The sequence below is a fragment of the Erinaceus europaeus genome, chromosome 4, assembly GCF_950295315.1.
Source record: "Erinaceus europaeus chromosome 4, mEriEur2.1, whole genome shotgun sequence".
NCBI lineage: Eukaryota > Metazoa > Chordata > Mammalia > Eulipotyphla > Erinaceidae > Erinaceus > Erinaceus europaeus.
The window spans coordinates 143528521-144105236 of NC_080165.1; the positions used below are offsets into that span (position 1 = coordinate 143528521).

Here is a 576716-nt window from a genome sequence, read left to right on the forward strand (position 1 = left end):
AGTAAGATAAAAGTTCCAAATAGGGAGTCAGGCGGTAGTGCAGTGGGTTAAGCACAGGTGGCACAAAGCACAAGGACCAGAGCAAGGATCCTGGTTCAAGCCCCCGGCTCCCCACCTGCAGGGGAGTCATTTCAAAGGCGGTGAAGCAGGTCTGCAGGTGTCTGTCTTTCTCTCCCCCTCTGTCTTCCCTTCCTCTATCTCTCTGTCATATCCAACAACAACAATGACAACAATAACAACAACAACAAAACAACAAGAGCAACAAAAGGGAATAAATAAATATTATAAAAATAAATAAATAAATAGTTCTAAATAACCCTAAGGATGTTTGCCTGTCCAGATTCCAGATAATGTATGAGAAAACATTATAAACTTGATGGACTTAACATCAATACATACATACATGGTGCTATTAGCATGGTTACTGTATTAGTCAAAGTGTCAAAATAATGGGGATACAGTTCGATGCGAGTGAAGCATTAATACCAGTTGACTACTTTAATGAACTTATCAGCTGCTCACTGAGATTGGATGTTAATCGTCTTAACGCTTTTATGCGACTTAAATCATTTAACTGAGGAAAGTTCAGGGATCTAACAGATAGCAAGGTATGTATAGCTAATAGTATACTCAGTCATGTTCTTGACTACAACTGAGAGAACAAACCCTAAATTTTTATACCACACACACAAAAAAAAAAAAAAAGAAAAAGAAAAATAGTAACTTTATGACAAGATGGAGGTGGTAGTTATTACTTTGGGAGGTGCTGTTTCGTTATCTATAGACATATCACATCAACAGCTGTGTATCTTCAGCATATATAATGTCGCCTGTTAATTATCTATCTCCGTGAGATTGAAATTTTTTTTTAAATATTTATTCCCTTTTGTTGCCCTTGTTGTTTTATTGTTGTAGTTGTTATTGATGTCGTTGTTGTTGGATAGGACAGAGACAAATGGAGAGAGGAGGGGAAGACAGAGAGGGGGAGAGAAAGATAGACACTTGCAGACCTGCTTCACCGCCTGTGAAGCGACTCCCCTGCAGGTGGGGAGCCGGGGGCTCCAACAGGGATTCTTTCGCTGGTCCTTGTGCTTTGCGCCACCTGCGCTTAACCCGCTGCACTACCGCCTGACTCCCAAGATTGAAATTTTTCATAAAAAGAATATCATAAAATACAGAGTGAGTTGGAGCCCCCGGCTCCCCACCTGAAGGGGAGTCGCTTCACAGGCGGTGAAGCAGGTCTGCAGGTGTCTGTCTTTCTCTCCCCCTCTGTCTTCCCCTCCTCTCTCCATTTCTCTCTGTCCTATCCAACAATGATGACAACAATAATAATAACTACAACAATAAAACAACAAGGGCAACAAAAGGGAATAAATAAATAAATATTTTAAAAATACAGAGTGAGGGCTCAATGTTTCTTGAAAGATTTTTTGAATTTTTTATTTATTTAATTATTTTTACTTATTTAATAGAGATAGCCAAAATCAGGAGGAAGGGGGATCTAGAAGGAAGAGGAGCAGAACACCTGCAGCCCTGCTTCATCACTTGTGAAGCTTCCCCCCTGCAGGTGGGGGCTGGAGGCTTGAACCTGGGTCCTTGTGCACTGTAACAAGTGTGTTCAACCAGGTGGGCCACCACCCAGCCCCCTATTTTTTTTTTAATCTCTATCTAACAACACGCCTTGAATCTCCCAGAAGGAAACAGAAATGCTATATATTCGAACCTTTCTTTAACTCAAAGAACCTCTGCCCCTAGAAGATGTCATTTCTGAATCACACTGCGATGTAGAATTTATATACCTGACACAAAGCGCCCAGGCACACCAGTGTGCACAGCCTCGGTGTGTGTGTTCTATGCTCTCTTGAATTTCACAACTTCAGATTTCAGCAGGGCTTGTATAAAAAAGAAGATACTGAGGGCGGGGGTAGATAGCATAATGGTTATGCAAAGAGACTCTCATGCCTGAGGCTCCAAAGTCCCAGGTACAATCCCCTGCACCACCATAAACCAGCGCTGAGCAGTGCTCTGGTAAATAAATAAATAAATAAACAAATAAATAAATAAATAAATAAATAAATAAATAATGAAAGAAGATATTGGGGGTCGGTGGTAGTGCAACGGGTTAAGCACATGTGGTGTGAAGCGCAAGGACCGGTGTAAGGATTCCAATTCGAGCCCCCGGCTCCCCACCTGCAGGGGATCGCTTCACTAGCAGTGAAGCAGGTCTGCAGGTGTCTGTCTTTCTCTTCCCTTCTTTGTCTTCCCCTCCTCTCTCCATCTCTCTCTGTCCTATCCAACAACAACGACATCAATAACAACAACAATAATAACCAGAACAATGATAAAACAACAAGGGCGACAAAAAAGGGGGAAAAAATAGCCTCCAGGAGCAGTGGATTCTTGGGCAGCAGGCACTGAGCCCCAGCGATAACCCTGGAGGCAAAAAAACAAACCTAGTATTTCAAACCACACACACAAGACGCTGGGATTTTTATTTTAATATCCACGTAAGCCGAGAGCCCCAACTGGGTCCTTCTATAATGGTATAGTGCACCAGTAATTAAAATTTTTAAAAAATCTAGCCAGATTGATTCAGCACTTGCATCCATCCACAAGGCAAACAGGCAGCTCTAGCAAGCTTTAGCAAGGCACGTATTCTCTCTGATGGCTCCTCAGAGCCACATGAAGTAGACATTCTTTCCATGGATGCACAAAGATGATATGATCGATATGAATAATAAGCTCCACAACTTTGGGAATACCACTGAGGAGGACTCTGCTAAACACTGCTCTGTTCAATCAAAAAAGATCCCTTTAATGAGGTGTCAATCTCTCCTAACACCCAATTTCTTTCCCTGAGCTGAGAGCCTGAAGTGGAGAATGACAATCCCTAAGCACTCAAACAGGGGTCCTCCATCAGTGGCCTGGCAGCAGAAATCTCCAAGGATAAAGATTACACCTTGCATTAAAAAACCAATTCCCAACAATGATAAAAGAGGTTTAATTCACCCTTTTGGTCTGTGTGCTCTTTGCCCCAATCCATGAGAACTGTATCAACAAGATGGAAAACCCTCTCACACAGTAACTCCTGGCCACCATATCCAGTTTCGTAGACCATTTGTATCTGATCCTCCCCCCACCCACCCACCCCCCCAGTTCTATCTAACCTCTGAAATGACAGAGAGGCTGTATAGATACATAATTCATGGAGCAATCTTCTAGCCAAAGGATATAGATGTGTTTGCTTTATTACAGGTGCAAATCCATTCAGCCTTTCAAAACCCATTTCAGAGATGGACTCCACAGTTGCAGACATTTGGGTAAAAACAGAAACCTCAGCTGAATTATGAAGACCAAATTCATATTATTTAGGCATCTTAGCTGCATCACTTAGTTTATGGTACTTGAAAGAAAATAGAGTCTTTATATATAATAATGTAAGCTCGGATCTATTACATGATTTTCAAGTTACTAATATGAAAATAAACTCAGTTTCATTCTTGTCATTGACAATAAAAATAAACACCTTAATGTTTTGAAATATGACTGTAAGAGCAGAAAACAAAGACTTATGAAGTCTGAAGCCATAAATTTCAAGCCTTTGAAAAATGGAGGAACAAGAGGAAAGAAAGAGAAAAAGACACCCAAGTTTCTTGTAGCATACAAGTCATATATTAAGGAAGAAGAACCCAAGAAACAAATATTCCACTTGTTAAGCAGTATTTGGTCATATATATATATATATATATATATATATATATATATATATATATTCTATATAGTAATGAATTAGAGAAAACAAAATGGATTTTTACAGATCTTCAACAAGTGTGGCATACTTGAGAAGAAACTAATTTAATGTTTATGATCCAAGGATTTTCAAGTCCTTCTGATATTTTCAATAGTTATTTTTCACATTATTATCCCTGGAGTTTCCTAATAAGATAATTTGTTCCTTCCTATGGAAGTTTCTTACATGAGCTATGCTTAATTTTTAACATTCATTTTTATTTATTTATTCCCTTTTGTTGCTCTTGTTGTTTTATTGTCGTAGTTATTATTGATGTTGTCGTCATTGTTGGATAGGACAGAGAGAAATGGAGAGAGGAGGGGAAGACAGAGAGGGGGAGAGAAAGACAGACACCTGCAGACCTGCTTTACTGCCTGTGAAGCGACTCCCCTGCAGATAGGGAGCCAGGGGCTCGAACCGGGATCCTTATGCCGTATGCTTATTTTTTAAAAGGTGAAAAAAATAAACTGGTAAGAGTTAAAATGCAAAGAGATTTTCAAGGTGAAGATATTCAATATAACCAAATACCTACTTAGGGAAGTTGTGGAATTTGCTTCGCAAAACTATTTCACCAGCATCTGTCCTAAAGATTTAAGTAAGAAAACTTGAGTATCTCAAAATCCCTCTAGCTTTAAGATTCTGTGAAATTAAAGAATGACCATTTATTCAAGAAATAGAAAACCTTTTTGCAGAGGAATATCATAATTATAATGATCACACATAATAAATTTTACTGAATAGCCACTATTTCAAATATTTTATCACTGCTCCCATAAACCGTCAAAATGTGCCAGAAATGTCAATATTCTGGCAACCAAATCACATTTTGCAGACAGCCTCTCACCCTTGGAAGTGGCACAAAAATCCTCTCTCATACCATGTGGTCCAATTTGGGTTTAGAAAATAGGTCACTATAATTATCATGATAATGTCTAACACTTTTATGGCATTTACAGTGTTTCCACATCCTTTAACTCACTTGTCCCGTTCCATAGCCTGCTAAGTTAGGTATATGGTTTCTACAAGACCTGGTGAACTTATGTGACATCCTTGTTTCTAGAAAATTAGAGCATCAGGAAGGCAAGTGAAGCAGCTCTTCTCACTACTAAACCAAACCTCTTTCTACTCTAAATTCTTCCTTTTCTTTTTTTTTCTCTCCACCTTAGTAGCATTTTATATTATAAATTCTGTGCCTTCCAAATCTATCAGTAGTTCCAAAAAAACTACCTCTTTAGGTCAAAGGCTTGTAAAGAAATCATTATGTAAAATGGCAATATCACATATAAAGAGTTTTCTAACCATCTATGTTAAAACTTAATTTGCTTTCAGATTTGTAATTGACCTGTACTCGTCTTAATTGTTTGAACTGTTGGAATGAGGATGTTCAAAATTCACAGTTAAAATTTAATCTCATTGTACAATCATTTGACATCCGCTCTAACTCTAGTTGCTTTGCACTTCCAACACCTCATTCTTTTTTTAAATATTTATTTATTTATTCCGGTTTGTTGCCCTTGTTATTATTTATTGTTGTAGTAGTTATTATTATTGTTACTGATGTCATCGTTGTTGGATAGGGCAGAGAGAAATGGAGAGAGGAAGAGAAGACAGAGAGGGGGAGAGAAAGACAGACACCTGCAGACCTGCTTCACTGCCTGTGAAGCGACTCCCCTGCAGATGGGGAGCCAAGGGCTAGAACCAGGATCCTTACGCTAGTCCTTGCGCTTGGCGCCATGTGCACTTAACCCACAATGCTACCGCCCTACTCCCCCAACACTTAATTCCATTACCTCTTCCTCACCCCCACCAATTCCCTTCTATCACCTCTAAGACTCATTAGAAAATGAGGCAATTCTAACATTTATTCTGAAAGCATAATATTAAACCAATTTAATGTCATAGAAAGATGATGGAGGGGCCAGGTGGTGGCACACCTGGCTGGGTTCGCACGCTACAATGCGCAAGGACCCAGGTTCAAGCCCCTGGTCCCCACATGCAGGGGGAAAGCTTTGCGAGTGGTAAAGCAGGGCTGCAGGCGTCTCTCTCCCTCTCTGTCATTCCCTTCCCTCTCGATTTCTGGCTGTCTCTATCCAACAAGTAAAGATAATTTTAAAAATATACTTTTAAGAATGTTAAAAAAAAAAAAAAATGATGGAAAGGCAGGGAATCTTATTGATACTACTCCCCCATGCTGAGTTCTTCTCTATACTAAAAAGATTAACTTTCATTGAAACTTAATTCCTAGGGTAGTCATTAAACATTTTCCACCTTTTAACTGAAAACACGATACAAATGTTAAAGTTCAATCTAAATTATTTTAGCTGAACGTTTTGCCAGATAAATAGCAAAGCTAACTTCAAGACACACTGAAAATACCAGCAGTTCCAAACTCTCAAAGTACCTCTGAAACACAGTATATAAAGGTCTTCAAAAAGAACTGATGTTTATTTTAAAAGTACCTAAGGTTTTAAAACAGGTAGGTTCCATGTCTTACAGAATAATCTTAATGTGTTTTCTATTTCAAATTCTGTCCAAGAAGGCACAAAGTTTTCAAAAAGTTCCTATTCATTCAAATGAGAGAGAAACCATGTCTTGCCTCTGCCCACACATAAAATTTCCATTTTCACTTCTAGAAAAAAATTCTAGTAAAATGTTTCATCTATCCCAAAGATAATGTAAGCTACCTGAGAGAAGAAACGTTTTATTTCATTCCATGCTTCACCTCATATTCTGTCTAGCACTTAGATGCACTCAGTAAATGTATTGATATATGTAGATATGTTCACAAATATTTTTTTAAAATGTGTAGATACAGAAAACTAATCAAACAAAATTCTAAAAGAAAATGTTTAAAAATGTACAATATCCAGTGTGAATGAATGTTCTCACTCTCATGGGAACTTAAGATAACAACTTCTAAAAATGGCAATTTCACTCTTACTAAATGTTTAAATATCCTTTGTATTGTACATTCTCTGTATCCCCTTTCATTCAGTAGTTTTATTTCTACGTATGGCAGCAATAATTCTAAGGGAATTGGTGCAACAACCTGAATGCTTAAAAATACCTATCTCGGTGCAACTCTCTTAGAGGCTGTGTGGCAGCCTGAGAGGTGGCATAGTCAGTAAAGAACATCGCGTACACCAAAGTGATAGTCTGGTTCTCCATCTCTCGCCCTCCCCCACCTCCATTAATAAGTAAATCTTTTTTTAATGGAAGCAACCCAGGTGCCCAACAACAGATGAGTGGCTGAGAAAGCTGTGGTATATATACACAATGGAATACTATGCAGCTATCAAGAACAATGAACCCACCTTCTCTGACCCATCTTAGATGGAGCTAGAAGGAATTATGTTAAGTGAGCTAAGTCAAAAAGATAAAGATGAGTATGGGATGATCCCACTCATCAACAGAAGTTGAGTAAGAAGATCTGAAAGGGAGGGAGTCAGGCTGTATGTAGCACAGCGGGTTAAGCACAGGTGGTGCTAACGAAGTGCAAGGACCGGCTTAAAGATCCTGGTTCAAGCCCCCGGCTCCCCACCTGCAGGGGAGTCGCTTCACAGGCAGTGAAGCAGGTCTGCAGGTGTCTGTCTTTCTCTCCCCTTCTCTGTCTTCCCTTCCTCTCTCCATTTCTCTCTGTCCTATCCAACAACAACTACATCAATAACAACAATAAAACAACAAGAGCAACAAAAGGGAATAAATAAAATAAAAAATAAGTTTAAAAAAAATTTAAAAAAGAAGATCTGAAAGGGAAACTAAAGCAGGACCTGACCAAATTGTAAGTAGGGCATCAAAGTAAAAGCCCTGTGGTGAGGGGTAGACATGCAGCTTCCTGGGCCAGTGGGGGGTGGGAGTGGGCGGGAGGGATGGGTCACAGTCTTTTGGTGGTGGGAATGGTGTTTATGTACACTCCTAGCAAAATGTAGACATATAAATCAGTAGTTAATTAATATGAGAGGGGGGAAATTAATTGTATGTCTCGAAGTTTTTCAAAACACAAACTGAGTCTTTTCAATATATAGGCTGTGTAATTGATATGCAGACTTTTTCAAAAGCCTAGACCAAGTAGATTAGAAGCATCCAATAGCACAGCTATATACAAGATACTGGGTACTGTACAGCAAACCCTAACAAAAGGACTTTTCAAAGTTAACCCAATTACCAAATAATGTGATGATAACATTAACTATCGATTGTCTTTTTGAACCCTAAGACAGCAGGACCTCACATCTCCACTATACAGCCCCTACTTCCCCCAGTCCTGGAACCCTCGGATAGGGCCCACTTTCCCATATGCCTCTCCCAATCCATATCAAATAATATTGCATCTGCCGATCACAACCTAACCAACACAAGGATTGCCACCTCAACATGCTTCACTTCAGACTGTGTCCAGAGACTTCACGTGTGGAATGACAACCCTTCAGCTTCATTACTCGGGTGAGACCTTTCCTTTCATAGTACACTCTAATTTCATCTCAGGTGGTTCACTTTCTAACAAAGTCCCAAAATCTAGATATACACCAGTTTCTGTGAGAGAGAGCGTATGTTCACACGTATCCGTAAACTACTGCAAAATATATACCTGAAAGCAGAAGTGCACTAGAGTTTGCAGTGAGTACCCCCCTAACACTTCCTCTCCACTATTCCAAGCTTTGGGTCCATGATTGCTCAGCAATTTGTTTGGCTTCGTATGTTAACTCTCTTTTCAATCACCAGGTTCCAGATGTCATCAGGATGCCGGGCAGGCTTCCCTAGACTGAAGAACCCACCAATGTGTCCTGGAGCTCCGCTTCCCCAGAGACCCACCCTACTAGGGAAAGAGAGAGGCAGGCTGGGAGTATGGACCAACCAGTCAATGCCCATGTTCAGCGGGGAAGCAATTACAGAAGCCAGACCTTCTACCTTCTGCAACCCACAATGACCCTGGGTCCAAGCTCCCAGAGGGATAGAGAATGGGAAAGCTATCAGGGGAGGGGGTGGGATATGGAGATTGAGTGGTGGGAATTGTGTGGAATTGTACCCCTCCTACCCTATGGTTTAGTTAATTAATCCTTTCTTAAAATAAATAAATAAATAAATAAATAAATAAATAAATAAATAAATAAGAAATGCAAACACCTGGGTGCAAGCTCCCAGGAAGTTTTAAGAGAAAAAAAAAATCTTTTTTAAAAAAATAATAACAAACAAATAAACAAGGCAAGGGAGACAGTATAATGGTTATGGAAAACAATTTCATACTGAGGACCTGAGGACCCACGTTCAGCCTCCAGCACTACCATAAGCCAGAGCTGAGCAGTGCTCTAGGGTCTCTCTCTCTCTCTCTCTCAATCTCTCTCTCTCTCACCCACTAAAATAAGTAAAATATTTTAAAACTATGTGCCAAACTATAGGAATTTGTTTTTTAAAAAAGTACGGCTTTTTTAGAAAGTCATGAAATTAATGGCTATTTTTCCACATTAAAATACATCATTAGCAGGAGTCGGGTGGTAGCGCAGCGGGTTAAGCACACGTGGCACGAAGCGCAAGGACCACCTTAAGGATCCCGGTTCCAGCCCCCGGCTCCCCACCTGCAGGGGGGTCATTTCACAGGCGGTGAAGCAGGTCTGCAGGTGTCTATCTCTCTCTCCCCTTCTCTGTCTTCCTCTCCTCTCTCCATTTCTCTCTGTCCTATCCAACATCAACATGAATAACAACAACAATAACTACAACAACAATGAAAAACAAATAAGGGCAACAAAAGGAAAAATAAATAAATTATATATATATATAAATACATCATTAGCTAAATATTGCTGACATAAAAAGCTATTAACAATATAGTAAGTTTTACTGGGGCCAGGCGGTGGCTCACCTGGTTAAGCACTCAAACTACGGTGCACAAGGACCCCAGTTCAAGCCCCTGGTCCCCACCTGCAGGGGGAAAGCTTCACGAGTGGGCTGCAGGTGTCTCTCTCCATTTCTCTCTCTCCTTCCCCTCAATTTCTCTGTCTTTATCCAATAATAACTAAATAAATAAAGTTTTAAAACAATATAGTAAGTTTTAAAAGGAGAATTAGTATACTATAAAATCTCTATTTTTAAGACAGTTTTTCATATATAAAAAGGGCACGAAGGGAGTCGGGCTGTAGCGCAGCGGGTTAAGCGCAGGTGGCGCTAAGCGCAAGGACCGGCGTCAAGATCCCCGTTCGAACCCCGGCTCCCCACCTGCAGGGGAGTCGCTTCACAGGCGGTGAAGCAGGTCTGCAGGTGTCTGTCTTTCTCTCCCCCTCTCTGTCTTCCCCTCCTCTCTCCATTTCTCTCAGTCCTATCCAACAACAACGACATCAATAATAACTACAACAATAAAACAACAAGGGCAACAAAAGGGAATAAATAAATAAAAATTTTTTTAAATTGTTTTAAAAAAGGGCATGAAAGGCATACATCAAAATGTCAATAGTAGTTGTGTCTGGGTGGGAATATGATTGGGGTTTTTTATATTGTGTCTTATTTTGCTATTTCTATTATGTCTATATAATATTTTTTGTAAAAATAGATAGGTTTAAATAAAAATTAACATCTACTCTTCTTTTAGACAACCATATTTAGTCCCAGTGACAATAAAAAGGGTCTGACAGCTACATTACTTAACTTCAAAGCATTCCCACACACATTATCCAAAAAAGTAGAGTATATGACAGATACTTTCAAAGAAAGAGGAAACTTATGACCTGAACTATTTACAAGGTGGGGGAAAAATATTCCAGTATTTCTGCCAGTTAGGTTGTGAACAATACAATGATGGTTACTTGAGGGGGAGGTCAGTTTTCACCTGTGTATTCAGTGACTGTTAAGATAGACCTCTACTGGGCACAGCTCAGCTTGCTAACAGAGATTTCTCTTTTTGAGGCTGAGCACTACTCAACTCTGTCCACTGATGGTGCTGGGGGATCAAGCCTTGGACCTTTTATAACATTTGTGCAGTGCACAAAAGATATTAGGGGCCAGGCAGTGGCACACTGGGTGAACCATACATAGTATGAATTGCAAGGACCCGCGCAAGGTTCCGGGACATAGTGTGAATTGCAAGGACCCACGCAAGGTTCCAGGTACCAGCTCCCACTCCTCACCAGCAGGGGTCCACTTCACAGGCGGTGAAGCAGGTCTCTCTCCCTTTCTACCTTCCCCTCCTCTCTCAATTTCTGTCTGTCATTATTATTGTTGTTGTTGTTATTATAAAAAGGAAACACTATGGCGCCCTAGTCAGAGGCCTGAGATTCCAAACAGACATAATGAGCCTAGACCTCGAATAAATCCCTCTCTCCATTGTTAGCCATCATCTCTATCAAGAACAACAAAACAAACCACTTTGTGGGCCCCCATAGGACCTTGCCCTCAACTTGGATCAACAATGGTAGAGAATGTTCCATCCTCTGAAGGGAGGCTGGACAACATACTCTATGCTACACCTGAGGAAGATGGTTTTGATATTGGGGCAGCTTGGAATGTTCCTACTCATGACCACAGAATGTGAGCTCAGATCTACCGAGATGCAGAGGTCATGTAGACTCCTAAGCTAAATATGGGCCCCAGATCAGATCAAATCAATGGGGTTTACAATCAATATTTATACACCTTTCCCATATTTGGGAGCTACTCTCTTCCCGGATCCAGCTTTCTGTTCCTTTTTCCAGCCATGACATCATCTCCCCAGACAATAACTTGGATCCACCTGCATATCAGATTTCAGGCTCAAGGGAAAAAGAAAAGAAGAAAAGAAAAAACCAGTATAGCCACAGGCCCTTTGGAATATAACTAAAATATGCCGACTAGCTATCTACAAAATGACACCACCCCCCCCCCAACTCTTCATCTGCACTATTCCAGCCTTCAGGTTCATGATTAGTCAACAACTTGTTTGGCTTTATATGCTAACTCTCTTTTCAGCCACCAGATTCCAGATGCTAGCAGGATGCCAACCAGACTTCCTGGACAGAGGACCCCACCAATGTGTCCTGGAGCCCCGCTTCCCCAGAACCCCGCCCCACTAGGGAAAGACAGAGGTAGGCTGGGACTATGGATCGACCTGTCAGCATACATGTTCAGTAGGGAAGCAATTACAGAAACCAGACCTTCCACCTTCTGCATCCCACAATGACCTTGGGTCCATACTCCCAGAGGGTTAAAGAATAGGAAAGCTATCAGGGGAGGGGATGGGATACGGAGTTCTGGTGGTAGGAACTGTGTGGAGTTATACCCCTTTTATCCTATGGTTTTCCAGTGTTTCCTTTTTATAAATAAATTTTTTTAAAAAGAAAGAAATCATTAAAAAATAATAATAATAATATAAAGAAACACTGACAGAACCATAGGATAGGAGGGGTACAACTCCACACAATTCCCACTACCAGAACTCCGTATCCCATCTGCTCCCTTGATAGCTTTCCTATTCTTTAACCATCTGGGAGTATGGACCCAAGGTCATCGTGGTAGAAAGTAGAAGGTCTGGCCTCTGTAATTGCTTCCCCACTGAACATGGGCATTGACAGGTGGATCCATACTCCCAGCCTGCCTCTCTCTTTCCCTGGTGGGGTGGGACTCTGGGGAATCAGAGCTCCAGGACACACTGGTGGGGTTGTCTGTCCAGGGAAGTCTGTTTGGCATCATGGTAGCTTCTGGAACCTGGTGGCTGAAAAGAGAGTTAGCATATAAAGCTAAACAAGTTGTTGAATAATCATGAATCTGAAGGCTAAAATATTGCCGATGAAGAGTTGGGGGGGGGGGTGTCTCCATTTTGTAGATAGCTATTAGGCATATTTTAGTTATATTCCAAAGGGCCTATGGCTATACTAGTTTTTTCTTTTTTTCCCCCCCTGAGCCTGAAATCTTATATGCAGGTGGATCCAAGTTATTGTCTGGGGAGATGATGTCATGGCTGGAAAAATGGCCAGAAAGCTGGATGTGGAAAAGAGTAGCTCCCAAATATGGGAAAGGGGTATAAATATTGTTGACTGTAAACCCCACTGGTTTGATGTGATCTAGGCCCATATTCATTGCCTTCTTAAACCCTAAGACAGCAGGAACCTCCCACTTCCTCTATAGAGCCTATATTTCCCCCAGTCCTGGAACCTCTCAGGTGGGGCTCACTTTCCTGCATGCTTCTCTCAATTCATACCAAATGATATTGCATCCACCGTTCCCAACCTAATCAACGCAATGAGTACCACCGCAGCATGCTTCACTTCCGACTGTGTCCAGAGAATTTCTCTCTGTCTTATCCAATAAAATGGAAAAAAAAAAAATGGCCACCAGGAGCAGTGGATTCATAGCGCTAGCACTGAGCCCCAGTAATAACCCTGGAGGCAAAATAAATCAATTACATAAAAGATATTAACACACACCAATCTACAGACCCTAAAGTTTAGATTAATCCAGTGAAGTGCACACCTTTCCATGCATGAGGACCAGTCTGAGCTCTGGGCCCGCACATAGCGACACCAAGGTGAAGGGCCAGCTTCAGGAGCACTGAGGTGATTTCTGACTTCTGAGTCTCTAACCTTCCCTCTTTGTCTCACACCCTCTATCTTAAAAACAAGAGGAGGAGGTAGAGGAGGAGGAGGAGGAGGGGAGGGGAGCAAGAGGAGGAAGGAGTGGTGGAATTATGCAGGTGAAAAGCCCCAGAAAAAAAAAAAGCCAGCAAAAAGTAATATATATATACACACATATATACATATGCATAAAGGGGAAATGTGAACTGTATCCTTGATACAACAAAGACCCTGTAAATCAAACATCTCCTCAATAAAGTCATAATGGAGTTGATATATATATATTCTCCCCCAGCAAATCTTTTTTTTTAATATTTATTTTTTTTATTTATTCCCTTTTGTTGCCCTTGTTGTTTTATTGTTGTAGTTATTATTGTTGTTGTCGTCGTTGGATAGGACAGAGAGAAATGGAGAGAGGAGGGGAAGACAGAGAGGGGGAGAGAAAGACAGACACCTGCAGCCCTGCTTCACCGCCTGTGAAGCGACTCCCCTGCAGGTGGGGAGCCGGGGTTCGAACTGGGATCCTTACGCTGGTCCTTGTGCTTTGCGCCACCTGCGCTTAACCCGCTGCGCTACAGCCCGACTCCCTCCCCCAGCAAATCTTACCACCTGCTTTCAGATGCTTCAACATGTTTCAACTGGCACCATCAAACACAAAGCACTCTGTTTTTTTTCCTCACTCTACCCTACAATATGCCTTCTCTTTTAAGAAAATACTCAATAGTCTTGTTAACTTGAGAACTGTAAGGGTGACTGACATCCCATTCCACCAGAGCAAGTTTTAGACTTCGGACATTATTAAGTTATCCACCCTCTACTTCTAATCTATATTTTTCTTTTCTTTCTTTTTTCTTTTCTTTTTTTTTTTAAGAGGTAGAAGTACTAAGACTTAGTAGATAGTTCCCTAGCAGAAATAAAATCTGGTCACCTTAACTAGAACTCTCCTCTTTCAGAGAGTCACTTGTGCTAACTAATATGGATATTTGCCCTTGTTTGAGGCCCTGTTTTTTACTTTCCTTTAAAAACTTTGTTACCTCTTGGTTTCTCTGAGTCTGTCTTTCATACAGAGAGTAGGGTTTGGCTTCTCAGAGCAAAGCTTGGCAAGCTTCGAGGCAGGAAACGCAGAAAGGAATGAGTCTGTCAGACTCATATTCTTCTAGTTCAAATGTTTATTTCAGATTCAGGAGGAAGTGGAATGGTTCCTTTCCATTTCCTTGTCTCTGGAAGCTGTGAGTTGTATAAAGCTCAGAGAATCTCACTCTACTGCACATCACACAGGTTCACAGATGGAGAAAAGAAACTCTTCTCAGCAAGCCTCCAGGAACTTGGAGCTCTTTGTGCACCTACCAAGACTATCTCTTCTTTAGAGCCTTGAGTGAGATGAATGAGAGCAATGCAGCGGACAAGGTCGGTGGGCTCCAGAGCATCCGAATGAATCCAACTCCCAAGAGCTAAGGACCTTACACCCCTGCCACGTGGCCGACCTGAACCCACTGCTGAGAAATGAAGGGGGCCTGACATAATTTGTGAATGCCACAGTGAGATCTGGTCCGGAGCCCTCTTGCTTAGTTCCTGAGACCTAAATTGAATGTCTGACACCAGGATGGAGTTTCCATAGAAAAACTGAGACTGGGGCTAGGTGGTGGCGCACCTGGTTGAATGCACATATCACAGTGCACAAGGACCCAGGTTCCAGCCCCTGACCCCCACCTGCAGGAGGAAAGCTTTGCAAGTGGTGAAGCAGGGCTGTAGGTATCTCTCTGTCTCTCTCCTTCTCTGTCTCCCCTCTCTCAATTTCTGTTTCTATCCAACAAATAAAGATAATTTAAAAAAAAAAAAAGAAAGAGAGAAAAACTGAGACTACACCTTCAGTAATAATAAGCTGATACTGACCTTACATGCTGATTTTTCCAAGTCAAATCCATCTCTATCTCCACCCCACCCCCAATTCCAGCTTGGCTCCGGAACATTTGTATTGTCTACACAACTGACACACAGGTCATTTTTAATGCCAAGTGGAGACCATCAAATACCAAACTAGAAAATCTTATGGTGAGTTTTACTACTAAACTCTAACAGATGTGCCTGATGGTAAGTGTAGGCATTTGGGTTGAAGCATAATTTTATGTACAAATTACTTAATGGGAGGATATTTACAGACAGAAAACCTCTTCAGTAAAAGAGATCACTGAACACAGGTTATCCTGTAGGTGAGTGATAGCTAAAGAAGTCACACATTGTAAATGCATTCATGATAGTTTGTTTAGGAAAGTTTCCAGGGCAGAGTGCTTGATTGAATCTTCCTGGTTTTGTCAAGAGCTTCAAATGATAAAAATCTGACTCATTATCTCCATTCATGGTTCAGAACTTTTTTTGTTATCTTGCTGTTCAAGCCACTAATTACATTCACTAAAATCTATGTGCACAAAACTTAAATGACACTTAAATAAGCACACATATAGTTCATTTACACTTCCAATAGCACAAACCAGTTTTTAACATGCTATCGACCCATGATCAGGGTGAACTCCTGAAATGAATTAATAAAGTTCCTAAATGAAAATTTGAGTTTAAAATCCATTAATTATGATACCTGCGAGCTAGCAGTCTACTGAAGACATGTCGCAGTAGACACAGTCAGAATATTAACTTTAAGGAATTCAAAGTAGTCAGAAAGAACTGCATTACCACCTGACCTTTTTCTAAGCCTCTGTTCTAGTCACTAATAAGATAAGACATTATTTCAAATCAAGTAATAAATCTTTTTAATATAGGAAAAAAAGATGGCAGGGGAAAGAAGAAAAGATAAAAGAACACTCAAAGGTCATACTGAGACAAACAGTTCCACTGGAAGAGTTTTTTCCAGGAAAGTACACTAGAAGCAAGCCATGCCAAGTCGTGTACTTTTCACACACAAAAATTGTATTGTATCAAATTTAAATTTGTTACAAGTGCCATGTACATTAAATCTGTGATAACAAAAAGGCAACTCAATACCCGATCTGGTGAACCAGCGACCAGCATTAGCTCCCAGCCACATGAAGGCGACCTCTCTGCCATTACTGGTGTCAGTGAAACCTCAGTCAGCTCGTCTCCTCCAGCCACACTTAAATAAATATGTGACTATCTCAACTGGGAAATCTTGAAGGAAGTCTTTATGATGAGGCAATTTTGTTGCTCATTTGCACTGCACTGCATTTGCTGTACTTAAAATAGACACTTGTACCAATGTCCTTTCTATTACCCGAAGAGAGGGGAGCAAAAAAAAAATCACATACACACTGGTCCTTTTTCTTTCAGCTCAGCTGAGAAGCAACTTGATCCAACCAGTGTTGAAACCTGAGTAGGTCACAGTACACCACGATAAAATTCCCTAATCCCAGAGCCAAATCTCCCTAAGGAGGGGTGGGGGGCCTCCTCCTGATCTCCCACTTCCCAGGCTGACTTTTCCATTCCCTCTCTCCTCTTTCCCCTTTCATTTCCCCTACCTTCAAGCCTTGATATGTGATCCACAGTGGGGGCTCAGATTTCCGTTTTTACAGCTCAGGCAGCGCTAGCTGTATACATTCCTTTCTTTCTGCCGGGCAGTGATTACTTACCAGGGCTTAGTTTACACTGGTCTGGATGAAAGCCTTTCAGATGAAGGCAAACACAGCCAGGCAGCCCGAGCAGCACCGATATGAAGCCACACAAGGCCACAGTGTGTTCTCGGTGACATTTTGTGACACATATTTTTATACAGGGCAACCAACTTGTTATGTTACTCTACACTTTAGGGCTGGGATGATGGAGGGGTAATAATGCCGCGGGTTTGGGGAGGGGCTTCACTGATGTGACAATTAATATTAAAAAGCAGAAAGACACTGAGTCCAAAATAAGCCTTACATCCTTTGACTTTGAGAAATTACATTTTAAATAGAGGCTCTGGGTGCGATTATATTAGAGGAAGCCCAATTAGACACACATGTAATTTCATGACTCACTGACATGATGCATGTGGGTCGAGATACAACTCAAGATTTCAGCCAGGGCGGTCCTATATACTGTTCCAAGCCAGAGAGCAGAGTGACCCTACAGGAAAGTGGGTTATTTGCTATGTAAAACTTCTCACTTAGTGCTACTCTGTACTAAATAACGGTGAGGATTAAAACTTCCAAATCGTAGGTGGCGATTTGGAAGAAAAATAACACTTTTCAAAAAGGAAATTCTGTGCACAGAGGTTAATTCCATACTTAGTCCTGCAGCACTGGCTAGAAACTTGTGTAATTTTTCCCCTTCACACAATGTTGTTTTTGTTTCTTCCTCACCAGCTCAGACAAACATCTGTTATACTGCAGAAGGACAACTATCTCCCAAACCACGGAGCACTACCCCGCAGCCAAAGTCAACAACTCCAGCCCCAAGCCTCGAGCACAGTCAGCCTTTATATACAGCCGGGATAACATTTCACATGTTTTGATTAAAATTAGCTAATTTGTAATTCTAGAACCTATGAAACTTAAAAGCTGCCATCCATATACATCACATCAGGCTGTGTTTTAAAGGGCCAGTGCACGGGGATTTCCTAGTGGCTTCAACTCTCCTCTACCTCCACCCCCAATTTAAATGAAAAAAGAAAGGGATCAGCCGGCGGGAAAAGAGAGGTTGAGTGGAGGGTGGTTTCTGCGAGGCTGTCTTCCACCCCTAATGGAAGACCACTCCAGCAGACTTTTTTTTTTTTTAATGGGTCTACCACTGGAATCAACGGTGTTTTCCACCATACGGCATGGCACTGATTCACACAGCAAATCTGTCTTAAGTCTACTTGGACTGTGTGGCTTCACCACTGGCTCCCAGGTACTAAGTTCCTCATCCAGAAACACAAACTCTAATCCCAAAATTCAGACTGCAGCGGCTATTGCCCGGAGGAAAACGAAGCATAAGCAACTAGCTGCACCTACAGGGGTAATTATCCATGTGCCCCTCTCTTAGCAGGGGCACCACACAGGGCACTCCCGCAGGAGGTGCTTGTTCGCAGCAAGCCCGCGTCGAAACGCAGTGAATGTAACTCAGTCTCCCTTTTCATGGTGTGTGTGTGTGTGTGTGTACACACACCCTAGCGGGGCAAAAAGCAGCAAGTTTGTAAGACAGAAAGAAGGGTAACGGGATAGGGAGTGAGGGGGCTGGCGTGGAGGGCGAGGGGAGTTGGGAGCCGAGCGAGGCTCCGGTGCCATCGCCCCACCGCCAACAGCTGGGGCTCCGGGCTGCTGCGCTCGCCACCTCTGGAGCACCGCTGGCCTGGCGGGGAGCCCGGCTCGGTCGGGAGATTCGGGCTGGCCTTGCGGAACAATGGGCAGGCGCTCAGCGAAGGCCGCCCCGCACACCCCGCACGCAGGCAGCCCTGTGCAGCGGGGCCCGCCTGGGGTCTGCGGCGCGGGGAAGTGGAGCGTGCACGGACGCGGGCGGCCGGGCGGGAGGCGGGGGCACCCGCGGGCGGGCGAGCGGTCCCCAACCCCGCGCCGCTCAGGCCGCAACTCGCCACCGCCGGCGGCACGGACAGTCCCTCCAGCCGCGGCGGCTGGCGAATAGCGGGGACTACCGGGCGGGGGTGGGGGGGAGACGGGAACTGGGGAAGGGGGTGGAATCGAGCGCTCCGGGGGTGCCGGGGGCCTGGGTTCCCAACTTCGGAGGGGACCCGCGGGCTGATTCTCAAAGAAGCCTCGGAAACCGCGCTCCCGCCGGGTCTCCGACCGCGCCAGCCTGGAGAGCGGGGAGACCAGGTTCCACCGCGTGCGGCTTCCCGGCCTCCCTGCCCCCTCCCCGGCCCCCCATCAAATCCGCGGTGCGCAAATCTCGGCGACGCAGCGCGCGCCGGGGGAGCAGCCGGGCGCCCCGGGCATCCCACGGAAGCGGACGGGCGCTCCCCCGTGCCCCTCGCTTCCCTCCTCCCCTCCCTCCTTCCCCAGATCCGAGCACCGGCCCGGAGGGAGCGGGCGCAGGAAGCAGCCCCGCAGAGCCCCCACCCCACGCACCTTCATTTCCTCATTAATCTCCCTTTTCACCGGGTGAGCCGGCTTCCTGCTCCTTTTATTTTCCGGAGGTCTCCCTTCTTTCTCCATTTCTGCCATGTTTTTGTGTCTGGTTTCTGTGGAGATGAAATGGCTGCTGCCGCCGCTGGCGGTGGCGGCGGCGGTGCTGATGGTGGCGGTGTGGCCGAGGTAGCGGGGCCGGCGGGGCCGGCGGGGCCGGGGCTGGGCGGGGGCAGAGGGCGGGCGCCGGGACGCGGGTCCCTTCTAGCGGCGGAGAGCGTCAGTGGCCGAGAGAGGGGAAGGGCGCTCGGGGAGTCTCGGGGATGCCGCCGCCGCTCCGGCTCCAGCCGCCGCCGCCGCCGCCGCCGCCGCTGCCGCCGCTGCCCCAGCCGCTGCCGCTCCTGCCGCTCCCGCCGCTCCCGCCGCTCCCGCCGCCGCCGCCCGGCCGCATCCTCGGGGCCCCGTGGAGTCGTCAGCCATCTTCCGTCGCTCGGTCCGTCTGCATGGGCGAGGGGAGGACGGGGCACCGCGCGCGGGCGAGGGTGTGCGCCCCGGAGAGCGGCCCGCGCCTCCCGCCAGCCGAGCCGAGCCGAGCCGAGCCGAGCCGGGGGCTGGCCGCGGCCGGGGCCGGGGCCGGGGCTGGGGCCGGGCGGGGAGGGGAGGGAGGGAGGGAGGGGAGGGGCCGGGAGGGGAGGGGAGGGGAGGGGCGGCCGGGGCCGGCAGGGAGGGGGCGGCGGGGAGCGGGGGGGGGGGCTAGGACGGCCCCCAGCTCGCGGGCGGGCGTGGCCTCGGTCGTCACTGGAGACGCCGCAGCCGCGCGAATCCGGGGGCTGCGCGGGGCCGCCTGCTTGTCCCCCGGCACCGGCCGGACGCGGCCACCACCTGGGCACGGAGCCCCCCGCGCCACCCCACCGCCGGGGGGCTCGCTCGGACCCGGGCTCGTCTCCTTAGCCCCGTGCTGTGGGTTTGGGCAGGTGTAGAGTTGGGTTTGGAAGCTAAGAAAAGAATAAGAAAGAGAGAGGAAGAGAGAGAGAAGAAAGACAGAAAGAAAGGAAAGAGAGAGAGAAAGAAAGAAAGAAAGAAAGAAAGAAAGAAAGAAAGAAAGAAAGAAAGAAAGAAAGAAAGAAAGAAAGAAAGAAAGAAAGAAAGAAAGAAGAGAGAGAGAGAGAGAGAAGAAAAGGTGGAAGAGCTAGGAGGGGCGGGGACTTGAGGTCGAACCTCCAGAGGGGACGCTGTTCGACCCCCGCGGTCGGGTAGCCGCCTCCGAATGGAAGGGCCCTGGGCTCAGCCTCGACCTCCCGTCCCGGCAAGAAGAGGTTCCCTTCGAAGGGAGCCACAGGCCGGGTGGCGAGGTCCCCGCGCCCTGCCCCGCTGGTCCCCAAGGCGACCCGGGCTCCGGCTGCGCTTCTAGTGAACCGCTTAGAAATAGGACATCTCGGCCTTCAGCGCTCCCCCCCCCCAACCATCACCACCATTCTGTCTTTATTCTTTCTTTTTCTCCCCAGTTCCCCCTCTCCTATTGATATTCTCTATCTCTGTCTCTATCTCTCCTCCCTCCCTCACCCACGTGTGCCTTGCTACAAAGTAACGGTTTTCTCCTTGTGACACCTCTGTCGCCATGCCCGGCTGGACCCTCCCCGTCCTGCCAGGTTGCTCTGAGTCCTCTGCTGGTTGGATCTCCCGAGAGTGGTGTCCTGCTCGCACTGGACCCTCTGGGTTCGCGCCTGGGGCCAAGCTGAGGTCATGCTAGTCCTCCCCCAGGGGTGCCTGGTGAGAACGCTTCGGTGAGGTGTAGGGGAGCCCCTGTCCAAGCTTCCAGGACACATTTCCCTTCCCTTCGCTGCTCAGTTTTCCCTGTGCCACCACACTCGGTCCTCTGTTTGTTGTTGTGGCGTGCTCACTCTGGCCGGGGTGAAATTGAAAAACTTAAGTGCCGAAAAAAAAAAATCGAAGGAATTTGATTTGGGGATATGAGTCAACTTTCCATGCAAACGTCCAGTCTGGCCTGTCACAGGAGACTCATTCAAGGTGGTGCATTCTGTAATTTGCATGCTAGCAGTGTTTTGTTTAGTTTTTTTTTTTTTTTAGTTATCTTCATTTATTGGATAGAGACAGCCAGAAATAGAGGGAGGTGGGTGAATGTTTAAACATCAGATCAGAGGTACTTGAGAGAGTAATGAAGGGAGCTGAGAATTTGCTTCCAGGTTGCTTCTTTCACATTTTGACATAGTTTTGCTGAGAAAGAGAGAGACTGAGACCTCATCTCAGGGAAGATCCTGTCTGGAGATAGTGACACGCACACCCTGAGGCTCCAGGACAAGCTCCAGGTAGAGCCTGGCTGGGATGAGATCAATTCTTGTAAGGGGCCCAGGAGCCCAGAAAATATCAAAATTCCAGAGTGGTTATCCCAGACACAAATTGCCAAGAAAGGACCAGGAGGCTCTGAGGAGTGCTTTTAGCTACAGGCATCATCTATAGTAACTTTGCTGTAGTCCCTGGGAGTGTACCCGGGTATGGCCAAGGGGTGAATTACCCAAGTCCTCTGCCCAGCCCCATAGTCCTTAGCCAACCTATGGTCCAAGCGGCAAGGAAATACAGAGCTCAAATCTGCTTGCTCTGACTCTGATCCTCCCCTAAAAAGACAATACAACATTCCCCACTGTAGAAGGCTTCTTCAGATATGCTATAAATGAAGACAGTTATTACTAGAGTTGCTGCTTTATGGATCTGAACATAGCACAAGTCCCTAAATAGTATCACTAAGTCCACAAGACTGTAACTGTTTGTGAACAGGAGCAATCCCGTGTATACCTCAGAAATACATGTATTTCCTGGGGAGGAATAGCATCCTAAGCTGTTGCAGAGATGGAAAAGGGAACCCTTGAGGTTTTTTCAATCTGAACTTCATCCAAAACATCTAATATGTAATATGTGGGCTGGAGTTAATTTGTTTTCTCTATTTTGTCCTCTTGGTCTCTAATGAGATGTAGTGAGAAACTTTTTTTCCCTCTAACTTTTGAATATTCTCAAACTGCGGAAACATATGTTGTAACTTATACACAAAGAGAAGCTTTTTGTCTTCTGGAAACATATTTAAGTCCTCTCTGTTTCCTTTGGTGCCAGAACCATTACAATTGATTCACTGTTGTTCAGCTGATATCGAATAACACGGTCATATATCCCAAGTCTTAAGATACAATTTCACAAGTTAAGAATAAAATAAACAGAAAAGGTGAACTGTAGCCCAAAGTTATATTTAGAGGCAGCTAGACTTCCTTGAAAGAAAATGGTCCGTCCACTCTGTGCTGGCTTGAACATTTAATAAAAACCATGATGTTAATCAGCAACCTGTTCCTTCACAGGCATGTGCCTTCCAGAAAACTGAGGTGAGAATGCTATGTTAGAATCCACAATTCAGGGGCCAGGTGGTGGAGCACCTGTTATTGTGAGCAAGGACCTGGGTTTGAGCCTCCCGGACCCCACCTGCAGGGCGAAAGCTTTGCCAGTGGTGAAGCAGGTCTGTAGGTGTCTCTCTGTCTCTCTCCCTCTTCAGCACCACCTCCCCTCTCGATTTCTGGCTATCTGTATCCAATAAATGAAGATAAAAGAATTCTTAAAACCCACAATGCACAACATCAGTGACTGCATTAAAAACTCATAAATTGCACGTGAGGAAAGTTCTAGTCTAGAATGAACTTCAAAGCTACTTATCGTTACACCTTGTTCACAACAACAAAATACAGGTTTCTTCAAGTGTGCTATAAATGAAGACAGTTATTACTAGAGTTGCTGCTTTATGGATTTGAACATAGCACGAGTCCCTAAATAGTATCACTAAGTCCACAAGAGTGTAACAGTCTGTGGACAGGAACAATCTCATGTATACCTCAGAAGAGACACTCTTGCTACTGTAACTTAACATGATTTGACTGGCTATGGAAGAAGGGCAAACGCTAGAAGAAGAAGAACATGATGCTCTCCAACCATCAGCACACACACACACACCCCTCTGATTATACAAAAACCCTTCAACTTTCCCTTCATTGCCCCTGCCAGTCAGATCTTCATACATCTCTCAGGTATATTTTTGTGAGTTCTTTTACTCTTCATGGATACTATTGCTTAAGTGATTTATTCACTTATTTTTATGAGAAACAGAGAGACCAAAGTAGCAGTCTCTTCTGGCATCTGCTCTTGATAATCATTCTAGTCTGAGTCACCTAGAAAACATCTTCGCTGAGTCAATGGAAGCCCCTGGTGATCTTCCATGAGCCCTCACCTCTAGACCAACTTCTTTTTGATCTCTGGAAGTCTGAACCCAGAGCCCTACTCCTCATAACTAATGAGGAATTTCTGAATGGCTACTGATTGAGTCCCATGATATGACAAACCTTCACAGAGATTTTTCTGTATATTTTCTTTAAAACTAATGTTCATTTTTAACAACTTCTGTGATCTAAAATATGTGGAGTAGTTAACTATGCTGACACATAAGAATTAGATCATTTAGTATTCAGAAAACCCTAGAAGACGGCTTCTACTATTATGGGAAAAGGAAGGCTTAAAAGAAACTATTTTGCTAAGTCAAAAGTTAGTGGCCAGAGAGATAGCTCACTAGTAGGGTGCCTGCAGCATTGTCATACATGTGAGCCAGGCTTAAATCAGACTATATGGGAGATGCTTATGACAGTGAGGAAGCATCAGTGTCGTGATACCTCTCCCACTATCTCCTTTTCTGCCTCTATAGACTAATGAGGAAATGAGATGGAGCTCAGGTCAGGTGGTGATGCACTTGGTTGAGAGCACATGTTACAAATGTGCAAGGACCCAGGTTCAAGCCCCAATTCCCACCTGCCAGGAGAAAGCTTTGCGAATGTTGAGGCAGTGTTGCGGGTCTGTCTGTCTCTCTTCTCTCTCTCCTTCCCTCCCTCTCTACCACCCCCTTCCCTCTCAAATTCTGACTGTGTCCTTTAAATAAATAAAGATAATTTTAAAAAATCACTTCTGTAAAAAAAGAAAGGAAGAAAGAAAGAAAGAAAGAAAGAAAAGAAAGAAATGATATGGAGCCTGGAATCACACATGCACAACACTATAGTCCCGCAAAAATTTTTTAAAGGTGACAGTACTGAGATTCAAATTCATGGCCTTCTATCCAACTCTGTATTAGGAACCCTTTACACTATACTAATTTGCTTTATTTATTTATTAACTATCTATTTTTCCCTGTCTCTTATTTTCACATTTTAACATACCTGAGACTGTGATATCTTATACAACAAATACTTTTTTTCAGTGCTGTACTAGGAAAGAGACCTAGGGCTTTCCACTTAAGGATACATCCCTGCCCCACTAGGGGAAGGTAGAAAGAGGCTGGGGGGTTGGATTCACCTGCCAACGCCCAGGTCCAGCAGAGAAGCAGTTACATAAGCTAGAACTCCCACCTTCTGCACCCCCAAAATAATCTTGATCCATACTCCCAGTGGGGGGGAGAAATGATAGGGGAGGAGATGACCAGAGGGCTCTGAACTCCTGCTCCATCAGGAACCAGGAACCGGAAAGAGAGAGGAGGAAAAAGGGAGGGACATTTAGAAGTAGTAATAGATATATGTGTGACTTGGAAAGGAAGAGAAGATGGGACTTTAGGGAAAAGAATGGATATATATATATATATATATATCCATAGATATATATCTATAACCACATATATATAATAGCATGTATTATATAGATATAACAGTTATATTGTAGATATAATAGTTATATTATTAGTTATACTAATTACACTAATTATAGTATAATTATATATAATAATAGTATACTAATTATACTAATTAGTTATACTGATTCATCTTCTGGCTAATTATGTTTTCTGCTTCTGTTATTCTGCTCTCGCTCCCCTCAGCTTCATTCTTCAGTTAGGCATATCTGCAACCTTAAGAGAACTGCTGCAGCTTACAATGGAGGGAATGTGGATTCAGAACTCTGGTGGTGGGAACAGTGTAGAGTTGTACCCATGTCATCTTGTAATCTTGTAAAGCAATATTAAGTCACAAATAAAAATTAAAAGGAGGGTGAAAAAAGAAAGGAAGGTCGGAAAGAAGGAAAACATCAAAGCACCAACCACTCCACCAACCGGGCAGTTGCATCCACTTTGGTGCTCGGTGCGGCCCATGGGGGCCCGGTGTGAGATCAAACCAGGATTTCATCTCTGGAAGGTTTGTGTTTTCACTACTGATTCACCATCTGAGCCCCATATAATAAACTCCTACAGTTAAAAATAACTGTTTCAGGGCTGGAAGGTGGTGCGCCCAGTAGAGTGCACAGACATCATCCTGCATGAGGATCAAGCATCCAGTCCCCACATGCAGGGAGAAGCTTCAGAAGTGGTGAAGAAGTTCTGCAGATGTCTCTCAATCTTTCCCTCTTTTCTCCCCCTTCCCTCACCATTTCTCTTTGTCTCTATAGAAACGAATAAAATAAGTAACTGTTTACCCTTCACATTTTCCAGTCAAGGCCGTGTCTGATTGTGATGAGTTATGCTATAGTAGAAAAATCATCAGCCAGTCCCTGGGACTTGAAACCGCAAAGGTCGATAGTTCTGGCTCACAGAGTCCATGGAAGAGCTGTGTGAGTCTTCAGAGCAACTTTCCTTCTTGTGACGTCTTGGCATTAAGCCTCCATCACCAGCACTGCTGTGCAGGAGTACAGCACGGGAAGGCTCTCACACCGCAATCAAAGACTCCAGCCTGTCAGTGACATAAGCCACTTTTGTCTCCAGTCCATTGGCTAAGATCAGTCACGTGGTTCGGCTCAACTAGTAGGGAAGCTGGGTAATTTAGTTTGCCCATATTGCTCAAAGAAGAAGAGAACTCAAGGGACCGGGTGGTGGCGCACCTGGTTGAGCGCACATGTGACAATTGCACAAGGACCTGGGTTCGAGCCCCCAGTCCCCACCTGCAGGTGGAAAGTTTTGTGAGTGGTGAAGTGATGTTGCAGGTGTCTCTCTGCCCTCTAGATTTCTGGCTGTCTCTATCCAATAAATAAAATAAAGATAGTAAAATAAAATTTTTTAAAAAGAAGAGAACTCAATATAGATAAGTTTTTAGCATATATGCCACTAAAACATCTTTTATGTAATGAAATACAGTCATCAGCATCAATTAATGTAAATATCATTGATTTAGTGTGTATATATATATATATATATATATATATATTTTTTTTTTTTTAAACCATAGCACTTCTCAATTCTGACTTATGGTGGTGCAGGGGGATTGAACCTGGGACTTTGGAACTTCAGGCATGAGAGTCTCTTTGCATAACTATTATACTATCTACCCTTGCCCAATGATTTTTTTTTTCAAAACTATTAAGCAATGATTCACCTGTGATTTGTTATATTCCATCAAAAACAAACTTTCAAAGTTTATGTTCATGTTTAATTTCAAAGGACAACATTTAGAATTACTTTCAAAAAACTTATGAAATTGCACAACTATGATGCACATTTTAAACTGGAATCTACAGATGAGATTTCAAGGCTATTGAAACCATGAAATCATATACAAAGCATGTAGTGTATTTTTCCTTGAGACTTGGGTACATATCTATCATCATATTCCCAACCGAGATTCATGATTTATTCGTTTACTTATTGAATAAATACATACCGAGAGCCTGTTATATATCAAGGCACTTTCCTGTGTGTTTAGGATCCAGCAGCAAACATCACAGACAAGTTCCCAAATTGCACAAAGCTTATAGCCAGGAAAAGAATCATAAATAAACAAGCAACAAAGAAGATAGCTTTACATCCAGATAAGTGACATAAAACAATGTGCTAGAAACTGGAGTAGGTTGGATGTAGAGGTTGGAGGTCTGCCTTAGCCAGAAGGGTCTCAAAAGACTTGTATATAAAGCTGGGGGTGGCCATGGACCTGAAACAGGAAAGACAAGAAGAATTACCCATGCAGACTTTGGAATCCTGGGGAAAAAAGTGTTCTGGTTTGAATTTTCAGAAGAACCAGAGAATGAATGTACTCAGCATGTCTGAGAAATTAACACAGGTTATGAGTCCAAGTTCTGCTTGGAGAGTAGATGGGAAAGAGGGTGGTGGGAGAAGTCGTGAACAAGGAATGCAGAGGCCAGATTATGTGATGCCTATAGGTCATAGTAAGCAGAGTTTTATTTTAGGAGTAATCTGGTCAAGTGCACAATGGGAACAACCCTTCTTTACATGAGAAGACCCAAGTTTCTTTCTGGCTCCACTGTTTACACACATGAATCCATCTGGCCATCGTTAACGCTGCTATTAAAAGAGCAGGTTTATCCAGTGGGACACATCTCTAAGTGGACATTGCCTTCCCACCTTACTGTTTTAAGAACATTCTCATGTTTGGTTCCACAAGTGCCAAGATGAAAACCATGACCTCCCTCAGAAAAATGGAAATCTGTGTTCACTCACAAGGATATCAGAAGCTTCCCAGTGGTAACATCAGGCTCAAGCCACCTGGCAGGAGAATAAGGGGTTTCCTCCTGGGACCAGGCATGGCACACCTGGTTGAGTGCCTGTATCACTAGGTCCAGGTCCCTGGTCCCCACCTGCAGGGGAAGCTTCAAGAGCAGTGAAGCAGTACTGCAGGCATCTCTCTTCCACAGTCCTTCTTTGTCTTCCTCTTCCCTCTTGATTTCTCTCTGTCCTATCAATCAATCACCCAATAAATAAATAAATAATTTGAAAAGATGTTTCCTCCTTCATTGAGACCATGAGCAAGTCATTTTATGTTAGTCTTCATTCGTGAAATAAGAATAACTATTTCTTTCTTTTTTAAAAAAATATTTATTTCCTTTTTGTTGACCTTGTTGTTTTTATTGTTGTTGATGTTATTGTTGTTGGCTAGGACAGAGAGAAATGGAGAGAGGAGGGGAAGATGGGGAGGGGGGAGAAAGACAGACACCTGCAGACCTGCTTCAATGCCTGTGAAGTAACTCCCCTGTAGGTGGGGAGCCGGGGGCTCGAACCGGGATCCTTACACCAGTCCTTGCGCTTTGTGCCACATGCACTTAACCCACTGCTTCTATAACTAGTGCCAATGAGTGCCAATTTAAGGAAACCTGAAACATGAGAAATCATTGTTTTCCTAATAAATATGTTCTTCTCTTTCAAAATAATGTACACTGGGGCTCCCTTTAAAAGTACCTTGATATATTGAGTCGCTTTGATGCATAAAAATGAGATACTCACATATACGCTCAAGGACATTCAGATGTACTCCTAAGACGATCATACCAGTGTCTAGAAATTCAAGTAGCAGGTCATTTCAAGTTATAATACTTAATTTATATCCATTCAAGCAGAAATCAATGCCCAATATAATTTACTCTAAGCATCTCTATGCTAAATTATGTAAGCACAACTATCAGTGTGTATCTAAATATAGTAGCTTTGGATATGTTATCTTTTAAAAAAAAATTATTATATTTATTTGATAAAGACAGCCAGAATTTGAGATCAGGAAGAGAAACAGAGAGGGAGAGAGACAGAGAGACACCTACAGACCTGCTTCACCACTCACAAAGCTTTCCCTCCTGCAGGTGGGGACTGGGGGCTCAAACCTGGGTCCTTGGGCACTGTAACATGTGCGCTCGACCAGGTGCTCCACCACCCGGCCCCTGGATATGTTATCTGTGGAAATAAATGAAGACCACACATGAGAGCAAACAGTGTGCTGGGAGACAGCTCACATGGTAGAGAGCACACTTTACCATGCCCAAGGACAAGGTTGAGCCCCAGGCCACCAGATGGGAGAACAATGTAAAAGGGCAGTTTCACAAGTGATGGGACAATGTCTTTCTTCCTTCTGTCTCTCTCAGTCTCTCCCCCTCTGTCTGGAAAAAGACAAGAAAAAAATTATCTGGGAGCTATGGAATCACTCAGGCATGAAGCCATAGTAAAGCTCTGTTGGCAAAAAAAAAAAAAAAAGAGGAAAGAAAGACTACTTTTTAAGAGCAAGAAAGTTACCATTATTTGCATTTTGCAGACTTGAAAGTAGACATTGTAGTGGGAAATTTTTATAATAAGAAAGAAAAGAAAAAAAGGGGAGTCACTTCACAAGGGAAATAGCTCCTGCAGTGACACGGGTCTGCAGGTGTCTATCTTTCTCTCCCCCTCTCTGTCTTTCCTTCCTCTCTCCATTTCTCTCTGTCCTATCCAACAACGATGACAGCAATAACAATAGTAATAACAACAAGGGCAACAAAAGGGGAAAAAATAGCCTCCAAGAGCAGAGGATTTGTAGTGCAGGTATGGAGCCCTAGCAATAACCTTCAAGGCAAAGGGAAAAAAAAGAAGAAAGGAAAGAAGGAAGGAAGGACAGTAATGTGAATAGTTTCTTTAGGCTTACGGTCTTCATCTCATAATAAAAACCAACTTAAACGCAGAACGTCTTTAATAATTAGTCGAATGGGCCTTGACTTCTAAAGGGTCCCTCTCTCCACTACCACTGGTCACTTCCATAAGGAACAGTGTCTTGTGGGCCCTCCCAGGACCCTGGCTCTACCATAAAGCAGTGACTGTAGAGATAGCCCCAGTCTCCGAAGGGAGGCTGGGGGTATCCTGCCCTGCCACTTGCAAAAGACTGGTCCTGAAATGAGTGCAGCCTGCAGTGTTCCTCAGATGTGACAATGAGCTATAAGCTCAGACCAATAGGGACTTAGAGGTCACACAGGCTTTGGCACTAAATATAAATATGCATTTACATATGGGCCCTGGAGCAGGTGGATGGAAGTAAATAGTTCATTTAGTCACAGAATTTTTTATTATATAAGAATGGGAGCCACTCCCTGTCCTAATGTTGTGACCCCAACAGGAGTTTGGGACTATTAACATATGAGTGAGGACATCTGCTGGAGGAGGAGACATAGAGGGGAATGCATAAAAGGAGGAGGAGAGAGCAGCTCACTCTCTTGCTGGATCACCTTCTCCGCAGCGCGTTCCTCTTGGTTTGGGATATTGGACCTATCCTCACAGATGGTGGTCTTAGGTGACTTGATTGCAGACTTGGACTTTGCCTATTCTCTTGATTAGAATCACTTCTTCATGATTGTTGTACTTTCTAAATAAATCCATTATTGGCTTAATCTTATATGGGTCTATGTGGATTTGCTATATCCTAATCCAACTATTTAGTCCTTTTCTCTACTCTGACACCGTTCTCTCTAGACAGTTTTCTCATCCAACCTCAGGCTAGCAACCAAACTCAAGCAAAACTACTAAAGTTGTATGTCCCCGGGAACACACCTCAAATGATTCTCCTAGCTTTCTTCTACCCTAAAACCCCTAATTTCATCTGCTCTGATCCTACTTTGGTTCCTGTTCATTAGCCATCTTGTCTCAACTTAGGTCCTGCCACCTTCCAGACACCAGGCTGCAGATGCCACCATGACTCCACCCTGACTTCTCTGGGCAGACGACCTCACCAATGTGTCCCGAACCCTCGCATCTCCAGAGCTCCGGTCCACTAGGGAAAGATAGAAATAGGCTGGTGTATGTATCGACCTGTCAATGTCCATGCTCAGCAGAGAAGCAGCTACAGAAGCCAGACCTCCTACCTTCTGCTTCCCATAAACAACCTTAACCCATACTCCCAGCAGGGGAGAAGTGACAGGAGGAAGATAAGAGGACTCTGCACTCCAGCTCCATCAGCACCCAGAGAGAGAGAAGGAAAAGGAGAGGGACATATGGAGGTAGTTATGATGTCGTGAGTGGCTCAGAGGGAAAAAGAGGAGTGAATCAGGAAAAGAATGGGCAACTATGTGTAAATGTGGACAGATAGTTGTAGAGAAGATGGTTGGCCCATGTCTACAACTTTAGGGGAACTGTGGTGGGTTGAGAGTAAAGATTCAGAACTTTGGGGGTGGGAATGGTGTGGATTCAAACCCCTGTCAACATGTAATTCTTTATAAAAATAAAAATAATTTAAAAAATAGTCAAAGTCCTGATAAATATAAAACATGACGGTTATTGTTACTTTTTTCAATGATAGTCACTAAGGAAGTCAGAACTCTGTTTAACTTACAAAGATATTAATAATGTACACTTGCAACAAAACCGTATTTCCCTTAGCTAGGTAATCAAACAGCAACACAATTATTCGACTTCTGACTTGACCGTCCTGAGTGATCTATCACCAACTACTGTGGAATTCCTACAATGAGCCAAGTATTCTGCATACATTGAGTGATTGATTTCACTCAGCCATTCTTGTCCCACTTTCCCACCTGACATGAATGAGGGTGACTATTACCAGAGTAGTTTTTGGTTTGCCCTCTCCCAAACAAGTGGGGTGTGATTTCAGGTCCAGCACATCACTGCTTTTCTCTGTCCAAACCGTCTATCACCTTTTATGTCTATTTAAATAGAGCCTGCAGACCTGGTAAATAGTTTTAGTTTTTTTTATTACTATTATTTTAATTTACACCTGGCTCTTGTGGAAATTAAAGCAGTCCTACCAAGCTATTCATTCAGAATAGTATACTCTAGGAGGCCAGGCAGTAACACAGTGGGTTAAGCGCACACGGCGCGAAGTGCAAGGACCGGCATACAGATCCTGGTTCGAGCCCCCGTGTCTCCACGTGCAGGGGAATTGCTTCACAAGGGCAGGTCTGCAGGTGTCTAGCTTTCTCTCCCCCTCTCTGTCTTCCCCTCCTCTCTCCATTTCTCTCTGTCCTATCCAACCACAATGACAGCAATAAGAAGAACAGTAACAACAAGGGCAACAAAATGGAAAAAATAGCCTCCAGGAGCAGAGGATTCATGGTGCAGGCACTGAGCCCCAGCAATAACCCTGGAGGAAAATAAATAAATAAAAATCTTTAAAAACTTAAAAAAAAAATAGCATACTCTATGTTTTAATAGTCTCAAACCAAATGCGGTGTTCAGCAGATGGTTTCAGAATATCGAGATCAGTGTTTTGACCTACCTCCTTTGAGAAACATTACATGTCGTAAAAAACATTTGTCTTTCACAGAAAATCTGTCTCCAACGTGCTGTTGAGCCATAAGTTGTCTCTTTATTACCTCCCAGAGGGAGGAAGTTGAATGGATAAGACTCTGCAGTTTAACTACAAGAAGGCATCATACATTTCACTAGAAGGGGAAAAAAGTTATCCCAAGCTAAGTAGACAAATTAAAGATTCTGTGTAAGTATTGTAATACTCACTGTACTTTGTTTAATTCCATGAAAACATCTAAATCTGTATTCCAAAAAGGATGACAGAGGACCTAGTGGGGGTTGTATTGCTATACGGAAAACTGGGAAATGTTATGCATGTACAAATGATTGTATTTACTGCCTAATGTAGAACATTCCCCAATAAAGAAATTTTTTTAAAAGATGCAGTAATAAAAAAATAAATCTGTATTCTAGATGCTGGAGAAAATCTTTTACTTCCACTTAGTTTTCTCTTTTCTATCTGAACTCAGTGATGTTTTAGTACAGCTGCTCTTTTTTAAAAGTTTTGTTTCTTTCTTTTCATTTGATAAGCCAAAGAGAAATTGAAAGAGAAAGGGAAGCAAGAGGGAGAGTTACAACACTGCTTCACCGCTTATGAAGCACCCCTTCCCTGTGCCCTTAGGGTGGGGACCTGGGCCTTGAACTGGCTCTTAGCTAGGTGTGCCACCACCTAACCCCAGGGCACTTGATCTTTTTTTAATAATCTTTTTTATTTTATTTTTAATATTTTTTGTAATTCTTTTTTGCCTCCAGGGTTATTGCTGGGTCTCAGCACCTACACCAGAAATCCACTGCTCCTGGAGGCCATTTATTCCCCTTTTGTTGCCCTTGTTGTAGCCTTGTTATGGTTATTATTGTTGTTGTTGTTCATTGTTGGATAAGACAGAGAGAAATGGAGAGAAGAGGGGAAGACAGAGAGGGGGAGAGAAAGATAGACACCTGCAGATCTGCTTCACTGCCTGTGAAGCGACTCCCCTGCAGGGAGCTGAGGGCTCGAACCGGGGTCCTTACGCCCATCCTTGCACTTTGAGCCAAGTGTGCTTAACCCACTGCGCTACCACCCGACCCCCCTTTTAATTTTATTTTTGAGAGAGATGCAGAGACAGAGTCACACACAGAGAACCACCAGAGCACTGCTGAGCTCTGGCTTATGGTGGTGTGGGGGGATTGAACCTGGGACTTAGGAGCCTCAGGCTTGAGAGTCTGTTTGCATAACCATTATGCTGTCTCCCCCGCTGCACTTGATCTTTTGAACACTGGAGGTGGGGGGGCTGGGTGGTGGCATACCTGGTTGAGTACACATGTTACAATGTGCAAGGACCTGGGTTCCAGCCCCCAGTCCCCACCTGCAGGGGGAAAGCCTTGCGAGTGCTGCAGGTGTCTCTCTGTCTCTCTCCCTATCACCCCCTCCTCTTGATTTCTGGCTGTCTCTATCTATCCAATAAATAAATAAAGATAATTTTTTTGTTGCCTCCAGGGTTTTTGCTGGGGCTCAGTGCCTGCACTGCAGTGGTGCTCCTGGAGGCCATTTTTACCATTTTGTTGCCATTGTTGTTGTGCTTGTTGTATTCATTATTTTTGTTGTTGTTATAGCTGTTGTTGTTGTATAGGACAGAGAGAAATGGAGAGAGGAGGGGAAGACAGAGAGGAGGGGAGAAGGATAGACACCTGCAGACCTGCTTCACCGCTTGCGAAAAGACTTCCTGCAGGTGGGGAACTGGGGGCAAGAACTGGGATCCTCACCCAGCCCTTGCGCTTTGTGCCATATGCACTTAACCCGCTGTGCACCGCCCAGCTCCCTAAATAAAGAGAATTTTTTTAATGTTAAAAAAATAAAAGGGGGCAGTCGAGCGGTAGAGCAGCGGATTAAGTGCACGTGGTGCAAAGGGCAAGGACCAGCGTAAGGATCCCGGTTCCAGCCCCCAGCTCACCACCTGCAGGGCTACACAAGCGGTCTTTCTCTCCCTCCCGCACCCCCCCACCCCCGTCTTCCTCTCCTCTTTTCATTTCTCTCTGTCCTATCCTACAACGACGATATCAGTAACAGCAACAATAAAACAACAAGGGCAACAAAAGGGAATGAATGAATGAATAAATAAATATTTTTAAAAAGGGCTGGAGATGAAGGAGAACTGAGCAGAAGAGAGAAGATTCAGGAACACTACCTGGAAGATGTGCTCCCTTGGGAAATCTAAAGGCAAACACTGAAGTTCTAAACTGGAAAAAACAAAACAAAGAACCCAGAGCAAGAAAAGAATAAGAAGGAGGAGGAGGAGGAGAAGGAGGGGGAGAAGGAGGAGGAGGAGGAGAAGGAGGGGGAGAAGGAGGAGGAGGAGGAGGAGGAGGAGGAGGAGGAGGAGGAGGAGGAGGAGGAGAAGGAGAAGAAGAAGAAGAAGAAGAAGAAGAAGAAGAAGAAGAAGAAGAAGAAGAAGAAGAAGAAGAAGAAGAAGAAGAAGAAGAAGAAGAAGAAGAAGAACTTTAAGTGACAACAGACTGTCCCCAGGGAGTAGATCCTTTATGTAGTAATCAGTAGGGGTTTGAGGATCGACTGCATGTACAGCCACTGTTTAAGCGCAGAGCCACATACAACACAGAGGCAGCCAGTGAGGCGCAGTGGGCGGAGTGATGGTCTCCAAGAGTGAAGTTTGATCCTAAGCATTGAAATGCACCTGAGTGATACTCTGCTTCTTTTGCTTCTAGAGATGGAGATGGAGATAGAGACAGAGGCAGAGATGGAAATGGATAGAGATAGGCAGAGAGAAAGTGAAAGAGAGCACACCACCAAAGCTTCCTCAGTGAGGTGGGAGTGGGGCTCGAGCTAGATTCTGGGTTGGTCACAAACAGCACATGATCCAAGTAAGCTATTTTGTCAACCCTAATAAATAAAAATTTTAAAAATAATCTACAGAGGGGCTGGGTGGTAGCACGACCCACACAAACATCCATATTCAAGCCCCCAGCTCCTCACCCGCAGGGGGAAGCTTTGCAAATGGTGAAACAGATCTGCAAATGTCTCTCTTTCACTCTCCCTATCTCCCTGTCCTCTCTCAATTTCTCTCTGTCCTATCCAATAAAAATGGGGAAAAATGGCCACCAGGAGCAGTGGATTCATAGTGCTGGCGCTGAGTTCCAGTGATGACCCTGGGGACAAATATAAATGAATAACCTACAGAGGTTATTTGATTCCATCCTCACACAGGTAATACAGCTATTGGTTGTTTTTTTTTTTAATATTTTATTTTATTTATTTATTCATTCACTTTTGTTGCCCTTGTTGTTTTATTATTGTAGTTGTTGTTGTTGGATAGGACAGAGAGAAATGGAGAGAGGAAGGGAAGACAGAGAGGGGGAGAGAAAGATAGACACCTGCAGACCTGCTTCACCGCCTGTGAAGCGACTCCCCTGCAGGTGGGGAGCCGGGGTTCGAACTGGGATCCTTATGCCGGTCCTTGTGCTTTGCGCCACCTGCGCTACAGCCCGACTCCCACAGCTATTGGTTATTGTCCCACTTTACCAAAGAGGAAATGGAGTCTACCGCCTACCACTCTGGACACGCCTGGTCTCAGAAGCTAAGCAGGGTTGGGATGGTTAGAACTTGGATGGGGGAACAATGAGGAAATGGACAGTTGAAGCGTTTGCCTTCAGTGGAACCCAGAAGTCTGATTGCCGAGTGTAGATAATTTCTGCCACCCAAGGGCTCTTTCTTTCAAGCTATGGAAATTTATTCTGTCTAGAGAAAAAAAATATTGAAGGGAGTGGATTCAGAATACAAGAATCTGAGAGACAGTCTTGGGAAATAGGCAGGAACTCAGAGCCTCAGGAGACTGAGCCAGAGGAGAACTCTTAACTGTGTACAGGCCTGGGCAGGAGGACCATGGTCAGGTGTGGGGTCCTCTGCTCCAAACAGGATGAAGGGACAGTGAGATTCAAGATGGAGAAGATGGCAGCCCTATATCCAGAGAAGAATTCCCCTAAACATAAAGCTAAATAGATCTTGGGAGTCAGAGAGTGTTAGAATGTCTTTCCAGACTGTCCATGGTGGCTATTTTGCAGAAAATCATTCTGTGTAAAAAGTCAGTGTAAATTTGTTAAAATAATTTCAAAAAGTCGGGCAAAGGTGGAAATGTGCAAACACTGAATATTTGCAAATCAAAGCCTGACTGACCTAGACATTTATCCTAATAGATTTATTTGAATTCTGCCTGTGCAAACCTGGAAAAGACACATTTAGTATAACCTGTATGCTAAATACCAATTAATTAGAAAATTTAGGGAATGGGATGTTCTTGTTAACTTCAAAATCTAACTTGATGTGATTGTTCCTCTAAAAGACTCACAAGCTGATCTTGCCACTGGAATTCTTTTTTTTTTTAATTTCTTTATTGGGGAATTAATGTTTCACTTTCAACAGTAAATACAATAGTTTGTACATGCATAACATTTCCCAGTTTTCCATATAACAATACAACCCCCACTAGGTCCTCTGTCATCCTTCTTGGACCTGTATTCTCCCCACCCACCTACCCCAGAGTCTTTTACTTTGGTGTGATACGCCAATTCTGCCACTGGAATTCTTTTTTTTTTTTTTTTATGTTTACACTTTATTTTATTTATTTTATTTATTTTTTAAATTTTATTTAAGAAAGGATTAATTAACAAAACCATAAGGTAGGAGGGGTATAACTCCACATAATTCCCACCACCCAATCTCCATAACCCACCCCCTCCCCTGATAGCTTTCCCATTCTCTATCCCTCTGGGAGCATGGACCCAGGGTCATTGAGGGTTGCAGAAGGTAGAAGGTCTGGCTTCTGTAATTGCTTCCCCGCTGAATATGGGCGTTGACTGGTCGGTCCATACTCCCAGTCTGCCTCTCTCTTTCCCTAGTAGGGTGTGTCTCTGGGGAAGCTGAGCTCCAGGACACATTGGTGGGATCTTCAATCCAGGGAAGCCTGGCCAGCATCCTGGTGGCATCTGGAACCTGGTGATTGAAAAGAGAGTTAACATACGAGGCCAAACAAATTGTTGAGCAATCATGGGCCCAAAGCTTGGAATAGTGGAGAGGAAGTGTTAGGGAGGTACTCACTGCAAACTCTAGTGTACTTCTGCTTTCAGGTATATATTTTGCAGTAGTTTATGGATACGTGTGAACATAAGCTCTCTCTCACAGAAACTGGTGTATATCTAGGTTATGGGACTTTGTTAGAAATGGAATTCTTAATAAAATATTGGGGCAGTGAAGATTCTTCAGTGCTTCCGAATTACAAGTGTCACCATATCTGGGTGTAAAATGGATGCAGTGGAGTCACCTTAAGGTCCAGCAGTGCCACTCTCAGGCATCTACCCAAAGGACACTCAGTCACTAATTTGAAGGGACATGTGCACCCCTGTGTTCATAGCTGCATTACAGCCAGAGAGCAGAAGCAGCTTGAATTCCCATCAACAGTTGACTGGCTAAAGAACTTACGGTGTTTATTTTTCATGAAATACTACTCTGCAATAAAAAAGATGATCTTGTGTCTTTTGGGACAAAATGGATGGAACTAGAGGTGATTCTGCTTAGTGAAATAACAGAAGAGATGAAAGACAACTACCAGAGGGTTTCACTCCTGTGTGGAATCTAGAGATCTGATATACATGAACTTGCCAAAAATAAAAATAAAAAAAGATGCAAACAAACAGCTTCTAAGACTTATGAGAACTCTGGTGATTATCTTTGGGATAACCGTGGGAGGTGGGGATACAGAGCTCTGGTGGTAGGTGTGGTGTGGAGCTACACATTGTAACTTTATAATCTTGTAGCAAACTATTAATAACAAATGTTAATTTTTTAAATAAATAAAGATAGGACCCATAGAAATTTGTGTCTAATTTAGGTTGTGTGTGTGTGTGTGTGTGTGTGTGTGTGTGTGTTCAAACAGGCATTTTCCATAGTAAAGTCCATTGCATTGTAAGTATCTCCTTTTGCAACAACAACAACAAATAATAATAATTTCACTTCCATTTAGGTCACTGAAAATGAAGAGCAATGATCTCTAAGTTTTAACTGATCACTCCTTATCCTAGCTATATTGAAATGGATGGTCTGGAAATAAAGACCCAGTAACTCATATATTTAAAATTTTCCAAGTTGTGTTGAAAAGGCAAAAATGTTGAAGATTAAAAACGGGAAGTAACATCCAGTAATATTAGACTCCGGAAAATCCCATTAAGTTCTTTCTGCTCTACCTGTGAAACACAGCCTGAATCTCACTGCTTCTCTGTAATTCCACTGCATGCCTATGATCTTAGGCCATTTGTCTGTTGACAGAGCTAATTACCATCTTTTGACCCGGACCTCCTGCTTCCACACTTGCCTCTGTACAATTTATTCTCTACTAAACAAGCCCATTTCACTAAAATGGTAAAACAGACTTTGTCCTTGTTGCTCAAAATAGTCCAGTGACTTCCTATCATACTGTGATGATTTAGAAATATGTTCATATAGTTCTTGATACTTCAATACCAAGTGGTGGCACACCCAGTAGAGTGCATAAGTTACCATGCTCAAGGACCTGGGTTCAACCCAGCATTTCCCACTTGCAGGGGACAAGCTTTAGGAACAGTGGAACAACATTGCAGGTGTCACTTCTCTCTTTTTTTCTCTCTTCTCTCTCCTCTCTCCTTTTCTCTCTCCACTCACTCTATTCTCTCTGTGTGTCACCCTCTACCAAAAGGAAAAAAAATTGATTGCCAGGACTGGTAGAGTTATCATGAAGGCACTGAGGCCTAACGAAAGAGAGAGAGAGAGAAAGGGAAGGAGGGAAGGAAAGAAGAGAAGAAAGGAAAGTTCCTTGGTACCTCGTCCTTGAATTCATAAAGCCTCATTCCCTTCCCCTTGTCTATGATCTAAACTCAGTTACTCATGTCAGGAAACTAGAATGTGGCAAAGTGGGGGTATGTGAAGTCCGAGATTTAAACACAAAAATCACTGTGGTTTACCGCTTGCTATTTTATGTTGGACCACTTGCTTGGGGTAGTCAGCACCATGACATGATACTTAAGCTGTTCTATGGAGGGCCCATGTGGCAAGGAACTGACTTGGCCCCTCCCTGCAACAGCCAGCAGGGACTGAGATCTTCGGCCAATAGCTGCACGACAGAACCATAGTGGAAACAGATGCTCTAGACCGATGGAAGCCTTCAGATGACTATGGCCTCACGTCTTGTTTCCTCTGATCTAAGAAATTCAGTCCGAACTGCTCAACTACTCAGTCCCCAAGTGTCAGACCCACAGAAGCTATGAAGTAATGCAAGATAGTTGGAAAGGCCTGCATGTTGAAAGAAATATAAAGCACCAACCAATAACTAGTACATGTACTTGCACTGTAATCCAAAGTCCTTGTCATGACTTGTAACATTCTCTATACTGAAAACATCTTCCATTTTGAGTATTATTTTATTTTTATTGTATGTTATTTTTATTAGTGATAATAAGTTTTTGCCTATAAGATTATAGCAGTATGGTTCCACATTGCACCCACCAGGAATGTTCTGTGACCTCTTTCCTAACTATCATAGTTCTCAAAAAACCTTGAGACTGTTTGGTTTTCTTTTTTTCCTTTCTCTCTCTCTGTCTCTCTCTGCCTGGTAGTGCCTGATAGTGGTATTTCTGTATCATAAGCTATTTATATTTTTATTTGTTTGAGGAAACAAATAGTTTCCATACTGTTTTTTATTAGTGATTTAATATTGATTTGTGAAATAAGAGGGGTATAATTCCAGACAGTTCCCACCACCAGAGTTCTGTGTCCCATCCTCTCCCTCCACTGGAAACTGCCGTAGTTCTCTCAAGGTCACTGATAAGGCCTGACTCTATAACTATCTACCTATATATATGTGTATATACCACCCCCCATTTTTTCAATAGCCCTGCCTTCACTTGCTTTCATACCTATTACTACATCTGGGTGTCTTTCGTTTTCCCCTCTTCTCTCTCAGATAAGAGAAACAGTGCCTGGCTTTCTTTGGCATTTTCCAGATTCACTTCCCTTTCAGTGATGATATAAAAACAGGATTCCTGGTGACAAAAACTTCAGTTCCTGGTGGAATGGAGGTACAAAGCCCTCTGGTTTACTTCCCCTATTGTTTACCCCTCTAGGAATTTTTTTTTTATTTTTTAAATTTTTTAATATTTATTTCCCCTTTTGTTGCTCTTGCTGTTTTTTTATTGTTGTAGTAGTTATTATTGTTGTTGTTACAGATGTCATCGTTCGATAGGACAGAGAAAAATAGAGAGAGGAGGGGAAGACAGAGAGGAGGAGAGATAGACACCTGCAGACCTGCTTCATCGCCTGTGAAGGGACTCCCCTGCAGGTGGGGAGTTGGGGGTTCAAACCAGGATCCTTATGTCAGTCTTTGCGCTTGGTGCCACGTGGTGTGCTTAACCCGTTGCGCTACTGCCCAACTCCCTGGGAGAATTCTTCATGGGGTGCAGAAGGTGAGAGTTCTGGCTTCTGCAATTGCTTCTCTGCTGGACATGGGCATTGGCAGGTTCATCCAGACCCCCAGCCTGTTTCTATCTTTCCCTAGTGGGGCAGGGCTCTGGGGAGGGGAGGTCCCAGGACACATTGGTGAGGTCGTCTGCCTGGGGATGTCAGGATGGAATTATAGTAGCTTCTGCAACTTGATATCTGAGATGTCAAAATGTGGTGAAGAACTGTGTGTCACAGAATTAATAAAGTAAGACACATCGTTTATATGTCACGCATCAGTACAAGATAAAGAGCAGATGCCAGTAAATATTTGTTGACTTGATGTTATTATGTACACAGTGATGGAGAGCATCTTAATGAACACATTTTGTTTTTAGCAAACTGCATTTAACTTCCATATAAACCTCAGGCTTAGGGCTGCACGGTGGCAACCTGGTTGAGCACACACATTACAACATGCAAGGACCCAGGTTCAAGTCCCCAATCCCCACCTGCAGGGGGGAAGCTTCACAAACAGTACAGAAATCCTGCAGGTGAACTTATTTGTTCTATCAAATAACTTTTTTTAAAAAACCTGAAATTAATTATAAAAAATAAAAGATACATAAAAGACCTCCGTTTCAGTTTTCAACTGTAGTAGAAACTAAAGCATACACAAACAACAAAGTTAAAATCTTGGGGTGTATATATACATGCTTATGTGTTGTTAAAAATTTGGCGGCTCTAGCCGGCCGGGTTGGCTTCACGGCGGGTAACAGACGCGGAGACAACGGCTGGGCAGGGAAGCTGTATTTCTTTATTCAGGAACAACGATTCATAAACTAAGACAAACTAATCACCAAACAGAACTCTGCTGTCTCTTTGCAGCGGCGCAAGCACTCTCTCTTACTCTGCAACTCAGGAACTCTGGAACTCTGGCGGGGTTCCTTCGGGGCGGGGCCAAGCGGCCCGCGAAACTAACTGGACTGATCTAATTCTCTCGGCGGGGGAGAACTACCCAATGTAAAGCATACAACAATTCCCCCTTTTCTTTTTAACTAAATGACTACAGTATCAAGGGTGTGGGGTGAACAGAAACATATATCGTACAGGCATTTTTAAAAAAGAAACTGGCACAAACATGGAGAAACATGTAAGCAAGTAACAAGAACTAGTGTGCTGCCAAGGGAAGGCCTGAGGGGGCCGGCCATTTTTTGCCTCTGTGGGCAAAACTTTATCAGCTTAAAAAAAAAACATTTCTTGCCTCTGGGGGGCGTACTTGCCTTGACGGGCATTTGCATGGGGGCGGGGAACGGCCTAGAGTCCCAAAGGCAGCTGGCTGCAATTTACTTACTATGAAACAAAACTTGTTATTAGCATATTTTTAATAGAGAAGGAATTTGAGACTTTTACATATCAACAACGTCTTTTAACCTTTTGTTTAGATCAACTTAGTTAAAATATATTGATTGTTAACTAATTTTTACCTCAGACTTTAAATGTAAGTTAATTTTATCTTTATGAGAATTACATTGAAAACTTTTTTTTTTTTCTTTTCTTTTTTTTCCTCCTCCAGGGTTATTGCTGGGCTCGGTGCCTGCACCATGAATCCACCGCTCCTGGAGGCCATTTTTTCCCCCTTTTGTTGCCCTTGTTGTAGCTTCGCTGTGGCTATTATTATTGCCCTTGTTGACGCAATTCGTTGTTGGATAGGACAGAGAGAAATGGAGAGAGGAGGGGAAGACAGAGAAGGGGAGAGAAAGATAGACACCTGCAGACCTGCTCCACCGCCTGTGAAGCGACTCCCCTGCAGGTGGGGAGCCGGGGGCTCGAACCGGGACCCTTACGCCGGTCCCTGTGCTTTGCGCCACTTGCGCTTAACCCTCTGCGCCACCGCCCAGCCCCCGAAAACCTTTTTCATTTAACTTTGTCTAGTAAGAATTTAGCCTTAAAGTTACTGTTTACCAAACTTTAAACATACACATAAACATAGTCATTAATACACTAGGAGAGAAACCTTTGTTACAAAGACATGTCATTTTAAACACGAATTTAAATCTGTACTGTCTTAGTTGTTGGGGGGGGGGGGTTTCACCATCCGGAGGTGGCTTCCCTCTCAGCTTCACTTCTAGGAATTGCAGGTTGCGATCTCTGCACAAATCTCTGCATACTCCAGCTTGTCTGCCTTCAAGTTTGGTGATTAGTTTGTTTTAGTTTATGAATCGTTGTTCCTGAATAAAGAAATACAGCTTCCCTGCCCAGCCATTGTCTCCGCGTCTCTGTTACCCGCCGTGAAGCTGATCTAATTCTCTCGGTGGGGGAGAACTACCCAATGTAAAGCATACAACACTTAAGAAACAAGTTTTTACAAACCCCTCCCCCAACTAGATAAGAGACTGAAAAGGCCACAGGAGGGAGAAGATACAGTCAAGTCAGCCACGAGCAGAGGTAGAGAGAGGAGCAAGTCTCAAGAAGATCAAACACCAGTGACTGCCAACTCCAGCAGCTATGAGGCTGCCAGTGGTGACTAGTGCTCATTATGTGCGCTCTGACACTGTTGTCTAAATCACAAGATAGATCATGGGTATCTCTATCCCCCCCAAAAAAAATAGCAATGGTGATAATGATACTAATAGGATAATGACAATAAGACGCGTTAACTGAGCAGAGCACTGGCTATGTCTAACACATATTTTTAACGGCCCAACTCAAAGACAAGCCCAATAACTTGCAGTCACCTTTTATTATCTTTTCCTCAGACAGCAGGTCTGCTGTGGGTTGACTAATCTAGGTCAGGCTCTTCTGGTAGTGATGAGAAGAAGGCAAGAGGACCAGGCTGAGAACTGACATATGGTTACTTCTACCTATATACCATCATCATAACCCATGTCGACAGGCAAGAAAAAGTATTCAACTCTAAAGAAGATGATTACGGGAATAGGGCGGCAGCGCAGCAGGCTAAACGCAGGTGGCACAAAGCACAAGGACCAGCGTAAGGATCCCGGTTCGAGGCCCCGGCTCCCCACCTGCAGGGGAGTCACTTCACAGGCAGAGAAGCAGGTCTGCAGGTGTCTATCTTTCTCTCCTCCTCTCTGTCTTCCCCTCCTCTCTCCATTTCTCTCTGTCCTATCCAACAACAATAACAACAACAGTAATAACTACAACAAGAAAACAACAAGGGCAACAAAAGGGAATAAATATTTTTTAAATTTTTTTTAAAAAGAAGATGATTAAAGATGATTAAGAGTAGTTTCCTGAATTCTGATTAAATGTACCATACCACAACAATGCATATAGACACTATATGTACTTTACCAATGAAGACACCAAGGCACTCAAAAGTTAAGTAATTTGCCCAGAGGCATACAACTAGGAGGCGATGAAGTAAGCTTTGGAGTTTAGACTGTCTGATCCCAGAGCCTAGAATCTTACCTATCATCCAATATGGTTTTAACAACCAAGCCTCCAGAAAGTAGAACAAAGAGAAACAATGAAGCAGCAGAAATTTTGCAATAATAAATGGGACCTGAGGGAAAGAAACGGGCAAGACAAAAGATTCTAACTATCCTGAGAAACCAATCAATAAAGCTGGGCTTCTCATTGGCATCCATGGCTGCAGGAGGTTATATTGTAGCAATCCACAGAAGGGTGTGGCTGTATTTGTTTTTAGAATTTGCTCTCTCATACAAACCTGTTAAGAGCTTTTCATTTAAATACTACTGTTGCATTTCTATCCACTATTGAAAAGAAAGTCCCATTAAAGCTGATAACCCTTTTTTTTGTCTTATTTGTATAACCCAGTTTCTTTTTTTAATTATATGATGTATTTTATTATGTTATTAGGACACTAGACATATTTATAATACTTGGAAAATTTATTTGGTAAAGAAATTTATTTGGTTCTGGCTTTTCTCTATTTTCAGAGAAAAAGTAAAGGTAAATTCCAAAATCTTATTCATTCAGAGTTTATAAAAAGTTGTATTTATTATGTTTTCATTTTCTTTTTCCCCTACAACCTAATTTTATCATTATTTTTCTCTGTTGGGGGATTAATGGTTTATACTCAACAGTAAAATACAGTACTTTGCACATGTGTAACATCTCTCAGCTTTCCACATAACAATTCAGCCCCCTCTAGGTCCTCCTCTGCCATCATGTTCCAGGACCTGAACCCTCCCCACCCGAGTTTTAGTTTGATGTAATACACCAAACCCAGTCCAAATTCTGCTTTGTGTTTTCTTATTTTTCAAGTTATTTATTTATTATTAGTGATTTAATAGTGATTAACAAGATTGTGGGATAAAAGGGGTACAATTCATACAATTTCCACCAGCAGAATGCCATATCTCATCACCTCCATTGGAAGCTTCCCTATTCTTTTTAAAAATTTATTCCCTTTTGTTGCCTTTGTTGTTTTATTGTTGTAGTTATTATTGATGTCATTGTTGTTGGATAGGAAAGAGAGAAATGGAGAGAGGCGAGGAAGAGAAAGATAGATACCTGCTTCACCGCCTGTGAAGCGACTCCCCGGAAGGTGGGGAACCAGGGGCTCGAAACGGGATCCTTAAGCTGGTCCTTGCATTTAACCCGCTGTGCTACCCCGCAACTCCCTAGAAGCTTCCCTATTCTTTATCCCTCCGGTAGTATAGACCAAAGATGTCTATGGGGTACAGAAGGTGGGAGGTCTGAATTCTGTTCTTGCTTCTCCCGTGGACATGGGTGTTGATAGGTTGATCCATACTCCCAGCCTGTCTCCATCTTTCCCTAGTGGGGTAGGGTTCTGGGGAAGTGGGATTCCAGGACACATTAGTGCCCAAGGAAGGCAGGTTGATGTCATGGTAGAATTTTACAACTTCTGTCTATGAGTGAGATCATCCTATATTCATCCTTGTCTTTCTGACTTATCTCATTTAACATGATTCCTTCAAGCTCCATCCAAGAGGAGGTGAAGAAGGTGAATTTACCATTTGTAATAGCTGAGTAGTATTCCACTATGTATATAGACCAGAACTTATTCAGCCACTCATCTGTTGTTGGACACCTGGGTTGCTTCCAGGTTTTGGCTATTACAAATCTTGCTGCTATGAACCTAGCTATACACTATTGTATGCTTTACATTGGGTAGTTCTCCCCCACCAAGAGAATTGGATCAGTCCAGTTAGTTTCGCGGGCCTGCTTGGCCCCGCCCCAAGGAACCCCGCCAGAGTTAGAGAGTTCCAGAGTTGGAGAGTTACAGAGTAAGAGAGAGAGAGTTGCAGAGTTGGAGAGTAAGAGAGAGTGCTTGCGCCGCGGCAAAGAGACAGCAGAGTTCTGTTTGGTGATTAGTTTGTCTTAGTTTATGAATCATTGTTCCTGAATAAAGAAATACAGCTTCCCTGCCCAGCCATTGTCTCCGCGTCTCTGTTACCCGCCCGTGAAGCTAGCCTGGCCAGCTAGAGCCTCTGAATTTTAACAACAATACACAAGTCTTTTTGGATGAGTATGTTTGGCTCCTTAGGATACATCCCCAGGAGAGGAATTGCAGGGTCATAGGGTAGGTCCATTTCTAGCCTTCTGAGAGTTCTCCAGACTGTTCTCCACAGGAGCTGGACCAATTTGCATCCTCAACAGCAGTGTAGGAGGGTTCTTTTGTCCCCACAACCTCTCCAGCATTTGTTGCTGTTACCTTTTCTGATATATAACATTCTCACAGAAGTGAAGTGGTATCTCATTGTTTTTTTAAAAAATTTTTTATTTATAAAAAGGAAACATTGACAAAATCATAGGATAAGAGGGGTACAGCTTCGCAAAATTCCCACCACCAGACCTCCATATACCAGTCCCTCCCCTGATAGCCTCCCTATTTTTTAACCCTCTGGGAGTATGGACCCAAGATCATTGTGGGGTGCAGAAGGTTGAAGGTCTGGCTTTTATAATTGCTTCCCCACTGAACATGGGCGTTTATTTGTATTTCTCTAACAATCAATGACTTGGAACTTTTTCCAATGCCTTTTTTCATGTCTGTTGGCCTTTTGGATCTCTTCCATGGTGAATGTTTTGTTCATATCCTCTCTCCATTTTTGGATGGTTCATTTGTTTTCTTGTTGAGTTTGGTGAGCTCTCTATATATTTTGGTTATGAGCATCTTGTCTGATGTATGGCATATAAAGATCTCCCATTCTATAAGGGGTCGCTTTGTTTCAGTGGTGGTATCTTTTGCTGTCACGAAAATGACACCTTGAAAATGGAATAAATTTCTCTTTAAATTGAAGTGATAAGGACCCTGTAAGTTGCACAGCAGTAGAGCAAAGGACTTGCAAGTATAAAAGTATTAGGTACATACCATAGTTTGATCCCTGGCACTGCATGTGTCAAACTGATATGCTGATTCTCTGTCTCTCTTGTTAATAAATAAATCTTTTTTAAAAAATGGTGAGAGTCAGGCAGTAGTGTAGTGGGTTAAGAGCACGTGGTGCCAAGTGCAAGGACCAGTGTAAGGATCCCGGTTGGAGCCCCCAGCTCCCCACCTGCAGGGGAGTCGCTTCACAGGCGATGAAGCAGATCTGCAGGTGTCTTTATCTCCCCCTCTCTGTCTTCCCCTCCTCTCTCCATTTCTCTCTCATCCAACAACGATGACATCAATAATAACTATAACAATAAAGCAAGGGCAACAAAAGGGAATAAATAAACATATAAATAAATGTTAATAAAATAAAATGGTAAGTTCTAACCACATGACTTGCAACATTCTAAAAACAGCATCTCCATAATATTCACAAACATTAAAGCACTTCAATTATTTTGTATGCGTATACATGCTTACGCTATTTGGGAAAATTATACAATTTATTCTGGAGTTCAAGCAGCTGTTCCACCAAAAGTATAAGAAGCAAAAGAACTTTATATCTATTTTTTTATTGCTTTGGTATTAGGAGAACTTGGAGTCAAATAGTGAAGAATGTTGTAAGTTTACTATATACCAATTATATAGTATTATATATTATATTATTATATAGTAGGTGGGGGGGGAAAGAACAGGTCCAAAAAGGATGACAGAGGACCTAGTAGGGGTTGTATTGTTATGTGGAAAACTGAGAAATGTTATGCATGTACAAACTGTTGTGTTTACTGTTGAATATAAAACATTAATCCCCCATTTAAAAAAACCCATATACCAATTACTACTCTCAGTATTTTATGTTCATGCTCATATTCAAAATTTTTTCATTGATGTAGATATGATTGTTCTTCCCATTTTATAAATAAGAAAACCAAAGTCCCAGGAGCAAATTACATAATTTTCCCAGTGTTACACTACTGCGTACTAGCATAGCTGGGATTCAGGTGAAGCGTGTTGGACTGCTATGTCTGATCCTTTAGTCACTAAAGTCTTGTCTCTCTTCACGGAGAGATTTTTGTAGAGTTGTTCTTTGTTTAGATTTCCAGTTTTTATTTTTCCTAGAAAAAGAAACTTCGATTCTCTTCGACATCAGCATATCCTTTTATTTTTGTCATGCACTTTAAACCTAGGACTCCCAGCATAGTTACAGCAGGCCTCTAATGTTCGAACAAATTTATTACAGATGTTTGTTTGTGGCATGACTTCAAAGAATAGAAAACACCAGAGCAAGTTCTTCTGATTGACTTCAACCAGGATAATTTTGAGAAATCACTCTGCCACTGAAGCCGTTGACAATGACATCTCTCTTATGTGAATATCAGCTTCTGGGAAGTGACTTTACATGAGCTTTCCTAACCACTTGATCTTCTCAGATTGTCTTTCACAAATTCTTTTCAACCAAGTAAATTCCTACCAGTGTTTCTGTATTGCTAGGTGAGTAGTAGGACCTTTCCTCCCCATGTTAGATATATAGTCTTTTGTTGGAAAAATTGGTTTTAAAGGATCTGTTCATCTGTGGGTCTCATCATAATAGCCTTTATTATTTTCCAATTATTTTTATTATTGATTTACAAAATTATAAGATAACAGGGATATAATTCCACACTGTTCCCACCACCAGAGTTGTGTCTCCAGTCCCTCCACTGGAAACTGCAGCAGTTCTCCCAAATGGGTTGACTATCATTTCCGTAACTATCTGTTATGCTTTTGCCCATTTTTCTATGGTCCTGCCTTCTCTTCCTTTAAAAAAAAAATGTTTTTAATCAACGCAACGATGGCCACCTCAACATGCTTCACTTCAGACTGTGTCCAGAGACTTCACGTGTGGAATGACAACCCTTCAGCTTCATTACTCGGGTGAGACCTTTCCTTTCATAGTATACTCTAATTCCATCTCAGGTGGTTCACTTTCTAACAAAGTCCCAAAACCTAGATATAGACCAGTTTCTGTGAGAGAGAGCATATGTTCACACGTATCCATAAACTACTGCAAAATATATACCTGAAAGCAGAAGTACACTAGAGTTTGCAATGAGTACCCCCCCAACACTTCCTCTCCACTATTCCAAGCTTTGGATCCATGATTGCTCAACAATTTGTTTGGCTTCGTATGTTAACTCTCTTTTCAGTCACCAGGTTCCAGATGCCATAAGGATGCTGGCCAGGCTTCCCTGGATTGAAGATCCCACCAATGTGTCCTGGAGCTCAGCTTCCCCAGAGACACACCCTACTAGGGAAAGAGAGAGGCAGACTGGGAGTATGGACTGAGCAGTCAACGCCCATGTTCAGCGGGGAAGCAATTACAGAAGCCAGACCTTCTACCTTCTGCAACCCACAATGACCCTGGGTCCATACTCCCAGAGGGATAGAGAATGGGAAAGCTATCAGGGGAGGGGGTAGGATATGGAGATTGGGTGGTGGGAATTGTGTGGAGTTGTACCCCTCCTACCCTATGGTTTTGTTAATTAAGCCTTTCTTAAATAAAAAGAAAGAAAAGAAAAAAAAAAGGATACGATTTCATCCTAAAAAAATAAGTTTTTAATACTTATTTATTTTCTTTTGTTACCCTTGTTCTTTTGTTTTTGTAGTTATTGTTGTTATTATTGATGTCATTGTTGTTGGATAGGACAGAGAGAAAATGGAGAGAGGAGGAGAAGACAGAGGGGGGAGAGAAAGACACCTGCAGACCTGCTTCACCACTTGTGAAGTGATTCCCCTGCAGGTGGGAAGCTGGGGGCTTGAACTGGGATCCTTCCACCGGTCCTTGCACTTTGTGCCACATTTGCTTAACCTGCTGCGCTACCACCCGACTCCCCCCTTCTCTTCCTTTCTAAGTCACACCTACACCTATTACTACTTACCAGTGTCTCTCCTTTTTTCCTCTTCTCTCACTGGGTCCTGATGGAATTGGGGTTCAGAGCCCTCTCGTCATCTTCCCCTAACATGGACCAAAAGTTTTTATAGGGTGCAGAAGGTGGGTGTTCTGATTTTTGTAATTGCTTCTCTGCAGGACATGGGTGTTGCCAGGTTGATCCATAACCCCAGCCTATTTCTATCTTTCCCTAGTGGGGTAGATAACTTTTATTTTCTTAAGATTTATTTATTTATTTGTTTATTTATTTTTATAGGATAGGATAGAGAGAAATTGAGGGAGGAGGGGAAGATAGAGAGGATAGACACCTGCAAACCTGCTTTGCCACTTGTGAAATGACCCCCCTGCAGGTGCGGAACCAGGAACTCCAATCCAGATCTTTCTGTGGGTCCTTGAGCTTCACACTATGTGTGCTTAACCCGGTATGCTACCACCTGGCACCCATTTTCTTAAGATTTATTTATTCATGACAGAGAGAGGTGGAAAAGGAGGAGGAAGAGAAGGAAAAGTATAAGTAAAATGAAGTGGAAGAAGAGGAACAGGAGGACGAGGTGTTGAGGAGGAGGAGGAGGAGGAGAACCAGAGCATCACTCTGGCACATGCAATGCCTGGGATCAATCTTGAGACCTCATGCTGCAGAGTCTAGTGCTTTAGCCACTGTGCCACCTTATGGACCACATCACAGCTGTTCAAGTGAGGGATTTTTAATAGTTACTTCTAAGAAATTAGTTTAAGTCTCCATGAAAGTTCAAGTTGACTTTTTTAATTGAACTGGTGTTTGGACTTCTGAAAGAATGACTTGACTGAGTCTTTCTGGCAAGTTGGTGAAAAGTCATTTTTAAAATGAATGAGTGAATGAATGAATGAATTGGATAGAGACAGAGAAATCAAGAGGGATGGGAAAGATAGTGAGAAAGAGAGACAGAGAGACATCTGAATTACCTCTTTACCACTTACAAAGCTTTCCCCCTACAGGCGGGTATCAGGGACTTGAACCTGGGTCCTTGCATATTATAACATGTGCACTCAACCAGGTGTGCTACCACTCAGCTCCATAAAGTCATTTTTTAAAATATCACTTCAGTGATGGAACAGCCAGGCCAACTCTTTGTTCTTTATTGAAGGGAAGAAAAGGCAATGAGCAGAGAAGAAAAGACGGCGAGAGAGGAGATGCACATGTGCTGCCAGGGCCTTGTGCATTACTATGTGTGTGTTCTACTGAGGAGACACTTCCTCGCTCCAGCAAAAGCGAGTTTTAAAAGATTTATTATGCACTGGTCCAGGAGGTGGTGCAGTGGGTAAAGTGTTGGACTCTCAAGCATGAGGTCTTGAGTTCAATCCCCAACAGCATATGTACCAGAGTGATCTCTGGTTCTTTCTCTCTCTTATCTTTCTCATAAATAAATAAATAAATAAAATATTAAAATTATTATTAGATAGAGACAGAGAGAAATTGTGAGGGGAGGGGAAATAAAGAGGAAGGAGACAGAGAGACACTGGCAGACCTGCTTCACCACTCATGAAGCTTTCCTCTGCAGGTGAGGACCAGGGTCCTTGTGCATAGTAATATATTCGCTGAGCCAGGTGTGCCACTGCCTGGCCCTGAAAAGTGATTTTTTTAGACTTAACTGATGATACTTATTTGATTGATCACCCCTACATACACCCACCTTTGGATGAAACATTTTTGAAGTTTAGAATTGTATTTTAAGACAAGAGAAATATTTTCAGATAATTTAGTAATTGTACTTGTCACTACAGGACAATAATTACTGACAAGATGCCTTGCCAACTGTATAGTTTAAGGTTGCCAGTCTTTGTATATATAATAAATTATGCATATAGTAAATCTATGTATTCATAAAATAATGTGTAGGTCTTTGTATGTATTGTAATTGAATGGCTCAGTATCACCTAGTGTTACTTGTATATGCATTTGATACAACACAAGCGGGGGGGTTATATATAAAATTCCATTGGAATTTTTCTTTTTTATCTATAGAAATTTAATTTTTATTTGATCTTGGCAATCAATTACACACAAACACTGATCTGTTCATTTATTATAATCTACACAATACAAAACAATTAAAATTTGGTTGAAATGGAAACATCCTCACTCATTTAGCTCCCTTGCTGCAGGTGGGATCAGGACCCTTATGCACCAGATTGGGTGATGAACCTCCCAGACTCCGAAATTCTTCTTCTTCTTCTTTTAAATATTTATTTATTTACTTTCCCTTTTTGTTGCCCTTGTTTAACATTGTTGTGGTTATTGATGTTGTTGTTTTTGGATAGGACAGAGAGAAATGGAGAGAGGAGGGGAAGACAGAGATGGGGAGAGAAAGACACCTGCAGACCTGCTTCACCACCTGTGAAGCGACTCCCCTGCAGGTGGGGAGCCGGGGGCTCGAACTGGGATCCTTACACCGGTCCCTGTGCTTTGTGCCACCTGTGCTTAACCTGCTGCACCACCGCCCGACTCCCCAGACTCTTAAATTCTTAGGGCTGTCTTTCTACTTTTTCATTAGAAAATGCTCACTATTGCATGTACAAACTATTGTGTTTACTCTCAAATGTAAAACATTAATTCCCCAATAAAGAAATTTAAAAAAGAAAGAAAATGCCTACTATAATGTATTGCACCAAAGTAAAAGACTCTGGGGTGGGGAGAGGGAGAGGGAGAGTTCAGGTCCTGGGACAGGATGGTAGAGGACCTAGTGGGGGTTGTATTGTTATGTGGAAAACTGGGAAATGTCATGCATGTATATACACTACTGTATTTAGTAGTGTATATACTGTGTTTAGTGTTGACTGTAAAACATTAATCCTCCAATAAATAAATAATAAAAATAAAAACAAAATAAAAACTGTGGTAAAAGAACAAAAAAAGAAAAGAAAATGCCCACTGTTCGTATCCCAAACAGCTGAGACTTTATCCTGATGCCACCCATGTGATAATACTAGTTACAGCAAGGAATGGACTATACCTGGAGCTATTATCTTCTCAATTCACCTTTAAATTTTTAAAGAAACCTAATGTTCACCTTCTAGAAACCATTCATGACCCACTGTACAACTTGCCAGATAAAGGATCCCTATACAGTTGAATAAACTAAAGCCAGGTGAAGACGTCTCCCTCTAAGCCAGCCATCGGGAATTCCCAGGGAGAGCAAGACAATTACCTTCAGCCTGAGGGTCTGTCCCCGTTGGAATTTTTCTATACTCTGGGGAGTAGAGTTTGATCAATGTATTTCTTTATAACAAGAAGAAACTAAGACAAAAATGAAAGGACAAAAGGAAAATAGGGAAAGAGAATCCACAAAAAGAAAAAAAAAAAGACCAAATTATAATTTTTCTGGAATAGAGATAAAATAAGTGAATCTCAACTCTAAGTATTAAACTCCATAGGAACTTTTGCAAAATACTGATACCTAATCCTTAGGTCTCAGAATGTTGACCTAGCTGGTTGGGGTGACTATATATGTCTTCATAACATTACCTTACTGTAAATAAAATTAACCTCAAATAATCTCCTAATTAACAATGAAAATGGGAATAAAGAATAAAGGCCTGGCTTACTCATTTTTTTTATTCATTCAACTGGCCAACAAATGGTAGCTATTTTGGATCGAGACACTGTAGCAAGTATGGAGATGCAGGGGCAAGCAAAAGTAAGAAGAGGAAACAGCCCTCTCTGAAATTCTCCCTGTGAGCCTCAAGTTTCAAGTTAATAGCAAAATCAGTCAGTTTAGTTTGGTAAGAGGGAGACAAGAGACACCAAGATAGACAGAAAAGGAAATGACTATAAGGGCCAGATCAGTCTGCTAGTTCATTTCATTCTTGGAATAAAAACATTTTAACGTTTAAGTGGCCCCAAGAGATAGTCTAGTTATATTTTACAGATAAGCCATTTTCAATTCAGAGTGGTTAATGACTAGCTTATGACCATATTGATTCAGGACAGAGTGGTAGGACCCAGATGACAGACCATTTTAAAATGCTGTCTATGTTCAAGGAAAACGTTCTCAGCAGATTTTTTTTTTTTTTACTTCTAAGTATTTAAAAGAAAACTGTCTTCTTGCAAAAGAAAACAGCCGAAGTTCTCCCCCATTGAGCTAATCCTAGTGTGAAATTAACTAGCAGCATCACGAGTCAATTCCCGGTTGCTGTTCTCTAGGGAGAGAAACTGGGGGGAAAGGAGAGTAGGTCTTGGTCCATTTGTTCCCTAACTACAGTTGTTCTAAGGTCAAACATTCAGAACATTAGAAGGAAATGGCAAGAAAGGACACATGTGAGAATAAGAAGTGACGATCTGAAAGGAAAGACCTAGAAATTAAGCCCCAAAGGAAAGTTACAAAGAATCATAGTCATTCATACATCCCTACTTTGTCTTTGAGGCCTAATCTGCAAAAGGGAAAGAGCATTAATATATAGGTATTATTTATTTATTTCGTTTTATTCGTTTTTGGAGACAGAAGCCGTGAGAGAGAGTGAGAGACCACAGTACTGAATCTTCTTTCAGTGCAGTGGGGACTAGACACATGGCAAAGCAGCGCACTATCCAAGTGAGTTTTTTCGTTGACCCCCAAAATATTTTTTACAAGTCAAGGAGAGAGGGGGGTAGGCCATGGTACACCCTACAAAGTGCACACATTATCATGCACAAGGACCTGAGTTCAAGCCCCTTCAGTTCTCATTGCAGGGGAAACTTCATGAATGGTGAAGTAGTGTTGCGGGTGTCTCTCTCCTGTTCTCTCTATACCCCTCTCTATTAATTTCTCTGTAAAAATGCTAAAACAAACAAACAAACAAAAAACCAAGTAGCCAGGGAGATATCAATGCTTTGCACACCAGAATCTCATGCCCAATATTTGGAAGTTACAGATTCAATACGCGGCACCACCCTATGCCACAACTGAGGAGTGTTCTGGTCAAAAGAATGTAAAAAAGGAGGAGGCAAGAGGAGGAGGAGGAGGAGAAAGGGGAAAAGGAAGAGGAGGAAGAAAAGGAGGAGATTCAATCTTCCTACTGATAAGGAAAATACTAATCCAAACTGTAGTAAGGTTCCACATTATGCCCATTTTTAAGAATTCTGAAAATTTCCTGTAGAGGGTGTGATCCACAGTGTAAGGAATCTCCTAAGTGACCGACTGGAAGAAGCATAAACTAGTAAAGCCACTTTGAAAGCTGTTGCCATTACCTAGTAAAATTGAACATTCGGGGTCAGGATGTAGCGCAGTGGGCTAAGCGTACATGATGCAAAGTGCAAGGACCGGATTAAGAATCCCGGTTCGAGCCCCGAGCTCCTCACCTGCAGGGTAGTCGCTTCACAAGCGGTGAAGCAGGTCTGCAGGTGTCTGTCTTTCTCTCCCCCTTTCTGTCTTTCCCTCCTCTCTCCATTTCTCTCTGTCCTATCCAACAACGACATCGATAATAACTGCAACAGTAAAACAATAAAGGCAACAAAAGGGAATAAATATTTAAAAAAGTAATATAAAAAGTCATAGAAAATTTCACCTAATATGAAATTTCCCTTTTAAGTTAAAAACAAGAAACTAGTTGGTCAGTGGTAAACTCCGGATCAGTAAGTATACTCTGGAATGGAACTCTGGTCATTTTAGTAAAGAATAAAGAAAATCTTGGGTAGAGGCAGCAAGGAGAATGCCATGGAGGAAGGGACACCATTTGATTCTTGTGCTGGTGGTGAGTTTACAGTAGGCATCATATGTTACATCATACAAAGATGAACAGACAATTGTATTAGCTATTAATTGCAGCAGAACTGATAGAATTAAAACCATAAATGTCATTGTTACCTAATTTCTTTTTTAAAAATATTTTTACTTATTTTTATTGTTGGATAGAGACAGAGAGAAATTGAGAGAGGAGGGGAAGACAGAGAGGGAGAGAAAGATAGACACCTGTAGACTTGCTTTACCACCTGTGAAGCGACCCCCTGAAGGTGGGGAGCCGGGGCTCAAACCAGGATCCTTATGCCGGTCTGTGCACTTCAGGCCATGTGCACTTAAGCTGCTGCACTACCACCTGACTCCCCTATGTTACCTAATTCCTAGGCTCAAGAATACGGGTGTATCTCAGCTGACTGTATCCCTCAGTGAGAGATCTGGAAGCAAATAACTGGCTCTTTATTCTTCTATTCTTACATACTGCAGTATGCATTGCTCAAAGAAAAAAAATTGACTCTTTTTTAAAATTTTCTTTATTGGGGAATTAATGCTTTACATTCAACAGTAAATACAATAGTTTGTCCATGCATAACATTTCCCAGTTTTCCATACAGCAGTACAACCTCCACTAGGTCCTCTGTCATCCTTCTTGGACCTGTATTCTCCCCACCCACCCACCCCAGAGTCTTTTACTTTGGTGCAATACGCCAATTATAGTTCAGGGTCTTCTTGTGTTTTCTCTTCTGATCTTGTTTTGCCTGATCATGAGATCACCCATATTCATCCTTCTGTTTCTGACTTATTTCACTTAACATGAATTTTTCAAGGACCATGCAAAATCGGCTGAAATTGGTGAAGTCACCAGTTTTAATAGCTGAGTAGTATTCCATTGTGTATATAGGACCACAACTTACTCAGCCTCTCATCTGTTGTTGGACACCTGGGTTGCTTCCAGGTGTTGGCTATTACAAATTGTGCTGCTAAGAAGATATGTGTACACAGATCTTTTTGGATGGGTGTGTTGGGTTCCTTAGGATCTATCCCCAGGAAAGGAATTGCAGGATCATAGGGTAGATCCATTTCTAGCTTTCTGAGAGTTCAAAAATGGACATTTTCTTACAGAGATTCACATAAAGTAAATGATAGAGCACAGAATGTTTAACTGTATGGATCCACACACACTTTATTTCTTAGTTATTTGCTTTGTTTCCAATATTTTGCTGTTACAAATGATAATGCAAGTGTTGGGTAGTATGCCAGCTCCCCCTGGCTTCTGCTTAACCAAGCACCGGTATGCCTGTATAGGGATTGGTTTGATCCCATTCAAAGCGGTCTATTTACATAAATCACTTTTATATTTACATAAAGCACCACCTTCCCTCCAGGGCATTGGTGGTTTAGTGGTAGAATTCTCACCTGCTCTGCCCCCTCTCCTTGTCACACCCTGATCCTCTCCTTGTCACACCCTGATCTTCCACTAGTCACTTTTCGCTCCACCCTCTCTATGTCACATCCTGTTTCCACCCTACTTGGAGAGTATAAAAACAGCTGCTCTTCTGATTAAAGACACTTGGAAATTGCTTTCCGGCTCCGAGGGTTCCAGAGTCTCTCTCCTGCGAAGTTAGTGCGGCACGAGTTCCTGATTCCTCTCCCACGCAGCAGCCTAGATCAGCTCCAGTTGAGTTCTCTCCAACCCAGAGATAGTGCTCGGGAAGAAGCACCCTCAGGCTATCCCGGCATGCAAGGACTAACCTCATGCATGAATCATTTAAGAAAAGAACTCTTAGGTTTGGGATTTCTGAGTCAAGGGTTAAATATATACATACTTCTATTAGGGTTTAACAAATTCCCTCCAATGTGTGCTGTGGACCATGTTACATTCTCACTGATACTCTGTGCCGTCCATGTTCTCAGAGTCTGCCAAACTCCTAGGCGGTCAAACTTGCAGGGTTTTGCCTCCTTTTATCATGTTACTTCCAGCAACACTACAATGCTTTCAGATGAACTTAGCACAAACAAAAGCTGATTGTGTTCAAGGTGATCGGAAGAGAGTGACTGCAGTGTCCTTATCTATTTCCACTCATCTAATGATGAAAGCGCTTTAGTTCAAAGCACGTACCATCTCTGTGCTCTGTGTAGACCTCATGTTTTCAAAGGTTAGTTCAGATTTCCAGCTAAATGAAAGGACATCAAATATGACCCCAGTTTTTCTAAGGTCAGCAGCATTCAGAAAGAACAGTGAGTGGAGTCCTCTGGCCCTAGCCAGCTTCAGGATGCCAAGAAAGGTGATAGAGAAATGGTGACATTATCTTGTCTCTTTGTTATCTGCAGACAACTCTAATGTGAGAGGGAAGTTTCTACACCTGACTGGAGATTGGAGGGTGACCACTGTCTAACCTGAAGATCTGCTCAGACCCAGCACACTTTCTTTTGGTGATTTTAAAAGTTACTGTCACAGAGGGACAGTGATTTTTCTTCTTTCTATGTCTCCCATTTCTCAAGGCTGATTTTTGCCTTCTAGGGGCATCATTTGGTGGCAGCCTGAGACACATCTTTCTGCTTGTTACACCTCGGAGAGGGATACTGCTGGCCTCTGGTGAACGGAGGCCAGGGATGCAATTAAACATGCAACCATGAACGGGACAGTCCTTTCCCCGTAACAAAGACTTGTCTGGCTCAAGATGTCAAGGTTCCAGAAAGAGAAGGATCAATAACAGCGCATGCGCTAATTCACAGGTGAAGCTTAAAAGGCAGTAAGGGGGAATTCAGGGGGTAGCACAGTGAGATAAGTGCACTTGGCGCAAATCACAAGGACCAGTGTAAGGATCCCGGTTGGAGCCCCAGCTCCCCACCTGCAGGGGAGTCGCTTCACAGGCGGTGAAGTAGGTCTGCAGGTGTTTATCTTTCTCTTCCCCTCCTCTCTCCATTTCTCTCTGTCCTACCCAACAACGACAACAATAAAACAAGGGCAACAAAAGGGAATAAATAAATATTAAAAAACAATTTTTAAAAAAGGCAGTAAGGGAAAGCAAAGTGAAATCTGGACTGGGTGTGGTATATTGCACCAAAGCAAAGGACTGGGGGTGGGGTGGAGGGAAGGAGAGTAACAGATGGGATGGAAGGGGGCTGGAGTCCTAGGGGGTGATGGAGGAAGAGAAGCTAGTTTGGGGGAAAAGGGTCTTGCAGACACCTAGACGCCCATCATGGGGAGCTGAGAGGTTGGTTGTATGTGTTAATAGTTGTACTGTATGTTAAGTGATAGAAGTCAGAAACAGAAGGATGAATACAGGATGATCTCATTCACAAGCAGAAGCTGAATAACAAGACCAGAAGAGAACACACTAAGCGGAACTTGGTTAGAGTTGGTGGGCGTGTTGCACCCAAGTAAAAGACTCTGGGGTGGGGGTGGGGGGGGGAGAGTACAGGTCCAAAAAGGATGACAGAGGACCTAGTGGGGGTTGTATTGTTATGTGGAAAACTGGAAAATGTTACGCGTGTACGAACTTTTATATTTACTGTTGACTGTAAAACATTAATGTTTTACAATAAAAATAAATTAATAAAATTAATAATTAATAAAAAATAAATTTAATAGTAGTAATAATATAGTTCTACTGTAAACCATTAACCTCCCCATAAAATAAATCAATAAAATTAATAAAAATAAATTTAATAGTAATAATAATAACATAGTTCTATTGTAAACCACTAGCCTTCCCATAAAGTATAAAAAAAATGCCAAGGTTGGAAACCATACTGTATTCTCTCTTTATACACTTATTCACAAAAATTGAGATTCTCAAAATCTCCATTATCAGGGACAGAAGAAGAGCAGAATAGTCATTAACAATCCAGAAATCTCTTTAGTCATAAAGACTCTGAGTTAATTTATCTGGAAGATTAAAAGTCAAATCCTGTGGTCTGAGAGGTGGATAAAGCATTAGACTTTCACACATGAGGCCCTGAGTTCGATCCCCAGCAGCATTTGTACCAGAGTCCTGTCCTTTCTTTTTCCTCCTATCTTTCTCATTAACAAATAAATACATTAAAAAGATACACCACTTTGGGAGTCAGGCGGTGGTTCAGTGGGTTAAGCACACATGGCACAAAGTGCAAGGACCAGCGGAAGGATCCTGATTCGAACCCTGGCTCCCCACTTGCAGAGGATTCACTTCACATGCGGTGAAGCAGGTCTGCAGGTGTCTGTCTTTCTCTATCCCTCCCTATCTTCCCCTCCTCTCTCCGTTTCTCTGTGTCCTTTCCAACAACAATGACAACAATAATAACTGTACAATAAAAGAAGGCAACAAAAGGGAATAAATAAACAAATAAATATTTTAAAAAATACACCACTTTAACCTCCTAAAACCTGACCATCATTAGGGATAACGCAACCTTTTTAACTATAAGTATATAAGAAAGGGCTGGTTATTTAAAGCAAATGGGGCCGAAAGTCCCGTGAATAATAAAAAACTTGGTTAATAGAGTATGACCAGAGAGAATAATGCACTTGGCTTCTGTGGAGAAATTAAAGAACATGCTGTGAATTAGTATTAAGGAAATTGCATGAAGTCAGCCTTAAGTTACCATGACTCTGAAGAAACAGCCTCAGGTGCATAATATATCACATTTAGTCTGACTTCTTTTGCCTTGGATAACCCAGGAGCTCAGGCCTTGGAACTTTTCAGAATGGAAGGTAGCTTACTCCCCACATTGTTTCCATTTAGAACAGGGCTGAGTTTTATTGCCAGGAAATTTGTTATCTCATTCACAGGAATTATTTTTAAACTTCAGCTTGCCTTTCTCACTTTTGATTAGAGGCTGTATTTGATATGGACATAGTAGCTCCCTCTACCTACTAATACCTGTGATACAGAACACCAGGAAAGTACCCCAGTTTGAATTCTTGCAAATAAAATTGAAGTTGTAAGTCACCAGGGACATCTGCTGAACAAAGGAAATGAGGTTAAATTATATATGTATATGTATGTATGTATATATATATACATATATTAGGAAAAAACATTGTTTTCTCAGTGTAAATACTTTTGTGTTCATTTTCTTTCCCCTTTTACTAAGCTACGATTGATCGCATATGTCTGAAGAGCACAGCTTCACACCTTTTCAAATGTGTGCTGCCATGCCACGGCTACCACCAAGTTAACTCTCTTCTATTATTCCATTAAATACCTCTCCCCACGCCGTCATCTCACTTCTGTAACTTGCCATGTTTTCCCACTGGGGAAATGAGTGAGTGGTAGCGTACTACTTAGAGAAAGTATGTAATGTGATAATGGATTTGGAAACCAGATTGCTTGGGTTCACATCCCTGGCTAGAGTGTTTTTTTTTTTTTTAATTTATATTTATTTATTTTCCCTTTTGTTGCCCTTGGTTTTTATTGTTGTAGTTTATTATTGTCGTCATGGTTAGAAAGGACAGAGAGAAATGGAGAGAGGAGGGGAAGACAGAGAGGGGAAGAGAAAGACAGACACCTGCAGACCTGCTTCACCGCCTGTGAAGCGACTCCCCTGCAGGTGGGGAGCCAGGGGCTCGAACCCGGATCCTTATGCTGGTCCTTGCGCTTTGCGTTTAACCCACTGCACTACCCTCCCCCCCTCCCGCCCCACTCGTGGCTAGAGTGGTCTTAGACGACTCAGGTTACTTTGCTGTGATTGTGATTATTTTCTGATAGGAAAGACTGGAGAATAACCTACTTTTTTTTTTTTTTTTTTTGCGCCTCCAGGTTATTGCTGGGGCTTGGTGCCTGCACTATGAATCCACTGCTCCTGGAGGCCATTTTTCTCCTTTTGTTGCTCTTGTTGTCTATCGTTGTGGTTATTATTGTTGTTGTGGTTATTATTGTTGTTGTGGTTATTATTGTTGTTGTTATTGGTGTCGTTGTTGGATAGGACAGAGAGAAATGGAGAGAGGAGGGAAAGGCAGAGAGAGGAGAGAAAGACAGACACCTGCAGACCTGCTTCACCGCCTGTGAAGCGACTCCCCTGCAGGTGGAGAGCCGGGGGCTCCAACAGGGATCCCTATGCTGGTCTTTGCGCTTTGGGCCATGGCCATGTGCGCTTAACCTGCTGCGCTACCGCCGGCCCGAGAATAACCTACTTAATGAGACTTTCTAAGAATTAAAAATGATCTAACCAATTTTTTTTTTAGTGATTTAATATTGATTTACAAAATTACGAGATAGCAGGGGTATAATTCTGCACCGTTCCCACCACTAGAGTTCTGTATCCCCATCCCCTTCATTGGAAGGTACAGTATTTCTCCCAAGGTCACAGATATGGGTTGACTATTCTTTCTATAATTGTCTATATTTATATATATTTGCCTTTCCCCCCCTATAGTCTGTTGTATGCTTTACATTGGGTTCTAGTTCTCCCACGCCGAGAGAATTAGATCAGTCCAGTTAGTTTCGAGGGCCTGCTTGGCCCCGCCCCGAAGGAACCCCGAGAGAGGGTTCCTGAGTTCCAGAGTTGAAGAGTTTCAGAGTTCAAGAGTTGAAGAGTTGCAGAGTTCGAGAGTAAAAGAGTTCCGGGGTTCTGGAGTTCCAGAGTAAGAGAGAGTGCTTGAGCCACCGCAAAGAGACAGCAGAGTTCTGTTTGGTGATTAGTTTGTCTTAGTTTATGAATCGTTGTTCCTGAATAAAGAAATACAGCTTCCCTGCCCAGCCGTTGTCTCCGCGTCTCTGTTACCCGCATGAAGCTAGCCCAGCCAGCTGGAGCCTACGAAATTTTAATAGTCCTACCTGTTGTACCTAGAGGTTCAAGGGAAGATCACATGCAAAGAAGACCAGAATCACATGCAAGATCAAGAGCCTTTATTAGCAAGCTTAAGCTTGGGCTGCCAATACCCTTCCACGCAAGGGGAGAGTCTGCGACCCTGATCATTTCTCATCCCACCTTTTTATAGTTATCACAGGGTGGGCACAGGTGGAAATATTTACGCAGAACAAGGAACAGTTGGTTTCAGGTTCAAGGCTATTCTTATTTACCTCTTCACTACCTTCTCTTCCTTTCTAAGTCACACCTACACTTGTTATTATTTCCCAATGTCCTTCCTTCTTTTTCCTCTTCTTTCTCGGGCTCCCTATGGGAGTTCAGAGCCCTCTCTTGTCATCTTCCCCTAACTTTTCTCCCCTTCCGGGAGTACGGGTCAAAATTCTTTAGGGGGTGCAGAAGGTGTGCCCACCCATGTCCAACACAAACAATTACAGAAGCCAGAACTCACCAACTTTTAAGTGGAAGAAACTTAAGTCGGTGATAGTTTGAATCCTTGAGACAGGGTAGAGAGGGAGCAGACTCAAGTAACCTACCTACCTACCTACCTTTCCTTTCTCTCTGGCTTCTAGTGGTGGGTGGGGAGGAAAAGCATTAAGCCAGAAACTTCAGAGCCTCAGGCAGGAGAGTCTCTTTGCATAACCATTACGTTATATCTCCCGCCCACAAGCAACTTTTCATTCTGTCTTCTCCGCACCCACGTGGAAGAATGGCTGGTTCTGCCAAGGCTTTACAGGAGAGAAAACTCCATTCCCCAAGCAGGTCGAAAACTCGAAAAAACAATCAAAGACAAAACTTGGAGAGAAGGTATTCGTTCTGCGGGGCCACTGCTACGTCCCACGTAGTGGGGAGTGGAGGGCAGCAAAGCTCTTCCCCTTGCCAGGACTTAGAATCCCGGCGCTGGTGCTCATGGCCACACTTCGAAGCCCTTGCAGCCCCGGGCACTGACGGAGGCTTCTCGTAGGAGCAGGCTCCTAGTTCCTACGTGCTGTCTTTGTTTTTTCTTTCAGAGGTCCTGGACTGCAGAGACTGGCTAGAAATCGACTCTGGTTCACAGCACAAATACTCCCCGAAGTGAGAGAGCTGTGCCGCCGCCCTGACTCCAGAAGCCCTGGCAGCAGGATCCTCCCGCCGCAGGGTCCAGGGTAGCAGAGCGGCGGCGGGTGGGAGGAGCTACAGCTCTCCCTCCAGCCAATCGCCTTCCGGAGCTCGCCGCCGAAGCCCCGCCCCTCCAGGCCGCTCCAGGCGGTGCCGTAAAGTGAGGAAGAAAAATCCTCGCTTGCTCCCGAACCGCCCACCCACGGGTTTACTGCAGCCTTTACGGCAGGTCGTATTCCATGCCCCCAACATGGCGTCTCCCATTTTGATCTCCGCGGTGGTTTCTACCCCGGAAGATCGGGGGCGGTGCTGAGCGAGGTTGAAGTGCCCATCCCGTGCGGATCGCAGAAAGCTGCCGCTAGAAAGTTCGTTTCTGGTCAGGACTCCAGACATTTACCCTGCCCGGAGGGTCAGGAATTGTCGACGTCTCCCAGTCTGTGCAAGTTGTCACCATCTGCCCCGGTCTTGTCCCCGTGCCACCCTCGGGCACCCCCCCGGGTCCGTGATACTCACAGATTCAAAATTATGAACCTTCGGCAGCAGCTGTGGCGTGTGCGCCGCTGTCTCGGAGCCGCGGCTCCCCCACGTCGCCTGTCGTGGCCCCCCGCCCGCGCCCCGCTCTCGGTGGGTTCCCGGCGCGCGCAGTCCTCCGGGTCCCCGACACACTGGAACCAGGTGGTGTCCGAGGCGGAGAAGATCGTGGGCTACCCCACGTCCTTCATGAGCCTCCGCTGCCTGCTGAGCGACGAGCTCAGCAACATCGCTATGCAGGTGCGGAAGCTGGTGGGCACTCGGCATCCTCTGCTGACCACAGCCAGGTGAGCCACCCTGCCTCGCTCCCACTCACTCGCACCCACTCGAGCCCCCTCCCCCTTTTTTTATTTTTCCTGTTTCCTGACCCACGCACCTTCCCGTGTCATTCCGATTAGCTCCTGACTTTATTTATTTATTTATTTATTTTGCAAATGTTTATTCATTTATTTTCCCTTTTGTTGCCCCCATGTTTTATTGTTGTAGTTATTATTGTTGCTGTCGTTGTTGGCTAGGACAGAGAGCAATGGAGAGAGAAAGGGAAGACAGAGAGGGGGGAGAGAAAGACAGACACCTGCAGACCTGCTTCACCGCCTGTGAAGCGACTCCCCTGCAGGTGGGAACTTTATTTTTATTAATCGCCGCCTCCCAGTTAGCCCTAAGTATTCGATGCTGTTTGTTTTTCGGTTCTCCTTCCTCTGCTCCGCTGAATGGAAAGTGTTTTCTCTTGAGAAGCAGTTGTACGTGTTTGCTTCTCAGCTCATTGGGGTGGACTTGCATAGTGATTTGTGGAGAAATCGAGTAGGATGTGGGTTCGTTGAATCGCTTTCGAGAAATGATCTTGTAGAAACAAGATAAGATTTATTTTCAATTTCATACAATTCGAGAAGTTGCCTCCAGAAAGAATGGGAAGGAGAAGAGCCGCAGGTAGACGGTTCTGAAGTAGGAATTTCACCAGTCAGTGTGCCCCTACATCATCATCGTCGTCATCTTCATCTTCTCCTCCTCCTCCTCCTCCTTCACCAGAGCACTGATCAGCTGTTATGGTGGTGTGGGGGGGGATTGAACCTGGGACTTTGGATCCTCAGGCATGAGCGTTTCTCTTTCTCTCTTTTAAAAAATATCTTTATTTATTGGATAGAGATAACCAGAAATTGAGAGGAAGAGAGAGAGAGAGTGAGAGACAGACACCTGCAGCCCTGATTCACCACTCCTGAAGCTTTCCTCCTCCTGCACGTGGGGGCCAGGGGCTTGAACCTTGCTGTGACATGTGCACTCAACCTGCTGTGCCACCACGTGGCCCCTGCAAGAGAGTCTCTTTGCATAACTGTCATGCTATCTACCCCGCCCCCAAGTTATCTTCTTGAGGTGTGTATCATTTGGTGAAATTTGACTTTAGATTTTAAGGACCACAACTTTTGATTCCATTTCAAAATTTGTAATAATTTCAAACATGCTGAAAAGTTGTAGTAATACCTCAAAGAACACTATGTAAATCCTTTAGTCAGCTGTCTTTTTTTTTTTAATATTATCTTTATTTATTGGATAGAGACAGCCAGAAATAGGGAAGGGGGTGAGGAAGAGAGACAGACACCTGCAGCAGTGCTTCACCAATTGCAAAGCTTTCTTCCTGCAGCTGGGGACTGGGGGCTCCAACCCGGGTCATTACGCATTGTAACCGGGTGTTCAACCAGATTTGTCACTGCCCAGCCCCAGCTTTGTCTTTGATGTTTGCACTATTCACATGAAGCACACTACTTATAAGGTACACACGCTGAGGGTAGATTGCATACATCACTGCCCTTTACACCTAAATATTCCAACATGTATTTCCAGATGCACAATCCCTGAGCATAGGAAGTTGTTGACATGCCTACTGCATAGTAATCAATTTAGCATATGCAATAATGGCACTTTATTTAATCTGCTACTAATATTCCAGTTTTTTAAATATTTATTTATTTATTCCCTTTTGTTGCCCTTGTTATTTTATTGTTGTGGTCACTATTGTTATTCATGTTGTTGTTGTTGGATAGCAACCCACCCCCCCTGCAGGTGGGAAGCTGGGGGCTCGAACCAGGATTCTTGAGTCGGTCCTTGCGCCTTGTGCCATGTGCACTTAACCCACTGCCCGGCCCCCCAAAAACTATATTTTAAAATGAATTTTTTATTTTGAAGTAATTGTACATTCACAAACAATTGGAAGAAGTTATATAGAGAGAGCTAATGACAGGCTGGGTGGTGGCTCACCTGTTTGATCTCACATGTTACAACACACAAGGAACCAGGTTCCAGCTCCTACAGGGGGAGAGCATCACAAGTCTTGAAGTAGGCTTGCAGGTATCTCTGTTTTGTCCTTCTCCTCCCCTCCCCCTCCCCACACCTCCCCCTCCTCCCCTCCCAGAGACCTGCTTAGCTCTGACTTATAGTGGTGTGGGGGGCCTGAACCTGGGACTTTCTCAGGCACATGAGTCTGTTTGCATAACCATTATGCTATCTGCACTCCCTCCTCACCCTGTTTCTATCACTCTCTATCTTCCCCTTTCCTCTTGGTTTCTCACTGTTTCCATCCAATAAATACATAAAAATAAGCATAGAGAGAAAGAAAGAGCTCTGCTAATGTACCCTTTGTAAAGTTTACATTTTGTATAACCTAGTACAATATAGCAAGCAAAATATCTACACAGGTCAAGATTTGGAATATTTCCATTTTAAGGATCCCTCAAGTTACTACCCATGTTTCCTTGAATGTCTTTATTTCTTGGCATCATTTCCAGATATTGAGAAGATCATTTTATGAGTGGGTCAGATTTGTCTTGTGATTGGAATATTCCTTAGTTTATAAGACACTTAAAACACAAATTGTAAAACTCAATATGAAACCCCTGTGTATTCCCTCTCCCTACCCCTTCACCTCTTGGTTCTCATTGTGTTGAGTTTTGTGTTTCTTTTTCTTTGTGAAAATCACATGTTTCTGAGAGTTGGGCGGTAGTGCAGTGGATTAAGCCCATGTGGCACAAAGCGCAGGGACCAGCGTAAGGATCCCGGTTCGAGCCCCCGGCTTCCCACCTGCAGGAGAGTCGCTTCACAGGCGGTGAAGCAGGTCTGCAGGTATCTTCTCTTTCTGTCCTCTCTCCATTTCTTTCTGTCTTATCCAACAATGACTACAACAATAAAACAAGGGCAACAAAAGGAAATAAATAAATAAATAAAAATATTTTTTAAAAAATCACGTTTCCTTCAATGATAAAATTTTAATAATAATGTTTAACTTAACTCAATTTGAAATTTCTAAATATGACAGTTTATTGCATATACTCTGCTCTGACTTGCTTTTTAATTCATTTTTTTCTCAACATATTGTGTTCAGTTGTTCTTCATTAATTTTCCACTGAGGTATAAAATTCTGTAGTGTGAATATGCCACAGGCTTCTTTCAACCAGCATTTGGGCTATTTGCAGTGATTAGTGTGATGAAGAAATGATGCTGTGTATATGCGCTTAGTCTTGTCTCTTGGTGTATTTGTTTTGAAGGAACGGACACAGGACTGTGTGTCCATGTTCAGCTTGAGCAGATAACAGCACATTGTGTTCCAAAGTGGTTATGATACTCTCATGAGCAATCTCTTTCTTTTCTTTTTCTTCCTCTTTTTTTTTTTTTTTTTTGTCCCTCCAGGGTTATTGCTGGGGCATGGTGCCTGTACCACAAATCCACTGCTCCTGGAGGCCATTTTTCCCATTTTGTTGCCTTCATTGTGGTCGTTATTGCTTTTGTTGCCCTTGATGTTCTTGTTGGATAGGACAGAGAGAAATGGAGAGAGGGGGAGAGAAAGACAGACACCTGCAGACCTGCTTCACTGCCTGTGAGGCGACTCCCCTGCAGGTGGGGAGCTGGGGGCTCAAACCTGGGTCTCTATGCCGGTCCTTGTGTTTTGCTCCACCTGCGCTTAACCCGCTGCGCTACTGCCCAACCCCCTCACGAACAATTTCTAAGTTCATATTAACCTATTCTCTCACCAGAACTATGAGGATTCTTAATTTTTGCTAATTAAATAGTGGGTTTCTACCTGTGTGGTGAGAATGGTAGTAGGAGTTTTGGTTATCTGTACAACGCCAGTGAATCTCAGAAAGTTATGCTGAGTGAAGAAAGTTGGCCTCACTACTCAAAAAAATTAAAAATAGAATTACCATCTGATCCCACAATCCTAACTCTGGATATATACACAAAGGAATTGGAAGGAATGTCTCTGCTAGATGCCATTTGCTAGTCATGGCATCTTTTTTTTTTTTTTTTTCCTCCTCCAGGGTTATTGCTGGGCTCGGTGCCTGCACCATGAATCCACCGCTCCTGGAGGCCATTTTTTTTTTCCCCTTTTGTTGCCCTTGTTGTAGCTTCGTTGTGGCTATTATTATTGCCCTTGTTGACGCAATTCATCGTTGGATAGGACAGAGAGAAATGGAGAGAGGAGGGGAAGAGAGAGAGGGGGAGAGAAAGACAGACACCTGCAGACCTGCTTCACCGCCTGTGAAGCGACTCCCCTGCAGGTGGGGAGCCGGGGGCTCGAACCGGGATCCTTACGCCGGTCCCTGCGCTTTGCGCCACATGCGCTTAACCCACTGCGCCACCGCCCGACCCCCGGCATCTTTTTTTTTTAAGGACATAATTTATTTCATTCTTTTCTTTTTTCATTTTTATTTATCATATATATATATGGGGGGGGAGAGAGAAAGAGAGAGAAAGAAAGAATTGAGAAGGAAGGGGGAGAGAGAGAGACAGAGAGACACCTGCAGCCCTGTTTCACCACTTGTGAAGCTTCCCCCCTGCAGGTGGGGACCAGGGGCTTGAACCCAGGTCCTTGCACACTGTAATGTGTGAGCTGAACCAGGTGTGCCACAACCTGGCCTCCTGGTCATAGCATCTTTATTCATAATAACCAAGAGATAAAAGGAAGCAGATGTCCCAATCCCCGCCCCAGAGCCTTTTACTTTGGTGCAGTACACCAACTCCAGTCCAAGTTCTGCTTTGTGTCCTCCTTTCTGTTCTTATTTTTCAACTTCTGTGAGTGAGACCATCCCATACTCATCCTTCTCTTTCTGGCTTACCTCACTTAACATGATTCCTTCAAGCTCCCTCCAAGATGAAGTGAAAAGTTAAATTAAAATGTTTAAAAAATACATGAATGGCTAAACAAGATGTGGTATACACATATGTATGTATAGATATTATTCCGCTTTGAATAGGAAGGAATTACAGAATGTTACAACATAGACAAACCATAAGGATACAATCTAAATGGAATAAGCCAGTCAAAAAGACAAGTACTACATGCTCCTTCTTCTGTGGGGTATCTAGATTAGTCATATTTAGAGAAACAAAAAGTGAAGTGCTGATTGGCCAGCCAGGAGCAGGGAAAATGAGTTTCTGTTGCTTAATGGATGTAGTATTTTAGCTTCGTGAGCTGAAAAAGTTCTGAAGATCGGTTTGCCAACAATTAATATACTTGACACCGCTGAATTGTTCCCTTAAAATGATCAAGGTGGTAAATTTTACGTGTATGTTAGCTACAGTTAATCTCCAGATCACCTCAGCAGTGCTTGCTGGAACCTCACGTCTCCAGAGCCCTGCCCCACTAGGGAAAGATAGACAGAGGCTGGGGTGTGGGTCTGCCTACCAGCACCTACTTCTAGTGGAGAAGCAATTACAGAAGCGGGAAATCCCACCTTCTGCACCCCATGATGAATTTTGGTCCATATGTCGAGAGTAATAAATTATAGGGGAAGTAAACCAGAGGGCTTTGTACCCCCATTCCACTGTGACCTGAAGCATTTGTCACCAGGAATATTTGTTGTTTGTTTTGCTTGTTTGTTTGTTTTGCCTCCAGAGTTATCGCTGGAGCTTGGTGCCTGCTCTACGAATCCACTGCTCCTGGAAGCCACTTTCCCCCCCCATTTTTGTTGCCTTTGTTGTTGTTATTATTGTTAGTGCTGTTGGATAGGATAAAGAGAAATGGAGAGAGGAAGGGAAGACGCGGGAAGAGAAAGACACCTGCAGATCTGCTTCACAGCTTGTGAAGCGACCCCCTTGCAGTTGGGGAGCCAGGGACTCGAACTGGGATCCTTACGCCGGTCCCTGCGCTTCGCACCATGTGCGCTTAACTTGCTGCGCCACTGCCTGTCTCCCTCCATTATAATTTCTATCAGTACTTGGACATTAGTATTAGAGAGTTTGTATGTTTTTCCCACCCAAGGTTTAATATGTGAAGCACTTAGGTCACACATGGTAGAAATCTGTAGTTCTTACCACTGTTTAAAAATTCTGAAAGTGGGGAGTCAGGCGGTAGCGCAGCAGGCTAAGCGTAGGTGGCACAAAGAGCAAGGACCGGTGTAAGAATCCTGGTTTGATTCCCCGGCTCCCCACCTGTAGGGGAGTCGCTTCACAGGTGGTGAAGCAGGTCTACAGGTGTCTCTCTCCCCCTCTGTCTTCCCCTCCTCTCTCCATTTCTCTCTGTCCTATCCAACGACGACAACAATAATAACTACAACAATAAAATAGCAAAAATATTAATAGTTTTGATTACAGTGGGCTGCCCCAAGCCTGTTAAAGTGCTGGGTGGAATGTACCACCCTAACATCTGAAGAGAAAAAAAAAATTTTGAGTTCTGAAAGACACTGACTTCAAGAAATTTGGATGATGGCTTATGCGCCTCACAAACTTTGTATTAAAGCCAGACTGTGTCATATAGAATGGAGTGAAGCTGGCCAGGTGTGTGCCATGCCACCTGAGCTTAACCTGCTGTGCTACAGCCCGACTCCCATGTATTTCTTTTTTTAAAAGAGTATTTAAAATATTTATTTCCTTTTTGTTGCCTTTGTTTTTATTGTTGTTGTTGTTGTTGTTGATGTCATCGTTAGATAGGACAGAGAGAAATGGAGAGAGAGGAGGGGAAGAGAAAGATAAGACACCTGCAGACCTGCTTTACCGCTTGCGAAGCGACTCTCCTGCAGGTCTGGAGCTGGGGGCTCAAACCCAAATCCTTATGAGGGTCCTTGTGCTTTGCGCCACGTGTGCTTAACCTGCTGCACTACCTCCTGACTCCCTCTCGTTAAGTAGTTCTACCTCTTATATTCATGTCATAGTCTCTGTTGTCAAGAACTTAAATTTATGTACAATAATCTTATGAAAGACAGTTATTTCAATTACAATAACTCATTTTTTTCCATAGAGAATTAAATTTTTCACAGGTGGTGAAGCAAGGTATCTTTCTCCCTCTCTGTCTTCCCCTCTTCTCTCCATTTCTCTCTGTCCTATCCAACAATGAACGACATCATCAGCAACAATAATAACCACAACAAGGCTACAACAACAAGGGCAACAAAAAGGGGGGGGAAAAGGCCTCCAGAGTAGCCCCCCCTACTCTGCTCCATTGCTGACACTGTGGTCTGTTTACATAATCATTGTTTTGCCTGAAAGATCCCCACTACGTTATCCCCTCAGGGTATTGCTAATTCAGTTAAAACCATCACAACAGTTGCTAAGGACGCTTTCACTTTCCCAGCATGCCTTTTGCCTCTCTCCACCCCCTTTCCTAGCCATTTCCGTTTCCGACTTGCCACTTCTGGTTTTTACCCTATAAAACCCACTGCTATTCCAGTTTCACTCTCTTTCTCTTCTGCGTCCTGACCCAGAATAGACCTGGAGAAGGGCTGTTGGGCATAGTGGGAGGTGGCCATTTTGCTAGCTCCACGTGGCCTAAACCCACTGTGCTCATACCCAACTCTGGGGCATCTGCGTGAATAAAGATTTGCATTCCCGCTCAGCCAAGAGTTCCTGATCTCTTCTCTCTCCCCCATGACACAACCCGACATCCAGGAGCAGTGGTTTAATGGTGCAGGCAGTGAGCCCCAGCAATTTATTTAGTCATAGCTGATTTTATTAAACAATATGACTATTTTATTGTCTTCACATACTTGAATTTTCAGATTTAATTTTTGTTTAAATAATCTTTTTTTACTTTTGCATTGAAAGGATTCTTGTCTCTGTTTCACACTGAGATAAATGTAATTGATGTATCCATTTATTGAATAAAATTCAGTCTCTAGAGGATATTGACTCCTTAGTAGAGTTTTTTTGTACCTGGCTTAGTTCACTATAGTTAACTTGACTACCTGAAAAAACCTTATTTGTCCCTTCTGGTAAAATACTTTAGAACTCTTTGATTTATTATTAGAAATTTAATTTTAATCTCTTCCATGTTTATGAAAGACCCTTTCTAGATTCAGCTCTGTAATTACTGACTGAAAAACCTCCACTACTTATAAAGGACTTTTTCTTGGATGACTTGGAGAAAATTATAAATTTTAATTCATTCCACAAATATTTGAGGTGCCTTGGGCGTGGGGTGTACAAACAAGAATAGACGCAGTTGCTCCCTGTCAGGAACCCATGAACGATGGTACAGTGAGCATGGGCTCTAGAAGCAGGCTGCTTGATTTAAGTCCACATCCTGGCTGCACCACTACCAAGCAGTGTGATCTCGGGCAACTTACTTAACTTCTCAGCACTTTGGACTCCTTGTTTGTAACATGAGGACAATGATAGTCCTCATTTCTTAGGATTTTATGATTAAATGGATACTTCTGAAGAAAGTGCTTAGCATGGTACCTGGCTTCATAGAAAGAGTCAGCATGTTAGCACTTGTCATTAGTAGAAGTTCATTTTAATGGAGACAGGTGCAAATAGAGCTGTGTAATTGAGTATAAAATGTTTCAGTGGGGCAGGGATAGACAGCATAATGGTTATGCAGAGATTCTCATGCTTGAGGCTCCAAAATCCCATGTTCAATCCCCACACCACCGTAAGTCATTGCTGAGCAGTGCGACACTATTCAAAGAAATAAAAAATAAGTATTTAAAAAAATAATAAAGTAAAATGTTGCAGTGTGTGATCTATGTGCTATAGAGAGACAGTGAGAGAAATTATCTCCATATAAAAAGTGAAGACTTGGGAGCTGGGCGGTAGCGCAGTGGGTTAAGCACACGTGGTGCAAAGTGCAAGGACAAACCCAAGGATCCCGGTTCAAGCCCCCAGCTCCTCACCTGCAGGGGAGTCGCTTCACAGGTGGTGAAGCAGGTCTTTAGGTGTCTATCTTTCTCCTTCCTATCTGTCTTCCCCTCCTCTTTCCATTTCTCTCTGTCCTATCTAACAACAACAATAGGAATAACAATAATAACTACAACAACAATGAAAAACAACAAGGACAACAAAAGAGAAAATTAAAAAAAAAGTGAAGACTTTTAAAAAGTCAGGTGACTTAAATATTAGTTCATGCTAGATGAGAAAGAAATGACCAAGACAAAGAAAGAAACTAAAGATGCCTAATATTGCTGAGTAAAATGTGGGGAAATGGTAATTTAGTATGGTCTGAGCATGGGTGTGATGAGGCAAAAAGGATATGCTTGAGGGCCGGTAAGATAGCTCACATGGATAGTAGACCTGCTTTGTGGTGTAAATATATAATTGCTCAGGTTTGAGCCCCCTACCCTTCATAGCACTGAAGGAAACTTTGGTGTGTTGGTGTCTTTTTCCTCACTGTCTCTGACCCTGTCTGAAAAAGTTGGCCTGTAACAGTGAAGCTTCAGCAATCACAAAAATAAGTAAAAGGATAGGTTGGCATTCTGGGAAGTGGTGCAGTGGAAATAACACTAAACTTGCATGCATGAGGTCTTGGGATTAAGAAATCTTCTTTAAAAATTTTTATTTAAGGAAAGGTTCTGCTAAGTAACCAATTCTAGACTTGCCCTTCCACTGCAAACCATTGGGAAACTGGATATAATATTTAAAGCAACAGTATATACTATAGGCTGAAGCACAGATTTACGGTCCCTATGAAAGGTAAATCTGGGGGCTGGGTGGTGGCACACCTGGTTGAGCACACATGTCACAGTGCATAAGGACCCGGTTTGGGCCCCTGGTCCTCATCTGCAGGGGGGAAGCTTCACCAATGGTAAAGCAGGGCTGCAGGTGTCTCTGCCTCTCTCCCTCTTTGTCACTCCCTCCCCTCTTGATTTCTAGCTGTCTCTAGCCAATAAAGATAATAAAAAAGTAAAGAAAATTTAAAAAATTAAAGGTAAAACAGATGTAAGAACTGTGATCACTACTGGGAGATACTTTCTAAATAGTCGAAGAGGGTGACAGACTTCAAGTAGAGGACTGTGGTGTTGCCAAATTGAGACAGATCTGTTTCGGTTTTGGGGAGATTTGAGGCAAGTACACATGGTGGGGTAGGATAATAAAGAGAGTTTGCAGAGAAGGGCTCTAAGGGACCCATTTGAGTCTGTTATGGAAAGTCAGTCACATAGAGAATGAAACACAATGAGACTGGGGAATTGTAAATTATACTTTCAGAGTTCTCACAGACTGGGGAAACGTGAGTCCTCACTAGGCAGTGTGAAATGACTTTACTGAACTATGGGACATGCACCAGAGATCTCTTTGTCGGGTTGCATCGTGGGGGAGAGAACTCGACCGGAGCCAACCTGGGCTGCTGCTTACTCAGTGACGAGGGAGAGGAACTAGGAACTGAGTGGCTGAGCGGGAACGCAATGCAATAATGCCCTTTAGTGATCAGAGAAAATGCCTTTTATATCTTCTGAGACGGAAGTGGCAGGTCTGAAAAGGAAATGGCTAGAAGAGGGGGCGGAGCAGAAGAAAGAGCACGAAGGTGGCAAGCTTCCATCTAATGAGTAGGGATTAAACCAATGCCCTGCAGGCAGGGCGGGTCTCAGGCAAAACAATGATTATGTAAATAGACCACAGCGTTAAGCAATGCAGGGGATCTGGCGTAATGACCAACATCGCCTAACAACATCAGCCTGTCAGGGTACCAATTTACATGCCTGAGGCTGCAGGTTCAGTGGCCCCTTAACGGCAAGAAGTGGTCTGTGGTCTGGTTCGCTCACCTGTATTGTTCATTTACATCTTATTTTTCCTGTATTTAATTTGCTTTGCACACGTGATTTCACCACTTCTAGGCTTTTTCATTGTTTTTGTTTTTGAGAGAGAGAGACGTCAGAGTACTGCCAGTGGCATGTCACTCCATATGTTACTGGAGTTGAAACCCACGCTGCATAGACAGTACGGCTTGCTTGCTTTCACCCTAGCCACCTTCTGACCTCTTCTTTTGTCGTGCACATATATTAAAAGTTTTCCCCTAAAATTTGTTTTAACGAGGAAAAGAGAATTGGTCACCTCCTGCTTTGTGTTCCTTTCACTTTCCGAGTCCATTTTAGTCATACTCCTCCCACCGAAATCCTCAGCCCTAGGAACAACAGCCACTCGTCGTGATTGCCAGGAGCCCCTCACCAGTCTATCCCCTGTGTCAAGAGTAAATGGAGAAAGACTTTATGAGCATGTGTTATATTGACTGGATAGAGAAACGTGGTGAGACAGTAGTATCTCCACAATAGCCTCACCCCACAGAACCTACGGGGACGGAGTGAGTGATCTTCGTCTTGGAAATCGTAACTTAGCTTCAGCCAGGTACCGGCAGCTACTACGCCAATTTGAATAGGTTTGATATTCAGTTTGTAATTTAGCCTAGTTGTTTTTTGTTTGTTTGTTTGTTTGCCTCCAGGGTTATTGGTGGGGCTCACTGTCTGCACCATGAACCCACTGCTCCTGGAGGCCTTCCCCCCCCTTTTGTTGCCCTTGTTGTAGCCTTGTTGTGGTTATTGTTGTTGATGTTGATGTCATTTGTTGTTGGTTAGGACAGAGAGAAATGGAGAGAGGAGGGGAAGACAGAGAGGGGGAGAGAAAGATAGACACCTGCAGACCTGCTTCACCGCCTGTGAAGTGAGTCCCCTGCAGGTGGGGACCTGGGGTCTCGAACTGGGATCCTTATGCCCGGTCCTTGCATTTTGTGCCACGTGCGCTTAACCCGCTGCGCTACCGCTGGATCCCCGATTTAATCTAGTTGTAACAAACTATAGTCATACAGAGTTTCTTACTACATTTTTTGTTCTTCTACAAATTTAAATAACATTTTAATAAAAATTAAGGAAGCAATGGATGACTGAATTTGTATCCTTTAAAAATGTTCCCTGTGTTATTCAAGGTTGAGGAATACTGACTAGTCTCTGCTTCTTAATTCTGGGCCTAGTTAATAAGGGTAAATTGCAGGCTTTTAAATGCTCCAGTACTTAATTGTTTGTGCTTAGATTCTAATGATTAGGGTTCAGACACCCACATCTCTCTTCACAGAGCGCTCATTACTACTGTATTGCCTACTGTTTTTCATCAATACTGTATTCTTTAATTTTCCCTTTATTCTTTTGCAGGATGGAGAGAGTGAGAGACAGAGAGAGAGAAAGAGAGAGACAGTTTAAACACTGTGGGGCCTCTTTAGTTGGTAAAGCCTGTGCTTGTCATTTGCAGAGTTTAATGAATGTTTTTCCAAAAATAACTACTCTAGGTTTTAAAAATGGGTACTCAGAGTTAACCATTCAGACGGTTGCTTCCGATTTAAAACTTATCTGAACTTCTAGATACAAATCTTTCTTTTATAGAGTACAGCTGGGCATGCCTTTTCTTCCTGTGACTCACCAAGGGCTTCTCAAAGCCTTTCATTTTTTTTTTTTTTTCTATTTCTGTGTACCGAAACTTCATTTTAACAAATATTTAAAAATAGCTTTAAAAATTACCATTCTCTTGGAATCTCCTTGGGAGGTTATTTCATTTGCTCCAAAGACTTTTTTTTTTTTTAAAGCAAACTGAATTGGTTTATTTCCACAATTGTGAAGCTAGGGGTAGGTGTAGTAAATATCATACTTAAAAAGTTTAGCAGGAACATTAAACCATTTCCAAACAGGGCCGGTTGGTGGTATACCTGGTTGAGCACACACATTACAGTGAGCAAGGACCCAGGTTCAAGTCCCCAGTCCCCACCTACAGGGGGAAAACGTTGCAAGTGGTGAATCAGGGCCACAGGTATCACTGTTTCTCTCCCTCTCCCTCTCTCTCTCCTTCTCCCTCTTCCTCTCCACCTTCCCCATCCCTTTTGATTTCTGGCTGTCTCTATCCAATAAATAAAAACATTAAAAAATTAGAAAAATATTTTCAATTATTGATCATTTGCTTAAGCACATTCTTTATAGTGTTTAATAATTACAGGGCTTTGTAAGAGGCTTTTCCTTAAATTGCTAAATATTGGGCCAACGCGGTGGCACACCTGGTTAAGTGCACACATTACAGTGCACAAGAACCCAGGTTCAAGCCCTGGTCCCCACCTGCAGGGGGAAAGCTTCACAAGTGGTGAAGCTGGTCTGCAGGTGTGTCTGTCTCTTTTCCTCTCTATCTACCCCCTCTCCTCAATTTCTCTCTGTCTCTATCCAATAATAAATAAGTAGTTAGGGAGTCGGATGGTAGTGCAGCAGGTTAAGCGCACATGGCCATGGCGCAAAGCGCAGGGACCGGCATAGGGATCCCTGTTGGAGCCTCCGGCTCCCCACCTGCAGGGTAGTCGCTTCAGATGGTGAAGCAGGTCTGCAGGTGTCTGTCTTTCTCTCCCCCTCTCTGCCTTCCCCTCCTCTTTCCATTTCTCTCTGTCCTATCCAACCACGAAGACAGACAACAATAATAACTACAAAAATAAAGCAACAAGGGCAATAAAAAAGGGAATAAATAAATATTTAAAAAAAAGAAAAAAATAAGTAGTTAGATACCATCGACATTGTGATTCATAAGAAATTTATATTTTGTCAGTCTGATGACCAAAATGTGCTTGCCCCTATCTGTTTGGTCTTCATTCACAGTCCCTGATTCACAGCTCCTGAAATTTTTCCAGTTTCCCAAGGGCTGAGAGTGATAAAAGTGTCTTGTGTAAATGAGATGACTTTTGGGGCACACTTAAAGGATGGAGGTCGGTCAGTGGGTTGGAATCTCTTGTCCCACTCGGACTTCTGCGAGGGAAGAAATCTGCTACAGATTGAGGCCAGTGGCCAGTGACTTAGTCAGCTGTGTCTAAGTAAATAGAGCCTCCTTAAAAACCTTCAGAGATCTCCCAGCTTGGTGGACATGGGGAGACTTGTGAGAGCAGCATGCCTCAGGAGGACACAGAAAGAAACTCTATCCTTTCTCCAAATCTTGCTAGGCCTCTTGTCCAACTTCTTACTCCCAATTGGTATCATTTGTGATACCCCTTGTAGTGTAGTGATTCAGCATAAGTTGTTCTAGCAAAGCAAGCTTTGGAAAGGGGTGCTGGAAACAGTTGATTTGTTTACAGCTGGATGGTTAGAAGCACAGATAGCAGCTAGGTCTTGCAAATCAGCATCCGAAGTGAAGGGAATTCTTGAGAGATGGAGCGCTTTCGTTACACAGTCAGAATTGAGCCAGTGGAATTCTCAGCCAGCAGTAGGGCATCTGAAGATTCCTTGCCGCTGTGGGCAAGGCTCCATGCACTGTCACGTGGGACGTGAATCTAGGAGCCCCACTTCACTCACCAGATCAAGGAAATTAACTTTATAAGAATGAAAATGACTTCCGAAGCCTTTGGCTTCATTATCACCTTTTTTAAAAAAAATATTTATTTATTTATTCCCTTTTGTTGCCCTTCTTGTTTTCTTGTTGTAGTTATTGTTGTTGTTATTGATGCCGTTGTTGTTGGATAGCACAGAGAGAAATGGAGAGAGGAGGGGAAGACAGGGGGAGAGAAAGACAGACACCTGCAGACCTGCTTCATCGCCTGTGAAGAGACTCCCCTGCAGCTGGGGAGCTGGGGACTCGAACCGGGATCCTTTCGCCGGTCCTTGTGCTCATTATCACTTTTTTAGGTTAGTTTTTTTTTTTTAAATCTTGCTATGTATTTAAAAGGAAAAAGACTGATATAGTGTGTATAAAACTTTTATTAAAGCAGTTTGTGTAGCTTAGTGATGATTTAAAAATATTTTTATTTGTTTATTATTGGGTAGAGACAGAGAAATTAAGAGAGGAGGGGGAGATAGAGAGGGAGAGACACAGAGAGACACCTGCAGCCCTGCTTCACCACTCGTGAAGCTTTCCTCCTGCAGGTGGTGACCAGGGCCTTGAATCTGGGCCCTTTCACACTGTAATGTGTGCGCTCAACCAGGTGTGTCACTCCCTGGTCCCAAAATGCTTCCTCCCTCCCTCCCTTCCTTCCTTCCTTCCTTCCTCCCTCCCTTCCTCTCTCTCTCCCTTTCTTTCCCTTTCTCTCTCTCTCTCTCTTTCTCTCTCTCTCTTTCTTCCTTCCTTTCTTTCTTTCTTTCTTTCTTTCTTTCTTTCTTTCTTTCTTTCTTTCAATTATCTTTATTTGATAGAGACAGCCAGAAATCTAGAGGGAAGGGAAATTTAGAGAGGGAGAGAGACGGCAAGATACCTGCAGAATTTTTTTTCCCCTTGCAGGTGGGGACTGGAGACTTAAACCCATGTCCTTGCAACATATGCACTCAACCAGGTGCACCACCACCCTGCACCATGGTGTGTGTGTGTGTGTATGTGTGTGTGTGTATGTGTGTGTGTGTGTGTGTGTGTGTGTGTGTATGTTTTTTTCTTTTAGAGATACCAAGGTTGGGTGGTGGTACAGCCAGTAAAGCAGATATGTTAGCATGTGTAAGGACTTGGATTCAGTTCCTCAGTCCTCACCTGTAGAAGGGAAACTTGCAGTGCAGCAGGTGTCTCTCTTTCTCTCCCTCTCTTCCTTTCATGCCTAACTTCTCCTTGTCTCTATCATAATAATAAAGTAAAATAAATTTTATAAAATCTTAAAGAAAAAAGAAAAGAGAGATACCATACCACTGAAGCTTCTTTTTTTAAAAAAAATTTTTATATTTATTTATTTATTTTCCTTTTTTGTTGCCCTTGTTGTTTTTCATTGTTGTTGCTATTGATGTTGTCGTTGTTAGGACAGAGAGAAATGGAGAGAGGAAGGGAAGACAGAGAAGGGGAAAGAAAGACAGACACCTGCAGACCTGCTTCACCGCCTGTGAAGCGACCCCCTGACTCCCCCACTGAAGCTTCCTCCATTGCTTTAGTCGTCCCATGTGGTGTGTGTGTGTGTGGGGGGAGTTGAACCTGGCAAAGCAGCCACTCCCCCAGGTGAGCTTTCTCACTGGCCTTCTAGTTTGACTCCCCCTCCCCCCATCACTTTATTGGAGGGGCTAATGGTTTACACTGCGATATTGACACATAGGTATGTTTTCTTATCTCCCATGATAGGTAACTGCAAAATACCTTCTCCTCAAACTTGGATCCTATTCCATCATCATGGACCAACACTTAAAATCCCCTCCACCTCTTCCCTTCCTCCCGTCCTTACCCAGAGTCATTTGTACTGGTGCCAAATACCACACCCAGCTCAAGATTCATTTTGTTTCTTTTCTTTCTGTACTTGGTTTTTTGTTTTTTGGGTTTTTTTTTTTTTTTTGTCTCCAGGGTTATTGCTGGGGCTGGGTGCCTGCACTATCAATCCACTGCTCCTGGAGGCCATTTTTTCCCTTTTGTTGCCCTTGTTTATTGTTGTTGTTGTTATTATTGCTGTTCTTGCTGTCATCATTGTTGGATAGGACAGAGAAATGGAGAGAGGAGGGGAAGACAGAGAGGGGGAGAGAAAGACAGACACCTGCAGACCTGCTTCACCACTTGTGAATCGACTCCCCTGCAGGTGGGGAGCCAGAAGCTTGAACTGGGATCCTTATGCCAGTCCTTGTGCTGTGTACCATGTGTGCTTAACCCGCTGCGCTACTGCCAGGCCCCCTGTCCTTGGTTTTTTAAGTCCCATCTGTGAGTGAGATCATCTGGTATCCATCCTTTTCTTTCTGGCTTATTCCACTTAACACAAGTCCCTCAAGTTCTACCCAAGATGAGGCCAATGAGATGATCTCATTTTTGACACCTGACCGGCACTTCATTGTGTATATACGTCACATTTTTTCTAGACACTCATCTGTCATTAGGCGTCAGAGTTTCTTCCAAGTTTAAGCTACCGTATTATTGGATGGTGAATGGTTTATAGTACAGTTCTTGACACAGGGTTACAGTGTCTCATCTCCCTGTGATAGCAGCTGTCCACAATAGTTTGATCATTTTTAAGTAGTATTTATCTTCTCATGTGCTTTTGACAGACACACACCCACACATATATGTGCTTGTGGGTATCAGACTCTGGACCTTAAACTTGCAGATCTTGTGCATGACCACTGCACCACCTCTGTGACTGCTCCCACACATTCTTATCCTGTAGTACCCGTGATTACAAGCAAGTGTGACTGTATGACAGTAAACTGTGCGTGGCATATTTTTATGAGCACGTGCAAAGAAGCTCCAGAGGTTTGCTAGAAGGGTAGTTTTAGGAACCCACAGTAATAATAGAGAGGAAAATGAATTGAAAGATTTGCTGGGGGCCGGGTCGTGATGCACCTGGCTGAATGCACACATCACAGTACACAAGGAGCCAGGTTCAAGTCCCTGGTCCCCATCTACAGTGAGAAAGCTCTACGAGTGGTGTGAAACAGGTCTGCAGCACACTCTTGCTCTTTCCCTCCCGCTCTCCCTCTCTCCTCTCATTCTCTGTGTCTACCCTAAATAAATAAATACAGAAAGGTATGCTTCACTATGCCATTACAAGGTAGAAATGGATATATATAGTGGTAGGGTGGGGTGGGGGGAGAAAGCATCACCCCAGAGCTTCCTGCAGTGCAGTGGAGTGAAGATCTCTCAAGGCTTGAACCTGGTTGAGTGTATGGCAGAGCAGTGCACTGTCCAAGTGAGCTAGCTCTCTTGCCTGTCCTAGACTTGAATATTACGATCGCGGTCATTAGAAATGGTAGCCATTAGATCACTGTGGCAGAGTGGACAGAACATAGTTTTGGAATCAGATTGACCTTTGTTCAGACCTACTTTATGGCACCGAACGGCACCGGCTGCTATATGCATATTGTTTACTCAGAGCTTCCACTTTCTCACCAGCACAAAGTGGGGGTACTAAGGTGTATCTACGTTCTGGAATACTCCCCCTTATCTTGTCAGGCTTCGGTGAAAGATACAGGTGACGGTATGTTTCTCTCTCCACTTTTTTAACTGAAGAAAAGGGGATATCCTTGGGGAAAACAAACATTCTTTCTGAACAATAACATAGCTTCATTCTGAATCAGAGTTGACTGTATTGTCACTGATGAATTGCAAACAAAATACGATTGGCAAGTGGGTTAGGAGAACGAAAGTAGAATATGCTAGTTAACCTGTGGCCCTGAATTCCATTTGAGAGCTCTTGAAGTTGAAGTGGTTTAGTGTAAAGCAAGAATTTTAATTATGAGAATAATTGGCCGCTACAGATGTGTTATAAACCCCGACAAAGTAGAAAATACCAAAGCTGGCTTTCATGAAAGAGGATACTACATACCAAGGCATTTTGGAAAGTCTTAAATAATTTTAGTAATGGTAAAATATTGGCGCTTTTTTTTTTAACCTTTGCCAAAAATAAAGGGGAAACTAAGGGAAAGGTAGATCTCACAAAACGTGTGTGTGTGTGTGTGTGTGTGTGTGTGTGTGTGTGTGTGTGTGTGTGTGACATCCTCATCTTCATGGGTACATGGGCAGTTCTCTTGGCTATACTGCTGCTGGGATCATCCGGACACTTACTTGCTCCAGTAGTTATGAGACTCAGTGCTTAGCTGTAGCGGTATCCAGTCTAGTCTTGTGGCTTGCAGGCAAGGTGCATGCCTCTTTTCAAGCCCTGCAGTCTCACTGCACGGCAGTTTGGCGACAGTTCCTGCAGAGACATTCTCCTCTTTCTGATGAAGGGCCTATATAGACTCTTCGGTAACTTCTCATGTTCTGTGGGATACTAGCTGGCCTGTCCAACAAAGGCATCCTTTCTTTCTTTCTTCTAATTACTTCTTCTGCCACTCCCCCACTTTCTTTTTTTTTTTTAATTTTTTTTTTTTAAGAAAGGATAAATTAACAAAACCATAGGGTAGGAGGGGTACAACTCCACACAATTCCCACCACCCAATCTCCATATCCTATCCCCTCCCCTGATAGCTTTCCCATTCTCTGCCCCTCTGGGAACATGGACCCAGGGTCGTTGTGTGGCAGAAGGTGGAAGGTCTGGCTTCTGTAATTGCTTCCCCGCTGAACATGGTCGTTGACTGGTCAGTCCATACTCCTAGTCTGCCTCTCTCTTTCCCTAGTAGGGTGGGTCTCTGGGGAAGCAGAGCTCCAGGACACATTGGTGGGGTCTTCAGTCCAGGGAAGCCTGGTGAGCATCCTGATGACATCTGGAACCTGGTGACTGAAAAGAGAGTTAACATATGAAGCCAAACAAATTGTTGAGCAATCATGGACCCAAAGCTTGGAATAGAGAGGAAGTGTTAGGGGGGTACTCACTGCAAACTCCCTCACTTTGTGCCCTAAGCTGTAGGCACAAGAAAGAAGCCATCTACCTTGAAACCTCTTAAGTTTTGCTTAAGATACAGTGCACATGTGAGCTTTTTAGGTAAGCATTCCTGGATTTCACTTGGCTAAATCGCTCATTCCTTCAAATATGTGTTTCACCCCTCCAAAAAAGTGTGCTTGTTCATATCTTTATTATTATTTTTTTCTTTCAAACCAGAGCACTATTTAGCTCTGGCTTACTGTGATGCAGGGGATTGAACCTGGGACTTCCCTCGGGCATAAAACTCTTCTGTATAACCTCTATGCTGTCTCCCCCACTCTGCACACTTTAAATAGAATATAATTACTACAGAGGTGCAACAGTGGTAGAGCACAAGGACTTGCACACAAGAGGTGCTGGGTTTGATCCCTGTGGTCACCAATATCCAGAGCTGAGCTGTGCTCAGACAAAACAAAGTAAATATATGCACAGGTTTATTTGCCAATCATATCTCAAGCTGAGAGGAAGAAGAATAAACACAAGTCCTCCACTCTGTCATATTTTTTCTTTCATGGATTATATTGGGCCTGTTTTTAGGTAGAAGTATTTCCAGGACTGTGAACTTTTGTAAGAGATGATTTTTGTCTTTATGTTACTGTTGCCCAGCACATATCTATGTATAGAAAAGTCTTCATGAGTATGAATTGAATCTGATTGGGATGGGATGGGGTGGGATGGGGTGGGGTGGGGTGGGGTAGGGTGGGGTGGGTTAGGGTAGGGTGGGGTGGGTTAAGATCTTTCCTTGAGAGCTTGCTTGCACATTCTAGCAGGGGAGCACAGCTATTTATATGCTCTTCACTGGTTTGTCTCTTCCGAGGAGCACTCAGCTTGGAAAGGGACACTCATGGAGCTGTGAGAGAGGAAGGGAACACCAGCCTATTTAACCAGATTAGCCGGATCAACCTTGGCAATCAGTAGGATGACAGATGTAGCTGTCAGATCACCCACACCTCCCCTTTCCTAAGCTAAGGGTTTTGCCCTTTTCCTGGTCCTTGTTTTTACAGTTACTTTAGTTAACCACAGCATTGCTCAGCTCTGGTTTATGGTGGTGCTGGGGATTGAACCTGGGACCTCATGCATGAAAGTTGTTTGCATAACAGCTGTGCTATCTCCCCAGCCCCAGGATTGCCTTCTTAAATAAAGGGGAGAGTTGGGTGGGGGAGGATAGCATGATGGTTATGCAAAAATACTTTCCTGCCTGAATCTACAAGGTCTTAGATTCAGTCCCCCTACACTACCATTAGCCAGAGCTGAGCAATGCTCTGGTGTTGGTCTGCTTCTAAATTCTGCTTCTAAGACCCTTCTGTTGCATTGCTTGACGTTGTGGTCTGTTTACATCATCATTGTTTTGCTGGCACTGGTTTAATCCCCACTGGTTCCTGCGCTTTCCCACTCTGCCCCCTCTCCTAGTCACTTCCTGTTTTCCACCATTTAATCCCCACTGGTTCCCGCTCTTTTCTACTCCGCCCCCTCTCCTAGTCACTTCCTGTTTTCCACCGTTTAGTCCCCACTGGTTCGCATACTTTTTCCTTCTCCCCACCCCCTAGCCTACGAACATCTTCAGACCTGACATTTCCGCCTCAGGAGATATATAGGACAGGATTGTGATTAGAGATAGCTAGATTGCACTGCATTCCTCATCAATAAAGACTGAACTGCGTCCCACTCAGCCAGGAGTTCCTGGTCGTCTCTCTCCCACCCGTGAAATTAGACCGGCACTCTGGTAAAAAAAAAAAAAAAATTGAAATGAATAAAGGGATGGGGAGTGTGGTCTGGGAGGTGGCACAGTGGATAAAGCATTGGACTTTCAAGCATGACGTCCTGAGTTCAGTTCCCTGCAGCACATGCACTGGAGTGATACCTGCTTCTTTTTCTCTTTCTCTTCCTATCATTCTTCATGAATAAATAAATAAAATCTTTAAAAGGGGGAGCAGTGTAAAATTCCTCATGAGGCTAGGCTTTTGCACGAGCAAGAAGCTAGAATGTTTCAGAAAATGTGACTATATTTCTAATATAGAATGTGTAGCTATGTTAGTTGTAAGAACTTACAGTTTTGGAGTTGGGAAGACAGCATAATGGTTATACAAAAAGCCTTTCATGCCTGAGGCACCAAAGGAACCAGGTTCAATCCCCAGCACCACTATAAGCCAGGGTTGAGCAGTGTTCTGGTAAAAAACCAAACAAACATAGTTTGAATGAATGGGCTTGGAGAACAAATTTTAATCAGCAGGTGCACAACTTCTACAAGAAATACGGAATTCTCATTTCATATTTGCTTCTTTATCAAAAACAGCTGTCTCCAAAGAGCGCTTCATCCCTGTTGGCAAATTCATTACAAATGCAGGAAGCAAATCTTGTTTCATCTGATTATGATTTGTAAAAATAAGTGTAAGCTATTCACAAATCTTTTTTTTTTTTTTTAAGTTACAATACAACCCAAATTCTGGTATTTTTGGCATCACACACAGTGTCTTAAGTTTAAATTCTGAAACACCCAAGCAGTAATATAAGAAAAGACTCATTGTGTGTGTGGGGGGGTGTTATCATAATGGTTATGCAAAGAGACTAGTGCCTGAGGCCCCAAAGTCCCAGGTTCAGTCCCCCACACACTATCATAAGCCAGAACTGAGTCGTGCTCTGGTAAAAACAAAAAAACAAACAAACAAAAAACAACAATGGAAAAAAGATGGCCTCCAGGAGCAGTGGATTTGTAGTGCAGGCACCAAGCCCAGCAATGACCCTGGAGGCAAAAAAAAAAAAAAAAAGAAAAAAATTGTATCAGATATGATTAAAAATGTTAGCTTAAAAAACAAAAAGAATTTAGGGTAGAATGATATACGTTCCTCAGTTTGATGTCTGCCCTCCTTTACCCTACCTTTTAACCAAAATACAAAGCAAGACATCTGGAGTTATTTAGGTGGTATAAATATTCATAAAGTGTGGATCCTTAATTGTAAAACTTTTCTGAAACTAAAACATATTTTTGGATAGATTTAGGTGATGTTAAATGATAATTAAAAAAAAAAATAACACAACTCTTTAATTTCACATAGGTTCCCACAAGGCATAAGTAGGCGCAGAGAGCTAGCTCACTGGAGCAGCGTCTGTTTCGCCATTCTTGCAGCCCACTTTCCAGCCCTGGCCCCGCACGGGAGGGGCTATGGCATCTGAAGAAACTCTACTGCAGTGGTGTCTTCTCCCTTTGTTTCTCACATCTCTCTCTATCTGAGTGAAAAACGCAGCCTGGAGCAGTGAAATCACACATCTTATAGTTCTACCCGCAACTTGTGAAAATTCCAGTTCTGCATCTTTTATTTACTAACTAGAGACAGAGAGAAATTGAGAGGGGAGGAGGAAGATAGAGAGGGAGAGAGACAGAGACACCTGCAGCATTGCTTCACCACTCATGAAGCTTTCCCCCTGCAGGCAGGGACCAGAGGCTTGAACCTCTGTCCTTGTGCACTGTAACGTGAGCGCTTAACCAGGTGCGCCACCGCCTGGCCCCTTCTACATTCTTTTTTTAGATCTTTTTTTTTTTTAATTTTTTTTTCCCTTTTGTTGCCCTTGTTGTTTTTATTGTTGTTGTTGTTATTGATGTCGTTGTTGGTGGATAGGACAGAGAAATGGAGAGAGGAGGGGAAGACAGAGAGGGGGAGAGAAAGACAGACACCTGCAGACCGGCTTCACTGCCTGTGAAGCGACTCCCCTGCAGGTGGGGAGCCGGGGACACGAACCAGGATCCTTACGCCTGTCCTTGGGCTTTGCACCACGTGCGCTTAACCTGCTGCGCTACCACCCGACTCCTGGCATATTTCTTTATTCTGCTGATACTGCAGCATCTTGACTGAGGTGGCTCTATTTACAGTCATTCTTAACACCAGACATGCCTCTTCCTGTTCCATTCTGCTTTTGCAGGATTGCTCTAGAACCAGCTTATCCGTATCAGTCATAGTTGTGATGGCAGTGAAACCTGGCACCTCCCCAGCTTCAGGACTCCGGGCTCTGGCTGAGGGCCGAGAAAGGTGGCCCTCGGCTGTTGGGGACACGCATGTGAACATGCCGTTTAGCACAGGTCAGGAGGGAGAATGTTTTAAGAAATAGGAAGGAAGTATGACCTAATGTTAACTGGTGACATTTAAAAATTAAGGTAATTTTTATACAGTTTTTTTTTTCTTTAGAACTTTCGAGGCAAGACTCATCTACAGCGTTAGAAATACCACAGTAATGCTCGAAAGCAAAGGAGCTGATGGCTAAGTGCTCAGGGACCCTTATGTTGTTGTTTTCCTTGTATCCTTTGTTGCCAGGGACTGGGTTTAGGTTCCTGCAGTGACCACAGTCTGGACCAAATAGTGCCACACTCTGTGGGCATGTAGTGCTGACTCTGATGCCTTCTACCCTCCATGTGGCAAGGCCGCAGTTGCTGTGGAGATCAATCTTTGTGCACACTTGGTTGATAACAGTATCTCTCATATATGCATTTTGTTGAAAGAATAGGAGGTGATACTGTTAGTTGACCAAGAGATCATAAGCTTTGGTCAGTAATTTCTCCCTAAAAATCTGATTTGAAAACGTTGTTATACATTTGCTTACAAGTGTACAGGGGTACACTTTTTAATTTTTTAATTTTTTTTAAAGAATGAGGTACTTTATTGTTGTAATTTTTTTTTTTTATTGATGTCATCATTGTTGGATAGGACAGAGAGAAATGGAGAGAGAAGGGGAAGACAGAGAGGGGGAGAGAAAGACAGACACCTGCAGACCTGCTTCACCGCCTGGGAAGCGACTCCCCTGCAGGTGGGGAGCCGGGGTATGGAACCGGGATCCTTATGCCGGTCCTTGCGCTTTGCGCCACCTGCGCTTAACCTGCTGCGCTACCGCCCGCCTCCTGTGTTTCTTTTTTTATGCCTGAGCTTGATGTCTGTAGAACAGGGGAAACTGCTTCAGAGACACTTTTCAGAGGGACTGGAAAGAATCCTCTTGATTAATAAATATATCATTTCATAACACTTAGCTTAAAAGTTCAAAGATTGGCATGAGGCAGGTTAACACTTTCTTGCCTGAGTCTCCAAAGCCCCGAGTTCAATCCCCCAGCACCACCATAAGCCAGAGCTAAGCAGGGCTTTGGTCTCACTCTCTGACTTAAATAAAACAAATAAAGCATATTAAAAAAATTAAAAGACTGTCTTATAATTTGAATAGTCTTTTAAAAAATATTTTTATTGGGTGGGGGTAGATAGCATAATGGTTATGCAAAGAGTCTCTCAAGCCTGAGGCACCGAAGTCCCAGGTTCAGTCCCCCAACCACCATAAGCCAGAGCTGAGCAGCGCTCTGGTTAAAAAAAAATATATATATATATTGGATAGAGACAGAAATTGAGGGGGGGAGAGATGGAGAGAGACAGCTGCAGCCCTACTTCACCACTTGTGAAGGTGAATATGGGATGATCTCACTCACTTGTTTTTCAAAAGTTGAAAAACAAGATCAGAAGAGAAAACACTAAGCGAAACCTGGGCTGGAGCTGGTGTATTGCACCCAAGTAAAAGACTTAATAACAACGACGATAAACAAGGGCAACAAAAGGGAAAAAAGAAAACAAACAGAAAAAAGACTTTGGGGGGTGGGGGGTTGGGGAGAGAGTTCAGGCCCTGGAACAGGATGGCAGAGGACCTGGTAGGTTTGTATTGTTATGTGGGAAACTGGGAAATGTTATGTATGTACAAACTAGTGTCATTGTTTCTTTACCAATATTGGTTATTACCCAAAAGGCTCTTATTACTTTTGTGAAAGCATGTTATTCTATATTTACAATTACTTTACTTGAAAAAATTCTTATTTCCATTTATTAGTTTTTCTTTGTGTGCTCTCTTTATTTGCTTCTTGTGGTCCAAGTTTTTTCTTACTAAACCACAGAGGTCTTTCCAAAGTGAAATTTTAGTCCCAAATACTTTCTCTAAGCATACATTCTAAATTTTTTTATTTTTCATTTTTTGCCTCCAGGGTTATCGCTGGGCTCGGTGCCTGCACTACGGATCCACTGCTCTGGGAGGCCATTTTCTCCATTTTGTTGCCCTTGTTGCGCTTGCTGTAGTTATTATTGTTATTGTTGTGGTAGCTGTTGTTGTTGTTGGATAGGACAGAGAGAAATGGAGGAGGGGAAGACAGAGAGGAGGAGAGAAAGACAGACACCTGCAGACCTGCTTGCAAAGCGACTCCCCTGCAGGTGGGGAGCCGGGGCTTAAACCAGGATCCTTGTGCCGGCCCTTTTGCTTTGCCCCATGTGCGCTTAACCCGCTGTGCTACCGCCCAGCCCCCACATTCTAAAATTTTAAATTTTGTATCTCTTTTTCCTTTGTGATCTCCTGCTTTCTCTATATTTAACTCTTTCCAGCTAGCAAGATACTCAGTTCCATTTTTCCTTATCTTATGATTTAGTTAATGCTCTGTGTAAATTGCTAACAAGCTAAGAAGGTTGGTGACTTGAAGAGTTCAGATTGACTCTAGGACTTATTGTACCAGATTAATTTGGTTCCATTTACCTAATTTATCAGAACTGGAAACATTTTTAAAGGACTGGAGAAGAAATCTAGCAATTTTAGTGCGATTCTAAGATGTTTATTACACTGTGCTAGAAAGTTTAATTCACGCTGCTGTCATGTTGTGTGTTCATGCAGATAATTGAGAATTATAGTAAGCTATCTTAGTCCGTGATAAACAGACAGAATGCACTTTAATTACATTCTAATTTATTATCTGGTGAAAGTGCCTTGCTAACAAATCAAACTGGCTCTGACTTATTGGATAGCCTTTGCACTTAGAGGAATAATCAGTCTGTAATCATAAACAACATGAAACGTAAATCTTCTGGATAGCTATCATATTTATAACCTTCTGATGCCTATGCCACATTTCTGTCCTGTTTGCTTGCCTCTTCCTGCTTGTGCGGCCCCACCCTGCTGCAAGTTGGTGAATTATTGTCCTCACAAAATCGTCTCCTTGAAGTAAGTGTTAGGCATATGCCTCAGGAAAGAGTTTTAACACTTGAGTGTAGGAATATAATGCATTTCTTTCCATGGCCCACACGTAGCACAGTCTCTGTCATGTACTCATATCTGACTTATTCCCTGCTGCCCCGTTAAGAACTCACTCAATCCCAATTCTTTAAGAAATCAAAACTTGACCGCTTGGGATAGCTACCATATTCTGTTACTTTCCATCGGCTCTGAAAAAGAGGTGTACAGTTTAGAACCTGGGAGTTGATTTGACCAAGTGAATGGAGTACTCATAATAGTTCTGCCTGTAAGACTGGTGGCGGGGCCGGGTGGTGGGGCACCTGACTGAGTGCGCACGTTAAAATGTGCAAGGACCCCAGTCCCCATCTGCAGAGGGGGGAAAGCTTCTTGAGTGGTAAATTATATCTGCAGGTGTCTCTGTCTCTCTTTCTCTCTATCTTCCCCTTCCTTCTCAATTTCTGGTTGTTTCTGCCCAATAAATAAAGATTAAAAAAAAAAAAAAAAGGCTGATGGTACAAAGAATACTCTGTGATTTTAGTTTGGAAATTAGTAGGATAACATTTTCTCAGTTGACCTGCCTCTTTAAATGCCACTCTGTGAAGCGGGCATTGCATTGGAACACACTGTGGATGGTACAGAATAGCCTAGAATGTCCAGGAGAAATGTACTGTTGATGAAGATTTGTTGATTTATTGTGAGAAAGGAGGGAAAGAAGGGCTGGGCAGTGGCTCAGCTCGTTAAGTCACATGTTAAGATGCGCAAGGACCTGGGTTAGAGGCCCCAGTCCCCACCAGCAAGTGGAAGGCTTCATGAATGGTGAAGCAGGGCTGCGGGTGTCTCTCTCCCTCTCTGTCTCCCCCTTCCCTTTCATTTTCTGGCTATCTCTATCCAGTAAATAAAGATTAAAAAAATGAAACGAAAGAAAGGAGCGGTCCACCGCCTCTGGGCCCTCAAGCATACAAAGTGATGCTCCCGGGAGTCGGGCAGTAGGGCAGCGGGTTAAGCGCACATGGTGCCAAGCGCAAGGACCGGTGTAAGGATCCCGGTTCGAGCCCCCGGCTCCCCACCTGTGGAGGAGTCACTTCACAGGTGGCAAAGCAGGTCTGCAGGTGTCTGTCTTTCTCTCCCCCTCTCTGTCTTCCCCTCCTCTCTCCACTTCTCTCTGTCCTATCCAATAACGATGACAGTAATAACAACAACAACAATAGCTACACCAATAAAACAAGGACAAAAAAAGGGAATAAAACAAAGTAGTGCTCCCTGAGACTGAGCTCTCTCCTGGGATCCTCTGTAAATTCAGCACCGCCTCTTCTGTGTGGTTATAATAAAGAGTTGTTGTCTTCTCTATTTCAGACATTTTTTTTTTCTTCCTCAGTGATTTTAGTTGATCCTACTGATCCTGCCTAGTGCTTTTAGCAAGCAGAGAGGATAATCTTTGTCTAGGCATTTCCTCTTTGCATGAGGAGGTTCTTCACAGTGAATACTTTTGTAACTGTGTAATATCACAAAACCGCACAAGAGTTCTCTGGATTCTGGGAGCTTGCATCTCAGAGTTGAGAAAGAAACTGCATTGCCCCGTTAGTAGTAAGAGCAAAGGAGGGGTGCGGGGTGGTGGCTGCGTGGTGTACACCTCACAGTGAGGTTGTGCCCAATTGTCTGTTGAATCTCCCATGGAAGCTCTCTCAGTCCTCTCTGGCCCTCTGTAACTGGGTGTATGTGTACACACTTACGGTACTGGTACTGGTACTGGAGAGGAAACACTAAATCCATACTTGACATCGTAGTCTTGAAAAACCTTTATATTGGTAAGAGATTTTAAACATAAAACATGAAACCATCTGGTGAAAAGTGAGAAAAGGAGTCTGCTGGGAGTAGTGGAGTCACATAGTCACAGCAAAACCCCAGTTCAGCAGCAAGAAAGCAAACAAAAAAAAATATCCTTTACTTATTATCACTACTTCACATACGGGAAAATCGTCTACCAATAAAGTGTCGCAGCTATTTCAGAATTAATGCCGGGTTTTAAATAGGCCAGCACGTTGCAGTGCTGTTTCTCTCGTTTTCTTTCTTTTTGGCCTCCAGGGTTATTGCTGGGACTCAGTGCCTGCACTAGGAATTCATGGCTCCTGGTGGACATTCTCTTTATTTAATATATTGGATAGGACAGAGAGAAAGTGAGAGGAAAGGGGAAGACAGAGAGGGAGAGAGAAAGATACACACCTGCAGACCTGCTTCACCACTTGTGAAGCTTTCCCCTTCAGGTGGGGAGCCGGGGGCTCGAACCCAGATCCTTGTGCAGGTCCTTGTGCTTAGTACGGTGGCACTTCACTGGGTGCACCACTGACTGGTTTCCACGCCCTGATTTCCTCAGTTTCTGATGCATCATTGTAAACTTGTTGGTGAATCGGTGTTTTGGAATTACTGGCTTACACATACGATTCTGATGCTTAGGAGGAAGCAAAGATCATAATTGCTTTGGATTATCCAAAAGTGGAAAAGATGAAGAAAGAGCTAGGACCAGTGACAGGCAGTATTGGGGAAACCAGGTGTTCAGAGCAAGGACTAAGTTGCTTTAGTTTGCAGTCTGCTGAATACCCAGGTTGACGTCCATCAGCAGTGAAGCCGTTAGGCTTGACGGTCGATTTAGATACTGTCAAACTATCTTCAGCTTCCACGTGATGCTTGCAAGTACAAAAGTGGGTTAACTTTTCTGAGAGAAAACAGACCTTTGGTGGTGGGAATAGTGTTAATGCACAGTCCAATAAAAAAAAAAAAAGTTTTCTGAGAGAAGAATGTATGGTAGATAAGGCAAAAACCAGTTTGTTAGAGGTGAGACATATTAACTCAAATCAGAGTTAGTTACTGCTTGGACTTAGTTACTAGATCTGTGACATTATTAACTGCACTATATTATGTTGCCTTGAGTTATGTTGCCTTGAGAAGTAAATTAGTTAGTGCTATAGAAAATACAAACTATTTTTTGCTAGATAGTAAATGATCTCTGTGTTAGCTATAGATATTTGTTAGTGGGTTTAAAAATCTTGTATATGTAGTAAGTAGTGGTAGGCCATAGCTCCTGTTTGAAAGAAATGGAGAAATTAGGGGGGGAATCTTATCTTTTACATCTTACATGCAAGGTTTTAAGGTAAATGCCTGAATTTTTTTATATTTATTTATTTTCCCTTTTGTTACCCTTGTCGTTATTGTTGTAGTTATTATTGTTGTTGTTAATTGATGTTGTCGTTAGATAGGACAGAGAGAAATGGAGAGAGGGAGGGGAAGACAGAGAGGGGGAGAGAAAGACAGACACCTGCAGACCTGATTCACCGCTTGTGAAGTGACTCCCCTACAGGTGGGGAGCCGGGGGCTTGAACCGGGATCCTTCTGCCGGTCCTTGCGCTTTGCACCACCTGTGCTTAACCTGCTGCGCTACCGCCCGGCTCCCTTGAATTTTTTTCTTTTGAGTATAGTCAGTATGAATGTGGAGCTAGCAAACAAAAGAAATAGGCCTCTGTATTTTAAGGTGATTTTCAACAATAAGTATGTATGTTATTTATTGTTCGTTTTTACCACTTCAGGTAATATCTGACCACTTCATTTATTACAGCCCAAGCAGAAATAGGCAGATAAAGACTAACAAATGTCATCAGATGAAGGAACATCACTGAGCTGAAGTCTCAGATTATTTTTAAAAAGAGCCTAGGAGTAGTTTTAGTATAAGCATTAAACTTCATAGATGATAATTCTTTTTTCACGCAAAAAAAAAATCATTTTAAAATGGCTAAAATGCTTTGTTTAAAATGACTGTCCCTGGCAAAGAGAGATGTCTAGGTATTTGTTTTTTCCAAATGTCAGATATTGGGTAGTGAGTCGTGTGGTGGTTTTCTTGTGTTTGTTTGAATTGCTTGAACTAATTATAAAGCAATGAGCATGTTTCTTCTTTTCCAAGACCTCTAGACCTACCCAAAAGGTGCCTAACATAAGACACGTGAGGTAGAAGATTGACCAAATAAACGAATGTACAAAATAGGTCACGTGTAAAATCTTGGAGTTACGTTTGCTATACACCGTCATGGCAACGTTCAGCTACAACATGCATTGATACAGTGGGCACGCTGCGAAACCATTTTGGCTGTAATTCTAGTTTGTGCCCTTCCACGAGTGAAATGTATATAATAGGGGTTTCTACCATTTTAACATTCTTGAAATAATGAAAACTCTCCTAAACACTTAACCTTCTTCATTCTGCTATTTAGGAGGGAAAAGCACCAAAGCAAATATTTGCCCCCACATGAGCTCTGTGCCCCCTCAGTACTCCCCCCCCCCCAGTCCCACCTCAGAAGCCATTTCTGGCAGAAGGCCTCTACTACAGCAGCCAGATTGCACAGTAAATTAAAAAATAAAGCCTGTTTGCTACCAGAAAGGATAGAAGGAGGTTAAGTCAGTGCTCAGTTTCTTGTTCTCATTCCTCTTATTCTTAGAAAAAGAAAGATCCTGCATTGTGTTTCTTTATCTTCTTTGAGCTGTAGGTATATAGTGCCGTGGACCTCCCAGTTCAATGCTGATCTTATGAGTAATGGGATTGCTTTTCCAATTGCCATCTTGTTATCGCTTCTGCAAGAATCAAGTCCTTAAGCCCTAAATATAAAACTTGAACAAAAAGGGGATTCTGAGTAGCAAAGAGTCATTTCATCACAAATTATCTTTTCTGTACCAACCCGGTCCGCTTCCTAACCCCTTCTGCCCGGTCCCCCCTCCACACACACACCCCCCCCCCCAGCAGTCAATGGAGGGAGCCTCTTCGAAGCATTGTTTTGTATTTTGTTTAGCTAGGAATTGCAAAAGAAAGTTAATATGAGCTGTGAGAAAATTCAAAGAGATTTTTCATTGATTATGAATAGCGAGAATTCAGTTGTTCTCTGTATTTTCAACAAAGGGTGAGGAGAGTCAAGGTGAAGCTGGGTCCTCAGCCAGGTGAGCATAGTAGCCAGGCTCTCCAGGTCAGGTCTGCTTTGTGTCTGTTCTCCTGGCAAAACTTTTAAACTCACTTTTTATTTTGGAATAATTTTAGAGCTCTAGGAAAGTTGTGAAGATATGACAGAGGGCTTGTGTACCCACACCCAGTTTCTCCTGTTGTTTACATCTTACGTCACCACGGGACACTTGTCCAAACTAAGAAACTAATGCTTGTACATTACAACTAGACCCCAGCCTTTGTTCATATTTCTAGTAACATTTTCACAATATCGTTTTCTGCTCTGTGTTGTCCCATCTAAGATACCATGTTGCATTTGGGTGTCATGTCTCCTAAAGCTTCTTCTCTGTGATAGTTTGCCTGTCTTAACATTTCGCATAACCTTGACTCTTCTGAGAATTGGCCCCTTTTTCTTGTGGTGTACCCCCTCAGATTAAATTTTTCTTGTAGCGTACCCCCTCAGATTAGGTTTGTTTAATGTTGGTTTGTGGGTTTGGTGGTGGGAGTTAATTCCAGAGAGAAATTGCCCTTCATATCATATAACATCAGGGATATGAAATTGAGCACAAAGGGGTTAAAAATTTAAGGAGGAACTGGGGGCAGATGAGGTACCCACTGGTACGGCCCACCTTCCCTCGACATGAAAAGGGCAAGAGAGAACATCGCAGAAGTCAAGAATCCTGTTAAGTGAGCCAAGCCAGAAAGAGATGGCTATATACCGGATGAGCTCACTCGTTGGTGAGTGGGGCTCAAAAAGAAAGAAAGAAAGAAAGAAAGGGAAGACACAGGGCGAAGCTTAGACTCCTGCAGTCTACTCAGCGTCACCAAGGACTCTCGGGGATTGGGAGGCACTGGGTGCAGCATGGTGGGGAGGGCTTAATTGCGGATGGGATGGGATGGGATGGGATGGGATGGGATGGGATGGGACGGGACGGGACGGGACGGGACGGGACGGGACGGGACGGGACGGGATGGGATGGAGACACCTGTAAGAGTCGATGAATACTGCTAACTGTACACCCCACTCACCTGACCTAGGGCCCATATCTGTTCATATTTACGAGCCTTGAGAGCACGTATTTTCCCATGCACGAGGACCCAGGTTCAAGCCCCTTGCCCCCACCTGCGGTTGAGGCTGAGGGGGCTTCACGAGTGATAGAACAGGCCTGCAGGTGTTCTTCTCTGCCTTTTACTCTCTGTCAAAAGAGAAAGAAAGAAAGGAAGAAAGAGAGAGAGAAAGGAAGAAAGAAAGAGAAAGATCCTCTGGGAATAGTAGAGCCATGCAGAAACTGAGGCCTAGCAGTGACCCTGGTGGCAACAGAAAAAAAAAAAAAAGAAAAGAAAAAGTCTTAAAGGGATGTATTGACATCCTAATATGGAAGTTGAGAAGTCCAAGTGTAGAAGTTATTTCATAGTAAAAGTATCCTGGTTGTACTGCGTGAAACCGGATCTCAGCATATCTCACCAGAACAGTCTAATTGCAGCCCTCAAATGTTCTCCAGTATTATGCTGTGCCGCTGACTGACCATACTGTTTGGCTGTTTAAACAGCACCTAATGAATTTAATACTTCAGTTTCTTGGATACAGTAAGTAAAAATAAGCAATATTATGAGAAAAAAAAGAAACATATTCATGAATAGGGTAAAGATTGTCTCCGTTCCAAAATGACTGACAGGGCAAGTCAGCTTTCTGTTGCTGTGAAGAAACTTTTCTTTTTTAAACCAGAGCACTGCTCAGCTCTGGCTTATGGTGATGCAGGGGATTGAACCTGCGACTTCTGCAGTCTCAAACGCGAGTCTTTTTGCATAACCATTATGCTGTCTACCCCTACCCGAAGAAGCTATTGTTACTGAATACTTAGTAGGTTGTTGTTTGGTTTTGGTTTTTGTATAACTAAGGTTCTCTTGATTTAAAAGTATTTTCCTATCTCAACTGATGCCGGACACAAAAACTGAGAAAATAGGTACTGAATCTGAACACAGAAACAGAAAATAGGTACTGACTCTGACAACTGTTCGTCTTCATGATCCTTCATGGTCAGAATCAAGAAAACCACCTTCTGTCCTGATGAAGTCACCTAGCAAATATTTACGGAATCTGTACTACGCACTGGACAGTTAGATTAAACCACTCTTGTCGCTAGCAGCGACCCCTGCAGGAAATCTACTGTAGTGCTCAGATTGCATTCTTCCTTTTAGTGTTTCTATCCTTTAGTCTTAACCCGTTTTTGTATTTAACACTGCTTTTTTATACATACCATCTAGTTGAGCCTTTTTTTTAACTTTTTTTTTTTTACTGTTTAATTTGTTTAGTGGAAGAAACATTGCATTATAACTGTGTTTCAGCTAGCACCATTGAAACTCAAAATATGCATATGCTACGTGAAACTCACAGGTGAGGTCTGCTGTTTATATCTATCCTTAATGACATAATTGAATTCAGATCTTATATCTTTTAAAAAACTTTTTCTGTTATCTTTATTTATTAGAGACAGTCAGAAATTGAGAGGGGGAGATAGAGGAGAGTGACAGAGACACCTGCAGCCCTGCTTCATCACTCACAAAGCTTTCCCGCTGAAGGTGGGGACTGGGGCCTTGAACCTGAGTCCTTGTGTACTGTAACATGTGCGCTCAACCAGGTGCACCATCACCCGGCCCCGATCTCGTATCTTTTAAAAAAATTTTTTAAAAAATAATCATTTATTTTATTTTTTTTATTATCTTTATTGCATAGAGACAGACAGAAATAGGGAAGGGGGAGATAGGGAAGGAGAGAGACAGAGAGATACTTGTGGCTTTGCTTCACCACTCACAAAGCTTTCCCTCTGCATGTGGGGACCAGGGGCTTGAACCTGGGTCCTTGTGCACTATAACATGTGCACTCAACCAGGTGTGCCACCACCCGGCCTCCAGATCTTGTATCTTACCAGTGTTTTTCTACTTAATCATAGTCTACCATCAGATATTTTATTTTATTTTTATTAAATCAATTAATTTATTTCCTTTTGTTGCCCTTGTTGTTTTATTGTTGTAGTTATTATTGTTGTTGTTATTGATGTCATCGTTGTTGGGTAGGACAGAGAGAAATGGAGAGAGGAGGGGAAGACAGAGAGGGAGAGAAAGACAGACACCTGCAGACCTGCTTCACCACCTGTGAAGCGACTCCCCTGCAGGTAGGAAGCCGGGGGCTTGAACCAGGATCCTTATGACTGTCCTGTGCTTTGCGCCACATGCGCTTAACCCGCTGTGCTACCGCCCGACTCCCCACCTTCAGATATTTTGCATTTCATTGCATATAGTGTAAGAGCCACACAATTGCGTATCGTAATCCTTTGACCTGTCCTTTATGATACTGATATGTAAACATAAAGTATATAAAATGTGTCCAAACTATTATTACTACTCATTTTTTGCTTTAGATATTCATTTATCTCTTAGAATAATAATACACAAAGAAAAATTATATTTTTATTTTTTTCGATTCATGTCAGATTGAAATTAGAGGTTTGCATAGAAACTCATATCTTGCAGTTCCCAGTGGAGGGAATGCAGACACAGAAATTTGGTGGTGGTAAAAAAAAAAAAAAGCTGGGAGTCGGGCGGTTGCGGTTGCTGTCCCCCCAACCCCAAATTATTTTTTGTGAGGCACTGTGGAATGTGCCCATGATCTTAGGTATTCATGACCCACTTGCTGACCTGGACCCATTGCTTTTATTCTTTATTTTGCTCCGCCGTCCATAGGATTCCCCCAGGTTAGTTCATGTGGTACCAGAGCTCAAACCCAGAATCTTTTTTTTAAAAATATTTTTATCGGGGAGTCAGGCGGTAGCGCAGCGGGTTAAGCGCACGTGGTGCAAAACACAGACCGGCATAAGGATCCCGGTTCAAGCCCCCGGCTCCCCACCTGCAGGGGGGTCGCTTCACAGGCAGTGAAGCAGGTCTGCAGGTGTCTATCTTTCTCTCCTCCTCTCTGTCTTCCCCTCCTCTCTCCATTTCTCTCTGTCCTATCCAACAATGACGACAACAACAACAATAACAACTAAAACAACAATAAAAACAACAAGGGAAACAAAAGGGAAAATAAATATAAGAAAAAAATTAAAAAAAATATTTTTATCTTATTTATTATTGGATAGAGATAGAAAGAAATTGAGAGGAGATGGGGAGACAGAGAGGGAAAGAGAGACACTTGCAACCCTGCTGCACCACTTGTAAAGTTTTCCCCCTGCAGGTGGGGATCAGGGGCTTGGACCTGGGTCCTTGCGCTCTGTAATGTGAAAGCTTAACCAGATGTACCACCAACCAGCCCCCTAAACCCAGAATCTTTTTTTTTAATATTTATTTTATTTATTTATTCCTTTTTGTTGCCCTTGTTGTTTTATTGTTGTAGTTATTGTTGTTGTTGTCGTTGTTGGATAGGACAAAGAGAAATGGAGAGAGGAGGGGAAGACAGAGAGGAGGAGAGAAAGATAGACACTTGCAGACCTGCTTCACCGCCTGTGAAGCGACTCCCCTGCAGGTGGGGAGCCGGGGTTCGAACCGGGATCCTTATGCCGGTCCTTGTGCTTTGCGCCACCTGCGCTTAACCCGCTGCCCTACAGCCCGACTCCCCTAAACCCAGAATCTTATACACAACAGGCATGTGCTTTACAAGGCAAGCTATCTCCTGGCCTCCTGAAAAATTATTATCCATCCTCTTTGGAGGACTATTAAAAATTCTCTTTTCCCATCTAGTCTTTTTTAGGGACTAAAAGGATAGACTTTAAATACAAAGATGACAGCCAGAGAGTCATTATCTGACAAGCACAGAGAGCTTTGTTTCTGACTCAGACCACTTTTTGTCTTAGACTCTTAGTGTTCACATTGTTGTCAGAGTGAATGTGGTTTGAATGTTTAAACTTCTTCAGTGCGTATGTTGCACTGCTATAGTTTGTAGAGATGTTTTTCTAATAAAAAAAAAAGTGTCTTAGAAGACCTGAGACACATGGTTGCCATAGCGGTAGGTTGAATACTTGTATTCAGAGGCCTAACTTTTAGTCTTTTAGTTGCTAGGACAAACTTACCGCGGCCCATGACACCCAGTCTCCTGACACTATTAGTGTCAACTGATTAGTGTTGGGTGGACTCAGTGCGCTGTCTGCTCTGAGCCCTGGAGGTGGTTTCTGGCCAAGACCTGTCTCTTAGTTTGTTGTAGTCTCATGGGGTCCAAGAATGGAAGTCTTGCTGGCTGTCAGAACCACTCAACGAAGACGACCATCTCCTGGGCCAAAGCTGCAAAAACCAGGGCACCAAATGTAAAAATCGCCTCCAGCATGAACTGGCATCCTGGAGTGCAAACAGAGTTCTAGCTAAAGTTGAGTGAAGAGAGAGAGAGAGAGAGAGAGAGAGAGAGGGAGCAAAGTTGGTGCCAGCCACCTGCTGTCCCCAGGAGAGGATTTCCTGTGCCCCCTCCATATGTGTTATTGTTAGATAGCTGCTCCTCTGTCCTGTGCTTTAAGATCAGCAAATAAGTCTCCTTTTCTGACGTTCTCGGTGCTTCTTAGGCATATGACTACCTCTGGGCTGGCTGAATCTGACGGCGTGGGCCCTTTGAGTAGTCATTCCGTGGGTTCATTAGTGTCTGTAGGCATCATGGGTGTGATTCCTATTGGCTTTTAAAGCTAGATTTTTGGAGGGCTTGCCTCTCAGGTGAGGTAAAAGTTGGGTTGCCTAGTATGGGGTTCAAACTCTTCACTCCTCAGGGGTAAGCTCCGGCTTTCGAGTTTCTTTTCAGTTATAGGTCACCTGAGTGGGCTTCCCAGTGAGAGAGGTCTCAGCCTTTCTTAACCACTTCCATGAGGGGTTTTATTTCACCCCCATATGTACTAGTTGGTAAGCAAGCTACCCACCTCCCCTCTCCCCTCCCCGGAGGTAGCTGTAGTTTGGGTATGTGGAGATCTGTTCAGGACCTCCTATTATTTTCACTCAGCCCCCTAGACTAAGAAGTTACTCAAGATGCTTATAAAAAAATTAAATTTATCAACCAAGAAAAGTCAAGTGTGTAGGTTTAATTTTGAAACTGCTTTACAATTACCTCTCCACTGGGAAACTGAAAAATTGAGACCTAGAATTTGATAGTGGTCATTTAAATTCTGGTTTAAATGCATTACTGATTTGATTAGAACCCACTAATTCCATTTCTGTACTTGCTAATATAGAAGTCTTATGGCATAACACAAATTCTAAGATATTGCTGAAATGCATTTTCAGTCAAGGAGAAGTGTGTGTGTTCAGTCAAGGAGGTGTGTGTGTGTGTTGCCTTAACTTTTTAAAAAATTTCTTTATTGGGGAATTAATGTTTTACATTCAATAGTAAATACAGTAGTTTGTAGATGCATAACATTTCCCAGTTTTCAATATAACAGTGTAACCCCAGTAGGTCCTCTGCCATCCTTCTTGGATCTGTGGTGCAATACGCCAATTCCAGTTCAGGTTCTACTTGTGTTTTCTCTTCTGATCTTGTTTTTCAACTTCTGCCTGAGACTGAGATCGTCCCATATTCATCCTTCTGTTCTGAATTATTTCACTCAACATGAATTTTTCAAGGACCATCCAAGATCGGATGAAAACGGTGAAGTCACCATTTTTTTTTTTATAGCTGACTAGTATTCCATTGTGTATATAGACCACAACTTGCTCAGCCACTCATCTGTTGTTGGACACCTGGGTTGCTTCCAGGTTTTGGCTATTACAAATTGTGCTGCCGAGAACATATGTGTACACAGGTCTTTTTGGATGGGTGTGTTGGGTTCCTTAGGATATATCCCCAGGAGAGGAATGGCAGGATCATAGGGTAGGTCCATTTCTAGCCCTCTGAGAGTTCTCCAGACTGCTCTCCACAGAGGTTGGACCAATTGACATTCCCACTAGCAGTGCAGGAGGGTTCCTTTGAGCCCACACCCTCTCCAGCATTTGCCGCTGTTACCTTTTCTGATGTATGACATTCTCACAGGAGTGAAGTGATATCTCATTGTTGTCTTGATTTGCATTTCTCTAACAATCAGAGACTTGGAGCATTTTTTCATGTGTTTCTTCGCCATTTGGATCTCCCATTTTTGGATGGTATTATTTGTTGTCTTGTTGTTGAGTCTGGCAAGCTCTTTATATATGTTGCTTATTAAACTCTTATCTGATGTATGGCATGTAAAGATCTTCTCCCATTCTGTGAGGGATCTCTTGGTTTGGGTGGTAGTGTCTTTAGCTGTGCAGAACCCTTTTAATTTGATGTAGTCCATAGGTTTATGCTTGCCTTAGTCTTCTTTGTAATTGGATTTGTTTTCATTGAAGATGTCTTTAAAATTTATGCGGAAAAGAGTTCTGCCAATAGTTTCCTCTTAAGTGTCTGATAGTTTGTGGTCTAACATGCAAGTCCTTGATCCACTTGGAATTTACTTTTGTATTTGGTGAAATATAGTGGTTCAGTTTCATTCTTCTGCATGTTTAAACCCATTTTTTCCAACACCATTTGTTGAAGAGACTCTGCTTTCCCCATTGAATAGTCTGGGCACCTTTGTCAAAGATTAGATGTCCATAGGTGGGAGGACTTAACTTCTGGGCTGTCAGTTCTATTCCACTAGTCAGTGTGTCTATTCATGTTCCAATACCAAGCAGTTTTGATGACAATGGCCCTATAATACAGTTTGAGATCTGGGGGTGTGATGCCTCTGGTTCTGTTCTTTTTTTTCAAGATTGTTTTGGCAATTCTAGGTCTTTTCTGGTTCCAGATAAACATTTGTACCATTTGTTCTATCCTCCTAAAAAATGTGGTTGGGATCTTGATGGGGATAGCCTTAAATTTGTATATGGCTCTGGGTAGTGTATTCATTTTGATGATGTTAATCCTTCCAACCCATGAACATGGAATATCTTTCCACTTTTTTGTGTCTTTTTCAATTTCCTTGAGTAGTGACTCATACTTTTCAGTGTACAAGTCTTTTACTTCTTAGGTTAGGTTTTTCCTAGATATTTTACTGTTTTTATTGCTATAGTAAAAGGAATTGATTTCTGGATTTCAACTTCTTGTAACTTAGTGTTTGCATAGAGGAATGCCACTGACTTTTGAATGTTAACTTTATAGCCTGACACCTTACTGTATTGCCTGATGGTATCCAAAAGCTTCTTGCTGGATTCCTTAGGTTTTTCTATGTATATTATCATGTCATCTGCAAATAGGGAGAGTTTGACTTCTTCTCTTCCAATCTGTATGCCTTTAATTCCTTGTTCCTGCCTGATTGCTATGGCAAGAACTTCCAACACTATGTTGAATAGTAATGGTGATAGTGGGCAGCCCTGTCTGGTACCTGATCTGAGGGAAAATGATGTTGGCTGTAGGTTTGCTATATATATAGACTCCACTATCTTCAGGAATTTTCCATCTATTCCCGTTTTTTGTAGTGTTTTGATCATAAAGGGATGTTGGATTTTGTTAAAGGCTTTCTGTGCATCTATTGATATGACCATGTAGATTTTGGTCTTGCTTTTGTTGATGTGGTGGATCATGTTGATTGATTTACCTATATTAAACCAACTTTGCATGCCTGGGATAAACCCCACTTGGTTATGATGAACAATCTTTTTAATATACTGCTGTATCTGGTTGGCTAGAATTTTGCTCAATATTTTCACATCTATGTTCATCAGAGCTATTGGTCTGTAGTTTTCTTTTTTGGTTGTGTCCCTGTTTGCTTTTGGTATCAAAGTGATGTTGGCTTCACAGAAGCTGGCAGGGAGTATTCCAGTGTCTTCAATCTTCTGGAAGACTTTTAAAAATAAAGGTATTAGTTCTTTGAAGGTTTTGTAGAATTCATTTGTAAAACCATCTGGTCCAGGACTTTTATGTTTGGGAAGATTTTTGATAACTGTTTCAATTTCATTAGCTGTGATGGGCCTGTTCATGTTATCCACTTCCTCTTTACTTAGTTTTGGAAGTTGGTAGGTATCTAGGAAATCGTCCATTTCTTCCAGGTTCTCCAGCTTGGTGGCATATAGTTGTTCATAGAAGTCATGCATGATATGTTGAATTTCTGCAGTGTCTGTTCTGATATCTCCTCTTTCATTTAGTATCCAATTTATTTGGGTCTGCTCCCCTTTTTGTTTTGTGAGTCTGGCTAACTGTTTGTCGATTTTGTTCACTCTTTTGAAGAACCAACATTTACGTTTGTTGATCTTTTGTATGGTTTTCTTATTCTCAATGTTATTTATTTCTGCCCTAACTTTAGTGATTTCTGTCCTTCTGGTTGCTTTTGGGTTCCTTTGTTCTTCTTTTTCTAGGTCTTTAAGATGTGCAATCAGGCTGTTTTTTTGTGCTTTTTCTTGTTTCTTAATGTGTGGTTATATGGCTATGAACTTCCCTCTCAGTACAGCCTTAGCTGTGTCCCAAATATTTTGATAGCTTTTGTCTTAATTTTTATTGAACTCTCGAGAAACATTTTGATTTCTTCCTTGATTTCCTCTTTGACCCAGAAGTTGTTAAGAAGTGTACTGTTGAGCTTCCACATATTGGGACTATTACTAATCTTTTGTTGATTGTTAAGTGTTAGTTTAATTCCACTGTGGTCTGAGAAGATGCTTGAGATGATTTCAGTGCTCTTGAATTGGCTGATGCTGTCTTTGTGGCCTAACATATGGTCTATCCTTGAGAATGACCCATGTGGATTTGAGTAAAATGTGTGTTCCAGTTTCTTGGGATGAATGACTCTGCAAATGTCCAATAGTTCTAGTTTATCTATCTCCTCATTTAGCTTCCTTATCTCTTTATTGATTTTCTGCCTGGATGATCTGTCAAGTTGAGAGAGTGGAGTGTTGAAGTCCCCTACTATGACTGTGTTGCTGTTAATATATTGCCGGAGCACTTTCAGATGTTTGAGGTATTTAGATGGCTTCTCATTGGGTGCATAGATGTTAATAATTGTTAAGTCCTCTTGATTGACTTATATTCTGAGCATTAAGTAGTGTTCAGTCCTATCTTTTTTAATCTTATCTATTTTAAAGTCTATCGTGTCAGATATGAGAATTCTGTTCCTGCCCTTTTTTGTGGGCCATTGGCCTTTATGAGATAGTTTTCCATCCTTTCACTTTGAGTCTTTGTCTTGTTGAGTTAGGTGGGTTTCCTGTAGACAGCATGTTGTTGGGTTGTGTTTTCTGATCCATCTTCCTACTCTGTGCCTTTTAATAGGTGGATTCAGGCCATTGACATTTATTTATATCAAAGATTGAAGACATTTTAACACCATTCTTGTAGAGTTTTTGAGTGTTCTGATATATGGCCTATTTATGGTGGTCTGACTGTTTATAGGAGACCTTCCAGAACTTCTTTCAGGGCAGGCTTAGTGATAGTTAATTCCTTCAACTGTCGCTTGTCTGAGAAGGTTTTTATGCCTCCATCTAGTCTGAATGACAGTCTAGCAAGATACAGTATTCTTGGTTGAAAGCCTTTCTCATTGAGTACTCCATAGATATCTTGCCATTCTCTTATGGCCTGTAGTATTTGTGTGTAGAAGTCTGCTGCTAATCTCATGAGTTTTCCTCTGTAGGTGACTCTTTGTTTTTCTCTTGCAGCCTTCAGGATCCTTTCTTTATCCTTACTCCTTTCCATTCTAAATATGATGTGTCTTGGTGTCTTTAAGTCTGGATTAATTCTGTTTGGGACGCTCTGGGCTTTATGTCTTTGATATTGTCTATACTAGAGAAGTTTTCAGCTATTATGGCCTGAAGAATGCTTTCTTCCTCTCCCTCTCTTTCTTCCTCTGGTAAGCCAATAATATGTATATTGTTTCTTTTGAAGTCATCCCATAGGTCTCTGTTGTTGTTTTCAGCATCTCTTAATCTCTTTTTGAGATCTCTTACTTCATTTTTAGTTGTCTCTAATTCATCCACGATCTTGCTAATTCTGTCTTCAGCCTCATTCTATTGATTCTGTTCTCTCTCCCCTCTACTGTTTTCTGGAGTTCATCTATTTTGTTACCCTGTTCTGATACTGTTTTAGCTTGTTCAGCTAGTTGTGTTCTTAGCTCAGCTATTTCAGCTTTCAGCTCTCTAATAACCTTGAGATAATTAATATTTTCTTCCAGAGTCTCATTTGTTGTTTCTGCATTTCTGTTGACAATTCTTTCAAACTCTTACTCACTCCCTTGATTATTTCATTAGCTAGTTTTTTGATATGGACCTCATTATTTGTGCTTCAGCCTTTGGGGGGCTTTTTGCTGGACTCTTGTCCTGGTTCATTTCTCCAATATTTCTTCTTGTTGGTTTAACCATTTTATACAGTATGTTATGAGCTCCCTCTCTCAGTACTTTTCAAATTACTGATCACTCTTGCCTGGATTCATTTGTGTCTAAGTAAGGTAACCCTCTAAGGGGTCACAATTGTGGAAGTTAACAGTTGTTACAATAGTATTTTAATCCCTGAGTTGGTCGCACAGTAGCTTAAAAGCCTCTTTTGTGTTTTTTTCCCTGTAGACTATGGGAGCCTGAGGGCTTTTAAAGTATAAGTAGGCTTCTTAGCTTAATCACTGACTCCCAACTAAGAGATAAAGCAGGATGTCGCAGAGATAATCCAGTGGTTATGCAAAGAGACTTTCACAGGCCCACCACTATGCCATGAAGGTATAGGTCTTCTCCTGATTTTCCTGGTTAGTTCTCTGTCCCCTGGTGTCAGCACAAGGCATCCCTGCCGCTGCTCCAGATTCTGAGGGCAGTAGCAATGGAGATTCACAGTTGCATTTGGTGAGTCTCAGGGGAGTCCTCTCCTCCCTTCAGCTGTCCCCTTGTTGGTGGAACAGACTGGAGGTGGTGTCTCAACTGATAGACTGCCTGACTGTTACCAGCCACTTAATCTCTCCCTAGGCTCCCCTCTGTCCACATGTGTTTGCACTCACCGGTGGTTTGGTGGGTTCCTGAAGTCGTTCTGGTCCTGTCTTTGTTGAGGTCCCAGGTGGTGTCCTTTGGTATTCCTAGTTGATCCGGGAGAGGAGAGGAGAGGAGAGAAGATGAGAGAAACAGATCTGCTGCTGCTCATAGCCCTCCTCCGGAAGTCTTTTGACTTTTTTCCCTCCCCTTGACTTTTTGCCCTCAGGACTAAATTCAGTTGTCATGAATTTTCCCTAAATGTACCTAGAAATACTTAGAATAGGTACAATATTGTGCTTTATAATCTACTGATTATTTTCTTCTTTTAATTTGCCTATTCCCTGTGCAGGGGCAGATAGCATAGTAGTTATACAGAGACTTTTGTGTCTAAGGCTCTAAAGTCCCAGGTTCAATCCCCTGCACCACCACCAACCAGAGCTGAGCAGTGCTCTGGTAAAATGGGGGGGGGGGAGGATTAATTTGCCTATTCTTATTGACCATTTAAGAAAATTTAAAAAGTCAGAAGAGAAAACACTAAGCAGAACTTGGACTGGAGCTGGTGTTCTGCACCAAAGTAAAAGACTCGGGAATCGGGCAGTAGTGCAGCAGCTTAAGTGCAGGTGGCGCCAAGCACAGGGACCAGCATGAGAATCCTGGTTCGAGCCCCCGGCTCCCCACCTGCAGGGGAGTCCCTTCGCAATCAGTGAAGCAGGTCTGCAGGTGTCTGTCTTACTTTCCCCCTCTGTCTTCTCCTCCTCTCTCCATTTCTCTCTGACCTATCCAACAATGATGACATCAGTAACAATAACCACAACAATAAGACAACAAGGGCAACAAAGGGAAATAAAAAAAAAAAAGTAAAAGACTCTGGGGTGGGTGGAGGGCAGGGAAGGTTCAGGTCCTGGAACATCTGATGGCAGGGGACCTATTGGGGATTGTATGTTATGCATGGATAAGCTGTTGTATTTAGTGTTGACTGTAAAACATTAATCCCCCAATAAAGAAATTTAAAAAAAACCCAAAAAACCCTCCAGTGAGCAGCAGAGAGCAGGAGCCACAGTGGCAGAAGAAAGCTGGTATGGCACCTGTTGAGACCTTTCCCCGGGCACCTTGCTCTCAGCCAAGTTTGTTGACTTCATTTCTGACTGTCCTATGGAACACAGAAGTCCATAACATCAGGATATAACAAGTGGTTACTGCTTTCTTCATAATTAAAACTTTTTTTTATTTTTATTTATAAAAAGGAAACATTGACAAAACCATAAGATAAGAGGGGTACAACTCCACACAATTCCCACCACCAGAACTCCGTATCCCATCCCCTTCCCTGATAGCTTTCCTATTCTTTATCCCTCTGGGAGTGTGGACCCAACGTCATTGTGAATGCAGAAGGTGGAAGGTCTGGCTTCTGTAATTGCTTCCCCGTTGAACATGGGCGTTGACAGGTCGATCCATATTCCCAGCCTGCCTCTTTCTTTCCCAAGTGGGGAAGGGCTCTGGGGAAGCCGAGCTGCAAGGCACATTGGTGGGATTGTCTGTCCACATAATTAAATCTTTTAAAAGAATAAAAAAAAAATCTTTCAAATGGTGGTAATAAGATAGAAAGGGTTAAAAAAGGAATTTAAGGCTTTGGCTTGAATTTTGCCCTACTCTCTGGATAAGCAAATTACATAATTCTTCAGACTGTCAGGTTCCTTATCTGTAAGTGAGGAGAAAAAAATGGTCGTGCGGATCCAGTGTGATAACGCATATCCTTGCCATGTGCCGGAGCTCAGCAGATATAAGAACCTTTGTCAGAGTCCAGTAAAAACAAGATGCTCAGCTTCTTCTTGTTATAGCCGCTGGCAGATCTACTCTGTAGACAGTTTTTTAGGGAACTAGCATCTGAAGTAGAGACCCAAACTAGGGAGACAGCAGAGCTGTTTAAATCAAAGACTTTGACATCTGGGTCTCAGAGTTCCCAGGTTCAAATCTTTGATACTACCGTAAGTCCAAGCAGTACTGTGGTAAAAATAAATAAATAAAATGTCAGACCCAAAGAGACTTTTACGACCCAACTGCATTTTTTTTTTTTGGTCCTGGTATTGTTTGTCTTCCTTCTTTCTGATAAGTTTTGATTAATGTATACTTAGGAGTATTTTTTCGCTCTAAAGCTAAATCAGGAGTATTTTTTCGCTCTAAAGCTAAATCAGCATGGTAGGGAGCGTTTACCATTTGCTGTGAGCAAAGAGCTAGAATGATTATTTAATATATTACAAGGGAAACTGTCAGTTGAAATGAATGGAAACATGAAATCTGCAGATAATTTATTTGCCACCTGAGACTAAATCTTGCTATTTTCAAGTAAATCTTAAATCCTTTTTTCTTTTCCTTAATGAGTTACAAAGAAACTAAAATATTCTATATTCATTAGATTCATTAGGTTATACCCAAAGAGCTGCAGTAGTAGCATAGTGGCTATGCAAAAGCCTTTCATGGCCGAGGCTCCAAAGGCCCCAGGTTCAGTCCTTAGTACTACCATAAGCTAAGCAGTGCTATGGTGGAGGGGGTAACTTTTGCAAAAAGCCTCTCATATCAGAGGCACCAAAGATTATCCCTGAACTTTGAGAACTTATTTTGTTGGGGTGGGGGGTGTTTCTGGATAATTAATTTTTTTTTTCTAAATTGAATAACTGTAGTGACTTATAAATAAGCCTGCCTTAATGGCTTTTTATAGAGGGAAATCTCATTCAATATGCTTTTCTTTGGCTTCTGGTAGTTGATATTTTCTTAAAGCATTAATTACATCTCAATTTAGAGAGGTGAAAAGGAGAATTTCTTTGATTGTAAGCATGAAACTAGAAGCCCAGAGGTTCCCAGATTTCCTTAGCATCATACTGATAAAAAGCCATCTTGCCTTTTGCCATTTGAGAAGAGTTGGTCAAACACATTATTCTCAAGTTGTTATCTGTATGTCTAGAATTGATGTTTGCTAAATGGGGAAAGAACATAATTGATACTCGAGTGCCCTGCTTTGTAACCAGAGAGGAAGAAATTAAAATTTCATTGTTCTTTAATATCCACTTCCTTATCTTTGAAATACACTCCGGCTATGCTTAGGTGGCAAACTGAATTCAACATTGGGAACCACATCATGCTATCTTTATAGATCCTTTAACTTTGCAGATGTTATTAAATGCAACATCCCCAGTGGAAACTACAGATCAAGACTTTGTCTTACTGATAAAACTCTGTAGAAATCAGTCTGGTAGTGTAGTTATATCTTTGCATGATCTTGTTCTCTTTGAATTGAGATTATTTCTGAAGGTGATCTTGTGTAAATGATCCAACAAAAAGTTGCTGATGCTTTCACTGAAACATATCCCACTATTCACTGGTGAATAGTCTCTGAATTGCCCTAAGACCTTGCCAGCAAGTTGTACTAAAAATATCTGGACTTGGGGATGACAATTCTGTAAAGGTGTACAAAACTCAATATTCTTAAGCATAAGCCAGAGAAACTGTGACCCACTATACCATAGATGACTGTTCTTAAAGATTTCTCTTGCTCCTTCATCATACCAGCTTTATAGCTTTTTTTTTTTTTTTTTTTTAAGTAAGAAGGTGAAGGGGAACAAGAAGGAGAAATAGTACCCACTTCTTGACCCTTTTGTATGGTGGCCAGGGACTCAAATCATAGTCCTCAGGTATGTCAAAATGTGTGCTATACAGAGAAGCAATCACAGAGACCAGACCTTCCACCTTCTGCACATCCCATAAAGAATTTTGACCCATATGCCCAGAAGGGTAAATGTTAAGGGAAGATGACCAGAGGGTTCTGAACTCCAGTCCACCAAGACCCTGAGGAAGAAGAGGAAAAAAGGAAGGACATTCAGAAATAGTAAGAGGTGTAGGTGTGACTTAGCAAAGAAGAGAAGGCAGAACCATAGAAAAAACGGTCAAGTAAATACAGATAGTTTTAGAAATAACAGTCAGCCCGTATCAGTGACCTTGGGAGAACCACTGCAGTTTCCAGTGGAGGGAATGGGGACACTGAGCTCTGGTGGTGGGAAAGGTGTGGAATTATACCCCAGTTATCTTAAAATCCTGTAAATCAATATTAAATCACTAATAAAAATTAAAGAAAATAAATATGTGCTGTAAGCCATCCCCCTCCCAGCTGTTTAGTGGTTCCATAACTGAGAACTTCAAAGCTTTCATTTATTTTTCAAAGTTGAAAAAACTAATTCTCATTATTGAAAGTCTTTAGGGGTTCTGTCTGAAGATTTAAAAATGTTCATTACTTAAAATTACTTAGTAGAAACAAGCTTTAAGTGATCAGTTTTGTAGAAATAGATATGTTGAATCTTTTTTCTTTTTATTGTCTTTTTTTCTTTTTAACTTTTATATTTATTTATTCCCTTTTGTTGCCCTTGTTGTTGTAGTTATTATTGTTGTTATTGATGTCATCGTTGTTGGATAGGACAGAGAGAAATGGAGAGAGGAGGGGAAGATAGAGAGGGGGAGAGAAAGATAGACACCTGCAGACCTGCTTCACCACCTGTGAAGCGACTCCCCTGCAGGTGGGGAGCCGGGGGCTCAAACCGGGATCCTTATGCCGGTCCTTGCGCTTTGTGCCACCTGCACTTAACCTGCTGCGCTACCACCCGACTCCCTCTGTTTTCTTTTTAGACTATTTTTCTTTCATTTGCCTTCTGGAGCCTCACACTTGTGCATTGCACTGCTCTCTAGATGGCAGCCCCCGACATCAGACAGACAGAGAGATGGGAGAGAAGGAGAAACACCTCGGGGCTGTTGGCTCTGTTGATGGAAACCCCCCCCCCCCTGCTGTATTTGGTGCTCCTGTGTAGTACCAGGGACTTGAACCCACATCTGTGCACATGGTCAAGTGTCTGGCACTCCCAGCCCCGGTTGTCTGTCTTCTAATGGTTCCTTTATTTATTTATTTATATTTATAAAAAGGAAACATTGACAAAACTGTAGGATGAGAGGGGTACAAATCCACACAGTTCCCACCACCAGATCTCCATATCCCACCCCCTCCCCCGATAGCTTACCCATTCTCTATCCCTCTGGGAGCATGGACCCAGGGTCATTGTGGGTTGCAGAAGGTGGAAGGTCTGGCTTCTGTAATTGCTTCCCAGCTGAACATGGGTGTTGATTGGTCGATCCATACTCCCAATCTGCCTCTCTCTTTCCCTAGTAGGGTGAGTCTCTGGGGAAGCGGAGCTCCAGGACATATTGGTGGGGTCTTCAGTCCAGTCCTGGCCGGCATCCTGATGGCATCTGGAACCTGGGGGCTGAAAAGAGACTTAACATATAAAGCCAAACAAATTGTTGAGCAATCATGGACCCAAAGGATGGAACAGTGGAGATAAAGTATTGGGGGGTACTCACTGCAAACTCTAGTGTACTACTGCTTTCAGGTATATATTTGCCCTAGTTTATGGATATGTGTGGATATGTGCTCTACCTCCTGGAACCTGGCCTATATCTAGGTTTTTGGGAGTTTGTCAGTAAATGAACCACCTGGGATGGAGTTAGAGAATACTATGAAAGGAAAGGTTTCACCCGAGTGATGAAGCTGAAGGGTTGTCATTCCACACCTGAAGTCTCTGGACACAGTCTGAAGTGAAGCATGCTGGGGTGGCACTCGTTGTGTTGATTAGATTGCAATCAGCGGATGCAATATTATTTGATAAGAATTGGGAGAAGCATACGGGAAAGTGGGCCCTACCCTAGGGTCCCAGGACTGGGGGAAGTTTAGGCTCTATAGTGGAAATGTGAGGTTCCTGCTGTCTTAGGGTTCAAGAAGACAATGGATAGTTACTGTTATCATCACATTATTTGGTAATTGGATTAACTTTGAAAAGTCCCTTTGTTAGACATACAATTTTCCCCCTCTCATATTAATTAAATAGTGATTTATATGACTACAATTTAATAGGTGTGTACATAAACACCATTCCCACCACCAAAAGATTGTGTACCATTACACACACACACACACACACACACACACACACACACACACACACACACACACCCAGCTGGCCCATGAAGCCGCATGTCCATCCTCCCCCTCACCACAGGGTTTTTACTTTGGTGCCCTACTTTCAATTTAATCAGATCCTGCTTTTAGTTTCCCTTTCTGATCTTCTTTCTCAACTTCTGTTGATGAGTGGGATCATCCCATACTCATCTTTATCTTTCTGACTTAGCTCAATTAACATAATTCCTTCTAGCTCTGACCAAGATGGGTCAGAGAAGTTGAGTTCATTGTTCTTAGTAGCTGCATAGTATTCCATTATGTATATAGTGGTCTTTATTTTTTTATTTTTATTTTTTTTTCCCTCCTCCAGGGTTATTGCTGGGCTCGGTGCCTGCACCATGAATCCACCGCTCCTGGAGGCCATTTCCCCCCCCTTTTGTTGCCCTAGTTGTTGCGGCCTCGTTGCGGTTATTATTGCCATTGTTGACGTTGCTTTGTTGTTGGATAGGACAGAGAGAAATGGAGAGAGGAGCGGAAGACAGAGAGAGAGGGGGAGAGAAAGATAGACACCTGCAGACCTGCTTCACCGCCCGTGAAGCGACTCCCCTGCAGGTGGGGAGCCGGGGGCTCGAACCGGGATCCTTATGCCAGTCCCTGCGCTCTGTGCCACGTGCGCTTAACCCACTGTGCCACCGCCTGACTCCCGTGGTCTTTATTTTTTAAGCCTATCATTCTAGACAGCTGAATCTAACCATTGCCTTTTTATACAACCTTTTGAATTTTCAGTTTTCCAATGATCACAATTCCCATTGATATCAGTCTGTTTGCCACGCTTCACTCTTAATGCTTTATATATGTGCAAACTCTAAATTTACCTGCTATGAAGACAAGAAATAAACACCCTCAAACACATTGAGATGTATCAATAAAGTATTGGTACTAAAAAAATTCACTTGATCTGGTCGAAACAGTTGAACCAGGACAATAAATTGCATTGCCTAAAAAGAATTTATGAAACTGGACTCTGAAAGGCATTTGATTAACTTTTAATGCTGAAAGAAGTATATATTCCTTTTCATCTCCAAGATATGGTGGCCAGTTGAAGTACATTTATTGTTGTAAGAGAACTTGGTAAATTGGAAGTGATATGGTGGCCTCAATTTAATAGACTGGAAAAAACATTCACAAACCTGAGTTATTGGTTAAGTTCGTTTGACTCTCGGCACTCAAGAGTCAGTGAACGCTGGCTGGGCTGCTTATTTCCGGATTATCTGCTATAGTATTCACAAAACAGTGTGAGAAGATCTTATCTTGATTTGACTAATGAGAATATTTAAGTCTGAAGAAATTGAAGTAATTTGTGTTGAACTTCCCAGGGGATAAACAGTCAAGTTGATGGGACCCGAAGTTACTCATTTGTAACCTTTCTTGGTTATAAGCTGTAGACATCCCTGAAAGTACTTTTGTTATATCCTGTGGAATGTTATACTTTGTGTCATGTCAACCTTCAATTCAGACAATTAAACATGTATGTATGTATGTATGTATGTATATATGTATGTATGTTTCCAGGGTTTTCCAGGGTTGTCTCTGGAACTTGGTGCTGGCACTATGAATCTATTGCTCCTGGCAGCCATTTTTTTCCTTTTTTTTTTTTCTTTCTTCTCTATTTTATTCAATAGGACAGGAAAAAAATTGAGAGGAGGGGGAAGATAGGGAGAGAAAAAGATACTAGCAGACCTGCTTCGGCACTTATGAAGCTTCCCCACTGCAGGTGGGGAGTGGGGGCTCGAACCTGAGTCCTTGCGCTTAGTAATATGTGTGCTTAACCAGGTGCACCACTGTCTAGTCCTTAACCAGGTACACCACTGTCTAGTCCTTAACCAGGTACACCACTGTCTAGTCCTTAACCAGGTGCACCACTGTCTAGTCCTTAACCAGGTGCACCACTGTCTAGTCCTTAACCAGGTGCACCACTGTCTAGTCCCCCAAAATTATTTTTCTTGTCGCCAGGGCTTCACTGCTCTGAACTGACTTCTTTTTTTCCAGATAAAGAGGAAGAGAGACAGGGGAGAGGGAAAGACAGCACAGCACCAAAGCTTCTTTCAGTGGGGCAACTGCGGAGACAAAATAAGGGCTATACAAAAAGCCTCCCATGCCTGAGGTGCCAAAGCTCCCAGGTTCAGTCTTCAGCACCATCATGAACCAGAACTAAGCAATGCTCTGGTAAAATATGATATGGTATGAAATATGACTGCCACTTTAATTCCTAATCTATTTTTTTAAAGGGAGCCCTAGGAAGCCAGTGACTTTTTGTTTTATTTATTTAATTAATTTATCTGATAAGACAGAAATTAAAAGGGAGAAGGAAGATAGAAAAAGAAATAGATAGAAAAAGACACCTACAGACCTGTGTTACCACTAGTGAAGCTTTTCCCTTGCAGGTGCGGACCGGGGTCTTGAACCTGGGTCCTTGCATATGATAATGTGTGCACTCAACCACGTGTGCTACTCATCAGCCCCTGAGCTCCAAATTATTTTTAAAGTGTGTTGTTTCATTCACAGCTATTTCTCCACTTCAACCCACTGGCTTAATTCTGCAGTGATCAGAAAGCACACTATAAAAAATTATTTTATTTTATTTTATTTTATTTAACTATGATTGACAAGACTGTAGGATAAGTGAGGTACAGTTCCACACAGAGTCCCACATCTCATCCCTCCATTGGAAGCTTTCCTATTCTTCATCCCCGTGGGAATATGGACCCAGGGTCATTATGGGGTCATTATGGAAGGTCTGGTTTCTATAATCGATTCTCATCTGAACATGGGCGTTGGCAGGTCGACCTATACTCCCAGCCTGTTTCTGTCTTTCCCTAGTGGGGCAGGGCTCTGGAGAGGTGGGGCTTCAGGACACATGGGTGTGAGGTCATCTGGCCAGGGAAGTCAGGTTGGCATCATGATTGCATGTGCAGTTTGGTGGCTGAAAAAAAATGTTAAGATAATAAAGCAGAACAAATTGTTTAATAACCAGGAACCTAAAGTTAAGAATAGAGCTGATGAGATTTGGGGTCTCCATTTTGGAAAAGGCTAGCAGGTCTATTCTAGCTTTAGTCCAAGGGGCTCGTGCCTTTCCTAATTTTTTGCTTGAGCCCAATGGCTAACATGCAGGTGAGCTAAAAGTATTGTCTGGGGAGATGGTGTCAGAGTTGGAAATAAGATTAGAAATCTGGATTAGGGAAGAGAGTAGCTCCCAAATATGGGAAGAGTATATAAATATTAGAAAACACACTTTTAACATTTCCCTCTTGTTTTGTGGTCCAAGATATGAAGAATATTCCTTGTGTTTGAAAAGAGTGTGTCCTCTGTCCTTGTTGTATACAGTGCACTACATATCTACTAGACCATGCTGGTGCCTAGTGCTGTTAAAATCTCTTACATCCTTGTTGGTTTTCTGCGTCTTCTATCATTCATGGATAGGCAAGTATTAAAAATTTTCAACTCATAGCTGAATTGTTCATTTCTCCTTTGCAGTTCTATTTTCCCTTCATTTTAGCTCTCCCCTGTTAGACGTGTACCAATTTATAGTCGTTGTAGGCTCATGATGTGTCAGTGCTGTCATAATAAGAAAATGTCTTCCACTTACTCTGTGACATTGCTTTGTCTCAAAGTTTATTTTGCTTGCTATTAACACAGCTTTCCAGTCTCTTATGGTTACCATTTATATGGCCTACCCTTTTCTATTATTAATTTTTGCCATTCAAATCATTTTTAATTTTCAGTACAGTCTAAGTCAGATTGTCTGGTTCATTTCAGCTCCTTTAACGCCAAGTCTAGGGCAGGACCTACTCTAGCTTCTCTGCCTTCTCCTTGTCTGTGATCCAGGCATAAAAGTGTCAGCTGCATTGAACTTTAAACTTCGTATCATCCTTGTTTTTATTGACCTCGATGGATTTAGCTTCCGCCTACCTGGATGTGAGCAGGAAGTGCTTGGTGCCCTCACCCTTGTAAGGCGCGATGCTGAGGCACGTAGCACAGTAGAACCCGACACTTCAGGTCACCGCACCCTTTTCTTCTGCCCACTTAATTTTCACTGATTTATGCCTTTTTAATAGTATTTATTGGGGAATTAATGCTTTACATTCGGCAGTAAATACAATAGTTTGTACATGCATAACATTTCCCAGTTTTCCATAACCCCCACTAGGAGGTCCTCTGTCATCCTTTTTGGAACTGTATTCTCCCCCACACACACACTGTAATACACCAATTCTAGTTCAGGTTCCACTTGTGTTTTCTCTTCTGATCTTGTTTTTCAACTGTCATTTGATTTATGCCTTTGTATCAAAAGTAAAAGAGCTCACCCAGTAGAGTGTGCTCCTTACTATGCACGGTGCCCAGGGTTCAAGTCCTGGCACCACATGGAAGCACCAATAATGATGAAATAGTGCTGAGGTCTCTCTCTCTCTCTCCCCATCCCCTTCTTCCTCTTTAAATAAGAATGAGAAAAATGGGTCCTGAGTTTATTCCCCAGTTGAATACTACAATCTTTAAATAACTATTAAGAAAATAACTCAAAGTAATACAATTTAGAATAACACAAGAAATTAAAATGCTATACTACAAGAACAGCACTAAATAGAGATTGGAGTTAGAACTTTTTGTCTTTGGGAGTCAGGCGGTAGCTCAGTGGCTTAAGGGCACGTGGCGCAAAGCTCAAAGACCGGCAAAAGGATCCTGGTTCGAGCCCCTGGCTCCCCACCTGTAGGGGAGTCGCTTCACAGGCGGTGAAGCAGGTCTGCAGGGGTCTGTCTTTCTCTCCCCTTTTCTGTCTCCCCTCCTGTCTCCATTTGTCCTGTCCAACAACAACAGCATCAATAACGACAACAATAATAACCACAACAATAAAACAACAAGGGCAATGAAAGGGAATAAATAAAAAAATTTTTAAAAGAACTTTATGTCTTCGGGTCCAGCACCCTACAACTGCTTTTTTTTTTTTTTTTCTTTTTTCCTCCCCAATAGAACAGTGCTCATTTCTGGCTTTTGATGCTGTGGGGGCGGGGGGCATTAAGCCTGGGACTTCAGAGCTTCAGGCATGAGAGTCTTTTTGCTGTCTCCCTACTAATTGCTTTTTGTTGTTGTTGCTGTTTATGGCTCAGACTTTGCTATTTTTACATGACTCACAACTTTCTGCTTCTGGTCATTTTAGGTGATACATTATAGCACAGATTGTGACCCTCCCCCATTGGTAATGTTACTCGTTACTACTTGTTTGTTGTAGAACTTGCCTGGTTATAAACATTCCTGAACTTTGGAAGTCCGTATACCCTGCACTGTGCCCTGCTGTTCTGCCCACTATTTTCATGTGTTTTCATTCGTAAGCCTGACTTCCTAGGGGCGGCCCCGGGTCTACGTAACTCAGCGGTAAGCCAATTCCTGGGCTGAAGTTAGGATGAAATACCTCCAGCTTGGAAGGCTTCTAGAAATCTTGCCTGATGTATCTGTGTGTGAGCCGGGAAGCACATTCAAACATTAGCCTGTCCTAGCTTTTATTTTCTACTGGACTCTGATATGTTTCATCCCACAGGCCATCCGTGAAGGATATATATGAGTCCTGTCCAGTCTCTACAGCTATGCCCACGGCGTCTGGCTACCCCCCAAAACAGAGAGCTCAGACCTCCTCTAGCTGTGTCATCTGTTGGCAGTTCCCGTAAATCTCTAGCGAGTCTGCTTGTTGATCGCTTGCCCCAATCTGTGTTGCCTTGCTCTAGCTTGTAGAACAACCACTTGGGCCACTTCTGGTTGCTTGCTACAGAGGTTGCCTCTGTAGCTGACAGTGCTCCAAATGTCGTGAACTTCCTCCGGCAGAGGTGAGAGGCTGCTGGATTTCACAGCCTTCCCTGCCCTGACCTGTTTGCCAACACAGGGGGTAAAGGTAGGAGCCCGGCAAGGTCTGTAGAGACTTAAATACTGCTCTGGTTCCCTGAAAGGTGTGCCTTTTGATCCCAGGGTGCTAAAATGTCTGTTCTTCACTGTTCTATCTACCTTTACTGGGTTTTTTTCTTTCCAAGCCTCACTTTCATTTATTGAAAAATAATGAACTTACCACAAGACAGTTTGAGAGGAAGAACAATTAAGCTTGCAAGTTAGTCAACACCAATCAGTAGAAGTAGCTAAAGCGTTATCTAAATTTGGTTCTCTCATGCAGGATGTTAGTTACTGTTTGTTTTTTTTTAAGTCAGGATGCTAACCTGAGTAGCCTATGAAGTAGCTAAGTATGATCTATAGGTTGTTTTTTTTTTTTAACTTTTTTATTAGGGGGTTGATGGATTACAGTTACTTTTCGAGAGAGGATTTGCCAACCACTTCATTCTATCGCGTGAGGTAGTCAGAAGTCTCAGCATTTTATTTTCTTTTTTGCCTCCAGGGTTATGGCTGGGGCTTGGTGCCTGCAATCAGAATCCACTGCTCCTGGGACCATCTTTTCCTCCATTGTTGCTGCTGCTGCTGTTGTTATTGTTGGCCAGGACAGAAAGAAATTGAAGGAAGAAGGGATGGTAGATGGGGGAGAGAGAGAGAGACACCTGCAAACTTTCTTCACCACTTGAAGCAACCCCCGTGCAGGTGGGGACTGGGGGCGCGGCTTGAACCCGGATACTCGCGCCTGCCCTTGTTAACCTGCTGCGCTACTGCACGGTCCCCAGTCTAAACATTTTAAAGCACAAGTGATTTGTGTTGTGCCACATGTGAGTGGGTTGTGTTGTGTTACCTGTTGCATTGCTGATAAGTAATATCTTTGGGGGTTCGTTTTCACTGTGCAAAAATAGAAATGATTTGTTACCCAGTAAAGTAACACTTTGAAGATGAGATTTTTCTAGGGTTTCAAGTTCTCCTTGAAGCACAAGTTAGAGAATGAAACCAGTTAGAAGACAACAGCATTTCACACACAGCCCATTGTCTTCTACAACTAAAGAATCCTTTGTTAATTTAATGCTAAACTTGTGTGAAATGTCCACTAAAATGCAGGGTGCTAATTTACGTAAATTTAGAACTCTACTAGCATGTCTGTGATATTCACGTTCAACATTTAGAATTACTTAAGGGATACCAAAGGAATCTGAATTTATTAATAATTGGTCTAATAGCACTTGTCAAATTGTCATAGTTGTTTCTTAGTGAGAATGCTCTTTAAAATGTGAAGTACCATTTTGTTAAGGTTTGAATTCTTTCACAATGAAGATTTTTCCAAATAGAATCTGAGTATTTATTGTGTGTCATGAATATTATAACACATGTAAATCACAGCATTAAATGCAGAATCAGTTGGCATTGCGTTTTTTTGCAACTAAAAATAAGTTGTGTTCCTTTTAAACCACATTTCTCTGCATCTCTAACATTGAAATTAAATTTTCATGTGCCACAAACTGCTGTTCTAATTAGACTTTGTTAAATGTCTTAATGTGTAAATTCAGACTTAACAGACTATGTCCAAGTCTCTAATGCTGCAGATATCAGAATACACAGTCAAAACAAGGCAGTGCTAACAGATCTTTGCAGCCTGTAGGCATCCTTTTGTGAAAACACAGTTTTCCTCTTTTATAATGTTGAAGAAACAAAAATTTGTTGAGTTTGAGAAATGGAGACCATTTGGTAGCTTCACAGGCAGAGGCAAAATAAAAAGTGAGCAGCACAGTCTCTTAACAACTTTGATTCTCAAATTCATCTGTCATCCAGGTGATTTTTTGTTGTTTTCCATGCAGAGCTCAGAGGTTTCTCAGCCAGAATGATTTTTGGACCCCTCCGCTGACATTTGCCAGTCTTGTTTTTGGTGGTTTTTCGTAAGGGATGCTGCTGGTATCACTGAATAGAAGTTAAAGATGCCGGGAGTCGGGCGGTAGCACAGCGGGTTAAGCGCAGGTGGCACAAAACGCAAGGACCGGCAGAAGGATCCCGGTTCGAGCCCCCGGCTCCCCACCTGCAGGGGAGTCACTTCACAGGCGGTGAAGCAGGTCTGCAGGTGTCTGTCTCTCTCTCCCCCTCTCTGTCTCCCTCTCCTCTCTCCATTTCTCTTTGTCCTATCCAACAACAAATACGAATGACATCAGCAATGGCAATAATAACCACAACAAGGCTACAACAACAAGGGCAACAAAAGGGGGAAAAAATGGCCTCCAGGAGCAGTGGATTCATGGTGCAGTCACGGACCCCAGCAATAACCCTGGAGGGAAAGAAAAAAAAAAAAGAATAGGAAAGCTATCAAGGGAGGGGATGGGATACGGAATTCTGGTGGTGGGAACTGTGTGGAGTAGTAGCCCTCTTATCCTATGGTCTTGTCAATATTTCCATTTTAAAAAAGAAAGTATATTGAAATAGATGATTTCTGCTATGGTTTTAGTTCTTAGCATTCTAAATATTTCTCATAAGATGTACAAATGATTTGTCAGAAATAACTCAAATACTTATTAACCATACATGTAGATGAGATGCTGAAAATGACCAGGATAACCACTGTCACTCATGATTTTCAAAATACACAATATGAAGTGGGTGAAGTGTGAATTGAATTGAATTTAGGTCAGGAGGTTGGTGTAGACAATTCTCACAGGTTTATTTTCTATATAGATGAGGGGGGCACTTCCACACCTCCCCCAGCCACGAAGTTCTCCAAGTCTTGTCTGTGGTGCTCCTGTATGCTCTCTGGTCTCTGACTTGTGGCCTCACACTTGACGAGGTTCTCCCTCTGCGAGTTGAGTTATCTCCCAACCCCCACTCTTCCACTTTTTAAAAAGATATGTGAACGTTTACTTCAGTTAGAATGAAAGTTTAGTTCTTACAGATGCTTGTAAAACTTCAGTCCAGATACAGGATCATTAACATCCTAGTTGCTTCTGTTAAAGTCAGTGTGGGGGCTGGGTGGTGCACAAGGACCCCAGTTTGAGCCCCTACCCTCCAGCTGGCTGGGGGGAAAGCCTCACTAGTGGTGAAGCAGGTCTGCAGGTATCTCTCTGTCTACCTCTCAATCTCCCCATCCCTCTCAGATTCTCTGTCTCCATCCAAAGCAAATAATAAATAAATAATAAGTCAGTCTGTTGACACCACAGCTTTTATTATTATAATTACAGGGCACTATTAATATTCTAATAACTTATACTAGTAAAAAAAACTATTGTAATTTTAAAAGAAACAAGGCTGGTTTGGTGTTTTCAAGACAAAAGGCTATCTCATCCATTTTTTTCATGAATTAGACTTAATTTCCAAGCCTTTGTTTTGGGACTTTGGAAATATTGTATATAAACTTCAGTATCCTCTGTGATCATGAGCAAAGAAAAAATACTATTATATTAAATACACTCTGGAAAACTAGGCATTGCTTTCACATGCTAATAGATGGAATTTGAATCTGTATTTATTTTTAATCAGATGCCTAGTACTAAAATAAATTTGGGCACCAGCAGCTCATAATAGTTAATAGCTGTATAAATGGGTCCCTAGACACGTGTCCCTTTATTGTTCATGAAGCCTTGTTTGATGTGCGGGGAGACTGGAGTTCCTGTGTTTTTCTGTCCTAGCGCAACTCCCTGTCTCCTGTGCGTACTTAAATAACATTAAGAAATGTTGTTTCCTCTTGTTTTCGATCATCTCTAGAATCTGCCAGACAGACTTATTCCCTTTAATAGGTTGTTTCTTCCCAAATGCATTAGGATGATATTTTTTCCTGTCTTGTGCGCTTTAGATATTTGAAAGAATTAGGCCCCAATCATGTCATGTTATGGGGACTTGATATAAAATTTGGAGTTAATAGCACCAGACACATAAGTAGCCAAATAAACTTTCTCAAGGAAGGAGTAAATGGCTTGTGGAAATTTTAGGAGGCTATGGACAAATGAAGGAAACAAATGGAAATGTAGAAATCAATTCCAAGACGTCAGGATCTTCATGGTTTAGCCTTTGAGATTACAGTCTCTCTCCTTGTTCTCTGTTGCTGACAATTTGGAGAGTTGATAGCTATTTCTATTTGTACTTTATTTCAAGCAAAAGTCAGTGGGATTAGGCTGGTGATCCTGCCCTGCCACTCGAGGAGGACTGGTCCTGGAATGAGTGTAGCCTGCACTGTCCCCAGCTGTGACCATGAGCCGTGAGCTCAGACCAACAGGGACTCAGAGGCTACAGAGGCGCTGGTGCTGAATGTAAATAGATATATGCCCTGGGTCATGTGGATGGAGGTAAACAGTTAATTCTAGCCACAGAATATTTTCAAGAATGGGAGCTACTCTCTGCCCATATCCAACTTTCTAGCCATTTTTGCTACTCTGATACCATTTTCTCGGTGTTTTTATCCAACTCCACACTAGCTATCAGACTCAGGCAGAGACCACCATAGACACGGGCCCCTGGAAACACGCCTAGGGTAGACTTCCTAGCTTTCTTCCACCCTAGGATTCCTGATCTCATCTGCTGTTCCTACTTTTTGGTTCCTGTTCATGGACCATTTTGTCTCACTTTGTGTCCTGCCACCTTCCGGACACCAAGATGCAGACGGTACCATGATTCCATCCTGACTTCTCTGGACAGACGATTTCACTAATGTGTCCTGGAACCTCACTGCTCCAGAGCTCTGCCCCACTTAGGGAAAGATAGAGCCAGGCTGGGGTATGGATTGACCAGCCCATGCCCAAATCCATCGGAGAAGCAATTACAGAAGCCAGAACGCCTGCCTTCTGCACCCCAAAAACAACTCTGATTCATACTCATACTCCCCATCCCAGTGGGGGAGAAGTGGCAGGAGGAAGAGGCTAAGAGGGTTCTGTGCTCCAGCTCTGTCAGCACCCAGAGAGAGAGAGGACGAAAAGAGGAGAGGAGAAATACTTGGATGAAGTAGTAGGATCAGAGAGGGCTGGACCTGGAAGAAAAAGGGGGCAAGTATGGACAGACATGGACGGATAGTTGTAGAGATGACGGCTAACTCATGGGCAACCTTGAGAGAACCATGGTGGATCGCAGTGGAGGGATCAGGGATTCAGAACTCTGGTGGTGGGAATGGTGTGGATTGTTGACATGTAATTTTGTAAATGAATATCAAATCACTAATTTAAAAAAAAAAGGTCAGTGGGCTTTTGGAAAATACTTGAAGGAGAAGACCGTATACATATGGAACTTCTGTCACAATCTCATGCCTTTGTGTTTCCTGCATGGGAGAATTTTGCTATGAAAGTGTGATCAAAGTAACATTTTGCATCTATGCCATTCATTCTTACTTTAGGTTTTAAAGTATTGTTTTCCTATGTGTGCTACAGAGGAAGAGAGAAGGTGTTCTTTTTTTAAAAAAATTATTTATTCCCTTTTGTTGTACTTGTTGTTTCATTGTTGTAGTTATTATTGTTGTTATTCATGTCATTGCTGTTGGATAGGACAGAGAGAAATGGAGAGAGGAGAGGAAGACAGAGGGGGAAAGAAAGACAGACCTGCAGACCTGCTTCACGGCCTGTGAAGCGACTCCCCTACAGGTGGGGAGCTTGGGGCTCAAACTGGGATCCTTACACCGGTCCTTAACCCGCTGCACTACTGCCCAACTCCTGAGAAGCTGTTCTTAACCTCTGCAGCATTTCCATCTCCAAATGCCTAATTTTTTTTTACTAGTGCTACTTATACTTTAAAGGTTGTTCGTGAAAAAGAGAATACTATGTGAATTATTATAGCTCCTCTAGGACACTTAACTTTTTTGGGGAGAGGCAAACCCATATTTTGAGTCAAATACAAATTTAAAATGTTTGAAATACAGTTTTCAAATGTTCTAAGCAGATTTTTTTTTTTTTTGCCTCCAGGGTTATTAGCACTGGGACTCAATGCTGGCACTATGAATCCACTGCTCCTGGCAGGAATTTTTTGTATTGGATAGGACAGAAAGAAATTTGAAACGAGAGGGAGAGAGAAAGACCCCTGCAGACCTGCTTCACTGTGAAACGTCCCTCCTCCAGGGTTAATGCTGGGGCTCGGGGCCTGCACTACAAATCCGCTGCTCTGGAGGCCAGCTTTTCCCCTTTCGTTGCCCTTGTTTATCGCTGCTTGTTACTGTTGTTGTTGTTGGATAGGACAGAGAGAAATTGAGAGAGGAAGTGAAGACAGAGAGGGGGAGAGAAAGACAGACACCCGCAGACCTGCTTCACCGCCTGTGAAGCAACTCCCCTGCAGGTGGGGAGCCGGGGGCTCGAACCGGGAGCCTTATGCCGGTCTTTTACTTCATGCCATGTGAACTTAACCCGCTGTGCTACTGCCCGGCCCCCCTTGTTTTTCAATTAAACCATGGCATAGCTTATATTATCCAAATTCCCTCATATCATAGATATTCATACCTTTCTCTTTAGTCCCCTTCTGGGTTTTTTCTGCACAGTGGAATAGCTTTCTTTTGATAAATCTGCTTTGACTTGAGCATAGACAGATGTTATGGATGATAGAAATCAACACATTTAGGAGTAGATGCCCAAGAGGGAGAGTATAGGACATTTATCAAGTGTTGTTTTGCAAGTGTAGTCAGAATGACTATTGATATGATGGAAAATAGTAGTTCTTACCCCCAAGTTTTGTTGAAGGTAAGTATTCCTCACCTCATCTGAAAACTGTGCCAAGACCTCGCAGCTGGATCTGGGTTGCTGCCCCCAAGAGGCAGGTGCGGCCCCTTCTGACTGATGACCTTTCTGCCAGATGTGGGTAGGTCTGCTGCCTCATGTGTGTTGACACTACATTCAGGAATAGACTGTTCAAACTTTCACTGCCAGCTTCTTCACATTAACATATCCCTGACTTACTTCAGTTTTCTTACAAATGGAATTCAGCAAGTCACCCAGTTAAACCAGTGGAGTTCAGAGCACCTGCACTTCTGAAACCACCTCTGTGTACCTGGCAGGGAATCCGATGTCTACACAGTTCTCCTGCTCGCTTTCCCAGTGACTGTTGATTGTAAAGGAACTCGCCACACTTCCCACTTTCTCATCTGTTCTTTAAAATACCAGTGGGATCTATGATCACAGGCATCGGTCCACCTTGCAGTTCAATCCACTCTTTCTCCTCAGCTTTGTATTTGTGGTGATGTGCCCTGTATAGCAAGCAAGTGCTGAGAAAACATTTGGGCAAAGTCTTGCCAAGGAAGACTGTTGACTCTGTGGAGTATAGTGACTGCAGTGTTCTTCAAGATCTTCATGTATTTATTAAAAAGGAAAAAAAACCAACCCAGGTACTAGTTAATTATATTTGTCTGTCTAAAATGATAGATCTTGTGGCTAGTGCGTTAAGTTTATTAAACAGCTCGAATCTATTCAATATAGTAGTACAGGCGAAGTATTGATATACTGGCAGAGAAACAAACATGACCACTCTTTACCATCTGCTTATAATGCTATATAAAGAAGACCATGTTGGTTGCCATGGAAACTACCTTTCCAAAACCACTGAATGTTTGCTTAAAAACTCCAACCTTTTAAAGTTATAAGCTCTTTTTCCTGAGAAGAGAAAAATACATTTTATGATTCCCAGTAATTTTTCTAAAAGCTGTTTCTTTGCAAAATTCAGTATTTCTAGGCTGATATTTTGCCTCAGAAGTTTATGAATTAAGTTGAGGAATCTGTAACTTGAAAATCTGGTACTTTTAAGAACCAGGGAGAAAATTTAATGTAATTCTATTCAGGAGGCACCACACAGCATTTCTGTTTGTTTTATCTGTTCAACTCAGGACTGACTTTATTGAGGGAAGGCCATTTATGGGATTGTTGTTGTCACAACGACACACATTTTCCTGGTACCGAAGTTACTGCTCTGTTTCTCCAGAAAAACTTTTGTTGATGTCACAATTAAAAGAAGTGTGAAACTGCAGCAAATACAACAATATGATACCTTGTAAGGAAAGCTACTTGTAATTACAAAATGTAATTATTCAGTGTTTAATTATTGCTGACACTTGAGTTACTATAAGACAAACTATAGCATAGGACTACTTGGCTTTACCCAGAATGGTCTGATTTTCAAAAATGTGGTTATTAAAAATTACTTAGTTTTAGTAAATGCAAATAACTAGTTAATATTCCTGGGGACCCAGCACAGGAAAGAAAGAAGTTAAAGATGTATTTTTTAAATTTACATAACTTTTATTTATAAAATGAAAATATTGACAAGACCATAGGATAAGAGGGGTACTACTCCACACAGTTCCCACCACCAGAATTCCGTATCCCACCCCGTCCCTTGATAGCTTTCCTATTCTTTATCCCTCTGGGAGTATGGACCCAGGGCCATAATGGGGTGCAGCAGATGGAAGGTCTGGCTTCTATAATTGCTTCCTTGCTGAACATGGGCATTGGCAGGTCGATCCATACTCCCAGCCTGTCTCTCTTTCCCTAGTGGGGTGAGGCTCTGGGGAGGCAGGGCTCCAGGACACATTGGTGGGGTCGTCTGCCCAGGGAAGTCAGGTTGGCATCATGGCAGCATCTGGAACCTGGTGGCTGAAAAAGTGTTATATGATACAAAGCAGAACAAATTGTTGATTAATTATGAACCTGAAGGCTGGACTATTGCAGATGAAGATTATGGCTTCCTTTTTGGAAAAAGCTAGTATGTCTATTTTAGATATATTCCAAGGGGCCCATGACTTTACTAATTTTGCCTGTGCCTGACAGCTAATATGCAAGTGAACCCAAGTTATTGTTTGGAGAGATGCTGTCATAGTTGGAAAAAGGACTAGAAAGCTGGATCAGGGAGGAGAGCAGCTCCCAAATATGGGGAAAGTGTCTAAATATTGTTCACTGTAAACTCCATCAATTTGATCTGAGGCCCATATTCAGCACAGGAGCCTGTGTAACTCCTGCATCCCTGGAGGTCTGAGCTCGCATTCTGTGGTCACAGCTAGGAACATTCCAGGCTGCACTAATTTCAGGACCCATCTTCCTCAGGTAGAAGGTAGAGTATGTTATCCAACCTCCCTTCAGAGAATGGAACAGTCTATACCAGGAAAAGACATATTTTACCAGTAACCTAGAACTAATTTTTCTTTTCTTTTTTTTTTTCTCCAGGGTTATTGCTGGGCTCGGTGCCTGCACCATGAATCCACCGCTCCTGGAGACCATTTTTCCCCCTTTTGTTGCCCTTGTTGTTGTAGCCTCGTGGTTATTATTATTGCCATTGTTGATGTTGTTCATTATTGGATAGGACAGAGAGAAATGGAGAGAGGAAAGGAAGACAGAGAGGGGGAGAGAAAGACAGACACCTGCAGACCTGCTTCACTGCCTGTGAAGGGACTCCCCTGCAGGTGGGGAGCCGGGGTTCGAACCGGGATCCTTATGCCGGTCCTTGTGCTTTGCACCACATGCGCTTAACCCACTGCACCACCGCCCAACCCCCCTAATTTTTCTTAATCCCAAAAGATTGTGTATTGTGTACATCTACGGGCTGTGTTTATACAAGCCTTGTATACATATAGACTATCAAAGTGTGTTTTGCAATTTCCTTAAATATATAGAATTTTATTACTATTATTATTTTGCCATCAGGGTTATTGCTGGGGTTCAGTGCCTTCACTGCGAATCCATCACTCCTGGTAGCCATTTTTTCCTTCCTTCTTCCTTTTGCTTCCTCATCTCTTTCTTTCTTTCTTTCTTTCTTTCTTTCTTTCTTTCTTTCTTTCTTACTTTCTTACTTTCTTTCTCTTTCATTCTCCCCCCCCCACCTCCTTTCTATTTTACCTGAGACAACAGAGAAAAGTTGAGAGGGGAGGGGGAAATCGGGAGAAAGATAGACACACCTGCTGGACTACTTCACTGCTTGTGAAGTGTCCCCGTCCTCCTGTAGGCAAGGAGCAAAGGCTGGAACCCATATGTGCACTCAACCAGGTGCACCACCACTCAGACCTCTAAAATATTTTTCAGTGCCTTTAAAATTATTCTTAGGCAGTCGGGCGATAGTGCAGCGGGTTAAGCGCACGTGGCGCCAAGTGCAAGGACCGGCATAAGGATCCTGGTTCGAGCCCCCCGGCTCCCCACCTGCAGGGGAGTCGCTTCCCAAACGGTGAAGCAGGTCTGCAGGTGTCTTGTCTTTCTCTCCCCCCTCTGTCTTCCCCATCTCTCTCCATTTCTCTCTGTCATATCCAACAACGATGACATTAATAACAACAACAGTAATAACCATAACAATAAAACAAGTGCAACAAAAGGAAAAATAAATAAATATAAAAAATTGTTCTTAATGTTTTTACACTGGTGCAGTGTAAAATAGTTGGGATCATATCTTTCCCCACTTTCTCAAAGCTAGAAATGATGAACTATATGAAAAATACTGGGTTATTGGAATGACGTATTTTCCTGTTTTTCTATGCAAAAATGCACCGTGATTTTTCCAACAACCCCAGTAGCAGTGAAACCGGTGATGTTAATATCTGGCATAAATTGAGTCCACAGTATGTGCCAGGCATTGACATGCCAAATGTTTACATTTAAGTTGCATAATAATTCAGCGAGGTCAGACCTCACAAGTGCACAGCACATTCTCTGAAGTCAGGGCTTCTTGATCTTGGAAACACTGACAGACGGACTGTTCATTCTGACTGTGGGAGGCACTCGGGCCAGTGGTCGGATGTGTAGCAACCATCCTGGCATCTGCTCTTTGAAGTGCCGGCGGTATCCTCAAGGCTGTGACACGAAGAGATCCCTCTAGACAGTGCCGAATTTCTCTGGGCTGGTAGAAATCGCCATCTAGCTAGGAACCACTGCTCTAGATGGACCCCAGTTGATTGTTTCTTCCTGATAAATTAGGTTGTAAACTGCTTCCTGCTATTCACATGCTTTCACTTCCTAACACCATCACTTCTAACTACTTTCTAGTTTTGCTTGGTTAGCGTCTGTGTAATGTTACGTGGGAGCCGTGTATGATGTTATGATAGCCCTTTCTTATCTGTGATTTTGAAAACTTTGCAGCATAGTGAAACAAATGAAGTCATTAATGTAAATGGCACTAAAATTATGTATTTGTAAGAGACTTTTTGACGATAGAATTTCAGGTTCTTCTGTTAAGTTTTGCACGTTGAAAATCGGAGGCAATCATAATTTAAATCTATTTGATTTTCTTCTTATTGATTTATATAGGAATACTTGATATAGTGAAATTTGTTTGAGCTTCTCCTGTGATACAAAAATTAGAGTGTTCAGGTGCAATCAATCTCCACAAACTTATTCAAGAATCTTTTTAAAGATAAATTCACAATAACTATGCTAACTTTATAATAGTTATGGTTCACTTTTTAGTCTTTGAAAAACATGTCTGTTTTGATGCCTTTTATGAAGATTTGCCTTAATACAAAATGCATTTAATATTTTTAAATGTGACGTTATGAAAAAATTTTTAAAATATTTATTTCCTTTTTGTTGCTCTTACTGTTTTATTGTTGTGGTCATTGTTGGATAGGACAGAGAGAAATGGAGAGAGGAGGGGAAGGTAGAGAGGGGGAGAGAAAGATAGACACTCGCAGACCTGCTTCACTGCTTGTGAAGTGACCCCCCCCACAGGTGGGGAGTCTGGGGCTCAAACCAGAATCCTTAACACCGGTCCTTGTGCTTTGCGCCACATGCGCTTAACCTGCCACGCTACCACCTGACTCCCGATGTTATGAAATTTAACTCAGCAGGTTTTTGAATTGATGAAGCTACTGACGTTTCTGTAATGCATTACCAGAAATTCTTAAATAATTCCTCTTTATTATATATAACACTGTACTGTGCTTTGCATAATCATTACAGACAATTCCCCATGTAGTTTCATAAAACATGAATGTATTTTTATCTGAATTCCTATCAATGCACGACTCCAGCTGCTGTTCAGTAGGAATTTCTTGTAGTCAATTGACTGAAGAACATTTTGGGGTTTGGAGGAAGAGCACAGCAGTGTGGGCAGCAGACTCACATGGCTAAGGCATCAAAAGTCCCAAAATTAGTTTCCAACACCACCAGAGGCCAGAGCTGAGTAGTATTCTGGTTTAAAAAATTTTATTTTTGGGAAAATATACAGAATAATAGCTTTGACAGAATCTATGAAACTGCTAGACATTTCACAATCACTTAAGTAGCTGTGCAAAGTAATTATATTAAGGTTGTGACTATGTTGGGACTAGCTTACACAGTATTTTTGAGACTAGATTGAACAAGAACTAGCATATACAGTGAGAATTATTGGTGCTCTATATTATGGAGCATTTTCTAACTATTGAAAATATGTAGCAGAATTTACCAGCACTGATTATAAATAGAAAATACTTGAGTTTTTTTTGTTTTTGCCTCCGGGGTTATCGCTGGGGCTCAGCACTACAAATCCACTGTTCCTAGAGACTCTTTTTTTTTTTTATGTTTTTTTTAATGGCTAGGACAAAGAGAAATTGGGGGGGGGGAGAGAGAACGATACACACCTGCAGACCTGCTTCACCATTTGTGAAGCGACCCCCCTGCAGGTGGGCAACCAAGGACTCCAAATGGGATCCTCTCACGGGTCCTTGGGCTTCGTACTGTGTGTCTCTGAAAGTCATTAGGATTTTACAGGTGTGTTCCGTAGCAAATGTTTCATTATTTATCATTCTCCAATTTATAAGGTTTGAAACTACATTGATGGTGTGGAAAAATCACTTATCTTGGTGGGAGAGCATCAGCCCTGCATGTGTGAGGTCTTGGGTTTGATCTCCAGCACACCTCAGATACAGATAAAAGACAAACTTACTTTGTTTTATTTTTTGTGAAAATTTACTTTGTCTTTGAAGAAATGCTTTTATTAGTTATTTAATATTCTTTTACAAAAGTATGAGGTAATAGAGGTACAATTCCACACCATTCCCACCACCAAAGTTCTATGTCCCCATTTCCGTATTTGGAAACGGCAATAGTTCTCCCAAAGTCACAGATATGGGTTGACTATTAATTCTGTAACTGTCTGTATTTATATAGATTTGCCAATTTGTTCTATGGTCCTGCCTTCTCTTCCTTTCTAAGTCACACCTATACATATTATTACTTCTTAATGTCCTTCCTTTTTTTTTCTCTTCTCTCTGGGTCTTGATGGAATTGGGAGTTCAGAACTCTCTAATCATCTTCCTCTAACATTTCTCCCCTTCTGGGAGTATGGGCCAAAATTCTTAATTGGGTGCTGAAGGTGGGAGTTCTAGCTTCTGCAATTGCTTCTCCAATGGACACAGAAGTCAATCCAGATCTCCAGCCTTTTCCCATCATTTCCCAGTAGGGCAGGACTCTGGAAATGTGAAACTCTAGGACACATTGGTGAGGTTGTCTGCCCAGGGAGTTCAGGATGGGATCATAGCAGCATCTGCAACTTGGTAGCTGAAAGGAGGTAAGATAGAAACAGGACAAGGTGTGTTTCTCTTCTCTTCTCTCCTGGGTCAGCTAGGAATACCAAAGGAGACTACCTGGGACTGCAACAAGGCAAGACTAGAATGACTTCAGGAACCCACCAAACCACCAGTGAGTGTAAACACCTGTGGCTCGTGAACAGGGAGGAGTCTAAGCAGAGACTAAGCAGCTGGTAACAGTCTGGCAGTTTACCAGTTGAGGCACCACCTCCAGTCTGTTTTACCAACAGAAAGACTGCTGAAGGGAGGAGAGGACTCCTCTGAGACTCACCAAATGCAAGTGTGAGTCTCCATTGCTAGTGCCCTCAGAGGCTGGAGCAGCAGCGGGAAGGTCCAGTGCTGACATCTAGGAACAAAGAACTGACCAAGAAACTTAGGAGAAGAGCTACACCTCCGTGGCCTAGCAGTGGGGCTCTGTGATGGGAGCCTTTCCACATTGTTCTCCTGATGAGAACATAGTGAATAATTACCTCAGAGTCTACAGACTATAAACAGGAATTGTTTAGAAACTCACAGGGCCCAGCAGTGCTGCCAGGCTTGGCAGAGAAGCTGAATTGAGCCTGGAGCTTTGGATCCTTGGGGTGTGAGAGTCTCTGCATAACCACTGAGCTATCTCTCCCCCACCCTGCTTTATCTTCTGTCAGGAGTGAGTGATTAAGCTAAGAATCCTACTTATAGTTTAAAAGCCCTCAGGCTCCCATAGCCTAAAGGGAAGAAAAAACAAAAGAGGCTTTTCAGCCACTGTGCTCCCAACTCAGGGATTGAAATAATATTGAAACAACTGTTAATTTCTGTAACTATGAACTCTTTAAGTACCTTACTTAAACACAAGTCAATCCAGGCAAGAGTGATCAGTAATTTGTAAAGTACTGAGAGAAGGACCTCATAACATACTATATAGAATGGTTAAACCAACAAGAGAAATATTGGAGAAATGAACCAGGACAAGAGTCCAGCTAAAAGCCCCTGTTGTTACAATTCGGAGGCTCTAGCTGGCCGGGCTAGCTTCACGGGCAGGTAACAGAGACGACCAGAGACATACGGCTGGGCAGGGAAGCTGTATTTCTTTATTCAGGAACAACGATTCATAAACTAACCCAAACTAATCACCAAACAAAACTCTGTTGCCTCATTCCCCCGTAACGGCGCCAAGCACTCTCTAACTCTGCAACTCTTGAACTCTGGAACTCTGGAACCCTCTCGGGGTTCCTTGGGGCGGGGCCAAGCGGGCCCACGAAACTAGCAGGACTGATCCAATTTTCTTGGCGGGGGAGAGCTAGAACAACCCAGGGGCCCGCAAAACTAGCAGGATTGATCCAATTTTCTTGGCGGGGGAGAGCTAGAACAACCTAATGTAAAGCATACAACAAGCCCCCAAAAGTTGAACCACAAAATAGTGAGGTCAACATCAAAATGCTTGTTAAGGAAATAGTCACAGAACTGAGTAAAGAGTTTGAGAGAATTGTCATCAGAAATACAGAAACAACAAATGAGGCTCTGGAAGAAAATATTAATTATCTCAAGGTCTTTAGAGAGCTGAAAGCTGAAATAGCTGAGCTAAGAACACAACTAGTTGAACAAGCTAAAACAGTATCAGAACAGGGTAACAAAATAGATGAACTCCAGAAAACAGTAGAGGGGAGAGAGAATAGAATCAGTGAGGCTGAAGACAGAATTAGCAAGATCGTGGATGAATTAGAGACAACTAAAAAAGAAGTAAGAGATCTCAAAAAGGGATTAAGAGATACTGAAAACAACAGCAGAGACATATGGGATGACTTCAAAAGAAATAATACACACATTATTGGCTTACCAGAGGAAGAAAGGGAGGGGAAGACAGCATTCTTCAGGACATAATAGCTGAGAACTTCTCTAGTCTAGACAATATAAAAGACGTAAAGGAGGGAGTCGGGCAGTAGCGCAGCAGGTTAAGTGCACGTGGTGCAAAGCACAAGGACCGGTGTAAGGATCCCGGTTTGAGTCCCCCGCTCCCCAGCTGCAGGGGGGGTCGCTTTACAGGTGGTGAAGCAGGTCTGTAGATGTCTATCTTTTCCCCCCTGCTCCCCCCATCTTCCCCTCCTCTCTCCATTTCTCTGTCCTATCTAACAACGACAACATCAGTAACAACTACAACAACAATAAAAAAAAGGGCAACGAAAGGGAATATAAACTAAAAAAAAAAAAAAAGACATAAAGGTTCAAGAAGCCCAGAGGGTCCCAAATATAATAAATCCAGACTTAAAGACTCCAAGACACATCATATTTAGAATGGAACAGAGTAAGGGATAAAGAAAGGATCCTGAAGGCTGCAAGAGAAAAACAAAGAGTCACCTACAGAGGAAAACCCGTAAGATTAGCAGCAGACTTCTCCACACAAACACTACAGGCCAGAAGTGAATGGCAAGATATCTATCAAGTGCTCAATGAGCAAGGCTTTCAACCAAGACTACTGTATCCTGCTAGACTGTCATTCAGACTAGGTGGAAGCATCAAAACCTTCTCAGACAAGCAACAGTTGAAAGAATCAACTATCACCAAGCCTGCTCTGAAAGAAGTTCTGAAAGGTCTCCTATAAACAGTCAGACCACCATAAATAATGGCACATATCAGAACACTCTAAAAATCTACAAGAATGGTGTTAAAGTATCTTCAATCTTTGATATCAATAAATGTCAATGGCTTGAATCCACCTATTAAAAGGCACAGAGTAGGAAGATGGATCAGAAAACACAACCCAACAACATGCTGTCTACAGGAAACCCACCTAACTCAACAAGACAAACACAGACTCAAAGTGAAAGGATGGAAAACTATCATACAAGTGCAAGGACCAGCATAAGGATCCCAGTTTGAGCCCCTGGCTCCCCACATGCAGGGGAGTCGCTTCACGGGCAGTGAAGCAGGTCTGCAGGTGTCTTTCTCTCCCCTTCTCTGTCTTCCCCTCTTCTCTCCATGTCTCTCTGCCCTATCCAAAATGATGACATCAATAACAACAATAGTAATAACTACAACAATAAAACAACAAGGGAAACAAAAGGGAAAAATAAATAGATATTTAAAAAATGCTTAAGGGAGTCGGGCTGTAGCGCAGCGGGTTAAGCGCAGGTGGCGCAAAGCACAAGGACCGGCATAAGGATCCCGGTTCGAACCCCAGCTCCCCACCTGCAGGGGAGTCGCTTCACAGGCGGTGAAGCAGGTCTGCAGGTGTCTATCGTTCTCTCCTCCTCTCTGTCTTCCCCTCCTCTCTCCATTTCTCTCTGTCCTATCCAACAACGACAACAACAATAATAACTACAACAATAAAACAACAAGGGCAACAAAAGGGAATAAATAAATAAAATAAAATAAAAAAAAAAAATAAAAAAAAATAAAAAATGCTTAATAAACAGGAACCAAGAAAGTAGGAATAGAGCAAATGAAAATAGGGATCCTACGGGGGAAAGAAGCTTGAAAGTCTATTTTAGGTATGTTCTAGGGGCTCATGACTTCAGTAATTTTTGCTTGAGCCTGGTAGTTAATATGCAGGTGGGCCAAAAATGTTGTCTGGGAAGATGGTGTCAGAGTTGAGAATAGGGCTAGGAACCTGAATTAGGGCAGAGTAAGTAGCTCCCAGACTTGAAGATAGTACACAAGTACAATTAACTTTATATCCTATTAGTCTGGCCTAGGGCCCATATATGTCTCTATTTTGCATGGGAGCCTGTGTAACCTCTGATTCCCTGTCAGTCTGAGTTCACAGTCCATGGTCACAGCTGGGAACATCCTAGGCTGCACTCATTTCAGGACCCGTCTTCCTTGAGTGGCAGAGTAGGCTGACCAGCCTCCTTTCGGAGAGTGGGGTCGTCCCTACCACTGCTGCTCTACAGTGAGGGCAAAGTCTTGTGGAAGCCCACAAGAGGGTTTACCATGATGTGACATTCCTGATGGAAGTGACCAGTGATGGTAGAGAGAAGGATCTATTAGATGACTAGGCTTATCATATCTGTGTGGGAATCCAAGAATTCTCTGACTAGGGCCCCAGATGATGGGGTGACCTGGTATTGACCAAAAGGCCATCATTAAAGTGTGTCAGTCTCTTGCCCTTATGCAGCCCTTGTAGTCCTTTCTTTATCTGATGAGGTTGGGCTTTCTCCCAGTTGTTAAAGTGTTGAGTTTCATTTGTTGTAGTGAAACCAGTATTAGGTTTATGGAGGCCATCCTCAAGTTGGAGATGGAATGCTTGTAGGATTTTTGTGGGGTCTACCTTAACCTTAAGTTTTACTGTGTTTACTTATTTTATGGTTCTAATAATTGTTGTCATAGGGACAATAAATGTCCTTTAGTTGATATGCAGAAATATTTTTATTTTGCTTGCTCAACTTTTTTTTTACATTGTTGAGCTAATGGTGAATACTGGCCTGCGGCAATGACTGCAGAGTGCCCACCAAACGCTTAGTGCACTGTGATGTGTGAGACATGACATGAGATATTTGTATTACATACTTTCAGAGTACTGTCCTACAATACTCTAAATATTGATAAAGGAAAAATCTGTGCTTTTACAATGAAGAAGCCTGGTAGACGTTAGGTAGTTAAGGTGAAAGCCTGCTGTCTAGAAACTCACTTGGAATGGGAGATCAGGACACTTTTTGTTATGCCTGTGAAATAGCCAGAACCAGAATCTAATTATAAAGAAACACTTGACAAATTCGCATTGAGAGTACTTCGACAAAATAACTGGCATCATCTTCAAGAATTGTCAGGACTACAAAAGTGAAAGACTTGGAAACTTGTAGATTTAGGAAAGCCCTTTCCACAGCTAGAATGGTCTTCCCACAAGGATCATAGCAGCTCCTCTATCAAGCAGTCGAACCAAGCTGTAACCCACCCCTCCCTGGGCTATTTCTGCATCTCCACCACCTGCAGGCCACTGACGCTTGCTGTAGCCTGCAGCACCACCTGGGCTGTGGACTGCACTTCTGTAAGTGGGGACTTCTCATGGCACCGTGCTCAGTGAACTAAAAGCTCTGGCTCTGGGACTTGCCTCTAGGGAAAAGACTGCACCCAACTGCTTGTCTGAGTCTCAGGACACCAGGCCTGTAATCCAGAGGCATTTCAGGGAAAACGCTTAGGGGAAAAAAAGAACTTCAAATGGACTGGATGACGAGCTGAATTTACAGGCATAAGACCCCAGGTTCAGTCCTCAGCAAGATATATGCCAGAGTAGTGCTCTGATCTCTTAGGTTGTCTCTCTCATGAAATAAATCTTCAAAAAGAATTTTCGTATCTCTGACTTAACAGGAACCTTTAAGTCCCTAATTCTAAGCCATCATTCCTTTTTTACTCTGTTGGAATGCTGCTATGATCTTTATCTAGGTTGAGTGGACATGAGCTTTGCAGGCAGATACCAGAATCGAGGGACAAGGGGCTGAATGGTGGTGCACCTGGTTAAGCACATTTGTTAGAATGTGCAAGGACCCGGGTTCAAGCCCCAGGTCCCCACCTGCAAGATGAAAGCTTTGCAAACGGTGAAACAGTGTTGTAGGTGTGTTTCTGCCTCACCCCTCTCTCCCACCCCCTTCCTTCTCGGTCTCGGGCTGTCTTTATCCAATAAATAAATAAAGTTAATTGGGAGGCGAGTGGTAGCGCAGCGGGTGTGATGAAGCACAAGGACCGGCTAAGGATCCCGGTTCCATCCCCTGGCTCCCCACCTGCAGGGGAGTCACTTCACAAGCGATGAGAAAGAGAGACACTCCAGAGCCATACCCCACTAGGGCAAGATAGAGACAATCTGGGTGTATGGATTGACCTGCCAACGCCCATGTCCAGCAGAGAAGCAATTACAAAAGCCAGACCTTCAGGAATCAGGTGGTAGCGCAGCAGGTTAAGCGCAAGTGGCGCAAAGAGCAAGGACCAGTGTAAGGATTGTGGTTCGAGCCCCAGGCTCCCCACCTGCAGGGGAATCGCTTCACAGGCAGTGAGGCAAGTCTGCAGGTGTCTATCTTTCTCATCCCTTCTCTGACTTCCCCTCCTCTCTCCATTTCTCTCTCTTATCCAGCAATGACGACATCAATTACAACAACAATAACAACAAGGGCAACAAAAGGGAATAAATAAATAAATAAATATTAAAAAAGAAAACTAAAAACCCATTTACGAGCTCTTCTCATTCTTCCTTCTGAGTGGCAGTCTGTCTTGCAATCAGGACTCCATGTTGAGAAAGGTACTGAGCACTAAAGGAAAGACTCGTCCATGGTCCGCCAATCTATTCTGCACAAACAGACCGTGGTAGTAGGAGGTGTGATTCACAGCACATTAGCTCTTAGCCACTGTCGCTGCCTGAGCGGTGGCGTGACCTGTGTATCATAATGCTGCCTGTATTCCAGCACTCAGTTTCTCTACCCCTTTGCTTCAACATTCAATTTTTTTTAAAAGAACTATTTTTTAAATTTACTTTCCCTTTTGTTGCCCTTGTTTTTTATTGTTGTTGTATTTATTATTGTTTTTATTGATATCATTGTTGGATAGGACAGAGAGAAATGGAGAGAGGAGGGGAAGACAGAGAGGGGGAGAGAAAGATAGACTCCTGCAGACCTGCTTCACCGCCTGTGAAGTGACCCCCCCTGCAGGTGGGGAGCCGGGGGCTCAAACCGGGATCCTTGCGCTTTGCGCCACGTGCACTTAACCCGCTGCATACTGCCCGACTCCCTGATTTTTTTTTTTTTAGTATGAGCAAAAATATGGGAAAAAATTATTGTTTGAAGTCATTTTAAAAGAGTTCTCATTGTGGCAGAGAAGTTCTGATTGGCCCTACTATTTTGTTTCACCTGTCTCTTTCCATAAACCTTCAGTTGTCATCTGTGTGAAAGAATCTCTCTCTTGTTTAATGGAGTTGTGTTTCAGTCCAAGGTGGCGAGTCCACAACTTACTGAAAACACATCGATTATGACATGACTGTGTAGCTTTTATATTAGTAATGCTGTTAGTAAGCTGCAAGTGTTTGGGAGCCTTTTCTGAAAAGCTCCCGGCGTTACTGTCCCTCTGCCCGCACCCAGTCTGCTTCCTGGTGCCCCAGCCTCAACTGCCCCCATGCACCTGATTTCTGCCTGTCAAACCTAACTGCACTGTTGGCAGGGCTTTTGGTGAAGCAGTTCCCTGGCCCTGCTGTCCCTCAGGAATTGAGTATTGGTGGCACGTGCATGTGGCCCTCAAGTCATGTCAGTGACTGCTCCAGTTCCCAGATACTAGGGCTGTTCACCTCAGGCCCTGCGGTTGTTTAAAGTCTGGGACACTTCAGTTTCTGGACAGGTACATCAGGAATAATACAATCTAATCTGGATCATTTTGTCAATGAAAATTAACCTCCAGTTCTTCTGCCAATTTTGTGTAAAAATCTGCAACATATTAACTATTCTTAGTTTTCCTGAAATCATGGTGCTTTAACACAATTCTCATGAGTGTGAATTTTTTTCTTTTACCACTGAGTTAAATATACTGTTGTTAAATTGATGTGTGTGTGTGTGTGTGTGTGTGTGTGTGTGGTGCTGTGGTACTTCCTCTCTCTGGGTCTTTCTCTGCCTCTCTTTTTCTCCCCCGTCTATATCTGAGATTAAAAAGAAAACTTAAAAAAACACTAAGAGCTATTGTATTGTATAGGTCTGAAAGAGAGAGAGAGAGAGACTCCAGGGCCCTGCCCCACTAGGGAAAGATAGAAACAGTCTGGGTGTGTGGATTGGCCTGCCAACATCCATGTCCCTCGGGAGTTGGGTGCTAGCGCAGCAGGTTAAGCGCACATGGTGCAAAGCTCAGACTGGTGTAAGGATCCCAGTTCGAACCCCGGCTCCCCACCCGGAGGAGAGTCACTTCACAGGCGGTGAAGCAGGTCTGCAGGTGTCTGTCTTTCTCTCCCCCTCTCTGTCTTCCCCTCCTTTCTCCATTTCTCTCTGTCCTATCTAACAACAATGACATCAATAACAACAACAATAACTACAACAATAAAACAACAAGAGCAACAAAAGGGAATAAATAAATATTAAAATAAATAACAAAAACCAGACCTCCCACCTTCTACACTCCAAAAAGAATTTTCGTCCATACTCCCAGTGGGGGAGAAATGATAGAGGAAGATGACGAAAGGGCTCTGAACTCCAACTCTACCAGGACCTGGAGAGAGAAGAAGGGGAAAAAGTGTGTGTGTGGGGGGGGGGGGGGCACATTTGGATGTAGTAATAGTCGTCTATGTAACTTGGAAAGGAAGAGAAGAGGGGACCATAGCGGGGGCAGATCTGTACAAAGAGAGGCAGATGGTTGTAGAAATAATAGCTAACCCGTATCTGCCACCTTGGGAGAACTGCTGGAGCTCCCAGTGGAGGGAATAGGGATCCAGAGCTCTGGGGGTGCAGAGTTGTAGCCATGTAATTTTGTAAATCAATCTTAAATCATTAATAAAATTAAAAGAGAGGAGGTAGATTGTGTGTGTGTGTGTGTGTGTGTGTCTGTAAGAGAGAACAAGAGAAAGAGATAACTCCAAAAAAGATTATAATTTGTGTACTAGCCTAAGTTAAAATTCTGAACTCACAGGCAGAAGTCTCCAAAGTCGTCCTTACTGTCTGACCTCCCCCAGCTCTCCGGTTGGAACTCCACCACTTTCTGTGCAGAATGAACGAAGCGTTCATGAGCCGTGAATCCACTCATTTCTTCGAAACTAAGACACAGAAGCTCTCCAATGTCTCCAGTTATATATAAGCTTCAAGGAGTAGTTTCATTCATAATGGCATAGTTCTCACATGCAGTAACTTTTAAACATAGCATTAGACACATTTCAGCATTTAAAAAAAAACCTGCATTGGGACTTTTCTCCTGCGTGAATGTCACTTTTTTAAGACGATGAACAGTCATGAACTGGTGACTAGCAGCTCACTTGGGACGGAGCACTTCTCTGCCACGTGTGCGACGCAGGCTCAAGCCTGGCTTCACTGCACGGGGGGACCTTCAGTGCTGTGCTCTCTTTCTCTCTTACTTTTTTCTTTTATTTATTTTTTTAAATATTGATTCCCTTTTGTTGCCCTTGTTTTATTGTTGTAGTTATTGTTGTTGTTATTGATGTCGTCGTTGTTGGATAGGACAGAGAGATATGGAGAGAGGAGGGGAAGACAGAGAGGGGGAGAGACAGATACCTGCAGCCCTGCTTCACCACCTGTGAAGAGACTCCCCTGCAGGTAGGAAGCCTGGGGCTCAAACTGGGATCCTTCTGCCGGTTCTTGCGCTTTGCGCCACCTGCGCTTAATCCACTGCGTTACTGCCCGACTCTCCTCTCTTACTGGTTTTTAAATAGCTGTTGCTGTAAAAAAAAAAAAAAAAAAGCCAAAAACTTAACAATAGTTTCTATTTAATTTTTAGAGGAAGTGTCTTTGACTTCTAAGCCTATAAATGTCTCAGAAGTATAATTTTTCACCTTCTTAGAGTGCATTGCTTCACTGCCATATCGCTGTCCCCACCAACTCACCAGTATCTCTCCTGCTTTCACTTGCACTCAGGATCTGCACCACCACCTGGCTCCCCTGCCCATAACATCTCTCTCTCTCTCTCTCTCTCTCTCTCTCTCCCCACCCCTCTTGCCACCAGGGTTATTGCTAGGGCTTGATGTCTGCATGGTGAATTCACCGCTCTTGGAAGCCATTTTTCCCTTTTTTTTTTCTTTCTTTATTTGATGTGACTGAGAGAAATTAAGAAGAGGGGAGAGAGAAATTAAGAGAGGGAAAGAGAAAAAGAGACACCTGCAGCACCGCTTCATCACTTGTAACACTCCCCAGGCATTTGGGGACCAGGGGCCTTGAACCCAGGTCTTTGTGCATGTAATTTATGTTCTATTCCGTGCTTCACCTTCTGGCCCTATGGCTGTCACTTTCGTAATGTATTTAACTAAGACTTAGGAAAAGGCACTTAAGACTTCAGCACTTAAGTCAGCCAAGTCTTTGCAATCCAAATTCTGTCTTAAATCTTGGTCCTTCCAATACCAGCTGATTAATCATGACTGGTCATTATGGATTTTTTTTGGGGGGGGGAGGTGTGGGGCAAGCCTTCTAGTTAACTTTATTCATCTGTGAAGAGGTACTGCCAGTCGCCTTGCATGGCTTTGTGCGCATAAGAGCATGTGCGTGTAAAATAGTTCATGTCTGACATTACAGTGACTCATGGCTGTTGTTTGTGTCATCGGTAATTTTTTTATATTTATTTATTCCTTTTTGTTGCCCTTGTTTTATTGCTATAGTCATTATTGTTGTTGTTATTGATGTCATCCTTGTTGGCTAGGACAGAGAGAAATGGAGAGAGGAGGGGAAGACAGAGAGGGGGAGAGAAAGACAGACACCTGCAGACCTGCTTCACCACCTGTGAAGCGACTCCCTTGCAGGAGGGGAACCGGGGGCTCAAACCGGGATCCTTACACTGGTCCTTGTGCTTGCGCCACCTGCGCCTAACCCGCTGCACTACCACCTGACTCCCCCATCGTTGTTATTTTTATCAATGTATTAAGTACCAAAATAGATGTTTCTAAATCTTTTTAACTTATTTACTAGTAGGGGAGAGAGAAAGAGAGAGCCAGAGCATTACTCTGAGATGGGCGATGCTGGGGACCAAACTTGGGACCTCATGCTCACTGGTCAGGCGCTCTGCCCTCTGCGCCATCTCCCTGGCCTGGCCCTTGTTTCTGGACACTGCACTGTCGCGGTTCCCTGCATCCACTGTTCGTGTGATAATACACTTCTTTTTACGCAAAGATTCCTTTTTCGGTGGACATATTGTGTTCCTTCATGGTGGGTACATATTCTTTTTTATCTTTATTTATCTATTATTGGTTAGGGACAAAGAGAAATTGAGAGGGGAGGAGATGATAAAGAGAGAAAGAGACAGAGAGACACCTGCAGCCCTGCTTCACCACTCATGAAGCTTTCCCCCTGCAGGTGGGGGCCCGGGGCTTGATCCCTGGTCCTTGTGTACTGTACTGTGCGCGCTCAGCCAGGTGTGCCACCGCCTGGACCCTGGTCGAATATTCCTCTTCAGTCTCCTTACCGTAGAATTTCCCAGTGTTCTTTTTCTTTCTTTTTTTTTTTTTTTTCGTTTCCATTTTGTTGCCCATATTGTTTGTTTATTGTGGTTATAGTTATTATTGTTGTAGTTATTGATGTCATCATTGTTAGATAGAGAGAAATGGAGAGAGGAGGGGAAGACTGTGAAGCGACTCCCCTGCAGGTGGGGAGCCAGGGGCTCGATCCTTATGCAGGTCCTTGTGCTTCACGCCACATGCGCTTAACCTGCCTCACTCCCCCGTGTTCTTTTTTCCCTTCCCTCTCTTCCTTATTTTTTCCCCTCAAAAAAAAAAAAAAAATCTATCCATCAATTCCTGCTGCGTCATCACCCATACAAAACACTTCCCAAATTGATTCCCGCATTTCCAGCTGCCAGCTGGGCCTCTCCGTCTGGAAGTCCTTGCCTTCAGAGTTAACATGTTCAGAATTGAACTCAGGCCTTTCCCATCAACTCTCGGAGTCCCTCTCTCCAGTCCCTACTGATACCGCACCACCACCTCCAGGCACCGGGTTGGGATCTCACGCCAGCCTTCATTCTGCTTCTTGATCCCTGCCATACATCTCCATCTTGCAGCCAGTGGGCCAGCCTGGGCTATTCCACCTCCCCGCTGCTGCCACCTTTCAGCTCCCCTTAGCCACCCTGCTGTCTCCTCTTTAACTGAGGCCCTCAGTACCTTCCACCTGGACCGCTAGAAAGCTGCTCTTAACCAGGCTTCCCTCTGCTCTCCTCTGTACCCAACATGCTCGAGACAATATTGGGCCCAGAGCAGCAGTTTTAGTCTTTAGCGTTCCTCTCTTTGCAACCGTGCTGACAAACCACTTGTGCTTTCAGATTGCCTGCAGAATAGAATCTCCACTTTCAGCTTGACTTTCAAGATGACTTATATATTTATGTATTTATGTATTTATTTTTGCCACTGGGATTATTGTTGGGACTCAGTGCCTGTTTGACTCCCCCATCCCTCCTCATAACTACCCTCTCCTTCCCTTCTTTCTTTTCTTTCCTTAGATAGAGGAAGAAAGACTGAGAGAGATAGAGAAAGAGAGGTAGACAGAGAGGGAAGGAGGGACAGCTCGCCACCGCTCTGGGTTCAAGCCAGGCACCTGCAGGGGGGAGGGACGCTTCAGGAGCGGTGAAGCGGGTCTGCAGGTCTCCCTCTCTCCCTCTCTGCCTCCCCCTCCCATCTCAGTTTCTCGCTGTCCTAGCGAAGGAAAAGAGGGGTTCGGGGAAGGAAAAGATGGCTGCCCGAAGCTGTGGATTCGTAGTGCTGGCACAGAGCCCAAGTGATAACTCCGGAGGCTAAACTTACATGTATTGCTTTCATTTATGATACTCATGCCAATAAGGGAGTGGAGTTTCCAACTTTTACAGCTATTTTTACTATGCTTTTTAAGCTGTAGAATATTAGATAATTAAATGCAGTAAAGTGAGATCACAAAGAATCACACAGTAAGGAAAGCTCTTAGGTTCCAGGTAGTCCGGACTTTGTAGCGTGTCGTGTTAGAGACCGCGCAGTGTCTTCAACACCTCTGGCAACCAGGGGTCTGGTATCCACGGCGGCTGCTCTGCTTCGGCTGAGCCAAAATTGTCCCACAGTATTTTCTCTCCATTGGTGTCGATCTCTACAGCGAGAATAGCAAGCCTGCATCTTATCTCTGGGGGGCATTTCAAATGACGAGGCTCCTGTCAGACACGATAGTTTCTGTTCTTCCAACTCTTACCTTCACACACTGCACTGCCACCAGATTGTGTCCTCCCTTCCCTCTTTCTGTCCCTCATAGATATTGTTTCTTCTTTAGAACACTTTTCTCTCTCTCCCCCTCTCTCCCCTCCCTCACTTTCCCTCCCTGCTTTGGCTCTCCCCTCCTCCACTTAGCTCCCATTAGCTCCCCCCATTAGCTCTCCCCTCCTCCACTTCCTCCTAGTCCTGGAGTTCTCTTTTTTTTTCTTTATTTAAGAAAGGATTAATTAACAAAACCATAGGGTAGGAGGGGTACAACTCCACACAATTCCCACCACCCATTCTCCATATCCCACTCCCTCCTCTGATAGCTTTCCCATTCTCCATCCCTCTGGGAGCATGGACCCAGGGTCATTGTGGGGTGCAGAAGGTAGAAGGTCTGGAGTTCTCTTTCATAACCCCGTTCCCAACTGCATTCGCCGCCGCCTTTCTCCGTGACCGTAGGCCCTTGTTCACCCCTTCAGGTCCACACATGTGCACTGTATAGAAATGTGTGTGGCTGTATTACCCAGGAGACAGGACCCCACACTCACCAGCATGCCCTCCACATCTCTTAAGCACAGTGTTTACTTACTGAGTTTGAGGACACCAACTTCACCTTTCTTAAGACCTCATTTGTGGGTTTTTTTTTCCCCAGCTATGCACCTGTGGGTCGTTTGGATAAGCCTCAGTGTGTCTGTGTCCCTTCTGCAGAGTAGTACTGAGAACAAAGCATGGTGTTCTAGAAGTATGGCCTGGGCTGTAAGAGATCATCATCTCTATAATGTCAGGTCCAAGGGACTTGCTGCACTTGGAAGTAAAATGTATTCGTCTCTTTTGCTTATGTATGAGATCATTTTCTTTCTTTTCTTTTCTTTTTAGAGGGGGATGCTATCAATTCATCTTAGTACTCTTTTTAAAAGCTGTTAATGAAGTGAATTTAAAGAAGTAGTGTTTTGAAAACAGTGTACTTAACTGTTTATTTAATTTACGCAAGCTGTTAATCTAGTCTCTGGGTTGTTACCTACAGTCTTACATGAAAATCCGTGGTCACGAAGAGCGCTTTTCTGACTGCTCTCTGGATTTCTCTCAACCTGTCCTTTATCATTTCTTTTCCTAATCTCTTAAGTGCACTCTGAAAATGGCAAATGTTTCAGTGAAATATGATATTTGGAGATGTAAAGGGAAATAGCATTCATCTGTCGGATAGGTAGAGAAGGCAGCAATAGAGAAAGTCATGTATGCAAGTAGAATGGGGCAGGTTTGGAGATCCAGAAAGAGAATTAAGTTGTTATGATTTGGGGTGGGGGAAAGATGGTAAGAAAATAAAAAAAAATAGAAGGGGCAGAGAATAGAATACACTGTACTGGTCTCCTGATTACTGACCACATGCCCAGAAAGTTGCACTTTGTTTTACTTAACACCGTCTTCCGTACAGTAACGGTGGAATGTATAGGCTGTTAACCTCCTGTTACACAAGAGGTTTAGTCTCGGACTTAGCTACACAGCTAGTGAATGGGAGAATTTTTCAAACCTGGTTCTGAAACTGCTGTGATGTGACTTGACTTAAGAAATGAGACAGAGCAGATGGAGACTTACTACTGCATGATGTTCAGAGCGCTGTAACCCCGCACTTTCTGAGCTCCTTCTCTATCTGTTCACACAGACATCTTCTTTCCTTTTTTTTTTCTGGACCAAACACCACCAGTCAGCTCTGCGTAGTTGTCAGGGATCAAGCCTGGCTCCTCTCATCTGTAAGTTCTGCATGTTACTGCTCTGCTGTCTCTACAATCCAGGAATCGTTTTACTCACTCCCCTTTCCACTGTCACTGCCACTTACTGTCACTTCATCTGGAGCATACAATTTGTATTTCAGCTACCAGCAAGCAAACAATGGAAGACTAATGAGTTTCTCTTGGTAAACAGCTAAGACTGCAAGGCAGGGCATCGGCCGTGGGGAAAACTGAGAAAGAAGAGGAAGTCAGACCTTCAAGCTTCATGATTTGAGACCGTCGCTTTTCAGTCCTGGAGAACTCCGGAGATAGCATAATGCTGATGCAAATAACTAATGACCTAGGCTCCAAAGTCCCAGGTTCAATTCCCAGCACTACTCTAAGCCAGAACTCTGAGGAGTGCTTTGGTGAAAAAAAATAAAAGAAATAATCATGGAATCTGAACTCAGTCCTTCCTCCATCTTCTCTTCTCCCAGACTGTTTCTTCTCATCAAACCCCACGACCTGACTATGGAAGTAGGGCTGTACTAGCAGCAGTTTTCTTACCTGGTCTGACTCAATCCTATGAGAGTGTATTAATCCTCTTCTTTCTCTCCTTTTTGGCAGGGGCCTTGTGCACGATAGCCGGAATAACCTCCAGTTGAGAGGCTTGGTGGTGCTGCTGATTTCAAAGGCAGCTGGGCCCAGCCAAGTGAATGCTTCGTGTCAGAACTATGACATGGTCAGTGGGATCTATTCATGGTAAGAAGTGACTAGTTGTGTGACGTTGTTCTCTCTACAGCTGCAGGTGAATGTTGGCACGTGAATCTAATGAAACGGGAAAAATTACAAGTGACCAGAAGATGTTCCTCACAAAAAGAAGCATTTCTAACGATTGGCTTATGGTTAATTCACCTTATTGATTGGCCATAAAAATCAAATTCAGGTTTCAGAATTATTTTATTCCTAGCTGGTTACCTAGATTGTGTTTTCTTCTATAATATTTCGAGGTAAATTTTTCTTGCTATCTATGAGTTGCCATGATTCTTGATGATTAGCAAGTAAACTAAGAATATTACTCCTCAGCCAAGATAAATTCACAGGCCTCTTATCCTGACAAGAATCTTCAATGGAAGAAATTCCCATGTTCATCTTTAGTTTTTACCTACTCTGGAATGATTTATGTGCATTTAACACTTTTTAAGCTGCTGATAATTTTAATGACATTTGTTCCTTCTCCTCCTTGCTGTCATGCCTGTATAGAAGAATTGTCATTATACTGCTGGTTGACTATTGGACAACACAGTGCTACCTCCACAGACTATTGTTTCATTCTTGACTCCTTCCAAATTTAGCTACAAATATCCTGCTGGTGACCAGAAGCCTTATCAATAACACAGTCAATAAATACATATCATTTATGCATTTATGTGTTACATATTCTTTTCTAACTGAAGTGAAGGAAAAATGTTATTAAGAAAACTAGAAGGAAAAGAAGAAAACAGTTCTAGTTCTCTACTTTATGTGTCAATACCAGAAGTTTAGGATATCTGCTTATAAGAAAACCATTGGAAAGCAGGCCTTTACAGTTCAAACCCATTTGCTTAGGAATCACCTGTATTTTACTCATGAGAAAAAGAAAATCCAGGAACCTCAGGTCTTTCAAGATGGCACAGCCGGCAAAAGAGTTGAGAGCCCTCTCTTTAATACTGGCTTCCTTTCTCCCAGTTGCATTCTGGCTTTCTCAGCGGGTTCAGGAATTTCCCTCACGACAAATTAGCCACTCGGTTGGTTTACCTTTAAAATAGTGCATCGCAGGGGCCAGACGGTGGTGCGCCTGGTCAAATGTACACATGACAACATGCAAGGATCTGGATTCAAGCCCCTGGGCGCTACCTGCAGGGGGAAAGTTTTATAAGTGGTGAAGCAGTGCTTCAGGTCAGTCTCAATCTCTCTCCCTCCCCCTCACTTTCTCTCTGTCTCTATCCAGTCAAATACAATCAATCAAATACAATCAATCAAATACAAACAAGTTCACAGTATTGCAAGAGTGCCTTGAAAAGTCTGAATGGAAACCTTGGCAAATCTTTAGTACATCTGCACCCTTCCTCCAAATCATGAATTCAGACTCAGCACTTTGTAAAATTTTGGCTACAGTGCTGGGATTGGAGTTCAACACCAACTTTTTGTTTGTTTGCTTTATTTTGTTGTTGTTGTTTTTGTTGGATAGAGAGAAACTGAGAGAGAGAGAGTGAGAGAGAGGGGCAGAGACAGAGAAACACAGCACCGCTTCACCAATCGTGAGGCTTTCTCCTGTATGTGTAAACCAGGGTTTGAACCCGGTTCCTTGTGCACTGTAATGTGTGCAAGTGACCAGGTGTGCCAACACCTTGGCCCAGAGCTTTATAAATTTTGTAGAAACTTCCTGCATGTATTTTGTAGACATTCTATCGAACATCAGGATCTGTAATGAGTACTAACAGCCTATTGCTTCCAGGAAAGCAAGTGGACTTCACATTATCCCGGAGCCTGTGTCCCTCTTTCCTATTAGGATTTCCTGATTTTTAGTCTGCTGGCTTTGCACTGTTTGACTGGCCATCAAATCTTACATTTGGGTAATTGTGCGTATCTACAGCGCTATGTTTTATTATCTCTGGACATAAAATGACCTTTTGAAAGTACTTTTTAACATATAATATGTGCTTGATAAATATTTATTGCCTAAATTAGTCATTCTTTATAGAAAAATAAGTTAGTATGGAGAGTTAGACTAGTTTAAAATTCTCTAGATAGAGAGTTATAGAGATTAAAAAAAAATTTTAACACTTAATCATTCCCTGACTCCAAGGTAGATGAAAATATTTTTTAATCTTCCTACTGTCTAGATGGCCATTATCTTGTTAAGTACACAGTGCACTGTGACTGAGCTCCTGTTCTGAATTTCTTGTCTAGCCTCTGAGAAATAACTGTCTTATCTTACCTTCTCATCCCCAACAGGAACTTATGCTTTTGGTAGATGATGTTGTCATACCAGCAACTGTGAAAGAACTTTGCAGAAGAGTAGATTTTGTGTTATGATTATGCAGGAGACCTCTGGCTTGTGGTGGTTCTGTATTCTTGAGTTTACTGTGGCGTGATAGCAGGATGCTTTCATTCAGCAGATACCGCAGGACAGTACGCTCACGATGCTGAGTAGCAGCAGGGAGCCATAACTCCCAGTCAGCACTTTGAGTTCATTGAATGATTTTTCAACATCAAGTATTTTCAGTTTACAGAGGGACATAACTCCACCATAAGATGAGAAATACTTGGGCAATTTTCCTATGAAATATAAATGAATTTTTAAAAATTTATTTATTTAATTATTCCCTTTTGTTGCCCTTGTTGTTTTATCGTTGTAGTTATTAATGATGTTGCCATTGTTGGATAGGACAGAGAGAAATGGAGAGAGGCGGGGAAGACAGAGAGGGGGAGAGAAAGACAGACACCTGCAGACCTGCCTCACTGCCTGTGAAGCGACCCCTCTGCAGATGGGGAGCCTGGGGCTCGAACCAGGATCCTTGCTCTGGTCCTTGTTTTGAGCCACCTGCACTTAACCCGCTGTGCTACTGCCTGGCTCCCTATAAATGGATTTTTAAAAAAAATATAAATAGATTTTTGTACTCGAGTATCTAATCCAAATGACATCCAGGCTATTTATTTAAATTTTGTATTTGATTTATTTGTATTGCATTGGGTAGAGACAGAGAGAAATCGAGAAAGAAAGGGGAGATAGAGAGGAAGACAGAGAGACACCTGCAGCCCTGCCTCATCACTCATGAAGCCTCCCCCCTGCAGGTGGGGACCAGGGGCTCAAACCCAGGTCCTTAGACATAGTGATGTGTGCACTCAACCAAGTGTGCCACTGCCTGGCTTCTTCCAGGCTATTTTCTGTAATCAAAACTTTTTTAGTAAGTCATTGGTGATACATGAGTGTTTCACACAGTTGTTTATATGGAGACATAATTTGGCAGAGTACTGTGAGAAACCTTTAATTTGTTTCTCTACCCCAGGAGTCATTTTGTTTGGCTCTTTCTTTCTTAATTGTTAAAGTGTAACTTTTGCTGGAGGCTCGTATCTATAATGCCACAGTGAATTATTTAACATCTGAGCAAAGTACTGATTTGGGAGCTTTTTAATTCACTGCCAAATGACTGGGATTTGCTTTGTTGGTGTTTTTCTCTCATAAACTTGACTTTGATGTCTGACAGTGGAACCTGAGGAAATTAAGTAAGGGTACAAAAGAGTTAGGTGACTCCTTTGGCCTAAGGATATGATTGATGGAGTAACTTGTGGATGCAGCAAGTGAACACACTACAGAGCGGCCAAGGGACCAGAGTTGGGGTTGTCCTGGCAGGAAAGCACTTAGTAACACTCTGTACATACCTACCACAGCCTTCTGTGTGTGGGGTTGGATGAATGTCTTTAATGTCCAGGAATTTTACTTACCTTTTTAGATTTATTTATATTTAATGAGACCACTATTTTCCCCCCCAAGTTGATGTGTTTCAGTTCCTTGAATGCCTCATATGGCTGTAACCATCAAGTAGTTGTCTTTCACTTCTTATTTCTCTAAGCGTAATCACCTCTAGTTCTGTCATTTTGTCACAAGAGACACAGTCTCATCTTTTTTAATTGCTGAGTAGTACTCCATTGAGTATATGTCCCCTAACTTCTTTATCCCGTTGCCTGTCCATGGGCATTTAGGCTACTTCCATATTTTGGCCGTTGTGAACAGTGCAGTTAGTTAGGAACGTCAGGTGCGTATGCTCTTTCCAATTACAGAGGATGCTGAGTGGATAGAGTAAAACGTGGAATAGTAAACATTTGATAAGTATTTGCCCATACTCATACCTTTTATAGAAATATATATATTTATCTAAAGCAAGGGAGAACACAGTAGTATACCTAGCTGTAATTATCAATTACAATTATCAATTAGAGAAGGCAACACAGAGAGGTGAAGGTTAGGAAGTACAGAGTTAGACAGTTACTGAACTTGGTGAGGCAGGAACTAAGAGGAAAGATAAAGATCTAGATGGGGGGTGGGCTGGGTGGTGGCGCACCTGGTTGAACACGCATATTACAATATGCAGGGACCTGGGTTCTCGCCCCCAGTCCCCACCTGCAGGGGAAAAGCTTCACAAGTGGTGACACAGGGCTGCAGGTGTCTCTCCGTCTTTCTCCCTCTCTGTCTCCCCTTCCTCTCACTTTCTCTCTGTCTCTATCAAATAAACAAAGATAATAGATAGGTAGTGGAATTTACACCCAAGGCAAGAAGTGAGAAGCTGTGTGAGCCAGACTCAGACCTCATAGATTATTTGATTTCATGGTCAAGTAACTTTGGGCACGCTGGCTGGGTTCAATACAGTTAAAAAGATTTCCTTTCAGAAATCTTAGGAGTTACTGTGATCATACAGTACATACCATAAATCTCTAACAAGAGCTGGCCGTTCCCAGCTATTTGAGCCTTTAACCCCTGTCAGCAGTACACCTTATAGAAAGCTGCAAATAGTTTGGTGAGTATTATTCCAATTCAAGGTGCCAACCGTGGATCTCTAGTAAGAACTCTGAAGCAGACGCAGGTTTCACCAGTGAGAAAATTGAGACTCAGGTGATAACTTGAGATCCTATATTAAATGATAAAGTAGGTGTGGAAATAAGAAATGTTAGTTGCAATTGTCTTAGTTTCATTTGTTGTTCCATTAGGTATGAGGCCAATCAAATACTCTCTGCCTGGTAGGTTTCTCGGGTGCATGAACCCGCTTATTTTCTTCTTCTTTTCTGTTGGAGGGAGGGAGGGAGAAAGAGGGGGGGGAGAAGAGAACTAATCCACAGCTTGTAAAGTGTCTCCCCTGCACATGCAGGCTGAGTACTGGAACCCTGGCCCTTACACATGGTAACATACAGCTCGTGCTCAATTGAATGTACCAGCCCCCAAAATGTTCTTAAGAAATATTGTCTTGGGGGTGGGCAGTGGCGCACCTGGTTAAGCGCACATAGTACTAAGCACGAGGACCAAGTTTGAGCCCCCTCCCCATCTGCAGTGGGGCTGCTTCATGAGTGGATCTTTGTCTCCCCCCCCTCCCTATTTCTCTCTATCCTGTAGAATGAAATAGAAACAAACAAACAAACAAAAAACCACAGTGGATTCATAGTACTGGCACCAAGCCCCAGAGATGATCCTGGACGGAAAAAAAAAAAAACTCACATATATATGTTCTCACTATGAGACGGCTTTACTCGTCTGGGGAATTTAGGTAATTAAAGCAAATTAACTTGCTAGAAAAGTGTGAATAAACTGTCCCTTAGACTTTGTGAAAACTGCAGTGTTATCAGAGGGTGCCTGGCTTTGATTGTGGGTACAGTGAGTTACATGTGCAACAGGGCTGGAACTCGGCCTGTAAAATCCTGTGATTCTGTAAACCACTGTAAACAAAACCAGGAAGGATTACTTTTTCAATTTAATTTGCTCCCCCTCCCTTTGTTGACCTTGTTGTTTTATTGTTGTTGTTATTGATGTCATCGTTGTTGGATACGACAGAGAGAGGAGGGGAAGATAGACAAGGGGAGAGAAAGATAGACTCCTGCAGACCTGCTTCACCGCCTGTGAAGCGACTCCCCTGCAGGTGGGGAGCTGGGGGCTCGAACCCAGATCCTTACACCGGTCCTTGAGCTTTGCAACCACATGTGCTTTACCTGCTGCGCTACCACCTCACCCCCCTATTTTTTCAATTTAAAGGTCAATTTATTGAGGAAATTAATTTATAGAGCTATTGTTAAAATAATAAATTAATTTTGTAAGAAATTGTCTCTTTTTTTATATTTACTTAGTTTTTCTTTTGTTGCCCTTATTGTAATTATCATTGTTGTTGTTATTGATGTCGCCGTTGTTAGGACAGAGAGAAATGGAGAGAGAACTGGAAGACAGAGAGGGGAGAGAAAGATAAACACCGTCAGACCTGCTTCACCACTTGTGAAGCAGCTCCTCTGCAGGTGGGGAGCTGGGGGCTCGAACCAGGATCCTTACACCGGTCCTTGTGCTTTGTGCCATGTGCGCTTTCCCGCTGCGCTACCGCCCAGCCCCCAGAAGTTCTGTCTCTTGTAGTACTTATAGTACAAACAGATTGGACCACATGGATGAAATGGAGCAGTTCTTAAGAATCACACAACCATGCATGACTGAATCAGGAAGAAATCGATACCCTTAACAGGCTAACCCCAAATGCACACATCAAATCTGTAAGCAAAAGACTCCCAAGGCCACCTGGGAAGTGGTGTAGTAGATAAGGCGTTGGACCCTCAAGCGTGAGGTCTTAAGTCTGATCCCTGGTATCACATGTGCCAGAATAAGGATCTGATTCTTTCTTGCTCTCTCATAAATAAATGTTAAAAAAAAAAAAAAGACTCCTCAAGAACAAAAGTCTAGTTTCATTAATGATTACGACGAGACTTTATTTATTCTTTTTTGTTGCCCTTGTTGTTTTATTGTTGTAGTTATTATTGTTGTTGATGATGTTGTCGTTGCTACATAGAACAGAGAGAGATGGAGAGAGGAGGTGAAGCCAGAGAGGGGGAGAGAAAGATAGACACCTGCAGACCTGCTTCACCACCTGTGAAGCGACTCCCCTGCAGGTGGGGAGCCGGGGGGTTCAAACCAGGATCCTTTACGCCGGTCCTTGCACTTAGCGCCAAGTGTGCTTAACCTATTGCGCTACCTCCGACTCCCTACTACAAGACTTTAATGAGGAACTAGCAGCTGTGATGCTAAAACTCTTCTTCTTTTTAATATATTTATTTATTGGCTAGAGATAGCCAGAAATCAAGAGGGAAGGGGGTAGTAGAAAGGGAGAGAGACAGACACCTGCAGCCCTGCTTCACTACTTGTGAAGCTTTCCCCCTGCAGGTGAGGACTGGGGGCTCGAACCTGGGTCCTTGCACATTGTAACCTGTGTGCTCAACCAGGTGCACCACTGGCCCCTAAAACTCTTCTAATGAACAAAAGCGTGGGAGTACTTCAAAGCATTTATTTTTAAATTTTTATTTATAAAAAGGAAACGTTGACAGAACCATAGGATAAGAAGGGTTCAACTCCACACAATTTCCACCACCAGATCTCCATATCCCATCCCCTCCCCTCAATAGCTTTCCTAGTCTTTAACCCTCTGGGAATATGGACCCAGGGTCATTATGGGGTGCAGAAGGTGGGAGGTTTGGCTTCTGTAATTGCTTCCCCGCTGAACATGGGCATTGACAGGTCGATCCATGTTCCCAGTCTGTTTCTCTCTTTCCCTAGTTGGGCTGGGCTCTGGGAAAGCGGGGCTCCAGGACATTTTGGTGGGGTCGTCAGCCCAGGGAAGTCCAGTTGGCATCATGGTAGCATCTGGAATCTGGTGGCTGAAAAAAGAGTTAACATATAAAGCCAAACAAGTTGTTGACTAATCATGAACCTGCTAGAGTACTGCTCAGCTCCAGCTTGTGCCAAGGATTGAACCTGGGACTTTGGAGCCTTGGCCATGAGAGTCTCTTTGCATAATCATGCTGTCTACCCCACCCCATTCTTCTTTTTTTTTTTTTCTAATTAGTGATTTACTATTGATTTGCAAAATTATATGTCAGCAGGGGTATAATCCCATACATACCATTCCCACCATGAGAGTTCTGAATCCCCAATTCCTCCATCTCAAGCCACAGCAGTTCTCTGAAGCTACAGACATGGGGTAACTGCCATCTCTACAACTATCCGTCCACATTTGTACGTAATTGCCCCCTTTTTCTTCCAGGTCCAGGCTTCTCTTCCCCTCCAAGCCACTCATGGCACTATTACTATATCCACACATTCCCCCCTTTTCCTCCTCTCTCTGTGGGTGCTGATGGAGCTGGAGTTCAGAGCCCTCTTATCCTCTTCCTCCTATCACTTCTGCCCCGCTGGGAGTCAGGTTCACAATTATTTTTGGGGTGCAGAAGTTAGGAGTTCTGGCTTCTGTAATTGCTTCTTTGCTGGACATGGGCATTTTCAAAGCATTCTTTTAGGCCAATATCATCTAGACCCCCAAAGCAGAAAAGAACAGTACAAAAATGTGGGAGTGGGGGAAGACTATAGAACAAAATCCTTGATGAACATTAATGCAAAGACATTTAATGAAGTCTTGACAAATCGAATCCAGTGACTTACAAGCACATCAACAAAAATATTTAAAACCACAGTCATATCAGTAGCTACTCTTTAAAAAAATCATTCAGCGGAGTTGGGCGGTAGTGCAGCAGGCAAAGCACAAGGACCTCCGTGGACAGGCGTAAGGATCCCGGTTCGAGCATCTGGCTCCCCACCTGCAGGGGAGTTGCTTCACAGGTGGTGAAATAGGTCTGCAGGTGTCTGTCTTTCTCTCCTCCTCTCTGTCTTCCCCTCCTCTCCATTTCTCTCTGTCCTAACAACAACATCAATAACAACAATAATAACTACAACAACAATAAAAAAAAAAAAACAAGGGCAACAAAAGGGAAAATAAATTTTAAAAGAATCATTTGGCAAGATTTAATTTCCATTTATTATAAAACCATTAATAAACTAGGAATAGAGGGGACATACCTCAATACAATAAAGTCCCTATTTGCCAGACTCCCAGCTAAACATCCTATCTGGTGAAAGGCTGAAAGCTTCTACCCTTAAGATCTGGAATGTCGTCTGTCATCACTACTATTCTGCATGCTTTGAAAAGGCCTCGTCAGACCAGTCAGGCAAGAAAAAGAAAGAAAATGGATCCAAGATGGGAGAGAAATAAAACTACCGCTACCTATAGACGACATCATCTCAGGCATAACAACTGTGCTGTTGATTCAGCTCTACGGGATTTAATTGACTGATGTGAAGTTAGCATGGTACACATGTCTTTGTGGCTATTACTAATCGCACTGCCCATAGATGCACACACACCTCTTTGGATGAGGGTGCTCGGTTCCTTAGGCTGTGTCTCCAGGGGAGAGGAATTGCAGGCTCATAGGTAGGGTAGGTCATTTCTAGCCTTCTGAGAGTTCTCCAGACTGCTCTGCTCAGGGGTTGAACCCATTGACATTCCCACCAGCAGTGCAGGAGGGTTCCTTTGTTCCCCACAACCTCTCCAACATTTGTTGTCACTGCCCTTTCTGATGTGTGACATCCTCACTGGGGTGATAGTGGGATCTTGTTGTTGTCTTTATTTGCCTTTCTCTGGAAATTACTGACTTAGAGCATGATTTCATATGTCTGTTGCTCTTTTGGGTCTCTGCTTTGGTGAATATGTTCACATCTTCTCTCCACTTTTGTTGCTGCTGCTGCTGCTGCTGCATTTGGTGAGCTTTTTACATATGTTGGTTATGAGCCTTTTGTCTGGCGCATGGCATGTAAAGATTTTCTCCCATTCTGGAAGGAGCCTCTTGGAGTGGTGGTTTCTTTTGGAGTGCAGACATTTTTCAAATTAATGTAGACTTATTGGTTTATTTTTTGTTTTGTCTTCTCTGCAATTAAACTTGAGTTCTGCCAGTGGTCTGGTAGGTGGCGCAAGGATAAAGCTTTGGACTCTCAAGCATGAGGTCCCGAGTTCGATCCCCGGCAGCACATGTGCCAGAGTGATGTATGGTTCTTTCTCTCTCCTCCTGTCTTTCTCATAAATAAATAAAATCTTAAAAAGAAAAAAGAGGAAAAAGTTCCACCAATATTGTCCCCTAAATATATGATAATTTCTGGTCTAACATCCAGAACCTTGATCCACGTGGAGTTTGCTTTTGTGTGTGGTGAGATGTAGGGTTCAGTTTCATTCCCTGCACATTTCAACCCAATTTCCCAGCACCGTTTGTTGAGGAAACTCTCCTTTCTCCATTTGGTGATTTGAACCCCCTTGTGAAAAATTAGGTTTTCATGGGTGTGGGGGCTTTAATTTTTAAATTTAGGGAATTTGTCATGGTTCCAGCTGCACATACTATAGTCCATGTTATATCATTTTAAAGTGGTACTAAGTAGCCTCTGATGATATCTAGTTCTAGTAACAATAAACTGTGGCTGTCGGTCTCCACCTTCACATCACCTATTAGAACTTAAGTGGCATATAAAAGTGCCAAACAGAATCACAAACCACATTTCCATTTGAGAGTGAACAAATAAAAGAAGTAAAAAAACATAAGAAACAAGGCCTAAGTAGGAATACGCTGTTTGTATTGATTATTTAGCACCCAACTAAAATAACAAAGTACTAGTGGGATATATAGCATTAAAAAGTAATTTTGAGGAATTTAGGTTAATTCATGGAAAAGAATTTAGAGACACTTCATTCAGTGACAGTACTTAGAGGAAACTGGAAAGGCAGGATCGAGGACTTGTACAGGGGAGCAAATGGTCAGAGAGGATGTGACTTGTAGTATTTCCACTTTTTAATAAATAGAACCTATTCATTTTATCTCATGTAATTAAAACTCACCTGAAAATTAAAACAAACGTGTCTTTCATACTCGTAAAGTAATAAGAGCCTATTTAAGAAATAGATCTTTTTGTATTACAAGAACCTTGAAAGCAAGGAGTACTTATTGACAGTGATTTGAAATGATTAGGCTGAATAATTTAATTCAGAGCAGGCTATTGAAGAGAATTTTCTAAATATATCTGAGTTCCTTTTCTGATAGATCCCCAGAGATGAAAGCACGGGCACTTTTGTTACATATTCCTATTGATTGTATTCTGCTTCCAACAACAAAAATAAACTCCAAATACAAGTCTAGCAATAGTCCTAATTCATTACAACCAGCACTTATTTTCTTCATTAACTTTTTATTGTTATTTTCAATTTACACAGCGTGCTCAAATGCAGCAATTACATGTTGAGCGGGAAGGGGGAAGACTTTATGTTCAACATACTGTACATCAGAAGTCACTACTGCACTAGAGTTGTTAGGAAGATGCAAAATAAGAACAGCCTCTTTAAAAAAAAACAAGTATAATTAACCACAAAAAGTCGGTGGGCTTAGCTACTAATCTAGACATCTGTAGATGTGGTTTATCGTATAGAGATATCTTGCTATGGAGTAGCCGGCCTGGCTGTATCACAGCACAAATCAAGCTGTATAAATCGTTTTGTTAGTGGTTAAGTTTATTTGTGTTTGTTTTTTTTTTGTCCTTAAGAGAAGGGCTATGTGTTGACTAATAAGAAGCCACTGTCAAAGACAGTACCCAGAGTCTAATTCTATATTTTAAACAGTGTTTAATTTCTTGACCTTAATCATAGCAAAATGTTAGTTCTGTGTGGTAGAAGACTCACAGTCACTTAAAATATTTAATGACAGAGTTGGCTTAAAAGCTTCATGACTTAATGCTGATCCTTTGAACCCAAATTCAAGGCTCCCCCAGTGGTAAATAGTGCGGTGTAATCTGGACAGAGATATGAGCCAAAGAGCTGGATTCTTCTCTCAGATCTGTAACTGAGTAGCTGTTTGTCCTTAAGCAAATCACCCTGTGTGTTTACTCATCTATAATTCAGGGATAATAGTGGACGTAAGCGAGGAAACTTGACTAACAGGATACATACTCAGCTAGAGCTGAGTAACGTATGGTCCAGTATAGCACTTCCTGGCCATCTCCTTTTTGCAAGGTGCAAAGCTGGGCAGAGGGAAGTTTAATGCATGCATTAATGACAAGTAGTCTTTGACGTCAAGTGATTAAGTAAGGAAATAATTTAAGCATCTGGTAACCTAATGCTATCGATGCAATTTCATTTCTAGAACTGTTTCTGAACTTACATTTTAAGAGTTAGGACTATTTTCACAATTCTAACCACAGCCCACGTGAGCCCACTGGCAGCCTTTTGTCTAACAGAAAATGGATAGTCCTGAATTACCCCATGTGTAGGGGAGTGCCGGTCCCTGTTCGGGCACCAGATGCCGGGCTAGCTTCACGAGCAGGAGAGAGATGACCATGGCTGAGCTGGGAACGCAGTTCAATCTTTATTGATGAGTGGGAATGCAGTGCAATCAATCGAATCTTCATTCATTAGAAAATCCTGCTTTATATCTCCTGAGGCTGAAGTGTCAGGTCCAAAGAGGAAGTACATAGGATAAGGGGGGCGAAGTGGAAAAAGAGTGTGAACCAGTGGGGATTAAACCAGTTCCCTGTAGGCAGGGCAGGTCTCAGGTAAAGCAGTGATTATGTAAATAGACCACAGCGTTAAGCAATGCAAGTGAACCTAATGTGATGATCAAAACAGAAGGGGTCTTAGAAGCAGAATTAGAAGCAGACCAACAGGGGAGAACAGGCATCTCCAGAGGAACTGGCACCTGAAGGACTCTGTAACTGGGTGGTAGTAAAGAGGCAAGAATTGTAGCTACTGTCTCTTGAGTCTCCACTTCCCTTTTTTTTTCCTTTTTTTTTTTTTTTCCATTGTAGTGACTTGACTACTCTGGACTGACTTTTTTTTTTTTTTTTTTGCCTCCAAGGTTACTGCTGGGACTTGGTGCCTGAACCGCAAATCCACTGCTCCTGGAGGCTACTTCACCCCCTTTTGTTGCCCTTGTTGTTTTATCATTGTTGTGGTTATTATTGTTGTTGTTATTGATGTTGTTGTTGTTGGATAGGACAGAGACAGATGGAGAGACGAGGGGAAGACAGGGGGAGAGACAGATAGACACCTGCAGACCTGCTTCACTGCTTGTGAAGTGACTCCACCTGCAAGTGGGGAGCTGGGGGCTGGAACCAGGATCCTTCTGCCAGTCTTTGTCTTTGCACCATGTGCACTTAACCTGCTGTGCTACCCCAACCCCCTGACTTTTTTTTTTCTTTCGAGAGAGGACAGAGGAAAAGGCACCATCGCACTAAAGCTTCCATCAATGTGGTGAGGACCATGCTCAGCAGAAACTTCAGTACTGTGGTGTCTTCCCCACCTCACCCTGTCTTCCTCTCTTTCTGAAAAAGTCAACTTGAAGTTGAAGCCCTGGCAACAGCAAAAACAAAGATCTAAGAATGGTTATAGTTTTTCTTAGCTCACCAGTAAAAGGACCTGTGCAAATGGTTCACACAATGAAGTTTTTAGGCCCCACCAGGAAGGAGACTAAGGAAGTCCAAAAGTAGGAAGTAAGTAGCCGTTAAGAACTGGGAGGGGGTCAAGTGGTGATGCAGTTGGTAGAGCAGATACGTTATAATGTGCAAGGAGCCGGGTTCAAGCCCCTGGTCCTATTTGCAGGTAGGAAGCTTTATAAAGAGTAAAGCAGTTTTGCAAGTGTCTCTCTTTCTCTCCCCATCTCTATCTCTGCCTTTCTTCTTGATTTTTTTCTGTATCTATACAATAAATAAAATATTTAGAAGAAGGATAAAGAGAAAGAGAAGAAGAGGAAGAAGTGGAAGAAGAAGAAGAAGAAGAAGAAGAGGAAGAAGAAGAAGGGGAGGAGGAAGAAGAGAAGAAGAAAAAGAAGAAGAAGAACAACAACAACAACTAGGAGTCATGGGATCAGCAAGATAACTCACCATGACGGTCAGTCCAGGTTTGAGCTCCAGGTCATCCCATGGGAGGGGAGCACTGTAGTACTATGGGAAACTTCAGTACTGTGTATTCAGTCTCTCTCTCTCTCTCTCTCTCTCTCTCTGTGTGTGTGTGTGTGTGTGTGTGTAGAACCCAGGGAGGTGAAGCACTGGTGACAACAAAAATAAAATAAAATGAAATAGAGCTGGATCTACTATACGGGTTAGAAATAGTTATAGAGTGAAAGGAAGGAGGTTGTAGACACTTCTATTGAGGACTTCAGAAGTAGAATAGTTCTGAATAGTAAATTCTAGTTGTGCCTTAGACTGAAGATGACAGAACATAGCAGAGACTGAACTGAGTAAGATGAAAAAGTACAGGGTAGGTTGTTGACCTGATTGAAGCCAACCAAGAGACCAATAGAAACTGAGTGAAATGCCAGTGACTTGGAGACTAACCAGTGGGTGTTGATAGAGTTGGCTTCACAGAGATAGTTGGCTTTTTCCTCCCTCAAGATTCTGAGGAAATGACAGCACTGGTCCCACCTTTTAATCCCTTGGTATGTTGTGGCTTATAAAAGATTAAGTATATCTGAGCATGAATCGAGAGGAACTTCAGCACCTCAGTAAAAGTCATGCCTCAGTTAAGCCAGAACCTAGAGGGAATATTCTGATACTTTTGAACTGCTGATTTCTTTTTTTTTTAATTTATTTTTATTAATGAGAAAGGAGGAGAGAGAGAAAGAACCAGACATCTGAGACATCTGGTACATGTGCTGACAGGGATTGAACTCGGGACCTCATGCTTGAGAGTCCAATACTTTACCACTGTGCCACCTCCCAGACCACTGAACTGCTGATTTCTGTATGTTTTCCCAGTAGACTAGACTGTACCACCGAAAGGGGGGGGGGGGCCTGTGTGTTAGTCATCTTAGGACAGAGCACCTACCCCGCCACATTCTGTACTTTGAAGCATTTCTTACCTATCGTATAGTCGTTTGTAGTATCCCTCTACTCATTCCTTTGCTAGACTGTTCATTTATTGGAAGCCAGTCAACAGACCTTAGTTGAGCACCTGTTATGTGTAAAATAACACTCACTGTGATAAATACAGAAAAGTAATAAATACTGTAATAATACACTGGGCTTGCTGTATGTCTGCTGCTGGTATGTGTGCTTTCTATGTTAACTCATCTAATCATCTTGAAATGCCTAAGAGAAAGTCCAAGGGGGATAGTCTTAGAGAAATTTAATAAGTTGATTAAGTTCATAATGTAAGTAAATGCTGCAGTTGAGAATCAAACTCCATTTTTACTGTAGAATTCAGACATCCCCTGAATTAAAGTACCTGTCTCATTAATTTTGACATCCTTAGCACCAAGAACCAATCTTTGTCTTCTGTTTGCTAGTGTTTAGCTATATGTGGACAGAAACCAATGGATAGACTATTCTTTTTTTTTGCCTTCAAAGTCTTAACACTATAATGGGCCATAAATTATAGGAACTACTGCTAATTTATTAAGATAAAATTGCCCGTTATTTTGAGGTGGGATGTGGATTTTGGTAGGATGCTATACAACTTAAGAGTGAAAATGTTGACATAAGTCATATCGTTTTTGTTGCGTATCTCCTGCACAGCTTCCTCTGTCTGTGGAAGGATACAGATAGCTCTTTTCTTTTATACAGGAGCTGTCAAAAAGAAAGCAATATTTGCACCCCAAATAGATGTTCTACCTAATGGGCTCTTCCTGTTGACAAAGAACAAATTGTGTTGTGTTCGTTGTTAGTCCAGAAATGCTCAGTATTACAAATTTTCATGTTGGGAGCCCTTCTAGTCACACTCCTCAGAGACAGTGTTTCAGGGGAACTCTGGGATTGCGCTATGCTGATGCCCAAGGGTACTTTTCATCCTGCAGGAATATCGGAACTTCTGTTACCCTACTATGATCACTTGCATATTCCTTGCAGATAATGATGTGACCGATTTTGAGAGGTGGTGCGTATGAGAACCAACAAGCGGAGACGCAGACCAAGTTTCCACCCCTTCTTTCCAAAGCTGTAGTTAATCACTTGAACACTAGCCAATATAGTAGAAAGCTGGCAGACTTTTCTTTGCAGCAGGCAATGTAAAAATGTTTGTGATTTATGGCTTCTTATGCCAGGCAAATGACTGTGTTCCTAGGAAAGCAGAGTGAGCAAGCAGGGCTGTGAAGTCATTTAAATCCACCACCACCCCCCGTTAGCAATTTTCTGGCAACAGGAGAAGGATAGTTTGCACTTAAGATGCATTTCTGTATTTTATCTTTACCGTTCGATTTAGGATTTTGAAAAATAAGAATTTATTTCTTCTGTTGCTATGTAGACAGCCCGGACAGCGTTATTCATTATGAGAGAGAAGGGATGAGGACCAGAGCACTGCTTATCTCAACATAAGGTGGCGGTGGGGATTGAACCCACAGCCCTGGGGCCTCAGGCATGCTAGCTGATGCCTTAACAGGCAGAGAGCTATCTCCCTGGCCCAGAGCAGTTTTAATTTAACAAAAACAATCTGGAAAAGTCAGAATCATCAGGGAATTTAAATGTACTAAATTGTCAGCATTCAATTAAATTTATGACTTCAGTTTTACAAAATGGGATTTTTTTTCTTCCTAATATACTGCAGTGCTTAAACAGGCAACCTTATGCAAATATTGTTCTATATTTCTGTAGCACTTTGACTGAAAGTTAATCTTCCTTAGGAAGAATTAGCAGGGTCGGCGCGGTAACTTGGGCCTCTTCTTCCCTTTGGAGTCACACAGGCCCCTAACGTCAGATACCGCGTGGTCTTTTGCAGTCATCACTCGCTTTGGCATGCGGACTGCTCACGTTTCTACACAGTAAATAGACCCAGACCTTTAACTCTATTTTGATGGGAAAATCGGTTTTTCTGTGAAAGACGAAGACTTCCTTTCAGTTGTTATAACATTTTAGCTGACCTTCAGTGCAGATAGTTTCTAAGAGAGATAAGTAATAACATAGAAACTCGTCTATATATATATATTTTTTTAAACTGGAGCACTGCTCAGCTCTGACTTTTGGTGGCAAGGGGAGCCTCAGGGATGAAAGTCTCTGCATAACCATTATGCTGTCTACCCTCAGAAACTCCTCTGCACTGCATGTTCTTTCTGATTCTTGAGTGCTCAGTGGGAGAAGAGCTGTTTTACCTTCCTGAAGGGAAAATAATAATAATAGTAAATTGTATCTTTAAATTTTTTTTTAATTATATCTCTCAGTTTTTAAGACATTGAAAACCGTATGTTAGAATTTTCTTTTTGAGGAATCCTGCGGTAATGCAGTGGGTTAATCGAATGTGGCGCAAAGCACAAGGATCGGAGTAAGGATCCCTTTTTGAGCCCGTGGCTCCCCACTTGTAGGGGGGTCGTTTCACAGGGGTGAAGGGGGTGAAGCAGGTCTGCAGGTGTCTATCTTCTCTCCCCCTCTCTCTTTCCCTCCTCTCGCCATTTCTCTCTGTCCTATCCACAACGATGGCATCAATAACAATAATAACCACAACAATAAAACAAAAGGGAATATGTATATAAATAAATATTTTTTTAAAATGTATATATATATATATATATATATATATATATATATATATATGGTCCAGGAGGTGGCACAGTGGATAAAGCATTAGACTTTCAAGCAGGAAGTCCCAAGTTCAATCCCTGGCAGCACATGTACCAGAGTGATGTCTGGTTCTTCCTCTCTCTCCTCCTATCTTCCTCATTCATAAATAAATAAAATCTTTAAAATATAAATATATACATATATAAAACAAAAAAAAGAGAATTTCTTTTTGGCATTTAGAAGCTGGGGACCCTGTAATGCTTGGCCACTTCTTTCGAGTCCCGCTCTTCCACGGCAAAGACTGCCATGCTGAGTCGACGTGGGTGAGGAGCGTCATCCTCCTGCATCTGAAGTGCTTTTTTGAGAAACAGTAGATCATTTCTCTAGGGAAAGTAGGCTTTTTACGTCAGTATCAAAGCACTTGGGTGCTTTCTCACTGCCAGCACCTTTCTACCAGACAAACTGAACTTTGACAGCCACAGAGCAGAATTTCCTGTCTACTTCAAACTTTTTGTTCTAAGTCAATCATTACAACAATCTTCAAGTCGCCTCTGATTGTGTCAGACTGGAATGATTTACTCTGTCTTCATGACTTCTTCCTTTTGGGTTCCTGAGACCTCGGACTGCTGGAGTCCAGCCCTCTGGGTGGGAGGATACGTGCCCAGCCCTGGTCTCCACTGACCTCTTCTGGACTGTCTGTACATGTGCTGTCAAAGTAGCCGGTTTCTCCCTCTTGGAATGCCCCGCTGAAAGAAAGGCACCACGGTGGTCATCATGTTGACTGAGATAAGCCCAAAAGAGAAGGACAAATACCAAGTGATCTCGCTAACTAGCGGGACCTTATAAAGCAGAGGGCGGGGAGGGAGAGCACACAGTGAAGCATGGACCGGACACGGGGTATGGCACCACACCAAAGGACTCTGGGAAGGGGGGGAGGGAGAAAACTTTGGTTTTTATTATTACATAGTGAATTGTATGCCTATGTCAGTGATTACACTGTAAAGCATTAACCCCCTCAATGGAAGGAAGGAAGGAAGGAAGGAAGGAAGGAAGGAAGGAAGGAGGGAGGTCACAGAAATGTGGGGGAAATTAGCCACTATAAATTTTGTGACATTAACCTAATAGCTTCACCACCCAAGATCCCTTCCTATTTAAAAAAAAAAAAAAATTTTTTTTAAGCCTGTTTATGGAACACAGCTTATATGTAAGATAATTCCTTGATTTCTCCTATTTTTCCTATTTACCATTTGCTGGGGTATGTGGTTATTGAAACATGGGTACAGTTTTCCATCTCCCCGTGATAAGTGTCTACAGAACACTCCCCCCAGCTTCCACCATCAATGCACCAAAAGCCCAGGCCCTCTCTTCCTCCACCTTCCCCAGAATCTTCTGCTCTTTGGTGAGATACATTGATTTCTCATTTTGCTAGATATACTTGGCATTGAGTAGCTAGTGTTCATGAGATACCGTTACTACTGCACTTTTTTTTTTTCCTGTCTCCAGGGCACTATGAATCCACTGCTCCTGGAGGCTATTTTTCCTTTTTTGTTGACCTTGTTGTTTATCTTTGCTGTTGTTGCTGTCGTTGTTGTTGGATAGAACAGAGAGAAATGGGGAGAGGAGGGAAAGACAGGGAGGGGGAGAGAAAGACAGATGCCTGCAGACCTGCTTCACCACCTGTGAAGAGACACCCCCCCTCCAACACCCACAGTTGGGGAACCGGAATCCCTGTAGATCTGAGCTCACATTCTGTGGTCATGAGTAGGAACATTCCAAGCTGCCCCAGTATCAACCCATCTTCCTCTGGTGTAGCATAGAGTATGTTGTCCAGCCTCCCTTCGGTGGATGGAACGTTCTCTACCATTGTTGATCCAAGTTGAGGGCAAGGTCCTATGGGGGCCCACAAAGGGGTCTGTTTTGTTGTAGGCCTGATGATTTTCAAGACCAAGTTCCCTTCTTTGCTAAAACTGGAGTTGTGAGGTTTTGATCGACCTACTGTCATTTGAGAATACATGGTCATCAAAACAAACGGAAAAACCTCAGACATCTTTACATTCTGACTGAAACGAAATAGAAGGTTTGTCACATAAGAGAACCCTCCCTCCAACCACAACAACAATAAAAAAAAAAAAACAAGGGTAACAAAAGGGAAAATAAATAAATAGATAAATATATATATAAAAAAAGAGAGAGAGAACCCCTCATAGTTACAGATCCCACTTCCATGAAGTCAACCGATTTCAGAGAGGTGGTGCGGTGGATGAAATAAACGTTGAACTCTCAAGTATGAGGTCACATGACATTGCATGTGTTAGAGTAGTGCCCTGGGTCGCTTGTCCCTTTGCTTGCTACCTCATTAGTCAATAAACAAATATTTTTTAAATGCTGTGTACATATATACTATGTAGTTAGTTCACACTTGTTTCTCTTGTTTTTGCTTCTTAGGCAAAACACTGTTACAACTATTTACATAGAATCTGTGTTGGATAAGGTATTACAAGTATTTACAGATAATTTAAAATGTATGGTTCTATGCAGAGCTATGCCATTTACTGTAAGGAACGAAGGAAGTATGCTGCCCAGCATTTGTCTCCAGCAGTCTCATTCTTGTTTTGTTCCTTGAAGTGCTAACTGTGTGTAGTCATGAAATTAACTTAGAACAATGAATTTACCAGTATGAGACCCCATTGTTATTTCAATTTTGCTGTAATTTTCCCCCGTGCCCTGATGCTCCCATGTGGTGCTGGGTCTCTGATCTCAGGTCTCCCAAGAGTTTGCATGTCGTAGGCACTCAATAGAAGTCTGTTAAACATGGGTTGAAAACAGGGATTCACCCTAGTCTAGTCTGTTTAATAACAAAATATAGGGAAGAATGTTTAGAAAAATACATTAGTTATAGTGAACTGTAACAATTTGTTTAAAAAAAAAAAAAAAAGCAGGTTTTATTAAAAGTTGTAAAATAAAATCCTTTATTAGAAGGACTTTAGAAGTTTCTCCAGGGCCAGATTGTGGCACACCTGGTTGAGCACACATGTTACAATGCTCAGTAACCCAGGCTCGAGCCCCCAGTCCCCATCTGCAGGGGGAAAGATTCGCAAGAGGTGAAGCAGTGTTACAGATGTCTCTCTGTCTCTCACCCTCTCTATCCCTCCCTTCCCTCTTGATTTCTGACTGTCTCTATCCAATAAATAAATAAAGATATTAAAAAAAGAAGTTTCTTCAAACGATCTGTTTACTCTAGTTGTTGGCATTTGGTAGCAGTTCAGATACTGTTATCAGTCATCTGATGACTTGACAAAATCCATTAACTCTTAGTAGTATCTGCTTTAATTACTGTACTTTCTACATCGGATTTTTTTTCTACTTAGACTGGATCTGAAAATTCTACTTCATTAAATAGCAAAAAATGTGGGCGTATGATAAAAATGATAAGCTAAATTATCTTCTTTAAGAAAATGGGTATTATCACTGAGAAGGGAACCAGTCTGGCAAACGCCAGAGAGCACCAGGTGACGTTTCTCTTACCTGAGAGAGAAGAGGGGAAAGCGAAGGACACTTGCAAGTAGTGATAGGTGTAGGTGTGACTTAGAAAGGAAGTAGAGGGGGGTCGGGCGGTGGCGCAGCGGGTTAAGCGAAGCGCAAGGACCGGTGTAAGGATCCCAGTTTGAGCCCCCGGCTCCCCACCTGCAGGGAAGTCGCTTTATAAGCAGTGAAGCAGGTCTGCAGGTGTCTGTCTTTCTCTCCCCCTCTCTGTCTTCCCCTCCTCTCTCCATTTCTCTGCCCTATCTAACAATGACGACATCAGTAACAACAACAATAAATTATTATCAATCAAACAATAAATTATTATCAACAATAAATTATCAAACAATAAATTATTATCAACAATCAATAACAACAATAATAATAACAACAACAACAAAACGGGCAAGAAAAGGGAAAATAAATAAATTTATTTAAAAAAAAAAAAGGAAGTAAAGGAAGGACCATAGAAAAAAATAGAGAGGAGGCTGGTGGTGGTGCACCTGGTGAAGTGCACACATTACAGCATGCAAGGGCCTGGGTTTGAGCCCCTGGTCCCCACCAGTAAGGGGGAAGCGTCATGAGTGGTGAAGCAGGGCTGCAAGCTTCGCTGTGTCCTCATTCCCTCTCTGCCTCTCCCCTCTCTCAACGTCCCCTCTGTCTGTATCCAATAATTAATTAATTAAATTTAAAAAATAGTTGGGAGTCAGAGGCAGTAGTGCAGTGGGTTAAGCACACATGGCACAAAGCGCAAGGACCAGCGTAAGGATCCCGGTTCGAGCCCCCGCTCCCCACCTGCAGGGGAGTCGCTTCACAGGAGTCTCTGTCTTCCCCTCCTCTCTCCATTTCTCTCTGTCCTATACAACAACGACATCAATAACAACAACAATAATAACTACACCAATAAAACAAGGGCAACACAAGGGAATAAATAAATATTTAAAAGAATAGATAGTGATAGGTATGGAATTAACCCACACCCGTGACATTGACAGGAAGCACTGCAGTTTCAGTGGAGGGGATGGAGACACAGAGCTCTGGTGGAGGGAACAGTGTGGAATTGAACCCCCGTCATCTTTTAATTTTGTAAATCGATGTTGGATCACAAACAAACAAACAAAAAGCAACCTACGGTGTATTTGTAGCAATCAGTGAATTTCTAGGCAAAGGCTGCACAAAGGCAGTGAGACGTGTTTAGGGAGATGTGGCTGCGGCCAGGAGCCTCCGAGTGTAGGCCGGTGCTTCGCCACTGACCTCGACTCTGTGACTTCTCTGAGTCGCTGTCACGACCCAAGTGTTATTTTTAAGGTAGTTTTTTTTACAGGGGTATTTAATTAAGTAATGTGGTGTTTGCTTGTTTCAAGCAGCCTGTCTTTGTTCCTGTCAAAGCCTTCCTGGCAAAGCTGTGCTTCCTTCTCCCCTTTTGTTAATATTCTGTGTTAGATAATAGTTTTGCAAATAATAGATTCCGGGGACCTTTGATCCACCATTACTGTAAAATAAAATGCAACTTAATTTTTTTTTCCCCCGGACATAATGGTTTTAACCTTGTGTACTAATTTGACTGTGCTTGTGGGGGCAGAGCCTCAAACGAGACGCAAATGAAGGAAAAATTGCTGCTGCTGCCACCGTCTATCTAATGAGCACCGTGTAATAAACCGTAACCTCGTCGACATCTCTCTGGAAAGCGGCATGATTATTGTGGATGGCTGGCCCTTTGTGGATGGCTCATTACAGTCTGGCGTAATATGTATTGATAGAGAATGTAATTGTCAACTTCGATTTGACAGGCTGCCTCTAATAAATGTGGCTTGCATTGCTGGAGCCCCACTAATGATTAGACAGGAAACTGTAATTAAAGAAAAGAAACGTGTGTGTGTGTGTGTGTGTGTGTGTCTGTGTGTGTCTGTGTGTGTGTTGGGTTTTAAAATAATATAGATGGATATAAAATGCCCCGATAAAGGATTACCTGGCCTCCCCTCCCTCTTGCAGTGTCTAGTCTTAGAATATTTGAAGCTTCCCCTGTGGACTGATGCTTTTATCAGTTTAGGACCAACATGTGACAAGACGAGTGTGGAGGGGGGGCGGTGAGAAACTGGAATTTTTCTTCACAGTGGAGAAGAGCATCTCAACTGGGAAAGAAGCAACGATATGAAGCACTTGGGTGTGTTTCGGATCCGTAGGACTGTGATTCATACTTCTGGATTCAATAGATAGATAGATAGATAGATAGATAGATAGATAGATAGATAGATAGATGATAGACAGACAGACAGACAGACAGAAAGACAGCTGCTTATTCCTCACCTTCCCCATCTTTTTCTTTCACTTTGTTTTCCCCTACATTTTCTTTTTTCTTTTTTTTTTCTTGCCTCCAGGGTTATGGTTCGGTGCCTGCACTAAGAATCCCCCCCCCCCCATTTTTGTTGCCCTTGTCATTGTTGGATAGGACAGAGAGAAATCAAGAGAGGGGGAGAGAAAGACAGACACGTGCAGACCTGCTTCACTGCCTGTGAAGCAAACCCCCTGCGGGGGGGGGGGGGATCCTTCTGCTGGTCCTTGCGCTTCACACCATGTGCACTTAATCCACTGCACTACCGCCCAGCCCCCTTTTTTCCTCACTATTACAGGAAATGGACATTCTTTGCTAGGGGGAAAAAAGTGACACTTATGAATCGCTAGGATATTAAAAGTCCACGAGACTTGACACATTATGTAGGCTTGAAAAACTTGTAGGGTGGAGCCAGGTGGTGGTGCACCTGGTTAAGTACACGTTACAATGCGCAAGGACCCAGGTTCAAGCCCCTGTTCCCCACCTGCAGGGAGAAAGCTTCATGTGTGGTAAAGCAGGGCTGCAGGTATCTCTCTGCCTCTTTCCTTCTCTGTCTTCCCCTCCCATCACAATTTCTCTCTGTTTCTATCTAGTAAATAAATGGAAAAAGAGATATAAAAATAAATAAATAAAAACTATAAACTAGGATCAAGGAAATAACATACATAGCAGACTGCACAACATACTGTCATGTCTGAGGCTCTAGGGTCCTACATTCAATCCGTGGCAGCAATCTTCCGGTCAAAAGAGTTAAAAGCAAAACAGAAAAATCAATTTAAAGATAATTGGGCTTACTTCATGTTGTAAAATAAAAGTTAGCCTAGTCAATGTATGTCAGAAAATGTGGAATTGGAGTTCCAGAGAACGTTTTTGTTAACTGTGTATAATTGTAATAAAACTTGAAATATATTGCACTTAACTGCTAGTTCATGACTTTTATGAAGTGGAATCCTTAGTACGTGATCAGAACATTAAAAACATCTTTTTCATGGAGTAAGCCTAGAGAGTCATGTGAAAGTTTAATCAGTTTACCCATTTCTTCTTAACAATGTAAAGTTTGATTAAACATCAAAGCACCTAATTTTCAAGCTAAGGAAACAGGTCCATTCTCACCATCCTGGTGTAGGGCAGTTGCTTGTGGGATCACGCTCTGTGCTCACCTCATGCTCTTGAGTCATGATTCTGTTGACCTTTCTGTCACCACCAGGCCTCACCAGGCCTCATTTTTCAGGTGCAGGTAGGGGCTTGATTCCACAGCACCAAAGCTTCCTGCAAGGCTGTGAAGGCTGGACTTGAACCCAAACAAAGCACTCAGCTCCGGTTGATTTTTCTAGGCAAATTTCTTTATCTTTCTGCACCCCAACATTTTCATGTATAAAAATAGGGGCAGTAAGTAGCTTGTGTGTGTGTGTGTGGGGGTAGCGTAGTGGTTAAAATGTTGGAATATCAAGCATGAGGTCTCAGGTTTGATCCCCAGCATTGCACGTGCTAAAGTGATGCTCTGGTATCCTAGCACGCGCGCTCTCTCTCTTCTTCTTCTTCTTCTTCTCTCTCTCTCTCTCTCTCTAGTCTCAGGTTTGATCCTCAGAATTGCACGTGCTAAAGTGATGCTCTGGTGTCCTAGCTCTCTCTCTCTCTCTCAAAAAATATATATACATATATTTGAAGTTGGAGCAGTTTGCAACCCAAGAGGCGGTGTAGTGGATAGAACCTTACACAGTTAGAGGCCCGGGAGACGGTGTAGTGGATAAGACCTTACACACTTAGGCCTGAGGCCCGGGAGGCGGTGTCGTGGATAAGACCTTACACACTTAGACGTGAGGCCCGGGAGGTAGTGTAGTGGATAAAACCTTACACACTTAGACGTGAGGCCCGGGAGGTGGTGTAGTGGATAAAACCTTACACACTTAGACGTGAGGCCCGGGAGGCGGTGTCGTGGATAGAACCTTACACACTTAGACGTGAGGCCCGGGAGGCGGTGTAGTGGATAAAACCTTACACACTTAGGCCTGAGGCCCGGGAGGCGGTGTCGTGGATAAGACCTTACACACTTAGACGTGAGGCCCGGGAGATGGTGTAGTGGATAAAACCTTACACACTTAGACGTGAGGCCCGGGAGGCGGTGTCGTGGATAGAACCTTACACACTTAGACGTGAGGCCCGGGAGGCGGTGTAGTGGATAAGACCTTACACACTTAGACGTGAGGCCCAGGTTCAGTCCCTCACCTTGCAGGAGCCAGAGTGGTGCTCTGGTTCTTTCTCTTCCCCCTCAGTTCCCTCTCATTAATAAATAAATCTCTCTTTTTTAATTCTCTTAGTAAACTGAAGCCTTGTTTCTTTAAAAACTTATATTATTTTAATGAGAGATACAGGAGGCTGCACTGGTTTTGAATTAATTCTAGACCTGTTTGAGCATTTCTTTTCTTTTTTTCTTAAAAGTTTATATGATGAGAAAGGGAGAGACCCAGAGCACCACACTGGCATGTGCAGCGCTAGCCTGAAGTAGGAGACACAGCAAGTCCTGCACTCTGTTCTGCCGTCTCCCTGCTGCCCAGTCACCCGTTCATTCTCCCTCCTGCCCACCACACATGACCACCTTTCTATCTTAATGTATTCGCTCCTTTCCCAAGGTTCTCCTTTCTATGTAACGTGGAATTTGAATTTTGTTAGGTTATAAGAGCAACCAAACCCTGTTCTAATGTTCTTAAAAGCGTTAATTCACTGAATTCTCCCAACAACTTTAAGAGATGGTTACCATCCACTTTTAACGGGGGCTTGGGGGGCTGAAGCACACAGATGTGAAACAACTCTCCTGAAGAGATGTGGTGGGATGGGGTGGGGTGGGGTGGGGGGATTAGAAGCCAAGTAATCTAACCACAGAAACAGAATTCTTAGCCACTCGGCTGCTCTGCCTCTGCAGTTTATCTCATCTCGTCGCTCTAAGGCAAAGGAAATGAGAAAAGAGCTGGTGTGGAGAGTCCTGCCCTCCCTTCCTTTGTAGAAGGACTGAGCTATCCTTAAAGGGTCAAGCCAGCATTGCTCACATGGGAAGGTTGAGCATTTCTGGGAGGGATGGACAGTGTGTCGTGCGGACGGGGAGGCAGAATTGCTGTAGGATGATGCCCAGGAGGCGACAGTGCGTTGACGGTTCTCGTGCTAGACCTGCCTGCAAATACCAGAAACCATGCGTTGCCGCATATTCGTTCTTCTCTTTCCTCTGCACAGGACTTCTCTCATTCTTTGTCCTATTCCTTAAGACGTAGTTTACCTCTTAGCTTCTCCTTGGCCTCCCCCCGGCCCCCACCCCCAGACTGAGTGAAGTACCCCTTTTGAGGTCTCAGATATATCTACCTATAGAAACAGCCGCGGTGCCTTCAGAAAGAGCTGCCGTGCACCGAGCATAGGCCACGCTGCAGGTGTTGGAAACGTCATCACGTCTCTTATCTCACAGTGATCTGAAGAGAACAGGAGTGATGGCCCTTTCCTAGCAGTGAAGACAGTAGCACTTAGAGATGTTAAACAACACAGCCCTGATCACACTGTAACTAAATGACAGATCTGGAATTTAAGTCAAGTTTACTTCAAACCAATTTTCTTATAAACTATAATGTATTTACCATACTTCATTGACATCTGTCTTCTGTCTTATTACAAGATTTCAAATCCTTCAAGGACTGCACTGTACCTATTCTTTTTTTTTATTTTCCAACCCAATATTCTTTCAAAATTATATTTTAGAGGAGAAAAAAAAACAATACTAAAAGATATTGCTACAGGTACTTGAGTTTTTTTAACTTTTTTTTAAAATTTCTTTATTGGGTATTGATGGTTAATATACAGTAGTTTGTACATGCGTACCGTTTCCACATAACAATACAACCCCCACTAGACCCTCCTCTGTCATCGTGTTCCAGGACCTGACACCCCACCCCCACCACCAGACCCCTTTACTTTGGTGCAGTACACCAAGGTGCTTGAGTTTGTCATGTGTTCTGTTACCTAACAAATCTTAACCTGATTTTCTTTTGATTTTTATCATCAAGCTTTAAAAGATAATACAGATGGGAGTTGGCGGTAGCGCAGCGGGTTAAGCGCATGTGGTGCAAAGCGCAGGGACCGGCATTTGGATCCCGGCTCCCCACCTGCAGGGGAGTCGCTTCACAGGCGGTGAAGCAGGTCTGCAGGTGTCTATCTTTCTCTCCCCCTCTCTGTCTTCCCCTCCTCTCTCCATTTCTCTCTGTCCTATCCAACAACGACAACAACAATAATAACTACAACAATAAAACAACAAGGGCAACAAAAGGGAATAAATATAATATAATATAGATAATACTGGGTAGGTTATTCTAGATCTTCTTACTCTAGGATCTAAAGCAAAGAATAAATGAAGAAATATTTGTGCTCGATCAATCAGCACGATACATTTCCAACAAAGAGCAGTGTCGTGTAACACCTTGAGACGTGCCATGAGGAACATAGTCTCAGTAATCAGACAGGTCTGTGGAGAAAGGCAGAGGACTCGTACGGTCAGGGATTCAGAATGGCGCTCCTTCACTGTCAGCCGCCTGAAAAAAATGACCCAGCATCCTTCTGTGTCTGCACGGAGAGGGTCAGGGTGAGCCACAAGACGTCGGGCTTCGTCCTTTTCTGTGGAGAACTGCTGATGGTAGAGCAAGACCTTTCCAGTGGAAGGTAGTTCAGTGGGAACTGTTGGAGGGCAGCTTAAGGGGGTCAGCACCCTTCCCCCTGCACCCCGGCAAGAAGCCAGAAGAAGGGACCAGAGGCAGGGCCAGAAGCTTATCTGGTGCGGGCACTCCCTCCCTGCCTGACTGCAAAGGCTATAAAATGCAGAGGGAGCACCTGAGAACAAAGGCTGAAGCATCTCCCCTGAGGGTGGGGACTGAGGGCTTGAACCCAGGTCCATGTGCACTTAACCAGGTGTGCCACCACCCAGCCCCGAGATTCATTATCTCTCCTTCTTTGCAATCAGTATAATGAGGAAAACACCTTTTCTGCTACCAAGCAAGTAGCTAATATTTCTATAAATCATTTTGACTTACTCAATAAATAAAATTGATTTCCTCCTTACAAAAATCCCACTAAATGACCTCTGTTTGCAACTGGGGAGGTGGATCAGAAGGTAGAGTGCAGGGCTTGTATGCATGAGAACAAGGATTCAGTCCCTAGCATTACATCTGCCAGAGAAGTGCTCTGATCTCTCTGCCTCTCTTATAAAGTGAATAAATAGATCTCACCCATAAAGGAAAGGGATACCTGTCGATTACCTCACTTTTAAATGAGAGAAAAGCAAAAATGAGGAGTAGAGTTGAAATAGTTTGTAAACTTCTATATCTTATAAGAATTAATACCTTACAAACTATTGTATTTATTGTATTTATTGTATTGTATTTATTGTATTTCTCGAATGTAAAACATTAATTCCCCAATAAAGAAATTTTTAAAAAGAATTAATATCTATCTTCAGGGCATGCTCCCCATAAATAATTAACTCTTTAAAACAAAAAAGGAATTATGAAGCCCATATATACTAAAGACAATGCTTCAAACTATATTACTAGTTTATAAAGCCAGGTATGTATAGGATGAATTTATTTCCCAGGAAAATGCATAGCATTTGTTGTATCTTTATAAACATATGTCCAAAGTATGTAGGAAACATCTGAAAGAGGAGCCAGGCAGTGGCGCACCTGGCTGAGCACACACGTTACAGTGCTCACGGACCTGGATTCAAGCCCCCAGTTCCCAACTGCAGGGGGGCATCTTCAAGAGTGATGTAGTCGTGCCGCAAGTATCTGTCTTTCTCCGTCTCTGCCTTTCTCTTCCCTCTCAGTTTGTCTCTGTCCCTATTTAAAATAAATAAAAGAAAATAGCTTGAGTGCCGGAGTTAGTTAGCATAATGATTATGCAAACAAGATTCATGCCCGAGATTCCAAGGTCTCAGGTTCAGTCCCGAACACCACCGTAAGCCAGAGCTGAGCAGTACTGTGACTCTGGGGGCAGGAGGGGTGGGGGAAGTGATAGAGATTAAAGAAAATACTGCGTAGACCAGGAGGTTGCACAGTGCCTAAAACATTGGGCGTAGTAGCATGAGATCCTGAGTTTGATCCCTGCCATGGCATGTACGAGTGGTAACCTTGTTCTTTCCTCATTTCATGAATAAACTAAGGAAAGAAAATAGCCTAGGGGCTGGGTGGTGGCACACCTGGTTGAGTATACATACTACAATATACTAGGACCCAGGTTTGAGCCCCCAGTCCCCACCTGCAGGGGGAAAACTTTGCCAGTGGTGAAGCAGGGCTGCAGATGTCTCTCTGTCTGTCTCCTTTATCACCCCCTTCCCTCTCGATCTCTGGCTGCCTCTATCCAATTAATAAGTAAGGGTAATTAAAAATAAAATTTTTTTAATTAGCCTAAATTATATGAAAGAGAACTTCTGGAGAATGAAGCCGGATGAAAGAATGACAAGCCTGGCAGGGTACTACAGAAACGTGATTTTCACTCTGCTAGTAGCTCTGCTAAAAAATGTGAAAGGAAACGAGTGGGGGTAGCGGTGAAATATTTAAACTAATCCGTATCAGATTTTCAGGACGTCATCGTGCAGGCTGCTTATTATTGAGACAGTGGAAACTGCTGCGGCACTAAGCCTTGAATGCTTATGATGTGTCTGAGTTGACTGATGACATTTCAGGTGCTTAAAAGATACCTGTAGTTAGTGTCTCTGTGTTAAGCAGCTCAGTTCTGCGTGCTTTTGGGCTTTTATTTTCTTCCTGCACAGATGTTTCCACATGAGTCATCTTTGTAGGTGGATCATTTAATAGTTGTGATTCTTTTGTGATTTTTTAATATTTTTTTAAATATTTATTTATTTTCCCGTTTTGTTGCCCTTGTGTTTTCATTGTTGTTGTTACTGATGTCGTTGTTGTTGGATAGGACAAAGAGAAATGAAGAGAGGAGGGGAAGACAGAGGGGGAAAGAGAGACACCTGCAGACCTGCTTCACCGTTTGTGAAGCGACTCCCCTGCAGGTGGGGAGCCGGGGCCTCGAACCGGGATCCTTCCGCTGGTCCTTGCGCTTTGCACCATGTGCGCTTAACCCGCTGTGCTACCGCCCGACTCCCAGTTGTGATGTTTTTAAAAGAAGAGTTTTCACCTCACTTTTTCATCTTCCTATACTACTTTACTATGAACTTCGTGGCAGACTTGTTTCACTTGAGGCAATAGCTATGGCTTACCATTCTGGCAAACATCGTCAGGCTTGTGCTGGAACTAAATGAAGTGACATGGTGGGAAAGAGCGACTGGAGGTGGCTTTTTCTAGTGTCTGAATCGTGTCTCTCAGGTTTTCTGTTCCTTTGGATGTATGCACTGCTGCTGTCCCCTGCAAGTCTGTAGTGGTGTTTGGACATTTTTTGTTTGTTTCCATGGATGAAAAACGGAGAGAAGAGGGGCTGGGTGGTGGCGCACCTGGTTGAGGGCACATGTTACAGTGTGCAGGGACCTGGGTTCAAGCCCCCGGGCTCCACCTGCACGGGGAAAGCTTCATAAGTAGTGAAGTAGTGCTACAGGTGTCTCTCTGTCTCTCCCTCTCTGTCTTCTCCCTTCCTCTCAGTTGTTGGCTGTCTCTCTCCAATAAGCAAAAGATAATTTTTAAAAAATGAAAGGAGAAATGTGAAACTTAAGAATGACCTGGGTGTGAGCTGTGATTGAATAGTAACCGCTTCTTTCTTTCTTTCTTTCTTTCTTTCTTCCTTCCTTCCTTCCTTCCTTCCTTCCTTCCTTTCTTTCTTCCTTCCTTTCTTCCTTTTTTCTCTCTTTCCTTGCTTTCTTTACCAGAGCACTTCTCAGCTCTGATTTATGGTGGTGCAGGGGGATTGAACCTGGGACCTTGGAGCCTCAGGCATAGGCTCTTTGCATAGCACAAAGCTCAAGGACTCATGAAAGTATCCCAGTTAGAGCCCCTGGTTCCCAACCTTCAGGGTGTCGCTGCACAAGCTGTGAAACAGGTCTTTGGTTATCTCTCTTTTTCCCTCTCTACCTTCCTCTCCTCTCTCAATTTCTCTCTGTCCTATCCAAAAAAAAAGGGGGGGGGAATGGCCTCCAGAAGCAGTGAATTCATAGTGCAGGCACCGAGCCCCAGAGATAAAGATCGTAGACATTTAGTTCTACACCTCACTTAGCACCAAAGTTCTGTGTCCTCTGGCTCATGTGTGCCAGAGAGCCACCCTAGTTCTGCACACGGAAAGAGCTGGTGAAATTGTGAAGAGGACATTAGGGTCTGTTCTTGTGACGGTAGTAGTATCCACAATCTAATTTATATCCTGACCCTACAGCCTCCCTGTCCTTCCCCCTTCCTAGCCTCAGACACATGCCCTGGTCTAAGTGAAGCCCACCAAGACCCCCTCTGAGTCCACCACTGCCTCCCGTGATTTAGTTGGGAAGGTCTCTTCACAATGACATTTGCCTCCTGTCGTGTTTCCTCTGCCCCATTTAACATGGAGCCTTCCCAATCTCCTAATTCCTACGTGCCTTCTAAATGAGAGGAAACTCCAACCTCAGCTTCTCATGAAGCAATTGAGAACCCACAGAGCACAGGCAAGGGGCGGTGGGCCCAGCTCTTAAGTTTCAGTGACGATTCGGGCTCCATCTCCAAGATTCACACAGAAAAATCTGCTTGTCTTTTTCATTTGCCATCATCTCCCCTTCCGTTTATCCCTCCTGAAACCAAAGTATGTATGCCAACTCCAATTCACCAAATATTTTTAGCTTTCTCATATTCAAACTTAGCTCAGTAGCATTTTCTGGTCTCCTGTCTGGCTTGTCACCGGACTGTCATTTCTCCCAGTCTGTCTGTGCCTGAAGCAGTCTTCATAGCTAGATGATGAGCCTTCCAAGAAAGAGGTCTGTAATGAACGTGGAAACACCAGCATGCTCTTTGGAATCATTCCTTTAATCTCCCACCTGCCTTGCTGTGGAGCTGCCGCCTAGTTATTGGTGCAGAGAGCTGAACTCCTGTACTGCAGCCGACAAGGAACACAATAAAGGTGGGCAAGTGACAGGTGCAGCTTGCCAGCTGACTGGGGGGCAGACATTCTGGGCAAACTTTGACACAGAATCGGTGGTGTATTTGTTCCACCTTTCCATGTAGAACCGAGCTGCAGTCCGAGAAGGGGTTTTGATTTTCTTCATTAAAAGCTTATTAAATGAAGAAATAGGAGTGTCGTCTTGCTTCGGTAGATGGGGTCAGAGAGGTGGGCCTGATCTCCTGAGGATATTAATGTCTGCCTTCAGCGGGGGAAATGAGCCGTCACTCGGGTTAGAGGCAGCTTTATGTGCGCTTCACTAGGGATTCCCATATGGCCAGGGAGCTACAACAGTAAAAAATGGCCGAGCTCAGTGGTCGAGAGCAGAGGGCTCTCATTGGAATTCATGTCAGGAAGCTCTGCTCAGTCTGCCCAGAGCAAGTCTGTTTAATGTTGATCAGCTGTCCATCTGATAAACGGAATTGATACGGGCATTCCCTGCAAGGGCTGCCCTGACAGTGATAGCCACAGTACCCAAATGTCTTGTTAAGACTTCATGATTTTATTTTGGTGGTCTCCGTATTTTTTAACCACTTTTGTGTTGTCTAAACCAAAAGGTAGGTTTAGAGACCAATTAAAGGCTGCCTGGGCAGGCATTTCCCTTTGCTTCTCTGGCAGAAAATAGACCATTTTAAATGGCTTCCAGAAACCAGATGCCATGAGGTAGCTACCTTTCCTCGTAACGAGCATGGTGTTGACGTGCAAGATAATTGTGCGTCGATAGTGTCAAGTCTGGGTCTGAGTGATTCAAAATAATGTCTCTTTAAATGCCTTTAAATGCAGTAAGATACTCTGGTTGGTTGTGTTTTAGAAAAGTCGTTTCATAGATGTGTTTGGTTGATCACTGGGCTTATTTCAAGCATAAGGAGAAATTGTTTTTACACACTTCATCTTGCCTGGCTAATTTCTAGTAATAATGCTGGTGACTGATTCCTTGCTAGGTCCCAGCATCCTCTGCTTTCTCAAGTGAGAGGAGGAGAGAAAGACAGACACCTGCAGACCTGCTTCACCGCCTGTGAAGCGACTCCCCTGCAGGTGGGGAGCCGGGGGCTTGAACCGGGATCCTTATGCCGGTCCTTGCGCTTTGCTCCACCTGCGCTTAACCCGCTGCGCTACCTCCCGACTCGCAGTCCAAATGGTTTTATGTGCACACACAATGCTTTCATGGAGTCATATTATGATGAGGCACTTTAGTGAAGTCAAATGTAAAGCAAAAGCAGAAGACAAATCAGTCTTCTGAAAGTCTTTGCATGATCGCTACCTCCTATATTGGACGTCATGAGAAGATGAAACAGCACAGTGAATTCAAAGTGGACTGAAAACCATTCACAGGTGTGTGAAAAATTGCAGTGCAGGGGCAGGTTCTAACGATCCTTTTCATTCATGTGTTTTGAAGTCTGGCGTGGCAGAGACTAAGTGCTGCTGCTTCTCTTTCAAGACATGGCTTTCCTCAAGTAGCATGTTCACAGAGCTTCTGCTGTTTGTTGCCGCACATTTTGGAACTCCTCTGTGACTCTGTATACACCGACGTGAGCATTCTCTACCAGAGGTCCTCATCGTCTGTGCTCACGTGTGTCATCGGGAGCATGTACAACACAAACTTGGCACAAACAAGACTGCTCATCAACAGTAACGCCATTGTGCATCTCCTTCCCCTCCCGTGCACTGAATCATTTATCTGACTAGTCAATAACTTTGCTGACTTCTTCAGACAAATGTGTCTTTAACTCAGTAAAAACTCCTGGAATTTCATCAGTTGGAAGAAATACTAACACAGACAACTTTTTTTTTGAATGTTTTAATCTATTTATTACTGGATCGAGAAAGATAAATTGAGAGGGGAGGGGGAGGTAAAGAGAGAGAGAGACTTGCAGCCCTGCTTCACCACCTGTGAAGCTTTCCTCCTGCAGGTGGGGACCAGGGGCTTGAACCTGGGTCCTTGCGCACTGTAACATATGTACGTAAGCAGGTGCGCCACCGCCTGGCCCCCCAAGTGATCTATTTTTTACCTAAACTTTTCATTGTTGCCATAGCACGCGCATCTGGAAGAATCCAGTTGGCATCTCCAGCCAGCGTTCCACCTAGAAATCTCTTCTTATCCAGAACTTACTATTAGATGCATTTTTCTATCTTTTAAATTATCCTCTCTCAATTTCTCTCTGTCCTATCCAACAACAACAGCAGTAACAATAATAACGGCAACAAAATGGGAAAAAAAATGGCCTCCAGGAGCAGTGGATTCCTAGTGCAGGCACCGAGCCCAGCGATAACCCTGGAAGCAAAAAAAAAAAAAACAAAAATCATGGGCAACAGTTTTGCCAATTGTTTTACTACCTTATGACACCGTCTGCCCTTTCTCAATGCTTCAGTGACAAAGTCTTTGCTGCCTCTCACTGAGAGTTCTCTGTTTCATCAGCCTGTTAACAAGTCCCTCCCATTCAGGCTCAGAGCCCTGATGCAAAGCCTCGGCTTTTCTTGCACCAGTAACTGTCCCGGCTATATCCGTTTCTAAACTAGGGGTCTGTCGCTGAGGACGCGGAGATCTTCGCCCACCCTGTCCAACGCTTGACGTCTCGTCACCCAATCTGGTCCCCTACGCCTACACTAAACTTCTCTGTTCCAGACTCTTGGAAACAGAGCTGGCAGTCAGCTGAGGTCAAGAACAAACACCTCATCACAGACCCCTGCAAGCGTCCACCCGGCTTTGACCTAGCATGTTATGATCGGGCCCTCCTCAATCGCTATCGAACAGGCCATGGCCGGTGCGCCGCTATGTTCCATCGCTGGGGAGCCAGAGACGACCTGAACTGCCCCTGCGGCTCCAGACAGTCTATGACCCACATAGTCAACGACTGCCACCTCTCCAGATTCAAAGGAGGTCTCGAAACTTTACATCAGGCTCAACCTGACACTATTGACTGGCTACAGAAGAAGGGTAAACGCTAGAAGAAGGAGGAGACCCTAAACTGTAGTGACTTGAAACAACCATCAGCTTCTCACTATTCTGTTGACTGGGTGGTTCTTTTGCCAAGAGCCTTTCGTGCAACTACACTGAACAGATCTCACTGCGTAACGACTTAGAACATTTTCTTATGTCATGTCTGCAAACATTTTACTGACCAAAGCAAGTACATGGCCATGCCCAGTGTTAATATGGAAACCAAGAGACCTGGTTCATTTACAGCGCGTTCTAGTAGATTTCTAACTCTGTGTAGTGTGTGCTGTTTGGCAAAATGAAGTGAAAATGCAGTCATTTTCCCAGCTATAAAAAGGAGTAAGTAGGAAGTCGGGCGGTAGCTCAGCAGGTTTTAAGCGCACGTGGCGAGGACCGGCATTAGGATCCCGGTTTGAGATCCCAGCTCCCCACCTGCAGGGGAGTCGCTTCCCAGGCGGTGAAACAGGTCTGCAGGTATCTGTCTTTCTCTTCCCCTCCTCTCTCCATTTCTCTCTGTCCTAGCCAACAACGACATCAATAACAACAATAATAACTACAACAATAAAACAAGGGCAACAAAAGGGGATAAATAAAATAAGACTTGAATGTAAGACTTTTGTCACTGTAGAATATCCCAAAGGGTGGGGGTAGAAATATATGTCACAGGAAACACACATGAAATTCTGTCTGATAGAATATTATCTGATCATCTCCTTAAGGGCAGCCTCAGTCTTACTTACTGTGGGTCTATCTTGGTTCCTCTTCTCTTCTATTCTATTCTAGTCCTTGAAAGATGACATTCTTATTCATCTCTTCAGGTTATATAGGTCTGTATTTGAAATGAAAAGAGATAGTATATCAAAGTGCTCTGTCTACCATCGGGCACTTGTATGAAATGCTATGAAGAGTTCTTAGAAGTAGGAAAGGTTTCTACATGGAGCTGTGGAGAGTGTCCTGCCGGCTGCTTTCTCCCCAGGAGCCATGTGAGTCATAGAGTAAAGCACAGGGGATGTTATGTGGAAGGAAGGTATCAGAGTCTGCTTATTGGAAGGACCTAAGTTTCTCAGCACAGAAACCTCTGTTTAAAATTTGGTTAACAGAGTAATCTAAATAAGGGGCCAGGCAGTGGCACACCTGGTTAAGCACTCACATTACAGTGTGCAATGACCCAGGTTCAAGTCCCTGATCCCCACCTTTGGGGGGGGGGAAAGCTTCACGAGTGGTGAAGCAGGTCTCTCTGTCTCTGTCTCTCTCAGTTTTTCTGTCTCTATCCAATAAGTAAATAATTAAATAAATACATGAGATAAGTCAGAAACAGAAGGATGAATATGGGATGGTCTCACTCACAGACAGAAGTTGAAAAAACAAGATCAGCAGAGAAAACACTAAGCAGGACTTGCACTGGGTCTGGTGTATTACACCAAGTAACAGTCTCTGGGGGGGAGAGTAGAGTTCAGGTCCTGGAGGGAGGGACTTGTTAACAGGCTGATGAAACAGAGAACTCTCAGTGAGAGGCAGCAAAGACTTTGTCACTGAAGCATTGAGAAAGGGCAGACGGTGTCATAAGGTAGTAAAACAATTGGCAAAACTGTTGCCCATGATTTTTGTTTTTTTTTTTTTTGCTTCCAGGGTTATCGCTGGGCTCGGTGCCTGCACTAGGAATCCACTGCTCCTGGAGGCCATTTTTTTTTCCATTTTGTTGCCGTTATTATTGTTGCTGCTGTTGTTGTTGGATAGGACAGAGAGAAATTGAGAGAGGATAATTTAAAAGATAGAAAAATGCATCTAATAGTAAGTTCTGGATAAGAAGAGATTTCTAGGTGGAACGCTGGCTGGAGATGCCAACTGGATTCTTCCAGATGCGCGTGCTATGGCAACAATGAAAAGTTTAGGTAAAAAATAGATCACTTGGGGGGCCAGGCGGTGGCGCACCTGCTTACGTACATATGTTACAGTGCGCAAGGACCCAGGTTCAAGCCCCTGGTCCCCACCTGCAGGAGGAAAGCTTCACAGGTGGTGAAGCAGGGCTGCAAGTCTCTCTCTCTCTTTACCTCCCCCTCCCCTCTCAATTTATCTTTCTCGATCCAGTAATAAATAGATTAAAACATTCAAAAAAAAAGTTGTCTGTGTTAGTATTTCTTCCAACTGATGAAATTCCAGGAGTTTTTACTGAGTTAAAGACACATTTGTCTGAAGAAGTCAGCAAAGTTATTGACTAGTCAGATAAATGATTCAGTGCACGGGAGGGGAAGGAGATGCACAATGGTGTTACTGTTGATGAGCAGTCTTGTTTGTGCCAAGTTTGTGTTGTACATGCTCCCGATGACACACGTGAGCACAGACGATGAGGACCTCTGGTAGAGAATGCTCACGTCGGTGTATACGGAGTCACCAGAGGCGAAGGAGGACCTAGTGGGGGTAGTATTGTTAATGTGGAAATGTTATACGTGTACAAACTATTGTATTTTACTGTCGACTATAAACCATTAATCCCCAGTAACGAAATAATAAATAAGTAAATGCATTTAAAAATAATAATCTAAATAATAGAGACTAATGAATGAATTAGTCTGTTCTTGTAAACTGAAGTCTGATGCTTTTAATGAGGTAGTATTCTTGACACTCAGACACATCTTACCTTTATGTTCTAGTCAAAGAAGTTTGGCAGAGATCACCGAACTTATCCATACTGCTCTCCTGGTGCACCGGGGGATAGTAAACTTGAGTGAATTGCAGTCTTCTGATGGGCCACTGAAAGATATGCAGTTCGGAAATAAAATAGCGATCCTGAGCGGAGACTTTCTTCTTGCAAATGCCTGCAACGGACTCGCTCTACTCCAGAACACCAAGGTAAAACTGGGCAGGGGTTAGCTGTGTCTGAGTGACCTCTACATGCTCTCGGCTGACTGCTGAGACCGGAATTAAGTAAAATCATGATGCTTTTGAAGATTTGGTGACAGTATCGGCACAGATAAACTTTGGTAAACTCTAGGAAAGAATTTTTTTTTTAATTTAAGTTGATTAAAGATTAATTTATAAACTATAGGATAGTGTTAATATAAAAAGGAGGGTGGGGGCAGATAGCATAATGGTTCTGCAAAGAGACTCTCATGCCTGAGGCTCCAAAGTCCCAGGTTCAATCCCACCATAAGCCAGAGCTGAGAAGTGCTCTGTTAAGAAGAAAAAAGTGGGTCTCTCCTTTTCTCTCTGTCCTATCCAACAACAATAGCTATGACAACAATAACAATAATAACTGCAACAATAAGACAACAAGGGCAACAAATGGGAATAAATAAATATAAAAAAATTTTTAAAAGACAGGTGAAATTTTGTGTTGCGTGTGGGTTTTTGGGTTTTTTTTTTTTTTTTTTTAGGATTTTAAAAAAATCCTGCCTATTTTTTCCTACCTATATTATATAGGCTTTTTCCCATGTTATTACCATTTTTATCATATTTTTCTTGCCTACATAACATTTGATCATTTAGCTATAACATCATTTAATAAATTTCTCATTTTTGGAACTAAAGTACCTTCTGATATTATGAGCAGATCTACAGTAATTAGAGAGTGTGTGTGTGTAAGAGGGTGTGTGTGTGTGTGTGTGTGTGTGTGTGTGTGTGTCTACAGCACTGAAGTTTCCTTGTGTTGTTTTCGACGGGTTATGTTGTTTTCGCTGGGCTGGCTTCACGGGCGGGTAACAGACGACCAGGGACTCATGGTTGAGCTGTAGGCAGTATCTCTTTATTCATGCAGGACGCAGCCCAATCTAAGACGAGCTAAGCTAAACTCAAGTAAAGTACTGTAAAACTCACAATGCTGTCTTTATATATACTTCCCAAGTAGGGTGGAAACAGGATGTGACATAGAGAGGGTGGAGAGAAAATTGACTGGTGAAAATCAGGGTGTGACAAAGAAGGGATCAGGGTGTGACAAGGAGGGGGGGTGGAGCAAAAACATATCATGAAACAGTGGGGATTGAACCAATGCCTTGGAGGGAGGTGCTTGTTAACAGCGGTTATGTAAATAGAATGAAGTGGTTATGTAAATAGAATAGTGTTAAGCAGGGGGGATTTAAACCAAATGAAACAGAAGGGGTCTCATGCATACCAACATCCTTGCTTCAATCTGTTGGGATACTGGCCTGGACATGGGTCACACACATGGCAAAACAGTACACTATCCTAGTGAGCTATTTCACAGACCTGCTGCAGTAAATACCTTTATAAACCAAAGTTTCTCATCCAAAAGTATGTCCACAACTGGGCTCTAGGGGGGTTCGCACATTTAATATTCTTTATACATATTGTCATGCTGCTTTCCAGTAATACTCTGAAAATACTTTTTCAAAAAGCTGTTTGAATTGATGAATATAAGGACAATATAAGTAGCAAGAATTGATTTGTTCTCATATTACAGTGCTCAGGAGGTAGTCCAAGACTGCTATAGTAATGCTCCAGAGACAGGAACCCAGATTACTTAATTCTGTGTTCCTGTGTGCTGTCTGTCTGTCTCAGCACGTCACGTTTCCAGACAGTCGCTGCAACATTCTGCCTCAGGTAGGAGGAAGGACAGAGAAGGATAGATGAAGACAAAGTAAGCGGACCTCTTGTTTCATTAGACTGCCTCAGTATGAGTCTGCTGTCTCAGAATCCTATGGATTTAACAGTTGTGTTGGGTTTTGCTTTTTTTTTTTTTAATATATTTTATTTATTTGGTAGAGTCAGAGAAATATTGAGATGAGGGAGAGAGATGCCCGCAAACCTACTTCACTTCTTGTGAAACTGCCTCCCTGCAGGTGAGGCCCAGGGGCTTGAACCCGGGTCCTTGTGCACTGGTATGTGTGCTCTCAACACAAAAAAATAACTACTGAAAATTATGTTAGAATAATTCAGGACGGGATTGGTCACTAATTAGTACTTCCGTCCACTACTTTGGCTTTGTGTAGTGTGGGCTAATAATGAGAGAACACTGTGTAACGGAGAGAGTTCTTCACATTAAGGTGTTTTTAAATCTGGAAGACAACCAGCCATAATTCATCCCTTTCCCCAAGGCTTCGGAGAAGGACAGGACGCTGGGTAATTTTGATAGCAGCAAAATTATCAGTATCTAGGAACAGATAGACATCCTACTGTTTCAGATGATGGGAGAAAGATTTGATGCTGCCGCCATATGGAGTCATAGTTGGACTCGGTTGTGTCATGCCCTTCCAGACAAACATCGATATTATACTAATTGAAGCAGAAGTTGTTGTCATAGCGATTTACATATGCCTTTATAGTAAAAAACTATGAGTTATATATAATATATACATATTATAAAAATATATGTAGTATATATCAGAGTTGCACTCCATTATATAAAGTGCTGTTACCCGACATGGAAGCTCAGGCATGAAGTTCTGTACTCTACCTAAGTGAGTCACCTCTCTGACCTCTGGGTAAAATCTCATTTAAGGTGAAGCGGTGAGTTTGAGTCTAAATATAATCACGCTATAATGATACAAACTAGTATTCATTTGCTTCAGCCACTTTGCTTTATGGACTAATGTTTAGTATGGTCCTTCCTCTTGGCTGGTTTGTATCATTCACACATTCTTTCTTTTAGTGTGGTTCAAGTTCAGTGCAAATGAAGGCTTTACTCCCATCAAAATCAAATCAGATTCACAGCCTGTGACATCCACTCACGGTGTTTTGCATTCAGAAGCTTCACTATATATGCCTCAGAGTCTAAGACCTCCACCATCTGCTCCATTAGGCACTGGAGTTCAGTAGCACTACTTAGTCGGGAAAAAAAAAATTTTTTTTTAATCTTATAATGTTCAGACAACATTTTGGTCTGAAACTTCTCCTTGGAATAAGAGTGATAAGGAATTTCCTTTTCCTCTGTCCCTTCACGGTCTCTGCACAAGTTTTCACCTTAAGATTTGCATTTTCTCCATCATTGTCTTCTGAGATGAGTTGGTTTTTTTTTGCCTCCCTTTTTAGGTAATTTTTTTTTTTTTCTTAATTTGATAGTTGTGTGTTGAATTGAAGCCTATATTCTGTGCAACCTTCTTGTCCATCTGTTGCACCTTGTTTTTCAAAGGGTCTGAAGGCTCCAGAAGGTCAATTTCAAAAGATGCTTCATTGACTCTCTTTGTGTAAAAGACGTAGACTGTCGTGTCTAGGGGGCTGGAATTGCTCCCTTGCAAAGCTGGGCTTTTAGTCATGACACATTGTTTCCAGATCATGTGACAGCATTTTAAGCCAAGGATAGTGTAAGGGGTAAGTAACTAAAGGACATGAAAATCAAGAGTCCTCTGTGAGAAAGTAAATCTCCCACATTCAGAGCCAGGACCTTGCATTTAGATACTTGGCAGAATTCCAATCAGTATATTTCCTTTCAAGGAAATTCACTTTTATCTCAGAGGAGGACAGATTTTTACTAACTGAGCTTCCAGAAGCTTAAACTGATTAAGTATAATACTGATCATTAGTTGGTTTGGGGGAAGGAGGTGGTAGCAATAAATATGTCTTGGGTCAGTATGAAGTTTTCTCAAGCTCTCTACGTTTGGCTAATATTTTGGTAAAATTGTATTTCCAGGGAGTTGGGCAGTAGCGCAGCAGGTCAAGCGCAGGTGGCGCAAAGTGCAAGGACTAGCATAAGGGTCTTGGTTCGAGCCCCCGGCTCCCCACCTTCAGAGGAGTTGCTTTACAAGCGGTGAAGCAGGTCTACAGATATCTATTTTTCTCTCCCCCTCTCTGTCTTCCCCTTCTTTCTCCATTTCTCTCTGTCCTATCTAATAACAAGAACATGAATAACAACAACAATAATAACTACAACAAACAACAGTGAAAAACAACAAGGGCAACAAAAGGGAAAATAAATAAATATTTTTTAAAAATTTAATTATATTTCTAATGATATTTTAATTTTATTTTTTGGGAAAAAAAACAACTTGTCAGTGATAGCAACATTAATAGAGACCACAGTGGAGAGAGACCAGGCAGAGTCAAGGCAGAATCCTGTATATATTGTAGTGCGTGCACTGCTACAGCTGGCCCTTTCTTTCAGGGTGTCCATTTAACTTGGTGACTACAATTAGCATAGTTGTAACAAATTTATTTTTTATGATTCATTCATTCTACGACTTTTCCATTTTCGTGTGTCCCTGGATTCTTGTCAGACTTTTTTTTTTAATTTTTATTTATGAAATGGAAATAATGACAAGACCATAAGATAAGAGGGGTACAATTCCATACAATTCCCACCACCAGAACTCCGTATCTAATCCCCTCCCCTGATAGCTTTCCCATTCTTTATCCCTCTGGGAGTATGGACCCAGGGTCATTGTGGGATGCAGAAGGTGGAAGGTCTGGCTTCTGTAATTGCTTCCCCGATGAACATGGGCGTTGACAGGTTGATCCGTAACTCCCAGCTTGTCTCTCTCTTTCCCTAGTGGGGAAGGGCTCCGGGGAAGTGGAGCTCCAAGGCACACTGGTGGGGTCGTCTGCTCAGGGAAGTCAGGTTGGCATCATGGCAGCATCTGGAACCTGGTGGCTGAAAAAGTGTTATGATATAAAGCAGAACAAATTGTTGACTAATCATGAACCTAAAGGCAAGAATAGTGCAGATGCAGATTAGGGTCTCCTTCTTGAAAAAAAAGCTAGGAGGTCTATTTTAGGTATATTCCAAGGGGCTTTACTAATTTCTGCCTGTGCCTGACATCTAATATGTAGGTGGACCCAAGTTATTGTCTGGGGAGATGCTGTCATAGTTGGAAAGAGAACTAGAAAGCTGGGTCACCAAAGAGAGTACCTTCCAAATACGGGGAAAGAATATAAATATTGTTAACTGTAAACCCCATTGATTTGATCTGGGGCCCATGTCTAGCACAGAAGCCTGTGTAACCTCTGTATCCCTGTAGGTCTGATGTGTTGAACTTTCTATGTGAAGTGTTTAACTCTGCACTTCTTTTGGTACAAGTCACTAGGGGAAGAATTCTACAGCTTTGTGAGATTCAGAGCTGTTTCATAATTGCCAAGGGTAAAATTAGCAAAGTGAATTTCTCCCTGTGACTTCTCCCAGAGGATATTAGGGGTCTTCAGAGTAATTGCTTTAGGTAACACTTAGATTTTTAAATATCTCTAAGTATAGAAGTTGGTATCTTAATCTCTGGTAATTGTCTCCTTACTCTTATAGCTATAGTCACATAGTGAATTAACAAGATTTTAAATTCAAAGCTGAGTTTAAGAATTAATACTTGTGTTTTCATTCATTATCAATTACAGAACCTAGAGACTACTTTTAAGATATTTATTTCACTGCATCAAGAAAAAAAATCCTGGGAGTTGGGCGGTAGCTCAGTGGGTTAATCGCACATGGCGCCAAGCGCAAGGACCCGTGTAAGGATTCCAGTTTGAGCCCCTGGCTCCCCATCTGCAGGAGGGTCGCTTCACAGGCGGTGAAGCAGGTCTGCAGGTGTCTATCTTTCTCTCCCCCCTCTCTGTCTTCCCCTCCTCTCTCCATTTCTCTCTGTCCTAACATCGACGACATCAATTACAGCAACAATAACCACAACAACAATAAAAAAACAAGGGCAACAAAAGGGAATAAATAAATAAATATTTTAAAATAGCTTTAAAAGAAAAGATTCTAAATTAAGAGACCTGAGAATGCCCTTTTTAAAATCCCCTCCCCTCATCAAGATAAGTTGCTCTGTATTCTGTTTATGTAGACACCCTGAACTGTGCAATTGGGAGTCATGCCATAGTCTTAAATTTTAGTATTGTCAAATCAGATTATCAACGAAACATGCTAAGTAATTGGGGGAGAAGTAATCTTAAAATAAAATTAAAAAGTGCAAAAATTTACAAATCTTGCTGACAAGTTGTCCCTGGCCCCTGTGTTTGTTTGCAGTCTGGATTTGTATTCAACAACTAAATCACAATACAGATAACATGATGCAGATTACTACTTGTCATCTTTTTGTACACATATACGGGAAAACCCAGTATTTAAGAATTGAACTCACCGTGTTATTTTTTATTATTATTATATTTGCAGTCTTTTGCATTCACTAGGCCTGTCATGCTAGACATCTACAAGGCAAACTGTTGGGCTGGGACCTTGTCTAAACACCTCTTAACATCTCGTGTCACTCTTGGGGTCTGTTGTATTAAGCAGCAGTGATTCCCATCACTACATAACCGGCAGCACAGATGTACTCTTTCCATAGCTGATGTATTTCCTTATGTCTACTTTGTTTCCCTAAAGGCATAAATATGTTGTTTACAAGGAAGAATCTTGTTTGTATAAATATGTTCGATTTATGCATATAAATCTTCTTTTATAGCACCTATATATTTTAATAAAGACGCCACTGTTAGTTATCTGATTGGTCTTACTGGCTGTAGTAATTCTACTTTTAAATTCCTGTTGAAAGTGAAAGCTCCAGCTATGCCATGTCATCTGGAATCTAGGTTCCTCCCTGTCAGAGTCACTTAGAATAGACAGTGTGATAACTGTGTGTTTACTGGCTTGACGGCATTGTTTCACCTGTGGAGATTATCACATTAATATGTTTTAGCTTCTTTAGTTTGACACCAAAGATTCATGTTCTTTTCTGCATGTCACCCACTCACGTGTAGATGTCACAACTGAAGTGAAGGTGTGCGGGAGGTAAGTGAGGTGTCCTACATCAGGACAGCAGAGGAGAGTGTCTCCACGCCAGTTAGGTAGAGAAGTCAAAATGCTACCCTAATGTCACCTTCTCAAAGTCCCAAAGCACAGTGGTTCTTCCTTCTTATTGTTTGGAAACAAAGCCAAATACTGAACAGGTCCTACATCCATTTTCTGGACATGCTTGCTTGATCTTTAAAGTGAATGTGGTATAAATAATAAAGTAAGGAGTCAGGCGGTAGCGCAGCAGGTTAAGCACACGTGGCGCAAAGCGCAAGGACCAGCGTAAGGATCCTAGTTCAAGCCCCCCACCTCCAGGGGAGTCGCTTCACAGGCGGTGAAGCAGGTCTGCAGGTGTCTGTCTTTCCCCCTCTCTGTCTTCCCCTCCTCTCTCCATTTCTCTCTGTCCTATCCAACAATGACGACATCAATAATAACAATAAAAACTACAACAATAAAACAACATGGGCAACAAAAGGGACAAATATTTAAAAACAATTTATGTATTTATTATTGGACAAAGAACTTGAGAGGAGGGGAAATAGAGACAGACAGAGACAGAGAGATACCTGCAGCTCCGTTTCACCACTTGTGAAGTTTCCCTCTGCAGGTGGGGGCCAGGGGCTTAAACCGGAGTCTTCGCACACTGTAATGTGTGCGCTTAATCAGGTGTGCCACCACCTGGCCTCTATGATATATTTTTATATTAAGAAAAAGGGCAGGGCAGGGGTAGATAGCAGAATGGTTATGCAAACAGATTCTTGTTGGGAAATTGTGCAGATGTGGTTGAGCTTGGCAGGGCTCGCAAAGCACCCTGCATCCCTGATACTATGGCCCGTCCTTTTATTATCTACACGTCAATCTTCTGCTTTGTCTTACAAATGACTAAAGTCTCCTTCCTAATTCCCCACAGGGTATTGCTAATCCTGCCATTTCAGCCCCTAGCAACAGGTGCTGGGGAGGTCCATACCATTCCCGGACCACTTTGCCTTTCTCCACCCCTTTCCTAACCATGGATGGTATTGTCGAGCCACTTCCGTTTCTGTCTTGTCTCTTCCGTGTCCCGAGCTGGAGGAGGGGGACGTGCAGACCAAGAGGCTGATGCCAGCGATTGCGGCTGGCACCACGTACGTGGCTTAACCAGGAGTGCTACCACCTGACTCTGGGAAGCTCAGATGAATAAAGATTTGAATTGTCCTGCCGCCATGAGCTTGGTTCCTGGGTCATCTCTCGCGCGCGTGCTTGATACTAGCCCAACGTTGGTGTCCAACATGGGGCACTAGGGAATGGGGCCCCGAGACCCTTAAGTTTGACATGGGTCAAGGAATGGAAGTCAGCAGGATCAGGGGCGGAGGTTAACAATGTAGGTACTGTCAGAAAAATAGATTAAAGGATCCAGGTACAGCCTTTAAAGCTAGAAGGACAGCATAAAGTTCTTTATACTGTGGGGAGTGGGTGGGGAGTTCAACGAAAAGAGGTGTGGGGGCTGAGGCCGCTCTTGTGGGGGGTGTTAACCGCTCCCATGCTTGTAATGCAGAGGCATACCTGATCAGAATAGCAGGAGCAAATATCTCATCTCAGCCCGCTGGAGACCTCTCTCCCAGCGTGCCGCTCTATAAAGGGCCTCAAAATCCTAGTCCGGCTGGTTCTGACCGTTCCTGCGGGATTGCTGCAGGCACCCACTCCCGAAAATGGCTTCCCATTGAAGGAAGAGTGGACTCAGGAGGGTAGAACAAACCACGTGTCTCCAGTCTTGGGGAGTGCCAAGGTTCTGGAGAAGACTCTGAAAAATAGATCTGGATTTGAATTGTCTTGCAGCCACAAGCTTGGTTCCTGGGTCATCTCTCTTGCATATGATGCTAGCCTGACAGATTATCATGCCTGAGGCTTCAGAGTCCCAGGTTCAGTCCCCTGTACCACCATAAGCCAGAGCTGAGTAGTACTCTTATAATAATAATTCTTTTAAAAAAATTTTTAAAGGGTAGAATGGAAATTGGCATAGAAGAGAATTAATGTCTTTACACTCTTCCTCTTACTAAGTCAAATTTCTCTGTAGTCAGATATTTTAAGACTGTAGTTTTAGTTTTGTGTTCTATATTTAATTGAAGTATATGGTGTTTGTTTTTTGGGGGGGATTTCTTTGCCTCTAGGTTTATTGCTGGGGGCTCTGTGCTGATACTACAAATTCACTGCTCCTGGTGGCCATTTTTTTTCCCATTTTATTGGATAGGACAGAGAGAAATTGAGAAAGGAGGGGAATAGAGAGAGAGACCCCTGCAGACCTGCTTCACCACTTGTGAAGTATCCCCACTGAAGGTGGGGAACTGGGGGCTTGAACCAGGATTCTTGAACGGGTCTTGCTTCTTAGTACTATATGTGCACTTAGCCGTGTGCACCACTGCCTGGCCCCCTAAATGTCTTATTTATTTATTGGATAGAGACAGAAAGAAATCAAGAGGGAAAAAGGAGATAGAGAAGGAGAGAAATATCTGTAGCGCTGTTCCACCAATTGTGAAGCTTCCCCCTTGCAGGTTGGGACCAGGAGCTTGAACCCAGGTCCTTATGCATTGTAACATGTGCACTCAGCTGGATGTTCTGATGCCCAACCCAAAGCATGTGGCAGTATTAACATTATGGGCCAACTAGACCCATACAAACACACACACACATACACACACATGGGGGGGGGGCGAGAGAGAGAGAGAGAGAGAGAGAGACCTGCAGCACATCTTCATCACTTTTGAAACTTAGCCCCTGCAGGTGGAGACCAGGAGCTTGAACCCAGGGCCTTGCGCACCGTGACATAATGCTCTACAGGGTGTACAACCACCTAACCCCCTCCCCCGCCCCACCAGGTTTTTTGTGGGTTGCCTGGGAAACCTAGCCACCATTCCTAACTTGTGAGAAAAGTGTACTTCGAGCCCCAAACAGTAGACTTAGACAAAGTTTCAAAATGCGGCCTGTGGCGTGGATGCCGCTTTATTGTGCGCATACTGAATTTGAGCACCACAAGCACAAGAAAACTTACGAGCACTCATCAGAATCCATGTGACGGTTTTTCACTACTAGCCACTTATAGCTCAGTTGCACTGATAAAATTTTGGTTTTAGCATTTCCATCATTTTCTTTCCCTTTTTTTATTTATTTATTTACCTCCCCTTTTATTGCCCTTGTTTTTTTATTGTTGTTGTAGTTATTGATGTCATCGTTGTTGGATAGGGCAGAGAGAAATGGAGAGAGGAGGGGAAGGCAGAGAGGGGGAGAGAAAGACAGACACCTGCAGACCTGCTTCACCACTTGTGAAGCGACTCCCCTGCAGCTGGGGAGCCGGGGGCTCGAACCGGGACCCTTACGCCAGTCCTTGCACTTCTGCACCACGTGCACTTAACCCACTGCGCTACCACCGGACTCCCTCCATCGTTTTCTTAAATCCTTAAGAGTTGTAAATTCTCAACAACAGCAACAACAAGTTTTAGTTTAAGTCAAAGTTGGCATGTGGGACTTTAACCCAGAAGCAAATGTTATTTATTTAGCAATAGTGATTGGGAAGAGCCCTTTTCTAGCAGCTAATGACCAACGCACTTGTCTGCCCGAGGCAAACCTGAAGGCCATTAGCCCAGCAGGTCATTAGCTGACAAATGCCTGACCCTGGGGTCACTTCTGATTTTGTAAACTGTGAAAACATTAAAGTGGGCTTGTTGGAAAGTATGGCCGAGCTGAGAAGGTTTCTTTGGAAAAAATGCAATTGTTGCTTTTCGCTGGCTTAATTGTCTTTGCTTAGAGGGCAGTTTCAAAGAGCAGTCTGTCTGTCTAGAACATTAGATTAACTTTTCATTCCTAAACAGCTTTAACTGTACTCTCAAGAATCAGTGAATACTTTTATAAAGTGGTGAGCTAGATAGCATTTCTCTTTTGCGATCCTTACAAATGGCACGTGAAGTTACAAAGCGCAGTGAGAAATCTAGTCCTAGTGCTTAGCTTGTCCTTAGCTGGCTCCCCCCTTTCTAATCAGCCAGTCAGCACTGGACTGTGCGTTTTACCTCTCACAATTTCAGTTTGAGGACTTTTTCTCCAGACTACCTAATATCTTAGTCACCTCATTTTACAAATCGAATTAGGAACTTCATGATGTCTAGTATTTAATATTTATAAAAAATATTACCTGACATTTACAGGCGATATTAATGACCTGTTTTTGAGGGCTTACTGTGTAGTCAACACTGTGGTAAATGTTTTACGTGAACTAACTCATTGAATCTTCTGAGGCATAGGAAAGGGCTAAGTAATTCCGTACAGTGATGCTACAAATGATAGAGCGCTAGTAAATCTAAACTCAGGCAATCTGTTTCTAAAATTCTCATGTTTAACTAAATGGTAATGTAAACCAACAACAAAAAGGGAAATCTTGATACCATCTCTACTGCCAATTTTGCAGTTAGTGGGGTTTATAATCTTATTATTTTAAAAACAAATTATTGATTCATTTCTTGGATAGAGACAGAGAGAAATCTTAAGGGATGGGGAAGATAGCAAGGCAAAAAGATAGAGAGAAACCTGCAGCCCTGCTTCACCACTTGTGAAGCTTTCCCCCTGCAAGTGGGGCTCTGGGACTTGAGCCTGGATCCTTGAGCATTGTGACATGTGCCCTCAACTAATTGCCTGTGTCACCACCCAGCCACAAATAACTATAGTTTTTTAAGTATCAAAATAAATAGTTCAGGACAAGTGCCAGTCAGATCTTTTTGGAATAAAGAAACAAAAAGAGAAGTAAGCAAAGTGTCTCTAAGACTTGTAGACACTATGGTGATTATTGTTGGAGAATAGGGTCAGTCACTTTGGTGGTGACTGCTGTGGAACTATGTCCTTTAGTCTTACCATCTGGTAAACCACTATTAATCACTAATAAGAAGAAAAATTAAATAAGATTTTAAAAAGCGTTATCTCCATGTCCTATACCCTTACCAATTCCAGTTCCGTAACTCTGTATTTGTAGAAAAGAGTCTTAAACTTACAGCATATAAACACATCCCCAAAATGTCATGAGATGTGCAGGAAACAAAGGAATCAAGAGAAATCATCATTAAAACCACAGATGTGGTAGAGAATCCAAAATCGTTTAAAATATCAGAGGCCTGAGGGGCTGAGTGGTAGTGCAAGGACCCAAGTTCAAATCCCCGGCTCCCACCTACTCAAGTGGTGAAGCAGGACTGCATATGTCTTTCTTTCTCCCTCTCTGTCTCCCTCTCCCTTCTCAATTTCTATTTTAATTATTATTATTTCCTTATTAGGGGATTAATACTTTACAGTTGACAGTAAATACAGTAGTTTGTACATGCATAACATTTCCCAGTTTTCCACATAATACAAACCCCACTAGGTCCTCCATCATGTTCCAGGACCTGAAACCTCCCTCCTCCCCTCTAAATTTCTCTGTGTCTCTATCCAATTAAAACAACAACAACAAATCAGGCCGGAAGATCTACATTCATCTTTCAGCAATTGAAAGCAATATGCCAGGGTGGTGAACACACTCTATGGCACATTGGGGTGAGAAGCTTACACTGGGCTCATTTAGTCAGGTTCATACAAGGTGGTATGCAAATATCAGTTCTGAAAATAGCAGCTGAACAAAGTAATAACCATGCAAATTTATTTTACATAGTTGTGATTTAAGCAGTTCACATCTTAGGAAGAGTATTGGGGATAGGGCACAGGCCCTGTGTATGGCCCAGCTTCAAGCCCTGACATCACAGGAGAAGTACTATGGCGTGGTAGGGAGCTCCAGTGCTCTAGTATCAGTCTCTCTCTCTCTCTCTCTCTCTCTCTCTCTCTCTCCCCCTCCCTCTCCCTCTCCCTCACCCTCTCCCTTTCCGTCTCTCTCTCTTTCTCAGTGGAATGTGAAACCACATATATACAAGGCCATGGTACTAAAAAAGTACTGCTAACTAAATATATATAGAGAGACACATTGTGGTTAGCATTGGCTACTCCAGTTTAAAGGCCAGTTATACACTCAAAAATGTCAAGCCCGGGAGTCAGGCGGTAGCGCAGCGGGTTAAGCACACATGGCGCAAAGCGCAAGGACCGGCATAAGGATCCCGGTTCAAGTCCCCAGCTCCCCACCTGCTGGGGAGTCGCTTCACAGGCAGTGAAGCAGGTCTACAGGTGTCTATCTTTCTCTCTCCCCCTCTGTCTTCCCCTCCTGTCTCCATTTCTCTGTCCTATCCAACAACAACGACATCAATAGCAACAACAATAAAGAAAAAACAAGGGCAACAAAAGGGAATATATGAATAAATATTTTTTAAATATGTCAAGCCCTAAAATATCCATTATTTGACTCAAGTGTGCAGTGAAGCCAGACTCCAAGTCCCAAATACCTGATTTTCTTTTAAATATTTATTTATTCCCTTTTGTTGCCCTTGTTGTTTTATTGTTGTAGTTTTTGTTGTTATTATTGATGTCATTATTGTTGGACAGGACAGAGAGAAATGGAGAGAGGAGGGGAAGAGAGAGGGGGAGAGAAAGACAGACACCTGCAGACCTGCTTCACCGCTTTGTGAAGCGACTCCCCTGCAGGTGGGGAGCCTGGGGCTCGAACCAGGATTCTTCCACCAGTCCTTGTGCTTTGCGCCACATGCACTTAGCCCACTGCGCTACTGCCTGGCTCCAATACCTGATTTTTTTAAAGGAGAGGGACAAAGGGCATCTACTTTTATAGACTGCAGTGCCAGTAGTGCTAACTATTTTTAGAATTTCACTGAATCACAAATTGTAAAGAGTTGCAAAGGTACTCGGAAGAAATACAATTACAGTTTTAGACAGGATGCATGATTCTAATGCTTGTTCCTTTTCTTCCTGTCACTGCTTTTGAAATGCAAACCTTGGGATTTCTCTAAATCACAAACATCTGCCTCTTAGTGTGGCTCAAGTGGAAGAGGAACTGATCGAACTGAAAAGTCAACCGCGCATCTCAGAAGGCAGCGAGTCCTGGATTTCACAGGACACATGTAGGAATCCCAGAAAACCCTGAAGATTTTAACTCTCGAGCCAAACTGTTTTTGTGCAACTCAGAGAATCAAAGTCTGAATAACTGGTTTGAAACAAAGTGATAGATTATCAACAAGTGCTTCATAACAGAACTGCATGTCAAAAATCCGGGAATTTTCTGTGCAATTATGATTCCTATTGTTTTTATTTGCATCATCAACCCATCTTCACCATTTGGGGCTGATTTTTCCAGATAGAAAGAGAAAGACAGAAGGAGAGAGAAAGAGACACCACAGCACTGAAGCTCCCCTACTGCTGTAGCGGCTATGGCTCGTGCCTGGGCTACAGCCACGGCAACGCAGTGCTTTCTCAGGTGAAGTATCTTGCCAGTCCCAAGGTACTGTGTTTCAAACCAGATTACATCCGACTTATCTGTGGGGAATGAAATGAATCAAGCAAATCACTATCAGTACTCTTTTCAGTGGAATACAATAGAAAACAGACAACTAATGAAACCTTTATGGCATGTCTCATTTGTTTTTATACATAAGCATGTTGTGTGTCTTGATGTGAAAGAGGATTCTTTTTTTTTTTTTGTTATTATTATCTTTACTGGCTAGAGACAGCCAGAAATTGAGAGGGGTGGGGGAGAGAGACAGAGACACCTGCAGCCCTTCTTCACCACTTGCAAAGCTTTCCCCCTGAAGGTAGGAAAAAAACAGGTCCTTGTGCATTGAAATTGTACAATGAACCAGGTGTACGACCACCCAGCCCCATGAAGTGGGATTCTTTTTTTTTTTTTTAATTTCTTTATTGGGAAATAAATGTTTTGCATTCAACAGTAAATACAATAGTTTGTACAAGCATAACATTTCCCAGTTTTCCACATAACAATACTACCCCTACTAGGTCCTCTGCCATCCTTTTTGGACTGTGTTGCTGTTAATATGTTGCTGTAGCTCTTTCAGTAGATGTTTAATGTATTTAGATGGCTTCTCATTGGGTGCATAGATGTTAATAATTGTTAAGTCCTCTTGATTGACTGATCCTCTGAGCATTAAGTAGTGTCCATCCCTATCTTTTTTAGTTTTATTTATTTTAAATTCTATCGTGTCAGATATGAGAATAGCTGTTCCTGCCCTTTTTTGTGGGCCATTGGCTTGTATGATAGTTTTCCATCCTTTCACTTTGAGTCTGTGTTTGTCTTGTTGAGTTAGGTGGGTTTCCTGTAGACAGCATGTTGTTGGGTTGTGTTTTCTGATCCATCTTCCTACTCTGTGCCTTTTAATAGGTGGATTCAAGCCATTGACATTTATTGATATCAAAGATTGAAGATACTTTAACACCATTCTTGTAGATTTTTAGAGTGTTCTGATATGTGCCATTATTTATGGTGGTCTGACTGTTTATAGGAGACCTTTCAGAACTTCTTTCAGAGCAGGCTTGGTGATAGTTGATTCTTTCAACTGTTGCTTGTCTGAGAAGGTTTTGATGCTTCCACCTAGTCTGAATGACAGTCTAGCAGGATACAGTATTCTTGGTTGAAAGCCTTGCTCATTGAGCACTCAATAGATATCTTGCCATTCACTTCTGGCCTGTAGTGTTTGTGTGGAGAAGTCTGCTGCTAATCTTATGGGTTTTCCTCTGCAGGGACTCTTTGTTTTTCTTTTGCAGCCTTCAGGATCTTTTTTTTATTATTGTTGTAGTTATTGATGTCATTGTTGTTGGATAGGACAGAGAGAAATGGAGAGAGGAGGGGAAGACCAAGAGGTGGAGAGAAAGATAGACACCTGCAGACCTGCTTCACCACCTGTGAAGTGACTCCCCTGCAGGTGGGGAGCCGGGGGCTCGAACCGGGATCCTCACACCCATCCTAGCGCTTTGTGCCACAGGCGATTAACCTGCTGTGCTACCGCCCAACTCCCAGGATCTTTTCTTTATCCTTCCTTTCCATTGTAAATATGATGTGTCTTGGTGTCTTTAAGTCTGGGTTAATTCTGTTTGGGACCCTCTGGGCTTCCTGAACCTTTATGTCTTTGATGCTGTCTAGACTAGAGGAGTTTTCAGCTATTATGTCCTGAAGAATGCTTTCTTCCCCTTCTTCTCTTTCTTCCTCTGATAAGCCAATAATGTGTATATTGTTTCTTTTGAAATCATCCCATAGGTCTCTGTTGTTGTTTTCAGCATCTCTTCATCTCTTTTTGAGATCTCTTACTTCTTTTTAGTTGTCTCTAATTCATCCACAATCTTGCTAATTCGGTCTTCAGCCTCATTGATTCTATCCTCTCTTCTCTCTACTGTTTTCTGGAGTTCATCTATTTTATTACCCTGTTCTGATACTGTTTTAGCCTGGTCAGCTAGTTGTGTTCTTAGATCAGCTATTTCAGCTTTCAGCTCTCTAATAACCTTGAGATAATTAATATTTTCTTCCAGAGTCTCATTTGTTGTTTCTGCATTTCTGTTGACAATTATTTCAAACTCTTTACTAACTCCCGTAATTTTTTTTTTCCTTAACTAGTGTTTGATTGTTGACCTCAGTATTTTGTGCTTCAACCTTTGGGGGGCTTTTAGCTGGACTCTTGTCCTGGTTCATTTCTCCAATATTTCTTCTTGGTGATTTAACCATTCTATATAGTATGTGTTATGAGGTCCTTCTCTCAGTACTTTTCAAATTGCTGATCACTCTTGCCTGGATTGACTTGTGTCTAAGTAAGGTAATTAAAGTTGTGGAAATTGACAGTTGTTTCAGTATTATTTTAATCCCTGAGTTGGAGCACAGTGTTTTAAAAGCCTCTTTTGTGCTTTTCTTCCCTGTAGGCTATGGGAGCCTGAGGGCTTTTACACTATAAATAGGCTTCTTAGCTTAATCACTGACTCCTGACCAAGAGATAAAGCAGGGTGGGGCAGAGATAATCCAGTGGTTATGCAAAGAGACTCACAGCCCCACTGCTAGGCCACCGAGGTAGAGGTCTTCTCCTGAGTTTCCTGGTTTGTTCCCTGTCCCCTGCTGTCAGCACAGGGTCTCCCCTCAGCACAGGGCAGTAGCAGTGGAGACTCACAGTTGCATTTGGTGAATCTTATGGGAGTCCTCTCCTCCCTTCAGCTGTCTTATTGTTGGTGGAACAGACTGGAGGTGGTCTCTCAACTGGTAAACTGCCAGACTGTTACCAGCCACTTAATCTCTCCCTAGACTCCCCTCTGTCCCCGAGCCACACGTGTTGGCACTCACCGGTGATTTAGTGGGTTCCTGAGGTGGTTCTAGTCCTGTCTTTTTGAGGTCCCAGGTGGTCTCCTTTGGTATTCCTAGTTGACCTGGGAGAGGAGAGGAGGGAAACACAGCTGCTGCAGCTCCGTAGCCCCGCCTCCAGAAGTAGGATTCTTAATGTTGATGAAGAACAGACAGCTCTTCCCAAGAAAACTGTAGCCTACTAGAATTGATGTAACTGGCCACGGGTCTACAACTCATCTATAACTTATGAGCTGTACTTTCTAAGTGATCAAAGATTCATCAGTGACCTTTCTCTTTTCTTCCTCTTTGTTCCTTTCTTTCTTTTTTTTTTTTTTTTTTTGCCACCGGGGCTATCCTGTGTCTGCATGGCGAGTCCACTGCTCCTGGCAGCCATTTTCTTCCCCTCCTCCTCCTTCTTCTGTTTCACAGGACAGAGAGAACTTAAGAGGGGGTAGGGAAAAGGAAAGAGAGAAACAGCGGCAGTGCTTACTTCACTACTCATGGCAGTGATGGGAGCAGGGGTGGCAACAACCTGGGTATTTGCACATGGTAATGTGGGCGCATAACCAGGCGCCTCACCACTTGCACCCCCCCCCAACTTTTCTCTTTATAAGGTCAGAACTTGGGAACTGAGAGGTGGCACAATGGATAAAACATTGGATTCTCAAGCACTAGGTACAGAGTTCAGTGCCCCGTCTCCCAAGTACCAGAGTGATGCTCTGGTTCTTCTTCCCCTTTCCTTCCTCCCTCCCTCACTCCGTCTCATTAACAGATATGTAAATCTTTAAAAAAAAAAAAAAGCCATGCTTAATTTCAGCTATACAGTACAGGCTTCATGCTGTTAGCAAATGTTTGTGGAATTAATGCCTTAGCCATTACCTCAGCTTGTGGCCTATTTTGTTTAAGTTGTATCAGTTGTGATTTTTTTTTTACTTTTTTCTTTAGTTCACTACACTGAGTTTTCCTGAAACCTTTCTTGATCAATGTTACCAGTGGTTAGAGTGGATAAACCCATGTATCAGCTGTTCTAAATTAAAAATGGAGATTATCAATTTGCTCAGTTTTCGCTGCACCTGTCCAACTGGTAGTGCCATTTCCCTCTCTGCTCTTCCCTCCTAGCCAGGAAGAACTTCCAGCTCCCCAGAACAGATTGCCTTCCCTCCCACAAATAAGCACAGCCTTACACATTTGGCACCATTGTAAGGCTCCCTTCAAAGAGTCGACTTCGAAGCTTCCTCCAGAACTTCTGTGAGTTCATGTTGTGTGCAGTGCAGCAAACCTTTCATCATTGTCTTCATTAAGCCTAGTCTCTCGGCTAGGGAGGAGTGAAGAGAACCCTCCCTTCATCAATGGCTTCTTAATTAAAACTGCTCATTTATATTAATCAGCATGCAGATTAGGGCTCATCTGGGCTCTTTGTGCCCAGGTGGTGGGTGAGTCGATTCACCCCGTACTTGGCCACTGCTGCTGCTCTCCGTGTTGTGCAGAGGTCCGTTCTCTATGGAGACTGCCAGCCTGGAAGCTCTGGCCGAGCACGGGAGGCCGAATCGACCCAGAGCAAGAGCGTGTGCTCACACCCCATCTGTAAAAGAGAAAGGGCTGCACAGATGTTAGGTCGCCTCTCTGGTCCCTGCAGGCGCGCCCTGCTCTTTAGCCAGTTCCTGCCTTACCTTGGAAGTGTATATCCTCCTCTCTTAACGAAGCTCTTAAATGATTTCTGCTTCGTTTGTATGAAGAGCTCACGGCACCAGTTCCCATTAAAAGCATTGTCGAGCACCCTTTGCAAGTTTTTCTTTTTTCTGTAAAACATTTTCACTAATAATATAGTTCTGTGGCTTAAAAGGCATCCTGACAACACCCCCTTCAAATGCCAGAGCTCTTTGAAAACGACATATTTACACACTAAATCCATCTTTGTCCCACCCCCACCCCAAGATGTACATGAGAACTTTTAATTCTTTCCCAGGGCCTTCCTGCCTTTGCTACTGCTTCATGCACTGCTGTTCCATCCCGGAGAAGTGAAATAAGCGTGTGCGTGATGAGGGCCCCGAGCACTGCAGATGCGTCCATGCCGCCAGGCTGCTCTCTGCTCCCAGCTGTGAAGAGTAGTAAGGGCTGAGGGGCTGTGTTCATCTGTCTCCTAACCAGCGCAGTTGACCCATCACACACTGTCTTGTCATTCACTGCACACGGTACCGGCAACCATCATTAAAGTAATCTTTACATTACAAGCTTTGGAGAGGAGATTGTAAGTTGAAATAGTCCCCATCATGGCTGTTTTTTTGTTTGTTTGTTTTTCTTGATGATGGATTAAAAGACAGTTCTAGACCCCGCAAAATAGCTCGCCTGGATAGCACGTTGCTTTGTCATTGGTGCAACCCAAGTTCAAACCCGGCCCCCACTTCATTGACAGAAGCTTCAGTGTGGTGTTTTCTGTCTGTCTATCTATCTATATCTATTTTTTTTTAAAGGAGAAAACAACTCTTCTTTTATTTATTTATTTATTTATTACTGGATAGGGACAGAGAGAAACTGAGGGGGTAGGGAGAGATGGAGAGGGAGAGAGACAGAGAGACACCTGCAGCCCTGCTTCACCACTTGTGAAGCTTTCCCCGTGCAGATGGGGACCAGGGGCTTGAACCTGAGTCCTTACACACTGCAATGTGTGCGCTTAACCAGCTGCCCCCACCTGGCCCCGGGAAGGCAGCTCTTCCGCCTTGCTGCGTCACTCACACAGCTTACGCCGGCTTCAGCATCAGCCTTGCTGGTTTATTAGTTGACATTTCTCCAAAGATTTAGTTGCATTTCACTTTTAATTTAGGGTAGACCTTTTTTTATCCAAACCAAAGTGGTGTGGGCTGCATAGGGAGATAGCATAATGGTTATGCAAAAAGTCGATCATGCCCAAGCACCTAAGTCCCCAGGTTCAATCCCCAGCACTGCCGCAAGCCAGAGCAGCGCAATGCTCTCATTTTTATGTTTGAAATACCTGCCTGCTATTTTGTTGTGTAACCATCTTTTTCCCCACTTAAGAATATATTTATTGTGGTCCAGGAGGTGGCGCAGTGGATAAAGCATCGGACTCTCAAGCATGAGATCATGAGTTTAATCCCCGGCAGCACATGTACCAGAGTGATGTCTGGTTCTTTCTCTCTCTCCTCCCATCTTTCTCATAAATAAATAAATAAATAAATAAATAAATAAATAAATAATTTTTTAAAAAAGGAATGTATTTATTACAGATGTCTTTGCTTAGCAGTGAAATGATAATGGATTTTGGCCATTCTTGTTCTCTTATTAATTTCCTACCTTCAGTTTGTATTTATGCATGAGAAAAAAATCTTTCAGAATGAAAAGACCTCAGGTAGCTAGTCAGATGTCTAGAACTCAGCTGGCTCTGCTCCATCTGGCCAGTGCTGTGTTCCTGAACCATATTGATTGGGGAGGCAGCACTTGTCAACACGGAATGTACTGCACCACTTCCTGGTCTATTGCGAGGACTTCCGGTGGATGGAATTTGTATGTCTGTATGTGAATCCAGTGTAGCTTGAGTCATAAGCAAGGCATATGCCACGTTTACCTTCCAGACCTACCCTCTGGAATTGGGTTCATTGTTTAGTTTGAGTCAGCAAGGAGGGAGGGTGACAATAGATAGGATAATGGCTCTGCAGAGAGACTCTCTCCCAAGTCCAGGTTCAGTCCCTTGCACCACCATGAGCCAGAGCTGAGCAGTGCTCTAGTACCAAATAAATAAATAAATAAATAAATAAAATGGAATGTAGTTGTAATTTAGGCAACTATTAAGAATTAAAGACAAAAATTTTAATGAAAAGTTACGCAGATTGTAATTATTTACACTTAATTGTTATAACTTTATTAGTACTTCCTTGAGACTTTTCACACTTAAATAAATCAGGGCACTGGGGGAAAGGGTAGATTTTTAAGCTCATTTGTGAGGGTGGGCTTAGGGACACAAATCTATGGTGATGGAACTATGTTAACCTGTACTCCTACTAACCTATTAAAAATAAATAGATAAATGAATAAAATATGTTAAGATTAAAAAATCAAGGCACTGGGAATTGGGCGCTAGTGCAGCGGGTTAAGCACACATGGCGCAAAGCACAAGGACTGGAGTAAGGATACTGGTGCGAGCCCCCGGCTCCCTACCAGCTTTACAAGTGGTGAAGCAGGTCTGCAGGTGTCTAATCTTTCTCTCCCCCTCTTTATCTTCCCCTCCTCTTTCCATTTCTCTCTGTCCTATCCAACAACAATGACATCAATGCCAACAACAATAATAACTACAACAATAAAACAACAAGGGCAACAAAATGGAATAAATAATTTTTTTAATTTATTTAAGAAAGGAGACATTAACGAAACCATAGAATGAGAGGGGTACAATTCCACACAATTCCCATAACCCGCTCTCCACATCCCACCGCCTCCCCTGATAGCCTTCCCATTCTCTATCTCTCTGGGAGTATGGACCCGAGATCATTGTGGGATGCAGAAGATGGGAGGTCTGGCTTCTGTAATTGCTTCCCCCCTGAACATGGGCGTTGACTGGTTGATCCATACTCCCAGTATGTCTCTCTCTTTCCCTAGTAGGGTGGGACTCTGAGGAAGTGGCGCTCCAGTACACATTGATGGGGTCGTCTGTCCAGGGAAGTCTGGTCAGCATCTTGCTAGCATCCGGAACCTGGTGGCTGAAAAGAGAGTTAACATACAAAGCCAAACAAATTGTTGAACAATCATGGACCTAAAGAGTGGAATAGTGCAGATGAGGTGTTGGGGGTATTCCCTGCATGCTCTTGTGTACTTCTGCTTTCAGGTATATATTTTTTCCCTAGTTTATGGGCACAGGTGAACCTATATAGCTCTATCTCAGGGAACCTGGACTATATCTAGGTTTGGGGACTTTATTGGGGAGTGGACCACCTGGAATTAAATTAGAGAATACTATGAAAGGAAAGGTCTCACTCGACTGATGAGGCTGAAGGGTTGTCATTCCACACCTGAAGTCTCTGGTCACAGTCTGAAGTGAATCATGCTGGGGTGGCACTCATTGCATTGAAATAATTTTTTTTAATCAATCTTTTAAAAAAAATCAGGGGAGTCGGGCAGTAGCGCACCAGGTTAAGCCCACATGGCACGAAGTGCAAGGATCTGCGTAAGGATCCCAGTTCGAGCCCCCTGGATCCCCACCTGCAGGGGAGTCGCTTCACAGGCGGTGAAGCAGGTCTGCAGGTGTCTATCTTTCTCTCCCCTCTCTGTCTTCCCCTCCTCTCTCCATTTCTCTCTGTCCTATCCAACTACAGTGACATCAGTAACAACAATAAAACAACAAGGGTAACAAAAGGGAAAATAAACAAATATTTTAAAAAAATAAAAAACAAAAATCAGGAGACTGCTCAGCTCTGGATGACGAGTGATGATAGCAGGGATTGAACCAGAGACTTCTTTGTGCCTCAGGCTTGAAAGTCTGTCACGCTGCCAATGGTGCTGTCTCTCCAGCTCTTCTACACATTTAAACATATAAATGACTTCATTTCGATTTTAAAAATACCTACTATGCTATTTTGTCTTGTAGCTACCTTTTCCCCCTTGGGAATATGTTACAGATATCTTTGTATAACAATATAAAGTAATGCTGGATTTTTGGCCATTCTTATTAACCTCCTTCCTTCCATTTTTTTTTATTATATTTATTTACTTATTGGATAGAGACAGCCAGAAATCAAGAGGAAGGGGTAGACAGAGAGGGAGAGAGACGGAGAGACACCTGCAGCCCTGCTTCACCACTGGCAAAGCTCTCCCCCTGCAGGTGGAGCCTGGAGGCTTGAACCCAAGTCCTGTGCATTGTAACAAGTGCATTCAACCATGTGCACCGTCACCTGGCCCCCTTACTTTTTATTTTTTATGAGAAAAAGATATCGTCATTACAACACATTTTCTGTAGGTTGCCATCAAACCATTAGTTTTTCAGTTAAAAAGAAAAAGGGGGGATTATATTAAATAGTTACCCTCACCAAAGGATAGAGAACAAAGCAATTACATATATATTCTCCTGAAATGAGTAAAATTTTCCCAGTTTTTAACCATTTAAAAAATGTATTTTGAAGGGCCCGGGTGGTGGCACACCTGGTTGAGCACATATGTTAGAATGTGTAAGGACCCAGGTTTAAGCCCCTGGTCCCCACCTGCAGGGGGAAAGCTTTGCAAATGGTGAAGCAGTGCTACAGGTGTCTCTCTGTCTCTCTTCTCTCTTCCCTTTCCGTCTCAATTTCTGATGGTCTCTATCCAATAAATAAATAAAGATAATGTTTTTTAAATTTTAAAAATATTTTTTAAAAAATTATTTTGAGGCCAGGTGGTGCACTTGGTTGAGTGCACTTGTTACAATGCACAAGGACTTGGGTTCAAGCCTCCAGGCTCCACCTGCAGGGGGAGAGCTTTGCCAGTGGTGAAGCAGGGCTGCAGGTGTCTCTCTGTCTCTCTCCCTGGCCCCCACTTACTGGGGGGGGGGGCTTCGTAAGTGGTGAAGCAATGCTGCCGATGTCTCTCCCTTTCCCTTTCCGTCTCCTTTTCCCTCTCAGTTTCTCTTTTTTTAAAAAATATTTATTTTATTTATTGATTCCCTTTTGTTGCCCTTGTTGTTTTATTGTTGTAGTTATTATTGTTGTTGTCGTTGTTGGATAGGACAGAGAGAAATGGAGAGAGGAGGGGAAGACAGAGAGGAGGAGAGAAAGACAGACACCTGCAGACCTGCTTCACCGCCTGTGAAGCGACTCCCCTGCAGGTGGGGAGCCGGGGTCCGAACCGGGATCCTTACGCGGGTCCTTGGTGCTTTGCGCCACCTGCGCTGAACCCGCTGCGCTACCGCCCGACTCCCTCTCAGTTTCTCTTGACCTCTATCCAAAATAAAGAAGCAAATTTAAGAAAGCATTTCAGCCTCTGGGGAGATGTCTCAGCAGGTAAAACGTAGTCCTTGCAGGTGCAAGGTCTCAAGTTTGAGCCTTAATTCTAGGGGTGATAACTCCGTGCTCTGCCCCACACTCTTATTAAATCAATCAATCTATCTTTTGGGGAAGAAATGTATTTCACAGGCCAGTGATATCAGATTTGTAATTGTGCTGCGATTCAGGCTCTATCTGGCTAGCAGCTAGGCCTTACCTTTCCAGAGAGAGTGGTGATAGAAGTGAAGAGACCCGCATTTTGTCTGCGGAGCAGTTGGCTGTGCACTTGCTATTTGCTTTTCTATGCAGCTTTTCACCGCAGCATTTCACCGGTAGACAAAACGAGGTGAGAAGCAAGACCTTAACTCTTAATATCGGTGTTCCCCCCTCCCACTCAGTGGGCTCACATTGTTACCCCCTCTCACTCAGTGAACTCTAGGGTATTATTCACCATGGTGTTGACATAGATTCTGTTATAACCTTAAGGATACTGTGGGACACAGGTGGCTCAGGGGCAGTGGGTGGATAGCACAGTGGTTATGCAAAGAGACTCTCGTGCCTGAGGCTCCAAAGTCCCAGGTTCACTCCCCCGAACCACCATCAGTCAGAACTGAGCAATGCTCTGGTGAAAAAAAACAGATGATGGGGGTGAGGGGGTAGCACAGCGGGTTAAGCGCACGTAGTGCAAAGCGCAAGGACCGGCATAAGGACCCCTATTCCAGCCCCTGTCTCCCCACCTACAGGGGAGTCGCTTCACAGGTGGTGAAGCAGGTCTGCAGGTGTCTGTCTTTCTCTCCCCCTCTCTGTCTTCCCCTCCTCTCTCCATTTCTCTCTGTCCTATCCAACAATGACAACATAAATAATAATAACAGTAATAATAACTGTAACAACAATAAAACAACCAGGGCAACAAAAGGGGGGGCAAATTAAAAAAAAAAGGTGGCTGAGTAGTCAGAGAGCTTATCCTTACCTTTGTGAGCTCTCGGGTTCAATCCCCAGTAGTGGGTAAAAACAGCCAGAAATTGAGAGGGAAGAGGGAACTAGAGAGGAAAAGAGGTGGAGAGACACCTGCAGCCCTGCTTCAGCACTCGCAGAGCTTCCCCTCTACAGGTGCAGGCTGGGGGGCTTGAACCTGGGTCCTTGTGCACTGTAACATGTGCTCTCAGCCAGGTGCACCACCACCCGGCCCCAAGAAAAGGCATGTTTTACACTCATGTGTTCAGGTCAGCAGGTCTGCCTACTATTCTTACAGCTTCTAGGAATGAAGAAACTTATCACGTGTTTTATTAGTATCTAGACAGCTGGAATAGACAGTAACATCGGTGCTGGTAGTCATATGATCTAAAATAATGTTTCAGGATATAACAAGCTAATGTAAACAGCATTTTTGATTTTAGTTCATATAGTCTCTGTGTGTCTTGTGGAACTAAACTCCACTTTGAAAACATACGGACACAGATTTAAAAAGCACTGTGATCGTGCCTTTCACCCTGTATCCTTTGTTAGCCCAAGAATCGTATTAAAAAATCAAGTAATGATAAGGAGCTGGAGATGAAGAATGAGTTAACACTCACTGAGGCTTATTATGTTTCAGATTCTCTCTTAAGCGCTCGACATAGTTACTCATCAGGGAAGCAAGTGCTGTAGTCAGTGGTGCCATTGTTTGCTTGATGCAATTCTGCACTTAAACTGAGGGTATTCCGACTTATGTGAGTCATTACAGAGCGTTAAGGTTTTTCTAGACCCGGAATGAAGTGTGTGACCTTTAATTGATCAAGTTAGAGCATTTTATCTTACCAGCTGGTAGGTGAGCTACCAGTCATCATAGCTGAAAAGCTGGAAATTATTGGGGTTGAGTCATGGTGCTCCTGGTAGAGTGCACTCCTTACCATGCACAGGACCCAGATTCCAGCTTCACAAGCAGTGATGCAGTGCTATATACGTGTCTCTCTCCCTCTCTGTCACTTGAATCCCTCTCAGCTCCTCTCTCTCTCTCTCTCTCTATCTCTCTCTCAAGAAAGGCTGGAAAAACTTTCAAATGACTTTTAAAAATTATTTTATTCTGAATCTAGGTATTCCAACTAAAGGGAATTGGCTACAAAAAGTTTCACCAAAAAAGTGAGATAAGTCAAACAGTAGGATGAATATGGGATGATCTCATTCATAGAAGTTGAAAAACAAGATCAGAAGAGAGAACACTAAGCAGAACTCAGACTGGAGTTGGTGTGTTGCACCAAAGTAAAAGACTCTGGGGTGGAGCGGCGGAGGGTTCAGGTCCTGGGACATGATGGCAGAGGAGGACCTAGTGGAGGTTGAATTGTTATGTGGAAAATTGGGAAATGTTAAGCATATACAGACTATTGTATTTTACTGTCAACTATAAACCATTAATCCCCCAATACAGAAATTTTTTTTAAATGTATTTCCATTTTTATCTTCAAAAACCTCAAAGAGAAGAGTAGCAAGGCAGTATTTGAGCTTATATAGGAAAAAAAAAATGGGGTTATTTGCAAAGATTCTGGCACATGGCATTGCCCACCTGGATATTCTGTTTGTGATCCAAATTTTTTCATAGTTTTATGAAAAAAAAATCCCATATGTATAAATAACATTTAACTAATATACATAAAACTCCAGTAATAGCCGTGTAGAACATAAAGCTTAAATTTCAGTGAAACAATGAAATCTGAGTTCATTTTGTGTATGTTTATTTCGGTCAGGTGATTACTTTTTCAATATCCACGTTCTGGGGCCATTACAAAGCTAATCTTCATACGTAACACAAAACTGAAAGCAAAGATAAAATAATGGCTAACTTTCCAAAGGTATTCATTTTGTTGTGCTTAGAATACACTGTGAATATATTTGGCATGTAGGTACCTGGACTAATTGTACTGTACACTAAACATATTTACAGAGCTTCAGTGTTGAAACTAGATTTGTCAAACCTCTTTTTCTTTCTTTCTTTCTTTCTTTCTTTCTTTCTTTCTTTCTTTCTTTCTTTCTTTCTTTTTCCTCCAGGTTTATTGCTGGGGCTCAGTTCCTACACTACAAATCTACTGCTCCTGGAGGCCATTTTTCCCCATTTTTTGTTGCTCTTATTGTTGTTGTTATTGCTGTTGTTGTTTCATGGGACAGAGAGAAATCGAGAGAAGAGGGGAAGACAGAGAGGGGGGAGAAAGAGAAAGGCACCTGCAGACCTGCTTCACCACCTGTGAAGCGACTCCCCTGCAGGCGGGGAGCCAGGGCCTTGAACCAGGATCCTTACGCCAGTCCTTGCACTTCGCGCCATGTGCGCTTAACCTGCTGAGCCACCATCTGGCCCCCAAACCTATATTATTTTCAAGGTTTAAAAGGTTTTTAAAAATTAAGCAAAACCAGGAGCTCTGAATTAGGTCCAGAATATAAAACAGGAAGAAAACGGTAAGTGGTTTCTTTGGTGCTACTGAACAGTTTGTAGTTATCTGCATAAATCATCTTAATTCAAGAAGATGAAACAGTGGTATTTATTATGATGTCTAATACAGCTACTTCAAGCAAGAATTCCTCAAGGCAAGCCAATTTGCTTTTGAGATGTCATAATATCTTGTTAGCTCCCTATTATGCAGTCCTACATCTGATTCCCATGCCTGGCTTCCTAAAATTCAGCTCAGTTCTGATTGAATTAAAGGATTTTGTTTCAACGTATATCATTCTTGTAACTGAAGATATTATTAAGCTAAAAGATATAGACACAAACAAGAAAATTCTATAATCTCAGGTAGCCTGGATTCAATAAACATTTTCTTAGAGGCGAGTTACATTGATTTGTAGAAAGATTTGCCTTACAACTTGAACACATGAGCATTTATGCTTTGATTCATATTCATGTTCACACTGCTTAGCGTACCGAAGGCCACTGGTAGGGAAATTTTGCTGATTAAAGGCATATTTCTTTTCTAGCTCTGCAGATGGGTTAATTTGTAAGAACTATAGTCTCCACACACACACACACACACACACACCCATCACACTGCCCTTTTAGGTAACCAAATACTTAAGAAATATTGTAGCAATATGAGCTGCAGAGGAACTGAAGGACAATGATCCTACAGTGTTACCAGATGTGTTGAGTTATTTAAAAGGGGAAGAGAGAAAAATGAATGGATTTTCCCCCCCGCCCCAAGGTATCAGATAAGCCCCATTCCCAAATCCTGAAGGATCGAGTATCACCAATAGGTCCGTGAAAGACTGTAACTAAATGCTAGCATCAGATTGGGTTACCGCTTATACAAGCCACATCCCAAGTTTCGCCTGATGGCAGGACACATAATACAGATCAATCACTCACTAAGAAATGTTATGGTTTTGAAACAGTTTGAGTTCTGAGACCAGACCTGGTAAAGTGAGGAGGGATTTAGAAACAGAAAATCTGACACCAAATGTCAAAATGATGGCATGAACTTTAACAGTGGATTTGACTTAGAAGAGCCAGAATGCTCTTTTGCTTTCCTGAAATTTCAGACCTGGCAGAGCGACTTAAACATCTTACTTCCTGATGCTTCTTTCTCTTAATGCAGACAGCAAATCCAGGCAGGCAGAGTCGTCACTTACAGATGACCTAAGCTCCCAAACTGTCACAACTTAACTTGAACAGATTACACCTCCATAGCCAAAGACAGCTATCACAGAAAAGTGTCTGGATTTCCTTGAATTAATAAATGAAGGGGAAAAAAAAAAAACAGAAATAGCCTAGGGCTGTTATGTGTTTGTGACAAGAGTGACTTACCCAGTGTACACGTAAATATCTTTCCATTGTCTAAATTATTTACTTTAAAAATCATACCAAAGAAAGATGTGCCAAGGTATTATCCTCCTATAAAATCCCACTGTTTCTAGAAAGACCGTAAGGTTACCAATCATGTACGTTGGCAAGACTGTCTAGTAATCTGATCTCTTATTCATTACATGGCTTCCTACTACACTTGCCTTTTTAGGGTCCTCTCGTACTCAAATAATAAGAATGCATCCCCAGCTCCAGTTCTTTTTTTTTTTTTTAATTTCTTTATTGGGGGATTAATGGTTTACAGTCGACAGTAAAATACAATAGTCTGTACATGCATAACATTTCCCAGTTTTCCACATAACAATACAACCCCCACTAGGTCCTCCTCTGCCATCATGTTCCAGGACCTGAACCCTCCCCACCACCACCACCCTAGAGTCTTTTACTTGGGTGCAATACACCAACTCCAGTCCAAGTTCTGCTTAGTGTTCTCTTTTCTGGTCTTGTTTTTCAACTTCTGCCTGAGAGTGAGATCATCCCATATTCATCCTGTTTCTGATTTATTTCACTTAACATAACTCCTTCAAGCTCTATCCAAGATGGGGTAAAGAAGGTGAAGTCACCATTTTTAACAGCTGAGTAGTATTCCATTGTGTATATAGACCACGACTTGCTCGGCCACTCATCTGTTGTTGGACACCTGGGTTGCTTCCAGGTGTTGGCTATTACAGATTGTGCTGCTAAGAACATATGTGCACACAGGTCTTTTTGGATGGGTGTGTTTGCTATCCCCAGGAGAGGAATTAATTACAAGGTCACAGGGTAGGTCCTTCTGAGAGGTCTTCAGACTGCACTCCACTGGGGTTGGACCAATTGACATTAAAAATGGGAATACACTTTTAATCTTTGCTTTTAATTTCTTTCTTGTTTTTTAGGTGGTGGAACTCCTAGCAAGTGCTCTTATGGACTTAGTACAAGGAGTATACCATGAAAATTCTTCAGCGAAGGTAAGAGACCAGTACTTATTCTGAAGCACTGGGTTGAAAACCCTCATGGCAGAACTAGAACTGACAAGCAAAAATGTCATTCTTGTTTTGTATTGAAATTGTACTTGACATTTTGTTTCCAGATTAGTGTTTTGGCTACAAACTCAGGGCCATACGCTTAGTACATAGCAGATTTAGCCAGTTAAAACAACCTCTTATCCTCTGGCTGGATCCACGGTCTGAGCAGTCTGCAGCCCAGCAGACACCGGGATGCTGCTGGCTGGCGGGGGTGCCCTCACCCGGCGCAAACAGGCAGGAGCAGCCGCTCACGCTGAAGAGGCCGAGCCCCGTCTGCCCCCAGAGGAATGGGTCCATGTCCCAGAAGAGTGGACATGACATCAGAAGGTAATCCGTTGGGAGCATGGAAGAAGAATGTCCTTGATACTGGAGATCCTGAATTCACTGCATTACCAAATTCTCTCGTATATAAGTAGAATGAACGGCGGATTGCACAGCAGACTTATTTTGATTCATTTCATAATTCTAAATTTAAGAGTTTTTTTTTATTATTCTTATTCATTAAGCAGGGTCAGGTTTTATTTCCTTAGAATGAAGTTGTTTGAGTTAGCAGGATATTGAATGCACACACAGTCAGTGCTCCACTGGCCACCATCACCACTTCACTCGGTCGTCCTGTTGGAAAGGACTCCTATCTTATGTTTCATTCTTCTAATTTCTTCAGCATCTAGATTAGCAAGATTTCAATTACTGTAAGTTATGGAAAATAGTGCCCATACAGACATCTTTGACATTTCTATTTGGAAAAAAAAAAAAAAAAGAAGGAGAAGAAGAAATTTCACCAGAGGTGAGACACAGGGCACGAGCACCTTGGAGAAAATAAGTATTGTAACTCTAACGCAGGGCCTCTGGAGAGCTCTGAGAGTAGTTAGGGAAATGCAGAGACGTCTGCTCACTTTTAGTCCAGGAAAACCATGCATCCTGGTAGCCATGGCTCACAGCAGCAAAGGGGTCTGAAGACATTAGGGGACCTGGCAGGATATGTGACCAGAGTGAATCCCTTTGTTGACTCCCTGTGAACTGCTGTGACTAAGGATTAAGAGCACGCTGTGGGGGCCGGGCGGTAGTGCAGCAGGTTAAGCGCACATGCGCGATGCATGAGGACCAGCTCAAGGATGCAGGTTCAAGCCCCTGGCTCCCCACCTACGGGGGGGGGGGTCACTTCATGGGTGGTGAAGCAAGTCTGCAGGTGTCTCTCTCTCTCCTCCTCTCTGTCTTCCACTCCTCTCTTGATTTCTCTGTCCTATCCAACAACAGCTACAGCTATAACAACAACAACAATAAACAACAAGGGCAACAAAAAGAAAAAAATAGCCTCCAGGAGCAATGGATTTATGGTGGTGGCTTCGAGCCCCAGCGGTAACCCTGGAGGCAAAAAAAAAAAAAAGAGCACATTGTCCAATAGATGATTCCTGGCTGAGTTCAGTTCATAGAAAGCCACCTTGTTCCTAGTGTGGTGGAGACCGTGGCAGCCAAGCAAATGACACTGCCTTCGGTATTCACCTGTTTCTCCAGTTAATCCTTCTAGAAATCCTGCCCGCGGGTTCTTCTGTTCTTCTTATTCCAGGGATATGTGCAAACCAAGGTCCAGAGAAAAATTATTGTACCCACAGCTATGCAGTTTGCTAATTAAAATTAACTGCAGAACTCAAGCTCTTAGCCTGTAGCTGTTTCAGTGCCTAACGAAGCCGCCAGACCGGAGGTGCCACCACTTACGGTGACTACACTGCCCTCTTCTGGCCACTGAGGCTTTGTTGTCCCGTGGGACATACTCAAGGTACTCGATTTAGTTCCCTATAAGATACTAATATTTTAGAGTTGAATGTATTAATTTTTTTTATTTCTTTATTGGGGAATTACTGTTTTACATTCAACAGTAAGTACAATAGTTTGTACATGCCTAACATTCCCCAGTTTCCCATATAACAATGCAACCCCCACTAGGTCCTCTGTCATCCTTCTTGGATCTGTATTCCCACCCCAAAGTCTTTTACTTTGGTGCAATATGCCAATTCCAGTTCAGGTTCTACTTGTTTTGTTTTGTCTTTTCTTCTGATCTTGTTTTTCAACTTCTGCCTGAGAGTGAGATCATCCCATATTCATCCTTCTGTTTCTGACTTATTTCACTTAACATGAGAATGTATTAATTTTTTAATGGAAGTGTTCTTGATCTTTCTGCTTTTACCATTTGCCCAACAAAATGAACCCAGTTCATTAACAGTTTTTGGGGTTTTTTTTTATTATTATTTATAAAAAGGAAACATTGACAAAAACCATAGGCTACAACTCCACACAATTCCCACCACCAGATCTCCATATCCCATCCCCTCCCCTGATAGCTTTCCTGTTCTTTATCCCTCTGGGAGTTTGGACCCAGGGTCATTGTGGGGCTGCACGACAACATCAATAACTACAACAACAATAAAAAGACAAGGGCAACAAAAGGGAAAATAAATAAATAAATTTTTTAAAGATAATAATGACAATAAAGGAAAAAGAAACAAGAAGACACAGCGGAGCCGAAGCAGTGCGAGCGTTTCTTGATGTCCCCGTTCTGTGCCGACATTCAGTCTCAGCTAATCACATCTCCCTTCCTGACCAGAAAAGTTCTGCCCCTACCCCAAGTCCACTCCTGTTCTGGTGTACTTGCCATGGTGTTGGCCATTCAGATTTTTTTTTTTCCAAACTTATCTCAGGAATCACCTCAGAAATAGAGAACTGCTCTGCCCTATGTGGAACAACCTCAAGGCTTTATGTGTCAGCACAGTCGTGAAGCAGCCACAAATGGAGGTCATGTGGGAAGTGAGCTACACACCCTTCAGAGCCCTGAACCAATTCAATACACAGAAGAATTGCTCTGTGGCTTAAAAGAAGTTGCTAACTTCTTCACCTCTCTGGGGACCGGAAGAGCCAACAGTTACCTGCCTTCTATCTGACTGCTTGATGCGGTGACGGAGGCTCTGGGTAGCACAGAAATACTGACTGAGGGTTGATGAGAACAGTTGGTGAAGCCAAGCTGTTAGCTCCTTATTTATTTATTTATTTATTTATTTATTTATTCCCTTTTGTTGCCCTTGTTGTTTTATTATTGCAGTTATTATTGTTGTTGTTATTGATGTCGTCATTGTTGGATAGGACAGAGAGAAATGGAGAGAGGAGGGGAAGACAGAGAGGGGGAGAGAAAGATAGACACCTGCAGACCTGCTTCACTGCTTGTGAACCGACTCCCCTGCAGGTGGGGAGTCAGGGGCGCGAACTGGGATCCTTACACTGGTCCTTGCGCTTCGTACCACCTGTGCTTAACCCGCTGCACTACTGCCTGACTCCCCTGATTTTTTTTAAATTTTTTATTAGGGGATTAATACAAAATTGTAAGATAAGAGGGGTATAATTACAGTTCCCACCACCAGAGTTCCATGTCCCATCCCCTCTATAGGAAGCTTCTCTATTCTTTATCCCTCTGGCTTCTGTAATTGCTTCTCCACTGGACATGTATGTTGGCAAGTGGATCCATATCCACAGCCTATTTCTGTCTTTTCCCTAGTGGGGCAGGGCTCTGGAGATGTGGGGCTTCCGGACACATTGGTGAGGTCTGCCCAGGGAAGTCAGGATGGTGTCATAGTAGCAACTGCAACTTGGTGGCTGAGAGATCTAAGACATAAAGCAGGACAAATTGTTTAATAAGCAGAAACCTAAAGGTAGGAATAGAGCAGATGAAATTAGGGGTCTTTGTGTGGGAAGAAGCTAGAAAGACTGTTTTAGGTCTATTCCAGGGGGCCCATGACTTTAGTAACTTTGAGCTTGACAGCTAACATATAGGCAGACTAAAAATATTGCCTGTGAAGATGTTGTCAAGAGTTTAGAATAGGGCTGGAAAGGTGGATTAGGACAGAGAGTGGCTCCTCACCTGATGTTTATCTTACTGCTTATTTTATCCTCCCCCCCCCACGCACGAATATAAGCTCTAAAAGAGAAATTATGTTTACCATTATATTCCCCACACCAGAGCAAAGCCTAACACATTGTTATATCAAAATATAACAAAATATATAACAAAATATTTACGGAAATCAGTGATGTAGAAAGACTTTGAATGCTTTGAACAGGGGGTTCTCGTATTTTCTTCAGTTTGTTGGCGTACAATAAACTGCCAATATTTAAAGTGAGGATCTGACGCTTTGACATATGCATGCAGCCATGAGCCTGTCGTTACCATCGAAACACACACCCACCAGTCAGTCCCCAAAAGCAACCTTGTTTAGCTTGCAGCTTGCTACAAAAGCTGAAAGTCCCCCCAAACTCAGTGTTCTATAGTCAGAATGCAAATCTCCCCACGGCACAGCCATGAGAAACCAGCGCTTTGCCCCTCTGAGACCTGGGGTCAAGCGTAGCCAACACCTGTGTGCTGCTTGCTTAACATTCTTCTCGCTTGCCCTGAGTGATAAACAGGTCTTTCTCTCAGCCCCAAGAATCTTCCGTTAGCATATGCGAGACACACCCAAATCAGTAAATAGACTACCTCATTGGTTTCTTTGTTGGGCAAAATCAAATCTCAAGCCCGAAAACTAGACTCTCCAATATGACATTGAAGTGATGAGAATAAAAGAATGAACTTGCTCCTGGTGCTAGCAGGGAAAGGAAGAAAACTATTTCATCAAGTGTGATGTGAATTCTAGGATTTTCGTTTTGTTTTGTAGGCTTTTGACTGCTAAAGAAGTTATCATTTATTTCTAATTTCCTGAGAGTTTATATTAGGAGTTAATGTTAGATTTTGAGTGTGTGTGTGTGTATGTGTGTGTGGCTTTATTTTGATTTTTTTTTTCTTTTTTTTTCTTTTTAAAAAATATTTGTTTTCCCTTCTATTGCCCTTGTTTTATTGCTGTAGTTATTATTGTTGTTGTTATTGATGTCGTTGTTGTTGGATAGGACAGAGAGAAATGGAGAGAGGAGGGGAAGACAGAGAGCGGAGAGAAAGACAGACACCTGCAGACCTATTTCACCGCCTGTGAAGCGATGCCCCTGCAGGTGGGGATCCTTTTGCCGGTCCTTGCGCTTTGCGCCACTTGCACTTAACCCGCTGCGCTACCATCTGACTCCCTTTTTCTTTTTTTTACCAGAGAATTTCTCAACTCTGAATTATGGTGGTGCCAGTACTTGAACCCAGGCCCTCTGAACCTCAAGATGAAAGTCTGTTGTATAAACAACTTAAGCCACTGTGCTATCTCCCCAGGGCCCCTTCAGCTTTTTGAGAGGGTCATAGTTGTCGTTTCTTACTCTTTTTCTCCTGGGACTTTGTACCTGTATGATTCCACTGCGTCCAGCAGACAGACTTTCTCCCCTTCTTTCTTCTTCTGGTGCTGGTAAATTTCAGAGAGGAGAGACACCATAGTGCTGCTCTGCTCTCCACTGCTTATAGTTTCCTAAGTGCTCAAACCCAGTCCTCACACATGACAAAGTACGTGCTCGAGCAGGTGAACTGCCAGTCTCTCTTCTTCCTCCCCCTTCCTCTTCTTGTTTTTTGTTTGTTTTTTGTCTTTAAGTCTGTCAAGGGGTCAGAGACACAGCTCAGTATCAGAATGCAAGCTGACACCAAAGAGAGTAAGAGGGGATAAATCAAGGTTTTCAAGTGTTATGCCAGCCTTGCATTCTTGGAATAAACTGCAGTTTAATCTAAATTGTCAGGGATTGACAATCTAAAATTCTGTTAATGTTTGTAGTTTTTCATAAGGGACACTGGTCTGGTTGTTTTTGGTTCATTATATTATTATTATTATTTCATTTTTAAAGGTTTGATAGAATTCATTAGCAAAGCCTTCCCATTTGTGGGAATTCGTGTTTTAAACTACAAATTGAATTGTTCTAGAGAAAGCCAGTTGTTTAGTTTACGTATGTCTTCTGTAATGACCAGTAATGGTTTGTGTCCTGCACAGAAGCTGTATTTCATCTAAGTCTTCCCATCTTGTTTTAGGGTTAGTTGGCTGCTACCCAGTTAGCAAATGTTGTCTAGGACCTGCGACGTGCTAGAAGCCGTCCGAGATAACTCGGGCCGGAGTTGTATCAGATAGAGATGGAGTTGAATCGTGATGAGACCAAGGGGCCATGTTGAGGGGAATGATAATGTCAGTGGGGTAAATGAATAGAAGGGCAGAGCTTAAACGTTTGTGTTGGAGAATTTGAATTTAAAATAGTCCGCACAAAGAAGTCAGCATAGAATCTTAGACACTGAGGCAATCTTTGCTTAAAATCATTGTAGACACTGTGCGTGGGGTTAATTGGAAGTCAAAGAAATTAGAAGCAGAGAGACCAGCTGGAAGGGTGTTGAAATAACACAGGTGTGAAGCAACAGACAAGACTGTTGGCAGTGGAAGCAAATGGAGCCCGGGAGTTCAGCAGGTACCCTATCTCCCAGCTTGTTACGTGACTGACAGCTCCATCTCCTATTTTCTTACTCTCTTCACCGAGCATCGGCTAGGCAACACACACTTTCTTTGAACCTGTCCTTTGCCTATCGCCGTCTTACATTTTGGTAATAAACACCTTCTTACTAGCAGGTGTTCATGGAGTGATCACACTGCACCAAATGTCTTACGTGGAGTAGACAGCAGTTAGGAGGCAGGAATGTCACGCCCTCTTTGTCTGCAGGGTGCAGCGTGTCTACTCTCCCACTAGTAGCTCCAAGCTAGAATCGTGAGCTCAGGTCGGCCATTCCTAAATTCCTGATCCACAGAGATGGTGAAACCTAGAGAATGGTTGCTACTGTTTTTAGCCACCAAGTTTGGGGGTGGTCTGGTATGTGGCAGCAGATGCTAATCTTCATATCCATGTCTTTTGCCAAGTAACTGTACTGCCCCGCCGCTGTGGCACAGTGGATTTAAACGCTTCTTCACTCGGGGCCCAGTCATTTGACTTCATCTCACCAGTAGGAAGCTCCCTTGTGGCTGCCCTCACTGTGGGGAAAGCATTCCCGGGCTAAATTGATGGCCCAGGAGGAATGAGACAGCCGGCACAGCACACCTAGCCACCTGGCCACCCAGGGACATGCAGTGGGAAACTGAGCCGCCTAGAATCCCAAGTGGGCCGCAAATACATGAGCAGTAACAAATGGCTGTGGGTTAGTAACCTGGGAGGTGGTACAATGGATAAAGCCTTCGTCTCGCAAGCATGATGGCCCCCCGTGACGGCCCTCCCAGCGTCAAGCCCCAGCTTCAGCATGTGCCAGATCGATGGTGTGTGTGTGTGTGTGTGTGTGTGTGTGTGTGTGTGTACACACGATTCTCATTCTCTCTCTCTTTCTGTGTGTATATGTGTGTGATCTTTGAGGGCTCACCACTCCAGGTCAACTGTTTTTTTTCTCAGATAGAAAGACATAAACTGGGGGGGAGGGAGGGACAGGTGGAGGTGCACCTGGTTGAGTGCGCATGTTACAGTGCGAATGGATCCGAGTTCAAGCCCCTAGTCCCCATCTGCAAGGGGAAAGCTTTGCAAGTGGTGAAGCAGGACTGCAGGTGTCTCTCTGTCTCTCTTCCCCTCTACCTACCTCCCCCTTCCTCTCAATTTCTCGCTATCTCTATCCAATAAATAAATTTAAATATATTTATTTATTAATGAGAAACATAGGAGGAGAGAGAAAGAGCCAGAGAGCCAGACATCACTCTGGTACATGTGTTGCTGGGGATTGAACTTGGGACCTCATGCTTGAGAGTCCGATGCTTTATCCACTGTGCCACCTCCTGGACCACAATAAATTAAAATAATTAAAAAGAAAAAAGACATAAACTGGGAAGGGGAGATAGCATAATAGTTATGCAAAAAGGCTTTCATGCCTGAGGCTCCAAAGTCCCAGGTCCAATCCTCAGTACCTCTGTTAGTCAGATCTAAGCAGTGCTCTGGTAAAAACAAACAAAAAGAAGACAGACTTAGACAGAAAGACACCACAGCACTGAAGCATCCCTCAGTGTAGTAAAGACTGGGTGCAAACCTGGGTAATAACATGACAAAACAACACACTACTAAAGTGGGCTACTTTGTCAGCCATCAATCAATGATTTAAAAAAAATATTTGTGGTTTTCTGTTCACTATTCCCTTAATGTCTCTCTATCGCCACCTACCCTCTTGATTTCTGTCTGTCTCTACCCAATGAATAAAGATAATTAAAAAAAATTAGGGACCAGGTGGTAGTATACCTGGTTGAGCACACATGTTATAATGCATAAGGACCCAGGTTCAAGCCCGTGGTCCCCACCTCCAGGGGGAACGCTTCACAAGCAGTGAAGCAGGGCTACAGGTGTCTGTCTCCCTCTCTATATCTGCCTTCCTCTCAACTTCCGACTGTCTGTATCCAGTCAGTACATTAAAAAGGATATAAGTAGAAAGATTTGTTTTCCTTTCTTTGACATTAAAAATACCCAAGTAGATAACCATGGAGATACCATCTTAAAAATGAAACCTATTTGAAGAGGTTTTGAAAGTGAAATATTGAGTGTTGTATAAAAGCATTAAGGTAGTCTGGGGTATATTTCATCACAGCCTTTCCCTCACATAGCACCCCAGGCATGTATTAACGAGCTAATAAACCATGCCACGTCGTGTTTTATTGTGTACTGGGCATCTGTTCAAGCTTAGATCACTCACACATCCACGTCTTTGAAGATGGTAGTAGTGTGGGCGATAATAAGTAACTGATTTGACTAACATCCCTTTTTCATAAAGTAGACACACTCTTAAATCACCCCTTGCAAATAAAAATGTTGAATTTATACAGATTTAAAAGCTATTGAGTACAGCTTAGCATTTTATTGTGAAATGTATCAAGCACGCACAAGTATATATGACAGATATATACAGTTTAAGGAATACTAAAATAAAAAACCTAGGTAACCATCACATTTAAGAAAAGGTGTGTGTGTGTGTGTGTGTGTGTGTACAAGCCACAGATATTTTTAATACAATTTTTTAAGGTTTTTTTTTTATATTATCTTCCCTTTTGTCTCCCTTGTTTTGTTTTGTTTTTATTGTTGTTGTTATTTATGTCATCACTGTTAGATAGGACAGAGAGAAATGGAGAGAGGAGGGGAAGACAGAGAGGGAGAGAGAAAGACAGACACCTGCAGACCTGCTTCACCACTTGTGAAGCGACTTCCCTACAGGTGGGGAGCCGGGGGCTCGAATAGGGGTCCTTATGCCGGTCTCTGCGCTTCGCACCACATGCGCTTAACCCGCTGTGCTGCCGCCCGACTCCCACCACAAGTGTTTTTATGTGAAGGAAAACTCAGGGGCTGAGGATATGGGTCAGTGGGAGAGCATATTCCATGGCACATATAAGTCCTGGGTTTGATCTCCAGCACCACACACACAAAGACAACAAACATTGTGAACTAAACATATTAGAAATCAAATATAGGAGCATTAGATTAGATATGCAAACATGGTGAAGTGAAGGTTGTTGATGGTGAAAAGGCAAAAAACAAAAAGCAATATTGGTGACTACAAAAGCTTGTCGTTATGATGGCCTTCTTGACTAAGTAGGCCCTGGTGTTTAGAGTATGTCTGGTCAGTGAACGCTTGTATTCGATCAGTTGGATTATACACCAGTTAGAAGTTCTCTAGGTCGCTGGCTGGCTGCTCTTGTGGCCTGGCATGTGGAAAGGCAGCTCGTTTTACTGAGAGATGAAGCACCACTGTTCAACATGTACGTTGTTTAATGAAATTCCCTTGTGATCACAAGACAAAAACAGACACTCAGAAAATGAAGCTCGGGAGTCTGGGGGTAGCGCAGCGGGTAAAGTGCAGGTGGCGTAAAGCACAGGGACCGACGTAAGGATCAAGATTCGATCCCCCGGCTCCCCACCTGCAGGGGAGTCGCTTCACAAGCAGAGAAGCAGGTCTGCAGGTGTCTGTCTTTCTCTCTCCTCTATGTCTTCCCCTCCTCTCTCTATTTCTCTCTGTCATATCTAACGATGACGACATCAACAACAACAACTATAACAATAAAAACTACATGTGCAACAAAAGGGAATAAATAAATATTTGAAAATAAAAGTCAGAAAGAAAACAACAAGGGCAACAAAAGGGAACAAATAAATAATTTTTTTTTAAAAAAAAGAGAAAATGAAGCTCAAGTCTTCAATAACCTGCTGTCTACATGCCAGTGAGTTTCAAATGTATCTGCATCCCAGGATACCCCTGAACTTTAAAGCTAAATATCTAGCAGTTAACCCCAGTATTTCCACTTGGCGGTGTCACAGGCACCCTGGATGCAGCATGTGTGAGCCCAGATAAATCGTCTTAGCCTCCAAGCTCACTCCCTTGCCCTCTCTCTCCACAGAGAGTGCCCCGTGTCCATGGTCTCGAGTCAGAAACTGAGGAGGCATTTTGTGTATCGCCATCAGGGTTGTCACTGGGACTCAGGACCTGCGTGACAGACTCGCCGTTTCCAATGTTTGTTTGTTGGTTCGTTTGTTCATTCTTGCTTGGTTTTCCCCTTTTTTGATTTGATAGGACAGAGAGAAACTGAAAGGGAAGGAGGATCTAGAGAGGAAAAATGAAAATGAGAGACAACTGCAGCCCTGCTTTACCATTTATGAAGCCTCCCCCTGCAGGTAGGGAGCCGGGGCTTGAACCCAAGTCCTTGCACATCAGGTAACACGTATGCTCTTGTGGGTGTGCCACCGACCTACCCCTGCGGAGTCATTTTGAACACTTCTGCCCCTCGTCAGGCTTACTGCCTTGGCGACCCTCCTCCATCTCCTGCATCATCATGTTAGCCAGGATCCTAATCGGGAGAAAGCAGTCACGTGTCTGAGTACTCACTTCAGAAATAGAGCGCAGTGGTGTAAAAATAAAATAAAGAAGACCCCGTATTCTTTGACTTTTCCCCATCACCTCCCAAATTATGTGTGAAGGTCTGTGTCTCCCTCCTTTGAATCTCACTGATCTTCTTGCAGAGTATTCTAGAAGTGAGTCTCTGTGCGTTCTCAGGGTTAGGCCATATAAGGCTCTGGGAATGGTCACCCACTTAATGCTCCCTCTCAGAACTCAGTCACCATGTTGAGAGTCCCAGTCATTGGAACAATCTCTGGCTTTTCAAATCTTCCCAGATGAGCCCCAGCAACCATGGGCCAAACATAACCCATCGTTGCTATTCGCTTTCTAAGTTCCTGGCCCTCAGAAGCTGTGGGCATAATTGAGCGGTAGTTGTTTTATGCCACTAAGCTTTGGGATGACTGGCCATGCTAACCAGTATCGAGGTCTTTTGAACACTTGTTTTCTCTTTTGTGTCACCAGAGTTATCACTGCGACTTGGTGCCTGCACAACTTCTGCTTCTGGTATTTTCTGATTTGATAGAGAGTGGCAGAGAGACAGAAAGGCAGAGACAGAAAGAGATTGACAGAGAGACACTTGCAACACTGCTTCCACTCATGTATACTGTCTAACCCCCCCCACGTCAACATGGGAATTTTCCAGGGACCGCGTTCAACCTGTAACAGACGTTAAGTGTGGTGCCTCGTTCATGCATTTATACAAAGACTGTCTCCTGCCTCTTCCCACATGCCTGCGCACTGCGCACTAGAGCACTAGAAGCTCCTCAGTCCTTCCGCATGAATTTTGTCGTCATGCAATCATCATGTCTTTCTTGAGCTGCTCTGATAGCCTCCTCCTTCACCTGCCTGTGTTCTTCATCTTTTCTCCAAACTATCAAGGACCTTCAGATGCTAATCTGAAAGGGCGTGTGCTTTCTGTTCTTTTCTTTTCCTTTTATTATTTTTTTTTCCCCAATCAGATACAGAGAGAGAGAGAAAGGAAGAAAGGAAGAAAGGAAAAAAGGAAGAAAGGAAGAAAGAAAGAAAGAAAGAAAGAAAGAAAGAAAGAAAGAAAGAAAGAAAGAAAGAAAGAAAGGGACAGATGTCACAGCACTGGAGCTTTCTCTGGTGTTAGCGCTCCTCCTCTGTGGTGCCAGGGTTGGAACATAATAAGAAAGCACACGCCTTTCCCAGTGAGCCAGTTCTGTGCGCGCATCTACCCCGACTTGATACCCTGTCCCTCTCAAGATAAAGACTAAAGTCCAGAAAGTGACCCAACACCTGCGTGCTCAAACCCCAGTCTACACCTCCTGCAGCCTCAGTGTCGTTCTCACCCTCACCGCCTACAGCCCCCGTCGTTTCTTCTGTTTCCTCAGATAGACCATTCCCTGTACGACGTGAAGTCCCTGCAGCCTAAAGCACACTTCACCTTCTCTGCTACATACACCTCATTCATGCTTCCTGTGTTCACTGTCATTTATTTATTTATTTATAAAATAAAAATATCGACAAGATCATAGGATAAGAGGAGTATAATCCCACCGCCAGGACTCCGTATCCCATCCCCTCCCCTGATAGCTTTCCTATTCTTTATCCCTTTGGAGTATGGACCCAGGGTCATTATGGGGTACAGAAGGTGGGAGGTCTGGCTTCTGTAATTGCTTGTCCCCTAGACGTGGGTGTTGATGATTCCTTCCAGACCCCCAGCCTGTTTGTCTCTCTTTCCCTAGTGGGGCAGGGTTCTGGGGAGGTGGGGTCCCAGGACACATGGGTGAGGTTGTCTGCCCAGGGAAGTCAGATTGGCATCACAGTAGAATTACTTCTTAAGGACAACTGTGTCTCCCGTCCCCCCCCCCCACCCCCAAAGCTCTAGTCTCAGCCAGGTCCTTTCATTGCCTGCTGCCGTGAAACTATTCATTTCCCCCACTGGAACTCTCTCAGTCTGTAGTCATCTGTTTATTTATTTGTGTGATTATCTGTTTATCTGGCTCCCTGTTAGAGTATAAGAATTCTGAGTACAAGGACTTACTGACTCCGCTCAGCGGCATAACCCCTACAACAGTTCCGTGTACACAGAAGAGACTCAGTAAATTTTTAATAAGTGATTAAATGGGGAAAATAAAAATGACTAATTGGTGAAGTGACTTCCCTTATGAAAATGAGGAACAACTTTTATTGGTTTGTTTTTTTTTTTTGGGGGGGGTGGTGTTTGTTTGTTCTGTTTTTACCAGAGCACTACTCAGCTCTGGTTTGTGGTGGTGTGGGAAATTGAAGGGGGGACTTCAGTGCCTCAGGCATGAAAGTCTTTTGAACAGGGGACTTCAGAGCCTAAGGCATGAAAGCCTTTTTGTATAACCATTATGCTCTCTCCCCACCCTTATCTGTTAAATATCTATGAAAGTAAAATAACATTTCTACAAGATGACAAATAGTCTCAAACTTGACTGTGCACATCAAAAGTACCTTTGTATAAAACATCCTGGTGTTTTGTAAGAAACTTCTGAAGCCAGGTGGTGGTCCAGCACCTGGTTAAGTGCACACACTGCAGTGCACAAGGACCCAGGTTCAAGCCCCTGGTCCCCACCTGCAGGAAAGCTTCACGAGTGGTGAGGCAGGGCTGCAAGTGTCTCTCTGTCTCTCTTCCTCTCAGTTTCTCCCTTACCCCTTTCAATTTCTCTCTGCCTCTATCCAATAATTAATTTAAAAAGAAGAAACTTCTCAAGATAGGCCAGGCGGTGGCACAGACATAATACTCAAGGACCCAGGTTCAAACTCCTGGTCTCCATTTGTAGAGGGAAAACTTCAAAAGTGGTGAAGCAGTGCTTCCGGTATCTCACTTTCTGTCTCTCTCTATCTCCTCCCTCCCTTTCAATTTATGTTTCAAATCAACAAATCCTATATGTGTATATATGTATGAACTTCTCACTGACCGGCACTTCTAGTCAGTGACGTCACCTGTGCTTGTCAACCTCCAGGATATCCCCGTGAGTCCCACCTGCTGTACCTTGTGCTTTCTCGTCCTACACTGGACTGAGTCGGCCTCTGTCACCAGGAGTATCGAGTGGAAGTGGCTATATGCTACTTCTAAGACAGGGTCAGATGGTGAGGCTTCCTTCTGGGGTGTACTCTGTACACGCTACAGTATTCTCTCTCCCTCGGTTAGCCACCTGCCCTGGGGAAGAGCAACCACCACACCCTGTGAGCAGCCCTGTGGAGTGGCCCGTGTTTTACGGAACCAGGACGCAATGCCAGAAGCCACTTGAGTGTGTGCAGAGGCAGCTGTCCGTTCTTCTCACAAGACTGTAGCCACAGTTAACAGTCTGACTGCAGCCTCAGCCAGAACCAGCTGGCTAAGCAGTCTTGGGTTCCTGCCCCTCAGAAACTATGAATAATAAATGTTTTGTTGTTATTGTTTGAAGAGGCTAAACTTTGTAGCAGTTTGTTCTGTAGCCACAGATAACTAGCACACTGTTCTAAGGAAAATTTAAACTGTTTTAATATTTGTGAATGTTGACATGTGTAGTCTTCATGTGATGTAAACATTTTTCATCTTTAGTTGAAATAAGTGCATTTGTTGGAATGTTTCCAACTGCAAAAATTGGAAAAATCTAGTTAAATATATATGTAAAGGGAAAGATTGTATTCTTTTTTATTATTATTTATAAAATGGAAACACTGACAAAACCATAGGATAAAAGGGGTACAACTCCACACAATTCCCACCACCAGCTCTCTGTATCCCACCCCCTCCCCTGATAGCTTTCCTGTTCTTTATCCCTCTGGGAGTATGGACCCAGGATCATTGTGGGATGCAGAAGGTGGAAGGTCTGGCTTCTGTAATTGCTTCCCTGCTGAACATGGACGTTGACAGGTCGATCCATACTCCCAGCCTGCCTCTCTCTTTCCCTAGTAGAGCGGGGTTCTGGGGAAGTGGAGCTCAGGACACATTGGTGGGGTTGTCTGTCCAGGGAAGTCTGGTTGGCATCATTCTAGCATCTTGGACCTGTTGGCTGAAAAGAGAGTTAACATAAAAGGCCAAATTATTGACTAATCATGAACCTAAAGGCTGGAATAGTAGATGAAGACGAAGAGTTGGGGGTCTCCGTTTTGTAGGTAGCTAGTAGGCATATTTTAGTTATATTACAAAGAGCCTGCAGCTATACTAGTTTTTTTTTTTTCCCCTGAGCCTAAAATCTGAAATGCAGGTGGATCCAAGTTATTGTCTGTCTAGGGAGGTGATGTTGTGGCTGAAAAAAGGACCAGAAAGCTGGATCAGGGAAGAGAGTAGCTTCCCAATGTGGAAAAGGTGTATAAATATTGCTGACTGTAAACCCCATTGATTTGATGTGATCTGGGGCCCATATTCAGCCTGTGTGCCCTCTGCATCCCTGTAGATCTGAGCTCACATTCTGTGGTCATGAGTAGGAACATTCCAGTATCGACCCATCTTCCTCAGGTGTAGCATAGAGTATGTTGTCCAGCCTCTCTAAGAGATTTTATTCTAAGTGAACACTCAGGACACCTTGGGCTGTGGTCTCTTCCACTCTCCTTCTCTCTGCCTCTATCTAAAATGATAATAATAATGAGTAAATAAAATACGTTCTCAGAGTTCTAAAATTAAATGCATTTCATACCTAGTGTTTTACCAAGTACACCTTGCATTTATGCAGCATTTCTCTGCTATGTACCTTATGAAATATTGTGCAGTGCTGTGTTATGTATTTGCAACTCTTGCCTTAAGTAGAATCCACTCTTAGTTTAAAGGCTTCTTATATTGGACTAATAATTTGATCTGCCCGATGAACTGAAGATTCCTTTCAGTATAGAGAGTAGGGCTAAATCTTCATTGACCTTTTAATGATCCTTGTTTAAGTTTTCTCCTTATTTTTTATTTCAGCCTCAAAGTGTCAGGCAAGGTTAGATGAGGTAGACACAAGAAGTAAAGTAGATTCATTAGTCTTTCTGGAGGGGTTTTATTTACGTTGAGGTTTTAAGAGTCACCATAAAATTAATATTGTTTCATATATTTTCATCATTCTTATCCTGAGAGTTTTATGGCGGGAGCAGAGCTGTCAAATAGGAAAGCCACTCCCTGTGCCTGTTGTTCCTTGAACAGAGGTAACTTGAAATGTGACTAGTGGTGTTCTGTAAATATACAATGTTGAGTTTGAAATTTTAGTTTTAACATGTTTAGTAGTTAATTAATAATTTCGTGTTGATTATAAGTTGGTGTGATATTTTGGATAGACGGGGACAGATAACATGGTATAAAGATGAATTTCACTTCTTTCTTTCTTTCTTTCTTTCTTTCTTTCTTTCTTTCTTTCTTTCTTTCTTTTTTTTGCCACCAGACGTATCACTAGGGCTTGGTGCCTACACAACACCACCATCGTTCCCAGCAACCCTTTTTATGTACTTTAATTTAATTATTATGGGAGAGGCATAGAAAAAAACGGGTAAGAGGGGATCGGGCGGTGGCACAGCGGGTTAAGCGCATGTGGCGCCAAGCGCAGGGACCGGCGTAAGGATCCTGGTTCGAGCCCCCGGCTCCCCACCTGCAGGGGAGTCGCTTCACAGGCGGTGAAGCAGGTCTGCAGGTGTCTGTCTTTCTCTCCCCCTCTCTGCCTTCCCCTCCCCTGTCCATTTCTCTCTGTCCTATCCAACAACAGTAACATCAGTAATAACTACAACAATGAAACAAGGGCAACAAAAGGGAATAAATAAATATTTTTAAAAAAGAAAGAAAGAAAAACAGATAAGAGAGGAAAGGGGGACACAGAGAGAGAGAAAGAGACCTGTGAGGCCTGGTGGTGGTGGTGCACTTGGTTGAGCACACATTACAGTGTGCAAGGACCCAGGTTCGAGCCCCCGGTCCCCACCTATAGGGGGAAAGCTTTGCAAGTGGTGAAGCAGGCCTGTAGGTGTGTCTCTGTCTCTCTCTTCCTCTCTATCACCCCCTTCCCTCTCGATTTCTGGCTGTCTCTCTCAAATAAATAAATAAAGATGATTTTTAAAATTTCTTTTAAGAGAGAGACCTGCTGCCCTGCTTCACCACTTTTGAAGTCCTGCACACACACACACACACACCGCACATGGGGACCAGGGGCTCAAACTCAGACCTCCAGCATGGTAGGTAATTTGTGTGTTTCACCCATTGCTCCACTGCCCAACCCTAACCAGTTTTTCATTTTCATTTTGATAGAGGCTTAGAGGGTGAAAGACATAGAGGACAAGGAAGCATGCAACTCTTTCTCTGTCATTTCAGGAGCTTCTCCCCTCCAGTGAGGCTCTTTTCACTTTTTTTTTCTACTGTCGCTACTAGATAGTTTTCAATGACTTCTGAGACTCACGTTATATTCTTACTGACCTAGAGGCAGTAGGTGTGTTTATACTTACAGATACTACTGTGATGTTTGTAAGTTGGCCACTGGGCCTTTCATAATTTAAAAAACTGAAGTTCAGTAACCTATCGTCATACCCTACCTTACCACTTTGTTTCCTCCAATGGGAATAAATACTGACAAATAACATACTCTCATCATACTCCCCTATATGGCATATATAGTATTTCTCTCTGTAATATTTCTTTTTTTTAATTTTTTATATTTATTTAATTTATTTATCCCCTTTTGTTGCCCTTGTTTTATTGTTGTAGTTATTATTGTTGTTGTCGTTGTTGGATAGGACAGAGAGAAATGGAGAGAGGAGGGGAAGACAGAGAGGAGGAGAGAAAGATTCTCTGTAATATTTCCATTTTAACTTTTTATAAAAGAATACAGTGACTCTGTTATGCTCTTGACATTTGCACAGAAGGTAAAGACAGAAGGATTACTGTGTCTGGGAACATCTGCTCTTAAATGATGTGTGTACAGCAGGGAGTGTGTGTTTGGAGGTCCAAGTCTTCGTTTTCTCCATGCCTACAGATATATTTAAGGTCCTGGCAGCCATCTGAAAGTTCCCCAGCGCAGAATGAAATCTGCTTCAGCATTTCTTTTCTCTTTCCCCACTGCCCCTAAGAGGCATTTCCCACCCCCTCCCACATCGCTGTAGGTAGGGATGAATTTCAGTACCTTCTGTCTTGCTACACCACTCTGAGTGGTTTTGAAATTGTTAATTCCTAATACTTTTGTTCTGGAAAAAACAAAACCAAACAAAAGCCCAGAAGACAGCTTGACCTGTTAGACTACTGGCTTGAATACCTGAGGACCCCGGGGCCTCAGGTTGAGTCCCCCAGCTCCACCTTGTGCCAGAGCTAAACAGTGCTCTGACCCGTCTCGCTTTCTCTCACATTAAGTCTCGGAAGGAAGGAAGGAAGGAAGGAAGGAAGGAAGGAAGGAAGGAAGGAAGGAAGGAAGGAAGGAAGGGAGGAAGGAAGGAAAAAACCCTGAGGCCAGGCAGTTGCACAACTGGTAGAGTACCTGATTTGTAAGCATGAGGTTCCCTAGTTCAGTCCCCGTCATCACATATGGTAGAATGATGTTCTTGTTCTCTCTCTCTCTCTCTCTCTCTCTTCCCACTCCTCTTTATTAAATAAATATTTTTAAATATTAAGAACTTAAAAATTGCCAAAATAATGAAATTACTGCTAACGCCTTTTTTTACCCCCCCTCTTGGCTTTTGCTGCATTTTTTTAGGAAAATCATATCACAGATGATATTGGAATATCGGCTTGGAAGGAGAAGACGTTTCTCTCCCATGGTGCCTTACTGGCAAAGAGCTGCCAGGCTGCGATGGAATTAGCAAAGCACGGTGCCGAAGTTCAGGAGATGGCATTTCAGTATGGGAAACACATGGCCATGAGTCATAAGGTATTTGCATATCCTCTCTTTTTCCAGTACTTAAATAGCTAAAGTGTAATACTGGAAACCTTTTGCCATTTAATAAGCTGTTTTTATATCTCAAAAAAACGTTTACTGTGTGCCTATCAGTCATAGATGGTGATTGTTACATAAACAGAATGATTGGTAAGCACCATGTAATTTGGATGGAAAGCTATACGGTTTACTTAAACCATATTTGTGATGTTTGTCTTTTCTTACCGTCTGAAAGGATTCTTGAAAAAGCTCTTGAAAATTATTCAACAACATAGAATGTTGTCATTTACAGAATGGAAGAGAATTTATATTTTTGTTACAGTTCTCTTACAGTGCCTTATGTAGGAAAAATTGTGCAAAAGCAAATGACATTTTAAAATAAATGGAATAAAAGTGAAAGCTTTAATTCTAATAACTGATTCTTTTCATCACACATAATAAAATATCAAATATCCTGACATTAGCAGTTATGCTGTTGCCTCTATGTATAAGTAATTTTGAGATCCATATATTTATATGTACATATATATAATCTCAGGTGTTTTTATGTATTTATTAAATCTCAGATTAGCTTATCAGTCAAGTATACCTATAAAATATTTTTCTAAATTCTTACCTTGACCTTAAGTAAAGTAACGGTTGATGCCAAATCAAGAGAGAATATGTTAATCACATTAGCTGTGTTCTTTTGCTTATTAAAATACCTCTAGGACTGGGGAGATAGCATAATGGTTATGCAAAAGGACTTTAGTGTCTGAGGCTCTGGTGTCCCAAATTCAATCCCCTGCATGACAGGCGCCAGAACTGAGTAGTGTCCTGAGGGGTTAGAACCCAGTACACCTCAAACCAGCAGTCAGTCCCTTGAAAGTCTGTTTTCTTGCTGTAGCCTATAGTCGCTAGTGTTTTCTAAACGACTAAAGCATTCTGGTGCGTGTCCCTTTCGCTGATTTAGCTCTTTTAACTACTCCCTCTAGATAAATTCTGATCTCCAGCCTTTTGTTAAAGAGAAGACCAGTGACTCCGTGGCTTTTAGTCTAAATTCAGCTCCAGTAGTCTTACACCAGGAGTTTCTTGGAAGAGATTTGTGGATTAAGCAGATCGGAGAGGTAATATGTAGTGGATTTTAAAACATAGTTCCTATTGCATAATGATCTAGACTGCAGACGTGCCGTATGAGAACATGTTTAGGTAGCAGGTAGAAATCTTACTTTGTAATCTACATTTTAAAGAGGTAAAATGTTATTTAAAACTTAGAGACTGCAGTGCTGTGTGTTCTTAGAATACTACAGCAGAAAAATAGTGCCTGTAGTGAATGCTAATTAACTCAAATGATTTTTTTTTTCCCCTAAAAGCTTTCAAAATTTGGGCTATGGTAATAGCACCACCCTTTAAGTGACGGTAATTTCCCATCTGTAGACTCTAGCACAAGCTGCAGAATTCCAGGAGCTCCGTCTGTCAGCTCATCAAGGCATTTTAAAACAAACTTGGACCCTAAATACTCAGTTCTGAGGCCTTATCAAAGAAAAAGAAGGGGGGAAAAAAATGCCTGGTGAAGTGGGAGGGGTGAAAGGTTTTGGAGCAGAAGGATTTTTGGCAGGGGCCGTGTAGATGATGAGAAGGAATTTAATTGTTTTTCTTTTAATCCAGAAACTCGATGACAAAATATCCTTGTCCTTTTATCTAAAACTTCCACGGTATTTATTTAACTTGTGGTTTTGATTGATTGAGTTGACCTCAGACTGTAGACTGGGGAAACCCTTCACGACTGAGGGTGAGGTACCATTAGAAAGTATAATACTTTGTCTGAGGGTGAGGTACCATTAGAAAGTATAATACTTTGTCTGAGGGTGAGGTACCATTGGAAAGTATAATACTTTGTCTGAGGGTGAGGTACCACTGGAAAGTATAATACTTTGTCTGAGGGTGAGGTACCACTGGAAAGTATAATACTTTGTCTGAGGGTGAGGTACCACTGGAAAGTGTAATACTTTGTCTGAGGGTGAGGTACCACTGGAAAGTGTAATACTTTGTCTGAGGGTGAGGTACCACTGGAAAGTGTAATACTTTGTCTGAGGGTGAGGTACCACTGGAAAGTATATTACTTTGTCTGAGGGTGAGGTACCACTGGAAAGTATAATACTTTGTCTGAGGGTGAGGTACCACTGGAAAGTATAATACTTTGTCTGAGGGTGAGGTACCACTGGAAAGTATAATACTTTGTCTGAGGGTGAGGTACCACTGGAAAGTATAATACTTTGTCTGAGGGTGAGGTACCACTGGAAAGTATAATACTTTGTCTGAGGGTGAGGTACCACTGGAAAGTATAATACTTTGTCTGAGGGTGAGGTACCACTGGAAAGTATAATACTTTGTCTGAGGGTGAGGTACCACTGGAAAGTATAATACTTTGTCTGAGGGTGAGGTACCACTGGAAAGTATAATACTTTGTCTGAGGGTGAGGTACCACTGGAAAGTATAATACTTTGTCTGAGGGTGAGGTACCACTGGAAAGTATAATACTTTGTCTGAGGGTGAGGTACCACTGGAAAGTATAATACTTTGTCTGAGGGTGAGGTACCACTGGAAAGTATAATACTTTGTCTGAGGGTGAGGTACCACTGGAAAGTATAATACTTTGTCTGAGGGTGAGGTACCACTGGAAAGTATAATACTTTGTCTGAGGGTGAGGTACCACTGGAAAGTATAATACTTTGTCTGAGGGTGAGGTACCACTGGAAAGTATAATACTTTGTCTGAGGGTGAGGTACCACTGGAAAGTATAATACTTTGTCTGAGGGTGAGGTACCACTGGAAAGTATAATACTTTGTCTGAGGGTGAGGTACCACTGGAAAGTATAATACTTTTTCTCTCCCAACACGCTGCTCATAGTCTTCTTCTTTTTTATTTTTTTTATTTATAAAATGAAAATATTGACAAAACCATAGGATAAGAGGCAGTACAATTCCCACCACCAGAACTCCGTATCCCACCCCCTCCCTTGAAAGCTTTCTTATTCTTTATCCCTCTGGGATTATGGACCCAGGATCATTATGGGGTGCAGAAGGTGGGAGGTCTGGCTTCTGTAATTGCTTCTCCACTAAACATAGTCTTCTTAAGTGTGAGGTCCTGAGTCAATCCCTGGCTTCAAACATGCCAGAGTGAGGTTCTGATTTCCTCTCTCTCTCTCTCTCCCTTCTCTCTGTCATTAATAAAAATAAATAAATAAATAAATCTTTACCCCCAAAATGAATAAATTCTGAAAACATAGAATACACTATAGTGATGATAGTTAATAATAACTGTATTGTATACTTGTAAAAGAATAGATTTCTTGGGAGTCGGTCGGTAGCACAGTGGGTTAAGTGCACGTGGCACAAAGCACAAGGACTGGTCAGGATCCCAGTTCAAGCCTCCAGCTCCCCACCTGCAGGGGAGTCACTTTACAGGTGGTGAAGCTGGTCTGTAGGTGTCTCTCTGTCTCTCTTCCTCTCTGCTCCCCCTTCTCTCTCAATTTCTCTCTGTGTCTACCCAATAACAAATAAATAAAGTTAAAAAATTTAAAAAACAAAGAATGGATTTCTTTTTTTATTAGGTTGATTGATAAGCAAGAGAGAACCAGAATATCACTCTGGCACATATGATGCCAGGAATCAAACTTGAGACCTCATGCTTGTTAAACAGCCTTCTAGCAAGAGTGTCTTCTCCCAGGCCACAAAAGCGTACCTCTGTAGTGTTCTTACCACAAAGCGTACCTCTCGAGTGTTCTTACCACAGAGGAGGAATGGTAATATGTGAGGTAACAGATGGGTTGCTCATTTGTGAAGTAATAGATGAATTAACTGATTTGTTCATGGTAATTAATTCACAGTGTCTATGTTTATTAAATTATCATATTGGACACCTTAAAATCGCTTTAAGTCTAAGTATATGTAATTTTTTTAATTTAATTATCTTTATTTATTTATTGAATAGAGATAGCCAGAAATCAGAAGTCAAAAGGGAAGGGGGTGATCGAGAAGGAGAGAAACAGAGACACCTGCAACACTGCTTAACCACTCGAAAAGCTCTCCCCCTGCAGGTAGGGCTCAACCAGGACCTTGAACAGTATAACATATGCACTCAACCAGGTGCGCCACTACCCAGCCCCATATGCGCAATCTAAATTTGTGAGCCATACCTCAATGAAACTGGGGAAAGTTAAATGCTAATTAAATAAAGAGAGAAAACTTACAAGAGTAATAGCACAAATAAGTCATTTCAAAAGCAATGTAGTGCTTCCACATTCAGGGAGACAAGATAGTCAGTCCTGGCTGGGTGAACGAATGACTCAGTGGGTAGAGAAACAGAATCTGCCTGCCTGAGGCCTCCAGCCCAATCCCTAGTATCACATGATAGGGCAGTGCACTGACTGTCCTTCCTCTGTGAAATTAATAAATAAATAGTCTTTTTAAATTTTTATTTATTTATTTATTTATTTATTGGATAAAGACAGCCAGAAATCCAGAGGGAAGGGGAGATAGAGAGTGAGAGAGACAGAGACACACCTGCAGTCTTACTTCACCACTCGTGAAGCTTCTTGCCTGCGAGTGAGAACCAGGGTCTCAAACCCAGGACCTTATATACTGTGATGTGTGCACTTAACTAGGTGCACCACCGCCCAGCCCTTATAAAGATTCTTTAAAAGGTAATAAGTAGGGAGTCAGGCGGTAGCGCAGTGGGTTAAGCATAGATGGCACAAAGCGCAAGGACCGGCATAAGGATCCCAGTTCGAGCCCCCGGCTCCCCACCTGCAGGGGAGTGAAGGCAGGTCTGCAGGTGTCTGTCGTTCTCAGCCCCTCTCTGTCTTCCCCTCATCTCTCCATTTCTCTCTGTCCTATCCAACAATGACAACATCAGTAACAACAACAATAATAACTATTTTAACAATAAAATACAACAAGGGCAACAAAAGGGGAAATAAATAAATAAATAAACTCTTAATAAAAGGTAATAAATAAAATTGATGGGGATAAAGAAGAGACATAATACTTCCAAGAAAAGAAAACAACAACAAAAGCCTTTCATACAAAGGATCAAGAGTCACGTTCTCAGTGGTGACACCGAAAGCTTCCAGACAATGAGGCAACACCTTGAACATTTGAAGAGAACATTTTCAACTTGGCATTTTTGTCAGTCATAGTATGAAGTGTGATGTTCAGTGAAGACAACTTAGAATAGATATGCAGATTCTAAAAAAAAAAAACAACAACTTGCCTCTGAAGCATCTTTTTTTTGCAAGTGGATATATATATATATATCCAGACAAAGGATTAAGCAAGAAAGAAAACACCATGTAGTCTGTGAACTAGGGGATCAAACAAATGCATGGGGCAGTGGGAATTTTCAGGACAATACGAAGGGAAGGGAAAAAATGAACATTTATTTATCTTGATGTTGAGGGGATGTGACAGACTAAGTGGGACTCCCCCACCCCCTCGTGAGTTTGTTGCAGTGTCTCTTGAAAGAATTACAAGAGCACAGTTGTGAAGGCATGCAGGTCCCAATCTCACTCTATTAAGTCATGAGCCAGAGATACTATACAGAATTAAGGTTGGAGAGGAAAAAACTTAGGGAATAGGCTCCCCGAAGGCCCTGGAAACTTTCCAGAAGGCTTCCTCATGTGAAAACCTTCCTGTGAAATCTTCTATGTGTCACACTTGTGCCAGCTTCCTGTTGGCCTGCTGGAAACGCCAGGTGTGGTTCCCTTACCCAAACTCCTGCCGCAGTGCGCCATCTTTAGTGCTCAAGTTCCCAAGTTCCCGCTCTCCTTGTGCTTGGGCCCCAATTCCCATGTCCCGTGTGTGTGCAAACTCGGTGTAGCAAAGTATCTGTGCTCTCCCTCGACATTTCCTGACCTCAGCAATTAGAGAGTCAGAGCAAAGGAGAGAAGACGGAGAGAGGAACCAGAGCACCTCTCAGATCTAGCATGAGGTGGTATTGGCGGCTGAACCTGTAGCGTCTAGAGTCTCCGTCATGTGAGTTTTATGTTCTAGCTGGCTGAGCTGTCTCCCCCAGCCCTAGGAAGAATAAACAAACAGCAATAATGCAAACAGTGAAAGTACTAGCTATGAGCCCAGCTGTTCTGATAAGGATTCTGAATCATAGGCAGACTAACCTGTGCACAGTCACGCAGCTAGCGAGGAAAGAACCAGAATCAGCCCCAGCCTGAGTGTGTGTGTGTGTGTGTGTGTGTGTGTGTGTGTGTGTGTGTGTGTGTGTGTTGGGGTGGAGGGGTTAGTATGAGTGAGACTCAGATCTTTTTATTATTTCCTTTTGTTGCCCTTGTTTTATTGTTGTAGTTATTGTTATTGTTATTGATGTCATCGTTGTTGGATAGGACAGAGAGAGATGGAAAGAGGAGGAGAAAAGATAGAGGGGGAGAGAAAGACAGACACCTGCAGACCTGCTTCATCGCCTGTGAAGCGACTCCCCTGCAGGTGGGGAGCTGGGGGCTCGAACTCGGATTCTTACTCTGGTCCTTGCGCTTTGCACCACCTGCGCTTAACCCTCTGCACCACCGCCTGACTCCCAGACTCAGATCTTTTTAAATAGCACGTTAGACCCTGTCTCGCATAAGCAAATCCCAGAATCGTGGCTATGCTTCCAGTCCAGATTGAGACAAAAGAGGACAGAGAAGCTGGGAAGGTAGCATAATGATTATGCAAAAAGACAGAGGCAGACTAATCACAGGAACCTAATTTATCCCAGAATTGGCCGCAGAGAACTCAGTGGTAGAACACAGGGCTTACATGCACGAGCCTCTGGGTTCCTTCCTCACTACCACAAAAGCCAAAAAAAGTTCTATAGTCACTCTCTCTCTCATAAAATAAGAAGAAAAATCATTTTTTTTAAAATTGGGTTGGGGAGACAGCATAATGATTATGCAAAAGATTCTCCCACCTGAGGCTCTGAGATCCCAGCTTCAATCCCCAGCCCCACCATAAGGCAGAGCTGAGTAGTGCTGTAGTCTTTCTGTATCTCTCATTCATTAAAATAAAATAAAATAAAATATATATGGTTTTTTTAAGTCTAAATAATGATTTTTTTTTAAAGTAGCCCAAAATGTAGCTACTTAAGTAGCTGTTTTATTCTGCCTTGAGTTTTGCAGGTCAGGTATTTGAATCCATGCTGAAGGGAGGAGCAATGCTTCCTGATGCCTGCGGACTCAGCTGGAAAAACCCAGAAGCTGGAAGAGACTCAGTGATATGGAGGGCTAAAATTATCTAGAGGCTCTTTCCTTCCTCCCTTCCTTCCTTCCTCTCTTCCTCTTCTTACTCCTCCTCTTGTTTTTTCTTTTTCTTTTTTAGATGGAGACAGGCATAGAGAGAGTGTGAGAGAGATCACAGCACCAAAGCTTCCTTCAGTGTGATAGGACCCAGATTCAAACCTAGGTCACGCACATGGCAAAGCAGCACATTATTCGAGTGAGCTGTTTCACCAGTCCAGATACCCCTGGCCTGGGGACTCTAGAAGGTGACACTGCTGACCGGCCAGATCCAGGCCTGAGTCTCCCTTTAGCATTGCTTCCTCACACTAAGGCAGCCTCCAAGTAGCTTGAAACTTTTCAAACCTAGCAGATATGGGAGAGATTATATCTCCTTTTATGGCCAGCCTCAGAGTCATCTCTGAGTCTCTTATAAAAGTAGGCATTAAAATCTGCTGAGATTGTTTGATTGATTGATTGATTGATTGATTGATTTTAAATAAGTGTGGTCTACACTTTCACCTAGAACCTAGGAGAGGAACTGTGGGTTTTACTTATCATAAGAGTATCCAGGAATTCTAGGCCAGGCATTAAAATAACCTCACAGTTCCCAGGAGCTGGCACAGGAGGCCAAGTATTGAGCTCTCATGCATGAGTTTGATCTCTGATATCAATATATAATATATATATTTCCTTCAGGGTTATCGCTGGGGCTCGGTGCCTGCACTATGAATCCACTGCTCCTGGAGGCCATTTTTTCCCCTTTTGTTGCCCTTGTTGTTGTTACTGTTGTTGTTGTTGTTGTCATTACTGTTGTTGTTAGATAGGAAAGAGAGAAATGGAAAGATGAGGGGAAGACAGAGGGGGGAGAGAGATAGACACCTGCAGACCTGCTTCACCGCCTGTGAAGCGACTCCCCTGCAGGTGGGGAGCCGGGGGCTCGAACCGGGATCCTTACCCGGTCCTTGTGCTTTGTGCCATGTTCACTTAACCTACTGCACTACCACCCAAACCACTGATCCCTGATATCAGTATGTGTCTCCAGTGATGCTCTGGCTCTCTTTTTCCCCCGCTCTCTCTCTCCCTTCATAATAAATCAGCTAATTAATTTTCTTAAGTAGCCTCACTAAACATAAGGAATAGGGTAGTTATTAGTTGCTGAGTAAAGTAAAATATTTAAGATAAGGAATGTAGTACTGTTATGACTTAGAGAATAATATTTATATAGCATAAAATGTAAAAATTTGCTTAAACCAGAAAGCATAAACAATGGGAAGAGGAGAGGAACAAGATTCTATTTGATCATGTAAGAAATTTAATGATTCCTTTCATGGTAGGATCAGCAGATAATATTTAAAGATCAAGGAGAAAGCAATTGAGCTCAGCATGAGAACCGGAGACGCATATGCCTGACACCCCAGAGGGCTCAGCGTCAGTCACTCTGCTGTGTGCCACAACTGCGCAGTGCTCGGCTGTTTCTCTTTCACATGTAAGCTCCCCTTCAGAAAAAAATAAATACAGTACTTACAGGTAAACAGCTGAGACAACTGCGGAGAGCAGCATGAGACAGACAGGATCTGAGGAGTACCAGCCTGTCTTGATAAAAGTCTGATATTATTTCACTTTGATGATTGATTGATTGATTGATCTATGAGAGCCATGGTATCATTTTGTACAGTGCTGGGATTGAACTCTGGACTTCATACATAATTATAAGCCTTGCACTCTGTTTCTGCTGCAACTTCTAGGCTGCTTGTTTGACTTTTTTTTTTTTTTTTGCCTCCAGAGTTATTGCTGGGGCTCAGTGCCTGCACCATGAACCCACTGCTCCTGGAGGCCATTTTTCCCCCTTTTGTTGCCCTTGTTGTTGTAGCCTTGTTGTGGTTATTATTATTATTGTTGATGTCGTTCATTGTTGGATAGGACAGAGAGAAATGGAGAGAGGAGGGGAAGACAGAGGGGGAGAGAAAGACAGACACCTGCAGACCTGCTTCACCTCTTGTGAAGCGACTCCCCTGCGGGTGGGGAGCTGGAGGCTGGCACCAGGATCCTTATGCCTGTCCTTGTGCTTCGTGCCAGGTGCGCTTAACCCACTGCACCACCGCCCAATCCCCTTGTTTGACTTTTTAAGTTCCATGTATAAATTTGTTTTACATTAAAACTTTTAGTTTAAGAAGGCATAGACTGTGCAATGCTAATCCCACTTCTAAGACTCTGTCCCAAGAAAAACAAAGAGGTAGGAAAAGACTTAGATGTTTAGTACTAACATACGAAGTCTATACGGAAGAAAATGAGCACTCATTTAAAATAGAAGAGATTAAATGAAGCAGAGTATAACGAAGATCACACGACTACTGAATATTGTATTACTGGCGTGTATTTGTTTTTTGACAGCTGAACTGAAAATATATATACAGATGGTGTAAGTGACTCTAATTGGGTTACATTAGAATACATTGCAGATTTACATTTTGGTTGAAAAGATCCAGCTACATATGTTAAGTTAAAACTACCAACTCTCCTCTCCCTTGACTATTCCTGTGTATACATCTATAGATAAGAGGATGGATATGAATTTTAAAGAAGCTTCATGGAGAAGAAACATATTTAACTCTTCGTTTCTTTACAAACGTAGAGCTGTAAATGTAGCCAACATGAACAGTCCAGGATTTCCTAAACAGCTGGTGAAATATTTCCAAATCAGTATCCTCAACTTGACTTTAGATTTGAAGGGATAGCCTTTCCAGATAGTCTGGCTGAGGCAGTAGCTCAAGGGAATCAAACAGAGCCTGTCAGTAAGTCATGCTGTCAGAGTAGAGATGACTTCTTCCCTTTGGCCCTCTGCCTTCTGTGATCTCACCAAGCCCTCCTCCAGAAAAAAAAAAAAAAAAAAAAATGGTACGTGCTGTCCACATCAAGACCCCATCAAATTCTGTAACTTCAGTTCCTCCCGAGAACATCTGCACCAGAGAACATCTGCACCTCAGCTTATGGACCGAACCTGGGCACTCAGAGACACAAGCATGAACGTCTTTTGCATAACCACTGTGATATCTTCCCAGTCCTATACACGTCTGAGTCTTAAAGAGGATCATTGATGAAAAGATTAATTCAAAAGTTAATTATGGTTATATGGACAGCAGTATTCTTCACATTAAGGGCTCTCTTGAGTTCTTTTTAATCTTTGAAAGTGAAATGCATGTTTTTATGGATGTTTTTAAGAGAGAGAAGGCAGAGAGAGAGAAAGAGAGAGGAAACACCCACCACAGCACCGAAGCTTTCTTCAAGGCAAGGACCCGCGTAAGGATCCCGGTTCGAGCCCCAGCTCCCCACCTGCAGGGGGGTCGCTTCACAGTCAGTGAAACAGGTCTGCAGGTGTCTTTCTCTTTCCCTTTCTGTCTCCCCCCCCCCCGATTTCTCTGTGTCCTATCCAACAACAATAATAACGACAAAGTCAATAAGGGCAACAACAACAAAAAAAAAAAAAGGGAAAAATGGCCTCCAGGAGCAGTGGATTCGTAGTGCAGGCACCGAGCCCCAGTGATAACCCCAGAGGCAAAAGAAAAAAAAAAGAAAAATCCATATTCAAAGAATGCTGATTAATTTTTTTAATTACTTAAATCATTTGAGAGGCAGAGAGAGCACAGTAATAGTGTACAGAACTGACGTGCAAGGTCCCAGGTTCAATGCCCTGGACTGCCAATAACCAGAGCTGAGGAGTCCTCTGCAAATAAGTAAATATTTTGACCTGATACGGACTTTATTTTTTGGCTCCTAGCATATCCATCTTCCCAGGAGGTCCCAGTGCCTCTTGGAGTGGCCACGGTTAACATCTTGTGCTACAAACTTTCCTCCACAGACAAGACCTAGTTCACACTGGAAGCTTTGAGGTGTGCTTCTTGAAATCTCTTGAGGTCACCTGACTTCCAGTTCCAGACTTTTTTCAACACACTGCTCCCAAGGTCGAGAGCCTTAGCTGCACTAAGTCACTGAGTCTGTAGGAAAGCTCCTAGATTAAGTGTGCTGTTCGCCTTGTGGTTTGATTGTCATGAGTCCCTGCATTCCTGTTCCAGCTGGTAAGTAGAACGTAGACTACAGTGCACGTGTGACACTGCTCTAGAGGGGTTCAAGTCACTTGTGGAGGTTGGTAGCATCATGATGATGCAAAGAGAGACTCATTCCTGTGGTCCAGGAGATGGTGCGGTGGATAAAGCACTGGACTCTCAAGCATGAGGTCCTGAGTTCAGTCCCCGGCAGCGCATGTACCAGAGTGATGCCTGGTTCTTTCTCTCTCTCCTCTTATCTTTCTCATTAATAAATAAGTAAAATCTTTTAAAAAAAGAAAAAGAGACTTTCATGCTGGAGGCTCTGAAGTCCCACATTGAATCCCCTGCACCACCATAAGCCAGAGCTGGGCAGTGCTCTCGTAAAAAGAATTGAGAGGGGGAAGAAAAGTCACTTGTAAGTCGCCCGTCAATGGCTGCATACTAACAGCATGTTAGTTCCGAATCTAGACTCACTTATTCTAAATCTAGGAGTGAGTAAAGTAAAACTCAGGGCCGGGTGGTGGCACACCTGGTTGAGCACACACATTACCGTGCACAGGGACCCAGGTTCAAGCCCTCAGCCCCCACCTGCAAGGGGAAAGCTTTGCAAGTGGTGAAGCCGTATTTTAGGTGTCTCTCTGTCTCTCTCCCTTTCTATCATCCCCTTAGTAAATAAAGATAATAAAAAATAAACTTGAAAGACTGAGAAACTCTAGGTTAAGGCAGAAGCTAGATTTGAAAGTATTAAAGAAATGGCAAGCGTGTTCCAGGGTGAGCATTTTGACAGGAAGAGTGGTCCTGTGGGGTACCCAGTTCCCTCACCATTTGGCCAGTGCAGGGTTGGAGCAGTCCCTCCTGGTCAGCAAGAGGCAAAGCAAAGGATAAAAAGTGGAAACAGGGAATCTGGCGATAGCACAGCGGGTTAAGCGCAGGTGGCGCAAAGCGCAAGGGCCGGCGTGAGGATCCCGGCTCAAGCCCCCGGCTCCCCACCTGCAGGGGAGTCACTTCACAGGCGGTGAAGCAGGTCTGCAGGTGTCTGTCTTTCTCTCCCCCTCTCTGTCTTCCCCTCCTCTCTCCATTTCTTTCTGTCCAGTCCAACAATGACGACATCAATAACAACAACAAGAAAACAACAAGGGCAACAAAAGGGAATAAATATTTTTTTAAAAAAAGGATGGAAAGGCAGAAGGGAGCTCGCGACACCAGGATCAGCCTCCACGTCAGACGTCTCTTCACCAAAAGTAAATTCAGGAGACAGCTGGGAGTTGGAGAAGCTGAAGACTAAGCGTATTCCGAAATTGCACCGCTGCTGAGAGTTTTGGCTGCAAGCCATGGATAATCCGTAGGATCAAGTCCAGTTCGCATGTGCCCACTATCAGTGTGCGTCGCCAGGTCATAAGAGCATCATCCAGCCATACTCCAGGGCTCCCTGCTACTCCATGCCAGCAGAAGTTAAAAGTCAGAGGGAGCAAGATTCCCAGGGTAGGCAAAACTACTCTAGTCTGGGAGAAGATGTCTGTATTCCAGGCAGCCAAGTAAATATAAAACGCCTCAGCTAAGAGAATCATAAAACAAGCCTGTTTTCTTTCCTCTTTTTTTTTTTTTTCTCCTGCAAGGACTAACTCATATTCTTGTTGGTATAATAAGTCTCAGGGCTAATTTCAAACTGTCTTAGTTCACTGAAAATCTTAGGTCCCTAAAGAAATTCGATCAGTAAATAAGTAACCTTGAATAGTAGATTGAGGTCTTCAGAGTCTTTCTTTCCAGTGCATTGCTTGAAGAGGCTTTTTGTTTCACCGAAAATGTTCAAGTCACAATTGTAGCTTGGAGTGGTTTGTAATAGTGCCAACAGCTATACGTGAGCAGTGTCTTATTGTAAGCTGCTTATTATGAAGATAACAAACAAAATGCAGGCATCTTTGGATGGGAGTTTTAAAGGATTAAAAGAAAAACAACAAGAGAAACATCGTAGCACCAAAAAAAAAAAAAAGATGCAAAGAAACATGAAGTAGAAGCCAATGTGTAAATAGCTCCTTTTCTTTTAGAAAAATAACCTGCCTATCTCTATCGTCTATAGAGTGGGTTGTCTTGTACTAAGGAATAAGTCTACAGATCTAGCTCCTTCAAAAGTTGAAGGGCTCTTGTTCTGTGCAGAGGTGGCAAAAGTCTTATTCTGAAGGCTACAAAGCATGAGTTGACCTACTGGCAAAGATTAGTGCATTGTCTTGATTATGTAAAATTTGACAGATAATATTTGAGTGTTAAGTATTCACACCAATGTCCCCGTGTGTGGAATCTGGGCCTTTGCACATGTGTGATTTCAATGCACTGGATCACTTTTTCAATCAGATGGAGATCAAAACAGAGACGTGGAGGGACAGAGACGTCGTGACACCAGAACTTCTTCCACTGCTGTAGCTCATCTCACGTAGTGTCGGGGTTCAAACCTAGGCAGCATCCTTGAGAGTGCATGAGCCCTACATGGTGAACTATCTTTCCAGCTCCCAAATTACTTTTGATATCGAAAAATAACTGTTATATAAAATCTCCCTTCAAACAAGGTATCTCCACCACCATCTTTCTCAATCCCTGGGGGCAAGGTGTGTGGAGGTTCTTTCGATATAATGCAACTTAATAATTGGACCAGGGGGGAGTTGGGTGGTAGCGCAGCAGGTTAAGCGCATGTGGCGCCAAGCACAAGGACCAGCATAAGGATCCTGGTTCAAGCCCCCGGCTCCCCACCTGCAGGGGAGTCACTTCACAGGCGGTGAAGCAGGTCCGCAGGTGTCTGTCTTTCTCTCCTCCTCTCTCCATTTCTCTCTTTCCTGTCCAACAACGACAACATCAATAACAACAATAATAACTACAACAATAAAACAACAAGGGCAACAAATGGGAATAAATAAATAAATAAATATTTTAAAAATAATAATAATTGGACCAGGGGAAATGAAAATATGGACCCCCACCAATTACTAAACAGTAGACCCAGCAAGTGGAGCAGTAGTAGGGTACACGCCTTCCGTGCAAGAAGTTCTAGGTTCAGTCACCAGCACTGTCAAACAGCAAGAAAAGCAAGAAGGAAGGAAGTAATTGGGCTGGCGGTGGCGCACCTGGTGGAGCGCACATGTTACAGCGCTCAAGGACCCGGGTTCGGGCTCCCGGTCCCCACCTGCAGGGGGAAAGCTTTGCAAGTGGTGAAGCAGGGCTGCAGGTGTCTCTCTGTCTCTCTCCCTCTCTATCACCCCTCCCCCCTTGATTTCTGGCTATCTCTATCCAATAAATAAAGATAAATTTGAATAATTAAATTAAAAAATAAGTAATCAAAATGAAGAAGCGATGCTTACCTCTCTCTATCTCTCTCTCACACACACACACACACACACACACACATTTCTTTTCTTTTGCCTCCAGGGTTATTGCTGGGGCTCATTGCCTGAACTACGAATCCACTGATCCTGGAGACTGTTTTTCCCCTTTTGTTGCCCTTGTTATTTATTGTTGTTGTTGTTGCTGTCATTGTTGTTGGACAGGACAGAGAGAAATGGAGAGGGGAAGGAGAGAGAAAGATAAACACCTGCAGACCTGCTTCATCGCCTGTGAAGCAACTCCCCTGCAGGTGGAGATCGGGGGCTCGAACCGGGATCCTTACACCTGCCCAGCCCCTGACACACAATTTTTTAATTGCCACCAGAGTTATTGCTGGGACTTAGTGATTGCATGATGAATTCACTGCTCCTGGTGGCTGTATTTCTCCTTTCTTTGTCTTTGATAGAAACAGAGTATTAGAGAGGGAGGGGGATAGAGAGACAGCTATGGTACTACTTCACTGCTTGTGAAACTCCTTCACTGCAGGTGGGGAGTGGTGGCTTGAACCCGGGTCCTTGTGCATGGTGATGTGTGCACTCTATTGGGTGCACTACCACCACCTGAACCCCACACAGGTTTTTTTTAATCTTATTTTCCCCTTTTGTTGCCCTTGTTGTTTGTCATTGTTGTTGTTATTGCTATCATTGTTGTAGAATAGGACAGAGGGATGGAGAAAGGAGGGGAAGACAGAGGGGGAGAGAAAGACAGACACCTGCAGACCTGCTTCACCGCCTGTGAAGCGACTCCCCTGCAGGTGGGGAGCCGGGGGGCTCCAACCCGGGATCCTTACGCCGGTCCCTGCGCTCCGTGCCATGTGTGCTTAACCCGCTGCGCCACCGCCCAGCTCCCAGTGTTTCTTAAAGGCTAAACAAACATAAAAATAAGGGCAGGGACAGATAGCATCATGGTTATGCAAAGAGACTCTCATGCCTGAGGCTCCAAAGTCCCAGGTTCAGTCCCCCACACCACCATAAGCCAGAGCTGAGCAGTGCTCTGGTAAATAAATAAATAAATAAATAAATGATAAAATTTCTTTAAAAAAATAAATAACTGCAGTGTGTGGATCTTGGTAAATTCTGGGTTGAGGGATGGTTATGAAAGGGAGAGGTCTGCATATAGTTTGGTAGATGACAGGGCATTGCTCGTCTCATTTAATAGTATTCGTGTATTAGACGTCCTGTATGTATAAGACGCATGCTGCAGCGTGACAGGGGGTGACAAGTAAGTGTGTTCGCTACTCTCCAGTCCAGACACAGCCCATCTCATGCATCCCCTCGACTGTTCTTCCGGTCCTTCTGCTTCAGAGCTGTGTGTATTCCTAGACGGGGAGGACTGTTTTTTTTTCCTTTGAGAAGCAAAAGTTACGGAAGCACAAAATAATGTTCTAAAGAGACAAAGAAACAATTCCTCTCCTCTTTTCTATTTTAGGCTCAAGAAAAAGGAAAATTAGACTACATGAAGGTAGGTGTTTTACACATACTATCCTGTGCTGTGCAGGCCAATTTGGCGGTTGGCGTTTGTTGATAGATGAAAGGTCAAAAGAAAGTCACCACATTCAGAGTGAAGGACATCCCCTGTGAAGCAAAAGGCCTTCAATGTGGAACGACAAGTATATGTACTCAGTGCCTAATTCATTCCCGATACTGGTAGGCAGTGGGAAGAGTGGGAACGCAACTGTGACCCAGATGAGTCATTCCCTTTCTGATTCACAGGTGAGGGGAACAACGACTAGACAACAAAATGGATACATAATGTAACAGCAGATGGTGGTGGGGCCTATGGAGAAAAATGAACCTGGTGGACTCTAGCCATTCCCTTGTTCTGTCAGGGAAGAGTGCCTTTAATGTCCTCAGACCCTACCTCAGAAGTGCTATGCAGGGCAGACTTGCACTCCTAAAGGCAGTGGTTTTCACAGGAGCTGTGGAGCTTTTGAAAACATACCTGCCCAGGTTACCACTGTATCTATCACACTCTCTTCCACCAGCTCAAGTTCACATCCAGCCCCCACTGCAATAGAAGAAACGTTAGTGCTCTGGTGTCCTCCTCTCTCTCTCTCTCTCTCTCTTTCTCTGTGTGTGTGTGTCTGGAAAAAAGTCAGAATAGTGAAGCCTAGGGAGTCAGGCGGTAGCGCAGCGGGTTAAGCACAAATGGCGCAAAGCGCAAGGACCAGCGTAAGGATCCTGGTTCAAGCCCCCAGCTCCCCACCTACAGGGGAGTCGCTTCACAGGCAGTGAAGCAGGTCTGCAGGTGTCTGTCTTTCTCTCCCCCTCTCTGTCTTCCCATCCTCTCTCCATTTCTCTCTGTCCTATCTAACAATAACAACAGTAATAACAACAGCAATAATAATTACAACAGCAATAAAAAAAAAAGGGCAACAAAAGGGAAAATAAATTAATAGATATTAAAAAATTTTAAAAATAGTGAAGCCAAGGGAGTCGGGCAGTAGTGCAGCTGGTTAAGCGCAAGTGGCGCAAAGCGCAAGAACCAGCAGAAGGATCCCAGTTTGAGCCCCCGGCTCCCCACCTGCAGAGGAGTTGCTTCACAGGAGGTAAAGCAGGTCTGCAGGTGTCTATCTTTTTCTCTCCCTCTCTGTCTTCCCCTCCTCTCTCCATTTCTCTCTGTCCTATCCAACAACGACGACATCAACAACAATAATAACTACAACAACAATAAAATCAAGGGCAATAAAAAGGAAGAAATAAACTAAAAAAAAAAAAATAGTGAAGCCTGAAGAACAAACAAATAAATAATAAACCCCCTGCTGCAGAGAACAGGGCAGGCGAAGAACAGGAGGGTCTGAAAATGTTTCTAGACACAATCCTGATGTGCAGCCCTGATGAAAACCGACTGCAGGCATTCGGGTCTCAGAGCGCCATTGCAGACCTGTGGACATGCTTGGTTCACAATCTGTTTTCCCTTTGGGGACAAATGGAACATTTTATCAGGTGTGTGGGATGCACACAGCTATTTGGCTAAAGGAACAGGCGAGCCATCTGGCTCGTGCGGCAGTCAGGAAAATTCAGGGGGCGAGCACACGTCACTTCCAAATCCGGGAAGAAGAAAGATCACCTCTGAGGGTTCTGCTGCCAAGTGTGGTGGCAGCCCCCCATTCAGAGCCGACCTGCAAGCTGTCGCTCTTCCCCCCCCCCCGGGGGGGCAGCTCTGCAGCACGCAGGCTCCCTGCCCCTTCGCTCTGATCCACTCTGACTCTCCACAGTGGGTCTCAGGACTTGTCTGTGTGCAGCCCTGGCTTCCATCCCTGACGCGGCATGTACCAAGCCACTGTTCTGCTCGCTCGCTCGCTCGCTCGCTCCCTCTCCCTCCCTCTCCCCCTTTCTTTCTCTCCCTCTCCCTCCCACTCCCCCTTTCTTTCTCTCTCTCTCTCTCTCTCTCCCCTTTCTTTCTCTCTCTCTTTCTCTCTCTCTCCCTCCCTCTCCCCCTTTCTCTCTCTCTCTCCCTCTCCCTCTCTCCTTCCCCCTCCTCTCTTCTTCTCTCCCTCCCTCTCTCTCTCACATGTCATAAATATTTGAACTGAGGGCCTTCCTATCTGTCATTTGACCGTAGACGTGTATGTGCACATCAGCATGAACCCAGGCACGGGCTGGGGATGTGTCCTCTTGAAGCGCCACACATCTTAAACTGAACTCGGTATCTTCCTGGACATATTTTGTCCTTAAAAAAAAAAAAAAAGCAAATGAGACAATTTATTAACTCAACAATTATTAACCCGCCATCATTCGTCCTAATGCTTCTGACTGGCAGCTACCCCCAGCCTGGTGATTCTGTCCAGCCTGATGTTGGACAGAAGATGCAGAGGAGATGCAGAGAGAAACCAGAGCACTGTTCAACTGTGGCTTCCGGTGGTGCGGAGAGAGAGCAGGGTGGGGACTGAACCTGAGAATTTGGAACCTGAGGCATGCATGACAGCCTTTTTGCATAACCATGAGGCTGTCTCCCTGGCCCAACCCACTCTGTCATTGAAGTGTGCATTCACAGCCCCCATCCTGCCCCTTTTCCACCAGAGAAACACTTTTGGGGAGGACCCCCCACACACACACACACACACACTCTCTAATATAACATGGCTGGGCATGACGCTGGGCCCCTCCTCCCCCACCCCCACAGACCTTGCTCACGGGGCATCCCTGTGCCCCTGCGGGTATAGGTGTGCAGAGCCAATTCTCACCGGAGGGAGCGAGCTCTTTGTGCCCCGCCAGCTTGACAGCGTCCACCCATTCAGGGCCCTTCAGCTTTGCTGAGGAAGGCTGCCAGCACTCTGACGAACTCCTGCTGCTTCTCATCTTCCACAGAGACTGCAGGCAGCATGGGCACTGCCAGCCTGGGAAAAGGAGTCCTTTTTTTTTTTTTTTTCTATTTCAGTAGATTGTATTTAGGAGAAATTTCAGACACACAGCAAAACGGAATCCAAAGTAGAGAACATTTCCATTTACCTCCCTAAGTCGGCCTCACACAGCCTCCACGACCCACATTCTGCCCAGAGCAGCACGCTGGTCACGAGTGATGAACTTTGACGCTTCATAATCACCCCAAGCCCATAGCTTATCTTGGGGTTGTCCGCAACTGTTGTATCTGGTCCTTTTTACTTGTTCCCTCTCCTAATCCCATCGAGACCTAGTGAGAAACTTAGAAGTCAGCCTTGATGGCTCTGCCCCCGTCACCCCTGGGACCCATAGCCAAGTCCTGCCGGTTACATATATCTTCGGTTTTCTTGAGTCCAGCCCTTCCTTCCTCTTGATCTCACTTCCAGTGCTCATTTTGAGTCATTCAGTCCACCGGGGAGCCTCCTAACAGGCTTTCCTGCCTCTATCTCTTTCTCTTTTTTTTTTTTTTTTTGCTTCCAGCGTTATTGCTAGGGCTCAGTACCTCCTGTACTACAAATCCACTGCTCCTGGAGGCCATTTTCCCCATTTTTTTGTTGTTGTTGCCCTTGTTGTTTTTTTTTATCTCAGTAACTTTACTAGCAACACTTTTTTTTATAAAAAGAAAACATTGACAAAACCATAGGATAAGAGGGGTACAACTCCACACAATTCCCACCACCAGAGCTCCGTATCCCATCCCCTCCCCTGATAGCTTTCCTATTCTTTTTTTAAACATTTTTTTATATTTATTTATTTTCCCTTTTTGTTGCCCTTGTTGTTTTTCTATTGTTGTTATTATTGTTGTTAGGACAGAAAGGAATGGAGAGAGGAGGGGAAGACAGAGAGGGGGAGAGAAAGACAGACACCTGCAGACCTGCTTCGCCGCCTGTGAAGCGACTCCTGCAGGTGGGAAGTCAGGGGCTTGAACCAGGATCCTTATGCCAGTCCTTGTGCTTCATACCACATGTGCTTAACCCGCTGCACTACTGCCTGATTCCCAGCTTTCATATTCTTTTTCTTTTCTAAAGGAGACATTAACAGAACCATAGGATAGGAGGGGTATAACTCCACACAATTCCCACCACCAGATCTCTATATCCTATCCCCTCCCCTGATAGCTTTCCCATTCTTTATCCCTCTGGGAGCATGGACCCAAAGTCATTGTGGGTTGCAGAAGGTGGCTGGTCTGGCTTCTGTAATTGCTTCCCTGCTGAACATGGGTGTTGACTGGTCGATCCATACTCCCAACTTGCCTCTCTCTTTCCCTAGTAGGGTGGGTCTCTGGGGAAGCGGAGCTCCAGGACACACTGGTGGGGTCGTCTGTCCAAAGAAGTCTGGTCGGCATCTTGCTGGCATCTGGAACCTGGGGGCTGAAAAGAGAGTTAACATACAAAGCCAAACAAATTGTTGAACTAAAGGCTGGAATAGTGCAGATGAAGTGTTGGGGGATACTCACTGCAGACTATTGTGTACTTTTGCTTTCAGGTATATATTTTGCCCTGGTTTATGGATACGTGTGAACATATGCTCTATGTCAGGGGACCTGGTCTATATCTAGGTTTTGGGACTTTGTTAGGAAGTGAACCACCTGGAATGGAATTAGAGCATATTATGAAAGGAAAGGTCTCACCCGAGTAATGAAGCTGAAGGGTTGTCATTCCACACCTGAAGTCTCTGGACACAGTCTGAAGTGAAGCATGCTGAGGTGGCACTCGTTGTGTTGATTGGGTTGTGATCGGTGGATGCAGTATTATTTGATATGGATTGAGAGAAGCATGCAGGAAAGTGGGCCCCACTCTAGAGGTTCCAGGACTGGGGGAAATATAGGCTCTATAGTGGAAATGTGAGGTTCCTACTGTCTTAGGGTTCAAGAAGACAATGGATAGTTATTGTTATCATGACATTATTTGGTAATTGGGTTAACTTTGAAAAGTCCTTTTGTTAGGATTTGCTGTACAATACCCAACATCTTGTATATAGCGGTGCCACCGGTTGCTTCTGTTCACCCTGGTCTAGGCTTTTGAGAGAGTTAACATATCAAAGACTCAGCCTATGTATTAAAAAGATTCAGTCTGTGCTTTAAAAAGTTTGAGACATACAATCAGTTTTTCCCCTCATATTAATTAAATAGTGATTTATATGACTACAATTTAATAGGAGTGTACATAGACACCATTCCCACCACCAAAAGACTGTGTCCCCTCCCACACACCCACCCCCACCACCCCAGGAAGCCGAATGTCCACCCTCCCCCTCACTACAGGGTTTTTACTTTGGTGCCCTACTCTAGATATAGTCAGATCCTGCTTTTAGTTTCCCTTTCTGTTCTTCTTTCTCAACTTCTGTTGATGAGTGGGATCATCCCATACTCATCTTTATCTTTCTGACTTAGTTCACTTAACATAGTTCCTCCTAGCTCCAACCAAGATGGGTCAGAGAAGGTGGGTTCATTGTTCTTAATAGCTGCGTAGTATTCCATTGTGTGTATATACCACAGCTTTCTCAGCCACACATCTGTTGTTGGGCACCTGGGTTGCTTCCAGGTTTTAGCTATTATGAATTGTGCTGCTATGAACGTTAAGTGTACACATATCTTTTTGATTGCATGTTATGGAGTCCTTGGGGTATATCCCCAGGAGAGGAATTACTGGGTCATATGGAAGATCCATGTCTAGCCTTGTGAGAGTTCTCCAGACTGCTCTCCACAGAGGCTGGACCAATTTACATTCCCCACCAGCAGTGCAGAAGGGTTCCTCTGTCCCCACAGCCTCTCCAGCATTTGTTGCTGCTGTCCTTTTTGTTGTATGCCATTCTCACAGGAGTGAGGTGGTATCTCAGTGTTGTCTTTATTTGCATTTCTCTGACAATCAGTGACCTGGAGCAGTTTTTCAAATATTTGTTAGCCTTTTGGATCTCCTCTGGAGTGAATGTTCTGTTCATATCCTCTGCCCATTTTTGGATGGGGTCATTTGCTTTTTCGTTGCTAAGTTTGCTGAGCCCTTTGTATATTTTGGTGATTTAGTCTCTTGTCTGATGTCTGGCATGTGAAGATCTTCTCCCATTCTGTGAGGGGTCTCTTTGTTTGTGTGATAGTTTCTTTGGCTGTGGAGCTTTCCTATTCTTTAACCCTCTGGGAATATGGACCCAAAGTCATTGTGGGTTGCAGAAGGTTGAAGGTCCGGCTTCTGTAATTGCTTCCCCGATGAACATGGGTGTTGACAGGTCGATCCATACTCCCAGCCTGTCTCTCTCTTTCCCTAGTGGGTGGGGCTCTGAGGAATCAGAGCTCCAGGACACATTGGTGGGGTTGTCTGTCCAGGGAAGTCTGGTCGGCATCATGTTAGCATCTGGAACCTGGTGACTGAAAAGAGAGTTAACATATAAAGCCAAAGAAATTGTTGATCAATCATGAACTTAAAGGCTGGAATAATGCAGATGAAGAGTTGGGGGTACTGCATTTTGTAGATAGCTAGTAGGCATATTTTAGTTATATTCCAAAGGGCCTGAGGCTATACTAGTGTTTTGTTTTGTTTTTTTTCCCCTGAGCCTGAAATCTGTGGATCCAAGTTATTGTCTGGGGAGATGATGTCATGGCTGGAAAAGGAACAGAAAGCTGGATCAGGGAAGAGAGTAGCTCCCTAATATGGGAAAGCAGTATAAATATTGTTGGCTCTAAACCCCATCGATATGATTTGGTCTGGGGCCCATAATCAGCTTAGGAGCCTGTGTGACCTCTGCATCCCTGTAGATCTAAGCTCACATTCTGTGGTCATGAGTAGGAACATCCCAAGCTGCCCCAATATCAGGACCCATCTTCCTCAGGTGTAGCATAGAGTATGTTGTCCAGCCTCCCTTCAGAGGATGGAGCATTCTCTACCATTGTTGATCCAAGTTGAGGGCAAGGTCCTATGGGGGTCCACAAAGGGGTCTATTTTGTTGTTCCTGATAGAGATGACCAGTAACAAGGCAAGAGGGATTTATTGGAGGTCTAGGCCCATCATGTCTGTTCAGGAACCTGAGGACTCTCCAAATAGGGCCCTAGCTGATGGGGTGATAGTGGCCTGATAGTGACTAAAGAGTCATCGTTAAAGTATGCCAGTCTCTTGCCCTTATTCAACTTTTGCAGTCCTTGCTTTGATAAGGTTAGCTTTGGGGTGAGTAAGAGATCTGTAATAGGAAGTAAGTGAGGAGGGTATCTAAGTCTAATTAGATACTATTTCCTTAGGAACTTTATACTGACTCACTACAGACTATTGTGTACTTTTGCTTTCAGGTATATATTTTGCCCTAATTTATAGATACATGTGAACATAGGCTCTGTCTCACGGGACCTGGTCTATATCTAGGTTTTGGGACTTTGTTAGGAAGTGAACCACCTGGAATGGAATTAGAGAATCCTATAAAAGGAAAGGTCTCACCCGAGTAATGAAGCTGAAGGGTTGACAGTCCACGATTGACATCTCTGGACACAGTCTGAAGTGAAGCATGCTGAGGTGGCACTCGTTGCGTTGATTAAGTTAGGATTAGGGATGCAATATCATTTGATATGAATTGAGAGAAGCATGCAGGAAAGTGAGCCCCACACTAGAGGTTCCAGGACTGGGGGGAAATATAGGCTCTATAGAGGAAGTGGGAGGTTCCTGCTGTCTTAGAGTTAAGAAGACAATAGATAGTTATTGCTATAATCACATTATTTGGCAATTGGGTTAACTTTGAAAAGTCCCTTTGTTATTTTTTTGTTTGTTTTTATGTTATTTTTATTTTTGTCATTGCTGTTGTTGCTGCTGGATTGGATAGCACAGAGAGAAATTGAGAGGGGAGGGGAAGACAGAGAGGACCCAGGCTCAAGTCCCTGGTCCCCACCTGCAGGGGGAAAGCTTCGTGAGTGCTGAAGCAGGACTGCTGTTGTCTATCTATCTATCTGTCTATCTGTCTATCTCCTTATCCCTCTTGATTTCTAGCCAATAAAGATAGTAAAAATTAAAAATAATAATTATAATATTTCTTTTAAAAAAAGACTAGATAAGGTGATCTACAGGAAATCTTCCCTGGTTCTTAAAAATGAGCTAAGTGCTTTTCTCCATTTAGTTTGTTTATGAAAAGAAATCAGAGGGGGCCGGATGGTGGCACATCTGGTTAGGTGCACAGGTTACAATGCACAAGGACCTGGGTTCGAGTCCCTGATCCCCACCTGCAGAGGGAAAGCTTTGTGAGTGGTGAAGCAGATCTGCAGGTGTCTCTCTGTCTCTCCCCCTCTCTATCTCCCCTCTCCCTCTTTATTTCTATCCAATAAATAAGTAAATAAAGATAATTTTAAAAAAGAGAATCAGAGCACCACTCCAGTACTCAGGACCTCCTCACACCTCCACGCACTGCAGTCCACAGCTAGGCCACCCCTGGGCTGTTCCTCTCTTGTTGATACACTGTGCATCTAGCAGTCATTGCACTCACTTCCTTGTATTCTGAGGACCTCTTTAGAAGACTGATCGTGGGCTATAAGTTCTGGGAGGGCAGGGACAGTGTCTAATTTGTCTGGGTACAGCTGACGCCTTGCATCACGGCTTGGCATTTGGTCACTGGCGAGTGAAGCCATGAGTAAGGAAATAGAGGACCCCTGGAGTTAATTACATCAGAAGATCTGGCATAGGATTTTTTTTTATAAAGAGATATTTATGAGAGAGAGAAATAGAGGTGGAGAGAGAGTCAGAGGAGATTCACTCTGGCACATGTTATGCCATGGTTCAGACTCCAGACTCGTGCTGGGAAGTGAACACTTTATGCACTGTGCCACCTCCCAGACCACAGGACACTATTTTAAAATATTCCTCGGAGAGGCAAGCAAAGCTTCGATACTAATTGCAGGTATCAGCAGGGTCAACAAGACTACATAGGGGAGTCGGGCGGTAGCGCAGCGGGTTAAGCGCATATGGCGCAAAGCACAAGGGCCAGTGTAAAGATCCGGGTTCCAGCCCCCGGCTGCCCACCTGCAGGGGAGTCGCTTCACAGGTGGTGAAGCAGGTCTGCAGGTGTCTGTCTTTCTCTCCCCCTCTCAGTCTTCCCCTCCTCTCTCCATTCCTATCTAACAACGACAACAACAACAATAATATCTACAACAACAATTAAAAAAACAAGGGCAACAAAATGGAAAGTAAATAATAAAAAAATAATGACTTGAAGAAAATTGAAATAAAATTGAAAATGAAAAAGGTACACAGAATTATTCTAGGCCAAAACATTTGAAAAACTCAACACCTTTTCTGGAGACTTTCATAAAATTTATTGGCTACTAGAAATTTCTCTGGTTGTGGTCTGTGATTGTCTCCTCAGAAGTTAAATTTTTATCTGAAAGAATTCATGACCCATAGAAAATCATTTTGGGCCTATGTCCTGTGGCTTTCTATGGCCATCCCTGTAATGTTTTCAGCCTTGGAAGAACAAGTAAATAAATAATCATTTCAGGGGCCAGGAAGTGACACACCCCTAGAGCACACACATTACTATGCACAAGTACCCAAGTTCAGGCCCATGGTCCCCACCCACCTGCAGGTGGGAGCAGAGCTGCAGGTGTCTCTCTTTCTCTTCCCCTCTCTGCCTCCCATTGGCCCCACCCCAATTTCTCTGTCTCTGTCAAAAAAAAAAAAGGAATAATTTAAAAAGTAAAAATGGCTGCCTGGAGCTATGGGTTCATTGTATAGGCTGAGTCCCCGCAGTACCCCTGGTGGCAAAAATAATAACAATTGCTTGATTAAAAGATCATTTCAGAATCAGACTCAGCTGGATCTCTAGAATGTCTTTCACATGAAACCAAACAGTTGTCTGTGCTCAAAGACTCAGATAAGAAATTGAATTACGGGAGTCGAGCGGTAGCGCAACGGGTTAAGCACACGTGGCGCAAAGCGCCAGGGCCAGCTTAAGGATCCCCCAGTTCGAGCCCCCGGCTCCCCACCTGCAGGGAAGTCTCTTCACAGGCGGTAAAGCAGGTCTGCAGGTGTCTCTCTTTCCCCCTCTCTGTCTTCCACTCCTCTCTCCATTTCTCTCTGTCCTATCCAACAACAACGACATCAATAACAACAATAACTACAACAACAATGAAAAACAACAAGGGCAACAAAAGGGAAAATAAATAAATATTTTTAAAAAAGAAGAAATTGAATTACTTTTGGGACCAGGTGGTAGCACACCTGGTTCAGCGCACACATTACACTACACAAGGACCTCAGTCCGCGTCTGTAAGGGAAAAGTGTCACAAGTGGTGAAGCAGGACTGCATGTGTCTCTCTTTCTCTCTCCCTCTCGCTCTCTCCTCCTTCTGTCTCAATTTATGGCTGTCTCTATCCAATAAAGATAATAAAAATTTAAAAGGAAATTGAATGAAAGAAATTGAATGACTTTGTAATTGAGCCTGGATATGAGGGCAGGGGTAGATAGCATAATGGTTATGCAAACAGACTGTCATGCTTGAGGCTTCCAAGTCCCAGGTTCAATCCCCCACACCACTGTATACCAGAGCTGATCAGTGCTCTGGTAAAAAAAAAAAAAAGAAGAAGAAGAAGAACCTGGGTATGCACGCCTCCCACTGCCTCCTTGCCTTTCATCTCACGCTGTCAAAGCACTCTACGACTGTTAGTTCATTCAGTCAGTCTGTCCGCTGGTTAAAGTGGCACAGGAGTTACTCTGCCCACCACTGAAACTCATCCACCCCGGGGCTGGGCAAGGCAAGAAGCTGTTTCACTGTAAGGTGACTCTACCCAGCTGCTTCTCAAATGAGAAAATCAGGAAATGTGTTTCTTACCTAGTGCGAACGGCAGCCGTCTCTATCAGACAGGATGTCATTACCAGGAGTGAACTGCGACCGACTAGCTGGCGCTGACAGCTCTGCTCTTACGCGCAGTGCTGCGGGGTCTTAATCACAGTGGTCGCTCTGCAGCTCTGGATGTGTGGATCTGTCTATTCCACGTCCCCCCGATGCCTGGCTCCAAGGTTAAGCGCAGCCAGTTGAGTTCAGGGCTGGAGGGCAGAGTGCCACCCACTGAATGGAAGGCATCTGTGGACAGGTGCTGGGGGGGGGGGGGACAGAGCCCTTGGGAGTACGTTCATGCTGACTAATATTTATGTCTGAAGGAAAGCGAATATGTTGGCTATTCTTGCTCAGAACAACATCTGCAGTCGTCCGTGTACCCCCCAGCTGGAGCCGAGCGTACGCCTGAAGCCCACTGCGGCTCGCAGTAGCATGTTGCTGCAAGAGTGAGGCAGATGGGATTTTTACCACTTCAGGCAAAACATGGCACCTCTAGTTCGGCTTTCTATAATTTTAATTTCTTAACACTTCCAAAATGCCTCGCTTAAATATCTCCTTCACAGAGAGGCAGGCTTTTCCCCTTATTCATTTTAATAACTGCTCCAGATAAGTGAATGTGAATAACGGCACTTTATCAAAAGCAGACTCCGCTCAGCGCTGTGGGGTCAGGCTCCTGCGCCTAAAGCGGTGTCATCAGCCGGTGGCCTCTGACATTATGCCAACTGCAACACAAAGGCTGAATGGCTTAGTGGGCCAGGCGGTGGCGCACCTGGGTCAGCACTCACACTGCGGTGCTCTGGTACCTGGGTTCAAGCCCCTGCTTCCCACCTGCAGGGGGAAAGCTTCATGAGTGGGGAAGCAGAGCTGCGGGTGTCTCTCTGTCTCTCTCCCTTTCTATCTCCCCCCTCAAGTTCTCTCTTTGTCCAATAATAAATAAATAAATAATTTTTGATGATTTACAGGCTCTTCAGTCTTTACAGTGTATCTCCTGTAATTTATCCCCATGCATAGGGAAGAGAAAAAGATGGGGGGGGGAGGTTAAGTGGTGGCACACCTAGTTGAGTACACAAAGACCCGGGTTCAAACCCCAGTCCCCACCTGCCAGGGGAAAGCTTCCTGAGTGGTGAAGCAGGTTTGCAGGTGTCTCTCTGTCTCTCTCCCTCTCCATTTCTGGCTTTGTCTATCCAATAAATAAACAGAGACAATATTAAAAGAAAAAAAAATTTTTTTTTAGTGTTCACATGGAGGTTCACACTGAAAAACAAAGGTTTGGCAGTTGGTAAAGACAGAGCTTACGGGTATAAAGTCACCAGGCATCCAGTTCGGAGTCCAGTGTAAGACATCCCCTTTTGGTATTGACTCACCCCTGTGCCCTCTCACGGGGTTTGTCTAGGGTTCAGAGAGACGCCTTCTTGGCGCTGCCTCTAGGCTCTGTATGTCAAACCGGTGCCCTCCCCTCCCCACCCTCAGAAGGCCTCACACATTCTGTTTTATCACGGGACGCATTTGAACGCATTTGCATAGAGAACACATCGAAATTCTCTCCCTGCGGCACACAGTGCTGTCCGCAGACACTTGGATTTGCATGATCACATATCATTACTTCTCTCCAAAGAGGAAGCAGACGTGTCACGGGTCCCTTCCCGTCACTTGACCTTTGAACCCTCTCCTCTTTCCAGACATTGATTGCTTCAATCATTTTGCGGCATATTGATTCCAAAATTCTCCTTTTTTGAACTTGAGCGTAAATTTTCTTTTTTCTGTAACTAGTATTATCCTTTCTTTACAGACAATGCCAGCCTGTTTTGTTTTTTTTTCTTGGCAGACAGCGTCTGCCTGCTCGTTCTTTCTGATAACCCTAGCTAACTGGCTCTGCAATTTTTTTTTTCACATTGGCACATTGAGAGACCAGATGTTGCTGTGTTTTATCTTTCCTGCACCCCCTCTTTTGAGCAGATGCTGCTTTTCCTACCCCGGGACTTTACATTAGCTCCTTCAATGAAACATTCCGTGGAGCCTCACGCTACACACTAAACCTCTTGTTTCCTCTCGCCTCCTGAAATGGTTGTAACATTTAGGATTTCTGTCTTAGTGATGATTACGCAGGCTATAGAAGAAGCCTTGACATTTCCCCCTCTCCTGTCAGTTTCATAAAGGGCTTGTGGTGCAGTTAGATAACATGTCTACAGTAGAATTTAAAGGGGGACATCCGGGTGCCCTTACGATAGAGACAACTATGTGAAATCGTGTTGCTTGGCAGGATGGGAAGATGGTATGTAAAAATGTGAATCAGGCCACTGAGATGATAAGATTTCAGCATATTTTTCCAAATGATTAGGAAAATAGTGACGTACAAGGCAACTGTTACCACATGGGTACAGTTTCTTTTTTAAGTTATAATTATGTTGTTAATTTATTTATGTACTGGATAGAGATAACCAGAAATCAAGAGGGAAGGGGGAGACAGAGAGGAAGAAAGACAGAGACAGAGCTGCAGCCCTGCTTCACCACTTGTGAAGCCTTCCCCCTGCAAGTGGCGGCTGGGGCCTCAAACCCGGCTCCTTGCTCACTGTAACGTGTGCGCTCAACCAGGTGCGCCACCACACAGCCACCATGGGAACAGTTTCTTATCTTTCCATGATAGATGTCTACACATCACTCCCACTAACTCAAGACTCCTTCTAACATCATCATGCACTAGGTTTCCAATGCCTTTCCTACTACAACCTCCTGCACCTTGGCCTGTTTTGAAGTATGAAATCTATTATTATAAAGTATAAATTCTAATGGTTATGCAAAGAAACTCTCATGCCTAAGACTTCATAGTCCTAGGTTCAATCCCCCACACCACCGTAAACCAGAGCTGATCAGTGCTCTGGTAAAAGAAAAAGCAACAAAATAATAATAATAATAAAATATGAACTCTGGGAGTTGGATGGTGGTACACCCAGTGCTTGAGGACCAGGATTCAGGCTCCCTGCGGGGGCCTCACAAAGTGGTGAGTGAGTGCTCTAGGTGTTTCCTCTCCTCTCTCTCCCTCTGACTCTCAACCTCTATTAAAAAAATAACACACATTTTTTAAAATATTTATTTATTCCCTTTTTGTTGCCCTTGTTTTATTGTTGTAGTTATTATTATTGTTGTTACTGATGTCATCGTTGTTGGATAGGACAGAGAGAAATGGAGAGAGGACGGGAAGACAGAGGGGAAGAGAAAGACAGACACCTGCAGACCTGCTTCACAGCCTTTGAAGCAACTCCCCTGCAGGTGGGGAGCCGGGGGCTGGAACCCAGAGTCCTTGTGTTTTGCACTTTATGCCAGCTGCGCTTAACCCATTACGCAGCCAGCCGCCTTACTCCCAAGATGTAAATATTTCGCTGAAGTTCTCTGATCCTCTTCAAGAAATAGTCACGGTGCTAGAGCACAGTTGAGGAATATGGGAACCTACAGCAGTGGGCAGGCTCTGGTCTGACTACCTACCTTACAGCCCACGGCGCGGTACCAGAAGATACAGCCAGGACCATCATCTCAAAGGCTTAAACCTGGGAGTCTGGCGGTAGCACAGCGGGTTGAGCTCAGGTGGCACAAAGCGTAAGGATCCCTGTTCGAGCCTCTGCTCCCCACCTGCACGGGAGTCGCTTCACAGGTGGTGAAGCAGGTCTGCAGGTGTCTTATCTTTCTCTCCCCCTCTCTATCTTCCCCTCCTCTCTCCATTTCTCTCTGTCCTATCCAACAACGACGACATCAGTAACAACAATAATAACTACAACAATAAAACAAGGGCAACAAAGAAAATAAATAAATAAATATCTAAAAAAAACCAATTCTAATCATACATGCTGTCCTATCTTGCACTGCAGATGTACTTTTCTTTTTTTTTTTTTTTTTTTTTTTTTTGCCTCCAGGGTTATCGCTGGGGCTCGGTGCCTGCACTAAGAATCCACTGCTCCTGGAGGCCATTTTTTCCCTTTTGTTGCCCTAGTAATTATTATTATTGTTGTCATTATTATTGGATAAGGACAGAGAGAAATCAAGAGAGGAGGGGAAGACAGAGGGGGAGAGAAAAATAGACACCTGCAGACCTGCTTCACTGCTTGTGAAGCGACCCCCTGCAGGTGGGGAGCCGGGGGCTCGAACCGGGATCCTTCTGCCCTTCCTTGTGCTTCACGCCATGTGCGCTTAACCTGCTGCGCTACCGCCTGGCCCCCACAGACGTGCCTTCTGAGGCCTTAGCCCTTAACTCTTTGTACAGAGTGATTCCCTCCGCACATGCATTCACTCCACATCGTCCAGCTAGTTTCCCCTGCGTAATCTCTGGGTGTATTATTTTCATTTGTCCCCAGTGGCTATCATCTTGCTTTGATGATCTGTTCCTCTGATTTCTTAATGTTATTTTAAAATTAGATTCTTGTTCTCTGAGGTGTTAGCCATCCCACACACCTCAATGGCATTAGCAGATTTAATGATCATAATCTCTGTCCCCTTGAGGATCATAAGTAAAATTATTAAATGATATTAATCGTAAACCTCTTTATGACATCATAGGATTTGCCATCTTCTCACTGTTAGCCCAAATACTGTTGATACTATTAAATCCTCTAGGTATTTGAAATTATTCTCTGTTTTTTGTCTCCAGGGTTATCTATCACTAGTGCCAGTACTACAAATCCACTGTTCCTGGCAGCCACTGTTTCCATTTTATTGGACAGGACAGAGATAAACTGAGAGAGAAAGAGGAGATAGGGCGAAAGAAAGAGCGACACCTGCAGACCTGCTTCACTGCTCGTGAAGCGTCAGAGCCGGGGGCTTGAAGGGGAACCCTTGCGCGAGTCCTTGGCCTGGGTGCTTGACCAGTGCGCCACCGCTAGGCCCCAGGCATTTGAAATTAAACAAATAAACAAAAAGAAAACTTTCACTGGGTGTGTCTCTGAGCCGCCATCTTGGCTCCCTGTTCTCAATGGCTGGTCTTTTTAAAAGTCTGTAGATTTAGTATGAAAGGTAGCGGGGGGAGGGTTCAGGTCCTGGGACATGATGGCAAAGGAGGGTCTAGTGGGGGAAAACTGTGGAAACATGTGGAAAACTGGTAAACATTATGCATGTCCGAGCTATTGTATTTACTGTTGACTGTGAACCATTCATCTCCCAATAAAGAAATTTAAAAAAAAAAAAAAAGGAAAAAAAAGAAAACTTTGCCTCAAATCATATACTTGAAGCTATTGAACTCTGACGTCTTATGTTTATACAATATAATGAATTGCTTACTTCATAACAATATTTTTATGAAATTGCTTTCTTTTTAAATTCTTTTAATATTTATTTAATTTATTCCCTTTTGTTGCCCTTGCTGTTTTATTGTTGTAGTTATTATTGTTGTCGTTGTTGTTGTTGGATAGGACAGAGAGAAATAGAGAGAGGAGGGGAAGATAGAGAGGGGGAGAGAAAGATAGACACCTGCAGACCTGCTTTACTGCTTGTAAAGCGACTCCCCTGCAGGTGGGGAGCCGGGGCTCAAACTGGATCCTTACACCGGTCTTTGTGCTTTGTGCCACCTGTGCTTAACCTGCTGTGCTACAGCCCGACTCCCTCATAACAATAATATTTAGTAGGGGCCAGCCGGTGGCACACATTTAAATACACAAGGACCCCAGTTCAAGCCCCCGTCCCCACCTGCAGGGGGGAAAGCTTCACGAGTGTTGAAACAGGGCTGTAGGTGTCTCTCTTTCTCCCTCTCTATCTCCCTCTTTCAATTTCTGTCATTATCCAATAAATACAAATAATTAAAAATAATAATAATATGTAGGAATCTCACACTCTTACATTTACCATTTTAATTACTGAACCCTAAAAAAATTACATCTCTACATTGTATTGATTTATTATTTTACACCAGAGCACTGCTCAGGTCTGGCATATGGTGGTGGTATAGGGGAATGAACCTGGGACTTTGGATCTTCTGCACAAGAGTCTCTTTGCATAACCATTATGCTATCTAACCCCACCCTTTACACTGTATTTATCAGAACACTAAGGCAGACTTAGGTTGTTGATCAAGGTAGACCTGTTCTTTTTTCTTTGGCCTCCAGGGTTATTGCCGGGGCTCGGTGCCTGCACCACGAATCCAGTGCTCCTGGAGACCATTTTTTCCCATTTTGTTGCCCTGGTTGTTTATCATTGTTGTGGTCATTATTTATTGTTGTTGTTGTTGTTGTTGCTGCTGTTGTTGGATAGAACAGAGAGAAATCGAGAGAGATGGGGAGACAGAAAGGGAGAGAGAAAGATAGACACCTGCAGACCTCTTCACCACCTGTGAACTGACTCCCCTGCAGGTGGTGAGCCGGGGGGCTCAAACCGGGATCCTTACTCCAGTCCTTGCGCTCCACGCCATATGCACTTAACCCGCTGCACTACAGCCTGACACCCAAGGAAGACCTGTTCCTTAATTGTAAACTTGGAATCACATCTGGTTTTGCTGTTTTACCCTGAGCATCTAGTTCAGTGCCTGGCACATACCAAATACCAAAATATCTGTTAAATCTCTTGTTGGATGGATGAATGAATAAGCCAGGACATCCCAAACGCTTACGCCAATGTGCTGTTCTTTGTCATAAGGTGATTTCATAAACCATATTCATAAGGCATATTGACTCCATCTTGGTTCTTCTTCCTTGAAGTATACTTTCAATCCAATAGTTATATCCTCAGTGCTTTGCGCCCCCTTGGGCTAAAAGCAAGATTAAGTTGCGGGGTGATCTCTTCACTCCTATTCCAGAAAGCTAACTGAAACTGCCCTCCAGACTGATGCTCTGGGTCAACGCCCTGCACTGTGGTGTAGCCGGTTTCAATTATCGCTCCCAGTCTGTGGTACGGACTCACCCCTGTGCACAGGGAGAAGCTGTGTGCTTTCATGTAAAAAACAGAGCCCGCTGTCCCCAGAGAGAAACCTGCTCAGTCCATTGTAACAAAGTAAAGGTCACTTCAGATCTGAAGGGATCTTTCCTTTTCTTGTCGTGAAAAAAAGGGGAGGAATCTGCATGGCTTTTCCAACATTTTAATTTTTGAGGAGACAAAAAGGGAGAGGCCCCTCTGTAGACACTGAATGTGGTTTTTTCGTCAGTTAGAAGGTTTTGTCATGACCTACATGTGTGTATTCGTTAATTCTACCACCTGATTACGTACAGAATTAAGGATTTTTTTTTAATGGTTTCAAGATATTTGATCTACCAGAAAACAGTGATGTATCTGGTCGGCACATCCGAAGCTGTTCCCCATGCTTCCTAAAGGCACTGTCCAACTTCCTCACTTACTGCCTCGGACAGAGTATTGATTCTGTATCTGCTTAACCACCTTGCCTGAAGCAGGAGGTGGCTGTGCGCCTCCATTTTCAAACAGAGTTACTCTGATAACCATCGGACCACAGGTCCTGCAGCATAGGTCAGCCATGTGTAAGACGCTACTAACCGTTATGTGTGAGTGCATTCTCTCCACTCCCCCCCCACCCATCCTACCAGTATGGTGAAAGATCTTACCTAGTCACCAGATATTAACAAAGATCTCTACAGATTGATTCATTTATAGAGCGGTGGTGCCCCGTATGGAAGCTCTCTCTGTTCTAGATAAAGGAAATTACACTCGTTCTACCTTTGATTTATTCCTGACAAGATTTGTATACACCTGTTAGGGTGGGCTGTAATTCTTTCCGCATACTGTGATTTCTTTTAAGAGGCATGCCGTTTTTCACGATGCACACCAAGTACGTTAATGAAATGGTTTCATCAGATCCCTAGCTTCCCCTCCAAAAAGGAGGAGAGAGGAGAGGAGAGGAGAGGAGAGGAGAGGAGAGGAGAGGAGAGGAGAGGAGAGGAGAGGAGAGGAGAGGAGAGGGGAGGGGAGGGGAGGGGAGGGGAGGGGAGGGGAGGGGAGGAGAGGAGAAGGAAAGAAAGGAAGAGAAAAGAAAGGGAAGGGAAGGGAAGGGAAGGGAAGGAAAGGAAAGGAAAGGAAAGGAAAGGAAAGGAAAGGAAAGGAAAGGAAAGGAAAGGAAAGGAAAGGAAAGGAAAGGAAAGGAAAGGAAATCCTAGCTCTTGGGGCTGGGCGGCGGTGCACCTGGCGAAGTGCATGGACAAGGACCCAGGTTAAGCCCCCCGCCCCCCACCCCCCCACTGTGCTTGGCACCTGCAGGGGGAAAACTTCACAAGTGGTAAGGCAGGGCTGCAGGTGTCTCTCTGTATCTCTCCCTCTCTGTCTCCCTCTTCCCTCTTGATTTCTGGCTGTTTCTATCCAATAAATAAAGATTTTTTTTTTTTTTTTAAAGGGGGAGTTGGGCGGTGGCTCAGCGGGTTGAGCATATGTGGCACAAAGCACAAGGACCAGCGAAGCACAAGAACCAGGCATAAGGATCCCGGTTCAAGCCCCCGGCTCCCCACCTGCAGGGGAGTCGCTTCACAGGCAGTGAAGCAGGTCTGCAGGTGTCTGTCTTTCTCTCCCCCTCTCTGTCTTCCCCTCCTCTCTCCATTTCTCTCTGTCCTATCCAACAACAATGACATCAACAACCACAACAATGTTAAACAACAAGGGCAACAAAAGGGAAAATAAATAAAATAATAAATATACAAAAATTAAAAAAAAAAAAAAAGACTGAGCTTAACCTAAAGAACAAAAGGAAGAAAGAAAGACAAAGATTCTAGCTCCCTTCAATTTATGAGAAAGAGATGGAGTGACCAGGCAAGGGAGACAGCATAATAGTTATGCAAAAAGGCTTTCATGTCTGAGGCTCCAAAGTCCCAAGTTCAGTCCCCCAACAGTACCAAAAGTGAGATGAACAAGAAAGAGAGAGTCCTCCACAGTTGTCGTGTGACCGTCTCACAGAGCAATGATTCCACACAGGTCTTCTGACTCCATAGTATTTCTCAGGTGCTTAGAACATAGTGCAAAAAGTGCTGTGCAGGGGCTGGGTGGTGGTGCACCTGGTTGAGCACACACGTTATAATGCACAAGGACCCAGGTTCAAGCCCCCCGGTCCCCACCTGCAGGGCAAAAGCTTTGCAAGTGGTGAAGCAGGGCTGAAGGTGGCACTCTGTCTCTCTCCCTCCCTATATCCCCCTTCCCTCTCGATTTCTGCTGTCTGTATCCAATAAATAAAGTTAAAAAAAATTTTAGGGAATAGCGCAGCAGGTTAAGCACAGGTGGCGCCAAGCGCAAGGACCGACATAAGGATCCCGGTTCAAGCCCCCGGCTCCACACCTGCAGGGGAGTCGCTTCACAGGCAGTGAAGCAGGTCTGCAGGTGTCTTTCTCTCCCCTTCTCTGTCTTCCCCTCCTCTCTCCATTTCTCTCTGTCCTATCCAACAACAACATCAGTAACAACAATAATAACTACAACAATAAAAGGCAACAAGAGGGAATAAATAAGTAAATATTTTTTAAATTTTTTTAAAAGATTTGAAAAAAAGTGTTGTGCAGTAAAAGTATAAGTGTCGTGTGTACAAGTGGTGGTGCAAGGGCTAAAGTGTTGACAGCTCAGGTATGAGGCCTGGAGTTTGATCCCCAAGACCCCATGTGCTAAAGCCCGAGTCTCCTCCCATTCCGCATAAATAAATAAATTAATTCATCTTTACCCAAACAAAAGTGAAAGAAAATTCTGCATGCAAGCCCTTGTCTTGTAAACATCCAGAGGTGGTGTGCGTCACTCTGTGAAATGACGATTCACTTGGAAATGACTGTCTTAGGGATTATGTTCACTGAACCAATAATTATTGTGACCTGTTTAGCTAGTAAGCACTCTTAACTCTTTCAAGGATATTTTATGGATATTACCGTTAAAGCAAATTCTTCTCATGGCCAAGCAATCCTCTTGGGGGAGGCAAGGATCTGTGTTAACAAATACACTTTCCAGAAGACTGTAGGGCAGAGACCTCCTGCATCTGCAAGAGGAGTTATTTTGCAGATATGATTACACGCGTGTGACATAGACAGCCGTGTCCTCACACAGTATATCAACCTCTACGTTTTTCTCCAGTCTGACGCAGTCTGCCCGGAAGGCATATTTGAGATATTGGCTTATTTCAGCACCATTACTCTTTAACCAGATGTAGTGTTGCTGTTGTTTGAAGTTTATAATTTCCAGTGATGGAAATTATAAATGTATTTTGAACTAAACAGAAGGAACTGCTCAAGAACCCAGGTTCAAGCCCAGCTCCCCAACTGCGGGGGGAGGGAGGGGTGTCACAAGCAGTGAAGCAAGTCCACAGATGTCTCTCTTTCTCCATCTCCCCCTCCTCTCTCAATTTCTCTCTGTCCTATCCAACAACAACAATAATAACAACAGCAAAAAAGATAGCCTCCAGGAGCAGTGGATTCATAGTGCAGGCACCAAGCCCCAACAATAACCCTGGAGGCAAAAGGAAGGGAGGGAAGGGGGAGCTTCTTAGTCCCAGTGTTGCTTTCTGTATCGCAATGTATACAATTCAGTTCGCCTTTGAATACAATACTAAAAGATTAACTTTGACCCTGAGTACAGATACATCTCTTATTATCTATAAATCATGAAATCCCCCTTCAAAGCACATTGATAACCAAGAAGTAATGATTCTTTTTTTTTTCCTTTTTTGTCCTGTGGAATTATGCCTCAATTAAATATAACTTCATATTATAAACCTCAACTGCCAAACCTATCAAACGTTGATGGAAGTTTATAAACTAAGAATCAACTTGTACATTTGGTTCCATTTCATTGCATTTTAAAATCAGGCACATCTGCTCAGGCCCTGAACGACAGTTTAATCCGGTAGCAAGCTCTGCTTTGTCTGAGGCCTCTGCCATGCAGTCAACAATTTTAGTCAATTTTTAGTGTTCCCGTAAAAAAAAAAAAAAAAAAAAGTTTAACTACATGAAATCATCCCTACACTGTATAGTTAATATGTTTAGGGATCTTGGAATATTAAATCCTACATGTACAGTTAATGCATGTAGTACAGATATACCTATTGAGACATGATTTCTCTGGAATTAGTTGTATGATTCTGTTGAGGTCTTTGCAAGTAGTGGTACATAGCATGGACTCATGAATACATCTGATGGGAGTCAGGTGGTAGCGCAGCAAGTTAAGCGCACGTGGTGCAAAGCGTAAGGACTCTGGTTCGAGACCTGCAGGGGGGTTGCTGCACAAGCGGTGAAGCAGGGCTGCAGGTGTCTGTCTTTCTCTCCCCCTCTGTCTTCCCCTCCTCTCTCCATTTCTCTCTGTCCTATCTGACAACAATAATAACAATCCTAATAATCTAATAACAACAACGATAAACAACAAGGGAAACAAAATAAATAAGCAAACCTGATTTGGAAGAAGTACTGCAGCTGTCAATGAGGGCGGGACACAGAACTCTGGTGGTGGAAACTGTGGAATTTATTTATTTATTTATTTATTTATTTATTTATTTATTTATTTCGAGACACAGACAAATTGCGACGGGGGAGAGAGAGAGACACTCACAGCGCTGTTTCACCACTTGTGAAGCTTCCCCCCTGCAGCTGGGGACCAGGAGCCTGAGCCTGGTTGCGCCATCACCCGCCCCACCCCGCCCTCCCAGAGTAAAGCTTTAGGGGCCAGGCGCTCCCCGTGCAGGCTGGGCTTCTGGGTCCCTAGGAGAGCACCCCAGTGCAGAGGGCATTTCCCTCACTCGCTCTGACTCTGTAAAAGATAAAAGTTTCTGGGAGTCGGGCGGTAGCATAGCATGTTAAGCGCACATGGCGCAAAGCGCAAGGACCAGCGTAAGGATCCTGGTTCGAGCCCCCAGCTCCCCACTTGGAGGGGAGTCGGTCTACGCATGTGTCTGTCTTTCTCTCCCCCTCTCTGTCTTCCCATCCTCTTGCCATTTCTCTGTCCTATCTAACAACAACAACAATAATTACAACAACAATAAAAAAGGGCAATAAAAGGGAAAATAAGTATTTTTTTTTAAAGTTTCTATAGGAATAGTGAAATCATATATGTCAGAGGCCCTTAAAGATTTTTTTTTTTAATGTGAGGCCAGGCAGTGGTCACCTGATTAATAAGCACACACATTACAGTGCACAAGGACCCAGGTTCATGCCCCTGATACCCCACCTGCAGGGAGAAAGTTTCACAAGTGGTGAAGCAGGGCTGCAGGTGTATCTCTGTCTCCTTCTTTGTTTCTCCCTCCCCTCTCAATTTCTCTCCGTCTCTATCCAATAATAAATAAATATTTTAATAAATAACTAATGAAAAGGTGGGTTTTTTCTTTTTAAATATTTATTCTCTTTTGTTGCCCTTTTTATTGTTGTAGTTATTATTGTTGTCGGATAGGACAGAGAAATGGAGAGAGGAGGGGGAGAGAAAGATAGACACCTGCAGACCTGCTTCACTGCCTGTGAAGTGACTCCCCTGTAAGTGGGGAGCCAGGGGCTGGAACCGGGATCCTTATGCCGGTCCTTGTGCTTTGCGCCACCTGCGCTTAACCCGCTGCGCTACTGCCGGACTCCCAAGGTGGGTTTTTTTTCTTTGTTTTGTTTTTCATTCGAGAGACCAGAGCACTGCTCAGCTGGGGAGTAAGCCTGCAGCCCCAGGCTTTAGGCATGAAGTCTGTCGCTCTACTACTGTGTGACCCCCTGACTCTAGCCTTTCATATTCTGAGAGCACTTAGAAACCAAAGAGTTTTCAGAGGCAGTGACACACTCAAAAGCATCTCATAAAAGCAACATATAGTGGTCCGGGAGGTGGCGCAGTGGATAGGGCATCAGACTCTCAAGCGTGAGGTCCTGAGTTCAGTCCCCAGCTGCACATGTACCAGAGTGATGTCTGGTTCTTTCTCTCTCTCCTCCTGTCTTCCTCATTAATAAATAAATAAAAGCTGTTAAAAAAAAAAAAAGCAGCATTTAGTATTGGAAAGAGAACTAATAACACCTTTCCATAAACGTTAAATAATAAAGCACTTAACTTTAATACTGTGCGTCCTTCTCTGTGTTAATACCGTTAATTGGATCCTCCAACGGGATTTGAACTTAATTTACTTCACGTGATACTACACTTGTACAGTTATTCAGCTGACTTAGTCAGAGATTTAATTATATCAGTGCCCTAAAGTGCTCTATCAGGGAACTAAAACACAGACTGACAGTTCACCTTGTGTGTGTGTGCGCGCGTGTGTGTGTGCGCGCGTGTGTGTGTCACATGGCTAAAGTGTTTCTCAGAGTGGGCACCATAGTGGTCTAGTCACATCATAATGTGGAAAGTGCTTTCTGTCCATCAACTTGCAATATTTCCAGTGAAAATGTAGGTGAAGGTAAAAGTAGAAAGATTATTTTTATGGTCTTTACTCTTGCAGCTATTAGAACCAAGGGCATACGCCTCATTCCTCAGTGTTTCATCCATATTTCTCTGTATCTTCAGCCCTGCTGTCTATGCCATGACAATAAATGTGTGCTGGGTTGAATTTTATTATTTTAAAGACAACCAGTGGGAAATGTGACTTTTAAAAAAATTTTTAATATTTATTTTCCCTTTTTGTTGCCCTTGTTTTTTTATTGTTTTTTTAATATTTATTTTATTTATTTATTCCCTTTTGTTGCCCTTGTTGTTTTATTGTTGTTGTTATTGTTGTTGTTGTCATTGTTGGATAGGACAGAGAGAAATGGAGAGAGGGAGGGGAAGACAAAGAGGAGGAGAGAAAGATAGACACCTGCAGACCTGCTTCACCACCTGTGAAGCGACTCCCCTGCAGGTGGGGAGCCGGGGTTCGAACCGGGATCCTTATGCTGGTCCTTGTCCTTTGTGCCACCTGCGCTTAGTCCGCTGCACTACAGCCCAACTCCCGTTTTTTTATTGTTGTTGTAGTTATTATTGTTGTTATTATTGATGTCGTTGTTAGATAGGACAGAGAGAAATGGAGAGAGGAGGGGAAGACAGAGGGGGAGAGAAAGACAGACACCTGCAGACCTGCTTCACGCCACTGCTTAACCCCAGGACTTGAGTGATTTTTAGTGTTGTCCTCCCGTGTGTTGTTTTTCTCTAATCTGAAATTACCCTTCACACAGGTCATCGTCAAATAGTCAGCTAAGTGGTCTGGTAGATGGCACAGTGGATAAAGCATTGGACTCTTAAGCAGAAGGTCCCAAAGTTCAGTCCCCCGCAGCACAAGTACCAGACTGATGACTGGTTCTTTCTCTCTCCTCCTGTCTTTCTCATTAATAAATAAATAAAATCTTTAAAAATAAAAATAATCAAGCCCAGCTGTAACTGACTAAATGAAGCCAAGAAGTGCAGAATGTGGAGCAGTAATAACAATAGCCTGGTCCTTTCAAAATAGCACTATCATATGAGGAAAAAATAATAATAAGGACATCCTCATAGACGAACCCAATATGTAAACTATGATTAGTCTTGGTTTGAAGGCAGGTGAGAGTCGACTAAAGAAAGCCTTGTGGGTGGTCTGGGAGGTGGTGCAGTGGATAAAGCATTCGACTCTCAAGCATGAGGTCCAGAGTTCAATCCCCAGCAGCACATGTACCAGACTCATTCTCTGGTTCTCTTTCCCTCTCTCCTCTTATCTCTCTCATTAATAAATAACAACAACAACAAAAACATTGTGGGGGGCGGGTGATGGTGCACCTGGTTAAGTGCACGTATTACCATGCACAAAGCCCCAGGTTCAAGCCCCTTGACCTGACCTACAGGAGGAAAGCTTCATGAGTGGTGAAGCCGTGCTGCGGGTATGTACCTCTCTTGTCTCTTTTCTTTTCTCTTTCTCTCTCTCCTTCAATAAATAAGTCTCTTAGTGGAAGAGGCATGATGGTTATGCAAAAAGACTCTCGCCCAGAGGTTCCCCAATTCCTGGTTCACCCACAGCACCATCATCATCATAAGCCAGAGCTGAGCACTGATCTAGTCTCTTTCCCTCCCCTCCCCCTTCCTTCCTCTCTCCCTCTCTTTAGTTAGTTAGATAAGACAGAGAAAAACTGAGACGGGCACGTGGTGCAAAGCGCAAGGACCCGCATAAGGATCCCGGTTCGAGCCCCCGGCTCCCCACCGGCAGGGGAGTCGCTTCACAGGTGGTGAAGCAGGTCTGCAGGGGTCTGTCTTTCTCTCCCCCCCTCTGTCTCCCCTCCTCTATCCATTTCTCTCTGTCCTATCCAACAACGACGGCATCAGTTATAACAACAAGGGCAACAAAAAGGGAATAAATAAATATTTAAAAGAATATATATAAAAAAAGAAAGGAAGAAAGAAAGAAAGAAAGACTGAGAGAGGAGGAGAGAGCCAGGCACCTGTAGCACTGCTTTACTACTTGTGAAGCCGGTGGGGGCTGGGGGCGTGATCCTGAGTCTGTGCATGGTACTGTCCAGCCTAGTACCTATCTGTCGTTAAAATTCGTAAGCTCTAGCCGGCCGGGCTAGCTTCACGGGCGGGTAACAGAGACACGGAGACAACGGCTGGGCAGGGAAGCTGTATTTCTTTATTCAGGAACAACGATTCATAAACTAAACCAAACTAATCACCAAACAGAACTCTGCTGTCTCTTTGCGGCGGCACAAGCACTCTCTCTCTTACTCTGGAACTCAGGAACCCAGGAACTCTGTCACTCTGGAAATCTGGCGGGTTTCCTTCGGGGCGGGGCCAAGCAGGCCCGCGAAACTTAACTGGACTGATCTAATTCTCTCGGCGGGGGAGAACTACCCAATGTAAAGCATACAACAATTCCCCCTTTTCTTTTTAACTAAATGACTATAGTATCAAGGGTGTGGGGTGAACAGAAACATATATCATACAGGCATTTTAAAAAAAGAAACTGGCACAAACATGGAGAAACATGTAAGCAAGTAACAAGAACCAGTGTGTTGCCAAGGGAAGGCCTGAGGGGGCCATATCTGCCTCTGTGGGCAAAACTTTATCAGCTTAAAAAAAAACATTTCTTGCCTCTGGGGGGCGTACTTGCCTCGACAGGCATTTGCATGGGGGCGGGGAACGGCCTAGAGTCCCAAAGGCAGCTGGCTGCAATTTACTTACTATGAAACAAAACTTGTTATTAGCATATCCACTGCACAATCCAACGTTTCTAATAGAGAAGGAATTTGAGACTTTTATATATCAACAATGTCTTTTAACCTTTTGTTACACCCATTCAAGATGGAGTCAGGAAAGGAAACCTCAGGCATGAGAATAATTAGCATAGCCATTGTGCGATCTACCATTTCTAATAGAGAAGGTAATGGAGAGTTTTACATATCAACTAGTCTATTTAACCTTTTGTTTAGACCAACTTAGTTAAAATATATTGATTGTTAACTAATTTTTACCTCAGACTTTAAATGTAAGTTAATTTTATCTTTATGAGAATTACGTTGAAAACCTTTTTCATTTAACTTTGACTAGTAAGAATTTAGCCTTAAAGTTACTGTTTACCAAACTTTAAACATACACATAAACATGGTCATTAATACACAAGGAGAGAAACCTTTGTTACTAAGACGTCATTTCAAACACGAATTTAAATCTGTACTGTCTTAGTTGTTGGGGGGGGGGTTCACCATCCGGAGGTGGCTTCCCGCGCAGCTTCACTTTTAGGAATTGCAGGTTGCGATCTCTGCACAAATCTCTGCATACTCCAGCTTGTCTGCCTTCAGACCGGACCGGCAGCTGGAGATCTCGTGTGCCCAGTTTCGGCGGGGAGCCTGGGGGTCCGGGAGGCCCGGGATGGTTCCAGAATTCATAGAAAGAGGGCAGGCAGGCCAGTTTTGTAGAAGGCGTGGGCCTAGGTGCCCAGGGGTGGCTGCCATGATAGGCCGCCGCGGCCCTGCCCCATGGCCCTGTCATGTCTGCTGCCCTGCTCGCAGTGGCCGAGCAGTGTGGAGGGATCACACGTCCAGTGCCCTGCGCCATGCGGTGGAGAGCCGGCTCCTGTGGGCTGGCCTCGGGCTCCAGCGTGTTGGCATCGGGCTCCAGCGTGTTGGCATCGGGCTCCAGCGTGTTGGCATCGGGCTCTAGCGTGTTGGCATCTGGCTCTTGTGTGGTGGCATGGGGCTCCTGCGGGCTGCGGGGCTGCGGGCACGGTGCACGGGGTTGTCTGGGCGCAGCCGGCTGGCTGGCTGTTTAACCAGGTGGAAACGGCAGCTCCGTGCCTCGCCTCCCGCCCGCTGGCTATTCCCGCTGGCTGTTCTGAGTTCGCCCGAGCGAGTGGGAACCACAGAGTGGTCCAGAGATAAATGTTCCAGAAACAGCAAAACAGTCTCGTGAAGAAAGAGCAGAGGCCTTTGGAGATCTCTTCACAAGCAGAAGAGAAGGCCATCGAGCATAGGTAGCCAAATTGTCTTTACTTATCTGAGAGATGCGCAGGTCAGGTCCACGTGGGCACCATTTGTTGTTAAAATTCTGAGGCTCCTACTGGGCGGGCTAGCTTCACGGGCGGGTAACAGAGACGCAGAGACAACGGCTGGGCAGGGCAGCTGTATTTCTTTATTCAGGAACAACGATTCATAAACTAAGACAAACTAATCACCAAACAGAACTCAGCTGTCTCTTTGCGGCGGCACAAGCACTCTCTCTCTTACTCTGGAATTCAGGAACCCAGGAACTCTGTCACTCTGGAACTCTGGCGGGTTTCCTTCGGGGCGGGGCCAAGCAGGCCCGCGAAACTAACTGGACTGATCTAATTCTCTTGGCGGGGGAGAACTACCCAATGTAAAGCATACAACACCTATCTACCTATATCTCGAACTAAAATAAAACAAATGTGGGCTTCTTCTTCTAGCGTTTGCCCTTCTTCCGTAGCCAGTCAACAGCGTCAGGTTGAGCCCGATGTAAAGTTTCGAGACCTCCTTTGAATCTGGAGAGGTGGCAGTCATTGACTGTGTGGGTCATAGTCTGTCTGGAGCCGCAGGGGCAGTTCGGGTCGTCTCTGGCTCCCCAGCGATGGAACATAGCGGCGCACCGGCCATGGCCTGTTCGATAGCGACTGAGGAGGGCCCGATCATAACGTGCCAGGTCAAAGCCGGGTTGACGCTTGCAGGGGTCTGTGATGAGGTGTTTGTTCTTGACCTCAGCTGACTGCCAACTCTGTTTCCAAGAGTCTGGAACAGAGAAGTTCCGTGTAGGCGTAGGGGACCAGATTGGGTGACGAGACGTCAAGCGTTGGACAGGGTGGGCGAAGATATCCGCGTATATTGGCAGGTCCGGTCGAGCGTAGACGTGGGAAATGAACTTAGATGATGCCGCATCCCGACGAATATCTGGCGGGGCGATGTTGCTAAGAACTGGCAGCCATGGAACCGGGGTGGAACGGATGGTTCCAGAAATGATCCTCATGGAGGAATATAATTTGGAATCGACCAAGTGGACATGGGGGCTACGGAACCATCCTGGGGCACAGTATTCTGCAGTGGAATAGCATAATGCCAGAGAGGATGATCGCAGTGTGGAAGCGCTCGCGCCCCATGAGGAGCTGGCCAGTCTTGCAATGATGTGATTCCTCGCGCCCACCTTTGCTGCAGTTTTTATGAGATGTTCGTGAAATGACAGGGTGCGATCGAGAGTAACGCCAAGATAGACTGGCTGGGCTTCATGCCGGATTCTCGTATCGCCAAGCTGCACATTAAGCTCACGCGAGGCCGAGGCATGGTGTAGATGGAAAACAGATGATACCGTTTTTGCAGTGCTAGGGATTAGTCGCCATTTTTTACAGTAATCAGATATCAGAGACATGTCTTTCGTGAGTGTTTCCTCGAGGATATCGAACTTGGATGCCTGAGTTGCACAGCAGATGTCGGCGTAGATGAACTTCCTTGAAGAAGTTTCTGGGAGGTCATTGATGTGAATATTAAATAGCGTAGGAGCCAGAACAGAGAAATGTGGGCTGGGGAGACAGCATAATGGTTATGCAAAAGCCTTTCAACCCTGAGGCTCTGAGGTCCCAGGTTTAATCCCCAGCACCACCATAAGCCAGAACTGAGCAGTGTTCTGGTCTTTCTCTGAGTATCTTTCCGTCTGTATCTACTCTTTCTCATTAAAATAAAATAAATTTAAAAATACTTAAAATAAATGCAATATATCTTAAAATTAATATTTATTTTAAAAAAGAAAAGGGGGCACTACAGGACCAATTGGACCTTTGCAGACCACACAGCCCTGTGGCAGGCAGCCAGTCCTTTCTGTATCTCTCTCTTAACAGCACAGAGGGTTCGCAGATCTCCGCCTGCAGGGGGGGACGCTTCACAAGTGGTGAAGCAGGCCTGCAGGTGTCTGTCTCCCCCTCCTCTCTCAGCTTCTCTCTGTCCTGTCCAATAATGTGGGAAAATGGCCACCAGGAGCAGTGGATTCAGGAGTGCTGGCACCAAGCACTAATGATAATCCTGGAGGCAAAAAAAAAAAAAAACTGGTTTCTGATCTCATCTGCAACCTTCGGTGAGCTCCTGAGCTCTGGACCTCTGCTCTTTTATCTTTCTAGAGGGCCAGGTTATTCCATTATTATTACTGCTATTGTTATTACTTTATTATCTTTATTTATTGGTTAGAAACAGCCAGAAATCTAGAGAGTAAGGGGAGATCGAGACGGAGAGAGACAGAGAGACACCTGCAGACGTGCTTCACCACTCACAAAGCTTTCCCCCTGCAGGTGGGGACTGGGGCTTGAACCAGGGCCCTTGAGCATTGTAACATGTGCACGCAACCAGTTGCGGCCACCACCCGGCCCCAGGCTATTTCTTTTATCTCTCTATTTCAGGGGTTATGCCATGCCTAGTTAGCAGGTAATGAAGGGATAGACAAAGGAATGGAGAATGCAAATACGGCTGCTGTGTATTCTGTCTCCCAGATACACACCCCGGAAGCCCAGAGGAGGTACAGCACCTCGCTCCTTGGAGCTGGCATCCCACCTGTGTGCACTGCTCCTGAGCAGAGTGAGGGGCTTAATGGGAGAAGACAGTCTCAAAGGAGACAAGAGCTTCAAGAAGTCTCCCTAAATATGGGGTGAAAGTAGGAACAGGGGGGAAAAAAAAAACAGGACAAGAGAAAAATAAGAACACTATCACCTCATAAAAAGAGATTGAGCTTTTCCTTAAAGACATTAAAAAGCAGTGGGTGGGATGGGGAAACAACAATAGTAGTTATGCAAAAAAGCTTGCGTGCCTGAGGCATGAAAAGAGGTCCCAGGTTCAATCCCCAGCACCACCGTAAACCAGAGCTGAGCAGTGCTCTCGGAAAACTGGACAAGCAGAGACAAGCAGTGAAGCACTATAAGCAAGACCAGATTTGCATTTTATACAGCTCTCCTTTGTAACATGAAGAATGCAGTCCAGGATCGTGAAGCTGGCTATAGGAAGGCTCTGTAGGAGGTGATTGTGAAAAGTCGCCCAGGCTAGAGGTGATGCTAGCCTGAACTAATGGGAATAAAGAGCAGAAGATACTGTGCAGAGCTCTGGAGGGAGAGTTTGACTGGGGCTTATTGGCTGCATCAGTCAAAGTGGCTCCCTTCTGACAACCTCACATTCTCTGTGGCTTCAAAGATCAAAGATGTGGTTGCTTTTGTTTTGGCTTATATTGTTTTACGAAGCCAGGAACTTGTGTATGCACAATTGCATCACGCCCAGGCTTTTTCCATTCAGAGAGAGAGAGAGAGACAGCACAGCATTGAAGACACACACACACACACACACACACACACACACACACCTGCAAGGAGGAGAGAGAGACAGCACAGCATTGAAGACACACACACACACACACACACACACACACACCCCTACAAGGAGCATACCCTTGCTGGTGAGCTGTCTCCCCAGCCCAAAGCTGTGTTCCTTGCCTGCTCTACGTGTCTTGTACATGTTAGAGAGGGGTTGCACTGCCCACTGTGGTCACTCAGGGATCTGGGCTGAGGACCTTTTCTCATGTGGCTGATTGATATGTCAGAGGGAAATCTCTGGAGAGAACCAGTGGGCAGATAAATCACTGCAGCCCAGGAGTGACTGGCATCATTCACAACTCCCAGGCTGGAACTTGTCACTCGGCCTCATCTAGTCTCTGAAGGCCAGAAAATTCAGTCCTGAATGAGCAGCTTCCATCCAGTCACGGTGCCTGATTGGATCTGAGGGAGGAAGAAGGACTCCAGGTTCGTGATTAGTGAGTTAGGCAGACATCTGAGGTATTCACTAAAGGAAGATGAAATTGGAGCAAGAGGAAGGAAGCAGGAGGGCTAAGTTATTTTAAAACCCTTCCCAACTCTTCATGGTGATTGTTGCTGGGGGGGGGGGGGCTGCTAGGCACAGAGGTTTGTTTGGTGGGGTAGGTACAGTGTAAAACTATACCCCTGTAATCTTACAATATCGTGAACCATTATTACATCACTAATAAAATTAAAAACGGGTCAAGTGGTGGCACATATGCTACAATGTGCAGAGACCGGATTCAAGCTCCCGGTCCCCCACCTGCAGGGGGAAAGTTTTACGAGTGGTGAAGCAGGGCTGCAGCTGTCTCTCTGTCTCTCTCCCTCTCTGTCACCCCCTTCCCTCCCAATTCCTGGCTGTTTCTAGCCAATAAATAAAAAAAAATTTAAGAAAGAAGAGGAAGAGGAAAGGGGCTCATGTCGTGAGTGACACGTAGGGCAGCGTGTTTGCTCCAAGTGCGGAATCGACGTCAGGAGATTTCGGAAGCATAATTTTTGTTGTTTGGGCAGCTGGTGATCTTTGATCCCAGCAGAAAAAAAGAAAAAGAAAAGAAACACACACACATCTCCTTCCCATCATCAAGGAGGATTGGTAACCGACTCCATTTATTGGTAAGAAGAGTGTTCCAGCTCATTCTTCCCACTTACAAGTCCTTGAGACTTAAAAATGCGGCATTCAGATCTGACGCTTTGTTGAATTTTTTTTTTCCATATGAACACTGGGTGCTTAAAAAAAATCGTTATTAGCTGAGATGTTAATGAAACCTTTCTCAAATAAGAATCTCTGGCTGCTGAATTCAGAATGCCTCTGCCTCCATTACCGCCAGCCCCCAGCAGGGCCCTTTTCAAGATATCTAGAAGTGGGGCCTGGGAGGCGGTGTAATTAGGCTGATTGGAGCCTATTGTGCAGCTCTGCAGGGCAGGCAGTGAGCTGCCTCAGGGACTGTCAGTGCCTCCATATCTTTGGAGAATGATGTCCACTTTACCTCCAAAGAAGGTAACCAACACCGTGACTCTGCTTTCTCCCCTCCTTTGTTCCCCCTCCCCCCCCCCAATTTGATGGCAGTACCTTAAAAACTGACTTCTTCTGTGCATTTGTTTCTTAACAGTTGCGAGAGACCATCAAAGCTGGCAAAGGTGTGACTTCAGCTATTGACCTGTGTCGTTACCATGGAAACAAAGCCCTGGCAGCCCTGGAGAGCTTTCCACCCTCAGAGGCCAGATCTGCTTTAGAAAACATTGTGTTTGCCGTGACCAGATTTTCCTGACACCAAATCAAAAAAAAAAAAAAAAACACTGGCGTTTGATAGCTGGGAAAAAAAAAAGAGGAGGAGGAGGAGGAGGAGAAAAGGAAAAACAACAACAAACTGGGGAATGAACTGAAGGACAGACTTCATGATGAGGTCACTGCATGTGTTCATGACTTTAAAAAACTTGCTTCCCCCCCTTTGTCACACAACTCAGTCATGAAACCTGCTTTCTCTTTGGAAATGCTACAAAACAAAATTAGAACAACCACAAAGAAAGAAAGAAAGGAAGAAAGAAAGAAAGAAAGAAAGGGAGAGAAAGTCAAGCCGTTTTCACTTGTCACACCAGAAGCACCCTTGAAGCTGCAGCAGCAGAAATAATTGATGAGATTCACTTCTGTGACCTCAACAAATGGACAGGAAATAAGTCCTTATTGATTGGACTGAGCCAGGGATGGCGCCAGGGTGGTGGCCGGTGGTTTTCCTTCTGAAGAGGACAGAGCAGGCTGGAAGCTGCAGGTGTTGAGAGAAACACTAGCAACCCCAGCCAGGAAGGACTGCCAAATGGAGAACCAGTGACCACTTTCTCAGGAAGAAGGGGAATTCAATAATTGAGGGGGGGAAAAATCTGTATTGTCTTCTTGCAGTTATGTCTCTGTTTTTATGGATGCTAGATGCATATATTTTGTGCCTCTTGGTTTTTATAAGATTATTTGGGAAGAAAAGTATTGAGGGGGGAAATGGCAAATATTTTTAAGTCAGAGATTAAAGTGTTACCACATGTTAACTTGGTTGTAGTAGAAATAGTCTGTTTTATTTTTCCTCAAAGAACCAAACTTTTTATATATTTTTAAAGATCTTATTTATTTATTTATTTATTTATGAGAAATATAGGAGGAAAGAAAGAAACAAACCTTATGGGGGTCAGGCGGTAGTGCAGCGAGTTAAGCACACATGGCGTGAAGTGCAAGGACCTGCGTAAGGATCCCCACCTGCAAGGGGGTCACCTCACAGGTGGTGAAGCAGGTCTGCAGGTGTCTGTCTTTCTCTCCCCCTCTCTATCTCCCCTCCTCTCTCGATTTCTCTCTCTCCTATCCAGCAATGACAACAATAATAATAACGGCAACATAATGGTAAAAGTGGCCTCCAGGAGCAGTGGATTCGTAGTGCAGGCACCGAGCCCCAGCGATAACCCTGGAGGCTAATAATAATAATAATAATACTGTATAACAGAGGATCCCAAGTATTAGGGGTCAAATTGTACTGGGGAAGTCACTAGGGATGGGATATATTTTTTAAAATCTTTTTTTAATTTACTTTATTTTTCCCTTTTGTTGCCCTTGTTGTTTATCACTGTTATTATTGTTATTGCTGTCGTGTTTGTCAGATAGGACAGAGAGAAATGGAGAGAGGAGGGGAAGACAGAGAGAGGGAGAGAAAGACAGACACCTGCAGACCTGCTTCACCGCCTGTAAAGGGACTCCCCTGCAGGTGGGGAGCCGGGGCTCGAACCGGGATTCTTATGCGGGTCATGCGCTTTGCGCCAAGGATATATATATATATATTTAATTATTTATTCCCTTTTGTTGCCCTTGTTGTTTTATTGTTGTAGTTATTGTTGTTGATGTTGTCGTTGTTGGATAGGACAGAGAGAAATGGAGAGGGGGGAGAGAAAGACAGACACCTGCAGACCTGCTTCACCTCCTGTGAAGTGACTCCCCTGCAAGTGGGAAGCTGAGGGCTTGAACCGGGATCCTTGTGCTGGTCCTTGCACTGTGTGCCACGTGCGCTTAACCTGCTGCGCTATATATATTTTTAACCTCGTAATGTTGTTTGGGTCTTGAACTGCAGCCAGCCACTGATAGAGAGACTGTGATCTCACAGAACAGTGAGAGGACGCTGTCTCCATGTGGCTCACAGCAGGTGCTTGTGGGGATGTGCCCCAGCCTGCGGGGTTATCGACGGAAACCTAGGGTAGGGGGCGAGAGAATGGAGGGGACAAGAGACATGAAGAGGGAGTCGGGCTGTAGCGCAGCGGGTTAAGTGCAGGTGGCGCAAAGCACAAGGACCGGCATAAGGATCCCGGTTCGAACCCCGGCTCCCCACCTGCAGGGGAGTCGCTTCACAGGCGGTGAAGCAGGTCTGCAGGTGTCTGTCTTTCTCTCCTCCTCTCTGTCTTCCCCTCCTCTCTCCATTTCTCTCTGTCCTATCCAACAACGACGACAACAATAATAATAACTACAACAATAAAACAACAAGGGCAACAAAAGGGAATAAATAAATAAAAATAAAATATTTTTTAAAAATTTTAAAAAAAAAAGAGGAAGAACGAGAGCAAGACAGGAGGTCTGATCAAGCTCTGAAAATTTTATTTTATAGCCACAATTTATGCATAAACAAGGAGGAAGTTCTGCTAAGGTAGTGGGGGAGGGAGGTGGGTGAGCAACTTTCCAAACAGCTAGATGGTAATCTCAGTTCCAATGATCTGAATGTCCTCTCACCGGCTATATGAGAGTCTTAGCTAAGGCCTTGGCTCCCAGCATGTCCTCCCTTTTTACATTTAAGTGAGGTGGGCAATTGAGGGTAAAAGCTAGGAATCTTATCAAGAGATAAGTGGGCATTAAGCAGAGGGAAGAAGTATTGACCTGATTTCTCCCGCGGGGTAAATATAGAACTGATCTTCCCGCATCTTATATGGCTCTTGGTGTCTTTTGGGGAGGGGAGGGAGAGCCACTATTTCTAAGGTGAGGAAAACTCACGGCGAAGAGTTCTGATGACTGACACCAACCTCCATGCAAATCAGGTTTGCTTCACGGGGGACTCAGAGGCGGACTATAGGGTCCTCCCCCTGCAGTGCTTAGCCTTGCACCCCTTACCAGTGCCCACGCCATGCCAAGGCTGGCGTGCGTAAATCTGAGTTTTATGCAGCTCCTAAAAGAGGTCTGTCACCCTCAGGTTCAGCCAAGCCTCTGTCAGCCAAATCAAGTCTGTGTTAATATATTTGTAAGGGTTTCGATGCCAAGGAGTCAATTTGTTGTTTTATAAAGCCAATGATCTTATTAAAAATAAAGGGTCCCAAGGTAATCATTAACAAAAGACTAATCAAGGGTCCCATAAGGGGCATCAAAGTGTCCTAGCGTGCCACCAGCAAGTCTAAGGGAAGCAGTCAGTAGATGTGATGTCCAGGGGAAGAAAAACAGCATGTCTGGTCCTCTGGTGGTCGTCTGCGCCAACTGATGAAATTTTTCTTCTTCATAGAGGGTCAGCTGTGGAACAAGCAAAACTAGGAGGCAAGGACCAGGTAGAGAAGAACTGACATGAAAATATAGGGTGGTGTTGTACCAAAACACAGAGGAGGTGCATACACATTAGGTGAGGTTCCTTGAACATGAGGAATATTGGGAGAGAAGTGAGCAGTCAATAAACATGCAAGGATGAAGTCAGCAGTGGTAGGTCAGCAGAAAGAGAAGACTTGGATAGGCTGGTGAGGTTAGCTGGAGTATATACTGCCATGGCGTCCTTTGTGGTAAGGACTTGCCAACAGGGACTCTGGATTTTGCAAGAGCAATAATGTGATCCACCATAATAAAAGGAAAACAAACATGGACATTCAGTGTTGAAAAAAGAAAAAGAAGAAATATGTCTCTATGGCTGGGAGAGTGGGTGGCTTTGTCAATGAGATACAATAAATGGACAATTCGAATTTTTGTAAATATTAAAAAGGCTTAGTGTAGTTACTTCATTGACACTTTATTTAGCCAACTGAATACGGGGGGGTGCATTCCCCTTCTTTTTTTATTTATTTATTGAGCTTTTAATGTTCTAAAGGAAACAAAAATACATGGATTGGATGTCTATTGAAGCAAAATAGAGCATATGACTCCTAAGGTTTTTGAGCTTTTTCTTGTTTGAGCTGTAGCCCACATAAATTTAGAAAAAGTACCATTGAGAAAAAAAAATGTTTTTGTTTACTAAACATGGGCAGGTGAATTACATCAATCTGCCAGAGAGCATTGGCTTTTATCAATGGGGATTAATCTTAAAAGTCTGAATATCAGGATCTTAATTCAACAATGCAGGAGCCAGTAAAGTGCTCTCACTATGGCAGGCCAAGCGTTAAAATTTTAAGAGGCTTGTAAGAAAATGAGAGAAAAAATTTTAGGATATGAGTGACTTTAGGAGTCATCATACACCCATAAATAAAAAAAGAAAAATGTTTAGTTTTAAATCTTACCATATGAGCAGTCAGTTCTTCATGTGCAGATGTACCTATAATTATTTACTTAGGGAGAGAACTTGTACCAAGTTAATTGATGATCTAATGGTTAGAATTGGCTTGAGTTTTTTTTTTTTTTAATAATTTATTTCTTTATTGGGGAATTAATACTTTACATTCAACAGTAAATACAATAGTTTGTACATGCATAATATTCCCCAGATTCCCATTTAACAATACAACCCCCACTATTTCATTCATCATTTTTCATGGACCTGTATTCTCCCCATTTTTTATATGATTTTAGAAGGCACTTTATTAAAATATACCAATATGTTATAGGAAGTCAATACCTAATGTGTTGACATGATAAAATGTTTACCTTTTTTTTGCATTATTTTAAACTGATTAGACAGTTTAAGCACACTACCATAACTTAGTTTACTAAGATCTTTACTCATCACAAGGCTATCATGAGTAAGTGTAGACATAAAACTCTTAATATATTTTGTTCCTTAGAACTCTAATATGGCAACTTAAAAGGCTAAAATAAAACCTCATAGCTTAAATGTTCAAAATAATAATTTTTTTAAATCAGGTTTTATCAAAACAAATCTTTTATCAGACCAGAAGCACCATGTATTACCTTAATTTATCAAGAATAAACCTCTGACAGTGTCTTAAAACCAGATAATTTTTTACTCTCTAAAAGAACTGATTAAAGTTTGACATGGGGGCTCGGGCGGTGGCGCAATGGGTTAAGCGCATGTGGCGCAAAGCACAGGGACCGGTGTAAGGATCCCGGTTCGAGCCCCCGGCTCCCCACCTGCAGGAGAGTCACTTCACAGGTGGTGAAGCAGGTCTGCAGGTGTCTATCTTTCTCTCCCCCTCTCTGTCTTCCCCTCCTTTCTCCATTTCTCTCTGTCCTATCCAACAACGAACAACATCAACAATGGCAATAATAATAACCACAACGAGGCTACAACAACAAGGGCAACAAAAGGGGGGGGAAATGGCCTCCAGGAGCGGTGGATTCATGGTGCAGGCACCGAGCCCAGCAATAACCCTGGAGGGGGAAAAAAATAAATAAAGTTTGACATGTAGAATCTGTACTCTCAAAAGCCAAATATTTGATAACAATTTTTGTAGTCTTTTTAAATAGGGGCGCTATCTCAGTAACAACTTTATCAGAAGGAGTCACTGCAAAAGCAAAAGTAACTAACTCATGAGTAAGATAAAAAAAAAAAATCTTACCAAGTTTTAAAATAAAGGTTTTAACCGGAGCATTTTTGTCTATATCAGACATAAAACTCTCTTAACTTTTTACCTAGTCTCTCTTATGTTTTAATATCTAGAGTTCTTTCTCAGGGAAACCAGGGGCATACTTCTTGAATAAAATGTAAAAAGGTTAGCTAAAACATCTATACAGCTTGACATTAGGCTGCCCCATATTTATTTGATAAGTTTTATTTGGAAAAAAATTCTTTTCATATCTTATTTAAATTAAATTAAATCTTATTTATCAGAGCAACATCCTCTGGCATGTAAATAATTAACATAACCATTGTGTTATCTTTTACTAACCCAAGCCAGTTTTGCCTGTTTAGTTGAGAAAATATTTTAAAACCTTTTTTTTTTTTTTTAGCTATCACAGTCAAGATCTAGACACATCTTCAGTGTGTGATATCTAATTCTAAGAGGCTCTGTTTGAATTTTAAAGAGCATAAATTTAAAAGTTATCTTTTTTAACCTCCTGTAGCAATTCCCATAACCAGGGTCTCTAAACCAAATTTAGTTTGACTAAATTTTTCTTTAAACTTTAAACAAACTTAAGTTACTTAAAGAGTTAACACACATTAGTGACAATGTTTTTTTAAAAACATCTTTAGTGTCAGACAAATGCCAAATTTGCTGTGGACCAATATCCACAAAACAGTTCACAGGACATTTTGGGGGCCCTCCAGAATGTGCTGGAATTTTTTCAGTTAAATACATAAATAATTTGCATATCAATTTGGAGATGAAGAATTGTCACGTTAAATACTTAAGACTTTTACTTTAAATCTTTAGCTGTCTTAGTAAATGAATTTTTACCTTTATGTTACCACATAAGAACTGTGTTGGAAACGTTTTTTTCTTCTTTTTTTGAAATCACTTAAACAATTTTAAGTAAAATGTTAAACTTTGTTTGTTAGGATCTTTGCTTATCACAAAGCTATCACACCCTTAGGGCAGCTATGAACAAGGGTGGGTACACAACTTAATTGATATTTCACTTTGATTTGGATAGGTAACTTAAAAAGCTAAGATAAACCTCATAGCTGAAATGTTTAAAATAAATTTTTACTGTTAACATTTCTTTTAGATGACCATTTTACACTAAATAATTTTGTTGAATCACATCTGCCGACTAAAAATTTTTTATCAGGCCAGGAATATCATGTTTAGCCCTCTTTTCCTGGCAAGGCCACTGCTCTACACTGACTGGGTTATTAGAAATGCAGTTCAAACATGGAATTAACAAATTAACAAACAGTGGCAGTTGGTATTGGGGTGCTGTTAAGGTTTAGAATTTTCACAAGAGTGAGAGAGACTGCAGAGGCATTTTACCACGCCTAGAGATCTCAGAAAATCTTTTAACTAATGAATTGATGCTGATATTAGCTATCAGAAGGACGAAACTGTCCTATATTTTAGTCCGATAAAGGTGTGCCAACTCTATGAGTTGGGATCTTTAAAACCACATTTAGCTTAACTAAATCTTATTTAAAACTTAAAACAAACTTTAGTTACTTAGGGGTTAACACACATTAATGAAAACAAGATTAGCACACAGACTTAAAACAGACATTATTGGTGAAAAGAAAAATTTTCCCTTTGAAAAGCGGCTTTTGGATTTCTAACTCACAGCCTCTCCACCCCCCCCCCAGGGGCGTTTGTGGCTTAGGGGATGATTGACTGAAGTTTTTGCCAATCTGTGGAGCAGGAGCTCTGTGCCGTGATTGGCTGCACAGACGGAACAGGAGGGCTTAGTTTACCACCGCGCGTGGAGAAAAATCTTTGAAAGTTCTTTTTCTGGGCTAAGGTACATTTTACAGTTTTAAAGAAACAATTCATTAAGTTTCTATCAAAAGTGTGTACTGGTTCTCTGATTAATAGTTTTTAAGTTAGAGAGAATGTCTTGTCTTTTTTTTTTTTTTCTTTAAAGAATAGCTTGCTAGCCAGATAAGATCTCACTCAGAATTGGTTTAATGCTTTCTGAGAGCTCTGGGGGAAGCCAGAGGGAAAAAGCTGGATCATTTTTGGCTGGCTAATTTTAAGATAATGCCAAATCAAGAGCCCACAGTTCTTTAACTAATTGTAAATGCTCTCGTTTTTCTTCTACTAATCTTCTAAGGGAAGCTGTTTTTTGTGCTAGTTGAGTTTTAGCCTTGGTGGTATAGTCAGTGATGTCGGCCAAGTCGAGGACCGGAGCACAAAACGGAGGGGCGGTGGTGTAGGGAGGCAGTCTGGACAAAGAAGAGTGTAGGGGTGGCCAGTCAGGATTATGATAATTGGCCATCTCTTCATCAAGGGATAAGGCCTCTTCAGGAGAAAGCCTATCATCAGGCCCATCTTTGGCGGGGGGTCTTAAGGTTGTCAAAGAGGGGTAAATCTTAACAGGAGGAGACTTAGCAGGCGCCGTTTCAGGGGCGGGGTCTCCTGAATCAGGCATGGGAATAGAGACAGACTCACAAACAGAAGGTTATTTCTTAAACAGTTTCCTATTCTGGCCCATCTTTTTTCATCAATAGTCCCTTCTAAGGGGAACCACGGACAAACATCACTCACAAAATAAAAAAAACTTCTTGAGATCCTTTTTCTTAACCCTTACTCCTTGTTTCTTGAGGAACTCTTTGAGGCCCCTAAGAAATAAATCATGTTTGCTCAATGCTTGTCCCATAATTGCGTCGCTGTTTCTTACCTTAAAACGGATCAATCTCACAGACGGGCAAATCTGCGGTGATCACCAAGTGGATCTTCACTCACTCTGGGCTAGAGCGGCGATCCTATGCGAACCTTCACTCACTCCTCTGAAGTGGCGGTCCTATGCTCCTTGGTCGACCATCAGGGAGCGACGTTCTCTCGGATCCCAGACCCAAAAAGGTCCCATGTCGGGTGCCAGGTGCCCTGGCCTGTGGGGTTATCGACGGAAACCTAGGGTAGGGGGCGAGAGAATGGAGGGGACAAGAGACACGAAGAACGAGAGCAAGACAGGAGGTCTGATCAAGTTCTGAAAATTTTATTTTACAGCCACAATTTATGCATAAACAACGAGGAAGTTCTGCTAAGGTAGTGGGGGAGGGAGGTGGGTGAGCAACTTTCTAAACAGCTAGATGGTAATCTCAGTTCCAATGATCGGAATGTCCTCTCACTGGCTATATGAGAGTCTTAGCTAAGGCCTTGGCTCTCGGCAGGGATGCAGCCTGAGAGCACGGCTGATGAGAGAGCTGCCATCACAGAAACTATCCAGGTGGAGATCCAGCTTCCTTTCTTCCTGGCGTGATGGAATTACAGTCCTGTCCCATCTGGAGACAATAAGCGCAACAAATAGGTTGGATTCCCTCATTCATTCCAACACTAAGTGAAGGGATTTTACTTAAGTTCCACCCCCTCAAAGGAAAAAACAAAAACAAAAAAACTTTCAACGCTGTGTTATCAGGGTCTGGCAGGTGACATACAATGAAGAAAATAGAAATCTCCCAAGGTTAAGGTCTTGTGTTATGAAATGCCTTTCAAGTAGACGCAAAGTGTGGCTCTTAACAGGTCATGCTGCTACAATGGGAAGAACTATTGAGTCCCCTTAAGAGAACACTGGGATGCATTGGATCGACCTTCTCGTGGTGCATCCCGTGAGTACCCATTCATTGGGGAAACTGACGATCCTTCCTAGCCGACTGAATCCACATGGATCCCAGTCACTTTCAAAGCCAGCAACAAGCAGCTCCTGACAGCTTTCAACCTGACCTGTTGACTGGCTACGGAAGAAGGGCAAATGCTAGAAGAAGAGAACACTCTTCTGTTTGAACGTCTTTTCTCACAGCAAATGGCTTAATTAGTAACTATGAGAAGATGTTGTAGATCAGACTAGGTCTTAATCACTAACTTCCATAAAGGGGGAGTCGCATCTTGTGTTCTGTGGCTGTGTGAGAGCTCATCCACGTGTGGGTTTCATTAAGCCAATGGAGCGCAAGGCAGGATTCTGGGTATCTGCTGATCTGCGTCGTGTGACCTTGAGCAAGTCCCTGCCCTCTCGGCCTCAGTGTACTCATATGTACAGTAAGACCAGCGAGCCCCTGCCCTCTTGGCCTCAGTGTGCTCATCTGTACAGTCAGACGAGCGAGCCCCTGCCCCCTCGGCCTCAGTGTGCTCATCTGTACAGTCAGACGAGCGAGCCCCTGCCCCCTCGGCCTCAGTGTGCTCATCTGTACAATAAGAGTACATGAGAAAATGTATGACGTAGCTCTTAGGCTTTGCTTCATTTTCAGATTTATAGATCTTATTTGCTTGTGTATGTATTTTTAAAAGAGAAATTGAGAGGGAAGGGGAAGATGAGGGAGAGACAGAGAGACTTCCAGCACTATTTCTGCTTAGGAAGATCCCTCCTCCCCCTCCCCCGCCTCCTGCCACTGGGGTCCTAGTGGACTGTAATGCATGCACTCCAGCAGGTCCGCCACCAGCTGACCAGCTTAGTTTCGTTTCCTAACACTTTGCCATATCTGGCTGTCCCGATAAGGTAGATTATTTACGAGGGAGTGGGGGGATGAAACTCTGAGACTCCAGGGAGGCAGAAAATTGAACGTGGAACTAACTAGTTGTTAGTTGTTAAACTGCCTCACTCCGGCACCTGCACCGTCTCCAGCTAGTCTCTGTATAGCACAGAATCGCAGCTCTTTCTGTTCTGACACCCACCTTGCAGCTTTCTCTCCTGCCCCGTACCCTCTTCATCTTCCCCGGTGTCTTTATTTGTCGCACTGGCCTTTATGCATGATCTGTGCCTTGCTGTCCTGGCTTCCCTGAGGCCCAGCCCCACCCGCGCGGGTGAGTGACAGAGCTCTATTCCACCCGCAGGGGGAGCCTCACATCTCTCCTTGGGTCTCTGTTTCTTTGTTCCTTTTCTTTCTGTTTTTTATGTTTTGTTTTGTTTTGTTTTTAACTTTATGTATTTGTTTTATTGGCTAGAACAAAGAGAAATTTTGAGGGGGGGTAGGGAGGGAAGGGGGGTTAGATAGCATAATGGTTATGCAAAGAGAATCATGCCTGAGGCTCCAAAATCCCAGGTTCAATCCCCTGCACCACCATAAACCAGAATTGAGCAGTGCTCTGGTTAAAAGAGAGAGAGAGAGAGAAGGGGGCTGGGATAAGTGCAAATGGTGCAAAGCGCAAGGACCAAGGATGGGAGTAAAGATCCTGGTTTGAGCCCCCAGCTCCCCACCCGCAGGGAGGTCACCTCACAGGCGGTGAAGCAGGTCTACAGGTGTCTGTCTTTCTCTCCCCCTCTCTGTCCTATCCAGCAACAATGACAGCAATAACAACAACAATAATAAACAACTAGGGCAACAAAAGGGAAAAAATAGCCTCCAGGAGCAATGGTTTCATAGTGTGGTACTGAGCCCCAGTGATAACCCTGGAGGCAGAGAGAGAGAGAGAGAGAGAGAAAGCCTGATGAAGCAACACATGACTCTGGATTTTTTTGTCTTCCAGAGAAAGACGGTGTGGACTTCACCTGCTCTCTTCAGTGACGGTGCTCCCACCTCTACTCTCTTCAGTGACGGTGCTCCCACCTCTATGCTCCCTGTAAGCAAGCAAGAGGGCACCTCCCTGCCTCCTCTCTTAGATTCTTTCTTTCTTCCTTTCTTTCTTTTTCCTTCCTTTCTTTCTCTTTTAAAAGATCTTGTTTATTTATTAATGAGAAAGATAGGAGTAGAGAGAGAAAGAACCAGACATTACTCTAGTACATGTGTGCTGGGGATTGAACTCAGGACCTCATGCTTGAGAGTCCGATGCTTTTATCCACTGCACCACCTCCCAGACCACTCTTTTTTTTTTTTTTAATATTTATTTATTCCCTTTTGTTGCCCTTGTTGTTTTATTGTTGTAGTTACTGTTGTTGTTGCTGATGTCGTCGTTGTTGGATAGGACAGAGAGAAATGTCTCTATCCAATAAATATAATAAAATATCCTCCTCGAAGAATGAAGCAACCTTTTGAACCTTCCCTTCCTTAGATTAATCACTGTAACTTTACTAATTGTGCTGCCTCTCACTTGCTAGGCTTCTTAATGATGCCCCTTTCCTGCCCTCCCCGCTCATGTCCTCAAACTGCATAATAACAGCCCAGTTGTGAACACGGTGTGATTAATTCATCGCACATTTCCTAATTGCCTGGTTTCGCAGTTAATACTGTGTATCTACCCTGCATCCGCCTTCCCTCTCCTCTTTTTTTTAATTAATTATTTATTTATGAGAAAGGAGGAGAGAAAGAACCAGAAATCATTCTGGTACATGTGCTGCCGGGGATTGAACTCAGAACCTCGTGCTTGACAGTCCAATGCTTGATCCACCTCCCGGACCACTTTTTTTTTTTAATATTTATTTATTTATTTCCCCTTTTGTTGCCCTTGTTGTTTTATTGTTGTTGTTATTGATGTCGTCATTATTGGATAGAACAGAGAGAAATGGAGAGAGGAGGGGAAGACAGGGGGAGAGTAAGACAGACACCTGCAGACCTGCTTCACCGCCTGTGAATGGACTCTCCTGCAGATGGAGAGCCGGGGGCTGGAACCGGGATCCTGACACCGGTCCCTGTGCTTTGCGCCATGTACGCTTAACCCACTGCACTACCGCCCGACTCCCACCTCTCCTCTGTTGTTTAATGCAATATTCTAATTATTTTATTGCAATAAATTATTTTAATAAAATAATCACCTTCATGTTACTGTTTTACTAGCAGCCTTAGTGAAGTTCAGTGTAAACATCATTAAACATGCCCCTAGTTCAAATGATTTGAGTAACTTGCAAAGATGTGCAAGCAGCACCACAATTCAGTTTTAAAGACCCTTCCTGGGAGCCGGGCGGTAGCGCAGCAGGTTAAGCACACGTGGCGCAAAGCACGAGGACCGGCATAAGGATCCCAGTTCGAGCCCCCAGCTCCCCACCTGTAGGGGAGTCACTTCACAGGCAGTGAAGCAGGTCTGCAGGTGTCTGTCTTTCTCTCTCCCTCTCTGTCTTCCCCTCCTCTCTCCAATTCTCTCTGTCCTATCCAACAACAATAATAATAACCACAACAATGATAAGACAACAATGGCAACAAAAGGGAATAAATATTTAAAAAAATAAATAAAACTTCCTTTGGAGGGGTGGGTGGGGGTAGCATAATGGTTATGCAAAGAGATTCTTATGCCTGAGGCCAAAGTCCCAGGTTCTATCCCCTCCCCCCCAACCACCACCACAACCATAAAACAGAACTGAGCAGTGCCCTGGTGAGGGGGAAGGCTGCTTACATAGTCCAGGAGGTAACACAGTGGACTAAGTGTTGGGCTGTCAAACATGAGGTCTTGAGTTTGATCCCTAGCAGCACATGTACCAGAGTGATACCTGGTTCTTTCTCTCTTTCTCTCTCTCTCTTCCTATCTATCCCTCTCATAAGTAAATAAATAAATATCTGATAAATAAGTAAAATAAAGATCTTTCCTGCCCTTTTGTAGCCCCTCTTCCCACTCTCAGCCCTAGGCAGTCACTAGTCTACTCTCTGGACTTCAGTGGACATTTCTTATAAATGAATAAATGACATAACAGTCTCTTGCATCTGCTTTTATCACTTACCAGAATGTTTTGTTCTCTAAAGGAAAGTTTAGGTTTTGTTTTTATCTCATCAATTACAGCACGGTGGTTTGTTTAAGATATAAATATATGTCTTCATGTGTGCTTTACGTATGTTATAATATATAGTATAGTAGGTCATTGAAAAAGCACTTTTCCCTTTTATTAAATATATTTATTTTTCTTCCCAGTGGCCTGCTACCAACTTTTTTTATGATCGGAGGCTGGTGTGATGGATTACCTTAATTTGTATCTTGCTGTTGCTAAGTTATCACCATGGCATCAAGGCAGGCAGACAAATATAGATGCCTAAAAACAAGTGTGTGGGAAGAAGAGTTTGTCCATAGGCCTTTCACCTTGACTGTTATCAGGAAGAGAGAATTCTGTGTCACAATTGCTTTAAGCCATAACACAACACAACAAAAGGACCTGAAAACCAGAGTGTTCCAGCTCTTTTTTTACAGTTTTTCTTTTTTTTAATTTTTTATAATTTATTTCTTTATTGGGGAATTAATGTTTTACATTCAACAGTAAATACAATAGTTTGTACATGCATAACATTCCCCAGATTCCCATTTAACAGTACAACCCCCACTATGTCATTCATCATCTTTCATGGACCTGTATTATCCCCACCCACCCACCCACCGCAGAGTCTTTTACTTTGGTGCAATACGCCAATTCCATTTCAGGTTCTACTTGTGTTTTCTTTTCTAATCTTGTTTTTCAACTTCGGCCTGAGAGTGAGATCATCCCATATTCATCCTTCTGTTTCTGACTTATTTCACTCAACATGATTTTTTCAAGGTCCATCCAAGATCGGCTGAAAACGGTGAAGTCACCATTTTTTACAGCTGAGTAGTATTCCATTGTGTATATATACCACAACTTGCTCAGCCACTCATCTGTTGTTGGACACCTGGGTTGCTTCCAGGTTTTGGCTATGACAAATTGTGCTGCCAAGAACATATGTGTACACAGATCTTTTTGGATGGATGTGTTGGGTTCCTTAGGATATATCCCCAGGAGTGAAATTGCGGGGTCATAGGGTAGGTCCATTTCTAGCCTTCTGAGAGTTCTCCAGACTGTTCTCCACAGAGGTTGGACCAATTGACATTCCACCAGCAGTGCAGGAGGGTTCCTTTGAACCCACACCCTCTCCAGCATTTGCTGCTGTTACCTTTTCTGATGTGTGCCATTCTCACAGGAGTGAAGTGATATCTCATTGTTGTCTTGATTTGCATTTCTCTGACAATCAGAGACTTGGAGCATTTTTTCATGTGTTTTTTGGCCTTTTGAATCTCTTCTGTGGTGAATATTCTGTCCAAGTCCTCCCCCCATTTTTGGATGGGGTTATTTGTTGTCTTGTTGTTGAGTCTGGCAAGCTCTTTATATATGTTGGTTATTAAACTCTTATCTGATGTATGGCATGTAAAGATCTTCTCCCATTCTGTGAGGGGTCTCTTGGTTTGGGTAGTGGCTTCTTTTGCTGTGAGGAAGCTTTTTAATTTGATGTAGTCCCATAGGTTTATACTTGCCTTAGTCTTCTTTGTAATTGGAGTCATTTCATTGAAAATGTCTTTAAAATTTATGCGGAGAAAAGTTCTGCCAATATTTTCCTCTAAGTATTTGATAGTTTCTGGTCTAACATCCAAGTCCTTGATCCACTTGGAATTTACTTTTGTATTTGGTGAAATACAGTGATTCAGTTACATTCTTCTGTATGTTTCAACCCATTGTTTCCAACACCATTTGTTGAAGAGACTCTGCTTTCCCCATTTAATAGGCTGGGCCCCTTTGTCAAAGATTAGATGTCCATAGGTGTGGGGCCTCATTTCTGGGCTCTCAATTCTATTCCACTGGTCAGTGTGTCTGTTCATGTTCCAGTACCAAGCAGTTTTGATGACAATGGCCCTATAATACAATTTGAGATCTGGGAGTGTGATGCCTCCGGTTCTGTTCTTTTTTCTCAAGATTGTTTTGGCAATTCTAGGTCTTTTTTGGTTCCAGATAAACATTTGTAGCATTTTTTCTATTCTCCTAAAAAATGTGGTTGGGATCTTGATGGGGATAGCATTAAATTTGTAGATGGCTCTGGGTAATATATTCATTTTGATGATGTTAATTCTTCCAACCCATGAACATGGAATATCTTTCCACTTCTTTGTGTCTTTTTCAATTTCTTTGAGTAGTGACTCATAATTTTCAGTATACAAGTCTTTCACTTCTTTGGCTAGGTTTACTCCTAGATATTTTATTGTTTTTGTTGCTATAAAAAAAGGAACTGATTTCTGGATTTCAATTTCTTCTAACTTAGTGTTTGCATAAAGGAATGCCACTGACTTTTGAATGTTAATTTTATAGCCTGACACATTACTGTATTGCCTGATGATTTCCAAAAGCTTCTTGCTGGATTCCTTAGGTTTTTCCATGTATACTATCATGTCATCTGCAAATAAGGAGAGTCTGACTTCTTCTCTTCCAATCTGTATGCCTTTAATTCCTTGCTCCTGCCTGATTGCTATGGCAAGAACTTCCAACACTATGTTGAATAGTAATGGTGATAGTGGGCATCCCTGTCTAGTACCTGATCTGAGGGGAAATGCTTCCAGTTTTTCACCATTGAGTATGATGTTGGCTGTAGGTTTGCTATATATAGACTCCACTATCTTCAGGAATTTTCCATCTATTCCCATTTTTTGTAGTGTTTTGATCATAAAGGGATGTTGGATTTTGTCAAAGGCTTTCTCTGCATCTATTGATATGACCATGTGGTTTTTGGTCTTGCTTTTGTTGATGTGGTGGATCACATTGATTGATTTACGTATATTAAACCAACCTTGCATGCCTGGGATAAACCCCACTTGGTCATGATGAACAATCTTTTTGATATACTGCTGTATCCGGTTGGCTAGAATTTTGTTCAATATTTTCACATCTATGTTCATCAGAGATATTGGTCTGCAGTTTTCTTTTTTGGTTGTGTCCCTGTCTGCTTTTGGTATCAGGGTGATGTTGGCTTCATAGAAGCTGGCAGGGAGTATTCCAGTGTCTTCAATCTTCTGGAAGACTTTTAAAAGTAGAGGTATTAGTTCTTCTTTGAAGATTTTGTAGAATTCATTTGTAAAACCATCTGGTCCAGGACTTTTATTTTTGGGAAGACTTTTGATAACTGTTTCAATTTCATTAGCTGTGATGGGCCTGTTCATGTTATCCACTTCCTCTTTACTTAGTTTTGGAAGTTGGTAGGTATCTAGGAAATCATCCATTTCTTCCAGGTTCTCGAGCTTGGTGGCAAGCTTGGTGGAACAATATAGTTGTTCATAGAAGTCATGCATGATATGTTGAATTTCTGCGGTGTCTGTTGTGATATCTCCTCTTTCATTTACTGTCCGATTTATTTGGGTCTTCTCTCTTTTTTGTTTTGTGAGTCTGGCTAAAGGCTTGTCGATTTTGTTTACTCTTTCGAAGAACCAACATTTACTTTCGTTGATCTTTTGTATGGTTTTCCTATTCTCAATGTTATTTATTTCTGCCCTAACTTGAGTGATTTCTGTCCTTCTGGTTGCTTTAGGATTCCTTTGTTGTTCTTCTTCTACGTCTTTAAGATGTGCAATCAGGCTGTTTATTTGTGCTTCCCTCTTAGGACTGCTTTAGCTGTGTCCCAAATATTTTGATAGCTTCTGTCTTCATTTTCATTGAACTCTCAAAACATTTTGATTTCTTCCTTGATTTCCTCTTTGACCCAGAAGTTGTTAAGAAGTGTACTGTTGAGCTTCCACATTTTGGCACTGTTACTAATCTTTTGTTGATTGTTAAGTGTTAGTTTCATTCCACTGTGGTCTGAGAAGATGCTTGGGATGATTTCAGTGCTCTTGAATTGGCTGATGCTGTCTTTGTGGCCTAACATATGGTCTATCCTTGAGAATGACCCATGTGGATTTTAGTGAAATGTGTATTCCAGTTTCTTGGGATGAATGACTCTGAAAATGTCCAATAGTTCTAGTTTATCTATCTCTTCATTTAGCTCCCTTATGTCTTTACTGATTTTCTTCCTGGATGATCTGTCAAGTTGAGATAGTGGGGTATTGAAGTCCCCTACTATGATTGTGTTACTGTTAATATATTGCTGTAGCTCTTTCAGTAGAAGTTTGATGTATTTAGATGGCTTCTCATTGGGTGCATAGATGTTAATAATTGTTAAGTCCTCTTGATTGACTGATCCTCTGAGCATTAAGTAGTGTCCATTCCTATCTTTTTTAATCTTATCTATTTTAAAATCTGTCATGTCAGATATGAGAATAGCTGGCTGCTCCTGCCCTTTTTTGTGGGCCATTGGCTTGTATGATAGTTTTCCATCCTTTCACTTTAAGTCTGTGTTTGTCTTGTTGAGTTAGGTGAGTTTCCTGTAGACAACATATTGTTGGGTTGTGTTTTCTGATCCATCTTTCTACTCTGTGTCTTTTAATAGGTGAATTCAGGCCATTGACATTTATTGATATCAAAGATTGAAGATATTTTAATGCCATTCTTGTAGAGTTTTAGAGTGTTTTGATATATGTCCTATTTGTGGTGGTCTGTTTATAGGAGACCTTTCAGAACTTCTTTCAGGGCAGGCTTGATGATAGTTGATTCCTTCAACTGTTGCTTGTCTGAGAAGGTTTTGATGCTTCCATCTAGTCTGAATGACAGTCTAGCAGGATATAGTATTCTTGGCTGAAAGCCTTTCTCATTGAGCACTCGATAGATATCTTACCATTCTCTTCTGGCCTGTAGTGTTTGTATGGAGAAGTCTGCTGCTAATCTTATGGGTTTTCCTTTGTAGGTGACTCTTTGTTTTTCTCTTGCAGCCTTGAGGATCCTTTCTTTATCCTTATTCCTTTCCATTCTAAGTATGACATGTCTTGGTGTCTTTAGGTCTGGATTAATTCTGTTTGGGACCCTCTGGGCTTCTTGGATCTTTATGTCTTTGATGTTGTCTAGACTAGAGAAATTTTCAGCTATTATGGCCTGGAGAATGCTTTCTTCCTCTCCTTCTCTTTCTTCCTCTGGTAAGCCAATAATGCGTATATTGTTTCTTTTGAAGTCATCCCATAGGACTCTGTTGTTGTTTTCAGCATCTCTTAATCTCTTTTTGAGATCTCTTACTTCTTGTTTAGTTGTCTCTAATTCATCCTCAATCTTGCTAATTCTGTCTTCAGCCTCATAGATTCTATTCTCTCTGCTCTCTACTGCTTTCTGGAGTTCATCTATTTTGTTGCCCTGCTCTGATACTGTTTTAGCTTGTTCAGCTAGTTGCACTCTTAGCTCAGCAATTTCAGCTTTCAGCTCTCTAATAACCATGAGATCATTAGAATTTTCTTCCATATTCTCATTTGTTGTTCCTGCATTTCTGATTACAATTTTTTCAAATTCTTTACTCACTCCTGTGATTATTTCCTTAGCTAATGTTTGGATGTTGAACTCGTTGTTTTGTGCTTCACCCTCTGGAGGACTTTTAGCTGGACTCTTGTCCTGGTTCGAGTCTCCAATATTTTTTCTTGTTGTTTTAACCATTTTATATATTATGTTATGAGTTCCCTTTATCAGTACTTTTCTTTTTTTTTTAACTGCTGGGGTTTTTTTGTTTTGTTTTGTTTTGTTTTAATATTTATTTTATTTATTCCCTTTTGTTGCCCTTGTTGTTTTATTGTTGTGGTTATTATTGTTGTTGTCATTGTTGGATAGGACAGAGAGAAATGGAGAGAGGAGGGGAAGACAGAGAGGAGGAGAGAAAGAAAGACACCTGCAGACCTGCTTCACTGCCTGTGAAGCGACTCCCCTGCAGGTGGGGAGCTGGGGTTTGAACCGGGATCCTTATGTCGGTCCTTGTGCTTTGCGCCACCTGCACTTAACCCGCTGCGCTACAGCCCGACTCCCTATCAGTACTTTTCAAATTATTGATCACTATTGCCTGGATTGACTTGTGTCTAAGTAAGTTAATTAAAGGGTTTACAGTGGTGGAAGTTAACAGGTTTTTCAATCCCTGAGTTGGAGCTCAGTGGTTTAAAAGCCTCTTTTTTTTTTTCCCTGTAGGCTATGGAATCCTGAGGGCTTTTAAACTATCAATAGGCTTCTTAGCTTAATCACTGCCTCCATGGGTGGCCAACACTATATCGTTTCTTCTCCAAACAGAAGATTCCGGGTGCATCTGGGTGACAAGTCTAGCAGATGGAGACTTGTCTCAAGTGGCCTCCCCCAGGGCTCTGTTCTGGCTCCTACGCTATTTAATATTTACATCAATGACCTCCCAGAAACTTCTTCAAGGAAGTTCATCTACGCTGATGACATCTGCTGTGCAACTCAGGCATCCAAGTTTGACATCCTCAAGGAAACACTCACGAAAGACATGTCTCTGATATCTGATTAGTGTAAAAAATGGGGACTAATCCCTAGCACTGCAAAAACAGTATCATCTGTTTTCCATCTACACCTTGCCTCGGCCTCGCGTGAGCTTAATGTGCAGCTTGGGGATACGAGAATCCGCCATGAAGCCCAGCCAGTCTATCTTGGCGTTACTCTCAATCGCACTCTGTCATTTCACGAACATCTCATAAAAACTGCAGCAAAGGTGGGTGCGAGGAATCACATCATTGCAAGACTGGCCAGCTCCTCATGGGGCGCGAGCGCTTCCACACTACAATCATCATCTCTGGCATTATGCTATTCCACTGCAGAATACTGTGCCCCAGTATGGTTCCGTAGCCCCCATGTCCACTTGGTCGATTCCAAATTATATTCCTCCATGAGGATCATTTCTGGAACCATCCGTTCCACCCCAGTTCCATGGCTGCCAGTTCTTAGCAACATCGCCCCGCCAGATATTCGTCGGGATGCGGCATCATCTAAGTTCATTTCCCACGTCTACGCTCGACCGGACCTGCCAATATACGCGGATATCTTCGCCCACCCTGTCCAACGCTTGACGTCTCGTCACCCAATCTGGTCCCCTACGCCTACACTGAACTTCTCTGTTCCAGACTCTTGGAAACAGAGTTGGCAGTCAGCTGAGGTCAAGAACAAACACCTCATCACAGACCCCTGTGAGCATCAACCCGGCTTTGACCTGGCACGTTATGATCGGGCCCTCCTCAATCGCTATCGAGCAGGCCATGGCCAGTGTGCCACTATGTTCCATCGCTGGGGAGCCAGAGACGACCCGAACTGCCCCTGCGGCTCCAGACAGACTATGACCCACATAGTCAACGACTGCCACCTCTCCAGATTCAAAGGAGGTCTCGAAACTTTACATCAGGCTCAACCTGACGCTGTTGACTGGCTACGGAAGAAGGGCAAACACTTGAAGAACTGACTCCTGACCAAGAGATAAAGCAGGGTGTGGCAGAGATAATCCAGTAGTTATGCAAAGAGACTTTCACAGCCCTTCAGCTATGCCACCGAGGTATAGGTCTTCTCCTGTGTTTCCCAGTTAGATCTCTGTCCCCTGGTGTCCCTCCCAGCCAGTGCTCCAGATTCTGAGGGTAGTAGCAATGGAGACTCAGAGTTGCACTTGGTGAGTCTCTGGGGAGTCCTCTCCTCCCTTAAGCTGTCCCCTTGTTGGTGGAGCAGACTGGAGGTGGTGTCTCAACTGATAAACTGCTGAACTGTTAGCAGTCACTTAATCTCTCCTTAGGCTCCTCTCTCCTCTCTGTCACCAGCCACACGTGTTGTACTCACCGGTGATTTACTGGGTTCCTGTGGTCATTCTAGTCCTGTCTTGTTTCGGTCCCAGGTGGTCTCCTTTGGTATTCCTAGTTGATCCCGGAGAGGAAAGGAAAGGAGAGGAGAGGAGAGGAGAGGAGAGGAGAGGAGAGGAGAGGAGAGGAGAGGAGAGGAGAGGAGAGGAGAGGAGAGGAGAGGAGAGGGGAGGGGAGGGGAGGAGAGGGGAGGAGAGAAAGCGATCTGCTGCTCATAGCTCCGCCTCCGGAACCATGTTCCAGCTCTTAACATCCGATTCCTGCAAATACTGCATCGGGAATTACGAAAGTCATCACCAGTCTCTGGACCTACACCTTGATAGGAATGAAGCGGTCGCATGCTAACATAATTCATGCATTTCATATATATAATTTTATTTTCCCTTTTGTTGCCCTTGTTTGTTTTTATTGTTGTTGTAGTTATTATTGTTGTTGTTATTGATGTCGTTGTTGGATAGGATAGAGAAAATGGAGAGAGGAGGGGAAGACAGAAAACAGGAGAGAAAGATAGACACCTGCAGACCTGCTTCACCGCCTGTGAAGCGACTCCCCTGCAGGTGGGGAGCCAGGGCTCGAACCGGGATCCTTATTCTAGTCCTTGCGCTTGGCGCCACATGCACTTAACCTGCTGCGCTGCCTCCCAACCGCTGAATCCTGCATTTCTGTTCCTTAGCAAAGTCGGCCAAACTTGTGTCTTATCATCATTTTTATAATGTACTCAAAGTTTTTTCAATATATGTTTTTCATTTTTATTTAATAGAGACAGAGGGAAATGGAGAAGAGAGGGAGAGAAAGAGATACAACTGCAGCACTGTTCACCACTCATGTAGTTCCCCCTTGAAGGTGGACACTGGGGCCTTGAACCTGGATCCTTGTGCATGATAACATGCGCTCAACCAGGTGTGCCACCACTCAGCCCCTCAATACTATTTTTTAAAAGATTTTATTGGGGGCTGGGCGGTAGCGCAGCAGGTTAAGTGCACATGGCAAAGCGCAATGACCTGTGTAAGGATCCCGGTTCAAGCCCCCAGTTGACCTTCCCAACTGCAGGGGGGTGTCACTTTATAGGTGGTGAAGCAGATCTACAGGTGTCTTTCTCTCCTCCTTTCTGTCTTCTCCTCTCTCCATTTCTCCCTCGCCTATCCAACAACAACTACAGCAATAACAATAATCACAACAAGGCCAACAAAAATGGAAAAAATGTCCCCAGCCCCTGGCTCCCCACCTGCAGGGGAGCCGCTTCACAAGCAGGTCTGCAGGTGTCTGTCTTTCTCCCCCTCCTATCTCCATTTCTCTCTGTCCTATTGAACAACGTCATCAATATCCACAACAATAATAACAATAATAACTACAACAATAAAACAATAAGGGCAACAAAAGGGAATAAATTAATTAATAAAGAAAAATCTTTTTTAAAAAAATGGGAAAAATGGCCTCAGGAGCAGTGGATTCGTAGTGCAGGCACCAAGCCCCTGCGATAACCCTGGAGGCAAAAAACAAAATAAAACAAAAACACGGGAGTGTACACGGCGCCAGGGAGCGCCAGGGAAGCTCGGTGCTGAGTCCTTACCAGAGTTATACCTAGTCTGCTTGCTCCTTTTGCCTCTCCTCCACACCGTTTAATCACAAGGGGGCAGCTTTGTTTCTCAAAAATAAAAAGTCTATCAAAATGTATTGATAGATGCCAGGTATCCCTTGCTTACCAAATGCTTATCTGAAAACATTTGTGCTACCATTTGGTAAGCAAGGCATACATGGCGTCTATCAACACAGTAGCACAAATGTTTTCAGATAGCTATTCCATAATTCTTTCTGTATGATTGGACTTTTAACAGAAGCTGTCATTACGAAATAAAGCACTTCCTCCCTTGGGCAGTTCTAATGAAAGCTTGTACACTTAAACATTGTATTTGAACACTTAATAGCATGTGCCCATAACAAAGTGCTTTCTATAGGTGCTTTTTTTTTTTTGCAGTATGTTTCCTGTATTATATATAATCTAGTTAACAATACCATTGAGAGACAGTTAAAAGTGTGTATTTCAGAAGTTGGGCAGTAGCACAGTGGGTTAAGTGCTTGTGGTGCAAAGCACAAGGACCGGCATAAGGATCCGGGTTCAAGCCCCCAGCTCCCCACCTGCAGGGGAGCCGCTTCACAAGAAGCGGGTCTGCAGGTGTCTATCTTTCTCTCCCTCTCTCTGTCTTCCCCATCTCTCTCCATTTCTCTTTATCCTAGCCAACAACAACAATAATAACTACAGCAGTAAAACAAGGGCAACAAAAGGGAATAAATAAGTAAATATTTTTAAAAGGCTTCTCTTTTTAAAAAATGTGTATTTCATATGCAAATGCCAAGCAATAATTTCTTTCTGTTTTTCTTTCATTATGAGGAGAGAGAGAGAAATAGGGAGAGAGAATAGAGAGATACCCAAGTACTGCTCCATCCTGTCTGAAGCCACCTATGGTGATACACACGGACGCCCAGGTGGTGTCAGGGCATCAAGCCCAGGTCCTCACGCATGGCAAGGTGTGCACTCTGCTGGGGGAGCTATCTCTCAAGCAAGAATCGCTTTTTTTTTTTTTTTAACCAGAGCACTGCTCAGCTCTGCCTTATGGTGGTGCAGGGGATTGAACCTGGGACTTTGGAGCCTCAGGCATGAGAGTCTGTTCGCATAAACATTATGTTATCTGCCCTCATCCAGTAATTGCTTTTTAAAAAATAATGTATACTATTTTTAAAAGTATTTTGCTTGTTTTATTTTAATGAGAGACATACAGAGAGAGACACAAAGAGAAAAAACAAAAACAGAGCACAGATGGGGATAGATAGCATAATGTTTACGCAAACAGACTCTCATGGCTGAGGCTCCAAAGTCGCAGGTTCAATCCCCTCCTCCACCCTGCACTACCATAAGCCATAGCTGAGCCATGCTTTGGTCAAAAATAATAAAAATAGGGAGTCCGGCAGTAGCGCTATGGGTTAAGCGCACGTGACGCAAAACCCGATGACCGGATTAAGGATCCCGGTTAGAGCCTTGGCTCCCCACCTACAGGGCAAGCCCTTCACAAGTGGTGAAGCAGGTCTGCAGGTGTCTATCTTTCTCTCCCCCTCTGTCTTCCCCTCTTCTCTCCATTTCTTTCTGTCCTATCCAACCCAACAACGACATCAATAACAACAACAATAAAAAAGACAACAAGGTCAACAAAAGGGAAAATAAATAATTTTTTAATAATAATAATAAAGAAAGAGAAAGACCAGAGCACTGCTCAGCTCTGGCTTATGGTGGTGCTGGGAGCTTGGGTCCTCAGACATGAAATTCTTTTGCATAAACATTATGCTATCTCCACAGTCCAATGCATATTATTATTACTATTATTTTAAAATATTTATTTATTTATTGCCTCCAGGGTTATTGCTGGGGCTCGTTGCCTGCACTACGAATCCACTGCTCCTGGAGGCCATTTTTTCTCATTGTATTGCCCTTGTTGTTGTCGTTACTGTTATTGTTACCACTGATGTTGTTGGATAAGTCAGAGAGAAAAGGGGAAGACAGAGAAGGGGAGAGAAAGACACCTGCAGACCTGCTTCACCGCCTGTGAAGCGACACCCCTGCCGGTGGGGAGCCGGGGCTCAAACCAGGATCCTTATGGCGGTCCTTGTGCTTTGCGCCACCTGCGCTTAACCCGCTGCGCTACTGCCCGACCCTCTCCAGCAGTAATTGATATAGTTAGATTTAGTTCTTGTTCATATCAGCATGCAACTGTGTACAGGAAGGAAGAAGTACTACTGCTACTACAGTTTGTCTTGCATAACGATATTTGTTGAATAAGAAAAATAAATGGGGGGGAGCGGGTGGTGTTGCACCTGGTTGAGCGCACATGTTATAGTGCACAAGGACCTGGGTTTAGTGCGTAAGGACCCGGGTTTGAGTCCCTGGTCCCCACCTGTGGGGGGAGAAGCTTCACAAATGGTGAAGCAGTGCTGCAGGTGTCTCTCTGTCTTCTTTTCTCTCTATCTCCCCCCCTTCCTCTCAATTTCTGGCTGTCTCTGTCAAATAAATAACAATAAAAAATTAAAAGAAAGTAGCTCAATCTTATCATAAACATTTGTTGCTCATGATGAAATTTTGATCACTTGTTAGAGCAGCTCTACAAAGATACTGTGACATATAGGCTCTTTCTCTTTGATCTACAAACCTGTGGGCTCCCTTGCGTTTCACCAGGTTGTGATTTCCTGACTTGAAACCCATAAATAGAGAAAGGAGTAAGAAACCAGGGTAAGTTCAGGATTTCTTTTCATTGACACGAATTGTAACTAACTATGAGCAAAGCACAATGCTGGATACAACAGTCCTACCGTGAGATTATCTGCTTCCTCCCCACTACATAAGGGGCTTCTTGGGACCCTATTATCTTTGAAGGCAGTGGGGTATAATAAACAAAATGGAGGAGTTAGGCAGTAGCACAACGGGTTAAGCACACATGGCGCAAAGCCCAAGGATCAGCGTAAAGATCCCAGTTCGAGCCCCTGGCTCCCCATTTCTCTCTGTCCTATCCAACAACGGTGACATCAACAACACAATGAAAAACAACAAAGACAAAAGGGAAAATAAATAAATATTTAAAAAATAATAAAAAAATAAACAGAATGGACATGTCTGGGGTCAAAGCCTTGCTCCGGCTAGTGTGAGATTAGACAAACACACGGAGTTTCTTTACGCTTCCTTATAGCAATGGACAGACTTGCTTACCGCTAAAGTGCTACTCTGTACCTAAATCACCTGTCACTCCACCTACTAGAGGGTGATATTCAACGAATGGAAATGTGGTCCGGGAGGTGGCGCAGTGGATAAAGTATCAAATCCTCAAGCATGAGGGCCCAAGTTCAGTCCCCCACAGCACATGTACCAGAGTGATGTCTGGTTCTTCCTCTCCACCGTCTCCTATCTTCCTCATTAGTAAATAAAATCTTTTTTTAAAAAAAATGGAAATGTTGTATGACGGTGAAGCAGACAAGGGAAACTGTATGGCAGGTCCTGGAACTGTGTCGTCCTGTATGCTTACTTGGCACCATGAAGAGGAAACGGCCATCCCAGCCACTGCTCAACAAAATAATGTGATTCTAGGGCCTGGCTTCTGTATGTCTATGTCACTGCAAGTCATAGACTCCAAGAAACTATCACTGTCACTGTGAAGCCTTGCTGTAGCGGTAACAGAGCACCCTGTTACACTAATTGGAAGGAGATAGATTGCAAAAGCCCTTTTAAAAATGCCTTTGAATCTATACAGCAGTATAACATAAAATTTTAAAACAGGGTGGGGGGGTTGGGGAACAATGATTAGTGTTCACTCAGGGATGTGTCTTTTCTTTTTAATTTTCCCTTTTGTTGCCCTTGTTTTTTTTTATTGTTGTAGTTATTTATGTTGTTGTTGTTGGATAGGACAGAGAGAAATGGAGAGAGGAGGGGAAGACAGAGGGGGAGAGAAAGACAGACACCTGCAGACCTGCTTCACCGCCTGTGAAGCGACTCCCCTGCAGGTGGGGAGCCGGGGGCTCAAACTGGGATCCTTAAGCCGGTCCTTGCGCTTTGTGCCACATGCGCTTAAACTGAGGGATGTGTCTTTTAAAAAACAGTATGTCAAGAACAAAGAGCAGACTGGAAGGTAGCACTGTTGGTAAAGCACTGGACTTACAAGCTGGGAGTCCTGAGTTCAGTCCCTAGGAGCATATGTGCCAGAGTGATGCTCTGTTCCATATCTATCTACTTATCTATCTATCTACCTATCTATCTATCTATCTATCTACCTATCTCTATCATTAATTAATGAACATACTCCAAATACAAAAGTAAATTCCAAGTGGATCAAGGACTTGGACGTTAGACCAGAAACTATCAGATACTTAGAGGAAAATATTGGCAGAACTTTTTTCCGCATAAATTTTAAAGACATTTTCAATGAAACGAATCCAATTACAAGGAAGACTAAGGCAAGTATAAACCTATGGGACTACATCAAATTAAAAAGCTTCTTCACAGCAAAAGAAACCACTACCCAAATCAAGAGACCCCTCACAGAATGGGAGAAGATCTTTACATGCCATACATCAGATAAGAGTTTAATAACCAACATATATAAAGAGCTTGCCAGACTCAACAACAAGACAACAAATAACCCCATCCAAAAATGGGGGGAGGACATGGACAGAATATTCACCACAGAAGAGATCCAAAAGGCCGAGAAACACATGAAAAAATGCTCCAAGTCTCTGATTGTCAGAGAAATGCAAATCAAGACAACAATGAGATATCACTTCACTCCTGTGAGAATGTCACACATCAGAAAAGGTAACAGCAGCAAATGCTGGAGAGGGTGTGGGGTCAAAGGAACCCTCCTGCACTGCTGGTGGGAATGTCAATTGGTCCAACCTCTGTGGAGAACAGTCTGGAGAACTCTCAGAAGGCTAGAAATGGACCTACCCTATGACCCTGCAATTCCCCTCCTGGGGATATATCCTAAGGAACCCAACACATCCATCCAAAAAGATCTGTGTACACATATGTTCTTGGCAGCACAATTTGTCATAGCCAAAACCTGGAAGCAACCCAGGTGTCCAACAACAGATGAGTGGCTGAGCAAGTTGTGGTATATATACACAATGGAATACTACTCAGCTGTAAAAAATGGTGACTTCACCGTTTTCAGCCGATCTTGGATGGACCTTGAAAAAATCATGTTGAGTGAAATAAGTCAGAAACAGAAGGATGAATATGGGATGATCTCACTCTCAGGCCGAAGTTGAAAAACAAGATTAGAAAAGAAAACACAAGTCGAACCTGAAATGGAATTGGAGTATTACACCAAAGTAAAAGACCCTGGGGTGGGTGGGTGGGTGGGTGGGGAGAATACAGGTCCATGAAAAATGATGAATGAAATAGTGGGGGTTGTATTGTTAAATGGGAATCTGGGGAACGTTATGCATGTAAAAAAAAAAAAAGAAGTAAAAACGCAAAGCAGAAATTGACTGAGTTTGGAGCATGGCACCAAAGTAAGAAAGCAGAAGTACACTAGAGTTTGCAGTGAGTACCTCCCTAATACTTCCTCTCCACTTTTCCAAGCTTTGGGTCCATGATTGCTCAACAATTTGTTTGGCTTTGTATGTTAACTCTCTTTTCAGTCACCAGGTTCCAGGTGTCATCAAGATGCCGGCCAGACTTCCCTGGATTGAAGACCCCACCAATGTGTCCTGGAGCTCAGCTTCCCCAGAGACCCACCCTACTAGGGAAAGAGAGAGGCAGACTGGGAGTATGGACCGACCAGTCAACGCCCATGTTCAGCGGGGAAGCAATTACAGAAGCCAGACCTTCTACCTTCTGCAACCCACAATGACCCTGTGTCCATGCTCCCAGAGGGATAGAGAATGGGAAAGCTATCGGGGGAGGGGGTGGGATATGGAGATTGGGTGGTGGGAATTGTGTGGAGTTGTACCCCTCCTAAAAAATAAAAATAAAAAAAATAAATAAATGAACATACTTTTAAAATTAATTAAGGGGAGAGTAGGGCAGTAGCACAGCAGGTTAAGCACATGTGGCGCAAAGCGCAAGGACCGGTATAAGGATCCCTGTTTGAGCCCCCAGCTCCCCACCTGCAGGGGAGTCGCTTCACAGGCGGTGAAGCAGGTCTGCAGGTGTCTGTCTTTCTCTCCCCCTCTCTGTCTTCCCCTCCTCTCTCCATTTCTCTCTGTCCTATCCAACAACGACGACACTGATAAACAACAAGGGCAACAAAATGAGAAAAAATGGCCTCCAGGAGCAGTGGATTCGTGGTGCAGGCACTGAGCCCCAGCAATAACCCTGGAGGCAAAAAAAAAATGTAAACATAACTTTTGTTTAAATATTTATTTACTTATTGTTTTAGGGGAATAAGAGGAGAAGTGATACTCTGGCTCATATGATGCCAGGGATCAAACTCAAGACCTCATGCTTGAGAATCCAATACTTTTATCTACTGCACCACCTTCTGGGCCACAGTTTTAGGCATATCTTTCAGAAATGGACAGCTTGTGGTCCGGGAGGTGACGCAGTGATAAAGCTTTGGACTCTCAAGCATGAGGTTCCAAGTTTGATCCCCGGCAGCACATGTGTCAGAGTGATGTCTGGTTCTTTCTCCTCCTATCTTTCTCATAAATAAATAAAATCTTTAAAAAAAGAAAAAAGAAATGGACAGCTCAAACAGGTGTAGCAAACACACATTTCAGTTTTAATTAATAGGATTATTAAGTTCTTACTATAAAGCGTATGTAGAATTTTGAACCTAGAGGATAATTTTGTCATAACTAGGAGTCATAACTCTGTGAAAAAAGTTAATGATTCAGAGTGAGGGGAGATAGCTCAGCTTGTTAGAGCACCACTTTGCATGTCTGAGGTCACACAAGCTGCAGGTTCAATCCCTGGGGCCACCTTATGCCAGAGGCGTACAGTGCTCCCCTCTTTTCTGCTCCCCTCCCTCCTCTCTCACCCATTCATAGTAAACTGATAACATTTTTTAAGTTAGTGTGTGACTACTTTGACCTATAAAAGCGGAAATTTCCTATCATTCAATTTATACCTCATGGGTTGCATAGATCCAAAAGCAATTGCAACAGTGTAACTTAGCTTCCTTTGGTCAGTGGCTCAAGGGGTTACTTGCCTCAGTTACTGGTCATTATACATTAATACAGCAAGACCTTACTGTAATCAGATAAGTGAGATTCAAAGAATTCAGACATGTGAAATGCAAGTTCAGGATTTTGTGTAAGGTTAACAAAATATGACCAGTGTGGGCCCACAGAGCTAGCTGATGAGGAATGCTGGGAGTCCAAGCCCAAGAGAAACTCAAGCTGTGATTTGGTGCCACCTGGTGGCAGTGGTTGATTCCACCTTAGGTGTTGTGTCTAGATACCAAGATAACATTAGTGACTCCAGATGTGGTGATTAGTTGGACAGATGCAGAGCGCAGGGGATTAAACCTGGTACAGGAGCTTGAACCTGGAACTTTGGAGCCTCAGGCATGAGAGTCTCTTTGCATAACCATTATGCTATTTCTCCCCATCCACTGTGATTTTGCTTTAACTTTAGAGCATTTTTTTAATTTTAAAAATACTTTTAGCCAGAGCTGAACAGGGTTCTGGCAAAAAGAAAGAGATAAAAGTTTGCCCCAAAAGCTTTCTGAGTAGTGAAGCAGTGTTGTAGTTGTCTTTGTCTCTCCCTCTCTGTCTTTCCCCCTCCCCTCTTGATTTCTGGTTGTCTCTACCAAATAAATAAATAAATAAATAAATAAATAAATAAATAAATAAAAACATTAAAAAAAAAAAAGTTAGCCCAAGAAAGGTATATCAGTGTGACATATGCTTGAGGTTCAAGTCCTACATTAAAAAAAAAAAATGTATGAGGGGAGTCGGGCAGTTGCGCAGCGGGTTTAAGCGCACGTGACACAAAGCCCAAGGACCAGCATAAAGATCCTGGATTGAGCCCCCGGCTCCCTACCTGCAGGGGAGTTGCTTCACAAGCAGTGAAGCAGGTGTGCAGGTGTCTGTCTTTCTCTCCCTCTCTCTGTCTTCCCCTCCTCTCTCCATTTCTCTCTGTCCTATCCAACAATGACGACAACAATAATAATTGCAACAATGAAACAACATGGGAAACAAAGGGAATAAATAAAAAAATAAAGTATTAGAAGGAGATAATCCCAAACTTCTCTAATTTCTTTTATTATATTCATTTTATTTATTTATTTATTGGATAGAGCCAGAAATCAAGAGGGGAGGGGGAAGATACAGGAGAGAGAGAGAGACACTTGCAGCCATACTTCACCACAGGCAAAGTTTTTCCCCTGCAGGCAGGGAGAGGGAGCTTAAACCTGGGTCCTTACACATTGTAATATGTTTTTTAAAATATTTATTTATTCCCTTTTGTTGCCCTTGTTGTTTTATTGTTGTAGTTATTATTGTTGTTGTTTATTTAATTATTGTTGGATAGGACAGGGAGAAATGGAGAGAGAAGGGGAGGACAGAGAGGGGGAGAGAAAGGTAGACCTGTAGACCTGCTTCACCACTTGTGAAGTGACTCCTCTGCAGGTGGGGAGCTGGGGCTCGAACTGGGATCCTTGCTCTTTGTGCCTTTTGCGCTTAACTGACTGCGCTACCGCCCGACGGCCACATTGTAATGTGGACACTCAACTAGATGCCCCACCACCAGGCCCCCTTCTAATTTCTAATTTAAAAACTTTGCCAATAAATTAAAACCTTATTGTCTCTACCCAAGAAATAAAAATAATAAAGACATTTTTTTAAAAAAAAAAGTTAGCCCAAGGAGTCGGGCTGTAGCGCAGCGGGTTAAGCGCAGGTGGTGTTAAGCACAAGGACCCGCATAAGGATCCTGGTTCAAGCCCTGGCTCCCCACCTGCAGGGGTGTCGCTTCACAAGTGGTGAAACAGGTTTGCAGGTGTCTATCTTTCTCTCCCTCTCTCTGTCTTCCCCCTCCCCTCTCCATTTCTCTCTGTCCTATCCAACAACAATGACAACAATAATAACTACAACAATAAAACAACAAGGGCAACAAAAGGGAATAAATAAATAAAAATAAATATTTTTTTTAAAAAAGTTAGCCCAAGGAAGGTCATTGTGTAACAGTGTGACAGGCTCAAGGTGCCAGTCCTACCTACACTTAAAGTAAAAACCTTTCCAGAGGGAAGAAGCAGGTGATGTGGATGGACTCCACAGCCCCTTCTCCACCCAGGAGCAGTTAGTTACTCCTCTCTGCCTCTCTGCTCCCTCCTGGCTATCTGTATAGGTTAGGAGGGTAATGAGGTCATTTATTTGAAGAATTTTCATCTGGTTCATCACCGCTATTCTTGCCCCACTCTTGACCACTCAAATCAATATCACACGGAGGCCAGCGTCTCTCTCCTAGCAACAAAGAAAATGGTGAAATTGGGAGTTGGGCGGTAGTGCAGCCGGTTAAGCGCATGTGACGGCAAAGCGCGAGGACCGACCTGAGGATCCCAGTTCGAACCCACGCTCTCCACCTGCAGGAAAGTCACTTCACAGGCGGTGAAGCAGGCCTGCAGGTGTCCCTCTTTCTCTCCCCCTCTCTGTCTTCCCCTCCTCTCTCCATTTCTCTCTGTCCTATCCAGCAATGACAACATCAACAGCAATAATAACTACAATAACAATAAAAACAAAAAGGGCAACAAAAAGGAAATAAATAAATATTTTTTAAAAAAGAAAAAGAAAATGGTGAAACAAAGATAATTTGAATCTGAACTTGCTGCTCCCAAATCTGTCACCTTCCCAGAGAACAAGGCTTGCCTTGCTATGGTCCTTGAAACTAGTAATGATGCAATAATACGCTTAGTTCTTAAACCGTTGCTGGTTCAGTAATAACTAGCATCTCATATTTACTATTAACTGAATGGATTAATCTTTAAGGTACAACATTTTTGTTTGTTTTCAAAAACCTTGTTATTGTGGTCCGGGAGATGGTGCAGTGATAAAGCTTTGGACTCTCAAGCGTGAGGTCCTGAATTCGATCCCGGGCAGTACATGTGCCAGAGTGATGTCTGGTTCTTTCTCCTCCTATCGAAAGAAAGAAAGAAAGAAAGAAAGAAAGAAAGAAAGAAAGATCCCTTATTATTGAATTCAGAAATTGTCTGGTAGAATTAAGAAAGTAAGGTACTGTAGTAATATAAATGAATGTTATATCATAATAGATTATTAAGTTGCTGTAATAAAACAGTGCAAACTAGAATCTTGGGCAGGGGAGAGAGTATAATGGTTATGCAAAAGACCTTGATATTTGAGGATTAAAGTCCAAGTTTCTTTTTCTTTTTTTAATCTTTATTTATTTATTGGATAGACACAGCCAAAAATTGAGAGGGAAGGGGGTTATAGAGAGGGAGAGAGACAGAGAGACACCTGCAGCATTGCTTCACCACCCCTTGCAGGTGGGAACTGGGCACTTGAACCTGGGTCTTTGCACACTGTAACATGTGCACTTGACCAGGTGCGCCATCACCAGCCCCAAAGCCCAAGTCTCAGTCACCAGCACTACCATTAGCTATGGCTGAGTAGCAGGCATTTTGTTTCTCACCAATGCCCCCCAAATAAATAAATAACCAAGATCTTGAAGAAGAAGAAGAAGAAGAAGAGGAAGAGGAAGAGGAAGAGGAAGAGGAAGAAGAAAAGAATCATTGGCAGCCCGGGAAGTGGCACAGTGGTTAAGTGCTGGACTGCGAGTGGGGGGGAGGCTGGGCGGTTAGAGCAGCAGGTTAAGCGCACATGGCACAAAGCATAGGCTTGAGGATCCAGGTTCCAGCCCCCCACTCCCCACCTGCCGCGAAGTCGTTTCACAAGCTGTGAAGCAGGTCTGCAGGTGTCTGTCTTTCTCTCCCCCTCTCTTTCTTCCCCTCCTCTCTCAATTTCTCTCTGTCCTATCCAACAACGAAGACATCAATAATAGTAACAACAACACTGATAAACAACAAGGGCAACAAAAGGGAAAAAATGGCCTCCAGGAGCAGTGTAGTGCAGACACCAAGCCCCAGCAATAACCGTGGAGACAAAAAATTAAAAAATAAAATAAATAAAATAAAAAATAAAGTGTTGGATTCTCAAACATGGGGTCCTAGTTTTCTCTCTCTCTCTCATTAATACATAAATCGTTTGGAGGCCCGGGGGTGGTTCATCAAGAAGGCTGCATATATTATTATGCTTGAGGATCCAGATTCTTTTATTTTGTTTAAGTTAATTTTTTAAACTTTAAATATTCATTTTTCCCTTTTGTTGCCCTTGTTTATCATCATTGTTGTTATTATAATATATTTTTAATTTTTTATTTGTTTTTGTTTTTTGCGTCCAAGATTATCGCTGGGGCTCAGTGCCTGCACTAATGATCCACTGTTCCTGGAAGCCATTTTTTCCCCATTTTGATGTCCTTGCTGTTGTTGTTGGGTATGACAGAGAAATGGAGAGAGGAGGGGAAGACAGAGAGGGGGAGAGACAGACACCTGCAGACCTGCTTCACCGCCTGTGAAGTCACACACACACACACACACACACACACACACACACACACACACACGGGGAGCCGGGGACTCGAACCGGGATCCTTACGCTGGTCCTTGTGCTTTGCACCACCTGCGCTTAACCCGCTGCGCCACCACCCGACTCCCCTGAAGTTATTTTATAGATACCTCCACATCAAGTTTACTCAGTAAGTATGTGTAACAAGATCATATATTTTAAATATTTATATTTTTCTTCTCCCATTCCTGCCTCTAAGCAGACATTCCCAGATGGATTTATTATCTTGGTGGAAGGAAGAGCTGGAGCCGAAAGCTGAAATCACCCTCGAGCTTGTGTGTTTCGAAAACTGAAGCTCCAGTAAGGAGATCTGAGCCAGAAGCAAACCGCCTTGGACAGAAGTGGGTGTGCGCTGGGCTGAGGGGACCTTCTGGTACCCAACGGCAAGTGGCGGCTAGAAGATGGGACTGTGGCCACTGACTGAGGCCTGTGGGCTGGGTCGGGCCTCCTTTGCTCCTGCAAGTTTCACAACATTCACAACTTAGGCAGCTTCACATAAAAATATGAGCTGGGGGGGGGAGTTGGGCGGTAGCACAGTGGGTTAAGTGCACATGTTGCAAAGCGCAAGGACCAGCAAAAGGATCCCGGTTTGAGCCCCCGGCTCCCCACCTGCAGGGGGGTCGCTTCACAGGCGGTGAAGCAGGTCTGCAGGTGTCTGTCTTTCTCTCCCCCTCTCTGTCTTCCCCTCCTCTCTCCGTTTCTCTCTGTCCTATCCAACAACAACGACATCAATAATTACAACAATAATAACTACAACAACAATAAAAAGACAACAAGGGCAACAAAAGGGAAAATAAATAAATAAATTTAAAATATATATATATATATATGAGCTTGGGCAGATAATTGGCAGATATGGCCATACTCTCATCCCTGTGTCATGGCACCAAGAGTCGCTGCCTCAGACAAGAAGCATAACATCTCAACTGGCAGAGTTACTGCTGGTCCCTGTTTTTATCCCTACACTAAGGCCAAGAGTTCATGCCATTAACAGTGACAGTATTTTCTTTCTTTTTTTTTTAAATTTATTTCTTTATTGGGGAATGAATGTTTTACATTCAACAGTAAATACAATAGTTTGTACATGCATAACATTCTCCAGTTTCCCATTTAACAATACAACCCCACAGTGACAGTATTTTCTTTTTAAAAATATTTATTTATCTGGGCCCATATTCACCTTAGGAGCCTGTGTGCCCTCTGCATCCCTGTAGATCTGAGCTCACATTCTGTGGCCATGAGTAGGAACATTCCAAGCTGCCCCAATATGACCCATCTTCCTCAGGTGGAGCATAGAGTATGTTGTCCGTCCATCCTTCGGTGGAAGATTCTTCGATGAAAGATTCTCTACCATTGTTGATCCAAGCTGAGGGTAAACATCTTTTTATTCACTGATTGGGCATTCATTTATCTTCTTCCTGGCCTTTTTTGAGTTTGGTTTAGTTTTAATTATGGTAAAGGAAACATACCATAAAATTTACCACATTAGTTATTTTAACCATTTTTTAAGAAGTAAGACTTACTAAAGGGAAAACAGCATAAATTCCATAATAGTAAGAGGTAAGAAATACAGGTGAGAGTCACTAAATCTTTCTTTCAGAGTCAGTGAAATAGTTCACTGTTATTCCCTTTTGTTACCCTTGTTGTTTTATTGTTGTAGTTATTATGGATGTCGTCGTTGTTAGGGCAGAGAGAAATGGAGAGAGGAAGAGAAGACAGAGATGGAGAGAGAAAGACAGACACCTGCAGACCTGCTTCACCACCTGTGAAGCGACTCCCCTGCAGGTGGGGAGCTGGGAGCTCGAACCGGGATCCTTGCGCTTTGCACCATGTGCGCTTAACCCTCTGTGCTACCACCCAACTCCCTGAAAATATTTTATGTATTAATTTATTACTTTTGATATAGAGACAAATTGAGAGGGGAGTGGATGGGGGAGGAGGAGCGAGAGGCATCTGTAGCCCTGCTTCGCTGTTCCTGAGGCTTTCCTCCTGCATCTGGGGGAACCAGGGCTTGAACCCTGGGCCTTGAGCACTCTAATGTGTGATCTAGCACATGCTCCACCACCTGGCCCCGACAGTATTACTTTCTAGGCAAAGAGATGTCCTTGTTTTTTTTTTAAATGTATTTTTATTTTATTTATTATTATTTTTTAATATTTATTTATTTATTTATTCCCTTCTGTTGCCCTTGTTGTTTTACTGTTGTAGTTACTGATGTCGTGGGTTGTTAGGACAGAGAGAAATGGAAAGAGGAGGGGAAGACAGAGAGAGGGAGAGAAAGACAGACACCTGCAGACCTGCTTCACCGCCTGTGAAGCGACTCCCCTGCAGGTGGGGAGCCGGGGGCTCAAACTGGGATCCTTCTGCTGGTCCTTGTGCTTTGCACCACCTGCACTTAACCTGCTGCGCTACCGCCCGACTCCCTTTATTTATTATTTTAATGAGAGAGAGAGAGAGAGAGAGAGAGAGAGAGACCAGAGCACTGCACAGTTCTGGCTTATGGTAGCACTTGGAATTGAGCCTGGAATCTCAAAGACAAAGGCATGGAAGTCTTTTGCAAAAACATTATGCTCTCTCCCCAGTCCAAAGATGTTCTTCTTTATCCAAGTTTTTTTTTTTTTTTTTCCATAAATGGGGAAATGAAAGAAGGGTGGAAGTCACCTGGGAGGTGGTGCAGTGATTAGAGCTTTGGACTGTATGTACGAGGGCCTGGGTTTGAGCTCTGGTAGCCCATGTGTCAGACTGATGTTCTGGTTCTCCCTTCCTGTCTTCCTCACATTAATAAATAAATAAAAGTATTTTTACAGGCTGGGGAAATAGCATAATGGCTATGCAAAAGGACTTTCATAACCTAGGCACCGAAGGTCCCAAATTCAGTCCCTAGCACCACCGTAAGCCAGAGTTAAGCAGTGCTCTGGAAAAATAAGTATTTTTTTTTTTTATAAAACGATGGCTGGGGTTGGGAAGCTAGTATAATGTTTATTCGAAAAGATGCTCAAGGGCTCTCTCTCTCTCTCTCTTTGCAGGGCTATCATGTGAGCAATATGTAAGTCAGTTCTCAGTCCCCTTTCTTTCTCTTTTTTTCTCTACGTCTCTTTCTGTCTTTCCCTAACATGTTTTGTTACCTGAAAGAAAAAAAAAAGTTCAAGCCTGAGGCTCTGAGGTCTCAGGTTCAATCCTCAGCATCACCATAAATCAGAGATGAGCAGTGCTCTGGTCTTTTTCTGTCTTTATCTCTCTCTTATTGAAATAAAATATTTTCTTAAAAATTGACTCTACATTAATTCTCCCAATAAAGAAATTTTTTAAAAAATTGACTCTAGTGGCCCGGGAGGCGGCGCAGTGGTAAAGCTTTGGGCTCTCAAGCGTGAGGTCCCGAGTTCGATCCCCGGCAGCCTTGTGCCAGAGTGATGTCTGGTTCTTTCTCTCTCCTCCCATCTTTCTCATGAATAAATAAAATCTTTAAAAAAAAAATTTGACTCTAGCTCATGTACTGCTAAAATGTTTCTTTACAATTAAATTAAGCTTCATGAGTAGTATCTATTTCCCTATCCCCACCTCTCTCCCCTCTCAATTCTTCTACCTCTATTCAATAATAAATAAAAATATTTTAAAATTTCATTTCTGAATGTGCTCTAATGCACACTTCCATGAGTAATTAGTTGTGTTTGAATTTGTATTCATTAATGTCATCTCACAAATAAAAGCACTGATTTACCTTGCTTATCACTAAAAAAATAAATAAATAAATAAATTTTAAAAAATTAATTAAATCAGGTGGGGGTAACTAGCATAATGGTTATGCAAAGAGACTCTCATGCCTGAGGCTCCAAAATCCCAAGTTCAATTCCCCGCACCGCCATAAGCCAGAGCTGAGCAGTGCTCTGGTAAAAATAATTAATTAATTAATTAAAAGTGGTGAAGTAGGGAATCGGGCAGTAGCGCAGCGGGTTAAGCGCGCATGGCGTAAAGCGCAAGGACCACTGTAAGGATCCTGGTTCAAGCCCCCGGATCCCCAACTGCAGGGGAGTCGCTTCACAGGCGGTGAAGCAGGTCTGCAGGTGTCTGTCTTTCTCTCCCCCTCTCTGTCTTCCCCTCCTCTCTCCATTTCTCTCTGTCCTATCCAACGACGACATCAATAACAGCAACAATAATAACTACAGCAATGAAAAACAAGGGCAACAAAAAGGAAAATAAATAAATTTAAAAATGTTTTAATAAGTGGTGAAGTAGTGCTGCAGGTGTCTCTCTCACTTTCTACCACCCCCTTCCCTCTCGATTTCTGCCTGTCTCTACCAAATAAATAAAGATAATACAAAAAGAAAAAAATTTTTTAAAGAAATTTAAAAAATTAAATGATGTGTTCCGGGAGGTGGCGCAGTGGCTAAGGCACTAGACTCTCAAGCATGAGGTCCTGAGTTCAATCCCCAGCAGCACATGTACCAGAGTGATGTCTGGTTCTTTCTCTCTCTCTCTTCTATCTTTCTCATGAATAAATAAATAAAATCTTTAAAAAATAAATTAAAATCATAAAAAATAAAATTAAGAAGGCTGAAGATGGCTCTTGTTAAAAGAAACAGGGGAGGGTGGGGAAGACAGATAATGGCGATGCAAACCGACACTCATGCCTGAGGCTCCAAGGTCCCAGGTTCAATCCCCCACACCACCATAAGCCTCAGTTCTGGCAAAAAAAAAAAAAAAAAAATGAAGGAAAAAAAAAGAAAGGAAGGAAGGAAGGGAGAAAGAAAGAAAGGGAGGGAGGAAGGAAGGAATAAAGAGAAAGAAAGAAAGAAAGAAAGAAAGAAAGAAAGAAAGAAAGAAAGAAAGAAAGAAAGAAAGGAGCTGACACATTGCTCTGTAGAAAGGATGAATGTTTTCATGAGTTTAGTACGTAAACCATCTTTCAGGCAGCCTTGCAGAGCCGGCCAAGTCCCTAGTTGGGCATGGCAGGACCACTGTCTGCAGGGTATGGGGAGCAGAGGACAGGCTGTTCAACACAGCCCATGCTGGCAGAGGCCTATGAACAAAGGACCCAGGAAGCCCTCCCACTGTGGGTAAGGAGGCCTCCGACAGAATGGGGTTCAGAATAGAAAGGAAACCATGAAAATCGCTATTTCATATAGGCATGACTGTATGCGCTGAGGACTGGGCTTTTACCTGGCTCTATGCTTTCTGCCTGGCTCTGACAGCACTCTACTCAACAGGCACTTAGGGGGAGTCGGGTGGTAGCGCAAGGACCCGGTTCCAGCCCCCCCCTGCTCCCCACCTGCAGGGGAGTCACTTCACAGGCAGTGAAGAAGGTCTGCATGTGTCTATCTTTCTCCCCCCCTCTCTGTCTTCCCCTCCTCTCTCCTATCCAACAACAACGACATCAATAATAACTATCCAACAACAACAACATCAATAATAACTACAACAATAAAACAACAAGGGCAACAAAAGGGAATAAATAAATAAAACTAAAAAAAAATAAAAGAGGCATTTAGGTATTTTTGTTTGTTTGCTTTTAATAATTTTCCTGTTTAAAAACTATTTCATTTATTCATTTAGTATTGGGTTGAGACAGAAAGAGATTGAGGGCAACAAAAGGGGATAAATAAATAAATAGTAAAAAAGAAATTGAGGTGGGGAGATAGAGACAGAGAGATACTTGCAGCCCTGCTTCAACACCCATGAAGTTTTTCCCCTGCAGGTGGAGAACCTGAGTCCTTGCTCACTGTACTATAAGAACTTAACTAGGTGTGCCACCGCCTGGACCAGCACTTAGGTTTTCATACAACAGAAGCTATTAGAAACTGCCCTGGAGAAAGACAACTGGAAGGGGAGGGGAGGGGCAGACAGCATGTTTATGCAAAGAGACTCTTGCCTGAGGCTCCAAAATCCCAGGTCAATTTCTACTCCCCCCCCCCCCCAAACCAGAGCTGAACAGTGCTCTGGTAAAAAAAAAAAAAAAAAAAAGTTCTTGTGGGTTCAGGAAGTAGCACAGTGGATAAATGATAAAGCACTGGACTCTCTCAAGCACGAGGTATGAGGCCCTGAGTTCAATTCCCAGCAGCACATGTACCAGGATAATGTCTGGTTCTTTCTCTTTCTCCTCTCTTTCTTTTCTTTTTTTAATTATCTTTATTTATTTATTAGATAGAAACAGCCAGAAATTGAGAGAGGAGGGGGTAATAGAGAGGAAGAAAAATAGGGGGCCAGGAGGTGGTGCACCTGGTTAAGCACTCACATTACAGTCCTCAAGGATCCAGGTTCAAGACACTGGTCCCCACCTGCAAGGGGGGAACCTTCATGAGTGGTGAAGCAGGGCTGTAGGCGTCTCTCTGTCTCACCTACCTCTCAATTTCTGTCTCTATTCAATAATAAGTAAAGATTTCCTGGGTAAAAAACAGAAAAATACACCTTGACTTTTCCCAGGACCCAGTGTTTCCCAGACTGCAATGAAGCTGATCATATGAACCTTTGTGCTTTTGCTGCTAGCCTAGAAATATCTTTATATTACCGTATTTTATTTTAACACGAGAGAGCAGAGAATGAGAGGAAAGACACCTATAGAATTGTGTCGCCACTTCTGAAGCTGCCCCCTGCAGCTGGGGGCTAAGGCCTTGAACTCAGGTCCTCCTGAGTATGGTTACATGCTCAAGAAGTAGCAAAATTAAATCCGGCAGGCTTAGAAAGGGAAAAGGAAGTCCAATCCCCATCACACCATAAGCCAGAATTGAGCAGTGGAGAGAAAGAAAGAGAATCCCCCACACCACCATGAGGAAGAGCTGATCAATACTCTGGTGAGAGGGGGGAGAGGGAGAGGGAGGAAGAAGGAGGAGGGAGAGAGGTGAGACCCTCCTGCAGTGACAAGATTCAGCAAGACTCTTTTTTTTTAATATTTATTTTTTAAATACTTATTTATTCCCTTTTGTTGCCCTTGTTTTATTATTGTAGTTATTACTATTGTTATTATTGATGTCATCATTGTTGGATAGGACAGAGAGAAATGGAGAGAGGAGGGGAAGACAGAGGGGGAGAGAAAGACAGACACCTGCAGACCTGCTTCACCGCCTGTGAAGCGACTCCCCTGCAGGTGGGGAGCTGGGGGCTCGAACCGGGATCCTTACACCGGTCCTTGCGCTTGGTGCCACGTGTGCTTAACCCGCTGCGCTACCTCCGACTCCCTCAGCAAGACTCTTTCAAGGTTGGGTGGAGATAATAGCATAATGGTTATGAAAAAAAGGTTTTCTCGCTTGCGCCTCCAAAGTCCCAGGTTCAATCCTCCACACCACCATAAACTGAGCAGTGCTCTGGTTTAAAAAAAAAAAAAAAAAAAAAAATGGTGGGAGTCAGGCTGTAGCACAGCAGGTTAAGCGCAGGTGGCGCAAAGCACAAGGACTGGCATGAGGATCCCGGTTCGAACCCCGGCTCCCCACTTGCAGGGGAGTCGCTTCACAGGCGGTGAAGCAGGTCTGCAGGTGTCTATCTTTCTCTCCCCCTCTCTGTCTTCCCCTCCTCTCTCCATTTCTCTCTGTCCTATCCAACAACGATGACAACAACAATAATAACTACAACAATAAAACAACAAGGGCAACAAAAGGGAATAAATAAATAAAGTAAATATATATTTAAAAAAATGGTATATTGCACCGAAGTAAAATACTTTGGGGTGGGGTTGGGGGGGAACAGGTCCTGGAAAAGGATGACAGAGGACCTAGTGGGGGTTGTATTGTTATGTGGAAAACTGAGAAATGTTATGCACGTACAAAGTATTGTATTTACTGTCAAATGTAAAACATTAATCCCCAATAAAGAAATTAAAAAAAAAAAAAAGAAGAAGTCGTCTTGGGGCCAGGCGATGACACACAGGGTTAAGCACTCACATTATGTTGTGCAAGGACCTAGGTTCAAGACCCCGGTCCCCATCTACGGGAAAAGTTTCACAAAAGTGAAGCAGTGCTGCAGGTGTCTCTCTGTCTCTCTGCCCCCTTCTCTCAATTTTTGGCTGTCTCTATCCAATAAATAAAGATTTAAAAAGAAGACAAGCAACTATAGAGACAAACAAATGTAGATTTTAAAAAAATAAATGAAAGAATCTTCCCAGCTATTTTGGGCACCCTGTCAACAGAGATCCAGCTGCTACTTCTAAAATATTGATACTGAGTCCATGTGGTCATGCTACTTTTCCCCTCACTTGATATGAGTTGAATTGTGTTCTCCCAAAGACCCTGAAGTTCTCACCTACAGTGTCTGTGAATGTGCCTTTATTTGGAAATGGGGTTTTACAGGTGGTCAAAATGAGGTCATTAGAATAAATCCACTATTGGGCCAGAAGATGGCAATTATACAACAAACTCTTTTATTTTTAAAGAATTTATTCATTTATTCATGAGAAAGAAGGAGAGAAAGAACCAGCCATCACTCTGGTACATGTACTGCCGGGGACTGAACTTGGGACCTCATGGCTGAGAATCCAGTGCTTTATCCACTGTGCCACCTCCTGGACCACACAACAAACTCTTGTGTCTGCAGCTTCAAGTTCCCAAGGTCAACCCCAGGTACCACTATAAGCCAGAGCTGACCCATGCTCTGGTAAATAATAACAATAACAACAATAAATACAATAATAATAAATAAGGGTGGGGTAGATAGCATAAAAATGGTCATGCATAGACTCCAATGTCTCAGGTTCAATCCCCTGCACTACTATAAACTACAGCTGAGCAGTTCTCTGGTATAATAATAAAAAATAAAAATAGGGGAGTCGGGCGGTAGCCCAGCGGGTTAAGCACACGTGGCTCAAAGCACAAGGACCAGCGTAAGGATCCCAGTTCGAGCCCCCGGCTCCTCACCTGCAGGGGAGTCGCTTCACAGGCGGTGAAGCAGGTCTGCAGGTGTCTGTCTTTCTCTCCCCCTCTCTGTCTTCCCCTCCTCTCTCCATTTCTCTCTGTCCTATCCAACAACGACATCAATAACCACAACAACAACTACAGCAACAATAAAAAGGCAACAAGGGCAACAAAAGGGAAAATAAATAAACAAAATTAAAAGAATCTTTAAAAAAATATAATAAAAATACATTTAAAAAATAGATTAGAAAAAAGAGATGAAAGAGAGATAGACACTACAGTGCCAGAGCGCCACGCACAGAGCTCGTCCACAGAGTCCTGGGCGGGGCCCAGGTCAGAACCAGGACCTCACTCACCTACTAGGTGAGCTATCTCACAGATTGACTTATTATTGGATAAAGATATAGAGACATTGAGGGGGGGAGATAGAGAGGGAGAGCGACAGAGAGAGACACATGCAGCCCTGCTTCACCACTCCTAAGCTTTCTCCCTGCAGGTGGGGACCAGGGGCTTAAACGCAAGTTCTTGCATGCTGTATTATGTTCACTTAACCAGGTGTGCCACCGCCGGGCCTGACCTCATGACTCTTTTCTTTTCTTAAAATATATGTATGTATGTATGTATGTATTTTTGCCTCCAGGGTTATCGCTGGGGCTCAGTACCTGCACTCCGGGGCGCAGGCTGCTCCTGGAGGCCATCATTTCCCACTGTGTTGCCCTTGTTGTTGCTGTGTTGATGTTATTGTTGCCATTGATGTTGCTTTTGGATAGGACAGAGAGAAATGGAAAGAGGAGGGGAGACAGAGAAGGGGAGAGAAAGATAGACACCTGCAGACCTGCTTCACCGCCTGTGAAGCGACCCCCCTGCAGGCAGAGAGCTGGGGGTTTGAACCGGGATCCTTTTGCAGGTCCATGGGCTTCACAGCCTGTGTGCTTAACCTCCACATCACTGCCTGGCCCCCGGACTTTTTTTCTTTTTTAATTTTTTTCCCATTTATTTATTTATTTTTTATTTATTTATTTAATTTTTTTGTTGCCCTTGTTTTTAGTGTTTTTGTAGTTATTGTTGATGTTGTCGTTGTTGGATAGGACAGAGGGAAATGGAGAGAGCTGGGGAAGACAGGGGGGAGAGAAAGACAGACACCTGCAGACCTGCTTCACCGTCTGTGAAACAACTCTCCTGTAGGTGGAGAGCCGGGGGCTCGAACTGGGATCCTGATGCCAGTCCTTGCGCTTTGCACCATATGCGCTTAATCCACTGCGCTACCACCCAAGTCCCTCTTTTTTTTTTTTTTTTTTTTACATTTCTTTTAACCAGAGCATTGTGGTGGTTGGGGGACTGAACCTGAGACTTTGCAGCCTCAGGTATGAGAGTCTGTTTCCATAACCATTATGCTGTCTACCCTCTGCCAAAAACACATCTAATTTTCTTTGCATGATAAATAGTTTCCCTTATAACTTCTAGCAGTTTCAATTGTATATATTGATTAAAATGCATAGCTCTGGGGGCCGGGTAGTGGCACACCTGGTTGACTGCACATTACATTGTACAAGGACCCAAGTTCGAGCCTCCCAGTCCCTACTTGCAGGGGGAAAGCTTTGCAAGTAGTTAAGACGGGTTACAGGGGACTCTCTGTCTCTCTGCCTCTCTATCACCCCATTCTTCCTCAATTTCTGGCTGTCTCTATCCAATAAATAAGTAGATAATAAAAAACATAATATTCATAGCTCGTAGGAGCCTTCATTTCCAGTGTATGCTAAGCAGAAAGCACTAGTGAACTGTCTACTGCCTAGTATTCTGTGGACAGCCTTACAAACACACTTCTAATTTTTTTTAAATATTTATTTATTTATTTATTTATTTATTTATTTTCCCTTTTGTTGCCCTTGTTGCTTAACATTGTTGTGGTTATTGATGTCATTGTTGTTGGATAGGACAGAGAGAAATGGAGAGAGGAGGGGAAGACAGAGAGGCAGAGAGAAAGACACCTGCAGACCTACTTCACCGCCTGTGAAGTGACTCCCCTGCAGGTGGGGAGCCAGGGGCTCGAACTGGGATCCTTATGCTGGTCCTTGCACTTTGAGCCATGTGCACTTAACCCTCTGCGCCACCTCCCGGATCCCCATACTTCTAATTTCTAAAAACGTATTTCCTTTTTATTTTTATGATTTTATTTGTTTATTTATTTTATTTTTTGCCTCCAGGGTTATCGCTGGGGCTGGGTGCCTGTATTACAAATCCACTGCTCCTGGAGGCCATTTTGCCCATTTTTTTTTGCCCTTGTTATAGTTGTTACTGTTATTGTTATAGCTGTTGTTGTTGTATAGGACAGAGAGAAATTGATAGAAGAGGGGGAGACAGGAGAAGAGGACAGACACCTGCAGACCTGCTTCACCACTTGTGAAGCGACCCCCCCCTGCAGGTGGGAAGCCAGGGGCTTGAACTGGGATCCTTACGCAGTCCTTGTGCTTCACACCATGTGTGCTTAACCTGCTGTGTCACTGCCCAGCCCCGAAACGTATTTCCTTATAGCCCAATTTTTCAATGAGGCACAAAATATATTTAGTAACAGATGGAAATAGCTTTAGTTTTTCTGTAAACTTTTTTTCTTTTTCTTTTTTTTTTTTTACCACAGCACTGTTCAACTTGGGCCTACTCTGGTGGGTAGGGATTAAACCTGGGGATTGAACCTAGCACTTCTCTTTTCTTTTTCTTTCTTTCTTTTTTCTTGTTTTACCAAAGCAGTGCCCAGTTCTGGCTTATGTTGGTGCAGAGGATTGAACCTGAGACTTCAAAGCCTCAGGAATGAGTCTCTTTGCATAAACATTATGGTATCTGCCTCTGTCCTGAGCCTGGGACCTCAGGTGTGGAAGTTTTTGCAAAACCATTATACTATCTCCTTCACCTCATTTTTTCTTTGCTTTGAACAAAGATCCTGCAGCTAGAGATATAGGAGACTGAGAGGGAAAATTTTTTTTCTTCCTTTGCTTCCTTTTTTTTTTTTGGCCAGAAGTCACAGGACTTTCTTCTTCATGGTGGCTGATCAGTAACTAGTAGTGTCCAGCCCATGAATCATTCCACCTCTGCCACTGAACAGGGAGAGGAGGAGTTTCCCCTTTGCCCCATGATTGTTGCAGGCTGGCACAGAATCACAGATTAACAGGAAAGAGAGAATTCTGCGAATAAAACAAAACTGCACGAATAAGAGAGCCTGGAAAAGGGAGCACCTTACTGAAATGGGTTAAGTTACCCCTTTAACCAACCTCAGTTAAAGACTAATGATACTGGGGGCAAGGAGACCAGCTATGGAAGATTTACCAGAAGAGGTGCAGTAAACAAAGGTGTGGCTGGAACAGGCGTTTCAATGGCTGCCTTCTGCTGACCAGACAGGCGGCACAGCTGCAGGGTGCAGGACTTGCAGGCGGGGGTCTGAGTGCCAATCCAGCCTCTGCTACACATGCCACACTGATGTTCTGGTTTATGGAGCGGCTATTGGCATATGGGTACAATCTCTCATCTCCCATGCAACAGGGCCTCTCCACTCTTCCCCCTCCTTCCCAGAGCCCTTTGCTTTGCTGCATCTCTCTTTAAACTAGGGCACTACTCAGCTTTGGTTTATGGTGGGGCTGGGGATTGAACCTGGGGCTTTTGGCAAGGTAAAAAAAAGCTGTGAAAGTCTTTTTTGAACCATGTGCGCTTAACCCACTGTGCTACTGCCGGACTCCCGAAAGTCTTTTTTTTACATAACCACTATGCTGTCTCTCAGACATTGCATTTTTTTTTTTTTTTTGCCTCCAGGGTTATTGCTGGGGCTCAGTGCCTGCACCATGAACCCACTGCTCCTGGAGGCCATTTTTTTCCCCCTTTTGTTGCCCTTGTTGTGGTTATTATTATTGTTGTTAATGTCATTCGTTGTTGGATAGGACAGAGAGAAATGGAGAGAGGAGGGGAAGACAGAGAGGGGGAGAGAAAGACAGACACCTGCAGACCTGCTTCACTGCTTGTGAAGCAACTCCCCTGCAGGTGGGGAGCCGGGGGCTTGAACCCGGGTCCTAACGCCGCACGTGGCACAAAGCGCTGTGCTACCACCTGATCCCCCCCCTTTTTTTTTAAAAAAAAAAAAACAGAGCACTAATCAGCTCTGGCTTATGTTGGTGCTGGGGATTGAACCTGGGACTTCTGAGTCTCAGACATGAGAGTCTCTTTACAGAACCATTATGCTCTCTACCCCCCACCTTATCTCCTTTTTAAATTTTTAACAGACTCTGATTGGTTGGGAAATCAGTCCTCTTGCACTTTGCTTCCAGTTAGTTCTGCAACCGTGTAATCAGTGAGGAGAGCCTTAGGCGCCCTCCTGGGCTTGGGGGCTGCTGGCTGCACTGCCTCCAGCCAGCACTCAGGGCTCCACAATGAGCTACAGTTGGAATTGGCATTTGTTTTCTCAAGGGCTTGCAATTTTTTTTTTTTTCTTTTCCAGAATCCTATTGTGCAAGCCAGATTCTCAGTTAAAATCAGATCTAATGACTGTGTTGGGTACTTAACATCTCAAGTTGTTATCAATTATTAAATAGTTCTACACAGAACAAAAACCCACCCAGCTTAACTTCGCAGCTTTTCATGCAAAACCTCATCTCCCCTCATGGAGTCATGCCATTTATTGGCTTCTGACTCCATTCAAGTTACTCATTATTTTCACCCAGAGCACAAGTACCCTGGAGTGGGTAAGGGAGATAGCATAGTGGCTATGCAAAAAGATTTTCATGTTCTGAGGCTTTAAAGTCCAATGAAATATTGAAAAAAGATGTACATCTAATTCAGAAATGGGGGAACCACACAACTCTGGTGGAGGGTGTGATGATGTAAACTTATCATGGACAGGTGTTTCGTGAAATGCTGTTAAACCACTAAAAGGAAGAGGAGAAGGAAGAAGAGGAGGAGGAGGTTGGGGGAGCGCTGGGTAGTGGCGCACGCACCTGGCTGAGTTCACGTTATAATGCCCAAGGACCCAGGTTCAAGCCCCGGGTTTCCACCTGCAGGGGGAAGTGTCACAATTGGTGAAGCAGTGTTGCAGGTATCTGTCATCTCTCTATCTATCATCTCTACTTCCCCCCTGCTCTCAATTTTTGACTATCTCTATTATACATATATATATAGAAGGTTGGGGTGGTTCGGGAGGTGGCACAGTGGATAAAAGCAGTGGACTCTCAACCATGAGGTCCTGAGTTCAATCCCCAGAAGCACATGTATCAGAGTGATGTCTGGTCCTTTCTCTCTCTGCCTATCTTTCTCATAAATAAATAAATTCTTTAAAAAATAAAAAAAATAATAAAGAAGGTTGGGGGTGTGCTTGGGGCCCTGGTTAGAGGGCCCTCACCACCGAGGTTCAGCCTGTCTCCATCTGTGAGTGGGGAGAAACTTCATGAGTGGTGAGGCAGTGCTGCAGGTCTCCCTCTCTCACCCTTTCTAGCTCTCCCTCTTATTTATTTATTTATTTTAATTAAAAAATTTTTTTAAAAATATTTATTTTATTTATTTATTCCCTTTTGTTGCCCTTGTTGTCTTATTGTTGTAGTTATTATTGTTGTTGTCGTTGTTGGATAGGACAGAGAGAAATGGAGAGAGGAGGGGAAGACAGAGAGGAGGAGAGAAAGACAGATACCTGCAGACCTGCTTCACCGCCTGTGAAGCGACTCCCCTGCAGGTGGGGAGCCGGGGTTCGAACCGGGATCCTTATGCCCGTCCTTGTGCTTTGCGCCACCTGCGCTTAACCCGCTGCACTACAGCCCGACTCCCCAATTAAAAAAATTTTTAAAAATTCTATTTATTTATTCCCTTTTGTTGCCCTTTTTTGTTGTTGTTGTTGTAGTTATTATTGTTGTTATGTTGATATCGCTTGTTGTTGGATAGGACAGAGAGAAATGGAGAGAGGAGGGGAAGACAGAGAGGGGGAGAGAAAGACAGACACCTGCAGACCTGCTTCACAGTCTGTGAAGTGACTCCCTTGCAGGTGGGGAGCCGGGGGCTTGAACCGGGATCCTCACGCCGGTCCTTGTGCCACCTATTTTATTTTATTTATTTATTTACCAGAGCACTGTTCAGTTCTGGTTTATGGTGGTGCAGGGGACTGAACCTTGGACTTTGGAGCCTCAGGCATGAGAGTCTCTTTGCATAACCATTATGCTATGTACCCTCTGCCCATATCTCTCCCTCTTATCTCAATTCCTCCTTTCAAATAAAAGAAGGGGGAGGGGGGCCCAAGCAAACCTGGAAAATTCAGGTTTTTATCCTTTTTTTTTTTTATTATTCATGTTCATGTGAGAGACAGGACTAGCCTGAGAGAGAGCTAGGGCATCCCTGGCACGTGTGCTGCCGGGGATCAAACTTGGGACCTGTGCTTGAGTCCACTGCTTGAACCACTCAGATTTTTATTTTATTCAGGTCTTTATATACATCCCCTCTTTTTTTGCCTCTAGGATTATTATTGGGGCTCAGTACCGGCACTAAGAATCCACTGCTCCTATTGGCCATTTTTTTATTGGACAGGACAGAGAGAATTTGACAGGAGAGGAGGAGGGGAAGATAGACAACTGCAGACCTGCTTCACAGCTTGTGAAGTAACCCCCCTACCACGCGCCTCACAGGTGGGAAGTTGAGGCCTCGAACCAGGCTCCTTGCGCATGGGTCCTTGTACTAGCTACTATGTGCGCCTAACCTGGTGTGCCACCACCTGGCCCCTATATCCATCATTATGGACCATAAACAGCTACTCTTGTTGACTTAGTGTTACTTTGGGCAAGAATTGTGTTTATTTTTGAAATAATTATTATCTACATTATTATTATCACTATTTTTTAAGAGTCAACACACATTTTCTTTGAATTATCTTCATTTATTTATTTATTGGATCGAGAAAGCCAGAAGGAAAGGGGAGATAGAGAGGGAGACAGAGAGACACCTGCAGCCCTACTTCACCACTTGCTCTCCCCCTGCCGATGGGGACCGGGGGCTCAAACCCAGGTCTTTTCGCACTGTGATGTGCGCTCAACCAGGTGTGCTACCACCGGCCCCTTATTATCACTATTTTAGATAAACAGAAACTTATTTTAGATAAGGTAGAGAGCGAAAGAGACTATATAGCACCAAAGCTTTCTTCGGTGAGGTGGGGGCTGGACTTTAAATCTGGATGACACACATGGCAAAGCAGTGCAGTTTCCAAATGAGCTATTTTGCCAGGGACAGTGATTTTTATTCCTCTTTCCACTTTATTCTGTATTTTAATACGGCATTTTCTCCAGTAGCATTTTCTGGACTATTATTATTTTCTTGTTAAAGACCTCAAAGTACTATTGGAATATGACTATTCCAATGAATTTGTTTCACCTTGATGTGTTTGCTTTTCTCATGAAAAACTAATACAAAGCGCAGGAGTAGATAGCATAATGGTTATTCAAACAGACTCTCATGCCTGAGGCTCCGAAGTCCCAGGTTCAATCCTCCACAACACTATAAGCCAGAATTGAGCAGTGCTCTGGTGTTGCTCTCAGTGTCTTTCTCTCTCTCAAAAATAAAATAAATAAAATAATAATAATAAAAAAGGCTGGGGAAGACAACATAATGGTTATGCAAAAGACTTTCATGCCTGAGGCGCCAAAGTCCCAGGTTCAATCCCCAGCCCTACCATAAACTAGAGCTGAGCAGTGCTCTGGTAGCTCTCTGTGTGTATCTTTCTGTGTCTCTTTCATTAAAAATAAATAAATAAATAAACTAATACAAACTGGGCTGGGGAGATAGCATTAGAGTTATGAAAAGAATTGCATGCCTGAGGCACCAAAGGTTCCAGGTTCAACTCTCAAGAGCAGACTAGTACTCTGGTAAAAATAAATAAATACCGAACTAGGGCTTGGGAGATAGCATTATGGTTATGCAAAAGACTTTTATGCCAGAGGCTCTAGAGTTCCAAGTTCAGTTCTCTACACCACCAGAAGCTAGAGCTGAGCAGTGCTGGAAAGTAGGTACTTTGGGGGGCCAGGCAGTGGTGCACCTTGCTGAACACACATTACCATGCAAAAGGACCTGGGTTTGAGTTCCAAGTTCTTCCCAACCTGCAGGGTGGAAGCTTCACTAGTGGTGAAGCTGTGCTGCAGTTATCTGTCTGTCTGTCTGTCTGTCTATCTCCGCCTTCTACTCTCAATTTCTCTGTCCTATCTAAAAATATAGAAAACAAAAGAAAATAATTTTCTTTCCATTGCTATTTGATAGTTTTGAAGGACAGTTCAATTTAAGTATTTAAGTTATCAATTTATGCAAATTAAGACACCGAATTTTCAGTAAACTCACTAAGATAGGATTCGGAAAGTCAGCCACACTCCTTTAAGTGTGTGCTAATAAGATTTCACTTGGAGAAAACTTAGGTACCAAGCAGACATAGAAATGAATAGTTACTATTATTTTACTTTTATCTGATTTCTCCTTAAATAGCTGAGTAGTTACAGGGAACGACTGCCTAAAGAAATAGCAAGGTACAACACTCTTAACTAGTCCACTCATCTTAAAAAAAAAAAAAAAAAAACAAGGTCACTCTACATTTTTAAGTAGTATCCGCACAGAGGTTTTGAAATGCAAAATGAGCTTAAAGGCTAGTATTTACTCACTGGAAAGTCCTAGAAAACTGAAATAAACTTAAAAAACTTAAAACTGAAGGGCAGCCGAAAACTCCCTGATCTGTTCTGTCAAGCGACGTGTTGTTTCTACGAGTAATTTTGTATGCTAGTGGAAAAGTCAAGTTCCAAAGGCCGAAACCGATGAGCCCCCATTCTGTCTTCTGGGACCGTATAAATTAACCCAAACTATTCTTTTCCAAGCGATGCTCCTCCCCCCCCTTCCCTCCGCCTTGTTTTAAATGTAGATAAGGGAGACTCAAGTCTTTTGAATTTGAAGGGCTGGTATCTCGGCCCCATTATTTTCGTCGCCCCGTTTTAAATGACACTGGGCACGTAGAGATTCTTCTGGGAAAGCCCCCCAGGACGCAGAGCTGGGAACTGCAAAACTAACTGCCGGCTGGTTTTTGCATAGCCATTACTCCGGTGCAAACACCGTTCGCGAATGTTCCACGCAGCGCTTCCAAAAAGTCTCCCATCACCTTGTGCCTTTGAGATTTTCAAAATGGAAGGGAACCCGCACAAACACTCAGTTCCCAATCGGAGTGGTCTGGAGGAGGACACGGCCGTCCCAGCCCGCCTGCGAATTCAAACCCTCCCCGCTCCCGGGCGGCTGGAAGCCGGCGTCCGCCTCCTCGCCAGCCGCGTTCTACCTATTGACGGAGCGCGCCGGGCTGGGCCACATGGCTCGCTCTGGCAGCCAGTCAGCTGGGAGCAGCCGATGGGATCATTTGCATTTTTCTTCTTTTTCTACTTTCTCCGAGCGGCAAACTAAAAGCTTAAAAAAAAAAAAAAAGTCATAAAAACTTGCAGGTCCTCGTTGGCTAACCCAGTGGGGCCGGGCTTCCCTGGTCTTCACACGCCACACCCGGTTAAGTCACTGAGACTTGGGAAAACAGAGGTGGCTGGGGGGCGGGCGGCAGTGGCGGGGGGGGGGGATCGGTTTCATAGTCTCTCAGCTTGGGATCTATGAGGCCGTGGTGTGTCGAGTAGGCAAAGTCGGGCAGTCCTTTCTATTACTGCAATTATTATTATTATTATTATTATCTGCGTCGGTGACTTGCGTGTGTGTTCCCCTGTTCCGGGGCTATTTCCAGCCCCGCGGGTTTGCCCGTGTGGCGTGTGGCTGCCTGCGAGCGCGCACCGGGGACTCGCTCCAGCCCCAACTTGGAGCCGCGAGGCGAAGGCGGCTTCTTCTCAGCGCCTCGAGGGCAGCCGCCCGCCGGGGAGGGAGGCGGAGGGAGTGGCCTGGGCCCGCGGCTCCCAGCGCCCGGGTCGCGCTCCCGCCGCCTCCATGCCGGGCCCGCAGGGGCCACCCCGGGCCCCCTGGCCTTTGTGCCGAGCGGGGCGCCGCGACAGCAGCCTGGGCCGGGCGGTGGTGGCGGCGGCGGCGGCGCAGGGTCCCAGCCTCCCGGGCGCGGGAGGGCAGAGGTGTTCCCCACGGCGGCTGTCCCGCGGAGGAAGAAAGGGGAAAGAAAAAAAGAGAAAGAAAAGTCGAAAAAGGGGTTTTTCAGGTCCAACTCCCCGGGCCCGGGAAAGCACGTTTCCGCGCCATGACTCGCGGGGGGGACGCACAAGCCGCGCGGGAGCCGCTGCCGGTCGGCGCGCCGTGGGCGCATGGCCGCCGCCCCCCCCCCGCCCGGGGCCCACGTGGAGCGCGCGCCCAGCTCCCCGCCGCGGCCGTTCACGCCCGAGCGCCGCCGCCGGTCCCGCGTGTGCCCCGCTGAGGGGGAGGGGCGGGCCGGGGGTGGGGGCGGAGGGGTTGTGGTTCCACTGCAGCGGGGGCTCTTGTGTCCTTGTGCGGAAATGACACACGGAGTCCCGTCACGTCACGCGAGAGCGCAGCGCACGGACACACAGACAAAGAGAGGGGGAGATACACGGCGCCCGCCCGCCGCCCCCAGCCGCCGCCCGGGTCGTCCCCGGCCGGGCCCCTCCGCGCGCGGCCCCCCACTCCCGGCTCCCGCGCCGCCCCCACCCCGGCTCCCCCACGTGGCGCCCGGACTCGGCGCGGGCCCTCGCGCCGCAAACTACACAACTCGCGTCCCAGGTAAGTGCGGGGCGGAGGGAGCCGGGCCGCGCGCTGCTAGCAGGCGGCGCCGGGGCAGGAGGACGGGGAGAGGGGGAGCGCGAGGAGGGCGAGCGAGCGGGCGGGCGGGCGGGAGAGAGAGCGAGCGAGCGAGCGAGCGAGGCTGCGACATCCATGCCGGGGTGGGGGCGGGCGCAGGGGAGGGGACGCGAAGGGGGGCTGCTCCGAGCGCGCCCGCCGCCGACAAGCGCCCACTCCGCGCAGGGTCGCGGCGCCCGAGCCCAGCCCGGCACCCACGGGCTCGCCCAGCCCATTGTGCCGCGCGCCCCTTTGTGCCCGCTCGGAACGCGGCGGCACCATGGCGCTCCGGGGAGCGCGCCGCCGCGCGGGGCCGGGGAGGGGGGCCGCCGAGTGGAACCTCCCGCGCCGCCGCCGCCGCCCGCCCGCCCCACTCGCGCCGCTCCCCGGGGCCCCGCGCCACCCCCGCCGGGCGCCGCGATGGCGCGGCCGGGGCCGCCGGAAGGCTCCGCGGCGGTGGGCTCGGTGATCGCGAGCGGCCGGGCCGCGGCGGCGGCGGCGGCGGGGAACCGATCGGGCGTCGGGAGGGGGCCGCCGCCGCCGCCGCCGCCGCCGCCGGAACCGCGCAGCCGGAGCCTTGGCCGGGGCGGGGGGCGGGGACTGCAGGGAGATGCGGAGCGTGAGGCTGGAAGCCGGAGCGGCCGCTCGCTGCCCGGGAGGAACGGAGCCTCCCGAGTCTCTGCAAATGGAGCGCGGCAGGCCCGCGGCGGCCGGCGGCTCGCACACACGGGCCCCGCCGCCAGGGGGCGCGGGCTCCCTCCCCGGCCGTCCACGGCGCGCTGCGCGGTTCCCGCTGCCCGGGAGCTGGAGGCGGGCCCGGCGCCCTGGCTGTGCGCGCCGCGGCGGCTGGCGTGCGGCCTTCCCGGCCGGCCGCGGGGCCGCAGCCTGGGCTGAGCGCGGGGGCCTCCACGCGCTCCTCGCCCTCTGGGCGCGTCGTGCCGCAGCGCTGGCCCGGACCTTGCTCGGCGCGGTCTTCTTTCCCTTGGCGAGGTGGTTTTTTATTTTAATTTTAATTTAGTTTGATTTTATCGGGTTCTCTTAGGGGTAGACGGGTTTGATGGCTCAGGTGCCCGGTCTGGAAGCCCTGGAAACCGTGAGAAAGGCTGACCGGACACGGGTGCACGGAGCGGGGCACAGCAGCAATGCCCAGCTTCACTTTGTTCCGGAAACTTGTGAATAAATATTGAGCGCCAGGATAAAGCTGGGATCGCGGGACGCTCGAGCAAGAGAGTGCCTTTCCAGGCTGATGAATGGGATTGCTTTTATTATTCACATGCCCGGTGCCGCCGCCTCCGGTTTTTAAAAAAAAATTTTTTTTTTTTTAATAAACCTTTCATTGGTAGATCATCTGGTATGTAGCTGCGCGGGACTGTTAGCCGCCTTTATCTGTAATCCTGAGATCTAGGCAACTGTGTATCTTAGAGGAAGGTTTACATCCTCAGCCACTAACCCAGTGTCTCACAACTTAGTAGCTGCGCAGTAAATAGTTGCTAGAGGAAAGGAGAGCCTTGTGGGATTCGGGAGAAAGGACGGGCCTATGCAGCCAACTAGTTACTGGGTTAAGTGGTGTGTGTGTATATATATGTATATGTATATGTATGTTATGGTATATGCATGGCCCAAGAGATGAAGTTTAGGGAGAAAACCAGAGTGTTTAAAACGTGCCAATTAAAAACTCACGCCACTGAAAGTGAATCTCGGGAGGAGACTCATCTCTTAGAAGTTACTTAACAGAGTAATAGAGGGCTTCCCCCCCCCCCCCCAGTTCCTTAGCTCTCATTTGTGATGGATGGTGCTGGGGCCTGAATCTGGAGCCTCAGGAAAAGCTTTTTGCATGACCAGTATGCTATCTCCCTAGCCCAACAGGAAAGTTGTTTTTTTAATTCTGTTTAAATGAGAGATAGAGATTGAAAGATAGAAAAATAACTCTGCTCAGCTCTGGCTAATGGTGTTGGGGATTGAAACTAGGACCTCAGGGCCGCCAGCATGGAAGTCTTTTGCATAACCATTATGCTGTCTCCCCAGCCAGAACAAAATTTACATCCTCTCCTCACCCCACCGCCCCACCCCCACACAGTGAGAGCACTAATGGCAGTGGGGCAGTTAAGACCTAGCCGACAATATAGTCAAGGATTGATCGATTTTTTTAACCAGAGCACTGCTCAGCTCTGGCTTATGGTGGTGTGGGGGATTGAACTTGGGACTTTGGAGCCTCAGGCATGAGAGTCTCTTTGCATAACTATTATGCTATCTACCCTCAGCCCTTAAGTATTTATTAATAAGAGAAAGGGATGGAGGAGAGAGACAATGAGAATCAGCATCCGTCTGCCACAGAGATGGATAACCAGATGGAACTCTATCTCATGCCTGAGAGTCCAAGCTTTATCACCTCCTGGACTGCTAAAGATTTTTTTTTTTCTTAAGTGATTTACAAGAATATAAAATAGAATTCTGGGAGGTGGCACAGTGGATAAGGCAATTGGACTGTCAAGCATGAGTTCAGTCCCCAGCAGCACATGTACCAGAGTGATGTCTGTTTTTTCTCGCCTATCTTTCTCACTAATAAATAAATAAAATCTTTAAAAAAAAAATAGGAGTATAGTTTCATTCCCCCCCTTTTTTTTGGTCTGTTCATTTTTTTCCTCCAAGTTCATAATTTATCACCCAAATTCTCACATGAATTGCTGTGCACTTCTCCAGCCCTGTGGGAACTGAGCAGGTGAGGTACAGGTTAGACTTCATTTGTGCTGCTTTCACAGTTGGAGACTTTTTATTATTATTATTTTTATTTATTTTATTCCCCTTTGTTGCCCTTGTTTTATTGTTGTTGTAGTTATTATTGTTGTAGTTGTTGTTGGATAGGACAGAGAGAAATGGAGAGAGGAGGGGAAGACAGAGGGGGAGAGAAAGACAGACACCTGCAGACCTGCTTTTCACTCTCCTGCGGGGGGGGGGGGGGGGGGGCTGGATCCTGATGCCGGTCCTTAACGCTTTGCGCCACCTGCTGCGCCACCGCCTGACTCCCAATTTTTTAAAGTTTTTAATTTTTTTATTTTTTAACCAGAGCACTGTTCAGCTCTGGCTTATGGTGGTGCGGGGGATTGAACCTGGGACTTTGGAGCCTCAGGCATGAGTCTGTTTGCATAACCATTATGCTACCTACCCTCCGCTGGAGATTTTTTTAGACCTAAATTTGAAGAGCAGGACCAGCAGTGCCTGCCTCTACGTGTGGCCAGCACACAATTCATTCTACTTGTGGGGGTTGAATTTATTTATTTATTAATTTTTTAATCAGAGCTCTGCTCAGCTCTGGCTTATGGTGCTGCAGGGGATTGAACCTGGAGCCTCAGGCTTGACAGTCTGTTTGCATAACCATTATGTTATCTACCCCTACTCTGAAATGGTTTTTAATGCCTGTGAGCTGGGATTGGGCATCAGCTTCCGACCATCCGTGATCCTGATCTTCAAAAAGGTAAAAAGATTGAGATGGCGTCCTTTGGTGTCCTCAGCCCCACTAGAAGATGCCTCCTCCTGGTGCCTTCCATTGCACTCCTTTGATGGCTTTATTATTGTTGTTATTGAAACTTATTTACTGTGTAGACACAGCCAGAAATTGAGAGGGAAGGGGAAGATAGAGAGGGAGAGAGACAGACACCTGCAGCCCTGCTTCACCACTTGTGAAGCTTTTCCCCTGCAGGTGGGGGTTGGGGGCTCAAACCTGGAGCCTCCTGGATTGTAACATGTGCACTCAACCAGGTGAGCCACCACCTGACCCGTTCGTTTGTTTTTTAGATTTGTTTATGGAGAGCTAGCCAGAGCACCACTCTAGCACATGCAGTTCTGGGGGTTAAAACTTGAGGCCCCGGGGGCCTGCCTGGTGGTGGCGCTCTTGGTCAAGCACACTCTACCATGTGCAAGAACTGCGGTTCCAGCCCCTGCTCTCCCCCTGCAAGGGGGAAGCTTTAAGAGCAGTGAAGCCTGTACTGCAGCTGTCGCTCTGTCTAGTTCCCTCTCTGTGCCCCCTCCCCTCTCATTTTCTGTCCTGTCAAATAAATAAACACATAAGTAAATTAAAAAATCTTTTAAAAAATTAAAATTCTCATGCTTGAGCATCCAATGCTTAATCCACTGTGCCATCTCCTGGGCCTACGGACTTTTTTTTTTTTTTTAAAGAAGACTAAGTGGTCTAGGAGGTGGTTCGGTGGATAAAGTATCGGACTCTCAAGCATGAGGTCCTGAATTCAATCCCCAGCAACACATGTACCAGAGTGATGCCTGGTTCTTTCTCTTTAATAAATAGTAAAAAAAAAAATTAAATATACAGTCCAGGAGGTAGATAAAGTAAGTGTTAGGCTTATTTATTTATTTTTATCAGAGCAGTGCTCAGCTCTGGCTTATGGTGGAGTTGGGGGTTGAACCTGGGACTTGAGAACTTCAGGCATGAAAGTCTCTTCACATAACCATTACGCTATACCCAAGTGTTGGACTCTTTTTTTTTTTTAAGATTTTATTTATTTATGAGAAAGATAGGAGGAGAGAGAAAGAACCAGCCATCACTCTGGTACATGTGCTGCCGGGGATTGAACTCAGGCAGGACCTCATGCTTGAGAGTCCAAAGCTTTATCACTGTGCCACCTCCCAGACCACAAGTGTTGGACTCTTAAGCATGAGGTCCTTCCTGAGTTCAATCCCCAGCACTGAATGTAGCAAGCCGATTGATGTCTGGTTCTCTTTCTCCCTCTCTTCTATCTCTGTCAGTAATAAGAGTATTTAAAAGGGGGGGAGGGGAAGGAAACCATGAAATGATTTATTTATTTTCCCTTTTGTTGCCCTTTTTTTTTTATTGTTGTTATTGATGTCGTTGTTGGATAGGACAGAGAGAGATGGGGAAGACAGAGGGGGAGAGAAAGACAGACACCTGCAGACCTGCTTCACTGCCCTCCAGGATGCAGTGATCTCCTGTTTCTCTCTTTCCCTCTCCCTCTTTCCCCCAGGTTCCCTTGTCCCTTTGGGCAAGGTTTCTACCCTGGTGTCTAATAATTTCAATGAGGAAAGTTCTGCTGGCCAGGCGTGGAAAGCCTGGTTACCTGCACATGTTACAGTGAAAGAAGAAAATTGGAAGAAGCCCTGATAGTGGTTTGATTAGATGAAAATACAATTCCCCTGTGGGAACCTTGCTTTCAGAGCTGTCTGGGAAGCTCTTGAAGCCAGGAGGAATGAAGCAGTATGCTACTCCAACCCCCAGCGCAGGATGTTGAGAACTGGCACAGCTGATGGAGTGCTGGACATGAAAAAAGCGTGAGGTCTTGAGTCTGAGCCCTGAAATCTCGTGTCAGAGTGACGCTTGAGTCCCAACACTTCATCTACTATGTCACCTCCCAGGGCCACCATCCGCCCCTGAAAAGGACTTTTCTTTAAAGATTTTATTGTTACTTAGACTTGTATAGTATTCTTTTAAATTTTATTTTTATTTTTTATTTTGCCTCCAGGGTTATTGCTGGGGCTCAGTGCCTGCACCATGAATCCACTGCTCCTGGAGGCTATTTTTTACCTTTTGTTGCCCTTGTTTTATCGTTGTTGTGGTTATTATTACTATTGTTACTGATGTTGTTAGATAGGACAGAGAGAAATGGAGAGAGGTGGGGTAGAGGGGGGGGGGCAGGGGGGGGCAGGGGGGGAGAAAAACAGACACCTGCAGACCTGCTTCACCTGCAGGTGGGAAGCCGGGGTCTCGAACCCAGATCCTTAAACACTGTAACGTGCGCCAGGAGTGCCACTATCTAGCCCCAGAGGGGATTTAAAAAAAAAAGCATTTATTTCATGGGAAAGAATGAGAGCAGCCAGACCACCATTCCCACATCCTCAGTGCTGGGGGTTGCGGGGGATACCAGTCGCCGGCTCCAGGCTGCAGACTGGATACCTACCTACCTGCCTCCGTAGCATCACTTTGCTCCTGCTGTTTCTTTTTTAAATCTCTATTTACTTATTGGATAGAGACAGCCAGAAAGCAAGAGGGAAGGGGGATAGAGAGGAAGAGAGACAGAGAGACACCTGCGGCCCTTGCTTCACCGGTAGGTCGTAAAGCTTTCCCCCTGCGGGTGGGGACCGGGGGCTCCAACCTGGGTCCTTGCGGTTGTGACCTGTGCGCTCAATCAGGTGTGTCACCACCACGCAGCGGCCCCTTCTCTCGCTGTTTCTTTGTCTCTCCAGATTGGATAATCCTCTTCACCCGCTTCTGAACCCTCCATGATCCCCTGAAAATCATAATTTCAGCCCAGAGCTGAAAATTGTGGCTTCTGCAACTAGCTGCCCCATGGGACCTGTGCTCGCCCAGCTGAGCGTCCTGCGGGCTGGCAGCAGTCCGGTGCTGGTCCATTCAGGGCGGCTCTGAATACCTAGTGTCGGGGCAGGGGCGACGAAATAATGGCTGTGCAAAAAACTTTGCCGCCGACACTCCAAAGTCTCAGTCTCGATGTCTAGCACCACCATAAGCCAGAGTGGAGTAATGCCCTGGTTTAAAAAAAAAAAAAAAAAAAAAGCAGGGAGTCGGGCGGTAGCGCAGCGGGTTAAGCGCACGTGGCACAAGGATCCCGGTTCGAGCCCCGGCTCCCCACCTGCAGGGGAGTCGCTTCACAGGCGGTGAAGCAGGTCTGCAGGTGTCTGTCTTTCTCTCCCCCTCTCTGTCTTCCCTTCCTCTCTCCATTTCTCTCTGTCCTGTCCAACAATGACAACATCAGTAACCACAACAATTACAGCAATAAAACAAGGGCAACAAAAGGAAATAAATATTAAAAAAAACAAAACATGGTGTGGTAATCACTTAATGGTAACATTATTTTAAAAAAAACATGGCTTTATTAATCTTTGAAAATTTTTTTGTTTGTTTTTACCTTTTAAAAATATTAACACAAGAGAGGGAGAGCCAGAGCTTTAGTGCCAGGGGCTGAACTCAGGATCTCACACTTCATCCTGCCATTCAGTGCGCCGCCTCCGGTGCCCAGACAGACTTGCTTTAGACTGGAGTTTTTATCTGTAGCTCACTTTTTTAAATAATTTTTTTTTTAGACTTTATTTTTTTATTCATGAGAAAGATAGGAGGAGAGAAAGAACCAGCCATCACTCTGGTACATGTGCTGCCAGGGATTGAACTCAGGACCTCATGCTTGAGAGTCTAGTGCCTTAGCCACTGCACCACCTCCAGGACCACGCAGCTCACTTTTTTTTAAAAAGTGATTTAATACAGATTAACAAGATTTTAAGATAAGGGATACAATTCCCACCACCAGAGTTCCGTGTCCCATCCCCTTCATTGGAAGCTTTCCTGTTCCTTGTCCCTCTGGGAGTATGCACTAAAATTCTTTATGGGGTGCCGAAGGTGGAAGGTCTGGCTTCTGTAATTGCTTCTCTGTTGGCAGGTGAGTCTACACCTCCAGCCTGTGTCTATCTTTTTCTAGTGGGGTAGGGCTCTGGGGAGGTGGGGTTCCAGGACACGTTGGTGAGGTTGTCTGTCCAGGGAGGTCAGATTAGCATCATGGCAGCATCTGCAACTTGGTGGCAGAAAGGTGGTGAGATATAAAACAGGACAAATTGGGGGTTGGATGGTGGCGCAGCGGGTTAAGTGCAGGTGGCGCAAAGCGCAAGGACCAGCGTAAGGATCCCGGTTCGAGCCCCCGGCTCCCCACCTTCAGGGGAGTCGCTTCACAGGCGGTGAAGCAGGTCTGCAGGTGTCTGTCTTTCTCTCCCCCTCTCTGTCTCCCCCTCTTCTCTCCATTTCTCTCTGTCCTACCCAACAATGAACAACATCAACAATGGAAATAATAATAACCACAACGAGGCTACAACAACAAGGGCAACAAAAGGGGGGAAATGGCCTCCAGGAGCGGTGGATTCATGGTGCAGGCACCGAGCCCAGCAATAACCCTGGAGGGAAAAAGCAAAAAAAAAAAAAAAAAGGACAAATTGTCTAGTACCCAGGATGCTCACTTCGGCAGGACATATACTAAAACTGAAACAATACAGAGTAGATGAGCATGGCCCCTGTGCCAGGATGACACGAAATTTGTGAAGCATCCCATATTGAAAAAATAAAAAATAATAATAGGAATCTAAAGGTAAGAATAGAGCAGATGGAACTAAGGTTTTTTTTTTTTTAATCCCTTTTGTTGCCCTTTTTTAAAAAAAAATTTATTTCTTTATTGGGGAATTAATGTTTTACATTCAACAGTAAATACAATAGTTTGTTCATGCATAACATTCCCCAGTTTCCCATTTAACAATACAACCCCCACTATGTCATTTATCATCCTTCATGGACCTGTATTCTCCCACCCACCCACCCCAGAGTCTTTTACTTTGGTGCGATATGCCAATTCCATTTCAGGTTCTACTTGTACCCTTTTTTTTTATTGTTGTTATTGCATAGAACAGAGAGAAATGGAGAGAGGAGGAGAGATAGACACCTGCAGACCTGCTTCACCGCTAGTGAAGCGACTCCCCTGCAAGTGGGGAGCCGGGGGCTTGAACCGGGATCCTTACGCTGGTCCTTGCGCTTTGCGCCATGCGCACTTAACCTGCTGCCGCCTGGGCCCCTCAGTGTATATTCCACAGGCCCCGTGACTTCGGTAATTTTTGCCTGGGCCTGATGGCTAACATGCAGGTGTGCCAAATGCATTGTCAGTGAAGATGGTTCAGAGTTGAGAATTAGACTAGAAAACTGGATTAGGGCAGAGAGTAGCTCCCAAATACGGGGAAAGTATATAAATACCATTAACTGTAAGCCCCATCGATCTGACCTAGGGCCTGTGTCTATTCATATTCAGCACAGGAGCCTGTGTGACCTCTGCATCCTTGTCAAGTGAGCTAATTCCATGGTCACGGCTAGGAACATTCTAGGCTGCACTCAGTCAGGACCCGTCTTCCTCGAGTGGCAGAGTATGTTGGCCCAGTCTGTCTCCCATTGTTGTTCCACACTGAGGGCGAGATCCTAGAGAGGGCCACCAGAGGGTTTATAGTGAGGTTCCTGATGGAAGTGACGATGGAGAGGGATCTGTTAGATAGAGGTCGAGGCCCATCATATCTATGTGAGAATCCCAGGATTCCTTGACCAGAGCCTCAGATAACGGGGTGCCCGCCTGGTAGTACGTAAAGGGTCTTCTTTAAGTTTTGCTGGTCTCGTCTTTTTTTTTTTTTTATTCCGTTTGTTGCCCTTGTTTTATTGTTGTAATTGTTATTGATATTGTCATTGTTGGATAGGACAGAGAAATGGAGAGAGAAGGGAAAGACAGAGAGGGGGGGAGAAAGACAGACACCTGCAGACCTGCTTCACCACCTGTGAAGCGACTCCCCTGCAGGTGGGGAGCTGGGGGCTCGAAGCGGGATCCTTATGCCGGTCCCTGCGCTTCATGCCGCCTGCACTTATCTTGCTGCGCTACTGCCCGACTCCCCCCCCCCCTTTTTTTTAATTTTTAAACTAGTGCACTGCTCATCTCTGGCTTCTGGTGGTACAGGGGTTCTGGTGAACCCGGGACTTTGGAGCCTCAAGCATGAGAGTCTCTGCATAACCTTTATGCTATCTACCCCTGCCCCAGTCTCTTGTCTTTATCCAGCTGTTGTCATCCTTACTCTGTCTGACAAGGTGAGACTTAAATTTGTTTGAGGAAAGTGAAGTTGGGGAGAGAAAGGTATCTAGGCCTAAGTAGGAAACACTTGATTAGGTTCTTTATGGTTTCTTTTGTAGGTCTTTCTCCTTGCTTGTGCTTACTGAGTCTAAGTCTACTCACTGCAGACGGTGGCACACTTCTCCTTGAAGGTCTGTGTTTTCCCTTATTCATGGATACTTACTTGTGTCCTTGCGCCGCCCTCTCATTGGGCTCTGCTGTATCAGGCCATGTGATTTTGTTAGGAAGTGCTCCATCTGAAATAGAACTAGGGAGTCCCATGAGTTAGGAGAGGTCTCACCAGAGTATTGGAGCTGCAGGGTTGACACCTCAGGCTTGGCGTGTCTGGACAGAAGTGAAGCATGAAAGGTGGCACTGGGGGCATCACTTTTTTAAAAAAATTTTTATTTATGAAAAGGAAACACTGACAAAAAGACACAAGAGAGGTACAACTCCACACAGTTCCCACCACCAGAATTCCATATCACATCCTATCCCCTCCCCTGTTAGCTTTCCTATTCTTTATCCCTCTGGGAGCATGGACCCAAGGTCACTGTGGGATGCAGAAGGTGGAAGGTCTGGCTTCTGTAATTGCTTCCCTGCTGAACATGGGCGTTGACAGGTGGATCCATACTCCCAGCCTGTCTCTCTCTTTCCCTAGTGGGGAAGGGCTCTGGGGAAGCAGAGCTCCAGGACACATTGGTGGGGTTGTCTGTCCAGGGAAGTCTGGTCGGCATTATGCTAGCATGTGGAACCTGGTGGCTGAAAAGAGTTTACATATAAAGCCAAACAAATTGTTGACTAATCATGAACCTAAAGGTTGGAATAGTTCAGATGGTGAGTTGGGGGGGTCTCCGTTTTGTAGATAGTTAGTAGGCCTATTTTAGTTATATTCCAAAGGGCTCATGACTATACTAGTTTTTATTTTTTATGTTTTTCCTGAGCCTGACATCTGCTATGCAGGTGGATCCAAATTATTGTCTGGGGAGATGATATCATGGCTGGAGAAAGGACCAGAGCATAGCTCAGCTCTGGCCAATGGAATTGAACCTAAGACTTTGGAGCTTCAGATATAAAAGTCTGTTTTTCAATCCGTATGTTGAAGTTAGCTTTTCAATTTTTTGTTCTCAATCTATAGCCCACCTCCTGCATGACTTCCCTGTTTCTGACCAGTGAAATGGTTTATATTCGTATCAATAAGGACTCCATTGCGTACATCACTTACTGATCATAATTGTGTTCAGACCACTAGTTTCAGCGTGGAACTGGTTAAGTGGAGGGTGGAGAGGTGGAGGCACGTGAGGAGTAACTTATACCAGACGCATACTGCCCAGTCCTTATCAGCTCATGTCACGAGAAAACACTTGCAAAAATGGGAAGTTTAGAGGAAACTCAGTTTTTACCTTCTAGGAAAATTAGTCAACACTGTCCAGTGAGTCACACGGGTGGCTGCTGGGGCGTCCCTCCTCCCTTCTGTGAGCCCCAGCTTCTGGATGGCAAGGCTAGAGTTACTCTTATGAGTTTGGTACCTCTACTATTAATGTCTGAGGAGGCCAGGGGAAACTTGGTGAGTGGAGCCTCTGAGTGGAGAAGACATCGTACTGAGTCACACTCCAAAGATGGCAGGCAGGCAGGCAGGGCTGTGCAGTAAGGATTGCAGGAGAGGGGTGGGGGGGGTAGATAGCATAATGGTTATGCAAAGAGACTCATCCCTGAGGCTTCAGAGTCCCAGGTTCAATCCCCTGAACTATTATAATCCAGAGCTGATCAGTCCTCTGGTAAAAAAAAAAAAAGATGGAAGGACTATGCGGGGCAGGCAGGGCTGCATGGGCTGTGCGGGGCAGGCAGGGCATTGCGGGGCTGCGCGGTTGCAGTTGTGCTTCTCTGCAGTCTGAAAGCCAAGGGAGGCAGCCCCAATTACAGATTTCGAAAATTGCCCTGGTTTTGTGTGTGGGGGCCCACTGGTATTTTTGAAACTGCATTCGCAGATGTGTCTAAAAATAAAGACAAATTGCAAACATGTCCTGCAAGTCCCATGGGCAGGATGCCACTGCCAAGGGAGCCGGCTTCTTAGAGCCTCCGGCTCCCAGCCACTCTGTGAACCCAGAGACCAGGCCCTGCACGAGGGGATGGCATGGGAACATTCTTCCCATCCTCGGGGAGCGCTATTTCAGTCTGCCCCTGCCAGTCTCTGTCTCTATTTCTCTTTCTTTTTTTTTTAACATTATTTATTTATTCCCTTTTGTTGCCCTTGTTGTTTTTTATTTTAGTTATTATTATTTTTGTCGTTGTTGGATAGGACAGAGAGATGGAGAGAGGAGGGGAAGACAGAGAGGGGGAGAGAAAGACAGGCACCTGCAGACCTGCTTCACCGCCTGTGAAGCGACGTCCCCTGCAGGTGGGGAGCTGGGCTCGAACTGGTCCTTGCGTTTTACACCACCTGTGCTTAACCTGCTGCGCGACAGCCTGACTCCCTCTATTTTTTTTTTTTAATTTATTTAATTTTTTTATTTATAAAAAGGAAACATTGACTAAACCATAGGATAAGAAGGGCACAACTTTGCACAGTTCCCACCACCAGAACTTCATATCCCATCCCCTCCCCTGATAGCTTTATTCTCTATCCCTCTGGGAGTATGGACCCAGGGTCATTGTGGGATGCAGAAGGTGGAAGGTCTGGCTTCTGTAATCGCTTCCTCGCTGAACATGGGTGTCTGTATTTCTTTAAGTTGAAAGATAAATCACTCAACTTTTAAAAAATTTGCCATTTATTTATTTATTTATTTAAAGATAGTGTTTATTTTTTTTTTAAGATTTTTTAAAAATTTATTTCTTTATTGGGGAATTAATGTTTTACATTCAACAGTAAATACAATAGTTTGTACATGTATAACATTCCCCAGTTTCCCATTTAACAATACAACCCCCACTATGTCAACTATCATCCTTCATGGACCTGTAAAGATTTTTTTTTTTAAATATTTATGTATTTTCCCTTTTGTTGCCCTTGTTGTTTAACATTGTTGTGGTTATTGATGTCCTTGTTGTTGGATAGCATAGAGAGAAATGGAGAGAGGAGGGGAAGACAGAGAGGGGGAGAGAAAGACAGACACCTGCAGACCTGCTTCACCACCTGTGAAGCGACTCCCCTGCAGGTGGGGAGCCGGAAGCTCAAACCAGGATCCTTATGCTGGTCTTTGCGCTTGGCGCCACGTGCGCTTAACCTGCGGCGCCACGTGCGCTTAACCCGCGGCGCCACCGCAAAGATAGTGTTTATTAATGAGATAGATAGGAAGAGAAAAAGATGGAACCGGACATCAGTCTGGTACATGCACTACGAGGGCTTGAACTTGGGACCTCATGCTTGAGACACTTTATCCACTGTGCCACCTCCTGGAATAAATATCCCTTTACTTGTGCAGTTTCAAAAATAGTTGCTAATAGAATACATTTTATTTATTTGTTTGTTTGGCTTTAGAGATAGAGAGAGAGCATGTGAACAGTAGAGACCGAAGCTTCCGTCGGTGTGGTGGAGGCTGGCGCCTGAACCGCATGCACAGCAGAGCCAGGCACTGTCCACACTGAAAGGCAGGGCAGAGGGCATAATGGGTCTGTAAAGAGACTCTGGTGCCGGAGGCTCTGAAGTCCCAGGTTCAGTCCTCCACACCACCATAAGCCAGAGCTGAGCAGTGCTCTGGTAAAATCATCATCATAATAAATAATAAAATAAAATAATTTAGAAAGAGACTTTAAAATTATTTTATATTTTAGTTTGCCCCCCAGGTTGTCACTGGGACTCGGTACCTGTATGAATCCACTGTTCCTGGTGGCCATTGCTCTCCTTTCCTCCTTCCTTCCTTCCTTCCTTCCTTCCTTCCTTCCCTCCCTCGCCCCCCTTTTTTTAAATATTTCATTTATTGATTAACGAGAGGGATAGGAAGAGAGAAAGAACCAGACATCACTCTAGCACATTTGCAGCCGAGGGTTGAACTCGGGACCTCATAAAGAGGCCAGCACTGTATCCACTGCACCACCTCCTGAACCACATTTTTTTTTTTAAGATTTTATTTATTTATGAGAAAGATAGGAGGTGAGAGAAAGAACCAGACATCACTCTGACACATGTGCTGCCGGGGGATCGAACTCAGGACCTCATGCCTGAGAGTCCAAAGCTTTATCACTGCACCATCACCAGGACTACTTTTTTTTTTTAATAGTGAGAACAAGAGGAGAGACACCTGCAGACTGCCCCACCGCTCTGGGAGTGGCCCCTGAGGTGGGTGGAAGCCTGCCTTGAAGCCGGCTTCTCCGGTATTGTGATGTGTGAGCTCTACTGAGTGCGCCCACTCAGCAAAAGACTTTTTTATTTATTTTATTTTATTTTATCTTTATTTTATCTCATTTATTTATTTGCCTCCAGGGTTATTGCCTGCACTATGAATCCACTGCTCCTGGAGGCTATTTTTTTTTAATTTCTTTATGAGGAATTAATGTTTTTCATTCGACAGTAAATACAGTAGTTTGTACATGCATAAAGTTTCCCAGTTTTCCACATAACAATATAACCCCCACTAGGTCCTCTGTCATCCTTCTTGGACCTGTATTCTCCACACCCACCCACCCCAGAGTCTTTTACTTTGGTGCAATACGCCAATTCCAATTCAGGTTCTACTTGTGTTTTCTTTTCTGATCTTGTTTTTCAACTTCTGCCTGGGAGTGAGATCATCCCATATTCATCCTTCTGTTTCTGACTTATTTCACTCAACATGAATTTTTCAAGGTCCATCCAAGATTGGCTGAAAATGGTGAAGTCAACCGTTTTTTATAGCTGAGTAGTATATACATACATACATACATACATACATACATACATACATACCACAACTTGCTCAGGTTTTGGTTAATACAAATTGTGCTGCTATGAACATGTATGTGTACACAGATCTTTTTGGATGCGCGTGTTGGGTTCCTTAGGATATATCCCCAGGAGAGGCATTGTAGGATCATAGGGTAGGTCCTGGAGGCTATTTTTTTCCCCATTTTGTTGCCCTTGTTGTTGTTGTTACTGTTATTATTGCCATTGATGTTGAATAGAACAGAGATAAATCGACAGGGGGAGAGAAAGACAGACGCCTGCAGACCTGCTTCACCACTTGTGAAGCGACTCCCTTGCAGGTGGGGAGCCGGGGGCTCCAGCCGGGATCCTTACCGGGGTCCCTGTGCTCAGCACCAAGTGCGCTTAACCCCCTGTGCTACCACCTCCTCAAAATTCTTTTTTTTTAAAAATTTTTAATATTTATTTTCCCTTTTGTTACCCTTGTTTTATTGTTGTAGTTATTGTTGTTATTGATGTCGTTGTTAGGACAGAGAGAAATGGAGAGAGGAGGGGAAGACAGAGGGGGAGAGAAAGACAGACACCTGCAGACCTGCTTCACCGCCTGTGATAGTGACTCCCCTGCAGGTGGGGAGCCGGGGGCTCAAACTGGGATCCTTAAGCCAGTCATTGCACTTCGTGCCACATGCGCTTAACACTGCTCTACCACCGGACTCCCCTCAAAATTCTTTTTTAGGCTCACCTGTATAGTGCACACGTTATAATTCGTGAGGTCCAAGGTTCAAGCCCTCCTGCCACCACATGGGCGCTCTGTGAAAAGGGAAAAAGCCTCATGAGTGGTGGGTTGGTGTTGAAATGTCTGGTCTTACTCATCTGTCTGGACAAATGCAGAAAGAAAAGAAGAATCCAACAGGAGCAGTGGAATCATGCAAAAGTCCCAGTAAAGATAGTAAAGGGGGAAAAAAAGCCAACCAACAAACAAACAGCTCTGCGCAGTGGACAGTCTTAGCTTCATTAGATGTTTCCGATTTAGTGGGGGCAGAATCCTGAATCATCTGGCTGGGATTTGAACTTCAAGGTTTCAGGAAGTCCAAGTACTTCCCGTTTCTGTGCCTGCTGCTTGTCCTGTGTGACTCCGGGCAGGCCGAGAGCCTCTGGCTCCTCCGATTACCTTGTGCTGCTCTGTCCCGGGCCTGGTCTGCCTGTCACTGCGGCTGACTGACAGGCACTTGATAGAGAGGCACCTGGGGTCAGTCCCAGCCACTCTGGACTGCACTAGACGACTTCTCCTTTGGAGCCTGCTGTTCTCTTAGGAAAGAGATCTGGAAGGGGAAGGGCATTGCCCCAGAGCACACTGTGCCAGGCAGTGTCACAGTGCTGTGTAGTCTCGCACCCCGGCTCAATACAGAGAACTTCCCCAGTCAGATTCTTTCGTGACTTGTGACCACAGTTTAACCCAGGACCTCACCACACTCCTTCCTTTTTCTGCCGCCCAGTCACGGCTGCTCGTTACCTCTCCAGACCCCCTCCGGAGACCTACGCTCCCCCGGCTGCCTCCTGCCACTTCTCCCTGGAGCCAGGGATCGCCCGGTCGGGGAAGGCAGGCCTGACACACACGCTAAGCTTCTGCTTCACTCGTTTCCCCAAGCAGCCACAAGCCCTGTACATGACCCGGGCTTAGTGCTTAGCCTGGATCCCTGATCCAAAAGATGTTGGTCTAAGTTTTTACCTTTTTTTTTTTTTCTATGAAATTTGGTTTATTGGATAGTCAGACTTGATCCAACAAAGAATGACATGTCCTTCGTGCTCAAAGCTGACATTATCAGCATATAGGTTTGTGAGCTGAAGCCTTTTAAATAGTGTTTTCAATTTAATTATTTTACTTATTTATTGGATAGAGACAGAATAATTGAGAGTGAAGGGAAGATAGAGAGGAAGAAAGAAAGAGTGATCCAGAAGGTGGCACAGTGGATAAAGCATTGGATTCTTTTTTCTCAGCCCTAGTTTATGGTGATGCGGGGGGTTGAAATTGGGACTTTGGAAGCTCAGGCATGATAGTCTCTTTGCATAACCACTGTGCTATCTACCGCCACCCAAGCATTGGATTCTTAACCGTGAGGTCCCTGAATTCAATCCCCAACAGCTCATGTGTGAGAGTGATGTCTGGTTCTTTCTATAAGTTTTTTTTCCTTTTGTTGCCGTTGTTGTAGTTATTGATGTTGTTGTTGTTAGATAGAACAGAAAAATGGAGAGAGGAGGGCAAGACAGGAAGACACGGGGAGAAAGAGAGACACCTGTAGGTGGGGAGCCTGGGGCTTGAAGCTGGATCCTTGCGCGGGTCCTTGAGCTTTGTGCCACGTGTGCTTAACTCGCTGTGCTACTGCCTGACTCCCTTTTTATGTTTTTTTCTTATATTTATTTATTCTCTTTTGTTGCCCTTTTTTTTACTGTTGTAGTTATTGTTGTTGTTATTGATATCATCGTTGTTTGATGGGACAGAGAGAAATGGAGAGAGGAGGGGAAGACAGGGGGAGAGAAAGGCAGACACCTGCAGACCTGCTTCACCGCCTGTGAAGCGATTCCCCTGCAGGTGGGGAGCCTGGGGTTTGAAGCGGGATCCTTACTCTGGTCTTTGTGCTTTGGGCCATGTGCGCTTCACCCGCTGTGCTACCGCCCAACTCCCAATAAATAAATTTTTTGAAAAAGAGAGAGGGAGACCGGCATAAGGATCCCAGTTCGAGCCTGTCTTTCTCATAAAGAAATAAAAGCTTTTAAAAAATAAAAAGAATTGCATGCTCAGTGTAGAATATTTGGAAGGTAGAGAGAGATATAAAGGAAGATTCATCTGTGACCCTCCAAATTGAAGGCAGTCAACAATACGGCATGTTTTCTTCCAGCTGCTTTACGGCAGGCTTTGATTTACACAGTCTCAGTATCCCTAGTGAACTGAAGTATGTTATTACTGACCGGTTTGCCCTGTAATGAACAATTGATTATAAATTTTTTTCACATAATTTAATGCTCACTTCTTTTCTGTTAGAGGTTTTGATGTCACACGGCTGAGAAAGCAGAGAGCTCGACTTCCTGACTTTGTCTAATGGAGATAGATGATTGGGGATGCTCCCAGCCCAGCTCACATCCAGTTTATTGCTTCCATTTTCTCTGCGTGTGTGTGTGTGTGTGTGTCTCTGTGTGTATGTGTCTGTGTGTGAGAGAGAGAGACAGAGAGGAGGAGGAAGAAGAGAAATAGGGAGGTTTATCAGTTATTAGTCATGGTTATTGTTGGGGAGGTCTCAATTCTGCAACCGGATTCTCTTTGCCTGTCTAGTGCGAGAATTCTTGCATGTGCTTAAGCTGCCAAGTGAGAAAGTCCCTGGCCTGGCTCTTTGGCCTCTGGCCTTTGCTGGTTGCTATGACTACCATGCTTTTCAGAGGTTTGAGGCTCTGCAAGTAAGAAAGATGAGATTTAGATTATCACCAGCCGAAAGTGGGGAGGAAGGTCAAGATAAACCCATTTCACTCCATGTATATCTATATTATTTCCCCTTTTGTTGCCCTTGCTCTTTTTTTATTTTGTTTTAGAGATTTTATTTATTGATTGATGAGAAAGGTAGGAGAGGGAAAGAACCAGGTGTCTCTCTGGTACATGTGCTATGGGGGCTTGAACTCAAGACTTCATGCTTGAGAGTCTAATGCTTTATCTACTGCGCCACCTCCGGGACAATGTCCTTGTTGTTTTGTATTGTTGTTGTTATTGATGTCAATTCTGTTGGTTAGGACAGAGAGAAATGGAGAGAGGAGGGGAAGACAGAGAAGGGGAGAGAAAGACAGACACCTGCAGACCTGCTTCACCGCCTGTGAAGTGACTCCCCTGCAGGTGGGGAGCCCGGGGCTCAAACCTGGATCCTTATGTCAGTCTTTGAGCTTCGCACAATGTGCGTTTAACCCGCCCCACTACCGCCCGACTCCCTCCCTTTATAATCTTAAAAAACTATTGCGGACCCCAGAGAGCTTTCTTTTTTTATGCATTGCATCTGTCAGTGTTTACTATGTCAACTTTTTAATACAGATAAGGCTGTCTCCTCAGTGAATTTTATCCTTAGAATCTCTTTGATTGGGAGTTGGGCGGTAGCACAGCGGGTTAAGCACACGTGGCGCAAAACGCAAGGACAGCGTAAGGATCCTGGTTGGAGCCCCCAGCTCCCCACCTGCAGGGGAGTCACTTCACAGGCAATGAAGCAGGTCTGCAGGTGTCTGTCTTTCTCTCCCCCTCTCTGTCTTCCCCTCCTCTCTCCATTTCTCTCTGTCATATCCAACTACTATGACAACAAGAATAACTACAACAACAAGGGCAACAAAGGGAATAAATAAATATTTTTTTAAAAAAGAATTTCTTGGATTGACATTCAACCCCCCCAAAAAACTTAGAGGTTTATGTTAAAGTTTCCAGTTACTTCTAGATCACCAAAGTCTAAACATTGGTGGTCTAAGACCACACCACTGTGGCATGCAAACTGTGTTTGCCAGAAACAAGCTAAAGTTGTTATGGAAACACAAATATAATATCTTCTGGATTGGGGAGACAGCATAGTGGTTATGCAGAAACAAATTTCATGCTTCAGATTCTGAAGTCCCAGGTTCAATCCTTGGTTGCCACTATAGGACAGAGATGAGCAGTGCTCTGGTTATTTAAAAAAAAAAAAAAAGGAAAGGAAATGAAAAAAGTAATTTTATTTTTTTTTACTGGGAGTCAGGCGGTAACACAGCAAGTTAAGTGTACGTGGCGCGATGCGCAAGGACAGGCGTGAAGATCCCGGTTCAAGTCCCCAGCTCCTCACTCCTCACCTTCAGGGGAGTCACTTCACAGGCAGTGAAGCAGGTCTGCAGGTCTCTGTCTTCCCCTCCTATCTTCATTTCTCTTTGTCCTATCCAACAACAACATCATCAATAACAAGAACAGTAATAACTACAACAATAAAACAACAAGGGCAACAAAAGGGAATAAATAAATAAATATTAAAAAATGTTTACAGGCAGCGAAGCAGGCCTGCAGGTGTCTGTCTCTCTCTCCCCCTCTCTGTGTTCCTATCCAACAATGATGACATCAACAACAACAATAACTACAACAACAATAAAAACAAGGGTAACAAAAAGGAAATAAATACTAATTTTTTTTTTTTTTTACTATATTTATTTATTGGATTCAGACAGCCAGAAATCAAGGGGGAAGGGAAGGGGGCGGCAGAGAGGGAGAGAGCCAGAGGCACCTGCAGCCCTGCTTCAGCACTTACAAAGCTTTCCCCCTGCTGGTGGGGACTGGGGGCTCGAACCCTGAGTCCTTGTGCACTGTAACATGTGCTCAACCAGGTGCACCGCCACCCACCCCTGAGAAAAAAAAAAGATGTGTCTGTTACCTTCTAACCTCGGGGTCTTCTCTTCCCATTAACTTTTTTTTTCTAATTTCTTTATTGGGGGATTAGTGTTTTACAGTCAACTGTAAATACAATAGTTTGTATGCATAACATGTCTCAGTTTTCCACATAACAATACAACCCCCACTAGGTCCTCTGTCGGCCTTTTTGGACCTGTACTATCCCCCCCTCCACACCCCAGAGTCTTTGACTTTGGTGCAACACACCAACTCCAATTCTTCCCGTTAACTTTGACCATCTTCCCTCCCTGCCCACAGATTTCTCAGCGTTCGGGTTTCATCTCCAGCTCGTCTCATCTCTGCTTCTGCGCTGGTTTGATCGCTGTACATGACTTAGCCGTTCACTCTCCTGTCCTGCACAGAGCACAGCCCGATACCCCTCGGGCAGGGAGACTAGGGCCATACCTTCCAGCCCCTGAGGATGTTGTTGACTTCCTGAGCCTCGGTTCCCACCTATAAGACCGGATGATCTAGGAGTCGGGCGGTAGCGCAGCGGGTTAAGCGCACATGGCGCAAAGCGCAAGGACCTGCATAAGGATCCCGGTTCGAGCCCCCGGCTCCCCACCTGCAGGGGCGTCGCTTCACAAGCGGTGAAGTAGGTCTGCAGGTGTCTATCTTTCTGTCCCCCCCCATTTCTGTCTGTCCTACTCAACAACGACGACATCAATAACAACAACAATAAAACAAGGGCAACAAAAGGGAAAATAAATACATAAATATAAAGAAACAAACAAACAAAGACAGGATGATCTGGGAGGTTCTTTGTGGCTCAGGTTGTGGCTCCATTTCCTAACTTGTAAATCAAGGATAAGATTTTCAGGCTGGGAGTCGGGGGGAGGGGTAGCGCAGGGGTTAAATGCACGTGGTGTGAAGCGCAAGGCCCGGAGAAAGGATCCTTGTTCAAGCCCCCGGGTCCCCACCTCAGGGGGGTCACTTCACAGGCGGTGAAGCAGGTGCAGGTGTCTGTCTTTCTCTTCCCCTCTCTGCCTTCCCTTTCTCTCTCCATTTCTGTCCTATCCAACAACAACGACAACAATAAAAAGCAAGGGCAACAAAAGGGAAAAAATAGCTTCAAGGAGCAGTGGATTTGTGGTGCAGGCACTGAGCCCCAGCAATAACCCTGGAGGAAAAAAATATATATATTTTTTAATGTTTTATTTATTTTTTATTATCTTTATTTATTGGATAGAGACAGCCAGAAATCAAGAGGGAAGGGGGTGATAGAGAGAGAGAGAGAGACACCTGCAGCCCTGCTTCACCACTTGCAAAGCTTTCCCCCTACAGGTGGGGACTGGGGGCTTGAATCTCTGTCCTGTGGGCAGCTCCTCAAAGGTACAAACTCCCTCCCAGCTGCTCACCACACTGCCCAGTGGGCACACACCCCGCGAGGAAAGTGCTGTGCTAAGAGCATCACAGTGACCTCAGCCTGACAGTCTTATTTATTTATTTTCCCTTTTGTTGCCCCTGTGGTTATTATTGTTGCTATTGATGCCGTGCCATGTGCCCTTAACCCGATGCGCTGCCACCTGGCCCCCCCAGAGATGTAGTTTCATTAACATATGAGAGACAACCTAGCATCACTCTGGCATATGTGGTGCCGGGGATGAATTTAGGACTTCATGACTGAGAGTTAGCACTCTACCTGCTACACTACCTTCCAGAGCACTCACACCTTTTTGTATCAAATGACAATCAAGTTTTTTTTTTTTAAATTGTATTTAATCCTTTAATGAGATAGAGACATCAGAGAGAAACACCAGAACACTGCTCAGGCTTATGGTGGTGCTAGGGATTGAACCTAGGACTTTGGAGCCTCAGGGATGAGAGTCTTTTGCATAACCACTATGCTGTCACCCCAGCACCTCCCCCCCTTAAAGTAATTCCACTTGTTTTATGTATTTATTTATTTTTAATTTTTTAATATTTATTTTATTTATTCCCTTTTGTTGCCCTTGTTCTCTTATTGTTGTAGTTATTATTGTTGTTGTTGTCGTTGTTGGATAGGACAGAGAGAAATGGAGAGAGGAGGGGAAGACAGAGAGGGGGAGAGAAAGACAGACACCTGCAGACCTGCTTCACCGCCTGTGAAGCGACTCCCCTGCAGGTGGGGAGCCGGGGTTCGAACCGGGATCCTTATGCCGGTCCTTTGCTTTGCGCCACCTGGGCTTAACCCACTGCTCTACAGCCCGACTCCCTTATTTTTAAATTTTTAAAAAATTATTATTAGATAGAGACAGAGAGAAACTGAGAGGGGAGGGGAGTAGGTGGTAGAAAGGCTATCTTCTCCACAGCCCCTGGTCCCCACCTGCAGGGGGAAAGCTTCATGAGCGGTGAGGCAGGGCTGCAGGTGTCTCTCTGTTTCTCTCCCTCTCTATCTCCTCCCTTCTCAATTTCTCTCTGTCTCTGCCCAATAATAAATATAAATATATATATATAAATATATATATATATTGTAAAAAGAGAGAGAGAGAAGATAGAAACCTGCAGCCCTGCTTCACCACTCATAAAAATTTCTGCAGGGGAGTCGGGCTGTAGTACAGCAGGCTAAGCGCAGGTGGCGCAAAGCACAAAGACCAGCATAAGGATCCCGGTTCGAGCCCCGGCTCCCCACCTGCAGGGGAGTCGCTTCACAGGCGGTGAAGCAGGTCTGCAGGTGTCTGTCTTTCTCTCCTCCACTCTGTCTTCCCCTCCCTCTCTCCATTTCTCTCTGTCCTATCCAACAACAACAACAACAACAATAATAACTACAACAATAAAAAAAAAAACAACAAGGGCAACAAAAGGGAATAAATAAATAAAATTTAAAAAAAAAATTTCTGCAGGTAGGGACCAGGGGCTTGAACTTGGGTCCTCGAACACGTAATGTGCACCATTGCCTGGCCCCCTATGTATGTGTGTATGTATTTTTACCAAAACACTGTTGAGCTCTGGCTTATGGTGGTCCAGGGAACTGAACTTTTGGAGCCTCAGGTATGAGAGTCTCTTTGCATAACCATTATATTATCTACCCTGCCCTGGACTATGTGATTTTTTTTTTTTTTTTTTTAATGCTACATTTCCACTTCCTAACCACTAGAGACTGGTGATAGGTCCTATTTTGAGAGTTACCCTGTGACACGCCATCTGTGTCTTGAAATCTGCGGCACCCTGTGCGAGCGAGGCTTGCCCACACACATTCTTTTATCAGTTCCAGCCTTGCTTTGGATTGGTCAGGGCGTTGGTTCTGAGCGGCACAACACAGCCACTCCTTGGGGAGAGAGTTAATATTCCTAGTTATCTCCCAACTCAAGAGAGATGAATCAGAAACTTTGAGTGGGAAATTGTACAGCATGCTGCAGGCAGATGCATGCAGTCTGAATGCTGGAAACGTAGAGACAAGACAGCCTGTGCAGGAGGAAGGGAGCAGGTGTGAGAGATCCCTCCAGTTGTGTAAATGGGAGGAACTTCTGTGCCTTGTGTGTGTCGTGCCCGTGCTCAGCAGCCCCTCGGCCTTTATCTGGATAGATGACCGGGAAGTGGAGGCAGCAGCGCCGTGTGGTGTGGTCAGTGAGCTGCCATGGCGCCAGTTTGGGGATGCCTGGGAGTGAGCTGCCCGCCCCCCATCTTGTAAAACTTTTCCACTTCGTGGGGTGGAGTCTGTTTATAAGCGCAGAGCAGACTGGTTCTCCAGGTAGCAGCATAGAGATGAAAGGTGATTTAGAGGGGGGCTGGGTGGAGGTTAACCTGGTAGAACACAGGTATTACAGTGACTAGGACCCAGGTTCAAGCCCCTGGTCCCCACCTGTAGGGGGAATCTTCACAGTAGGTGAAGAAATGCTGCAGGTCTCTCTCTTCTCTTTCTTTTCTCTCTCTTTCTCTCTTCCCTCCACTCTCAATCTCTCTCTGTATATCCAAAATTAATTTTATATTGCCTCCAGGGTTACTGTTCCTAGTGGTCATTTTTTTCCACTTTACTGGCTAGAACAGAGAGAAATCTGGGGGAGGTAGGGAGGGAGAGAAAAAGATAGCTACTTGCAGACCTGCTTCGTGGATTGTGAAGCATTCCCCCTGCAGGTGGAGAGAGGCTCAAACCTGAATCCTTGTGCGAGTCCTTGTGCTTTGTACTACGCGCTTAACCCAGTGTGACACTACCCAACCCCCCAAATAAATATTTTTTAAAAGCTCCAGTCGGACGCAAGTTCAAGGCTGCCCCTTGTGGGGCTCGCAGAACCTGAAGAGAGTGAGGATTCTGTTCTGTTCTTTCTCTTTCTGGTTGAATACTGTGTGAAACCTGGCTCTGCTTTTTGCCCTCCCTCCCTCCCTCCCTTTCTCGTTCTCCCTCCCTCCCTCCCTCCCTCCCTTCCTTCCCCTCCCTTCCTTCTTTACCAGAGCACTGCTCAGCACTGGCTTATGGTGGTGCAGGGACTGAGCCTGAGAGTCTCTGCATAACCATTATGCTATCTGCCCCACCTTGCTGTTTTCTTTCTTTGTTTTTTCCCCCTTCTGTCGCCCATGCTGTTTATTGTTGTTGTTGTTGTTGTTGGATAAGACAGAGAGAAATGTAGAGAGGAGGGGAAGACAGAGAGGGGGAGAGAAAGACAGACACCTGCAGACCTGCTTCACCACCTGTGAAGTGACTCCCCTGCAGGTGGGGAGCCGGGGGCTTGAACTGGGATCCTTACGCTGGTCCTTGCGCTTGGCACCACGTGCGCTTAACCCGCAGCGCCACCGCCCGACTCCCTCCCTGCTGTTTTCTGTCTGTGTGGCAGCTGGGCTGGCTACCTGCCCTCAATTCCCTTTTGTTCTCTTGTAATATTCAAATGTTTTATTTCCATAATTCAAATGACAAAAAATAAATTTTCCCACTTTCACTAAGGTATAGTTGAAAAGTGAAAATCATGTGTATTTAAGGTGTGCTTTCTCTATTGGTAAAAACCAAGCTTAAAATAACAGCTCAGGGAGAGAGGGAGGCACATGGGAACCAGTTAGACCAGTGCTGGCCAGACAGTTCCTGGCGACAGGCTTTCTAGGCCCCAGCCGTGGGGACTTTCCCTCCATCCCAATGACCGTGGCTTACTTGCTGGCTAGGAGGGAAGGGAAGGGTCTCAGCAGACTGATCTGAGCTCCTCCCGTTGCTAATCTTGCATGTGTCACAATAAATTAGCAGAGAGTGTTTCCCAGAGCAGATGTGCTCTCATTGTCTCTGTTGTCTTGGATGCCTGGCCACCCCTCCCTCCCTCCCTCCTACCTTACTCCTATGAGCCTTCCCAGCTGCCCCTCTGCCTCTCCTCGGTCTGCAGGTGGCCCAGGTGTGTCATCTTGCCCCTTTTCAGACAGGAGCATCATGGGTGTGCCCAGAATTCAGGTGTGAAATTACCTGCTGTAGGGTCACGTGGTGGTGGTTCAGAAAATATACGTCCTGCTCACCGAGTCACACTCTCTGTGGAGAATACACCGGACACTTGCTCTTTTAAGAACATTTTTTAAATTTTTAAATATTTATTTAGTTTCCCTTTTGTTGCCCTTGTTTTTTATTGTTGTTGTAGTTATTAATTATTGTTATTGATGTCATTGTTGTTAGATAGGACAGAGAGAAATGGAGAGAGATGGGGAAGACAGAGAGGGGGAGAGAAAGACAGACACCTGCAGACCTGCTTCACTGCTTGTGAAGCGACTCCCCTGCAGGTGGGGAGCCGGGGACTTAAACTGGGATCCTTGCTCTGGTCCTTGCACTTTGCGCCACGTGCGCTTAACCCGCTGTGCTACCTCCTGACTCCCACTTTTTTTTTTTTTAATCTTTATTTGCTGGATAGAGACAGTCAGAAATTGAGAGGGAAGGGAGTGACAAGGAGAGAGACAGAGACACCTGCAGCCCTGCTTCAGCACTTGTGAAGCTTTCCCCCTGCAGGTGGGGGCTCGAACCTGGGACCTTGCGCACTCTAACGTGGGCGCTCAACCAGGTGTGCCACCACCTGGCCCCCACTGGTTCTTTTTTTAAGACAGACAGAGGCAGAGCAGAGAGAAAGACCCCTGCATGGAGGCTTCCTGCCATTTGGTGGTGGTGGTGTTGGGAGAGGGCGGACTCAGGGCTGGGTCGCACACATGGCGAAGCAGCGCACTGCCCAGGTGAGCTCTGGCCACACACCCAGCACCTGCCTCTTCGCTTCAAGCTGCTCTTTCTGTGAGGAGCGCAGCCGCTGGCAGGCACGCCATGGCATGGATGGCTGCTAGATAACCGTCCCGTCCTGTGCGCGTCTGTGATTCTGTCTGCTCTGCTTTCTCCTCAGCTTGGGTATTGTTTGTTTTTTTCTCACTGTCTGCTCTTCCTCTTACTGCCTTTCATTTAGAATCCTCGTGTTTCCCTTTGACCTGGACACTTTTTCCCCCTCCTCAAATGGGTCATCTATCTCTCTCTCTCTCTCTCTCTCTCTCTCTCTCCCGCCTTTACTCTCCAGGATCTGTTTTGTATGCTGTTGCCTCACTGCCACACTCCCTCTCTCCATCTCTCTCTCTCTCTGCCACCTTTTCTCTCCAGGATCTGTTTTGTATGCTGTTGCCTCACCGCCAGCCATTCCCCCCATCTGTTCTCCAGCCTCACCTCTGCCTTTGATTTCAGGGAAGGGGTTCGTTATGTGGTCTTGTGTGTGGCAGGGTTGCCAAGGCAGTTGGCAAGCTCGAGCCGTCTGGAGAAAGCCTGAAGTGTATTTCCTCCAGAGGCCTGACTCCACCTGGCTGTGGCCCAGATTCTTGTCTAAAAAGAACAGCGTGCCCCCACCTACCTGTCTGCTTGTGTCTCCCTCCGGGATCACCAAATGCGAGGCGTGGATTTCCTGGAAATGCGGCGGGGGTGCATCTGCCCACTGGTAGTTACTTAGTGCACCACATTCAGCCCCAGTGCCGAGTGAGCGTTGCGACTGCTTGATTAAGTCGACGTATTATCTAGAGCGACGTTCTATTTTTGCCCTCCACCCCCACTTCACTGCTCAGCTAAAGCTGAGCAGTGAAGCTCATGTAAAGCTCATGTAAAGCAGTAAAGCTGCATGGCTGGGGCCTCAGAGGCCACAAGTCTGTTCCGTCTCTGCCATCATCTTATAACAGAGCCGAGTAGCTGCGCTCTGGTATCCTCTCTCTCTCTCTCTCTGTTTTACCCCCTCCCCACCTCCACTCTCATTCTCTCAAAATAAATGATTTGTTTTTAAACAACTACCATATTTTAATTAATTAATTTTTTTAACAGAGCCCTACTCAGCTCTGCCTTATGGTGGTGCAGGGGATTAAACCGGGTATTTTGGAGCCTCAGGCATGAGAGTCTGTTTGCATAACCATTATGCTATGTACCTCTGCCCACTTTTTTTAAATAAAGATTTATTTTAGGGGCCAGGTGGTGATGGCAGCTGTGCGAGTTACTGTCTGCAAGGTCCCAGCTTGAAGCCCCCAGTCCCTCACCTGCAGGGGAGAAGCTTCACGAATGGTGGAGCAATGCTACAGGTAGCTTTCTCCCTGTCTCTCCCCTCACGCTATTTCTCTGTCTCTTTCATAATAAAAATACATGAATTAAAAAAAAAGAGATTACACACACACACACACACATATATATTTTAACCAGAGCACTGATCAGCTCTGGGTTATGGTGGTGCTGGGATTGAACCTGGGACTTGGAAGCTTCAGCATGACAGTCTGTATGCATAACCATTATGCTATCTATCTACCCCTGCCTGTGATGGTGATGATGATTTTAAAGATTTTATTAGGCAGTTGGGCGGTAGTGCAGCAGGTTACGTGCAGGTGATGCCAAACGCAAGGACCAGTGAAAGGATCCCAGTTTGAGCCCCCGGTTCCCCACCTGCAGGGGAGTCGCTTCACAGGCGGTGAAGCAGGTCTGCAGGTGTCTGTCTTTCTCTCCTCCTCTCTGTCTTCCCCTCCTCTCTCCATTTCTCTCTGTCCTATCCAACAACGACAACAACAATAATAACTACAACAATAAAAAAACAACAAGGGCAACAAAGGGAATAAATAAATAAATATAAAAAATTAAAAAAATATATTTTATTTATTAATGAGAAATATAGGAGGAGAGAGAGAAAGAACCAGACATCGCTTTGGTACATGTACGGCCGGGGATTGAACTCAGGACCTCATACTTCTTTAAAAAAAATTTTTAAATTATCTTTATTTATTTTTTGGATAGAGACAGTCAGAAATCAAGTGGAAGGGAGAGACAGAGAGGGAAAGAGACAGAGAGACACCTGTAGTCCTGCTTTACCACTCGCAAAGCTTTCCTCCTGCAGGTGGGGACCGGGGGCTTGAACCTGGGTCCTTGAGCATTGCAACATGAGCGCTCAACCAGGTGCGCCACCACCCGGCCCCTAGAACCTCATGGTTGAGAGTCCGATGCCCTGTCCACCGTGCCACCTCCCGGACCACTTATTATTATTTGTTTATTAGAGAGTGGAGCCAGTATACCCAGGGCTTGAACCAAGAGCCTCAGGGATAAAAATCTTACCCTCTGCCAGCTGAGCGATCTCCCCCGTGAGCTACTTTACCTGAAAGGGGGAGAGGGGCTTATCCTTCCATGGCTGTCCAGTGACTGGTTACTGAGCTTGGTGATGGCACCTTCGTTCCATATAGAAACGTCACAAGAGATACTCCTACTTCTCACCTCCTCGGACCCTTTGTCAAGATGGGAACTGAGTATCAGCTAGCTTAGTCACGTGTGGCAATCACAGCTCCCTGAAGTCAGCACTAAAGGCTGTCTGTCATGTGTGTTCCTCTCCAAATATTATTGCCACACTGCTGCCTTGTGTTTTTTTCTCCTGTGCACCTGAGACAGTGGTGCCACTCTGCAGCCTGTACGGGGCGCCAGCATGCCCCTCCCCTCCCCTCTACAAAGAAGGGCTTGGACCAGATCGTGGAGCTTGAATGTTTTAAAACCTGCTTTTAAAAGCTTCTGACTTCTCAATTCCTTTGAAGGAATGGCTAGACTCGTGCCAAGAAGAATATAATGCAAACCAGGTGTATAATTCTAAATTTTCGTGTATATCTATCCATCCCCATCTCTTGGAGAGGGACCAGAGCACCACTTATGAACTCTGAGTTATGGTGGTGCCAGGGATTGAACATGGGACTTGAGATGCCTCAGGCATGATCTTTCTTTCTTAGATTGAAATTTATAATTTATTGAGGCCAGGAAAAATCGAGGGGAGAGGGAGAGACACCTTGGCGCTGCTTTCCTCTACAGACGGAGAGACTGGAGCTTAGCCCCAGGTCCTTCTGCATCCTAATGTGAACACAACTACCATATTTTAATTTTATTTATTATTATTTTTTAACAGAGCCCTGCTCAGCTCTGGCTTATGGTGGTACAGGGGATTGAACCTGGGACTTTGGAGCCTCAGGCATGAGAGTCTGTTTACATGGCCATTATGCTATGTTGTTGTCGTAGTTATTATTGTTGTCGTCGTTGTTAGGACAGAGAATTGGAGAGAGGAGGGGAAGACAGAGAGGGGGAGGGAAAGACACACCTGCAGACCTGCTTCACCGCCTGTGAAGCGACTCCCCTGCAGGTGGGGAGCCGGGGGCTCGAACCGGGATCCTTATGCCGGTCCTTGCACTTGGCGCCATGTGCATGAAAGTCTTTTTGCATAACCATGATGCTATCTCCCCAGCCCAGTAGCAACTTAAAAAAAAACAAACCATATTTATTTATTCCCTTTTGTTGCCCTTGTTTTATTGTTGTAGTTATTGTTGTCGTCGTTGTTGGATAGGACAGAGAGAAATGGAGAGAGGAGGGGAAGACAGAGAGGGGGAGAGAAAGACACCTGCAGACCTGCTTCACCGCCTGTGAGGAGACTCCCCTGCAGGTGGGGAGCCGGGGGCTCGAACCGGGATCCTTACGTGTGTGTGTGTGTGTGTGTGTGTGTGTGTGTGTCTGAGTGTGTGGGTGTGTGCGTGTGTGAGTGTGTGGGTGTGTGGGTGTGTGTGAGTGTGTGTGTGTGTGTGTGTGTGTGCGCGCGCGTGCACCTGCCTGACAGCACATCACCTAGACTAGCCGCAGCCACGTCCTCAGTAGCCATGCGGGGCTAGTGGCTACAATCCCAGACAGTGCAGGTTGCCACAGACCGTCTGGAATCCCAAGAGCTCTCTGTTCAGTTCACAGTCTTCGACATGAGTCAGCCTCTTCATTTCGTGGCTAAGACTGATAAAGTCGACTAGCCAGACTGGGGCTTTGTAAGACTCGGTTTTCTCAAGTAGTGGTCCTCACCTTTTGTGAGTGGCCCTCGGGCTTCCAGATAATGTTGTGCCCACATTCAGTCTTGGAGAAGTGCTCCCAGCAGGCATACTGGAGGCCTGGCTACTTCTGAGCTTGTGCAGAATAAGACTAAGAGGACGCACTTCCCATGATGCTCCTGTCCCTAGTAATGTCAGCTTAACCTTCTTACCCAGAGCCAGGGTGGCATGGGGGAGGGGATTTCTCCTGGGTAGGGATTGAAATCAATCCTCCCTCCCTGCTGCAGGTGTCTATCTTTCTCTCTCCCTCTCTATGTCCCCCACCTTTTTTCAATTTCTCTCTGTCCTATCAAATAAAGTATATATATTAAGAAAAAAAAAGCAGGCAGGCAATAAATTAAGACTTTGTCTTTGTCTTTTCATTTAGTGGACTAGAAGATGAACGCAACTGATTTCAGTGAAGATGTAGATGAAGGTAAAAAAAAAGATCTTGTAAAAAATTTTTTTTGATTTAATGTTTTTGTTAGCTTGTATACTTACTTGGCTCCAAAATATAAAAAGATGTGGTCCAGGAAGTGGTGCAGTGGATAAAGCACTGGACTGTCAAGCATGAGGTCCAGAGTTCAATCCCTGACAGAACATATACCAGTATGAGTGATGTCTAGTTCTTTTTCTCTCTTCTCCAATCTTCCCCATTAATAACATAAATAAAATCTTTAAAGAATAATTGTGGTCTGGGAGGTGGCACAGTGGGTAAAGCATTGAACTCTCAAGCATGAGGTACTGAGTTCAACCCCCAGCAGCACATGTACCAGAGTGATGGCTGGTTCTTCCTCTCCTATCATTTCTCATAAATAAAGTCTTTAATTAATTAAAAATTTTTTAAAATGATAAGTTAATGCCATGAAAAGTTTCTTACCACCCCTGGGCTCTGTCAGTCCTCCAACTGAATACAACTGAACACCGGTTACAAGTCTCGTCTTCTTTCTTCTTCTTCTTCTTTCTTCTTCTTTTTTTTAACCAGAGCACTGCTCAGCTCTGGCAGATGGTGGTGTGGGGGGATTGAACCTGGAACTTTGGAGCCTCAGGCATGTGAGTCTCTTTTCATAACCGTTACGTTATCTGCCCCTACCTAAGTATCGTTTTCTTCTTAACAGCAGAAAAACTTAATATATAAATATTATCTTTGTGGGCTGGGCAGTGGTGCACCAGGTTAGGTGCACATAGTATGAAGCACAGTGACCCACGTGGGGATCCACGTGGATCCACGTGGATCCACGTTGAGCTCCCCACTCCCCACCTGCAGGGGGGTCACTTCACATGGGGTGAAGCAGGTCTGCAGGTGTCACTGTCTCCTGCTCTACCTCCCTCTCCTCTCTCAAGTTCTCAGTCATATCAAATTAAAAAAAAAAAAAAAAGGCTATAGGAGTAGTGGATTCCTAACGCCAGTGCTGAGCCCCAGTGATAACCCTGGCAGTAACAGAAATAAACAAATGGCCTGGCGGTAGCTCAGTGGGTTAAGAGCACATGGCGCAAAGTGCAAGAACCTGCATAAGGGTCTCGGTTTGAGCCCCCGGCTCCCCCACTTGCAGGGGGGGTCGCTTCACAAGCGGTGAGGCAGGTCTGCAGGTGTCTGTCTTTCTCTCCCCTTCTGTCTTCTCCTCTCTCGATTTCCCTCTGTCTTATCCAACAACAGTGACAACAATAACAACAACAATAAACAACAAGGACAACAAAAGGGAAAAAACAGCCTCCAGGGGCAGTGGATTTGTGGTGCAGGCACTGAGCCCCAGCAATAACCCTGGAGGCAAAATATTAAAAAATAAAAACAAGCAAAATAAATAAACAAATTTTATCTTTGAGAATATATGAGAAAGAAGGAGCAAGAGAACCAGAACATCATTCTGGCATTTGGATTTGGAACCTGATGCTTCAAATTCCAATATTTATCCATTGCACCACTTCCCAGGCCACCCAGAAAAAAATTCACAATTATTATTATTACCAGAGCACTACTCTGTATATGGTTTCTGGTGGTGCTGGGGATTGAACCTGAGACCTAGCAGCCCCAGGCCTGAAATTTTCTATGCAAAGCCATTACACTATCTCCCAAGTCCCCAAATTAAGTTATTTCAAAGTATCTTTTGAAAAATAGTATTTGTTTCTCTTCCTCTGTTTTTTGGTCCTTTTTCCCCAAAGGTATTTTTTTTATATATTTTATTTATTTTATTTATTAATGAGCAAGATAGGAGGAGAGAGAAAGAACCAGATATCACTCTGGTACATGTGCTGCTGGGGATTGAACTCAGGACCTCATGCTTGAGAGTCCGATGCTTTGTCCACTGCGCCACCTCCCGGACAATACCCTAAAGGTATTTTTTTAAACCAGTTTTGAATAAAATCTTCTTGGAACATGATTTTTGTATGCTAAGATAAAAACTGCTGGGTTGAAAAGTACAGTTGTATTGTGACTAGACATTATTATCTGCCTAGTGTCAAAGGACAGTTTGCCAGCAACCTGTCTCTCGAGGGACCCTGATAAGCTCAGAGCAGCCCAGTGGTCTCCTCTGCTAAACCCCAGCTCTTCTCTCCCCCAGTTCTGAAAATCAGTGCTGTGAAGGTGGAGTCCGAGACCGAAGATGCTGCCCTGGACTGCTCGGTGAATGCCAGGCCTTCCGAGAAACACCCGCTGGACCCTGTCTTCACGGTCCTCCAGGACTGCAGCAAAAGGAAGCAGCCTGCTGGCGACAGTCAGTCGGATTCTGTCTCCAGTGTGAAGAGACGCCGGTTGATTCCCGAGGTGAGGGGATTTCAGATCGATCTTTATTGATTGATTGGATAGAGACAGCCAGAAATCAAGAGGGAAGGGGGTGACAGGGAGGGAGAGAGACACCTGTAGCACTGCGTCACCACTTGCAAAGCTTTCTCCCTGCAAGTGAGGACTGGGGCTCAAACCCGGGCCCTTGCGCACTGTAACGTGTGCGCCCAACCAGGTGTGTCACCACCCAGCGCCCCCCCCCTTTAATTATTATTTTTTTAATTGTCACAGGATTATCACTGGGGCTTGGTGCCAGCACTGCAAGCCCACAGTTCCTAGTGGTCATTTTTTCCTTTTTTCCCCCCTCCTTTTTACTTTATTGGGTAGGACAGAGGGAAATGAGATGGGGGAGACGGAGAGAGAGAGCATGATAGATGCCTGCAGACCTGCTCTGAAGTTTCCCCCTGTGGGTGGGGGAGGGGAGGCTTCAGCCGGGATCCTTGCTCCTGGTAATTTGCGCGCTTAGCCAGGTGTGCCCACCCCCCCTTTTCTAATTTTTATTTATTTATTTATTTATTTATTCCATTTTGTTGCCCTTGTTATTGTAGTTATTGTTGTCATTGTTGTTGGATAGACAGAGAGAAATGGAGAGAGGAGGGGAAGACAGAGATGGAAAGAGAAAGATAGACACCTGCAGACCTGCTTCACCGCCTGTGAAGTGACTCCCCTGTAGGTGGGGAGCCGGCGCTCAAACGGGATCCTTACGCCGGTCCTTGCGCTTTGCGCCATGTGAGCCTGACACCCCCCCTTTTTTTTTTCAATATTAACTTGTTAAGGAGAGAGAGAGAGAGAAGGAGATAGAATGAATCAGAGCATCACTCTGACACATGCAAGCATGCAATGCCAGAGATGGACTCTGGATCTTAAACTTCACAGTCCAACACTCCACCCACTGTGCTATTTTTAACCTTGAATATGTGTGATTTCACTGCTGGGGTCACTTTTTAGTTCATAGGTACCATAATACATAACCTCCCACCTTTTTTTTTTTCTTTAAAGATTTTACTTATTTATTAATGAGAAACATAGGAGGAGAGAGAAAGAGCCAGACATCTCTCTGGTACATGTGCTGCCAGGGATTGAACTCAGGACCTCATGCTTGAGAGTCCGACGCTTTTATCCACTGTGCCACCTCCCGGACCACAGCTTCCACCCTTCTGATTAGTACTCAGCCACCACCTCCAACGTTGGTTAGAATGAGATGGGTGTGGGATTCTAGGAGGGCCAGCTGATGCCCCCCTGACACCTCAGCAACACCCTCGATTGGGGTACCATCTAAGCCAAGGCATGGATCACCTTCCGGCTTCTCCCCCCAGGCCCTGGGAAAGGGGAGGAAGGTGAAGGAGGGAGGATTGGAGTGGCAGCCCTATTGCTAAGCGAGTGTCCGGTGTGTAAGTACTGACCAAGTACTGACTGCCAGCCTCTGCTCACGAGTGCTTAGACAAAAAGAAAAAAAAAATATATATATATATATATAGCCACATTTAGAAATCTAACAAAGGTTCTAGAAATATAAGACTTACTTGACACTTCCGCTGGAAAAAGGCTTCCTAGCCAACTACAAGAGGTGTGTGTGTGTAGGGCGGGGTAAGTAGGCAATGTTTTAATTGGTAATCGTCTTTTTTTGTTCATGGAAGCGGAGGCAATACTTAAGAGTTGAAAGCCAGGCCCCAGTTGGCTTTGTTTTCTTGGGGCTTTTTGTTTGTTTTCAAGTATCATTGTGGTTTAGTTTTTCAATTGGGCCATAGAATTGCCAGCCATTTCATTCATCGCTCCAAACACTTCCTAAGTGTCAGTGGCTTATCAGCTGATCAGTCCCTGTTCTCACAGTCAGCAAGCCAGCAGCACGGCTGCTCCCATTCCAATGAGACTCAGAGAAGTTAGAACCATCAGACTTGTTCAGTTCAGTCCCCATGCCCGCTGGCCCTGCAGTCAGTGGAGTGTTTGTGAGGACTTGTATCTATGCTGCCATCCCTCAGGTCTTTCTTCTCTGTCTTCAGTATAGTTGTCTTATCACCATAGTCTGGGTTTGGCAGGCCTCACAGCACTCTTCATCTCATGGTGCACTGCAGGTCAGGCTAGCCCTAAGGGACGACCGTGAGGACAAGCCTGGTGGAGCAGCTCACTGGGAGAGAGTGTTGTTTCTGCCATGTGCACAACCCAGATTTAAGTCCAACTCCCACTGCATGGAAGGAAGCGTTCATCTTTCAGTCTCTCTCCATATATGTGTGTATGTGTGTGTGTGTGTGTGTGTGTATATATATATATATTTTTTTTTTCCCTTTTTGTTGCCCTTGTTTTTCATTGTTGTTGTAGTTGTTGATGTCGTTGTTGGATAGGACAGAGAGAAATGGAGAGAGGAGGGGAAGACAGAGAGGGGGAGAGAAAGATAGACACCTGCAGACCTGCTTCACTGCTTGTGAAGCGACGCCCCTGCAGGTGGGGAGTCGGGGGCTCAAACCGGAAACCTTACATCAGTCCTTGCGCTTTGCGCCACGTGCGCTTAACCCACTGTGCTACCGCCCGACTCCCCCCCCCCCCCTTTTTTGATAGGACAGAGAAAAATTGAAAGGGAGGACTGGGACACAATATAATGGTTATGCAAAAAGACTCTCAAGCTTGAGATTCTGAGGTTCCAGATTCCCTCCCCTGCACCACCGTAAGCCAGAGCTGAGCAGTGCTCTGATCTCTCTCTCTCTCTCTCTCTCTCTCTCCATCTCTTTCATTAAAATAAAATATACAGTGGTCATGGAGGTGGTGCACTGGATAAAGCATTGGATTCTCAACCATGAGATCCTGAGTTTGGTCCCTGGCAGCACGTGTACCAGAGTGATGCCTGGTTCTTTCTCTCCTCTCTCTCTCCCATGAATAAATGAATAAATAAATAAATTCATTATTTTAAAAATAAATAAATAAACTATACATTTATGTATGGTGAGAGAAATGAAGAGGGCAGAGGGGATAGAGAGGGGGCCTGGTAGTGGCACATCTGGTTAAGCGCACACATTGCAGTGTGCTAGGACCCAGGTTCAAGTCCTTGGTCCCCACCTGCAGAGGGGAAAGCTTTGTGAATGGGAAAGCAGGGCTGCAGGTGTCTCTCTTGATTCTTTCCCTCTCCCTCTCAATTTCCTTTCTTTTTTTTTTTTTTTTTTTTTGCCTCCAGGGTTATCACTGGGGCACCACTAATCGGCTGCTCCTGGAGGTATTTCTTTTTTCCCTTTTCTTGCCCTGGTTGTTTTACCATTGTTGTGGTTATTATTGTTGTTGTTATTTATATCATTGTTGCTCGATAGGACAGAGAGAAATCTCGAGGGGAAGGGAAGACAGAGAGGGGGAGAGAAAGACAGACACCTGCAGACCTGCTTCACCGCCTGTGAAGCGACTCCCCTGCAGGTGGGGAGCCGGGGGCTCGAACCGGGATCCTTACGCTGGTCCTTGTGCTTTGTACCATGTGCGCTTAACCCGCTGCGCCACCACCCGACCCTCACCTTCTCAATGTCTTTCTGTCTCTATCCAATAAAAAATTAATAAATAAAAGAATTACTTGAGAGGGAGAGAACACCTCTTGCTGCCCCAGTCATGGACTGTCACCTCAGGGGGCTCTCTCCCTGTCACTTCTACCCCCACACCAACCTCTTCTCCTTGGTCAAATGCTCCAGCTGAGGGATTTGAACCTGCCCTCGCTCTTGAGCCTAAGCGGTGCGAGTGGAAGAAGAATGTCCTGCCCTGAGCCCGTCCAGGACGGGTGCTGGCACAGCAGAGGCTGAGCTGTGCCGCCGAGTTCCCGTATGGCTGGAAACGAGCCGGGCAGAACCGGGAGTCATGTCAGCCAGAGGCCTGGCGCCAAGTAGCACAAATTTAGAGATTTCTCCATCCTCCTAGACAGCTGAGCGGAGATGTTCGCAGCAGATGCAGTTCCCCGTCACGGCCTTGGCAGCGTGTGTGGAATGAATTGGGCACTGACTTGATAGGACACCAGTGCCGGGACATCTAAGAACCTCCTCTTCATCCCTGTGTTGTGCTTTGTGTGAGAAACTGTGTGTCCAAGGACTCCGGGAGTGAGGAATGTTGCCCTCTACTGGGAATCCAACTTGATTTTTTTTTTTGTATAAACAAGCCAGTTGAAAATGTTTCTAATGATGGCAGTGTCTCTAACATGCATCGAAGAAACTGAGATATTTTTATTAATGAGGCCGGATATTGAGAGTTAAAGAAGGGATTTCCAGTTCTGGCATTTTCTGGCCTTCTGCCTGCAGTGGGAATGTGGGGGAGGCGGTGACTTCTGTTTGTTGTTGTTATCCGGACAGTTCACACGGAAGGGTTTGCTGGTGCTTACTCTGTACACCGCGGAATCATCAGGGCAGTTGTTCTCTGGAGCATGTCTTCCTGTTGGTGGGCATGTGAGTTTCTGCTGGTCTTTCTCTGCTGCACAGAATCCTTTTAATTGCACTGGGGGGGGATCATTGGTTATGAAGCCAACACAGGACACACACACCCAGCTTTTATTAGTGATTTAATACTGATGTACAAAAATCACAAGATAACGGGAATGATTCTGCACTGTTTACACCCAGAATTCTGTGTCCCTATTCCCTCATTGGAAACTGCAGTGGTTCTCCCAAGGTCACAGATAGGGGCTGACTTTCTACCTATCACTATCTACCTATAACTATATATATTTTTTCCCTATTTTTTCTGTGTAGACCCCCTTTTTTAATGCCACTTTATTGGGGGTTAATAATTTACAGTACAGTCGTTGACACGTGGGTACAGCTTCTCGTCTCTCTGTGATAGGTGTCTGCAGAACTCTCCCCCAACCAGGGCCTTTTGCTTCAGTATGTACCAGCACCCCAGTGCCCTCCCTCCCATTCCTCCTTCTCCTTCTCCTTCCTCAGGCTCCTTGCTGGGTGCAGTCTTGCCCCACTCCCCTCCTTTCTATTCTCCTCTTTCTTCTCCGTATCTATTAATGGGAGAGAGTCCCAGAGCACTGCTCAGACATACAAGATGTTGGGATCAGACTTGGGACATCATTCTTGAGAGTCTAATACTTTATCCACTGTCCCACCCTCCAGACCATTTTCCAAATGACTTTAGTAGAGATAGGAGTATTTTGGGGGCTGGCTGGTGGCACACCTGGTTGAGTGCACATGTTACAATGTGCAAGGACCCAGGTTCAAGTCCCTGGTCCCCACCTGCAGGGGGGAAGCTTTTTGAGTGGTGAAGCAAGTTTGCAGGTGTCTCTCTCCTGTCTTTCCTTTTTTTTTTTTTTTTTTTTTAAATATTCCTTTTGTTGCCCTTGTTTTTTGTTGTTATTGATGTTGTCGTTGTTGGATAGGACAGAGAGAAATGGAGAGAGGAGGGGGACAGAAAGATAGACACCTGCAGACCTACTTCACCACTTGTGAAGCGACTCCCCTGCAGCTGGGGAGCTAGGGGCTCGAACCGGCATCCTTAAGCAGGTCCTTGTGCTTGCACCACATGCATTTAATCCTCTGTACTACCGCCTAATTCCCCTTTCTCCCTCCCTCCCTGCCTTTCTGTCTCCAGGATTATCACTGGAGCTCGGTGCCTGCACTATGAACCCACCGTTCCTGGAGGCCATTTCCCCCATTTTGTTGCCCTTGTTTTTGCTGCCAGTCCTTGTGCTTCATGCCATGTGATCTTAACCCACTGAGCTACCCATTGACCCTCCCCTTTTATTTTTCGCCTCCAGGGTTATTGCTGGGGCTCGGTCCCTGCACTACCAATCCACTGCTCCTGGAGGCCATTTTTTCCCCCTTTTGTTGCTCTTGTTGTTTATCGTTGTTATTGCTGTCGTTGTTGGATAGGTCAGAGAGAAATGGAGAGAGGAGGGGAAGACAGAGAGGGGGAGAGAAAGACAGACACCTGCAGACCTGCTTCACCACCAGTGAAGCGACTCCCCTGCAAGTGGGGACCCGGGGGCTCAAACTGGGATCCTTAAGTAGGTCCTTGCGCTTTGCGCCACCTGCGCTTTTCCCGCCCAACCCCCTTTTTTCTCTTTCTTCCATGCTTCCTCGTTCCCTCCTCTTCTTTCTCATGTGAGGCATGACCCGTCAACTCGATTTCATCCTTTACTAGTGGGTCGTGAGCTCCAGTTCCAAACACATCGCACTAGGGATAAAGTTTCGCTGTCCCAGAGGCAGGGAAAGACGCCCCTTGCCTTCTCCCGACTGCACCAGCGATGGGGCAAAGAAAGGTAGAGTGTCCGAGGAAAAACAAAGCAGAACAACTAAGCCCAACTATTCCGATAAGGCAGAAGTGAAGTCAGTGGTCAAGGAGTTCTTCTAGAACAAGGGCATTGTCTTCAGAAGATATAATAGCCACAATAACAACAACAAACTAGAAAAAAACGGCCTCGTAGTGCAGGCGCTGAGCCCCAGCAGTGACCCTGGAGACAAAAAAAAAAAAATCCCTCTTTCCTTTTTTTTTGGTGTTTGTGTGTGTATTTATTTCATTAGAGCAATGTCAGCATTCTCGCTTATGGGCAGGAGATTGAACCTGGACTTTGGAGCCTCAGGCATGAGACTCTCTTTGCATAACCATTATGCTATCTACTCCTGCCTGGGGATTGCCTTTTTGTTACATCCATTTTTTTTTAAATTTATTTCTTTATTGGGGAATTAATGTTTTACATTCAACAGTAAATACAATAGTTTGTACATGCATAACGTTCCCCAGTTTCCCATTTAACAATACAACCCCCACTATGTCATTCATCATCCTTCATGGACCTGTATTCTCCCACCCACCCACCCCAGAGTCTTATGTTATATCCATTTTGGTAGGAAGAATGTGACACCTCAATGTGTGTTTTTTTTCTTTTTTTTTAATCTTTATTTATTGGATAGAGACAGCCAGATATCAAGGAGGAGGGGGGTGACAGAGGAAAGAGAGAGAGACCTACAGCCCTGCTTCACCATTCATGAAGCTTTCCCCCTGTAGTTGGGGACGGGGTGGGGGGTTTGAGCCAGGGTCCTTGCACATCAACATGCATTCAACTGGGTGCACCGCCACCTAGACCCCTCAATGTGGGTTTAATTTACAGGATACTATTGAACATATTTATGTGTTTATTTGCCAATTGTATATCTTATTTGAAGTGATTGTTAAAATCAATTGAGCGGGGGAGGCAGGTGGTAGCACAGCGGGTTAAGAACACGTGGTGCAAAGCGCAAGGACCGGCATAAGGATCCCAGTTCAAGCCCCCGGTCCCCACCTGCAGGGGAGTCACTTCACAAGCGGTTAAGCAGGTTGGCAGGTGTCTGTCTTTCTCTCTCCCTCTCTGTCTTCCCCTCCTCTCTCCATTTCTCTGTCTTATCTAACAACAATGACAGCAGTAACAACAACGATAAACAAGGGCGACAAAAGGGAAAAAACGGCCGGCCTCCAGGAGCAGTGGATTCATAGTGCAGACACCACCGAGCCCCAGTAATAACCCTGGAGACAAAAAGAAAAGCAATTCTTGGATCTTGTCGTTAATGAGCTTGAGACTTCTCAGTGTATTCTGCATGTAAGGCTTGTAGTAGATCAATCATTTGCCGGACCTGTTTCTAGCGTGTGCCCTTCTAGATGCACAGGGAGGCATGCATTCACTACCTGCTGTATGTGTGCTTTAAGACAGCGAAACTTTTTTTATATATATTTGTTTACTTTCCCCTTTGTTGCCCTTGTTTTTTATTGTTGTTGTAGTTATTGTTGTTATTGATGTCACTGTTGTTGGGTAGGACAGAGAGAAATGAAGAGAGGAGGGGAAGACAGAGGGAGAGAAAAACAAACACCTGCAGACCTGCTTCACTACCCATGAAGCAACCCGCCCCACCGCAGGTGGGGACCTGGGGGCTCGAACCGGGATCCTTATGCCGGTCCTTGTGTGCCCTTAACCCGCTGTGCTACCGCCCGACTCCTGAAACTTTTTATCTTAAGACTTATTTTCATTTATACATGTGACAAAGTTTCAGGGGAGACGGAAAGAGAGGTGCGGTTTTCTCTGGAAAGGTGGCCTAGTTAGTAATTCATCGGGCTGGCATAGGATGTTTCCAGAAAAGACTGAAGCTTAGGGTCACGTAGCAAACTTTTCAGTCTCCTGTCTTGGCTCCAGCTGGATTTTTTCCCCCTAGGTCTTGTGTCCAACAAGTTCTGGTTTCGCATTGATATGGCAGATAAAAGGGGTATCTTGCCTCCTCCACTAATCTGGCCTCCTCTTATTCCCAGGATCTTTCTACTTCTCCAGTCCCAGTCATATTTTTTTGATGTTTATGTATTTATTCCCTTTTGTTGCCTTTGTTTTATTATTGTAGTTATTATTGTTGTTGTTATTGATGTTGTAGTTGTATAGGAGAGAAATGGAGAGAAGAGGGGGGACAGAGAGGGGGAGAGAAAGACAGACACCTGCAGACCTGCTTCACTGCCTGTGAATCGACTCCCCTGAAGGTGGGGAGCCGGGGACTGAGACCGGGATCCTTATACCAGTCCTTGCACTTTGTGCCACCTGCGCTTTACCCGCTGCTCTACTGCCCAACTCCACATATATATATTTTTTAATTTTTTAATTTATTTTTATTATTGGATAGAAACAGAGAAATTGAGAGAGAAGGGGGAGGTAGAGAGGGAGAGAAACTTTACCTGCTGACAACTCTTGGAGCTTTCCCCCTGCAGGTGGGGGCCAGGGGCTTGAACCTGGGTCCTTATGCACTGTAATGTGTGCACTTAATCAGGTGCACCACCACCTGGCCTCTTATATTTCTTACCTGCTTGATGCTTGGCCTTTTTTTTTTCCCTTTGTTGGGGGATTAATGTTTTACAGTCACCGGTAAATACAATAATTTGTACATGCAAAACATTTCTCAGTTTTTCACAAAACAATACAACCCTCACTAGGTCCTCTGTCATCCTGTTTCAGGACCTGAACCCCACCCCTCACCCCAGAGTCTTTTTTTTCTTTATTGGGGGATTGATGTTTTATAGTCAACAGTAAATACAGTAGTTTGTACATGCATAACATTTCCCAGTTTTCCACATAACAATACAACCCCCACTAGGTCCTCTGCCATCATGTTCCAAGACCTGAACTCTTCCCCCCTCCCCCTCCCCTCCACCCCAGAATTCTTTACTTTGGTGCAATACACCAACTCCAGTTCAGGTTCTACTTGTGTTTTCTCTTCTGATCTTGTTTTTCAACTTCTGCCTGACAGTGAGATCATCCCATATTCATCCTTCTGTTTCTGACTTATCTCACTTAACATGGTTTCTTCAAGCTCCATCCAAGATGGGCTGAAAATGGTGAAGTCACCATTTTTAATAGCTGAGTAGTATTCCATTGTGTATATAGACCACAACTTGCTCAGCCACTCATCTGTTGGTGGACACCTGGGTTGCTTCCAGGTTTTGGCTATTACAAATTGTGCTGCCAAGAACATATGTGTACACAGATCTTTTTGGATGGATGTGTTGGATTCCTTAGGATCTATCCCCAGGAGGGGAACTGCAGGGTCATAGGGTAGGTCCATTTCTAGCCTTCTGAGAGTTCTCCAGACTGTTCTCCACAGGCCTATCCCTGGAATTCTGAGCCAGCACTATGAATCCACTGCTCCTGATGGCCATTTTTTTTTTTTTTCATTTTATTGGATAGGACAGTGAGAAACTGAGAGAGGAAGGGGAGATAGAGTGGGAGAAAGAAAGAAAGGCAGACACTTGCAGACCCTGCTTCGCCCCTTGTGAAGCTTCCCCCCTGCAGGTGGGGAGCCTGGGGCTCAAGCCAAAATCTTCGCACGGGTCTCTTTGCTTAGTACTATGTGCGCCTAACCAGGTCGCAACCGCCCGGCTCCTGCTCGGCCTATTTCTACCCCGTGGAAAGTCCGCCGCTGGTACCCTGCCGTGATCTGGAGCCTTCTGACTCCGGCCTGAGTCTCTCTCAGGAAGCAGGGCAATTGAGCAGGCTTGGCACTGGGTACAGGCTTGTGTTCGTGACGTTGGCCCGGGTGACTGAGTGCCAGGGCCGGAGATAGTTCGTCACATGCTCCAAAGATGGGTCGCGGTTATGGTCCCTCCGCGAGTGTGACACACAGCCATGTCCACAACACATGCCGTGCAGCACAGCACCACACCCACTGAGCACACTCTGTTTTCCAGGCGCTGCTGGCAGGCATGCGGAACCGGGAGCACAGCTCACCCTGCCAGGGCAACGGGGAGCAGGTTGGCAGGAGCAAGCACCTGAGCTCTGTGTGGCCAGGGGAGGAGGACGGCTGCGGGGACACGACCACTCCCTCCTACAAGAAGCCTCTCTATGGCATCTCGCACAAGATAATGGAGAAGAAGAACCCCCCGCCGGGGGACACGGTCAGCACGTTCGAGCTCTTTGAGAAAGCGAACGCCAACAGCCCCTCCCCGCTGCGTCTCCTGAACGAGCCCCAGAAGCGGGACTGCGGCGGTGGCCCCACCGACGGCGACCCCAACATCTACTTCCTGATCCAGAAGATGTTCTACATGCTCAACACACTGTCCTCCAACATGTCCCAGCTGCACAGCAAGGTCGACCTGCTCTCCCTGGAGGTGAGCCGCATCAAGAAGCAGGTGAGCCCCACCGAGATGGTGGCCAAGTTCCAGCCGCCCCCCGAGTACCAGCTCACGGCCGCCGAGCTCAAGCAGATCGTGGACCAGAGCCTGTCGGGCGGCGACCTGGCCTGCCGCCTGCTGGTGCAGCTCTTCCCCGAGCTCTTCAGCGACGGGGACTACCCCCGCGGCTGCAGCGCCTGCGGCTTCGCGGCCAAGCGCAAGCTGGAGTCCCTGCACCTGCAGCTCATCCGCAATTACGTGGAGGTCTACTACCCCTCGGTGAGGGACACGGCCGTGTGGCAGGCCGAGTGCCTGCCGCAGCTCAACGACTTCTTCAGCCGCTTCTGGGCTCAGCGGGAGATGGAGGACAGCCAGCCGGGCGGCCAGGTCGCCGACTTCTTCGAGGCCGAGCAGGTGGAGCCGGGCCACTTCCTGGATAACAAGGACCAGGAGGAAGCCCTGTCGCTGGACCGCAGCAGCACCGCCGCCTCGGACCAGATGCTGGACACGCAGGACCTCACCGAGTTCCTGGACGAAGCCTCCACGCCGGGCGAGTTCACCGTCTTCCTCCTCCACCGGCTCTTCCCCGAGCTCTTCGACCACCGCAAGCTGGGCGAGCAGTACAGCTGCTACGGGGACGGCGGCAAGCAGGAGCTGGACCCTCACCGGCTGCAGGTCATCCGCAACTACACGGAGATCTACTTCCCCGACATGCAGGAGGAGGCGGCCTGGCGGCAGCAGTGCGCCCAGCGCATCAACGACGAGCTGGAGAGCCTGGGGCTGGACGGGGCCAGCGAGGGCGAGCCCCCCCGGGAGGACTGCTACGACTCCTCCAGCCTGCCGGACGACATCTCCGTGGTCAAGGTGGAAGACGGCTTCGAGGGCGAGCGGCCGGGCCGGCGCTCCAAGAAGATCTGGCTGGTGCCCGTGGACTTCGACAAGCTGGAGATCCCGCAGCCCGACTTCGACGTGCCGGGCGCCGACTGCCTGCTCAGCCGGGAGCAGCTGCGCGGCATCTACGAGAGCAGCCAGTCCATCGGCAACTTCGCGTCGCGCCTGCTGGTGCACCTGTTCCCCGAGCTCTTCACCCACGAGAACCTGCGCAAGCAGTACAACTGCAGCGGCTCGCTGGGCAAGAAGCAGCTGGACCCGGCCCGCATCCGGCTCATCCGCCACTACGTGCAGCTGCTCTACCCCCGGGCCAAGAACGACCGCATCTGGACGCTGGAGTTCGTGGGCAAGCTGGACGAGCGCTGCCGGCGCCGGGACACGGAGCAGAGACGCTCCTACCAGCAGCAGCGCAGGGTGCACGCTCCGGGCCCCGAGTGCAGGGACCCCGCGGCTGCCTTCACCGCCACGGCCGCCGCCGCCGCCAACCCCGAGAGGTTCCGCGAGGACCTCGACGGCCCCCCGCTGCCCCCCGAAAGGAGCAGCAAGGACTTCTGCAAGATCCCGCTGGACAAGCTGGTGGTCCCCGCACCCGACTTCCCGGTGCCCCCCGTCTACCTGCTGTCGGACAAGGAGGTGCGCGAGATCGTGCAGCAGAGCCTGTCGGTGGGCAACTTCGCCGCCCGCCTCCTGGTCAGGCTCTTCCCCGAACTCTTCACCGCCGACAACCTCCGGCTGCAGTACAACCACTCGGGAGCCTGCAACAAGAAGCAGCTGGACCCCACTCGCCTGAGGCTCATCCGCCACTACGTGGAAGCCGTCTACCCGGTGGAGAAGATGGAGGAGGTGTGGCACTACGAATGTATCCCCAGCATCGACGAACGGTGCCGACGCCCCAACAGGAAAAAATGCGACATCCTGAAGAAAGCCAAGAAAGTAGAGAAGTGACGCCCCCCCCTCCCCCGGCCCCCCAGGACTGCGGTGCCCTGGCCCTGGCCCTGGCCCTGGCCCTGACCCGCCCGTGGTGTCCACAGACACACGCACCTTAGGTCAGTGGGGAGTGGCTTACTACCTTTGCACACGTAAACACTCTCCCAAACCGCAAGAAAGAAGCCTCGCCTCTAGGTCTCTCTCTCTCTCTCTCACACCTCCGACTCCTGTCCTGTGTTTCCGGGTGGTGCTGCCAGAGTGTGGAGAGGGGAGAGGCCTCGGGAACAGGGGCTGTCTCCTGGGCCGGGTCCTCCCCACCCTCTCACAATCTGAGATGCCAGTTAAACGTCGCTCTTGTCTCCCCCCCCACCTCCCCTTCTCAGATTTTTTTATATCTTCCATCTGAATCAAGTTTTCTAATTAAAAAGGAACCCTTAAAACAAAAATCATTGAGCTTTCTGGAGGCCATTTTAGAGAAAGAGAAAACTTAAATATTTAAGGTGAAGTACTGACTTCTGTTGCTGGGATTTTTTTTTTTTCAGAGGATTTCAGATTTATGAAATTTTCTTTTTTACAGGTGCCACCTTCGTGCATGATGGTTAATAATAGCTTCAGGGGACCTAGAGACCAATTTCACTGACGTTGTCTTTTACTTCTGATGTCGGAAGAGTCATGTTGCCTCGTGGTCCACGGTTGAGGGGGTGGGGTGGTGTAAATGTCCTTTGGGCACCATGGTCCCGTCTTCCTTCTGCCATGGTGCCCGGAGGGGGCTTAGGTGCGGTCCGGCCTGCTCGCTGGGGCCGTGTGGTAGAATGTTGTACTCCCTCTGTAGGTGAGAACACTGGATGATGATGATGATGATGATGATGATGATGATGATGATGTGAATGTAGATAGACGTGGAAACGCGTCCTCAGCGTCTTCGTTTGAGCTGTGTGTCCTACTGCTTCTCTTTCCCCCTCCCCCGAGACGATGCTGGTTGGAGGGGCCAACACGGGATCTAGGAAAATAGTGTGTGGCTTCTCGTTTGCTTTCGCTCCTCCAAACAGTGACCTACCTGCCCTTCTTCCTCAGGGCACGCCCAGCCCTTGGGTCCTCTTGGGGATACCTGCCATTGTAAGGACACAGGTGATGTCAAGTGAGGCTGCCCGGCCCTGTCTTAGGACCCCTCAGAGCTGAGGGGTCACACTTCTGCTCAGACTCCCCCTTGAAGCCCCTGCATCTGGCAGTTAGTTCTCTTGGCCTCGGCAGGAGACTTCCCTGTCTTCCCACGGCTTGGGAAGATGTAGTAGTTCCGGGCCAGCAGCATCCTCCCCAGGTAGCCCACCCCGGAAATGCCCCGTACAGATGACAGACACCCGCCTACCTGACGTTGGAGCCCACACGTCTAAGAGGGCAAGGAATCAGTGTCACTCAAACTCAGCACATCGGCCCACAAATCTGGAAGATGCAATGACACGGGGTGCGATGGGTTAATGTTACCGATCTATGGGTTACTGTTTTGCCATCTTAACAGAGATGTAGAAATAATCTAAATTTTCTTTATATAGCTAGTGAGGACTTCAGTCCCAGTGACTGTGATGCAATCTTGGCTGCACGCAGCAAGCTTTTTTTTTTTTTTTTTTTTTAACATGACACAGAATTTTGAGTAATTACTGCTCGAACCTTTACTAAAGCTACTTTGCAGTATCATCTGCAGATTACTTCTTCTGCCGAAACTGCCATCTTAACGTCACTGACATTTAGAGCTGTACAGGGACTTAATGACTCACACCCCTCCCACCCCACCTGCACACACGCGTTTCTTCTTGTGAAGTAATTAATAATAATAAACTTAAGTGGAGGGGCTACATGAATAGCAAGTTTGACCTCTTTGTGCCTGGAAAGAAAGGAGTGGAGCATCCTGGAGACCCCCCCCCCCCAATTTGGCCTTTTCTCTATGCCTTAGTCTCTCCTCTGCACACGTGTGTGTATGTGCGTGCGTGTGTGTATGTGTGTGCACGCACACTCGCCCTACCCAAAGATGGCGGTGGTGCACTGACCTGCAACCCAACTGGTTGGACATTGCCGCAGAATTTGTTCCAGTCTCTCCCGTGTATCCAAGAGGATTCTGAGCCATGTGAAAAATCTCTGCTTTCTAGAGGGTAGAATGTGAGCCTGCAACTTCCGAAGCACAATCGTCTAGTAATACGGACTTCAAACAAACAAAAACATACCTATTTAACCTTAGAGAAAGCCATGGATTCTAGGTCTAGGAATGAAATTTGCCTCTTTAAAACCTCTTTATGCCCCCCCCCCTTTTTAAACGTGTATTTTGGTGGTTCTTTATGATACCTTTCCTGTGGAGGATTTCTCCCTCCCACCTCACACCATTTCTCCTCCCCCCTCCATCCCAAAATATCTTCAGAGATCTTTTCCACCAAGAGAGGTGGATGCATCCTGAGGGCTGTTTTCTGTCCTGTTTAAATGTATCATCAGGAAATGCCCCCGGGTCCTGTGTGCCTGTCTTGTCTGGTGTGGTCAGTTCTCCAAACCTGCATCTGGAACCCCAAGGGCAGTTTTTATATATAAAGCAATAGATGTACGAAAGACTTGTGTTTCCTCCAAATTTAGTGTTTTCCGTAAAGCCTCACCCCCATCTAAATTCTTTGATTTTTTTTTTCTTCACTTGTTTGGGTTTGGAGTTGTTTTTCCCTTGCATCTGGAGGACTAAAGAATTAGCACAGACATCCTCGTGGGAAGTAAACTAGCAAGTCACAGTAGGTGATAGTGTCGCTTGTTTTCTGTTAGTTGTTTTTTTATTTTATTATTTTTTAAGAATGTGTGAAGATAGTCATGAATGTACTTAAAGTGTTCTAATCCTGCTTCAGCTCCCTTTGGCTGTGTCTGCATAATAACAAATGTTTGATAGGGAAAAAAGTCATGTCTGGTGTCACGGGCAGTGTGTCCCTCCCCGTGGCTGTTGGCCCCACTCTCCCTTTTTTCTTCTGTATAAGCTTGGGGGCAGTGGCATCACATAGCAGCAGTCATCAACCAACCACTGGGATCTACGTAGTGAAGAATGGCATCACTGTGTCAATGGCCTGCCCACACCACTGCACAGCCACTTGGGTTCCTCAGTTTCCACCTCCCCCTCACTCTCCCCAGCCTTTGCCTGACTAAGAGGACTTCTCTAGGCCCCTGGGCAGAAGTCCTTGAGCTGCCTGGCTGTGTAAGACGACATGAAAAGGTGTGTGGTGGTGGTGGTGTGGGGGGGTTACAAGCCCAGAGGCTTTTACTGCCATTTGGGACCGTTTGCCTTCTGTAGATCCAGCCTTAATGTTTATCTGACATCCTAGTGAAAGCAGACCCTGCACAAAGTGGATATCAGAGTTAATACTGTGAGGAGATAAAAGTGAATAGTTTTACCAAAGATAATGAAATATCGCATAATGTCTGCATTTTACCATTGGTTTGAGTGCATCCTTAGAAAACTGAATGTAATAAAAAAAAACCCAGGACTTTTTTGTTTTTCTTGGAAATTGTATGCTCTCTAGCAACTTTGTGTGAATTTTTTATACAAGCACTGTTTTATGAGTTATATAAAATGTTATAAAAATAGAAAAAATACATATGGTGTCGTAGCATTTTATTATCAAACAGGCTTCTCAGAACATGTCTTGGTTTCAAAGTGATTGCACACAGCCTCCATCCCTGCCTCCCGGGGGAAGACACAGCTGTGCAGAAGGGTCCCTGAGTCTCAGGCTTCCTTCCTTGCTCTTGACTATGGGGCGGCCTCACAGGATGTCAGTGTGGCCTCAGCCATTGAGAAGTAGCCGAGGAGTCATCAGATAGGTGTGTCGGGTGTTGTCTTCCCCCCTTCCCCATTTTTTACAGAAACCCCAGTAGGAATCGCATTTGACCTTCCTGAGTCACGTGCCAGAGCAGCCCTCCTGCCAACCGGGCACTTTGGATCAAATGGAATTTAGTGCCTCCAGCCAACATTTTGTTGGGCTGGGGAGACAGCATAGTGGTTATTATGCAAAAAGAGGGTTGGGGATATAGCTCAGTGGTAGAGCATTTGAATGCAGAAAGATGTTCAAGCTTGGGAGTGCAAAGTGGGTTGAGCTCAAGGACTGGCATAAGGATCCAGGTTCGAGCCCCCGGCTCCCCACCTGTAGGGGAGTCGCTTCACAAGCAATGAAGCAGGTCTGCAGGTGTCTGTCTTTCTCTCCCCCTCTCTGTCTTCCCCTCCTCTCTCCATTTCTCTCTGTCCTATCCAACAGTGATGACATCAATAATTATAACTACAACAATAAAACAAGGGCAACAAAAGGGAATAAGTATTTAAAAAAAAAAAAACTTTAATGCCTAAGGTTTCAGTTTCAATCCCTGACATCATAAGCCAGAGCTGAGCAGTGCTCTGGTTAAAAAAAAAAAAGAGTAATCTGGTAGCGCAGCGGGTTAAGCACTGGTGGTACAAAGTGCAAGGCCCAGCTTAAGGATCCTGGTTCGAGCCCCCCAGCTCCCCACCTGCAGAGGAGTCGCTTCACAGGTGGTGAAGCAGGTCTGCAGGTGTCTTTCTCTCCCCCTCTCTTTCCCACCTCTCTCCATTTCTCTCCTATCCAACAATGACAATAATAACTACAACAATAAAACAGCAAAAGCAACATAAGGGAATAAGTATTTAAAAAAGTAATCCTTGGCTGAGGAAACAGCATAATGATTATGCAAAAGGCTTTCATGCCTATGGCTCTGAGATCCCAGGCATAGTCCCCAGCACCACCATGAGCCAGAGCTGAAGAGTGCTCTGGCATCTCTCTCTTTCATTAAAATAAAAACAGTATGTTAAAAAGAAAAATCCCAGGGGCCAGGTGGTGGTGCGCCTGGTTCTTTATACATGTTATAGAGTCCAAGAACCCAGGTTCAAGCCCCTGGTCCCCACATGCAGAGAGAGAGTTTTCAAAAAGTCCTCAAGTTAAGAAGGAGGCAGGGTAGTTACACACCTGGTTAAGTGTACGCACTGCCACGCACAAGGACCTGGGTTCAAGCCCCCAGCCCCCACCTGCAGGGGGAGAGCTTCACAAGTGGTGAAGCAGTGCTGCAGGTCTCTTGTCTTTCCCCCTTCCTATCACCTGTGCCCTCTCATTTTCCCTCTATCAAATTAAATGAATAAATAAAATAAAAGGGAGTCGGGAGGTAGCAGCGGGTTAAGCGCATGTGGCGCAAAGCGCAAGGACTGGCCTAAGGATCCCAGTTCGAGCCCCCGGCTCCCCATCTGCAGGGGAGTCGCTTCACAGGCGGTGAAGCAGGTCTGCAGGCAGCTATCTCTCTCCATTTCTCTCTGTCCTATCCAACACGACAACATCAATAACTACAGCAACAACAAAAATAAATGGGCAACAAAAGGGAAAATGAATATTAAAATTATTTTGTAAATTAAAAAAAGATAGAGGGAGCAAAGTGGTTGTGCAGAAGGCTTTCATGGTGGAGGCTCAGAAGTCCCAGGAAAAAGGTTAAAATGTGTGGGTCGGGTGGTATCGCAGCAGGTTAAGCGCAAGTGGCACAAAGCGCAAGGACCGGCTTAAGGACCCCGGTTCGAGCCCCCGGCTCCCCACCTGCAGGGGAGTCGCTTCACAGGCGGTGAAGCAGGTCTGCAGGTGTCTGTCTTTCTCTCCCCCTCTCTGTCTTCCCCTCCTTTCTCCATTTCTCTCTGTCCTATCCAACAACGACATCAATAACAACAACAACAATGATAAAACAACAAAAGGGGGAAAAAAGAGCCTCCAGGAGCAGTGGATTCATGGTGCAAGCACCGAGCCCCAGCAACAATAACAAAAAAAGTTAAAATGTGTTTATCATCACCAGGGTCTCTCCGCTGCAAGCGGAGTTTTCCTTAGAGTGCCTAGTCTGAGCCTCCAGTCACCGTTTGGCAACACCATGCCAAGGGAAACCTTAAAAGCAGTGCTGTGGGATCTTTCCATTTCCCCTCTCTTTTACTCACTCTGGTGGGTTCTGGGGAGAGGAGGAAGTCTGCCAGGAGTGGTAGGATTGTGCAGGCATGAAACCCTAGGGAAGACGTGGCAGCAAATGTAAAAGAGAAACAGGTAATGATAACTAAGACAGGTGATGATAACTAAGACAGGTGATGATAACTAAGACAGGTGATGATAACTAAGACAGGTGATGATAACTAAGACATAGGTGATGATAACTAAGACAGGTGATGATAACTAAGACAGGTGATGATAACTAAGACAGGTGATGATAACTAAGACATAGGTGATGATAACTAAGACAGGTGATGATAACTAAGACATAGGTGATGATAACTAAGACATAGGTGATGATAACTAAGACAGGTGATGATAACTAAGACATAGGTAATGATAACTAAGACGGGTGATGATAACTAAGACAGGTGATGATAACTAAGACAGGTGATGATAACTAAGACATAGGTAATGATAACTAAGACATAGGTGATGATAACTAAGACATAGGTGATGATAACTAAGACAAGTGATGATAACTAAGACATAGGTAATGATAACTAAGACAGGTGATGATAACTAAGACATAGGTAATGATAACTAAGACAGGTGATGATAACTAAGACAGGTGATGATAACTAAGACATAGGTAATGATAACTAAGACATAGGTGATGATAACTAAGACATAGGTGATGATAACTAAGACAGGTAATGATAACTAAGACATAGGTGATGATAACTAAGACATAGGTAATGATAACTAAGACAGGTAATGATAACTAAGACATAGGTAATGATAACTCAGACAGGTGATGATAACTCAGACAGGTGATAACTCAGACACCAAAGCAGCCTCCAGTGTGCTGGGAACTGGGCTTGAGCCTGGTCTGTGTACATAACATAGCAGGTGCTGTAACTAGATGAACTATTTTGTGTACACACACACACACACACACACACTTGTTATTAAAACACTTTTCCTGTAGTATTTCCATCATGAGTCTTGACACATGGAAGCTTTGCAGCAGGTTAGGACGGGTCAGGGACTGGAACACCAACCAGTAAATCCACAAGCAAGTTGAAGCAAGACTTGAAAGAAAGCTAAATTCTTTAAACCTCTTCTAAGCTGAAGTTTTCTTTGTTTTCTCCAAAAAAAAAAAAAAAAAAAACCCCTCAGATTTTGAATGTGTGAGTGCTTAACTATACATCTAGCTCTCAACTATAAGAATGTCACATCTGGGAGTCGGGCGGTAGCGCAGGTGGCGCAAAGCACAAAGACCAGGCGTAAGGATCCTGGTTCAAGCCCCTGGCTCCCCACCTGCAGGGGAGTCGCTTCACAAGCGTCGAAGCAGGTCTGCAGGTGTCTGTCTTTCTCTCCACCACCCCACTCCCGTCTTCCCCTCCTCTATTTCTCTCTGTTCTATCCAACAATGACAACATCAATAATAACTACAACAATAAAACAAGGGCAACAAAAGGGAATGAATGAATAAATAAATAAAAGAACTCCACATCCAATCAACTGTCAAAGACAATGGGAAAAAAAAAAGTCTTATTAGAGCCAGAGTTTCACTGTGGCACATGTGGTACTGGGGCTTGAACTCAGAAACTCATACCTTGAAGTCTTTATCCAGGGGTTTATCCACTGTACCACCTCCCAGGCTGCAATAAACACTTTTTTTAATTTTTAAAAATATTTATTTATTCATTTTCCCTTTTTGTTGCCCTTGTTTTTTTGTTGTTGTTATTGGATAGGACAGAGAGAAATGGAGAGAGGAGGGGAAGACAGAGAGGGGGAGAGAAAGACAGACACCTGCAGACCTGCTTCACCGCCTGTGAAGTGACTCCCCTGCAGGTGGGGAGCCGGGGGCTTGAACCGGGATCCTTATGCTGGTCCTTGCGCTTAGCACCACGCGTTTAACCCGCTGTGCTACCGCCCGGGCTCCTGCAATGAACATTTCATCACGTGTTCCTTTTTTCTTTTCCCTCCAGGGTTATTGCTAGGCTCAGTGCCAGCACTATGAATCCACTGCTCCTGTTGGCCCGTTTATCTATTTCATTGGATAGGACAGAGAGAAATTGAGAGGGGGAGGGGAGATACCACAATGGTTATGCGAACTGACACTCATGCCTGAGGCTCCCAGATCCTAGGTTCAATCCCCCCACACCACCATAAGCCAGAGCTGAGCAGTGCTCTGGCAAAAAAAAAAAAGAGAGAGAGAGAGAGAAAGACACCTACAGACCTGCTTCACTGCTTGTGAAGCAAACCCCTGCAAGGTGAGGAGCCGGGGGCTCGAACCCTTGTGCTTAGCACTATGTGCACTTATCCGGTGCGCCACTGCTCAGCCCCTTCACTTGATTGTATCATCCCACATTCACTGAGTGTGTGCCGTGTGCCGGGCGCACCGCTAAGGATGGTGCCAGAGGTTAGCGCAGGGACTCGGTGATGAAGCACATGCTTACGGTGGAGGAGCAGCTGGATTGAATCCTGACGCCACTGCCACCAACAGAAACGATCATGAAGAGCGACACCCGGATCCTCTTGGGTGAGCCTCCACAAAGCCCTGTGAAGGAAGTTCCCCCAGGGGCCCCCGGCAGTGCACACTCAGGGACCGGTGCAGGAAGCTGGGTTGGAGCCCTTTCTCCTCACCTGCAGCGGGGACGCTTTGTGGGTGGTGAAGTGGGACTGATCTGCCTGTCTTTCGCCCTCTCTGTCTTCCTCCCCCTCTCAATTTCACTCTGTCCTACTGGATAAAATAGAAAAAAAAGGAAAAAATGGTCACCAGGAACAGTGGATTTGTCGTGTAGGCACCGAGCTCCAGCAATAACCCTAGGAGCAAAAAAGAAAAAAAAAATACGGGGAGTCGGGCGGTAGCGCAGCGGGTTAAGCGCACGTGGCGCAAAGCGCAAGGACCGGCATAAGGATCCCGGTTCGAGCCCCCGGCTCCCCACCTGCAGGGGAGTCGCTTCACAGGCGGTGAAGCAGGTCTGCAGGTGTCTGTCTTTCTCTCCCCCTCTCTGTCTTCCCCCCCCCCTCTAATTCTCTCTGTCCTAACAATGACGACAACAATAATAACTACAACAAGGGCAACAAAAGGGAAAATAAATTAAAACAACAAAACAAAAACGTTCCAGAAGTGTGTCTGTTAAGACAAAAGCTAGGAGCCAAGTAGAGCACACACGTTATCATGTGCATGGACCCAGTCTCAAGCCCCCTGCCCCACCACCTGGGGGAACGTCTCATGACTAGTGAAGCAGTGTTGTGTCTCTATCTTCCTTTCAATTTATCTTTCCCTTAAAAAACAAACAAATGAGGGCCAAGTGGTGGTGCACCGGGTTAAGTACACATAGTACGAAATGCAAGGATCCCGGTTCAAGCCCCCGGCTACCCACCTTGCGGGGGGGGGGGGGGGGTCGCTTCACAGGTGGTGAAGCAGGTCTGCAGGTGTCTTTCTTTTTTTAAAAAATATTTATTTTATTTATTTATTCCCTTTTGTTGCCCTTGTTGTTTTATTGTTGTAGTTATTATTGTTGTTGTCATCATTGTTGGATAGGACAGAGAGAAATGGAGAGAGGAGGGGAAGACAGAGAGGGGGAGAGAAAGATAGACACCTGCAGACCTGCTTCACCGCCTGTGAAGCGACTCCCCTGCAGGTGGGGAGCTGGGGTTCAAACCGGGATCCTTATGCCGGTCCTTGTGCTTTGCGCCACCTGCGCTTAACCCGCTGCGCTACAGCCCGACTCCCTGCAGGTGTCTATCTTTCTCTCCTGTCTATCTTTCCCTCCTCTCTCAATGTCTCTGTCATTTCAAAACATATATATATGTATATAATATATAATATTATATATGTATATAATGACTGAAGGAGGCATCGAGCCCCCTAACAATAACCCTGGAGGCAAAAAAGAAAAGAAACCCAAAACTTAAAATCCTACAAGGCCTAGCTGCTGTTTTACTTCCCGTAAGATTGCGGGGGGGGGGGGGGGGGGGGAGGTTGCTTGATGTTTATGCAAAAAACTTCCATGCCAGGGGCTCCAACATCCCAAATTCAATCCCCTGCACCACAAGAAGCCACAGCTGTCCAGGGCAGTGCTCTGGTCTCTAAATAAATAAATAAATATTCCCCCAAACAAAAACAGTGGTTTTGGGGGGGCAGAAAGCAGAGAACAGTAGGCTTCTTGCCTACAGCTGGTGAATCACTGTTAAGATTTGAACCCAGATCAGTTTACACCACAAAACAGTATCTCTGAAGTCAAACATTTTCCTGAGTCATAACAGGATCCAAAGAAACAACAAAAGTTACAAGTTAGCGGTGTCCTTTTTCCCCCCCGCCCACACCCTCTCAGCCCCATTCTGTCGGACTGGCTGTGCGTCTGCTGGTTTGGGGCGGCGCAGCCGTGGGTGAAATAATAGTTCATTGAAGACACACTGAGTTTTGTTGTTGTTTGCTGTTTGCTTTTTTGTTTTTAGAATGTAAAATTTAACCACAGTACTTGGGTTCCTTAGTTACATAGCCTATGAGTGGGATTTATTATTACTTTAGTATTTATTTACTCATTAACGAGAAAAAAACCATAGCACCACTCTGGTACATGCAATACTGGGGATTGAACTTAGTACCCATGCTTGAGCGTTCTCAACAGTTGGGATGGGTGGTAGTGCACCAGGTTAAGGACACATAGTAGGAAGCCCCAGGTCTTGTGCAAGGATCCGGGTTTGAGCCCATGGCTCCCTACCTTCGGGGGAGGGGGGGAAGCTTCATTGGCTGTGAAGCAGGTCTGCGGGTGTATTTCGCCCTCTCTAACTCCCCCTCCCCTCTCAATTTCTCTCTGTCCTTTCCAATAAAATGGAAAAAATGTCTGCCCGGAGATATGGGTTCATAGTGCTGGCACCAAGCCCCAGTGATAATCCTGGAGGTAAAAAAAAAAAAAAAAAGAAAAGCGAGAGAGAAAGAAAAAGAGTCCAAGCGTCTATCCACTGTGCCACCTCTCAGGTGGCTGACTTGGATTCTTGTGCAAGTGGTTGAGGGTGCCTTGCCAGGGTAGAAAGGCAGCAGAATGGCTGGGGCTGAGTGCTGTCACACCTGGTCGAATGCACATGCTCCAATGCGCAAGAACCCGGGTTAAAATCCTTGGTCCCCAACTGCAGAGGGAAAGCTTCATGAATGGTGAAGCAGTGCTCTGTCTTCTCCCCCATCTCCCTCTTCCTCTGACTTCTAGCTGTCTCTATCCAATAAATAAATAAAGACAATAAAAGAAAATCGGGGGGTTGGGGGGGCCGGGTGGTAGTGCAGCAGATTAAGCTCACGTGGCGCGAAGCACAAGGACCGGCGTAAGGATCCCGGTTCGAGCCCCCGGCTCCCCACCTGCAGGGAAGTGGCTTCACAGGCGGTGAAGCAGGTCTGCAGGTGTCTATCTTTCTCTCTCCTCCTCTCTCCATTTCTCTGCCCTATCCAACAACGACAACAACAATAATAACTACAACAATAAAACAAGGGCAACAAAAAGGGAAAAACAAAACTAAATTTATAAAATAATTAAAAACAAAGAAAATCTGGGACCCAGTGGAACCAGTGGTGCTGCACCTGCGTGAGCGCACATGTTGCAAAGCCCAAGGACCTGGTTTCAGGCCTCCAGTTTCCATCTGCAGGGGAAAGCTTCACTAGTGGTGAAGCAGGGCTGTAGGTGTTTTTCTCTCTCTCTTTCCCTCTCTATCATCCCTTACCCTCTCAGTTTTTGACTGTATCTATTCAGTAAATAAATAAAAATAATAAAAACGAGGGAGTCAGGCAGTAGCACGTCAGGCAGTTAAGTGCAGGTGGTGCAAAGCAGAAGGGCTGGTGTAAGGATCCCAGTTTGAGCCCCCAGCTCCCCATCTGCAGAGGAGTCACTTCTCTGTTCTATACAACAATGAAGACAGACAACAATAATAACTACAACAATAAAACAACAAGGGCAACAAAAGGGGAACAAATAAATATTTAAAAAGATAAAAAGGGAGAGAGAGAGACACCGGTAGCCCTGCTTCAGCAGTCACAAAGCTGTCCCCCTGTGGGTGGACACTGAGGGCTTAAACCTGGGTCCTTGTTGTGCACTATAACATGGGCACTCAACCAGGTGTGCCACCCCTCAGCCTGACTGAGGCCTTCTTTAGGGGTACAGGGCAGTAGCTCTCCCAGCAACCTCAGGCCATACCCCAATATGGTGTGTTAGTGACTACTTGACCCAGCAACTAAGCCACAAGTACACCAGTAAAGGGACCCTGGGATGCATGGGAGGGTGGGGCTTCCATTGGTATCTATCTGCAAGGGGCAGAAATACCACTGGGTACTTTTATTTATTTTATTTTTGCCTCATTGCTTGCGCTACAATTCCACTGCTCCTGTGGCCATCTTTTTTCCATTGTTATTAGTCCTGTTGTTGCTGCTGCTGCTGTTGGATAGGACAGAGAGATGGAGAGAAAAGGGCAAGACAGAGGCGGGGGGGGGGGGAAGAGAAAGATAAACACCTGCAGACCTGCTTTACCGCCTATGAAGCGACTCCCCTCCCTGCAGGTGGGGAGCCGGGGGCTCGAACTGGGATCCTGATGCTGGTCTGTTTGCTTTCCCGCCGTGTGCGCTTAACCCGCTGTGGCTCTGTCGGGCGCCCCCGGGGGCACTTTATTTAATTTTTTAATCTTTATTTGTTGGAATAGAGAGTTAGAAATTGAGAGGAGAGGGGGAACTAGAGAGACAGAGAGACACCTGCAGTCCTGCTTCACCACTTGTGAAGCTTTCCCCCTGTAGGTGGGGTCCGGGGGTTCGAACCTGGGTCCTTGCGCATGTAACATGAGCGCTCAACCAGGTGCGCCACCACCTGGCCCCCCAGTGGGTACTTTAAAGTTGTGTACGTCGACTGAGGTGGTGAGAGAATCCCCCAGAGATTCTTATTCAGTGGGGCCTAAGAATTTGCGTGTCTGGCAACTTTACCGCTTGACAGGAATGTTGCTTGTGGGATCCCACAGAACCACCGCATTATGGCAACTTCACAGACACACAAGGGCTCACAGCGTCCTGATTATTAGAAAAAGATCTGAGTTGACATAGGTGGTTTCCTGTTGTGTCCAAGTTAAAGCAGCTGCTTCTCAACTAGTGGCAAACAAAATCTTTACTAGTAGGTCAGTGGCGAGAGGTGGGTCTGCACAGGGATCAGATGGCTTTCAGGCCTGCAGTGAGGACACTGCAGGGGGAAACTGAGTTAGGGCTACTATCTTTTTTGGTTTTTTTTGTCTCCAGGCCTGTCAATTCCCCCCCCCCCCACACACACACACCCCATTTTATTGGATAGGACAGAGAGAAACTGAGAGGGGGAGGGAGAAGAGTCTCCTGCAGACCTGTTTTGCTGCTAACGAAGCTTTCCCCCTGCAAATGGGGAGCCGTGGGCAGGAACCCAGATCCTTGCTCAGGTCCTTATGCTTAGTACTATGTGAGCTAAATTGGGTGCACCACTGCCCAGCTCCTGGGGCTATTATCTGAAACCATAGAAAGCAAACACTTGGGGAGTCGGGCAGTAGCGCAGCGGGTTAAGCGCAAGGACCGGCTTAAGGATCCTGGTCCAAACCCCGGCTACCCACCCTGCAGGGGAGTCGCTTCACAGGCGGTAAAGCAGGTCTGCAGGTGTCTGTCTTTCTCTCCCCCTCTCTGTCTTCCCCTCCTCTCTCCACTTCTGTCTGTCCTATCCAACAAATGACGGCATCTATTACAACAATACCTACAACAATAAAAAAAAAAAAAAGGCAACAAGAGGGGAAATAAATAAATAAATAAAAAGAAAGCAAAGACTTTTACACAGGCTTTTGCACGAAGGGGGAAAGTGCGCCCTTTTGGAAAGGAGTGATTACTAAATCACTGTAAAGAGAGTGTCCATGTGTGTGCAAGGGGGGGAGAAACTGAGACCCAGGAGGTGGGAACAGAGGCGAGAGGGAGGCTAGGGCGTTTGGATCCTCCTGTCTAATGACTCTTGATGGGCCATCAACCCTCATCCTACTGGCTCATAAACCCAAAAGCCTGTAGGGTGAGTGAAACAGCAGTGCAGCACACTTGCTTGCTATCTTTTTTTTTTTTTTTTTTACCAGAGCATTGATCAGCTCTGGCTTATGGTGGTGCAGGGGATTGAACCTGGGAAATCGGAGCCTCAGACATGAGAATCTCTTTGTATAACCATTATGTTATCTATCATCACCCATATATATATATATATTTAGATTTAAAAAAATTATTCACTTTTGTTGCCTTTGTTTTTACTGATGTTGTTGGATAGGACAGAGAGAAATGGAGAGAGGAGGGGAAGACAGAGAAGGGGAGAGAAAGATAGACACCTGCAGACCTGCTTCACCGCCTGTGAAGCGACTCCCCTGCAGGTGGGGAGCCGGGGGCTCGAACCAGGATCCTTACGCCGGTCCTTGCGCTTTGCGCCACCTGTGCTTAACCCGCTGTGCTACCACCTGACTTCCCCTCACCCATATTTTTTAAAAAATATTTTTATTATTTACTTATTGAATAGAGACGAGTGAAATTGAGAGGGGAAATAGGGAGGAAAAGAGACAGAGACACCTGCAGCCCTGCTTCACCACTCATGAAGCTTTCCCCCTGCAGGTGGGGACCAGGGGCTTGAACCTGGGTCCTTGCACACTGTAATGTGGGTGCATAACCAGGTGCGCTACAGCCTAGCCCCTCTCTCCTTCCTTTCTATCTCCCCCTTCCTCTCTTGACTTTTGTCTCTGTCCAATAATAAATCATTAAATTTTAAAAAGAGAAAAATACATTCAGGCGCTCTGGTGCAATCTAATCTGACATCATCTTTGTAAACTCTCCCTATCCCAGAAAACCCCCCCAGTGACTGCACCTTCTCTGGGCAACGAACGTCCCCTTGAGGGCTGCTGGGATGTTAGCCTGCACAGAGACTCAAAGGACTTAGGTGATTTCGTTTTCACTTTTTAAAAATATTTTATTGGGAGTTGGGCAGTAGCGAAGCAGGTTAAGCGCATGTGGCGCAAAGCGCCAAGGACCAGCGTAAGGATCCCGGTTTGAGCCCGCGGCTCCCCACCTGCAGGGGAGTCGCTTCACAGGCGGTGAAGCAAGTGTACAGGTGTCTTTCTCTCCCTGTCTTCTGCTCCTCTCTCCATTTCTCTCTGTCCTATCCAACAACGATGACATCAAGATCAACAATAATAACTACAATAATAAAACAAGGGCAACAAAAGGGAAAAATAAATATTAAAAAAATTTAAAAAAGAAAGTTAACAATATAAAAAATATTTATTCCCTTTTGTTGCCCTTGTTGTTTTACTGTTGTAGTAATTATTGTTGTTGTTGGATAGGACATTTTTACTGTTTGAGTTATAGCTTTTTTTCAGATAAAACGAGAGCAAGAGGCCTGGGAGATATAGCATAATGGTTATGCAGATGGCTTTCAAGCTTAAGGTTTTGAGGTCTCGGGTTTAAAACATCCTAAGCAGGAACTGAGCAGGGCTCTGATGAAAGGGAGAAAGGAAAGAAGAGAGATAAGAGGTAAGAAAGTGAGAGACAGCACAGCACTGAAGCTTCTCTTAGTACCGTAGTCCTCCCACGCGGTGTCCGGGGCTGAATCTGGGCTGCTACATGGCAAAGCGGATTCTCTCCCAGGTGACCATCTCGATGGCCTCCAGGTGACACTTTTTCCCTTTATATTTTTAGATAGAAACAGATAGTAGAAGAGACCACAACGCCAACACTTCCTTCAGTGCAGTGGGAGCTGGGCTCAAACCTGGGTTGCATGTATGGCCAGTCACTATCCAAGTGAGCTATCTTGCTACCTACTCCCCCCCCCCTTTTTTTTTTTTTGCCTCCAGGATTATTGCTGAGGCTTGGTGCCTGCACTACAAATCCACTGCTCCTGGAGGCCATTTCCCCCATTTTTGTTGCCCTTTAGTTATTGTTGTCATAGCTGTTGTTGTCTAGGAGAGACACCTGCAGACCTGCTTTACCACCTGTGAAGTGACCCTCCTGCAGATGGGCAGCTGAGGGGCTAGAACCGGGATCCTTGCTCTGGCCTTGCGCTTTGCGCCATGTGCGCTTAACCTGCTGTGCTACTGCCCAGCCCCACTTCCACATTAAAAAAAAAAATTGTATTATATTTATTGGGTAAAGACAACCAGAAATTGAGAGGGTAGGGGGAGTTAGAGGAGGAAGAGACCAAGACAGACATCTACAGCACTGCCTCACCACTTTTGAAGCCACCTCCCGGGCCACTTTAATTAATTAAAAAAATTATTTATTCATGAGAAAGATAGGAGAGAGAGGAAGAACCAGACATCACTCTGGTACATGTGCTGCCAGGGACTGAACTCAGGACCTCATGCTTGATCCACTGCACCGCCTCCCGGACCACTTAATTTATTTATTACCTTTTACTTACTGGATTGAGACAGCCAGAAACCAAGGCAGAGGGGGAGCTAGAGAGGGAGAAAGATATAGACACCTGCAGCCCAGCCTCACCACTTGCTCTACCCCATTAGCTCAAGCTGAGCAAGCTCCAGTGCAAATAAAGACGCAATATGACTGGACGAGGCCTGGAGGAACCTCATGTCTTGAGAGCTCAAAGTCTTAGGCAGTGTACTGCCTTCTAGGCTGCTCTACACTTTTTAAAAATCATTTATTCATTCCCTTTTGTTTTAAATATTTGTTCCCTTGTTTTATTATTATTGTTACTGATGTCATTGTTATTGGATAGGACAGAGAGAAATGGAGAGAGGAGGGGAAAACAGAGAGGGGGAAAGACACCTGCAGACCTGCTTCACCGCCCAGCTCCCACATACTTTTTTTTAATTACTATTCTTTTAAATAAAATCTTTAGATATTGGAGACAGCCAGAAACTGAGAGGGAAGGGGGAGATAGAGCGGGAGACAGAGCTACCTGCAGCCCTGCTTCACCACTTGCACAGCTTTCCCCCTGCAGGTGGGGGCTGGGGGATTGAGCCCAGGTCTTTGCATATTTTAACCTGTGTGCTCAGCCACGAATACTTTTTTGCTGGTTGACTAAACTGCTCCCCTGGGTAGCTGACCTGTATCACCGTGTGTTTGAGCCCAGCCCCTACCTTGTTGGCTGAAGCTTCAGCGCTGTGATCTTCCTCTTTCAGTTTGAATAATAAAAAAAAAAGTCCCAGGAAAAAAAGAACGAAACTATCTCTTGGCCAAGGAAATACCTCAGGACTAGATGCTCAAGGTCCCAGGTTCCATGTGGTGCTCTCGTTATTAAAAAGAACTCCTTCAGGGAGTCGGGCTGTAGCGCGGCTGGTTAAGCGCAGGAGGCGCAAAGCACAAGGACCGGCATAAGGATCCCGGTGCGAACCCTGGCTCCCCACCTGCAGGAGAGTCGCTTCACAGGCGGTGAAGCAGGTCTGCAGGTGTCTATCTTTCTCTCCTCCTCTCTCCATTTCTCTCTGTCCTATACAACAACAATAACTACAACAATAAAAAAAGAAAAAAGGGCAACAAAAGGGAATGAATAAATAAAATTAAAAAAAAAAAGAACTCCTTCAAAACTGAGCTTTCCCCAACTACTGAAAGCTGTCTGTCTCTACCTCTTGAGGAAGTCTTGGGGGAGATTGGAGTACTGCTGGGTTTGAGCCTATGTCACAATGTCAGGCATGCTGACAGTGTGCTCTAACACACTGAGCTATTTCCCCCAGCCCACTGCAGGGACTTCAGATCTCTGCAGCTTCTTCAGATCTCTGCACTTCGGAGTGCTTCCTTTGTTGGATATGCAGGAAGTTTGGGGTTTTCAGTGGGAGGGGTGGGGGACTCTTAGCCCATACTTAACATGCATATGTATTCTGAGGTCACAGGTCCCTGTGAAAACAGCGTGTGTGGTGGCCTTTGAAACTGCATGGAAACTTTTCACATGGGTTTCTTTCTGGTTTCATGCAGAAATCTGTAATGCGGGGGAGGCAGACATGGTGTTTTTTTTCTTCCCTCCAGGGTTATTGCTGGGCTCGGTGCCTGCACCATGAATCCACCGCTCTTGGAGGCCATTTTCCCCCCCTTTTTGTTGCCCTTCTTGTTGTAGCCTCGTTGTGGTTATTATTATTGCCATTGTTGATGTTGTTCGTTGTTGGATAGGACAGAAATGGAGAGAGGAGGGGAAGACAGAGAGGGGGAAAGATAGACACCTGCAGACCTGCTTCACCGCCTGTGAAGCGACTCCCCTGCAGGTGGGGAGCCGGGGGCTTGAACTGGGATCCTTATGCCAGTCCCTGCGCTTTGCACCACATGCGCTTAACCCACTGAGCCACCGCCCACCCCCCGACGTGGTGTTTTCTTTGTGGAAGTGAAATAACAAAAACAATACAATTATTTTAATACTCCCTAGTTCTAGGATGTTTTTACAAATCCTTAAAATGTTAATAGAGGCTGCTATGCTTAACTGCCTTTTGATTGCTAATGGCTTTTTTAAAAAAGCAATAACCGGGAGTCGGGCGGTAGTGCAGCGGGTTAAGCGCAGGTGGCGCAAAGCTCAAGGATCCATGTACGGATCCAGTTTGAGCCCGACTCTCCACCTGCAGGGGAGTCGCTTCACAAGCGTCCAAGCAGGTCTGCAGGTGTCGGTCTTTCTCTCCCCCTCCCCTCTCCATTTCTCTGTCCTATCCAACAACATCAGTAACTACAACAACACTGAAAAACAAGGGCAACAAAAGGGAAAATAGATATATATATATAAAAAAGCAACTCCCCCCAACAAATCAGCTCATTACCTTAAATCTGAGAATCAAAATATTTAAAATTCTGCATTAAAGATCTGTCATGGGGGCTGGGCGGTAACGCAGCGGGTTAAGCGCACATGGCCCAAAGCGCAAGGACCGGTGTTGGGATTCCGTTCAAGCCCCCAGCTCCCCACCTGCAGGGGAGTTGCTTTGCAAGCGGTGAAGCAGGTCTGCAGGTGTCTTTATCTCCCCGTCTTGCCTTCCTCTCTCCATTTCTTTCTGTCCTCTCCAACAACAGCAGCAATAACAAGGGCAACAAAATGGAAAAATAGCCTCTAGGAATAGTGGATTCATAGTGCTGGCACCAAGCCCCAGTGATAACCCTGGAGACCAAAAAACAAAAAAACAAAAAAAAAAACCCAAAAACTGTCATCTAGCTTCTTTCTTCCTTTACTCTCTCCTTTCATTCACCAGAGCAGTACTCAGCTTTGGCATATGGTGGTTCTGGGATCTAAGGGAGGAATATCTTTTTCATGGGAAGGGATGTGGTGCAGTGGATAAAGCACTAGACTCTCAAGCTTGAGGTCCTGAGTTCAATCCCTGGCAGAGAGAAGCAGAGTGCAGATTTTTTTTTTTTTTTAACCAGAGCACTGTTAAGCTCATGAATCTATTTGCATAGCCATTATGCTATCTACTCTCCACCCAATAAACAACTTTTAAAACTGTAAAAAAGTTGTCCGGGAGGTGGTGCAGTGGTTAAGAAACTAGACTTTTAAGCATGAGGTCCTGAGTTCAATTCCCAGCAGCACATGTACCAGAGTGATGTCTGGTTCTTCCTCTCTCCCCTATTATTCTCATCAATAAATAAAATCTTTTAAAAAATAATAAAAAAAATAGGATGGGGAGACAGCATAATGGTTATGCAGACAGACTCTCATGCTTGAGGCTCCTAAGTCCCAGGTTCAATCCCCCGCACCACCATAAGCCTGAGCTGAGCAGAGCTCTGGTGTTTCTCTCTCTGCATCTCTCTCAAATAAATAAAGATAAAAAAATAACTAGTCGGGCAGTAGCGCAGCAGGTTAAGCGCATGTGGTGCAAAGCTCAAGGATCATCGTAAGGATTCCAATTTGAGCCCTGGCTCCCCACCTGCAGGGGAGTCACTTCACAGGCAGTGAAATAGGTCTGCAGGTGTCTATCTTTTTCTCCTCCCCTCTCCATTTCTGTTTTTATTTTGTTTTATTTAGAGAAAGATAGGAGAAGAACCAGACATCACTCTTGCATATGTGATGCCGGGGATCGAATTTGGGACCTCATGCTTGAGAGTCCAAAGCTTCACCACTGCGCCACCTCCCAGACCACTTCTCTCTCCATTTCTCTCTGTCCTATCTAACATCAATAACTACAAAAAAGAAAAAAAAACTAGTGTGTATGCAGACACAAACAAGCCATTCTTAGCTTACTATATAGTGTGTGTGCATATATATATAAAATATAGAAAACTTCTCGGGGGAAAATCCTGTCTGGGGGGCTAGATAGCATAATGGTTATATAGAGACTCATTCCTGAGGTTCTAAAGTCCCAGGTTCAATCCCCCACACCACCACAAGCCAGAGCTGAGCGGTATATTCTGATGGGGGTGGGGGAGAAATCCTGTTTTAGTTCACAGTTAATTTGAAATGGTTTCTGACTAGTCCATTTGGACTTGGTTCCGACACCTTACTCACCCAGACTGCTGCAGACAAAGTGAAGAGAACTAAGCCAACATGCCAGCCACAGCCTCTCCTGGGGCTATGACCACTGGCCTTGCCTGCTCAGCTGAGGTCATAGCCGACAAGGACGAGACAAAAATGAAAACAGATAGACTTGCAAGACAGCTCAACTGGACCCCGTGGCGCTGCTCAGCCACGTGTGACGCAGGTGTGAGCCTGGCCTCCCGTGTGGCATGCGGGAAGCTTCAACGCCATGCATGGTCTCTCTCTGCCTACTTCTGTTTCTGTTTCATTTTTTTCCCCATACCTGAACACTGCTATGCTCTGGATGGTGGTGGTGCTGGGCAGAGAGTCTGAGAGCTCTGGTGCCTCAGGCATACACTTCTTTATTTTTATTATCAATTTATTTATTTCTTACTAGAGTACTGCTAAACTCTGGTTTATGGTGGTGCTGGGGGATTGAACCTGGGATTCTCGAGCCTCAGGCACGAGTCTCTCTGCTCTCTTTGCATAACCATTAGGCTGTCTACCTCCTCAGGCATGAAATCCTTTTTTGCAGGGAGTTGGGCGGTAATGCAGTGGTTAAGTGCAGGTGGCACAAAGCGCAAGAACCGGCACAGGGATCCTGGTTCAAGCCTCCAGCTCCCCACCTGCAGGGGAGTTGCTTCACAAGCGGTGAAGCTGGTCTGCAGGTGTTTATCTTTCCTCCTCTCAATCTTCCCCTCCTCTCTCCATTTCTCTCTGTCCTATCCAACAACGAAGACATCAATAACAACAACAATAATGATTACAACAATAAAAAAAAAAGCAAAGACAACAAAAAAAGGGAAAATGAATAAATAAATACTTAAAAAAATCCTTTTTTTGCATGGTCATTATACTATCTTTCCAATCCTCCCTGTGTCCAAAAAAAAAAAAAAAACTAAGCTGAGAGGGGGAAGATAGCCTAATGGTTATGCCAAAGACTCTCATGCCTGAGATTCTGACGTCCCAGGTTCAATCCTATGCACTACCAAACCCAGAGTTGAGCAGTACTCTAGATAAAAAGACAATAAACAAGTCTCAACAATCCCTCGCTCATTCCATACTGACTCCTGACGGGGTTCACATGGGAAACGGCAGGACGGTTAATGAACCTCCTTTGGCCTTAGTTCACCTAGCACCCAGCACTCTCTCTCATGTGGTCAGTGACAGAAGTCAGGCCTGGGAGGGCAATCCTGACTGCAGGCAGGCCGTGTCTCCGCTCTTCACAAAGTGCGGCGGCCGAGATCCCACGCCCGGTAACAGCTTTATTTCGTTCGGGAGGTCCTTTCCGGCTGGCTCCGCTCTGCACAGCCCGGAGGCGGCGTCACCACCCACAAGCATCCGCCTATTTCAATGGCTTCTTCTTGGGCAACTTCAGACTCTTCCACCGTCGCAACACCACTCTGTACTTTTCACTCTGAGTCTTCTCTTCCAACACCTTTTTCAGCAGGATCCGCATCACGGTCTCTGTTTCTGCTTCCTTATCCTCTTGGATGAGAAGATCCAACGTATCTCCCACTTTCACCTGAGGTTAAAAAAGAACACTGAGTCTTTCCTTTCGGAGAGGCACGCCAGCACCAGAACCCTGGTGCACAGTTCCCACCAGGTGACCGTCACCCCCGAGGGCAGGGTGGGGACAGGGCCTGACTCCCGGGTGACAGTCACTGGGCTTGTGGGTCTCACTCACGGGGCGCCTCAATGCCCGCCCGTCTGGACGGGGTGATTTAAGGCAACTGTGGGATGGAGGCATTGCTTTGGCACAGACAGAGAAGTGGCACGATCAGAGTAAGTGCTGACTGGGGGTTGGGCGGTGGCACAGCGGGTAAAGCGCAGGTGGTGCAAAGCGCAAGGACCGGCGTAAGGATCCTGGTTCGAGCCCCCGGATCCCCACCTGCAGGGGAGTCGCTTCACAGGCGGTGACACAGGTCTGCAGGTGTCTTTCTCTCCCCCTCTCTCCATTTCTGTCCTATCCAACAACAATAATGACCACAACAATGAAAAACAAGGGCAACAAAAGGGGATATTTAAAAAAAATAAATAACAGACTGTGCTGACTGCACACACTTAACGATGATTTCCAGTAGAACTTTTTTTAATGACTATATATATATCTTACTTATTCATAAGATAGGAGGGGAGAGAGCAAGAACCAGACATCACTCTGGTCCACGTGCTGCTGAGGACTGAACTCAGGACCTCATGCTTGAGAGTCCAATGCTTTATCCACTGCGCCACCTCCCAGACCACCACTTTTTTTTTTTTTTTTAAGATTTATTAATTCACGTGGTCTGTAGTAGCAAGGCCGAGGGTGTGAGAGTGGTGGGGGGTAGTTTGGGGCCCCAATGCACGGTGGCACAGTAAGATCCAAGCTGGTGGTGGGATTGGTGTGCGGACATCAGCACGTGGATGAGACCGCACTCGTGTGGGGGCCAGACAGGGGGTGCAGCCGCTTGAGCACACACATCACCATGTCCAAGGGACCCAGGTTCACACCCCCGGTCCCCACTTGTGGCGGTGATGGTGGGGAACGCTTCCCTGGCAGTGAAGCACTACTGTGACTCCCTCTCTCCATCTTCCCTCTCAATTTCTCTTTGTCCTATCAGAAAATAAATTTAAAAAACCTAAAAACAAACAAAAATTCCACCCATGTGACAACTGTCTTAGAGATCATTATTTTCCTAATCAAACAAGAGATGGAGAGAGAAAAGAGTGGAAAAGACACAACAGCAGATGCCTCCTTCGGTGTGGCGGATGCAGGCTCAAGGCAAGTCTTCTGGGGCTGCTTGTGCATGGCGGTCTCTCTCTCTCTACCAGAGGCTCCTTCACAGGCTCCTTGTGCATGGTGATCTCTCTCTCTCTCTTTACCAGAGGCTCCTTCACAGGCTGCTTGTGCATGGTGGTCTCTCTCTCTCTCTTTACCAGAGGCTCCTTCATAGGTTCCTTGTGCATGGTGATATCCCTCTCTCTCTCTCTACCAGAGGCTCCTTCATAGGTTCCTTGTGCATGGCGGTCTCTCTCTCTCTCTCTACCAGAGGCTACTTCACAGGCTCCTTGTGCATGGCAGTCTCTCTCTCTCTCTCTACCAGAGGCTCCTTCACAGGCTCCTTGTGCATGGCAGTCTCTCTCTCTCTCTCTACCAGAGGCTCCTTCACAGGCTCCTTGTGCATGGCGGTCTCTCTCTCTCTCTCTACCAGAGGCTACTTCATAGGTTCCTTGTGCATGGTGATATCCCTCTCTCTCTCTTTACCAGAAGCTCCTTCACAGGCTCCTTGTGCATGGCAGTCTCTCTCTCTCTCTACCAGAGGCTCCTTCACAGGCTCCTTGTGCATGGCAGTCTCTCTCTCTCTCTACCAGAGGCTACTTCACAGGCTCCTTGTGCATGGCGCTCTCTCTCTCTACCAGAGGCTACTTCATAGGTTCCTTGTGCATGGTGATATCCCTCTCTCTCTCTCTTTACCAGAAGCTCCTTCACAGGCTCCTTGTGCATGGCAGTCTCTCTCTCTCTCTACCAGAGGCTCCTTCACAGGCTTCTTGTGCATGGCGGTCTCTCTCTCTCTCCCAGAGGCTCCTTCACAAGCTTCTTGTGCATGGCGGTCTCTCTCTCTTTACCAGAGCAGCGCTGAGCTCTGGCTATGGTGGTGCAGGGGATTGAACTTGGGACTCTGGACCCTCAGGTGTGAGAGTCTCTTTGTCTAATTACTAAGCTGTCTACCCCGCCCAGCCAGTGTCTATCTCTTTAGAGCACAGCAGGGTGGTATGTCTTTTAAGTCCTTTGGGGACTTATTTCTAGGGAAGAGAACAGGGGGAGGACTGTTTCTCTTTTACCCAGTCAGTCTCGGGAGAGGAGAGGACGGACACTGGGAGTGCCCATACCTGAACCCCAGCCCAAGGCTCCCCGCACCTCCAGCTCTTGGCCCTTCCTAGTGCAGCTGTGCGCAGCTGTGGGCCGCAGGGTTGCGCTGCAGCATCAGACAGGACGCCTGGCCTCCAGCTGCTCTCTCTGTGAATGCCCCTGCCCTTTCTAATGGAGCCGACTGGCTCTTCTAATTGTCTCCATCTCACATCACCCCATTGGTAGCAGTTACTGTGGCTACCAGGCTTCCTAGTGGCAAGGCACTGAGTCTCAATACTGGCCCCTCCTCTGCGGACCTTCAGGAGAAGTCTGGACGACAGAACTCAAGGTAGCAAGAGGAAATGAGGGCCACAGCTAACAGCATTTCAAGGTGGAGGGAGTGCAACAGGCAGGGCGTGGTGCTTGGAAATAGGGCCCTGGCACAGAGGCCTTTGACCAGGACGCTGCAGCGGGGACCAGGTTGGATTAGAACCCCGGGAAAGAGCCATCAAGGGACGAGCAGGAATTCATCTGTGGCTGGCAGGGACTGTGGATTCTGACTTGGCAGCTCAGACAAGTGTGGGAGCTTCCCTTACTCACAAGGGTCGATCAGGTCCTAGGGGACAAGGTCTCTAAATAAAGGGCTAGGTGGCATTGCAGCGGGTTGAGTGCACATAGTTTGAAGCACACGACCCTTGAAAGGATCCCGGTTTGAGTTCCCTCCCGGTGCCCGACCTGTGTGTGTGTGTGTGTGTGTGTGTGTGCGCTTTACAAGCGGTGAAGCAGGTCTGCAGGTGTCTCTCATCCTTAATTTCTCTCTGTTCTAACTTTTCGGTGCCTGCACTACGAATCCACTGCTCCTGGTGGGCACGGATCCCAGTTTGAGCCCCTATTCCCCGCCTGCGGGGGGTGGGGACAACTCCTAAGCCGTGAAGCAGGTCTGCAGGTGTCTCCCTCCCTCTCCTACCTTCCCCTCCCCATCTCAATTTCTCTCTGTTCTAGCCAATAAAACAAAGCCCACGAGGAGCAGTGGATGTGTGTTGCAGGTATTGAGTGAGTTCCCCAGTGATAACCCTGGAGGCAAAAAAAAAAAAAAAAAAAAAGCAGAGCAAAGCCTCGGTGCCCAGGCAGAGGCCCGGTCAGTGGCTTGTCCGCCCTCTCATGTCCACAGCACCTCGATGCAGCTTAGGTCTTGCTACCTCAGGGCTATTTTGAAAGTTAAGAGCTTACATAAGACAACCTCCAAAAACGGTGCCCAACTTTTGCCAGAATATTTGTCTCTTAGACACTAAGAGTCAGATTATGTCTGCTAGTCATTTATTTTTAATGGGGGGGGGGTGCCAGGTGCTCAGCTCTGCTTCATAGTGGTGCTGGGGGTTGAGCCTGGGATGTCAGAGCCTAGCAGGAAACAACCACTATGCTGCCCCCTCAGGCCTTTACTTTTAAATATTTATTTATTTATTCATTCCCTTTTGTTGCCCTTGTTGTTTTATTGTCGTAGTTATTATTGTTGTCGTCGTTGTTGGATATGACAGAGAAATGGAGAGAGGAGGGGAAGACAGAAAGGGGGGAGAGAAAGACAGACACCTGCAGACCTGCTTCACTGCTGTGAATCGAACCCCCTGTGGGTGGGGAGCTGGGGGCTCGAACCGGGATCCTTAGGTCGGTCCTCAAAGTTTCATGCCATGTGCTTAACCTGCTGCACTACTGCCCGACTCCCTCCTTTACTTTTTAAAGGGTCTCTATTTTATTTACTTTTTGCTACCAGGGTCATTTCTGGGGCTTGGTGCCTGCACTGCTCCACCGTTCCCAGTGGTGGTTTTTGCTTTCACCAGAAGGTGAGAGAGATGAGAGACATCTGGGAGCGCTGTGCCACTACTTATGGATCTAACCCCCGCCCTCCTGGCAGGTGGAGATAGGGCCCTGCACCAGGGTGCTGACACTTAGTAGCGTGTGGACTCTACTTTCACTGGGCCAGGCTCTACCTGGTCCCCTCACAAAGGAATAAATTCCTTGTAATTTATTTATTAATGAGGGAGGTGAGAGGACCAGAGCATCACACTGGTACAGGCAATATGGGGGCTCCAACACAGCACCTCATGGCGGTCCACCACACCACCTCCCTGGCCTGGCAGCTTTGTGTTAACTTTGTAACACTGTCGTCTTTGCTCCAATTATGAAAGTGATACACATACTTCAAAAATCCAGAAATTAAAAAGCATGGAGACAGTATAGCTCACTGTAACACTCAAAGGTAATTATTAATATCTTAAACCAATGTTTAACTCAACACACTAAAATTCTGTTTAATTTAAATCTAGTATCTAGACTTCTATATATAATCATCACCGCCATTATTTTTGACCAACACATCACTCAGCTCTGGTTATTGGTGGTGCTGAGGATTAAACCTGGGACCTTCTGCTACCACTCACTGCATTATCTCCCCAGCCTTGTAATTCTCTCCCTCTCTCTTACACACACACACACACACACACACGTACTTTAAGGGTCAGGTGTTGGCGCAACTGCCAGAGCATACACATTACAGTGCGCAAGGACCTGGGTTCAAACCTGTCAGTGCCTACCTGCCGGGGAGAAATGTCACTGCAGCAGTACTGCAGGTCTCTCCTTTTTCTTTTCAATATTTTATATTTATATATTTTACTCCCTTTTGTTGCCCTTGTTTTATTGTTGTAGTTATTACTGTTGTTATTGTTGTCATTGTTGTTGGATAGGACAGAGAGAAATGGAGAGAGGAGGGGAAGACAGAGAGGGGGAGAGAAAGACAGACACCTGCAGACCTGCTTCACCGCCTGTGAAGCGACTCCCCTGCAGGTGGGGAGCCGGGGACTGAACTGGGATCCTTATGTTGGTCCTTGTGCTTTGCGCCACCTGCGCTTAACCCGACTCCTAGGTCTCTCCTTCTATCTCTGCCTTTCCTTTAAACTTTTTTTAAAATATTTATTTTATTTATTCCCTTTTATTGCCCTTGCTGTTTTTTTTTTATTGTTGTAGTTATTATTGTTGTTGTCGTTGTCGGATAGGACAGAGAGAAATGGAGAGAGGAGGGGAAGACAGAGAGGAGGAGAGAAAGATAGACACCTGCAGACCTGCTTCACCGCCTGTGAAGCGACTCCCCTGCAGGTGGGGAGCCGGGGCTCGAACTGGGATCCTTATGCCGGTCCTTGTGCTTTGCGCCACCTGCGCTTAACCCGCTGCTCTACAGCCCGACTCCCTCCTTTAAACTTCTGTCTCTATCTAAAAGAAATAAAAACAGGGTGGGAGAAATAGCACAGTGGTTATGCAAAGAGACTCTCATGCTTGAGGCTCCGAGGTCCCAGGTTCAATCTCCCTGTTTATCTCTGAGCAGTGCACTGGTATAAATACAATAAAATAATTTAAAAACCCCTCTACATGAAGCAAGTGTGGCTTCCTTGGCCCCCAGTCATTGTGAATTCCTGGGGCCTGCCTAGCATTAATGACTTGGAACTTTCAGTGTTTGGCTTATGCCAGTGCTGACAGCAGCTTGTTTTAAAATTTCAAAGACAAGGAGAGGCTGCAGCCCTATGGTTATTGAGGCTGCGACAGTGACAGTGACTGAGGGCCGCAGCAGCGTCACTCGCTTGACCACTGCTGAGGGGAGCTGGGGGTGGCGCTTACAGAGAGAAGCACCCTGGCCGCTCACCGTTCTGCTCTTCTTCCACAGCTTTTCTCCGTTCAGCCTGAGTTCACCCTTGTAGAACGCATCTTCTATTTTGCTTAAAAACAAAAAACGGTGCTTTGAAATAGAAATCTGCACAAGACGATCACACAGATTTGAGAGAGACAAACACCCCTGACATATATTCTCTTGGCGGCTGACCTTCCCATGAAATCTCCATTTGGGCTGCGAGGCACCCGAAAGGCATCTGCTCCCAGGTGTATTTAAGACATGGGCACCAGAGATCTGCCCGAGGAGATGCCACGCTGTGGCCGAAGTCTGCGAGCGCTCTCGGGCGGGTGACCCGGCCGCTCAGGACTGGGCCCCAGGGCACGCTGGCCCATTTGCTCTGCTCTAACGGCCTCTGAGACTGTCGCTGCCCTGCTTCCGAGTGGCCCGTGTGGCTGTGAGCGCCCTTCTCCTCTTCCAGCTGCTGTGCAGGGCGAGGCCATGGAGAAGCCCTCGGAGTGGCTGGGGGGCAGCTCTATGACTGAATGTTGGGCCCTGAGCTTCGTCTCTTACCTTGCAGGAGCCAGAGTGGTGCTCTGCTGCTCTCCCCTTCTCATTAACAAACGGGGTGTGTGTGTGTGTGTGTGTGTGTGTGTGTGTGTGTGTGTGTGTGTGTGTGTGTGTGTCTCCCAGCTGAGGTTCTAAATGTTTCTTTTTCTTTTGCCTCCAGGGTCATCTCTGGGCTTCCGTGCCTGCACTACAAATCCACTGCTCCTGGAGGCTATTTTTTCCCTTTTGTTGCCCTTGTTGTTTATCGTAGTTGTTATGATTATTGTTGTTGGATAGGACAGAGAGAAATGGAGAGAGGAGGGGAAGACAGAGAGAGAGGGGAGAGAAAGACAGACACCTGCAGACCTGCTTCACCGCTTGAAAAGCGACACCCCTGCAGGTGGAGAGCCAGGGGCTCGAACCAGGATCCTTCCACCAGTCCTTGCGCTTACGCCACCTGCGCTTAGCCCGTTGCACTACTGCCGGACTCCCTCTTCCTATTTCTCCCATCCTCTCCATTTCTGGGTGTCTCTATCCACTCAATCAATAATGATGATTAAAAATATGAAACACTATGCTATTACCCACAGATAAAGTGCGCTAGGAATCTGTCAGGGTTTACCATCCACAGCACAGTCCTTACCCTGCATGCAGTGTGCGCAGTGATGATGACTGTTTTCTTTATCGCCACTACCTCCTGAGTACACGGTTACAAACACTTTTTTGCAACAGGTTATGGGCCAGCGCTGTTGTGTGTCAAAGTGATGCTCTGGTTTTTCCTCTCACCCACAAAAAGTTTCTTATGAAAGCTGGTTTTAGGGAGCCGGGCGGTTGCGCAGCGGGTTAAGTGCAGGTGGTGCAAAGTGCAAGGATGGGCGTAAGGATCCCAGTTCGAGCCCCCGGCTCCCCATCTGCAGGGGAGTCGCTTCACGGGCGCTGAAGCAGGTCTGCAGGTGTCTCTCTTTCTCTCCCTCTCTCTGTCTTCCCCCTCCTCTCTCCATTTCTCTCTGTCCTATCCAACAACAACGACATCAATAATAACTAAAACAATAAAACAAGGACAACAAAAGGGAATAAATCAATAAATATAAATTTTTTTTTAAAAAAGTTGGTTTTACAGATAAGGAAACTCAAGCACGGATTTTAAGTGAGTTGCCCAAGGTCACACAGAACCAGGACTGAACCCCCAGACGTCTCGGTGCAGAGCCAACACCCTTAACCAGCGTAAACTGCTCCGCCTTCAGCACGGCGACACCCGGTGCTATGCCCACCTGCACAGCTGACCCAGAGGTTTCTTTTCTCCCTAGCGAGATATTACTAAATCAGTGCTTCATGTCATTTATTTTGGCTAGAGACAGAAATCAAAATGGAAAGGGGGACAGAGAGGAAGAGACAAAGATTCTTGCGACACCATTTTACTGCTTGTGAAGTCACGTGGCAGGTGAGGACCGGAGGCGGCACCACCTGATCCCATGGGTCACTGTAGGTCACCGGGGTCTTAGCATCAGGGAAACGTGGTCCACGGGACGTGGGAGCTTTGAGCTGACTTCTTTCAGAATCAGTTTTCTCACGGACAGACTGACATTGCTGACGCGGGCTTCCTCTACTGCTCTTTCCCTTCTGCACTCTCTTCACCGTCAGACGGGCCAGATGGCAGGTCGGGTGGCATTCTAAGGCCACAGTAACTGTGGGGCTGGGTGGTGGGGCACCCGACTGAGCGCCCACGTCACCCTGTGCAAGGACCTCGGTTTAAGGCCCCAGCCCCCAGCTGCTTCACAAGCAGTAAAGCAGTGCTACAGATCTCTCTCTCCCTTCTCCCACTCATCCCCCTGTAATCTCTCTCAGGCAGAGCAAACAAAATCAACAAGTCTGGATCATTACCAACAACAACAAGAATTTACCCGCAGGGGGAAGCTTTATGAGCGGTGAAGCAGTGCTGCAGGTCTCTTTCTATCCCCTACAATATCTCCCTCCTCCTCTCAATTTCTCTCCATTTTTAGCTCCCCTTTCTCAATTCCTATTCAATACATAAGTGAAAAAAAAAAAGGGTGTGTGTGCTGGGTGGTGGCACACCTGGTTAGGTGCACACATTACAGCGCACAAGGACCTGGGTTCAAGCCCCTCCCCATCTGCAAAGGGAAAGCGTCGCACGTGAAGCAGGTCTGCAGGTGTCTCTCTCCTGCCCCTCTCTCTTCCCTCTAAATTTCTCTGTCCTATCAAACCAAATAAAGTTAATAAAAAGATAAATCATGTAAACACTTTATTTACTTATAATGGGGGGGTGGGAGAGAGAGAAGCAAAGCATTACTCTGGCATATGTATATGTGAGTTGAACTTGGGACCCCCAAGTTGGAGAGTCTAACGCTCTCTCCACTGTGCCAGCTCCTGGGCCCCAGGAACTCTCACGAGAAGCAGCAAGGTGAAAGGCTGGTCTGCTAAGGCACGCGCTCGACTTACTTTCTTCCAACGTCTAGGCCCGTCTTCAGGACGACATCGTAGCGGAAAGACGGCACCGCCTTCTCCAGGTCTTTGTAGTCCTTCGTCACATCAGGGTCCTCCCTGAGCTCGCCTTCCAGCTCGCTCCCCTCATCAGCACTCTCTTCATCGGAATACTCTTCGTCTTCTGCTTTCGGCAGAGTCTTTTTTGTGGTCTTCTTAGGACCGACGTTGCCTTTGAGTCGGATGGAAAATGGGAGAATGTATTCCGGAGAGACGGACAGTCCTGGGAGCCTTACTGAGAAAATGCTGTGGAAAAGTGTTCTGTGACTGGAGGCATTTAACCTGACGCTAGAAGAATAAAAGCACGGACTCTGGGAAGCGGTGGGTGCGTGTGACGGTGTCCTTCGGGCTTGCAGTGGCCCCCAGAGTCGAACCCGGGCGCCGGGCTTTCTGAAGACACTGGCAGGCAATCTGATGAGAGGGCTAAGAGCCATGGCGCGTCGGACCTGAAACAGACAATTGGGCTGTTTTACAAGTGCCGTGCATGTGCCGCCCTCCTTAAACCGCATGAACTCAACTCGTTCCAAGCATCTCCCATCTGGGACGGGAAGTCGGCACACAGCTAGGGGTTTCTGGGAACGGCAACTTAAAGGGAAATGGTGTGTGTGTGGCGGTGGGGGTAGCATCCCTTCCTTGACTTGAAACCTCACTCGCAGGCATCCACTTCCTAACCTACATTTCCACCCCAGACAGCTTCTCCAAAATTCTAGACTTGTGCATCGGCGCGGAGAACGGCCCACACAGCAAACCCAAGCCTGCTGATGTTAGAAACAACTAGCAATGCGCTCAAACCCCAAGTTCCCACCAGGCGGGGAGAAGCTTCATGAACGGTGAAGCTGCAGATGCTACAATGACACCATCCTGACTTCCCTGGGTGGACGAGCTCACCCACCTCCCCAGACCCCTGCCCCACCAGCGAGAGAGAGAGAGAGAGAGAGAGAGAGACAGGCTGGGGGTGTGGATCCACCTGTCAACACCCATGTTCAGTGAGGAAGCAATGACAGAAGCCAGACCTTCCACCTTCTGCATCCCATAAAGAATTTTGATCCAAAAAATAAAAAAAAATAAAGAATTTTGATCCATACTCTCAGTGGGGGAGAAATGATAGGGAAAGCTGATCAGAGAGCTTTGAACTCCATCAGGACCCGCAAGGTGTGTGTGTGGGGACATTCAGAAGTAGTAGGTGCGACTTAGAAAGGAAGAAAAGGCAGGACCATAGGAAAAAAATGTGTATGTATACACACACACACACACACATATATATTTATTTATAGAAATAATAGTCAACTCATATCTGTGGCCTTGGGAAAACTAAGTTTCCAATGGAGGGGATGGGGACACAGAAGTCTGGTGGTGGGGAAGGTGACGAATTACTTCATAATTTTGTAAATCAGTATTAATTCACTAATAAAATTTAAAAAAGAGGAAAACGCCTACAAACAGATCACTAGGATAGCACACTAGTTTGCCATGTATGTGGCCCGCTGAATTAACAGAAGCTTTGGCGCTGGGATCTTTTTAACTCTCTCTGCCTCCTCATAATAACAGCCTTTACATTTTGATTTTTTCATATTTATTTATTTTCCCTTTTGTTGTCCTTGTTGGTTTTTATTGTTGTTGTTGGAGAGGACAGAGAGAAATGGAGAGGGGAAGACAGAGAGGGAGAGAGAAAGACAGACACCTGCAGACCTGCTTCGCCGCCTGTGAAGCGACCCCGCCTGCAGGTGGGGAGCCGGGGGCTCAAACCGGGACCCTTCTGCTGGTCCTCGCGCTTTGTGCCACGTGTGTTTAATCTGCTGCGCTACCGCCCGACTCCTTACATTTTGATTTTGTCAGGACACCAGCACCCCCTCTGGGAAGGAGGGATTTTAGTTCATTCTGGACACAGGCAGGTGCCTACGTCTAAACCTCAGTGTAGTGAGTGTCTCTGTTCAATGATGACCTTTCCCTTCTTCCTTTCTGTTTGATTTGATAGGTCAGGGAAAAACTGAGCGAGAAGGCGGAGACAGAGGGCGAGAGAGAGAACGACAGACACCTGCAGACCCGCTTTACCTCTTGTGACGGACGCTCCCTCCCTCCTCTCTGTAGGTGCCAAGTGAGGGCTTGAACCTGGGTCCCGGCGCTCAGAACCGCGCCGGCATTTTCAGCCGCTGTCCGTTTCCCTTTCGGGGGGACCGAGGCCACTCCACGTGGCCCGCAGTACCGGGCGAGGCCCCTGGCGGCCCAGCGGGGTCACAGCCGTCTTCTCGGGACCCGGCACCCGCCGCCCGCCCGATACTCGTGCTCGGGTGCAGCACCGGCCCCGGGCAACGATCCCGCACCGCACGCCGGCGCCCAGCCCGGTCCTGCCGCCCGAGAGGAAGCTTCTTTCCAGTCTCGGCTCATGGCCACTCCGCCCTGCCGGACACCGAGACGACGACAACAACACAGCAACAACAACACAGCAACAGCAACACAGCAACAGCAACAGCAGCAACAAAGCTGCCAGCCCGCCGGGAAGCCACGTGGCCCGTCTGTGCCCGGCAAGGCAGGTCCCCTGCCCAGTCGACTGTCCCAGGCCCTTCAAATGACTTTTTTTCTTTCTTTTTTACGCCGAAAGAAAGAGGGACAGAAGAAGTAAAAAGAGGCCGCAGCCCTGAAGCTCCCTTTCATGCCGGGGGAGAGGGGCCCAGCCCCGTCGGGGAGCACCGGCCGCTCCGTCCCGCCCGCACGGCTCCGCCCTGCGCACCCTCTCTGCCGCGGACTGTCCTCCTGGCCCGCCCCGCCCCGCCCCCGCCCCCGCGGGCTCAAGGTCACGGCGGGCACGGGGCGCCTCCGCCCCGCAGACACCCGCAGCCTGGCCCGCCCGGCTCCCACGGTGCGTGCACACACCGCCTCCGCTTTGGGCGACCCGACCCCGCGGAGTGGGGCCGCGGCAGCCGCACGCGGAGACCCGGCAGGCACAGGCCGGCGGAGGGGGAAGCTCCCAAAGCGCGCGCGAAGCCGGGGCCGCGAGCCCGCCAAGGCCGCCCGTACCTGGGAACCTCGGCTACTCGCCCGGCCGGGCCTCCCCGCCGCAGCCTCCGCGAAGACGCCGACCTTTAAGCCCCGCCCACCAGGGCCCCGCCCCTTCCGGCTCCGCTGGCTCAGCGAGAGCGGGGAGCGCTGGCGAAGCGGGCGGGACGGCGGGAGCGCTGGCGCCCTCTGCCGGCCACCTCGCCTCGGAGGACCGCGCGGAATGTCTGTCCAGCTGGTGGGCGGGGCTTGCTCCCCAGCCCGGAAGTCAGCGCGACGGGCTCGCGCATCACAGAGGACGCGTGTCGTGGCTGTGGACCTTTCCGGGCGTCATTTAGAGTTAGGGACGATGTAGATCACAGTCACCAAAACCGATTCAAGGGAGTTGGAGGTAGCGCAGCGGGCTAAGCGCACGTGGCGCAAAGCACAAGGACCGGCGTCAGGATCCCGGTTCGAGCCCAGGGTCCCCACCTGCAGGGGAGTCGCTTCCCAGGCGGTGAAGCAGGTCTGCAGGTCTGTCTTTCTCTCCTCCTCTCTGTCTTCCCCTCCTCTCTCCATTTCTCTCTGTCCTATCCAATGACAACAATAACAATAACAACTACAACAATAAAACAAGGGCAACCAAAGGGAATAAATATTTAAAAAATATTTGTTTAAGAATTGATTCACAATGAGAGAGGACAGCCAGACAGACCTCCCCCCCCCCCGCCAAGAATGAAGGCGTTGGCGAGTGCAGTGATGCTCATGTGCCCAGTGGACTATAACCTGGTGACCAGATGCAGAAACAGCAAGCAAACAAAGCCAGCTCTGAGAACATCACTGGTTTGGATTTTGTGGGCACAGCCGTCCAGCGGGGATAAGGTAGCTCACCTGGGTGGTGCATCTGTCAGGCGTGAGCCCCACACAGAGGAGAGACTTCAGTTTCAGATCCTTCCCCTTTCTCAGACTCACTCTCTGTCTGAAAATGTTGCAACTCCTGGTAATGACTTAAAAAAAGAAAGAGAAAAAAAACTTAACTAAAGAGAACTTCAAGAAATAATCTCTTCTGGGTGGGGGTAGATAGCATAATGGTTATGCAAAGAGACTCATGCCTAAGGCTCCTGAAGTCCTAGGTTCAATCCCCTGTACCACCCACCACCATAAACCAGAGCTGAGTAAAAAAAAATATATATATAGAATAATCTGTTCCATGAACTTATTTTTTTCATACTTTTTTCCCCCACCAGGGTTACTAGTACTTCTGTGATGAATTCATTGCTCCCAGCAGTCATCCTTCTGCTCTGTCCTTCCTTCCTATATTCCTTCCTTCGTTTCTTTCTTTTTTCATACCTACCTACCTTCCTATTTTTTTCTTTCTTTCTTTCTTTCTCCTCCTCCTCCTCCTTTTAGTTTTTCTTCTTTTTGATAGAGACACCGAAATTGAGAGGGGAGGAGATAGAGAGAGGGAGAGGGAGAGGGAGAGAGAGAGAGAGAGAGAGACCGCAGTCCTGCTTCACTGCTTGTTAAGTTCCCCCCTGCAGGTTTGAACCTGGGTCTTTGTGCATGGTAATGCGTGTTCTCAAATCCGATATGCTATTCCCATCACCCAGTTTGGTTGTTTTTTTTTTTTTTTTAATTTTAACCTGTTTATTCATGCTGTGCTTCAAAGCCTGCAGGAATGACCGATTGCTTATTTCCCTGGCGATTCTGTCAGACAAACTCTCACCCTCCCATCTAATATGGGCTCATAGATAGAGTCCTGTCCTTTCAGCAAGAGTTAAGGTGTCTCCTTCAGTTTATCTGCTCTCATTCTCCCAAGGAGTCTTTCTCATTCTCTTGTGATATATGACCTTTCTGCATATAACTTTACAGAAAACATTTCTGAGCTACTGATTACTGTCCCTCCCCCTCTCCTCCCTATCATAAGGTGGCAGTATGAAAGGACGCCCTTCTGGAATAGCTTTATTCGCAAAAGAGTCTCTAATTTCGGAATGGCTGTAAGGGTTCCAGTTCAGGGTGAGGGTGGCAGGCCGAGATCAAATGCTCTCAGTTCTGATGAAGTGATTACAGGCACCTGAGTCACCCTCGGCCTCTGACGAGCAGGGCTAGCACACAGGAAACGTATTCCAAGCGTCTAAGCATTGGGATGCACAGGATCGACCTTCCCGTGGTGCATCCCGTGAGTACCCATTCATTGGGGAAACTGACGATCCTTCCTAGCCGACTGAATCCACATGGATCCCAGTCACTTTCAAAGCCAGCAACAAGCAGCTCCTGACAGCTTTCAAGCTGTTGGTCCTGCTCTTCGAGTCCTCCAACTTAATGTTGAAGGGCTGTCCTTCGCCAAACGCGTTATCTTCGCCCACCCTGTCCAACGCTTGACGTCTCGTCACCCAATCTGGTCCCCTACGCCTACACTGAACTTCTCTGTTCCAGTCTCTTGGAAACAGAGTTGGCAGTCAGCTGAGGTAAAGAACAAACACCTCATCACAGACCCCTGCAAGCGTCAACCCGGCTTTGACCTAGCACGTTATGATCGGGCCCTCCTCAATCGCTATCGAACAGGCCATGGCCGGTGCGCCGCTATGTTCCATCGCTGGGGAGCCAGAGACGACCCGAACTGCCCCTGCGGCTCCAGACAGACTATGACCCACATAGTCAACGACTGCCACCTCTCCAGATTCAAAGGAGGTCTCGAAACTTTACATCAGGCTCAACCTGACGCTGTTGACTGGCTACGGAAGAAGGGCAAACGCTAGAAGAAGCAGCATTTAAAAGTCACACATTAAACTAATGGCAGTTAGATAAAATAGGCTTCATCCTCCAGACTGATGAATCTGCCTTCAGGGTGGGGGGAGAGAGCATAATGGTTATGCCTGAGGCTTCAAATTCCCCAATTCAATCCCCCCTTCCCACCAGAAACCAGAATTGAACAGTTCTGGTAATAAATACATAAAAGTGCCTCCTTTGTGACAAGAACAAGATTTGCTTAAAGGGATGGGTTTTACGTGATAGAAAAAAACCACATGTATGTGGTCTGGGAGGCAGCACAGTGGATAAAGCATTGGACTCTCAGGCATGAGTTCAGTTCCTGGCAGCATATGTACCAGAGTGATGTCTAGTGTTCTCTCTCTCTCTCTCTCTCTCCCTATCTTTCTCATTAATAAATAAAAATCTTTAAAAAAAACCACAAAAAACACCACATATACTAGCGTGATATGTAATCAGTTAAATCAATCTGCTTTTTTTTTTTTTTTTTTTGCTTCCAGGGTTATTGCTGGGCCTCGGTGCCTGCACTACGAATCCACTGCTCCTGGAGGCCATTTTCCCCATTTTGTTGTCATTGTTATTATTGCCATTGATGTCATCGATGCTGGATAGGACAGAGAGAAATGGAGAGAGGAGGGGAAGACAGAGGAGAGAAAGACAGACACCTGCAGACCTGCTTCACCACTCGTGAAGCGACACCTCCCCCCCCGTAGGTGGGGAGCCGGGGGCTTGAACCAGGATCCTTAAGCTGGTTCTTGCTTAACCCGATGCGCTACCACTCAACCCCCTCAATCTTTTTTTTTTTTTTAAGTTTTTATTTATTTATTAACAAGAAAGATAGGAGGAGAGAGAACGAACCTCGTGCTTGAAAGTCCAATGCTTTATCCACTGCGCCCACTGCCTCCTGGACCAAGCTGTAAAGTCAATCTTTAAAAAAAATAGACTACTGGGAGTCGGGCTGTAGCACAGCAAGTTAAGCGCAGGTGGCGCAAAGCACAAGGACCGGCATGAGGATCCCGGTTCAAGCCCTGACTCCCCACCTGCAGGGGAGTCGCTTCACAGGCGGTGAAACAGGTCTGCAGGTGTCTGTCTTTCTCTCCCCCTCTCTCTTCCCCTCCTCTCTCCATTTCTCTCTGTCCTATCCAGCAACAACGACAACAATAATAACTACAACAATAAAACAACAAGGGCAACAAAAGGGAATAAATAAATAAAATAAATATTAAAAAAATAGACTACTGAGGTCAGTTTATAATTTGAAATGTGAACTCATGGGTGGGGTTTAGGAGCAAACTCCGAATGTAAACAAAAGCTTTAGAGGTCTGTTTCCCACTGGGCTAGTCGCGCAGTTGCTGTTGTTAGGTACTTTGCGTTGGAAAAGCTTTTAAACTTAGTTCATCTTCTCTGCTTGTAGTGCATGCTTTGGATGTGTGCGGTAAACAGAGGTTTTGTTTTAATAGAGAATGAGAAAGTGACAGAGGGAGAGACACCTACAGCACTGCTTAGCTGGGTGCTCGAACCGCAGTTCTTGAGCGTGGCAGCACGTTTGCTCTACCGGGTGTACCCCCAACACCCCCACAAGCTTTTTTTTTTTTGCCTCCAGGGTTATTGCTGGGCCTCATGCCTGCACCACAAATCCACTGCTCCTGGAGGCCATTTTTCCATTTTGTTGCCCTTGTTGTTTATCCTAGTTGTTATTATTGTTGTTATTGGTATTATTGTTGTTGGATAGGACAGAGAAAAGTGGAGAGAGGAGGGGAAGACAGAGAGGGGGAGAGAAAGACAGACACCTGCAGACCTGCTTCAACGCCTGTGAAGCGACTCCCCTGCAGGTGGGGGGCTCGAACCTGGATCCTTGCGACGGTCCTTGCGCTTCCCGCCATGTGCACTTAACCCGCTGATCCCAAGCTTCCTTCTTCCCTCCCTCCCTGTCTCTTTCTTTCCTTCTTTTTTAAAAAAATATTTATTTTAATGAGAGCCATGTCAGGGATAGCATAGAGAGAGAGAGGAAAAGAGAGAGGGAGAGGGAGAAAAGGAGAGAGGGAGAGAGGGGGAGAGAGAGAGAAAGAGAGAGAGAGGGAGGGAGAGGAAGGGGGGTGGGGAGAGAGGGAGAGAGAGACCAGAGTACTACTACTCAGCTCTGGTTTGGTAGGGCTGGGGATTGGACCTGGAATCTCAGAGCCTTAGGCATGAAAATTTTTGTATAACCATTGTGCCATCTTCATAGCTTCTAAGCAAGCTTTCTTTAAAGAAAAAAAAAAAATGAAAGAGAAAAACAAAGTTTCCCTAGTAATTATAGATAAGATTCTGGCAATTGTGTTGAAAGCCACCCCAAGTGGTATGAACCATCAGAACTGTCAATTACAGTGGGCAGAGAAGAAGGAAAATTGGCCTTCATACAAGAATCATCTTAGAGGAAGGACAGACAAGCTCATTCTTTCAGTTTTTCTTTCCCTGTTTATGCCAGCCAGTCTTCCAGCCACCAAAGCAGCATCTGTCTGTCTTTGACTTGCCGGAGCTCAGCATGGGAGGCGGCCCCATGTGCTCAGTTCTGACCCTCCTAACCTGTGTGTGGGGACAGGCCTGCCTGGGATCCCACCCTGTGCTTCAGCCAAGTAGGCTTTGCAAACAGGCACAGAGCCCTCTGAGCAACACTTTAAAAAATATTTATTTATAGGGGGAGGGCCGGTAGTGTAGTGGGTTAAGCCCACGTGACCTGAAGCGTAAGGACTGGCGTAAGGATCCTGGTTCGAGCTCCTGGCTCCCCACCTATGGGGGGGGGGTCGCTTCAATAACTACTACAATAATTAAAAAACAAAACAAAACAAGGGCAACAAAGGGGAAATAAATAAAATACTTATTTATAGAGGGAGGGCAGTAGTGCCGGGGTTAGCGCACATGGCATGAAGCGCAAGGGCTGGCGTAGGGACCCCAGTTCAAGCCCCTTGGTTCCCCACCTGCAGGGGGTTTGCTTCACAGACAGTGAAGCAGGTCTGCAGGTGTCTGTCTTTCTCTCCCCCTCTCTGTCTTCCCCTCCTCTCTCCGTTTCTCTCTGTCCTATCCAACAATGATGACAGCAGTTACAACAACAAGGGCAACAGACGGGGGGAAAAAATAGCCTGAAGGAGCAATGGATTCCTAGTGCAGGCATCCCAGCCCAGCGATACTTATGTATTAAAGAGAGAGATAGGGGAAGAAGGGAGAAGGGCAAACATGACTCTGGTACATGTACTGCTGGGGACTGAACCCGGGACCTCACAATTGAGAACCCAACACTTTATCCACTGCTGCACTTCCCAGATGGTTTTTCTTTTGAGTTCTGGAGGCAGAGAAGTCTGAGATCAGGGTCTCAGCACATCCAGCTCACTGATAACCCTCTTCTCTGAGTTCTCACATGGCAGAAATGGTGAAGGAGTCTGTTGGGAGTTTCTTTTCTTTTGTCCCTTAGAGATGTATTTGTTTGTCTGTTTGTTTTTATAGTGGAGCACTGTTCACTTCTGGTTTATGGTGGTGGGGGGATTGAACCTAGGACTTTGGAGCCTCAAGCATGAGAGTCTCTTTGTATAGCCATTATGCTATCTAGTCCAGCCTGAGACTTTTTTAAATTTCTTTTTCTTTTCATTTATTTATTTTTATCTATTTTAACCAGCACTGCTCAGCTCTGGCTTATGGCAGTGTGGGGGATTGAACCTGTGACTTAAGAGCCTCAGGCATGAAAGTCTCTTTGCATAACCATTATGCTATACCCCCACCCTGACTTATTTATTTATAAGGAAAGACGAGGGGGAGAGAGAAAATCAGAGCATGCTAGCACATGCTGGGGATTGAACTCAGAACCCCATGTTTATGAGTTCAACACTTTACTCACTATGCCACCTCTCCAGTCACAGGGTTTCATTTCAGAAGGACGCTAATCCCCAGTCATCTTCTAAAGGATGTACCTCTACTTGTCATCCTGTTGTGGACTAGGTCTCGGTATACTGAAGGGTGGCAGATGATGGCTCTCATTGCCCTCAAGTTTTTTCTGGGCTGATTATCTAGAGAAGGAACAGACACAGGAAAAACTCTGAAAATATTTACTTTGCCTTTCTTCAAACTCCTGGTGTGAATGTGGGCTCCCTGTATGCAGGAGATTAAATCTTCCTTCTCCGTTAGTCTGTCTAATGTTGACATGAACAGCCAACTCTCTCAAGGAGAGCTGAAGGGAACTAGGGGGGATTTCTTGTTCCCCCACCTGATATGGAAAAGCCACCTTGGCTGTTTGTGGTTGGCGGCTCTTAGTTTCAGTTTCAGAACCTTGAATCATTTACAGGCCCCCATCTGGAATGCTTACATAGGCAACTAAGGCCTCCTTGTTAAGTAGTTACAGAAACAATGGTCAGCCCACATCTGCGATGTCGAAAGAACTACAACAATTTCCCAATGGAGGGAATGGGAACACAGAACTCTGGTGTTCGTAGGGATGGTGTGAACATTATACCTCTGTTATCTCATAGTTTCGTAAATCAATATTAAGTTACTAATAAAAAATAAAAAGAAAAAATCTTGATTTTTGGATAGAGACAAAGAGAAACTGAGAGAGGAAGTGGAGGAGACAGAAGTAGATAGAGACACTCGCAGACCTGCTTCTCTACTAGAGAAGCCGCCCCCCCCAGGTGACGTAACCCACCAGCCTGAGAGACTCAAGCTGTAAGAGACTTCCAGCTGACTGTCAGCAGAATCTCACGGCCCCCAGAGAACCAGACCCTGCAGCGTGAGATCTTAGGATCACGCTGACCTTCAGATGATACCCCAGCAGTGGCTGTCACCACGATTACAGTTTCAGGAGAAAGTTTGAAGCACAGACGATGGCTAGAATACGGACCCAATGCCTAAGAGGTGGGTGGCACAGTGGATAAAGCTTAGACTATCAAGTATGAGCATTACATGGGTTGAATTGATGTTCTTTTTTTTCTTATTTATATATTCCCTTTTGTTGCCTTTGTTTTATTATTGTTGTAGCTATTATTGTCTTTATTATTGTTGTCGTTGTTGGATAGGACAGAGAGAAATGGAGAGGGGAGGGGAAGACAGAGAGGGGATGAGAAAGATAGACACCTGCAGACCTGCTTCACCGCTTTTGAAGCGACTCCCCTACAGGTGGGGAACCGGGGGCTCGAACCTGGATTTTTATGCCGGTCCTTGTGCTTTGCACCACCTGCGCTGAACCCGCTGTGCTACCACCGGACTCCCCGAATTGATGTTCTTATTCTCTAATTCTCTCTCATAAATAAATCTTTATTGGGAGTCGGGCGGTAGTGCAACAGGTTCAGCACAGGTGGCGCAAAGCACAAGGACCGGCTTAAGGGTCCTGGTTCAAGCCCCCAGCTCCCCACCTGCAGGGGAGTCACTTTATAGGCAGTGAAGCAGGTCTGCAGGTGTCTGTCTTTCTCTCTCCCTTTCTGCCTTCCCCTCCTCTCTCCATTTCTCTCTGTCCTATCCAACAACAACGGCGACATCAATAACAACAATAAAAACAAAGTCAACAAAAGGGAAAATAAATAAATAAAAACTTTATTAAAATTTTATGGAGTTGGGCAGTAGCGCAGCGGGTTAAGCACAAGTGGTGCAAAGGACAAGGACTGTGGTAAAGATCCAGTTCGAGCCCCTGACTCCCCACCTGCAAGGGAGTCGCTTCACAAGCGTCCAAGCAGGTCTGCAGGTGTCTATCTTTCTCTCCCCCTCTCTGTCTTCCCCTCCTTTCTCCATTTCTCTCTGTCCTATCCAACAACGATGACATCAACAACAACAACAATAATAACCGTAACAACAATTTTTAAAAAAGGACAACAAAATAAAGGGGAAAAATAGCCTCCAGGAGCAGTGGATTTGTGGTGCAGGCACTGAGCCTCAGCAATAACCCTGGAGGCAAAAACAAAAACAGAAAAGTGGTCTGGGAGGTGGTGCAGTGGATAAAGCATTGGACTCTCAAGCATGGGGTCCAGAGTTCCATCCCTGGCACCACATGTACCAGAGTGATGGCTGGTTCTTTCTTTCTCTCTCTCTCCTCTTCTCTTTCTCATAAATAAATAAATAAATAAATAAATAATCTTTTTTAATTAAAAATCTTTTTTCTTATCTTTATTTATATCTTATTTATTGGATAGACACAGCCAGAAGTTGAGAGTGAAGGGAATGATAAAAGGGGGAGAGACAGAGAGACCCCTGCAGCCCTGCTTCACCACTTGTGAAGCTTTCCCCCTGCAGGTGGGGACCGAGAGCTTGAACCTGGACCCTTGTGCTTTGTAACATGTGTGATTAAGAGATTCGACTTCCGGAGGCGGAGCTACGAGCAGCAGATCACTTTCTCTCCTCTCCTCTCCTCTCCTCTCCTCTCCTCTCCTCTCCTCTCCTCTCCTCTCCCGGATCAACTAGGAATACCAAAGGAGACCACCCGGACCGAAACAAGACAGGACTAGAATGACCACAGGAACCCAGTAAGTCACCTGTGAGTACAAACACGTGTGGCTGGTGACAGAGAGGAGAGAGGGGCCTAAGGACAGATTAAGTGACTGCTAACAGTTCAACAGTTTATCAGTGGAGACACTACCTCCAGTCTGCTCCACCAACAAGGGGACAGCTGAAGGGAGGAGAGGACTCCCCAGAGACTCACCAAGTGCAACTCTGAGTCTCCATTGCTACTACCCTCAGAATCTGGAGCAGCGACAGGGAGGGACACCAGGGGACAGAGATCTAACCGGGAAACTCAGGAGAAGACCTATACCTCGGTGGCATAGCTGAGGGGCTGTGAAAGTCTCTTTGCATAACCACTGGATTATCTCTGCCACACCCTGCTTTATCTCTTGGTCAGGAGTCAGTGATTAAGCTAAGAAGCCTATTGATAGTTTAAAAGCCCTCAGGCTCCCATAACCTACAGGGAAGAAAACAAAGAGGCTTTTACACCACTGAGCTCCAACTCAGGGATTGAAAAAACTGTTAACTTCCACCATGGTAAAACCTTTAATTAAATTACTTAGACACAAGTCAATCCAGGCAATAGTGATCAATAATTTGAAAAGTACCGATAAAGGGAACTCATAACATAATATATAAAATGGTTAAAACAACAAGAAAAAATATTGGAGACTCGAACCAGGACAAGAGTCCAATTAAAAGTCCTCCAGAGGGTGAAGCACAAAACAATGAGTTCAACATCCAAACATTAGCTAAGGAAATAATAATAGGAGTGAGTAAAGAATTTGAAAAAATTGTAATCAGAAATGCAGGAACAACAAATGAGAATATGGAAGAAAATTCTAATGATCTCATGGTTATTAGAGAGCTGAAAGCTGAAATCGCTGAGCTAAGAATGCAACTAGCTGAACAAGCTAAAACAGTATCAGAGCAGGGCAACAAAACAGATGAACTCCAGAAAGCAGTAGAGGGAAGAGAGAATAGAATCTATGAGGCTGAAGACAGAATTAGCAAGATTGAGGATGAATTAGAGACAACTAAACAAGAAGTAAGAGATCTCAAAAAGAGATTAAGAGATGCTGAAAACAACAACAAAGTCCTATGGGATGACTTCAAAAGAAGCAATATACGCATTACTGGCTTACCAGAGGAAGAAAGAGAAGGAGAGGAAGAAAGCATTCTCCAGGCCATAATAGCTGAAAATTTCTCTAGTCTAGACAACACCAAAGACATAAAGATTCAAGAAGCCCAGAGGGTCCCAAACAGAATTAACCCAGACCTAAAGACACCAAGACATGTCATACTTAGAATGGAAAGGAATAAGGATAAAGAAAGGATCCTCAAGGCTGCAAGAGAAAAACAAAGAGTCACCTACAAAGGAAAACCCATAAGATTAGCAGCAGACTTCTCCATACAAACACTACAGGCCAGAAAAGAATGGCAAGATATCTATCGAGTGCTCAATGAGAAAGGCTTTCAGCCAAGAATACTATATCCTGCTAGACTGTCATTCAGACTAGATGGAAGCATCAAAACCTTCTCAGACAAGCAACAGTTGAAGGAAGCAACCATCACCAAGCCTGCCCTGAAAGAAGTTCTGAAAGGTCTCCTATAATCAACCAGACCACCACAAATAGGACATATATCAAAACACTCTAAAACTCTACAAGAATGGCGTTAAAATATCTTCAATTTTTGGTATCAATAAATGTCAATGGCCTGAATTCACCTATTAAAAGACACAGAGTAGGAAGATGGATCAGAAAACACAACCCAACAATATGTTGTCTACAGGAAACTCACCTAGCTCAACAAGACAAACACAGACTTAAAGTGAAAGGATGGAAAACTATCATACAAGCCAATGGCCCACAAAAAAGGGCAGGAAGAGCTATTCTCATATCGGACATGATAGACTTGAAAATAGATAAGATTAAAAAAGATAGGAATGGACACTACTTAATGCTCAGAGGATCAGTCAATCAAGAGGACTTAACAATTATTAATATCTATGCACCCAATGAGAAGCCATCTAAATACATCAAACTTCTACTGAAAGAGCTACAGCAATATATTAACAGTAACACAATCATAGTAGGGGACTTCAACACCCCACTCTCTCAACTTGACAGATCATCCAGGAAGAAAATCAGTAAAGACATAAGGGAGCTAAATGAAGAGATAGATAAACTAGAACTATTGGACATTTTCAGAGTCATTCATCCCAAGAAACTGGAATACACATTTCACTAAAATCCACATGGGTCATTCTCAAGGATAGACCATATGTTAGGCCACAAAGACAGCATCAGTCAACTCAAGAGCACTGAAATCATCCCAAGCATCTTCTCAGACCACAGTGGAATGAAACTAACACTTAACAATCAACAAAAGATTAGTAACAGTCCCAAAATGTGGAAGCTCAACAGTACACTTCTTAACAACTTCTGGGTCAAAGAGGAAATCAAGGAAGAAATCAAAATGTTTTGAGAGTTCAATGAAAATGAAGACACAAGCTATCAAAATATTTGGGACACAGCTAAAGCAGTCCTAAGAGGGAAGTTCATAGCTATACAAGCACACATTAGGAAACAAGAAAAGGCACAAATAAACAGCCTGATTGCACATCTTAAAGACCTAGAAGAAGAACAACAAAGGAATCCTAAAGCAACCAGAAGGACAGAAATCACTAAAGTTAGGGCAGAAATAAATAACATTGAGAATAGGAAAGCCATACAAAAGATCAATGAAAGTAAATGTTGGTTCTTCGAAAGAGTAAACAAAATCGACAAACCTTTAGCCAGACTCACAAAATAAAAAAGAGAGAAGACCCAAATAAATTGGATAGTAAATGAAAGAGGAGAAATCACAACAGACACTGCAGAAATTCAACATATCATGCGAGGCTTCTATGAACAACTATATGCCACCAAGCTAGAGAACCTGGAAGAAATGAATGATTTCCTAGATACCTACCAACTTCCAAAACTAAGTAAAGAGGAAGTGGATAACATGAATAGGCCCATCACAGCTAATGAAATTGAAACAGTTATCAAAAATCTCCCCAAAAATAAAAGTCCTGGACCAGATGGTTTTACAAATGAATTCTACAAAACTTTCAAAGAAGAACTAATACCTCTACTTTTAAAAGTCTTCCAGAAGATTGAAGACACTGGAATACTCCCTGCCAGCTTCTATGAAGCCAACATCACCCTGATACCAAAAGCAGACAGGGACACAACCAAAAAAGAAAACTACAGACCAATATCTCTGATGAACATAGATGCGAAAATATTGAACAAAATTCTAGCCAACCGGATACAGCAGTATATTAAAAAGATTGTTCATCATGACCAAGTGGGGTTTATCCCAGGCATGCAAGGTTGGTTTAATATACGTAAATCAATCAATGTGATCCACCACATCAACAAAAGCAAGACCAAAAACCACATGGTCATATCAATAGATGCAGAGAAAGCCTTTGACAAAATACAACATTCCTTTATGATCAAAACACTACAAAAAATGGGAATAGATGGAAAATTCCTGAAGATAGTAGAGTCTATATATAGCAAACCTAAAAAAACAAAAACAAAAACAAAAAAAACATGTGCGATCAACCAGGTGTGCCACCACCTGGCCCCTAAATAAATAAAATATTAAAAAAATACTGACCCCAAGTAACTATGAGTTAATAAATGTAACTGTAATTTGTAATAGATATAAATGAAACTTCTATGCTATTAAATTTGTAGTAATATAATTATTATTTTAAAATTATCTTCACTGGGGCCGGGTGGTCGTGCACCTGGTTGAGCGCCCATGTTACAATGCACAAGGACCCAGGTTTGAGCCCCTGATCCCCACCCGCAGGGGGAAAGCTTCACAAGTGATGAAGGAGGGCTGCAGGTGTCTCTCTGTCTCTCACCCTCTCTACCCTTCCCTTCCCTCTCAATTTCTGACAGTTTCTAGCCAATAAATAAATAAAGATACTAAAAAATAACAAATAAAATTATCTTCATTTACTTATGGGATAGCGATAGCCAGGTGGGGACGGGAGTTCGGACCAGGGTCCTTGCACTTGGTAACATGTATGCTGAACCAGGTGCACCACCACCCAGCCCTTGTAGTGGTTTATTGTATTGCAGTCAATAACCAAAGGCAGCACTAAAATGAGAGCAAAATAGCTCACTGGTACTTCGTAGAGGTTGCACATTCAGGTGAGGTTATACAGGGTTATATAGAATGCTTTGCCAGGGGGCCGGGTGATGGCGCACCTGGTTCAGCGCACACGTTACAAAGCACAAGGACCCGGACTTGAGCTCCGGCCCCCACCTGCAGGGGGAAAGCTTTGCGCGTGGTGAAGCAGGGCTGCAGGTGTCTCTCTGTCTCTCTCGCTCTTTATCACCCCCTTCCCTCTCGATTTCTGGCTGTATCTATCCAATAAACAAATAAAGATTTAAAAATACATTTTTTGGGGGGGGCTGGGCTTAGAGCAGCGGTTTAAGCGCACGTGGCGCGAAGTGCAAGGGCCAGCTGGGGTTTGAGCTCCGGCTCCCCATCTGCAGGGGCGTCGCTTCACAGGCGGTGAGGCAGGTCTGCAGGTGTCTATCTTTCTCTCCCCCTCTCTGTCTTCCCCTCCTTTCTCCATTTCTCTCTGTCCTATTCAGCAGCAACAATAGCTAATAATAACAACCACAACAAGGGCAACAAAATGGGTAAAAATAGCCTCCAGGAGCAGTGGATTCATAGTACGGACACCAATCCCCAATAATAAACCTAAGGCAAATATATATATATTTCAAATACGTATATTATACATACATATTTGAAATATACATAATTACATATATAATTCTTTCAGATATATATATCCAAAACAATTTTATCTTTATTATTTTTTGAAAATGATTTTATTATTTTTTTTCATTTCTTTTAAGGATATATATGTGTGTGTGTATAATACTCTCTTTCCTTTATTGGATTAATGTTCTACATTCCACAGTAAATACAATAGTTTGTACATGCATAACATTTCTCAATTTTCCACATAATAATACAACTCCCACTAGGTCCTCTGTTGACCTGTATTCATTCACACACACACACACACACACACACACACACACACACACACACACACACACACACACTTCAGAGTCTTTTACTTTGGTGCAATACACCAATTCCAGTCCAGGTTCTGCTTAGTGTTTTCTCCATCTCTCTCTCTCTCCATATATATTTATTTATTTGAATATTTATTTATTCCCTTTTGTTGCCCTTGTTGTTTTATTGTTGTTGTTGTTATTGATGTCGTCGTCGTTGTTGGATAGGACAGAGAGAAATAGAGAGAGCAGCAGAAGACAGAGAGGGGGAGAGAAAGATACCTGCAGACCTGCTTCACTGCCTGTGAAGCAATTACTCTGCAGGTGGGGAGCCAGGGCCTCAAACTGGGATCTTCAGCTGGTCCTTGTGCTTTGCACCACCTGCGCTTAACCCGCTGAGCTACTGCCCGACTGCCTATTATTTATTTATTTATTTTAAATATTTGTTCATTCCCTTTGTTGTTCGTTTTTTATTGTTGTAGTTACTATCATAGTTGTTGTTATTGATGTTGTTGTTGGACAGGACAGAGAGAAATGGAGAGAGAAGGGGAAGACAGAGAGGGGGAGAGAAAGACAGACACCTGCAGACCTGCTACACCGCTTTTGAAGCAACTCCCCTGCAGGTGGTGAGCCAGGGCTCAAACAGGGAACCTTACGCTGGTCCTTGAGCTTTGTGCCACATGCGCTTAACCCTCTGTGCTACCACCCGACTCCCTTTATTTATTTATTTAAATTTAAAAAATTAAATTTATTTTCCCTTTTTTTCTTATTTACTTTATTGTCTTTACTTATTTATTTATTTTAAAAAGGAGACATTAACAAAAGGATAGGATAGGAGGGGTACAAATCCACACAGTTTCCACCACCAGAACTCTATATCCCATCCCCTCCCCTGATAGCTGTCCCATTCTATATCCCTCTGGGAGTATGAACCCAGGATCATTGTGGGATACAGAAGGTGGAAGGTCTGGCTTCTGTAATTGCTTCCCCACTGAACATGGGCGTTGACTGCTTGATCCATACTCCCAGCCTGCCTCTCTCTTTCCCTAGTGGGGAAGGGCTCTGGGGAAGCCGGGCTCCAGGACATATTGGTGGGGTTGTCTGTCCAGGGAAGTCTGGTCGGCATCATGCTGACATCTGGAACCTGGTGGCTGAAAAGAGAGTTAACATACAAAGCCAAACAAATTGTTGAACAATTATGGACCTGAAGGCTGGAATAGTGCAGATGAAGTGTTGGGGGGTACTCACTGCAGACTATTGTGTACTTCTGCTTTCAGGTATATATTTTGCCCTAGTTTATGGATACGTGTGAACATATACTCTATCTCAGGGGACCTGGTCTATATTTAGGTTTGGAGACTTAGTTAGGAAGTGAACCACCTGGAATGGAATTAGAGAATCCTATGAAAGGAAAGGTCTCACCCGAGTAATGAAGCTGAAGGGTTGTCGTTCCACACTTGAAGTCTCTGGACACAGTCTGAAGTGAAACATGCTGAGGTGGCACTCGTTGCATTGATTAGGTTGTGATTGGCAGATGCAATATTATTTGATATGTTGAGAGAAGCATGCAGGAAAGTGCACCCCACCCTAAGGTCAGGACTGGGGAAATATAGGCTCTGTAGTGGAAATGTGAGGCTCGTGTTGTCTTAGGGTTCAAGAAGACAATGGATAGTTATTGTTATCATCACATTATTTGGTAACTGGGTTAACTTTGAAAGGTCCCTTTGTTAGGGTTTGCTGTATAATACCCAGCATCTTGTATATAGCTGTGCCACCGGTTGCTTCTGTTCTCCATGGTCTAGGCTTTTGAGAGTCAACATATCAAAGACTCAGCCTATGTATTAAAAAGACTCAGTCTGCCCCCACACCTATGGACATCTAATCTTTGACAAAGATGCCCAGACTATTAAATGGGGAAAGCAGAGTCTCTTCAACCAATGGTGTTGGAAACAATGGGTTGAAACATGCAGAAGAATGAAACTGAACCACTGTATTTCACCAAATACAAAAGTAAATTCCAAGTGGATCAAGGACTTGGATGTTAGACCACAAACTATGAGATACTTAGAGGAAAATATTGGCATAAATCTTTTCCCAATAATTTTAAAGACATCTTCAATGAAACAAATCCAATTACAAAGAAGACTAAGGCAAGTATAAACCTATGGGACTACATCAAATTAAAAAGCTTCTGCACAGCTAAAGAAACCGCTACCCAAACCAAGAGACCCCTCACAGAATGGGAGAAGATCTTTACATGCCATACATTAGACAGGAGGCTAATAACCAGAATATATAAAGAACTTACAAATCTCAACAACAAGACAACAAATAACCCCATCCAAAAATGGGGGGAGGACATGCATAGAATATTCACCACAGAAGAGAGCCAAAAGGCTGAGAAACATATGAAAAAATGCTCCAAATCTCTGATCAATAAAAACAACAACAATAATTACAACAACAGTAAAAAACAACAAGGGCAACAAAAGGGAATAAATAAATAAAATTTTTTTAAAAACTTAGATGGAAAAGAACCCTTATGATATTTTCCTGTAAGTGTCTGATAGTTTCTGATCTCACATCCAAGTAAGTCCTTAATCCATTTAGAATTTACTTTATGTCTTGTGACATGTAGTGGTTCAGTTTCATTCTTCTGCATGTTTCAACCCAGTTCTCCCAACACCATTCGTTGAAAAGACTCTCCTTTCCCCATTTAATAGTTTGGGTCTCCTTGTAAAAAAAATTAGATGACCGGGATTCAGGCGGTAGCACAGTGGGTTAGGCGCATGTAGCGCAAAGCTCAAGGACTGGCATAAGGATCCCGGTTTGAGTCTGTGGCTCCCCACTTGCAGGGGAGTCGCTTCACAGGCGGTGATGCAGGTCTGCAGGTGTCTGTCTTTCTCTCCCCCTCTCTGTCTTCTCTTCCTCTCTTCATTTCTCTCTGTCCTATCCAACAATGACATCAATAACAACAACAAGGGCAACAAAAGGGAATAAATAAATAAATAAATATTAAAAAAAAATTAGATGACCATAGGTGTGGGGGCTTATTTCTGGACTCTCAATTCTGTTCCACCAGTCTGTGTATCTATTCATGTTCTAATACAAGGCAGTTTTGATTACAGTGCTTTATAATATAGTTTGAGATCTGTAAGTGTGGTGCCTTCAGTTCTGTTATTTTTTCTCAAGATAGTTTCGGCAATTCTAGGTATTTCCTGATTCCAGATAAAAATTTGTAGTTTTTATTCTATTCTCTTAAAAAATTGGGTGGGACCTTGATGAGAATTGCATTAATTTTGCATATGGCTGTGGGTAGGATGCTCATTTTGGTGATGTTAATTCTCCCAGTCCATGAACCATGGAATATCTTTCCACTTCTTTTTATCTTTTCCTATTTCCCTGAATAGGGACTCATAGTTTACAGTATAAAATCCTTCCACTTCTCTTTTAAAAAAAAATATTACTATTGGGGGCATAATAAAAACCAGGTGGTGACTCACCTGGTTGAGCGCATGTATTACAGTGAGCAAGGACCCAAGTTCGAGCTCCAGGTCCCCATCTGCAGGGGGAAAGCTTTATGAGTGGTGAAGCAGGGTGGCAGGTGTCTCTTTGTCTCTCTCCCTCTCTGTCACCCACTCCCTCTTGATTTCTGCCTGTCTCTATCCAGTAAATAAAGATAGTTAAAAATTATTACTATTATTAATTAATTTTTACCAGAGTACTGCTCAGCTCTGGTTGGTGGGGTTTGGGGGACTGAACCTGAGACTTTGGAGCCTCAGGCATGAGAGTCTCTTTGCATAACCATTATGCTATCTACCCACTGCCCATACATCTTTTATTATCTTTATTTATTTATTGACTAGAGACCGCCAGAAGTCAAGAAGGACAGGGGAGATAGAGAGAGACACCTGCAGCCCTGCTTCACCACTTGCAAAGCTTCCCCCTGCAGGTGGGGGCTGGGGGGCTTGAAACCCGTTCCCTGAACTTTGTAACATGTGCACTCAATGAGGCAGCCACCGGCCGACTGCCCCTCTCATTTCTTTTTTCTTTTTTGCCTCCAGGGTTATCACTGGGGCTCTGTCGCTTGCACTACAAATCCACTGCTCCTGAGGGCATTTTTCCCATTTTGTTGCCCTTGTTGTAGTTGTTGTCATTGCTATCGTTGTTGTTGGATAGGACAAAGAGAAGTGGAGAGAGGAGGGGAAGACAGAGAGTGGGAGAGAAAGATAGACACACCTGCAGACCTGCTTCACCGCCTGTGAAGCTACCCCCTCCCTGCAGGTGGGGAGCCTGGGGCTCGAACTGGGATCCTTACGCTGGTCCTTGTGCTTTGCGCCACATGCACTAACCCACTGCACTACTGCCCAGCTCCCCAACTCACTTCTTTTGTTAGGTTTATTCTTAGGTATTTATTGTGTTTGCTGCTATAGTGATCTTTCTTTCTTTCTTTAAAAATACTTTTTAATTTTTATTTATTCATTTTTATTTTTTTGCCTCCAGGGTTATTGCTGGAGCACCAGGAATCCACTGCTCCTGGAGGCTATTTTTTTCCCCTTTTGTTGCCCTTGTTTTATCCTTGTTGTGGTTATTATTGTTGTTGTTATTGATGTTGTTGTTGGATAGAGCTCAGGGAAATGGAGAGAGGAGGGGAAGGCAGAGAAGGGGAGAGAAAGACAGACACCTGCAGACCTGCTTCACCGCCTGTGAGTCGATTCCCCTGCAGGTGGGGAGCCGGGGGGCTCCAACCGGGATCCTTCTGCTAGTCCTTGTATTTTGTGCCAGGTGTGCTTAACCCGCTGTGGCTTGCAATACATTTATGTTGAACAGCACTGGCTATTCAACAAGATGAGAATCTCAGGTAGTTTGGAAGCTGAGCTTGCTGATGGCCCTGGCTGTGCTGTCTTTGGAGTCTCCCTGTCACTTACTGGGCTCTGCCACTGAAACAGAAAACAGTTGATCACCCCTGCGGGAGGGGGGATGCTCACACTTTTTTTTTCTTTTTGTAGATGGGGGAAGAAGTTGTAGTCTAATTTTTACCTGAAGGTGAAATGTACTCAGCCTTCTTATTTTGGATTCTGCTTTTAAGGTTTAATCTGTTTCAAATTAACAGCAGGTGGCAGATGCAATTAAAAGACAAAAACAATCACAAATGAAGCACTGTGTTTTGAACTTCATTTGCTGTGGCACCTACACATTCAGGGAGTGAATGCTAATTATTTTGAATTATTTGTTTATGCCTAGTGTTATATGCGTGCCTTTTACTGATTAATGCTTCACAATTTATGCTACACCGTTTACTGCTAATTAACAAAGGTGTATCGCTGTGACTAGGGATTCTGAACTTCACAAGATTCTGAAGTCACACTGCTTCCCAAAGCTGTGCCTCCCCCAGGCGCTACTGTGCTGCCATCCCCTCGCCAGTCCCCTCTGTCCACAGTGACTGCTCTGACTCTGCAGTGTCCTGGGACAGAACAAAGTGCTGCGTCTTGAAGGGAGCTGTGACATATGGAATCCAGGGCAGAGTGACGAATTCCCAAGGTCCAAATTCAATCAGTTTATAAATTTGAAACGTTAAATTTAAACTAAAGGAATGTATCTCAGAACTAAAATCTATGTATTTTATTTTTAGTCTATACATTAAAAAAATAAAAGCAATCATTTTATTTGTTAATTTTTTACTTAATTTACTTTTAAAATTTATTTTTATTTCATTTTAAGTTTTCATAGTAGGTTAATAGTGACTAGTTCAATCCCATACAGTTCCCACAAGCAGAGTTCTGTGTCCCATCCCCTCCATTGGAAAACTTCCCTATTCTTTTTTTTTCTTTTATTTAAGAAAGGATTAACAAAACCATAGGGTAGGAGGGGTACAACTCCACACAATTCCCACCACCCAATCTCCATATCCCACCCCCTCCCCTGATAGCTTTCCCATTCTCTATCCCTCTGGGAGTATGGACCCAGGGTCACTGTGGGTTGCAGAAGGTGGAAGGTCTGGCTTCTGTAATTGCTTCCCCACTGAACATGGGCGTTGACTGGTCGGTCCATACTCCCAGTCTGCCTCTCTCTTTCCCTAGTAGGGTGGGTCTCTGGGGAAGCAGAGCTCCAGGACACATTGGTGGGGTCTTCAGTCCAGGGAAGCCTGGCCGGCATCCTGATGACATCTGGAACCTGGTGACTGAAAAGAGAGTTAACATACAAAGCCAAACAAATTGTTGAGCAATCATGGACCCAAAGCTTGGGATAGTGGAGAGGAAGTGTTAGGGGAATACTCACTGCATACTCTAGTGTACTTCTGCTTTCAGGTATATATTTTGCAGTAGTTTATGGATACGTGTGAACATATGCTCTCTCTCACAGAAACTGGTGTATATCTAGGTTTTGGGACTTTGTTAGAAAGTGAACCACCTGAGATGAAATTAGAGTGTACTATGAAAGGAAAGGTCTCACCGGAGTAATGAAGCTGAAGGGTTGTCATTCTACACGTGAAGTCTCTGGACACAGTCTGAAGTGAAGCATGTTGAGGTGGCAATCATTGTGTTGATTAGGTTGCGATCGGCAGATGCAATATTATTTGATATGGATTGGGAGAGGCATACGGGAAAGTGGGCCCTATCCAATGGTTCCAGGACTGGGGGAAGTAGGGGCTCTATAGTGGAGATGTGAGGTTCCTGCTGTCTTAGGGTTCAAAAAGACAATCGATAGTTAATGTTATCATCACATTGTTTGGTAACTGGGTTAACTTTGAAAAGTCCTTTTGTTAGGGTTTGCTGTACAGTACCCAGTATCTTGTATATAGCTGTGCTATTGGCTGCTTATTCTTTTTTTTTTATTATTATTTTTGGATAGGACAGAAAGAAATGGAGAGGAGGGGAAGATAGAGGAGAGAGACAGAGAGACACCTGCAGACCTGCTTCACCGCCTGTGAAGCGACTAGAATGTGAGCACTTAACCGCCTGGGCCCCAGATTGCTTCTTTGGTGAAGATTCTGTCCATATCCTTCTGCCAGTATTTTAATGGGTTTCTGTGTGTTTGTTTGTGAGTTTAGTGAGTTCTTTAAGTATTTTGGTTACTAGCCCTCTATATGATGTATGCCATACAGATATTTTCTCCCCTTACGTGCAGTGCTTTGGTGGTGATTTTCTTTGCTGTGCAGAAGACTTTCAGTTTGATATAGTCCCATTGGCTTATTTCTGTTTTTGTTTTCCTTGGTGTTGGACTGTTGGGACTATGTGTAAGCTTGATAGAGCTTAGGGAGAACTACCTCCATCCTTGGATGGAGGTCTGAGAAGATACCCTCTTGCTGAGTCTCTCTCAACCGAGGTGAGCAAAAGGGGGGAAAATCAGACTTAGTTCTTTCCTTCTTGACCCTCAGGTCCACAGAAACCCCAATACTTCTCCCCATGAACTGCAGGCCACATGGCCGCCTACTTTAAGATTCACTTACTCTAAGTCACCTTCTGATCACAGAAGAACACATCTTATCACACACTCCTAGCAGTGCCCTTTGATGGCCTCAATTTGCATCAAACCTTGCTTATCTTCTCTCTATCTTGCCTTAACTGGTTCAACCCCTCTTCTCCCCTCAAACGGCTTTGGGTAATTAAATGTCTGCATCAGGAGACTAATTATCTTGACCTTTATGTATCTGCATCAATTCTTGTCATACCAGCCCTCTACCATAGGGGCAAAGCCGACCTTTAAGAAACCTGTCATTTCTGACATATTTCAATAATAATTCCCTTTGTTTGGTTTTCTATTTAACTCATGTCCACCTGCTAATAAACAAGTTCTGAGCACACTGCAGTCTCCCCAGTGTCTTTACTCTAGAAAGAACCGGTCCATTATCTTTCCCCTGGAGATCATCCCGCCAGAGACCCGACATTGGACTTGACCTTTTAATGATATTTCCAAGGAATAACTTGCGATGTGTCCTGCCAACGCTTTCATCTATGCACTTGGTAGTTTCTGTTCTGGTGTCCATATCTTTGATCCATTTGGAGTTGGCGTTTGTACATGCAGGGCAATGCGTCCTGCCCCAGTCTCATCTGTCAGCACGTTTTAATCCAACTTTTCTTTTTTCTTTTATTTTATTTTGCCTCCAGGGTTATGGGTTACTGCTGGGGTTCAGTGCCTGCACTATGAATCCACTGCTCCTGGAGGCCATTTTTTCCCTTTTGTTGCCCTTGTTGTTTATTGTTTTTGTTGTTATTATTGTTATTGCTGTCATTGTTGTAGGATATGATAGAGAGAAATGGAGAGAGGGGAAGACAGAGGGGGAAAGATAGACACCTGCAGACCTGCTTCATCACCTGTGAACCGACCACCCTGCAGGTGGGGAGCCGGGAGCTGAACCGGGATCCTCGAACCGGTTCTTGCACTTGGCACCACGTGCGCTTAACCTTCTGTGCTATCGCCCGGTCCCTCAATCCAATTTTTCTTTTTCTTTTTTTTTTTAATATTTATTTATTTTTCCCTTTTGTTGTCCTTGTTGTTTTTCATTGTTGTTGTAGTTATTATTGTTGTTGTTGGATAGGACAGAGAGAAATGGAGAGAGATGGGGAAGACAGAGAGGGTGAGAGAAAGACAGATACCTGCAGACCTGCTTCACAATCCGTGAAGCGACTCTCCTGCAGGCAGGGAGCCAGGGGCTCGAACTGGGATCCTCACGCCAGTTTTTGTGCTTTGCGCCATATGCGCTTAACCCGCTAGGCTACAGCCCGACTCCCCCCATTCAATTTTTCTAACACCATCTGTGGAAGAGAGTCCCCCTCCCCCTCCCTTGCTTCCAGGGTTATCTCTGGGGCTCAGTGTGGCAGTACGAATCCACTGTTCCTGGCAACCATTTTTTTTTCCATTTTATTAGCTAGGACAGAGAAAAATTGAGAGAGGTGAGGGATACAGAGAGGGAGAGAGGGGGTAGATAGCATCATGGTTATGCAAAGAGACTCTCATGCCTGAGGCTCCAAAGTCCCAAGTTCAGTCCCCCACACCACTATAAGTCAGAGGTGAGCAGTGCTCTGGTAAAGGAGAGGGGGTGTTTTTGGACATAGCATATTTTATGTTAAGGATATACTATTTAAAACTTTTTTATTATCTTTATTTATTGGATAGATACAGTCAGAAATGGAGAGGGAAGGAGGAGATAGGGCGAGAGTCAGAGACCCCTGCAGCCCTGCTTCACCACTGGCAAAGCTTTCCCCCTGCAGGTGGGGACCAGGGGTTCAAACCTGGGTTCTTGAGCCCTGTAACATGTGCTCTCAACCACGTGCGCCACCACCTGGCCCCTATGCTATTTTTTTTTTTTTTTAAATTTTCCCTTTTGTTGCCCTTGTTGTTTTATCATTGTGGTTATTATTATTGTTGCTGTTGATGGATAGGGCACCGAGCCCCAGTGATAACCCTGGAGGCAATAAATAAGTAAATACAAATACATCTCCCCTTTGAAATTGCAAGTCTAATTTTAGAAAGTTAGTTTACAGATTCACTTACCCCCAAAGCAAAAGGGTATATAAAAACAAAAAGGGGGAGTCGGGCTGTAGCACAGCAGGTTAAGTGCAGGTGGCGCAAAGCACAAGGACCGGCATAAGGATCCTGGTTCGAACCCCGGCTCCCCACCTGCAGGGGAGTCGCTTCACAGGCGGTGAAGCAGGTCTGCAGGTGTCTATCTTTCTCTCCTCCTCTCTGTCTTCCCCTCCTCTCTCCATTTCTCTCTGTCCTATCCAACAACGACAACAACAATAATAACTACAACAATAAAACAACAAGGGCAACAAAAGGGAATAAATAAATAAAATAAATATTAAAAAAATAAAAATAAAAACAAAAAGGATAAAGGTTTGTTGCTGGACTGTTTGTAACAGTGAAAAATTGAGTATGTCTTTTACCCAAAGATTGAGGCCCTGCTGTAAAAAAAATTGCATAGGGATTTGGTTGGTAGTGCAGCGGGTTAAGCGCACATGGTGCAAAGACCAGCTTAAGGATCCAGGTTGGAGCCCCAGCTCCCCATCTGCAGGGGAGTCGCTTCACAAGCCCTGAAGCAGGTCTGCAGGTGTCTATCTTTCTCTCCCCTTTTCTGTCTCCACTCCTCTCTCCATTTCTCTCTGTCCTATGCATCAACAACAACAATAATAATAACCACAACGATAAAACAACAAGGGTAAAAATGCCCTCCAGCAACAGAGGATTCATTTTTTTCCCATTTTGTTGCCCTTGTTGTTGCACTTGTTGTAGTTATTTTTATTGTTGTCATAGCTATTGTTGGATATGACAGAGAGAGGAGGGGAGGACAGAGAGGGGGAGAGACAGACACCTGCAAACCTGCTTCACCGCCTGTGAAGCGACTCCCCAGCAGGTGGGAGCCGGGGGCTTGAACCGGGATCCTTAAGCCGGTCCTTGTGCTTTGTGCCACGTGCACTTACCCTGCTGCGCTACCGCCTGACCCCGGGCACATGTATTTTTAATGCTGACGGGTCGACTTCCTTACCAGATTCCCAGCAACACCCAAGAGGTCCACACAGTGGAGACACCTAATTAACAAAGAAATGAAGTCAGTTCTTTTCCCTTCACTCTCCCTCACACACTCTCTCTCTCTTTTTTTAATCCATCCTCTTAAGATAACAACAACACCAACAACAACAATAATGGAGGAAGAAAGGAAAAAACAAAACCAAAGAACACCGAGGGATGCCTAAAGACAGGCAGCCCACGCCTCCATTTACGTCTGAAAATAGTCACATTTCTTCCTCTTCCACTTGCCTTCTTATTTGGATAGAGTTTAGGCCCGGAAATAAATTCCTCTGAGAGACAAAAGAAGCTCCTCGAGGCAGGTCAGCTTTATAAGGCTTCAAAAATTCAGGACCATCACTGTCAGCACAAAGAGTTTCACTTCTTTCTGTTGCCGGTGAGGGCGAGGGGCCTTTGTGGCCAGCAGGCGGCAGCACCTCCCCACGGAGCGCCAGGCTGCTCACTCCCCGAGTGGATTCGACTTGCTCTAGCTGGTGATTCAGCACCTATTCAGTCAGAAGCAGTCATTCACTTTTGTTTTCTTTCCTGTCATCTCCCGATGGGAGCAGCATGGAGCTCCTGAGTGGAGAACAAAGTGGAGAGGGTGGGGGGAGAGAGAGAGAGAGAGAGAGAGAGAGAGAGAGAGAAAGAAAGAAAGGGCCTAGTGGTGGTGCACCTGGTTGAGCACAGGTTACAGTGCACAAGGACCCGGGTTTGAGCCCCTGTCCCCACCTGCAGGGGGAAAGCTTCACAAGTGGTGAATCAGGTCTGCAGGTGTCTCTCTGTCTCTCTCCCTATCACCCCTTCCCTCTGAATGTCTGGCTGCCTCTAACCAATAAATAAAGATAATAAAATAATTTCTTTCAAAGAATAAAAGCAAGTGCTATCCAAGCGGAGGATTTTAGAAGTCTCACAGTGAAGAGTACAGCCAATTGCGGCAGAAGTAACAGCTGCAGGAGGTTTTACTATGTGCCAGGCACTGGTAGGTCTTAGCCCAATGGCTAAGAGGGTTGGCAGGTTTGTCCAAAGACAGACAGGTAGAAGGAAGTGGTAATACAGGATACAAGCACATTGACCACAGTGAGGTGGTCTCTCTCTCTCTCTTTTTTTAAACTTTATTTACTTATTTATTCCCTTTTGTTGCCCTTGTTTTTATTGTTGTAGTTATTATTATTGTTTTGTTGATGTCGTTGTTGTTGGATAGGACGGAGAGAAATGGAGAGAGGAGGGGAAGACAGAGAGGGGGAGAGACAGACAGACACCTGCAGACCTGCTTCACCGCCTGTGAAGAGACGCCCCTGCAGATGGGGAGCCGGGGGCTCCGGGGGCTCGAACCCAGATCCTTATGCTGCCAGCCCTTGTGTTTTGTGCCACGTGCACTTAACCCACTGCGCTACCACCCGGCTCCCCTCTGTCTCTCTTTTACCAGAGCAAGCTGGGGCTTTAGAGCCTCAGGCATGAGTCTCTCTGCATAACCATTCTACTCTTTCTGTCTCTCCCACTCCTTTTATTTGATAGATTTCATGAGAACATTCTGGCATATGCAGTCCTTGGGACTGAACCCAGGACCTCATGCTTGCAAATCCAAAGCTCTTCCCCTGGGCCACCTCTCTGGCTACCCCAAGCTGGTTTTCTTCATTCCTCACAATTCTGCACTTAAAACTTGTAGGTATAGCGCTGTTTTATTCAGAAGTCAAGCTGGCATTCAGAAGGCAGGCCATATGCTGTCTCATGAACAAAAATATTAAAACTCCAGGCTGTGACTTTTCACACAGACATTGATTTATGCACTTAATCAACTTCAAGATGACTCCATGAAATACTTTCTCTGTAAAAACTGAAATTTATGGGTGTATTGCAGCTAAGCAAAAGACTCTGGAGAAGGAGGAGATAAGAGGGGGCTGGGGGTAGGGGTGGAGGTGGGGTTTGGAGTCCTGGTGCAGAGTGATGGAAAAGGAAGGAGAGAGTGTTCTGCAGACACCTGGCACAGGACAATAATTGTACCCCTGTGTCAACAACTGTACTCCAATAAAAAAAAAAGCTCCAATAAAGAAAAAAAAGCTCCAATAAAGAAAAAAAAGCTCCAATAAAGAAAAAAAAGCTCCAATAAAGAAAAAAAAAAAAAGAAAGGAAAAGGAAATGGACTATCCATTTTTAAGAAAAAGGAATAAATAAATTAGGGCCGGCAAGACAGCTCACGTGGCTGGTCCGTTGCTCTGCCGTGTGTGGTTGTCAGGTTCAAGTCTATTAGCAATTAAGCAAACCGTGACTTCTTCATGCCTTGCTGGAAACTGTGACTTCTTTCCCTCCCCCTGCCTTCCTTAAAAACATTAAGATGGGGGTCGGGCGGTGGCGCAGTGGGTTAAGTGCACGTGGCACAGAGCTCAGGGACCGGCGTAAGGATCCCGGTTCGAGCCCCCGGCTCCCCACCTGCAGGGGAGTCGCTTCACAGGCGGTGAAGCAGGTCTGCAGGTGTCTGTCTTTCTCTCCCCCTCTCTGTCTTCCCCTCCTCTCTCCATTTCTCTCTGTCCTATCCAACAACGAACAACATCAACAATGGCAATAATAATAACCACAACGAGGCTACAACAACAAGGGCAACAAAAAGGGGGAAAAAATGGCCTCCAGGAGCGGTGGATTCATGGTGCAGGCGCCGAGTCCAGCAATAACCCTGGAGGGGAAAAAAAAATTAAGAGAACTGGTAGGCTTCATTTTTTCCCCTCTAATAGCATGAGCTATTGTTGGCTAAGCGGAAGGAAAACAACCAGGAAAAAGCAGGCAAAGAAGAAAAAGGAACAGGAAGTTGAGAATTCAAACAATGAAGAATCCTAGAAGGAAGTGCCAGGCAGATTCCAGCCAGACAGGAAATAGTGGGGTGGGAGTTTGTAGAGAGACCTCAGCTAAGAGGGCTAAGCCCTCAGAGAGCAGAGTCGCCCAAGTCTCAAGGCAACTTCCCTGTCAGATGCCCAGGGGAGCTACCTGGCAGACCGGAAGGGCCTTGCTCTGGGAATCCTCATTAGCACTACTATTGTTTTCTTTCTTTTTATTTTATTTTATTATTATTATTTTTTTTAGCACTACTATTGTTTTCTGAGCCCTGCTCAGCTCTGGCGGTTGAACCTGGGACCCCAGAGCCTCTGGCACAGAAGTCTTTTGCATAACCATCACACTAACTCCTCACTCTGGGGTGCTATTCTGAAGATAATTTTTCAGTGAATTCTGTGGCTGCCAAGAAGGGCAAGCACCTTTGGGTGCCTGGGTTCTTCAGGGAAGAAGCTAATTTCATGTCAAAGTTTCAGGATTGAGGCTAGCACTATTCTGAGCCTTATTAACTAATTAATATGGACTCTATTTGACAACCCCTCTGTTCCCACCCCCCCTTTCACAAATGAAGAAAATGAGTCCGTTCCATCCCAAGTAATACAATCAAGTAATACAATCAAGTAATACAATCAAGATTTGAATCTAAGCTGTCTAGCTCTTAATTTTTATTTTTTAAGTTTTTATTTTATTTTTTTATTTTTATTTATTTATTTATTTTTTTTTCCTCCTCCAGGGTTATTGCTGGGCTCGGTGCCTGCACCATGAATCCACCGCTCCTGGAGGCCATTTTCCCCCCCTTTTTGTTGCCCTTCTTGTTGTAGCTTCGTTGTGGTTATTATTATTGCCCTTGTTGACGCAATTCGTTGTTGGATAGGACAGAGAGAAATGGAGAGAGGAGGGGAAGACAGAGAAGGGGAGAGAAAGATAGACACCTGCAGACCTGCTTCACCGCCTGTGAAGCGACTCCCCTGCAGGTGGGGAGCCGGGGGCTTGAACTGGGATCCTTACGCCGGTTCCTGTGCTTTGCGCCACATGCGCTTAACCCACTGCGCCACCGCCCGACCCCCTTAAGTTTTTATTTTTTAAATGGAAACACTGACAACACCACAGGATAAGAGGGGTACAATTCCATACAATTCCCACCACCGGGACTCCATAACCCATTCCCCCTTCCTTGATAGCTTTCCTATTCTTTATCCCTCTGGGAGTATGGACCCAGGGTCATTATTGGGTATGGAAGGTGGAAGGTCTGGCTTCTGTAATTGCTTCCCCACTGAACATGGGCTTTGGCAGGTTGACCCATATTCCCAGTCTGTCTCTCTTTCGCCCTAGTGGGCCGGGGCTCTGGGGAGGTGGGGCTCCAGGACACATTGGTGGGGTTGTCTGCCCAGGGAAGTCCAGTTGGCATCATGGTAGCATCTGGAACCTGGTGGCTGAAAAAGAGTTCAGAGAGAAAGCAAAGTTTATTTTTATTTTTATCAGAACACTGTTCAGCTCTGGCTTATGGAGGTGCAGGGGATTGAACCTGGGGCTGTGGAGCCTCAGGCATGAGAGTCTGTTTGCATAACCATTATGTTTTCTACCCTCCGCTTGATTTTATTGTTTTTTTAAAATTTTTTATGTTTTTTTAATATTTATTTATTCCCTTTTGTTGCCCTTGTTGTTTTATTATTGTTGTTGGATAGGGAAGAGAGAAATAGAGAGAGGAGGGGAAGACAGAGAGGGAGAGAGGAAGACAGACACCTGGAGACCTGCTTCACCGCCTGTGAAGTGACTCCCCTGCAGGTGGGGAGGTGGAGGCTCGAACCAGGATCCAGATCCGTATGCCTGCGCCACCTGAGCTTAACCCGCTGCACTACCGCCCGACTCCCCACTTGATTTTATTTTTTTGGTGGACCTGGAGTATGTGCAGTTCACGGCTCCTGTGCTGTTTTTCTCGTTTTTTTTTGTTTTAGAAACTGTACATGGAGAGAGACAACACGACAGGACTCTACCATCTGTGGGGTTTCCCTGGTGCCATCCACAGTGCTCCTAGGTGCTTCTGGAGCTCAGCCCTGGGTCCTGGGACATAGGTATGCTCTTTCTTTGGGTGAGCTATCTCTCCACCAAGTATATACATATTTTTAAAGTCATTTTATTTTTTTGATTTATTTTAAAAATATTTTATTTATTTGTTGTTGGATAGACAGAGAGAAATTGAGAGGGGAGGAGAAGAGAGGGAGAGAGACAAAGAGACATCTGCAGCCCTGCTTCACGACCCGTAAAGCTTTCCCCCTGCAGGTGGAGACCAGGGGCTTGAACCTGGGTCTTTGCGCACTGTCGTGTGTGTGCTGAACCAGGTGCACTACTGCCTGGCCCTTTTTATTTTTATTTTTATTTTATTTTATTGTATTTTTGCCTTCAGGGTTATCGTTGAGGCTTGATGCCTGTGCCATAAATCCACTGCTCCTGGAGGCTATTTTTCCCGTTTTGTTGCCCTTGTAGTTCTTATTAATGTCGTCGTTGTTAGAAAGGACGGAGAGAAATGGAGAGAGGAGGGGAAGACAGAGAGGGGGAGAGAAAGACAGACACCTGCAGACCTGCTTCACCACCTGTGAAGCGACTTCCCTGCAGGTGGGGAGCCGGGGGCTCGAACCAGGATCCTTCTGCCGGTCCTTGCGCTTCTGACTGGCCCTTTTTAAAAATATTTTTTTCAGGGAGTCGGGCGGTAGTGCAGCGGGTTAAGCGCACATGGTGCAAAGAACAAAGTCCAGCGTATGGATCCCGGTTCAAGCCCCCCCCCACTCCCCACCTGCAGGGGAGTCGCTTCACAGGCGGTGAAGCAGGTCTGCAGGTGTCTGTCTTTCTCTCCCCCTCTCTGTCTTCCCCTCCTCTCTCCATTTCTCTCTGTCCTATCCAACAACGATGACATCAGTAACAACAACAACAATTAAACAACAAGGGCAACAAAAGGGAAAAAAAATAACCTCCAGGAGCAGTGAGCCCCACCAATAACCCTGGAGGCAAAAAATAAATAAATAAATAAATAAATAATTTTTTTTTGTATTTAGTTATTTATTGAATAGAGACAGCCAGAAATTGAGAGGGATGGGGGTTATAGAGAGGGAGAGAGACAGAGACACCTGCAACACTGCTTCACCACTCGCAAAACTTTCCCTCTGCAGCTGGGGACCAGGGGTCCTAGCCTGGGTCCTTGTGTGCTGTAAAGTGTGCTCAACCAGGTATGCCACCACCTGGCCCCTAAGGATTCATTTTTTATTTATAACATGAGAATTTTACATGAGGCAGAGAGGAGGGGCAGAGAGAGAGATAGAGATAGATAGATAGAGAGAGAGAGAGAGGAGCTAGAACATCACTTGGGTACCTGTGATGGCTGACATGGAACCCAGGAGCTCAGGCATGAAAGGCCAGTGCTTTGGCAGTGGAGCAATTTCTGTAGACTCTAGAATCTATATTCTTTTTAAGAATCTATATTCTTAATTACTTCACTCGTCCACCTCTTTAAACTGATAACAAGGAAGAGGGAGAAGAACAGGGAAGGGGAATTTTAAGAAAGAAAAAAAGGACAAAAACCAAAAGAGTGAATGCCACAAGTTAACAGAGTTTCTGGAGAAAATTTGTGCCCTGTGATGGAACCATGGCGCTCCTGAGACAGGCCACCCAAGACCTGTGAGACAGGATGAGGTACATGAACACAGAGGCCATTTCTATACTGGGAAGTGCACTGGTGCGGACAGAAATCCCTGTGTTCCCAAGCACATCCTAAACTGGAAAGTTACTGAGCTCAAGTGGCTGCCGGTTAAAGCACAGGCCCATTCAGCTACAGACCAACTACTGTGGGCAGCTTTGTTTCCATAAACTTGACCCTGTTTCTACAACACTCTTCTGCTAAGTGAATTTCAAATAAACCCACAACCTTACTTACTAGGCTTGTTTTTCAGGAGGCAGTCCACGTGGACAAAACCCTGAAAGGATCAAACTGAACACTTGAACAACAAACAAACACGCCACTAAAAGGAGTGAAGCTTTTGCTGTAAGGTGGAAAGTTTTCACAACAGAATGATGGGAAAATATATTCCACTCTAACCAGAAGTTGGATCTATTTGGTCAGTTTATAAAATCGTCTAAGGGCAGCTATGGAAAATTGAATGTTTTATCCGAAAAGCTTGTTTTCTTTTCCTTCTTCGCTTTCTTCCTTCCTTTTTATTCCTTTCTGAAGGAATGATAAGCAAGTGCTTTGCAGCACAGCCCAAAGAACTGTCTCTAGGGGTTTCCAGGGGCGGCAACTTCTCCTGGGACCTCTCTTGGAGAGGTTCCAGTTGAGGTATCCAGGAGCTACATCTGGTGGGGCGCTCCAGCCGGGCGATGAGAGTGGGGGTGGGGGGCGTTCCCCCACCGCCACCCGGGGTGGTCTTTCGCCCTCCTCTGCGGGTCGCCAGCGATCAGAACCTCAGCGCTTTTGCAGTGCCCGGCGGGTGGCTCTCCTCATTCCAGAGGCCGCCGACCCGGGATCCGGGGTGCCCCCCAAATGGGATCGCTTAGCAATGTGAGGACCTCCAGAAACAAAGCCAGTGACCGCGCGGGGAGGGAAGGGGCCAGAGCGACGACCACCAGCCCACACATGGCTCTGCAATCAGGGAGCCGCTCGCAAGAACCCCCTCCCTCGCCGGCCGGCCCTGGAAAGGGGCGCCAGTCTCGGGGTGCACACAAAGCCTCCCAGGTTGCGCTTCCCCTGGGGAGGGGAGCTGAGAAAATCCGAGCCTGGGGCGCCCCCACCCCTGGCCCTGCGAGGTAGCCCGAGCCGGGACGGGCGGCCCCGCTGCGTTGGAGCCTGATTCTCATTCTCTCTCTCTCTCTTTCCCTCTTTCATTTTTTTTTCTCTCCCCTCTTTCGGTCTTTCTCTCGTTTTTCTCTCTCGTCTCCTTTCTTCTTTCTTTCTTTCTTTTTCCCTTCTTCCTTTCTTTTTTGCTCTCTCTCGTTTTCTCTCTCTCTGTCTTTCCTCTTTCGTTTTTTTTTTTCTCTCCACTCTTTCGGTCTTTCTCTCGTTTTTCTCTTTACCCCCTCTCTCGTTCTCTCTCTCCTTTCTTCTATCTCTCTTCTCTCCACCCCACCCCCCTCTCTGGGGGTAAGATGGCAGGTCTCAGGAAACAAAGGGAACTTGGGCCGAGTCCCGGGAGCGGCGGGTGTGGGCCCCGAGTTCGCCCCGGGTGCCGCGCGGGAGTCTCGGGGCGCCCGTGCCAGGCTGCGCGCCACCCGCGCGGGGCAGTCGGCAGAGCCGGCCAGCAGCGGGCGGTGCCCCCGCGCCCACCTGCCGCGCTCCGGCCGCCGGGCGTGGAGGGGAACCGGGAAGAGGGTGGGGGGCCGTGCGGGGCCGCACGCCTCGGAGGGAGGGGGCGGGGCGGCGGCGGGGAGCGCGGGGGGCGGGCGGCGCCACGTCACGGCTATTGTGGCCGCCCGGGTATATAAGGTCCCGGCCCGCCGGCCCCGCTCCCCACCGTCCTGCGCCCGCCCGAAGCCCGCGCTCCTCCACGCACCCAGCACCCTGCGAGACGCGCCGCGCACCGACGGAGCGGACATGGGCAGAGCCATGGTGGCCGGACTGGGACTGGGGCTGCTGCTTCTGGCGCTGCTCCTCCCCACGCAGGTGAGGGGCCCTGGCACCCGTGTGTGGGTGTGGGTGTGGGGGGAGGCTGCCTCGGGTGGGGCAGGGTGGGGCGCTCCCCCCCCCCCACTCACCCAGGTTCGAACCTGAAACCCCGATTTCCAGTCTCCCGGACTGGGACTCCAAGAGGAAAAACAATCTAGCACAACCAGATGTGAAGCAGGACACGCTGGGTCGCACCTTGCCGCCCCTCGCGGGCCAGCCCCCACCCCATCCAGGGCGCTGGGAACAATGCGGCTCCGTGCTAGACTGGGTGGGGGTCCTGCCGCCCCCAGCCTCCACCAGCCCTTGCCCGGGCAGCCTGGCACCAACACCCCCTTTGCTCGCCCCTCCCCAGAGGCACCACCGGGCAGGTCTGTGCGCCCCGCTTCCCACCGGCAGCGTTTTGGAGCCTCCAGCGCGCCACACAAAGAAGGGGACTGTCCCCTTTGGGGGTGGAGGTGGAGGTGGGGGTGGGGGCGCTGCGCTAGCCCCTCCTCCTATAGCAGCAGTCTCGGGGCTCCGGAGGGAGCCCAGTTACCTGTCCCCGTGGCTCAGGGCTGACACCTGGGCGGGACCCTCGCCTGACCCCAGCGCCCTCTCCCGCTTGTCACCTCGGAGCCCCGCGCTCGCTCGCTCAGCCCGGCGGGGACCTTGCCACCCGAGTCCCCGCCTGGCTTTGTTCCCGTCCCGGCCACCGCCTCCCCCGCCTCGGGTCTCCTGTCCCGGGAAGCGACCTCGCCCCAGCGCGGGTGGCAGGGCCCCTGGGAGGCCTGGGTCTGCGCCAGGGTGAGGCTGAAGTGGGGGGGCGTACATGCTGGCATTTTTCTTTTCGGACGTGGAGTGCAGGCTTGGTGGAGTGGGGTGGGGCGAGGGCTCCCCCACCTTGCATCGCAGCTTCGGAAGGAGCGTCTGCTGAGCTGAGCCCAGGGGAAAGTTGGGTGCGCGGGACCCGGGCCCTGGGCAGCCAGCCGCCCGCTCACCTGGGAGCGCAGCTCGCCCGCCGCCCGCGGGCTGGAAGCTTTTGTGTTGCAGCGAGTTGCGCTCCGGAGCCTTTCCTGCGGGGGAGGGGCGCGGCGGCCAGAAGCAAACTGCACCCCCTCTCCAGACCCACCCACCCACGCTCCCCCCCATCTCCTCTCCAACCGGATTCCCCTCTCCCAACCCCACATTTTAAAATAGCTGTTTTAATTCAGCCAACGTAGGAGACATCTTATTTCATGCTCACACAGCAACATGAAATTATTTAGAGGAGGGTAGTGAACCTTAGAATGATGCATTGGGCTTTATAAAAAAAAACAAAAAACAAACAAAAAAAGTCGCCCCTGTACTAAAGCTCTTTGTGGGAGTGTGAAGAGATCACCTCCAGAGAGTCTAAGTCAGATTCTACGCACCCCTTTCCCTCTCTCCCCGCCCTCCAAACAGAGGTGCTCTGTTTTAAAAAAATTTCCCTGATTGTTAGTGGTTTCCTTTCAGGGGGATTTATTCCCTTTTCAGGAGACGCTCGATTCCTCACACAGTAGGTGCCCAATAAGTATGTTGGGCTTGATCTGGGAGTTTGGGTTTTGCTTAGGCTATTTTGTATATAGGATTTGTACATTTCTTTTAGTCAGTGTTGCTTAATGACTTGTTCTCCAACAAAGCAGTTTGTTCTTTGGATTAATAGGCAGCCCTGTGCACATGCGTGTGGTGCAGAACCGCTTGGTGCGGGAGTCCTCTGTCCCGCCTGTAATCAGAACCCTTGTAAACCGTCCCTGCTGTGAGAGCTGAAATCTCCCATCTGCCTTTGTTCAGTGACAAAGGAGAGATTATCACGTGTCCACTGGACTGTGCATTTTGTGACTTGAAAAATCTGTGGGGATCAGGCGCCTGGGACATTGCTTCTTGGCGACAGTCCTGATTTTTAGTGACCAGTGGGTTACCCTGCCTGAATGCTTTTCCCAACTCCAGTGGTGGCTTCCGTGAAGGCATCCCACCTCGTTCTGGATAAAGTCATTTTTGTGTTAAGAGTTCATTCTATTTTTCAATTTAAAGCAAATTGCCCATATTTGAAGTTTAAAATTTTTAAACATTTTAGTTATCTTTATTGGATAGAGACAACCAGATATCAAAAAGGAAGGGGAGATAGAAAGGAAGAGAGACAGATACCTACAGATATGTTTTACCACTCGGGAAGCTTTCCCCCTGCAAGTGGGGACTGGGAGCTTGAACCCAGGTCCTTGAGCATTGTAACATGTGTGCTCAGGTGTGTCACTACCCGGCCCTTTGAGGATTATAATTTCAAGGGAGCAAAAATGGCACTCCATACCCCCTTCCCCAATAACTTAAAGCCAAAGCAGATGAAAGATAATTGGAAAATCCAGGGTGGATATAGTAACTTAATTCTAGTATTGTCTCAAGTCTTAATAGTCTTTTTTTAACAGTCCTTTTTAAAAATAATAGTAATTACTTTTTAAAAATTTATTTTTATTTATTATTGGATAGAGACAGAATTGGAGGGGAAGAGGGATGCCTGCAGTCTTGCCTGAAGTGGGAACCAGTGGCTTGAACCCGGGCCTTGCACAATGTACTGTATGCATTTAACTAGCTGTGCCACCAGCTGGCCCTGTTTTAACAGCATTTTGAGATTCAAATGGTGCAACTTTTAGGCTTGGTGGAGTAGCTCACTTGGATAGGGCATTGATTTACTATATGGGCAATGCAGGTTGGAGCCTGGCCCATATTGCCCTGGGGGAAGGAAGCCTGCTACTGTGGTCTCTTTCCCTCTCTTGTTTCTGTCTCTCTTAAAAAAGAAAAATAAAGATAAACAAAAAACAAAAACAGTGGTCATGGGAGGTGGTGCAGTGGATAAAGCATTGAACTCTCAAGTATGAGGTCCCGAGTTCAATGCCTGGCAGCACATGTACCAGAATTATGTCTGCTTCTCTCTCCTCCTATGTTTCTCACTAATAAATAAATAAAAAAGCTTTAAAACAAAAAACCATAAAAGCAAATTGTGTTACTTTAAGTCCGACCTTTTCCGGGAAAACAGAAGAAACCTTTCTGTAGTCCCGGTAAGTCAGTATAGTTGTGGAAAAGTGCCAGCTCTCCCATCGTAAAGAATGAAAGACAAGGGTGGGCAAAGTGTAGGCTAAGTGAGTGCGTGAAGAATCAGCTGTGGCTTGCGGACATTTATAAGTGGTACTTCTTATGTTCCAGATTTACGCAGACAATACAACTGCTGTAGTAGCTGCAGGCCCCAGTAACTCCTCTCATAGCATCTCTACGACAACGACGACGATGGCCCCAGGCCCAACTAGAGCCACCAGCGCAAGTGATGCGGCACTGCAGCCAACACTCACTCTCCTCCTGGTCTTGTTCTCCCTCCTTCATCTCTGCTGTTAGAGAGAGACTCAGGTCAAGAAACGTCTGTACTTCCCCATCTTCTAAACTCAATCCGGACGACGCCTAGATTTCATTCAGTGTGACAAGGAAAAAAAAGAAGAAAAAACAGGTCTTCTGTGAATCTGCCACCTCATCACGCCTCATCACCTTGTCTCGCCGACACCGAAAAGGTTGGATCTCGAATTTGATTGGCTTGAACAGACGAGAAGCATCTGATGAAGTGGTGGATGCCAATATTGAATCTGGAGTTTCTCGTGCACAAGATGAAGAAAGACAACATCCCCAATTAATTAGTGAAGAGATGATTTCCTGAAATGTGGCTTTAAAAAAATAGGGATTTCTCAATCTCTACCTGAAAAATAAGGATAGATTTTATCTTAATAGAGATGGGATGTAGAACAGAGATTCAGTTTTCATTTGGTTCATTAAATCGATGAGGCAGTTAGGTCATATAAGACGCTTCTATGACTCTGTGTACGTTAGAGAGGACTCCAGGTGTACTACTGTCCATCCTCTATGTATTGTTTCCATAGTACTAACTTAATGCTGATACACTCAAGTTTTTAAATTCTAAAGTTACCATTGTTGTCTCAAGAGCTGAACTCCTTTCCTCTCCAGCTTTGGATTTGATGTTTCATTTGAGTTTTTTAATGTAGGAATTGATAAGTGCCAGCCTAATGAGGAATCTACCCCAAATCCAAGTTTAATGAGTATAACTTGCTTATAAACTTAATCACATATTACTGTTCTACAAGAGCACCTGATTTTCATTTAGTTAAACTCATTTCCAAAGAGTATAAGTACCTTGACCTCAACTAATTTCAAAATGCTTTTTGTTAATGCATATGTCAAATTCTTTTTTAAAAAAATATAATTTGAAATGATCTGTTCTGATGGTAAAATTGACATCTTGAAATTAATAAAGCATATATACAAAGGAGCCAAAAATATAAATCAAATATTTGAGAAGTGAAGACTGTAAGCCTAATTTGTGTTAAATCCAGATAAACTTTTATACTCTTTCTGTAAATACTTTTTTTTTTTTTTTAATGAATCGGGATAGTCACATTTGGAACACTTTCTGTTTTCAGTCAGTATTCTTTAGATAGTTAAAATTTGGTCCTAAACCCACAGTGGGCTTGATTCCAGAAAATAAACCTTTTCACAGATGCCTCAATGCACACAATTCTTTTTTAAAAGACAGACACTCCTTGAAGTCTTTTGTTCGCATGTTCACACACTGATGCTTCGATGTTCCAGTACCTAACATGGCCGCAGTAGTCTTGATAATCAGTCTTTTTTTTTTTTTCTTCTGCCGTTAGAGATCTACTCGGGACCAACCATAACCAATGAATCTCAAGCTACTGTGTGTGTGAATGAACGCCCCTCGCCCCTCTTTGTCTCCTACCTGAATGCTGTACATCTATTTTGGGTTGTATATTGTGTTTGTGTATTTATGCTTTGATTCATAGTAACTTCTCATGTTATGGAATTGATTTGCATTGGACACAAACTGTAAATAAAAAGAAATGACTGACAGCAACTGTCTGCATCTTGTGTTTTCCCCCATGTGGGGATATGTACGCTTGAGTTATGTTTACCTGAACCAGTTTAAATAGGGGTTTCCTATTTTCTTATTAACTGGACTACTGTACTTGGGCTATTTTGCATTGCTAACTAGCATATTTTTTTAATTCTTTATTTATGAGAGAGGGAGAGAGAACCAGAATATCACTCTGGCGCATGTGATGTCTGGGATCAAACTTGGAATTTGGTGCTGGAGAGTCCAGTGCTTTATGCATTGCACAACCTCCAGTGCTAGCAGCATGCGTTAAGAATGAACAATTCTGGGGGTTGGCAGTAGCACACCAAGTTAAGCACACGTGGCATGAAGTACAAGGGCCAGTGCAAGAATCTGGGTTCCAGTCCCCAGTTCCCCACTTGCGTGGGGTGGGGTGGGGAGGAGGGTGGCACTTCATAAGAGATGAAGGGGATCTGCAGGTGTCTGTCTTTCTCTCCCCATCTCTGTTTCCCCCTCCTCGATTTCTCTCTGTTCTATCCAACAACAACAGCAATAATAACAAAAAATGGGGAAAAAATGGCCTCCTGGAGCAGTGGATTCAGGCACCAAGCCCCAGCGATAACCCTGGAGGCAAAAAAAAAAAAAATTCCATCTGGGGACCTGGTAGCGCAGAGGGTGAAGTGCACATCTCTGTCTTCCTCTCCTCTCCATTTCTCTCTGTCCTAACAATGACGACAGCAATAACAACAATAAACAACAAGGGCAATAGAAGGGAAAAAAAATAGCCTCCAGAAGCAGTGGATTCATAAAGCAGGCACTGAGCTCCAGCAATAACCCTGGAAACAAACAAAAAAATTCCATCTGACCCATTGCTATCTTGAAGTCTTTACTGGGGACCCCGAATGACAATGCATTAGGGTGTTGAATGCCAGCTCTCCATCAGGATACTGAAGACTGAATGTTGAAACTGTGAGGCAAGCTAGTTGAGTTTGTACGTAATGATGAATAACATACAGTCCAGTTAGGAAGTGTGAGTTAACTTAGCCTCTGCTAAAAGCAGAGAGGATAAGGAAGGAAAAGTACCACAGCGTCACTTTGGTATATGCGCTACTGAGGACTGAACTCAGTTCCTCATGTTTGAGAGTCCGATCCACTGTACCACCTCAATCTGCTTGTCTTCGTTGCTTCAGGAACTTGAGCTCAAAGTGGCTTGCTTGGTGGTATCTCAGTTCCCAGCTCAATGTAATGACTGGTTTGTCTACTGGTGGGAGTGGCCCAACTTTTGGAATTAAGGTCTTTAGACCAGTAGAACATAAAGGCTCAAGGATAGGAAGTAAACTTTTGTTAATGGGTCACTTATTAGGAGGTAACAAAATGGTTTCACATTTTCACTCTTTGCTTCCTGGACTTGTGAATCCTGGCTATGAAAGGGGGAAAAAAAATTATAGCGAGTTGGGTGGTAGCACCGTGGGTTAAGTGCAGGTGGTGCAAAGCACAAGGACCGTCCGTCGTCGTAAGGATCCTGGTTCGAGCCCCCAACTCCCCACTTGCAGGGAAGACACTTCACAAGCGGTGAAGCAGGTCTGCCGGTGTCTACCTTTCTCTCCCCCTCTCTGTCTTCTCCTCCTCTCTATTTCTCTCTGTCCTATCCAACAAGGAAGACAACAATAACTACAAAAACAACAACAAAAACAAAAACAAGGGCAACAAAAGAGAATAAATAAGTAAATACTAAAAAAAATTATATTGGGAGTCAGGCTGTAGCACAGCGGGTTAAGTGCACGTGGCGCAAAGCACAAGGACTGGTGTAAGGATCCTGGTTTGAGCCTCCAGCTCCCCACCTGCAGGGGAGTCGCTTCATAGGAGGTGAAGCAGGTCTGCAGGTGTCTCTCTTTCTCTCCCCCTCTCTGTCTTCCCTTCCTCTCTCCATTTCTCTCTGGCCTAACGACGACGACATCAATAACAACAACAATGATAACTACAACAACAATACAAAACAACAAGGGCAACAAAAGGGAAAATAAATAAATAAAATTTTTTTTAAAATTTGCTTAAAAAAAAACAACAACATAGAGATCAACATGATGGTGGATAGGGCTCCTGTAAGTACACAGATGGTAGTTTTGGCAGAAGTATTACAGGGAACACAAATTAATATCCAGACTAAGTTTCAAAACGAGATTTCCTGTATTCAGTAAGAGTAAAATGGTGTCACATTTCATGAAAGTGGTCCAATTAATCAAAATTTCATCTTGCAGGTCACCCCAGGGACTGGCATCATGTCTCTGCTGTGGTAGTGGTTGAGTTCATTTTATTATTATTATTTTCCTTTTTTTTTTTTTTTTTATCAGAGCACTGCTCAGCTCTGGCTTATGGTGGGGTGGGAGATCTAACCTGGGACTTTCCAAAGCCTCAGGCAAGAGAGTCTCTTTGCATAACCATTATGCTATTGACCTCTGCCCATAGTAATTAACTTTAGTGAGTCTAAGTTGCTAACTTTAGCAAAGCAAGGACTGAAAAAGCTGAATAAGGGCAAGAGACTGGCAGACTTTAACGATGACTCTTTAGTCACTATCAGGCCACCCCATCAGCTGGGGCCCTAGTCGGGGAGTCCTGAGATTCCCAAACAGACATGATGGGCTTAGACCTCAGATCCCTCTCTCCATTGTTACTGGTCATCTCTATCAGGAACAACAAAATAGACCCTCTGTGGGCCCCCATAGGACCTTGCCCTCAACTTGGTAGAGAATGTTCCATCCTCTGGAGGGAGGCTGGACAACATACTCTATGCTACACCTGAGGAAGATGGGTCAATATTGGGGCAGCTTGGAATGTTCCTACTCATGACCACAGAATGTGAGCTCAGATCTATAGGGATGCAGAGGGCACATAGGCTCCTAAGCTGAATATGGGCCCCAAACCAAATCAAATAGATCGGGGTTTACAGTCAGCAATATTTACACCCCTTTCCCATATTAGGGAGCTACTTTCTTACCTGACCCAGCTTTCTGGTCCTTTTTTCAGCCATGACATCATCTCCCCAGACAATAACTTGGATCCACTTGCATAACAGATTTCAGGCTTAGAGAGAGAAAAAAAGGAAAAACTAGTATAGCCACAGGCCTTTTGGAATAAAACTAAAATATGCTTACTAGCTATCTAAAAAATGGAGGACCCTCCAACACTTCATTTGCACTATTCCAGCCTTTGGGTCCATGATTGGTCAACAATTTGTTTGGCTTTGTATGTTAACTCTCTTTTCAGTCACCAGGTTCCAGATGCCGATGCCGACCAGACTTCCCTGGACAGAAAACCCCACCAATGTGTCATGGAGCTCTGCTTCTCCAGAGTGTCATCCCACTACAGAAAGAGAGAGGCAGGCTGGGAGTATGGATCGATCTGTCAACGCCCATGTTCAGCGGGGAAGCAATTACAGAAGCCAGACCTTCTACCTTCTGCATCTACAATGACCTTGGGTCCATACTCCCAGAGGGATAAAGAATAGGAAAGCTATCAGGGGAGGGGGTGGGATATGGAGATTGGGTGGTGGGAATTGTGTGGAGTTGTACCCCTCTTATCCTATGGTTTTGTTAATGTCTCCTTTTAAAAATAAATAAATAAATAAATAAAAAGAAAGAAATCCTTTGTGGACACCTGTTGGCGAACATCTATGAAGAATGTGCTTATATTCTTCCCCCGTCGGAGAGGTCTATGCATATACCTTTTCTCCAGTCTCACTTTCCAGTTTTCTTATTTCTGAGTTCCTACAGCCAAACTGTTCACAGTTCAAGACATCACGTAGATTCTTTTTCACTCCTGAGGTTCTTCTCTTTGTTGCTAGATAGGACAGAGAGAAATGGAGAGAGGAGGGGAAGACAGAGACGTGCACTTCACCCACTACGCTACCAGCACCCCCAGATGGAATTTTTTTTTTTTGCCTCCAGGGTTATCACTGGGCCCTCCCTCCACCATGATGTAAACTCCTAACTCTGTCCATTTCTCCTTCCAAACACAATGGACAGACAGGTGCACTGCTCGTAATGCTGCCCACCGGGAGTATTCCCCTTCGCCACTATCTGTCACGAGTGTCCCAGAAGAGAGTTGTAGAGCGGTCGCTGTTCTGCTTTGAGGTGGTGTCTGCATGTTGCCCAGAACCTCCTGCTAACGAGACCCACGTTTTCGTGAGTTAGCTGATGACAGGGACATCCTGTGAAATTACAGGTGTGAGCTGGGAGAGAGACGGTAGTATAACAGGACGAAAGGCCATGGTCCTGTAGGCCACGTCTTCACAGAATATTTGTATCTTCAGGGCCTTTTGGAGCCCGGGTCTTCTTCTTTTTTTTTTTTTTTTTTCACTGTTTTACCTGAGTCCCGCCCTGCCTGCAGGGTGTTGGTTTCATCCCCACTGGGTAGATGGAAGCTTTCTATGTTCTGTTCCTGGTCTTTTTTTGCCCCGCCCCCTCTCCTAGTCATTTCCTTTCCTCTAACACTTCCGATGAAGAGATGCATAAAAGGCGATGTATCTGATTAGAAAATGAGATACTGCTTCCCAGCCATGAGTCCTTGGTCATCTCTCTACCACAGGTGAAGCTAGCCCAGCCCGGCAGTACTATAAATCCACTGTTCCTGGAGGCCAATTTTTTCATTTTTGTTGCCATTGTTGTTATTGTTACTATTGTTAGTACCCTTGTTGTTGTTGGATAGGACAGAGAGAAATTGAGAGAGGAGGGAACGACAGAGAGAGGGACACCAGCAGACCTGCTTCACTGCTTGTGAAGCGACCCCCACCCCCTACTGCAGGTGGGGAGCTGGGGGCTCAAACCGTGGAGCCCGGTCTTCTACACGCTGTTTGATCTGAGAATGGAATGCTGTTGCCCACCTGACTCGATGCCTTGGTGGCCTAGATGACGCTGAATCTGTCGCGGGCAAAGTGGTCCATGGCTAACCGTTGAGTCTCTTCTAAAGCCCAGAGTAAGCCCAAGTATTTCTCAAGAAAAGCTGCTACATATGGAAGATGGCTGAGCTTTGCTCTGAAATCCTAAAACTGACCAGTTCGTTTTCTTCTTTCCTTCTTCCTTCCCTCCTTCCTTCCTTCCTTTCTTTCTTTCTTTCTTTCTTTCTTTCTTTCTTTCTTTCTTTCTTTCTTTCTTTCTTTTTTCTTTCTCTCTTTCATCCTTCCTTTCTTTTTCTCTCCCTCCCTCCCTCCCTTCCTTCCTCTCTCTCTCTCTCTCTCTCTCTCTTTCTTTCTTTCTTTCTTTCTTTCTTTCTTTCTTTCTTTCTTTCTTTTTGCCTCCAGGGTTATCACTGGGGTACCTGGACTATGAATCCACTGCTCCTGGAAGCCATTTCCCCCATTTTGTTGCCCTTGTAGTAGTTGTTATTGTTATTGCTGTTGGATAGGACAGAGAGAAATCAAGAGGGGAGAGAGAAAGATAGACACCTGCAGACCTGTTTCCCCTCTTGCAAAGCAAACCCCCTGCAGGTGGGGAGCTGGGGGCTTGAACCGGGATCCTTACGCCTTGTACTTTGTGCCACGTGTGCTTAACCCACTGTACTACTGCCCAGTCCCCCTCTGACCAGTTCTTGATCTAAAGTCCTCATTTACAGAAGAGCAGCCACAAATTTTGGGTATGCCTTTTATTTGATTTTAGTGGAGGGGAGGTGTCAGTGTGCTCTACCGCTCATGTAACGCATGAGCCACCTCTGCGGTCTGGTATCTACGTTGAAACAGTTATCAGTGGCCTGGGAGGAGGTGCAGCTGATAAACTGCTAGACCCTCAGCTCTCGAGGTGAAGTCCTGAGTTTGATCCCTGGCAATGTCTGTGCCAGAGTGAAAATGCTCTGGTTGTCTCTCCCTCTCTCTCATTCTCATTGATAAATAAATCTTTTAAAAGGAAATAATAGAGAAGCTGATGACACCCCCCCCCCCAAAGGTAATCAGTCATCAGATCCAACGAAGCAGGGCTGGCAGAATATCCCTCTTGGGTCGTGTGTTTGCTTTGCTTTGCCATGTACACAACTCAGCTTTGAGTTCAGCCCTTCCTACACTGGGGGAAATGCTAGTGCTAAGGTGTCTTTGCCTCTCTGTGTCTTTATCTGAAAAAGGTTGACCGAGAGTGGTGAAACCCTGGTGACAACAAAGCAAAGCAAAGCAAAGCAAAACAAAACAAATAAACACAAAGCAAAATAACAAAAACCCAAGGGCGAGGAAGCAGAATCACTTTTCAACTACTCTTTGAGAGTGATTTTAAATTAGTCTGGTCTTATCAGAAGGGTGCTCAAAATTCCATTTTAGGTTTTACTTTAAATACCCACACTAAAACACCAGTTCCTAGGACATACGACTGAATTAAGTAGTGAGTAGCCACTGAATGAGTGTCTCAGGAACTAAATTTAACCTTAGCAGATAAATGCCAACAGTGTTAGAGACTCGTAGGTAGTTGAAGCACTATTCAGGAAGATGAGAAAAATCTATTTAGAACATTCTAAACACACCCCTGATGCCACTACTGTCTTTAAAATAGAACTCAAAATATTTAAGTAGCTGAAAAGTATGTTTTTTCATGGCTTATAAACCTCCTTTGAGAGTGGCTAGGTTTTAAAAAAATTTTATTTTATTTTTATTCCTTCAGTATAGAGGTTTTTCTTTTTCCTTCTACTTTAAAAAATGTACTAGTGTGGTCTGGGAGGTGGCGCAGTGCTAAAGCTTTGGACTCTCAAGCATGAGGTCCCGAGTTTGATCCCCAACAGCACATGTGCCAAAGTGATGTCTGGTTCTTTCTCTCTCCTCCTATCTTTCTCATAAATAAATAAAATGTTTCTAAAAATTTATAAAAAAATGTATTAGTGCAGCGGGTTAAGTGCAGGTGGCACAAAGCACAAGGACCGGCCTAAGGATCCCAGTTCGAGCCCCCGATCCCCACCTCAGGGGGGTCACTTCACAGACGGTGAAGCAGGTTGGCAGGTGTCTGTCTTTCTCTCTCCCTCTGTCTTTACCTCTTCTCTCCATTTCTCTCTGTCCTATCCAACAACAATGACATCAATAACAACAATACTAACTACAACAGTAAAACAAGGTCAACAAAAGGGAATGAATATTTAAAAAAAAACGTATTAGTGATTTAATAGTGGTTTGCATGGCCGTAAGATCACAAGCTATAAAACCACTAAAACTCTGTGCCCCCCACCTTTCTTCCCAGTGACAATCACCATGTTCTTCTCACAAAGTATAAGAGACAATTTGATATCTTCTGTTTCCCACCCCCCCCCCCCAAGTTCTGTATTTTATTGTCTTGATTCCACATGAAAGTGAAAGCATCTGGTGTTTGTCTTTAGCTTCTTTGCTCATCTTGCTGAACACAAGCACCTTCCAGCTGGGGCGGCTCTTTTTTAGACAATGAAACCACCAGTGTGTGTGTGGGGGGTTCTAAGTTTTGCTTCAAATTGTAATTCCCTCTTTCTGCATTCCCCCCCCCCTTTTTTTTTTTCCACTAGAGCATTTCTTAGCTCTGGTTTATAGTGGTGTAGAGGGTTGAGCCTAGGACTTCAGAGGCTCAGGCAAGAAAGTCTTTTGCAGAACCATTATGTTACCTCCCAGCCCTGATCACTATGCTTTTCTGTTAATGTCTGAACATCGACCCCTGTGAGTACAAATTAAAGGCAGGTGAAGGCCATCTTTGAAGGCCATCCATATTCATATATCGATTGCTGATGTGGGCTGAGAAGAGGTTAATTTCTGTTGAGTGAGTGAGAAAGCCAGCAGCAGCATAGTAATGATGTGGGCTGGGAAGGCAGACCTCTGAAACTATGTTAGATCATAGAGAGAAGCATGTGAAGGAGGTTGGGACTATTTCTAAATGGGCTGATCTCTTGGGGCTGCTCAGGTTCCATCAGATAGGCAAACTGCTTATCTCTCTGTAACAGTGGAACTCAACTCTGACTGCATATTAGAATCACTCAGACAGCTTTTAAATAGTAGGATGTCTGCCACCACCACTTACTTAGAAGATTTTGATTCAATCCATCTGGGTGGAGCTAAGTCTTTAGCAGTTTTTTGTTTTGTTTGTTTGTTTCAATTTAAAATTTTATTTATTTACTCAGGAGAAAGAGAGAGGGTCAGAGAAGCAGAGCATCACTGGCAATGTGATTCCAGACATAGCACTCAAGGCCTCATGCTTAAGAATCCAATTATTTTTTAATTTTTTAAAAATTTATTTTCCCTTTTGGTTGTCTTTTTTTAAATCATTGTGTTTATTATTATTGTTGTTATTGATGTTGTTGTTGCCAGATAGGACAGAGAGAAATGAAGAAAGGAGGGGAAGACAGAGATGAAGAAAGAGAGACACCTGCAGACCTGCTTCACTGCTTGTGAAGTGACCCCCCCTGCAGGTGGGGAGTCGGGGGCTGGAACTGGGAACCGGGATCCTTACGTGGTCCTGGAGTTTTGCTCCATGTGCGCTTAACCCCCTGTACTACAGCCCGACCCCTGAGAATCCAATTCTTTATGCACTATACTGTCTCCTGGGTCACTCTTTGGTGTTTTTTTTTTTTTTTTAAATATTTATTTATTTATTCCCTTTTGTTGCCCTTGTTGTTTTATTGTTGTAGTTATTGTTGTTGATGTCGTCATTGTTGGATAGGACAGAGAGAAACAGAGAGAGACGGGGAGGACAGAGAGGATGAGAGAAAGACAGACACCTGCAGACCTGCAGGTGGGGAGCCAGGGGCTTGAACCGGGATCCTTATGCCGGTCCTTGCACTTTGCGCCACGTGTGCTTAACCCGCTGTACTACCGCCCGGCTCCCACTCTTTGGTAATTTTAAATAATTTTTATTTTTTACTCTAAAGATAGAGGCAGAGGGGGAGAGAGAGCATGAAAAGAAACCACAGCACCAAACCATTATTCAGTGTGGTGGGGGTTAGATCTGAGCTTGGGTCTTGCATATGGCGAAATGGACTAGATCAAACTCTTTGATTGTTTATTTATTTATTTTAAAGAAATCTCTTTAAAAATTATTTATTTATTTATTTATTCCCTTTTGTTGCCCTTGTTGTTTTATTGTTGTAGTTATTATTGTTGTTGTTATTGATGTCGTTGTTGTTGGATAGGACAGAGAGAAGTGGAGAGAGGAGGGGAAGACAGAGAGGAGGAGAGAGAGAGACAGACACCTGCAGACCTGCTTCACCGCCTGTGAAGCGACTCCCCTGCAGGTGGGAAGCCGGGGGCTTGAACCGGGATCCTTACGCTGGTCCTTGCGCTTTGAGCCACCTGTGCTTAACCAGCTGCACTACTGCCTGACTCCCATTTATTTATTTTTTTAAATTTATTTTATAGGGCACTGCTCAGCTCTGGTTTATGATGGTTTGGGGGAGTGAAGCTTGAACTTTGGAGGCCTCAGGAGTCTCTTTGCATAACCATTATGCTTTACCTCCACCCTCACCATTTAATTATTTTAAAAAGCTCACCAGGTGGAAAATGCAGGCTGAGGACAGCTCTTCTCTCATAGTTGCCAGGGCTAGAGAGCCAGCGTGGTCCAGAGCCTCAGCTTCAAGTCACTGTCCCCAGCAGAGGGGCTCCCACCCTCACAGGAGGATGGTGTTGGGGGATGTGTGAAGTTGTTTTGCTCCTGTGTCTATCTTTTGGATTTTTTTTTTTTTGCCACTGGGGTTGTTGTCGGAGCTCAGTGCCTGCATGAGGGCTCCACTGTTCCCAGTGGATCTTTTCTTTTCTTTTTTAGGAGAGAGGAAGAGGGAAAAGGTGAGGAAGAAAGAGAAAGTAAGGGAGAGGGAGACCTGTAGCACTGCTCTAACTGCTCATGACCCCCCCCCCCCCCCTTACAAGTAGGGACTGGGAGGTTGAACCCTGGCCCTTTTGCTTGGTAATGTGTGCACTCTACCAGGTGTACCCCTGCCCAGCCCTTCATTTTTTTTTCTTTTAGAAATATTTCAGCTATTTATTGGATAGAAACAATAGGGGAGAGAGAGGAAGAGAGAAGGAAAGATGCTTGCTGAATTGCTTCACTGCTTGTGCAGCTGCCACCCTCTAGATAGGACTGGGGGGTGGAGCCCTGCTTCTTGCGTGTTGCATCATGTGTGCTCTGCTGGCTGTAGCACCACCCAGCCCCTCACCTGCTTTCTTACACCCCTCAAACAGAGTCACGCTGTACAGTCATCCGGGCCTGGTGCCTGACACACTCTGACCACAGATCCTAGTTTTGGGCCTGAAGACTTGCTTCATGGACACTGCTTCTCTAGGCTGCAAGAGAGTTGGAATTAAAAAAATTATTTATTGTTAGAGACAGAGAGAAGTTGAGAAGGGAGGGGGAGATAGAGAGGGAAAGAGACAGAGAGACACCTGCAGCCCTGTTTTACCACTCGTGAAGCTTTCCTCCTGCAGGTGGGGACCAGGGGCTTTCCCACTGGAATGTGTGCACTTAGCTAGGTGAGCCACCTGCCCCAAGTATGGGAATTTCTGGAGTTACTTTCTAGACTAAAAACTCTTAAGATTACATCCAACTTTAAAAAATCCCGAGATTCAGATTTCCTTCCTTCCTTCCTTCCTTCCTTCCTTCCTTCCTTCCTTCCTTCCTTCCTTCCTTCCTTCATTTTTTCCTGTAAGCTGGCTTTCCAGTCCTTGAACACTCGGGCTCAGTACACCGTGCTGAGCCTACAGCAGTGAGTTCAGATTCGCTGCTGTCGCTTTAGGAGATGCTGGGCATTCATCACACTCCTTGTTGCCTTCCTCAGTCGTCATGTGGTACCCCACTGTTGATTATGAAGCCACGGACAAGAGTTTTCTTAATGATACACGAAAATGACACACGAATATAGTCTAACTGGTGGTTGCTGTTGCTCTTGAATGAGGTTGCCACAGCTACAGACTGTTCGAGGGGCTTGAGAAACACCGCCAGGGACGCAACCCTTGTTGGGACTCGGGAGTGGAAGCCACGGGGAGTCCATTTCTGCTGGTCTCTCCACGGACATTCCACTCATCCACATGCGTGTTTTTGCGCTCACTTACTCCTCAGCAGCTTACTTATTCTTTGTCTGAATTCTACTAAAGAGAAAGGATTCTGAGTCAGCCTGCAGAAATATGGAGCTACCCCAGGTTGCCAGTCGATGAGGAATTTGAGGTAGTGGTTTAGTATCAACAGGAACCAAAAGCCACCATGATTTCACAGAGCTAGTTCAACAAAAAGTGCTTTGTCACAGGGATCCTACACAGCTGCTCTTGTCAATAGCAAGGATGAAACTGGCACTAGCAATGGAAGCTGAGGCACATGTGTGTTTAAGCACACAGTTCAGTGAGAAGTGCTGAGGTCTGGGGAGCATTGTCACACACACCATTATGAAGGGAATTCCAGGTGGAGACAGGCAAAATCACCGGTACCATCCCTGCAAGGACGGCGCTGCAAGGACAGCGCTGCAAGGACTTTCTTTCCTTACTTCCTTCTTTCTTTCTTTCTTTCTTTCTTTCTTTCTTTCTTTCTTTCTTTCTTTCTTTCCTTCCTTCCTTCCTTTCTTTCTTTCTTCTTTACTCCCTTCCTTTCTTTTTAATATATATTTTATTTATTCCCTTTTGTTGCCCTTGATGTTTCGTTGTTGTAGTTATAATTGTTGTTATTGATGTTGTCGTTGTTGGATAGGACAGAGAGAAATGGAGAGAGGAGGGGAAGACAGAGAGGGGGAGAGAAAGACAGACACCTGCAGACCTGCTTCACCGCCTGTGAAGCGACTCCCCTGCAGGTGGGGAGCCGGGGGCTCGAACCGGGATCTTTAGGCCGGTCCCTGCGCTTTGCGCCACCCACGCTTAACCTGCTATGCTACCGCTTGACTCCCATTTTTCTTTTTTCTATTTCTTTCTTTCTTTCTTCCTTTCTTTTTCTTTCCTTCCTCTCTCCCTCTCTCCCCTCCCTCCCTCCTTCCTTTCTTTCTCTTTCCTTCATATCTTTATTTATTTGATAGAAAAAGTCAGAAATTGAGTAGGGAGAGAAAGATAGAGAGGGAGACGGACACCTGCAGCACAGCTTCACCACTTGTGAAGCTTTCCCCCTGCAGGTGAGGACAGGGGCCTTGAACCTGGGTCCTTGCGCACTGTCATGTGTGTGCTCAACCAGGTGCGCCACCACCCGGCCCCCTCCAGTACGTTTCTATGTTTCTCCCTAAACTTTTTTTTTTTCAAAATAAAAGACCGAGCATGGCATAATTTAGCAGAAACAATTTTACCAGTGAAATGAATGATAATAGTGTTAACCAAACACACAACTTTATAATTAAATATTTGTCTGCAAAACACTCTTCCTCCCCAGCGTAGGTCCTTTCTCACCATTGTGGACCAGGACTCCAAGGCCCTCTACACCTCCTCCCACATTTACATCCCCATGAATCTTTTGCAATACAACATTCTTCTAATTTTGATTTCTGATATGGACAGAGCAGCAAATGACAATGGCAGGCACCATTTACTAGCCACGAGTCTAGTTGCTTATGCATAGATTTACTCATTCAATTCTTGAACCATTTTTTTTAAAGTTCAAGTCTTTTTTTATTATTATTTTTCCTTTTGTTGTCCTTGTTTTTTTCATTTTTGTTGTAGTTCTTCTTATTGTTGTTAGTGATGTCGTCATTTGTTGGATAGGGCAGAGAGAAATGGAGAGAGGAGGGGAAGACAGAGAGGAGGAGAGAAAGACAGACACCTGCAGACCTGCTTCACCACCTGTGAAGCGACTCCCCTGCAGGTGGGGAGGCAGGGGCTTGAACAGGGATTCTTATGCTGGTCCTTGCGCTTTGAGCCACCTGTGCTTAACCGCTATGCTACCGACTGACCCCCTCTTGAACCATTTTTCATGTGGCCAGTGGTATGAGCTTCATTGTCTTCAGACGAGGAAGCCAAGACTAAGGTGTTTAGTAGTTGGCCTATGGGCATCCTGCGATAGACATTTATATATCTCGTGACTGGTGTGTCCACACTGAGATGCGCCAACAGACTGGTGATGAAGGCTGCAGAGGTCTATGAAGCAGGAGGTAAAGGGACCCAACAAGGGTCTGCAGGGGGTGTGGGTGAGGTGAGGGAGGGTGAAGGAGAGAACCAACCAGAGGGTTTCCCACCCCTTCTCCTTGTTCTTCCATTCTCCCTCCCTATCCCCCCCTAAGTAGAGTACTGTCATGGTGATCTTGTTCCCTTTTGGGGTTTACATACAAATTCTATTTAAGTAAAAAATTCCAAGGCAAAAGAAGTTCAAAATTGGGAGTCGGGCGGTAGTGCAGCGGGTTAAGCACAGGTGGGCCCGCATAAGGATCCCAGTTAGAGCCCCCAGCTCCCCACCTGCAGGGGGTTCACTTCACAGGCGGTGAAGCAGGTCTGCAGGTGTCTGTCTTTCTCTCCCCCTCTCTGTCTTCCCCTCCTCTCTCCATTTCTCTCTGTCCTATCCAACAATAACATAAACAACAACAACAATAACTACAACAACAATAAAAAACAAGGGCAACAAAAGGGAAATTAAATAAATAAAAAAAGAAATTACTATTCTGTATCATCACAACCACTGTAGTTTTATCTATTTTTTAAAACTTTATTTTATTATATTTATTTATTATCCCTTTAATTGCCCTTGTTTTTATTGTTGCTGTTGTTATTGATGTCATTGTTGTTGGATAGGACAGAGAGAAATGGAGAGAGAAAAGGAAGACTGAGAGGGGGAGAGGAAGACAGACACCTACAGACCTGCTTCACCGCCTGTGAAGCGACTCCCCAGCAGGTAGGGAGCCGGGGCTCGAACCGGGATCCTTCCAACAGTCCTTGCTCTTTGCGCAACGCAAAAAATGAAAGGGTTAAGCTCACGTGGCGCAAAGTGCAAGGACCGGCAGAAGGATCCAGGTCTTCAGGTTCCCCACCTACAGGGTTCACTTCAGAAGTGGTGAAGCAGGTCTCCAGGTGTCTATCTTTCTCTCCTCGTCTCTGTCTTCCCCTCCTCTCCATTTCTCTGTCTATCTAACAACAATGACAACAATAATAGTAACAACAACACAGATAAACAACAAGGGCAACAAAAGGGAAAAAATGGCCTCCAGGAGCAGTGGATTCGTAGTGCGGGCATCGAGCACCAGTGATAACCCTGGAGGCAATAAATAAATAAATAAAATATAATAGTGACATGGTGTTTCACCTTTCAAATTTATTCTTTTAATCACTTTCTGATTACTGGATATTTAGACTGTACCTAATGTTCTTTCAATTATAAGTAAATAATATCAAAGTCCACATATTTGTACCTGGGCTTTGCTTGCCTCTATAATTCCTTTTTGATACTTTCTAGGTATCTGTGGTCTGCCACTCAGATCTTACCTTTGCCTTGGTAAAGGACTCATTCCCTTGCTTCCTGAGGCAATGGCTTTCCCAGCTTCCAGCTGTCAGGAGGAAATTGCCTCACCCAAAGTTAAGTCCCTTCCCCAGGGCCAGCTCACTTGTGATCATTGTGGCTAATGAGGCCCAAAGCTCCAGCCCTTGTCTCAATCCCAGGTGAGCTCCTATCCCCACGGGGCCAGGTGAGGCCTTCCTATCCAAGCCTTCACAGTCCACCTACTCCAGCTCGGTCCTGCTCCCCTTAGCCCTTTGTGGGTACAGACCCCCCATAACATTCTGCAGATGAATCTCTCAGCATCTACTTCCCTGGGAACCTGACCCAAGGCAAAATGTGAAGTGCGGTATCCTTTTATGTTATGTAGTTCCCCCCCACTACCTGGCCCCTTAGCTTCACATTTCTATACTTGTTTTATTCCTTTTCAAAATAAAGCTCAAAGGCTCCCTAGGAGTAGTGACCATATCTTACCTGTGTTCTTATTTCCAGTAGAAATTTTACGTAGAATGGAAGATTATATGATATTTACTGAGAGGAATGAACCTTTTAAAAATTCTTTTAAAAAATATTTATTTATTCATTTTCCCTTTTTGTTGCCCTTGTTGTTTTTATTGTTGTAGTTATTATTATTGTTGTTATTGATGTTGTTGTTCTTGGGTAGGGCAGAGAGAAATGGAGAGAGGAGGGGAAGACAGGAGGGGGAGAGAGACAGACAGCTGCAGACCTGCTTCACCACTTGTGAAGCGACTCCCCTGCAGGTGGGGAGCCGGGGGCTCGAACCGGGAGCCTGTGTTTTGCGCCACCTGTGCTTAACCACTGCGGTACCGCCTGACTTCCTTTAAAAATTCTTTTCTGGGGGCCGGGTGGTAGCGCCCCTGGTTGAACGCACATGCTACAGTGCGCAAGGACCCAGGTTCAAGCCCCCGGCCCCCACCTGCAGGGGAAAAGCTTCACGAGTGATGAAGCAGGGATGCAGGTGTCTCTCTGTCTCTCTCCCTCTGTATCTTCTCTGCCCCTCTCAATTTCTTTCTGCCTCTAGCCAATAATAAAGATAATAAAAATCATTAAAAAAAAATTCTTGGGAGTCGGGCTGTAGCGTAGCGGGTTAAGCGCAGGTGGCGCAAAGCACAAGGACCGGCATAAGGATCCCCACCTGCAGGGGAGTCACTTCACAGGCGGTGAAGCAGGTCTGCAGGTGTCTATCTTTCTCTCCTCCTCTCTGTCTTCCCCTCCTCTCTCCATTTCTCTCTGTCCTATCCAACAACGACAACAACAATAATAACTACAACAATAAAACAACAAGGGCAACAAAAGGGAATAAATAAATAAAAATAAATATTAAAAAAAATTCTTTTCTGGAGTCAGGCGGTAGCGTAGCGGGTTAAGCGCAGGTGGCACAAAGTGCAAGGACCAGACTAAGGATCCATGTTCAAGCCCCCGGCTCCCCACCTGCAGGGGAGATACTTCACAAGTGGTGAAGCAGGTCTGCAGGTGTCTATCTTTCTCTCCCCTTCCTGTCTTCCCCTCCTCTCTCCATTTCTCTCTGTCCTATCCGACAACCACATCAGCAACAACAACAATAACTACAACAACAATGAAAAACAACAAGGGCAACAAAAGGGAAAATAAATAAATATAAAAAAAATAAAACAAGTTCTTTTCAGAGCTTTGTGGCCCAATAGAGAAGAAAATGGACAATACAGTTACTATTCTGGTGTAGATGTTTTATGTAGTTTTGAGATGACAGCAGTGTATGCTTGCTGAAGACTCAGAGGAAACTTTGACTGGTTGTAGCAGGGAGAGTGATGAGAACAATCTGAAACAAAGGGGAAAAGTTTTGTAAGGACCAGGCCGGAAACAATTCTGCAAAAGCCACTGCAGAAAGAGCCTGATCGGAAGATGATGACACATCCCATTGGGTCATTTGAGGATGTTTTTTTGTTTTTTGAAGTGACTATTTACAAAGGTGTGGGCAGGAGTTAGTCAAGACAAGTAAACCCAAGAGATGATGGTGGGACTAGCACCAGCAAGGAACTCTTAAGGACCAGTGGATGGAATCTAGCTGGTCACAGTGTGAAAATTGACTTTCAGTAGAGGGATGGATGTAGCCAGCCTGAAGTGACCTGGCAGAGCACTGAGGGGAGAAGCACCCCAACTTTATCCTCTTTCCACCCTGCAGTTTGCCTACTCATGCTACTCGAGTAATTTGCCAAACCCACTTGCCAAATCCTCCTGGAAGCCAGGGAGCAATTGCAGTCTCGGGGAGCCCTTGGTGCTATCCAGTTAGGCCAGCCTCCAGGGACACGGCAGACAGAGTGGAGCTAAGTGGAGCCAAGCTTGAAGGGGCCAAGCGTCTCCAGCACCTGGGCACCATCTTGGTTTGACCCCCGGAGCAATGGCATTGTGGCCTCAACTGTGTTCTCCCACCTATTTGTACAATAAATTCTTTTCAAAAATATTTATTTATTTATTTTCCCTTTTGTTGCCCTTGTTGTTTTTTATTGTTGTTATAGTTATTATTGTTATTGTTACTGATATTGTCATTAGATAGGACAGAGAGAAATGGAGAGGGGAGGAGAAGACAGAGATGGGGAGAGAAAGACACCTGCAGACCTGCTTCAGTGCTTGTGAAGCGGCTCCCCTGCAGGTAGGGAGCCGGGGGCTGGAACAGGGGTCCTTATGCCTGTCTTTGTGCTTTGTGCCATGTGTGCTTAATCCACTGTACCACCGCCCAGCTCCCTGGATGAACCTGTCTAGATAATAACAAATCAGACTAACTTAGAAGATCTTAGGTCAGTAAGCTAACACTATGGGATGACCTTACGCACAGGCAGAAGTTGAAAAACAAGATCAGAAGAGAAAACACTAAGCGGAACCTGGACTGGAGCTGGTGCATTGCACCAAAGTTAAAGACTCTGGGGTGGGTTGCGGGGAGAATACAGGTCCTGGGACAGGCTGACAGGGGACCTAGTGGGGGTTGTGTTGTTATGTGGAAAACTGAGAAATGCTATGCCTGTACAAACTATTGTATTTACTGTCGAATGTAACACATAAATCCCCCAATAAAGGAAAAAGAAAAAAAGAAAAAATTAAGCTAACACCCCACCATCATAAAGTGAAAGATAGTTTCTGCATTTCTCATTCTTTCTGAGGAGTCAGTCTTCAGTGTAGAGCATGGTTTTGGGTTCCTTGGCAGGGAATCTGTCAGCTATTCCATTACTAGGAGTTTGTCATATTCTTTTTTTTTTATTATTTATTTATTTTCCTTTTTGTTGCCCTTGTTTTTTTTATTGTTGTTATAGTTATTATTATTTTTGTTGATGTCGTCATTGTTGGTTAGGACCAAGAGAAATGGAGAGAGGAGGGGAAGACAGAGAGGAGGAGAGAAATACAGACACCTGCAGACCTGCTTCACAACCTGTGAAGCGACTCCCCTGTAGGTGGGGAGCCGGGGCTCGAACCAGGATCCTTCCGCCGGTCCTTGGGCTTTGCACGTTTGTCACATTCTTACCTTAACTCTGGGCAGGAGCCGTCCTGGGCTAAGTAAGGCTAAGCCTGGCCTCAGGTGTGCTCTCTACTCAGGACCACTGGAGACATTCTAGACCTCAAGAGATGGGTGATACTGTGAGAGAGAGTCAACTAAGGTGTGGTAGAAGGTCACCAACCTCTTGTCTCTAACTTTAACCATCAGGATAAAGTCAAATGCACATTCTTTGTAATTATCAAGGCCCTGTAAACAGTCCACCAAGAAAGTTTAGCTGAAGCAAATAAAATAAATTACTTGTGTTGGGAGGTTTAACGGAACAGCTGGGAGACTGTAACACACATAGCACTACAAGGAGAAACCCTGACTTCAGGTTCCATAGTTTGCGGAGAGAATTCTGGTTCCCAGTAAGAGTCCTCTCACTGGAACTGCACACAGAGGGATGCAGCCACTGCCACAGCGAAGCCCAGTTGCTGAGGAGTTTAGTACCTCAAACCTCTCTTCCCATTCTCTCATCTTGTGCCTCTGCTGCCCATTGACTGACTCAGCCAGCAGCCATCTAGAATAGCATCACAGGACACAAAATAGAGCAGAGAAAGGCGGAGGATAAATCTTAGAACTGGAAGTTGGGCAATAGCGCAGTGGGATAAGCCATGTGGTGCAAAGCGCAAGGATTGGTTAGGATCCCGGTTCAAGCCCCCGGCTATTCCCCTCCTGCAGGGGAGTCGCTTCACAGGTGGTGAAGCAGGTCTGCAGGAGTCTCTCTGTCTCTCTTTCTGTCTATCTCCCCCATCTCTCTCAATTTCTGTCTTTATCCAGTAAAAAATAAATTAAGAAAAAAAGATTCTCTCTCTTAAAAAAACAACCTTAGAACCAAGGAAAAAGTAGCCCTGTGTGGCTCAGCAAGCAGTTTAGTTGATAAGAGTGCAGGACTTGTATCTCTGAGGGCTCCAGTTCCTGGTACTACATGTACCAGAGTGGTGTTCTAGTTTCAATCTCTCTCTCTCTCTCTCTCTCCCTTTCTCTCCAAGAACACTGCTCAACTTTGGCTTATGGTGGTGATGGGGATTGAACCTGCAACTTCAGAGCCTCAAGCTCAAAGGTCTTTTGAATAGCCACTGTGTTATCTCTCTGGTTCCAGATATTGACATATAACCTACATAGCAGATCACCTCTAGGAATAATGATTTACTTGGAAAAGATATTCACAGTAGTTTTTTTTTCTTTTATTATTATTTTTTATTTATTTTCTTTTGTTGCCCTTGTTTTATTGTTGTAGCCATTATTGTTGTTGTTATTGTTGTTGTTGGATAGGACAGAGAGAAATGGAGAGAGGAGGGGAAGACAGAGAGGGGGAGAGAAAGACAGACACCTGCAGACCTGCTTCACCACCTGTGAAGTAACTACCCTGCAGGTGGGGAGCCGGGGGCTTGAACCGGGATCCTTATGCCGGTCCTTGTGCTTTGCGCCACATGCGCTTAACCCGCTGTGCTACAGCCCGACTCCCTCACAGTAGTTTTTGAAAGTATACTGTAAGTCAAATTACTTGCTACTAGATATTGACAGATAATGATAGACACAAAACATACAGATATCTAGAATGCATTCTATAGAGAAAGCATATATTGGAATATATATTATATGACATGTCTACACATATAGAGAGATCAAACATATATATATTTCTATAGATTAAATTGACAACTTCTGCTTCACAACATGTTTTCATGGCCTGGGGAGATAGCATTATGGTTCTGCAAAGAGACTTTAAAGCCTGAGGCACCAAAGGTCTCAGGTTCAATCCCCAGTACCACCCACTTGAGCAGTGCTCTCTGGTCAGAAAAAAAAAAGATAAAAAAAATGATAATAGCCATTCTGGCACATAGTGAGATAAAAATATTACCCAAGGTCTGAAACGTATCCACAGTAATTTTTAAAAACATTTTTTATTTGTTATTGGATAGAGACAGAGCGAAATTGAGAGAGAAGGGGGAGATAGAGAGGAAGAAAGACTGAGAGACAGTGAAACGACTCCCCGGCAGGTGGGGAGCTAGGGGTTCGAACCTGGATCCTAACCAGTCCTTGCACTTTGTGCGCTTAACCCACTGCGCTACTACCCGACTCCCCACACTAATTTTTTTCCTCCTCCAGGGTTATTGCTGGGCTCGGTGCCTGCACCATGAATCCACCGCTCCTGGAGGCCATTTTTTCCCCTTTTTGTTGCCCTAGTTTTTGCAGCCTCGTTGCGGTTATTATTGCCATTGTTGATGTTGCTTTGTTGTTGGATAGGACAGAGAGAAATGGAGAGAGGAGGGGAAGACAGAGAGCGGGGGAGAGAAAGACAGACACCTGCAGACCTGCTTCGCCGCCCGTGAAGCGACTCCCCTGCAGGTGGGGAGCCGGGGGCTCGAACCGGGATTCTTAAGCCGGTCCCTGCGCTTTGCGCGCCACATGCGCTTAACCCACGGCGCCACCGCCCGACTCCCAACCACACTAATTTTTTTAAGTGTATAATATACAACGCAAGAACCCTTATAGGTTGTGGGCAGTACAGGCTGTTATATATCCAATTCTTTTTTGCTATTATTTATTTATTTTTAATTTTTTATTTACTTATTTTCTTTTGTTGCCTTTGTTGTTTTATTGTATTTATTGTTGTCATTGTTGTTGGATAGGACAGAGAGAAATGGAGAGAGGAGGGGAAGACAGAGAGGGGGAGAGAAAGACAGACACCTGCAGACCTGCTTCACCGCCTGTGAAGTGACTCCCCTGCAGGTGGGGAGCCGGGCTCGAACCGGGATCCTTACACTCGTCCTTGTGCTTTGCACAACGTGCGTTTAACCCGCTGTGCTACCGCCTGACTCCATTTTGCTACTCATTTATCTAGGAATATTCTGTTATACAGTTACAATTATGTTACTATTTGTGTACTCTTAATTCCTGTGGATGGACTTCTAGGACTCTCCCCATATCTTGCTATGAGCAACGGGCAGTCCAGCACATGTCTAACTATGTATCTCCTGGAGTTACTGGGTCGTGGGGTGTGCTTCTTTTCAATCATGCTTGAGAGCAAGAACTGATTATTTTAGTTAACTGATTTCTTTATTTATTTTTAATATTTATTTATTCATTTTCCGTTTTTGTTGCCCTTGTTATTTATTGTTGTAGTTATTATTGTTGTTGTTATTGATGTCGTCGTTGTTGGATAGGAAAGAGAGAAAGACACCTGCAGTCCTGCCTCACTGCCTGTGAAGTGAATCTCCTGCAAGTGGGGAGCTGGGGGCTTGAACCAGGATTCTTATGCTGGTCCTTGTGCTTTGTGCCACGTGCGCTTAGCCCGCTGTGCTACCGCCTGACTCCCGAGAACTGATAATTTTAGCTGACTGATTTACTATCATCACTTGCACTAACCCTGCAGACCGCAGGGTGTCTCTGAGGTTTCTTAGTAGGTCTACCACTTATTAGGACTGCTGTGCTCTTCTCCTCTGCAGAGGAACTGGAATGATTTATAATCTTTGGTGGGAATGAGACAAGGTAGGCCTTCAATAATGTATGTATTGTGACGTGGTCCTTTGGTGCCACATTTGGAAATAATTTTAAAAGGCTCAGAAATCTGGGTATGTTGTGTCTCTAACTTATTCAGGAAGTCTTTCACCAGATATCAACACGAAACTACAACACTGTTTTTAAAGTTCTTTATTGGGGAATTAATGTTTTACATTCAACAGTAAATACAATACTTTGTACATGCATAACATTTCCCAGTTTCCCATTTAACAATACAACCCCCACTAAGTCCTCTGTCATCCTTCTTGGACCTGTATTCTACCCACCCACCCACCCCAGTCTTTTACTTTGGTGCAATATGCTAATTCCAGTTCAGGTTCTACTTGTGTTTTCTTTTCTGATCTTGTTTTTCAACTTCTGCCTGACAGTGAGATCATCCTATAGTCATCCTTCTGTTTCTGACTTATTTCACTTCACAGGAATTTTTCAAGGTCCATCCAAGATCGGCTGAAAACGGTGAAGTCACCATTTTTTATAGCTGAGTAGTATTCCATTGTGTATATAGACCACAACTTGCTCAGCCACTCATCTGTTGTTGGACACCTGGGTTGCTTCCAGGTTTTGGCTATTACAAATTATGCTGCTAAGAACATATGTGTACACAGATCTTTTTGGATGGATGTGTTGGGTTTCTTAGGATATATCCCCAGGAGAGGAATGGCAGGATCATAAGGTAGGTCCATTTCTAGCCTTCTGAGAGTTCTCCAGACTGTTCTCCACAGAGGTTGGACCAACTGACATTCCCACCAGCAGTAGGGTTCCTTTGACTCCACAACCTCTCCAGCATTTGTTGCTCTTACCTTTTCTGATGTATGATATTCTCACAGGAGTGAAGTGGTATCTCATTGTTGTCTTTATTTGCATTTCTTTGACAATCAGAGACTTGGAGCATTTTTTCATGTGTTTCTTGGCCTTTTGGATCTCTTCTGTGGTGAATATTCTGTCCAAGTCCTCCCCCTATTTTTGGATGGGGTTATTTGTTGTCTTGTTGTTGAGTCTGGCAAGCTCTTTATATATGTTGGTTATTAAACTCTTGTCTGATGTATGGTATGTAAAGATCTTCTCCCATTCTGTGAGGGGTCTCTTGGTTTGGGCAGAGGTTTCTTTTGCTGTGAAGAAGCTTTCTAATTTGATGTAGTCCCATAGGTTTATACTTGCCTTAGTCTTCTTTGTAATTGGATTTGTTTTACTGAAGATGTCTTTAAAATTTATGTAGAAAAGAGTTCTGCCAATATTTTCCTCTAAGTGTCTGATAGTTTTTGGTCTAACATCCAAGTCCTTGATCCACTTGGAATTTACTTTTGTATTTGGTGAAATACAGTGGTTCAATTTCATTCTTCTGCATGTTTCAACCCATTGTTTCCAACACCAATTGTTGAAGAGACTCTGCTTTCCCCATTTAGTAGTCTGGGCACCTTTGTCAAAGATAAGATGTCCATAGGTGTGGGGCTGAAACTACAACACTTTCATGAGCCTTCTGGTGTGAACAAACCAGAACTATTCTAAATAAGCCTCAGTGCTAGACGGTGTGAAGTCCTGAACAAGAGTGAATTTATTTGGGAACAGAAGCATGACTGGCTGGAGAGCAGCTGTCACTGTTTTTAGCACCAAGAACTTCTCTTGAAAAAATTTTTTTCTTGGGTGGGTGTATAGCATAATGGTTATGCAAAGAGACTTTCATCCCTGAGGTTCTCAAGTCCCAGGTTCAATCCCCCACACTGCCATAAGCCAGAGCTGAGCAGTGTTCTGGTAAAAAAAAATTTTTTTCTTAAATTATCTTTATTTATTTGATAGAGAGAAATAGAGAAGGATAGAGGAAACAGAGAGACACCTGCAGCAATGCTTCACCACTCATGAAGCTTTCTCCCTGCGGGTGCGGACCAGGGGTTTGAACCTGAGTCCTTGTGCACTCAGTCAGGTGTGCTACTATCTGGTTGCTAATCACAGGCTTTCTTGTTCTTTGTTCTTTTGAACAATTTTTTTTTTGGTTTAATTGTATTTTTTTTTGCCTCCAGGGTTATTGCTGGGGCTCGGTGCCTGCACTATGAATTCACTGCTCCTGGAGGCTGTTTCCCCCCCTTTTGTTGCCATTGTAGTTTATCATTGTTGTTATTATCATTGTTGTTATTGCTGTCGTTGTTGGATAGGACAGAGAGAAATGGAGAGAGGAGGGGAAGGCAGAGAGGGGGAGAGAAAGACACCTGCAGACCTGCTTCACTGCTTGTGAAGCGACCCCTCCCTGCAGGTGGGGAGCCTGGCAGCTCGAACCCGGATGTGTGCATAACCCTCTGCGCTACCGCCTGGCCCTGCTTTTGAACAATTTTGTCATGTTTGGTTGCAAATGGGAGCTTTATTGAAGTCAGCTAGTTCCTTGGATCCCTTTACATTAGGTCTTACCCTGTGGTCACGATGGTGCTTTCGTGTTGACCAGCCTCTGTCCATATTTACGTGGACAGTAAGGAAAGGTATTTTTCTGTTTTCAGATAGCTTAAGTGTTGGGATTTGCTGACAAGCATTTGGCATTGCTTCTTGTCTATCCTGCTCGTTTCCCATGCTAAGCAGCTGCTCTAGAGACAGTTTTTAATTGCAATGCTTTAATCTAGTGTCAGTTAAGGTTCATATATATACATATATATGTTGCAGTATCTTTTTCCAGCTACCGTATAAGGCAATCCAAGGTCCTAGCCCGTATTTCTGCTTGTGGATTCATTTTTAAAAGTGAAAGAAACAGGGTTTCTTTGAGGTTACAGTTTCTACTTTGAAAATATTTTCAGTTCGGGCTGGGTGGTGGTGCACCTAGTTGAGTGCACATGTTACAATGAACAAGGACCTGAGTTCGAGCCCCAAGCCCCTACAGGGGAAAGCTTTGCAAGTGATGAAGCAGTGCTGCAGGTGTCTCTCTGTCTCTCACTGAGATGCTCTATAATCCCCTTTCCTCTTTATTTCTGGCTGTCTCTATCCAATAAATAAATAAAATAAAAAATAAATATATCTTTTAGATTTTTAAAAATATTTTTGGTGCCTTTGTTGTTGTAGTAGTTATTATTGTTATTGATGTTGTCATTGTTGAATAGGACAGAGAGAAATGGAGAGAGGAAGGGAAGACAGAGAGGGGGAGAGAAAGATAGACACCTGTTGACCTGTTTCACCACCTGTGAAGCGACCCTCCCTGCAGGTGGGGAGCTGGGGGCTGGAAACGGGATCCTCACTCCGGTCCTTGCACTTTGCGCCACGTGCGCTTAACCTGCTACGCTACCTCCCAACTCCCAAAATAAATCTTTTTTAAAAAGAAAATATTTTCAGCTCTGTTTCAGCCTTAAGGAAAAAAGCAGATCACCTCTGCATAAGGGTTCTTGGCTAACTGATTCCTTGGTGAATTGTTGGGGTTCCTGAAATGTGTGACTGGACCACTAGGTTCTTTGTGAAAAGTGAGCTTCTGGGAGTGAACTGAAGCTGCTGAGGAAATCGTGAAACACAATTCCAAGATGGAAAATTGCCTCACAAAGAAATAACTCATAACTTAAGATATGATGTCACCCTCTGGCTTGCCATGGCTGTGTTTGTGATTGACTTTATATAAAGATTTTCTCTAAGGCCTGTATCACTGTTTTTTTTCTTTTTAAAGGCTGTCACTACTTTGTGAACAATAATTACAGATGAAAATGATTGATAATCAGAAATGAGAAAAAACAATGCTGAAGAACAAGGCCTGTGCAATTTTGCTGAAAGTTCTCCAAATTTTTCTTTAAGAGTCCTTGGGAGCTGGGCAGTAGCGCAGCGGGTTAAGCGCACGTGGCGCAAAGTGTAAGGACCGGCATAGGGATACGGGTTGGAGCCCCCGGCTCCCCACCTGCAGGGGAGTCGCTTCACAGGCGGTGAGGCAGGTCTGCAGGTGTCTATCTTTCTCTCCCCCTCTCTGTCTTCCCCTCCTCTCTGTATTTCTCTCTGTCCTATCCAACAACGAACGACATCAAAGCAACAATAATAACCACAACAAGGGCAACAAAAGGGGGAAAAAAAAGGCCTCCAGGAGCAGTGGATTCACTGTGCAGGCACTGAGCCCCAGCAATAATCCTGGAGGCAAAAAAAAAAAAAAAAAAAAAGAGTCCTTCTTGAATGATTCATCATAAAAGCAAATGTTCCAGACAACAATTATGAAGAAAATCATGAGAAAATAACAAAGACTTCTTTTTTTCACTGGGAGAAAAAAAAGTTTTCATTGTGATGAAATATACATAACATAAAATTTACTGCCTTAGACTGGGAGTATGGACCGACCAGTCAACACCCATGTTCAGCAGGGAAGCAATTACAGAAGCCAGACCTTCTACCTTCTGCAACCCTCAACGACCCTGGGTCCATGCTCCCAGAGGGCTAGAGAATGGGAAGGCTATCATGGGAGAGGGTGGGTTATGGGGATTGGGTGGTGGGAATTGTGTGGAGTTGTACCCCTCCTACCTTATGCCTTTGTTCACTAATCCTTTCTTAAATTAAAAATTTAAATAAAAAAAAAATTTACTGCCTTAGCTATTTTTTAAGATTTAAGGTGTAATTGACATATAGTATAGACAGTACTTACCATATGATTATAAATTTGCACAGATTGAGAACTGGCACACACATTACAGTGTGCAGGAACCTGGGGTTTGAGCCTCTGGTCCCCACCTGCAGGGGGAAAGCTTCATGAGTGGTGAAGCAGGGCTGCAGTTGTCTCTCAGTCTCTCTCCCTCTCTGTCACCTCCTTGCCCCTCAATTTCTGGCTGTCTCTATCCAATAAATAAGTAAAGATAATGATTTATTTATTCCCTTTTGTTGCCCTTGTTGTTTTATTGTTGTAGTTATTGTTGTTGTTGAAAGACAAGGTCTAACAATGACAGCAAGGTGACAGGTAGATGTGCTGTGTACTACTGTGAGCAAGATCTTTATCTTTGTTTAGATATATCTTTTTCTTTTCTTTTTAAAAATATTTATTTATTTATTCCCTTTTGTTGTCCTAGTTGTTTTATTGTTGTAGTTGTTGTTGGATAGGACAGAGAGAAATGGAGAGAGGAGGGAAGACAGAGAGGGGGAGAGAAAGACAGACACCTGCAGACCTGCTTCACCACCTGTGAAGCGACACCCCCTGCAGGTGGAGAGTTGGAGCCTCCAACCTGGATCCTTGTCCTGGTCCTTGCACTTTGCAGCCATGTGTGCTTGACCTACTGCGCTACTGACTGGTCTTCTGCATATTACTTTTTAAACTTATTTCCAGTATTACATTTTGTTTCTACTGTGAAAGCAATTTTTTTTGTTTGTTTTACCTGGGTATTATCAAGATGTAAGAAAGCATGTGTGTGTTTAATTTAGCTATACTGAGGAATAGTTGAGAAATCCTTGTGTTTTTATGTGGGACTATGTGAAAGCTTGGTAGAGCTTAGGGGAGCTCTCCCATCCTTGGATGGAGGTCTGGAAAGACACCCCACTTGTTAGCCTCTCTCCTTATAGAGATGAGCCAAGAGGGAAAAGTCTCCCAGACTCAGTTTCTCCTTGTTAGTCTCTCAAGCTCACAGAAAGCCTACAGGCCTCTCACACTTAGTTTCCCCTGCTAACAGGCCAAATGGCTGCCTGCTTTAGGGTTCACTTAAAGTTCACACATCCACTTCACCTTTTGATCACATAGGAGAACACACTCTATCATACAACCCTGTCAGTACCAGGCAGTGAGACCTCATATTCTATTTACTTGTGTCCTTTGGTATCTGTGATTTACATCAATCTTTGTTTCTCTTCTTCTCTACCTCACCTTACTGGTTTAGCCCCTATGCTTCTCTCAAATACCTTTGGATAATTAAGTTGCCTGCATCATGGAAACTAATTGTCTGACCTTTATGTAGCTCATCAATTCTTGTCATACCAGCCCCCTACCATAGGGGCAAGCTGACCTTTAAGAAACCTGTAATTTCTGACATATGTGAAAAATGTCCTTTAACTCAGTATAAAGACCTGTACTCTTCTCCCAATAAATGGATGTTCATACCAGAATGTTCCCCAATGCCTCCTTTCTGAGTCACACAGTCCCTAGAACTGACGAGGGAGGGTCGGAGGCTCACCCCCTGGTTGTAGCCACTCCACATGAGCCCCAGCATTTTTATGCTAAAATAATCACCTAATAAGACTCCAGTGATTTTAATACTTTTGCATTTCAGTTTATATATCTCCAGATATATAGTGACAGCTCCTAAAAATGATGCTTTTTTATTTTCCAATATCCCATAACTATTTTTTTTCCTTTTAAAAATTGTTTTGGTGGGGCCGGGTAATGGCACACCTGGTTGAGCACACATGTTAAAATGTGTAAGGACCCCAGATTCGAGCCCCTGGTCCCCACCTGCAGGGGGAAAACTTCATGAGTGGTGAAATAGGGCTGCAGATCTCTCTCTCTCCCCTCCGCTCCTCTCTCTCTCTCCTTATTCCTTTTAATTTCTGGCTGTTTCTATCAAATAAAGAAATATAATAAAAATTTAAAAAATATTTTTGGTTAGTGTTTCTACAAGATTAAATAATAAACTAATGGCTTTGTTCATTATATTTGTAAATGACTCTTTTAAAAATCATTGGGGGAGCGGTTAGTGCTTTACAGTACAGTTGATGACATGTCGGTACTATTGCTGATCCCTCTGTTGATAGGTATTTTATATGTATTTTCTTTTTTTTAACATGTTCTCACTGTTTTTTAAATATTTATTTATTTTCCCTTTTGTTGCCCTTTTTTATTATTGTTGTATTTATTATTGTTGTTGTTGATGTCGTTGTTGTTAGGGCAGAGAGAAATGGAGAGAGGAGGGGAGGACAGAGAGGGGGAGAAAAAGAGACACCTGCAGACCTGTTTCACCACCTGTGAAGCGACTCCCCTGCAGGTGGGTTTATATGTATTTTCTTTTAAAATGATAGATCAAGACAGAGAGGTAGAGAGAGAGAAAAAAAGACACCACAGCACTTCAATGCAGTGTGCACTGGGTTTGAACTTAGGTCAAACATAGGCAAAGCAGTGTGGTATCCTAGTCAGCTATTTCATCAGCCACTTATATTATCAAATAGCTCATTACTAGACATGCAGACAGCGCTATATGATTTGTTATATTTAAAACACCTGCCAGTCACTAATTTGTAAACTATTATTTAAAATTGACAATTAAGGTGAAATTAAACATTTTAATTTGATTTTTTTATTTGTTATTAACAGTAGACTACAGGATGGTAAGATTATAGTGTATAGTCCCACACCACATCCATCAGCAAACTTCTGTCTCCCCACTCTCCTACCTCCCAAAGATAACCACCAGAGTTCTCACTAGTCTTGGAAACAGTTTGTTTGCTTCTGAATAAACTTTTTTTTTCAAAGACTATTTATTTATGAGAAAGACAGAAGAAGAGAGAGAAAGAACCAGACATCACTCTGGTACATGTGCTGCTGGGGATTGAACTCAGGACCTCATGCTTGAAAGTCCATTGCACCACCTCCCAGACAATTTTTTTTTAATATCATGAGATTATGTGATTTGTTTTTACCCCCATGTTGAATCATCTTTAAAGTTTGCTTTCTCTTCAGAAGAGCATCATTTTATTCAAGGCAGCCTCTTATAATACGTCTGTGAGTTCTAGTCAGTTCTTACCTAAGCAAATATGAAGCAAAGAAAGCATGTGTCCACATTAAACTTCAAAAGTTAAGGTGGGGGGGGGAGTGGTAGCACACTGGGTTAAGTGCACACAGTATGAAGCGCAAGGACCCACACAAGGACCACAGTTTGAGCCCCCGGCTCCCCAACTGCAGGGGGTTCACTTCACAATTGGTGAAGCAGATCTGCAGGTGTCTATCCTTTTCTCCCCCTCTGTGTCTTCTCCTCCTCTATCCAACAACAACAGCAGCAACAATAACAACAATAACAACCATTGAAAAAAGATGGCTGTCAGGAGCAGTGGATACATGGTGCAGGCATCAAACCCCAGAGACAAACATGGAGTCAAGAAACAAAAAAAAAAAGTTAAGATAGGGGAGTCGGACCGTAGTGCAGCGGGTTAAGCGCAAGGGGCGTAAAGATCCCAGTTCGAGCCCTGGGCTCCCCACCTGCAGGGGAGTCGCTTCACAGGTGGTGAAGCAGGTCTGCAGGTGTCTATCTTTCTCTCCTCCTCTCTGTTTTCCCCTCCTCTCTCCATTTCTCTCTGTTCTATCCAACAATGACAACAATACTAATAACTACAACAGTAAAACAATAGGGGCAACAAAAGGGAATATGTCGTATGCTTTACATTGGTTTGTTCTAGCCCTCCCCCGCTAAGAGAATTGGATCAGTCCTGTTAATTTCGCAGGCCTGCTTGGCCCCGCCCCAAGGAACCCCAGGAGAGGGTTCCTGAGTTCGAGAGTGCCAGAGTTTTTCAGAGGGTTCCCCAGTACGAGAGTTCCAGAGTTCCAGAGTTGGAGAGTTCCCGAGTTACAGAGTAAGAGTGAGTGCTTGTGCCGCCGCAAAGAGACAGCCGAGTTCTGTTTGGTGATTAGTTTGTCTTAGTTTGTGAATCGTTGTTCCTGAATAAAGAAATACAGCTTCCCTGCCCAGCCGTTGTCTCCGCGTCTCTGTTACCCGCCGTGAAGCAAGCCAGCCCGGCCAGAGCCACGGAATTTTAACAACAGGAATACATAAAATAAATATCAAAAAACGGTGAAGATAGGGGTCAACTATATAGTAAGGAGCAGAATGGAACTTGGGAGGAGAAGCCAATGGACCACACATACATGCTGCTCCTCTGCGTCTTTGCTATTTATGTATTTAGTTTTGTTTGTTTGTTTTGCCAGAGCACTGCTCAGCTCTGGTTTATGATGGTGCAGGGGAACATCAGAACCTCGGGTATTTCAGTGTTTTGCATAGTTATTGTGTTGTCATGTCTTTACATTTAAAAAAAATATTTATTTTATTTATTTATTCCCTTTTGTTGCCCTTGTTTTATTGCTGTAGTTATCATTGCTGTTGTTGTTGTTGGATAGGACAGAGAGAAATGGAGAGAGGAGGGGAAGACAGAGAGGGGGAGAGAAAGACAGACACCTGCAGACCTGCTTCACCGCCTGTGAAGTGACTCCCCTGCAGGTGGGGAGCCGGGGCTCGAACCGGGATCCTTACGCTGGTCCTTGTGCTTTGTGCCACCTGTGCTTAACCTGCTGCGCTACCGCCCGACTCCCTGTCTTTACATTCTTAAAATGAATCGTACTCTTGTGGTATACTAGTCTCTTAATCTGACGTTGAATTCTACTTGATAATGTTTTATGGAGAATGTTTGCATCTATATTTATCATATTTATGCCTAGAGTGTTTTTAAAATTGACTTGTATTCCCCCCCCCCCATCTTTGTTTTCAGTATTATGCTGAATGTCAAAAGTATGGGAAAAGCTTGCATTCTCTTGCTATACCCTGGAACTGCTTAAATAGCATAGATAGGCATTATCTTCTTTGTGTGTGTGATTATAGATGTACTTAAAATATTTTATTATTTGTTGAATAGAGACAGAGAGAAATTGAGATGAAAAAGGGAAAGATTGTGATAAAAAGGGAAAGAGAGAGAGAGAGACACTTGTGAAGGCTCCCTACACACACACACACACACACACACACACACACACACACACACACACAGATGGAGACAGGAGACTTTAACCCAGGGCTTGTGCATGGCCACGTGTGTATTCTGCTGGACGCACTACTGCCTGGTCCTGTGAAATATCCTTCTACAGAGGACAACTTGGCTTTTTCTTATCAGTTGGATTAACCTGCAGATCAACATCCTCACATCCTCTCATGGGAGAAACAGAAAAATCCCGATTTTACCGCTTATTTGAAAAATAAATAAGGGTTCCCTGCTGTTGTGAAGATCCCAATCAGGAAAGACATGTGTTCCTAGCATGAAAAAGAGGCCAGGCTTCAAATGCAGTGACTGTTTAGCCAGATTGGAACACAGGAAAGTTGTTATATGCAATTATTTTGCTCCTGGTCATTCACTATTGAATGCTCTAGTTTTCAGCCATGTAAGAAAAATTCACAGCTGTGATATGATTCTGCATAGGGAACCTGAGTAAATTATTAGGCCTCTTTTATTTATTGTTTTGTGGCTGCTACAGTTGGGGTTATGTTTTCTGTGTGTTGATGGGTGGTCCATTTATTTTGGGTCTGGTTTGGCTGAGGATTTTGTGCAGCAGTCGGTGACTTTCCCTTACACACGAATGCGTCTTTGTTGCCTTCCTACTTCCCCTGTCTTCAAGTTTCCCCACAGTTTCACCCCTTGTGTCTAGTTTTATCTCTAGATGACTGAGGCATGGGGAACCCAGACAATTTTTTGGCGTGTAGGAAGAAAATATCTAAATATATAGCAGTACCTTTTATCCATTCTTCTTTGCTCCTCCTCCCCCATCTCTCCCCCACCTCTTTCCTCTCTTCCTATCCCTTCCACTCCCTCTCCTTCCCCTCTCCGCTCCCCTTTCTCTCCTTCCTTCCCCTCCTTCTCTCCTTTCTCCTTCCTCTGTCCCCACCTTCTTCTTCTCTCTCTACTCCTCCCCCTTTCCCCTTCTCCTCCTTCTTTGTCATTGCCAGGGCCTAACCATTTGGACCAGCCTTTTCAGACAGAGAAAGACACCACAGCACTTAGACTTTCTTTGTTGTGATGGGGGCCAGGCCCAAACCTGGATCTTAAACATGGCAAAGCAGCCTCCGATCCCCACCCCCACCAAGGTGAGCTAGCTTACTGGTTCTAATTTTTTTCTTTTTTGTCATTAATATCTTGCTTTATTTCACTGTGATTGGAGCATAGATGACTGGAGTCATTTTTTTTTCTATATGGCTCAGACATCCAAGGAAATGTGGTAAGTCTTTTTGACAGAGAGAGAGGGGGAGGAAACAGGAGAGTAACATTTGGGTACATGTAGTGTTTGGGTGTCTGAAGGACTTCACGTATGCACGCCTTGTCCTTTACCACTGAGCCACCTCTTTGACTACTCTACCTGACTTTATTTCTTTTCATTTTTCCTTTTTTTTTTTTTTTTTTGTTTTCTTCCTCCAGGGTTATTGCTGGGGCTCGGTGCCTGCACTCTGAATCTGAATCCACTTTGTTGCCCTTGTTGCAGTTGTTATTGTTGTTATTGATGTTGTTGTTGGGCAGGACAGAGAGAAATGGAGAGAGGAGGGGAAGACAGAGAGGGGGAGAGAAAGACAGACACCTGCAGACCTGCTTCACCGCCTGTCAAAGTGACTCCCCTGCAGGTGGGGACCCGGGGCTTGAACCCGGATTCTTACACTGCTAGTCCTTGTGCTTCACACCACGTGTGCTTAACCAGCTGCGCTACCGCTTAGCCCCCCTGCCTTTATTTCTATCTAAATCCTAATCTCTATCCTAAAAATATAAGGGCGTTAGCCTGAGAGGTGGTGCGGTGGGTAAGCCGTGGACTTGCATGTACCATGTCTTGCTGAGTTTGATCCTCAGCATCTTGCAAGCCAGGATGATGGCTTGTATGTAGGGCTCATACTTGGGGCGGAAAACCTTAGCCAGATGTCAGTGTTGAGGTCAGCCATGACAGGAAGTACCTGGGGGAACACAGGCATTGCTGTACCACTCCAGAATACACCTTCCCCAAGGTGTGCCTGGGGGGGAAGAAACAGGCTGCGCAGGAAATAGCAGTGGGTGTGGCTTAGCAAGGAGGTGAAGGCCATGCTTGGATGTTTCTAAGCCTGTGCTGCCGGTGTGGCTGGCTCTCTCTCAGTCTAGGGGGGCTTGTCATCATGTGAGTAAAGGGCGCTCAGGCTCTTCCTTTCTTTCTCTCTCAGCCCACACGTACTCCAAAATAGTGGTGTTCTCAATTTTCCTCAGTAAAGTTTAAAATTCCTGAAAATCATGCTTTTTCCTCAATTCTTTATTGGGATTGTATGTGATGACCCTTTAAACACGTGGGAGCAAACTTGGCCAAGTTCCCCCCAAAACACCTGACCCTGAGAGCCGATATGTCCCAGGGTTGAGAAAAAAAATCACCTCAGTCACTTTCTAGTTTATGTGAAGAGCCTGGAGGGGCAGCGCCTAGACTCCTCCAGTTGGGAGAATGCCAGGTGTGCCCTGATCAAAACTCTAGGCAGAGTATTTATCCATAAAAATCACATCACATCTGAAATCCAGAAATCAATTCCTTTTACTATAGCAACAAAAACATTGAAATATCTAGGAGTAAACCTAACCAAAGAAGTGAAAGACTTATATACTGAAAATTATGAGTCACTACTCAAGGAAATTAAAAAAGACACAAAAAAGTGGAAAGATATTCCATGTTCATGGGTTGGAAGAATTAATATCATCAAAATGAATATACTACCCAGAGCCATCTACAAATTTAATGCTATCCCCATCAAGATCCCAAGCACATTTTTTAGAAGAATAGAAAATATGCTACAAATGTTTATGTGGAACCAGAAAAGACCTAGAATTGCCAAAACAATCTTGAGAAAAAAAGAACAGAACCAGAGTCATCACATTCCCAGATCTCAAATTGTATTATAGGGCCATTGTCATCAAAACTGCTTGGTACTGATACATGAGTAGACATACTGACCAGTGGAATAGAACTGAGAGCCCAGAAGTGAGCCCCCACACCTATGGACATCTGATCTTTGACAAAGGTGCCCAGACTACTAAATGGGGAAAGCAGAGTCTCTTCAACAAATGGTGTTGGAAACAATGGGTTGAAACATGCAGAAGCATGAAACTGAACCACTGTATTTCACCAAATACAAAAGTAAATTCCAAGTGGATCAAGGACTTGGATGTTAGACCACAAACTATCAGACACTTAGAGGAAAATATTGGCAGAACTCTTTTCCACATAAATTTTAAAGACATCTTCAGTAAAACGAATCCAATTACAAAGAAGACTAAGGCAAGTATAAACCTATGGGACTACATCAAATTAAAAGCTTCTGCACAGCTAAAGAAACTACTACTCAAACCAAGAGACCCCTCACAGAATGGGAGAAGATCTTTACATGCCATACATCAGACAAGAGTTTAATAACCAACATATATAAAGAGCTTGCCAAACTCAACAACAAGACAACAAATAACCCCATCCAAAAATAGGGGGAGGACTTGGACAGAATATTCACCACAGAAGAGATCCAAAGGCTGAGAAACACATGAAAAAAATGCTCCAAGTCTCTGATTGTCAGAGAAATGCAAATAAAGACAACAATGAGATACCACTTCACTCCTATGAGCATATCATACATCAGAAAAGGTAACAGCAGCAAATGCTGGAGAGGGTGTGGGGTCAAAGGAACCCTCCTGCACTGCTGGTGGGAATGTCAATGGGTCCAACCTCTGTGGAGAACAGTCTGGAGAACTCTCAGAAGGCTAGAAATGGACCTACCCTATGATCCTGCCATTCCTCTCCTGGGGATATATCCTAAGGAACCCAACACACCCATCCAAAAAGATCTGTGTACACACATGTTTTTGGCAGCACAATTTGTAATAGCCAAAACCTGGAAGCAACCCAGGTGTCCAACAACAGATGTGTGGCTGAGCAAGTTGTGGTATATATATATTACTCAGCTGTAAAAAATGGTGACTTCACTGTTTTCAGCCGATCTTGGATGGACCTTGAAAAATTCATGTTAAAGCTATCGGGGAGGGGGTGGGATATGGAGATTGGGTGGTGGGAATTGTGTGGAGTTGTACCCCTCCTACCCTATGGTTTTGTTAATTAATCCTTTCTTAAATAAAAAATAATAATAATAAATAAAGAAAAAGAAAAATTCATGTTAAGTGAAATAAGTCAGAAACAGAAAGATGAATATGGGGTGATCTCACTGTCAGGCAGAAGTTGAAAAACAAGATCAGAAGAGAAAACACAAGTAGAACTTGAGTTGGAATTGGAGTATTGCATCAAAGTAAAAGACTCTGGGGTGGATGGGTGGGGAGAATACAGATCCAAGAAGGATGACAGAGGACCTAGTGGGGGTTATATTGTTATATGGAAAACTGGGAAATGTTATGCAGGTACAAACTATTGTATTTGCTGTTGAATGTAAAACATTAATTCCCCAGGCCCCACACCTATGGACATCTAATCTTTGACAAAGGGGCCCAGACTATTACATGGGGAAAGCAGAGTCTCTTCAACAAATGTTGGAAACAATGGGTTGAAACATGCAGAAGAATGAAACTGAATCACTCTATTTCACCAAATACAAAAGTAAATTCCAAGTGGATCATGGACTTGGATGTTAGACCACAAACTATCAAATACTTAGAGGAAAATATTGGCAGAACTCTTTTCTGCATAAATTTTAAAGACATTTTCAATGAAACGAATCCAATTACAAAGAAGACTAAGGCAAGTATAAACCTATGGGACTACATCACATTAAAAAGCTTCTTCACAGCAAAAGAAACCACTACCCAAACCAAGAGACCCCTCACAGAATGGAAGAAGATCTTTACATGTCATACATCAGATAAGAGTTTAATAACCAACATATATAAAGAGCTTGCCAGACTCAACAACAAGACAACAAATAACCCCATCCAAAAATAGGGGGAGGACTTGGAAAGAATATTCACTACAGAAGAGATCCAAAAGCTGAGAAACACATGAAAAAATGCTCCAAGTCTCTGAATGTCAGAGAAATGCAAATAAAGACAACAATGAGATATCACTTCACTCCTGTGAGAATTTCATAGATCAGAAAAGGTAACAGCAGCAAATGCTGGAGAGGGTGTGGGGTCAAAGGAACCCTCCTGCACTGCTGGTGGGAATGTCAATTGGTCCAACCTCTGTGGAGAACAGTCTGGAGAACTCTCAGAAGGCTAGAAATGGACCTACCCTATGACCCTGCAATTCCTCTCCTGGGGATATATCCTAAGGAACCCAACACATTCATCCAAAAAGATCTGTGTACACATATGTTCTTGGCAGCACAATTTGTAATAGCCAAAACCTGGAAGCAACCCAGGTGTCCAACAACAGATGAGTGGCTGAGCAAGCTGTGGTCTATATACACAATGGAATACCACTCAGCTGTAAAAAATGGTGACTTCACCGTTTTCAGCTGATCTTAGATGGACCTTGAAAAAATCATGTTGAGTGAAATAAGTCAGAAACAGAAGGATGACTATGGGATGATCTCATTGTCAGGCAGAAGTTGAAAAACAAGATCAGAAAAGAAAACACAAGTAGAACCTGAAATGGAATTGGCATATTGCCCCCAAGTAAAAGACTCTGGGGTGGGTGGGTGGGGAGAATACAGGTCCATGAAGGACAATATATGACATAGTGGGGGTTGTATTGTTAAATGGGAAACTGGGGAATGTTATGCATGTACAAACTATTGTATTTACTGTTGAATGTAAAACATTAATTCCCCAATAAAGAAATAAATTAAAAAAATTAATTCCCCAATAGAGAAAATAAAAAAAAATCTGACTCGATTGTATATAACATTCCAATTCAGGATGGAACAATTTTCCTTTCTAGATTTCTAAAAAAACAAAAACAAAAACAAAAAAACCCATCACATCGAAATAAACAAGAGGACCAAGGAGGCTTTTAAGTAAAACACAATGTAGGGGCAATTGTCAAAGTATAAATGACTTTCAGGATGTGGCAGACATCGAGAGTGTGTTAAACCTTGCTTACAATAGTCTTTGAATGTCATGCTCAGGTGCAATTCTCTGAGGCCTTAAGAAATATTCAGGTCACTATTGTGCACAAACCCCAAAGCCTTCAGGGAAGGAGCCAGGGGTCTGAGTTACAGATTTGTATTTTGTATAATTTCCAGGCCTGTGGGCTGCCATTATAACTCTGACACTTCTCATACTTCTGCCTTAGGGTGTGTGTGTGTGTCTGGGGGCCTGGGAGACTTAAAGGAGAGCCTGCAGCCTTACTTCCTGGGCACCTGTTAACCAAGGACCAGACATGTTTTGTAAACATGGCGACTTTAGGTAAGATCAATAGAATTTCTCCTAACAACAAATACCAAGAAATCTGGGATCAGAAAGCTTCTTCAACAAACTTGCTCTCCCATAAATAAATAAGTAAATCTTTGAAGAAAACATGATGAAGTTATGTCTGGCTGATATTCTGTGTGCTGTTGACTTCCTGACTCTTTCACTTCGTGGAAAGGTTGAGCAGCGGTCGTCTTAGGAAGAGAGCCTCAACCTCAAATCAGAGGGTGGATGGTGGCATCCTCAGTGCATTTATTTATATATTTATTTTTCTTTCTTTTTAAAAAATATTTATTTGTTTATTCCCTTTTGTTGCCCTTATTGCTTTTTTGTTGTAGGTATTGTTGTTGTTGTTATTGATGTCATTGTTAGATATGACAGAGAGAAATGGAGAGAGGAGGGAAAGACAGAGAGGGGGAGAGAAAGACAGACACCTGCAGACCTGCCTCACTGTCTGTGAATCGACTCCCCTGCAGGTGGGGAGCTGGGGGCTCGAACCGGGATCCTTATGCTGGTCCTTGCACTTTGCACCACGTGCGCTTAACCCGCTGCACTACTGCCTGACTCCATATTTATTTTTCTTAACCAGAGCTCTGCTCAGTTCTGGATTCTGGTGGTGCTGGGGACTGAATCTGGGGCCTCAGAGCCTCAGACATGAAGTCATCTGTATCACCATTATGCAGAAGGGTCCCATGTTAGTGGACTTTTATTTTATTTACTTATTAACACAAGATAGAGGAAAGAGAGAGAGAGATAGATAGATAGATAGATAGAGAGAGAGAGAGAGAGAGAGAGAGAGGGAAAATAAAGTGAACCAGATCATCACTCTGGTACATGGGATGCTTGGGACAGAACTCAGGACCTTTTGCCTCTAAATTCAATGGCCTACTGAATGTGCCACTCCCTGGGACCTGTTAATTCATCTTTACACTTACTAATGAGGTGCTGGGCAGATAGCATGCAGAGACTCTCATACCTGAGGCTCCGAAGTCCCAGGTTCAATCCCTCGGACCACCATCAGCCAGAGCTGAGCAGTGCTCTGGTAATATATAAATAAAACTAAACTTGCTAAGTCATAGAAAAATTATATTGCAGTGAAGATAGTAGCTTAGTGTGCTATCTGAGACCTTGAGTCTGAATCCTAGCACTGCATACACCAGAGTGGTACCTTGGTCTCTCTCACAAGATAAATCAACAGGGGGCCAGGTGGTGGTGCACTCAAGAGAGCATACATGTTACACTGTGTAAGGACCTGAGTTCAAGTCCCTGGTCCTCACCTTAGGGCGAAAGATTCACAAGTGGTAAAGCAGGTTTCCAAGTCTCTCTCTTCCTCACTCTCTCTTTCTTTTTCTTTATTTTCCCTTTTTGTTGCACTTGTATTTTATTTTTGTAGTTATTGTTGTTATTGATGTCGTCGTCGTTAGATAGAAGAGAGAGAAATGGAGAGAGAAGAGGGGAAAACGGGGAGAGAAAGATAGACACCTGCAGACCTGCTTCACCACCTGTGGGGAGCCGGGGGCTCAAACCCAGATCCTTATGCCGGTCCCTGCGCTTCGCGCCACGTGCGCTTAACCATCTGCTCTACCGCTCGACTCCCTCTCTCTGTCTGTTTAACTGGAACACTGCTCAGCTCTGGCTTATGGTGGTGCAGAAGAGTGAACCTGGGACTTTGGAGTCTCAATTCTGAAAGTCTCTTTACATAACCATTATGCTATCTACTTCTGCCCTCTCTGTCGCCTCCTTTTCTTTCAGTTTCTCTAATAAATAAATAAAATATTAAAAATATAAATAAGTAAATATTTAAAACCATGATTAAAACAATTCCTATATTATGGAAAGTGGAGTGTTTATAAAGAAGAAAGTTAATTAGAATAGCGGCACATGGAAGCCAACCAACTTAATAGTCTTTTCAAAATACAATTCTTTTTATTTTCTTCACAAAAATAGATTTTTCTATACAGACTACATTCTATTTTTGTAAGTCCTTTAAAACAGTAATATATGCTATGGATCAGGTAAATTTAACTACCTTAAGTTGTCTGTGAACAGCTGAAAGTCAAGTACAAAAAAGATTAATCTGCATTTCTAGCTTGTCCTTCCTTCCTTCCTTCCTTCCTTCATTTCTTCGTTTATTATTTTTTTAATGTTATAGCCACTTCCTGGGCCACTGTTTATTTATTTTGGGCTGGGGAGATAGCAAAACAGTTATGTAAGTTTCATGCCTGAGGCATCAAAGGTCCCAGGTTCAATCACTAGCACCACAATAAGCCAGAGCTGAACAGTGCTCTGGCAAAAAAAAAAAAAAAAAAAAATATATATATATATATATATATGTATATATATATATGTTGTTAAACTTTCTGTAGGCTCTTGTTGGCTGGGATAGCTTCACGGGCGGGTAACAGAGACGCAGAGACAACAGCTGGGCAGGGAAGCTGTATTTCTTTATTCAGGAACAACGATTCATAAACTAAGACAAACTAATCACCAAACAGAACTCGGCTGTCTCTTTGCGGCGGCGCAAGCACTTTCTCTAACTCTGTAACTCGGGAACTCTCTTACTCTCGAACTCTGGAACTCTTCGAACTCTGCCACTCTGGCACTCTCGAACTCAGGAACCCTCTCTCGGGGTTCCTTGGGACGGGGCCAAGCGGGCCGCGAAATTAACTGGACTGATCCAATTCTCTTGGCAGGGGAGGGCTAGAACAAACCAATGTAAAGCATACGACATATATATATATATATATATATATATATATATATATATTTATATATATATATATATATATAAAAATGAGAGAGAGAAGAGAGAGAGGAGAGAGAGAGAGAAAGAAAAGAGAGAGACAGGGAGTTGGGTGGTAGCACAGCTGGTTAAACGCAGGTGGCGTAAAGCATAAGGACCCCCATAAGGATCCCGGTTCACGGGGAGTTGCTTCATAAGCGGTGAAGCAGGTCTGCAGGTGTCTGTCTTTCTCTCCCCCTCTATTTTCCCCTCCTCTCTCCGTTTCTCTCTGTCCTATCCAACAACGACGATGACAACAATAATAACTACAACAATAAAACAACAAGGGTAACAAAAGGGAATAAATAAATAAATATAAAAAGAAAAGAAAAGAAAAGAGAGAGAGAGAGAACACCATTAAAGCATCACTCTGGTGCATGTGATGCCAGGGTTCAAACTCAGGACCTCATACCTACAAGTTCTATAGTTTATCCATAGCACCACCATCAGGGATGCTAAAATAATTCTTTTTTAAAAAAATATTTATTTACTTGTTTATTTATTCCCTTTTCTTGCCCTTGTTTATCATCATTGTTGTTGTTATTATTGTGTTGTTATTGCTGTCATTGTTGTTGGATAGGACAGAGAGAAATGGAGAGAGGAGGGGAAGACAGAGGTGGGAGAGAAAGACAGACACCTGCAGACCTGCTTCACTGCCTGTGAAGCGACTCCCCTGCAGGTGGGGAGCTGGGGGCTCAAACCGGGATCCTTACATTGGTCCTTGTGCTTTGCGCCACCTGCGCTTCACCCGCTGTGCTACCGCCCGACTCCTGCTAAAATGATTCTAAAGATATTTATTTGGCACAAAGCACGAGGACCGGCATAAGGATCCTTTTTCAAGCCCCTGACTCCCCACCTGCAGGGGAGTTGCTTCACAGGCGGTGAAACAGGTCTGCTGGTGTCTTTCTCTCTCCCTCTCTGTCTTCCCCTCCTCTCTCCATTTATCTCTGTCCTATCTAGCAACGACGACATCAATAAAAACAACAATCATAACTACACAATAAAACAACGACAAGGGCAACAAAAGGGAATAAATAAATAAATATTTAAATAATTTAAAGAAGATATTTACTTATTGGGGACAGAGAGACAGCATACCGGGTAGGGTGCTTGTCTTGTCATGTGTGTGGCCCACGTCTGAGTCTTGGTACTACATGGGGCAGGTGCCTAGCGCTGAGGAAACTCCAGTGCTGTGATGCCCCCCTCTCTCCCTCCCTCTTTCTCTCTGGATGACAAATTATCCCAGGACTAGTGAAATTGCATATGATTGAAGTTCTGGCTAAATATTATTGGGGATTGAACCTGGGGGACTCAAGCATGCAAGTCCTGCGTTCTAACGCTGAGCTATCTCGCTGGTTCCCTTTCATGACTTTGTTGTTCTCATGTGGTGTCAGGGATCAAATTCAGGGTCTCACACACTCTACTACCTCTTAGATCCTCAAAATGACATTTTGTGTGTTTTCTTAACCCTGTGAGGGGCATGAATCTAATGAAACACAAGTTAAAAAGACGGCTGAAAAGCCAAGAAGACAGCACAGTGGAAGTGTGAAGGACTTGCGTACAAGAGGTCCCACTGCTGACAGTCAGAGCTGAATGGTGCTCTGGTTAAAAAAATGGTTGAGGGGATAGGGCGGTAGCGCATCAGGTTAAGTGCACATGGTGCAAGGAGCAAGGACAGGCGTAAGGATCCCGGTTCAAGCCCCCGGCTCCCCACCTGCAGGGGAGTCACTTCACGGGTGGTGTCTGTCTTTCTCTTCCCCTCTCTGTCTTCCCCATCTCTCTCTATTTCTCTCTGTCCTATCCAACAACAACGACAGCAATAACCACAGCAACGATAAAACCAGGGCAACAAAAGGGGAAAAAATAGCCTCTAGGAGCAGTGGATTCGTAGTTCAGGCACTGAGCCCCAGCAATAACCTTGGAGGAAAAAAAAAATGTTTGAGCAGCGCCTGGGTGTCACTTTTTTTCCCAAATTCTTTATTGAGGGATTACTGGTTTGCCTTTCTGTTTTTATGCTTAGACTTTATATAAATCCAAGAGTTTCTTTCATTTTTTTTTCTTTTTGCATCAAAACATAAATATTTTAGCCTTCCTTCCACCCTGTGAATGGAAGAGCATTCAATCCCAGGGCAGCACTGAGGAATGAATGGAATTTACCGGATTGATGCTCATTGCTCAGCTTTCATGCTGCTAGAAAAAGAACTGGTGGGTTGAGAAAGTCATTAAATTCTGGTGCGTACTGACACGCTGGAAGGCATGTGATTCTAGATAAGAGAAAATAATCGGGATGGCCTGTGATGTGACTTTGGTTTTCATCCAGGCAGCCCTGAATCTCAAACAGAGATAAAGAGCAAGAGGAGCATGGATGTTTTCATTGAAGTTCCAACTTCAAACACTGCGGTGGTCTCGGGAGGTTACCTCGCCTATTCCCAGTCTTTGGCAGGATTATAGTTAAGCCAGTTCAGGCAGATGGCAATTCATCTTTTTAAAAAAATGTCCACTCAAAATTTCCACATGATAACTCTTTTCCACAGCCCTCCCTATCGCCATATTGTATTTGATCCTCTGGGGGATATACAGATACAATAATGGAATGCATAAAACAATTCGTATATGCTCCTCTCGTCACAAAGGGGGCAGGGTAGTGCTTTTGTTTTTTTCTTCATATCTATGACGATTGGTAAACAATGCCAAGATCGTAGATCATTCCTTTCTCTTTTCCATTCAGCTTCAGACACATTCTTCCTCTCTGAGTATTTCTTGGTCCTTTTACTTTTCTTGTTTCATTCCATTGTCTCCTTTTTCTCCAGTTCAAAATTCTCAGAGGGCTTATATAGGATTCTTTGATGTGGTCAAAATGGGAAAAAAAAGAATGTCATAGTCTGTAGAGATGTCAGCACCATGGACAGTGACGGATCAAATAAGCCCTTTAGTGAGCATGTGTCTTGTCAGGAAAATAAGTTGGTGGTCTTTATTTGAAGGCCTTTGTCAGAAAATTACCTTTCTTTTCCTAACCTTCTACTTATAAAATAGATTAATTTACTCAATGAGAGAGAGAGAATTCAGAGCACCATTATGGTGATGTAAGATGCTGAGGACTGAAGCCAAGAATACAAGCCCAGGACTCTTGCCCTGAGCCAAATTCCAAATCATCAACTTTTCAGAGAGGTTCTTTAATTTATCTCCTGTCCTCTCCCCTCTCATCCTCTCCCCTCCACTCCTCTCCCCTCCCTTCCTTTCCTCTCCCCCTCCTCTCCCATACCCATTTGAGATTTTGAGTATGATGTAAAATGATATATGTGAAGGTGCTTGGAAAAATATCAATATATTCACATAGAACAACAATTTTAAAAAATATTTTTAAAAATTTTATTTATTTATTTTCCCTTTAGTTGTCCTTGTTGTCTTTTTTCATTGTTGTTATAATTGATGTTGTCATTGTTAGATAGGACAGAGAGAAATGGAGAGAGGATGGAAAGACAGAGAAAGGGAAAGAATGGAAGACACCTGCAGACCTGCTTCACCACCTGTGAAGTGACTCCCCTGCAGGTGGGGAGCAGGGGCCTTGAACCGGGATCCTTATGCCAGTCCTTGTGCTTTGCACCATGTGCGCTTAACCCGCTGCGCTACCGCCCGACTCCCAGAACTACAATTTTTATCAATATAATGTCTGTTCATAATCAATGGACACCAACTTTTTCATGCACATCTTAATTATCTTTTGCTCCATGTGAGAAAAATCTAGGCAAAATTTCTCAGCATACCAGATTTGCACTTGTTACCCACAGCCGCATTCTTTTGCATGGTCAGCAGGGATCTGCAACTTCCCAAACATTTAAAGTCATCAAGGGGCCAAAGCCCCGGAACCCAAACCTCTAAGCCAGAATGAACTGATGTCTGACATGACCGAAGGGTATGTGATTGCTGGTCATTGCAGCCATAAATCTGCTGAGACTACATCAGGAATAGTAGCTAGAAGAGACCTTGAAGACCACTTCCCCTTATCTGTGATGCAGACTGGTTGGAGACATCCTTGCTCTGTTTGTGTTCCCTTCAATGATCTGTTCTACTTTTTGCGTACATAAGCTGTTTTGGAATTCCTTAGTTGTGTCTTGAAACTAGCAAATAAAAGGCAAGAAACCCAGTGATTGGGGCTTCACCACCTAAAGTGCCCACTAAGGGGTGTAGGTCAGTGCAAGTACCTTCAGAATCTCACAGACTTTGTGTTTGAGCAATCAGTCGCTGGCCTCACACTGGAGACTTCATGTCGGCCACTTGGTTGTCACTGGGGTTTAGGGCTTGCATGACTCCACCTCTCCTGAGTATCATTTTTCCTTTCCTCTTTCTTCTTTTTATTTACTTTACTTTTTTAAAAAAAGTTTTTTCTTCTGTTTTATTTTTATATTTTATGGTGTAATTATTGTTATTCTTGTTATTGATGTTGTTGTTGTTGTAGGACAGAGAGACTTGGAGAGAGGAGGGGAAGACAGAGAGAGGGAGAGAAAGTTAGACACCTGCAGACCTGCTTCACTGTCTGTGAAGTGACTCCCCTGCAGGTGGGGAGCTGGGGGCTTGAACCTGGGGCTCGAACCGGGATCCTTATGCCAGTGCTTGTGCTTTGCGCCACATGCACTTAACCTGCTGCGCTACCACCTGACTCCTTTTACTTTACTTTTTAATGTAGTCTGAAAGATCGATAGGAAGAGAGAGACAGAGAGAAGGAGAGACACCTGCAGCACTACTCTCCTGCTCATGGAGCTTCCTTTCTGCAGGTGTGGAATTTTGACCCTGGGTCTTTGCATTTGGCTAACATATGCACTCTACCAGGTGAGCCACCATCTGGCTCTTTAAAAAATTTTTTTTGGGAGTCGGGCAGTAGCGCAGCAGGTTAAGCACACATGGCTTGAAGCACAAGGACCAGCGGAAGGATTCCGGTTGGTGCCTCCAGCTCCCCAGCTGCAGGGGCATTGGTTCACAAGCGGTGAAGCAGGTCTGCAGGTGCCTTTCTCTCCCCCTCTATGACTCCCCCCCCTCTCCATTTCTCTCTGTCCTATCTAACAATGACATCAATAACAACAACAATAATAACTACAACAAGAACAAAAAGCAACAAGGGAAACAAAAGGGAAAATAAATAAATAAATAAATATAAACAAATTAAAAATATATAAAGAGTTGTTTTATTTACTTAATAAAAGGTATGGAGAGAGAGAGAGAGAGAGACAGTACTCTGACAATCCAGGGCTTCATGCTTCTATATCCAGAACTCTACAGCTATGCTACCCTGCGGGCCACTCTTCTTCTGTGTAAAAATGGACAGAATAGGGAGTCGAGCTGTAGCGCAGCAGGTTAAGCGCAGGTGGCGCTAAGCTCAGGATCCCGGTTCGAGCCCCCGGCTCCCCACCTGCAGGCAGGTCCCTTCACAGGCGGTGAAGCAGGTCTGCAGGTGTCTGTCTTTCTCTCCCCCTCTCTGTCTTCCCCTCCTCTCTCCATTTCTCTCTGTCCTGTCCTACAACGACGACATCAATAATAACTACAACAATAAAACAACAAGGGCAACAAAAGGGAATAAATAAATAAAATAAAAAATTAAAAAAAAATGGACAGAATATTGCAAGACTGAGAACACAACATAGACAGAGTCTTTGTGAAGCACTTGAATGCTTGTTACCATAGGTGCTGGGGAAGTTGTTGAGCAGGTAGAAGCCACCAGGGAGGCCTTGGGTTTGAACCCCCCACATAGCATATGACTGAACCATGCTGCTTCTCCCTCATAAAATAAATAAAGAAGGGCAGGAGAGATAGCAGAATGGCTATGCAAAACACTTTCATGGATAAGGCTCTGAAATCCCAGGTTCAATCCCCCACACCACCGTAATCTAGAGCTGATTAATACTCTGATGAAAAAGAGGTAAAGATAACAAATAAAGGGGCCAGACAGTGGCGCACCTGGTTGAGTGCACACCTTACAGTGTGCAAGGACCCAGTTTCAAGCCCTTGGTCCCCACCTGCAGGGGGAAGCTTCATGGTGTCTCTCTGTCTCTTTCCCTCTCTATTTTCCCCCTCCTTTATCAATTTATCTGTCTCTATCCAGTAATAAATAAAAAAATATTTTAAAAGATAATAAATAAAATACTAAAAGATTAAATATAAGTAAAGTTTACCAGTGTGCACAATACTTTCTCTTATGATTTCTGTAGTAGCTTTTCTTTTCATGCAGATAAGTGTAATTTCTGTCTTAATAACTGGTACTTCACAGCAGCCCCTCGGAGAGAGTGAAACATGCTTGTTCTGACTGGAAAGGGCCTAATGAGATTAGTGAGCAACTTGTAGAAAACCGCAGAGTAGGAGAAAAGAAAAGGAAACAGCTGGGGCATTAAAACGCCAGCACAACCCACTGAGACAGAGCAGTGGAAATGGCTTTGCTTAGTATTGAGAAGGAGGAACTCTGTACTTGCTGGGAAGAGCTATCCTCTGGGTTCCGTTACAACACATTCAATATAATAATAATAAAACCTAGAGAAAGGGCGGAGGGTAAATAGCATAATGGTTATGCAAATAGACTCTCACGCCTGAGGCTCCAAAGTTCAAACCCCCGCACCACCATAAGCCAGAGCTGAACAGTGCTCTGGTTAAAAAATTAAAAAATAAAACCTAGAGTAAAAAGGTTTCTTATCAGTCACATGCGAAAGATAAAAAGTAAAACCTAGAGTAAAAGGGTTTCTTATCAGTCACATGCGAAAGAGGGAGGTTCTACAGGTGACAGTGCACACTAGCGGCCCCAAAGGGTGTGTTAGCCAAGAGTCCCGGCCCTCCGCATTCCAGGGAGGCCTTTGAGGCCTTCAGTTCCTCGTTAGCTACAGGAGCCAGCCCGAGTCCTCTGTAAGAGGCTTTTGGCCTTGCTGGTAGGAAGAAAAAACCAACAAATGATGAGAGAGATCTGTGGGGCTCTGTGAAGTAGAGCACAGTACAATAAAAGCCAAGATGGGACTCCTCAGCGCCTACCAAGGGAGAAAGCCACAGAGGGACAAACTGGCCCACAGCCTCAGTCCAGGCTTCTTCCTGATGACCGTGCGTCCTCATGTCGACAACATTCATTCTCTCTCACATTGTCTCCTCCTCCTCCTTCCTCACTGCTCCTTTTCTATCTTTCCTTCATCTTCTTTTCAAGACGATTTAATTTGTTGTTGTTGTTGTTGATTTAGGGGAAGGAGGGAGGAAGAGAGAGAGAGAGAAAGGGAGAAGGGGAGACACGCCACTCCGGTTTACGGAGCACAGGACTGAGCCCAGGGTTTCATGTGTGCAAGTCATGCGCTCTACCCACTGAGCCACCTTCTAGGCCCCTCCATGCTCCTATTTCTTCTGTACGAGGAGTCGGCAGAGAACCAGAAAACTAAACATCTTAGGCTCTGTTGGTGTTGCGGCTCGAGCACTGTCATGTCAAAAGACTCATGGACAACACAGACCCGCGTGGGTGTTACTGTGTTGCAACAACACTGCGTCTACAAAATGGACGGCACCCTTCTCTGCCCCTGTTCTGTGTTGCAATCAAATTCCCTCAATCAAATTCCCAGGCACATACTCTCATCAATAACTGTTTGAGACAACCTTGAAGAACATAACTATCCGTAACTGGAACCTCTTTGAAAATATCTAAGGTTTAAACGTTAAGGAGAAAGACTTGTGTTGTTGGTGGTGCGGGGGGTGTGATAACACCTATAGAGAGAGAAAAAATTATAGGGCAGGATAAATAGCAAAAAGGGGAACAAAAAAGACTCTCATGCCTGAGGCTCTGAAGTCCCAGGTTCAATCTCCATCACCACTGTAAACCAGATTTGAGTAGTGCTCTGGTTAAAAAAAAAAAAGTTCCTCTGTATCTCTCTCTCTTTCTCTCCTCTGTCTCATGTGAAACTCTTTCTCTAATGTGTTATAAATAAACAGACTTTAAAAAAAAAAATAACAATATAAGAAAAGAACGAGAAATTATTTCAACTCCTCAAAAGTAAGACAGCACCTCCTTTTAGATAAAATTATTCTGAAAGGACAGATTTAATTACATTCAGGCTTTTGCATACCTTATCAGTGAGTTAAGTTATAATACAAATTACAAGCTGGAAAACAATTTGTGGTTCATGTCACAGATTATGAGATAGCCTCCTAAACATACTGATTTCTACAAATCAATAGGAAAAATAATCACTGGGAGAAAGAAGAAAGGTGAGGAAACGCCACATTTAGAACCCACAGAAAAGGAAGTATGAGTGGCTGTTAAATATTTTCTTTTTTAAAAAAATATATTTATTTATTTACTATTGGATTGAGACAGAGAGAAATTGAGAGCAGGGGGGAGATAGAGAGGAGAGAGACAGAGACACCTGCATCCCTGCTTCACCAGTCATGAAGCTTTCCCCCTGCAGGTGGGGACCAGGGGCTTGAACCTGGGTCCTTGCACATTGTAATTGAGCACTTAACCAGATGTGCCAACACCTGGCCCCTGCTGTTAAAATATTTTCTGTTCCTTCTCCTCCCAAGCTTATTTATTCATTTATGAATGAGAGAGGAGAGAGACAGAGGGAGAGAGAGAGAGAGAGAGAGGGGAGGACCAGAGCTGTCTGGCATATGCATTGCTAGGGATGAAATTCAGGACCTTGTGTTTGCAAGCTGGGAGGAGCGCTTCCTGCCGCACCGCCATCTTTCCTATTGACTCTGCATCATTAAATATTTAATGATTCACTTTACATCACTGACCATCAGAGACACATAAAGGTAAATCATTTACCTACCCTTTCTCATACGTCAGATAGATACATTTCAGATACTTGAGGAAACTCTGGGCTGGGGAGTCATTGGTTACGTTTTTGGTAGGCTAGAAATTAAAATATATCTAGGAACGCCAATTTGGCAGTCTCTGAGACTTCTCCAGAATGAAGAACAAAAATAAGATGTTACCAGGGCAGGACAGATATTATGACTCAGGGGTCTCAAAACAAAAACAAGATGTAGCTGGAGGCAAAGTGACTTTGTCTCATCGTCCCTAATACCCAGGACTAAACAAGATGTAACGGGGACGTCTGCTCCCACCCAAATGACGACACCTGAGCGCACACTCTTCCTGCCCACAACCCCACACCCCTTCCTCCCTTCCTCCTTTGTTGCCCAGGTAGAAAGCTTCCTAGTCTGTAAGAGAACACTGCTCTGACTTCTTCGCCCTTCCCTCTCAGGACCCCATAAGTAAATAAATCTTAAAAAAAAAAAATCCAAGGAGGTGGTTTAGCAGCATGGCACATTAGTGAGACCCTAGCAGTACGTAAATTTATCAGCTTTGAGTAGGGCCCTCGATAACATGGGTGGCATCTTCCTCCTCCTGCCAGGGATGCATCTCAGACCTCCCAGCTTTGACCATCCAAATGCTGGAGGATATGGTACAACTCCATGATGGAAGAGATCAGAACCCCTGCCTGCCTGCACGGGCCAGAGTGATCCCACCAAGCTGCACCAGTCACCTAGACACTGCTGCGTGAGTGACCAGTCCATGGCCTTCTGGTCACCGCATCATTCCTTTGTTATGGTGACTTAGAGCTTGCCCTACCTAATCAGAGCGACTGTCTTCACTACTTCATGGGATTTTTGTGAGAATCAGATGAAAGAAAATTATGTCTGTTTGTGGCACTGTTCTTTACTTGATGATCCAAGTTTAAGTTTTCTCCAGAACTCAGAGCACCTCTGCCAAATGGGAACACTGGCCTTAATGATCTCTTGGGATGGTTCTGCTCATTTTTTGACTGGAAAGAGACTATCTTGGGATAAAGAATTACATGAAAAATACAAAATGGGGCTGGGGAGATAGCATAATAGTTATGCAAAATATTGAGGTGCTGAGGCCTAAGGTTCAGCCTCTAGTAGCATTATAAACCAGAGCTGATCAATGCTCTGGTCTCTCTCTCTCTAAATATATATATCTATATATATGACACCAAAAATACAAAGTGGAATCAGGCAAAATAACTCACTATTGATGATTTATTATGTGTGTGACCTATTTTTGAGTTCAGTGCTATGGTCTTCCTCCCTCCCTCTCTCCTTTCCTCTTTCATTTCCTCCTTCTCTGCCTCTATCAAAAAGCAAAGCACAAAATAAAAACACAAACAGCTGACATCTCTTGTAAATTTTTGTTAATTACCTATGGATCATATTTAGAAACTAAGAGCTGAGCAGTCCCAGGAGGTAGCACAGTAGATAAAGCATTAGACTATCAATTATGTGACCCCTAGTTTGATTCCCGGCACTGCCTGTGCCGTAGTGGTAACTCTGGTTCTCTCTCCTCCACCTCCTCTTCTCTCTGAATAAATCATACAATAAATCTAAAACAAGTAAAGACTATCAGTTTAAATGTAGATGGTAGGAAGTGAGCGACTACTTAAAGCAGCTGATATGGTAGGTAAGTCTTAACTTTATAAACATCTCACCAGTAGGTGGTGATCCTTAAAGTGCCAGTGTTAACCAACATCCTTTAAATGTCATTGTTTGTCTAGGTTTTGAAAGGAAATTATTCCGGAGCGACAGGAATTATAGTCTCATCCTCCTCCCAAATCCACCAGACCACTTACCTCTAGTGAGAGCCAAATAGCATTCCGAGCTGATTATTCCTCTACACAGAACACTTCCATTTACAAATTACAGTATAATAAAGACAAATATGTGCATATTGATTTATTTTGATATATAGGACATACATACTTTTGTGCACATATGTGCTTGATTTCACACATGTGTGGGAGTCTTCATAGTAGAACAAGTTCACATTTGAAGTTGATAAGCATAGACATTTAAAAGAAACCTTGAAGAAGTGGAATGGGAAGAAAGACTTGAGTGTTCTGAAAAGGCGAGGACTGAGAGTTGTTGATTTTCCTTGTAGGGTGAGGAAATGGAGTCTTTTCCTGCCTCTTTAGATGGGCAGAGCTTGGTTGGAGGTGTCTGATGACGTGATTTATGAGCTATTTGCAAAGAAGTATTTTCAAAATCTTACTGACACTGTTTTCACTTGGTTTTCAGAACTTAGCAGAAATGAAAAAGACATTAATAGTCTCCGCTGAGAAAAGTGATCTGTTAGAAAAAAAAAAAAGAACCTAGAAAGTGCTTTCAAATTTGAAAAGCAATGCCAAGTAACAAAAAAGAAGTCTGTGAAAATGTACAGCTTGTAACATCTGAGTGTAAACTCTTGCAGACCTTCTATTACTTTAAGCAGGGAAAAAAAAAATTCCCAAGGCCAATTATCTGCTTTTGAGACTGACAGCAGCTTCTCCCTTTAATATCTTCAATCAAAAAACCAAAAGGGGGAGTTGGGTGGTAGCTCAGTGAGTTAAGCGCACCTGGCCCAAAGCGCAAGGACCTGCGAAAGGATCCTGGTTCTCCACCTGCAGGGGAGTCAACAATAATAACTACAACAATAAAAAACAACAAAGATAACAAATGGAAATAAATAAAAGATACATATATATATTTATATATATATTTAAAAAGGATCATTTTGGCAGCATCTTAGGTGCTTAATAAGAGCGAAGACCCGAGCTGGTTTGCAACAAGAAGTAAATATTAGTGGCTCAGGCCACATTTGGGACTTTCGTCATCCTAATAAGCCTCAGAGACAAACCTTCTTCCTGCATTATTAGACCGAAGATCAATTTACCCACTTACCAAATTGTCGTTGCCCAACAAGAATAAGAAAAGGAAAACTCAGAGAAGTGAGGAACCAAACAGAGGAAGGAAAGGGAAAGCCAGACCGGCTTTTACGTTTGGGGCCGAGCTTCCCTCTGGGCTGAGGAGGACTAACTGTCATGGGGATGTTGTGCTGTGGGGACGTGACGAGGTGGATTTGTGACACGTGAGAGCAACAGAGCGGCTCATCCTGGGATCCCCAGCATCTCCAGCGTCTCACTCAGCGTCTTGCTGTCGAAGGGAAGACTTCACAGCAGGACGGAGCCCCCTGGCTCTGAGTAGAGGATTACCGTCTGCAATGAAATAGTTGCTTGATCTTGTTTGTGTTGTCTAGATTTTATTTTCTTTGTTTACATTTGAGTCATTGCTTTAGTTAGGCTTCTCTAGAAAAACAGAGATAAACAGAGAGAGAGGAAGGGAAGGAGAGAGAGAGAGAGAGAGAAGTTTTATAGGAAACTGATTCATAGGGATTGGGCGGTAGTGCAGCGGGTTAAGTGCGGGTGGCGCAAGGCACAAGGACCGGCTAAGGATACCGGTTCGAGCCCCCAGCTCCGCACCTGCAGGGGAGTCGCTTCACAGGCAGTGAAGCAGGTCTGCAGGTGTCTGTCTTTCTCTCCCCCTCTCTGTCTTCCCCTCCTCTCTCCATTTCTCTCTGTCCTATCCAACGACAACATCAGTAAAAACAACAATAATAACTACAATAACAATAAAACAACAAGGGCAACAAAAGGGGAAGCAAAAGAAAAAGAAACTGATTCATACCATTAAGGAGGCTGAGACATCCCTGCCAGCTGGAGACCCCGGAGTCAGTGGCATATTTAAGTTCACAGGCCATGTAAGCAGGAGAGTGATGGTGTTAGATTCCAGCTGGAGCCCACGTCTGAAAACAGATCAATTATGATTAGACCAAGAAGAGTTCTTTCATTCCTCCTCCCTCCCATTTTTTTCCCTACTCCATTCAGGTGTCAGTGGCTGAAAATAGCCCACAATATTGGAGAGAGTGATCTGCTTTGCATAGTCTGTTGGTTCCAAGGCTAATCTTATCTGGAAGTGCTGTCACAGACACATCCAGAATGACATTTGACCAAATATCATGTCACCCCACAACTGTCAAATTGACAGGTAAAACTGACCACCAAATATTGAATTTAATATGATTTTAGAAATATAGTCCCAGGCAGGGGAGACAGCATAATGGTTATACAGAAAGCTTTCATGCCTGAGGCTCTAAGGCTCCAAGTTCAATTTTCCAGATCACAGTAAACCAGAGCTAAGCAGTGCTCTGGTCAAATAAATAAATAAACAAACAAACAGATAGATGGAAAAGCAGAACCTGCTCACAGGACCTGCCAGTCCTCCTTACAAACCCCTCCACTATGCAATTAGTTTTACTGCCCGACTAGGAGAAACAATGGCAGTTCTGAAATGGCCAGATCTTTCCTGCTGGAAGTGAAATACTTGATGGATACTAAGCCTTTTTATACTATGTACTTCTTTTCCCTACCTTAGCTAGGGCAGACCAGGCTAGGTAAAAAAATACAATGGAGTATTTACTATTGACTATTGCTAACTTTTAACACCCCAATAAAAGACAAGTTAAAAATAAAGAACACAGTCTTTTTTATTATTCTTTATTTTTTAAAGTTTCTTTATTGAAGAATACAGTCTTGACTATGCAGTAAGTTGAGACTGACAGATCAGCTTTGTTCCTGGCTGCCAAGATGGCACAAAAGGACAAATAGTTTTCTTTTTTTTATAATTTTATTTATTTATTTTTCCTTTTGTTGCCCTTGTCTTTTTATTGTTGTTGTAGTTATTATTGTTGTTGCTACTGATGTCATCATTGTTGGATAGGACAGAGAGAAATGGAGAGAGGAGGGGAAGACAGAGGGGGGACAGAAAGACAGACACCTGCAGACCTGCTTCACCGCCTGTGTTGCGACTCCCCTGCAGGTGGGGAGCCGGGGGCTTGAACCGGGATCCTTATGTTGGTCCTTTGCGCCATGTGCGCTTAATCCACTGCGCTACTGCCCTACTCCCACAAATAATTTTCTTATGTTTCAGTTCCTGAATTTGCAAAGGAAAGTTGAGAGAATGAATGTCAATCAGCAAGCTATCATATAATGGAAATGGAAGAGAGGGCGATTTCTTTGAATCTATAGATTTATTTGGGGGAGAACTGACAGCTTAACAATATTAAATATTCTTTTTCTCCCAATTTTATTTACTTTTACGTTTATTTATTTATTACTAGAGTACTGCTCAACTGTGGATTATGGCAGTGTGGGAGACTGAATCTGGGATCTCGGAGGCTCAGGCAGGAGAGTCTGGTTACATAACCGTTATGCTATCTACTCCCACCCAACATTAAATATTCTAATCTAAGAACTGTCCATTTACCTAGATCATCCTTAATTGTCTACAGAGATGTTTTAAAATTCTCAGTTTTTATGTGCTGCATATTTTTGTTAAATCTACCACTAAGTTATTCACATTTCAAGTTATTTTACTTTATTGCTTTTTAATTTTTATTTTCAATTGTCTACTAATATTATTATTATTTTCCATTTTTTTCTTTATTGGGGGAATGAATAGTTTACAGTAGACAGTACAATACAGTAGTTGGTCCATGTGTAACATCTCTCACTTGTCCACGTCACACTCTAAGCCCCCACCTGGGTCCTCCTCCACCATGTTACAGGACCTAAACACCCCCCAGCCCCCACCAAGAGTCCTTTACTTTGGTGCAATACAGTCCACTAATAATATATAGTAATACAATGAATTTTAAAAGATTCATTTTACCAGAGAGAAGCAGAGGCAGAAACAGAGAGGCCAGAATTCCCTCTGGTACGTGGAGAGCCAGGGATCTAATGTGGGACCTGACTTCAAAGCATGTTCTCTACCCACTGAACCACATCTCTCACTACACAATTAATTTTTATTCTCCTGATAACTATCTGTCCTCTCCCAAAGCTGCGACTCACCCTGTTCTTCTGAGGTCTCTTCCCTCTGAGGCTGCCCCACCCTGTGATTAACTGTGCCTCTCAAAGCAAACACATGGACAGTTCTTCCTTCCAGAGTTTGAAAAAGTGGAGCACTGAGCAAAGACGGTTGACCTTATAAAGGTCCCAGGAACTTCCCGAGGATTACCGGATCTTTGCTTTCTGATTTTTTTTTTTTTTTTTTGAACCAGAGCACTGCTCAGCTTTGGTGTATGGTGGGGCAGGGGATTGAATTCGGGATTTTAGAGCCTCAGGCATGAGAGTCTCTTTGCGTAACCATTATGCTATCTCCTCCCTCTGATCTCCTTCATTCTTTTTTTTTTCTTTTTTGCCTCCAATGTTATCGCCGGAGCTTGGTGTCTACACTATGAATCCACTGCTCCTGGAGGCCATCTTTTTTCCACAATTGTTATTGCTGCTATTATTATTGTTGTTGTTGTTATAACCTCCCCACCTCCTCAGAGCCAGGGTGCTCTATGATAAATGCAGAATGATTTTAGTTTTGATGTGATGGTATGGGTAGGTAGATGAGGCTGCAAGGACAGGGCACTGAGGGGCCTTGGTGCATACCTGTATATAGGACTTCTGTGCGGCCCAGGAGGTGGTGCAGTGGGTAAAGCATTGGACTCTCAAGCATGAGGTTTTGAGTTTGATCCCTGGCAGCACATGTATCTGAGTAATGTCTGGATCTTTCTTTTCTCCTTTCTCATTAATGAATAAACAAAATCTTAAAAAAAAAATAGAGAGAGCCTTTGCTACCAAGGACTCAGTCACTGGGGTGGCTTCATTCCTGGCTCTGACAGCCTTCTTTTACAACTTGCTAGACAGTTCTTTGCTGACTCCTTCTCCAAATCAGTGTCCAGATCGAGCTCCTTCTACTCAAAATCAAGCAAAAGTGTCTTGATATAGGGCTCTCCCCAAAGAAAACAGAGAGGGCCTTTCTTGAATAATTAATTCCTCTTTGTCGAATCCTATGTTTGTCTCCTGAGAGGCCCATCTTGGAGATCATAAATCTTTCCTGTTCGTTCCTAGATAACCTCTGTGCTGCCTGACACTCTAAATAAACAGTATTTGTTGCCAGTGGAAATGTATTTATTCCCCAGGGGAATTCTGACTCTCATATTCTTCGTATTTATGTTTTTTTTTTTTCAGTTTTCAACCTTTTTTTTTTTTTTTTTTTTTACCAGAGCACTGTTCAGCTCTGGCTTATGGTGGTGCGGGGGATTGAACCTGGGACTTTGGAACCTCAGGCATGAGAGTCTGTTTGCATAACCATTATGCTATCTACCCTCCGCTGTGTTTATTTATTTTTTTTAAGATTTAATTTATTTATTAATGAAATTAGGAGGAGAGAGAAAGAACCAGACATCACTCTGGCACATGTGCTGCCAGGGATCGAACTCAGGACTTAATGCTTGAGAGTCCAAAGCTTTATCACTGCGCTACCTCCCAGACCACATGTTTTGTTTTTTTAAAAGACGCCCAATTCCTTCTGCTTGCTGATAAATTTCCACCCCCTGCCTCTCAGGGATTCAAACTGAAACCAACATGAAGACTTTGCTTCCGAGGAACCTGTGCGTGAAAATCCCAGTGTCTTTAATAGACCAGGTATCTCCCTGGTCTCCCTCACTGACAGTGAGCTCACTGAAAGGCAGGATGTGTAGCTTGGAATAGCAGCGCCTGACCTCAGTTTACTTTCCTGAGGTGGAGCTGGGGCTTCCTGGGGAGACAGCAGTGGTCAGGAGAGTCACCTGAGGGAGCCCCCATGTGATATTTGGTTGGCGGACACACTCCAGGGGAATGGGAGTGAGAAGTGTCTAAGAACAAACGGTGACGCAGGAGGTGATGCAGTGGTTGAAGTGCTCGACTTCTAAGCTTGAGGTCCCAAGTTTGATCCCTGGCATTCTATGCTCCAGAGTGATGTTCCGAATCAGCCTCTGATAAATAAATGAATACATTAAAATAAAAAGTAGAAAAGTAAGAATAAGGCGCTAGAGGAAGAGAATGATGGGGAGGAGAAGAAGAAAGAGGAGAGGTAGGGGAAAATGAAGGAGGTGGGGGAGGTGGAGGTGGAGGAATTTATCGGGCAGAAGGGTCGGGTGGTGGCACACCTGGCAGAGGGCACATGTGTTACAATACACAAGGACCCTGGTTTGAGTCCCTGGTCCCCACCTGCAGGGGGAAAGCTTTGTGAGCGGTGAAGCAGGGCTGCAGGTGTCTCCCTGGCTGTTTCTCTATCACTGTCTTCACTCTCAATTTCTGGCTGTCTCCTTCCAATAAGTAAATAAAGATAATAATAAAAAAAGTTTATAGGTTGGCAGACAGTGCACTGTTTTGCCATGAACACCACCTAGGGAATGCCAAAGTTGTGGGCTCTCTCTCTCTCTCTGTAAGAGTCAGTCCAGAGCAGTGAAGCTTGGCAGTGACAAAAAGAGTAAGAAAGAGGAGGAGATGACCAAAGCTTGCTGGGCAGGCTTTCTCTGAGGTGAAAAAAAGGGCCAGGCAACTTTCTTTTTGGCTTCTGCTGTTATTTTATTTATCTTTATTTATTGACTAGAGACAGCCAGAAATCGGGAGTGATGGGGAATATAGAGAGGGGGCAAGAAAGAGGGACACACCTGCAGCCCTGCTTCATCACTTTTGAAGCTTTCCTCCTGCAGTTGGGGACCAGGGGCTTGAACCAGTGTCCTTGTGCACTGTAACATGTGCCCTCAACCAGGTGCACCACAGCCCAGCCCCCCGGTACAGTTTCAACCATAAAGAAATGGTGAAACAGGAGTACACAATGCCTACATTTACCAGAGGAATGTTTTTATTTTTTAAAATTATATTTTTAAAACTTTTTGCATCATCTTTATTTATTTATTGGATAGAGACAGCCAGAAATCGAGAGAGAAGGTTGTGATAGAGAGAGAGAGAGAGAGAGAGAGAGAGATAGAGACAGAAAGACACCTGCAGCCCTGCTTCACCACTAGCAAAGCTTTCCCCCTGCAGATGGGGACCGGGGGCTCGAACCCAGGTCCTTGAGCACTGTAACATGTGCGCCACCACCTGACCCCAGTAAAATTATCTTTATTTATTTATGGATAGAGACAGCCAGAAATCGAGCGGGAAGGTAATGAGAGAGAGAGAGAAAGAGAGAGAGAGAGAGAGACAGAGAGAGAGCTGCAACACTGCTTCACCACTTGCAAAGCTTTCCCCTGCAGGTGGGGACCGGGTCCTTGAGCATTATATAATATGTGCGCTCAATCAGGTGTGCTACTACCCAGTCCCCACAGGAATTTTTTTTATACAGACAAGTAAAATAGTGTTAATAGAATCTCATTTGACCATAGTGTCAAAAGCAGAACTTCATGGCTGTGAAGCCAGGTCCCCCCCCCCCCCATTGAGATTTACCAGTGAAAGAAGGCGTAAGAGCTAGAACCTCCTTCTGCCAATGTGATGCTGGAAACTGTACTTGGGATGTTATACTTTTAAATCTACAACAACCTTAGCTGCTCCCCCTCTTCATTTTGACACCGCTCCATCTGCTTTTCTTATCCTGATGAACTGTGGCTCAGTTAGAAAGATTTAATCAGTTGTGAGTTCACAAAAATCCTTCTGTTGGGAGTCCGGCTGTAGCACAGCAGCTTAAGCGCACGTGGCGCAAAGCGCAAGGACGTTGTAAGGATCCGGGTTTGAGCCCCCGGCTCCCCACCTGCAGGGGAATCGCTTCACAGGCGGTGAAGCAGGTCTGCAGGTGTCTTTCTCTCCTCCTCTTTCTTCCCCTCCTCTCTCCATTTCTCTCTGTCCTATCCAACAACGACTACATCAACAACAACAACAACAATAATAACTACAACAATAAAACAACAAGGGCAACAAAAGGGAAAATAAATAAGTGTAAAAAAGTAAAAAAAAAAAAAAAAGAAAGATAGAGACAAAGAGGGAAAGAGGGAGAGAGCGAGAGAGAGAGAGAGAGAAAGAGAAAGAGAGAAAGAGACCATATCATTGGAGCTTCTTTTAATGTGATGGGAAGTGGGCTCGAACTTGAGTCCTGTGCATGACAATTCAGCTCTTTTTACTGGTCTTCTCTGCAATTGTTTTTTTTTTTTTTTTTTTTTTTTGCCTCCAGGGCTATCTCTGGGGCTTGGTGCCTGCACTATGAATCCACTGCTTCTGGAGGCTGTTTTTCCCTTTTGTTACCCTTGTTGTTTATCATTGTTGTTGTTGCTGTCCTTGTTGTTGGATAGGACAGAGAGAAATGGAGAGAGGAGGGGAAGACAGAGAGGGGGAGAGACAGATAGACACCTGCAGACCTGCTTCACCGCCTGTGAATCGACCCGGCAGGTGGGGAGCTGGGGGCTCCAGCCGGGATTCTTACGCTGGTTCTTGCGCTTCGCGCCATGTGCGCTTAACCCATTGCACTACCGCCCGACCCCCCATTTTTTTTAATGATAGGACAGAAAGAAATTGAGAGAGGAGGGGAAGATAAATAGGGGGAGAGAAAGAGAGAAAGATAGATACCTGTAGACCTGCTTCACCGCTTGTGAAGTGACCCCCCCCACCCCCGCAGGTGGGGAGCCAGAGGCTTGAGCCCGGATCCTTGTGTGGGTCCTTGTGCTTTGTACCATGTGTGCTTAACCCTGTGTGCCACTGCTGGACCCCGCTCTGCGAAGTTTTTTAATCAGTGTGGAATTTGCCTGTCTCCATTTGCTTCCAGATGGTTCTCCAGGTGTCCTGATACCAGAAATGTAGTCCCAGCTTTCCTGTAAGTGGTAGGGATGTATGGACTAACAAGACTCCTGGGGCAATTGCCCAATTTGCTATGATTCACAAGAGGTTGCTCCCAGGTTCCAAGACATGACCTGGCTATAGGTCAGTCTGCTCTCCACGGATGTGCTCAGACGATGTCCCCAGTGCTCCCCACCCTGTGTTCCCTCTCTGCTTGCTAGTCAGGGAATGCCACAGGTCAGAGTGGCTGCACTCCGGTGGAATTAGGCTTGGGGCCCGAATAAATAATTAGAAACTGGCTGCTGAGAGACTGTCCCTGGTGATTGCCTGCTCTGGAATTCTGCTGGGTGGCACACAGAGTTTTATTACCCAATTAAAATACAGCAGATTAAATTTTGCAAAAGGAAGATGGAGTGGGCCATAAATCTGCTGGGGAGTGGGGTTGTGGAAGGCCCACTGTGCAGGGCACGGATTGATGGATCAGAGAGAGACGGAGTAATTTGGCTAGGCTAACGAGAATTGCTAGCCAAGCATGTTCTCCAAAGGAGACCGAATATTTGCCTTGGTGGGGAAAGGTGCTGGGGTGGCTAAGAGGCAGAGAAAAGGAAGCCCTGAGTGTGGCACGAAGGCCGCAGAGAGAAGGAAGAGGAAGGGCAAATGAACACGGAAGGATCTCGCCTGGTGTAGCGACAGCCTTTTCTAACACACAAACAACGACAAGCACTGAGGCCTCAGGAAGTGATGCGGACCAACAACCCACTTCATCTCAGGCTTATTGATGTGAGTGAGGCAAATTGCTACGGTATGTTTCTGGGCATACAACCATACCCAAACTTTTAGATAAAGAGCAAAACAAACAAAACAAAACAAACAAAACCAGACAATCTAACATGCAACAATAATTTGCATTCGTTCATTTATTATCTAGTCTACTTATATAGACCACAACCTGCTCAGCCACTCATCTGTTGTTGGGCATCGAGGCTGCTTCTGGGTTTTGGCTATTACACATTGGGCTGCTATGAACACAGGTGGACACAGATCTTTTTGGATGGGTGTGTTGGGTTCCTTAGAATATATCCTCAGGAGAGGAATTGCTGGGCCATCAGGCAGGTCCACTTCTAGCCTTCTGAGAGCTCTCCAGACTCCTCTCCACAGGGGTTGGACCCATTGACATTCCCACCAGTAGTGCAGGGGGTTCCCTTATCTTACTCCCATCCCCATCCCCACTCCTCTCCAACATTTGTTGCTGCTGTCTTTTCTGATGTGTGACATTCTCACAGGCGTGAAGTGGCATCTCATTGTTGTCTTTATTTGCATTTCTCTGACGATCAATGACTTGGAGCAGTTTTTTTCTGTCTGTTGACCTTTGGGATCATTCTGTTCATATCTTCTTCCCAGAGGATATGGGATCATTTGCATTTTTTGTCTCTGTGTTTGGTGAGCTTTTTATATATTTTGGTTATTAGCCTTTTGTCTGATATGGCATGTAAAGGTCTCCCATTTTGTAAAGAATCTCTTTGGTAATTTCTTTTCTTTTTAAAAGACTTCAATTTTATTTACTTATTTTTTTTTTTTTGGTGATTAAATACTGATGAACAAGATTGTAAGACAATAGGGGTATAGTATAATTGCATACAGTTCCCACCACTAGAGTTTTTCCATCTCCTCCAATGGAAGCTACAATAGCTCTCCCATGATTGTTGATACAGGCTGATTCTAGAACTACTTATCCACATCCATATGTGTCTCTCTCTATAAACCCCCCATTTTTCAGCAGTTGTGCTGTCACTTCCTTTCTTTTAAAATATTTATTTATTTCCTTTAGTTGCCCTTGTTTCTTTAATTGTTGTAGTTATTATTGTTGTTGTTATTGATGTTGTCGTTGTTGGATAGGACAGAGAGAAATGGAGAGAGGAGGGGAAGACAGAGAGGGAGAGATAAAGACAGACACTTGCAGACCTGCTTCACCGCCCGTGAAGCGACTCCCCTGCAGGTGGGGAGATGGGGACTCAAACCGGGATCCTTACGCTGGTCCTTGCCATTGTGCCACGTGCGCTTAATCCGCTGCTCTGCCGATTGACTCCCCAAACCTGGATTCTTACCCTGGTCCTTGTGCTTTGCACCACCTGCACTTAACCTGCTGCACTACCGCCTGACTCCCCTTCAGTTCCTTTCTAGTTCACTCTGACACCTATTACTACCTCCAAGTGTCTTTCCTTTTTCCCCCTTTTCTTGCAGATAAGTGAAAACATGCCTGACTTCCTCTGATGTTTTCCAGATTCATTTCCCTGTGGACGGTGGTTTCTTTTGCTGTGCAGAAGCTTTTCAATTTGATATAGTCCCATTGGTTTATTTTTGTTTTTGTCTTCTTTGTAATTGGATTTTTATCACTGAAGATGCCTATAAAACCGAGATGGAAAAGAGTTCTGATATTTTCCTCTAAGTATGACAGTTTCTAGTCTGACATCCAAGTGCTTGGTCCATCTGGAGTTTACTTTTATGTGTGGTGAAATGGAGTGGTTGAGTTTCATTCTTCTGCAGCTTGGTGGATGGAAGCCGTAAGATATAAAGCAGGACAAATTGTTTAATAAACAGGAACTCAAAGGTAAGAATAGAGCAGATGAAATTAGGGGTCTTCATGTGGGAAGAAGCAAGGAAGTCTAGTTTAGGTATGTTCCAAAGGGCCCATGACTTTAGAAATTTTTGTCTGAGCTTGATAGCTAACATGCAGGTGGACTAAAATATTGTCTGTGAAGATGGTGTCAGAGTTGAGAATAGAGCTAGAAAGCTGGATTAGGGCAGAGAGTCGCTCACAATATGAGGAAAGTATATAAATACTATTAACTGTAAACCTCACTGGTTTACAGTGAGGTTTACAGTTAATAGGTTGATTGCATATATATATATATATATATATATTCCTATTTATCACAGGTGCCTTTGTGACCTCTGAGTCCCTTTGAGTCTGAGCTTATAGTCCATGGTCACAGTTTCATTCTTCTGAATGTTTCAACCCAATCTTCCCAACACCATATGTTGAAGAGACTCTCCTTTCTCCATTTAATAGTTTGGGCACCCTTGTCAAAAATTAGTTGTTTGGGTGGAGGGTAGATAGCATAATGATTATGCAAACAGAATCTCATGCCTGAGGCTCCAAAGTCCTAGGTTCAATCCCCCACACAACCATAAGCCAGAGCTGAACAGTGCTCTGGTAAAAAAAAAAAAAAAAAAAAAAGATGTCCATAGGGTGGAGACTTACTTCTGGGCTCTCAATTCTATTCCACTGATCAGTATATCTGCTTTTGTTTCAACACCAGGAAGCTTTGATTATAATGACCCAAATAATAAGTTTGAGATCTGGGAGTGTGATGCCTCCAGTTCTGTTCTTTTTTCTGAAGATTGCTTTGGTGATTCTAGGTATCTTCTGATTCCAGATAAATTTTTGTAGCTTTTGTTCTATTCTCTTAAAACAGTTAGTGGGGCCTTAACAGGAATTGCATTACACTTGTATATGGCTCTGGGTAGAATAGACATTTTTGAAAAAATTATCTCTCTTTTTAAAATTTTATTAGTGATTTAATATTGATTTACAAAGTTACATGTCAACAGGAGTATAATTCCATTTCGTTACCACCACCAGAGTTCTGAGTCCTCAATCCCTCCATTGCAAGCCACAGCAGTTTTCTTAAGGTTGTAGGCATGCACACGCGGCTTAACTGTCATCTCTACAACTGTCTGTCTACACTTGTACATAATTGCCTCTTTTTCCTTCCAGGCCTGTTCCCGCTTCCCCTCCAAGCCAAACATAACCCTATTACTATATCCAAATATCTCTTCATTTTTCCTCCTTTTTCCTTTCTTTTTCTCTCTGGGTCTTGATGGAGCTGGAGTTCAGAGCCCATTTAGGCTCTTTCTCCTATCACTTCTCCCCCACTGGGAGTATGGATCAAAATTGTTTTTGAGGTGCAGGTTAGAGTTCTGGCTTCTGTAATTGTTTCTCTGCTAAACCTGGTTATTGGCAGGTCTATCCATACCCCCAGCCCATGCAGATCAGGCATTTTGATCATGAAAAAATTTATTTATTTATTCCCTTTTGTTTCTCTTTTTGTTTTTTCATTGTTGTTATCGCTGTCATTGCTGTTGGATAGGACAGAGAGAAATGGAGAGAGGAGGGGAAGACAGAGAGGGGGAGAGAAAGACAGACACCTGCAGATCTGCGTCACCGCCTGTGAAGCGTCTCCCCTGCAGGTGGGGAGCCAGGGGCTCTAACCGGGATCCTAACATCAGTCTTTGTGCTTTGCACCATGTGCGCTTAACCCACCACACTACCGCCCGACTCCCAATTTTATTTATTTAAATGAGAGGCAGAGACCAGAGCATTGCTCAGCTCTGGTTGTGCTGGGGACTGAACCTAGGAACTCTGAGTTGAAAGCCTGAGAGTCTGATGTGCTGTAATTTTCTTATATACCTGCTGTACCACCTTCCCCACTCCAGCCCCAGGGCCCGGTGAGGTAGTGTTTTAAAAATTTATAGTTCTGGAAGTAAGTGCTAGGTTTCTGCTCTTGGTGAATGCCATGACTTCAGCTGGAGTTGGAGCTGTTTGCATCTGGATGCTACTAGCTGTTGCTTGTTCCTCTCATGGCAGGGAGGGAAACATCTCTCCTTGGAAAAGTTGAAGCCTTTGTGAATTTCCTTCTGGCTTCTCTCTCCAATTTGCTTCATGCTGGCCAGACGCTGAATTTACTACCAATGGATCTGTCACCTTACACTTCCTAGAAGAGATGTGCACAGGTTATTCACCTTGGAGTTGCTTGCACCTATTCAAGATCTTAGTTGAAACAGCTGCCCTTATCCAGTCTGGAGCTTATGTTGACTGCCCAGCTGAACACTGAGCAAAAAGCAACACAAGGGATTATTTTAGGATTGTGTCAATATCAACATCCTTGCCTTTGTCCTGCAACAAAGCAGATTAATAATGAAAACAGAAATCACTGTGCCAGGTGGCTGGGTGCCCTGCAGCTTGACTCAGCACCCAGCCAATAGGGGCCTGGCATACTCCTCACATCACGGTTCACCAGGGCTGTGCCTGGCACGACGTACCTGCTCACCTACTTGCTTGCAGGTGCAAATGGATTTTATTCCTTTGGCAAATATGTATCAAACAACTGCTTGGCGTGGGCCATTGTTCCAGGTGATAGGGATACAGTGGGTATCAAAACAAAGATGCCTGTCCTCATGTCTTGGTGACATTTATGGTCAGGCTGAGCAGAACAGTTAGTGTAAAAGATCATATGCTAGGGTCGGTCTCCGGCACAGCATTGGAGCAATTTACTCAGCTCTGGCTTATGGGAGTGCTGGGGATTGAACCTGGGCCATTTGGTTTCCCACACATGAAATTACAGCCCTTACCTTATATCTTATATCATAACTTTATTTTTAATTACATTTTATTTTTAATATTTTTTACCTTTATTTATTTATTGGATTAGGACAGCCAAAAATTGAGAGGGAAGGGGGAGATAGAGAAGGAGAGAGACAGAGAGACACCTGCAGCCCTGCTTCACCATGTGTAAAGCTTTCCCCCCGCAGGTGGGGGCAGGGGGCTTGCACTTGGGTTCTTGTGCACTGCAACATGTGTGCTCAACCAGGTGTGCCACCACCCAGCCGCCTCATAAATTTATCATAGGACATATTCTATGATATACCTTATAGTCTAGTCCTGCATCATAAGTTTATCATAATTCCCTCATAAATTGACTGCCCAGAACATGCAATTCCTAGTCTTTTTACTTTGTTTTGTCACTTTCCCTAAAATTCATTATTCTTTTTTAACTCAATTTCTTTTTTTTAAATGATTTTTTTTTCATTTATTCCCTTTTGTTGCCCTTGTTGCTTTATTGTTGTAGTTATTATTGTTGTCTGCCTTTGTGGTGGATAGGACAGAGAGAAATGGAGAGAGGAGGAGGGGAAGACAGAAAAGAGGAGAGAAAGACAGATACCTGCAGACCTACATCACCGCTTGTGAAGTGGCTCTCCTGCAGGTGGGGAGCCAGGGCTCGAACCTGGATCCTTATGCCGATCCTTGTGCTTTGTGCCATGTGCACTTAAGCCCGACTCCCTCAATTTCTTTTCTTTTTTTTATATTTGTTTATTTGTTTATTCCCTTTTTGTTGCCCTTGTTTTATTGTTGTAGTTATTGTTGTTGTTAGTGATGTCGTCGTTGTTGGGTAGGACACAGAGAAATGGAGAGAGGAGGGGAAGACAGAAAAGGGGAGAGAAAGACACTTGCAGACCTGCTTCACCGCCTGTGAAGAGACTTCCCTGAGGTGGGGAGCCGGGGGCTCCAACTGGGATCCTTACGCCGGTCCTTGCGCTTTGCGCCAGCTGTGCTTAACCTGCTGCACTACCAACTGACTCCCTTAACTCAAGTTCTTTTTAAAAATCTATTTATTTATTTTGGATAGAGATAGACAGACATTGAGAGGGAAGAGAGAAATAGAAAGGGAGAAAGATACAGTACCTGCAGTATTGTATCACTGCTTGTGAAGCTTCCCTCCTGCAGGTGGGGCTGGGGGGCTTGAACCTGGATCTTTGCTCATAGTAGCATGTGCAGGTCACTAGGTGCACCACCACCTGGGCCCATAAAACAATGATTTTAATCTCTCCCACTTTCACTAGTAACAAATAATAATTAATCAAACTTCACAGGGTAAGTTCCATATATCCTTATAAGAAAGCAAGACTATACAAAGCCATCACCCAACTACAAGTCGAACATCCAACTTGAAAAAAGAAAAGAAACCTCCAGCATCTTCATTCTGTTTTTCTTTTTTTTTTTTAAATTTATTTATTTTCCCTTTTGTTGCCTTTGCTGCTTTTTCATTATTGTAGTAATCGTCGTTGTTATTGATGATGTCATTAGACAGGACAGAGAGAAATGGAGAGAGGAGGGGAAGACAGAGAGTGGGAGAGAAAGACAGACACCTGCAGACCTGCTACACTGCCTGTGAAGCGACTCCCCTGCAGGTGGGGAGCCGGGGGCTCGAACCGGGATCCTTACACCGGTCCTTGTGCTTTGTGCCACCTGTGCTTAACCCACTGCACTACCGCCCGACTCCCTCATTCTGTTTTTCTTTTTTTTTTTAAATATTTTTTTAATATTTATATTTATTTATTTATTCCCTTTTGTTGCCCTTGTTGTTTTATTGTTGTAGTTATTATTGTTGTCATTGTTGTTGGATAGGACAGAGAGAAATGGAGAGGGGAGGAGGAAGACAGAGAGAGGGAGAGAAAGACAGACACCTGCAAGACCTGTTTCACCGCTTGTGAAGCGACACCCCTGCAGGTGGGGAGCCAGGGCTTGAACCAGGATCCTTATGCGGGTCCTTGTGCTTAGTGCCACCTGCGCTTAACCCGCTGCGCTACAGCCCGACTCCCTCTCATTCTGTTTTTCTAACTAGGAGTGTAGGGAACGATAACTACCCTTGATTATGACACTTGAAGAGGGAAGAGTAAAATCCTAGTTTATTTTCACTTCTGGTGTTACACTGATTTTCTTTTTTCCTTAATTTGGTATATACCTCAACCTGGGAGATAGCATAATAGCATAATGCAAAAGACATGCATGCCTGAGACTCCAAAGTCCCAGGTTCAATCCCCATTGCCACACAAAGCCAGAACATGCTCACCGCAATAAGTCTAGTTAACACCCTGTCCAACATTTATGAACTGTGTTATATGGGTCAGACAAAGGACGAATGGTTTTATACAGGTATACATAGGTGGGGCTGGGGTGTGGTAGACAAGTTGGTGACCAAAGTCTGTGAGGTTGAGAGTCGGGTGGTAGCTCAGTGGGTTAAGAGCACATGACGAAAAGTGCAAGGACAGATGTAAGGATCCTGGTTTGAGCCCCCGGCTCCCCACCTACAGGCGAGTCGCTTCACAGGAGGTGAAGCAGGTCTGCAGGTGTTTATTTTTCTCTCTCCCTCTCTGTCTTTCTTTCCTCTCTCCATTTCTCTCTGTCCTATGCAGCAACAACGAAGATATCAATAACAACAACAACAAAAAGGGAAAATAAATAAATAGAAATCAAAGTCTGTGATGCAAGGGCCCTTGCTTCCCCTCGTCGAGGTGTGGAGCAGCTCACCGGGGATTTGCATTTGAAAGGCGTGACCTAAGAGCCAATAAAAAATACCACTTACGCTGCAGTCATCCTGAGTGCCAACCACCCAGACGGAGGCCGTCTAGGGAGGCGGTCATTACCTGCGTCTGCCTGTTTGCTTACAGGACTCCAAGGCTGCTCCGTTAGAGATTCCTTGACCCCTGGTGATGGCTGGCAACCCCCACTAGCCTACTATCTTCAGAGTTTTAGTCACCACTGCTTTCCCCAGACCCAAGGGGGCTCAGGATTGGAGCTCCTGAATGAATGGGTAGATAGATGGAGGTGCCCTTCATTAAGAGAACCCGCACTCATTGTTTTGAGGACATTCATGAGCTTTAAGATTGTTACATAGGGCCAGGGAGGTGACACACTGGATAAAGTGTTGGATTTCCTTTTCTTTTTATTATTTATTTATTTATTTATTTATTTATAAAAAGGAAACATTGGCAAAACCATAGGATAAGAGGGGTACAACTCCACACAATTCCCAACACCAGAACTCTGTATCCCATCCCCTCCCTTGATAGCTTTCCTATTCTCTATCCCTCTGGGAGCATGGACCCAAGGTCATTGTGGGATGCAGAAGGTGGAAGGTCTGGCTTCTGTCATTGCTTCCCTGCTGAACATGGGCGTTGACAGGTTGATCCATACTCCCACCTGCCTCTCTCTTTCCCTAGTGGGGAAGGGCTCTGGCGAAGCAGAGCTCCAGGACACATTGGTGGGGTTGTCTGTCTGGGGAAGTCTGGTCAGCATTATGCTAGCATCTGGAACCTGGTGGCTGAAAAGAGAGTTAACATACAAAGCCAAACAAATTGTTGACCAATCATGGACCTAAAGGCTGGAATAGTGCAGATGAAGAGTTGGGGGGTCCTCCATTTTGTAGATAGCTAGTAGGCATATTTTAGTTATATTCCAAAGGGCCTGTGGCTATACTAGGTTTTTTTTTTTTTCCCCTAAGCCTGAAATATGATATGTAGGTGGATCCAAGTTACTGTCTGGGGAGACTTTTTTTTTATTATTATTATCTTTATTTACTGGATAGAGTCAGGAATTGAGAGGGGGAGGGGGAGAGAAAGAAACAGACGCTTTCAGCCCTGCTTCACAATTTGCAAAGCTTTCTCCTTGCAGGTGGGGACTGGGGGCTTGAACCCAGGTCCTTGTGCATTGTAACATGTGAGCTCAACCAGTTGCTCCACCACCCAGCCCCAAGTGTTGGATTTTCTAACATGAGGTCCTGGGTTCAATTTCCTATGTGCTAGAGTGATGACCTAGTTCTTTCATAACTATCTAACTAATAACTACCTATCTAAATAAATAAATAAACTTTAAAAATATATTATTTATTATTTTTTTAATTTTTTTTTAAATTTCTTTATTGGGGAATTAATGTTTTACATTTGACAGTAAATACAATAGTTTGTACATGCATAACATTTCCCAGTTTTCCATATAACAATACAACCCCCACTAGGTCCTCTGTCATCCTTCTTGGACCTGTATTCTCCACCTCACCCACCCCAGAGTCTTTTATTTTGGTGCAAAAAATAAATAAACTTTAAAAAAGTGTTACATGTGGTCTTAGGAGATGGCACAGTGGATAAAATGTTGGACTCTCAAGCCATCAGGTCCTAAAATAAACCCCTGGCTTTGCATGCGCCAGAGTGAGGCTCTGGTTTCCTCTTTTTTCTTTTCAATATTATTTATTTATTATTAGTTCTATTTATTGTTATTATTATTTACCAGAGCACTACTCAGCTCTGGCTTATGGTGGTGCAGGGGATTCAACCTGGGACTTCGGAGCCTCAGGCATGAGAGTCTCTTTGCATAACCATTATGCTATCTACCTTCCACCCCTCTCTTTTCCTTTCTACTCATGAATAAATAAATAAAACTTAAAAAAGAGGTTTTTATTTTCCCCTTTTATAAGTGTTACATGATCACTACTAGGAGAGTTTTTTTCTCTTACTCAGCCATATGTTTTTATTAATAATTTATTTTGGTATTACCTTTATTTATTTATTGGATAGAGACAGCCAAAATTCAAGAGGGAAGGGGGTGATAGAGAGGGAGAGAGACAGAGAGACACCTGCCAACACTGCTTCACCACTTGCAAAGCTTTCCCCCTGCAGCTGGGGACTGGGGGCTCGAACCCTGGTCCTTGTGCATTGTAGCATGTGCCCTAAGCTAGGTGTGCCACCACCCAGCCCCTTAACTATTTATTTTTTCTGAGCCTTTGGCTTTTCCACATGGGGGAATATACTGCTTCTGTTACTCAGAGAAACAGGGATCTCGAGACACCACAGCACCAGAATTTCCTCAGATGCCATAGTACTCCTCCAGGTGGTGCCAGGCCTCAGTCCTGGGGCCTGTGTTTGAAAAGGCTTGTGCCCTACCCAGTGAACCATCTTTCTAGAACTTTCAACTTTATTTATTTATTTATTTATTTTTGCCTCCAGGGTTATCACTGAAGCTCGGTGCCTGCACTAGGAATCCACTGCTCCTGGAGGCCATTTTTCCCCATTTTTGTTGCCCTTGTTGTTTATCATTGCTGTTATTAATATTGTTGTTATTGTTGTCATTGTTGTTGGATAGGACAGAGAGAAATAGAGAGAGGAGGGGAAGACAGAGAGGGGGAGAGAAAGACAGACACCTGCAGACCTGCTTCACCGCCTGTGAAGCGACTCCCCTGCAGGCGGGGAGCCGGGGCTCAAACCGGGATCCTTACGCCGGTCCTTGCGCTTTGTGCCACCGGCGCTTAACCCGCTGTGCTACCGCCCAGATCCAACTTTCAACTTTTTAAGGGCTAAGTTTGCTGAAGAGGCGTTTTTTTCCCCCTGTGACACCACATTTTTAGTATTGTATTGAGAATTGGTAAGAAATAAAATTCGCATTAGAAAAACATTCTTTATAGTTTGGGGGAAGGAGAGAGCGTTATGTCCTACCTGGATACTCTTGTTTTCACTTTGACCCAAAGGTCTGCATAAGAATTCTTTTGTATAAGATTTTGTTGAAAAAGAAAAGTAATGCTCTGTGCTCACTTGTTAATAAAGTAATTGCACTTTTCCATTATGATATTAGATAAACTCATATAGAAAATTAAAATGACATTTTGATATATTTTCTTAAAGTAACTGTTCTCTGTTTAGGTCTGTTTTTTTTTTTTTTTTTTTTTTGTCTCCAGGGCTATCTCTGGGGCTCAGTGCCTGCACTATGAATCCACTGCTCCTGGAGACTGTTTTCCCCATTTTGTTGCCCTTGTTACTGTTGTCATTGCTGTTGTTGTTGGATAGGACAGAAAGAAATGGAGAGAAGAGGGGAAGACAGAGAGGGGGAGAGAAAGACAGACACCTGCAGACCGGCTTCACCGCCTGTGAAGCCACTCCCCCGCAGGTGGGGAGCCCAGGGCTGGAACCGGGATCCTTACCACAGTCCTTCGCACGGTGTGCGCTTAGCCCGCCGAGCTACCCCCGGCTCCCCTAAAATGTTTTCTTAAGATTTAAAATATTTGGGGAGATTCTATCTAAAAAAATACATAAATAAATAATACAAGGATTCTCCTGAGATTCTCAAGGCCTTGATTTTTTTGTTTAAGTTCAGATAATGCCAAAAAGCACAGCACCAAAGCTTCCTTCAGTGCAGTGGGAACTGGGCTCGAAATCTGGTGAGGGCCTTGACAGGCCTTAATTAACCTGACCCCTAAGGTGACCAATACTGGAAAACAAAACAAAACAAAACAAAAAAACCCTGCTCGCTTGCAGCCCAGGAGGTAGCCTAGTAGACACAGCACTGGAATCTCTCATGAGGTCCTGAGTTCGACCCCTAGTTTCACATGTGTCACCGTGATGCTCTGGTTCTCTCCCTCTCTCCCCAGGCCCCTCCCCCAAAACATATCAACTTTATTACTGGAAGTCTAATGCACTACCCATTGTGCCACAGAGCCACCTGAAACACGTCGTTTTTAAAAAGAAAAGGCTTACTCTGGACTTCTTGGAAAAAGGCTTTATGGTGCGTGTGTGTGTGTGTGTGTGTGTGTGTAGCAAATATTCTGGAAAAGGAGAGAATATTTCTTTTTGGAGCCAGTGATCTCTCTTCAGTTATCCTCTCCCACTCCACTCCCTGCTCTGGTGGACTTCATTAGTGCTTCCAAGGAGGCTTAACTGTTGCTCCCTCTTAGAGTCTTCATGTGGGCCTCAGAATTAAATTGACAGGAGGCAGATTAGCAGGAGAGATGCTCACAAATTTAATTTTATATGTGCATGAAAGCTTTTGTAGCCAGTCCCTGCTTAACTGCAATCCAGGCCTGCCTGCAGCTGATTTCCAGAAATCTGATTAGACAAGATCCTGCCGATTTTCTTTCTCCTTGAAGGTCTCATCTCCTGCTCCTATAAACGGTTTTGCTTTTGGCTTCTCAGTCCAAATGAATTTGAGATACTATTTGTTTTTGGTCTTGGCCAATTCCAAAGAAGTCTAGGCTCTTTTTTCAAATACTGTGTCCTGTATAGTGAACAAAACCTAAGTTGAACCCTCTGGTAACACTTTCATGGAAAAATGAAGACTTCAAAGTGGTTAAGTTCCGTTTCTATACTAGAACAAAGGCTGGTACTTATGGGAAACTAAGAGACACAGAGACTAAAGAAAAGGATTCTTACTTTTTTTGTTGCCACCAGTGTTACTGCTTAGTGCCTGCACCATGAATTCACTGCTCTTCTTGGCTTGCTTCCTTCCTTCCTTCCTTCCTTCCTTCTCTGGAGCCTCAGGCATGAGAATCTCTTTGCATAACCATTGTGCTATCTACACCCCAACTACATGTGCCTTTTAAACATTTAGTTATTTAATTTTAGTGTAATTTTTTTATTATCTTTATTTATTTATTGGATAGAGAGGGAGAAACACCTGCAGCCCTGCTTCTCCACTTGTGAAGATTTCCCTCTTCAGAACAGGAAAGTATCTTCTGCACCCCATAGAGATCTTTGGTCCACACTCCCAGAAGGATAAGTAGGGAAGGAAGCTTCCAATGGAGGGGACGGGACACAAAACTCTGGTGATGGGAACTGTATGGAATTGTAACCCTGTTATCTTACAATCTTGCTAATCATTATTAAATCACTAATAGAAAACCCTAACCCTAACCCTAACCTTGGTTCTTTGCACTCAGACACAAATAATGGGAATATAAGGCACATTCTTGGATGAGAGTAGCCTGCAGTCTGCTCCGGATCATAAAACAACTGCATACAGAGGACAAGGAAGAGCTCCAGCAGCAGCAGATGGGCCACTGACATTCCTGACAGCTTTTCAGTGTGATTTCTGCAATAAAATCCCATTTTTAATCAATGTGTTTGTCAGTTTTGTATCCTCTGGTAGTAATTCATATACCATTAGAGATAAGTGCACTCCATTACTTTGGGGTGTGTGTGTGCATGCGTGTGATGCCCCCCCCCCCCCCGTAACTGTACTGCTGCTCTGCAGTGACTAGAAGAGCGAGGTTAGCAGGCAAATTGTCTAAGTGAACCTCAAGATGAGTAACCACCCTGTGGATCGACCTGCCAACGCCCATGTCCAGCGGAGGAGCAGCTAACTATACAAGCCAGACCTTCTACCTTCTGCACCCCTTAACGATCTTTGGTCCAGACTCCCAGAAGGATAAAGAATAGGGAAGCTTCCCATGGAGGGGATGGGACACGGAACTCTGGTGGTGGGAACTGTATGGAATTGTACCCCTGTTATCTTACAATCTTGCTAATCATTATTAAATCACTAATAGAAAATGAGTAACCCCTTCTGAATAATGAGAAGATAATCACCTTTTTTTTTTTTTTTTAGGGAGACCACACAAAAGAGACCTGGGAAATAAGAGTGGGGGCAGAAGAGTAGAAGGTTGAAGGGCCAGGAATGGCAAAGAATCAAATATATTGTTGGTAAAGTTCACAATTTTGATGAAAGTGTGACTGGAGAAAAAAGTTCTATGCCTGAACTGAAAGGAAACGCTATGTTATGAGCCAACAATTTTGTAGCCAACAGAAAGGTAAAGTTTACAGTATTCATCTGAGAGAAGTAAGTCCCCAAAGATCTCTTCTGCAAATAGGAAAAAAGAGCTATTTGCGGAAGGCGAGTTAAATGCTGAGGAGGAAAGGAGGCAGTATTTGGAAAACTACAGATCTTACTCAAGTTAGAAAAATTAAACCGTAGTGTCAGCTTCTGATATTCAGAGATATGGAGAAAACATTTGAGGCTTCACTGTGAGGTACATCACCTTTCACCTGGGCAATGAGACTTTGAGAGGGAAAAACTGGATTCCTTAAGTGGGGGAGGAAAACTAACTTTCTTTCTACTTTTGTTCTTGACTGAGTCTCCTATAACCAAAGAGTGATGGACAAGAGAAAAGCAAACGGAGTGTAATTGACACAGACATCCTCAGAGAAAGATGAGCTGCCTTCTGAGTGACAAAGAACTCCAGCTTCGGCTTCAACTGAAGAGAAGAAAAAGAAAGGTGTGGAAAGGCCAGTTCTGGGGAATGTGCCCATATAAGGTAAGGTTTGTTGTGTAGCTTTTTAAAAAAAAAATTATTATTATTCATTTTCCCTCTTGTTGCCCTTGTTATTTTATTGTTGTAATTATTATTGTCATTGTTGTTGATGTCATCGTTGTTGGATAGGACAGAGAGAAACGGAGAGAGGAGGGGAAGACAATGAGGGGGAGAGAAAGACAGACACCCGCAGACCTGCCTGTGAAGCGACTCCCCTGCAGGTGGGGAGCCTGGGGCTCCAACCTGGATCCTTCTGCAAGTCTTTGCGCTTTGCCCCACGTGCGCTTAACCTGCTGCGCTACCGCCCGACCCCCTGTTATGTAGTTTTAAGTGAAGCCTTCTTGGGCTGAGGAGATAGCATAATGGTTATGCAAAAAACCTTTCATTCCTGAGGTACCAAATGTCTCAGGTTCAATCCCCAGCACCACCATAAGCCAGAGCTGAGCAGTGCTCTGGTTAAAAACAAACAAACAAACAAACAAACAAACAAACATATATATCTTAAGTGAAGCCATCTGTTGATAAGCTTCTCTTGTCATAGTCAGCCATATTTCCCTAGTAGAGGGGGAGATGCTTATAAAATGGAGCTTTAAAAACTTTTTTACTGGGAGTCTGGTGGTAAAGTGCAGGTGGCACGAAGCACAAGGACCGGCGTAAGAATCTGGGTTTGAGCCCCTGGTTCGAGCCCCCGGCTCCTCACATGCAGGGGAGTCACTTCACAATCAGTGAAGCAGGTCTGCAGGTCTGCAATTTTCTCCCCCTCTGTTTTCCCCTCCTCTCTCCATTCTCTCTGTCCTATCCAACAACAATGACATCAATAATAACTACAACAATAAAACAACAAGGGCAACAAAAGGGAATAAATAAATAAATATTAAAATTTTTTTATTAAAAAAATAATTGTGACTGCCCCTTACTAAAGAGGTACTTTGTTTGATAGAGACATAAAGAAACTGTGAGAAAGGGAGTTGTCGGGCTGAGCTTCACTGACGGGAGACAGACGACCAGGGACTCATGGCTGAGCTGTAGGCAGTATCTCTTTATTCATGTGGTACGCAACACAATCTAAACCAAGCTAAGCTAAAACTAAACTAAACTGAAAACTCACAATGCTGTCCTTATATATACTGCCAAGTAGGGTGTAAACAGGATGTGATGTGGAGAGGGTGGAGTGAAAAGTGACTGTTGAAAATCAGGGTGTGACAAGGAGAGGGGGCAGAGCAGGTGAGAATTCTACCACAGAACCACCAATGCCCTGGAGGGAGGGTGGTGCTTAGTTAGTGATTTATGTAAATAGACCGCAGCTTTGAGTGGGATCAAACCAATGCCATACAGGTATGCCGGTGCTTAGTTAAGCAGGATTAGAGACAGAAGGGGGGGGAGCTGGCATACTACCCAACAGGGAGGGAGGGAGGGAGAGAGAGAGAGAGAGAGAGAGAGAGAGAAACAGCTGCAGCCTTGTATCGATGCTCATGAAGCTTCTACCCAGCACTTGGGAACTGAAGCCTTGAACCTGGATCCTTGTGCAAGGCAACCTGTGTGCTCAGTGGGGTGTCACTGCCTATCACCTCTTTCTGAACTTCTCTCTTTCTTCCCGTATCTCCTGTTCCTCCAATATGGCTGTGTTTCGTGCTCTCTGGACCCACTCCATCTCCTCCATCAGCCTGGAAGTTTCTTCCCTGTGATGCCCGCTGTGACATCTGTCCACTCCACTTAGAAACTGCAAGTGTAGTGGAAAACTGGCTTCTATGTTGATCGCTTGCTTTCTCCCTCTGAAATGCAAGCTCCCAGGGTGGAGATTCTTTGTGAATTTTCCCCCCTTTCACGGGTTTGTCCCAAGTATTTAACAGATGCAGAAAAGTATTTGTTGAATCAAATGTAGGAGCACAAATTGCTCACTGGCTCTTTGTGTTAAGGGTACAGAGGTTATTTATTTATTTATTGGGGGATTAATATTTTACATTGGACAGTAAATACAATATTTGTACATGCATAACATTTCCCAGTTTTCCATATGACAATACAACCCCCCCTAGGTCCTCCTTTTTGGACCTGTATTCTCCCCACCCATCCACCCCAGAGTCTTTTACTTTGGTGCAATACGCCAATTCCAGTTCAGGTTCTACTTGTGTTTTCTCTTCTGATCTTGTTTTTCAACTTCTGCCTGAGAGTGAGCTCATCCCATATTCATCCTTCTGTTTCTGACTTATTTCAGAGGTTTACTTACTTATTTATTTTACAACTGCTGGGAACATAGATTTGCACTGGCCTCCCTGATAGCACTGGGTGAGAGAGGAAGGAGTTGTATGGGGGAAAGCAAATTAGCGAAGGAATTAGTGTGAACATTTTAAAGACTCCCTTTATATTACTCACTTGTCTTTTAGATCATGAACACAGCAATAACATTATTTTACACTAAAAATTAATTAATTAATTATTACCGGAACACTGTTCAACTGTGGCTTGTGGTGGTCCTGGGGACTGAGCCTGGGACCTAGGAGCCTCAAGTTTGTAAGTCTTTATATATCAATGTCCTATCTCCCTAGAGCTTTAAATTTTAGTTTGGTTTTTTCAGCTGTCGTTTGTTTTTGACTTATTACTCTCTTTAACAGGAAGAGGGGTGGGGGAGGGGAGAGCAAGCTTCAGAGCGTCAGTGAGCAGTGCTGGGGCATCAGCTCAGGGCTTCAGTCTGCCGACTCCAGCATTCTGTCTGCTGAGGAACTTTTCGGGTCACAAGTTTTAGTTTAAACATAGTTTTAGGGGACACTTTTCTTTGCATTTAAAACAGGTGAGCACTTTAAAGAACACAGATTTTGGTTTTAGTTGAAGGGAAACACCTTCAAGTGGAGATAACAAAGACATCAGATCAAACCTCCAGACTATCTTCTACTTCATGGTTTGTTTGAAGAGCAGATGTGTTTGCACAAGGATACTTGATGAAATCATTCCTGTGCTGTTTGCAAAGGGCTCAGCGTTACCTTGTTCTCCTTTGGGACTTAAAAACTCAGATATTCAGAATACTTAAAAAAAACAAACAAACTGGGGGCTGGATGGTAGTACACCGGGTTAAGTGCACATGGTGTGAAGTGCAAGGTTCTGCGCAAGCATCCCTGTTTGAACCCCCGGCTCTCCACCTGCAGGGGGTCGCTTCACAGGCGGTGAAGCAGGTCTGCAGGTGTCTATTTTTCTACCCTCCTCAGTCTTGGCCTCCTCTCTGCATTTCTCTCTGCCTTAACAACAATGGCAGCAATAACAACAATAACAATAATAACAACAAGGTCAACAAAATGGGGGAAAAATGGCCTCCAGGAACAGTAGGCACCGAGCCCCAGCAGTAACCCTGGAGGCAAAAAAACAAAAACAAAAACAAAAAATGGGTTTATGCAATACAAGGGGAGAGCAAACAAACAAACAAATACCACTGAAAATGCTTTAGAATAATCCTTGACCAGCTTCGGAACCCTTGTGATAGCAAATACTTCTGGAAAGAGTAAACATTTAGTATAGAAGTCTCCTTGTATCATCAAAGTGCATTTGATGCGATGGTGGGGTGCAGGGGTTGTTTTGCAACGTCAGAAACACTGAACCTGCTGCTGAACCAGTGCCCATAGTCTCGCATCACCACAGCGACTGGCTAGTCCCTGAATGAGGGGTGGGGTCTGCGTTTGTTTAGCTGTCTCTTACATCTCTCAGTTCAGAAAGGAGAGCTTTTTGCCTCTAGGCAGAGGTGTGGAGGGCATAGTTTTGTCTCCTTCATTCAGTTAAGTTCCAGAAGGGGAGGAAATGAACTGAGAGGCCTTACTGGCGTGATTGGCAAATGCTAGAAGAAGAACTGGCGTGATTGACCGGTGCCATGGCTCCCCTAACTCCTTGAGCCACCTGTCTTCATTGTTGAGATCTAAGCCCAGAGAAGCTCACTGCCTAAGCCACCTGTCCACACTGCACAGTGGGCATTGTATCAAAATTAATGGCCTGGCCAGGTCCGACTCATTAATTTATAATTTTGTCTCAATCTATAATTCTTTACCCCCCCCATGCCTTATTAGGCTGTCAGTGGTAATAAACAGCTCCTCTGCCTCATTACTTTGTCACAACTGTTGGCATTTAGTGAGAAAACCGATAAAAATGAGAATAAGATTCTTGATTTTAGGCGGAGTCCGACTACTTTGCTCCATAAAACTGGGCGATGCTGTTGCCTTGTTAAAACAATGTCAGTGGCAGTATAAATTCAGTGTTCTAGAACCTCGGGAACACATCTTGAGTTTAGTCCTTTAAGTAAAAGATATGAAAAGTTAACTTTTGCCATCTCTCTCTCTCTCTCAATAAACAGAGAAGTCAAAGGGGCAGTGAAAAAGACCGCTGCACTGAATCTTCAGTGTGATGGAGGCCAGGTTTGAACCTGGGACCACACATGGCAGAGCAACACACTAGCTAAGTGAGCTAGTTCTCTGGCCTTCTGATTCTTTTAATTTTTTTTTTTCTTTTTACCAGAGCACTGCTCAGCTCTGGTTTATAGTGGTGTGGGGGATTGAACCTGGGACTTTGGAGCCTCAGGCACAAGAGTCTCTTTGCATAGCCATTATGCTATCTACCTCTGCTCTCCTCCTGATTCTCTCTATTCAACGAATTATCTATAAATGTCAGCAACAGATTCCTCAGCCAGATGTCTCCTAACTTGAAGCAACCTACTTGTCAAATTAGAGGATTATTTCTGAATAGGCTTCCAAGGACAGAACTGCTCAGCTGGTAGAAGGCTAGTCATTCCACTGTACTGAGGACCCAGTGGCACACTTTTGGGAGCTCCACAGGCATTGGATCAGTGCTGTGATGTCTCTCCTTCTCTCTTTTATCACTCACTCCTTGTCTTTCACCTTCTAGCTTAAAAAAAAAAAAAGAAAGAATTTGTGCTGGGTGACATAGTATAAACGTTCTCAACGTTGAGGGTTGGGTGGGGAAGAAATTGCTGTTCTGCTTTCTAGAGAGAAGCTGACTAGTTTACATGCCCACCAGTAGCAGATAAGGACCCTCTTTGCTCTGTACTTTTTCAGACATTGTTGTTTTGGGCCTTTTTGATGTGAGTGATTCTCACAGGAGTTTGATGGTATCTCAGTGTTGTGTTATTATTAGTAAGGAAAGTATGTATCTAGGCATTGCTATTATAATTTAAATTGAACACACAAAATTAAAATTAATTTAAATAATAATAATAACAACTACAATAACTACTTCTCACTAGAAGAGGTAGGATTATGCAGATGCAGAATCCCAGCAAAAATCCTTGTTGGGGAAAGAGAAAAGAAAAGAAAAGAAAAGTTACCCTCCCATGAGTCAGGCAGTTTTGTGCTAGTAAGGTGGGCTCAACATGTTTTCAGCAATGAGCTCCCCACTCTGGATAGCTGAGAGCCTGGAGGGCTGAGGCTACCTGCCCCCCCCCCCCCCCCAGGGAGGAAATCACCCAGCCATGCCAGGAGCACAGTCCTGGGGAGAAGTAAAGCCAGACTAATTTGAAAAGCAATCTAAAGGTTAAATCTTGCCAGAAGAAGGGGAGGATGAAGAAGAAGGAGGAGGAAAAGGAGAAGAAGAAGAAGAAGAAGAAGAAGAAGAAGAAGAAGAAGAAGAAGAAGAAGAAGAAGAAGAAGAAGAAGAAGAAGGAGAAGAAGAATGAGAAGAAGAAGAAGAAGAAGGAGAAGAAGAAGAAGAAGAAGGAGAAGAAGAAGAAGAAAAAGGAGAAGGAGAAGAAAAAGAAGGACGAGAAGAAGGAAAAGGAGAAGGAGGATTTATAATCTCTAGCATCTTTTACTGTCTTGGGGGCAGTAACTGCACATATCCAGTCTCATTTCAAAATAAAAGCTAGCATCTTTAAATTTCTTAGATTGTTTGCTTGAAGATGAAAGAAGCAATGACGGGGAAAACAATTTCTTTTAGAAGGTTATTCTTTTTCAATTTTGGTTTTAGTAACCTAGGCCTTGCCTGTAAATAACAAAGGATGGGATTTGTTGTTATTATTTTAAATACCGTGTGGAATATGTTTAAAGGATTGGTTCTAGAACCTTTGTATATTTGATAGCATTTCTAACTTTCATTTCTTGACTGTCTGCAGTTAAACGTTGATGTTCTGCTATGCAATCATTTATTAATTTTTAGATTTTCCTGCATGTATAGTTTAAACAAAAAGTCTATTTAGAACTGTAGCAGTAGTTTGCAGTTGTAGCAAAGAGGAAAGTTGTGGGGTTAAACTTTGTATTTCCTTTTTTATAGAAGGAAAAAAATCCATATAAATGTGGACTCTCACCAGTAGGACAAAATAAGGGTATTTACCCCATTTAAGGAGTGAGTTAAGGACTGGAGATATATCTCACTGGCTAGGGAGCCTTCACTGCCACAGACAAGGCCTGGGTGAACCCTGACATGACATGAGAGGAACCATAGTGCCAGAGCGAGCTCCTGTGTGCTGTGATGTCTTTTTCTCTCTTTCTGATTGAACAAATGGACTGGACCAGTGACATCACACACGTACGAGGCCCCATTTCTAGCAAATAAGTAAGTAGAGAAGTAAGGAAGGGAGAAAGAAAGGAAAAAGGAAGGAAAGGAGGGAGGAAAGGTCTAGGGAATTTAAGGACCAGATGTTCTGCATTTAGATCTTTGAAATCTACCAGATTTCTCTTATAAGGTATTGATTGCTAATAATAGTTATGCAAAAAGACTTTCTTTTCTGATCTTGTCTTTCAACTTCGGCCTGAGAGTGAGATCATCCCATATTCATCCTTCTGTTTCTGACTTATTTCACTCAACATGATTTTTTCAAGGTCCATCCAAGATCGGCTGAAAACAGTAAAGTCCCCATTTTTTACAGCTGAGTAGTATTCCATTGTGTATATATACCACAACTTGCTCAGCCACTCATCTGTTGTTGGACACCTGGGTTGCTTCCAGGTTTTGGCTATTACAAATTGTGCTGCCAAGAACATATGTGTACACAGATCTTTTTGGATGGATGTGTTGGGTTCCTTAGGATCTATCCCCAGGAGGGGAATTGCAGGGTCATAGGGTAGGTCCATTTCTAGCCTTCTGAGAGTTCTCCAGACTGTTCCCCACAGAGGTTGGACCCATTGATATTCCCACCAGCAGTGCAGGAGGGTTCCTTTGACCCCACACCCTCTCCAGCATTTGCTGCTGTTACCTTTTCTGATGTATGACATTCTCACAGGAGTGAAGTGATATCTCATTGTTGTCTTGATTTGCATTTCTCTGACAATCAGAGACTTGGAGCATTTTTTCATGTGTTTCTCGGCCTGCAAAAAGACTTTCATGCCTGAGGCTCCAAAGTCCCAGATTCGATCCCTCAACCCCTAATCCCATCATAAACCAGTGCTCTGGTCTCTTTCTCTCTGTATCCTTTTCTCTGTATTTCATTAAAACAAAACAAATATATATGAAAGATATACCCTTGCATCACTAATCAGGAGGTTTACTAAGATTTTTCTTTTTTTTATTGTTGTAGTTATTATTGTTGTTGTTTTTGATGTTTTTGTTGTTGGATAGGACAGAGAAATGGGGAGAGGAGGGGAAGATAGAGAGGGGGAGAGAAAGACAGACACCTGCAGACCTGCTTCACCGCTTGTGAAGCGACCTTCCTGCAGGTGGGGGGATTTTTCTTTCAAATTAAAAAAAAATCCTAATTTAGCTAGTATCCCCAATTTTTATTCTTCCAGGTAGTGAAAAAAAAAATCTCTCGTGAGTCACCCAGTTTTTGACTTCAACTTGAAATAATCTATGTGCCAAAGTGGATACATTTAGAAAGTCTGTTCTGAATATAGTGGGGAGGCCTACCTAGCCTACAAGAAGCCACACATATTTTTCCCCCCATATTGTCGGACATCTAGATGAAAAATTTAGTCATAGGCAAAAGAAAAATATAATTGCCATTCTGACTTTGTCAACATCACAGGGCTGTTTAGTTTATAATAGAAAAGGTAGAGACATACATGAAATACAACCGAGACAGAGTGATAAGCAGACATCTGTTGTTCTCTTTGATGACCCAGGTGTGGACTGGCTCATTCTGGATTAGATGACCAAGGGAGTCGAGAATGTAATTGTGCCCTTTTATTTGCAGTCATTCAAGTCAGCTATATAACCCACGTTCTTGTCACCAGCAGTTGATTCAGAGTTTTCTAGGAGTGTATTTGATCCGGAATATCAATATGAAAGCATTCCTATGGACATCAGAAGACACAGAGTTTCAAAACTTTCCAACATTTATTTAAATTTATTAATTTACTTTGGGTAGAAAGAGAGAGAGTGAGAAATTGAGAGGGGATGGGAAGAAAGATAGGAACCTGCAGCACTCCTGAACCACCTGTGAAGCTTCCCTCTCTGCAGGCGAGAACCAGGGGCTTGGACCTGGGTCCTTCCTTGAGCATTGTCACACCTGCTCTCTACCCAATGCACCACAGCCCAGCCTCCCCTTTTTAAACATTTTATTTCGGGAGTCGGGCGGTAGCGCAGTGGGTTAAGCAAACCTGGTGTGAAACACAAGGACCCATGTAGGATCCTGGTTCAAGCCCCCAGCTCTCCACCTGCAGAGGGGTCCCTTCACAGGCGGTGAAGCAGGTCTGCAGGTGTCTGTCTTTCTCTCCTCCCCTCTGTCTTCCCCTTCTCTCTGTCCTATCCAGCAACAACAGCAATGACAACAATAATAATGACAACAACAAGGACAACAACATGGGAAAAATGGCCTCCAGGAGCAGTGGATTTGTAGTGCAGGCACTGAGCCCCAGCAATAACCTTGGAGGCAAATAATAATAATAATAATAATCTTAAATTATTTGAGCAGGAAACAGTTCACCTTTTAGGTCAGCTTTTGGGATTTGCTCAACCTATGGTTCAGTCAGGCTAAATTTGTGAAGGCTGATCTTATTTTATTAATAAATCAACGAATCAATAAATTTTAGGTAGAGACAGAGAGGCAGAGATCAAAAGAGACCACAGGACCAAAGCTTCCTTAAGTAGAGTGGAGACGGGTCCTGAAGCTGGGCCACGCACATGGCAAATCATTGTACCGTCCAGGTGATCTGTTTCATCCCTTAAGTAGAGTGGAGACGGGTCCTGAAGCTGGGCCACGTACATGGCAAATCATTGTACCATCCAGGTGATCTGTTTCATCGATCCCCCAGCTGATTTTTATAGCTGTCTCTTATTACTGTTATTTCTTGGCGGCTAACAGAGAAAGTTTTAAAAGGACAGGACAGTGAGTGATTATACAAAATGCCAGGGGCCTATATTTGGTTAACAGTGGAAAGCCAACAAATGGATAAAGCCTACCCAACAAGTTCAGCCTGTTTCCACATGGTAATGAGGGCAAATGTGAAACTGCCGAGTTTAGAGAAGATAATTCCGACTTCTGTTTTGCAGCCATTACTTCCTGAGTTTCTGTTTCTTAGATGACGTCCTTGTTGAGTCTGAGCGCTCCACTCCCGCTCCGTGTGCTGCGCACATGTTGTTTGCCGGTGTCCTTCTGGTGGTCTGGGCTGTGTTAGATAACACCACCAATTTCTCTGACATAGTCCAGAGCCGAGCCAGTGTGGAAAATAATGAACTTATTGGTAAGATGTAACTGTGGTTTGCCTTTTTAATTCCCTTTGATTGAATTCATTAATTCCTTTTTTTTTTCTTTTTGAATTTGGTGTGCATGGCCAGCTGGGCTGTTTGCTAATCAACCACAGCTTTCCCTGACTCTGTGAAGGGTGTGCGTGTGCGTGTGTCTAGAGGGAGAAGTAACCGACTGAGAGCTGTTGCGTGCATCACTGTGTTGATAGCGTGTAGGATCTCTTCACCAAATTTACAGGTATATTTTTTCCCCCTAAGATGTTCAGAGCTTTCCAATACTCTCTGCAAGTTTAAAATCTGAATGGACCATGAGACAGCACAACCAGAAGCTCATTTGACTTCATGCCTGAGGCCCCAGAAACCCGCAAGTTCAATTGTCGGTCCACCATTAGCTTGAACTGAGCAGTGCTAAGTACGGGCCAGGAGAAAATATTTACGAAATGAAACGTATCTGAGGGCAGGGGAAATAACATAACGGTTATGCAAAAGACTTGTGCTTGAGGTTCCCAAGCCCCATGTTCAGTTCCCAGGACCAGAGCAATATACTCTGGCCTCTTCTCTTTGTGTGTTTTGATCTCTGTCCCTCTCTTATTAAAACAAGTAAAATATATCAATTTTTTTTTAAAAGACACATTTAACAAAGACTAGTATTCAAACTGTGTACAAGTTCTTAAAACTCAGCAATAAGGAAACAAGCAGTCGATTAAGGGAATGGACAGAAAAGACAGTGATGGACTAGCAGTGCCTGTTCTCCCTTGTTGTCGCCAAAACACAGCAAAGACTACGACAGACTGGGGAAAAGCAGCATGGACATGAGCCTGGAGCTCGGGGGAGGGAAGCCCAGAACCCAGACGGACAGAGACGTGCACAGCCCAGGCGAAAGTCTGCTCCCCACACAGCTTGGTCAAGATCTTACCGCAGCAGCCCCTGCCCTATTGGGCTCTCATCACTGTGGACTCTGGCTACTTTGTTTAAAGGCTTTTGCTGGTTCTGCTCAACTCAGCACCACTTCTGCTACAACTGCCCACAGTATCTGTGGCAGCCTGGTTCACCCTATGCTTAGTCCCTGGCTTTAGCTCACCTGGTTCCAGCTGGAACCCATGAGATCATCATCCAGCCGTGCTGCTGCCACCCACTGCCTCAGGGTTCGCAGCAGTCAGTCCTTACAGGAACTGCTGGCTGTGATCTGATCTTCACCAGTAAATCAACCAGAATAGAGAGACAAAGAAATTCACTTGCAGTGTTAGACCAAGGTAGCCTGGAGAAATTCTCAATTCAACAGAGCTATATAAACCATCTGACAACGACTTCAAAACTGTGGTCCTAGGGATGCTCACCCAAGAGAGATGATGTTTAAAAGGACAGAGTAAATTCAGAGAATGAGTGAGGAGATTTAGAGAAAAAGAAATCTGAATAGTGATGTGAGGCACAAAGAATGCAGTGACTCAGTTGTAGAGACGCAGTGGGGAGGGGTCACCTGCAGGAAGACAGAGGCTCACGGTCAAAGTGGAGAGAAGGGTGACAGGGTAGAAGAAATGACCCCCTCCAAAAAAAAATAAATAAATAGGAACAATATCTGTGTCATAAAGTTACAAGAAGAGAAAAAGGGCAGAATTCATATTTAAATATACTTTATCTGAGAATTTTCCTCAAATTAAAGGATCTATATCTCACCTTACCTCTTCCACACTCAGGAGGCTGAAAGAGCTCGATCTATATCTCACCTTACCTCTTCCACATTCAGGAGGCTGAAAGAGCTCTAAGAAAATGACTCCAAGAGTCTCTTCAAAAAATGGTGCTGGGAAATTTGAGTTGAAACCTATAGACCAATGAATCAGACCACTACATACCACCGTGCACACAAGTCAACTTTAAATAAATCAAATACATGGACATCAGACCAGACACTATCAAAGACAAAGAAGAAAACATTGACAGAACACTTCAAATCTATGCTTCAAAATTGTCCTCAAAGTCTCAAGTCCAGCAGCAATGAAAACAAAAAGAAAAATAAATTAATAAGACTACATCAAATTGAAAAGCACAGCCAAAAGAACCATCACCAAAACAGAAAGCTATCCTTCAGAATGGGAGACAATGTCATGATGAATGATGATATATGTGTCATGACAGAGGAGATATACATCAGGTGAAATATATGAAGAACTCACAAAAATCAGCAGCAGCAGCAACAACAAAATCAGACAACACCATTAAAAAGTGGGGTGAGGATAAACTAGTAGTGGTAGGAACGGCCCCACTCTCCAAAGGGAGGCTGGTCAGCCTACTCTGCCACTGGAGGAAGACGGGTCTTGAAATGAGTGCGGCCTAGAATGTTCCCAGCTGTGACCATGGACTGCGAGCTCAGACTGACAGGGACTCAGAGGTTCTCAGGATCCTGTGATAAATATGAGTAGATAAGGGCTCTGGGTTGGGGAAAGTGGTAAACAACAAATGCTGTGGAGGCTGTGGGACAAAAGGAACACTTCCATACTGCTGCTGGGAATGTGAATTGGGACAAGGAAACTCACTGTTGGTAGGGATGCGAAGTCATATAGACACATTGGAAGACAGTTTAGAAGTTTCTAAGTATAATCTTACTATAGGATCTAGCAGTTGTACTACTTGCTTTTTAAAAAAATATTTTTATTATCTTTATCTATTTATTGGATAGAGACAGCTAGAAATTGAGAGAAAGGAGAGAGAGAGAGAGAGAGAGAGAGAGGGAGAAACGGAGAGAGCACCAAAATTTCCTTCAACATGGTGGGGGCTGGGCTCAGACCTGTTTGTTTTTTTTTAAATATTTATTTATTTATTTTTCCCTTTTGTTACCCTTGTTTCTTTTATTGTTGTTGTAGTTATTATTATTGCTGTTGTTATTGATGTCGTTGTTGTTAGGACAGAGAGAAATGGAGAGAGGAGGGGAAGACAGAGAGGGGGAGAGAAAGACAGACACCTGCAGACCTGCTTCACTGCTTGTGAAGCGACTCCCCTGCAGGTGGGGAGCTGGGGGCTTGAACCCAGATCCTTACGTCGGTCCTTATGTTTCATGCCATGTGTGGTGTGCTTAACCCACAGCAGCATTACCGCAGACTCCCCTCATACCTGTTTTTTGCACACATGACAAAGTAATGTATTATCCAAGTGAATTTTCCCTCATTGCCCTAAATTCCTTGCTTTTTACCCAAAGGAACTGAAAAGCTTTGTCTATGCCAACATTTGTACATAACTATTCATAGTAGCTTTTTTTACAACTGACAAAACTTGGAAGGGACCAAGATCTCCTTCTGAAGGTAAAGGGATCAATTGTATAAATTGTGGGACATCAGGCTAGCAAAATAGCTCACTTGGATAGTACACTGCTTTGCCACATGCATGACTCAGATTCTAGCCTCTCCACCCCCACCTCCAGCACTGCACTGAAGGAAGTTTCAGTGCTCTGGTCTCTCTCTCTCCTCTTTTTCTGTTTCAATATTAATTAAATAAATAATTAAGTTAAATTAAGTTGTGGGACATCCAGACAATAGAATATTGCTTAGCCCTTAAAGGTACTCTCCTAGGTGGCCTGAAATATACACTGTATGGTTTTAGTTTGTAACATTCTGGGAAAAGAAAAATTATAGAAATAACAGATCAGCGGTTGCCAGGTGTGTGTGTGTGTGTGTGTGTGTGTGTGTGGTGATGTGTAGACAGAGCACATGTGTGTGTGTGTGTGTGTGTGTGTAGACAGAGCACAGGTGTGTGTGTGTGTGTGTGTGTGTGTGTGTAGACAGAGCACAGGGCATTGTTTGGTCAGTGAAAGTCCTCTTGATGATATTGTGATGGTGGAATCAGTCACTCTACACCTGTCCAAACCCACAGAATATGCATGACAAAGAGTAAATCCTATGTAAACTATGGACTTTAGTTAGTGATTCTGTGTCAATACTGGCTTTTAATTTTTAATTTTTTATTGCCACCAGGATTATCACTGAGGCTTGGTGCTAGTACTACAAACCCATCTCTCCTGGTGGCCATTCTTTCTTTCTGTTTTTACTGTTCTTGATAAAATACAGAGGACTTAAAAGGGGAGGGAAGACAGAGAGGGAGGAGAAAGACACCCGCACACTTGTTTCACCGCTTGTGAAGCCTTTTCTCTGTAGGTGGGGAGTGGGGGTTCAAAACCGGGTCCTTGCACATGGTAATGTGTGCGCTTAGCCAAGTGTGCGGTCACCTGACCCCAGTATTGGCTTACTTCTTGAAATCGTGTACCACACGAATGCAAGATGTTAATAACGGAGTGCCTGGAGGAAGGAGATATATGAGAACTCTATCCTTAGACAAATTATTTATTGGGTAGAAACAGAAATCGAGAGGGGAGGAGGAGACAGAGAGACAGAGAGTAAGTCATCTGCAGTCACCACTCTCAAAGCTTGTTCCTTGCAAGTGGGGACTGGGGGCTTGAACCCAGGCAACTTTATACGTTGTTTTCAATTTTTCTGCAAAATCAAAACAATTAAAATGTATTTGTTGAGGAGGGGCGGTGGTGTACCTGACTGCACACACAAACAACACACAAGGACCCAGATTCAAGCCCTGGTCCCCACCTGTAGGAGGAGAGCTTTGTGAATGGTGAAGCAGGGCTGTAGGTGTCTCTCTGTTTCTCTCCATTCTACCTCCCTTTTCTCTCTCCATTTCTGGCTCTGTCTATCCAATAAATAAATAAAGGTAACACAAAAATTAATATAAGGTAGCACAGTGAGTATGACACTGGATTCTCAAGCCTGAGGTCCTGGGTTCAATCCCCAGCATTGCCTGTGCCAGAGTCATGCTCTGGTTCTTTCTAAATAAATGAAAATAAAATTAAAAAAAGAAAGAATACTCTTCATGGTCCGGGAGGTGGTGCAGTGGATAAAGCACTAGACTATGAAGCATGAAGTCCTGAGTTCAATCCCCGGCAGCACATGTGCCAGAAAAAAAAAAAAAAAAAAACTACAACAAAACAACAAGGGCAACAAAAAGGAATAAATAAATATTAAAAAATTAGTATATATATTATTTTATTGCAATGAGATAGAGACTAGAACTCTAGTTCAACTCTAGTGTATGGCAATCTCTGGGACTGAACTTGGGACTTCTGGGTCTCAGGCATTAAAGTCTTGTGAGCTATTGCTGTGCTATTTCTCTGACCACCAAACAGGGTGGGGGAGATAGCCTAATGGTTATGCAAAAGGACTCTTACGCTTGGGGCTCCAAAGTCCTAGGTTCAGTCCTTCACACCACCGTAAGCCAGCGATGAGCAGTGCTCTGGTAAAATGAAATAAAATAACATTTTATTTAATGTAGTACTGGAGTCTTGCATATGCACAGTACCATTGTTCATTGGCCTTCTTTCCCACATAATTTCTTCTTATTATTGTTAATTTTAGAGAGAGGGAGGAGAAGACTAAGAGAAAGGAGAGACCCCCAAATACCGATGTTCCATCTATGGGGCTCCTGTGGACCTGTTCACGCTGCTCCCATATGGTTCTGGGGCTCGAACCCAGGACTTTGCACACATAAGATGGGTGCATACTATACTAATATTGTGCCTACCCGATGAGCTATCTCCCTGCCAGCAAAATCTCTTTCCTTTTAAGTCTACTAGGTCACAGGAAAGATAGATCTGAAAAGAATGTGAGGAGACAGATGCCTAGGAGAGATAAGGAAAATAGAACGAGGCTGGGTGGTGGTGCACCTGGCTGAGTGCACACATTACAATGCTCAAGGACCTGGGTTCGAGCCCTCACGCCTCACCTGCAGGGGTCTGCTTTCCAAGTGGTGAAACAATGCTACAAGTGTCTCTCTTCTCTCTCACTACCCTCTTGATTTCTGGATGTTTCTATCCCATAAAGATTAAAAATAGAAAAAAGAAAGAAAGAATTAGTAACACCAACAGCAACGTCAGGCATGGCGTTTTCGTGGACACCCAGGAGTTCAGCCAGTGGGTTCAAGTGACTGATCAACTGAACAGAACTCCACTATTCAGCATCTCAAGGCTGCAAATGGTATCAAAGATTTTCATCTCAGGGCAAAGGGGGAAGGAGAAAAGGACATTTCGACTGAGCTTGAAGACAAGAAGTAGGAAAGTGTAGATACCTTTGTAACTTGTGACATTTGAGAAAGTCTTTAAACACACTGTCTCAGGCTCTGGAATTGTAACTTTGTGATTATGAGCTTTGATGTGGCGGGTGGTCTGTTGCAGCTGTGTTCATGACAAGCCCTGGGGGGAGAGGGCTGTTTAGAGAGGCTTGGAGGGAGGTCCTCTGTCCCTCTAGGAGAAGCCACCCGCCTTTAGATGTCTCACCATTGACTCTCGGTGCTGACAGGGGCCAGGATTGCCTGCAGAAGCTTTCCTAGCAGTTCAAAGGACAGCCTGAAGTTGCCAAAGGACCTCGCTGATGGCAAGGGTTGTGCTTAGCATGGGCCAATGTGTCAATAGCAACAAAGACTTGCTGAGTGTTTGAGATGCTGGCCCAGCAAGCCTTCTCTAATAAAAGCAATGCACATCTCTGCTGAGAGTTTACAAAGCACTTCCCAGAGCTTGGCGTTTCACCTTTATTCCCACAATAACCTTTGAAATCTGGCAAAGCAAACTTGAGATCCCCACTTAGTAGAGAGGAAAGCAGAGTTTAGGGACCTGCACACTTCACAGAGCTAAGAAAGGTACCACCTGGGCAGGAGATAGAGAGGAAGAGAAATAGATACTTGCAGACCTGCTTCACTGCTTGTGAAGTGACCCCCCCCCCCCCCCGCGCACAGGTGGGGAGCCAGGGGCTTGAACTGGCAGCCTTGAGCAGGGCTTTGTATTATCCTTCAACTCCTTTCCCAACCACACCTCACTTCACTTTTCTGAGCCCTCTTGTCATCCCCGTCTGTTCACAGCCAACAGACTGTCCTCATTCTACATCCTCATCTCCCTTGCCAGCGTAGACCATTTCCTTCTTTTTAAACTAATTTAAGGAATTTATAGAGACAACAATGGGGGGAGATACAGAAGGAGGAAGAGAGGTAGCTGCAGCAGTGCTTCTCTGCTTACAGTGTGTGTGTGTGTAGAAGCAATCACGGAAGCCAGACCTCCCACCTTCTGCACCCCATAAAGAATTTTGGTCCCTACTCCCAGAGGGATAAAGAATAGGGAAGTTTCCACTGGAGGGGATGGTACACAGAACTCTGGTGGTGGGGATTGTATGGAATTGTACCCCTGTTATCTTACAATCTTGTTAATCATCATTAAATCACTAATAAACAGTTAAAGAAAAAAAAGCTTTCCTCCCCTGCATATGGGGACTAAGAGCTTGAATCCAAGTTCTCATGCATGGTAGTGTGTGAGCCACCAACTGGCCCCACAAGCCTAGACTTGAATTTGAAATTGAACTTCTCAGGCCCAGGTTTTCTTAGGCCAGAAAACCTACGAGCCTTCTTCCGCCCCCGCCCCTGCCCCCCAGCCAGCACTATGAATCCATTGCTCCCGGCAGCCATATTTTCTTCCTTTTATTTTTACTAGACAGGGCAGAGAGAAACCAAGAGGTGAGGGGGAGACGGTGAGGGAGAGAGAGAGAGATACTGTTGAGGCCAGAAATGACAGGAAGTACCTGAGGGAACACAAACACTGCTGTAGGATGTCAGAACACATGGAAATTGGTATACGGGGAAATGGGAGTGGTAACAGGTGTGGGTGTGGCTGGGAAAGGGGTTGAAGGATAGTACAAAGCCCTGCTCAAGGCTGCCAGTTCAAGCCCCTGGCTCCCCACCTGCGCGTGGGGGGGGGGGGTCACTTCACAAGCAGTGAAGCAGGTCTGCAAGTATCTATTTCTCTTCCTCTCTATCTCCTCCTCCTCTCTCAGTTTCTCTCTGTTCTATGCAATAAAAAAATGGAAAAAACAGACACCAGGAACTGTGGATTCGCACTGAGCCCAGAGGTGGAAGTGTGGCTGGGCATTTATAAGCTTGTCTTACGGAGCCTGCCAACACATAAGGGCTCTCTCTCTCCCTCTCTCCCTCTCTCTCTCTCCCTTCCTCTCTCTCTCTCTCCCTCTCCTCCCCCTCTCTCTCTCTCGCCCTCTCCCCCTCCCTCTCTCTCTCTCTCCCTCTCTCCCTCTCTCTCTCTCCCTCTCTCTCTTTCCCTCTCCCTCTCTCTCTACCTCTCTCCCTCTCTCTCTTCCTCTCTCTCTCCCTTCCTCTCTCTCTCTCCCTCCCTCTCCTCCCCCTCTCTCCCTCGCCCTCTCCCTCTCTCTCTCTCTCTTTCTCTCTCTCTCTCCCTCTCTCCCCCTCCCTCTCCCTCTCCCTTTCCCTCTTGGCCCATATGTAATCCAAAATGTGAATGTTGTCAATTTTCCCAAATGAATTTTAGAATTCCTGAACGTCATGCTTTCTTCTCAACTCTTTGTTGGGATTATGTGTGGGACCTCATGCTTGATAGTCCAACACTTTGTCCACGGCACCACCTCCTGAGCCACTATTTATTTATTTTTAATAAAGAAGTGAGAGAAAAACCAAGTATTGCTCAGCTCAGGTGTGTGATGAGGGCAAGGATTCAAGCTGGGTGCTCCCAACCTTCGGTGTCTTCTCTAGCCTTTCACATATTTTCTCTTAGGATATTTCAGCAAAAATAAATAAATAAATAAAAGATCTTCTAGCATGTAGAAAATTCAAACATTACCTTCAAATTTTAAATGTATATGCCTTTTATTCTGCTGACTTGATTTTGGTCAGTTTAATTTAAAGAAAGCCCTCCTTCACTTAAGATAGAGGGTAGAATCTGTACCCCAAAAGGAATTTTGGTCCAGACTCCCAGAGGGGGCAAAATGTTAGGGGAAGATGACCAGAGGACTCTGAACCCCAATTCCATCAGACAGAAAAGAGAGAGAAAGAGAGGGGAAAGTAAAAGAAGAAAGACATTCAGAGGCAGTAGAGGTATGACTTAAAATGGAAGAGAAGGCAGGACCATAGGAAAAAAAAGGGATATATGTATATCTTAGTCAAGCCATATCTGTGACCTTGGGAAAACCACTGCAGTTTCCAACTGAGGAAATGGGTACACAAAATTCTGGTGTTGGGAACAGTGTGGAATTGTACATCTGCTATTTTGTAAATCACTATTACTACATTACTAATGAAATCAGTATGTATTTGGTTGAACCAAAAATAAAATAAAAAAAAGATAGAGGGTAGAGAGTTTCTTTTCTCTTGGAAAATATGAAAATCGAATATGTCAGCTTCTTTATTCTCCATACCAATTGGTCACTTGTCTCCGTAGGCCAATTTATCTCTTTCTGATTGAGTCCATTCGCATGTCTGTCTTCTTTCAACTCTCCATGTAACTAATGACTGTGTCAGGTCACTAGAGTTTCTCATCAGGAGCTGCCAGGACCATCTATTGTCACTCTCTGACTCCCTCTTGACCTGCTCCCTGCTTTTGCTTCTCCTGATGCATCAGTCTTGACTGAGGCACTGTACCATCTGTCTAGATAGTTACTTTAAAAAAATGGGAATATTATTGACATTAATAAGTATGAAAAGACTTGAAGTATTCTCACTTCCCAAAATAAACTTATCAAATCAAACTTAATAGGTCTATTCTGACACATATTCCTACAAACCAAAAATGCACAAATAATAAAGTCAGTGCTTTATCCCAGGTCTTCTCTTCCCCTCCTCCTATTTTTAACATATTTTTTAATTTTATGGAACTTATTTATAAAATAATACATAAAGGGAGTCGGGCGGTAGCCAGTGGGTTAAGCACACATGGCGCAAAGCGCAAGGATGGGCTTAAGGATCCCAGTTTGAGCCCCCGGCTCCCTACCTGCAGGAGAGTCACTTCACAGGCGGTGAAGCAGGTCTGCAGGTGTCTGTCTTTCCCTCCCCCTCTCTGTCTTCCCCTCCTCTCTCCATTTCTCTCTGTCCTATCCAACAACGACGACATCAATAACAACAACAATAATAACTACAACAATAAAACAACAAGGGCAACAAAAGGGAATAAATACATAAATAAATAAATATTTAAAAATAATAAATATCAACAAAACAGTAGGATAAGAGGGATAAAATTCCAGACACTTTCCACCACCAGGTTTCCACATCCCATGCCCCCTACTGGAAGCTTTCCTATTCTTTATCCCTCTGGGAGTATGGACACAGAATCATTATGGGGAGCAGAAGGTGGAAGGTCTGGCTTCTGTAATTGCTTCCCCGCTGAACATGGGCGTTGGTAGGTTGATCCATACTCCCAGCCTGTCTCTCTCTTTCCTAGTGCGGCAGGGCTCCAGATCTTCCTTTCTTGTATTTCCCGTTTCCTTAAACAGTGTGCTTTCCTTGGAGTGGACCTGGCAGAACCTGAATATACCCCCCCCCTTCTTTTCATAGAATCTCTAATTTCCCAGTAAGTCAAGCGTAACTTTCTGCTGAGCCCTTACAGTGTGCCAGCTAGTGTTTTAAGATTTTTATAAGTCTTAATCCTTTTAATCCCTCATGATAATGCGACAAGGCATGGAAAACTTTTAAATCCCCTTTATGAACTGAGAAACTAATGTCTAGAGATTAAGTAACTCAAAGACACATAGCTAGTGACTGGTGAAGGCGGAAGTTGGATCTAGAAGCAGAAATCTACATCCTGACTTCTCAACCTCTTCACTCAACTACTGTTTATGGCACTGATTCTAACAGAGAGATTTCACCTTATCTTTTACTCCAGAAGAATCTAACCTCACTCAGCAGGAATTTCCTTGTTTATTGGGTGTATCTTCAAAACCAAATGAAGTACTAGGTCTAGAATCAATGCTTAGTAAATATATGACAATTAAATAAATTTTTGGAAGGGTACCACAGAAGATGAAGAAAACTTTTAACAGTAGGACTTTTATATTAAAATATTTTATTTATTTATTTATAGCATCAAAACAGAAATTAAGAGGGAAGGACTATATAGAATGGTAGAGTGGGAGAGAGAGAGAGAGAGGCTGGGGACTTGAACCCGGGTCCTGTGTACAGTAACATGTTTTCTACTGGGTGTTGGTTTTCACGCAGTTGTATTGTGTAACTGGACAGGAAGTCAGCATGTATATATCCCTGTGTACAGTTGATCTGGAGAAAACATGTTCTAGAGAACATACAGAATGTATTTTCAAATCTTTGAAGAGTGAGCAGTCTTGTGAAGAGACGGAGTCACATTCCCCAGAGCTCCCAAACATCAAGCTTCAGCAGTTGTCTGCGGCTGGGAGGGAGGTGGGGGAAGAGAGAGCAGTTGGAAAATAAGTCGCACAGCAAATGACAGAAAATAAGACTCAGCAAATTTGTTGCTGCTGGGAATAAGTAGACCACATAGTTAAATGATGATGATAACGATGATGATGATGATAGGCTTGGTCTGGCAAGGTGGAAAAAGTGAGTCACAGGAAGTCTCAAGAAAATGAACTTCAGTCACTCTACAGTGAGGAGACCTCACTCTGCTCTTTGCTTTTGGGTTGAGTTTGACCTTGGGTTGCAGACTTGGGCCAAGAATCTCCAGGTCTCTTCAATTCCTCAGAACCCTATTTGTCTTCTTTGTTCACTGTATCTCCTCTTATTTGGGTTCCTACCCAAACACAGACAAAATGGAGTCCAGTAATGGGCTGCCTGGTATTCTGCTCACCTCTCCCATTGGGCTCGAGGCTCTTATCATCACACATCCCCAGCTGCTGAGTGCCTCTCTCTGGAACAGTGTAAGGTAGCTACCCCACATAAGGCTTCTTCACCCCTTCTGGTGGCTTTCTCAATCTGATGACAGAGCTGTACTGGAAGCAAAGAGACCCTTGTGCTGGGCTAGCATGGGGGTGCCTCTTCCTGGGCGCATACTTTCTGGGTTGGAGAGAACATGACCAGAGCCAGCCTAGGCTGCTACTCACTCGGTGACGCGAGGGAGATGACTCATGAACCAAGCTCGTGGCAGGGAGGCAATGAAATGTCTTTATTGATCAGAGAGCCAAGGCTTTTAAAGGGAAGACCCGGAAGTGGCAATTTGGAAATAGAAATGGCTAGGAAAGGGGTGGAGAAAGGCAAAAAGGGCTGGAAAGGTAGGAACTTCCTTAGCAATGGTTTCGAGGGTTTTAACTGCTAGGATTAATAATAGCCTGCAGGCAGGGAGGGTCTTGAGGGTAAAAGGGAGATAGATCAAAGGAATGGAATGGGTGGGGATCTTTCAGGCAAAACAATGATTATGTAGATAGGCCATAGTATCAGGAATGCAGGGTAGAGCAGGGGGAGCTGGCTTAATGTTTTAAGGAATGCCAGGCTCCTGGAGGCAGAAAAATGCAGGGTGCTTTGTGAGACAGGGAGTCTGATAAGACTGGGCAAACCTTTGGGGTTACTCCTGTCCCTCCTTGCTCAACCTCTCTGTAGAGAGAGAGACTGACAGGATAGATACACTCCTCAGGTCAAGCCCTGCCAAGCTCAACCACATCTTCACAATTTCCCGACCTTTTTCTGGGACATTTTTTTTAGAGTTTTTCCAACTCTAGAGTTGCCCACTGTTACAACTGCACCACAGTTCAACACCTCCTTCTTCCTAGTCTTCTTCCCTCACTTGTGTATCCCAAGGCCACTTTCCACTCATTTCCTAATGCTTCCATAAGAAAGAATAGCAAAATAAGGTAAATAAAATATTTTTTAAAAAAGGTTTTATCAGGACAGGGGATATAGCTAATGGCTATGCAAAAGGTTCTCATGCCTGAGGCTCTGAGATCCCTGGTTCAATCTCCAGCACCACCATAATTAAAAACTGAACAGTGCTCTGGCATCTCTCTCAGATAAAATACATAAAATATTAGAAGAAAGGATAATAAACTGGGTGACAAATCCGAAGTCAAGTTGTTGTTGGGACCATGACCCATAATAAAAACTATAGGACGAAGGAGTTGGGTGGTAGCGCAGCAGGTTAAGCGCAGGTGACACAAAGCGCAAGGACCTGCATAAGGATCGAGACCCCGGCTCCCCACTTGCAGGGAAGTTGCTTCACAAGCGGTGAAGCAGATCTGCAGGTGTCTATCTTTCTCTCCTTCTCTCTGTCTTCCCCTCCTCTCTCCATTTCTCTCTGTCCTATCCAACAACAACGACATCATCATTATCAACAACAACAACAATAATAACTACAACGATAAAACAAGGGCAACAAAAGGGAATAAATAAATAAATGTTAAAAAAATTAAACACTGTAGGGGGGAAATCTTATTCATGATGTCTGGTGTTGCCCATAATCCTCAGTGTTCCTTATAGGTGAACCACTGAGATCTCTACTCGCATCTTTTTTTATTTTTATTTTTTGTTGGGGGGGTTAATGCTTTACAGTACAGTCATTGACATATGCACACAATGTCATTATATAGTAGGCCTCCAGAGTTTTCTTCCTATCCATCCTCTCCCTTTCTCCATCCCTCCCTCCCCAGAATCCTTTGCTTTGGTGCAATACGCCCTGCCCAGCCCATGGCTCACTTTTGCTTTCCCTCCCTAGAGTTCTTTGCTTTGGTGCCATCTCTGTTTCCATCTTAAAGTGACATTCTTCCTCCTTGTATTCCAATCTATTTCTCTATCTCCTTCCTCCTTCCTCTTTCCTCCTCTTTTCTTTTCCTTTTTTGACAGCAGGGTTATAGATTATGGGGCTCGAGGTCTGCACAAAGACTCCCTCTCTCCCAGGATACACTTTTTTCTTTCTGATGGAAATGGAGAGAAATAGAATGGCAGAGAGAGAGAGAGCAGTGTAACTGCAGCACGGCTGTACTATTCACGAAGCTTCCCTCCTGCAGGTGGGGACTCCAGGTTTAACCCTGGGTCCTAGCACGTGGTAATGTGCGCGCTCTACCAGGCGTGCCACCGCCCAGTCTCCTGACCTCTCTTATTGTGTACTAGACATACTGGATGAAGTGCCAACTCTAAACCAGCTTGCTTTCATCTTAACTTATCACATCTACAAAGACTATTTCCTTTATAAAAATGTTTTCTTATCTTTATTTTATTTGCTACCAAGGTTATTGCTAGGTCTTTGTGCTTATACAAGGACTCTACTGGCCTTTTTTTTTCTTTCTGTTTTTTTTTAAATTTATTTATAAAATGGAAATATTGACAAAACCATATGATAAGAGGGGTACAACTCCAAACAATTCCCTCCGCAAGGACTCTGTATCCCATTCCCTCCCCTGATAGCTTTTCTATTCTTTAATCCTCTGGAAGCATGGACCCAAGGTCATTATGGGATGCAGAAGGTGGGAGGGCTGGCTTCTGTAATTGCTTCTCTGCTGGACATGGGTGTTGGCAGGTGGACTTACACTCCCAGCCTGTTTCTGTCTTTCCCTAGTGGGGCGGGGCTCTGGGGAGGTGAGGTTCCAGGACACATTGGTGAGTCCATCTGCCCAGGGAAGTCAGGATGAAATCATAGTAGCATCTGCAACTTGGTGGCTGAAAATCCTTTGTGGTTTTGATAGAGTCAGAGACACACAGAGAAAGAGAAGTAAAGAGAGGGAGACGGACACACAGAAAGGAGAGACACATTTATCCCTGCTTCACCTTTTGTGAAGGTTCCCCATTGCAGGTGCAGACTGGGACTTACATCCAGGCCCCTGTATGTGGTGATGTATGTGCTACTGAGTGAGCTACTGCCCTTCCCCTTACCTTCTTTAAAAAAAAGATCACTCTGGGATTCGGTGGTAGCGCAGCGGGTTAAGCGCAGGTGGCTCAAAGCACAAGGACCGGCGTAAGGATCCCCATAAGAGCCCCCAGCTCTCCACCTGCAGGGGAGTCACTTCACAGGTGGTGAAGCAGGTCTGCAGGTATCTGTCTTTCTCTTCCCCTTTCTGTCTTCTCCTCCTCTCTCCATTTCTCTCTGTCCTATCCAACAATGACGACATCAGTAACAACAACAATAATAACTACAACAAGGGCAACAAAAGGGAATAAGCAAATAAAGAACTATTTTTTAAAAATTGCTGTTATGTATTACATATGAGAGAGTGTCCCATGGGGTGGAAAGTGAGAAGCCAAAATCCAACTAGGGAGGACACTGGGAAGCTCACACATGCGAGTCTGACACGGCTTGCTGAAACATTTCTCCAGCCAGCGTAAGCACTGGCTGCTGTCCCTGCTTCAGTTCACGTGCAGAGGATCAGTATGATCCCCTGTGAAGAAAGCGCCACGCAGAGTCACGGGGCCTCCCCCACTGACGACGAGCAGGCGATCTCCAAATGCCGTCTCACATGCAGGCACTGGGGGTAGGAGTCAAACCTTCATTTTTGGAGAAGCACCTTCACCCTGTAACACCAACACTTTATCTGCCTGCAGGTCTCCACCTCACAGTGTTTGTGAGGGTCAGAGGAATAGCTCACCTGGTTGGGCACCTGTCTTGCCGTGTGTGTGTGTGTGTGTGTGTGTGTGTGTGGGGGGGGTCTGGGTTTGTATCCAGCTACCGCATGGGAGTGTCATGGCACTGGAGGCAGCTCCGGTGCTGTGGGCCACTCCCCTTCTCTCTTTCTCTCAATGGAAAAGCCTAGAAGCACTTAAACTGTGCATGCTTGAGACCCTAGCTCATCCAAACAACAACAAACCCAAATACTCTATTTTCCAGAGACTCTCATCTGTAACACTAAGTCCTAGATTTCTTCTGATTCTCAATCCCATACCCACAGCAACACCACCTCCTCCTTCTGCCCCCGGAGTCTCAGTTACTTCAAACTCCTTTCACTTCTCCCTGCTTTTTTTTTTTTTTTTTTTTTTACTAATTTTATTTATTTGTTATTGGATAGAGACAGAGAGAAATTAAGAGTGGGGGGGATAGGGAGAGAGACAGAGAGTCACCTGCAACCCCACTTCACCAGTGGTGAAGCTCTCCCCCTGCAGGTGGGGACCGGGGCTTGAACCTGGGTCCGTGTGCACTGTGATGTGTGTGCGTTTAACTGGGTGCGCCACTGCCCGGCCCTAACTTCCTCTTTAGTACGATTTTGCCCATGTGAACTCCACTTCCCATAGAATTCCAAAATCTCTTCTCCCCTCCTATCACCAGCTGCCTTACCCCTTTCCATGTATTTTCCAAGTGGGAGCTGTTGCTAAGTTCTCTGGATGGACAGCTCAACCTAGTGTTAAGTCAACACAGTCACTTGTGCACCTGTGGCAGTATGGAATGGGTGTGTCTCTGGCCGTGGAGTAGAATCAAGTAGGCTTGTGTGCACAAGGCTGGAGTGGAGTGGAGGTTAAGACAGAGGGTAGGAAGACAGAGCATCTGGGGTCTGCCAGAGCACAGAGGAGAAAAAAAGTCTATTTTATGTGGAGGCTCAGATTTTCTTTAAATCACAAAATGCATTCACTTTATTAAAGGAAATTTGGAAAATAGAGAGAAATAGATACAAAAATAACTTTACCCCCAAACACAATTATTATTATTATTATTATTATTATTATTATTATTATTATTTTGGTAGAGACAGAAAGGTAGAAAGGTAAAGAGAAAGAGAGAGAGAGAGAGAGAAAGAGAGAGAGAGAGAGAGAGAGAGGCTATGATTTCACAACTCCCTTCACTGCGGTGGGAGTTGGGCTTAAACCTGGGTCTTGTACGTGTTAAGCAGTGCCCTACCAAGTGAAGTGCTTTGCTAGTCCACGCTTCCTGGATCTGACACATTCTGGTTCCAATTTTTGAACTGTGCTGGCTGTATATACATATTCCAGATACGCTGACTGATTTCTGGTCAAGTAGACTGAAATGAGTTTTTTTTTTTAAATTTTTGTTTATTTATTAATTAGGAAGACAGGAGGAGAGAGAAAGAACCAGACATCACTCTGGCACATGTGCTGCCGGGGGTTTAACACTCTGTCTAAATTTTGCTAGCTTGTCTTTCAGCCAGAGCCTCCTGCTTGTTGTATGTGTGTGATTTCCCTGCACGCGGCTACCTGTTCATTCAGACAGAGAGGGAGACACCACAGACCTAGAGTTTTCTCCATTGTCGTAACACCTGCTCCAATGCAGTGAGAGTTCAAGCTTCGGCCAAGGATGGGGCAGTGCAGGCACCCTGCCAGCCCTAACTCTTGCTAGCTTTAAAGCCTCCAGTATCCCCAACATACGGATATGTTATTTCTTTTTTTTTTTTAATTTATTTTTTTTAATTTTATTTATTTATTCCCTTTTGTTGGCCTTGTTGTTTTATTGTTGTAGTTATTATTGTTGTTGTCGTCATTGTTGGATAGGACAGAGAGAAATGGAGAGAGGAGGGGAAGACAGAGAGGAGGAGAGAAAGATAGACACCTGCAGACCTGCTTCACCGCCTGTGAAGCGACTCCCCTGCAGGTGGGGAGCCGGGGTTCGAACCGGGATCCTTATGCCGGTCCTTGTGCTTTGCGCCACCTGCGCTTAACCCGCTGCGCTACAGCCCGACTCCTGGATATGTTATTTCTATGTTCACTAAGATTAATGCTAATGCTATGACTACTGATATGCCTGCATTTTTTTTTCTGTGGTTAAGACTGAGGCATACTTTTCTTCAAGGATGTAAACTTTCTTCTCCAGATGACCTTTTTTAAAATTACTCTTTCGTTGTTGTTTTTGCCTCCAGGTTTATTACTAGGGCTTGGTGCCAGCACTACAAATCCACTGCTCTTGGTGGCCATTTTTTTTTTTTTTTTTTATTGGATAGGACAGAGAGAAATTGAGAGTGGGGAGAGGGGGGAGATAGTGAGGGAGAGAGAAATATAGACACCTGCTTCAATGCCTGTGAAGTGACTCCCCCGCAGGTGGGGACCAGGGGCTCGAACCTGGATCCTTGCATGGGATCTTGTACTTTGTACTTCGCTAAACCAGGTGCGTCAGATAAGAATGATCTTCCCATTTGCAGAAGCTGCTTCCTGGCCCCTGGGGCTTTTGCATAACTGTCCTCAGCTGTTTCTGCGGAACTACCTTGGGCTGGGTCCTTCCTCTCTCCAGCCTTCCCTTCCCCTACTCTCCCTCCCTTCTTCCCTCCATCCCTTCTTTCGTCCCTTTTGCGTTTTTTCTGCCCCTCCCTCCTTCCCTCCCTCCCTCCCTTCTTTTCCTTCCAGTGCTTTGCTGGGGCTTCATGCCTGCCTGATTCTACCATTCCTAGTAAGTAGACTTTCTCTTTTAATTTTCTCTTTCTCTCTCTTTTTCCAGTCAGAGAGTGAAAGAGAGGAACAGAGGCAGAGGAGAGACGCCACAGCACTGCTTCACCACTTGTGAAGCTTCCACCCGGTGGGATGCTCTTCTGTGATAATGACTGGGAACTTGAACCCAGATCCTTGAGCATGGTGAGGTGTGTCATTCTGCCTGGCGAACCATCTCCCTGCCTGCCTGCCTGCCTGCTTCCAGGCTTGGCTGTCACCACTGCCTAGAGGAACCTTCTCTGCGGCTCAGCTCAGATGAATTGCTTATCTGTCTGTCACCCTGCTTCAGGTCTCTCATAATGATCAACATCTGCACTTTCCCAGATGTTTATCACCTACTTTCTCTTCCCTCCTAGGAAAACAGGAAGTGGGTCTGTTTGGCCAGACATCCTGGCCTCAGGCCCTGGCATAGTGCGTGATAGAGTGACTTGGAACAGAGACCCCATAAACACTGGTGGGATGAATGGCCTTTGGGTTCTAGACCCTTTTCCTTGGTGGGGAGGGTGTCAAAGATGCCACGTCATTCCCACTGTGAGTTTGCTTTGCCCACACAGGAGCTGACTCACTGCGGCTACACGCCACAGCAATTGCAGTTTCCCTCCAGGTGGAAGAGCAGGTCAGGAGCTGTTCAAGGCAGAAGCCTCTGTGAGCCGACATCCCCAGCACATGCCTCAAGATGAACCACAAGCTCATTTTTAATTTTGATTTAGGAATCACTAGTTTCTCCCAACAAGTATTGGCATTCATGGATTCACAAACTAGCTTCCTAGTTCTTTTGTTATTTCTTTTTAAACATATATATATATATTTTAGAAATTAATGTTTTTTATATTTTATTTATTTATTAATGAGAAAGATAGGAAGAGAGAGAAAGAACCAGATATCACTCTGGTACATGTACTGCCAGGAATTGAACTCAGGACCTCATGCTTGAGAGTCCAGTGCTTTATCCATTGTGCCATCTCCTGGACCACAAACATATTTTTTAAATTTATTAATGAGAGGGATAGGAGAGAGAGAGAGAGAGAGAGGCGAACCAGACATCACTCTGATACATGTGCTGCTGGGGATCGAACTCAGGACCTCGTGCTTGATTGAGAGTCCAGTACTTTATCCACTGTGCCACTTCCCAGACCTACCTTCCTTCCTTCCTTCCTTCCTTCCTTCCTTCCTTCCTTCCTTCCTTCCTTCCTCCCTCCCTCCCTTCCTTCCTTCCTTCTTTCCTTTCTCACTCCCTCCTTTCTTTCTTTCTTTCTTTCTTTCTTTCTTTCTTTCTTTCTTTCTTTCTTTCTTTCTTTCTTTCTTTCTTCCTACCTTTTACGTTGGCGCTGTGGTCTTTTCATTCTCTCTCTGCCGTAGGGCGGGGGCGGGCGGGGGGGGGGGGGGAGCTATGATTTCACAACTCCCTTCACTGCGGTGGGAGTTGGGCTTAAACCTGGGTCTTGTACGTGTTAAGCAGTGCCCTACCAAGTGAAGTGCTTTGCTGGTCCACGCTTCCTGGATCTGACACACTCTGGTTCCAATTTTTGAACTGTGCTGGCTGTACATACATATTCCAGATACGCTGACTGATTTTTGGTCAAGTAGACTGAAATGAGTCTTTTTTTTTTTTTAATTTTTATTTATTTATTAATGAGGAAGACAGGAGGAGAGAGAAAGAACCAGACATCACTCTGGCACATGTGCTGCCGGGGATCAAACTCAGGACCTCATGCTTGAGAGTCCAAAGCTTTATCACTGCACCGCCTCCCGGACCACACTGAAATGAGTTGTTTTTTTTTTGAATTAAAAAAAAATGGTGCCAAGACCGTGGTATGTAGTTCATACCCAGCCCTGTTTTTCTGGTTGTTAATATGTCACATAACTAGTACACTAGCCACAGATAATGAGCGATCTTTGACAGGATAACCCTGGCGGCAATTAAAAAAAAAGAGGAGGGGTAGAATAGAAGCACAGTGGCCAGATGTTTTATAAAATGTCCCTGTGTGTGGTGCTTTCTCGCAGTTAGACCTGGGCTACAGGGCTTGGGGGGGACACCAGCCAGGTGCAGGGCTGCCACGTGCCACACCAAGGGCACAGGCCACCCGCCAGCAGCTCGAGCTCACTGGACCGGAACAGCCTCTGGCTGGCCCAGTTTCTGTGCTAACTTGACAGAAAGACGAGGGGAAGAGACAGAGACAGAGAGAGAGAAAAAAAAAAAAGTGAAAAGAAACCATTGGCACACCTAGCTGAGCGCACTGGTTATAATGCTTCCGGATCCTGGTTCAGGCCCCAGGACCCCACCTATAGAGGCGAAGCTTCTCGAGTGAAGTGGTACTGCAGCTCTTCTCTTTCCCCTTCCCCTTCCCCTTAACTTCTGTCTCTACTGAATAAATAAAGACAATATTTTAAAAATAAGATTTAAAAGGAAAGGGAGGGGAGGAGGGAGGGGGAGGGAACAGAAAGAAATAAGCAAATCACAGCACTGCAGCTCCCGCAAGGCCAGGCAGGAGCGGGCTGTGCACAGCCTAAAATGAGTTTTTAATTCAGCTATGCCTCTCTGTGCAGTACCTGGAGAAAGATAAATACTAAAAGAATTAAACACTCAATTATTCAACGGCTTACTAAGTGTCTAAGCAGTACATTTTGATAACATTTATTAAAAATGTCAAATGTTGATAAAAGCTAAGGCAAATATTATTTAAATTATCAGTATAATTGGGCACGCCTACGAATCAAATAAAATAGACAGTGATTCCAGGAAGATTGATGAGTACATAAAAAGAAACTGAATAAACCTTCAACCTGAGAAGTCACATCCATTAGTTTCTAAAATAAATCACATCTTTGTACAGTACTGGCTTTTAGTCTTATCTTTCTTCAGGCTTTAGTAAAATGATGAATTTTTTTCAAAATCTTTTGGTAACATTAGAGACTTCAACAGAGCTTTATCTGAGGAAGTAATTCAGCCCATGACAGTGGCCCCCACGTGATCAGAGGTCCCATCACAAACTGACCCATGATCCATGACCCATGACCCAACCCTTCAGAACTCTGACTGTGGAGTCCCATCTCTGCTCTTCCTCTTCCTCTCACAGGTGAGCGCCCTTGAGCAAGTCCTTTGACCTCTCTGGGCCTTATTTGGAAATAGAGTTTTTGCTGATGTAACAAAGTTAGGATGAGACTGCAAGGGTGGACTCTAAGCTGTTAGTCCCCCTACCTAAGCACTAGAGAGAATGACACACCCTTTAAAACTATGAAGAATGGGGCCGGATGGTGGTGTGTCTGTCTGAGTGCACAAAGACTGGGGTTCAAGCACTGGTCCCCACCTGCAGTGGGGGGAAGCTTTAGAAGTGGTGAAGCAATCTTGCAGGTTTCTCTGTCTCTCTCTCTCTCCCACTGTATCTCTCTTCTCTTAAATTTTTTTATTATCTTTATTTATTTATTGGCTAGAGACAGCCAGAAATTGAGAGGAAGGTGGAAGATAGAGAGGGAGAGAAACAAGGAGACACCTGCAGACCTGCTTCACCACTCACAAAGTTTTTCCTCTGCAGGTGGGGACCGGGGACTCAAACCCTGGTGTCCTTGTGCATGGTAGCATGTGAACTCAACCAGGTGTGCCATAGCCTGCCCGCCTCTTCCCCCTCTTCCTTTTCTTTCTATTTCTGTCTGTCTTAATCCCCTCCCCAAATAACAATAACAAAAATATTAGAAACTGGGTTGAAGATGAATTGATTTGAGTACACATCAAACTCCTGGCCTACACAAGTGCACACTAGGTGATGACAGCAGGCATTGTCACCCTTTATGAGCCCAGTTCTGGGCTTGGTGCTAGGGTTACAAGGCTGTAGACAGTCCTTGTCCTCCCAGAGCTTGTGACCCAAAGGAAACTGCTGCCCTGCTGTCATGTGGCAGGAGCTCGGTGTTCTAACTTCTTGGCTGCTGGCATGTAGCTGGGTTGTTCTGTCTTTGCCCATGTAGAGAGAGAGCCTGCTTCTGAGAAGGGCTGCACAGAAGGACCTGGCAAAGGGCCACCACCAGGACACTGTTCTCACCCAGGAGCTCACTGGGGTTGAGTCATCACCGCCTGTCAGTGCCCAGTCAGCCTCTCCTTATCCGGGGCTCTGTTGGCTGGTCCCCAGACTGGTGCCAGCGAAGACTCACTTGGACGGCATTTAGCACCTCAGGGACCAGTGTCTCTCTTGTGTCCAAGTCTTTGAACTGGGGCCATGACCGAGGCCTGAGTCATTACCCTGATAGCCCCATTATGGATGAAACAGACCCCGAGTCTCCTTAAGAGCAGGGTGGGAGCCTTGTGTACGGAGTGGAGTTCTGGAGGGAAGTTCAGTAGCTGGTATGAGACAGTGACAGTGGACAGCTTTGCTGGGTAGAACTAGGACAGGGCAAAGCCATGGCAGAGAGGCAGCCACAGGACTGAGCAAGGTAGTGGAGGGGACTTGGCAGGACACGCCATGAACTGAGTGTTTTTGTAGTAACCCCCACCTTCTCCACTTGACTCATTTGTCTGGCCCTTTGGTGATGACATCTGGAGATGGGGGGTAGCCCGATCATGGGGGCTAGAGGGGCTCTAGGGGAAGCTTTCAGACAAAATTAGGTCTTTTTTTCTTTCTTCTTCCTCTTCCTCTCCTCCTCCTCCTCCTCTTCCTCCTTCTTCTTCTTCTTCAATACTTATCATCTTAGTTTATTAGACTTTATTGTGGTAGGAGACTATTCACACTGTGAAAGAAAACACATACATAAATAAGAAAAAGTGATTAGAATTGACTTTTTTTTTTTTTTTGCCTCCACTGTTATTGTTGGGGCTTCCTGCCTGCACCACAAATCCACTGCTCCCAGAGGATAATTTTCCCCTTTTGTTGCCCTTGTTGTTTATCGTTGTTGTTGGATAGGACAGAGAGAAATGGAGAGAGGAGGGGAAGACAGATACCTGCAGACCTGCTTCACCACTTGTGAAGTGACCCCCCACCCCCACAGGTGAAGAGCCAGGGGTTTGAACCAGGATCCTTATGCCAGTCCTTGAGATGTAAAAAGTTGACTTTTTACAAATTCAGTACTTTCACAATGCTGCATGTGTGATATATAAATACTAGGCAACAGGATACCTTCTAACTTATTGTCATATGGCGATTAGAAGCTCTAGAATGTTAGCACACATTTCATCTACAAACATCTACTGTTCTTCAGACCCATCTTCAAAGACCTTGAACTTAATTAACCTTTATTGCATATGTGCTTCAAACCTAACATGGTACATTTTTGCCTTTGTCCTGTTATCAGTTACTGGAGTCATTGCAAGAGTAGGTGAAGTGAACTAAAATCAGGTGTTCTTCTTTTTGTTTTTACCAGAGCACTGCTCAACTTTGGCTTATGGTGATACTGGGAACTGACCTCAGGGACCCAGAGTCTCAGGTGTGAAAGTCATTTGCATAACAATTCTGCTGTCATGCCAACCCTAGGCTTACTGTCTGTCTCTGTGGAGAGAGCTTAGTCTGTAAAAGCACTAAGTTGCATGCCCGAGGCCTTGGGGGACGTAATTTCCTCCCTCCCCTTTATTTCTTGCTACTATCTGTGCGCTCCGATCAAGTTGGGATGCCAAGTGTGTGACTTTTTGAGTTTCTTAGAGAGAAATGAGGAACGTTGGACAGTTTGGGGATGGTGTTGGGGCCTTGGCTTTTTTTTTTTTTTACAGTTGGGGCTGGCTTGCTTAGAGATTTGAAAGGAATGAAAGAGAAAGGAGATTGTGAATAAGGAATTTTTGGTATCTAGACCCAATGAACTCTTATTCTCTGATAACAAAGAGAAACTCTTGTTTCCCTTTTTCCAGGTTCTGAGAAGGCTATGGTTTTCTAGAGAGTAGAAAGGCTATCGACTGTTCAGAATCCCCTCAATTACTCCAAGTCTCATTTTGGAAGTTCAAGTCTTCTCTGTCCACTTCTGAGAAGAGAGAAACTGGGCTGGGCGAGAAGGAAGTTGACTGTTTCTATTGCTCATCGTGTTGAAGCCCTTCACCTTGATTTTCAAGACTTAACTGGACTGTACCTAGTGCAAGTGACTTAAGAGAAGCCTCGTGCAATCACTGTTAGCATAGCAGCTTCAGTCACCACCGATCCCACTTCTTCTTCCCAGGGTGGGCTTACGGGCTGTTTGGTGTGTGTGTAGGGAATGAACGCAGGGCCTTGCCTGTGTGCAACACCTCTGTTCCTTCTGACTAGCCTAATCTCCACGCCATAGTTTATAGGGGGATGGGAAGGAAGGAGGATTTGGAGGGAAAGAAAGAGAGAGACACCAAAGCATTATGTCACAGTTACCATCCTTGGAATTCCTTGGTGCTGTTCATGGGGCTCCAGGCACTCTGGGCTTCATGTGTGACAAAGTAAACACCCTACCTGCCAGGCCAGCTCCTGGGGCGGTGCGGCATTTATTTACTTATTTATTATTTATTTTCTTGCTGGGGCTTGGGGCCTACATGACAAATCCACTGCTCCTGGTGACCATACCTCCACCTTTTTTAAAAAAAAAAATAGCTCAGATATCTTATTAAATTGTTATATTGATCATGGCATGAATTCGTAGGGAGTGGGTTCCAGCAGCTCTGGTCCTTTTCCTTTGGTTCTCACAAAGTGTGCTTCCTTCTCTGGAGGGAGCAGGCTGGCACTTCACTTGAACCTAAGTCCCCTTCTCTCTGGCTTTTTTTTTTTTTTTTTTATTCCACCATTTAAAAAAATCCTTCTTTTTCTAGAGACAGAGAAATGGAGAGGGAAGAGGAGATAGATTAAATAGACCTAGAAACACCTGCAGCACTACTTCACCACGTGTGAAGTTTTTCCCCCTGCCAAGTAGGGAGTGGGGACGTGAACCTGGTTCCTTGCACAGGGTAATACAGATGCTTTACTTGCTGCACCACCACCTGGCTCCAGTTCAAGGTTTTATAGCTTTATGCATTTCTGAAAAATTTCAGGTTTTTCATTTGCTTGATTGTTCAGTGATGTCAACACACTGCAGTAAATGCCTGTGAGGTGAGGCCACTATGCAAAACAAAAGCTAATGTTTTATAATATTTTATAATATTTTCTATCAAACTATTTAACTCCTCTTACTCCCACCTCATTCCTCTGCCACTAGCTCCTTACCCCCACGATAATCTTTATCCTGAGCTCCATGCTTATTGGTCTCTTGTTTTCCTTTCAGTGAAGGTTTTTTTTTTTTTTTTTTTTTGCAGCAAATTATGTCCTAAATTATATATTTTTATTCTAGCTGTCTTGCACTTTGTGAAAAAGGAATGACGTTTTATGTGATGTTTCCAGTTACTTATTAAGTTGCTGAGATTGTTTAAAAAAAAGAAAATGAAAAAGAAAAAGAAAGAAAGAAGAAGAAAGGGAGAAAGGGAGAAAGGAAAGAAAAACAGTAGGTCCAAAATGGAGTCACCTGTGCTACAGACCGCCTCATGAAGCCATGACTTAATGTCTAACTTAACTACAGTTTCAATACCTCCCAGGAATGTAATCCTAACCAGTCAGTCAGTCTGGAATTTCCTAGTCAACAACAGAGGCGAGTCAGCTGCACAGACCCCTCCCACTTCCCAGGCGAAGGTGACCTTCCCTCAGCAGTTTGCTCTCTTCCTTATTTCTCCCCCTACTGTCAATAAACGTTTCTATTTTGCCCAGCCCTCCAGAGCTCCTTTCTGTTTGGTAGGTGGGCCGGACTGATTCATGAAGTTGAGCAGTGAGAAGCAAGAAGGAGAAGGTTCCCAAGTTCCCCCGGGATGTCTCAGAGTGTCTGAAGTGTGGTCCAGAAATAATTGATCTTTATAGTCGTCACACCTACACAGTGTCTGGCTTACAAGAGACAAGCAATGGGATGCCTTTAGGATGGATGGATGAGTGAGTGAATGGGTGAGTGAATGAATGAGTGAGTGAATGAATGGTGAAGATCTCATTTTATATGTTCTTGGATGGCTACTCAATCCTATCAGCCAAGACCATGGTAGTCTTGCAAGGTTCATGTTGACCTAGGAATAGATGTAACTAAGAACATATCCATCTGCAAAACTAAAGACAAAATAAGAGAGCTTTGCTTCCTGCCATCACAGCGTGGGCATGGGGAGGTGGGAGAGTGGCTCTGCTCAGTCTTTGCTGAGAGTGGTTTGACCTCCGGCAAGTCTCTGGGTTCTGGGTCCTCTCAAGAGTAAGAGGACCCAGGATACCCAGAAGGATAAAGAATAGGGAAGCTTCTAAAAGGGATGACAGAGGACCTGGCGGGGGGTTGTACTGTTATATGGAAAAATGGGAAATGTTATGCATGTACAAACTATTGTATTTACTGTTGAATGTACAACATTAATTCCCCAATAAAGAAATTAAAAAAAAATAGGGAAGCTTCCACTGGAGGGGATGGGATAAGGAACTCTGGTGGTGGGAACTGTTATCCTATGGCCAACTATTATTAAATCAATTTTTTTAAAAAAAAAGGAAAAAAAATGATAAGAAGAGGTTGGGCCTTGTGGAATATAAGGTCTTTCCTCCCTGTGAATGTTCCAGGTCTCCAAGTAGGTAAGTTAGTACTGCAGTGACTTGCTTGTTTATTTATGTATTTATCTGAAGATTTTATTTTACCCCATTGTTAAAAAGAGAGGAGAAGAAAGAACCAGAGCATCACTTTGGTATAGGCAATGCTGGGGTTTGAACTCAGAACCTCCTGATTCAGAGTCCAAACCTTTGTCCACTTCACCACCTCTGAGACCACTGCAATGACTTGTTTAAATTCCAAACTAGCTTTGCTGGGAAGCACTCTTAGCACTGATCCCAAACAGCCATCGCACATGGTGCAAAGAGGAAGAACTCTAAGGATCCCAGTTCTCCACCTGCAGGGAGATCACTTCATAAGCTCTGAAGCAGGTGTCTTTCTCTCCCCCTCTGTCTTCCTCTCCTTTCTCTTCTCTCTGTCCTATCCAACAACAACAATAGCAATGACAACAATAACAATCATAGCAACAACAAGGGCAACAATAAGGGCTACGAAAATGGGAAAAATGGCCTCCAGGAGTAGTGGATTCATAATGCAGGTGCTGAGCCCCAGTGATAACCCTGGAGGAAAAAAAATCAATTATTTCCTGTTCTCATAAAAGTATGGTAATTAGTCTGACCCGGTGTGGACGTTTAACTTTTTCTTTTTCAATTCCAATGTACTTTATTAAGGAAATGCTGATTTACAGGATTTTGTTGTTATTTTATTTTATTTTATTTATTTTTGCCTCCGTGGTTGTTGCTGGGGCTCAGTACCTGCGCTACGAATCCTCTGCTCCTGGAGGCCATTTTTTACCTTTTTGTTGCTCTTGTTGTTTATCGTTGTTGTTATTATTGTTGTAGTTATTGCTGTCATCATTGTTGGATAGGACAGAGAGAAATCAAGAGAGGAGGGGAGACAGAGAAGGGGAGAGAAAGGTAGACACCTGTAACACTGTTTCACCGCTTATAAAGTGACCACCCCTGCAGGTGGGGAGCTGGGAGCTTGAACCGGGATCCTTTCGCCGGTCCATTGTCTGTCTGTTTGTCTGTCTTGTCTATCATATATACATGACATATATATGAAAGAAAACTAATATACAGCTAAACCCTCTCATTATTTCCTTTGCCCTCACTTTTTTTAAAAAAAGATCTTATTTATTTATTAATGAGAGAGAGAGAGAACCAGACATCACTCTGGTTCTACATGAGCTGCTAGGGCTCGAACTCAGGACCTCATGCTTAAGAGTCCAGTGCTTTAGCCATTGCACCACCTCCTGGACCACACCCTTACCTTTGATTATCAGTACCCGGCATATCACTCTATCATCTAGCTTATCTATCTGTTCACATAGCACACACATATTTCTCTCATCTTCATCAATCTCATTGCAAATCCCAGGTCTTCATTTCTTTCGTTCCCTGCTCTGTCATCAGCACCTGTAATGGCCCCAGGCACATTCTCAGCAGTTGCCCGGTACCTAAGCATAAAGTTTAGTGGCTATTGAATGGCTGTCTGGATGAGACAGTGGATTATGAAGCTTTGCATGGGGACAGGAATTCTTTTTTTCATCTTGTATGAAACTGAGGAGACAAGGATCCCAGTACTGGTAACACAACTGAGAGGTGGGAGGCTCATTAATGGGGAAACTTAGATTGAAATCACAACTCGGTCACTTACTAACTGGTGACATTGGACCCCAAATCTCAATTTCATTGACAGCAAGGTAAATATTTTCCAAGTTTACCCTAAGAGTTGCAGGGTATAGTGGCTGGCTACACCTGGTGGGTAGTGTTCTGCGTGGCTCTGTTTTCTCCCTCTTTCGTGGTTTTTTTTTACTTTTTTTTTTTTTTGCCTCCAGGGTTATCACTGGGGCTCTGTGCCTGCACTATGAATCCACTGCTCCTGGAGGCCATTTTCCCCATTTTGTTGTTCTTGTTGTGCTTGTTGTAGTTGTTATTGTTGTTGTTGTTGTTATTGGATAGGACAGAGAGAAATGGAGAGAGGAGGGGAGACAGAGAGGGGGAGAGAAAGACAGACACCTGCAGATCTGCTTCACCACTTGTGAAGCGACTCCCCCACAGGTGGGGAGCCGGCTCGAAGTCCTTTGTGCTCTTAAACTCACAGCAGAGACAGCAGGTTTTGCTCCATGCACCCCATTTCTCCCTGCATCAACTGGACAGATTCTGGAATATATTTCATTCATCCAGGCCAGACTGCAACCTTCTTTCTTTAGAATTTAAGTTGCTTAGTTGAACATAGAACACTTATGACTCTCTATTGTAAAGTAATGGACTCCACTTCACTCTGAAGTTACCTCCACACTAACTCTTGCATTCTGTCTGATCAATATTTCTGCTGTGAAGACAGACCTGAGATCACTTTAAAAAAAAAAAAAGAAACAATTTTATTGGGGAAATAATGATTTCCATGACATACTGGCACAGTCTTTCCTCCTGGTGTCTATGCATACTCCCACCGCTGACCTTACTCCCTCTTCACCAGCATGCACTAGATAACCAGCACCCTCCCTAGCATGCATCTCCCCTAGTCTGGAGTCCTTTGCCTTCCTGCAATACACTCCATCCAGTTCAAGCTCTACCCTCTTCCCCTTTTCTCACCTTGCTTCTTTTTTTTTTTTTTTTTTATTTAAATTTTTAATTTAAGAAAGGATTAGTGAACAAAAGCATAAGGTAGGAGGGGTACAACTCCACACAATTCCCACCACCCAATCCCCATAACCCACCCTCTCCCATGATAGCCTTCCCATTCTCTAGCCCTCTGGGAGCATGGACCCAGGGTCGTTGAGGGTTGCAGAAGGTAGAGGGTCTGGCTTCTGTAATTGCTTCCCCGCTGAACATGGGTGTTGACTGGTCGGTCCATACTCCCAGTCTGCCTCTCTCTTTCCCTAGTAAGGTGTGTCTCTGGGGAAGCTGAGCTCCAGGACACATTGGTGGGGTCTTCAATCCAGGGAAGCCTAGCCAGCATCCTGGTGGCATCTGGAACCTGGTGATTGAAAAGAGAGTTAACATACAAAGCCAAACAATTTGTTGAGCAAACATGGATCCCAAGATTGGAATAGTGGAGAGGAAGTGTTGGGGAGGTACTCACTGCAAACTCTAGTGTAATCCTGCTTTCAGGTATATATTTTGCAGTAGTTTATGGATACGTGTGCGCATACGCTCTCTCTCACAGAAACTGGTGTATGTCTAGGTTATGGGACTTTGTTAGAAAGTGAACTACCTGAGATGAAATTAGAGTGTACTATAAAAGGAAAGGTCTCACCCGAGTAATGAAGCTGAAGGGTTGTCATTCCACACGTGAAGTCTCTGGATACACTCTGAGGTGAAGCATGTTGAGATGGCAATCGTTGCTTTGGTTAGGTTGTGATCGACGGATGCAATATTATTTGGTATGGATTGGGAGAAGCATACGGGAAAGTGAGCCCTATCCATGGGTGCCAGGACTGGGGGAAGTAGGGGCTCTATAGTGAAGATGTGAGGTTCCTGCTGTCTTAGGCTTCAAAAAGACAATCAATAGTTAATATTCTCATCACATTATTTGTTAATTGGGTTAACTTTGAAAAGTCCCTTTGTTATGGTTTGCTGTACTCTCACCTTGCTTCTTAAGTATCATTTACAAGTGAGATCATTCAGTGTTCATCCTTTTCCTTCTGACTTATCTCCTGTAATTTAATTCCTCCAAGATCCATCCAAGATGTGGAAAAGGAGAATATTTTATCATTTCTGATGACTTTGTAGTATTTTATTGTGTATCTAGACCACAGCTATCTTAGCCACTCATCTGTTGTTGGATATCTGGGTTGCATTCTATATCCAGGTTATCACAAGCTATGTCACTATGAACACAGGTGCACATAAGTGTTTTTGCATTCTTTGGGTAGATCTCTAGGAGAGAAACTTCCCAGTCACGAGTAGATCCATTTCTAGTGTTCTGAGGAAGCTCCCGGTTGTTCTCCACAGGGGTTGAGCAAAATTACATTACTACTAACAGTGTGGAAGTGTTCCTTCCCCTACTAGCTCATCAGCAGTTCTTGTTTCTGTCCCTTTTAGTGCATGGCATTGTTAACAGGTGCAAAGTGGTATCTCTTTGCTGTCTTTGTTCAAATTTCTTCAATAATCAATGATTTTGACCTTTTTTCCCCCCTATAATCCTGTTGGCTATCTGGATCTCTCCTTTAGTGAAAATTCTGTCCCTGTCCTCTCTCCTGTTTGTTTATTTATTAGAGACAGAGATAAATTGAGAGGGAGATAGAGGAGAGAGAATGAGAGATACCTGAAGCATTGCTTCACTGATCATGAACCTTCCCCACTGCAGATGAGGACCAGGGACTTGAACTTAGGTCCTTGTGCACTGTCACATGTACACTCAACTGGTGTGCCACCACCTGGCTTCCCTTCTCTCCATCTTTTTTTACTGGAATTGTTTACTTTTTTGTTGTGAAGTTTTGTGAGTTCTTTATTTATTTTGGTTATTCCTTCTTGGTCTGATACATGGCATGTGGAGATCTCTTCCCATTCAGTAGTGCGCCTTTCTGTCTTGGGAATCATCTCTTTGGCTGTGCAGAATCTAGAGGCAGGGCAACAGCTCAGTGGTAGCTTGAAATCATTTTTATTCCTGCCTTCTTGGGGCCATCGGACAGCATCAGACAGCAAGGCAACAGTCTCTGACAGTCTGTTCTGTAGGGTCTTTCAGTAAACAGCAACTATAAAAGTCAAGTATGATAGGATCTCAGGTTTGTTTTAAAAAGATCAGACACACAAACCTAGTTCACTTTGTTGTTGTTGTTGTTGTTGTTGGGAATACCAGAAATATTAGACGTATTAGCAACGACTACCTTTAGACTATTCCTACTTCCTTGGTTTTGTTTTTTGTTTTCCTCTCTTGATGCTTCTTCATGTTCCAGAATATAAGGTCAAGATATTTTCAGTTCATCTTTCTGTCAGATAAAACCCCAGCCTTTGCCTTTGAGATTTCACTCAAGAAAAGGCTTCAGAATACAAATGACTAGGTCAGTCTCCCTGCCAGAGGCTGGGGATACTCTCTGGTGTCTGGCTGATCAAGTGGGTGTCACGATTCTCCTTTTGCTTCTCTTCCTAGGCCATCGCACAGACACCAGATCTTCACAGCAGAGGTCTGACAGCAGCTAATGTCCATCAAGAATTTTAACCAGGACCTCCTCACTCTGCTCCTTATCTTTGCTGTCTTGTTGGTTTCTTTGATGAGAACTTTTTCTTGACAATTTATGCAGACTTAATTTGAAAGCACTAATCTCATCACACCTTTTTTTTTAAGCTTCCGGTTAAAAATAGAATATATCATATCATTCCCAAAGAAAATTTATTCTGTCAAATCTCATTGCTAATTCATAAAGGGCATTTGACTGTACAAAGAGAAGACTGTGGGAGCCCAGTGGATTGTCTCAAAGCTCTTTCTTTCTTTCAACTTATATTTCCAACTGCCTAACAAGTTTAAGCCCAAGGTTTGAATTCAATCAGTTTACAATTTTTTAAAATTTTCTTTATTGGGGCATTAATGCTTTACAGTCGACAGTAAATACAATAATTTGCACTTGAATAGCATTTCCCAGTTATGGGGGACCAGGTGTTGGTGCACTTGGTTGAGTGCACATGTTACAGTGCATAAGGATCCAGGTTCGAGCCCCTGGTCCCCACCTACAGGGGCAAAGCTTCACAAGTGGTGAAGCAGCGCTGCAGGTGTCTCTCTCCCTGTCTATCACCTTTTTCCCCTCTCAATTTCTGACTGTCTCTATCCAATAAATAAAGATAATAAAAAGATTTTAAAAGTGCATATGTTACATTTACCAGTTTTCCACATAACAATACAACCCCCACTAGGTCCTCTGCCATCATGTCCCAGGACCTGAACCCTCGCCAAGTTAAAAAATCTGATACATTAAATGCTTAGACTAAAGAAATACACACTCAGATTAAAATGTAGGCAGCTAACGAATTTGAAGTAGTCAACCTATTTTCCCTGGCTTATTGGATGAATAGTGATTCATGAGACTGTAAGTTACTAAGAGTACAGTCTCTCACTGCTCCCACCACCTAGAGACTATTCCCCACTCCAACTCCCATATGGTGAATCTGAAAACGCCCCCTCCCTGCCCCAGAGTCCTTTATTTAGGTACAATACACCAAACCCAGTCCAAGTGATCATTTCTTAAAGTTTAACTATCCTCTTTGTCAGCTGTGTAGACTTGAACCAGTTAAACTTAATCCAATGGAGATAAACTTGATTTTGCATGAATTAGGGCATTTGCAAAGAGCTCTTGACAGAAGGTTTCATTTATATTCTGTTCCTGCATCTTCTGCTTTGCTTTTAAGGCTGGGAAGAAAAGGTTTCAACCACACATTGTCGGCAAACGTGTTATAAGCTATAGTGTGGAGTGAGCGTCATTGTTATTGTGATAATGCTAATAACATTTATCACGGGCTACATGCTAGTTGACATTTAATCCTAATGGAGAAAAAAAATCTAAAATGAATCTTGGTACGAAACAAGACTGGAGTAACTAATCAGGTTTGGAGGTAGGGCTAATTGTACCACAGTCAAATTAATGGACTATGAAATATCTGATGTGAAAGCCATGCTGTGAAGTGATAAAAAAGCATCTTAGCCGAAGTCCCCTTGAATTTTCCCCTTGTCCTTTATTTCCCAGTTTTGTTCAAAAGGGAACAAACTCAAGGTCTTATGCTTGCAGAACTTGGACTGGATTTGGTATATTACACTAAAGTAAAGGACTCTGGGGCAGGGGCCAGGGGGCAGAGGTCAGTGTTTAGGTCCTGGTTCAGGATGGTGGAGGAGGATGTAGGTGGGGCGTTAGAGCGTTATGGGGGAAACTGAGAAATGTGACACATGCATCCACTACTGTATTTTACTGTCAACTGTGAACCATTACCCTCCCCCAATAAAGAAAAAAAAAGAGAGAGAAAGAAAGAAATGGGATCTTGACCCACCAGTAGAAAGATCAGGAAGTTTAGCTAGTGCAAGGGAAAATTGTGTGCTGGTATATGCAAAATACATCCGCTGAAAATGCCCGAGGATAATGTAGCTCTTATTCGGAGGAGAAAGCACAGGCGAATAGATGATCTGAGGTTCAAATCACATAAACTCCCATCTCCTCTACATCCGCTCCCATCCCTAAGTAGGTGAAAATTTGCATGACTGGGGGCAGGGAAGTGGTTCAGCAGTAGAGCAACTGCCTTGCAGTCTTGAGGTACCTCAGGAGAGCAGCTAGGAGAACTCCACAGGACACGGAGGACTGATTTCCTCCCCCTTGTGTATGTTCTCTCTCTCTCTCTCTCACACACACACACACACACACACACACACAGACACACACACACAGACACACACACAGACACACACACAGACACACACACACAAACACACACACAGACACACACAGACACACAAACACACACTCACACACACACACTCACACACACACACTCACACACTCTCACACACACACTCACACACTCACACACTCACACACACACTCACACACACACTCACACACACACTCACACACTCACACACACACTCACTCACACACACACACTCACACACACACACACACACTCACACACACACTCACACACACACACTCACACATACACACTCACACACACACTCACACATACACACTCACACACACACTCACACTCACACACACACTCACACTCACACACTCACACACACACTCACACACACTCACACACACACACTCACACACACACACTCACACACACACACACTCACGCACACACACACACTCACACACACACTCACACACACACTCTCACATACACACACACTCACACACTCACACACACACACTCACACACACACACACTCACACACTCACACACACACACACTCACACACACACTCACACGCACACACACTCACACACACACACACTCACACACACACTCACACACACACACTCACACACACACTCACACACACACACTCACACACACTCACACACACACACACACACACACTCACACACATTTTATTTACTTATCTATCATTACTATTCTTTTTCTTGCTGGTTGTTGCTGGGACTTCACTGCTCTGGGCTGACTTTTTCAGACAGAAACAGGAAGAGAGGGAGGGAGAGAAGAAACGAGCGTCATGTGCACGACTGTGCGGGGGGCTGTCCGGGTGAGCAAAGATGCCGGCTCACTCTCATTTCAAGAAATAGGAAAAAGTCGAGTTGAGAGGTGGTTCAGTGGTATGTGCAGGCATGAGACCCTGAGCTTTATTTCTCCTCTCTCTCTCTCTCCTCCCTGCAGGTAGGGACTGTGGGCTCGAACCCCTATCCTTGTCCATGGTGTCATGTGTACTCTCCTGCCTATGCCACTGCCTGGCCCCTTGTCTTTTCTGCCACTGTGGCTACTGTTGGGGCTTGGTGCCAGCATGAGCTTCACTCCTGGTAACTGTTCTCTCAGCCTTTTACATAGAGGGAGAGAGATAGAGGGAAAAGGGGGGAAACAACAGCACGAAGCTCCCCCTTGGCAGAAGCTCACGTGAGTGTCCAGGGGCACAAACCCAGTTCCTTGAGCATGCTGACGTGTGCCTTTTACTATGTCTCCCCCAGCCCCCCTCATTTCTGGCACTGCGTGAAATTTAAAAAAAAAGTTGCATGAAGGGTATACTTCAACTCTGAATTTTGGATTGCTAAAACTTGGTTCCTTATCTTTGCAAACAGTGCTCACCTCCCACCAGCTGGGCAGTAAGTGCCTCCAGGCCTACTGCCCAGTCATCCAGTCACTGAGGTTGGAACCGAAAATTTCTCCTCTTCTCTTCTGACCTTGAGCTCCTCTCAGTGTTCCACACTAGGGTCAAGATTTCTCCCTGCTTCTCTTTCTTGGCCAGAAACCTGCTCTGTCTCAGGGCCAGAGGCAGCTCTGCCCTCACTATAGCCCCCACCCTCCCTTTCTGCTCTCAGAGCCTCCCAGCCCCATAGCTTGACAGCCCACACACAGCCTGTCAGCTGGCCCTGCTCACAGTCCGCCTGCAGTCTGGTGGGAGATAGAGGTGGAGGAATCCATCAAAGGGTGGGTGTCTCCAGCTTTGACCTAATGCCTGCCCTGGCCAATTACCACCCTACCCTTCTAAGAATAGGACTTTAAAATAATTTTTTTCTTTATTATTAATTTTCCCTTTTGTTGCCCTTGTTACTTTTTATTGTTGTAGTTATCGTTAATGTTATTGTCATTGTTGGATAGACAGAGAGAAATGGAGAGAGGAGGGGAAAACAAAGAGAAAGACAGACACCTGTAGACCTGCTTCACCACCTGTGAAGTGACTCCCCTGCGGGTGGGGAGCCGGGGGCTCGAACCAGGATCCTTAGGCCGATCCTCAGGCTTTGTGCCACATGTGCTCAACCCACTGTGCTACCTCCGACTCCCTCTTCTTCTTCTTTTTTTTTTTTTAATAGAGCACTGCCCAGCCTTGGCTTATGGTAGTACAGGGATAGAACCTGGGACTTTGGAGCCTCAGGCATGAGAGTCTCTTTGCATAACCATTATGCTATCTACCCACTCCAGACTCTACCTTTCTGACCCACACCTCATCCCCTGAGGACAGGTGAGCAAAGCAACTTCATTTGCAAATAATCTCTGCAGAAGGCCCAGGCTAGCAAAGCATAGGGCTGTCTCCAACAGAGCTTAGAAACTGTGCTTAGAGACCTGGAGCTAATCTGCCCCAACTCTCCTCCCCACCACTGGGTCTCTTCTTCTAGCGTTTGCCCTTCTTCCGTAGCCAATCAACAGCGTCAGGTTGAGCCTGATGTAAAGTTTCGAGACCTCCTTTGAATCTGGAGAGGTGGCAGTCGTTGACTATGTGGGTCATAGTCTGTCTGGAACCGCAGGGGCAGTTCGGGTCGTCTCTGGCTCCCCAGCGATGGAACATAGCGGCGCACCGGCCATGGCCTGTTCGATAGCGATTGAGGAGGGCCCAATCATAACGTGCCAGGCCAAAGCCGGGTTGACGCTCGCAGGGGTCTGTGATGAGGTGTTTGTTCTTGACCTCAGCTGACTGCCAACTCTGTTTCCAAGAGACTGGAACAGAGAAGTTCAGTGTAGGTGTAGGGGACCAGATTGGGGGACGAGACGTCAAGCGTTGGACAGGGTGGGCGAAGATATCCGCGTATATTGGCAGGTCCGGTCGAGCATAGACGTGGGAAATGAACTTAGATGATGCCGCATCCTGACGAATATCTGGCGGGGCGATGTTGCTAAGAACTGGCAGCCATGGAACCGGGGTGGAACGGATGGTTCCAGAAATGGTCCTCATGGAGAAATATAATTTGGAATCGACCAAGTGGACATGGGGGCTAGGGAACCATACTGGGGCACAGTATTCTGCAGTGGAATAGCATAATGCCAGAGATGATGATCGTAGTGTGGAAGCGCTCGCACCCCATGAGGAGCTGGCCAGTCTTGCAATGATGTGATTCCTCGCACCCACCTTTGCTGCAGTTTTTATGAGATGTTCGTGAAATGACAGAGTGCGATCGAGAGTAACGCCAAGATAGACTGGCTGGGCTTCATGCCGGATTCTCGTATCGCCAAGCTGCACATTAAGCTCACGCGAGGCCGAGGCATGGTGTAGATGGAAAACAGATGATACCGTTTTTGCAGTGCTAGGGATTAGTCGCCATTTTTTACAGTAATCAGATACCAGAGACATGTCTTTCGTGAGTGTTTCCTCGAGGATGTCGAACTTGGATGCCTGAGATGCACAGCAGATGTCATCGGCTTAGATGAACTTCCTTGAAGAAGTTTCTGGGAGGTCATTGATGTAAATATTAAATAGCGTAGGAGCCAGAACAGAGCCCTGGGGGAGGCCACTTGAGACAAGTCTCCATCTGCTAGACTTGTCACCCAGACGGGTGCTGTCTTTGTTGATCTCACAGCAGCCTATGACACGGTCTGGCACCGTGGTCTCCTAGTCAAGATCTCAAGATGCCTGCCTCCATGGGTGGCCAACACTATATCGTTTCTTCTCCAAAACAGAAGATTCCTGGGTCTCTACACCTGTGTGTCTCCTGGAGGTGAATGAGTCCATGAGGCCTTTTAAAAATGTTTTGTTTCAATGGAATACTACTCAGCTATTAAACACGGTGACTTCACAGTTTTCAACCGATCTTGCATAGAGCTTGAAAAAAACCACATTAAGTGAAATAAGTCAGAAACAGAAGG

General features: G+C 44.3%; 4 protein-coding genes, 2 long non-coding RNA genes and 2 other non-coding genes across 18 annotated transcripts in view; 4 read left to right on the top strand and 4 right to left on the bottom strand.

The window, feature by feature from the left end:
- Positions 1-19467, bottom strand: part of SOBP (sine oculis binding protein homolog) — a 255276-nt gene extending 235809 nt beyond the window's left edge. For all 3 annotated transcript variants that reach the window (XM_060190676.1, XM_060190677.1, XM_060190675.1), the window contains exon 1: positions 19335-19467. In XM_060190676.1, the coding sequence (XP_060046659.1) occupies positions 19335-19430 (96 nt within the window). In that variant the 5' untranslated portion in view covers positions 19431-19467. The remainder of the gene's footprint in view (positions 1-19334) is intronic.
- Positions 19468-63871: 44404 nt separating this feature from the next.
- Positions 63872-297722, top strand: PDSS2 (decaprenyl diphosphate synthase subunit 2). 4 transcript variants are annotated; one of them, XR_009549625.1, is made up of 9 exons: positions 63872-64444; positions 147976-148110; positions 186009-186207; positions 215897-215968; positions 234461-234634; positions 235615-235746; positions 248280-248414; positions 250728-250760; positions 283742-283839. XR_009549625.1 is itself a non-coding variant. In XM_060190688.1 (8 exons), exons 1-8 carry the CDS (start codon positions 64152-64154, stop codon positions 297186-297188), a joined length of 1080 nt encoding a protein of 359 aa, XP_060046671.1. In that variant the 5' UTR covers positions 63872-64151; the 3' UTR covers positions 297189-297722. The 4 variants fall into 4 exon arrangements, 3 of the variants coding, with proteins under 3 accessions (XP_060046671.1, XP_007523982.1, XP_060046670.1); XM_060190688.1 differs by lacking the exons at positions 248280-248414; positions 283742-283839 and adding an exon at positions 297147-297722; XM_007523920.3 differs by lacking the exon at positions 248280-248414 and having other exon boundaries at positions 283742-284820.
- Positions 283039-283169, top strand: LOC132538524 (U11 spliceosomal RNA). Its single transcript, XR_009549877.1, has one exon. It is a non-coding gene; the product is annotated as a U11 spliceosomal RNA (small nuclear RNA).
- Positions 297723-337208: 39486 nt separating the features above from the next.
- Positions 337209-382775, top strand: BEND3 (BEN domain containing 3). 3 transcript variants are annotated; one of them, XM_060190684.1, is made up of 5 exons: positions 337331-337348; positions 364680-364793; positions 367960-368007; positions 370130-370332; positions 380500-382775. In XM_060190684.1, the coding sequence occupies exons 3-5, from the start codon at positions 367971-367973 to the stop codon at positions 382756-382758; spliced, it is 2499 nt and encodes an 832-aa protein (XP_060046667.1). In that variant the 5' UTR covers positions 337331-337348; positions 364680-364793; positions 367960-367970; the 3' UTR covers positions 382759-382775. The 3 variants fall into 3 exon arrangements, with proteins under 3 accessions (XP_060046666.1, XP_060046667.1, XP_060046668.1); XM_060190683.1 differs by lacking the exon at positions 364680-364793 and having other exon boundaries at positions 337209-337348; XM_060190685.1 differs by lacking the exons at positions 337331-337348; positions 364680-364793 and adding an exon at positions 356674-356774.
- Positions 345383-345486, top strand: LOC132538435 (U6 spliceosomal RNA). The gene has a single exon (XR_009549802.1). It is a non-coding gene; the product is annotated as a U6 spliceosomal RNA (small nuclear RNA).
- LOC132538169 (uncharacterized) lies at positions 356788-362685 on the bottom strand. The gene is made up of 2 exons (XR_009549631.1): positions 362554-362685; positions 356788-356820 (listed from the first exon to the last, which is right to left on the bottom strand). It is a non-coding gene; the product is annotated as an uncharacterized LOC132538169 (long non-coding RNA).
- Positions 382776-383108: 333 nt separating the features above from the next.
- Positions 383109-399883, bottom strand: LOC132538168 (uncharacterized). Of its 4 annotated transcripts, none has more exons than XR_009549629.1 (3): positions 399795-399883; positions 384107-384180; positions 383109-383848 (listed from the first exon to the last, which is right to left on the bottom strand). It is a non-coding gene; the product is annotated as an uncharacterized LOC132538168 (long non-coding RNA). The 4 variants fall into 4 exon arrangements; XR_009549630.1 differs by having other exon boundaries at positions 384099-384180; XR_009549627.1 differs by lacking the exon at positions 399795-399883 and adding an exon at positions 384783-385145.
- Positions 399884-404413: 4530 nt separating this feature from the next.
- MTRES1 (mitochondrial transcription rescue factor 1) lies at positions 404414-416829 on the bottom strand. The gene is made up of 4 exons (XM_007523932.3): positions 416713-416829; positions 413656-414143; positions 410686-410758; positions 404414-404690 (listed from the first exon to the last, which is right to left on the bottom strand). Exons 2-4 carry the CDS (start codon positions 414129-414131, stop codon positions 404511-404513), a joined length of 729 nt encoding a protein of 242 aa, XP_007523994.2. The 5' UTR covers positions 414132-414143; positions 416713-416829; the 3' UTR covers positions 404414-404510.
- Between the last annotated feature and the right edge of the window lie 159887 nt (positions 416830-576716).

Coding starts and splice junctions, on each gene's coding strand:
- PDSS2 (XM_007523920.3), top strand. CDS start 64,152: ATGAACCTTCGGCAGCAGCTGTGGCGTGTGCGCCGCTGTCTCGGAGCC. Junction 215,969..234,460: donor ATGAAAATTCTTCAGCGAAG/GTAAGAGACCAG, acceptor GCATTTTTTTAG/GAAAATCATATCACAGATGA. Junction 234,635..235,614: donor ACATGGCCATGAGTCATAAG/GTATTTGCATAT, acceptor TACTCCCTCTAG/ATAAATTCTGATCTCCAGCC.
- BEND3 (XM_060190683.1), top strand. CDS start 367,971: ATGAACGCAACTGATTTCAGTGAAGATGTAGATGAAG. Junction 368,008..370,129: donor CAGTGAAGATGTAGATGAAG/GTAAAAAAAAAG, acceptor TCTCTCCCCCAG/TTCTGAAAATCAGTGCTGTG. Junction 370,333..380,499: donor GACGCCGGTTGATTCCCGAG/GTGAGGGGATTT, acceptor TCTGTTTTCCAG/GCGCTGCTGGCAGGCATGCG.
- MTRES1 (XM_007523932.3), bottom strand. CDS start 414,131: ATGGCTCTTAGCCCTCTCATCAGATTGCCTGCCAGTGTCTTCAGAAAG. Junction 410,759..413,655: donor GGCCTAGACGTTGGAAGAAA/GTAAGTCGAGCG, acceptor TTTGTTTTTAAG/CAAAATAGAAGATGCGTTCT. Junction 404,691..410,685: donor TGTGGAAGAAGAGCAGAACG/GTGAGCGGCCAG, acceptor TTTTAACCTCAG/GTGAAAGTGGGAGATACGTT.